This window comes from Apodemus sylvaticus (assembly GCF_947179515.1).
Source record: "Apodemus sylvaticus chromosome Y unlocalized genomic scaffold, mApoSyl1.1 SUPER_Y_unloc_2, whole genome shotgun sequence".
In the NCBI taxonomy this organism is placed as follows: Eukaryota; Metazoa; Chordata; class Mammalia; order Rodentia; family Muridae; genus Apodemus; species Apodemus sylvaticus.
In genome coordinates, this window is record NW_026262996.1 from 1,493,752 (window position 1) to 2,070,467 (window position 576,716).

The following is a 576,716-nucleotide window of genomic DNA, read 5'->3' on the forward strand; positions in this document are numbered from 1 at the left end:
ACAGAGGAGAAATTCTGGGAAAAGGAGGACCCCACAGACCACATCACTCGTGCATCCCTGGAGGGGCAGGTAAGTGGTCAAACATTGTCGTCTGATTGTCATTGGGGAAAAAAAGAGGCTAAAGAGGCTTGATTCACAGGAGAAATCAAGCAATCATTCAGGGAGAGAGGAGTAAGAGTTAAGAAAAAAGATTTAATTAAGTTCTTTTGTTTTGTCATGAAAAAATGTCCTTGGTTGGTTTTAAGTGGACCTGATATTCACCCGCTAACTTGAGATAAGATTGGTAAGGAAATTAATAAAATTCTGAAAACCAGTAAACCAGTGTCTGATGCATTTTTTAGTTACTGGGGCCTTATACAGGACATAATAATAGATGCTGAGAATGGAGGGGAGAGTGCCCGTCTGTGAGTCGTTGCTGGCAACTTTCTGCAAGCCTCTCTGACCCATCTGCAGGGAATTGGACAATCAAAAAATACTCTCCAGAGCTCACAGTTGCTGATTGGGAGGACAGTGAGGGAAATACTGGCTCTACTCAGCCCTTCGTGGTTCCCAGTCTGCCTGTTAATCTCTGGGGAAGAGACATTCTCTCTCAAATGAAAGTCCTTATGTGTGATCCCAAAGAGGTTATTGCTCAACAAATGGTCTCCCAGGGCTATCTCCCTGGACAGGGATTAGGCAAAAATTGACAGGGGAGACCCATGCAGGTAGAAGTCAGAGACTGCTGCTGAGGCAGCCAGGGAGAAACCTCTCACGGGCAGCATGTGAGACCTGGACTGCAGAGAAATTCCTGGGCTCTCCTTCCCTCTCCACAGGTGTGTGTGTTCAACTAGGCATCCTCCTTCCCCCTCGTTAAATCTTAAACAAGAGAAAAAGCAGGTTTCAGAAAAGCAGTTTTTCCATGTGTAGGACACAGTATAAAAAAAAGAACGGTTGGAAGCTATTTCAAAACTCTCCTGATGAGGACAGGAAAGCGGGAGATGTCGTGTTTTCTCTCTGAAACCTACTGGTGATTTCCTTAGTTCAGGTTAAGATATTTGGATCTTTTGGGGACATCAAGTTCCCTCATTGTCTGTTGTTTGTCTTTTGGTGCACCAAAACTTGCTCATATGTGTGTCAATTTGTGTTGTCTATTGTTTTGTTTGGCTGAATGATTGGCCGTTTATGTTTAATGTTAAAAAGAAAAAAAATGGTAAAAAAGCTTTATTTGCTGTCAGTCCTGTCAGTCCTACTTTACACAGAGGAGGCTAATTTGAGGTGCCTCACATTCATAAGTAGGAGTAAAACACAGCTTATATATATATATATATATATATGCAGCAGCGGACAATGGTGGCGCACACCTTTAATCCCAGCACTTGGAGGCAGAGCACAGGGCAGCGCATGGTGCGCGGGCACAGGCAATAACAGCGGCCGCCAGAGAGTGCCCGGAACTCTGCGGGCCACAGACAATTGGCCCTGGGCAGCAGCTAGAGACAGAGTGCTAGCGCCTCAAAGTTACTTGGCCTTGCTCCGGCTTGGAGGGACCCCGAAATTCTGCGGGCCACAAGCAGGTAGACCTGGCAGCGGCAACGTGCTCAACTTTTTCTCTTAAAGGACCAATAATCTCCAGTTTGGGAAAATTCTGGTTTAACTCATAAGATTCGTGTACTCGCTTTATTCTTGTTTTTAATTAGGTCTTAATGGTATAAGTTTTTACATATCTTGACTATAGAGTTATAAATTAATTGGCTATGATTTAAAAGGTATAGTGTTATTAAGAAAAGGCTTGTTTAAAACTGGTGATTCAGTGTCAGAGCCATCTTAACTAGCTACACGTGGTATGACACAACCCAGGAAAGACAGGCCGCTAAGATGCTTCTAAATTGGCATGGTGTTTCATGTGAAAATCTTGGCCTGGAGATTGGACTTATAAGAAATATGATTTAAAATAATGTCTCTTTAATAAGTTACACTGTCATACACTTAAACATAAGAACAGGCAGACAAACCTTGTGCTGTAAAGATAATATGTTTGCCATTGATTTTAAAGAAAATAGATTGTTTAAAATTGGGACTTGCTTCCAAAGTTGCAGTTGTGCTCTAATTGCAAGGAAAAATTGAGTTATAATAAAAATTGCCAGTGTGTCATTGGCTGCCATTTTCAGTTTAGAGCCTGGTTAAAGGCTCACGATTCTTAACATATTTTGTAATTAAGATAGTTTTAAGAATGATACTGCTGTGGCCATTATAGACCCATTGCCACTTTTCCACAAGTTTATAGGCTACAATGTTAGAAGCAAAATTTAACCCTCCAAAATTAAAAGGGAGATCTCAGTGGAAATTTATTTGATATCAAACAGGCTCCTTTGACTACTATGAAACTGGGATCTTTCCCGGAATCCTGGAATTGCAGGTTCCTTTGGTTATTCAATCCTCAAGGTGTCCTTACTGGACTGGACCGGCGGGTTTGGGTCTAGTCTTAGATAAAAAGTTCAGATTAGAAGAAGGTTAAGTTTGAGGAACCGCAGAGAATGTCCTTGCCAAGGACTCAAGGTGGGTCCTAGGGCAAAAAAAAAAAAAAGGAATTTACATTTGAATTAATGTAAGGCTTGGGGCTGCCTCAGTGGAAGCTAGTAAGGAAACTTTTGCTTTACAGGCCTCAACTAGGGAATGCTTGGCTAAAAGAAAATTCTTGAAATATCCAGGTATGGTTTAAAAATGCAGTTAAAATCTATAAAAGGTCAACAAGGCATTAACATTTGGTCTGTGTTCTTTCTACAGGATGCTGCCTGAGTATGCTGATGCTGAGACTTCTCCCTGGCTTTTCACCTTGCTCCCTAGCCTTTTGGGGCCCCTCCTGGGTCTTTTTTGTTTCTGTCATTTGGCCCCTAGACTTTTAACAGATTAACCAGTTTCAGCCGAAAACCTCTCTTCCGCCAACACAGAGGTAGCAACCATCGGCCTTCAGTTCTCCACCCTTGCTGCAGGCACAGAGCTTTCTTTGTTCCATAAGCGGTAGAAATGTCAATGCCAGGGAGTGTGTCCTCCGGCTCCTAATAGTGGCTGAGGGCCTTAAACTGTGGAGTAGCCAATGACGGGAAATATTGTGGTGCCACAAGCCAGATGCACACCACCTATTGGCTGCAGGGTGACTCCATGACGGGATTATTGTGAGTCTGCTACCTGGATGCCCGTCACACCCACCAAGGGCCTGATTAAGTCATTGGAGTGGGATGTGATGCCAGGAGTGGATGCAACTTACATAGCCTAAGGCAGAGGCCCTGCCCTACTAGGATCTAAAAAGGCCTAGTTACTGCGGTGCTGGACGTGGGGGCAAAACCACATAGCCTAAAACAGGCTCTCCACCGACCCTCTTTCCATAGCCACCCCCCAACTTAAGAAAGAAAAAAGGAGGAGATGTGGGAAGCCATCCTGAGCTATTCGGACTAATGCTTATTCATGGCCCTAAGGTGGTGGCTGCTAAAGTATAAGAACAATTAACTAGAGACTTCCCCGTGAGCTATCGGTGTGAGAAGATTCTCAGAATACCACAAGATGTTCCTGCCCTAACCACGGAACGTACCTGCCGGTGTTAACTCCGGGTGTCCTCTCCAGATGACCAGATGACCTCCTCACTTGCTTCCTGCTTCGACCCCTAGGGGTGTCTCTGCCCTTCCCTCCTTTGTCTGGTGTGAAGGTTATTTCCTTCTCTGTAAGCCTTAAAACCCACTTACCTCCCTGACATTAAATGAAGCCTTGACACAACCCAGACTGACTCTGATTTTGTTAGCGTGCTTGGCTTCCCTTTTCTCTCCCTCCACCCCATTTTTGACCCTCAGGTAGTGCCCCTTCGGGACCTGGGAATAACTGGACCTGCTGGACGGGTCACAAGGGCACGTGCATTCATAAAGGAAGCTGTACTAAAGCTTACAGCATACATCACACCCCACACAATAATTGTGGGGGACTTAAACATCCCAGTCTCTTCAATGGACAGATCACAGAAACACAAACTAAACAGTCTTAGTGAAACTAACAGACATTTTGGACCAAATGGACTTAACAGATATTTATAGAACATTTCATCCTCAATCCAAAGGATATACCTTCTTCTCAGCATCTCATGATACCTTCTCCAAAATTACCATATAATTGGTCACAAAACAGACCTCAAGAGATATAAGACAATTGAACTAATCCCATGCCTCCTATCATATCACTATGGAATAAGGGTCATATTCAATAGCAACAAAAGCAACCAAAAGCCCACATACACATGGAAGCTGAACGATTCCCTACTCAATGATACTTTGGTCAAGGAAGAAATAAGGAAAGAAATCAAAGGCATTTTAGAATTTAATAAAAAAGAAGGCACAACATACCCAAATTTATGGGACATAATGAAAGCAGGGCTAAGAGGAAAACTCATAGCTCTGAATGCTTACAAAAAGAAGCTGGAGAGAGCATACAATAGTAGTTCAACAGAACGCCTGAAAGCTTTAGAACAAAAAGAAGCTAATACACCCAAGAGAAGTAGAAGGAAACTCAGGACTGAAATCAAAGTTGAAACAAAAGAAACTATACAAAGAACCAACAAAATCAGGATCTGTTTTTTTGTGAAAATCAACAAGACAGATAAATCTTTAGCCACACTAACCAGAGGGCACAGAGACAGTACCCAAATTGACAAAATCAGAAATGAAAAGGGTGATGTAACAATAGAAACAGAAAATCCAAAAAATTAGTATATCTAACTAGGAAAGCCTACACACAACAAAACTGGAAAATCTGGAGGAAATGGACAATATCCCAGACAGATACCAATTACTAAAATTTAATCAGGACCATCTAAGTGGACCCATAACCCCTAAAGAAATATAAGTGGTTATTGACAGTCTCCCAACCAAAAAATGCACAGGACCAGATGGCTTTAGTACAGAATTCTATCAGACATTCAAAGGAGACTTAATGCTAATACTCTTCAAACTATTCTACAAAATAGAAACAGAAGGAACATTACACAACTCATTCCATGAAGCTACAATTTTGCTGATACCAAAACCACAGAAAGACCCAAAAAAGAAAGAGAAACTTAGACCCATTCCCTTATGACTACTGATGAAAAAATACTCAATAAAATTCTTGCCAATCATATCCAAGAACAGATAAAAAAATTCAACACAATCAAGTAGGCTTCATCCCAGGGATGCAGGGATGGTTCAATACATGGAAATCCATCAATGCAATCCACAACATAAACAAACTCAAGGAAAAACACCACATGGTCATTTCATGAGATGCTGAAAAATCATTTGACAAAATTCAGCATCCTTTCATGTTAAAGGTCTTGGAAAGAAGAGGAATTCATGGCCCATACCTAAACATACTAAAAGCAATATACAGCAAACCGGTAGCCAACGTCAAACTAAATGGAGAGAAACTTGAAGCAATCCAACTAAAATCAGGGACTAGACAGGGCTGCTCCCTTTCTCCTTATCTTTTCAATATAGTACTTGAAGTTGTAGCTAGAGCAATTAGACAACATAAGGAGGTCAAAGGGATACAAATTGGAAAGGAAGAAGTTAAACTTTCACCATTTGCAGATGACATGATAGTCTACCTAAGTGACCCAAAAAACTCCACCAGAGAACTCCTACAGCTGATAAACAACTTCAGCAAAGTGGCTGCTTATAAAATAAACTCAAGCAAATCAGTTGCCTTCCTATACTCAAAGAATAATCAGGGTGAGAAAGAAAATAGGGAAATGACACCCTTCACAATGGCCACAAACAATACAAAGTATCTTGGGGTGACTCTAATCAAACAAGTGAAAGATCTGTATGACAAGAACTTCAAGTCTTTGCAGAAAGAAATTCAAGACCTCAGAAAATGGGAAAATCTTCTATGCTCTTGTATTGGCAGGATTGATATAGTTAAAATGGCTGTCTTGCCAAAAGAAATCTACAGATTCAATCAAAATTCCAACTCAATTCTTCATTGACTTAGAAAGAGCAATTCTCATATTCATCTGGAATAATAAAAGACCCAGGATAGCTAAAACTATTCTCAACAGTAAAAGAACTTCTGGGGAAATCAGTATCCCAGACCACAAACAGTACTACAGAGCAATTGTGTTAAAAACTGCATGACAAAGATAATGACAGCCAAGTAAATCAATGGAATAGAATTGAAGATCTGGAAATGAACCCACAGAATTATGGTCACTTGATCTTTGATAGAAGAGCTACAACCATCCAGTGGGAAAATGATAGACTCTTCAACAAAAGGTGCTGGTTCAACTGGATGTCTGCATGCAGAAGAATTCAAATTGATTCATTCTTATCTCCTTGTACTGAGCTCAAGTCCAAGGGGATCAAGAACCTCCACATAAAACCAGACACACTGAAACTAACAGAAAAGAAATTGGGGACAACCCTTGAGGATATGGGCACAGGGGAAATTTTCCTGAACAGAACACCAAAAGCTTATGCTCTAAGACCAAGAATTGACAAATGGGACCTCATAAAACTGCAGTTTCTTAGGCAAAGGACATTGTCAAAAGGACAAAACTGCAACCAACAAATCAGGAAAAAATCTTCACCAACCCTAAATTCGACAGAGGGTTAATATCCAAGATATACAAAGAACTCAAGAAGGTAGATTCCAGAGAGCCAAATATCCCCTTAAAAAATGGGGTACAGAGCTAAACAAAGAATTTTCTCCTAAGGAACAGGGAATGGCTGAGAAGCAACTAAAGAAATGTTCATCATCATTAGTCATCAGGGGAATGCAAACCAAAAGAAACAATCCTGGGATTTCGCCTCACACCAGGCAGAATAGATAAGATCAAAAAGTCAGGAGAAAACAGATGCTGGCAAGGATGTGGAGAAAAAGGAACACTCCTCCACTGCTGGTGGGGTTGCAAATTGGTACAACCACTCTGGAAGTCAGTCTGGCAGTTCCTTAGAAACCTGGGCATGACTCTCCCGGAGGACCCTGCTGTACCACTCCTGGGCATATACCCAGAGAAATTCCCCAGCATGTAATAAGGACACATGCTCCACAATGTTCACAGCAGCCCTATTTATAATATCCAGAAGCTGGAAAGAACCCAGATTTCCCTCAACAGAGGAATGGATATAGAAAATGTGGTATGTATACACAATGGAGTACTATTCAGCCATTAGAAACAATGAATTTATGAAATTCTTAGACAAATGGATGGAACTGTAGAACATCATCCTCAGTGAGGTAACCCTGTCTCAAAACAACACTCATGGTACGCACTCACTGATAAATGGATATTCGCCTAGAAGCTCAAATACCCAAGACACATACACATATGAAATGATGCCCAAGAAGAAGGACGGAGTGGCCCCCGCTCCTGGAAATCTCAGTGCAGCAGTGGTGGGGAATACCAGGACTGGGAAGTGGGAAGGGGTGGATTGGGGAACAAGAGGAGGACAAAGGGCTTATGGGAGTTTCATGGAGGGGGGGATCCAGGAAGGGGAAAATCACTTGTAATGTAAATAAAGAATATATCAAATTAAAAAAAATACTAGCTGGGACAACTTCTAAGAGGCCATGTTAAAAAAATGCGGTACAGAGCAATAAAAAAAAAATCACAAAAAGAAAACCCAGGCTACAGTAGCTTACTGTTTGCATATGATGAAGAAATCATACGAATTCCACAGAACCCTTTAGAAACTTTGAAAAGAAGGAATGATTTCAATGCTGAAATTATTCTGTAAAGCAGGGATGGTGGTTTGCACAGTTAATATAAACAGTGATATGTCCATTGTTTATGGGTATATACCCATAAAATCAAAGCCAATGTATACTGCATAAGGAGTTATAGGTATGCAATGCTACAGATGGCACCTTGTCTCAAAGAGCAAAAGGCAAGAGCTACAGAACAGCAGTGCAGCAGCTGATCTTGGTTGTCAGACTATGCCTGTGACCAACTAAATCCAAACATCTGGGCAGACCTATGAGAGGTTTTCTATATTTGATTACTTGGTGGAGAACCTGCACTAAATTTAGGCCAAATCGTCTTGTGAGAGGTTGGTAAAAAAAAAAAAAAAAAAAAAAAAAAAAAAAAAAAAAAGACATGAAAGAAGGATGCTTTTACTTTCTGCCTGCTTTCCTTCACTGTCATGGGCAAGTTTATCTGTCCTGCTGAAGCTGCACTCCCTCGCTCACTGGTATTACAATCGACAACTTTAGGATTCCAATGGAAACTGAAGACCAGCAACTCTCAAACAATACAGTACTGTAGGACCAGAATGGGAAGACTAAGACATCCAGTTCCATGAGCTAAACAACTACTTGATTCTTGGCCTTCCCAACAGGAAACAACTATTGTTGGACTGTTCAAAGCACAGTAGGTAAGACATTCTAATACTCCCCCTTTAGTTTATTTAGTGTATCACTTCTTTTCCTTCAGAAAAAGAATATAATATGTATTACATATAATATATATAATTAGAAGATCTATAGAGTAGTATATGTCATGAATTCAGATGCAAAAATTTTTAATAAATTATTAGCAGCTCCAACCTAGCTCTATATGCAAATGATAATATATAACACTCTAGTGTGATTTATTCTAAAAGTGCAATGTTGATTTGGAATATTAGCAGCCTGTATATGTCTCTACATGAGAAGACAACCTAATTTTTGAAATGGGCAAATGTCTCACTAGGTATATCCTAGAGAAACACATTGACAGCAAATAAGAACCCATTGTTTTTTAAAGAAGCAAGAAGCAAGAAGCAATCACTTTTAAAAAGTGATATAGATTTGTTCCAATTCTCCCTTAATTATAATCACATCATGAGTACATTGTTTCATTATTCTATGCTCCACTTCATGAAAAGTAACATAAATTACTTGGCCTGTTGTCTAGGGATATTTAGAAGCATCATAATATGTAAAATAAATCCTAAAAGACATGGGGAAATAAACCAAATAAATGGTAACCATAAAAAAAAATAGTATAGTCTTATTTCTGAAACTTCAATTCTATTCCATTAATCAAAGTGTCTGTCTCTGTACCAATTCCATGCAGTTTTTTTCACTATTGCTCTGTAGTGATAAAAAGCTTGAGGTCAGGGATGGTGATTACTCCAGAAATTAATTTCTTGTTGAGAATAGTTTTTGCTAACCTGGGATTTTTACTATTCCAGATGAATTTGCAAATTGCTTCTTCTAACTCTATGAAGAATTGAATTCGAAATTTGATAAGGATTGCTTTGAGTCTGTAGAATGCTTTCAGCAAGATGGCCATTTTTACTATATTAATCCTGCCATTCAATGAGCTTGGGAGATCTTTCCATCTTCAAAGGTTTTTTTGATTTCTTTCTTCAGAGACTTGAAGTTCTTGTCATACAGATCTTTCAGGTGTTTAGTCAGAGTCACACCAAGGTATTCTACATGATTTGTGACTATTCTGAAAGGTGTTGTTTCCCTAATTTCATTCTCAGCCTGTTTATCTATTGAGTATAGGAAGGCTAATGATTTTTGAGTAAAATTTATATCCAGCCACTTTCCTGAAGTTGTTTATCAGGTTTAGTTCTCTGGTGGATTGTTTGAAGTCCTTATGTATACTATCATATCATCTGCAAATAGTGATTTTCCAATTTGAATCCCTTTGATCTATTTATGTTGTCTAAATGCTATGGCTAGGACTTCAAGTACTATATTGAAAAGGTAAGGAAAAGAGTGGACAGTTTTATCTAGTCCCTGGTTTTATCGGGATTGCTTCAAAGTTTTCTCCATTTAGTTTGATGTTAGCTATTGGTTTGCTGTGTATTACTTTTACTATGTTTAGGTATGGGCCTTGAATTCCTGATTTTTCCAAGACTTTTATCATGAAGAGGTATTGGATTTTGTCAAATACTTTCTCAGAATCTAATAAAATGATGATTTTTCTTTGAGTTTGTTTATACATGTTGATGAATTTCGGTATATTGAAGCATGCCTGCATCCCAAGAATGAACCCTACTTGACCATGGTGATTGATTGTTTTGATGTGTTCTTGGATTCAGTTTGTGAGAATTTTGTTGAGCATTTTTGCATTGATATTTATATAATAAATTGGTCTGAAGTTCTCTTTCCTTATTGGACCTTTATGTGGTTTAAGCATCAGATTAATTATGGCTTCAGAGAATGAGTTGGGTAGTGTTCCTTCTGTTTCTGTTTTGTGGAATAATTTGAAAAGTATTGGTATTAAGTCTTCTATGAAAGTCTGATAGAACCCTTCACTAAACTAAGCTGGTCCTGGACTTTTTTCATTGGAAGACTATTAATGACTTTCTCTGTTTCTTTGGGGGTTATGGGACTGGTTGGATCATTTATCAGTTCCAAGTTTTACTTTGGTACCTTGTATTTGTCTAGAAAGTTGTCCATTTTATCCAGATTTTCCAGTGTTGTGGAATATAGGTTTTTGAAGTAGGATCTCATGATTTTGTGGATTTCCTCATTATCTGTTGTTATGTCTCTCTTTCCCTTTCTGTTTTTTTTTTTTTTTAATTTGGATACTGTCAGTGTGCCCTCTGTTTAATTTGGCTAAGAGTTTATCTTGATGGATTTTTAAAAGAACCACTCCTGGATTGGTTGATCCTTTGTATGATTCTATTTACTTCTACTTGGTTGATTTCACCCCTGAGTTTGATAATTTCCTTCCTTCACTCCTCTTGGATGTATCTGCTTCTTTTTGTTTGAAAGCTTTCAAATGTATGGTCATGCTGCTAGTGTATGCTCTCTCCAGTTACTTTTTGGAGGCACTCAGAGATATGAGTAGACTTCACTAACATCCAAAACAACAGAAAGCCCACATACACAGGGAAGCTGAATATTACTCTACTAAATGATGGCTTGGTCAAGAAAGAAATAAAGAATGAAATTAAAGACTTTTTAGAATTTAATGAAATTGAAGCCACAACATACCCAAACCTATGGGGCATAATGAAATCATTTCTAAATGAAAAAACCATATCTCTAAGTAGTAGCTTGACAAGAGCATCTTAAAGCTCTAGGACAAAAAGAAGCTAAGACACCCAAGAGGAGTAGACAGCAAGAAATCATCAAACTCAGGGATGAAATCCACCGAGTAGAAACAAAAATATTTACAAAGAATCGACCAATCTAGGACCTGTTTTGGTTTTGGTTTGCTTGTTTGTTTGTTTGTTTGAGAAAAATCAACAAGATAGATAAACCCTTAGCCAAACTAACTATGAAGACCCTAACTGGCCTTACTTTTTGTTTAGAATCCATTTTAAATATAGTCTTAGGTATGACTTCCCCTCAGCTACAGTCCTTGGAGAAATCAGGTGGTCGATGGTCACTGTGCCTTGCCAGCAGAAGAACATATTACAGTTGCCAGAGATTCACCTGACTGAATGCCCATGCTTTGTAGAAAATCCCATTTGCCTTGTTTCTTCCCCTGCCTGTATAAATTCCCTGAAATAAAACAGTTTGCTGGACCTTGATCAGAAAATGTGTCTTGGTCTCATTTTTCAAGTCTCCTGCTTCTTCCATTCTCTCCCCTTCTCTCTTAGGGTCCCCTCGATGAAGGCCCCTGCAGGCCAGGGAAACTAACCAGGGAAAATACAGTCAGTTTCCAAATTAACAAAATGAGAAATGAAAACAGAAACATAAAAACAGAAACTGGAAATACAAAAATATTACCAAATCCTACTACAAAATCCTTTACTCAACAAAATTGAAAAATCAGGATAAAGATGGGCAATTTACTAGACAGATACCAGGTACCAAAGTTAAATCAGAATCAGATAAATGATCCAAACAGTCCCATAAGCACCAACGATGTAGAAGCAGCCATCAATTGTCTCCCAACCAAGAAAAGGTGATGACCAAACAGGTTTAGTGCCGAGTTGTATCCGACCCTCAAGAAGACATAATACCAATACTCTACAAACTATTCCCCAAATAGAGAAAGAAGGAACACTACCAAAATTGTTCTGTGAAATCTCAATTACTCTGATACCTAAACCACACAAAGACCCTACAAAGAAGGAGAACTTCAGGACACTGAGGGTCTATGTCACACAAGTCAGAATGGCTAAGATCAAAACCTTGGGTGGCAGCAGGTGCTGGCGATGATGTGGAGAAACAGGAATACTTTTTCACTGCTGGTGGGATTGCAAGCTGGTACAACCATTCTGGAAATCATTTTGTTGGTTCCTCATATAATTGGACATAGTATTACATGAAGGCCCAGCTATACCACTCCTGGGCATATATGCAGAAGATTCTCCAATATGTAATAAGGACACATGCTCCACTATGTTCATAGCTGTTACAGACCAAAGTCTGCAGCAGGAAAACCAGGATTCTTTGGTCTGGGAAGACACAGATCTGGCAGAAATTACAAACTGACATGACCACAGAGGTGGTTTGAAATCTGATTGTATTTCTTGGGTATTATATTTCTCCCAAAGTCCAGTCAAGTTAACATCTCAAATTAAGCATCACATACATATATCTAGGCTTTCTCTGACAATGCAGGGTGTTTACCTAAAGTCCAGGGCGCATTTGGCTAAACTGCTTCTTCATCTTGGTCTCAATGTCATGCTGGCCTGGGAGCTGAAGAAGGATGATTCTTGTGTCTAGCCTCCTGGCGAAAATGGCGACATTGTAGAGCTTGGGAAGCTGTCTTTCAAGAGTCCTTCTGCATAGTCTGCCATTTGCATTCTTCTCTGTGCCAGGCCAGGGCCATCATAGGTCCCAGGCGATCAGTTCCAGTGATTAGCTCTGGTAGCAGCCTCTACCCTGGTAAAACTAACTGGCTGCAGCTTTTTGGGCCAGCCTGGTAAATTAATCAGCTGTTAGCCCTTAGGCCCAGTCTGAATGAATTAGCTAGCTCATTCCTCCTCTGAGTGTCTCTCTGAGTAACAAAAATCTACTGCCTCTCTGAGTAAAAAGTTTTCTACTGTCATTCTGAGACTGAATTGAGTTTCATGAGTGTTAAGTATATATTGTATCCTGAATCACACCTGGATAAGCTAAGAAAAGGTTGATTTTTTCTCAGGGACTCCCTAGGTCTGGTTTGTAACACAAAAGACCAATTCCTCATAACCTTTGCTTGCTATTCAGGTGGACCTGGGATAGCCTGTCTGCAAGCAAAATCAAGAGTTAAAGGCAGGGCTGGATTAAATTGTGGGGGAAGGTAGCTATGGAACTAACTCAAATATAAATTTTCTACCTTGCCCAATATCCATTTGTATGCCAGAGACCTCATAAGATTATTCAGATGTAAATAACCTTAGTCTGGGCCCATAGTTCCAGGATCCACCTGCCCTGAAAGGCAATGACTAGAAAAATCAAAAAAGGACTTGTGACTGGAATTTCTGGAATTTCTGGAATGCCTTTTATACCATAATAACATAAATGATTGGAGCAAAGCAAAGCAGAAGTTTTTGGCTACAAGATAGATTCTTACATATCTATAGTTGCTTGGTTATAACATGTCCCGGCCATCAGAATTTCCAGTTGAGATTTTCAGCTTCTAAATTTAAGAGAGAGTTCCGTTCTTCCCAGGCTATGTTTTCTCATCTCTGCCTATGAAATATCATCCTACAGGTTTTATTGGGCCACCACAGCACAAATCAGTACTATTTATATTAGCAAACAGCTGGAAAGAACCCAGATGTCCCTCAATGGAGAAATAGAAATAGAAAATGTGGTTATGGAATACTACTCAGCAATTAAAAACAATGAATTCATGAAATTATTAAGCAAATGGATGGAACAAGAAAATATCATTCTGAGTGAGGTAACTCAATTGCAAAAGAACACACATGGTATGTACTCACTGATAAATAGATATTAGCCCAGAATCTCGAAATACCCAAGACAATTCACAGACCAAACAAAGCTCAAGAAGAAGAAAAACCAACGTATGGATACAGTGGTCCTTCTTAGAAGGGGGAACAAAATACACATAGGAGGAGGTACAGTGACAAACTGTGGACCAGAGACTGAAAGAAAGATCATCCAGATACTTCCCCACCTGGAGTTCCCATGTACCACCAAATCCAGACACTACTGTGGATGCCAAAAAGTGCTTGATGGCAAGAGCCTTATAGGTGCTGCCAGTGCCTGACAAATACAGTGGGATGCCAGGACCCATTCTCATAGAGATCTCAAAAACCCCCTCCTCTCAACCATTTTTAGTTTGCTTTCTCTAGGCTGCTTTTAGAAGGAAATGTACTAGTTTAAAGATTAGCCAAGTAAGCTAGATGGTCCTTATGTACAGAGCTCAGCCTAGAGCGTTCAAACAAATGAAGCTCACCTGTGGTTAGGTTACCATAGCAACTCCTTTCTATTTCACCTCCTCATGATTGAAATATGATGTCAAGTTCCTACTGCACCTGCCAAATCTTCCCTGAGATCCTGAGAGACAATTCTGAGAAACTGTTCCTGAGATATGATGCTAGCCCCCTGAGTTGGTCCACAAATACAATGACTTTCCCCCTTCAACCCTCCCCACACCTGCTTGCTTGCCTTTAAAGTTTGACAGCTTGATTGGAGTACAGACTTGCTGTCCAGTTCGTCTCTTGCCTACCCTTAGGTGGTTCCAGGGACTCTGTTGACTGTCCTGGGGGTCGGGACACTCTGGCGCCCAGCCATGAGGCCCTATGGAGGCATCTAATGAGAAAGGGCCGTAGGAAAAAGAAAGAAGGGCCCTTCCAAGTACAGCTTCAAGAGCAGATGAGGTCAAGGCATGGTTGACCTGCCAGCGCTTGACCAGGGAAAAGTTGCCACAGCGACAATGTCTTGAAAGGTGAGACCCCATGGGACAGGCTTTTACTCAACAATCCGTGTTTATTTCAGGGCTAAAGGAATCTCTCAAGACACAATGGGCTAGGGTGAAGAAAAAGAATTTGAAGCCATATTTAGAATTTGTGGGACAAATTTGTTCCTGGTTACCAGCGGAAGGAACTATAGATAAGAAAACATGGGCTAGAGTAGGTGATTGTTTTAGAAAATACTATGCAAGCTTTGGTCCAGAAAAAATTCCGGTTACTGCCTTTAACTACTGGTCTTTGATTAATGACATTATTCAGAATTCTTACGGCTTCTGGAGGAGAACGCACTCTGAGAAAGCATTCATCCAAGGCACCGTCTCTGCATTCTCTCACCCCTGCCACCTATGTAATGATAAAAATGGAGAAGGGAAATTTAAAACGGTCTGTGTCTGCTCTTTCTTCTGATCTCTCAAAAGAACCATGAGGCAAGTTACATTTTCCCCCTCTGCAAACTCTAAAATCAGGTCATGGTCCTGAGGATGACAGTCTACCCCTAGAGAAGGAAGTTAACCTGGAAGAAGAGGCCAGCCTGAAGGAGGTAATGGTGATATCTCATAAGCCAAACCCACCTAAGGTTGCTGCTCCCACAACTACCATTGCCTTTGCTTCAGCAACCCCTGTATTAGAATTGCTTCTACCTTTTATTCCTCAACCATACATACCCTTTAATAAGGTTTTCACTGCCCCCCTCAGCTTCTGCTGCTTGCAGGAGAGCCACTGAGGAGATTTCTTCTCTCCACCAAATGGTTGAGAACCACAAGGAGCAAGTGGCCCTCTTAAAGGCACTGTGAGATTTAGAAGGACAGATGGTCACTTTAACTTCAGGATTCATTTCAAAGACAGAAACTCAGAAAAAGCCAGAGCAGAAACCCTCACAAAAAAGTCCAGTCCTGGCTTTCCCACTTTCTTTGCACAGTGGAGCCACTGTTCCTTGTACAGCTCCAGTCACTGCTAAGTAGGAGAATCCAGATGAATTAGAGGGAGAGGAGGAGGGAGAAATAAGAGATCAGCCTCTAAGTACTCCACCCACCTCCCTCAGATACTCTGAACCCGGATGAAGGTAGAGACGGATGTATCAAACTCAAATTATTCTTACAAGCCTCTTGACTTCAAAATCTTAGAAAAATTAAAGTCTGCAGTAACAGCCTATGGGCCCACAGCTCCCTTCACACTGGCATTGTTAGAGTCTTCCACTGAGGGCTGGCTCATACCCAAGAAATTTATCCAGCTTGCCCAAGCCATACTCTCTGGGGGTGAATTTGTCCTTTGGATGTCAGAGGCAGCTAAAGTAGCTAAAGAAATCAAAAGTAAAAACCACTCACGGACAGAATGTAAGTCCTGGACTGCAAAGAAACTCCTGGGTGAGTTTCCTTTTAATACATTAGAGGCCCAAAAGAAGTACCCCCCAGGACTTTTAGCCCAAGTTAGACAAATATTTCTCATGACATGGAGGCATCTACCCCCCACAACAGGGTCATCTGCCACTGTAACTAAAGTTTTCAAGGTCCAGACGAGCCCTGTAACTCATTCATCAGCCACCTCACTGAAACTGTGGAGCATATCTTTGGGCCCCAAGACCCAGAAAGTCCATTTCTCAAATAGCTTGCCTTTGAAAATACAAACCTATCCTGCCAGGATGTGCTTAAAAATCATCATTCTTGTACATTTGTTTATGTGCAGGCATGGGATCCAGCCATGCCATGGGGTTGGCAATAGGAGTTGTGCTTCAGAAAGCCAGCAATCAGACACAGCCAAATTGCTTTAATTGCAAACAGCCTGGTCACTTACAACATGACTCTCCTCATCCCAGAGCTGCCAAAACTTCTGTGCCCCAAACTTCAGCTCCTCAATCCACAGGTCCACCTGCCCTAAGGCAAAGACCTCCAACTATCCTTTGTCCTCTTGCAGCAAAGGTTATCATTGGGTCCGAGAATGTCATTCCAAGAGAGATAATCTTGGCTGACTTCTCCCTTCCCAGCCTTCAGGAAATGCCCTGCGGGGCAGCCACCAGCCCCCTACTTAGGGACCAACCCCAGGGCAATTGGATTTGTTCCACAACAACAGCAATCAGCAGTCCTTCTCGTCAACAGCCCAGGTCCATCTCCCAGCTGCAATGAGCCACCCCAGGCAGCACAGGCTTGGACTTGTGCACCACTACCAGCTCAATATTAAAGCCTGAGGATGGCATGCAGGTATTTCCAAGTAAAGTTTATGGTCCCCTACCACCCAGGATATTTGGCTTAGTCATAGGAAGGGCTTCTTTGTCTAAGGGACAATTTCAAGTTATTCCCACTCCTGTAGACTCACCTCATGAAGGTGAAATTGTAGTCCTAGCCAGGGTTCTGAAAGGACTTATGTCCATCTCTCCAGGACAGCCTTTAGCTCAATTACTCCTCCTTCCACAAGGTGCCTTCTACAACCCTGTTAATAAGGAACACAGGGATCAGGGAGAAATGGAAATAGCAGATGTTTTCTGGATACACAAGATTTCTCCTTCTTACCCCATGCTTACTTTAAAATTAAATGGTAAGGCTTTTACAGGTCTCCTCGACTCAGGAGCAGATGCTACTGTTATTTCCTTAAAACATTGGCCTAATTACTAGCCATTGACAGTCTCTATAACACATTTGCATGATATAGGTCACTACAATAACCCACAAGTCAGTGCCAAGACACTTACTTGGACAGATCAGGAAGGTAATTTGGGGACTGTCACCTCTTTGGCATCAGGGACCTCCCTGTTAATCTTTGGGGCTGAGATATTCTTTCTCAAATGAATGTTATCATGTGCAGCCCCAATGAGGTCATTACCAAACAAATGTTGGCACAAGGGTTCCTCCCAGGAGATTGCCCGAGTAAGGAAGCTCAAGATATTCGATGCCCAATACAAGTCCAACAGAGACCTAATAGACATGGACTAGGCTTCCCAGATTCGGATTTTCCCTAATGGTCACTGTCATGTCCCCACCCCCAACTCATGCAGATATCTCCTGGAGGGACACCCCCCACCCCGTGTGGGTTGATCAGTGGCCCTTACTCAAAAAACAAAAAAATGAAAAGTGGCTCCAGAGCTAGCGCAGGAGCAACTCGTCACAGGTCATATAGAACCTTCTTCTTCCCCTTGGAATACGCACATCTTTGTAATTAGGAAAAATTTGGTAGATAGAGACTTCTGTAAGATCTTAGGGCTGTTAATAAAATTATGATTCCTATTTGGGCTCTTCAGCCTGGTCGGCCTACCCTGGCAGCTATCTCCACAGGCCTTTTTAAAATTGTTATTGATTTGAAAGATTGTTTCTTCACTATTCCCTTAGATCCTGATGACTTGCCCTCATTTTGCTTTCAGTCTCCCACAAATTAATTTTCCGGGACCTATGGATAGGTTCCAATGGTGAGTACTTCCCCAGGGCATAGCTAATAGTCCTACCCTGGCCCAGAAGTTTGTTGCTCAAGCCATCTACCCCATTTGTAAAGCATGGCCACAAATTTATTTTCTTCACTACATGGATGATATTTTTCTTGGAATTCCTACTGAAGCTCAAGCCTTACAATGCTTCCACCAACTCCAGATAGCCTTGTCTGGTTGATGTTTGAAAATTGTCCATGATAAGATTCAATTCAAGCTCCTAACTCTTATTTAGGCTTTCAGCTTTCACAAGATCGTGTCTTTACCCCAAAGATAGAACTCCATTTAGCTTCCCTAAAATCTCTACATGACTTTCAGCAACTTTTGGGTAATTTGCAATTCCTTCTACCTTACCTTAAAATTTTGCCAGATGTTTTGCTTCCCTTTCATGATCTATTAAAAGGAGACACCCATCCACTTTCACGTCATTCACTTAACCCTCAGGCTTTAACTGCTCTTACACAAATCGGACAGGCTTTATCTTCACAGACCCCTTTTCAGTTTAACTCCGATTTTCCCCTACATTTTATTGTGTGTTCTAATTCTCATTCTCCTTTGGGTGTTTTTTGGCAAAGAGGTTCAGTAACTTCCTCAGGGTGCCCCCTGATGTGGGTCCCCCTCCATTATAAGTCTAGTACGATTTTAGCTACTGTACTGGCTAGTTTTGTGTGTCAACTTGACACAGGCTGAAGTTATCATAGAGAAAAGAACTTCAGTTGGGGAAGTGCCTCCATGAGATCCAGCTGTGGGGCATTTTCTCAATTAGTCATCAAGGGGGGAGGGCCCCTTGTGGGTGGTACCATCTTTGGGCTGGTGCTCTTGGGTTCTATAAGAGAGCAAGCTGAGCAAGCCAGGGGAGCAAGCCAGTAAGAAACATCCCTCTATGACCTCTGCATCAGCTCCTGCTTCCTGACCTGCTTGAGTTCCAGTCCTGACTTCCTTTAGTGATGAACCGCAATGTGGAAGTGTAAGCTCAATAAACCCTTTCCTCCCCAACTTGCTTCTTGGTCATGATGTTTGTACAGGAATAGAAACCCTGACTAAGACAGCTGCCTATTACTCCTTATCTGCCAGTTTAATTTTAAAAGGGAAACAACTGGCCAGGCGATATTTTGGTAAGGATCCTGACATCCTTATAGTTCCTTATACCTCAGAACAGGTTGACTGGCTTTTTCAGAGAGACAATGATTGGGTCATTGCGTGTGCTGCCCTTGCTGGCACTATTGACAATCATTTTCCTAATGACCCCCTTATACAGTTTGCTAGAATTCACCCATTTGTTTTCCCCAGAGTCACCTCCAAGCAATCACTTAAAGAGAGAGTTACAGTTTTCACTAATGCTTCCTCAAATGGACGTGCTGCTTATGTCTTAGGTGATGAGAATTTTGTGTTCCATTCTCCATATTCCTCAACACAGTTGAGTTATTTGCTGTATAACAGGTCTTTGAAAAATTATGTTCTTTCCCCTTTAACCTACACATGGACAGTGATTATTTAGCTAACTCCATTCCACTCGGTGAGATGGTCCCATATATACAGACCACCTCTACTGGCTCCCATCTATTTGCTAAGATTCAACAGCATATCCTTACGAGAAACACTCCCTTCTTTGTTGGTCATCTAAGAACACATACAGGCCTAAAGGACCCCCTCTCTGAAGTTAATGCTAAGGCAGATGAAGCCACTCACCTCATTTCTGCTATTCTGTCTACTCCTTTAATAAAGGCTCAACAAGCACATGCTCTCCATCACCTCAATGCCTCTGAGAGAGATATTTAAAATTTCTAGGGAACAAGCTCGATCTATAGTCAAAACTGCCAAGATTGTGTGTCTTTTATCCCCACTCCTCATTTAGGAGTTAATGCAAGAGGTCTGCTTCCAAATGAACATTTGCAAATGGATGTGACTCTCTTCCCTTAGTTTGGAAGGTCCAAATATGTTCATGTCACAATTGATACTTTTAGTGGGTTTCTCTTTGCTTTTCCCCTTTTGGGTGAGGCCTCTTTGGATGTTATTTTTCATGTTATTCAATATATAAGAATGGTTATGAGAAAACCTCAAGTCATTAAAACTGACAATAGGCCAGAATAAACAGGTAACAAGTTCCAAAAACTCTGCTCACTCTTTGGTATCAAACACATCACTGGTATTCCTTATAACCCTCAAGGTCAAGGAATTGTTGAAAGAGCACAACAGACTTTAAAAAATATGCTTCAACATCTTTCCACCTCCATGGAGACCATCATGACCCACTCACCTTGAAATAAACTTGCTCATGTCTTGTTTGTGCTTAATTTCTTGAGATTGGATAATGATAGATGTTCAACTGCTAATCGTCATTGGCATTCTGGTTCCAAACATTCTCATACCACAGTGCTTTGGAGGGACCCCCTTACCACTCAGGGGAAGGGACCTGATCCTGTGCTTATTTGGGGTCGTGGCTCAGCATATATTTATGATCAAAAGAACTCTGAGTCCCGATGGGTTCCAGAACGCCTTGTAAAACAAGTTAATCCTATGTCCAGAGTGGAACACTCTCCTCCCCCTGAGAATCATTCTCCTTCTCTTGAAGATGATGCTATCTCACCTGATTCAGATGCTTCTGATAACCCTACCATGGCAAAATGCACCGTTGATGGCAATCAAACTGCCCCATAAGCTCTCTTCAGGAGTGTCCTCTTGACACTTGGTTTGGAATTTTACATCGATGGTCCTCTCAGATAGGAAGGGCCCAGTCTGGTCTATCTCCAAATTATCTAAGCATGTTTGGTGGCCAGATGCTCTGATCCCTGACCTTCGCAAGCTGGCACTTAGTAGAGGAACACCTTGGGGAATCACACATCCTTTAGATATCTCCATCACCGCAGAATTAGCTACATGTGGCCATAATTTTAAGCCTGGATGTGGCAACTCACTTCGATGTACTTTATTGAAAAGAACTGAGTTTTGTGTCTGCCCTGGGTACCATCATGGAAGTTCTATAGATAAAAAGTGAGGAGGCAAAACAGACATTTTCTATGCCTCCTGGGCTTATGTAACTGCTAGAGATGCATCTTAAAATCCCAACTCCTCATGGGATTACATCCAAGTAAACCATAATGTTACACCCTCAGCTAGTTTTCAAAGATATGATGAGTTTTGCCAGGCCTCTAACCCCTCTACAAAGGGATGCTGCAAAACTTTAGGAATTACATTCACCACCCATGCAAAATCTCCCAATCTACATTGGCAAATAGGTTATGAATGGGGTCTTTGCCTCTATGTACTTGGCTTTGATCCAGGCATTATTTTCTCTATTATGCTCCTTAAAGAGCCTATATATCATGCCCAACCAGAACCAATGGAACCTAATCCTGTGTTGGTACCTCATCCTGTTCCTCCTAAAGGAACTGACTGGGGCACCACCCGTGCTCCTTCTCTTAAAGGCACCTCCCTACCTTCTGTATTTACCCTCCAGCAACCAGCTAAGCCATCAGACACTATTCTGCTTGTACACTCAGCTCCCACTAAGAATTTTGTGCTTTCTTTAGCTACTCAGACTTTTCTTACCTTACAGCAATCTCAAAAAACCCCTCCTCTGAACCATTTCCAGCTTGCATTCCCTAGGCTGCTTTTAGAAGGAAATGTACTGAGGCCCAGGCGGGAGCCTTCACGTGTCTGCCTAGGGATCTGAACAGCCTGGGCCACAGCACTTGGTCTCCAGGAAGTTCAAGAGACCTGATGTACACATGGAGGCAGACTTGGAGCACACAGCTTGCTCCGGCAGCACAGAGCTTAGTTTCCAGTCCCGAGGCCTCTGGCGGGAGCCTACACATCTCTGCTTCAGGATCCACAACAGCCTGGGCTGCAACACCACATCTCCAGGTCCTGCAAGAGGCCAGAGGGGCACCCGGGAGGCCAGCTGGGAGGAATCAGTGTGCTCTGGTGAATCCAGCAGGCCCAGACTGGAGCCTTCGGGTGCTGGCTTTGGGATCTGAACAACCTGGGCCACAGAACCCTGTCTTCAGGAAGTGCAGGAGGTCAGCTGTGCACCAGAGACCAACTGGGAAGGGGCAGCTTGCACTGGTGAGTCCAGCATTGACAAGACCAACTAACACCAGTGAGAACTAGATGGCAAAAGGCAAATGCAGGAATGTCACTAACAAAAATCACGGCAATATGACAACATCTGAACACAATTCTCCTTTACCAGCATGTCCTGGATACCACATCACACCAGTAAAACAAGATTTGGATTTAAAATCACTGGTCATGATGCTGGTACAGGAACACATGAAGGACATACTTAAAGAAATTCAGGAGAAAATGGATCAAAGTTCGAAGCCCTTGCAAGGGAAACACAAAAATCATTGAAAGAAATCCAGGAGAATACAAAAGCCAATAAGGAGGAAATGCAAAAATCACTTAAAGAAATACAGGAGAACTTTGATCAACAGGCTGAGGTCATGAAAGAGGAAACACAAAAAGCTCTTAAAAATTACAGGAAAGCACAAACAAGCAAGTGAAGGAGCTAAGCAAAACCATCCAGGATCTAAAATCAGAAGTAGAGACAACTAAGAAAACTCAAAGGGAGACAACTTTGGAGATAGAAAGCCTTGGGAAGAAATCAGGGGACATAGATGCAAATATCAACAACAGAATACAAGAGATAGAAGAAAGAATTTCAGATGCTGAAGATACCATAGAAACCATGGACTCAACAGTTAAAGAAAATGCAAAATTCAAAAAGCTTGTAACCCATACCATCCAGGAAATCCAGGACACAATGAGAAGACCAAACCTAAGGATTATAGGCATAGATGAGAGTGAAGATTTACAACTTAAAGGGCCAGCAAATATCTTCAACAAAATTATGGAAGAAAGCTTCCCTAACCTAAAGAGAGAGATGCCCATGAATATACAAGAAGCCTACAGAACTCCAAACAGACTGCACCAGAACAGAAATACTTCCCGTCACATAATAATCAAAACACCAAATGTTCTAAACAAAGAAAGAATACTAAAGGCAGTAAGAGAAAAAGGCCAAGTAACATATAAAGGAAGACCTATCAGAATCACAGCAGACTTTTCACCTGAGACTATGAAGGCTAGAAGGTCCTGGGCAGATCTCATGCAGACTCTAAGAGAACACAAATGCCAACCAAAACTACTATATCCAGCAAAACTCTCAATCACCATAGATGGAGAAACTAAGATATTCCATGACAAAACCAAGTTTACCCAATATCTATCCACAAACCCAGCCCTACAAAGGATAATAGGAGGACAACACCAATACAAGGAGGGAAACTTCACCCTGGAAAAAGCAAGATAGTAACCTTCTTTCATCAAACCCAAAAGAAGGTAACCAATCAAATTTAAAAAATAACATCAAAAATGACAGTAAGTAATAATCACTATTTCTTAATATCTCTTAATGTCAATGGACTCAACGACCCACTAAAAAGACATAGACTAACTGACTGGATGCGTAAATAGGACCTTACATTTTTCTGTATACAGGAAACATACCTCAGGGTCAAAGACAAACACTACCTTAGAGTAAAAGGCTGGAAGACAATTTTACAAGCAAATGGTCTCAGGAAACAAGCTGGAGTAGCCATTCTAATATCAGATAAAATTGACTTTTAACCCAAAGTCATCAAAAGAGACTCTGAGGGACACTTCTTGCTGGTCAAAGGAAAAATACAATAAGAAGAACTCTCAATCCTGAACATCTATGCTCCAAATGCAAGGGCACCCTCATTCGTAAAAGAAACTTTATTAAAGCTCAAAGCACACATTTCACTTAACACAATAATTGTGGGTGACTTCAACACTGCACTTTCCTTAATAGACCAATCAGGAAAACAGAAACTGAACAGGGACACAATGAAACTAATTGAAACTTTGGACCAATTAGATTTAACAGATATATATATATATATATATATAACATTCTATCCTAAACCAAAAGAATAAACACCTTTTCTCAGCATCTCATGGTACCTTCTCCAAAAAAGATCATATAATTGGTCACAAGACAGACCTCAACAAATATAAGAAGATTGAACTAATCCCATGCCTCCTATCAGATCATTGTGGAGTAAATTAAGTGGTCTTCAATAGCAACAAAAACAACAGAAAAACCACATACACATGGAAACTGAACAATACTCTACTCAATGATACCTTGGTCAAGGAAGAAATAAAGAAAGAAATTAAAGACTTTTTGGAACTTAATGAAAATGAAGACACAACATACCCAAATCTATGGGACACAATGAAAGCAGTGCTAAGAGGAAAACTCATAGCCCTGAGTGCCTCCAAAAAGAAAATGGAGAGAGCATACATTACCAGCTTAATGACACACCTGAAAGCCCCAGAACAAAAAGAAGCTATTTCACCCAGGAGGAATAGAAGGCAGGAAATCCTCAAACTCAGGGCTGAAATCAATCAAGTAGAAACAAAGAGAACCATATAAAGAATCCACAAAACCAGGAGCTGGTTCATTGAGAAAATCAACAAGATAGATAAACGCTTAGCCAGACTAACCAAAGGGCACAAAGACAGTATCCAGATTAACAAACTTAGAAATGAAAAGAGAGATATAACAACAGATACTGAGGAAATTCAAAAAACCATTAGATCCTACTACAAAAGCCTATACTCAACACAACTGGAGAATCTGGAGGAAATGGACAATTTCCTAGACAGATATCCGACACCAAAACTAAATCAGGATCAAATAGATCATCTAAACAGTCCCATAACACCTGAAGAAATAAAAAGGGTCATAGAAAGTCTCCCAACCAAAAAAAGCACAGGACCAGATGGCTTCAGTGCAGAATTCTGTCAGACTGTCATTGAAGACCTAACACTGATACTCTTCAAAATATTCCACAAAATAGAAACAGAAGGAACACTACCCAACTCGGTCTATGAAGCCACAATTATGCTGATACCAAAACCACACAAAGATCCAACAAAGAAAGAGAACTTCAGGCCAATTTCTCTTATGAATATTGATGCAAAAATACTTAATAAAATTCTTGCCAACCGAATGCAAGAACACATCAAAACAATCATCCACCATGATCAAGTAGGCTTCATCCCAGGAATGCAGGGATGGTTCAATATAAGGAAATCCATAAATGCTATCCACTACATAAACAAACTCAAAGAAAAAACCATATGATCATCTCATTAGATGCAGAAAAAGCATTTGACAAAATCCAGCATCCTTTCATGCTAAAAGTATTGGAAAGAACAGGAATTCAAGGCCCATATCTAAACATCGTTAAAGCAATATACAGCAAACCGGTAGCCAACATCAAACTAAATGGAGAGAAAGTTGAAACAATCCCACTAAAATCAGGGACTAGACAAGGCTGTCTTCTCTCTCCATATCTTATCAATATAGTACTTGAATTTCTAGCTAGAGCGATTAGACAACATAAGGAGGTCAAGTGGATACATATTGGAAGGGAAGAAGTCAAATTATCACTATTTGCAGATGATATGATAGTCTACTTAAGTGATCCGAAAACCTCCACCAGAGAACTCCTACAGCTGATAAACAACTTCAGGAAAGTGGCTGGTTATAAAATCAACTCAAGCAAATCAGTTGCCTTCCTGTACTCAAAGGATAAGCAGGCTGAGAAAGAAGTTAGGGAAATGACACCCTTCACAATAGCCACAAACAATATAAAGAATCTTGGTGTGACTCTAACCAAACAAGTGACAGATCTTTACGACAAGAACTTCAGGTCTCTAAAGAAGGATGTCAAAGACCTCAGAAAATGGAAAAATCTGCCATGCTCGTAGATCAGGAGGATTAATATAATTAAAATGGCCATCTTGCCAAAAGTAATCTACAGATTCAATGCAATCCCCATCAAAATCCCAACACAGTTCTTCACAGAGTTAGAAAAAGCAATTCTCAAATTCATCTGGAATAAAAAAAAAAAAAAAAAAAAAACCAGGATAGCTAAAACTATTCTCAACAACAAAAGAAATTCTGGGGGAATCAGTATCCCTGACTTCAAGCAATACTACAGAGCAATAGTGTTAAAAACTGCATGGTATTGGTACACTGACAGGCAGGAGGACCAATGGAATAGAATTGAAGATCCAGAAATGAATCCACACACGTATGGTCACTTGATCTTGGACAAAGGTGCCAAAAACATCCAGTGGAAAAAAGATAGCCTTTTCAACAAATGGTCCTGGTTCAATTGGAGATCAGCATGCAGAAGAATGCGAATTGATCCATTCTTATCTCCATGTACTAAACTTCACTCCAAGTGGATCAAGGACCTCCATGTAAAACCAGACACACTGAAACTAACAGAAAAGAAACTGGGGAAGACCCTAGAGGACATGGGAACTGGAGAAAAGTTTATGAACAGAACACCAATTGCGTATGCTCTAAGATCAAGAATTGACAAATGGGACCTCATAAAATTACAATGTTTCTGTAAGTCAAAGGACACTTTTAAAAGGACAAAACAGCAACCATCAAATTGGGAAAGGATATTCACCAACCCTACATCTGATAAAGGGCTAATATCCAATATATACAAAGAACTCAAGAAGTTAGACCCCAGGGAACCAAATAACTGTATTAAAAAATGGGGTACGCCAAGGACTGGGCGGCTTGGTGGGCCATCTGTGAGTCAACCCGCCCAGGGGATTGTTAGCACAGCAGACTCTCCCGGCGCTTTCAGGGGGCGCGGGCGCGCACGCCCGCCATCCTAGTCACCTGGCAGACCCAATTAACAGTCATAGCCCTAGGGGAACTTTGCTCTGACCTTGGCCTCCCAGGCTTTTGCCTGGACTCAGGGACTGGGCGGCCAGGCTAACCTTGTGTGCGACAGCCCGGTTGGCGGATCGGCTGCCCAGCGGAGTGAGCGGAACACAGGGGAGATCACAGCAGCATACATCATCGGCACTCCCTGGGGGTGCACACAGGCTCCATCTGGTCCACAGACACAATCTGGGGCAAGGCCTCAGGCTGAAGCCCTCAGCTCTACTCCCTCCGCTTCTGGATCCAGATCAGCCTGGGCGGCAGCACCACATCTCCAAGTCCTGCAAGTGGCTAGCTGGGCTTCCGGGAGGCCAGCTGGGAGAAGTCAGTGTGCTCCAGTGAATCCAGCGGGCCCCAGCGGGAGCCTTCGGGTGCCTGCTTTGGGATCTGAACAGCCTGGGCAGCAGCACCCTGTCTACAAGCAGTGCAGGAGGTAAGCTGTGCACCAGAGACCAACTGGGAAGGGGCAGCTTGCACTGGTGAGTCCAGCACTGACAAGACAAACTAACACCAGTGAGAACTAGATGGCAAAAGGCAAACGCAGGAACGTCACTAACAGAAATCAAGGCAATATGGCAACATCTGAACCCAATACTCCTCTACCAACATGTCCTGGATACCCCATCACACCAGTAAAACAAGATTTGGATTTAAAATCACTGGTCATGATGCTGGTACAGGAACACATGAAGGACATACTTAAAGAAATTCAGGAGAAAATGGATCAAAATTTAGAAGCCCTTGCAAGGGAAACACAAAAATCGTTGAAAGAAATCCAGGAGAATACAAAAGCCAACAAGGAGGAAATGCAAAAAACACTTAAAGAAATATAGTAGAACTTTGGTCAACAGGCTGAGGTCATGAAAAAGGAAACACAAAAATCTCTTAAAGAATTCCAGGAAAACACAAACATGCAAGTGAAGGAGCTAAGCAAAACCATCCAGGATCTAAAATCAGAAGTAGAAACAACTAAGAAAACTCAAAGGGAGACAACTTTAGAGATAGAAAGCCTTGGGAAGAAATCGGGGGACAGAGATGCAAATTTCAACAACAGAATACAAGAGATAGAAAAAAGAATCTCAGATGCTGAAGATTCCATAGAAACCATGGACTCAACAGTTAAAGAAAATGCAAAATGCAAAAAGCTTGTAACCCAAAATATCCAGGAAATCCAGGACACAATGAGAAGACCAAACCTAAGGATTATAGGCATAGATGAGAGTGAAGATTTACAACTTAAAGGGCCAGCAAATATCTTCAATAAAATTATGGAAGAAAACTTCCCTAACCTAAAAAGAGAGATGCCCATGAATATACAAGAAGCCTACAGAACTCCAAACAGACTGGACCAGAACAGAAATACTTCCTGTCACATAATAATCAAAAAACCAAATGTTCTAAACAAAGAGAGAATACTAAAGGCAGTAAGAGAAAAAGGCCAAGTAACATATAAAGGAAGACCTATCAGAATCACAGCAGACTTTTCACCTGAGACTATGAAGGCTAGAAGGTCCTGGGCAGATCTCATGCAGACTCTAAGAGAACACAAATGCCAACCAAAACTACTATATCCAGCAAAACTCTCAATCACCATAGATGGAGAAACTAAGATATTTCATGACAAAACCAAGTTTACCCAATATCTATCCACAAACCCGGCCCTGAAAAGGATAATAGGAGGACAACACCAATACAAGGAGGGAAACTTCACCCTGGAAAAAGCAAGATAGTAACCTTTCATCAAACCCAAAAGAAGATAAGCATTCAAATTTAAAAAATAACGGCAAAAATGATAGGAAGTAACAATCACTATTCCTTAATATCTCTTAACATCAATGGACTTAATGCCCCAATAAAAAGACACATACTAACTGATTGGATACGTAAACAGGACCCTACATTTTGCTGCTTACACGAAACACACCTCAGGGTCAAAGACAAACACTACCTTAGAGTAAAAGGCTGGAAGACAATTTTACAAGCAAATGGTCTCAGGAAACAAGCTGGAGTAGCCATTTTAATATCAGATAAAATTGACTTTCAACCCAAAGTCATCAAAAGGGACCCTGAGGGACACTTCTTGCTGGTCAAAGGAAAAATACAAAAAGAAGAACTGTCAATCCTGAACATCTATGCCCCAAATGCAAGGGCACCCTCTTTCGTAAAAGAAACTTTATTAAAACTAAAAGCATAAATTGCACCTAACAAAATAATTGTGGGTGACTTCAACACTGCACTTTCCTCAATGGACCGATCAGGAAAACAGAAACTAAACAGGGACACAATGAAACTAATTGAAGCTTTGGACCAATTAGATTTAACAGATATATACATAGAACATTCTATCCTAAAACAAAAGAATATACCTTTTTCTCAGCACCTCATTGTACCTTCTCCAAAATCGACCATATAATTGGTCACAAGACAGACCTCAACAAATATAAGAAGATAGAACTAATCCCATACCTCCTATCTGATCACTATGGAGTAAAAGTGATCTTCAATAGCAACAGAAACAACAGAAAGCCCACATACACGTGGAAACTGAACAATACTCTACTAAATGATACCTTGGTCAAGGAAGAAATAAAGAAAGAAATTAAAGACTTTTTAGAACATAATGAAAATGAAAACACAACATACCCAAATCTATGGGACACAATGAAAGCAGTGCTAAGAGGAAAACTCATAGCCCTGAGTGCCTCCAAAAAGAAAATGGAGAGAGCATACATTACCAGCTTAATGACACACCTGAAAGCCCTAAAACAAAAAGAAGCTATTTCGCCCAGGAGGAGTAGAAGGCAGGAAATCATCAAACTCAGGGCCGAAATCAATCAAGTAGAAACAAAGAGAACCATACAAAAAATCAACAAAACCAGGGGCTGGTTCTTTGAGAAAATCAACAAGATAGATAAACCCTTAGCCAGACTGACCAAAGGGCACAGAGAAAGTATCCAAATTAACAAACTTAGAAATGAAAAGGGAGATATAACAACAGAAACTGAGGAAATCCAAAAAATCATCAGATCCTACTACAAGAGCCTATACTCAACACAACTGGAGAATCTGGAGGAAATGGACAATTTCCTTGACAGATACCAAATACCAAAATTAAATCAGGACCAACTAGACCATCTAAACAGTCCCATAATGCCTAAAGAAATAGAAGGAGTCATAGAAAGTCTTCCAACCAAAAAAAGCACAGGACCAGATGGCTTCAGTGCAGAATTCTACCAGACCTTCAAAGAAGAGTTAACACCAATACTCTTCAAACTATTCCACAAAATAGAAACAGAAGGAACACTACCCAATTCCTTCTACGAAGCCACAATTACGCTGATACCAAAGCCACACAAAGATCCAACAAAGAAAGAGAACTTCAGACCAATTTCCCTTATGAACATCGATGCAAAAATACTCAATAAAATTCTTGCCAACCGAATCCAAGAACACATCAAAACGATCATCCACCATGATCAAGTAGGCTTTATCCCGGGAATGCAGGGTTGGTTCAATATACGGAAATCCATCAATACAATCCACTACATAAACAAACTCAAAGAACAAAACCACATGGTCATTTCATTGGATGCTGAAAAAGCATTTGACAAAATTCAGCATCCCTTCATGCTTAAAGTCTTGGAGAGAACAGGAATTCAAGGCCCATACCTAAACATAGTAAAAGCAATATACAGCAAACCGGTAGCCAGCATCAAACTAAATGGAGAGAAACTTGAAGCAATCCCACTGAAATCAGGGACCAGACAAGGCTGCCCCCTTTCTCCTTATCTTTTCAATATTGTACTTGAGGTACTAGCTCGGGCAATTCGACAACATAAGGAGGTCAAAGGGATACAAATTGGAAAGGAAGAAGTAAAACTATCATTATTTGCAGACGACATGATCGTCTACCTAAGTGACCCAAAGAACTCCACTAGAGAGCTCCTACAGCTGATAAACAACTTCAGCAAAGTGGCAGGTTATAAAATCAACTCAAGCAAATCAGTGGCCTATCTATACTCAAAGGATAAGCAGGCTGAGAAAGAAATTAGGGAAATGACCCCCTTCACAATAGCCACAAACAGTATAAAGTATCTTGGGGTGACTCTTACCAAACATGTGAAAGATCTGTATGACAAGAACTTCAAGACTCTGAAGAAGGAAATGGAAGAAGACCTCAAAAAATGGGAAAACCTCCCATGCTCATGGGTCAGTAGAATCAATATAGTTAAAATGGCCATTTTGCCTAAAGCACTATACAGATTCAATGCAATACCCATCAAAATCCCAACTCAATTCTTCACAGAGTTAGAAAGAGCAATTATCAAATTCATCTGGAACAACAAAAAACTCAGGATAGCTAAAACTATTCTCAGCAACAAAAGAAAATCTGGGGGAATCAGTATCCCTGACCTCAAGCAATACTACAGAGCAATAGTGTTAAAAACTGCATGGTATTGGTACAGTGACAGGCAGGAGGATCAATGGAACAGGATTGAAGATCCAGAAATGAACCCACACACCTATGGCGACTTGATCCTCGAAAAAGAGGCTGAAAACATCCAATGGAAAAAAGATAGCCTTTTCAACAAATGGTGCTGGTTCAACTGGAGGTCAGCATGCAGAAGAATGTGAATCGATCCATCCTTGTCTCCTTGTACTAAGCTCAAATCCAAATGGACCAAGGACCTCCACATAAAGCCATACACTCTGAAGTTAATAGAAAAGAAACTGGGGAAGACCCTTGAGGACATGGGTACAGGGAGTACTTTTCTGAACAGAACACCAATAGCGTATGCTCTAAGAGCAAGAATTGACAAATGGGACCTCATAAAATTACAAAGTTTCTGTAAGGCAAAGGACACCATCAAGAGGACAAATCGGCAACCAACAAATTGGGAAAAGATCTTCACCAATCCTACATCAGATAGAGGGCTAATATCCAATATATATAAAGAACTCAAGAAGTTAGACTCCAGAAAAACAAACAACCCTATTAAAAAATGGGGTACAGAGTTAAACAAAGAACTCTCACCTGAAGAACTTCGGATGGCAGAGAAGCATCTTAAAAAATGCTCAACTTCATTAGTCATTAGGGAAATGAAAATCAAAACAACCCTAAGATTTCATCTTACACCAGTCAGAATGGCCAAGATTAAAAATTCAGGAGACAGCAGGTGTTGGAGAGGGTGTGGAGAAAGAGCAACACTCCTCCACTGCTGGTGGGGTTGCAAATTGGTACAACCACTCTGGAAAGCAGTCTGGCGGTTCCTCTGAAAACTGGGCACCTCACTTCCAGAAGATCCTGCTATACCACTCCTGGGCATATATCCAGAAGACTCCCCACCATGTAATAAGGATACATGTTCTACTATGTTCATAGCAGCCCTATTTATAATTGCCAGATGCTGCAAAGTACCCAGGTATCCCTCAACAGTAGAGTGGATGCAAAAAATGTTGTATATCTACACAATGGAGTACTATTCAGCTATTAGAAACAATGAATTCATGAAATTCTTAGGCAAATGGATGGAGCTAGAGAATATCATACTAAGTGAAGTAACCCAGACTCAAAAGGTGAATCATGGTATGCACTCACTAATAAGTGGATATTAACCTAGAAAACTGGAATACCCAAAACATAATCCACACATCAAATGAGGTACAAGAAGAAAGGAGGAGTGGCCCCTGGTTCTGGAAAGACTCAGTGAAACAGTATTCGGCAAAACCAGAACGGGGAAGTGGGAAGGGGTGGGTGGGAGGACAGGGGAAGAGAAGGGAGCTTACGGGACTTTCGGGGAGTGGGGGGGCTAGAAAAGGGAAATCATTTGAAATGTAAATAAATTATATCGAATAAAAAAAGATATAAATATTCTATTAATTTTAATTTAAAATTAGAAATTTAAGTTTATGGTTATAGTAAATTTAGTTAAAAATCAACTTTAAGTACTGTTTAGTTATTTGTCCTAAAGAATGTGTTGACAATTGAGATAAAAATAAAATTTCCCCTTTTTAAATATATATTAAGTTTCAAAAGATGATTAACCTTTTTAACAGACCAGAATAAGTTTTTCAGTATTGAAATAATTATAAAAGTGTTAATATTTTTATTTAAAAATTGAATACTAATTTACAGCTAATATTATTATTTTCTTTTTAAGTATACTATTTAAATAATGTTGGTATAAGACTGAATGAGTCTGAATACAAATAATATCATCCTGAGTTTTGGAAAAATTTTACAAGTACAAACTGCATGAAAAAGTTAATTGCTATAGACCACATAGCAACTAACTCCTGTAACAACAGAAGTGATGGGTTTGTGATACTTTCCTGTCTGGAGCAATTAGAACTATCATTCTATAAAGTAAAACAGTGAATCAATGAGCTATTTAGAGCATTCTTGTTCAATAAATGTAAGAATTAAAAAAATGTTTCTTTAACATTAGAGATATTTATATAATATACAAAGTAAACCATGATCTTTTTAATTAGTTAAATCACGAAATATAATGATTTCCAACAGTGCTAAAAGACAAGATTTTAAAGATCTGTGCTTTATACTTTTATCTAAAGGTATATACTATGTCATGCCCATCATGAGAGATTTCCCAATGTGTTTTATTTTCATTATGCATAACATTGTAACTTTATTCATATAACTGTAATTTTTAACCCATTGTATAAAAATGGATTCACTTTCTTATAAAGTTCATTATACACTCAACACAGTTATGCAGCTCAAGGCCACCCATATCTAAATTGATGCCACACTCAGTGAGTCCATTGTGGCTTTACCATATCAATTAACAATAAAAACAGTCCTGAAGATATCAGACCAAACTGTTATAATAATATCTCAGTTAAGGATCTCTTCCCACATCATTGTTGGTTATATCAAGTTAAAAAGTTAAAAAAACAAAACAAAACAAAAACAACCATCAAAAGCAGACAGGACAATTTCTTTTTTGAACAATGTAATCTCTCACAACTGTTCAACTTTATTTTAGTGAATAAGAGGCATAAAACAAATAAAATGAATGAGCATATTTGTGGTTTAATAAAATTCCAATTGTAAAGACAGACTCTGTTGATAGTCACTAAATGATGCAGGGGAAAATATTAGAAAATGTAAAAAAATTCTGTTACATGCTGATGGCGTCTTGCTTGTTTATGTGAAGCATTATAGCACAGAAATCATGCTGGCTTAGTGAAGTGGATGTTGTAGACTGTGTTTTTCCAAGATCAGTGGCCTCGCTTGTCCCAGGAAGTTGGCTAGTCCTTACAACAACCTCTTCATTAAACACCATTTGTTGCCACATTCTAAATATTGTGTTTAAACACACACATAAGTGTAGTTCTCTTCCCTCATTCCATAAATTTCCTTTTATAACTGAGAAACACAATTACAGAAAAAGCACAACCTATCAAATGCAGGGAACACATGATAACATTTTACTCAGCCCCACATCCTACATGTAAAACACCTCTGGTACCTAAAGTCTAGGGAATAACTTAGAATATGGAAAAGAAAGATTGTAAGAGCCAGAGGATAAGAAGTCTGCTAAGAGGTTATGATTTTAGACATTTTGGGGAGGCTAAACCTACAAACTCTCAACATCATGGCTGCATAAACAAAATCTGAAATACAACAACAACAATAAACACGCCTTTTTTAAAAAGGCAATTTTCATGGAGTGTTAACGTAGATAAAGACCTTGAGGCAACTAGGGAGACTAGATTGAGAAAGAAAATCAGAGTTCTCTCAGTGACCTATTTAGTACCAAATGCTCAGACACAAAATTATATACCAAGCAAGCTTTCATGTATTGAATAGGATATATTTATATATTTAGTAACACGCGCGCACGCGCACGCGCGCGCACACACACACACACACACACACACACACGCTACTTAAAGAAAGAGCAGCCATGAGTTCAAAAGAAAACAATGGGATGGTTAGGATGAAGATAGATGTAGAAATGGGAAGAAGTAAAGTAAAGCAACTATAATTTTTATATATGTGTATGCATATATAAGCTACCACACACATCTACAATAAACTGGAGTCTTAATCAGCAAAGAGGCAGCGCATTTACCTATTCTTTCTCATATGCTGTCTTTAAGGAGGCAAGCTTCAATTTCATCACTTAATAAAGTCTGGGGCTTTAGCTGCCACTGAGGTTATCCCATCTCCAATGATCTTTTCTGACCACTCACACTGACAAGCCTCAACTGTCCTCCATGATATGTTAATTCCATCAAAACCATTTATTACCTGGCAGTTTTTAAAACATTACCTGGATCTCAGCAGGATGTCTTTCTCTGGAATACAGCTTCTTTGTGCTCTCAGGTAACACTTACCAGAAGATTTCATCACAGAGACCACTGGTCTCCTCTACTTCACTGACAATTTCTTTTCAATAGCTAACCAGAATCAGTTGTCCTAGTAACCTGTTCCTTTCTTGATTCTAAATACATACTTTGGTTCCCAAAACTGTAAAAATTTATTGGTTGCTGGTGCTGAAACATGCCCCCACACCACCAAGTTCAATTATATTTACACAAATTTCCTGATTTCTATGACATTCTCCACTATTTCTAACTGTTAAAGTACTAGCTCAGTAAACTGACTTGAACTCAGAAATCTGGATGGTTTTCACACCAGGGTGCTGGGATTAATGTTGTATGCCAACATGTCTGGACCTAAGCTTTTTTTACCTGGAACATGCTGTGTACCAAACTAGTATAGAATTCAGAAATGAACTACTTTTTTTCTACGGGGATTAAAGATGGGTTGCACCATGCCTGAAACGAAGCTTTTCATGGGGAATGTGCACCTAGATCTGAAATAAATCTTATGTCTTTCCAGGTCAAGATTTGGATCAAAATGGTGTGTTCATAAGCCTCAACATCTGAATCACAGTTATGACCTCCATTTCTGGATAAAGTTCACTACATTTTGATCCAATTGAGTACCATTTAATTCATTCCACTGCTTTGCATCATCACAAAATCTGCATTCCTCAAATCAAAATCAAGTTCACACCTATGCCTGTAATATCAGTGTGTGGCACCCATTTCTGTTTTAGTAAAGGTTCCATTGCCATATAGTCTCTATCACTAAGACAAATCTTACATAGGAAGACATTTAATCAAGACTGGCTTACAGTCTTAGAGCTTCCTTCTGTTTTCATCATGGGAAAAAGTACAGTATTATGAAGGAATATATGTTGATAAAGGAGCCAAGGGTCCTGCATTTTGGCCCTAAGGCACACAGAAAACTCTCCCACTGCCAGTCAGGAATACACTCTATACCCCACTGCACAGACTTGTGAATTTCATAAATTATTCAAGACCCACCTCCATTGTGGCATGCAGTGACATACTGCCTGTAAGAAAGGTATATCTTCCACAATATGGACATGTCTGATTATTCCACAATTCTCATGGGGTAAGCATATTCAGTCAACCACATTCCATTTCCTGAAAGCCATATGCTTATTCAAACACATGAATGTATTGGGGCTATACTTAGGTATATCCTTACACAAAATGAATTAAATACAACTCCACATGGTCTAGCAAAGGCTCATCAGTGTTTTAAAATAAATGTCTCTTTTAAGATTCATGAATTATCATAACTGTAAAACCTTAAAAATTGAAAGTGAAACAGTAGATCATATATTCCCAAAACTTCAGAGTGAGGTAATCCTGGACCAAATCAAGACCAAAAGCTTTCTGTGCAAACACCAGACTCTATATCTACATGTCTGGTGTCCTGTATTATTTCAGTTTGCTAAACTAATATCTACTTCTTTTACTTGCGCTGTTCTCCTTTCCAAAGCAAGTAAATGGGGTTCAGGCATGATTCTCTGGGTTCTTAAAATGGGCTTGGGTCACTCTACCAACTCTTCTCTTTTTATCACACTAGGCTCTGGATAACTTCACTCCATGGTTGCTGCTGTTCTTGGTGGTCATCCCATGGAACTGACATCTCCAATAAAGTGGCATCTTCTGCTGAAACTAGGAAGCAATTCCACCAATAGTCTCTTCTAAGCCAACATCAAGGTCCCAAATATCAGCTTCATTTCAAAAACCCTTCAGACTTAAACTGCCTCTGAGGCTGAGCTTTCTCCACTGATCTTTCCTGGTCACCCAAACTGGCAAGGCTCAACTGCTATTCATTACCCATTCAGTCTTCCAAAACTATTAACACCTGACAGATTCTTACATATTACCTGGCTGCCAGCAGGAGGTCTTTCTCTGGAATACAGCTTCATTGTAATCTCTAGCAACACTAAATAGAAGATTTTACCTCAGTGATGCTAGTCTAAACTACTAACATTTTCTGAGCTCTTGCTAAGCAACATATGTTGTAGAGGCACCCTGTTCTATTTTTCATTGTAAACCATTAGGGGCATTCCAAAATCTAACAAATTCTTTTGGATGTTGGTTCTGGAACTTTTACCCCTTGTTCAATTACATTGATAAAAGCTTCCTGTTTCAAGAGTATCCTCACTAACAAATGTTGGCTGTCAGAAAACTAGCTCTGAATTTCTTTAACTTGATGCAACTTGAACTCAGATCTGTATGGGTCTCACATCTGTGTACTGGGATGATGAAAGTCATATATCACTGTGCCTGGACCTAAGCATTTATTTACCTGGAAATTATTCTGTAACAGGATGGCCTGGAAATCATAAATCTGCCCTCTCCTTTCTCCTGTGATTAAGAATATCTACTGCCATGCCTGTACATAAGCTTTTTATGGCTAATGTGCTTCAAGGTCTGGATCTAAACCTGTGTTCTTCCATTTCATGATTTTGAATCAAAATCCTTTATTTTCCATCCTCAAAACCTGAATCACAGGTGTGCCCTCCACTATTGGATTGCAGTTCATGAGAGATGTAATCACATTGAACACTGAGACCAAACATCCAAATCCATTGCTAGTCAATTTGACACACAAATTGACTCTTTATGTCTCTTTATGTCCACATGAAAAGTGTAATCCAGTCATAATAAGGCCTAGCATGATATATCTCATGGTCTACTGAAAAAATATAAATAGCAAGCTTATACAGGTGGAATAGTACCCCTTCTATTATCTATTTGATTTTCTTCTATTATCACCTTTCAGGAAGTGTAGAGCAACATGCAGAAAGATACAGTACTGGAAGAGCTAATTGTCCTTCATCTTGACAGGAGATTCTCTCCCACAGGCCATTGAAAGAATCATCTGTAATACCCTGGCGAGATTTGAAAATTTCATGAAATCTTGAAGCCTCAACCTTATTTTGATACACATAGATATATTTCATCTCCTAGCCATACTTTTTCAATATGCTGGTGAGCCCTGATAATTATGTATCTTCAAACCATAAACTATGGTTTCCACTTGAAAGTTGACTTCATATTTTATCTCATGAGTCTCCTGCTTTCCCAAATTCCTGTTTCCTTTTATAGATTTCTAATAATTTTATATTATTAAGTATTTTCTATACATGATTCCCACTTTAGGCATCTTTTGTATTCTACTGATAAAGTCCACCAGACTACATCAATATAGTATATCATTGTCTAAAAAAGTGCCCATTTTCTCTGATTTTTTTGTTTGTTTTTCAGGGTTTTTTTATTTTTTTATACGATATATTTTTTATTTACATTTCAAATGATTTCCCCTTTCCTGGCTCTGAACTCACTGAAAGTCCCATAAGCTCTCTTCCCTCTGCCTGTGCCCCCATCTACCTCTTCCCACTTCCCTGTTCTGGTACTGCACTATACTGCTGTACTGAGTCTTTCCAGAGCCAGGGGATACTCAATACATCATTTGATATGTGAATTATGTCTTGGATATTCAACGTTTCTAGGTTAATATCCACTTATTAGTATGTGCATACCATGATTGATCTTTTGAGACTGGGTTACCTCACTTAATATGATGTTCTCCAGCTCCATCGATTTGTCTAAGAATTTCATAAATTTATTATTTCTAATGGCTGAATAGTGCTCCATTGTGTATATATACCACATTTTTTGTATCCATTGCTCCACTGAGGGACATCAGGGTTCGTTCCAGCTTCAGGCGATTATAAATAAGGCTGCTATGAACATAGTGGAGCATGTATCCTTATTACATGCAGGGAAATCCTCTGATTATATGCCCAGGAGTGGTATAGCAGAGTCCTCCAGAAGTGATATGCCCAGTTTTCTGAGGAACCGACAGACTGATTTCCAGGGTGGCTGTACCAATTTGCAATGCCACCAGCACTGGAGAAGTGTTTCTCTTTCTCCACATCCTCACCAACACCTGATGTCTCCTGAGTTTTTAATCTTAGCCATTCTGACTGGTGTGAAGTGAAATCTCAGGGTTGTTTTGATTTGCATTTCCCTAATGACTAATGAAGTTGAACATTTTTTAAGATGCTTCTCAGCCATTCAAAGTTCTTCAGGTGAAATTTCTTTGTTTAGCTCTGTACCCCATTTTATAAAAGGGTTATTTGGTTCTCTGGTGTCTATCTTCTTGAGTTCTTTGTATATATTGGATATTAGCCCTCTGTCACATGTAAGGTTGGGAAGATCTTTTTCCAATTTTTTGGTTGCCAATTTGTGTTTTTGACAATGATATTTTCCTTATAGAAACTTTGTAATTTTATGAGGTTCTATTCTTGATCTTAGAGCATAAGCTAATGGTGTTCTGTTCAGGAACTTTACCCCTCTACCAATGTCCTCAAGGGTCTTCCCCAGTTTCTTTTCTATTAGCTTCAGAGTGTCTGGCTTTACATGGAGGTTCTTGAACCACTTGGAGTTGAGCTTAGTACAAGGAGATAAGTATGGATCAATTCACATTCTTCTGCATGCTGATCTCCAGTTGAACCAGCATCATTTGTTGAAAAGGATATCTTTTTTTTCCACTGGATGTTTTCAGATCCATTGTTGAAGAATAAGTGGCCATAGCTGGGTGAGTTCATTTCTGGATCTTCAGTCCTATTCCACTGATCTGCCTGCCAGTGACTGTACCAATACCATGCAGTTTTTAACACTATTTTTTTAATATTTTTATTTTCTATATTCTTTGTTTACATTCCAAATGATTTCCCCTTTCCCGGATCCTCCCTCCCCATATGTCCCATAAACCTTCTTCTCTCCATCCATTCTCCAATCACCTCCCCCCTTTTTCTCTGTCCTTATATTCCCTTCCCATGCTAGATCAATCCTTTCCAGGATCAGGACCCTCTCCATACTTCTTCATGGGAGTCATTTGTTATGCAGTTTGTGCCTTGGGTATTCAGAGCTTCTGGGCTAATTAATATCCACTTATCAGAGATTGCATTCCATGTGTATTCTTTTGTGATTGGGTTACCTCACTTAGGATGATATTTTCCTGATCAAACCATTCCTAAAAATTTTGTGAATTCATTGTTTCTAATTGCTGAGTAGTATTCCATTTTGTAAATATACCACATTTTCTGTATCCATTCCTCCTTTGAGGGGCATCTGGGTTCTTTCCAGCTTCTGGCTATTATAAATAAGACTGCTATGAACATAATGGAGCATGTGTCTTTATTGCATGCCGGGGAATCCTTTGGGTATATGCCCAGGAGAGGTATAGCAGGGTCCTCTGGAAGTGTCATGTCCAGTTTTCTGAGGAACCTCCAGACTGATTTCCACAGTGGTTGTACCATCTTACAGTGCCGCCAGCAGTGGAGGAGTGTTCGTCTTTCTCCACATCCTTGCCAACACCTGCTGTTTCCTGAGTTTTTGACCTTAGCCATTCTGACTGGTGAAAGGTGAAATCTCAGGGTTGTTTTGATCTGCATTTCCCTAATGACTAATGATGTTGAGCACTTCTTAAGGTGCCTCTCGGCCATCCGAATTTCTTCAGGTGAAAATTCTTTGTTAAGATCTGTACCCCATTTTTTAATAGGGTTATTTGGTTCCCTGGGGTCTAACTTTTGAGTTCTTTGTATATATTGGATATTAGCCCTCTATCAGATGTGGGGTTGGTGAATATCCTTTCCCAATTTGATGGTTGCCGTTTTGTACTTTTAACAGTGTCCTTTGCCTTGCAGAAATTTTGTAATTTTATGAGGTCCCATTTGTCAATTCTTGATCTTAAAGCATAAGCTATTGGTGATCTGTTCAGAAACTTTTCCCCTGTGTCCATGTCCTCAAGGGTCTTCCCCAGTTTCTTTTCTATTAGTTTCAGTGTGTCAGGTTTTAAATGGAGGTCCTTTATCCACTTGGAGTGAAGTTTAGTACATGGAGATAAGAATGGATCAATGCACATTCTTCTGCATGCTGACCTCCAATTGATCCAGCACCATTTGTTGAAAAGGCAATCTTTTTTCCACTGGATGTTTTTAGCTGCTTTGTCGAAGATCAAGTGACCATAGGTGGGTGGATTCATTTCTGGATCTTCAATTCTATTCCATTGGTCCACTTGTCTGTCACTGTGCCAATACCATGCAGTTTTTAACACTATTGCTTTGTAGTATTGCTTGAAGTCAGGGATACTGATTTCCCCAGAATTTGTTTTGTGGTTAAGAATAGTTTTAGCTATCCTGGTTTTCTTGTTATTCCAGATGAATTTGAGAATTGCTTTTTCTAACTCTGTGAAGAACTGAGTTGGGATTTTGATGGGAATTGCATTGAATCTGTAGATTGCTTTTGGCAAGGTGGCCATTTTAACTATATTAATCCTGCCAATCCACGAGCATGGCAGATTTTTCCATTTTCTGAGGTCTTCTTCGATTTCCTTCTTCAGAGACCTGAAGTTCTTGTCATATAGATCTTTCACTTGTTTGGTTAGAGTCACACCAAGATACCTTATATTGTTTGAGGCTATTTTGGAGGGTGTCATTTCCCTAACTTCTTTCTCAGCCTGCTTATCCTTTGAGTATAGGAAGGCAAGTGATTTGCTTGAGTTGATTTTATAACCACCCACTTTGCTGAAGTTGTTGTAGGAGTACTCTGGTGGACGTTTTTGGGTCACTTAAGTAGACTATCATGTCATCTGCAAATAGTGATAATTTGACTTCTTCCTTTCCAATTTGTATCCCCTTGACCTCCTTATTTTGTCTAATTGCTCTAGCTAGAACTTCAAGTACTATATTTAAGATATATGGAGAGAGAGGACAGACTTGTCTAGTCCCTGATTTTAGTGGGATTGCTTCAAGTTTCTCTCCATTTAGTTTGATGTTGGCTACTGGTTTGCTGTATATTGCTTTAACGATGTTTAGGTATGGGCCTTGAATTCCTGTTCTTTCCAATACTTTTAGCATGAAAGGATGCTGAATTTTGTCAAATGCTTTTTCTGCATCTAATGAGATGATCATATGGTTTATTTCTTTGAGTTTGTTTATGTAGTGGATAGCATTGATGGATTTCCTTATATTGAACCATCCCTGCATCCCTGGGATGAAGCCTACTTGATCATGGTGGATGATCATTTTGATGTGTTCTTGGATTCGGTTGGCAAGAATTTTATTAAATATTTTTGCATCAATATTCATAAGAGAAATTGGCCTGAAGTTCTCTTTCTTTGTTGGATCTTTGTGTGGTTTTGGTATCAGCATAATTGTGGCTTCATAGAACGAGTTGGGTAGACTTCCTTCTGTTTCTATTTTGTGGAATAGTTTGAAGAGTATTGGTGTTAAGTCTTCTATGAAGGTCTGATAGAACTCTGCACTGAAGCCATCGGGTCCCATGCTTTTTTTGGTTGGGAGACTTTCTATGACCCTTTTTATTTATTCAGGTGTTATGGGATTGTTTAGTTGATCTATTTGATCCTGATTTAGTTTTGGTGTTGGATATCTGTCTAGGAAACTGTCCATTTCCTCCAGATTCTCCAGTTGTGTTGAGTATAGGCTTTTGTAGTAGGATCTAATGATTTTTTGAATTTCCTCAGTTTCTGTTGTTATATCTCCCTTTTCATTTCTAAGTTTGTTAATCAGGATACTGTCTCTGTGGCCTTTGGTCAGTCTGGCTAAGGGCTTATCTATCTTGTTGATTTTCTCAAAGAACCAGCTCCTGGTTTTGTTGATTTTTTGTATGGTTCTCTTTGTTTCTACTTGATTGATTTCGGCCCTGAGTTTGATGATTTCCTGCCTTCTACTCCTCCTGGGTGAAATAGCTTCTTTTTGTTCTAGGGCTTTCAGGTGTGTCATTAAGCTGGTAATGTATGCTCTCTCCATTTTCTTTTTGGAGGCACTCAGGGCTATGGGTTTTCCTCTTAGCACTGCTTTCATTGTGTCCCATAGATTTGGGTATGTTGTGTCTTCATTTTCATTGTGTTCTAAAAAGTCTTTAATTTCTTTCTTTATTTCTTCCTTGACCAAGCTATCATTTAGTAGAATATTGTTCAGTTTCCATGTGTATGTGGGTTTTCTGTTGTTTTTGTTGCTATTGAAGAGCACTTTTACTCCATAGTGATCTAATAGGAGGCATGGGGTTATTTTGTTCTTCTTATATTTGTTGAGGTCTGTCTTGTGATCAATTATATGGTCGATTTTGGAGAAGGTACCATGAGGTGCTGAGAAAAAGGTATATTCTTTTGCTTTAGGATAGAATGTTCTATATATATCTGTTAAATCTAATTGGTCACACGCTTCAATTTGTTTAATTGCGTCCCTGTTTAGTTTTTATTTTCCTGATTGGTCCATTGAGGAAAGTGCAGTGTTGAAGTCACCCACACTTATTGTGTTAGGTGCAATGTGTGCTTTGAGCTTTAATAAAGTTTCTTTTACGAAAGAGGGTTCCCTTGCATTTGGAGCATAGATGTTCAGGATTGAGAGTTCTTCTTGTTGTATTTTTTTTCTTTGACCAGCAAGAAGTGTCCCTCAGAGTCTCTTTTGATGACTTTGGGTTGAAAGTCAATTTTATCTGATATTAAAATGGCTACTCCAGCTTGTTTCCTGAGACCATTTGCTTGTAAAATTGTCTTCCAGCCTTTTACTCTAAGGTAGTGTTTGTCTTTGACCGTGAGGTGTGTTTCCTGTAAGCATCAAAATGTAGAGTCCTGTGTACATATCCAGTAGGTTAGTCTATGTCTTTTTATTGGGGCATTGAGTTCATTAATGTTAAGAGATATTAAGGAATGGTAATTGTTACTTCCTGTCATTTTTGTTGTTATTTTTTAAATTTGATTGTTTAACTTCTTTTGGATTTGATGAAAGGTTACTATCTTGCTTTTTCCAGGGTGAAGTTTCCCTTCTTGTATTGGTGTTTTCCTCCTATTATCCTTTTTAGGGCTGGGTTTGTGGAAAGATATTGGGTAAACTTGGTTTTGTCATGGAAAGAAAGGGAAAAAATTAGAATATCCAAGAGGTGTATCAATTCAATTGAACACTGAAGAGATCACCATGAGCTGTAGGCCAACATGGCCACTACAAAAAAAAAAAAAAAAAGAAAAGAAAAGAAAAAAAGAAAAAAAAAAGAAAATATAATCCACCACCTACATAGGCATAGGTTCCTACCCAACCTCTAAGTATTCTATGAATGTTTTCTTCATCTATATATCCTCTTGACAGTAAATAGGGCCTCAATAAAGTCTAAATATATTAGAGTAACTACATACTCTAACGTTGTGTAGAAGTACAGAGCTTACGAGTTGTCGCAGTGAGAAAAGATGGATATAATAAAATTAAAACTTATCAGATACTTGAGAAACACAGCTATTCCTTTTAATTAGATGATAATAAAGATATCAAGACACTCAATTACCTCAGAGACTGATTAATGCTCAAGTACCTACAGGTTGAGAAAATCAGTGATAGGCTAACATCTTGACTAGGTATAGTGTCCTTGTGTGCCACTCACAATAGAAGACTTAAGCACACAGTATGAAGATGTCCTTCCCTATAGCAATCCAAAACAATGGACACCATGACCCTCACTTCAACTAAATCACATTATAGTATGTGATGTTATTAATAGAATAGTTTAGATTAACAATGAAACAAAAAACACCATCTGACTTAGCTTAATATCCGTGATAGACTTGTACTCCAACATCCTAGGTCCCTTCAGTTTTAAGCAAAGTCTATATATTTGAGTAAAGGGAAATATCATAAAAGCCATGGCTGTACTTGCTTTAAAGGCATACTTTTATAAAGGGTCATCGAAAGTAGAGATTACAGGGAGCCCAGAACTATAGAGTGGGATTTGGCAATGGAATAAAATCAAATATCCAGAAATAAACTCACACAAAAATATTTAAATGATCTTTGTCAAAGAAGACAAAACCAAACATAAGAAAAAGGAAATCTTCTTCAACAAATGATGCTGGTCTAACTAGTATAAAAGCGATCAAATTGATCCATAATTTTCACCCTGAACAAAACTCCAGTCCAAGAAATTGCTTTATCATAAAACTTGATACAAAAAATTTAATAGAAAGCAAAGTGGTAAATAATCTTAAACACTTACTGCTCGGGTAAGATCAAGAATAAATAAATGTGTCCACATTAACCTGAAACACTTTTGTAGGAAAAGGTAGTCCTTCAATAGGACAATGCAGCAACTTGCAGATTAGGAAAACATTTTCACTAACAATATAACTATCAGAGTCCAATTATCCAAAATATTTCAGAATTTGAAGATCTTAGATTAAAAAAACAATTAAAAATGAACTAGAGAACTTGGAGAATTCTCAGTAGAGGAATCTCGGAGAGTCAAGAGGCAGTTCAAGGAATGCAGAATATCCTTAGTCACTGTCTTAGTCAGGGTTTCTATTCCTGCACAAACATCATGAACAAGAAGCAAGTTGGGGAGGAAAGGGTTTATTGAGCTTACACTTCCATGTTGCAGTTCATCACTAAAGGAAGTCAGGACTGGAACTCAAGCAGGTCAGGAAGCAAGAGCTGATGCAGAGGCCATGGAGGGATGTTCCTTACTGGCTTGCTCCCCTGGCTTGCTCAGCCTGCTCTCTTATAGAACCCAAGAAAATCTGCCCAAAGGTAGTACGACCCACAAATAGCCCTCCACACTTAATCACTAATTGAGAAAATGCCTCACAGCTGGATCTCATGGAGGCACTTCCCCAACTAAAGCTTCTTTCTCTGTGATAACTCCAGCCTGTGTCAAGTTGACACAGAAAACCAGCCAGTACAATTGACCCCTTGTCAACTTGACACACAAACACATCACTATTAAGCCTCAACCCTTACTTTCTTATTCATCCCCAAGATCTAAATTACTTTAAAAGTCCCACAGTCTTTACATATTAAAAGTTTAATCACCTTAAAATGTCCAATATCTTTAAAATTCAAAGTCTTTTAAAATTTCAGTCTTTTAACTGTGGGGTCCACTAAAATACTTTCTTCCTTCAAGGGGGAAACATATCAGGACACAGTCACAACAAAAAGCAAAACTCAAACTCCAGTGGTTCAATGTCTGGGATCCAACTCACAATCTTCCGGGCTCCTCCAAGGGCATGGGTCACTTCTCCAGCTCTGTCCTTTGTAGCACACAGCTTGTCTTCTAGGCTCCATCTTCCTGTACTCCACTGCTGCTGCTATTCTTGGTGGTCATCTCATGACACTGGCATTTCCAAAACACTGCTGATTTCTACTGTAAATTAGGTTTCACCAATAGCCTCTCATAGGCTCTCATCAGGGTGACAAGCCTCTGCTCCTATGCATGACCCCTTCAAGTCCTTGGCCATCAATTGCAACTGAAGATGCACCTTCACCAATGCTCTTCCGTAGACTCTCACTATGCCAAGAGCCTCAGCTACTCTTCATGACCCCTTCATGCCTTCAAAACCAGTAACATCTGGGTGTCTCTTACACAGTACCAAGTCCAGTCACAGCACAAAATACAACTGTGACTATCTCTGTGGCACACTCTCTGTGCTCTCAGAAAACACTTCCCAGAAGATTTCATCTAAGTGATGCTGGTCTCTTCTTTTTTTTTTTTTTTTTTTAATTCGATATAATTTATTTACATTTCAAATGATTTCCCCTTTTCTAGCCCCCCCACTCCCCGAAAGTCCCGCAAACCCCCTTCTCTTCCCCTGTCCTCCCACCCACCCCTTCCCACTTCCCCGTTCTGGTTTTGCTGAATACTGTTTCACTGAGTCTTTCCAGAACCAGGGGCCACTCCTCCTTTCTTCTTGTACCTCATTTGATGTGTGGATTATGTTTTGGGTATTCCAGTTTTCTAGGTTAATATCCACTTATTAGTGAGTGCATACCATGATTCACCTTTTGAGTCTGGGTTACCTCACTTAGTATGATATTCTCAAGCTCCATCCACTTGCCTAAGAATTTCATGAATTCATTGTTTCTAATGGCTGAATAGTACTCCATTGTGTAGATATACCACATTTTTTGCATCCACTCTTCTGTTGAGGGATACCTGGGTTCTTTCCAGCATCTGGCAATTACAAATAGGGCTGCTATGAACATAGTAGAACATGTATCCTTATTACATGGTGGGGAGTCTTCTGGGTATATGCCCAGGAGTGGTATAGCAGGATCTTCTGGAAGTAAGGTACCCAGTTTTCGGAGGAACCGCCAGACTGATTTCCAGAGTGGTTGTACCAATTTGCAACCCCACCAGCAGTGGAGAAGTGTTCCTCTTTCTCCACACCCTCTCCAACACCTGCTGTCTCCTGAATTTTTAATCTTAGCCTTTCTGACTGGTGTAAGATGAAATCTTAGGGTTGTTTTGATTTGCATTTCCCTAATGACTAATGAAGTTGAGCATTTTTTAAGATGTTTCTCCGCCATCTGAAGTTCTTCAGGTGAGAATTCTTTGTTTAACTCTGTACCCCATTTTTTAATAGGGTTGTTTGGTTTTCTGGAGTCTAACTTCTTGAGTTCTTTATATATATTGGATATTAGCCCTCTATCTGATGTAGGATTGGTGAAGATCTTTTCCCAATTTGTTGGTTGCCGATTTGTCCTCTTGATGGTGTCCTTTGCCTTATAGAAACTTTGTAATTTTATGAGGTCCCATTTGTCAATTCTTGCTCTTAGAGCATACGCTATTGGTGTTCTGTTCAGAAACTTTCTCCCTGTACCGATGTCCTCAAGGGTCTTCCCCAATTTCTTTTCTATTAGCTTCAGAGTGTCTGGCTTTATGTGGAGGTCCTTGATCCATTTGGAGTTGAGCTTAGTACAAGGAGACAAGGATGGATCAATTCCCATTCTTCTGCATGCTGACCTCCAGTTGAACCAGCACCATTTGTTGAAAAGGCTATCTTTTTTCCATTGGATGTTTTCAGCCTCTTTGTCGAGGATCAAGTGGCCATAGGTGTGTGGGTTCATTTCTGGATCTTCAATCCTGTTCCATTGATCCTCCTGCCTGTCACTGTACCAATACCATGCAGTTTTTAACACTATTGCTCTGTAGTATTGCTTGAGGTCAGGGATACTGATTCCCCCAGATTTTCTTTTGTTGCTGAGAATAGTTTTAGCTATCCTGGGTTTTTTGTTGTTCCAGATGAATTTGATAATTGCTCTTTCTAACTCTGTGAAGAATTGAGTTGGGATTTTGATGGGTATTGCATTGAATCTGTATATTGCTTTAGGCAAAATGGCCATTTTAACTATATTGATTCTACCAATCCATGAGCATGGGAGATTTTCCCATTTTTTGAGGTCTTCTTCCATTTCCTTCTTCAGAGTCTTGAAGTTCTTGTCATACAGATCTTTCACATGTTTGGTAAGAGTCACCCCAAGATACTTTATACTGTTTGTGGCTATTGTGAAGGGGGTCATTTCCCTAATTTCTTTCTCAGCCTGTTTATCCTTTGAGTATAGGAAGGCCACTGATTTGCTTGAGTTGATTTTATAACCTGCCACTTTGCTGAAGTTGTTTATCAGCTGTAGGAGCTCTCTAGTGGAGTTCTTTGGGTCACTTAGGTAGACGATCATGTCGTCTGCAAATAATGATAGTTTTACTTCTTCCTTTCCAATTTGTATCCCTTTGACCTCCTTATGTTGTCGAATTGCCCGAGCTAGTACCTCAAGTACTATATTGAAAAGATAAGGAGAAAGGGGGCAGCCTTGTCTGGTCCCTGATTTCAGTGGGATTGCTTCAAGTTTCTCTCCATTTAGTTTGATGCTGGCTACCGGTTTGCTGTATATTGCTTTTACTATGTTTAGGTATGGGCCTTGAATTCCTGTTCTCTCCAAGACTTTAAGCATGAAGGGATGCTGAATTTTGTCAAATGCTTTTTCAGCATCCAATGAAATGACCATGTGGTTTTGTTCTTTGAGTTTGTTTATGTAGTGGATTGTATTGATGGATTTCCGTATATTGAACCAACCCTGCATTCCCGGGATAAAGCCTACTTGATCATGGTGAATGATCGTTTTGATGTGTTCTTGGATTCGGTTGGCAAGAATTTTATTGAGTATTTTTGCATCGATGTTCATAAGGGAAATTGGTCTGAAGTTCTCTTTCTTTGTTGGATCTTTGTGTGGCTTTGGTATCAGCGTAATTGTGGCTTCGTAGAAGGAATTGGGTAGTGTTCCTTCTGTTTCTATTTTGTGGAATAGTTTGAAGAGTATTGGTGTTAACTCTTCTTTGAAGGTCTGGTAGAATTCTGCACTGAAGCCATCTGGTCCTGTGCTTTTTTTGGTTGGAAGACTTTCTATGACTCCTTCTATTTCTTTAGGCATTATGGGACTGTTTAGATGGTCTAGTTGGTCCTGATTTAATTTTGGTATTTGGTATCTGTCAAGGAAATTGTCCATTTCCTCCAGATTCTCCAGTTGTGTTGAGTACAGGCTCTTGTAGTAGGATCTGATGATTTTTTGGATTTCCTCAGTTTCCGTTGTTATGTCTCCCTTTTCATTTCTAAGTTTGTTAATTTGGATACTTTCTCTGTGCCCTTTGGTCAGTCTGGCTAAGGGTTTATCTATCTTGTTGATTTTCTGAAAGAACCAGCTCCTGGTTTTGTTGATTTTTTGTATGGTTCTCTTTGTTTCTACTTGATTGATTTCGGCCCTGAGTTTGATGATTTCCTGCCTTCTACTCCTCCTGGGCGAAATAGCTTCTTTTTGTTCTAAGGCTTTCAGGTGTGTCATTAAGCTGGTAATGTATGCTCTCTTCATTTTCTTTTTGGAGGCACTCAGGGCTATGAGTTTTCCTCTTAGCACTGCTTTCATTGTGTCCCATAGATTTGGGTATGTTGTGTTTTCATTTTCATTGTGTTCTAAAAAGTCTTTAATTTCTTTCTTTATTTCTTCCTTGACCAAGGTATCATTGAGTAGAGTATTGTTCAGTTTCCACGTGTATGTGGGCTTTCTGTTGTTTCTGTTGCTATTGAAGACCACTTTTACTCCATAGTGATCAGATAGGAGGCATGGGATTAGTTCGATCTTCTTATATTTGTTGAGGTCTGTCTTGTGACCAATTATATGGTCGATTTTGGAGAAGGTACCATGAGGTGCTGAGAAAAAGGTATATTCTTTTGTTTTAGGATAGAATGTTCTATATATATCTGTTAAATCTAATTGGTCCAAAGCTTCAATTAGTTTCATTGTGTCCCTGTTTACTTTCTGTTTTCCTGATCGGTCCATTGAGGAAAGTGCAGTGTTGAAGTCACCCACAATTATTGTGTTAGGTGCAATGTGTGCTTTTAGTTTTAATAAAGTTTCTTTTACGAAAGAGGGTGCCCTTGCATTTGGTGCATAGATGTTCAGGATTGACAGTTCTTCTTTTTGTATTTTTCCTTTGACCAGCAAGAAGTGTCCCTCAGGGTCTCTTTTGATGACTTTGGGTTGAAAGTCAATTTTATCTGATATTAAAATGGCTACTCCAGCTTGTTTCCTGAGACCATTTGCTTGAAAATTGTCTTCCAGCCTTTTACTCTAAGGTAGTGTTTGTCTTTGACCCTGAGGTGTGTTTCCTGTAAGCAGCAAAATGTAGGGTCCTGTTTACGTATCCAGTCAGTTAGTCTGTGTCTTTTTATTGGGGCATTAAGTCCATTGATGTTAAGAGATATTAAGGAATAGTGATTGTTACTTCCTATCATTTTTGACGTTATTTTTTAATTTTGAATGCTTAACTTCTTTTGGGTTTGATGAAAGGTTACTATCTTGCTTTTTCCAGGGTGAAGTTTCCCTCCTTGTATTGGTGTTGTCCTCCTATTATCCTTTTTAGGGCCGGGTTTGTGGATAGATATTGGGTAAACTTGGTTTTGTCATGAAATATCTTAGTTTCTCCATCTATGGTGATTGAGAGTTTTGCTGGATATAGTAGTTTTGGTTGGCATTTGTGTTCTCTTAGAGTCTGCATGAGATCTGCCCAGGACCTTCTAGCCTTCATAGTCTCAGGTGAAAAGTCTGCTGTGATTCTGATAGGTCTTCCTTTATATGTTACTTGGCCTTTTTCTCTTACTGCCTTTAGTATTCTCTCTTTGTTTAGAACATTTGGTGTTTTGATTATTATGTGACAGGAAGTATTTCTGTTCTGGTGCAGTCTGTTTGGAGTTCTGTAGGCTTCTTGTATATTCATGGGCATCTCTCTCTTTAGGTTAGGGAAGTTTTCTTCCATAATTTTACTGAAGATGTTTGCTGGCCCTTTAAGTTGTAAATCTTCACTCTCATCTATGCCTATAATCCTTAGGTTTGGTCTTCTCATTGTGTCCTGGATTTCCTGGATATTTTGGGTTACAAGCTTTTTGCATTTTGCATTTTCTTTAACTGTTGAGTCCATGGTTTCTATGGAATCTTCAGCATCTGAGATTCTTTCTTCTATCTCTTGTATTCTGTTGTTGATATTTGCATCTCTGTCCCCTGATTTCTTCCCAAGGCTTTCTATCTCCAAAGTTGTCTCCCTTTGAGTTTTCTTAGTTGTTTCTACTTCTGATTTTAGATCCTGGATGGTTTTGCTTAGCTCCTTCACTTGCATGTTTGTGTTTTCCTGTAATTCTTTAAGAGATTTTTGTGTTTCCTCTTTCATGACCTCAGCCTGTTGACCAAAGTTCTCCTGTATTTCTTTAAGAGATTTTTGTTTCGTCTTTCATGACCTCAGCCTGTTGACCAAAGTTCTCCTGTATTTCTTTAAGTGTTTTTTGCATTTCCTCCTTGTTGGCTTTTGTATTCTCCTGGATTTCTTTCAATGATTTTTGTGTTTCCCTTGCAAGGGCTTCTAACTTTTGATCCATTTTCTCCTGAATTTCTTTATGTATGACCTTCATGTGTTCCTGTACCAGCATCATGACCAGTGATTTTAAATCCAAATCTTGTTTTACTGGTGTGCTGGGGTATCCAGGACATGTTGGTAGAGGAGAATTGGGTTCAGATGTTGCCATATTGCCTTGATTTCTGTTAGTGACGTTCCTGCGTTTGCCTTTTGCCATCTAGTTCTCACTGGTGTTAGTTTGTCTTGTCAGTGCTGGACTCACCAGTGTAAGCTGCCCCTTCCCAGTTGGCCTCTGGTGCACAGCTTACCTCCTGCACTGCCTGTAGACAGGGTGCTGCTGCCCAGGCTGTTCAGATCCCAAAGCAGGCACCCGAAGGCTCCCGCTGGGGCCCGCTGGATTCCCTGGAGCACACTGACTTCTCCCAGCTGGCCGCCCGGAAGCCCAGCTAGCCTCTTGCAGGACTTGGAGATGTGGTGCTGCCGCCCAGGCTGATCTGGATCCGGAAGCGGAGAGAGTAGAGCTAAGGGCTTCTGCCTGAGGCCTTGCCCCAGATTGTGTCTGTGGAGCAGATGGAGCCCGTGTGCACCCCCAGGGAGTGCTGACGGTGTATGCTACTGTGACCTCCCCTGTGTTCTGCTCACTCTGCTGGGCAGCCGATCCGCCAACCGGGCTGTCGCACACAAGGTTAGCCTGGCCGCCCAGTCCCTGAGTCCAGGCAAAAGCCTGGGAGGCCAAGGTCCAAGCAAAGTTCCCCTAGGGCTATGACTGTTAATTGGGTCTGCCAGGTGACTAGGATGGTGGGCGTGTGCGCCTGCGCTCCCTGGAAGCGCCGGGAGAGTCTGCTTTGCTAACAATCACCTGGGCGGGTTGACTCACAGATGGCCCACCAAGCCGACCAGTCCTTGGGGTCTGTCCTGTGCCTTTTGGGGCCTGGACCCTCCGCTTTGTTAGCCTTAGGCTATGCCTGTTACAGGTCTGCCCGCCTGAGCTCTCTGTCGTCCTGCAGGCAAAATGGCGGCGGCGCGCTTGCAGGCCTGGGCAAAAAAACCTCCTGCCTGGGTTGGCACCCCGATGGCCCCCCGACCCGCCCAGGGCCTGGGTGCAGGCCAACGCCCGTCGGGCTCAGACCACCGCGGTGTTGGCCTTGGATTATGTTTGTGTACCTCAGTCTGTCCGATCCCTGGAGTACGGAACCAAGATGGATGCACCTCTCCTGACTGGTGGGAGGCCGAGTTCTGAAGTGGCCTCCGTGCAGGAAAGGCGCCGCACAACTGCAGCTGCTTGCTGCCCGGCTGGTCAGCGAAGGTCAGTGGTCGTGGGCGCAGGGCCTAACTGGTCCCTGTGACGCCTTGGTTCCACTGCTGATGGCCCTTCAGCTGGAGCAGCCACTGCTGCCGCTGCCACTGCTGCTGCCGCCGCCCCCAAATGCTGGTCTCTTCTTAATCACCACTAATTTCTTAACTCCAGCTAACCAGCATCAATAGTCCCAGTAACACAAAGGTTTGTTTTAGTGGTTCTGGTATCTTGTTACTCACAGATGATTCTTCAGCCCCAGCTAACCAAAACCACAGAATCTTCACAATCAAAACATGGCCACTGTAAGAGTCTTTTATTTTCCCTCTGAAATTTCATAAGCCAAGCCTCCATCTTCTGCACTGTTCTTAACATTGTCTTCCAAGCTCCTACAGAACTTTCCACCAAGCTCTTAATATTCTAATGGCTTTTCTAGCTCAAAGTTCCAAAGTCCTTCCACAGTCATCACCAAAACATGGTCAGGTTGTCACAGGAATACCCCACTATGCTGGTACCAATTTATCTTAGTCAGGGCTTCTATTCCTGCACAAACATCATGACCAAGAAGCAAGTTAGGGAAGAAAGGGTTTATTGAGCTTACACTTCCACATTGCAGTTCATCACTAAAGGAAGTCAGGACTGGAACTCAAGCAGGTCAGGAAGCAGGAGCTGATGCAGAGGCCATGGAGACATGTTTCTTACTGGCTTGCTTTCCCCTGGCTTGCTCAGCCTGCTTTCTTATAGAACCCAAGAGCACCAGCCCAAAGGTGGTACCATCCACAAGGGGCCCTCCACACTTGATCACTAATTGAGAAAATGCCCCACAGCTGGATCTCCTGGAGGCATTTCCCCAACTAAAGCCCCTTTCTCTGTGATAACTCCAGCCTGTGTCAAGTTGACAGACAAAAGTAGCCAGCACAGTCACCATGAAAATTCTTATCAAAATGACACTGAGATTCCACCTTACACCATTGAAAATGTCTAATGAAATAACCTCAAGAATCAGTATATGCTGGTGATGATGTGGAGAAAAGGGAACACTCATCCTTTGTTGGTAGTATTACAAATTGGTACAAACACCCTGACGCTCAATCCAGTGTTTCCTCAAAAAACTGGTACTAGTTCCTCCTATAGGAACAGCTATATTACATACCAAAAAGAAAGTCTCCAACACTGCAGGAACTACAAGACATTCTTAGCAGTCATATCCATAATAGTCAGAGAGTGGAACCAGTCTAGGTATCTCTCAAATGAAGAATTGATAAATTGTGTTTCATTTACACAATTGAATACCATTTAGATTCTAAAAATGAGGACATGACTTTTGCAGCCAATGGATTAAACTAAAAAATATCATCTTGAGTGAGAAACCCCATACAAAATAGATTTTAGCCTAAAAGGACACATTAGCCAGGCCAATCCACAGATGGTAAGACTTTTAACAAGCAATAAGGTGCAAGAAATATGCTTAGATCTTTTTTATAAAGGGAAACAAAATAATCAGAGAAAGCCTTGGGAACAGAATTGGGTGGGTGAGTGCGATGTGTGGGAAAACGTGTTTAAAGATCAGAAAATGGAGGAGAGAAAAGAAGCCCAGGAGACCAACAAAATTAATGGAAATTTAGAGATGAATATTTCCAACCCACCTCTATAATACATGGGTGTGGACATTTAGAAAGTCCCAAAGGGTGTTAGAGATTCCTAGAATTTAAGAGGGTGCACTTTGACAAAATTACCAACAGTGCAAAAATAGAATCTGAAGAGTCTACCTCCACTGGACAGACATGCTCCCCAACAGGGCAGATATGGGATAAACAACCCACCTTTGAAATTTCTGATTGAGAATTACACCTACCTAAGCAAAATGCAAGGAAATACAAACTAGAGAATGAAGGAAAGGCAAACACTGTTTTAGTCAAATAGGGATGAAGGAAGTGTGGATAAATTAATCCCTATTGGAAAGAGAAACAAACACACATGGCACACAGCAAACCAGTAGAATGAGAATATGATCCCCAAAGTAGCTGCAAGAGTGAAGACCTAAAGAGCTGAAGAGGTTTGCAGCTCTGAAATAGGGACAATAATATGCACCAACTACTACTCTCAGAGCTCCCAGGGACTAAACCAACAATCAAAGAGTTCACATGGAGTTTCTCATGGATCCAGACACATCTGTAGCAGATGAATATTTCTGACATCAATGAGAGGAGAGGCCACTGGTCTTGTGAAAGCTTGATTACCCAGAATAGGGGCATTCAAGTCAGGAAATGGGGGTTGAGCAGGGGAACTTTTTGTGGGGTAATGTTGAAAATGGATAATATTTGAAATGTAAATAAAGCAAATACCTAGAAAGAAAGAAAGAAAGAAAGAAAGAAACAAAGAAAGAAAGAAAGAAAGAAAGAAGGAAGGAAGGAAGGAAGGAAGGAAGGAAGGAAGGAAGAAAGAAAGAAAGAAAGAAAGAAAGAAAGAAAGAAAGAAAGAAAGAAAGATGGACAGAAGGAAGGAAGGAAGGAAGGCTTAGTCTGTGCTATGTCAGAAACATGAAAATATGTAGGCATATAAAAATAAACTGTGTGCAGTTAGTCTCTATGGTAAAAACCAGAAGAAAATTCACAAAATAGGAAGTATTTCTTTTCATATACTTCTAGTATAAATTTCTCTATTATTTTACTTTGAAGGGTTTTTAGTTGTATCTTTATGTCAATACAGGATGGTAAACGAATCAATAAATCTTTGAACTGACCTTGTTCTAGATATATCTTAATGGGGCTAGTGAGCTCTTTGCTCTGGAAAATATATGAATAGCTAAACCAATGGCTAAAGAGAACCACATCTTACCAGTTGTCCTCTGACTTCCATATGGACCCTTTGTAAGTGTGATTTCAAATATGTATACCTATTCACACACACACACACACACACACACACACACACACACACACATAACCTAATATAGAAATAATATATTTAAAATAAATTAGAAAGCACAAAAATGTTCTACTGTAAAATGAGTGTTGATGTGTCTTGCTTTTACATGTTATCCTTAAGACAAAATCAACCTGTTTCTTCTTCCCAAGTTCTAGGCATAGAAATGGGGCCGCCAAGAATAATGAGGAAAATACTAGTAACTTAGCTTTGGGCTTTGTTTATGCTATGTATTCAGTCTGTCAATTGACCAATCTCAACTCTATTGTTTCTTCAGGCAAACCCTAATTTTTTTCTGACTTAAAACAGATACTCATTATATAACTTACAGAGGCCTATATCCAGGCACACATTGATATATTTAGTGCAAAGAAGCGAAGAACTAATTCAGCTCAAGGATTTTTTTTTCTGTTCCTCCAGTACTTCATTTTCCTCTGCCAAGAATTAATTCCACTATGGCCAGCATCATCATGTCTGCATTTTATATCAGTTAAGGTAATTTGGGCATCTTTTAATGACTGAAGGCATGGCTTCTATGACTATTAGTCTATACAACATCCTAAACTGAAAAGTGTCCTGCCTGCTTTGCAAGGTAAGAAAATTGTACATGCTGAGACAGATGGTCTTTCCTCATCATTCAACCTGGTATGGATTTGTAACACTATTTAACAGTTTTTGTTGATTAATAGCTGATTTTTTAGGGAGGGATGAAACCGTCCTGGTCAGGTTTGTAACTAAGACTCAGCTACCAAATGACAGGTCATTGCCGATGACATCAACAGGACATCCTCTGAATTTCTCTTGTATCCTGGAAAACCATTGTCATCCACAGTGTTGTTACCAGTGTTATTGCAACAACAACAGCTCTTACAATTTTCAAACAGTGGTTTTTGGATACATGCATATACATGTTGAAAAGACTGTTTCTACTTTGGAGAAAAAATTTGGGGTGGAAAAAGTTGAACACGAGGCAGAGGTAAGTTTGTGTTCTCAGTTAAGCCAACAAGTAGGAAGTGGTACTTGTGCAGCTGAATGATGGGAAAGCAGGAATATGGAGCTTCGTGAAGAAAGTGTCCTTGCTCTGAGCATTCTAATGAAACTCAATAATTATAGCCTATCTAAATTAAATAGTTTTCCTTGCTTATCATAATTTCTGAATATTAAGGATTCAAGAATATTAGTTTTTGCATTCCCAAAAACAGAAGTTGACAAGTCAAAAGCTATTGTTCTTCAACTTTTACATTTTCTTTACCAAACGCAGGGGATGTAACTCGGGTATAAAGACAAATATTCAAGGCTTTTTCTAGTACATTCCCCTAGGAAACCATCATCAGTGAACTTTTTTTAAAAAAGATCAACTGGAGCTGAATTACAATCATTCTTGTGTTCTTCATATGCCCTACTTCAAATAGAGCGTTTGTCAAGAAAATTTTCTAATTTATAGTCTTGAATTTTGTCTAATTAACTTTCTTTTGCCTTGCAAGAACCTTGTAATTTCATGAGGTTCAATATATCTATTATTCATTTTACTACCTCAGCCATTTAGCTTCTGTTCAGAAAATTGACTCTTGCATCAATGCAATTTATTGACATTCCCATATTCTCTTGTATGAGATTCAAATTTTCTGATTTTATTTAAAGCTCATTTATTCTTTTAGACTTGACTTTTGTGCAGGGTGATAAATATTATATATTTTTATTCTTCTACATATGAACATTTAGATAGAGTAGAACAATTTGATGAAGATTCTTCATGTGTCAAATGAATTGCTGAATATTTTATTAAAATTGACATGTTTGTAAATGTGTTTATTTTTGGAACTTTTTTTTTCAATTCCATTTATCAACCAGCATGTTTCTTACAAATGTCATGCAGTTATTATCATTATTTTACTGTAGAACAACTAGAGGGAAGTGATGACAATTTCTCACAAAGCTCTTTGATTATTTTGCATTCTTTAAGTGATCCCAAATTTTTCTCCATATGATGCTTAGAATTGTAATTTTAAGATTTATAAAAAGCAGGTTGAAATTTTTATGGAAATTTACTTAAATTTGTAGATTCCTTTTTGTAAAACATCGATTTTCACTATGTTAATCATAATATTTATTTACATCTATCATAAATTTTCTTCAGGAACTTGAATTTCTTGTACTACAGATTAAACACTTGCTTATTTCAACTCATGCCAAGATATTTTTATATTATTTGTGGCTATTGTCAAGTCTGTTGTTTCCCTGATGTACTTCTCAGAACATATTTAATTTTTATTTTGATTGACAACTAATTTCTTAATCAGTTACTTAGTCGAGTTTTAAGTCTCCATTGTGTCAAAATTGCACTTTGATAAATGTTTTATCAGCTTCAGATATTCTCTGCTAAAATAAATGCATCAGTCAACTATACACTGATATCATTTGCAAATAGAGATTCTTTTATTTCTTCTTTTCTAATGTGTATTCCATGGATCTCGTTTAGTTATTTTCATGCTCTGGTCAGAAATTCATGATTTTTACGAAAGGGATATAATAGGCAGTTTTGCCTCATGCCTGAATTTGGAGGAATTGTTTTATATTCTCTGGACTTTGCTCAATATTGGCTACTGACTTGATCTATACTGCCTTGATTATCTTTATTTCTGAAACTTCTATTCCTCATTTATAAAATATTTTGGACAGTAAGTGGTATTAAATTTTGTCACAGTGTTTTCAGTATCAAGAGTTGATCATCTGATTTCATATACTTTGTTGATATGTTGTTTTCAAAGGATATTTTTTGTTTATTTAAACATCCCTACATCACTGAGATGAGGATATATTATGTTGGATGATGATTTTGATGTGTTTCTAGATGTAGTTTTTGAGCATTTTATTTAGTAGTTTTGCATCACTTTTCATAAGAGAACTCGTTCTGAAGTACTTTTTTTAAATTATTATTTATAGTCAAGATATCATCTTCTTCCCAGTCAGCCCCGTGAACAATCCCCATCTCTTACAGATCCCCTCTCAGCAGTCTCCAATGGATGACCTTATACCTCACTCTCGCCCCTCCAGACCTACCAACAGCCTTTGTCCTCATGGGTCTCAATGGTTAGCCACATTTTCCCACACTGTGACATAAGCAGGCACTGCTCTGCTGTATATGATTCCTGGAACTCCTATCAACCTGTTTATGCTGCCTGGTTGGTGGCTTAGTGTCTGAAAGATCTTAGAGACTGAGGTCAATTGAGACTGCTGTTCTTCTTCCCATCGGACTGCCCCTCCTCCTCATCTCCTTCTACATTTTTCTTAATTTAATCATAAGGTTTCCCAGCTTGTGTCCATTGTTTGGGTGCTAGTATCTTCATCTGACTTTTTGCTGCTCGTTGGACCTCTCAGAAAGCACCCATTTTAGGTCTGCAAGCACACCACAGCATCAGAAAAATATGTCAGGCCCCAGCCTCCAATCAAACTGGATCTCTATTTGGGCCTGTCGCATGACTTCCTTTGTCTCATGATCTTTTTCATTTGTACACCTGCAGATCTTGCAAACAGGAACATTTCTGGGTCAGAGTTTGAAGATAGAATTGCAACCCCATTACTACACTTGTTCTCCTTTCTTTCTGCTGGAGGTTTACTTTACATGTTTGCTCTGCCCACTTACGAGCATTTTAAGCAATATCCCTTGATGTGAGTCTGAAGAATCTCTCACATATGAGATCTCTTGCACATTCTGGAGTGTCCCATCTTTACTTACCAATGTTGTCTGTATTCATTCTTTCTGCTCTTCCTCCTCAGGACATCAGTCCAGTTCCTTCCTAATATCTAATTATGTCTCCTCTTTCACTAAATACCTTCCCTCCCACATATCCCACTTCACACCCATGGGTCTTTCTTTTATTCCCATGTTGATTTAGGCATTGCCAGTTGGGTCTTTGGTTTTTAAACGTCTTGAATCCTGTGGGTTATGTTCTAGGTTTTCAGTACATTTTTGACTAATAACACATATTACTGAGCACATTCCATGAATGTCCTTTTGGGATGGAGTAACTTCATTGTTTTCTAGTTACGTCCATGTGCCTGAAAAACTCCTGATATCCTAAATCGTAATAGCTCACTGATATTCCATTTTGTAAATGAACATGTTCTGTATTCATTCTTCCATTGTGGAACATGTGGTTTGTTTCCAGGTTCTACAATCACAAATACGATCACTATGACAATAAATCAATTTATTTTCCTGGTTTATGGAGGTGCAACATTTGCATACATGCCCAAGAATGGTATAACTGTGCCTTCTGGTAGAACTATATTTCCAATTTAATGAGGAACATCTAGATTGATTTCCCAAGTTGTTATCTGAGGGTGCAATCCTATCAGCAATGTAGGAATGCTCCTCTTTCTCTATATCATTTCTTTCAAGTGCTAGTAGGTGAGTTTTTGATCTTAGCCATTCTGATTGTTTTGGGATTTTTTTAAATTATTTTATTTATTTCTGTACAGAGCCACAATGAAGTGTCATGCCACATGGTAGAAACTTGACATTGGCCAATCTGATGATAGGGCATAATAGGGAAGTAGGTTACAGCAGGAATTTCTCCTAGGGTGGAATACTCAGAGAGAACTTGACATTAGTATAGGTGAACTTCTCCCAGCCTTTGTTGAGCAGGGATTCCTTTGCTATTCTGGATCCTGTTCCACATATGATGGAGTGATGAGAGTGAAGGTGAAGCTTATTATTCCTCTAGGTCTATGAATTCATGAACTAAGCAGTTGACCAACGCAGCTGCCTGAGCAATGTAGCCAAGAACCAACATACAACTTCCCAGAACTCAGCCTATCATCTCGGGGGAGGGGTTTTCCCAAACTATATTGGCTAACATTCATTAAAGTTTCAGCCTTGACTGGCAACTCTCACCCTAGCCCTCATTTTTTTTTCCACTGCCTTTCCATCTGTCCCCCAGCTTCTCTTCCAGGAACCAGTTTGCTTTAGCTGCAGGCAGGAAAAAAATGTCACCTAACCTGGGGCTGGACACATGATCTCCTGACATGACCCTGTCTTTGCAAAGCTTCACAGAAAATGGTAAAAGATGGTATCCCACATAGTGAACAACTATAGGTACAAAAGAATACAGACTAAGTGAGGCAGAATCAACCAAACGCTGAACTCTCTTTGGGGCAGACAGTAGAAAATGGGGCAGGAACTTTATAGGCATTTGTCCACAGCTTTTAAGAGCTGATTCAGGAAATAAAAGAAAAGGATTTAAAAATAATCATATGTCCCCAGACCCCAAGAACTGCTTTAGAAAAGTTTGAAAAATGAGAGAGAGAGAGAGAAGGAAAATGCATGGAATTGCATAACAAGCGCACTTCCCTTTCTATGTATCTTTGTTTGTCCTCAGTGTTCACTGTGTGTATACAGGTACATTTGTGTCCTCTTCATGTCTTTGTTTGAATGAGCATTTGTTTTATGTTAAAAACAAACTGGTAAATATTTCATCTGCTGGTGGTATATCTCTTAATCTAGCCACAGTTTATACAGCAGAGGTTGATTTAAGGTGTCCTGCACTCAGCTAGGAGTCAAATATAGTTACGGACAAAGTTGCTTTTAAAAAGGGTCAGCAGACTCTAGTCTGGGAGAGACGGGCTAATGGTTGTTTCTCCTAAAGAAAAAAATATCTACAATTGTGGGTTTTGGTTCAAAGTGCTTTTTATTGTCTTGAAATTACAGCTAGAAAAAGGGAAAAAAATTGCTTGGTTTAAATTTATGAGATTCGTGTAATCATTTTAATCTTGTTTATAATTGGTCTTAAATGTATAAGTCTATTTTGCATGTCTTGAATATAGGGAGTATTGGCTTATAAGTCATTGGACATGATCTAAAAAGTATAATGATGGTAACAAAAAGTTAGTTTAAGACTGGAGGATCAGGGTTGCAGCCATTTTTAAATAACAACACATGATATGACACAACCCAGGAAACACAGGCCTCTAAGATGCTCGAAAATTGGCATGCTATTTTGTGTGAATGCTATCCTAGCAATTAGACTTATTTTTTTATTTATTCATTTATTTATTTATTTATTCACCATTTAATCTATGTACTTTTTAAAAACTCAATATATTCTTCTTTTTTACTTTTTTTTATTCAATATATTTTCATTTACATATCCAATGATTTCCCCTTTTCTAGCCCCCCACACCCCGAAAGTCCCATAAGCCCTCTTCTCTCCCCCTGTCCTCCCACCCACCCCTTCCCACTTCCCCGTTCTGGTTTTGCCGAATACTGCTTAACTGAGTCTTTCCAGAACAAGGGGCCACTCCTCCTTTCTTCTTGTACCTCATTTGATGTGTGGATTATGTTTTGGGTATTCCAGTTTTCTAGGTTAATATCCACTTATTAGTGAGTGCATACCATGATTCACCTTTTGAGTCTGGGCTACCTCACTTAGTATGATGTTCTCTAGCTCCATCAATTTGCTTAAGAATTTCATGAATTCATTGTTTCTAATGGCTGAATAGTAAGATATACCACATTTTTTGTATCCACTCTTCTGTTCAGGGATACGTGGGTTCTTTCCAGCATCTGGCAATTATAAATAGGGCTGCTATGAACATAGTAGAGCATGTATCCTTATTACATGGTGGGGAATCCTCTGGGTATATGCCCAGGAGTGGTATAGCAGGATCTTCTGGAAGTGAGGTGCCCAGTTTTCAGAGGAACCGCCAGACAGATTTCCAGAGTGGTTGTACCAATTTGCAACCCCACCAGCAGTGGAGGAGTGTTCCTCTTTCTCCACACCCTCTCCAACACCTGCTGTCTCCTGAAGTTTTAATCTTAGCCATTCTGACTTGTGTAAGGTGAAATCTCAGGGTTGTTTTGATTTGCATTTCCCTAATGACTAATGAAGTTGAGCATTTTTTAAGATGTTTCTCCGCCATCCGAAGTTCTTCAGGTGAGAGTTCTTTGTTTAACTCTGTACCACATTTTTAATAGGGTTGTTTGGTTTTCTGAAGTCTAGAAAGAGCAATTAACAAATTCATCTGGAATAACAAAAAACCCAGGATAGCTAAAACTATTCTCAGCAACAAAAGGAAATCTGGGGGAATCAGTATCCCTGACCTCAAGGAATACTACAGAGCAATAGTGTTAAAAAACTGCATGGTATTGGTACAGTGACAGGCAGGAGGATCAATGGAACAGGATTGAAGATCCAGAAATGAACCCACACACCTATGGCCACTTGATCCTCGACAAAGTGGCTGAAAACATCCAATGGAAAAAAGATAGCCTTTTCAACAAATGGTGCTGGTTCAACTGGAGAAGAATGCAGAAGAATGCGAATTGATCCATCCTTGTCTCCTTGTACTAAGCTCAAATCCAAATGGATCAAGGACCTCCACATAAAGCCAGACACTCTGAAGCTAATAGAAACGAAACTGGGGAAGACCCTTGAGGACATCGGTACAGGGAGAAAGTTTCTGAACAGAACACCAATAGCGTATGCTCTAAGAGCAAGAATTGACATATGGGACCTCATAAAATTACAGAGTTTTTGTAAGGCAAAGGACACCATCAAGAGGACAAATCGGCAACCAACAAATTGGGAAAAGATCTTCACCAATCCTACATCAGATAGAGGGCTAATATCCAATATATATAAAGAACTCAAGAAGCAATTAGACTTATAAGGAATAATATTTAAAATAGTGACTCTTTAATAAGTCACACTGTCATATATTTGAACATACAAACTGGCAGACAAACTAGGTGCTGTAAAAATAATGTTTTTGTCATCAATTTGAAAGAAAACAGATTGTTTAAAATTGGAATTTGATTCCAGAGTTATACTTATGCTATAATTTTGCAAGAGAAAATTAAGAGTTATGATAAAAATTGCCAGTGTGCCTTTGGCTGCAGTTTGCAGTTTGGTTAAAGGCTCATGATTCTTAACTTTTCTTTAATTAAGATAAATTTAAGAGTGATACAGCTGTGGCTGTTATAGCCCTATTGCCACTTTTTTCACAAGTTTATTGGCTACAGTGGTAGAAACACAATTTAACACCCCAGGATTGAAAAGGAGATCTCTGTGGGAAGTTATTTGATATCAAAGAGGCCTCTTTGAGTACTAAGAAAAAAAAACTAGTAGAATTTTTTTCTGGAAGCCTGAAATCATGTGTTCTTTAGTTATTTTATCCTCATAGTGTCTTGCAGGACAGGTGGGTTTGTGTTTTGTCTTACACAAAATGCTCAGATTAAATGATATCTGCATATGAGGAAGCTCATACAATGTTCTTGCCAAGGACTGGTGGGTGTTGGGCAGATTAGAAAAAAAAATTACATTTGAATTAGTGCAAACCTCAGAGATTCCTCAGTGGAAGATTGTGAGGAACTGCGTTTGTCTTGCAAGCCCCATCTAGGGAGTGTTGGGCCAAAAGAATGTTCTTAACAGACTTATCCAGGTGTGGTTCAATGCAGTTCAAACTTATGAAAAGTTAATAAGGCTATGTAGAACTTATGAAGGCATTGAAATTTGGCCTGCCTACTCCATACAAAATTATTATAGCTTTAGGGTTGTTTTTTGATTTACATTCTGATAATTATAAAAGCATTTGCTTCTATGAGCTAACTTTAAAGAAACAGGAGTGTTCCTTTTTCTCCACACCCTCTCCAACACCTGCTGTCTCCTGAATTTTTAATCTTAGCCATTCTGACTGGTGTAAGATGAAATCTTAGGGTTGTTTTGATTTGCATTTCCCTAATGACTAATGAAGTTGAGCATTTTTTAAGATGCTTCTCCGCCATCCGAAGTTCTTCAGGTGAGAATTCTTTGTTTAACTCTGTACCCCATTTTTTTTCATTCTTTTTTTTTATTCGATATAATTTATTTACATTTCAAATGATTTCCCCTTTTCTAGCCCCCCCTCCCCGAAAGTCCCGTAAGCCCCCTTCTCTTCCCCTGTCCTCCCTCCCACCCCTTCCCACTTCCCCGTTCTGGTTTTGCCAAATACTGTTTCACTGAGTCTTTCCAGAACCAGGGACCACTCCTGCTTTCTTCTTGTATCTCATTTGATGTGTGGATTATGTTTTGGGTATTCCAGTTTTCTAGGTTAATAACCACTTATTAGTGAGTGCATACCATGATTCACCTTTTGAGTCTGGGTTACCTCACTTAGTATGATGTTCTCTAGCTCCATCCATTTGCCTAAGAATTTCATGAATTCATTGTTTCTAATGGCTGAATAGTACTCCATTGTGTAGATATACCACATTTTTTGTATCCACTCTTCTGTTGAGGGATACCTGGGTTCTTTCCAGCATCTGGCAATTATAAATAGGGCTGCTATGAACATAGTAGAGCATGTATCCTTATTACATGGTGGGGAATCCTCTGGATATATGCCCAGGAGTGGTATAGCAGGATCTTCTGGAAGTGAGGTGCCCAGTTTTCGGAGGAACCGCCAGACTGCTTTCCAGAGTGGTTGTACCAATTTGCAACCCCACCAGCAGTGGAGGAGTGTTCCTCTTTCTCTGCACCCTCTCCAACAACTGCTGTCTCCTGAATTTTTAATCTTAGCCATTCTGACTGGTGTAAGATGAAATCTTAGGGTTGTTTTGATTTGCATTTCCCTAATGACTAATGAAGTGGAGCATTTTTTAAGATGCTTCTCCGCCATCCGAAGTTCTTCAGGTGAGAATTCTTTGTTTAACTCTGTACCCCATTTTTTAATAGGGTTGTTCGGTTTTCTGGAGTCTAACTTCTTGAGTTCTTTATATATATTGGATATTAGCCCTCTATCTGATGTAGGATTGGTGAAGTTCTTTTCCCAATTTGTTGGTTGCCGATTTGTCCTCTTGATGGTGTCCTTTGCCTTATAGAAACTTTGTAATTTTATGAGGTCCCATTTGTCAATTCTTGCTCTTAGAGCATACGCTATTGGTGTTCTGTTCAGAAACTTTCTCCCTGTACCGATGTCCTCAAGGGTCTTCCCCAGTTTCTTTTCTATTAGCTTCAGAGTGTCTGGCTTTATGTGGAGGTCCTTGATCCATTTGGATTTGAGCTTAGTACAAGGAGACAAGGATGGATCAATTTGCATTCTTCTGCATGCTGACCTCCAGTTGAACCAGCACCATTTGTTGAAAAGGCTATCTTTTTTCCATTGGATGTTTTCAGCCTCTTTGTCGAGGATCAAGTGGCCATAGGTGTGTGGGTTCATTTCTGGATCTTCAATCCTGTTCCATTGATCTGTCTGCCTGTCACTGTACCAATACCATGCAGTTTTTAACACTATTGCTCTGTAGTATTGCTTGAGGTCAGGGATACTGATTCCCCCAGATTTTCTTTTGTTGCTGAGAATAGTTTTAGCTATCCTGGGTTTTTTGTTGTTCCAGATGAATTTGATAATTGCTCTTTCTAACTCTGTGAAGAATTGAGTTGGGATTTTGATGGGTATTGCATTGAACCTGTATAGTGCTTTAGGCAAAATGGCCATTTTAACTATATTGATTCTACCGATCCATGAGCATGGGAGGTTTTCCCATTTTTTGAGGTCTTCTTCCATTTCCTTCTTCAGAGTCTTGAAGTTCTTGTCATAGAGATCTTTCGCATGTTTGGTAAGAGTCACCCCAAGATACTTTATACTGTTTGTGGCTATTGTGAAGGGGGTCATTTCCCTAATTTCTTTCTCAGCCTGCTTATCCTTTGAGTATAGGAAGGCCACTGATTTGCTTGAGTTGATTTTATAACCTGCCACTTTGCTGAAGTTGTTTATCAGCTGTAGGAGCTCTCTAGTGGAGTTCTTTGGGTCACTTAGGTAGACGATCATGTCGTCTGCAAATAATGATAGTTTGACTTCCTCCTTTCCAATTTGTATCCCTTTGACCTCCTTATGTTGTCGAATTGCCCGAGCTAGTACCTCAAGTACAATATTGAAAAGATAAGGAGAAAGGGGATAGCCTTGTCTGGTCCCTGATTTCAGTGGGATTGCTTCAAGTTTCTCTCCGTTTAGTTTGATGCTGGCTACCGGTTTGCTGTATATTGCTTTTACTATGTTTAGGTATGGGCCTTGAATTCTTGTTCTCTCCTAGACTTTAAGCATGAAAGGATGCTGAATTTTGTCAAATGCTTTTTCAGCATCCAATGAAATGACCATGTGGTTTTGTTCTTTGAGTTTGTTTATGTAGTGGATTGTATTGATGGATTTCCGTATATTGAACCAACCCTGCATTCCCGGGATAAAGCCTACTTGATCATGGTGAATGATCGTTTTGATGTGTTCTTGGATACGGTTGGCAAGAATTTTATTGAGTATTTTTGCATCGATGTTCATAAGGGAAATTGGTCTGAAGTTCTCTTTCTTTGTTGGATCTTTGTGTGGCTTTGGTATCAGCGTAATTGTGGCTTCGTAGAAGGAATTGGGTAGTGTTCCTTCTGTTTCTATTTTGTGGAATAGTTTGAAGAGTATTGGTGTTAACTCTTCTTTGAAGGTCTGGTAGAATTCTGCACTGAAACCATCTGGTCCTGTGCTTTTTTTGGTTGGAAGACTTTCTATGACTCCTTCTATTTCTTTAGGCTTTATGGGACTGTTCAGATGGTCTAGTTGGTCCTGATTTAATTTTGTGTACCCCATTTTTTAATAGGGTTGTTCGGTTTTCTGGAGTCTAACTTCTTGAGTTCTTTATATATATTGGATATTAGCCCTCTATCTGATGTAGGATTGGTGAAGATCTTTTCCCAATTTGTTGGTTGCTGATCTGTCCTCTTGATGGTGTCCTTTGCTTTACAGAAACTCTGCAACCTTATGAGGTCCCATTTGTCAATTCTTGCTCTTAGAGCATACGCTATTGGTGTTCTGTTCATAAACTTTCTCCCTGTACCGATGTCCTCAAGGGTCTTCCCCAGTTTCTTTTCTATTAGCTTCAGAGTATCTGGCTTTATGTGGAGGTCCTTGATCCATTTGGAGTTGAGCTTAGTACAAGGAGACAAGGATGGATCAATTCTCATTCTCCTGCATGCTGACCTCCAGTACAACCACTCTGGAAAGCAGTCTGGCGGTTCCTCCGAAAACTGGGCACCTCACTTCTAGAAGATCCTGCTATACCACTCCTGGGCATATATCCAGAGGATTCCCCACCATGTAATAAGGATACATGCTCTACTATGTTCATAGCAGCCCTATTTATAATTGCCAGATGCTGGAAAGAACCCAGGTATCCCTCAACAGAAGAGTGGATGCAAATAATGTGGTATATCTACACAATGGAGTACTATTCAGCCATTAGAAACAATGAATTCATGAAATTCTTAGGCAAATGGATGGAGCTAGAGAACATCATACTCAGTGAGGTAACCCAGGCTCAAAAGGTGAATCATGGTATGCACTCACTAATAAGTGGTTATTAACCTAGAAAACTGGAATACCCAAAACATAATCCACACATCAAATGAGATACAAGAAGAAAGGAGGAGTGGCCCCTGGTTCTGGAAAGACTCAGTGAAACAATATTCGACAAAACCAGAACGGGGAAGTGGGAAGGGATGGGAGGGAGGACAGGGGAAGAGAAGGGGGCTTACGGGACTTTCGGGGAGTGGAGGGGGGGGGCTAGAAAAGGGGAAATCATTTGAAATGTAAATAAATTATATCGAATAAAAAAATTAAAAAGAAAAGAAACAATAGGCAGTTTCATTAGAAGGTTTTTTACTCAAGGAATGGCTAACAGCCTTACGTTGTGTGAGAAAAAGTTTGTCTGTGCTTCAATACAAGAAGCTAGGATCTTAAATTTTTCAGTGTATATTGTTCATAAAGTTTTATTACAGGCCTGTGCTCTTAACTGTGCGCTTTAAAATTTTTTAAGTAAATGATTTTCAAAGGTTGTTAGAATATATTAATTGGCTTTATCTTATATTAACCTCATCTTAAGCTTGTGACAGGAGCACTTAGAACTCTGTTTTCAAAGTAGATACAAATTAACTGACAAACGACAAATTACTTTACAGATAATAGGGAATATTACTAAAATCAGCTGTTTATGATATGTGTTCAATGCCATTCCTTGGCAAAGGGAACATTTTTCATCTCCATTTAGAGTTTCAACACCTTCCAATAAATATAATGGTGTGTTAGTAAAATGTTGTAAAATAATATTATGAATATATGTTAAAAGGAATATTTTAAGAGTCTGATAAAATGTTTGTTCATTTTTTTAAACAGCAAGCAAATTGGTTATTGCAAAATATTGGTTGTTAACCTATTACATGGCAAGCCTTTTTTGGCAAAATCAATAATTGTTATCCAAAAGATAATTTGTTGCAATTTACTTTTATATTTTTATTCATACATCCTATAAAGACTACAACTACTGTGGGACTGAAGCTCAAACAATTGGATCACATGCTTATTCTGTTGAGTTTCCCTCTGCTTCAGCACAATTGAGTTGGGTGTTATAGTGGCTATTTTTAAGCTATTAAATATCGTTTTTAATAATAGTAAATATATATCATAGTTTACAATTGCTTAAAATTGTTCCCTTTTTAATACTGCTAATCTTAATTTTTACAATTGTTTAGGCAAATGTAATTCAAGTTAAAAAAGATATGTTCTTTAAATGACTGTCCTCACGATATTTGACAGATGATCCAAAGGCTCTAAAAACAGCCATGGGTGCTGGGAGCCAATCTCTTTTATTTTATGGTTTGAGCCTGGAGAGATGGCTCAGAGGTTAAAGGGTAGGCCCTTAATCATGGAGTATGGGAGCTTGGATTCCAGGAACCACATGGTGGCTCACAACTGCCTGTGATGAGATCTGACACCCTCTTTTGGTGTATTTGAGGATAGCTACAATATGCTTATATATACTTAATATTTAAAAAGGTGCCTTGACAAGACCCCTTAATGCAAGGCACAAAAAATTTGTATCCCAGACAAACTATATAGAATTAACTGACTGTATAATCAAACAATTGATATATCTTTGACAATTTAATTCTTTTTATCCTCAAAGACAGGATAATATATGTTTTAAAACAATATCTTCTTAAAGAAGGAAAGGAGAAGGGGAATTGTATCCCCGTGTATATATTGAAATTATGCTTGTATGTTTTTAAAAAATTAAAATAAAATAAAATTTGGATGCCAAGAAACTCCTTGCTGAGTGTGTATGGCATCCTGTAACTAGGCATACTGATGCCTGGGTGAAATGAAAGAATTCACTTATTGACATATGCCATGATCTTGACTTAATATTGGGGAAGAAGACATGTCTATGTTTTTTCCACAGAATGCTGCAGAAGCATGCTAGCTGCTAGAGTAATTGGTGTGGCATGCTGAAGATATGCTGACAGTGTGCTTGCTGAGTGCCCTGACAGTGGTAACATAAGAGCTATATCGGGTATAAGTTCTTTACATACTTTGTCAAATGTCTCAGATTAGATAAATTGCCTTATTTCAATCTTTTAGACTTTGTTGGACAGATCATGGAGGCTGTTAAACTAGGTTAGAAAATATTAATCTAAAGAGGAGTTATAATGACTCCTATCTCTTTTAATGTGATCAGATGACTCAATTATAGACTGTTCTAGAAATAAATCCAATATTGGAGATTCCAATTATGAAGATGGCTAACAATCATCTTCAGCCAGCTGAGTTAATTTAAAATATAGTCTCTATTTTTCCTGAGAAGTAACAGCTTATCTCATGATTCTCAAGTCTACATCTCCCACCCCAGAGGCCAGGTTTTGCATCTTTTAAGTTTCTGATTTGTAACTGAACTGGATACCCTGGGGACATTTGCAGACAAGTTAAATATGCTCCACCTTTAACTCTTGACCTTGTTTGCTAAGCAGACTGGCTGTCTCCACCCAACTCACTTGGATGGAAAGATCTAGTGTCTGTTAAAGACACAGACGCCCCTGGCTTCAAAACTTATACAAGTGGATCTCCAAAAAGGGAGCCACATAGAACTCAGATCTATGTGTGTTTGCTAATCAAGCAAACATGGGCACCAGTGAGATGTGTGAGGAAAGGCACCACATGGGGAGGACGATGATTTTTGCCTCTGAGTCCCCAGGAAGTAAACCTAATTGAATAGGGGTTAACATTAACAGATTGTTCTTAAGATAATAAGGGAGCATCTTACATCTCCTCTTCAAAAGACATCATACAATATTTAAGAGTAATTACAGTCAATGCTTTCCCTCCCTGGTTAAGGCCCACCATCTTATGATGGATGTTTATCCACTTGTTTGTATCTCCTCATTTTCAAATTAATTAAAAAGGAGGAAATGTACATAGCCATAGCAAGGTGTCATGCCACAAGGTAGGAACTTGACATTGGCCAAGGACAAAGGTTTCAGGCAGGAATCTGACATTAGAGCATACTAGGGAAGTAGGTTAGAGCAGGAATTTTTGACATTGGTCAAGGTGAACTTCTTCTTTCAGCCTTTGTTGAGCAGGGACTTCTGTGCTATTCAGGATCCTGCTCCACCTATGGTGAGGTGCTCAGAGTGAAGGTGAAGTTCACTGTTCCTCTAGGTCTATGAATTCCTGAATTAAGCAGGTGACCCACCCAGCTGCCTGAGCAGTGGAACCAAGAACCGCCAGACAAATTTCCTGGAACTCAACCTGGAGTCTGGGGGGAGGTGTTTTTCCGAGCTGTGTATTGACTGACTTTTATTAAAGTTTTGGCCTCAACCAGCAACTGTCGCCCTGGCCCTCATTCTTTTTGTCACATCCCCATCCATCCCTCAGCTTCTATTCCAGGAACCAGTTCACAGTAGCTGCAGGCAGCAACATATTTACATTCCATGTATTGTCCCCTCTCCCAATCCTGCCTCCCATAGTTTGTCATCCCATTCTTCCTCCCGTTTGCATTCAAGAAGCTGATCACCCTATTCTCCTCATACCAAGCACCCCCTTCCTCGGGGCCTGAATTTCCTTGAGGATTAGGCACATCTTCTCCCACTGAGACAAGACAAAACACAACTCTGGTATGTGAGTCAAGGGCTTTTGACCACGTATTTCCCTGGTTGGTAGTGAAAGGAGAAAATAATACAGCCTAACTCTAATGACCCCAAGAAGTCAGAAGTTTAAAATGCTATCTCACTTTGTTAAAAACTAGGTAAAAGGTCATATTCCAAAGCCTGCTATTTGTTTAGATCTAGCAGAAAGGCCTTGAATAAGTGATCTGGGCCCCATAAGGTGACTGGAAATGGGCTAAGCTTATCTTGCTTATGTAAACTTACACCATTATCCCTATACAGGAGCTCACGCAGGTGTAGACATTCAAGAAAATAGGAAACTAAGTGCTCCACTGAGCGCAGGCTCCAATAATTTAAACTGATTGGCCTAAAAACTATGGAGTGGTACAAATTGATTGACTCACCTTTCGTGGGCTCTCCATGCTAAGAAATGATTGGTTTGTGATTCACGGGTTCTCTATGCTAAGAAATGATTGGTTTGTGATTCCCGGGCCCTCCATGCTAAGAAATGATTGGTTTATGATTCGTGGGCTTTGTTGTAAAATTATAAAAACTGTTGCTATTCAGCACTCGTGGTCCATAGTCCTCTAACCCTGTGCAGTGTATGGCTGTGAAACCCAGAATTCTAGAATAAAGAAATCCTCATGTTATTGCATCAAGACCATTTCTCGTGAGTGATTTGGGTGTCTCTTCTGGGACATGGGGTGCTAAGGCACCCTTGGCTTTATTGGGGTCTTACATTTTCTTGGTGCATGTGAGACTTTCCTTCACATGTGAGAACCAACTCGGAAGTAAAGGGGATCCGCTCTGGAATGTGTGTGTGCCAGCTGATGTCTGCATCCTGAGTGTCTGTACTGTTCTGTTTTCTGTATCTGAGGAGATGCGTGTTTTCGGTGGACAGCTGTCCTCTTGGGTTCGTGAGAATCAGAGGACTGTGGTGAGCAGACCTGCTTTGTACGACAGGTTGTGACCCGACCTGGGGAGACATTTCCCGGTATTTTGGGGGAACTCCAGAAAACCTGGAAGATTCCTGTCTGAATTTCGGAGAGGACACGATAGTTCTACTGAATTGGAGAACGTATACACCCTCCTGGCCATCTGGTTTTCTGATCTGGGTCTGTCCATCTCAGTGGAGGTGAATACTTGTCAGTTTTGTGTGTCTTTGTCTACAGTTTGACCACTAGATGGGTGCTGCAATTTGTTTTCTGTCTGTCTCACTCTGTGTCAAAGTCTGAGTCTATAAACCTTCCTGAAAATTTGGGTTTTGCTTGCAAGCTTCTGGTGTGGTGCGTTCAACTGGCAGCTGCTAGAGTCGAGACTGTCAGGGTCTGGAGGAAGCTTTAAGACCTGGGAAAAAGCTGAATAAGTCTCTCCTCTATCTGTAAACAGCAAGTCAGTAATGGTGGAAGCCATGCTTTCCTGAAATCTGTTTTATCTGATCCCTGCTATGTGTGCAGGGATGCCTGGTGTCTGAAACTGGGCCCCTCTATGGGTAAATTGTGTGATTTTCCTTGCTGTGTTCTTGGATCTAGAGGCCTATTGGTGGCAGGGTCAGGCTGTCTATGTGGTGTTGTTTTGTATCATGTTTTGTGTTCTTGGACTTGGACGGATGATATTATTTTGACTTTGACTGAAAACCAATTCTGTGGTGCCAAAATCAGGTCACATGACTCAAGCGTGCCAACTTAGAACAAAAGGAGAGACAAAATAACTTGGGCTCTGATACCTCCTGAAAAGGAAAACAAGTCTTAACAAGACACTCAATGTGGCAGGTGCGAGAATTTTGGGTTTAAGTTGGTACAAATGGTTTATTTCTTTTATTTTAACTTGCTTAAATTGTTATGATCAATGTGATGTTAAACTTTCTGGTTATATTGTTCCTCTGGAAGAGAGGTCAAAATAAGGGAGACCTCCAGAAAAATAGATTCTAAAATATTAAGTGAAAAAAAATCTGTCTTTGTGATACTAAAATCTTTATAATTGGTATTAAGTTCAAGGCATACGTTCTTATTTGATATAGGATTTATTTTGATAGAAAATCAAGGTTTTCATTGGTATAAATACTAAATTGAAAAGTACAGGATTTACATCCAGTTTTTTGTATTATTACTGATCTGAGATGTTTAAGCCTATAAGTTTAGGGCTAAATAGAAATATAAGGCTCAGAGTTTATTATTAGGGTGTTTTCTAAGTTTTAATCAGAAATAGCTGAAGATAGTTTAATAGACAACAGTCCACATTACTTTACATAGATAGTTGATTTTCAAAAACGTCAAAAATCCATGGTATATGATGTTTATGTCTTAAAAGCTATATTAAGCTTTCTCTATATTTTCAGATAATATTGGCCACTCTTAGATTTCTGATGGGGTTGAAGACTGTTAGTCTCACAGACAGCCCAAGCTGTTTAAACCTGAGAAAGCTGATATAGATTTAAATAAATGATTTTCAGGTGACATAAAATTTAAAGACAGGACATGAGTCAATTCTTACAATGTTAATTCTTAAGTGTTAATTCTGACAGTCTTTTAAGATAATACAGATGAAAAGGGTTCTGGTTAATTGACAGGGATGATAAACTAGGTGTTATGTCCATCTTATAATTTATAACTTACAAAATGGTAATAATTATGCTCAACTGATATTTAGAGAGGACCACAGAATGGAGCAGGAGAGGACCTGAGACCACATATCCTGATACCATGGTAGCTCTTCCACTAAGGGTATATTTCCCAAGAGACTAATTAATCTCTTTGAGACTGTTTTATTTGTAATACAGGAAGCCGAAAAGATTACCCCTCAGACAAATGGTAAGAGGCATCTGACAGACCAACACCAGACTTCATTGGCAGGTCTCGAGGGCATGGCAGTCCACGAGTTTGACCAAGGTATGTAAGGTTAAGCAAGGAACAGATAAGTCACCTGCAGCTTTTCTAGAGCAGCTCATAGAGGCATTCTGCCAATATAAATGCCATGAATCCAGGGGCTTGGAATATAAAGCTATTATGACAATGGCTTTTATAGACAGGGCTAGTAGAGATATCAGGAAAGAGCTTCAGAGGCTAGAGGTATTTGGTGCAGTTTGCTGAGATGGTCTGTAGAAGGATTTAGTAGTGTAGGTTATTGAGAAAGTCTGTAGAGAGATTTAGTAGTTTGCTGAGACAGGGAGACAGAGGAGGAGAAGAAACAGTGAAAAAGAAAGAAAATGACAAAGAAGCAAGGAAGATACAGAGAATCCTGGATATAATAGTTTAAAAAAAGCAAAAAAGGGAGACAGATAAGGTCCAGTGTGCATACTATAAAGAAAGAGGCCACTGAGCCACAGTGTGCCCTAAGAAATAGAAGTCGGGAGCAGGAATTCCCAGGTCTTGGGAAAAATGCCTCCAAATGGCAAACCCAGGTGCTAGCCCTGGGTGAAGACAGCGACTAGGGGAGATGGGTTTTCTGACCACCTCCCCCAACCCAGGATAATTGTGGGAGTGAAATAGAAACCCACTCAGTTCTTGGTGGACACAGGGGCTCAACACTCAGTCTTCCAAGCCAATGGCGCTGTTTCCAAGAAAAGATCTTGGTGTCCACTAGGCCATCCCTAGAGGTGTCCCACAATATGAGATTTGCCTTTAAAGCTCCAGGCATGCCAGAGACTCCTCACTGCTTCCAGATAGGTGACTGGATCTGTATAAGAAGGCTTCAGGAACTGTTGCTGAAACCCTGATGAAAGAAGCCCTCATCAAATTGACCACAGAGACTGGTGTTAATGATTAAATAGTTCTCCTACTCTTTGTGCTCTTAAGGCCTTTTTTCTCTGGGCTCAAGACCCTTGAGTTGGTGAGGCAGTGTGGAAGGCCTACTCAGGAGAAAGAGACTTGCAAGTCATTTCCAAGTTGAAGGTTTGGTCTATGTTGGACTCTACTGCACAGAATACCTTGATGGAAAGGCCCTTATCTTGTACTCTTGACCAACCTGCTTTCTGCTTTGATGAGATTACTTGTAATTTTACTCCTTTTGCTTACAATTGGAACCTGTGTGATTAATCAGTTAATAGTTTTTATTAGAGAACGAATAAGTACTGTGCAGATTCTTATGCTATGCCAACAGTATCAGAGATTTAGGGCAGGACAATCCCGAATATATAGAGTCAAAGATTTAGCTCTATAGTTCTAAGATTAGAACTATTAACAAGAGAAGAACTGGGGAATGAAACGATAGAAAATAATAAAGCCTAACTCTAATGGTCCCAAGAAGTCAGAAGTTTAAAATGCTATCTCGCTTTGTTAGAGACTAGGTAAAAGGTCACATTCCAGAGCCCACCATTTGTTTAGAGCTAGCAGAAAGGCCTTGAATAGGTGATCCTGGCCCCATAAGTTAACTGAAAATGGGCTAAGCTTATCTTGCTTCTGTAAACTTATGCCATTAACCCTATGCACGAGTTCACACAGCTATAGGCACTCAAGAAAATAGGAATCCAAATGGTCCACTGAGCGCGGGCTCTGATAATTTAAACTAATTGGCCTAATAACTATGGAGTGGTACAAATCGATTGGCTCGCATTTCGAGGGCTCTTCATGCTAAGAAATGACACAGGAACACTGCTAGCAGAAATCTAGGCAATATGGCAGCATCTGAACCAAACTCTCCAACATCAACAAGTCCTGGTTATGCCAACACACCAGAGAAACAAGATTTGGATTTAAAATCACTGTTCATGATGCTGTTAGAAGAACACAAAAAGGAAATAAATGAATCTCTTAAAGAAATACAGGGGAACATGAATAATCTAGAAACCTATATAGTGGAAACACAAAAATCACTTAAAGAAATGCAGGAGAATAAGGCCCAAGAGATAGAAGCCAATAAAGAAGAAAGGAAAAAAAAAAACTTAAAGAAATGCAGGAGAACTTGAGTCAACAGGCAGAAGTCATGAAAGAGGAAACACAAAAAGCTCTTAAAGGATTACAGGAAAACACAAACAAAGAAATGATGGACGTGAGCAAAACCATCCTGGATCAGTGGAAACAACTAAGAAATCACAAAGGGAGAGAACTTTGGAGATAGAAAACCTTGAGAAGAAATCAGGGGCCATAGATGCAAATATAAACAACAGAATACAAGAGACGGAAGAAAGAATCTCAGATGCTGAAGATACCATAGAAACCATTGACTCAACTGTCAAAGAAAATGCAAAATGCAAAAAGATTGTATCCCAGAACATCCAGGAAATCCAGGATACAATGAGAAGATCAAACCTAAGAATTATAGGTATAGATGAGAGTGAAGATTTACAACTGAAGGGCCAGCAAATATCTTCAACAAAATTATGGAGGAAAACTTTCCCAACTTAAAGAGAGAGGTGCCTATGAATATACAAGAAGCCTACAGAACTCCAAAGAGACTGGACCTGAGCAGAAATACCTCCTGTCACATAATAATCAAAACCCCAATTACACTAAACAAAGAAAGAATATTGAAGGCAGTAAGAGGAAAAGCCAAGTAACATATAAAGGAAGACCTATCAGAATCACACCAGACTTCTCACCAGAGACCATGAAAGCTAGAAGATCCTGGGCAGATCTCATGCAGACTCTAAGAGAACACAAATGTCAGCCAAGACTACTATACCCAGCGAAAGTCTCAATCACAATAGATAGAGAAACCAAGATATTCCATGACAAAACCAAATTTACACAATATCTTTCCACAAACCCAGCTCTGCAAAGAATAATAGGAGGAAAACTCCAATACAAGGAGGGAAACTACACCGTGGAAAAAGCAAGGTAGTTATCTTCCTTCATCAAACCTAAAAGAAAATAATCACTCAAATATAAAAAGAACATCAAAATGACAGGAAGTAATAATCACTATGCCTTAATATGTCTTAACATCAAAGGTATCAATTCCCCAATAAAAAGACATAGACTAACAGACTGGATAAGGAAACAGGAGACACACCTCAGTGTCAAAGATAAAAACTACCTTAGAGTAAAAGGCTGGAAGACAATCTTACAAGCCAATGGTCACAGGAAACAAGCAGGGGTAGCCATTCTAATATCAGATAAAATTGACTTTAAACCTAAAGTCATCAAAAGAGACACAGAAGGACACTTCCTGCTGGTCAAAGGAAAAATCGACCAAGAAGAACTTTCAATTCTGAGCATCTATGCGCCAAATGAAAGAACACACTCATTCGTAAAAGAAACTTTACTAAAGCTCAAAGCACACATTGCACCTAACACAGTAATTGTGGGGGACTTCAAAACCCCACTCTCCTCAATGGACCGATCAGGAAAACAGAAACTAAACAGGGACACAGTAAAACTAATTGAAGCTTTTGACCAATTGGATTTGACTGAGATTTATAGAACATTTCACCCTAAAGCAAAAGAATATACCTTTTTCTCAGCACCTCATGGTACCTTCTCCAAAATCGACCATATAATTGGTCACAAGAGAGAACTCAACAAATACAAGAAGATCGAACTATACCCATGCTTCCTTTCAGATCACTATGGTGTAAGAGTGGTTTTCAATAGCAACAACAACAACAACAACAACAACAACAACAACCAACAGAAAGCCCACATACACATGTAGGCTGAATAATACTCTACTCAATGACACCTTGGCCAAAGAAGTAATAAAGAATGAAACCGGAGACTTTTCAGAATTTAATGAAAATGAAGGCACAACATACCCAAATCTTTGGGACACAATGAAAGCAGTGCTAAGAGGAAATCTCATAGCCCTGAGTGCCTCCAAGAAGGAAATGGAGAGAGCACACACTACCAGCTTAATGACACACCTGAAAGCCCTAGAACAAAAAGACGCTATTTCACCTAGGAGGAGTAGGAGGCAGGAAATCATCAAACTCAGGGCTGAAAACAATCAAGTAGAAACAAAGAGAACCATACAACGAATCAACAAAACCAGGAACTGGTTCTTCGAGAAAATCAAGATAGATAAACCCTTAGCCAGACTGACGAAAGGGCACAGAGAAAGTATCCAAATTAACAAACTTAGAAATGAAAAGGGGGATATAACAAGAGAAACCGAGGATCCAACAAATCATCAGATCCTACTACAAGAGCCTGTACTCAACACAACTGGAGAATCTGGAGGAAATGGACAATTTCCATGACAGATACCAAATACCAAAATTAAATCAGGACCAAATAGATCATCTAAACAGTCCCATAACCCCTAAAGAAATAGAAGAAGTCATAGAAAGTCTTCCAACCAAAAAAAGCACAGGACCAGATGATTTCAGTGCAGAATTCTATCAGACCTTCAAAGAAGACCTAACACCAATACTCTTCAAACTATTCCACAAAATAGAAACAGAAGGAACACTACCCAATTCCTTCTATGAAGCCACAATTATGCTGATACCAAAACCACACACAGAGATGCAACAAAGAAAGAGAACTTCAGAACAATTTCCCTTATGAACATCGATGCAAAAATACTCAATAAAATTCTTGCCAACCTAATCCAAGAACACATCAAAACGATCATCCACCATGATCAAGTAGGCTTTATCCCGGGAATGCAGGGTTGGTTCAATATACGGAAATCCATCAATGCAAACCACTACATAAACAAACTCAAAGAAAAAAACCACACGGTTATTTCATCGGATGCTGAGAAAGAATTTGACAAAATTCAGCATTCCTTTCATGCTTAGAGTCTTGGGAAGAACAGGAATTCAAGGCCCATACCTAAACATTGGTAAAGCAATATACAGCATACCGGTAGCCAACATCAAACTAACTGGAGAGAAACTTGAAGTAATCCCACTAAAATCAGGTTACTAGACAGGGCTGCCCACTTTCTCCTTATCTTTTCAATATTGTACTTGAGGTACTAGCTCGGGCAATTTGGCAACATAAGGAGGTCAAAGCGATACAAATTGGAAAGGAAGAAGTCAAACTACCATTATTTGCAGACGACATGATAGTCTAACTAAGTGACCCAAAAAAACTCCACTAGAGAACTCCTACAGCTGATAAACAACTTCAGCAAAGTGGCAGGTTATAAAATCACCTCAAGCAAATCAGTGGCCTTCCTATACTCAAAGGATAATGAGGCTGGGAAAGAAATTAGGGAAATGACACCCTTCACAATAGCCACAAATAGTATAAAGTATCTTGGGATGACTCTTACCATATATGTGCAAGATCTGTATGACAAGAACTTCAAGACTCTGAAGAATGAAATGGAAGAAGACCTCAAAAATGGGAAAACCTCCCATGTTCATGGATCAGCAGGATCAATATAGCTAAAATGGCCATTTTGCCAAAAGCAATCTACAGATTCAATGCAATACCCATCAAAATCCCAACTCAATTCTTCACAGAGTTAGAAAGAGCAATTATCAAATTCATCTGGAATAACAAAAAACCCAACATAGCTAAAACTATTCTCAGCAACAAAAGAAAATCCGGGGGAATCAGTATCCCTGACCTCAAGGAATACTACAGAGCAATAGTGTTAAAAACTGCATGGTATTGGTACAGTGACAGGCAGACAGATCAATGGAACAGGATTGAAGATCCAGAAATGAACCCACACACCTATGGCCACTTGATCCTCGACAAAGGGGCTGAAAAATCCAATGGAAAAAAGATAGCCTTTTCAACAAATGGTGCTGGTTCAACTGGAGGTCAGCATGCAGAAGAATGCGAATTGATCCATCCTTGTCTCCTTGTACTAAGCTCAAATCCAAATGGATCAAGGACCTCCACATAAAGCCAGACACTGAAGCTAATAGAAAAGAAACTGGGGAAGACCCTTGAGGACATCGGTACAGGGAGAAAGTTTCTGAACAGAACACCAATAGCGTATGCTCTAAGAGCAAGAATTGACAAATGGGACCTCATAAAATTACAAAGTTTTTGTAAGGCAAAGGACACCATCAAGAGGACAAATTGGCAACCAACAAATTGGGAAAAGATCTTCACCAATCCTATATCAGATAGAGGGCTAATATCCAATATATATAAAGAACTCAAGAAGTTAGACTCCAGAAAACCGAACAACCCTATTAAAAAATGGGGTACAGAGTTAAACAAAGAATTCTCACCTGAAGAACTTCGGATGGCGGAGAAGCATCTTAAAAAATGCTCAACTTCATTAGTCATTAGGGAAATGCAAATCAAAACATCCCTGCGATTTCACCTTACACCAGTCAGAATGACTAAGATTAAAAATTCAGGAGACAGCATGTGTTGGAGAGGGTGTGGAGAAAGAGGAACACTCCTCCACTGCTGGTGGGATTGCAAATTGGTACAACCACTCTGGAAATCAGTCTGGCGCTTCCTCAGAAAACTGGGCACCTCACTTCTAGAAGATCCTGCTATACCACTCCTGGGTATACCCATCAAAATCCCAACTCAATTCTTCACAGAGTTAGAAAGAGCAATTATCAAATTCATCTGGAACAACAAAAAACCCAGGATAGCTAAAACTGTTCTCAGCAACAAAAGAAAATCTGGGGGAATCAGTATCCCTGATCTCAAGCAATACTACAGAGCAATAAAACTGCATGGTATTGGTACAGTGACAGGCAGGAGGATCAATGGAACAGGATTGAAGATCCAGAAATGAACCCACACACCTATGGCCACTCGATCCTCGACAAAGAGGCTGAAAACATCCAATGGAAAAAAGATAGCCTTTTCAACAAATGGTGCTGGTTCAACTGGAGGTCAGCATGCAGAAGAATGCGAATTGATCCATCCTTGTCTCCTTGTATTAAGTTCAACTCCAAATGGATCAAGGACCTCCACATAAAGCCAGAAACTCTGAAGCTAATAGAAAAGAAACTGGGGAAGACCCTTGAGGATATTGGTACAGGGAGAAAGTTTCTGAACAGAACACCAATAGCATATGCTCTAAGAGCAAGAATTGACAAATGGGACCTCATAAAATTACAAAGTTTCTGTAAGGCAAAGGACACCATCAAGAGGACAAATCGGCAACCAACAAATTGGGAAAAGATCTTCACCAATCCTACATCAGATAGAGGGGTAATATCCAATACATAAAAAGAACTCAAGAAGTTAGACTCCAGAAAACCCAACAACCCTATTAAAAATGGGGTACAGAGTTAAACAAAGAATTCTCACCTGAAGAACTTCGGATGGCGGAGAAGCATCTTAAAAAATGCTCAACTTCATTAGTCATTAGGGAAATGCAAATCAAAACAACCCTGAGATTTCATCTTACACCAGTCAGAATGGCTAAGATTAAAAATTCAGGAGACAGCAGGTGTTGGAGAGGGTGTGGAGAAAGAGGAACACTCCTCCACTGCTGGTGGGGTTGCAAATTGGTACAACCACTCTGGAAATCACTCTGGCAGTTCCTCTGAAAACTGGGCACCTCACTTCCAGAAGATCCTGCTATACCACTCCTGGGCATATACCCAGAGGATTCCCCACCATGTAATAAGGATACATGCTCTACTATGTTCATAGCAGCCCTATTTATAATTGCCAGATGCTGGAAAGAACCCAGGTATCCCTCAACAGAAGAGTGGATGCAAAAAATGTGGTATATATACACAATGGAGTACTATTCAGCCATTAGAAACAACGAATTCATGAAATTCTTAGGCAAATGGAAGGAGCTGTAGAACATCATACTAAGTGAGGTATCCCTGACTCAAAAGATGAATCATGGTATGCACTCACTAATAAGTGGATATTAACCTAGAAAACTGGAATACCCAAAACATAATCCACACATCAAATGAGGTACAAGAAGAAAGGAGGAGTGGCCCCTGGTTCTGGAAAGACTCAGTGAAGCAATATTCAGCAAAACCAGAACGGGGAAGTGGGAAGGGGTGGGTGGGAGGACATGGGAAGAGAAGGGGACTTACAGGACTTTCGGGGAGTGGGGGGCTAGAAAAGGGGAAATCATTTGAAATGTAAATAAATTATATCGAATAAAGAATTAAAAAAAAAGGTGGGCAAGATTGTAGAGAGCATTAGGTTGAAAACTTTTCTGTGATATTTTGCCTTTTGTATTAATCATGGTTAATGCACACATGAACTTTTGACATCAGTTCAAAATTCCTATATGGATAGTGGAGTAACTACTGAATTCATAATAGACAATAAGAGCTGCTCTAAATATTTATGTATTTTGAAATGAGAATCAATTGTAGGAGTGTACCGAGTGGTAGGAATCCCATAGTTTTTTGGATATCAGCATTTTTATATTTATAGTGACAGCACGAATTTAAATCGGTGCTGTCCAGGGAATCTAAAACTACACTAAAACTTCTTAAGACATTTGACTATAAGTTTACATATGCACAGATATTTTAATCCATAACTATAAAATTAAATATATTTTAAATAAAAGAAAACTTAAGTAATTTTAAAGGATTAAATGATGTTAAAAAGAAGAGGTGATTAAATATCTACAGGAGTAATGGAGATTAATTAATTAGATTTGAATATATTGAATATATTTATGAGTGAATGATTTATATTTTACAATTTGTAATTTGTTAAAAAGTTTGACAAAATAAATTGACAAAAGTTTGCTTAACTATTATAGAAGGTTATGCTTAATTTCTTATAATCATTAGAAATAATAAAAATCATAAACCTAATTACATAGAGAATTTTCCCTACTGCTTTTTCTTCATTACTACTTTAATAAGTAAATCTTATTAAAATTACACAAATTTTGAAAATAATCATGCAATAAAAACTGTAGAGCAAATTTTGCATTGTCTTCTACAATAGTTACAGTCTTCAATATGTCTGATTTTCATCACATGAAGTAAAAAAAAATGCTTACCTTAGAAAACTCATTTCTACTCTATAAACATTAAAGTAATAGATCACATTTTCACACTGTTTAAAAATGTTAAATATATCATAATCATTTTAGGCTGAAGAATATTCAGCTTTGTAGCTTTAATTTTTTCAAACCTAAATTATTTATGATTTTTAATGTGTTGAACTTCTTTCAATGCTCCCAATAACAAGTGATAGTGAAAAAGAAAGTTGACCTGTTTAAAAATGGTTCTTATATATATTATGGTCCACTGATCTACTCACAAACACTTCATTCATATATCATCAGGGCAGATCAGTAGATTCAGGATAACAAACAAGAATCATCAATGGTAGCACAACCTAGAAGATACTGCCAGGACTCAGCCTCATTACATGTTAGCGTGAGGAATTAGCAAGAACACCAAGAGTTTTTCTCAGCTCAGCTTCTCTCTGCAAAGTGAAAATCATTGAAGACATGAGACCTGTAATCTTTGCACAGCTTTCTCTATAAGCAATGCTATCTAAGGTTTAGTGAGTAAATTTTGAAGCCTTTTTATTCTCCCTCTAAATATTAATAGTATTCCACAGGTTCTGCAACAATACAGGTCTTACCACAGCATGGGACCTTGATTGATATGACATTCCTGCCAATCACCCACCATATGCTGAAACAGAAAGTAATGGGACACATCAGTAGAAATATTTTTAATGTATTCCTGATTATGGTGACACTACAAATGCATGTCAACTCTTCAATGTAAGGTGGACCAATGAATACATGTTATGAACAAAGAATCCTCCATTACCTTCTTCCTTTAACATACCATCACTTTTCCTGTGTATCTTCATGTGTTTGTCCCATCAAAACACTGTCCATCCCAACTGATTTTCTGTCAACTGAATGTTTAAGAAATATACATATTCTATAGTATGAGTTTGTATGTTCACTTTCATCATCCTATTTTTATTCTTCACAGAGTTCTAACTGAATGATAAGACTAGCATCAAAATTCAGTAGGACTGGACACGTGATCAGTTCTTCAAAATTACTTACATATATTGAAAGCACCCAATAAGATTATTTGAAAAATTACTCAAACTGCTACACATAATACATTTTATGCAAATATTTACAGAATTAAGAAAAATTGAAGAGTACAATCCAATGCATTCATATTTTGTACAACTCAACAAAAGTTGCATGTGAAATCTCTCAAAACACTAAGTTGTTTTCAGGACATATGTGCATATTAAATTACTTAAATGAAATGAACAATGCTAGTGAGTAAAAATTAATTTCATAAAATTAAATTTTGATTCCCATATCACAAAGAAAATGTAATTTAATAAATATGACAAATATGTAAAAAACAAAACATTATGAAACTACTGAAAAAAGCGATTCAAGGATCTCAAACACTCACATTTACTTATAAAACAAACATGATCAATACCCATAGCACTACAACCTAAACCTGGGGTAGCAGATTGATGGTGCCTCAAAGTGCTTTTGAGAAGCAGAATCTAAATACGCAATAGCTGGTAATAGAGTTGCTTTGGTCCATTCCCATTCTTGTCTTGCATCACACTATGGATATACAGACTCTGCAATTAGAATACTTTTAAGAAACTCTCTCTTTGTTTGACCATTAATCATTGACAGTGATGATTTGCCATCCTGTAAGTTTGATTTTTTCCAGTTAATCTTTCATAAAGTCAATGAAGATATATGTTTAACAACCAGTACATTATGATAAAAGACACCTGTAGTATATGAGGATTAATATGATGAAACTGATGAAACAATGTACAAACATAAATATATTATAGCTCAGCATTTTTGAATCATTTTTATATCCATTTTACTTTTTTTATTTTCTATATTCTTTGTTTACATTCCAAATGATTTCCCCTTTCCTGGTCCCCACCTCCACATATGTCCCATAAGCCCCCTTCCCTCAACTCATTCCCCAATCACTCCACTCCCATTTCTCTTTCCTAGTAATCCCCTACAATGCTGCATCAAGCATTTTCAGGACCAGGGCCCTCTCCTTCCTTCTTCTTGGGAATCATTTGATATGTTAATTGTGTCTTTAGTATTTAGAGCTTCTGGGCTAATATCAACTTATCAGTGACTGCATTCCATGTGTGTTATTTTGTGATTGGGTTACCTCTCTTGGGATGATATTTTGCAGTTTCAACAATTTGCCTAAAAATTTCATAAATTCATTGTTTCTAATTGCTGAGTAGTATTCCATTGTGTAAATATATCACATTTTCTGTATCCTTTCCTCCACTGAGGGACATTTGGGTTCTTTCCAGCTTCTGACAATTTCTTATAGAACCAGGTAAATGCTAATCTGTTTGGTAATTGATACATAATAATTAAAAATTCAGAAATATATGGTTGAGAGAAATGAGAATGGAAAGCATGCATGCTAATATTTTTCTATTTCAAAAGGAGCATGAAATAATACAGCATATATAACCATGAAATTTTGTTTTTATTTTGTTTAATAATTTTTCCTAGATATACAAGTATCCTTTTTTTTATTTAGTAAGGAGATCAGTATAGGAAGTATTGGTGACATTATACAGAGGAAAACCATTTGAATTGTTTCAAAATGCATCTTTATAAATCACACAGTATATGCAGACTCTAAGAGAACACAAATGTCAGCCAAGACTACTATACACAGTGAAACTCTCAATCAATATAGATGGAGAAACCAAGATATTCCATGACAAAACCAAATTTACTCAATATCTTTCCACAAACCCAGCCCTACAAAGGATAATAGGGTGGAAACACCATTACAATGAGGGAAACTATACCCTGGAAAAAGCAGGATATTAAGCTTCTTTCATCAAACCCAAAAGAAGATAACCATGCTAGTATAAAATTAACATCAAAAATGATGGAAAGCGATAACCACTACTTCTTAATATCTCTTAACATCAATGGACTCAATTCCCCAATAAAAAGACATAGACTAACAGACTGGTTACATAAACAGGACCCTACATTTTGCTGCATACAGGAAAAACACCTCGGTGTCAAAGACAAAAACTACCTTAGAGTAAAATGCTGGAAGACAATTCTACAAGCAAATGGTCTCAGGAAACAAGCCATAGTTGCCATTCTAATATCAGATAAAATTGACTTTCAACCTAATGTCATCAAAAGAGACATGGAAGGTCACTATTTGCTGGTCAAAGGAAAAATCCGACAAGAACTCCTCTCAATCCTGAACATCTATTCTCCAAATACAAGGGCGCCCTCATTCATAAAAGAAACTTTACTAAAGCTCAAAGTGCACATGGCACCTAACACAATAATTGTGGGTGACTTCAATACTCCACTCTCACCAATGGACTGATCAGGAAAACAGAAACTAAACAGGGAGGCAGTGAAACTAATTGAAGCTTTGAACCAATTGGAGTTAACAGATATATATATATATATAGAACTTTTCATCCCAAAGCAAAAGATTATATCTTTTTCTCAGCACCTCAAGGTACCTTCTCCAAAATCGATCATATAGTTGGTCACAAGACAGACCTCAAAAAATATAAGAAGATTGAAATAATCCCATGCCACCTATCAGATCACTATGGAGTAGCTTTCAGTGCCTCCAAAAAGAAATTCAAGAGAGCATACACTAGAAGATTAATGGAACAATTGAAAGCCCTGGAACAAAAAGAAGCTAATTCACCCAGGAAGAGGAGAAGACAGGAAATCATCAACCACAAATCAATCAAGTAGAAACAAAGAGAACCATGCAAAGAATCAACAAAACCAGGAGCTGGTTCTTTGAAAAAAATCAACAAGATAGACAAACCCTTAGCCAGACTAACCATAGGGCACTGAGAAAGTATCAAAATTAACAAAATTAGAAATTAAACGGGAAATATTACAACAGAAACTGAGGAAATTCAAAAAATCATCAGATCCTACTAAAATAGCCTGTTCTCAACACAACTGGAGAATCTGGAGGAAATGGACAATTTCTTAGACAGATAAGAAATACCAAAATTAAACCAGGATCAAATAGACAATCTAAACAGGCCCATAACCACTAAAGAAAGAGAAGGGGTCATAGAAAGACTTTCAACCAAAAAAAGCACAGGACCAGATGGTTTCAGTGCAGAATTCTATCAGACCTTTAAAGAAGACTTAACACCAATATTCTTCAAACTATTCCATCAAATAGAAACAGAAGGAACACTACTCAACTCCTTCTACGAAGCCATAATTACGATGTTACCAAAACCACACAAAGTTCCAACTAAGACAGAGAATTTCAGGCCAATTTCCCTTATGAATATCAATGCAAAATTAATCAATAAAATTCTTGCCCACCGAATCCAAGAACACATCAAAACGATCATTCACGAGGATCAAGTAGGCTTCATCCCAGGGATGTAGGGTTGGTTTAATATAAGGAAATCCACAAATGCTATCCATTACATAAACAAACTCAAAGAAAAAACACATAATCATCTCATTAGATGCTGAAAAAGCATTTGACATAATTCAGCATCCTTTCATGCTAAAAGTCTTGCAAAGGACAGGAATTCAAGTCCCATACCTAAACATAGTAAAAGCAATATACAGCAAACCGGTAGCCAACATCAAACTAAATGGAGAGAAACTTGAAGCAATCCCACTAAAATCAGGGAATGGGGATGCCAGGTAGATTAGATTGGGAGCAGCCTCTCACAGGCCAATGAAGGAAGGGAGGTGGAGAGAAATAATGGGAATGGTGGGAAATATTTTTAATACAAATATATATATTTAATAAACATTCACTTCATCATTTAATATTTCTGTACGCTTCCCAGAAGCCTCACCAAATTTAATAATAAATGCCAATTCTCACTATTTTCAGTTATTTCACATCATAATAAATCCCAAAAAACATTCAGGATATGGGTATTCATGAATACTCTTTTCCTACAGCCTTGTCTACAACATGGACAAGGAAATTTAATTATATATCATTCTCAACTTTAATGGAGAATATGGAATGTGGACAAATCCAGTTTTGTGTAATCCAAGAAAAATTTAAGACATAGCAAATAATATATTATAAAAATCTGTTTAATTGAATTCAGAATTAATTATAATATCCATTATTATGTGTTATAAACAAATAAAAATAATGTTAACATAGTGAATGTTGTACAGAAGGAATATCAGAAAATACAGAATCAGGGAAGAGGTAAAATTATGAAGCTATTTAACTTTTAATATTATTAAAATTATAAAAATGTTAATTATTAATTTGAAAACCACCTTGAAGGGACCTTTAAACTGCTTAGCACATGGATCTTTGTATATTTTAAAGGCACCATGCAGAAGAACTAAGTGTAATTAAAGAAATCCAGCTGAATTTTCTGATTCAAAGAACATTCTTCAGGTTTTCTTGGTTACTTCCTGTTGGATAAAGAAATGTGTCCATTTAATTAGAAAAAGAATGATTGTTGTGTTGGTTAATGGGAAATAGTAAGGATCAAAGTTTATCTTCAAAGGTAGTTTCATCAAAAATAAAATGTATTTTTACAATAAAATCTATTCTTTGAGCTATTTGAATGTAAAGGTGAATGAATACACACATGAAACCCCTAAAACTTTACAGATCATCAATTTTTGCTTTTGCAATACTGATCTTTTTGTTTGTAATGTCTATTATTAGATATGTACACTGCCCAAATTTCAATCATATTTAAGCTACACTTTAGAATTTAATTAGCTTACCTTTTAACTGTGATAGTAAGAGACTTTCTTTATGAATTCTTTTTCTTTAAAGACCTTCAAGCAAGCATTTTATAAATTTAGGTACATGAAACAATATCTTGTGTTCCTTCTCACAATTTATTATCTCAAAATCACATATGAAAACTTTTATTTTGATCATTTTGCTTAGTGAGAGAGTTTGTGAGATAGGGATAAATGGAAGAAAGGTTAATGTTTGTATTGTAATTCAAACAATAACTAAAATAAAAACACAAAGGAGATTGAATTTATATCAGTCCTCAGCTGTATAAAGTAGATTATAATCCATTATAAAATTCTCTTATTTTTATATACTTCTGTTGCAATATTCTATTCAAATTTTCCCTTTTGAATACATTGATATCTAATATTTTACCACTTGTTGAGAAATCAGAGAAAAATTAGTTTAAAAGAAAAATGTGAGGAACATTTTATATACAATTTTTGCAAATTCAATCCATGCAACAAATAACATTTTTCTCTGCTTCTTGGTGGTACCATAAAACATTTTTCTAGAGAACAAGGTGAATGGATTCAACCTGATTTTGAGTCAAGATCTTAAGCAAATGCGAAAGGTGAAACAATATGGATCTTGTTATGCATATAATTTTTTGAGATTACTTCTAACCTTATATTTTTAATCAGATATTTTCTTCATTTATATTCACATATTATCCCATTTCCTTGTTATCCCTCTGATAACACCAGATCCCTTCACTGCCTCCCAAATGGTCATCAATGGAACAAATTCTACTTACCTATCCCAACATTTCCATATAGGTTGTCATTGAGCCTTCATGGGACCAAGGTTCCTTCTTTCTTTTGTTGTCTAAGAAAGCCTTCCTCTACAATATATGCAGCTGGAACCACGGAACCATCCTTGTGTACACAAAGGTAACTGACTTAGTCCCTGGGAGATCTGGTATTATCTGATAGTTTCACTTCTTGTTAAACCTATGGGGTACAAGCTACTTAATCTCCGTGGGTCCTTCTCTAGCTCCACCATTGTAGAACTTGTACTCAGTCCAATGGGTGGCAGAGAGCACCCACCTCTGTATTTGTGGTAGCAAGAGACAGCTATATCATGCTCATGTTAACAAGTGTTTGTTGGCATTCACAATAGTGGCTGGTTTGGGGGACTGTATATGTGATGGATCCCAGGGTGGAGAAGGTTCTTTATGTTCTTCATTAGTATACCTTTCATTGCAAAAAAAATAATGTGCTTGGAAAAGTACAGTGTAGACATTAATTTAGACAACTAGACAAAATTTCCTGTGAAAATCTTTCTTTAAGATGGGCTATCAACATTTTTGTATCTTTGACCTTATGAAATTTCTGTTCTAAATGGAATCTCAGGGTGAAACTATGAAGTTCAACAGGAAAAGAACACTGGAGCTCTCTTAACTTGTTGACCATTTTTACTTTTCTTTTTTTTTCCTCCGATATATTTTTTATTTACATTTCAAATGATTTCCCCTTTTCTAGCCCCCCACTCCCCGAAAGTCCCGTAAGCCCCCTTCTCTCCCCTGTCCTCCCACCCACCCCTTCCCACTTCCCCGTTCTGGTTTTGCCAAATACTGCTTCACTGAGTCTTTCCAGAACAAGGGGCCACTCCTCCTTTCCTCTTGTACCTCATTTGATGTGTGGATTATGTTTTGGGTATTCCAGTTTTCTAGGTTAATATCCACTTATTAGTGAGTGCATACCATGATTCACCTTTTGAGTCTGGGTTACCTCACTTAGTATGATGTTCTCTAGCTCCATCCATTTGCCTAAGAATTTCATGAATTCATTGTTTCTAATGGCTGAATAGTACTCCATTGTGTAGATATACCACATTTTTTGCATCCACTCTTCTGTTGAGGGATACCTGGGTTCGTTCCAGCTTCTGGCAATTATAAATAGCGCTGCTATGAACATAGTAGAGCATGTATCCTTATTACATGGTGGGGAATCCTCTGGGTATATGCCCAGGAGTGGTATAGCAGGATCTTCTGGAAGTGAGGTGCCCAGTTTTTGGAGGAACTGCCAGACTGATTTCCAGAGTGGTTGAACTAATTTGCAACCCCACCAGCAGTGGAGGAGTGTTCCTCTTTCTCCACACCCTCTCCAACACCTGCTGTCTCCTGAATTTTTAATCTTAGCCATTCTGACTGGTGTAAGGTGAAATCTCAGGGTTGTTTTGATTTGCATTTCCCTAATGACTATTGCAGTTGAGCACTTTTTAAGATACTTCTCCGCCATCCGAAGTTCTTCAGGTGAGAATTCTTTGTTTAACTCTGTACCCCATTTTTTAATAGGGTTGTTTGGTTTTCTGGAGTCTAACTTCTTGAGTTCTTTATATATATTGAATATTAGCCCTCTATCTGATGTAGGATTGGTGAAGATCTTTTCCCAATTTGTGGCAGCTTTTGATCAGTCTTTTTTTTCTGGATGTCCGCCTACTTCTGCCTTTTTGGGTACTGCATACTTTCCTCCAGTCTTTCTCAGTAATCTTTATTAGAAGATGGTGTTCGTAGTAGAGGGTTGTACATGGACTTGTGAAGAAGTTAGTACAAGGGTAAAAAAGTACAATGGATCTGAAGGGATTGATGGTCTTTCAGGCATTCCATAACCTTCTTTCCAAGCTTCTGAGGAAGTAGCAAACATGTTCTATGACAGTCACTTAAGACAAAATAAAATAGAGTCCATTCATCAATGCACATATGTGCCCCAAACCAACCACAGATTCCATGCTAGATTTAGACCAAGTAAACAATATCTTTCAGAAGTGGTTGAAAATTTTACTATATTCCCCTTAAAATGAAAAATATCAGTGCAGAATGCACTTTGTTAGGGCAAAACAGAACATACTCTGATTGGGTATAAGTCTCCAGTTATCCATCAGTAAAATGTGCTTCACATATCCAAGGTCATGTACTCAGTTCCAGGATATAACGTTTATCATAATGAGGGTTTCTATTCCTGCACAAATCATAGGAACTCAAGGAGGCCAAGAAGCAGGAGGTGATGCTGAGGCTGTGGAGGAATATTACTTACTGACTAGCTTCTCCTGTCTTGCATTGCATGCTCTCTTATAGAACCCAAGTCTACCAGCCCATGGATGGTTCTATGCACAACAGACTCTCCCCACTTGATCAGTCATTGAGAAAATGACTTTCAGGTGGGTCTCATGGAGGCATTTCCTTTCCTGTACCTACTTTCTCCATTATAACTCCAGTTTGTGTTAAGCTGACACACTAAACCATCCAAAAAAAAAAAAACCTCAAAAATAAGAGAACTATACAGAAACCGTTACAAAATACAGAGATCAGGAGGTGCATCTCACACTTCTGGCTCTGTAAACCAAGAAATGGGAACAGAGATGAAACAAATTTCTGTTTCAAAGTGTCAGTAAAAAATTATAACTTACTGAAATTTTTGAGATTTGCACACCATCTATCATAAAGATATGAAGATATGTGACGTTATTTACTAATCTCATTTAACTATACCTTTGCTTTTAGCAGCAATATTATTGTCAATAAATCAGTTTTGCAGAAGATGCTAACTTCCCAGAATCCTAGTGCATATAAAGAGAAATGAAGAATCATGTTACATGAGGTGAATACCTATATGTGTGAGTGGATAAGTTGATCATTGAGTGCAGAATAATGGTTGTCTAAATCAGGATTTCTATTCCTGTACAAACATCATGACAAAGAAGCAAGTTGGGGAGGAAAGAGTTGATTCATCTTACAGTTCCAAATTGCTGTTTATCACTAAAGGAAGTCAGGACTCGGACTCAAGCAGGTCAGGAATCAGGAGCTGATGCAGAGGCCATGGAGGTATGTTTCTTACTGGCTTGTTCCCCCTTGCTTGCTCAGCCTGCTCTCTCATAGAATCCAGGACCACCAGCCCAGGGATGGTACCACCCACAAGGGACCCTCCACTTTGATCACTAATTGAGAAAATGCCCCACAGTTGGATCTCATGGAGATATGTACTCTACTGAAGCTCCTTTCTCTGTGATAACTACAGCTTGTGTCAAGTTGATACACAAAACTAGCCAGTACAATTGACACCTTGTCAACTTGACACACAAACACATCATTATTAAGCCACATCCCTTACTTTCTTACTCATCCCCAAGATCTAAATTACTTTAAAAGTCCCACAGTCTTTACATATTAAAAGGTCCAATATTAAAAGGTCCATATCAAAATATCCAATATCTTTTAAAATGCAAAATCTCTTAAAAATTCAGTCTCAATTGTGGTCTTCACTAACGTATGTTCTTCCTTCAAGAGGGAAATATATCAGGGCACAGTCACAACAAAAAACAAAACTCAAATTCCAATGGTTCAATGTCTGGGATCTAACTCACGATCTTCCGGGCTACTGCAAGGGCTTGGGTCACTTCTCCAGCTCTGCCCTTTGTAGCACACACCTTGTCTTCTAGGCTCCAGCTGCCTGTACTCCACTTCTGGTGCTGCTCTTGGTGGTCATCACATAGTACTGTCATCTCCAAAACACTGCTGACTTCTACTGTAATTAGGCTTCACCAATAGCCTCTATTAGGCTCTCTTCATGGTGACAAGCCTCTGCTCCTATGCATGACCCCTTCAAGTCCTGGGTCACCAATTACAACTGAGGCTGCATCTTCACCAATGGCCTTCCATGGCCTCTCACTGTGACAAGAGCCTCAGCTGCTCTTCATGACCCCTTCATACCATTTGAGTGACTCTTACACAGTATCAAGTCCAGCCACAGCACAAAATACAACTGTGGCTATCTCTGGAACACACTCTCTGTGCTCTCAGAAAACACTTCCCAGAAGATATCATCTCAGTGATGCTGATCTCTTCTTAATCACCGCTAATTTCTTAGGTCCCGCTAAAAAGCATCAATAGACCCAGTAACACAAATGTTCAATTTAGTGGTTCTGTTATCTTGTTAATCACAGCTGATTCTTCAGTACCAGATAACCAAAACCACAGAATATTCACAATCCAATCAGCAACAACTCTGATAAGAATCTTAAAATTTCCCTTTGAAATTTAACAAGCCAGGCCTCCATCTTTGGGACTGTTCTCAACATTATCTTCCAAGCTCCTACACAACATCCCACAGAGGTCTCAACACTGAATGGACCATCTAGCCCAAAGTTCCAAAGTTCTTCCACAGTCCTCCCCAAAACATGATCAGGTTGTCACAGGAATACCCTACTATGCTGGTACCAATTTGTCTTAGTCACGGTTTCTATTACTGTACAAACATCATGACCAAGAAGCAAGTTGGGGAGGAAAGGATTCATTCAGCTTACAGTTCTGCATTCTATTCATCACCAAAGGAGATCAGGACTGGAACTCAAGCAGGTCAAGAAGCAAGAGCTGATGCAGAGGCCATGGAAGAATGTTTCTTACTGGCTTGCTCCCCGTGGCTTACTCAGCCTGTTCTCTTATAAAACCCAAGACTGCCAGCCCAAAGGTGGTATCATCCACAAGGGGCCCCTCCCCCTTCATCACTAATTGAGAAAATGCCTCACAGTTGGAGCTCATGGAGGCACTTCCCCAACTGAAGCTCCTTTCTCTGTGATAACTCTAGCCTCTGACAAGTTGACACACAAAACCAGCCAGTACAAAGGTGGAAAGCAGATTGAAGTCCAAAGCTCAAATGGTGTTAGAAATTAGACTGACTCAGCTGCCTGGATTATAAAATTTACTCAAAAATCATTAGTGTTCATATACTCAATAGATAAACAGGCTGAGAATGAAATTAGGGAAACAACACTTTTCAGAATAGTCACAAACAATATAAAATACCTTGGTGTGACTTTGACTAAACATCTAAGTCTCTGAAGAAAAATCAAAAAAGAGCTCAGAGGATGGAACGATCTCCCAAGCTCATTGATTGGCAGGATAGATATAGTAAAAATGGCCATCTTGCTAAAAGCATTCAACAGACTCAATTCAATCCTTATCAAATTTCCAACTCAATTCTTCATAGAGTTAGAAAAAGCAACTTGCAAATTCATCTGGAATAGTAAAAAACCTAGGTTATCAAAAACTATTCTCAACAAGAAATGAATATCTGGAGTAATCACAATCCCTGACCTCAAGCTTCTTATCAGTACAGAGCAACAGTGAAAAAAAACTGCATGGAATTGGTACAGAGACAGACACTTTGATTAATGGAATAGAATTGACCATACTAATTTTTTTATGGTTACCATGTATTTGGTTTATTTTCCCATGTCTTTTAGAATTTATTTTACATATTATGATGCTTCTAAATATTCCTAGACAACAGGCCAATTAATTTAAGTTACTTTTCATGAAGTGGAGCATAGAATAATGAAACAATGTACTCATGATGTGATTATAATTCAGGTAGAATTGGAACAAATCTATATCACTTTTTAAAACTGATTGCTTCCTGCTTCTTGATTATTTAAGAAACAATGGGTTCTTATTTGCTGTCAAGGTATGTTTTTCTAGGATATGTCTATTCAGAAATTTGCCCATTTCAAAAATTAGGTTGTCTTCTCATGTAGAGACATATACAGGTTGCTAATATTCCAAATCAACATTGCACTTTTAGAATAAATCACACTAGAGTGTTATATATTCTCATTTGCATATAGAGCTAGGTTGGAGCTGCTAATAATTTATTAAACATTTTTGCATCTGAATTCATGACAGATACTACTCTATAGATCTTCTAATTAAACATTTTTGCATCTGTATTCGTGGCAGATACTACTCTATAGATGTTCTAATTAGATAGATAGATAGATAGATAGATAGACATATAGATGATATAGATAGATATAGATATAGATATAGATATAGATAGATAGATATAGATATAGATGATATAGATATAGATAGATATAGATAGATAGAGATAGAGATAGAGATAGAGATAGAGATAGAGATAGAGATAGAGATAGAGATAGAGATAGAGATAGAGATAGAGATAGAGATAGATATAGAGATAGATAGATACAGATACAGATACAGATAGATACAGATACAGATACAGATAGAGATACAGATAGATACAGATACAGATACAGATACAGATACAGATACAGATACAGATATAGATATAATTTTGCAGGAATTAGGGTTATCTGAAGGAAAAGAAGTGATACACTAAATAAACTAAAGGGGGAGTATTAGAATGTCTTACCGACTGTGCTTTGAACAGTCCAACAAAAGCTGTCTCCTGTTGGAAAGGCCAAGAATCAGGTAGTTGTTTAGCTCATGGGACTGAATGTCTCAGTCTTCCCAATCTGGTCCTACAGTACTGTATTGTTTGAGAGTTGCTGGTCTTCAATTTCCATTGGAATCCTAAAGTTGTAAATTATAACACCAGTGAGCGAGGGAGTGCAGCTTCAGCAGGACAGATAAACTTGCCCATGACAGTGAAGGAAAGCAGACAGAAAGTAAAAGCATCCTTCTTTCATGTCTTTTTTTTTTTTTTTTTTTTTTTTTTTTTTTTTTACCAACCTCTCACAAGACGATTTGGCCTAAATTTAATGCAGGTTCTCCACCAAGTAATCAAATATAGAAAACCTCTCATAGGTCTGCCAAGATGTTTGGGTTTAGTTGGTCTGACAACCAAGATCAGCTGCTGCACTGGTGTTCTGTAGTTCTTGCCTTTCGTTCTTTGAGACAAGGCGCCATCTGTAGCATTGCATACCTATAACTCCTTATGCAGTACACGCTGGCTTTGATTTCATGGGTATATACCTAACTTGGACATATCACTGTTGATATTAATTGTGTAAACCACCACACCTGCTTTACAGAATAACTTCAGCATTGAAATCATTCCTTCTTTTCAAAGTTTCTAAAAGGTTCTGTGTGGAATTGGTACGATTTCTTCATCATATGCAACCAGTAAGCTACTATAGCCTGAGTTTTCTTTTTGTGCATCTTTTTTTTTTTTTTTTTTGCTCTGTACCCCGTTTGTTTTAACATGGCCTCTTAGAAGTTGTCCCAGCTAGCGTTTTTTTTTAATTCGATATATTCTTTATTCATATTTTAAGAGACTTTCCCTTTCCCTTTCACCTCCCACCCCACTCCACTCCCACCGAAAGTCCCATAAGCCCCTTTTCCTCCCGCTGTTCCCCAATCCACCCATTCCCACTTCCCTGTCCTGGTATTCCCCAACACTGCTGCACTGAGTTTTCCAGGACCAGGGGCCACTCCTTTCTTCTTCTTCTTCTTGGGTATCATTTCATATGTGCATTGTGCCTTGGGTATTTGAGCTTCTAGGATAATATCCATTTACCATTGAGTGCTTACCATGAGTGTTCTTTTGAGACAGGGTTACCTCACTTAGGATGATGTTCTCCAGTTCCATCCATTTGTCTAAGAATTTCCTGAATTCATTGTTTCTAATGGCTGAATAGTACTCCATTGTGTATACATACCACATTTTTTGTATCCATTCCTCCATTGAGGGACATCTGGGTTCTTTCCAGCTTGGTGTTGGAGAGGGTATGGAGAAAGAGGAACACTCCTCCACTGCTGGTGGGGTTGCAAATTGGTACAACCACTCTGGAAATCAGTCTGGCAGTTCCTCCGAAAACTGGGCACCTCACTTCCAGAAGATCCTGCTATACCACTCCTGGGCATATACCCAGAAGACTCCCCAGCATGTAATAAGGATACATGCTCTACTATGTTCATAGCAGCCCTATTTATAATTGCCAGATGCTGGAAAGAACCCAGGTATCCCTCAACAGAAGAGTGGATGCAAAAAATGTGGTATATCTACACAATGGAGTACTATTCAGCCATTAGGAACAATGAATTCATGAAATTCGTAGGCAAATGGATGGAGCTAGAGAACATCATACTAAGTGAGGTAACCCAGACTCAAAAGGTGAATCATGGTATGCACTCACTAATAAGTGGTTATTAACCTAGAAAACTGGAATACCCAAAACATAATCCACACATCAAATGAGGTACTAAAAGAAAGGAGGAGTGGCCCCTGGTTCTGGATAGACTCAGTGAAACAGTATTTGGCAAAACCAGAACGGGGAAGTGGGAAGGGGTGGGTGGGAGGACAGGGGAAGAGAAGGGGACTTACAGGACTTTCGGGGAGTGGGGGGCTAGAAAAGGGGAAATCATTTGAAATGTAAATAAATTATATCGAATAAAAAAATAAATAAAATAAATAAGGCTGCTATGAACCCAGTGGAGCATGTGTCCTTATTGCATGTGGGGGACATCCTCTGGGTATATGCCCAGGAAGGTTACAGCAGGGTCCTCCAGGAGCATCATGTGCAGGTTTCTGAGGAATTGCCAGACTGATTTCCAGAGTGGTTGTACTAGCTTAAAATCCGACCAGCAGTGGAGGAGTATTCCTCTTTCTCCACATCCTTGCCAGCACCGGTTTTCTCCTGACTTTTTGGTCTTAGCCATTCTGACTGGTGTCAGGTAAAATCTCAGGGTTGTTTTGATTTGCATTTCCCTGATGACTAAAGATGCTGAACATTTCTTTAGGTGTTTCTCAGTCATTTGATATTCCTTAGGAAAAAAAAAATTCTTTGTTTAGCTCTGTACCCAATTTTTAAGGGGTTATTTGGCTCTCTGGAGTCTACCTTCTTGAGTTCTTTTTATATCTTGGCTATAAGGCCTCTGTCGGATGTAGTACTAGTAAAGATCTTTTCCAAATTTGTTGGTTGCCGTTTTGTCCTTTTGATAATATCCTTTGCCTTACAGAAACTTGGTAAGGTTTACGAGGTCAATTTGTCAATTCTTGATCTTAGAGTATAAGCTATTGATATTCTGTTGAAATTTTTCCCTGTATCCATGTATTTAAGGGTCCACCCCAATTTTTTTCTATTAGTTTCAGTGTGTCTGGTTTTATGTGGAGGCTCTTGATCCACTTTGACTTGAGCTTAGTACAAGGAGATAAGAATGGATCGATTCGCAATCTTCTGCATGCTGACCCTCAGTTGAACCAGCAACTTTTGGTGCAGAGGCTATATTTTTTCCACTGGATGGTTGTAACTGCTTTATCAAAGATCAAGTGACCATAATTATGTGGGTTCATTTCCAGATCTTCAATTCTATTCTATTGATCTACTTGCCTGTCACTCCATCAGTACCTTACAGTGTTTATCACTATTGCTCTGTAGTGTTGTTTGAGGTCCAGGATACTGATTCCCCCAGATGTTCTTTTACTGTTGAGAATAGCATTAGCTATCCTCGGTTTTTTGTTATTCCAGATGAATTTGAGAATTGCTCTTTCTAAGTCAATAAAGAACTGAATTGGGATTTTGATGGGGTTTGCATTGAATCTCTTTATTGCCTTTGGCAAGATGTCTCTTTTTACAATATCAATCCTGCCAATACAAGAGCATGGAAGATTGTTCCATTTTCTGAGGTCTTCAATTTCCTTCTTCACAGACCTGCAGTTCTTGTCATACAGATCTTTCACTTGTTTTGTTAGACTCACAACAAGATACTTCATATTCTTTGTGGATATTGTGAAGGCTATCATTTCCCTAATTTCTTTCTCAGACTGCTTATCTTTTGAGTATAGGAAGGCTATTGATTTGCTTGAGTTTATTTTATAAGCAGCACCTTGATGAAGTTGTTTATCAGTTGTAAGAGTTCTCTGTTGGAGGTTTTTTGGGTCACGTAAATCCACTATCATATTATCTGCAAATAGTGATAGTTTGACTTCTTCCTTTCCAATTTGTATCCCTTTGACATCCTTATGTTGTCTAATTTCTGTAGTTAGAATTTCAAGTACTACATTGAAAAGATATGGAAAGAGGGGGCATCCTTGTCTAGTCCCTGATTTTAGTGGGATTGCTTCAAGTTTCTCTCCTTTTAGCTTGATGTTGGCTATTGGTTTGCTGTATATTGCTTTTATTATGTTTAAGTATGGGCCATGAATTCCTGTTCTTTCTGAGATCTTTAACATGAAAGGATGCTGAATTTTGTCAAATGCTTTTTCAGCATCTAATGAAATGACCATGTGGTTTCTTTCTTTGAGTTTGTTTATGTAGTGGATAGCATTGATGAATTTCCATGTATTGAACCATCCCTGCATCCCTGGGATGAAGCCTACTTGATCACGATGAAAGATTGTTTTGATGTGTTCTTGGATTCAGTGGGCAAGAATTTTATTTAGTTTTTTTTTTTTTTTTGCATCAATATTCATAAGGGAAATTGGCCTGAAATTCTCTTTCTTAGTTGGATCTTTGTGTGGTTTTGGTATCAGCGTAATAGTGGCTTCGAAGAAGGAGTTGGGTAGTGTTCCTTCTGTTTCTATTTGGTGGAAAATTTGAAGAGTATTGGCATTAGGTCTCCTATGAATGTCTGATAGAATTCTGCACTAAAGCCATCTGGTCCTGTGCTTGTTTTGGTTGGGAGACTGTCAATGACCACTTCTATTTCTTTAGGGGTTATGGGTCTGTTTAGATTTACTACCTGATCCTGATTAAATTTTGGTAATTGGTATCAGTCTAGGAAATTGTCCATTTCATCCAGATTTTCCAGTTTTCTTGAATATAGGCTTTTGTAGTAGGATATGATAATTTTTTGGATTTCTTCAGTTTCTGTTGTTATATCATCCTTTTCATTTCTGATTTCGTTAACTTAGGTGCTGTCTCTGTGTCCTTTGGTTAGTCTGGCTAAAGGTTTATCTATCTTGTTGATTTTCTCAAAGAACTAGTACTTTTGTTGATTCTTTGTATAGTTCTTTTTGTTTCTACTTGGTTGATTTCAGCCCTAAGTTTCATGATTTCCAGTCTTCTACTCCTCTTGCGTGTATTAGCTTCTTTTTGTTCTAAAGCTTTCATGTGTTCTGTTAAACTGCTAGTGTATGCTCTCTCCAGCTTCTTTTTGTAACCATTCAGAGCTATGAGTTTTCTTCTTAGCACTGCTTTCATTATGTCCCATGAATTTGGGTATGTTGTGCCTTCATTTTCATTAAATTCTAAAAAGACTTTGATTCCTTTCCTTATTTCTTCCTTGACCAAGGTATCATTGAGTAGAGAATTGTTCAGCTTCCATGTGTAAGTGGGCTTTCTGTTGTTTTTGTTGTTATTGAAGACGACCCTTATTTCATAGTGATCTGACAGGAGGCATGGAATTAGTCTGATTGTCTTATATCTCTTGAGGTCTGTTTTGTGACCAATTATATGGTCTATTTTGGAGAAGGTACCATGTGGTGCTGAGAAGAAGGTATATCCTTTTAATTAAGGATGAAATGTTCTATATCTATTAAGTCCATTTGGTCCAAAACTTCTGTTAGTTTCACTGTGACTCTGTTTAGCTTGCCTTTCCCTGATCTGTCCATTGAAAAGAATTGAGTGTTTAAGTCGCCCACAATTATTGTTTGGGGTATGATGAATGCTTTAAGCTTTAGTACGGTTTCCTTTATAAATGCAGGTGCCCTTTTACTTCGGGCATAGATGTTCAAAATTGAGAGTCCTTCCTGGTAGATTTTTCCCTTTCATGAGTGTAAAGTGGCCTTCTGTATCTTTTTTGATGACTTTAGATAGAAAGTCTATATTATCTGATATTAGAATGGCTATTCCGGGGACCATTTGCTTGGAGGACTGTTTTTCAGCCTCTTATTCTGAAGTAGTGTTGGTCTTTGTCACTGAGATGCATTTCCTGTATGCAGAAAAATGTTGGGTCTTGTTTACCAATCCAGTCTGTTAATCTATGTCTTGTTATTGGGGAATTGAGTCCATTGATGTTAAGAGATATTAAGGAATAGTGATTGTTGCTTCCTGCTGTTTTTGATGTAATTTTTATGTTATTGTGGTTATCTTCTTTTGGGTTTGTTGAAGGAAAATTACTTGCTTGCTTTTTCTTGTGTGTAGTTTCCCTCCCTTTTTTGGTGTTTTCCATTCATTATCCTTTGAAGAGATGGATATGTGCAAAGATATTGTGTAAATTTTTTTTTGTCATGAAAAACCTTGGTTTCTCCATTTAGGGTAATTGAGAGATTTGCTGGATATAGCAGTTTGGGTTGGCATTTGTGTTCCATTAGGGTGTGCATGACATCTGCCCAGGCTCTTCTGGGTTTCATAGTCTATGGTGAGAAATCCGGTGTAATTCTTCTAGGTCTACATTTATATGTTACTTGACCTTTTTCCCTTACTTTTTTTAATATCCTTTCTTTGTTTAGTACATTTGGTGGTTTAATTATTATATGATGTGATTAATTACTTTTCTGGCCAAATCTATTTGGAGTTCTGTAGGCTTCTTGTGTGTTCACGGGCATCTCTTTCTTTAGGTTAGGGAAGTTCTCTTCTATAATTGTGTTGAAAACATTTACTGGCCCTTTCAGTTGGAGATATTAACTATCTTCTATGCCTATAATCCTTACGTTTGGTCTTCTCATTTTGTCCTGGAATTCCTGGATATTTTGGATCAGGACCTTTTTGCATTTTTCATTTTCTTTGACTGATGTGTCAATGCTTTCTGTGGTATCTTCTGCATCTGAGATTGTCTCCTCCATCTCCTGTGTTCTGCTGTTGATGCATGAATCCATGACTCCTGACTTCTTTTCTAGGTTTTCTATGTCCCGAGTTGTCTCACTTTGTGATTTCATTATTGTCTCTACCTCCTTCTTTAGATTCTGGATGGTTTTGTTTAATTCCTTCACGTGTTTTCTTTTGTTTTCCCTTAGTTCTTCAAGGGCTCCTCGCTGTTTACTTATGGTCTCCTGTATTTCTTTAAGGGAGTTATTTATGTCCTTTTTGAAGCCCTCCATGATGCCTTCCATCAGCAACCTGTGATTTCAAATTCAAATCCTGCTTTCCTGGTGTGTTGGGATATCTAGGACTTGCTGTTGTGGGAGAATTGTTTGGATGGTGCCATCTTGCCTTGATTCCTGTTAGCAATGTTCCTATGTATGCCTTTTGCCATCTGGCTATCTCCTGTGTGAGTTGGGCCTGATGTCACTGGCTAGAGCTTGCCCTTTCTGCGTGTGTGCCTATAGGCCTATCTCAGCAACCTTGGGTGAGTGGCTTTCTCCTGGCACAAATTGCTGTGGTGCTGCAGAGTTCCTGGGTGCAGGAACTCCAGGGTGAAGTCCTGGAGCGGTGTGTCCCATGTGATCCTCTACTCTGGTGACACCTGCCTACCAATCTGTTGCACAGTCACAGAAGCAAAGGTGACAGTCAAGACCCACTCTTTTGTAGTTGTATTTGGGTGTGTACCTCTGTGGCCCCAATCAGGTCTGGATTCTGGCTGTGCTGGCTGTCTCCTCCTTACTGGATGCTGGGTGTATAGCTGGCTTCTTGCACTGCATGGAGATGGCACACTGTGACCCAAGCTATTCCTGATCCAGAGGCAGAGACCAGAAGGCTCTTGCCAGAGGACTCTGGACTGGATCCTCTGCTCTGCAAGGCCGGACTCAACCTGTGCTGCCTGCCTCTGCCTAGCTGGCTGCTGGGTATAGAGCTGGATTCCTGCACTGCTTGGAGATGGCATGCTATGGCCGAGGCTGTTCCCAATCCAGAGGTTGAAACTGGAAGATTAAGACAATATTCTGAAAGAATTTGTTTTATACAAAGAAGTAAAAAAAAATATACAATGGAAAAAAGAAAGCATCTTTAATAAATGGTGCTCATCTCACTGGATGTCTGTATGTGAAACAATGAAAATAGACACATATTTGCCACCTTGCAGAAATCTTAAGTTCGAGCGAATCACAGACTTTAACATGAAACCTGATACACTGAATCTAATAGAAGTAAAAGTGTGAAAGAACCTTGCACTCATTGGCACAGGGAGAAATTTCCTAAACAGAACTCTAATGCCTCATGCTCTAAGAACAAGACTTCATAAATGGAACCTCCTGAAACTGGAAAGCTTCTGTAAGGCAAAGGACACTGTCACTAGGACAAAATAGCAACCAAAAGATTGGGAAAAAATCTTCACTAACACCACTTCTGTTAGAGGGCTAATATCCAAAATATATAAAGAACTCAAGAATCTAATCAACAAAAAACCCAGGTTCCAATCTTGCTCCTAAATAAAAGACTACACTGGTTTTTTGAACCTTATCAGGGGCAACAAACAATTGCTTTCTTCTCAATAATCTTATTAGCTCTTCATAAGCCTGATCCAAAACCTTCTCATCTTTATTACTCAGAAGGATATCATCCATGTAATGGGTGCATCTTACTCTGGAATATTGCTTTCTTAGAGGAGCGATGACAGCACTCACAAATACCTGACACATAGTGGGGCTATTAGCCATGCCCTGGGGTAACACTTTCCATTCATATCTCTTATCAGGTTCCTTGTGATTACAGGAAGGGATGGTAAATGCAAACCACTCCCTGTCTTTAATGCAGAGGGGGATTGAAAAGAAACAGTCTTTTATATCGATTACTATGACTGGCCAATGGCTAGGTAAGGCAGACAACAAGGGAAGGCCTCGCTGCACTGGACCCATCACTTGCATTTGTTGATTAATAGCGCGGAGGTCATGAAACAGCCTCCATTTTCCTGTTTTCTTTTTTATAACGAAAACGGGTGTGTTCCACGGAGATACTGAGGTTTGAATGTGCCCAAGAGAGAGCTGTTCACTTACTAAGGAATGAGCTGCTGCAAGCTTTTCAGAGGAAAGGGGCCATTGAGGAACCCACACCGGTTCCTCTGTCTTCCATGTGATGGGAATACCCTCCTCAATGGCCCCTAGGAAAAACCCAGACCTTGCCAATCGGGTCTTTGTTGAGCAACAACTGGGCTAGTTCTTCCTTTTAAAAATTTCCCAATGCCCCTTCTGGGGTAATGCCCCATCTGCTTCATGAGTTGTTGAGAAACTTCCGAATATTTATTGGTTAATTTATAGCCCATATTCTTCAGCAAATCCCTCCCCCATAGGGTGATTGGCAAATCTAGGACTATGCTCATTCTGGCCTTATTTGTGATAGCCAGACACTGGAAACAACCCAGATGTCCCACAACACAGGAATGAATACAGAAAATGTGGTTCATTTACGCAATGTAGTACTACTCAGCTACTAACAATAAGGACATACTGAATTTTGCAGGCAAATGGACAGAACTAGAAAATATTAAGACATGCATTGTATTTACTCACTAAGAAGTGAATATTAGCACAAAATGTATCAAATATCTAAGATACAGTCCACAGATCTCGAAAACGTCAACAAGCTGAAGTGCCCAAGTGAAAATGCCTCAGTCCCACTTTCCAGTGAGAAGAAAGCAATCACCAGTGGAAAGGGATGGAGGGACCTGGAAGGGAGAGTGAACCAGGGTGTGTGTAGTAGGTGGTCCGTAGAACCTAATCTGGTATGGGTTGAGGGAAAAGGACTAAAGTCCTGACTGCCAGCAGAAATAATGGAAACAGGCAACCTCAGGAGATAGGAGAAACTCCAGAAGGTACCAGAGACCTTGGAAGTGAGAGATTCTCAAGGCTCAAAGGGAGGGACCTTAGATGAAATAATGCCTTACAGTAGGGAGAGGGAACTTACAGAGCCCACCTCCAGCAGTAGGACAGGGCATCAAATGAGCGAGAGGGGGGGCCATCCCACAGTCATAACTCTGACCCATAATTGTTCCTGTCTGAAAGAATTACAGGGATGCAAATGGAGAGGAGTCTGAAGAAAAGATGGTCCAGTGACAGGTACAAAGTGGGATCGAGCTCAAGCGGAGGTCCCAAGTCCTGACACTATTACTGAGGCTATGGAGTGCTCACAAAATTGGACCTATCATGACTGCACTACTGAAGACCCAACAAGCAGCTGAAAGAGCCAGATGCAGATATTTGCTCCAAACCAAGGGACAAAAGCTGCTGACCACTGCTGTGGAATAAGGAAAGGCTGAAATAAGCTGAGGAAAAGGGCAACCCTTTTGGAGGACCAGCATTCCTAATTAATCTGGATCCATGAGATTTCTCAAACATTGGATCACCAAACAGACAGCATACACCAGCAGCTATGAAGCCCCCAACCTACATACAGTAGAGAACTGCCAGGTCCTTGAGCATTCAGAGATGATGCACCTAACCCTCAAGAGACTAGAGGCACCAGGGAGTTTAGAGGTCAAGTGGGCTGGAAGGTGGGAACATCTGTGTGGAGACAGGGCTTGGGGAGGAGGTATGGGATGTGGAACATTCAGAGGGTAGAATTGGGAAAGAATGAAATATAGAGTATAAATAAATAAATGCATAAATTTAAAAAACAAAACAAAAACAAAACAAAAGAAATGTGAAATATCTCATTAGAACTATATTTCACTTGAAAAATAGAATAGCAAGCAGTTAAGAACTTAATGGGCAGACAGTCAAGAAGATTTACGTATCAGCACAACTACTCAGCAGTTGATTAAATCTAGATTATATAGGCAAATGTGTTTTGAGAATGGGAAAACATCTTCTGAAAAAAAAAGACTTTTTCAGATAAGAACAGTTGGCTTAGCATAAATATTTAAATAAAAAGTAATGATTCTGAGTATTATTTCTTGGTTTTAAAAGGTCAAAAGACTTTATCATTAATGTAAATTATTTGGGTAATTACAAAGTTTATAGTGATAAATTTAATGCCTGTGTTCAAGAGATGGATCAGTAGTCAAGAGCATTTTTGCTTATAAATATCTAATTTTAAATTTCCAGGTCCAAATAGTAGGTAAGACAATCTGAAATGCTAGTTTCAGGGGATCTGAAAAGAAAATTTTTCTTAAAAATAACTTTTCAAAGAGTCTGAAGCATCTGAAGGAAGGCCCCAGGCTCAGATAGTATGCAAAAACAGAGTGTTTATTTTGGATAAACATCCAGCACATGGGGCAACCATTTTCTCCCAACTGGCAACCACATCAAAGGCACACCAGCATTCTCACAGGGAACTGGGAATTCTCTAGAAAGATTAGGTAATCTAAATTTCATTGTTGGTTGCTCAGAGGTCACAGATGACCAGTATTCTCTATTTCTTTCTTTCTTTTTTTTTTTTCAGGAAATGTTTTCTTATTATATTTTCCTTTATTTACATTTCAAAATGGTAGCCCCTTTCCTTGTTATCCCTCCAAAAACCCCTATTCCATCCCTCCCCATACTTACCTCCCTCCCCATTTCCTGACTTGCAGTCACCTATTCTGGGGAATCAAGCCTTCACAGGACCAACGGCCTCTCCTCTCATGATGGTCTGAAATGCTCATCTTCTGCTAAATATGTAGCAGAAGCCATGGGTCCCTCCACATGTAGTCTTTGGTTGGTGGTTTAGTCCCTGGGAGCTCTGGGGGTACTGGGTTGGTCATATTATTGTTCCACCTGTAGGGCTGCTTCAATTCCTTGGGTCCTCACTCTAGCTGCTCCATTGGGCACCCTATGCTCATTCTTTTGGTTGGCTGTGAGTAACGGGTGCTTTGATCCAATTTTCAATAAGGATCAAAGTATCCACACTTTGGTCTTCCTTCATCTTAAGCTTCATGTAGCCTGTGATTTGTATCTTGGGTATCCTATCCTTTGGGAATAATATCCAGTGAGTGCATAAATTGTGTGTGATTGGGTTACCACACTCATATCCATTTGCCTATAAATTTCATGAAATCATTGTTTTTAATAACTGAGTAGTATTACAATGTGTAAATGTTCCACATTTTCTGTATCCATTCCTCTGTTGAGGAACATCTGGGTTTTTTCCAACTTCTGGCTATTATAAATAAGGCTGCTATGAACATAGTGGAGTATGTGTCTGTCCTTAATACATGCTGGAGAATCCTCTGGGTATATGCCCAGGAGTGGTACAGCAGTGCCCTCCAGAAGTGTCATGCCCAGACTGATATCCAGAGTGGTTGTACCAGCTTACAACCCCACCAGCAGTGAAGGAGTGTTCCTGTTTCTCAACATCCTTGCCAGCAACAGTTTTCTCCTGAGTTTTTTATCTCAGACATTCTGACTGTTGTGAGGTGAAAACTCAGGGTTGTTTTGATTTGCATTTCCCGAATGATTGAGGATGTTGTCTTAGTCAGGGTTTCTATTCCTGTACAAACATCATGACCAAGAAGCAAGTTGGGGAGGAAAGGGTTTATTGAGTTTACACTTCCACATTTCAGTTCATCACTAAAGGAAGTCAGGACTGGCACTCAAGCAGGGTTGGAAGCAGGAGCTGATGCAGAGGCCATAGAGGTACGTTCCTTACTGGCTTGCTTCCCCTGGCTTCCTCAGCCTGCTCTCTTATAGAACCCAAGACCACCAGCCCAAAGGTGGTACCACTCACAAGGGGCCCCCCCACTCTTGTTTACTAATTGAGAAAATGCACCACAGATAGATCTCATGGAGGCACTTCCCCAACTAAAACTCCTTTCTCTGAGATAAGTCCAGCCTGTGACAAGTTGACACACAAAACCAGCTAGTACTCCTCATCAACTTGACACACAAACACATCATTATTAAGCTTCAACCCTTACTTTCTTGTCCATCCCCAAGATCTAAATTACTTTAAAAGTCCCACAATCTTAACATATTAAAAGTTCAATCACTTTAAAATGTCCAATATCTTTAAAATACAAAGTCTTTTAAAAAATTCAAATTTTCTTAACTGTGGGCTCCATTAAAATACTTTCTTTCTTCAAGAGGTATTCATATCACAGCACAGTCACAACCAAAAGCAAAACTCAAACTCCAATGGTTCAATGTCTGGGATCTAACAATCTTCCGGGCTCCTTCAAGGGCATGGGACACTTCTCCAGTTCTGCCCTTTGCAGCACACAGCTTGTCTTCTAGGCTCCAGCTGCCTGTACTCCACTGCTGCTGTTCTTGGTGGTCATCTCACGGCACTGCCATCTCCAAAACACTGCTGATTTCTACTGTAATTAGGCTTCACCAATAGCCCCTCATAGGCTCTCATCAGGGTGACAAGCCTCTGCTCCTATGCCTGACCCCTTCAAGTCCTGGGCCATCAATTGCAACTGAGGCTGCACCTTCACCAATGGCCTTCCATGGCCTCTCACTGTACTAAGAGCCTCAGCTGCTCTTCATGACCCCTTCAGGCCTTCAAAACCAGTACCATCTGGGTGACTCTTACACAGTACCAAGTCCAGCCACAGCACAAAATACAACTGTGTCTATCTCTGGAACACAGCCTATGTGCTCTCAAAAAACACGTACCAGAAGATTTCACCTCAGTGATGCTGGTCTCTTCTTAATCACCGCTAATTTCTTAGCTCCAGCTAACCAGCATCATTAGTCCCAGTAACACAAATGTTTGCTTCAGTGGTTCTGGTATCCTGTTAATCACAGCTGATTCTTCAGCCCCAGCTAACTAAAACTACAGAATCTTCACAATCAAAGCATGGCCTCTTTAAGAGTCTGTAATCTTCCCTCTGAAATTTCACAAACCAGGCCTCCATCTTTTGCAATGTTCTCAACATTATCATCAAAGCTCCTACAGAACATTCCACAGAGCTCTTAACACTGAATGCATCATCTAGCCTGAAGTTCCACAGTCCTCCCCAAAACATGTTCAGGTTGTCCCAGGAATACCCCACTATGCTGGTACCAATTTGTCTTAGTCAGGGTTTCTGTTCTTGTACAAAGATCATGACCAAGAAGCAAACTGGGGAGGAAAGGGTTTGTTCAGCTTACACTTCTGCATTGCTGTTCATCACTAAAGGAAGTCAGGACTGGAACTCAAGAAGGTTAAGAAGCAGGAGCTGATGCAGAGGCCATGGAGAGATGTTCCTTACTGGCTTGCCTCCCCGGGCTTGATCAGCCTGCTCTCTTATAAAACCCAAGACTACCAGCCCAAAGGTGGTACCTCTCACAAGGGGCCCTCCCCCTTTGATCACTAATTGAGAAAATGACCCACAGCTGGATCTCACAGAGGCACTTCCCCAACTGAAGTTCCTTTTTCTGTGATAACTCCAGCTGTGTCAAGTTGACACATAAACAGCCAGTACAGATGTTGAGCATTTCTTTATGTGCTTCTCAGCCATTCAGTATTCCTCAGGTGAAAATTATTTAGCTCTGTACCCCATTTTTAAGGGGGATATTTGGCTCTCTGGAATCTACCTTCTTGAGTTCTTTGTATATATTGGATATAAGCCCTCTGTCGTATGTAGTGTTGGTAAAGATCTTTTCCCAATTTGTTGGTTGTAGTTTTGTCCACTTGACAATGTCCTTTGCCTTACAGAAACTTTGTAGTTTTATGAGGTCAAGTTGTCAGCTCTTGATATTAGAGCATAAGCTATTGATGTTCTGTTGAGGAAATTATTCTCTGTGCCCATGTCCTCAAGGGTCTTCCCCGGTTTCTTTTCTATTAGTTTCAGTGTGTCTGGTTTCATGTGGAGTTCCTTGATTCACTTGGAGTTGAGCTTAGTACAAGGAGATAAGCATGGATCAATTCTTCTGCATGCTGACCTCCAGTTGAACCAGCACCATTTGTTGAAAAGGCTTTATTTCCACTGGATGGTTGTAGCTCCTTTGTCAAAGATCAAGTGACCATAGGTGTGTGAGTTCATTTCTGGTTCTTCAATTCTATTCCATTGATCTTCTTGCCTGACCATGTACAAATATCATGCAGTTTTTAATACCATTGCTCTGTAGTACTGCTTGAGGTCTGGGCTACTAATTCTGCCAGAGGTCTATTATTGCTGAGGATAGTTTTAGCTATCCTGGGTTTTTGATTATTCCAGATGAATTGCTCTTACTAAGTATATGAAGAATTAAGTTGGGATTTTGATGGGAATTGCACAAAATCTGCATTTTTTGGCAAGATGTCCATTTTTGCTATATTAATCCTGCCAATTCAAGAGCATGGAAAAATTTTCCATCTTCTGAGGTCTTCTATTTCTTTCTTCAAAGACTTCAAAGTTCCTGTCATACAGATTTTTAACTTGTTTGGTTAGAGTCACACCAAGATACTTTATATTGCTTGTGGCTATTATGAAGGGTGTCATGTACCTAATTTCTTTCTCAGACTCTTTATCCTTTGAATATAGGAAGGCTACTGATTTGCTTGAGTTAATTTTCTATCCAAGCACATTGCTGGAGTTATGTAGGAGTTCTCTGGTGGTGTTTTTTGGGTTGCTTACGTATACTATCATATTGTCTGCAAATAGTGATAGTTTGACTTCTTCCTTTCCAATTTGCATCCACTTGACCTCTTTTTGTTGTCTAATTGCTCTAGCTAGAACTTCAAGTACTTTACTGATAAATATGGAGAGGGGGAAGCCTTCTCTAGTCCCTGATTTTAGGGGGCTTACTTCAAGTTTCTCTCCATTTAATTTCATGTTGGCTACCTGTTTGCTATATATTGTTTTTATTATGTTTAGGTATGGGCCTTGAATTCTTGTTCATTCCAAGACCTTTAACATGAAAAGATGCTGAGTTTTATCAAATGCCTTTTCATCATCTAATGCAATGATCATGTGTTTTTTTTCTTTGTGTTTGTTTACGTAGCAGATTACATAGATGGATTTCCATATATTGAACTATCCCTGCATCCCTGGAATGAAGCCTGCTTGATCATGGTGAGTGATCGTCTTGATGTGTTCTTTGATTCGGGTGTCAAGAATTTCATTGAGTATTTTTGCATCAATTATCATAAGGGAAATTGGTCTATGGTTCTCTTTTTTTGTTAGATCTTTGTTTTTCGTATCACCGAAATTGTTGCTTCATAAAACAAGTTGTGTAAATTTCTTCTGTTTCTATGTTGTGGAATAGTTTGAAGAATATTGTCATTAGGTCTACTTTGAATGTCTGACAGAATTCTGCACTAAAGCATTATGTATAATGGTGGAATAGTACTCCATTCCACATTTTTTAATCCATTCCTCCATTGAGGGACATCAATGGAACTTTGCACTTTTATGAGATCCCATTTGTTCATTCTTGTTCTTAGAGGATAAGCCATTGGTGTTATATTCTGAAACTTTTCCCCTGTGCCCATGTTCTCAAGGCTATTCCCCATTTTCTTGTCTATGGGTTCTTTCCAGCTTCTGGCTATTATAAATAGGGCTGCGATGAACATAGTAGAGCATGCGTCCTTATTACATGCTGGTGAATCCTCTAGGCATATGCCCAAGAGTGGTATAGCAGAGTCAAAACCTGAGTTATACATATATGCTCTCAGTCCCTTAATTGCTTGGAAAAGATTTTTAATCTCTCTAAAGGAATCCATCTGTTCCTTTACAGAGGAAAGTGAGGATGAGTGAGTCTTGGCCTAGTGAGTCTTTGGCTTACTTTTTGGAGGAGTATAGTTCTCCCTGCTTGTGTGCACCTTCTCTTGGTAATAGTTGGTACGGTGGCTAGCAATCTGAGTCCTTTTTTCTTCAGTATATTCTAAGTGAGGCCATTCCTTACTCCAGTCCCATTTCCCAGTGGGTATCTCTTGTAGGCTCATAACCAGTATAGGCTCCTGCATATCCACTCCTGGTTCCACTTGGTCTGCCTGGTTATTGTCCACTGAGTCTTTTCCCTTTTGACATGCTGTGTAGTGAGTAATACTCACAGTTGTTGGCTTCATTACAGCATTTAAGAGGTTAAAGATACTTTTGCTTTCCTCTGGTGTGAGCTATCTTCTTGGCATATATCCCTTTGGACATGGGCTGTGGCAAAGGCATTCCTGTTTTCCATGTGGATGTTAATTTTCTTGCTGGCTCCAAGTTCCAAGATTTTGGTGAGGACAACTAGCTCCACTTTCTGCGTTGATGTGCCAGGGAGTGGAGGCTCTATCTGGATGTCACTTGTGCTGTCCACCACAGCAGCACTTGCTCATCTCTGACCTTCATGGAGAAAACTGCTCCAGTCTGCAGCAACTTTCAGCAGGGATCAGTCTCTTTTCTTGGGCCCATTAGCTTTAGTCAATTGGGCAGGAAGTGTATCTGGTCCCCCATTTTGGACAGTATATGTTGCTCCAACACAGCATAGGGACAATCTGGGATGACCCTAAATGAATGGGCTAATCATCCCATCCCTAGTTCCACTGTTCTTTAGGTAGTCCATGAATATATTTGGGTGCCAGTGATTTCTTGGACCCAAGATATTTCTTGAAAACAGGTCCATTGGCTTGGAGGACCGAATGTTGAACACCTCTGTCAACCAAGAACTGAGTGGGTTTCAAGTTCACTCTCAGAGTTACCTTGGGTTGGGGGAGATGGTCAGAACCCCATCTCCCCTAGTCACTGTCTTCACCCAGGGCTAACACTTTTGCTATCTGGGGGCATTTAACACAAGGCCTTGGAATTCCTGCTCCCGGCTTCAATTTGCTAGTACACTTTGGCTCAGTGGCCACTCTCCTTGCAGTATGTACACTGGCCCTTTTCTGTCTCTCTTCTGTGCTTTTTCTAACTATTACAGGCAGGACTTTATGTAACTTCCTTCTCTGACATTTTTCCTGTTTCTTCTCCTCCTCTGTTTCTGTCTCAGCAAAGTGCACTAAATCTTTCTATAGACTTTCTCAACAACCTGCACTAAATCCCTCTACAGACCTTCTCAGCAACCTGCACTAAATCCCTCTAGCTTCTGAAGCTTTTTATCCCTGATATCTCTAAAAGCAATTGTCACTTTAGCTATATATTCCTTGCCCATGGGGTCATAGGGTTTATATTGGCAGAATGACTCTATGTGCCACTATAGAAAGGCTACAGGTGACACATCTAGTCCCTGCTTAACCTCACGGGTCAAATTTTGGGGGATGCCATGCCTTTGAAACCTGGCAATGGAGTCTGGTGGTGGACATTTAGGTGACTCTTACCTTTTTTCATATTAAAGTCTCAGTCCAGTCTAGCCAGGGAATGTCTACTGTTCCTGTTCACGACAGCCTGGTAAATCGATGGCACCTGCAAGACTGAAGGGTCTTCTTGGATTCCTGTATTAAAAATAATACAGCCGCTGGGCGGTGGTGGCGCACGCCTGTAATCCCAGCACTCTGGGAGGCAGAGGCAGGTGGATTTCTGAGTTCGAGGCCAGCCTGGTCTACAGAGTGAGCTCCAGGACAGCCAGGGCTATATAGAGAAACCCTGTCTCGAAAAAACCAAAAAAAAAAAAATAATAATAATACAGCCTCAAAGAGATTAATCAGTCTCTTGGGAAAATATGTCCTTAGTGAGAGAGCCACCATGGTATCAGGGTAGGTGATCTCAGGTCTCCTCTTGCTCCACTCTGTGGTCTTTTCTAAATATAACTGAGCATAACTATTACCATTTTGTAAATTATAAACTATAAGATAAACCTAATACCCAGTCTATCAGCTCTGTCAATCAAACAGAACTTTTGTCATCTTTACTATTTTAAAGACTAAGAATTAATACCTCACTTATGTCTTAGTTATAAATATTAACCATCCAAAAATAATCTATTTAAATCTATATCAGCTTTCTCAAAATTAAACAGCTTGGGCTGCCTATGAGACTAACAGTCTTCAACCCCATCAGAAATCCAAGAGTTACTAATATTAACTGAAAATATGTAGGGAGCTTAACACAGCTTCTAAGAATTAGGCAAATGATAGAGACTGCTAATCAGTTTATACTTCAAAACCTTGGAGCATCACTCTTCAGCCTTCTGGGGCAAGAACATCTGACAGACTTAAAGAATCAGAAATTATTAAGGATGAGCCATTCTGTTTTGGCAGAAATCAATCTGTCCCAACCTGTCAAAGTGTCCCTTTTACTGGACAGAATTTATCTGTAGATGAAGAGGGGCAATCTTTGCCTCATGGCTATCTCATGACAATAGAAGCAGCTCTATAGATGCTCAGTTTCTTCTTTAAATCTAAGAAAGGGAAGCCTTCAGGAGCAGACTAGTATCTATAACAAAAATAAATAGCATTAAAAGTCACATTTCATGGATTTTTGACATTTTTAAAAACCAACTATCTATGTAAAGTAATGTGGACTGTTGTCTATTAACTATCTTTAGCTAGTTCTGATTAAAATCTAGAAAACACCCTAACAATAAACTGAGAGCCCTATGATTTATTTGGCCCTAAACTCACAGGCATAAACATCTCAGATCTGTAAAAATAACGGCAAAGAAGGACTGAGTCTACATCCTGTACTCTTAATTTTTTAGTATTTATACCAATGAAAACCTTGATTTTGTATCAAAATAAATTCTGTATCAAATAAGAACTTATGCCTTGAACTTAATAACAAGTATAAAATTTTTTATCAAATAAAATTTGTCTATATAATTTATTTTGTTTTCCCCTGTTTTAAATCTGACCATTTTTATATTTTTTAGAAAGACAATTTTAAGAATAATAATAACCCTCTCCAGCCTCAAATCTCAGGGAATTGGGTCAATGACTCTTCGTAACTTCTTCAAGCTGAATATGTCTGTTGAGATATGAAGAGGAGTGGTATATTCTGTAATATAAATCTCAAAACAGGATTTTTGTACCACAAAGACAAATTTTTCGCTTAATATTTTAGAATCTAGTCCTCTGGAGGTCTGTCTTCATCATTTCTGGAAGATGTCTAGAGTCTAAACACCATTTTTGAGAACAAAAGGACAAACTTTTTTTTTTAAATCAGCACACATCCTTGAGCCAGAAAATCCCTTATTTTGTACTGTTTCCCAAAGGAATAATATAACTACAAAATTTAATATCACACTCATCATAATAATTTAAAACAATTGAAATAACCTATCTGTACCAGCTTAAACCCAGAATTCCCACACAGTGCCACCTTGAGTGCCTTCTTAAGACTTATTTCCCCCATAAGTGGTCCAATGTGTTTCAGTATTCTGTTTTTCCTTTGTTTTAACTTGACATGGTTGAGTCAGGTGACCTGATTTTGGCTCTCTGTTAGCCTTAGGTCCCTTCAGAGAAACAGAGTTGCGTTTCAGTCAATCTAATTTCCATCTTAGATATTCTCCATCTAAGTCCAAAAACACAGAACAAGATACAAACCAACACAGAGAAAAACAGTCACCACACAGACAGCCTGATCCTGCCACAGTCAGGTCTATATACCAAAAACACAAAGCATGGACAATCAACACACAATTCACCCCTAGATGTGCCCAGTTTCAGATACCAAATGTCCCTGCCTGTGGCAAGAACCAAATAGCAAAACATGCCCCCCTCCTGTTACTGTCTTGCCATTCAGACAGAGAAGAACCTTACCCAGGCCCCTCCAGGGCCTAAAGCATCCTCCAGACCCCTGTGGTTTTGACTTTTAGCACATCTCCCAGATGAATTTACTGCATCAAACACTGTAGGCTATCCAAGCCTCCAGTTAATCAAATGCTTGCAAGCAAATCAAAAGTTCATAAAAGCTTAAAGATTAAGAGAATTACCATAACAAACAGTGAGACAAACAGAGAACAAAACCATACCTCCAATTCCTCTTCTGCAACAGTTCTCACAGGAGAATTTCCTGGTCCATTCACCATAATATTAAAACCAAACCATCTTAACGTTCCAGGTGAACCAGGTGATTGCAGAATCGCTGCAAAATGCATGAGAAACTTTATTAAAAATACTGTCACGCTAGGGTCAGTCTGTGTATGATGAGCGAGTGACCTGGTCTTCAATTATATTCCATTGATCTTCCTGCCTGTTTACATACCAGTACCAAAGAGTTTTAGCACTGTTGCTCAGTCTGTAGTAGAGGTCAAGGTCAGGGATGGTGATTCCCCCAGAAGATCTTTTGTTGTGGACAATAGCTTTTGATATCCTGGGTTTTTTGCTATTCCAGATGAATTTGAGATTTGCTCTTTCTATGTCTATGAAGAATTGATTTGGGATTTTGATGGGGATTGCATTGAATCTGTAGATTGCTTTCATCAAGATGGACATTTTTACTATGTAGATCCTGCCAATCCATGAGCATGGGCGATCTTTCCATCTTCTGTGTTCTTCTTCAATTTCTTTCTTCAGAGTCTTGAAGTTCTTGTCATAAAGATTTTTCAATTGCTTCGTTAGGGTCACACCAAAATACTTCATATTGTTTGTGGCTATTGTGAAGGGTGTCATTTCCCTAACTTCTTTCTCAGCCTGCTTATCCTTTGAGTATAGGAAGGCAACTGATTTGCTTGAGTTGATTTTATAACCAACCACTTTGCTGAAACTGATTATCAGCTGTAGGAGTTCTCTGGTAGAATTTTTTGGGTCACTTAAGTAGACTACCATATCATCTACAAAGATTGATAGTTTGACTTCTTCCTTTCCAATTTGTATTCCTTTGACCTCCGTATGTTGTCTAATTCCTCTAGCTAGAACTTCAAGTACTATATTGAAAAGATATGGAGAGAGAGGGCAGCCTTGTCTAGTCCCTGATTTTAGTGGGATTGCTTCAAGTTTCTCTCCATTTAGTTTGATGCTGGCTACCGGTTTGATGTCACCCACAATTATTGTGTTAGGTGCAATGTGTACTTTGAGCTTTAATAAACTTTCTTTTATGAATGAGGATGCCCTTGTGTTTGGGGTATATATTTTCAGGATTGAGAGTTCTTCTTGTTAGGTTGGAAGTCAGCCTCCATGTGTATATGGGTTTTCTGTTGTTTTGTTGCTATTGAAGACCACTTTTACTCCAAAGTGATCTGATAGGAGGCATGGGATTAGTTCGATCTTCTTATATTCATTGAGGTCTGTCTTGTGACCAGTTATATGGTCAATTTTGGAGAAGGTTCAATGAGGTGCTAAGGAAAAGATGTATTCTTTTGATTTAGGATGAAATCTTCTATAGACATATGTTAAATCCATTTGGTCCAAAATTTCTGTTAGTTTCACTGTGTCTCTGTTTAGGTTGTACTTCCCAGATCTGTCAATTAAGGAGAGTGGAGTGTTGAAGTCACCCAAAATTATTGTGTGGGGTGCGATGTGTGCTTTGAGATTTAGTAGCATTTCTTTTATGAATGAGGGTCTCCTTGCATTTGAAGCATAGATGTTCAGAATTGAAAGTTCTTCTTGCTTCATTTTTCGTTTGATGAGTTTGAAGTGTCTTTGTCTTTTTTGATGATGTTTGGTTGCAAGTAATTTTAATCCAATGTTAGAATTGCTACTCCAGCTACTTTCCTGGAAATTTTTGCTTGGAAATTTGTTTTCCAGACTTGAAACCAATACTTACTCTGAGGTAGCATTTGTCTTTGACAGTGGGATGTGTTTCAGCATGTTGCTGTATACAACAAAATGCTGGTTCCTGTTTATGTACCTAGTCTATTAGTTTATGTCTTTTTATTGTGGAATTGAGTCCATTGATGATAAGAGATATTAAGGAACAGTGATTGTTGCTTCCTGATTTTTTTATTTGATACATTTTATTGACATTTCAAATGATTTCCCCTTTTCTAGCCCCCCCCCCACTCCCCGAAAGTCCCGTAAGCCCCCTTCTCTCCCTCTATCCTCCCACCCACCCCTTCCCACATCCCCATTCTGGTTTTACCGAATACTGCTTCACTGAGTATTTCTAGAACAAGGGGCCATTCTTCCTTTCTTCTTGTACCTCATTTGGATTATGTTTTGGGTATTCCAGTTTTCTAGATTAATATCCACTTATTAGTGAGTGCATACCATGATTCACCTTTTGAGTCAGGGTTACCTCACTTAGTATGATGTTCTCTGGCTGCATCCATTTGCCTAAGAATTTCATGAATTCATTGTTTCTAATGGCTGAATAACTCCATTGTGTAGATATACCACATTTTTTGCATCCACTCTTCGTTTGAGGGATACCTGGGTTCTTTCCAACTTCTGGCAAGTATAAATAGGGCTGCTATGAACATAGTAGAGCATGTATCCTTATTACATGGTGGGGAATCCTCTGGGTATATGCCCAGGAGTGGTATAGCAAGATCTTCTAGAAGTGAGGTGCCCAGGTTTCGGAGGAACCACCAGACTGATTTCCAGAGTGGTTGTACCAATTTGCAACCCCACCAGCAGTGGAGGAGTGTTCATCTTTCTGCACACCGTCTCCAACACCTGCGGTCTCCTGAATTTTTAATCTTAGCCATTCTGACTGGTGTAAAGTGAAATCTCAGGGTTGCTTTGATTTGCATTTCCCTAATGACTAATGAAGTTGAGCATTTTTTAAGTTGCTTCTCCGCCATCCGAAGTTCTTCAGGTGAGAATTCTTTGTTTAACTCTGTACCCCATATTTTAATAGGGTTGTATGGTTTTCTGGAGTCTACCTTCTTGAGTTCTTTATATATATATTGGATATTAGCCCTCTATCTGATGTAGGACTGATGAAGATCTTTTCCCAATTTGTTGGTTGCCTATTTGTCCTCTAGATGGTGTCCTTTGCCTTACAGAAACTTTGTAATTTTATGAGGTCACATTTGTCAATTCTTGATCTTAGAGCAAACGCTATTGGTGTTCTGTTCAGAAACATTCTCTCTGTACCTATGTCCTCAAGGGTCTTTACCAAGTTTCTTTTCTATTAGCTTCAGAGTGTATGGCTTTATGTGGAGGTCCTTGGTCCATTTGGATTTGAGCTCAGTACAAGGAGACAAAGATGGATCAATTCGCATTCTTTTGCATGCTGACCTCCAATTGAACCAGCACCATTTGTTGATTAGACTGTTTTTTTCCAGTGGTGTTTTCGACCTCTTTGTCGAGGATCAAATGGCCATAGGTGTGTGGGTTCATTTCTGGATCTTCAATCCGGTTCCATTGATCCTCCTGCCTGTCACAGTACCAATATCATGCAGTTTTTTAACACTATTGCTCTGTAGTATTGCTTGAGGTCAGGGATACTGATTCCCCCAGAATTTCTTTTGTTGCTGAGAATAGTTTTAGCTATCCTGGATTTTTTGTTATTCCAGATGAACTTGATAATTGCTCTTTCTAAATCTGTGAAGAATTGAGTTGGGATTTTGATGGATATTGCATTGAATCTGTATATTGCTTTTGGCAAAATGACCATTTTAACTCTATTGATCCATGCCGATCCATGAGCATGGGAGGTTTTCCCATTTTTTGAGGTCTTCTTGCATTTCCTTCTTCAGAGTCTTGAAGTTCTTGTCATACAGAGCTTTCACGTGTTTGGTAAGAGTCAACCCAAGATACTTTATACTATTTGTGGCTATTGTGAAGGGGGTCATTTCCCTGATTTCTTTCTCAGTCTGCTTATCCTTTGAGTATAGGAAGGCCACTGATTTGCTTGAGTTGATTTTATAACCTGCCACTTTGCTGAAGTTGTTTATCAGCTGTAGGAGTTCTCTAGTGGCGTTTTTTGGGGTCACTTAGGTAGACTATCATGTCGTCTGCAAATACTGATAGTTTGACTTCCTCCTTTCCAATTTGTATCCCTTTGACCTCCTTATGTTGTCGAATTGCCCGAGCTAGTACATCAAGTACAATATTGAAAAGATAAGGAGAAAGAGGGCAGCCCTGTCTCGCCCCTGATTTTAGTGGGATTGCTTCAAGTTTCTCTCCATTTAGTTTGATGCTGGCTACCGGTTTGCTGTATATTGCTTTTACTATGTTTAGCTATGGGCCTTGAATTCCTGTTCTTTCCAAGACTTTAAGCATGAAAGGATGCTGAATTTTGTCAAATGCTTTTTCAGCATCCAATGAAATGACCATGTGTTTTTTTTTTCTTTTAGTTTTTTATATATTGGATTGCATTGATGGATTTCCATATATTGAACCAACCCTGCATTCCCGGGATAAAGCCTACTTGATCATGGTGGATGATTGTTTTGATGTGTTCTTGGATTCGGTTGGCAATAATTTTATTGAGTAGTTTTGCATCGATGTTCATAAGGGAAATTGGTCTGAAGTTCTCTTTCTTTGTTGGATCTTTGTGTGGTTTTGGTATCAGCGTAATTGTGGCTTTGTAGAAGGAGTTGGGTAGTGATCCTTCTGTTTCTATTTTGTGGAATAGTTTGAAGAATATTGGTGTTAACTCTTCTTTGAAGGTCCGATAGAATTCTGCACTGAAACCATCTGGTCCTGTGCTTTTTTTGGTTGGAAGACTTTCTATGACTCCTTCTATTTCTTTAGGGGTTATGGGTCTGTTTAGATGATCAATTTGGTCCTGATTTAATTTTGGTATTTGGTATCTGGGCAGGAAATTGTCCATTTCCTCCAGATTCTCCAGTTGTGTTGAATACAGGCTCTTATAGTAGGATCTGATGATTTTTTTGGATTTCCTCAGTTTCTGATGTTATATCTCCCATTTCATTTCCAAGTTTGTTAATTTGGATACTGTCTCTGTACCCTTTGGTTAGTATAGCTAAGGGTTTATCTATCTTGTTGATTTTCTCAAAGAATCAGCTCCTGGTTTTGTTGATTCTTTGTATGGTTCTCTTTGTTTCTACTTGATTGATTTTGGCCCTGGGTTTGATGATTTCCTGCCTTCTACTACTCCCGGGTGAAATAGCTTCTTTTTGTTCCAGGGCTTTCATTAAGCTGATAATGTATGTCATTAAGCTGGTAATGTATGCTCTCTCCATTTTCTTTTTGGAGGCACTCAGGCCTATGAATTTCCCTCTTAGCACTACTTTCATTGTATCCCATAGATTTGGGTATGTTGTGTCTTCATTTTCATTGTGTTCTAAAAAGTCTTTAATTTCTTTATTTCTTTCTTGACCAAGGTATCATTGAGTAGAATATTGTTCAGTTTCCACGTGTATGTGGGTTTTCTGTTGTTTCTGTTGCTATTGAAGACCACTTTTACTCCATAGTGATCTGATAGGAGGCATGGGATTAGTTCGATCTTCTTATATTTGTTGAGGTCTGTCTTGTGACCAATTATATGGTCGATTTTGGAGAAGGTACCATGAGGTGCTGAGAAAAAGGTATATTCTTTTGTTTTAGGATAGAATGTTCTATATATATCTGTTAAATCTAATTGGTCCAAAGCTTCAATAAGTTTCATTGTGTCCCTGTTCAGTTTCTGTTTTCCTGATCGGTCCATTGAGGTAAGTGCAGTGTTGAAGTCACCCACAATTATTGTGTTAGGTGCAATATGTGCTTTGAGCTTTAATGCATTTGGAGCATAGATGTTCAGGATTGAGAGTTCTTCTTATTGTATTTTTCCTTTGACCAGCAAGAAGTGTCCCTCAGAGTCTCTTTTGATGACTTTGGGTTGAAAGTCAATTTTATCTGATATTAAAATGGCTACTCCAGCTTGTTTCCTGAGACCATTTGCTTGTAAAATTGTCTTCCACCCTTTTACTCTAAGGTAGTGTTTGTCTTTGACCCTGAGGTGTGTTTCCTGTAAGCAGCAAAATGGAGGGTCCTGTTTACGCATCCAGTCAGTTAGTCTATGTCTTTTTATTGGGGTATTAAGTCCATTGATGTTAGGCGATATTAAGGAATAGTGATTGTTACTTCCTGTCGTTTTTGACGTTATTTTTTAAATTTGATTTTTTAACTACTTTTGGGTTTGATGAAAGGTTACTCTCTTGCTTTTTCCAGGGTGAAGCTTCCCTCCTTGTATTGGTGTTTTCCTCCTATTCTCCTTTGTAGGACAGGGTTTGTGGATAGATATTGGGTAAACTTGGTTTTGTCATGAAATATCTTAGTTTCTCCATCTATGGTGATTGAGAGTTTTGCTGGATATAGTAGTTTTGGCTGACATTTGTGTTCTCTTATAGTCTGCATGAGATCTGCCCAGGGTCTTCTAGCCTTCATAGTCTCAGGTGAAAAGACTGCTGTGATTCTGATAGGTCTTCCTTTTTATGTCACTTGGCCATTTTCTCTTACTGCCTTTAATATTCTTTCTTGGTTTAGTACATTTGGTGTTTTGATTATTATGTGATGGGAAATATTTCTGTTCTGGTCCAGTCTGTTTGGAGTTCTGTAGGCTTCTTGTATATTCATGGGCATCTCTCTCTTTAGGTTAGGGAAGTTTTCTCCTATAATTTTATTGAAGATATTTGCTGGCCCTTTAAGTTGTAAATCTTCACTCTCATCTATGCCTATAATCCTTAGGTTTGGTCTTCTCATTGTCTCCTGGATTTTCTGGATATTTTAGGTTACAAGCTATTTGCATTTTGCATTTTCCTTAACTGTTGAGTCCATGGTTTCTATGGAATCTTCAGCATGTGAGATTCTTTCTTCTATCTCTTGTATTCTGTTGTTGATATTTTCATCTATGTCCCCTGATTTCTTTCCAAGGCGTTCTATCTCCAAAGTTGTCTCCCTTTTAGTTTTCTTAGTTGTTTCTACTTCTGATTTTAGATCCTGGATGGTTTTGCTTAGCTCCTTCATTTGCTTGTTTGTGCTTTCCTGTAATTCTTTAAGAGATTTTTGTGTTTCCTTTTTCATGACTTCAGCCTATTGACCAAAGTTCTCCTGTATTTCTTTAAGTGTTTTTTGTGTTTCCTCATCATTAGCTTTTGTGTTCTTCTGGATTTCTTTCAATGATTTTTGTGTTTCCCTTGCAAGGGCTTCTAACTTTTGATCCATTTTCTCCTGAATTTCTTTAAGTATGTCCTTCAAGTGTTCCTGTACCAGCATCATGGCCAGTGATTTTAAATCCAAATCTTGTTTTTCTGGTGCGATGGGGTATCCAGGACATGCTGGTAAAGGAGAATTGGGTTCAGATGTTGCCATATTGTCTTGATTTCTGTTAGTTACGTTCCTGCGTTTGGTTTTGCCATCTAGTTCTCACTGGTGTTAGCTGGTCTTGTCAATGCTGAACTCACCAGTGCAAGCTGCCCCTTCCCAAGTGGCCTCTGGTGCACAGCTGACCTCCTGCACTGCCTGGAGACAGGGTGCTTTTGCCCAGGCTGTTCAGATCCTGAAGCAGACACCTGAAGGCTCCCGGTGGGGCCTGCTGGATTCACCAGAGCACATCGACTTCTCCCCCCGGAAGCCCCTCTTGCCTTTTGCAGGACCTGGAAATGTGGTGTTGCTGCCCAGGCTGATCTAGATCCGGAAGCGGAGAGGTCTGAGGGCTACCGCCAGAGGCCTCCGGACTGGAGCCTAAGCTCTGTGCCACAGTAGCAAGCTGTGCTGTGAGCTCCCAGACTGCCTCTGGGTGCACACCAGGTCTCTCGCACTTCCTGGAGACCAAGTACTGTGACCAGGCTGTTCAGATCCCAAAGCAGGCACCTGAAGGCTCCTGCTGGGGCCTGCTGGATTCACCAGAGCACACCGACTTCTCCCCGTTGGCTGCCCGGAAGCCCCTCTTGCCTCTTGCAGGACCTGGAGATGTGATGTTGCTGCCCAGGCTGATCTGGATCCTGAAGCGGAGAGGTCTGAGGGCTACTGCCCGAGGCCTCAGGACTCGCTTCCTGATATTTTTGATGTAATTTTTATGTTTCAGCAGTTATCTTCTTTTGGGTTTGTTGAAAGAAGATATATTTCTTGTTTTTTTCTAATGTCAAGTTTCACTCCTTTTGTTGGTGTTTCCTTTCATTATCCTTTGCAGAGCTGGGTTTGTGGAAAGATATTGTGTGAACTTGGTTTTTTGTTTTGTTTTTTTTTCATGAAATATCTTGGTTTCTCCATCTGTAGTGATTGAGAGTTTTGCTGGTATAGTAGCCTGGGCTGGCATTTGTGTTCTCTTACAGTCTGTATGACATCTGAACAGGATCTTCTAGCTTTCATAGTCTCTGGTTAGAAGTCTAGTGCAATTCTGATTGGTCTATCTTTATATGTTATTTGACACTTTTTACTTTCTGCTTTTAATATTCTTTCTTTTATAGTGCATTTTGGTGTTTTAATTATTATGTGATGGGAATAATTTCTTTTCTGGTCAAATATATTGGGAGTTCTGTAGGCTTCCTGTATGTTCATGGGCGTCAATTTCTTTAGGTTAGGAAAGATTTCTTCTCTATTTTTTTTTCCTTTTTTTTTTCTTCGATATATTTTTATTTACATTTCAAATGATTTCCGCTTTTCTAGACCCCTACTCCCTGAAAGTCCCATCAGCCTCTCTTCCCTCCCACTGTTTTCCCACCCAACCCGTCCCACTTCCCTGTTCTGGTTTTGCCCTATACTGCTTCACTGAGTCTTTTATTGAAGATATTTACTGGCCCTTTAAGTTGGAAATCTTTGCTCTCTTCTATACCTATAATCCTCAGGTTTGGTCTTTTCATTGTGTTCTGGATTTCCTGGATGTTTTGGGTCAGGAACTTTTTACATTTTGCATTTTCTTTGTCTGTTGTTTAGGTGCTTTCTATGGTATCTTCTACATCTCAGATTCTCTGTTCCCTCTCTTGTATTCTGTTCTTGATCTTTGCATCCATAACTCCTGACTTCTTTCCTAGGTTTTGTATGTCCAGAGTTGTTTTCTTCGTGATTGATTGATTGATTGAGTGAGTGAGTGAGTGAGTGAGTGAGTGATTATTTCTACCTCTATTTTTAGATCCTGCTTGGTTTTGTTCAGTTCCTTTATCTTTTTGGTTGTGCTTTCCTGATATTTTTATAAGACTTTTCTTTCTGATTACTTGTATTCTTCTGTATTTCTCTAAGAGAACTTTTAAAGTGTTACTTGAAGCCCTCTATCACCATCATGAGCTGTGTTTTATTTTTCAATCCAAATCTTGATTTCTTGGTGTATTGGGGTATCCAGGACTTGCTGTTGTGGGAGAATTGGCTTCAGATGGTACAAAGTTGCTTTGATTTCTGTTAGTAATGTTCCTATGTTTGCCTTTTGCCATCTGATTATCTATGGTGTTAATTGATTCTGCTGTCTCTGGCTGGTGCTTGTTCCTACTGTGTGCCTGCAAACCTTTCTTTCCCATCTCCTGGGTGCAGGTCTAGTCCTGGAGGTACCTACCCCAGCTGTTCTGACACTACAGTGCTCTCTCTGCTCCTGGCTGTACCCACTCACTGTCACAGGAGCACCTCACCTCTAAAATCAAGACTCCTTCTAAATGTGGGACTCCATGCACAGCAGATCTCCCCTGAGAGGATAGGTGCACAGATGGTTGTGGTGCTGCCCAGATCCTGGGTTCAGGTGGGGCCCTGGTGAATCATGTACCTACTGTTCCGACACTCGGGTGTTCCTTGCATTTCTGGCTGTACCCATCTATCCAGTAACAAGAGCAAAGGTGGCAACCTCACTTCTAAATGCAGGGCTCCCTCTAAACGTGGGACTCCCTCCAGAGCAAATCTCCACTTGCAGGATAGGTGCACAGACAGCTGTGGTGCTGTCCAAATCCTGGGTGCAGATGAGGCCCTGGAGGAGTGTCTGAACTGTTCTGACACTCTGGTGTTCCATCCGTTTCTGGTTGTTCCCATCTGCTCAGTCACAGGAACAAAAACTTGTGCTTTCATTTTTAATGTCAGTCAAAATGTTTAGGAGATGTTCTTTGACCTACTTTTGATATCTAATTGCTCTAGCTAGAACTTCAAATACAATACTGAATAAATATGGAAAGAGAAGGCAGCCTTGTCTATTCCCGGATTTTAGCAGTATTAGCTTCAAGCTTCTCTCCACTTAGTTCGATGTTGGCTACTGCTTTGCTGTATATTGCTTTCACTATGATGAGATGTGGCCCTTATACTCCTGTTCCTTCTAAGACTTTTAGCATGAAAGGATGCTGAATTTTGTCAAAAGCTTTTCAGCATATACTGAAATGACCATGTGGCTTTTCTTGAGTTTGTTTATGTGAATTGCATTGATGGATTGCCATATATTGAAACATCCCTGCATTCCCAGGATGAAGCCTACTTGATCATGATGAATGATCATTTTGATGTGTTCTTGCATTTGTTTGGCAACAATTTTATTGAATATTTTTGCATTGATATACATAAGGGAAATTGTTCTGAAGTTCTGTTTCTTTGTTGGATCTTTGTGTGGTTTTGGTATCAGCATAACTGTGGCTTCATAGAACGAGTTAGATAATGTTCCTTCTATTTCTATTTTGTGGAACAGTTTGAAGAGTATTGGTATTAGGCCTCCTTTGAATGTCTGTTAGAATTCTAACCAAAGACCATTTGTTCCTGTGCGTTTTTTTGGTTGGGAGACTGTCAATGAACACTTCTATTTCTTTAAAGCTTATGGGACTGTTTAGATGGTCGATATGATCCTGTTTAAACTCTGGTAGTTGGTAACTGTCTAGGAAATTGTCCATTTCATTCAGATTTTCCAGATGAGTTGAGTATAGACTTTTATTGTAGGATCTGATAATTTTTTTTTTTAATTCTCTCAGTTTCTGTTGTTATTTCACCCATTTCCTTTCTTATTCTCTTTTTTTTGTTTGTTTGTTTTTTGTTGTTGTTGTTGTTGTTTTTGTTTTTTGGATTTTGGTTTTTTCGAGACAGGGATTCTCTGTATAGCCCTGGCTGTCCTGGAACTCATTCTGTACACCAGGCTGGCCTCGAACTCAGAAATCTGCCTGCCTCTGCCTCCCAGAGTACTGGGATTACAGGCATGCACCACCACCGCCTGGTTTTCTGGATTTCTTAATTTGTATACTGTCTCTGTGCCTTCTTGTTAGTCTGCCTAAGGGTTTATCTATCTTGAGGATTTTCTCAAAAAAACAGCTCCTGGTTTTGATGATTCTTTGTATGATTATGTTTGTTTCTACTTATTTGATTTCATCCCTGAGTTATACTCTAAGATCAAGAATTGACAAATGAGGGCCTCCCACCAGTCAGGAGAGGTGCATCCATCTTGGTTTCAGACTCCAGGGATCGGACAGACTGAGGTACACAAACATAATCCGAGGCCAACACCGCGGTGGTCTGAGCCCGTCGAGCGTTGGCCTGCACCCAGGCCCTGGGCTGGTCGGGGGGCCATCGGGGTGCCAACCCAGCCAGGAGGTTTTTTTGCCCAGGCTTGCGTGCACGCCGCCATTTTGCCTGCAGGACAACAGAGAGCTCTGGTGGGCAGACCTGTAACAGACATAGCCTGCGGCTAACAATGCAGGGGTCTAGGCCCCAAAAGGCACAGGACTGACCCCAAGAACTGGGCGGCTTGGTGGGCCATCTGTGAGTCAACCCGCCCAGGAGGTTGTTAGCACAGCAGACACTCCCTGCGCATTCAAGGAGCGCGGGCACGCACGCCCACCATCCTAGTCACCTGGCGGACCCAATTAACAATCATAGCCCTAGGGGAACTTTGCTCGGACCTTGGCCTCCCAGTCTTTTGCCTGGACTCAGGGCCTGGGCGGCCAGACTTACCTTGTGTGCGCCAGCCCGTTTGGGGGATCGGCTGCCCAGCGGAGTGAGCAGAACACAGGGGAGGTCACAGCAGCATACACCATCGGCACTCCCTGGGGGTGCACACGGGATCCATCTGGTCCACAGATACAATCTGGGGCAAGGCCTCAGGTGGAAGCCCTCAACTCAACTCTCTCCGCTTCCGGATCCAGATCAGCCTGAGCGGCCGCACCACATCTCCAGGTCCTGCAAGACGCTAGAGGGGCTTCTGGGTGGCCAGCTGGGAGAGGTCAGTGTGCTCCAGTGAATCCAGCGGGCCCCAGCGGGAGCCTTCGGGTGCCTGCTTTGGGATCTGAACAGCCTGGGCAACAGCACCCTGTCAACAAGCAGTGCAGGAGGTAAGTTGTGCACCAGAGGCCAACTGGGAAGTGGCAGCTTGAACTGGTAAGTCCAGCACTGACAAGAGAAACTAACACCAGTGAGAACTAGATGGCAAAAGGCAAACGCAGGAATGTCACTAACAGAAATCAAGGCAACATGGCAACATCTGAACCCAATTCTCCTCTACCAACATGTCCTGGATACCCCATAACACCAGTAAAAGTAAAACAAGATTTGGATTTAAAATCACTGGTCATGATGCTGGTACAGGAACACATGAAGGACATACTTAAAGAAATTCAGGAGAAAATGGATCAAAAGATAGAAACCCTTGCAAGGGAAACACAAAAATCATTGAAAGAAATCCAGGAGAATACAAAAGCCAACAAGGAGGAAATGCAAAAAACACATAAAGAAATACAGGAGAACTTTGGTCAACAGGCTGAGGTCATGAAAGAGAAAACACAAAAATCTCTTAAAGAAATACAGGAGAACTTTGGTCAACAGGCTGAGGTCATGAAAGAGGAAACACAAAATATCTTAAAGAATTACAGGAAAGCACAAACAAGCAAGTGAAGGAGCTAAGCAAAACCATCCAGGATCTAAAATCAGAAGTAGAAACAACTAAGAAAACTCAAAGGGAGACAACTTTGGAGATAGAAAGCCTTGGGAAGAAATCAGGGGACAGAGATGCAAATATCAACAACAGAATACAAGAGATAGAAGAAAGAATCTCAGATGCTGAAGATTCCATAGAAACCATGGACTCAACAGTTAAAGAAAATGCAAAATGCAAAAAGCTTGTAACCCAAAATATCCAGGAAATCCAGGACACAATGAGAAGACCAAACCTAAGGATTATAGGCATAGATGAGAGTGAAGATTTACAACTTAAAGGGACAGCAAATATCTTCAATAAAATTATGGAAGAAAACTTCCCTAACCTAAAGAGAGAGATGCCCATGAATATACAAGAAGCCTACAGAACTCCAAACAGACTACACCAGAACAGAAATACTTCCTGTCACATAATAATCAAAATACCAAATGTTCTAAACAAAGAAAGAATACTAAAGGCAGTAAGAGAAAAAGGCCAAGTAACATATAAAGGAAGACCTATCAGAATCACAGCAGACTTTTCACCTGAGACTATGAAGACTAGAAGGTCCTGGGCAGATGTCATGCAGACTCTAAGAGAACACAAATGCCAAACAAAACTACGATATCCAGCAAAACTCTCAATCACCATAGATGGAGAAACTAAGATATCTCATGACAAAACCAAGTTTACCCAATACCTATCCACAAACCCAACCCTACAAAGGAGAATAGGAGGACAACACCAATAGAAGGAGGGAAACTTCACCCTGGAAAAATCAAGATAGTAACCTTTCATCAAACCCAAAAGAAGTTAAGCATTCAAATTTAAAAAATAACGTCAAAATTGATAGGAAGTAACAATCACTATTCCTTAATATCTCTTAACATCAATGGACTTAATGCCCCAATAAAAAGACACAGACTAACTGAATGGACACCTAAACAGGACCCTACATTTTGCTGCTTACAGGAAACACACCTCAGGGTCAAAGAAAAACACTACCTTAGAGTAAAAGGCTGGAAGACAATTTTACAAGCAAATGGTCTCAGGAAACAAGCTGGAGTAGCCATTTTAATATCAGATAAAATTGACTTTCAACCCAAAGTCATCAAAAAAGACCCTGAGAGACACTTCTTGCAGGTCAAAGGAAAAATACAAAAAGAAGAACTGTCAATGTTGAACATCTATGCCCCAAATGCAAGGGCACCCTCTTTCATAAAAGAAGCTTTATTAAAACTAAAAGAACACATTGCACCTAACACAATAATTGTGGGTGACTTCAACACTGCACTTTCCTCAATGGACCGATCAGGAAAACAGAAACTAAACAGGAACACCATGAAACTAATTGAAGCTTTGGACCAATTAGATTTAACAGATATATATAGAACATTCTATCGTAAAACAAAAGAATATACCTTTTTCTCAGCACCTCATGGTACCTTCTCCAAAATCAACCATATAATTGGTCACAAGACAGACCTCAACAAATATAAGAAGATAGAACTAATCCCATGCCTCCTATCTGATCACTATGAAGTAAATGTGGTCTTCAATAGCAACAGAAACAACAGAAAACCCACATACACGTGGAAACTGAACAATACTCTACTCAATGATACCTTGGTCAAGGAAGAAATAAAGAAAGAAATTAAAGACTTTTTAGAACACAATGAAAATGAAAACACAACATACCCAAATCTATGGGACACAATGAAAGCAGTGCTAAGAGGAAAACTCATAGCCCTGAGTGCCTCCAAATAGAAAATGGAGAGAGCATACATTACCAGCTTAATGACACACCTGAAAGCCCTAGAACAAAAAGAAGCTATTTCACCCAGGAGGAGTAGAAGGCAGGAAATCATCAAACTCAGGGCTGAAATCAATCAATTAGAAACAAAGAGAACCATACAAAAAATCAACAAAACCAGGAGCTGGTTCTTTGAGAAAATCAACAAGATAGATAAACCCTTAGCCAGACTGACCAAAGGGCACAGAGAAAGTATCCAAATTAACAAACTTAGAAATGAAAAGGGAGATATAACAACGGAAACTGAGGAAATCCAAAAAATCATCAGATCCTACTACAGGAGCCTGTACTCAACACAACTGGAGAATCTGGAGGAAATGGACAATTTCCTTGACAGATACCAAATACCAAAATTAAATCAGGACCAACTAGACCATCTAAACAGTCCCATAATGCCTAAAGAAATAGAAGGAGTCATAGAAAGTCTTCCAACCAAAAAAAGCACAGGACCATTGTGTTTGTTGCTACATTTGTGCAGGAAGGAGACTGTCAAGTCCAAATCAAACTAATAGCAGGAAAAAATAAATGGTAACCCAGAAGAAGTGCAAATAATTTCCATTAAGAATGTTACTCATGGGTACTTGACTTGAGCGGCAGCAGCAGCAGCAGCAGCAGCGGCTGGTCCAGAGGAAGGGCCATCAGCAGTAGAACCAAGCGGACAGGGTCCAGGCAGACCCGGCGCCCACGACCACTGGCCATCCCTGGCCAGCCAGGCTGCAAGCAGCGGCGGATTTACAGTGCCTTTCACCACACAGAAGCCACATCAGAACTCTGCCTCCCGCCAGTCAGTTACGAGGGCTCCATATTGGTTCTCGGTCGCCAGAGAAATCAGACTGAGGTAAGCAAATATAACCCGAGACCAATATCGCGGGGGTCTAAGCCCGACGGGCGTTGGCCTGCACCCAGGCCCTGGGCTGATCGGGGGTCCACTGGGGTGCAAACCCGGCCAGGAGGTTTTTTTTCCTCCCGGGCCAGCGCACCACCACCATTTTGCCTAAGGGAAGCCAGGGAGACCTAGCAGGCAAAACCAAACCAGCTAACAGGCATAGCCCGAGGCGGACATAGCAGGGGTCTCAGACGGTCAGGCCCTGGACTGCCCCCAGGCCCTGGGCTGCTCGTTGGGCCATCTGTGTGCTGACCCAGCCAAGAGGTTGTTAGCCCAGCAGACTCTCCCAGCACTCTCAGGGAACTCGCGCACGCCACCATCCTAGCCACCTGACACACCCAATTAACACCCACAGCTGAGGGGAACTTTGCACCGACATTGGCCTGCCAGGCTTTTGCCTAGACTCAGGGCCTGAGCAGCTAGGCTAGCCTTGTGTGCACCAACCCGGTTGGGAGTTCTGCTGCCCAGATCAGCCTGGGCGGCAGCACCACATCTCCAAGTCCTGCAAGTGGCTAGCTGGGTTTCCGGGAGGCCAGCTGGGAGAAGTCAGTGTGCTCCAGTGAATCCAGCCGGCCCCAGCGGGAGCCTTTGGGTGCCTACTTTGGGATCTGAACAGCCTGGGCAGCAGCACCCTTTCTACAAGCAGTGCAGGAGGTAAGCTGTGCACCAGAGGCCAACTGGGAAGGGGCAGCTTGCACTGGTGAGTCCAGCACTGACAAGACAAACTAACACCAGTGAGAACTAGATGGCAAAAGGCAAACGCAGGAACGTCACTAACAGAAATCAAGGCAATATGGCAACATCTGAACCCAATTCTCCTCTACCAACATGTCCTGGATACCCCATAACACCAGTAAAACAAGATTTGGATTTAAAATCACTGGTCATAATGCTGGTACAGGAACACATGAAGGACATACTTAAAGAAATTCAGGAGAAAATGGATCAAAAGTTAGAAGCCCTTGCAAGGGAAACACAAAAATCATTGAAAGAAATCCAGGAGAATACAAAAGCCAACAAGGAGGAAATGCAAAAAACACATAAAGAAATACAGGAGAACTTTGGTCAACAGGCTGAGGTCATGAAAGTCGAAACACAAAAATCTCTTAAAGAAATACAGGAGAACATTGGTCAACAGGCTGAGGTCATGAAAGAGGAAACACAAAAATATCTTAAAGAATTACAGGAAAGCACAAACAAGCAAGTGAAGGAGCTAAGCAAAACCATCCAGGATCTAAAATCAGAAGTAGAAACAACTAAGAAAACTCAAAGGGAGACAACTTTGGAGATAGAAAGCCTTGGGAAGAAATCAGGGGACCGAGATGCAAATATCAACAACAGAATACAAGAGATAGAAGAAAGAATCTCAGATGCTGAAGATTCCATAGAAACCATGGACTCAACAGTTAAAGAAAATGCAAAATGCAAAAAGCTTGTAACCCAAAATATCCAGGAAATCCAGGACACAATGAGAAGACCAAACCTAAGGATTATAGGCATAGATGAGAGTGAAGATTTACAACTTAAAGGGCCAGCAAATATCTTCAATAAAATTATGGAAGAAAACTTCCCTAACCTAAAGAGAGAGATGCCCATGAATATACAAGAAGCCTACAGAACTCCAAACAGACTGTACCAGAACAGAAATACTTCCCGTCACATAATAATCAAAACACCAAATGTTCTAAACAAAGAAAGAATACTAAAGGCAGTAAGAGAAAAAGGCCAAGTAACATATAAAGGAAGACCTATCAGAATCACAGCAGACTTTTCACCTGAGACTATGAAGGCTAGAATGTCCTGGGCAGATGTCATGCAGACTCTAAGAGAACACAAATGCCAACCAAAACTACTATATCCAGCAAAACTCTCAATCACCATAGATGGAGAAACTAAGATATTTCATGACAAAACCAAGTTTACCCAATACCTATCCACAAACCCAACCCTACAAAGGATAATAGGAGGACAACACCAATACAAGGAGGGAAACTTCACCCTGGAAAAAGCAAGATAGTAACCTTTCATCAAACCCAAAAGAAGTTAAGCATTCAAATTTAAAAAATAACGTCAAAAATGATAGGAAGTAACAATCACTATTCCTTAATATCTCTTAACATCAATGGACTTAATGCCCCAATAAAAAGACACAGACTAACTGAATGGACACCTAAACAGGACCCTACATTTTGCTGCTTACAGGAAACACACCTCAGGGTCAAAGACAAACACTACCTTAGAGTAAAAGGCTGGAAGACAATTTTACAAGCAAATGGTCTCAGGAAACAAGCTGGAGTAGCCATTTTAATATCAGATAAAATTGACTTTCAACCGAAAGTCATCAAAAGAGACCCTGAGGGACACTTCTTGCTGGTCAAAGGAAAAATACAAAAAGAAGAACTGTCAATCCTGAACATCTATGCCCCAAATGCAAGGGCACCCTCTTTCGTAAAAGAAACTTGATTAAAACTAAAAGCACACATTGCACCTAACACAATAATCATGGGTGACTTCAACACTGCAGTTTCCTCAATGGACCAATCAGGAAAACAGAAACTAAACAGGGACACAATGAAACTAATTGAAGCTTTGGACCAATTAGATTTAACAGATATATATAGAACATTCTATCCTAAAACAAAAGAATATACCTTTTTCTCAGCACCTCATGGTACCTTCTCCAAAATCGACCATATAATTGGTCACAAGACAGACCTCAACAAATATAAGAAGATAGAACTAATCCCATGCCTCCTATCTGATCACTATGGAGTAAAAGTGGTCTTCAATAGCAACAGAAACAACAGAAAACCCACATACACGTGGAAACTGAACAATAGTCTATTCAATGATACCTTGGTCAAGGAAGAAATAAAGAAAGAAATTAAAGACTTTTTAGAACACAATGAAAATGAAAACACAACATACCCAAATCTATGGGACACAATGAAAGCAGTGCTAAGAGGAAAACTCATAGCCCTGAGTGCCTCCAAAAAGAAAATGGAGAGAGCATACATTACCAGCTTAACGACACACCTGAAAGCCCTAGAACAAAAAGAAGCTATTTCGCCCAGGAGGAGTAGAAGGCAGGAAATCATCAAACTCAGGGCCGAAATCAATCAAGTAGAAACAAAGAGAACCATACAAAAAATCAACAAAATCAGGAGCTGGTTCTTTGAGAAAATCAACAAGATAGATAAACCCTTAGCCAGACTGACCAAAGGGCACAGAGAAAGTATCCAAATTAACAAACTTAGAAATGAAAAGGGAGATATAACAACGGAAACTGAGGAAATCCAAAAAATCATCAGATCCTACTACAAGAGCCTGTACTCAACACAACTGGAGAATCTGGAGGAAATGGACAATTTCCTTGACAGATACCAAATACCAAAATTAAATCAGGACCAACTAGACCATCTAAACAGTCCCATAATGCCTAAAGAAATAGAAGGAGTCATAGAAAGTCTTCCAACCAAAAAAAGCACAGGACCAGATGGCTTCAGTGCAGAATTCTACCAGACCTTCAAAGAAGAGTTAACACCAATACTCTTCAAACTATTCCACAAAATAGAAACAGAAGGAACACTACCCAATTCCTTCTACGAAGCCACAATTACCCTGATACCAAAGCCACAAAAAGATCCAACAAAGAAAGAGAACTTCAGACCAATTTCCCTTATGAACATCGATGCAAAAATACTCAATAAAATTCTTGCCAACCGAATCCAAGAACACATCAAAACGATCATCCACCATGATCAAGTAGGCTTTATCCCAGGAATGCAGGGTTGGTTCAATATACGGAAATCCATCAATACAATCCACTACATAAACAAACTCAAAGAACAAAACCACATGGTCATTTCATTGGATGCTGAAAAAACATTTGACAAAATTCAGCATCCCTTCATGCTTAAAGTCTTGGAGAGAACAGGAATTCAAGGCCCATAGCTAAACATAGTAAAAGCAATATACAGCAAACCGGTAGCCAGCATCAAACTAAATGGAGAGAAACTTGAAGCAATCCTACTGAAATCAGGGACCAGACAAGGCTGCCCCCTTTCTCCTTATCTTTTCAATATTGTACTTGAGGTACTAGCTCGGGCAATTCGACAACATAAGGAGGTCAAAGGGATACAAATTGGAAAGGAAGAAGTCAAACTATCATTATTTGCAGACGACATGATCGTCTACCTAAGTGACCCAAAGAACTCCACTAGAGATCTCCTACAGCTGATAAACAATTTCAGGAAAGTGGCAGGTTATAAAATCAACTCAAGCAAATCAGTGGCCTTCCTATACTCAAAGGATAAGCAGGCTGAGAAAGAAATTAGGGAAATGACCCCCTTCACAATAGCCTCAAACAGGGGAAATCATTTGAAATGTAAATAAATTATATCGAATAAAAAAAAAAAAAACGAAAAAAAAATGGGGTACAGATCGAAACGAATTTTCACCTGAAGAAATTCGGATGGCTGAGAGGCACCTTAAGAAATGCTCCACTTCATTATTCATTAAAGAAATGCAAATCACAACAACCCTGAGATTGTACCTCACACCATTCAGAATGGCTAAGGTCAAACACTCAGGAGACAGCAGGTATTGGCAAGGATGTGGAGAAAGAGGAACACGCCTTCACTGCTGGTAGGATTGTAAGATGGTACAACCACTGTGGAAATCAATCTGGTGATTCCTCAGAAAACTGGACATGACACTTCCGGAGGACCTTGCTAGACCTCTCCTGGGCATATACCCAAATGATTTCCAGGCATGCAATAAGGACACATGTTCATAGCAGCCTTATTTTTTTTTAAATTTTTTTATTGGATATAATTTATTTACATTTCAAATGATTTCCCCTTTTCTAGCCCCCCTCTCCCCGAAAGTCCCTCAAGCCCCCTTCTCTCCCCCTGTCCTCCCACCCACCCCTTCCCACTTCCCCGTTCTGGTTTTGCCGAATACTGCTTCATGGAGTCTTTCTAGAACCAGGGGCTACTCCTCCTTTCTTCTTGTACCTCATTTGATGTGTGGATTATGTTTTGGGTATTCCAGGTTTCTAGGTTAATATCCACTTATTAGTGAGTGCATACCATGATTCACCTTTTGAGTCTGGGTTACCTCACTTAGTATGATGTTCTCTAGCTCCATCCATTTGCCTACGAATTTCATGAATTCATTGTTTCTAATGGCTGAATAGTACTCCATTGTGTAGATATACCACATTTTTTGCATCCACTCTTCTGTTGAGGAATACCTGGGTTCTTTCCAGCATCTGGCAATTATAAATAGGGCTGCTATGAACATAGTAGAGCATGTATCCTTATTACATGGTGGGGAATCCTCTGGGTATATGCCCAGAGTGGTATAGCAGGATCTTCTGGAAGTGAGGTGCCCAGTTTTCAGAGGAACAGCCAGACTGATTTCCAGAGTGGTTGTACCAATTTGCAACCCCACCAGCAGTGGAGGAGTGTTCCTCTTTCTCCACATTATCTCCAACATCTGCTGTCTCCTGAATTTTTAATCTTAGCCATTCTGACTGGTGTAAGATGAAATCTCAGGGTTGTTTTGATTTTCATTTCCCTAATGACTAATGAAGTGGAGCAATTTTTAAGATGCTTCTCCGCCATCTGAAAATCTTCAGGTGAGAATTCTTTGTTTAACTGTACCCCATTTTTTAATAGGGATGTTCGGTTTTCTGGAGTCTAACTTCTTGAGTTCTTTATATATATTCAATATTAGCCCTCTCTCTGATGTAGGATTGGTGAAGATCTTTTCCCAATATTTTGGTTGCAGATTTGTCCTCTTGATGGTGTCCTTTGCCTTACAGAAACTTTGTAATTTTATGAGGTCCCATTTGTCAATTCTTGTTCTTAGAGCATATGCTATTGGTGTTCTGTTCAGAAACTTTCTCCCTGTACCGATGTCCTCAAGGGTCTTCCCCAGTTTCTTTTCAGAGTGTTATTCAGAGTGTATTTCAGAGTATTAGCTTCAGAGTGTCTGGCTTTATGTGGAGGTCCTTGATCCATTTGGATTTGAGCTTAGTACAAGGAGACAAGGATGGAACAATTCACATTCTTCTGCATGGTGACCTCCAGTTGAACCAGCACCATTTGTTGAAAAGGCTATCTTTTTTCCATTGGATGTTTTAAGCCTCTTTGTTGAGGATCAAGTGGCCATAGGTGTGTGGGTTCATTTCTGGATCTTCAGTCCTGTTACATTGATCCTCCTGCCTGTCACTGTACCAATACCATGCAGTTTTTAACACTATTGCTCTGTAGTATTGCTTGAGGTCAGGTATACTGCTTCCCCCAGACTTTCTTTTGTTGCTGAGAATAGTTTTAGCTATCCTGGATTTTTTTGTTGTTCCAGATGAATTTGATAATTGCTCTTTCTAACTCTGTGAAGAATTGAGTTGGGATTTTGATGGGTATTGCACTGAATCTGTATATTGCTTTTGGCAAAATGGCCATTTTAACTATATTGATCCTACCAATCCATGAGCATGGGAGGTTTTCCCATTTTTTCAGGTCTTCTTCCATTTCCTTCTTCAGAGTCTTGAAGTTCTTGTCATACAGATCTTTCACATGTTTGGTAAGAGGCACCCCAAGATACTTTATACTGTTTGTGGCTATTGTTAAGGGGGTCATTTCCCTAATTTCTTTCTCAGCCTGCTTATCCTTTGAGTATAGGAAGGCTACTGATTTGCTTGAGTTGATTTTATAACCTGCCACTTTGCTGAAGTTGGCAAGAATTTTATTGAGTATTTTTGCATCGATGTTCATAAGGGAAATTGGTCTGAAGTTCTCTTTCTTTGTTGGATCTTTGTGTGGTTTTGGTATCAGCGTAATTGTGGCTTAGTAGAAGGAATTGGGTAGTGATCCTTCTGTTTCTATTTTGTGGAATAGTTTGAAGAATATTGGTGTTAACTCTTCTTTGAAGGTCTGATAGAATTCTGCACTGAAACCATCTGGTCCTGTGCTTTTTTTTGGTTGGAAGACTTTCTATGACTCCTTCTATTTCTTTAGGGGTTTAGACTGTTTAGATGGTCTAGTTGGTCATGATTTAATTTTGGTACTTTGTATCTGTCAAGGAAATTGTCCATTTCCTCCAGTTTCTCCAGTTGTGTTGAGTACAGTCTCTTGTAATAGGATCTGATGATTTTTTGGATTTCCTCAGCTTCCGTTGTTATATCTCCCTTTTCATTTCTAAGTTTGTTAATTTGGATACTTTCTCTGTGCCCTTTGGTCAGTCTGGCTAAGGGTTTATCTATCTTGTTGATTTTCTCAAAGAACCAGCTCCTGGTTTTGTTGATTTTTTTGTATGGTTCTCTTTGTTTCTACTTGATTGATTTCAGCCCTGAGTTTGATGATTTCCTGCCTTCTACTCCTCCTGGGTGAAATAGCTTCTTTTTGTTCCAGGGCTTTCAGGTGTGTCATTAAGCTGGTAATGTATGCTCTCTCCATTTTCTTTTTGTAGGCACTCAGGGCTATGAGTTTTCCTCTTAGCACTGCTTTCATTGTGTCCCATAGATTTGGGTATGTTGTGTTTTCATTTTCATTGTGTTCTAAAAAGTCTTTAATTTCTTTCTTTACTTCTTCCTTGACCAAGATATCATTGAGTAGAATATTGTTCAGTTTCCACGTGTATGTGGGCTTTCTGTTGTTTTTGTTGCTATTGAAGACCACTTTTACTCCATAGTGATCTGATAGGAGGCATGGGATTAGTTCTATCTTCTTATATTTGTTGAGGTCTGTCTTGTGACCGATATGGTCGATTTTGGAGAATGTGCCATCAGGTGCTGAGAAAAAGGTATATTCTTTTGTTTTAGGATAGATTGTTCTGTATATATCTGTTAAATCTAATTGGTCCAAAGCTTCAATTAGTTTTATTGTGTCCCTGTTTAGTTTCTGTTTTCCTGATTGGTCCATTGAGGAAAGTGCAGTGTTGAAGTCACCCACAATTATTGTGTTAGGTGCAATGTGTGCTTTGAGCTTTAATAAAGTTTCTTTTACGAATGAGGGTGCCCTTGCATTTGGAGTGTAGGTGTTCAGGATGGAGAGTTCTTCTTGTTGTATTTTTCCTTTGACCAGCAAGAAGTGTCCCTCAGAGTCTCTTTTGATGACTTTGGGTGAAAGTCAATTTTATCTGATATTAAAATGGCTACTCCAGCTTGTTTCCTGAGACCATTTGCTTGTAAAATTGTCTTCCAGCCTTTTACTCTAAGGTAGTGTTTGTCTTTGACCCTGAGGTGTGTTTCCTGTAAGCAGCAAAATGTAAGGTCCTGTTTAAGTATCCAATCATTTAGTCTGTGTTTTTATTGGAGCATTAAGTCCATTGATGTTAAGAGATATTAAGGAATAGTGATTGTTACTTCCTATCATTTTTGACGTTATTTTTAAATTTGATTGCTTAACTTCTTTTCGGTTTGATGAAAGGTTACTATCTTGCTTTTTCCAGGGTGAAGTTTCCCTCCTTGTATTGGTGTTGTCCTCCTATTCTCCTTTGTAGGGTTGGGTTTGTGGATAGGTATTGGGTAAACTTGGTTTTGTCATGAGATATCTTAGTTTCTCCATCTACGGTGATTGAGAGTTTTGCTGGATATAGTAGTTTTGTTTGGCATTTGTGTTCTCTTAGAGTCTGCATGACATCTGCCCAGGACCTTCTAGTCTTCATAGTCTCAGGTGAAAAGTCTGCTGTGATTCTGATAGGTCTTCCTTTATATGTTACTTGGCCTTTTTCTCTTACTGCCTTTAGTATTCTTTCTTTGTTTAGAACATTTGGTGTTTTGATTATTATGTGACGGGAAGTATTTCTGTTCTGGTACAGTCTGTTTGGAGTTCTGTAGGCTTCTTGTATATTCATGGGCATCTCTCTCTTTAGGTTAGGGAAGTTTTCTTCCATAATTTTATTGAAGATATTTGCTGGCCCTTTAAGTTGTAAATCTTCACTCTCATCTATGCCTATAATCCTTAGGTTTGGTCTTCTCATTGTGTCCTGGATTTCCTGGATATTTTGGGTTACAAGCTTTTTGCATTTTGCATTTTCTTTAACTGTTGAGTCCATGGTTTCTATGGAATCTTCAGCATCTGAGATTCTTTCTTCTATCTCTTGTATTCTGTTGTTGATATTTGTATCTCGGTCCCCTGATTTCTTCCCAAGGCTTTCTATCTCCAAAGTTGTCTCCCTTTGAGTTTTCTTAGTTGTTTCTACTTCTGATTTTAGATCCTGGATGGTTTTGCTTAGCTCCTTCACTTGCTTGTTTGTGCTTTCCTGTAATTCTTTAAGATATTTTTGTGTTTCCTCTTTCATGACCTCAGCCTGTTGACCAAAGTTCTCCTGTATTTCTTTAAGTGTTTTTTGCGTTTCCTCCTTGTTGGCTTTTGTATTCTCCTGGATTTCTTTCAATGATTTTTGTGTTTCCCTTGCAAGGGCTTCTAACTTTTGATCCATTTTCTCCTGAATTTCTTTAAGTATGTCCTCATGTGTTCCTGTACCAGCATCATGACCAGTGATTTTAAATCCAAATCTTGTTTTACTGGTCTGATGGGGGTATCCAGGACATGCTGGTAGAGGAGAATTGTGTTCAGATGTTGCCATATTGCCTTGATTTCTGTTAGTGACATTCCTGGGTTTGCCTTTTGTCATCTAATTCTCACTGGTGTTAGTTTGTCTTGTCAGTGCTGGACTCACTAGTGCAAGCTGCCCCTTCCCAGTTGGCCTCTGGTGCACAGCTTACCTCTTGCACTGCCTGTAGACAGGGTGCTGCTGCCCAGGCTGTTCAGATCCCGAAGCAGGCACCCGAAGGCTCCCGCTGGGGCCTGCTGGATTCACCAGAGCACACCGACTTCTCCCAGCTGGCCACCCGGAAGCCCCTCTAGCCTCTAGCAGGACCAGGAGATGTGGTGCCGCCGCCCAGGCTGATCTGGATCTGGACGCGGAGAGAGTTGAGCTGAGGGCTCCCTCCTGAGGCCTTGCCCCAGATTGTGTCTGTGGACCAGATGGAGCCTGTGTGCACCCCCAGGGAGTGCCGACTCTATATGCTGCCGGGACCTTCCCTGTGTTCTGATCACTCTGCTGGGCAGCTGATCCCCCAACCGGGCTGGCGCACACAAGGTTAGCCTGGCTGCTCAGGCCCTGAGTCCAGGCAAAAGCCTGGGAGGCCAAGGTCCCAGCAAAGTTCCCCTAGGGCTATGACTGTTAATTGGGTCTGCCAGGTGTCCAGGATGGTGAGCGTGCGTGCTTGCGCTCCCCGAAAGCGCCAGGAGAGTCTGCTGTGCTAGCAACCTCCTGGGCAGGTTGACACACAGATGGCCCACCAAGCCGCCCAGTTCTCGGGGTCAGTCCTGGGCCTTTTGGGGCCTAGACTCCCGCTTTGTTAGCCTCAGGCTATGCCTGTTACTGCTCTGCTCGCCAGAGCTCTCTCTCATCCCACGCAGGCTAGGGCAAAAAAACCTCCTGGCTGGGTTGGCACCCCGATGGCACCCCGAACAGCCCAGGGCCTGGGTGCAGGCCAACGCCTGTCGGGCTCAGACCCCCGTGGTGTTGGCCTTGGATTATGTTTGTGTACCTCAGTCTGTCCGATCTCTCTGGAGTCTGAAACCAAGATGGAGGTGAGCCTCTCCTGACTGGCGGGAGGCCGAGTTCTGAAGTGGCTTCTGTGCAGCAAAAGGTGCCGCAAAACCGCAGCTGTTTGTAGCCCGGCTGGTCAGCGAAGGTCAGTGGTCGTGTGCGCAGGGCCTAACTGGACCCTGTGTTGCCTTGGTTCCACTGCTGATGGCCCTTCAGCTGGACCAGCCACTGCTGCACTGCCACCGCCGCCGCTGCCAGCAGCCTTATTTATAATAGCCAGAAGCTGGAAAGAACTCAGATGTCCCTCAAAGGAGGAATGGATACAGAAAATGTAGTATATTTACACAATGGAATAATACTCAGCAATTAGAAACAATGAATTCACAAAATTTTTAGGCAAATTATTTGATCTGGAAAATATCATCCTAAGTGAGGTAACCCAATCACAAAAGAATACACATGGAATGCAATTTCTGATAAGTGGATATTAATCCAGAAGCCCTGAATACCCAAGGCACAAATTGTGTAACAAATGACTCCCATGAAGAAGTGTGGAGAGGGTCCTGATCCTGGAAAGGATTGATCTAGCATTGGATGGGAATATAAGTACAGACAAAAAGGAGGGAGGTGATTGGAGAATGGATAGAGAGAAGAGGTTTATGGGACATATGCGGAGGGGGTATCTGGGAATGGGGAAATCATTTGGAATGTAAACAAAGAATATAGAAAACAAAAACATTTTTTTTTAAAAGAAGGAAATGTACTAGTTTAAAGATTAACCAAGTAAGCCAAATGGTCAGTATGTACAGAGGTCACCTGAGTGGGCTTGAACAAATGAAGGTCACCTGTAGTTAGGTTACCACAGCAACTCCTTTCCACTTCACTTCCTCATGATCGAAATACGATGCCAAGTTCTTACTGCTCCTGCCAAAGGAGATCCTGAGAGACAATTCTTAGAAACTGTTTCTGATATTTGATGCTAGCCCCCTGAGATTGTTCCCTGAATATAATGACTTTTCCCCTTTACCCCTCCCCATACCTGCTTGCTTACCTTTATGACGCCTTGTGTGAAAACTAAAGTTTGACAGCTTGATCAGTGTACAGACTTGCTGTCCAGTTCTTTTGTGTCTGTCTTGTCTCTTGCCTACCCTTAGGTGGTTCCAGGACCCTGTTGACTGTCCTGTGGGTCAGGACAGTGGGGTAGGTTCTCAGCCAAACATTGAACTGAGTACAGGGTCCCCACTGGAGGAGCTAGAGAAAGTTCCCAAGGAGCTGAAGGGGTTTGCAGCCCTTCAGGAGGAACAACAATATGAACCAACCAGTACTCCCAGAGTGCCCAGGGACTAAACCACCAACCAAAGAGTACACATGGAGGGGCCCATGGGTCCAGCTGCATATGCAGCAGAGGATGGCCTTGTCGGGCATCAATGGGAGGGGTGGTCCTTGGTCCTGTGAAAGCTCGATGACCAAGTACAGGGGAATACCAGGACAGAAAAGCAGGAGTGGGTGGATCGGGGTACAGGAGGAGGGGAGAAGTGGTAGGGGGTTTTCAGAGGGAAACCAGGAAAGGGGATACCATTTGAAATGTAAATAAATAAAATATCTCATTAAAAAACAAGGGTTTGGAGTTGATTGGTTTGGAAGAGCTGAGACTCTTGGAGATGGGGAACAGAATCTATAAGGAAAATATATAAAAATCTGTTTCAATCCAACGACATATCCCCTTAAACATTTTTATGTAAAGATACATAAATACCTACTTCTACACAGATTGTGCAGAAACTTCTACACAATTTTAGGTTTATCAAATTTGTTGTAGCTTTTAATACTTTTGAACCTTTAATCTCTATATTGCATTAGGTATGCACACTAAAATTTCTTCACCTATGTTCCAGGCTATATATTAAACTCTTAACATTTATTTAGTCATTTTGTTTTATATTGAGATTTTTTATGACTTAATATTGAATTCAAAGAATTTTATGCAGAAGCTTTGATAATTTTATTGTCTGAAAGCATTGTCTCTAAGATTCTCCCTCAGAATTTTACATTCTCATGTTCACATATTAAAAAGGATTCTCATGTTTATTTTAACTAGTTATCAGGCATGGAATTTATTTTATCGCACATATATTAGATGGAATATTTTACTTTTATCTTTTCAGAATCACTATTAATATTGTTTAATTTTTAAAAATTGATATATTCATATGAATACAGTTTGAAATTATATTAAATTAGTATAAATCACTTGAATCACTTGGTATACACATGTCTTTGAACAGTCTACAGCACACTTACCACTTTGACAAGGAAAGGAAAATCCTCACATCTCTTAACACCTTGACTGATGTGGAAGAGGCTAAGTCATTCAAGATGTTATGAGTAAACCCAAAGTCCACAAGCAACGTTCAGCCATCATGCACTTAATTTCATGTGGTTTACCTACTCTAATAGTGTGTCTTCTTCTTCTTCTTCTTCTTCTTCTTCTTCTTCTTCTTCTTCTTCTTCTTCTTCTTCTTCTTCTTCTTCTTCTTCTTCTTCTTCTTCTTCTTCTTCTTCTTCTCCTTCTCCTTCTCCTTCTCCTTCTCCTTCTCCTTCTCCTTCTCCTTCTCCTTCTCCTTCTCCTCCTTCTCCTTCTCCTCCTTCTCTTCCTTCTTCCTCCTCTTCCTCTTCTCCTTCTCCTCCTTTTTTCTCTTCCTCTTTCTCTCTCCCTCTTTCCCCCCTCTCCCTTTCTCTCCCTGTCCCTCTCTTTTTTCTCTCTCCCTCAATCTCTCTCTGTGCTGTGTTTTTCCTTAAGCTGTTGAAATCTGATGATAATTCCGCTTCCTCAAGAGGGGTTACCCCATAAGCAGTAGTAAGTGATCTCATGAAAATCATCCCCACATTTTAGCAGATCAACAGAGGCTAGAGTCTCTGTTTGATCACTGGAGCAAAAATGCGAGAATGGGAGGTCTTTGAGACTGGAGACAAGAAGAAGGAGGAGAATGTGAAGGGAAGTCAGAGGGTGGAAGACGAGGAGGAAGCCACAATGGAGCAGAAGAACCATCTGTCCAGGAAAAACAGCAAGTAGCAAAAGGTCTCATAGCTGAGAAATAAGTATAGTTCTAGATCTGCCCAATCTAGGCATATAGCTTATAGATAAAATAATTGAATTGTGTGGGTTTTTTGAATATGGGCTTAATGGGGTTGGCAATTATTGCAACATTTGCTGCAGCTTAGGTAGGGCTTAAAACCCAACATGCCTGCAATAAGAACCTCTTGCCCCAAAACAACATAAACTAGTGGGACTGAATTCTAAAGCTGCAGCACGATATAAAGTAAATGTTGAGTGGGTCTACAGCATTTAGAAAAAGCTACAAGAAGCCCCCTCCCCAAGCAAACTGTAGCAACCAGACACAGCCCTACAACTCAAGCTGGGACTTAAGCAATATCTATCTAATCTAATCTAAAGTAACACACACACACACACACACACACACGCACACACACACACACACAATATATATATATATATATATATATATATATATACTTAAAGATGACAAACACATAAATGACTTTTTTACTGTGGGGTTTATGGGATGATATTTTAAATGATTTGTCAGGGATAGGTTTAAAGGAAATTGAAAGAATTCCAATGATCATTTTTATAATGTTCAGTATCTTGGTTTGCTATGTCTTCCCTAAATCCAGGACCATAGATACAAAAAATCTATGAGTTTTAGAATACTGGAAATACATGGACAAGATTTTGTAAATCATGATAAACAGAAGAGAGGGGAGAAGGAAATTGGCGACAGGAGGTGGAAAGGGTGTTAGAACAAAAAATGTAGGATTTCATAGATCAGACTGAACATCAAAGAGACAGTGATAAAATTTGGAAGTAGAGTATAGAGGGAATTTTATTAAAATTAATAAATTAAAATAAAATAGATGTTACAATGTCAGCATTACAACATAAGGAGACATTAATATCTCGGAACAGAATTATATTAATATCTCTAGAACAGAAGATACAGGAATTTACAGAGCAGCAAGAACAAGAAAAAGATAAATTTAAGTCTTGGCAACAGGGCCTAAAGGAAGCACTAGATCAAAAGGTCCAGGATTTTATAGGCTATGATAAGCAACAGAGCAAGTTAAATGAAAGTTAATGACAGGAGTTGAAGAAGTCTCAAGAACAAAGGATGGAATAGCTCACAGACCAAACAATGAGGAAGAGAAAATAATGAGGACTGGAAGAATATCTTGGAAACAAACCTTTTAAAATTAATCAATCAAAATAAAATAGACAGCAAGCAGAGTATCAGTATTGTTTTCTTTATTTTCTATATTATTTGTTTGCATTCCAAATGCTTTTCTCTTTCCCTGTTTCCCCCTCCACATATGTCCCATAAGCCCTCTTCCTTCAGCCCATTCCCCAAGCACCCCATTTCTCTGTCCTGGTAATCCCCTACAATATTGGATCAAGCCTTTCCAGGACCAGGACCCTCTCCTTCCTTCTAGGGAATCATTTGTTATGCTAATTGTGTCTGGAGTATTCATAGTTTCTGGTCTAATTAATATCCACTTATCAGTGATTGCATTCCATGTGTATTCTTTTGTGATTGGGTTACCTCACTTAAGATATTTTCCAGTCACAAACATTTGCCTAAAAAATTCATGAATTCATTGTTTTTAATTGCAGAGTAGTACTCCATTGTGTATAAAAACCACATTTTCTGTATCCATTCCTCCACTGAGGGACACCTGGGTTCTTTCCAGCTTCTGGCTATTATAAATAGGGCTGCTATGAACAGAGTGGAGCATGTGTCCTTATTACATGCTGGGGAATCCTCTGGATATATGCCCAGAAGTGGTATAGAAGGGTCCTCAGGAAGTGTCATACTCAGTTTTCTGAGGAACCGCCAGACTGATTTCCAAAGTAGTTTTACCAACTTGCCATCCCACCAGCAGTGGAGGAGTGTTCCTCTTTCTCCACATCCTGGCCAACACCTGCTGAGTTTTTCACCTTAGCCATTCTGGCTGGTATGAGGTGAAATCTCAGGGTTGTTTTGATTTGCATTTCCCTAATGACTAATGATATTGAACATTTGTTAAGATGCTTCTCAGCCATCCGAATTTCATCAGGTGAAAATTCCTTGTTTAGCTCTCCACTACATTTTTAATAGGGTTATTTGGTTCCCTGGGGTCTAACTTCTAGAGTTCTTTGTATATATTGGATATTAGCCCTCTGTAGGATGTATGGTGGGTGAAGATCTTTTCCCAATTTTTTGGTTGCTGTTTTGTCCTTTTGACGGTGTCCTTTGCCTAAACACATTGCAATTTTATGAGGTCCCATTTGTCAATCCTTTATCTTAAAGCATAAGCTATTGGTGTTCTGTTCAGGAACTTTTCCCCTGTGCACATGTCCTCAAGGGTCTTCCCCAGTTTCTTTTCTATTAGCTTCAGAGTGTCTGGTTTTACATGGAGGTCCTTGATCCACTTGGACTTAAGCTTAAAACAAGGAGATAAGAATGGATCAATTCACATTCTTCTGCAAGCTGACTTCCAGTTGAACCAGCACCATTTGTTGAAGAGGCTATCTTTTTTCCATTGGATGTTTTTGGCTCCTTTGTTGATGATCAAGTGACCATAGATGTGTGGGTTCATTTCTGGGTCTTCAATCCAATTCCATTAATCCACTTGTCTGTCACTGTGCCAATACCATGCAGTTTTTAACACTATTGCTCTGTAGTATTGCTAGAGGTCTGAGATACTGATTTCCCCAGAATTTCTTTTGTTGTTGAGAATAGTTTTAGCTTTCCTGGTTTTTTTGTTATTCTAGATGAATTTGAGAATTGCTCTTTCTAATTCTATGAAGAACTGAGTTGGGATTTTGATGGGGATTGCATTGTATCATAATATTGCTTTTGGCAAGAATGGTCATTTTTACTATATTAATGCAGCCATTCCACAAGCATGGAAGATTTTTCCATATTGGGAAGTCTTCAATTTCCTTCTTCAGAGACCTGAAGTTCTTATCGTGTAGATCTTTCACTTGTTTGGATAGAGTCACACCAAGATACTTTATATGGTTATTGGCTATTGTGAAAGGTGTCATTTCCCTAACTTTTTTCTCAGCCGGCTTATCCTTTGAGTATATGAAGGCTACTGATTTTCTTGAGTTGGTTTTATAACCAGCCACTTTGCTGAAGTTGTTTATCAGCTAGCTGTAGGAGTTCTCTGGTGGAGTTTTGTGGGTCACTTAATTGTACTATCATATCATCTGCAAACAGTGATAATTTGACTTCTTCCTTTCCAATTTGTATCCCTTTGACCTCCTTATGTTGTCTAATTGCTCTAGATAGAACTTCTAGAACTATATTGAAAAGTTATAGAGAAAGAGGGCAGCCTTGTCTAGTCCTTGATTTTAGTGGGATTGCTTCAAGTTTCTCTCCATTTAGTTTGATGTTGGCTACCAGTTTGCTGTATATTGCTTTATCTATGTTTAGGTAGGGGCCTTGAATTCCTGTTCTTTCCATGACTTTTAGCATGAAAGGATGATGAATTTTTCAAATGCTTTTTCAGCATCTATGAAAAATGCTGAAATGATCATATGTTTTTTCTTTGACTTTGTTTATGTAGTGGATTGCATTGATGGATTTCTTTATATTGAACCATCCCTGAATCCCTGGGATGAAGCCTACTTGATTATGATGGACGATAGTTTTGATGTGTTCTTGGATTTGGTTGGCATGGATTTTATTAAGTATTTTTTCATCAATATCCATAAGGGAAATTGGCCTGAAGTTCTCTTCTTTATTGGATCTTTGGATGGTTTTCATATCAGTGTAATTGTGACTTTGGAGAACAGGTTGGGTAGAGTTTCTTCTATTTCTTTTTTGTGGAATAGTTTGAAGAGTATTAGTGTTAGGTCTTCTTTGAAGTTCTGATAGAATTCTGCCCTAAAACCATCTGATCCCGTGCTATTTTTGGTTTTAAGACTTTCTATGACCTCTTCTATTTCTTTAGGGGTTATGGGACAGTTTGGATGATCTTTTAGATCTCGATTTAATTTTGTTATTTGTTATCTGTCTAGGAAATTGTCCATTTTCTCCAGATTCTCCAGTTGTGTTGAATATAGGCTTTTGTAGTAGGATCTGATAATTTTTTGAATTTCCTCGGTTTCTGTTGTGATATCTCCCTTTTCATTTCTAATTTTGTTAATCTGTATACTTTCTCTGTGCCCTTTGCTTAGTCTTGCTAAGGGTTTATCTCTCTTGTTGATTTTCTCAATGAACCAGCTTCAGGTTTTGCTGACTCTTTGTATTGTTCTCTTTGTTTCCACTTGATTGATTTCACCCCTGAGTTTGATGATATCCTGTATTCTACTACTCCTGGGTGAATTAGCTTCTTTTTGTTCTAAGGCTTTCGGTTGTGCTGTTATGCTTTTTGTGTATGCTTTCTCCAGTTTCTTTTTGAAGGCACTCAGGGCTTTGAGTTTTCCTCTTAGCACTGCTTTCATTGTGTCCCATAGATTTGGGTATGTTTGTGCCTTTATTTTCATTAAATTCTAAAAAGTCTTTTTCTTTATTTCTTCTATGACCAATCATTGAGTAGAGAATTGTTCAGCCTCCATGTGTATGTGGGCTTTCTGCTGTTTTTGTTGCTATTGAAGACCACTTTTACACCATAGTGATCTGATAGGAGGCATGGGATTAGTTTGATCTTCTTATATTTGTTGAGGTCTGTCTTGTGACCAATTATATGGTCGATTTTGGAGAAGGTACCATGAGGTGCTGAGAAAAAGGTATATTCTTTTGCTTTAGGGTGAAATATTATATATATATATATATATATATATATATATATATATATATATATATATATATATATATAAACTCTAATTTGTCCAACACTTCAATTAGTTTCACTGTATCCTTGCTTAGTTTCTGTTTCCTGATTGGTCCTTTGAGGAGAGTGGAGTGTTGAAGTCACTCACAATTATTTTGTTAGGTGCAAATTGTGCTTTGAACTTTAGTAAAGTGTAGAGAGCCATATTGGGGTGTTAGGCCACACGGCAGGAACTTGACATTGGCCAAGGACAAGGGCTTCCAGCAGGAATATGACATTAGGGCACAATAGGGAAGTAGATTACAGCAGGAATGTTTATCCTACAGTGGGTGCTCAGAGTGAACTTGACATTGGTCAAGGTGACCTTTTCCTAATCTTTGTTGAGCAGGGAATCCTGTGCTAGTCAGGATCCTGCTTCATCTAGGGTAGAATGCTGAGAGTGAAGGTTAAGCTCATTGTTCCTCCAGGTCTATGAATTCCTGAATTAAGCAGGTAACTCACCCAGCTACCTGAGCAGAGGAGCTAAGAACAACCAGACAACTTTCCTGGAACTCAGCCTGGAGACTGGGGGTGGGGGAGGGACTTGACCTGCCTTTTTATCTTAGGAGAGATGCATTAAAGGTTGAGACTTGAACCAGAAGCCATGTCTGTCTCCATGTGTTTACTCTTGCAACGATGTTCCTATTCCTGTTGCCTTCCAGAGAACCCACCGTTAGAATGTAGCTACAGAATCCTACAGAATGGTGCCCAACAGTTTGGACCTGGAGAGACCGAATGAGGTTCGGTGGCTTGGGTGGAGCTCCACAGAAAATGGAAAAAGTTTATGTATCCTGCACGGTAAGCAACAGGGTATTAATTTAGCACTAACAACATCATTTTTAAAGGCTGTTGCTGCAGGGGTGCATACAGCAGGCTAGACTGAATTAGTGCATGCCCAACGCTGAGATCAGCTAGGGTGTGACAGTGAAATGGAACAGGGAATTTAGTTAGGCATGCTTGTCAGCAGTCTAAGAACTGCCCCAGGCAAGAGAAGTAGGGCATAAAATAAAATAAAATAAAATAAAATTAAAAGAGTAAAAAACAAAACAAAAACATAGAAACATGAAAGAAAAACAGAGAAGAAAAATGGATTTAATTATATCCCAAGTGTTCTTCTCTTTCAATGTATCACTTTCTTTGTCTCTGGTGCACCATTTGTCTACGTGTACGTTTATGTCTTCTCAGTGTTTCTGGATGAATGAGTTTGTTTCATGATAAAAATAAAAATTGGTGAAAATTTCATCTGCGGATGATCTATCTTTTAATTTAGCCACAGTTTACATAGCAGAGGCTGATTTAAGGTGTCTAGCACTCAACTAGGAGTCATAGTTAGAGAGAAAGGTGTTTTTTTTTTTTTTTCAAAAAAGAGCTAGAAGACTCAAGTCTAGGACAAGTGGTTTAATGGTTGTTTCTCTAAAGAAAAATCTCTACAATTGCGATTATTGATTCGAGGTACTTTTTATTCTCTCGAAACTACAGGTAGAAAAAGGAAATTTTTGTTTCGTTTAAGTTTATGAGATTCGTGTGATCACTTTATACTTGTTTCTAATTGGTCTTAATGATATTAGATTTTACATCTCTTGACTATAGAGTTATAAACTAATTGGTTATGATTTAAAATGTATCGTGTTATTAACAAAAAGTTAGCTTAAAACTGGTGACTCAGTATTGCATCCATCTTAAACAACACAAGGCATGACGCAGTCCAAGAAATACAGGCCTCTAAGATGCTTCTAAATTGGCATGGTGTTTTATGTGAATCTTGAGATTGGACTTATAAGAACTAAGTTTTAAAATAAGGTCTCTTCAATTAGTTGTACTGTCATCCATTTGAACATAAAAACTGGCAGGCAAACTTTGTGCTGTAAAAATAATGTGTGTTTGACATTGATTTGAAAGAAAATATAATGTTTAAAATTTGGATTTGCTTCCAAAGTTGTAGTTGTGCATTAACATTGAGAGAAAAAATAAGAGTTGCAGTAAAAATTGCCAGTGTGTCATTGGCTGTAGTTATCAGTTTGCAGTCTAGTTAAAGGCTAACTATTCTTAACATATTTTGTAATTAAGAATGATACAGCTGTGGCAATTTTAGGTCTATTGCCACTTTTCCAAAGGTTTATTGGCTACAATGGTAGAAGAAAAATTTAACCCTCCAAGATTAAAAAGGAGAGCTCAGTGGAAATTTATTTGAGAGCAAACAGGCCCCTTTGACTACTAAAAAACAGCTAGTAGAATTTTTCTGGGAACCCTGAAATTACAGGTTCCTTTTATTATTCAACCATAATACAGGGCTTTGCAGGACAGGTGAATTTGGATATGGTGTTAAACAAAAGGCTCAGAATAGAAGATATTTATATTTGAGGATTCTCATACCTTGTCCTGGCCAGACAGGTGGGTGTTGGACAGATTAAAAAAAATTTACATTTGAGTTAGTGCAAAGCTCAGATCTTCCTCAGTGAAAGCTAGTGAGGAACTGCTTTTGCCTTAGAGACCCCATCTAGGGAGTGTTTGGCCTAAAGAACATTCTTGACAGATTCATCCAGGTGTGGTTCAAAATGCAGTTCAAGCTTTTGAAAGGTTAATATTAAGGCTATATAGAACTTATGAAGGCATTAAAATTTGACCTACCTATTCCATTAAAAATTATTATAGATTTAAAGGGTTGATTTTTGCTTTACATTCTTATAATTATAATAATATTTGATTCTATGAGCTAACTTTAAAGAAACAATAAAGCAATTTCATTACAAGGTTTTTCCCTCAAGGAATGGCTAATAGCCTTACCTTATGTGAGAGAAAATGTTTTGTCTCTGTTTCAATATAAGAAATGAGGATCTTAAATTTTTCAGTGTATAATGTTCATGGACTGTTTGTTACAGGCCTTAGCTTCTAACTATGGGCATTTAGAATTTTTAAGTAAATGATCTTCAAAGGTTGTTAGGATATATTAATTGGCTTTATCTTATATTAACCGCATCTTAAACTTGTCACAGGAGGTCTTAAACCTCTGTTTTCAAGGTAGATCCAAATTAACTGGCAAAGAAGAAAATCTTTACCGACTGTAGAGAAGGCTAATGTAATCAGCTGTTTGTGATAAGTGTTCACTGCCATTCTTTGGAATAGGTAGAATCAACCTTTTTTTCATCTCCAAGTAAAGTTTCAACACACTTTAATAAATATATTGGTATGTTAATAAAATATTTTAAGATAAAATTATAAAAATATGTGAAAAGGAATGTTTTAAGAGCCTGATAAAAACCATCTAATTATTATCGATGGTTGATCTATTACATGGCAAGCATTTTTAGGCAAAATTAATAGTTGTTATTCAAAGGATAATTTGTTACAACTTGATCCCATGTTTATTCCTTTGAGTTTCCCCCTGTCTTAGCACAAATAACTGACTTTGGTGTTGTAGGGGCTATTTTTAACATGTTAAAAATCAAGTTTTTAATAATAATTATATATTAATATATATAAACCATGATATATCATGGTTTACAGTTGCTTACAATTGTTTCCTTTTTAATACTGCTAATTCTTAATTTTTACAATTGTTTATGCAAATGTAATTCAAATTTAAAAAAGATATGTTCTCTAAATGACTGTCCTCTTGGATATCTAAGAGCTAATTCAAAGGCTAGAGAGACAGCCATGGGTGCTGGGAGCTGAACTCTTGTATTTTATGGTTATAAGCCTAGAGATATGGCTCAGCCATTAAAGGATAGGCCCTCATTCATGGAGCATGGGAGGGAACTCGGATCCCAGTGACCACATGGTGGTTCACAACCACCTATGATAAGGTCTGACACCCTCTTCTGGCATGTCTAAAGACAGCTACAATATACTTATATATAATTAATCTTTTAAAAGGTGCCTGGACAAGACCTCATAAGGCAAGGCACATAAATTTGTATCCCAGACAAGCTATATAGAAACAATCGGATATTCAAGCATATTATTTATATCATCAAAAGGATAATGACTTAAATAATTTTGTATTTTTGTGCACATCAAATTATAAAGATTTGTTCTTGGTGTCCTCAATTTCTACCTCTACCACATAATGGTGTTAATTCTGGAGGACTTTATTAACTATTACAGATAAATGATACTCATTTCTAATTTAGAAAATTAAAATATGTGCATGTGACTGATTCATTTTTAGGCTTTCTAGTTGCAACTGCTCTAGCAAAAAGCAACTGGGAATGCTATGTTTATTTTCTATAATTACATAATTATTGCCTATGTTATGCAATATGCTTGGTGTTCCAACTTGGTTTGGAACAAACAATGGTACTGGCAATTTAATGAATAAAGGTTATTCATTTGAGATGTCTTTGGCAATTTGATTGTTATCCTCAAGGAAGAGGTAATATAAAACAGTTTTTAAAAAACAAAACAATATCTTCTTAAAAAAGAAAAGAGAGAGGAAAATTTATCCCCATGCATATCATTTTAATTATGCTTATATAGTTTTAAGAAAATTTTAAAATTTGGATGTCAAGGAACTCCTTGCTGAGTGTATTTGACATCCTATAATTAGGCATACTGATGCCTAGATGAAATGAAGGAATTCACTTATTGACATATGCCATGATCCTCACTTAACATTGGGGAAGAAGGCATGCCCCCTATGTTTTTTCCACGGAATGCTGCAGAAGCATGCTAGCTGCCAGAGTAATTGGTGTGGCATGCTGAAGATATGCTGACTGTGTGCTTGCTGAGTGCCCAGACAGTGATAACATAAGAACTATATTGGGTATATATTCTTAACTTACTTTAATTGATAAACATCCCAGATTAGATAAATTGCCTTGCTCAAAGCTTTTAGACTTTGTGAGACAGAACATGGAGACTGTTAAGTTAGCTTAGAAAAAAATGAATCTAAAGAGGAGTTATAATGACTCTTCTCTCCTTTAATGTGACTCAATGACTTAATGTAGACTCAACCATAGGCTGGTCTAGAAATAAATCCAATATTGGAGATTCCGATTATAAAGTTGGCTAATAATTATCTTCAGCCATTTGAGTTAATTTAAAATATAGTCTCCACTTTTCCTGTGAAGTAACAGCTTATCTCTTGATACACAAGGCTACCTCTCCCACCCCAGAGGCCAAGCTTTGTGTCTTTAAGTTGCTAATTTGTGGCCCAAGGAGCTTGGAAGGAGAGAAGCCCCGAGGCTATATTTGGTGCCTGCCAGGGACCGAAAAGGATCACTAGGTACTGTACCACCCTGAGCTTTAGATTTCTGGTGGTGCAAACTGCCAGGGGTCTGCCTGCACTCAGGAACTGAGCATGTAGGCGGGTTTTGTCTGCCAGCCCACCTGGCTTGGGGCCCTTGTCCTGCCCAGGGAGCTTGGAAGGACAGAAGCCCCTCAGCCACATTTGCTGCCTGCCAGGGACGGAAAAGGATCACTAGGTACTGTACCACCCTGAGCTTTAGATTTCTGGTGGTGCAAACCGCCAGGGGTCTGCCTGCACTCAGGAACTGAGCATGTAGGTGGGTTTTGTCTGCCAGCCCACCGGGCCCGTGTCCTGCTCAGGAAGCTGTGGAAGAAGAGAAGCCCCGCAGCCATATTTGCTGTCTGCAGGGACACAAAAGGATCACTAGGTACTGTATCACCCTGAGCTTTAGATTTCTGGTGGTGCAAACCGCCAGGGGTCTGCCTGCACTCAGGAACTGAGCACATAGGCAGTTTATCTGCAGGCCAGTCCGTCGCAGGACCTGTGTCCTATGTGAGAATCAACAGAGGGAGTGACCCCCATCACAACTTCTTCCCTCCATAATAGAGCAGACAGAGAACACCTGGTTGACCTTGATAACCTAAGTATAAGTATAACATTGCTTGACGCAAGATTGAGAAGGGCTCCAAAGGCACAAAAGAGGAAGTCAGCATATCAGTAATCTGTGCCAGAAGAAACCCAGTCATCCAGTGTTGCAGAGATAACCTTAAAGAGCCACAGTAGGTTGAAGCACCAGTCAGTGACAATAAGATCATCTAACACCTGGGAGAACCAGATGGCTAAAGGCAAATGTAGGAACATTACTAACAGAAACCAAGGCATTATGGCAGCATCTGAACCCAATTCTCCAACATTAGCAAGTCCTGAATACCCCAACACACCAGAAAAACAAGATTTGGATTCAAAATCACTGGTCATGATGCTGGCACAGGAACACATGAAGGACATTCTTAAAGAAATTCAGGAGAAAATGGATAAAAAATTAGAAGCCCTTACAAGGGAAACACAAAAATCATTGAAAGAAATTCAGGAGAATACAAAAGCCAATTAGGAGGAAATGCAAAAATCACTTAAAGAAATACAGGAGAACTTTGATCAACAGGCAGAAGTCATGATAGAGGAAACACAAAAATCTCTTAAATAATTACAGGAAAACACAAACATGCAAATGACAGAGCTGAGAAACTTCCAGGATCTAAAAACAGAAGTAGAAACAACTAAGAAAGCACAAAGGGAGACAACTTTGGAGATAGAAAATCTTGGGAAGAAATCAGGGACCATAGACGGAAATATCAACAACAGAATACAAGAGATAGAAGAAAGAATCTCAGATGCTGAAGATACCATAGAAACCATGGACGCAACAGTTAAAGAAAATGCAAAATGCAAAAAGCTTGTAACCCAAAATATCCAGGAAATCCAGGACACAATGAGAAAGCCAAATGTAAGGATTATAGGCATTGATGAGAGTGAAGATTTACAAGTTACAGGGCCAGCAAATATCTTCAAGAAAATTATGGAAGAAAACTTCCCTAACCTAAAAAGAGAGATGCCCATGAATATACAAGAAGCCTACAGAACTCCAAACAGACTGGATCAGAACAGAAATACCTCCTGTCACATAATAATCAAAACCCCAAATGTACTAAACAAAGAAAGAATATTAAAGGCAGTAATAGAAGAAGGCCAAGTAACATATAAAGGAAGACCTATCAGAATTACACCAGATTTCTCACCAGAGACCATGAAAGCTAGAAGATCCTGGGCAGAGCTCATGCAGACTCTAAGAGAATGCAAATGCCAGCCAAGACTACTATACCCATCGAAACTCTCAATTACTATATATGGAGAAACCAAGATATTCCATGACAAAACCAAATTTACACAATATTTTTCTACAAACCCAGTCCTACAAAGGATAATAGGGGGGAAACACCATTACAACGAAGGAAACTATACCCTGGAAAGAGTAGGATATTAAGCTTCTTTCATCAAACACAAAGAAGATAGCCACACACGTATAAAATTAAAATAAAAAATGATAGGAAGCAATAACCACTACTCCTTGATATCTCTTAACATCAATGGACTCAATTCCCCAATACAAAAACATAGACTAGCAGACTGGTTATGTAAACAGGACACTACATTTTGCTGCATACAGGAAACACACCTCAGTTTCAAAGACAAAAACTACCTTAGAGTAAAAGTCTGGAAGATAATTCTACAAGAAAATGGTCCCAGGAAACAAGCCGGAGTTGCCATTCTAATTTCATATAAAATTGATTTCCAACCTAATGTCATCAAAAGAGACATGGAAGGTCACTACTTGCTGGTCAAAGGAAAAATCCAACAAGAAGAACTCTCAATCCTGAACATATATGCCCCAAACACAAGGGTGCCCTCATTCTTAAAAGAAACTTTACTAAAGCTCAAAGTACACATTGCACGTAACACAATAATTGTGGGTGACTTCAACACTCCACTCTCCTCAATGGACCGAGCAGGAAAACAGAAACTAAACAGGGAGACAATGGAACTAATTGAAGCTTTGAACCAATTGGAGTTAACAGATATATATATATAGAACTATTTATCCCAAAGCAAAAGAATATACCATTTTCTCAGCACCTCATGGTACCTTCTCCAAAAGAGATCATATAGTTGGTCACAAGACAGACCTCAACAAATATAAGAAGATCGAAATAATCCCATGCTTCCTATCAGATCACTATGGAGTAAAAGCGGTCTGTAGTAACGGTAAAAACAGCATAAAGTCCACATACACATGGAAACTGAACAATACTCTACTCTATGATACCTTGGTCAAGGAAGAAATAAAGAAAGAAATCAAAGATTTCTTAGAATTTAATGAGAATGAAGGCACAACATACACAAATCTATGGGACACAATGAAAGCAGGGCTAAGAGGAAAACTCATAGCTTTGAGTGCCTCCAAAAAGAAATTTGAGAGAGCATACACTAGAAGATTAGGGGAACAACTGAAATCCCTGGAACAAGAAGAAGCTAATTCACCCAGAAGGAGAAGAAGACAGGAAATCATCAAACTCAGGGCTGAAATCAATCAAGTAGAAACCAAGAGAACCATACAAAGAATCAACAAGACCAAAAGCTGGTTTTTGAGAAAATCAACAAGATAGATAAACCCTTAGCCAGACTAACCAAAGGGCACAGAGAAAGTATCCAAATTAACAAAATTAGAAATGAAAAAGGAGATATTACAACAGAAACCGAGGAAATTAAAAAAAATCATCAGATCCTACTATAAAAACCTGTACTCAACACAACTGGAGAATCTGGAGGAAATGGACAATTTCCTTGACAGATACAAATTACCAAAATTAAACCAGGATCAAATAGACCATCTAAACAGACCCATAACCCCTAAAGAAATAGAAGGGTTCATAGATAGCCTTCCGACCGAAAAAGCACAGGACCAGATGGCTTCAGTGCAGAATTCTACAGACCTTCAAAGAAGACTTAACACCAATACTCTTCAAACTTTTCACCAATTAGAAACAGAAGGAACACTACCCAACTCCTTTTTCGAAGCCACTATTAAGCTGATACCAAAACCACACAAAATTCCAACTAAGAAAGAGAATTTCAGGCCAATTCCCCTTATGAATATCGATGCAAAAATACTAAATAAAATTCTTGCCCAACGAATCCAAGAATACATCAAAACGATCATCCACCATGATCAAGTAGGCTTCATCCTAGGGATGCAGGGATGGTTCAATATTAGGAAATCCATAAACGCTATCCACTACATAAACAAACTCAAAGAAAAAAACACATGATCATTTCATTAGATGCTGAAAAAGCATTTGACAAAATTCAGCACCCTTTCATGCTAAAAGTCTTGGAAAGGACAGGAATTCAAGGCCCACATCTAAACATAGTGAAAGCAATATACAGCAAACCGGTAGCCAACATCAAACTAAATGGAGGGAAACTTGAAGCAATCCCAATAAAATCAGGGACTAGACAAGGTTGCCCCATCTCTCCATATCTTCAATATAGTTCTTGAAGTCCTAGCTAGAGCAATTAGACAACATAAGGAGGTCAAAGGGATACAAATTGGAAAGGAAGAAGTCAAACTATCACTATTTGCAGATGATATGATAGTATACTGAAGTGACCCTAAAAACTCTACTAGAGAACTCCTACAGCTGATAAACAACTTCAGCAAAGTGGCTGACTACAAAATCAACGCAAGCAAATCAGTAGCCTTTATATATTCAAAGGATAAGCAGACTGAGAAAGAAATTAGGGAAATGACCCCCTTCACAATAGCTACAAAAAGCATAAAGTATTTTGGGGTGACTCTAACCAAACAAGTGAAAGACCTATATGACAAGAACTTCAGAAATCTGCAGAAGGAAATCGAAGAAGATCTCAGAAAATGGAAAAATCTTCCATGCTCATGGATTGGCAGGATTAATATAGTTAAAATGGCCATCGTGCCAAAGGCAATCTACAGATTCAATGCTATCCCCATAAAAATCCCAACCCAGTTCGAAGAGCTAGAAAGAGCAATTCTCAGATTCATCTGGAATAACAAAAAACCCAGAATAGCTAAAACTATTCTAAAAGTAAAAGAACTTCCAAGGGATTCAGTATCCCAGACTTTAAACTCTACTGCAGAGTAATAGTGATAAAAACTGCATGGTATTGGTACAATATCAGGCAAGTGGATCAATGGAATAGGATTGAAGACCCAGAAATGAACGAACACCCCTATGGTTACTTGGTCTTCGACAAAGGAGCTGAAAGCATCCAGTGGAAAAAAGATAGTCTTTTCAACAAATGGTGCTGGTTCAACTGGACGTCAGCATGCAGAAGAATGTGAATCGATCCATTCTTATCTCCTTGTACCAAACTCAACTCCAAATGGATCAAGAACCTGCACATAAAACCTGATACACTGAAAATAATCGAAAAGAAACTGGGGAAGACCCTGGAGGACATGGGCACAGGGGAAAAGTTCCTGAATAGAACACCAATAGCTTATGCTCTAAGATCAAGAATTGACAAATGGGACCTCATAAAACTACAAAGTTTCTGTAAGGCAAAGGACACCGTCAAAAGGACAAAACGTCAACCAACAGACTGGAAAAGGATATTCACCAACCCTAAATCTGACAGAGGGCTAATATCTAATATATACAAAGAACTCAAGAGAGTAGAACCCAGAGAACCAAATAACCCCATTAAAAAGTGAGGTACGGAGCTAAACAAAGAATTTTCACATGAAGAACTTCGGAGAGCTGAGAAACACCTTAAGAAATGTTCAACATCATTAATCATTAGGGAAATGCAAATCAAAACAACCCTGGTATTTCACCTCACACCAGTCAGAATGGCTAAGGTCAAAAACTCAGGCGACATCAGGTATTGGCGAGGATGTGGAGAAAGAGGAATACTCCTCCACTGCTGGTGGGATTGCAAGATGGTGCAACCACTTTGGAAATCAGTCTGGCGGTTCCTCAGAAAACTGGGCATGTCACTTCCTGAGGACCCTGTTATACCACTCCTGGGCATATATCCAGAGGATTCTTTAGCATGCAATAATGACACATGCTCCACTATGTTCAAAGCAGCCCTATTTGTAGTAGGCAGAAGCTGGAAAGAACCTAAGTGTCCTTCAAAGGAGGTATGGATACAAAAAATGTGGTATATTTACACAATGGAGTACTATTCAGCCATTAGAAACAATGAATTCATGAAATTCTTAGACAAATGGATGGAGCTGGAGAACATCATACTAAGTGAGGTAACCCAGTCTCAAAAGATCAATCATGGTATGCACTCACTGATAAGTGGATATTAGCCTAGAAACTTTGAATACCCACGACATAATCCACAAATTAAATGATGTTCAAATAGAATGGGGGAGTGGCCCCTGGTTCTGGAAAGACTCAGTGCAAGAGTATAGGGGAATTCCAGAACAGGGAAATGGGAAGGCGTGGATGGAAGAACAGGTGGATGGAGGAGGGCTTATGGGACTTGCGGGGAGTGGGGACCCAGAAAAGGCGAAACCATTTGCCTTGTAAATGAAAATAAAATAAAATAAAATAAAATAAAATAAAATAAAATAAAATAAAATAAAATAAAATAAAATAAAATAAAATAAAATAATATCAAAAGAACAAAAAGTTATATCACTATTCCTTAATATCTCCTAACATCAGTGGACTCAATTCCCTAATAAAAAGACATAGACTAACAGAATGGATATATAAATAGGACCCTACATTTTGCCTAATATACGAAACATACCTCAGTATCAAAGACAAAATCTACCTTCGATTAAAAGGCTAGAAGACAATTTTACAAGCAAATGGTCTCAGGAAACAAGCTGTAGTAGCCATTCTAATATCAGATAAAATTGACTTTCAACCTAAAGTCATCAAAAGAGACACTGAGGGACACTTCTTACAGGTCAAAGGAAAAATCCACCAAGAACTCTCAATTCTGAACATCAGTGCACTAAATGCAAGGGCACACTCATTTGTAAAAGAGTCTTTACTATAGGGTTCTGTACCTACAGTCTAATGGTGGGTTCTCTGGAAGGAGAGATGGGAATAGGAACATGGTGGCAAGAGATACCACGTGGAGACAGACATGGCTTCTGGTTCAATTCTCAACCTTTAAGGCATCTCTACCAAGACAAAAAGGCAGACCAAGCCTCTCCCCCCAGACTGCAGGTTGAGTTCTGGGAAAGTCGTCTGGTGGTTCTTGGTTCCACTGCTCAGGCAGCTGGGTGGGTCACCTGCTTAATTCAGGAATTTGTAAACCTGGAGGAACACTGAACTTCACCTTCACTCTGAGCATTCTACCATAGGTAGAGCAGGATCCTGATTAGCATGGGATTCCCTGCTCAACAAAGGTTAGGAGAAGGTCACCTTGACCAATGTCAAGTTCATTTTGAGCACCCCAGTGTAGGATAAAAATTCCTGCTGTAACCTAGTTCCCTATGGTCGTTGGCCAATGTCAAGTTCCTACCATGTGGCATGACACCCCATTATGGTTCTGTACATTTCCTCCCTTTTTTTAATTTGAAAATGGGGAGGTAGAAAACAAGTGGATAAACATCCTTCATAAGAAGGCAGGCCTTAACCAGGGAGAAAACGCATGGACAGGGATTCCTCTTATATATTGTATGACATCTCTTGCAGAGGAGGGGTAATATGCCCCCTTATTATTTTAAGGACATCCTCTCGACATTAACCCCTATGCAATTAGGTGTACCTCCTGGGGACTCAGAGGCAGAAATCAAGTTCCTCCCCTTGTGAGGCCTTGCCTCGCACCCCTCACTGGTGCCCATGTTTTCTCTATTAGCAAACACACATAGATCTGAGTTCTATGTGGCTCCCTTGTTGGAGATCCACTTCTATAAGTTTTAAAGCCAGGGGTTCTGCAAGTGTCTTTAACAGATACTTGGCCCGTTTTTCTCTCTTTTTTCCCCTTTTTTTATTCAATATATTTTTTATTTACATTTCAAACAATTTCCCCTTTTCTAGACCCCCAGTCCCCAAAAGTCCCATCCGCACTCTTCCCTCCCCCTGTTTTTCCACCCAACCCTTCCCACTTCCCTGTTTTGGTTTGGCCCTATACTGCTTCACTGAGTCTTTTCAGAACAAGGAGCCACTCCTCCGTTCTTCTTGTACCTCATTTGATGTGTGGATTTTTTTTTTTTACTCCAGTTTTCCAGGCTAATATCCACTTATTAGTGAGTGCATACCATGATTCACCTTTTGAGATTGGGTTACCTCACTTAGTATGATGTTCTCCAGTTCCATCCATTTGCTTAAGAATTTCATGAATTTATTGTTTCTAATGGCTGAATAGTACTCCATTGTGTAGATATACCACATTTTTTGCATCCACTCTTCTGTTGAGGGATAGCTAGGTTCTTTCTAGCATCTGGCTATTATAAATAGGGCTACTATGAACATAGTGGAACATGTATCCCTATTACATGCTTGGGAATCCTCTGGGTATATGCCCAGGAGTGGTATAGCAGGATCTTCTGGAAGTGAGGTGCCCAGTTTTCGGAGGAACCGCCAGACTGATTTCCAGAGTGGTTGTACGAATTTGCAACTCCACCAGCAGTGGAGGAGTGTTCCTCTTTCTCCACATCCTTGCCAACATCTGCTGTTTCCTGAATTTTAACCTTAGCCATTCTGACTGGTGTAAGGTGAAATCTCAAGGTTGTTTTGATTTGCATTTCCCTAATGACTAATGAAGTTGAGCATTTTTTAAGATGCTTCTCCGCCATCCGAAGTTCTTCAGGTGAGAATTCTTTGTTTAACTCTGTACCCCATTTTTAATAGGGTTATTTGGTTTTCAGGAGTCTAACTTCTTGAGTTCTTTATGTATATTGGATATTAGCCCTCTATCTGATGTAGGATTGGTGAAGATCTTTTCCCAATTTGTTGGTTGCCGATTTGTCCTTTTGATGGTGTCCTTTGCCTTACAGAAACTTTGTAATTTTATGAGTTCCCATTTGTCAATTCTTCCTATTGGTGATCTGTTCAGAAACTTTCCCCAACTAACCACCTTAGTTGGTTATCTCCTTTCGGGTTTGATGAAAGAAGGGTACTATCTAATATCTTTGTTTCTCCATCTGTGGTGATTGAGAGTTTTGCTGGGTATAGTAGTCTTGGCTGACATTTGTGTTCTCTTAGAGTCTGCATGAGATCCACCCAGAATCTTCTAGATTTCATGGCCTCTTGTGAGAAGTCTGTTGTATTTCTGATATAAAAGTCTTCCTTTATATGTTACTTGGCCTTTTTCTCTCATTGCCTTTAATATTCTTTTTTTGTTTATTGCATTTGGAGTTTTGATTATTATATGATGGGAGGTATTTCTGGTCTGGTCCAGTCTTTTTGGAGGTCTATAGGCTTCTTGCATATTCATGGGCATCTCTCTCTTTAGGTTAGGGAAGTTTTCTTCCATAATTTTATTGAAGATATTTGCTGGCCCTTTCAGTTGTAAATCTTCACTCTCATCAATGCCTATAATCCTTAGGTTGGTCTTCTCATTGTGTCCTGGATTTCCTGGATGTTCTGGGATACAAGCTTTTTGCATTTTGCATTTTATTTAACTGTTGAGTCCATGGTTTCTATGGTATCTTCAGCATCTGAAATTCTTTCTTCTATCTCTTGTATTCTGTTGTTGATATTTGCATCTATGGCCCCTGATTTCTTCCCAAAGTTTTCTATCTCCAAAGTTGTCTCTCTTTGTGATTTCTTAGTTGTTTCTACTTCTGTTTTTAGATCCTGGATGGTTTTTCTCAGTTCCTTCATTTGCTTGTTTGTGTTTTCCTGTAATTCTTTGAGAGATTTTTTCTGTTTCCTCTTTCATGACTTTTGCCTGTTTACCCAATAGGCAGAAGTCTTCAGTATTTAAGTGATTTTTGCATTTCCTCTTTATTGGCTTCTATATTTTGACCCATAGTCTCATGAATTTCTTTAAATGAATTTTGTGTTTCCATTGTAAGGGCTTCTAACTTTTGATCCATTTTCTTCTGTATTTCTTTAAGAGATTTATTTATGTCCTTCTTGTGTTCCCCTAACAGCATCATGAGCAGTGATTTGAAATCCAAATCTTGTTTTTCTAGTGTGTTGGGGTATCCAGGACTTGCTATTGTTGGAGAATTTGGTTCAGATGCTGTCATAATGCCTTGATTTCTGTAAGTAACATTCCTATGTTTGCCTTTAGCCATCTGGTTATCTCTGGCGTTAGTTGGCCCTGTTGTCACTGGCTGGTGCTTGAACCTCCTGTGAGCCCTAAGGCTATTTCTGCACCACTGGATGACTGGGTTTCTCCTGGCACAGATTGCTGATGTGCTGCCCTTCTCTTGGTTGCCATTGGAGCCCTGGTGTATCTTGACCCAAGCAATGTTATACTCTGGTTGTCTCTTTGAACCTGGTGCTGCCTGTCTGCTCTATCAGGGAGCAAAGATGGCATTGGGGAGCCTTCCAAATGCCAACCACCCCATAGGGCAGAAGACCCTTTACAGGCTGGTACACAAACAAACAGCCAATCTGCCCAGGTCCTGGGTACAGGCAACAGCCGGGTGGTCCACATCCTCAGAAATCTTAAACTCGGGATGTCTCAGTACCTGAAGGTACCTGTCCTATCTGACCTGGAGTGAAGATGGTGGCGGGGAGCCCCTCCAAATGCTGACCACCCCCGAGAATCAGAATTGTAATAAAAAGATGAAACTAAAACGCAGAAGCAGAACCTTGAACAGAGAATACAGGAACTTATGGAACAGCCAGAACAAAAGAAGAGATTCAAGGCATGGGCACAAACCTTATGGAGTAATGTCAAATATCAATTAGGGAAAATATTCAGGTAAAGACAGAAGACAAAATTAGACACAGTCAACCAAAGGTTGTTAAAAAAACAAACTTTAGTTTATCCAGTTAAAATAAAACAAATATCACCAGATGATGGACACTCACAAAGTTATCCAGAATTCAAATGGCAACATGTGGACTTGTTATAAATCAGAAAATTATAGAAAAGTGTCCCTAATTTTGGGATGCAGTCACCATTGTAATACAAATCCTGAATTCTTTGACTGTTATAAATAGGAAAATTCCCCAAGACTGGAAGCACATGGCAAAAATAATATTAGCCAGGCGGTGGTGGTGCATGCCTGTAATCCCAGCACTCTGGGAGACAGAGGCAGAGGCAGGCAGATTTCTGAGTTCAAGGCCAGCCTGATCTACAGAGTGAGTTCCAGGACAGCCAGGGCTATACAGAGAAACCCTGTCTCAAAAAAACCAAATCCAAAATAATAATAATAATAATAATAATAATAATAATAATAATAATAATAATAGGACCTTGGTTACATTTAGAAATAGTTCCCATGGTGGTGAGAAGGGCAAAGGATGTAGCATCACAAAATAGAGTCAAGGGTTCAGTTATTTCTAATGTTCAGCTGTTTGGTGAAGATTGTTTTGCTGAGGTTGTGGTATAGACTGTACATGATGAAGGAACCTTGATATTCTGTGGCTTGGTAGCCTTAAAAGCCAGGGACAAAGTCACAAAAACAGAGAAAAGATTTGAACAGACCTTAACTTTAAGGAAAAAAGATTTTCTCAAGGCATTTATGGTTCAAAGGAAACATTTCCTGACAATTTGCAATGGTTGACTTCTACTGTAGAAATGAGTATATTGGATCCACCAGTAAGACAGGCATTAATCGAGTGTTTAGTCTTTGAAAATATGAAGGCTGAATGCAAGGAAGTAATAAGATCATTGAAGACAAGGTCAACATCAATAAATGAATGAATTAGTTGATGTTCGACTTCATTTAGCTAATATGAATGCCCTTAATAGGTAAACATGCCACTACAGGTTTTAGAATAGCACAAAATTTCAAATATCACTTTTTGCCTGATATTTGTAATTTTTTCTTAATAGTTTTTATTAGGTATATTCTTCATTTACATTTCAAATGCTGTCCTCTTTCCTGGTCTCACCTCCACCCCTTAAAAGTCTCATAACCCATCTCCTCTCATTTGTTTCCCAATCAACCCCTTGCCACTTCCCTGACTTAATATTCTCCTTCACTGCAGAATTGATGCTTTCCAGGACCGGGGGCCAACATTAAACTAAATGGAGAGAAACTTGAAGCAATCCCACTAAAATCAGGGACTAGACAAGGCTGGCCACTCTCTCCATATCTTTTTCAATATAGATCTTAAAGTCCTAGCTAGAGCAATTAGACAACATAAGGAGGTCAAAGGGATACAAATTGGAAAGGGAAAAGTGAAACTATCACTATTTGCTGATGATATGATAGTGTATTTAAGTGACCAAAAAACTCTACCAGAGAACTCCTACAGCTGATAAACAACTTCAGCAAAGTGGCAGGTTACAAAATCAACTCAAGCAAATCAGTAGCCTTTCTATACTCAAATGATAAGCAGGCTGAGAAAAAGTTAGGGAAATGACACCCTTCACAATAACCAAAAACAGCCTTAAGTATTTTGGAGTGACTCTAACAAAACAAGTGAAAGACCTATGTGACAAGATCTTCAGATCTCTGAAGAAGGAAATGGAAAAATCTTCCATGCCTGTGGATTGGCAGGATTAATATAGTTAAAATGGCCATCTTGCCAAAGAGATATACAGATTTAGCACAATCCCCATCAAAATACCAACTCAGTTCTTCATAGAGTTATAAAGAACAATTCTCAAATTCATTTGGAATAACAAAAAACCCAGGATAACTAAACCTACTCTCAACAGTAAAAGAACTTCTGGATGAATCAGTATCCCAGACCTCAAACATTACTACAGATCAAAAATGATTAAAAACTGCACGGCATTGGTACAATGACAGGCAAGTGGATCAATGCAAAAGGATTGAAGACCAAGAAATGAATCCACACAGCTATGGTCAATTGATTTTTGACAAAGGAGCTGAAAACATCCAAAGGAAAAAAGATAGCCTTTTCAACAAATGGTTCTGGCTCAATATTCTGGCTCAATGGAGGTCAGCATGCAGAAGAATGAAAATTGATCTATTCTAATCTCCTTGTACTAAGCTCAACTCCAAGTGGATCAAGGACCTCTGCATAAGACCACTGAAATTAATAGAAAAGAAACTGGGGAAGAAGCTTGAGGACATGAGCACAGGGGAAAAGTTCCTGAACAGATCACCAATAGCTTATGCTCTAAGATCAAGAATTGACAAATGGAACCAAATAAAATTACAAAGTTTCTGTAAGGCAAAGGACACCGTCAAAAGGGCAAAATGGCAACCAACAGATTGGGAAAGACTCTTCACCAACCCTACATCTGATAGAGGGCTAATATCCAATATATACAAAGAACTCAAGAAGTTAGACTCCAGAGAACAAAATAACCCTATTAAAAATGGGGTCCAGAGCTAAACAAAGAATTTTCACCTGAAGAACTTCTGTGACTGAGAAGCAACTTAAGAAATGTTCATTATTAAGTTCCTTAAAGAGCCTTTACATTATACCCAGCCAGACACAATGGGACTTATCCTGTGTTGGTGCCTCATCCTGATCTTCCGAGAGGAACCGACCAGGTATGACCCATGCTCCCTCTCGTAAATGCACCTCCCTACCTTCTGTATTTACCCTCCAGTCACCAGCCAGGTCCCTAGCCACTATTCTACCTATATCACCTCCACAATCTGCTTCCACTAAAAATTTTGTCCTTTCTTTAGTTAATCAGACTTTCCTTACTTTAAATGAAACTTCCCCTGAACTTGTTGAAGATTGCTGATTGTGCTACCATTCCCAAAAACCTTTTTATGAATTGCTGTTCTTATTGATCCCTTTGGTGTTGATGATCCACTGTGCTCCCATTGGCAAAGGGGCATTGGCCTTGGCCAGGTCTTTCATTAACCCAAATATCTGGCCTGGGACTTTGTGTGACTTCTAGTGGAACAAATATCCCCTCAGCTTATGTTCACTTGTGTAATGAAACCTTTTCCCCTCTCCTGGTAATTTTTTGTTATTTTTCCACCAAATGGAACCTGGTGGGTGTGCCTTGATGGTCTCATACCTTGCCTCTATGATTCGGTTTTAAAACTTGAAAGGATGGAGATATCCCTGAGTTTTGCATCCTTATTAAATGCTTCCTTGTTTAGTTTATTACCACTCTGAAGATTTTTTTTTCCACTTATGGAATCAATCCACATCCGCTAATGGCTCCAACTCTTTGAGCCACTCCCACAGAAAAAAACTATCTCTGCCATTATTATCTCTGTCCTACTTAGCCTCGGAGCTGTGAGAGTGGGGACAGGTATCTCTTCCCTTGTTCTTTCTAACTCCAGGTACACAGAGCTAAGTACCACCATCGATCAAGATGTCCAATGCCTTCAACAGGGCATTGATCTCAACTCCATTGACTTGCTAGCTGAGGTTGTACTCCAAAATAGGTGAGGACTTGATCTCCTGTTCTTTCAACAAGGTCAACTTTGTGCAGTTTTAAAAGAAGAATGCTGCTTCTAAACTAGTAAAAACAAGAGTTGTAAAACATAGCATAAGAAAAGTCAGAGAAGGACTAGAAAAACGAAAAAGAGAAAGAGAACAGGCAGAAAGTTTATATGAAAATTGGCTTTCCACCTTTCCAGGGCTCATTATACTTTTACCCAGTATCCTGGAACCCTTCCTAGGTCTATTATTGTTATGTTCTTTTGGACTATGGGATTTAATTGCCTCACTATCCTAATTAAACAAGAGTTAGATAACTTAGAAGTCAAGCACATTCAGATACATTACCATCATTTGGCTCTAGAGGATCAAGAGATGGCAACTCCACCCCCAGGGCAATTGCAAAACAGCCCAAACAGTACAATGGCAGAGAGAGCATTTCTATCACAACCATTCCACTCCGGACTCCAGAAAGAGCCCTCAAATTCAAGGTACCTGTAATAACAACAGTGCTGAGTATTTAGCCAATAATGCATACCTTCCCAGGACCATGCCCCCCTAAGACAGGAATCTCTGGAGACTGGCAGAGATAGCAGCGACGGGAAAGGCATTATGGATCACTGGGTCGAATTCCTAAGACAGACGCTACTCCATCTTTGTGGTGCCTCATCTGCTTTATTCATCAGTGGATATCCAATCCCTGCTCTCTACAATATAGAAAAGGGGGAAATGCCAAGAGCCATTCTCACATAGATCTCAAAACCTCCTCCTTTCAGCCTCGTTACATGATCGAGCCTGCTTTTAGAAGGAAAAATACTCTCAGGATAACCAAGTAGCAAGGTGGTCAGTACATACTGAGTGGGCTAGAACAAAGAGAGCTCACCTGTGGTTAGGTTACCATAGCAATTCCATTCCACCTCACCTCCTTGTAGTGGATTTATTATGCCAGTTTTTTTGCAACAATAGCAGCTTTTCCATGAGATTCTGAGGCAAAATTCTAAGAGATTGTTCCAGAGACAATGCTTGCCCCCTGAGATTGTTCCTTAAAGACAATGTCTTGCCTCCTTTACCATTCTTGTTTGTGAGTGTTTGATTTCCTTTTTATTGCAGTGTGTGAAAATAAAATTTGACAGCTTGATCAGAAGCCTGTCTTGCTGTCATTTATTTGTGTCTCTTGAGCCCCTTTCCCTCCTAAGTGGTGCAGGGAACCCCGTTGACTGTCCTGTGGGTCGGGACACCTCCTGTTTAAATTTTATGGAATAGTCTGAAGAGTATTGGTGTTGGGTTTTCTTTGAAGGTCTGATAGAATTCTGCACTAAAACCATCTGGGCCTGGAAAATTATTATTATTATTTTTTTCTGTTTGGGAGACTCTCAATGACCACTTCTATTTCTTTAGGGGTTATGGTTCCATTTAGATGTTCTATTTGGCCCTGACTAAACTTTGGTATTTGGTATCTGTCTAGGAAATTGTCCATTTCCTTCAGATACTCCAGTTGTGTTGAGTACAGGCTTTTGAAGTAGGATCTGATGATTTTTTTGAATTTCCTCTGCTTCTGTTGTTATTTCTCCCTTGTCATTTCTGATTTTGTAAATTTGAATACTATCTCTGTGCCCTTTGTTTAGTCTCACTAAAGGTTTATTCATGTTGTTGATTTTTCTCAAAGAACCAGCTCTTGGTTTTGTTGATTCTTTGTATGGTTCTTTTTATTTTTAAATGTTTTTATTTTCTATAATCTTTGTTTACATTCCAAATGATTTCCCCTTTCCCGGATCCCCCCTCCCCATATGTCCCATAAACTTTCTTCTCTCCATTCCTTCTCCAGTCACCTCCCTCCTTTTTCTCTGTCCTTATATTCCCTTCCCATGCTAGATCAATCCTTTCCAGGATCTGGACCCTCTCCATACTTCTTCATGGGCGTCATTTGTTATGCAATTTGTGCCTTGGGTATTCAGGGCTTCTGTGCTAATCAATATCCACTTATCAGAGATTGCATTCCATGTGTATTCTTTTGTGATTGGGTTACCTCACTTAGGATGATATTTTCCAGATCAAATCATTTGCCTAAAAATTTTGGTGAATTCATTGTTTCTAATTGCTGACTAGTATTCCATTGTGTAAATATACCACATTTTCTGTATCCATTCCTCTTTTGAGGGGCATCTGGGATCTTTCCAGCTTCTGGCTATTATAAATAAGGCTGCTATGAACATAATGGAGCATGTGTCTTTATTGCATGCTGGGTAATTCTCTGGGTATATGCCCAGGAGTGGTATAGCAGGATCTTCTGGAAGTGTCATGTCCAGTTTTCTGAGGAACCTCTAGACTGATTTCCAAAGTGGTTGTATCATCTTTCAGCCCCACCAGCAGTGGAGGAGTGTTCCTCTTTCTCCACATGCTCACCAACACCTGCTGTCTCCTGAGTTTTTGACCTTAGCCATTCTGACTGGTGTGAGGTGAAATCTCAGGGTTGTTTTGATCTGCATTTCCCTAATGACTAATGATGTTGAGCACTTCTTAAGGTGCCTCTCGGCCATCCGAATTTCTTCAGGTGAAAATTCTCTGTTTAGCTCCGTACCCCACTTTTTAATGGGGTTATTTGGTTCTCTGGGTTCTACTCTCTTGAGTTCTTTGTATATATTGGATATTAGCCCTCTATCAGATGTGGGGTTGGTGAGTATCATTTCCCAACTTGATGGTTGCCATTTTGTCCTTTTAACAGTGTCTTTTCCTTACAGAAACTTTGTAATTTTATGAGGTCCCATTTGTCAATTCTTGATCTTAGAGCATAAGTTATTGGTGATCTGTTCAGGAAATTTTCCCCTGTGCCCATGTCCTCAAGTGTATTCCCCAGTTTCCTTTCTATTAGTTTCAGTGTGTCTGGTTTTACATGGAGGCCCTTGATCCACTTGGACTGAAGTGTAGTACAAGGAGATAAGAATGGATCAATTCGCATTCTTTTGCATGCTGACCTCCAATTGAACCAGCACTATTTGTTGAAAAGACTATCTTTTTTCCACTGGATGTTTTTGGCTCCTTTGTCGAAGATCAAGTGACCATAGGTGTGTGGATTCATTTCTGGATCTTCAATTCTATTCCATTGATCCCCCTGCCTGTCACTGTACCAATACCATGCAGTTTTTAACACTATTGCTCTGTAGTATTGCTTGAAGTCAGGGATACTGATTCCCCCAGAATTTCTTTTGTTGTTGAGAATAGTTTTAGGTATCCTGGGCATTTTGTTATTCGAGATGAATTAAAAATTGCTTTTTCTAACTCTGTGAAGAACTTAGTTGGGAATTTGATGGGGATTGCATTGAATCTGTTGATTGCTTTTGGCAAGATGGCCATTTTAATTATATCAATCCTGCCAATCCACGAGCATGGCAGATTTTTCCATTTTCTGAGGTCTTCTTCGATTTCCTTCTTCAGAGACCTGAAGTTCTTGTCGTATAGATCTTTCACTTGTTTGGTTAGAGTTACCCCAAGATTCTTTATACTGTTTGTGGCTATTGTGAATGGTGTCATTTTCCTACCTTCTTTCTCAGCCTGCTTATCCTTTGAGTATAGGAAGGCAACTGATTTGCTTGAGTTGATTTTATAACGAGACACTTTGCTGAAGTTGTTTATCAGCTGTAGGAGTTCTCTGGTGGAGGTTTTCGAGTCACTTAAGTAGACTATCTTGTCATCTGCAAATAGTGATAATTTGACTTCTTCCTTTCCAATTTTTATCCTCTTGACCTCCTTATGTTCTCTAATCGCTCTAGCTAGAACTTCAAGTACTCTATTGAAAAGATATGGAGAGAGAGGACAGCCTTGTATAGTCCCTGATTTTAGTGGTATTGCTTCAAGTTTCTCTCCATTTGGTTTGATGTTAGCTACTGGTTTGCTGTATATTGCTTTAGCGATGTTTAGGTATGGGCCTTGAATTCCTGTTCTTTCCAATACTTTTAGCATGAAAGGATGTTGGATTTTGTCAAATGCTTTTTCTGCATCTAAGGAGATGATCATATGGTTTTTTTTCTTTGAGTTTGTTTATGTAGTGGATAGCATTGATCAATTTCCGTATATTGAACATCCCTGCATCCCTGGGATGAAGCCTACTTGACCATGGTGGATGATCGTTTTGTTGTGTTCTTGGATTCGGTTGGCAAGAATTTTTAAAGTATTTTTGCATCAATATTCATAAGAGAAATTGGCCTGAAGTTCTCTTTCTTTGTTGGATCTTTGTGTGGTTTTTGTATCAGCGTAATTGTGGCTTCATAGAACGAGTTGGGTAGAGTTTCTTCTGTTTCTATTTTGTGGAATAGTTTGAAGAGTATTGGTGTTAGGTCTTCTATGAAGGTCTGATAGAATTCTGCACTGAAGCCATCTGCTCCCGTGGTTTTTTTGGTTGGGAGACTTTCTATGACCCTTTTTATTTCTTCAGGTGTTATGGGACTGTTTAGTTGATCTATTTGATCCTGATTTAGTTTGGTTCTTTTTGTTTCTACTTGGTTGATTTCAGCCCAGAGTTTGATGATTTCCTGTCTTCTACTCCTTTTGGGTGAATTGGCTTCTTTTTGTTCAAGCGCTTTCAGGTGTGCCATTAAGTTTCTAGTGTATGCTCTCCCCAGTTTCTTTTTGGAGGCACTCAGGGCTATGAGTTTACCCCTTAGTACTGCTTTCATTGTGTCCCATAAATTTAGATATGTTGTGCTTTTCATTAAATTCTAAAAACGTTTTGATTTTGTTATTTTTTTCTTGCATGACCAAGGTATCATTGAGTATTGTTCAGCCATGTGTATGTGGGATTTCTGTTGTTTTTGTTGCTATTGAAGACCACTCTCACTCCATAGTGATCTGATAGGAGGCATGGGATCATTTTTATCTTCTTATATTTCTTGAGGCCTGTTTGGTGACCAATTATATGGTTAATTTGGTTGAAGATTCCATGAGGTGTTGAGAATATATAATCTTTTGCTTTAGAATGAAATGTTCTGTAGGTATCTGTTAAATCCATTTGTTTCAAAATTTCTGGGAGTTTTAATATGTCTCTTCTTAGTTTCTGTTTCCCTGATCTGTCCATTGATGAGAGTAGTGTGTTGAAGTCACCCAAAATCATTGTATGAGGTACAATGTGTGCTTAAAGATTTAGTAAAGTTTCTTTTACAAATGAGGGTGCCCTTGCATTTTGAGCATAGTTGTTCAGAAATGAGAGCTCTTCTTGGTATATTTTTCCTTTGATGATATGGAATGTCCTTCTTTGTCTTTTTTGATGACTTTTGGTTGAAAGTTTATTTTATTGGATATGAGAAAGGCTACTCCAGCTTGTTTCCTGGAAACATTTGCTTCGAAAATGGATTTCCCGCCATTTACTCTGAGGTAGTGTTTTTCTCTCACTGAGGGGGCATTTCCTGTATGCAGCAAAAGGTTGGGTCCTGTTTACATATACAGTCTGTTAGTCTATGTCTTTTACACTTAATCTTAGCCAAAAGGTCGAGAAGCAATGTCTATGTCTTTGTATTGGGGAATTGAGTCTATTGCTGTTAAGAGATATTAAGGAATAGTGATAGTTGCTTCCTGCTATGCTTGATGTAAGTTTTATGTTTGGAGGTTATCTACTTTTGGGATTGTTGAAAGAAGATTGCTATCTTGATTTTCCTAGGGTGTAGTTTCCTACCTTACATTGGCGTTTTCCAAATATCCTTTGTAGGGACGGACTTGCATAAAGACATTTTGTAAATTTGGTTTTATTAGAGAATATCTTGGTTTCTCCATCTATGGTGATAGAGAGTTTTTCTGGGTAAAGTAGTCTCGGCTGGTATTTGTGTTCTCTTAGGATCTGTATGACATCTAGCCAGGATTTTCTAGCTTTCATCATCTTTGGTGAGAAATATGGTGTAATTCTGATAGGCAAGACTTTATATGTTACTTGACAGGTTTCCCTTACTGCTTTTAATATTCTTCTTTATTTAGTACATTTGAGGTTTTAATTATTATGTGATGGGAGGAATTTCTGTTCTTGTCCAATATGTTTGGAGTTCTGTACACTTCTTATATATTCATGGGCATCTCTTTCTTTAGGTTAGGGAAATTTCCTTCAATAATTTTGTTGAAGATATTTACTGGCCCTTTTAGATTTAGATCTTTGCTCTCTATATACTTAGGTTTGTCTTCTCATTGTGTCCTGGATTTCCTGGATTTTTTGGGTTATATGCTTTTTGTGTTTTGCATTTTCTTTAACTGTTGAGGCAACGCTTTCTGTTATCTTCAGCACCTGAGATTCTTTCTTCTATCTTTTCTGTTGTTGATGTTTGCATTTATGACTCCTGAATTCTTTCCAAGATTTTCTATCTCCAAAGTTGTCTCCTTTTGTGATTTCTTAGTTGTTTCTACTTCTGTTTTTAGATCCTGGATGGTTTTGTTCAGTTTCTTCACTTGTTTGTTTGTGTTTTCCTGTAATTCTTTAAGGGATTTTTGTGTCTCCTCTTTAAGATCTTCTACCTGTTGATGCACATTCTCCTGTATTTCTTTAAGAGATTTTTTGTGCTTCCATTTTAAGGGTATCTTCCTGTTGACTCATGTTCTCCTATATTTCTTTAAGGGGGTGATTTAAGTAGTTCTTGAAATCCTCTATCAGCATCATGAAATATGATTTTAAATCCATGTCTTTCTTTTCTGCTATGTTGGTGTATCCACTTGCTATTGTGGTAGAACTTGGTTCAGATGGTGTCATGTTACCTTGGTTCCTGTTAGTAAAGTTCTTGCATTTGCCTTTAACCATCTGGTTATCTCTGGTGTTAGCTTGTCTGTTGTGCAAGCCTCTGTATCTGTGCTCCATGGAGACCAGTTCTCTCCATGTACACAGGTATGTAGGTACTCCTGTGAGACACACTTTCTTGTGGTTGTTTTTTGGGTATGTAGCTCTGTGGCCCTGGTGTTCTAGGTGTAGGCAGAAAAACAGAAGACTCCTGTACCAGGCTGCTTTCAGGTACGTGTGTCCTCAGGGATTCTGGCTGCTTACTCTGAGCAGCAGGACTGGTCTCACCTGTGCTGACTGTCCTCTCTGCTCTGAGGGTTGGTTAGTTACCTTTCTGTGCTACTTGGATGTGGCAGAGGATGTTCCCAAGCCAGAGACAGAAACTAGAGGGCTTCTGCCAGCAAGTTCCAGATGTGATCCTCTGAGCTGAGGGGATGGTTCAATCTGTGATGTCAGGCCTCTCCCCACTCCTGGGTGTATAGCTACCTCCATGCTCCATTTGGGTGTGATGTGCTGTGGCAAAGGATGGTCCCAAGCTGGAGACAGAACTTGAAACTAATTGAAGCTTTGAACCAATTGGAGTTAACATATATATATATATCTTTTTCTCAGCACCTCATGGTACCTTCTCCAAAAGAGATCATATAGTTGGTCACAAGACAGACCTCAACAAATATAAGAAGATTGAAATTATCCCATGCCTCCTATCAGAACACTATGGAGTAAAAGTGGTCTTTAGTAGCAGTAAAAACAACAGAAAGCCCACATACACATGGAAACTGAACAATATTCTACTCAATGATACCTTGGTCAAGGAAGAAATAAAGAAAGAAATCAAAGATTTCTTAGAATGTAATGAAAATGAAGGCACAACGTACACAAATCTATGGGACACAATGAAAGCAGTGCTAAGAGGAAAACTCATAGCTTTGAGTGTCTCCAAAAAGAAATTCAAGAGAGCTTACACTAGAAGATTAATGGAACAACTGAAAACCCTGGAACAAGAAGAAGCTAATTCACCCAGGAGGAGGAGAAGACAGGAAATCATCAAACTCAGGGCTGAAATCAATCAAGTAGAAACCAAGAGAACCATACAAAGAATCAACAAACCAAAAGCTGCTTCTTTGAAAAAAATCAAGAAGATAGATAAATCCTTAGCCAGACTAATCAAAGGGCACAGAGAAAGTATCCAAATTAACAAAATTAGAAATGAAAATGGAGATATTACAACAGAAACAGAGGAAATTAAAAAAAATCATCAGATCCTACTACAAAAACCTGTACTCAACACAACTGGAGACTCTGGAGGAAATGGACATTTTCTTAGACAGATACCAATTACCAAAATTAAACCAGGATCAAGTAGACCATCTAAACAGACCCATAACCCCTAACTAAATAGAAGGGGTCATAGATAGGCTTCCAAGCAAAAAAAAAAGCACAGGACCAGATGGTTTCAGTGCAGAATTCTATCAGACCTTCAAAGAAGACTTAATACCAATACTTTTCAAACTGTTCCACCAAATAGAAATACAAGGAACACTACCCCACTCCTTCTTTGAAGCCACTATTATGCTGATACCAAAACCACACAAAGGTCCAACTAAGAAAGAGAATTTCAGACCAATTTCCCTTATGAACATCGATGCAAAAATACTCAATAAAATTCTTGCCAACCGAATCCAAGAATATATCAAAATGATCATCCACCATGATCAAGTAGGCTTCATCCCAGGGATGCATGGATGGTTCAATATAAGGAAATCCATAAGTGCTACCCACTACATAAACAAACTCAAAGAAAAAACCACATGATCATTTCATCAAATGCTGAAAAAGCATTTGACAAAATTCAATATCCTTTCATGCTAAAAGTCTTGGAAAGGACAGGAATTCAAGGCCCATATCTAAACATAGTAAAAGCAATATACAGCAAACCAGTAGCCAACATCAAACTAAATGGGGAGAAACTTGAGGCAATCCCACTAAAATTAGGGACTAGACAAGGCTGTCCCCTCTCTCCATATCTTTTCAATATAGTTCTTGAAGTCCTAGCTAGAGCGATAGACAACAGAAGGAATTCAAATGGATACAAATCGGAAAGGAAGAAGTCAAATTATCACTATTTGCAGATGATATGATCGTATATTTAAGTGACCCTAAAAACTCTACTAGAGAATTCCTACACCTGATAAACAACATCAGCAAAGAGGCTGGCTACAAAATCAATGCAAGAAAATCAGTAGCCTTCATATACTCAAAGGACAAGCAGACTGAGAAAGAAATTAGGGAAATGACCCCCTTCAAAATAGCTACAAACAGCATAAAGTATCTTTGGGTGACTAATCAAACAAGTTAAAGACCTATATGACAAGAACTTCAGATCTCTGAAGAAGGATATCGAAGAAGATCTCAGAAAATGGAAAAACCTTCCATGCTTGTGGATTGGCAGGATTAATATAGTTAAAATGGCCATCTTGCCAAAGGCAATCTACAGATTCAGAGCTATTCCCATAAAAATCCCAACCCAGTTCTTCATAGAGCTAGAAAGAGCAATTCTCAAATTCATCTGGAATAACAAAAAACCCCGGATAGCTAAAACAATTCTCAACAGTAAAAAAAAAAAAACGTCAGGGGAATTCAATATCCCAGACTTTAAACTCTATTACAGAGCAATAGTGATTAAAAACTGCATGGTATGGGTACAATATCAGGCAAGTGGATCAATGGAATAGAATTGAAGACCCAGAAATGAATCAACACACCTATGGTAACTTGGTCTTCGACAAAGGAGCTGAAAGCATCCAGTGGAAAAAAGATAGTCTTTTCAACAAATGGTGCTGGTTCAACTGGACGTCAGCATGCAGAAGAATGCGAATTGATCCATTCTTATCTCCTTGTACCAAGATCAAATCCAAATGGATCAAGGACCTCCACATAGAACCTGACACACTAAAAATAATCGAAACTGGGGAAGACCCTAGAGGACATGGGCACAGGGGAAAAGTTCCTGAACAGAACACCAATAGCTTATGCTCTAAGATCAAGAATTGACAAATGGGACCTCATAAAACTACAAAGTCTCTGTAAGGCAAAGGACACCGTCAAAAGGACAAAACGTCAACCAACAGACTGGGAAAGGATCTTCACCAACCCTAAATCTGACAGAGGACTAATATCTAATATATACAAACAACTCAAGAAAGTAGAACCTAGAGAACCAAATAACCCCATTAAAAAGTGGGGTACGAAGCTAAACAAAGAATTTTCACATGAAGAACTTCGGAGAGCTAAGAAACACCTTAAGAAATGTTCAACATCATTAATCATTAGGGAAATGCAAATCAAAACAACCCTGATATTTCACCTCACACCAGTCAGAATGGCTAAGGTCAAAAACTCAGGAGACAGCAGGTGTTGGCAAGGATGTGGAGAAAGAGGAACACTCCTCCACTGCTGGTGGGATTGCAAGATGGTGCAACCAATCTGGAAATCAGTCTGGAGGTTCCTCAGAAAACTGGGCATGTCACTTCCTGAGGACCCTGTTATACCACTACTGGGCATATATCCAGAGGATTCTTCAGCATGCAATAAGGACACATGCTCCACTATGTTCATAGCAGCCCGATAATAAAATACTTTTTTTAAATAAAAACTAAATACATAGTGATAAATCTCTGAAACACCAAAAATAAATCTTTGTAAATCCATGATTTGTTGCTGAATAACTTACAAATTAATAACATTCAATAATTCTCAGGTTACTGGTCTTTAATGGCAAGAAATGAATAACAGAAAATCCTCAGCTTCTCTAAACTTAAACATATACAGAACAAACAATAAAAATACACTAACATAAGAACTACAACAAAGGAGTGCCCATATTTTTCACAGATTCTTCAGGAGTCAGGTAGCAGTGCCAACAACATTCTTGATGGCTGTATTTTCCATGGTGAAGCCAGCTCTTTAATGCTCTGTTCAAACACTCATGCCTAAGTGGAAAAGCCTGGTCTCTACTATATCTGAGAGCTTGACTTAAAGCTGTTGTTCCAGGTTGCATACAGTGTTATTATATTCTGATGTAACAAGTTAAAGGAGGCGAATGTAATCTCAATTTGAAATGGAGAGTCTCAGTATCCATTGACCATAGTTAAGAGTGGAATTTGTAGTGTCTCCTTGATGAGAAAGATAAAACACATATCATCTTTGATAGACATTTTGAGATGGAGACCCATCTAAATAAATAGGTCTTGGGCAGAGAGTATAATATGGCAACTCATTAGGCAGAACATATTTGTTTGGGACACATTTGGTTAGAAAGTCTTTCTTTTCAATAGGAAACCTGTAAATAGTGGTTAAACAGGCCCTATCCTCAGAGAGGTAGATCATGGGTCAAGGGATCAATGAAGAAAGAACTTATTCTGTGAGAATTCCTACTTAGAGTTGTTACATGCTTCCATGGATCATGGGAAAGCCTGTAGTGTCAATATCAGGATTGGTGCCTGATGGAGTCGTTGGTAGTCACCATCTTAGTTCCCAGTTGAATATGAAGGCAACCTCAGGTACTGAGATATTCTGAGTCTGAGATTTCTGGGGACACACACAACTAAGATGCTGTCTGCCACTTGCACCCAGGACCTCAGCAGATTGGCAGGTCATCTGTGTGCCAGCCAGGCACGGGTCCTGTGCCCTGTGGGTTGCCTGTGGGATCCCCACCACCATCTTCGCTCCCTGGCAGAGCAGACGGGCAGCACCAGGTTTGGTTCACAGAGACAACCCAGGTATAACATTGTGCAGGTGTGCACAGAATACACCAGGGCTCCAAAAGCACCCAAGAAGAGGGCAGCACATCAGCAATCTGTGCCAGGGGAAACCCAGCCATCCAGTGGTGCGGAAATAGCCTTATGACCTCATAGGAGGTTCAAGCACCAGACAGTGACAACAGGACCAACTAACACCAGAGAAAACCAGATGGCAAAAGACAAATGTAGGAACATTGCCAACAGAAATCAAGGCAATATGGCAGCATCTGAACCCAATTCTCCAACAACAGCAAGTCCAGAAAAACCACAGCACACCAGAAAAACAAGATTTAGATTTAAAAATCACTGGTCATGATGCTGTTAGAGGAACACAAGAAGGACATCAGTAAATCTCTTAAAGAAATACAGGAGAAAATCAATCAAAAGTTAGAAGAACTTACAAGGGAAACACAAAACTCATTTACAGAAATTTGGAATATGAGTCAAAAGATAGAAGTCAATATGGAGGAAATGCAAAAATCACTTAACGAAATAGAGAACTTGGGTCAACAGGCAGAAGTCATGAAAGAGGAAACAGAAAAAAAAATCTCTTAAAGAATTACAGAAAACCATAAACAAGCAAGTGAGGGAACTAAGCAAAACCATCCAGGATGTAAAAGCAGAAGTAGACAGCTGGGAGAAGTGAGTGTGCTCTGGTGAATCCAGCGGGCCCCAGCAGGAGCCTTCAGGTGTCTGCTTTGGGATCTGAACAGCCTGGACCACAGCACTCGGTCTCCAGGAAGTGAGGGAGACCTGGTGTGCACCCAGAGGCAGTCCAGGAGCACACAGCTTGCTCCAGTGGCACAGAGCTTAGGTTTCAGTCCTGAGGCCTTTGGTGGGAGCCCTCAGATCTCTCCGCTTCTGGATCCAGATCAGCTTGGGCAGCAATGCCACATCTCCAGGTCCTGCAAGAGGCAAGAGGGGCTTCCGGGAGGCTGGCTGGGAGAAGTCAGTGTGCTCTGGTGAATCCAGCTGGCCCTCGCAGAAGCCTTCAGGTGTCTGCTTTGGGATCTGAACAGCCTGGGCCACAGCACTTGGTCTCCAGGAAGTGCGGGAGACCTGGTGTGCACCCGGAGGTAGTCTGGGAGAACAATAGCTTGCTCCAGTGGCACAGAGCTTAGGTTCTAGTCCCAAGACCTCTGGTGGGAGCCCTCAGATCTCTCCGCTTATGGATCCAGATCAACCTGGGCGGCAACGCCACATTTCCAGGTCCTGCAAGAGGCAAGAGGGGCTTCCGGGAGGCCAGCTTGGAGGAGGCAGTGTGCTCTAGTGAATCCAGCAGGCCCTAGTGGGAGCCTTCAGGTGTCTGCTTCAGGATCTGAACAGCCTGGGCAACAGCACCCAGTCTCCAGGCAGTGCAGCAGGTAAGCTGTGCACCAGAGGCCACCTGGGAAGAGGCAGCTTGCACTGGTGAGTCCAGCATTGACAAAACCAACTAACACCAGTGAGGACTAGATGACAAAAGGCAAACACAGACACGTCACTAACAGAAATCAAGGCAATATGGCAACATCTGAACCCTTTCTCCTTTAACAGCATGTCCTGGATACCCCATCACACCAGTAAAACAAGACTTGGATTTAAAATTACTGGTCATGATGCTGGTACAGGAACACATGTAGGACATACTTAAAGAAATTCAGGAGAAAATGGATCAAAAGTTAGAAGCCCTTGCAAGGGAAACACAAAAATCATTGAAAGAAATTCAGGAGAATACAAAAGCCACTAATGAGGAAACACAAAAAAACACTTAAAGAAATACAGGAGAACTTTGGTCAACAGGCAGAAGTCATGAAAGAGGAAACACAAAAATATCTTAAGGAATTACAGGAAAGCACAAACAAGCAAGTGAAGGAGCTAAGCAAATCCACCCAGGACCTAAAATCAGAAGTAGAAACAACTAAGAAAGCTCAAAGGGAAACAACTTAGGAGATAGAAAGCCTTGGAAGAAATCAAGGGACATAGATGGAAATATCAACAACAGAACACAAGAGATAGAAGAAAGAATCTCAGATGCTGAAGATTCCATAGAAACCATGGACTCAACAGTTAAAGAAAATGCAAAATGCAAAAAGCTTGTAACCCAAAATATCCAGGAAATCCAGGACAAAGTGAGAAAACCAAACCTAAGGATTCTAGGCATAGATGAGAGTGAAGATTTACAACTTAAAGGGCCAGCAAATATCTTCAATAAGATTATGGAGGAAAACTTCCCTAACCTAAAGAGAGAGATGCCCATGAATATACAAGAAGCCTACAGAAATCCAAACAGACTGCACCAGAACAGAAATACTTCCTGTCACATAATAATCAAAACCCCAAATGTACTAAACAAAGAAAGAACATTAAAGGCAGTAAGAGAAAAAGGCCAAGTAACATATAAGGGAAGACCTATCAGAATCACAGAAGACTTTTCACCTGAGACTATGAAGGCTAGAAGATCCTGGGCAGATCTCATGCAGACTCTAAGAGAACACAAATGCCAACCAAAACTACTATATCCAGCAAAACTCTCAATCACCATAGATGGAGAAACTAAGATATTTCATGACAAAACCAAGTTTACCCAATATCTATCCACAAACCCAGCCCTACAAAGGATAATAGGAGGAAAACACCAATACAAGGAGAAAAACTACACCTTGGAAAAAGCAAGATAGTAACCTTTCATCAAACCCAAAAGAAGTTAAGCAATCAAATTTAAAAAATAACGTCAAAAATGACAGGAAGTAACAATCACTATTCCTTAATATCTCTTAACATCAATGGACTTAACGCCCCAATAAAAAGACATAGACCAACTGACTGGATACGTAAACAGGACCCTACATTTTGCTGCTTACAGGAAACACACCTCAGGATCAAAGACAAATACTACCTTAGAGTAAAAGGCTGGAAGATAATTTTACAAGCAAATGGTCTCAGGAAACAAGCTGGAGTAGTCATTTTAATATCAGATAAAATTGACTTTCAACACAAAGTCATCAAAAGAGACTCTGAGGGACACTTCTTGCTGGTCAAAGGAAAAATACAACAAGAAGAACTCTCAATCCTGAACATTTTTGCTCCAAATGCAAGGGCACCCTCTTTCGTAAAAGAAACTTTATTAAAGCTCAAAGCACACATTGCACCTAACACAATAATTGTGGGTGACTTCAACACTGCACTTTCCTCAATGGGCCGACCAGGAAAATAGAAACTAAAGAGGGACACAATGAAACTAACTGAAGCTTTGAACCAATTAGATATAACAGATATATATATATATATATATATATATATATATATATATATATATATATATATATATATATATCTTTATATATATAAAACATTCTATCCTAAAGCAAAAGAATATATCTTTTTCTCAGCACCTCATGGTACCTTCTGAAAATCGACCATATAATTGGTCACAAGACAGACCTCAACAAATGTAAGAAGATCGAACTAATCCCATGCCTCCTATCAGATCACTATGGAGTAAAAGTGGTCTTCAATAGCAACAGAAACAACAGAAAACCCACATACACATGGAAACTGAACAATATTCTACTCAATGATACCTTGGTCAAGAAAGAAATAAAGAAATTAAAGACTTTTTAGAACACAATGAAAATGAAGACACAACATACCCAAATCTATGGGACACAATGAAAGCAGTGCTAAGAGGAAAACTCATAGCCCTGAGTGCCTCCAAAAAGAAAATGGAGAGAGCATACACTACCAGCTTAATGACACACCTGAAATCCCTGGAACAAAAAAGGAGCTATTTCACCCAGGAGGAGTAGAAGGCAGGAAATCATCAAACTCAGGGCTGAAATCAATCAAGTAGAAACAAAGAGAACCATACAAAGAATCAACAAAACCAGGAGCTGGTTCTTTGAGAAAATCAACAAGATAGATAAACCCTTAGCCAGACTGACCAAAGGAAACAGAGACAGTATCAAGATTAACAAACTTAGAAATGAAAATGAAGATATAACAACAGAAACTGAGGAAATCCAAAAAATCATCAGATCCTACTACTAGAGCCTGTACTCAACACAACTGGAGAATCTGGAGGAAATGGATAATTTCCTTGACAGATACCAAATACCAAAATTAAATCAGGACCAACTAGACCATCTAAACAGTCCCACAATGCCTAAAGAACTAGAAGGAGTCATAGAAAGTCTTCCAACCAAAAAAAGCACAGGACCAGATGGTTTCAGTGCAGAATTCTATCAGATCTTTAAAGAAGACCTAACACCAATACTCTTCAAACAATTCCACAAAATAGAAACAGAAGGAACCAATTCCTTTAAGGAAGCCACAATTACGCTGATACCAAAGCCACACAAAGATCCAACAAAGAAAGAAAACTTCAGACCAATCTCCCTTATGAACATCGATGCAAAAATACTCAATAAAATTCTTGCCAACCGAATCCAAGAACACATAAAAACGACCATCTACCATGATCAAATAGGCTTTATGCCAGGGATGCAGGGTTGGTTCAATATACGGAAATCCATCAATGCAATCCACTACATAAACAAACTCAAAGAAAAAAACCACATGGTCATTTCATTGGATGCTGAAAAAGCATTTGACAAAATTCAGCATCCTTTCATGCTTAAAGTCTTGGAGAGAACAGGAATTCAAGGCCCATACCTAAACATAGTAAAAGCAATATACAGCAAACCGGTAGCCAACATCAAACTAAATGGAGAGAAACTTGAAGCAATCCCACTGAAATCAGGGACCAGACAAGGCTGCCCCCTTTCTCCTTATCTTTTCAATATTGTACTTGAGGTACTAGCTCGGGCAATTCGACAACATAAGGAGGTCAAAAGGATACAAATTGGAAAGGAAGAAGTCAAACTATCATTATTTGCAGACGACATGATAGTCTACCTAAGTGACCCAAAAAAACTCCACTAGAGAACTCCTACAGCTGATAAACAACTTCAGCAAAGTGGCAAGGTATAAAATCAGCTCAAGCAAATCAGTGGCCTTCCTATACTCAAAGGATAAGCAGGCTGAGAAAGAAATTAGGGAAATGACACCCTTCACATTAGCCACAAACAGTATAAAGTATCTTGGGGTGACTCTTACCAAACATGTGAAAGATCTATATTAACAGAACTTCAAGACTCTGAAAAAGGAGGAGACCTCAAAAAATGGGAAAACCTCCCATGCTCATGGATTGGTAGAATCAATATAGTTAAAATGGCCATTTTACCAAAAGGAATATACAGATTCAATGCAATACCCATCAAAATCCCAACTCAATTCTTCACAGAGTTAGAAAGAGCAATTATCAAATTCATCTGGAATAACGAAAAAAAAAAAAAAAAAACCCCATGATAGCTAAAACTATTCTCAGCAACAAAAGAAAGTCTGGGGGAATCAGTATCCCTGACCTCAAGCAATACTACAGAGCAATAGTGTTAAAAACTGCATGGTATTGGTACAGTGACAGGCAGGCAGATCAATGGAACAGGATTGAAGATCCAGAAATGAACTCAAACACCTATGGCCACTTGATCCTCGACAAAGAGGCTGAAAACATCCAATGGAAAAAAGACAGTCTTTTCAACAAATGGTGCTGGTTCAACTGGAGGTCAGCATGCAGAAGAATGCAAATTGATCCATCCTTGTCTCCTTGTACTAAGCTCAAATCCAAGTGGATCAAGGACCTCCACATAAAGCCAGACACTCTGAAGCTAATAGAAAAGAAACTGGGGAAGACCCTTGAGGACATCGGTACAGGGAGAAAGTTTCTGAACAGAACACCAATTGCGTTTGCTCTAAGATCAAGCATTGACAAATGGGACCTCATAAAATTACAAAGTTTCTGTAAGGCAAAGGACACCCAAAAGGACAAATCTGCAACCAACAAATGGGGAAAAGATCTTCACCAATCCTTCATCAGATAGAGGGCTAATATCAAATATACATAAAGAACTCAAGAAGTTAGACTCCAGAAAACCAAACAAGCCTATTAAAAAATGGGGTACAGAATTAAACAAAGAATTCTTACCTGAAGAACTTCGGATGGCTGAGAAGCATCTTAAAAAATGCTCAACTTCATTAGTCATTACGGAAACACAAATCAAAACAACCCTGAGATTTCACCTTACACCAGTCAGAATGGCTAAGATTAAAAGTTCAGGAGACAGCAGGTGTTGCAGAGGGTGTGGAGAAAGAGAATCACTCCTCCACTGTTGGTGGGGTTGCAAATTTCTACAACCATTCTGGAAATCAGTATGGCGGTTCCTCCGAAAACTGGGTACCTCACTTCCAGAAGATCCTGCTATACCACTCCTGGGCATTTACCCAGAGGATTCCCCACCATATAATAAGGATATATGCTCTACTATGTTCATAGCAGCCCTATTTATAATTGCCAGATACTGGAAACAACCCAGGTATCCCTCAATAGAAGAGTGGATGCAAAAAATGTGGTATATTTACACAATGGAGTACTATTCAGCCATTAGAAACAATGAATTCATGAAATTCTTAGGCAAATGGATGGAGCTAGAGAACTTCATACTATGTGAGGTAACCCAGACTCAAAAGGTGAGTCATGGTATGCCCTCACTAATAAGTGGATATTAACCTAGAAAACTGGAATACCCAAAACATAATTCACACATCAAATGAGGTACAAGAAGAAAGGAGAAGTGGCCCCTTGTTCTGGAAAGACTCAGTGAAGCAGTATTTGGCAAAACCAGAACGGAGAAGGGGTGTGTGGGAGGACAGGGGGAAAGAAGGGGGCTTACGGGTCTTTCGGGAAGTGGGGGGCTAGAAAAGGGGAAATCATTTGAAATGCAAATAAAAAATATATCGAATAAAAAAAAACCAAAACCCAAACCAAAAACAAAAACAAAACAAAACAAAGAAAACAATGAATTCATGAAATTTTTAGGAAAATGGTTGGAACTGAAAAATATCATCCCAATTGCGGTAACCCAATCACAAAAGAACACACATGAAATGCAATTACTGATAAGTGGATATTAATTAGCCTAGAAGCTCTTAATACCCAAGACACAATTGACATAGCAAATGACTCCCATGAAGAAGTAAGCCGAAGGCCCTGGCCCTGGAAAATCTTGCTTGATCCAGCATTGTAAGGGAGTGTCAAGACAGAGAAAAAGGAGGGAGGTGTTTGGAGAATAGGTGTAAAGAACGCTTGTGGGGCATATGGTGAGCTTGGAACTGGGAAAGAGGAAATCTTTTGGAATGTAAATAAAGAATATAGAAAAAATTTAAAAAGAAAATAAAAAAGAAACATAAAAACAATAAATAAAACTGAGCATATCAAAATTTCTATTCTATGTCCTGAAAAAAAAAAAAAGAAGTTAGTTTCCAGAGAATCAAATACATGATCCTATTAAAAATGGGGTGCAAAGCTAAACAGGGAATTCCCAACTGGGGAAACTTGAATGTTTCTAAAGAAATGTTCAGCATCCTTAGTTATCAGGGAAATGCAAGTTAAAACAACACTGAGATTCCATCTCACACCAGTCAGAATGGCTAAGATGAAAAATTCTGGAGATGTTGGAGAGGATGTTGGGGGAAAGGAACACTCCTCCACTGCTGGTGGGATTGCAAGCTGGTACAACCACTCTGTAAATCAGTTTGGCGATTCCTGGGAAAATTGGACATAGTATTATCTGCGGACCCAGCTATACCACTCCTGGGCACATATCCAGAGGATTCTCCAGCATGCAATAAGGACACATGTCTCAGTATGTTCATAGCAGCCCTATTTATAATAGCCAGAAGCTGGCAAGAACTCAGATGTCCCTCAGTGGAAGAATGGATACAGAAAGTGTGGTATATTTACACAATGGAATACTACTCAGCAATTAAAAACAAGGAATTCATGAAATTCTTACCCAAATGGATGGAACTAGAAAGTTTCATCATGAGTGAGAGGTAACCCAATCACAAAAGAACACACATGGTATGCACTCACTGATAAGTGAATGTTAGCCCCCAAACTCAAAATAAACAAGATACAATTCACTCAGCACAGGAAACTCAAGAAGGAGGACTTAAGTGTGGGTTCTTTGTTTCCTCTGATAAAGGGAACAAAATACTCACAGGAGCAGTAAGGGAGACAATGTGTGTAGCAAAGACTGAAGTAAAGGCCACCCAGAGACTGCCCTACCTTGGGATTCATCCTATAAGCAGTCAACAAACCCTGACATTATAGATGCCAAGAATTGCATACCAAAAGGAGCATCCCATGGTTGTCTCTGGAGGAGCCCTACCAGGGTCTTATAAATACAGAGGCAAAAGCTAGCAACCAACCATTGAAATGGGCACGGGGTTCTCACTGGAGAAGATGGAGGGTGGTCCGGAGGAGCTGAAGGAGTTTACAACCCCATGGGAAAAGAAATGATTTCGGCCACCCAGACACCCCAAGATTCCCAGGGACTGAACCATCAACCAAGGGGCACACATGGTTCCAGCCAAAAATGTGGCAGAGGAAGGCCTTGTTGGGCATCAGTGGGAGGAGGGTTATGTGTGGCGCTTGAAGAAGAATGTTGTTTCTATGTTGACCATTCAGGGGCTATCAGGGACTCCATGAGTAAACTTAAAGAAAGACTAAACAAGCACAGGCTTGAGAGAGAGAGAGCACCCAAAACTGGTATGAAGTTTACTAAGTCTCCATGGATGGCCACTTTGTTCTCGGCCCTTACGGGTCCTTTGATGTTTCTACTATTCGTGCTCACCATAGGGCCTTGCATAGTCAATAGATTAATTGCTTTTGTTCGCCAGAGAGTTAGTGCTGTTCAGATCCTGATGCTTTGCCAACAGTATCAACAACTAAGGCAAACCAATTCAGAATGCATAGAACCAGAATCAGACCTTTAGTTCTAAGATTAGAACTATTTATTGGAGGGAGTGGGGACTGAGAGACCCCAACCCAAAAATGTAAAGGTTTTTAGACCCCCTAGCAAACAAGCCTCAACATATTCATACAACAGCTGCCTGACTTTGAGAAAGAGCCCCTGAGTTCAAGTACGCCCTGACCTCGGAAATAGCTGACATCTGCTTAACTGATCCTGAGACGCCCTGTTTTAGGAAGTATCTGACCAAAAAGAAGGTCTGAATGACTTGTCTTGTGACTATTTTTACAATGTTTAACTATACCATGCCCCAAGGATGTTTGCTTCAGATAATCTCTAGCCTTCCTTAAGGCATAAACTATTGCCAGACTTTCTCATTCTGTATTTCCCCATTCCATGCATAATTTGTCCTCCATCCCTTACCTTGTGAATTATTTTCTTTTTCCTCTACCCCCTGCCTTGTGGTTTTTCCCTTTTAATACCCCTGACTCCAGTTACTGGGTGTCAATCTCCTCTAGCCCTGTGTGGTTATGAGATGACCCCAGTGCACTGGTTTCTCCCGAATAAACCTCGTGCATTTGCATCAAGAACAGTCTCCTGTAAATTCCTTGGGTGTCATTTCACCCTGAGATTTGAGTGAGTGTCTCCCCTCATCGGGGGTCTTTCAGAAACAACCTAGATGTCTACCAACTGAACAAGAGATAAAGAAAATATTATAGGTATTTCTTTTTAGGCAAAGAATAGATGCTTTCTCGACAGGCAGCTCAGTGGCATGTGAAACTCTCTCCTCAGTTCTGACTGAAGCTATCTCTAGCCTACCAAAAGCTTTCCTGATCCTCCAAAACCCTCTCTTTTGAAGAAGCAGGAAGTAGACTCAGATTCTAGGGACAGTGTTCCAGTTAGGTAAGATAGCACACACATGCAATCCCAGTGTGAAAGAGACTTAGACAGGAGGATGGCCTTAGGTTTGAAGCCAGGTAAAAATATATAGCAAAAGCCAGTCTCAAACAACATCTACAACTCCATAAGGCTGAGTGTAACTGCCCACAGTTACATCAAATGGGTTACCTAGAAGGAAAACTGGGAATGAAACAAATAGAGACTATGGAGTTGAGACAACAGGTTTAATTTTTCTAAGTTAGTTTTAACAGTGTTCATGTTCTGTGTCCCACAAGGTCTATGCTGTATTCCTTAGCTGCCTGTAGCTATTACGAACTGGGTTGCTGGAAAAGAAGTTGAGGTATGGATGGAGAAGGGGGCGAAAAGAAGGAGGGTCAAGACAATATTTCACTGATCAAGGCCAGGAACTTTAATGGTGGTCGGACTTTTAACAGGTTGGGCAAACCCTTCCCTCCAGACTCTGGGCTGAGTTCTGGTGGAAGTTGTCTAGCTTCTCTTGGAGATCCTTGTCTTGACTGCTCTGGCAGCTGGGTGGGTCACCTGCTTAATTCAGGAATTCCTAGACCTGGAGAAACAACGAACTTAACCTTCACTAAGCTTCTCCACCCTAGGATAAAAATTCCTGCTTTAACCTACTTCCCTATTATGTCCATAGGGCAGATTCCTGCCTGAAGCCAGGGATTGTCCTTGGCCAATGTCAAACTCAAACTCATGACTGCCCCAATATGGCTCTGTACACTTCCTCCCTTTTTTATTAATTTGAAAATGAGGAGGTAGAAAACAAGTGGATAAATATCCTTCATAAGAAGGCAGCCTTAATCAGGAGGGAAAGCATTGACCATAATTCCTCTTATATATTGTATAACGTCTTTTTCAGAGGAGGGGTAACAGGCTCCCTTATTATTTTAAGGTTAACAGCCTCTCGATGTTAACCCCTATGCAATTAGGTGTACTTCCTGGCGACTCAGAAGCAGAAATTCACCTCCCCATGCAGTGCCTTGCCTCGCACGTCTCACCGGTACCCATGTTTGTTCATAAACAAACACATAGATCTGAGTTCTATGTGGCTCCCTTTTTGGAGATCCACTTGTGTAAGTTTTGAAGCCAGGGGGTCTGCAAGTGTCTTTGACATGCAATCCCTCCATCCAGGTGAGCCTGGGTGGAGACAGCCAGTCTGCTTAACAAGCAAGGTCAAGAGTTAAAGATGGAGCAGGATTAACTTGTCCCTGAAGTATCCAACTCAGTTGCAAATTAACAACTCAAAAGACACAAAGCTTGGCCTCTGCGGTGGGAGAGGTAGCCTTGTGTATCTAGAGATAAGCTGTTACTTCTCAGGAAAAGTGGAGACTATGTTTTAAATTAATACAGTTGGCTGAAGATTGTTAGCCATCTTTATAATTGGAATCTCCAATATTGGATTTATTTCTAGACCAGCCTATGGTGGAGTCAGCTGATCACATTAAAGGAGAGAAGTGTCATTATAACTCCTCTTCAGATTAATTTTTCCTAAGCTAGCTTAACAGTCTCCATGTTCTGTCCCATAAAGTCTAAAGGCTTGAAGCAAGGCAATTTATCTAATCTGGGACATTTGACAAAATATGTCAAGAATATATACCCAATATAGTTCTTATGTTACCACTGTCTGGGCATTCAGCAAGCACACAGTGAGCATATCTTCAGCATGCCACACCAATCACTCTGGCAGCTAGCATGCTTCTGCAGCATTCTGTGGAAAAAAAAACATATGGGACATGCCTTCTTCCCCAATATTAAATTAGGATCATGGCATATGTCAATAAGTGAATTCCTTTATTTCATCTAGGCTTCAGTATGCCTAATTGCAGGATGTCATATACACTCAGCAAGGAGTTCCTTGGCATCCAAATTTTAAAATTTTCTTAAAAATATGCAAGCATAATTTAAATGATAGGCACAGGGACACAATTTCCCCTCTCTTCTCTCTTCCAAGAAGATATTGTTTTATTAATTTAAGTTGGAGCACAAAGTATATACCATAACATAGGCAATAACTATGTAATTATAGAAAATAAATGTAGCATATTTAGTTGCTTTTTCTGTTAGAGCAGTTGCAACTAGAAAGCCTAAAAATGAATCATTAGTCACATGCACATATTTTTTAATCTTCTAAATTAGAAATATGAGTATCATTTATCTGTAATAATTAAGTCCTCTAGGATTAACACCATTATGTGGTAGAGGTAGAAATTGAGGACATCAAGAACAAATCTTTATAATTTGATATGCACAAAATACAAATTATTTTTTAAGCCATTACCCTTTTGATGATATAAATAATATGCTTGTACATCTGATTGTTTCTATATAGCCTGTCTGGGATACAAATTTTATGTGCCTTGCCTTAAGGAGTCTTGTCCAGGCTCCCCTTTTAAAGATTAATTACATAAGTATATTGTAGCTGTCTCTCTAGCCTTTGGGTTAGCTTGCAAATATCTAAAGGACAGTCATTTAGAGAACATATCCTTTGAAATCTGAATTACATTTGCATAAACTGTAAAAATTAAGAATTAGCAGTATTAAAAATGGAACAATTTTAAGCAGTTGTAAACCATGAGCTATATATATATATATATATTTACTATTATTAAAAGCTTTATTTTTAACATCTCAAAAATAGCTCTATAGCACCCAAATCAGGTATCTGTGGTGAAGCAGGGAGAAACTTAAAGGAATAAACATGTGATCTGATAGTACAATTATCTTTTGGATAACAATTATTAATTTTGCCTAAAAATGCTTGCCATGTAATAGATTAACCATTAATAATAATTAATTTGACTGCTGCTTGAAGCAAGGAACAAACATTTTCTACCTTGAAAACAGAGGTTTAAGACCTCCTGTGGCAATCTTAAGATGAGGTAAATATAAGATAAAGCCAATTAATATATCCTAAAAATCTTTAAAAATCATTTACTTGAAAAAATTATAGCCCATAGTTAGGAGCAAAGGCCTGTAACAAACATTTCATGAACATTATACACTGAAAAATCTAAAATCCTAACTTCTAGTATTGGAAGAGAGACAAACATTTTTTTCTCACATGCGGTAAGGCTATCAGCCATTCCTTGAGGCAAAAACCTTCTAATGAAATTGCTTTATTGTTTCTTTAAAGTTAGAAGCAAATGCTTTTATAATTATCAGACTGTAAAGCAAAAACCAACCCTTTAAATCCACAATAATTTTGTATGGAGTAGACAGGCCAAATGTTAATGCCTTTATAGCCTCTTTGACCTTCCATAGATTTGAACTGCATTTTAACCCACCTCTGGATAAGAATTTTTTAAGCCAAACATTCCCTAGGTGGGGCCTGTAAGGCAGAAACAATTTCTCAAAGCTTCCACACTAGCTTCCCCTGAGGCAGCTCTAAGCTTTGCATTAACTCAAATGTAAAAAATTTTTTTATCTTCCCTAGGATCCACCTTGAGTTCTTGGCGAGGACACTGTATGAGATTCCTCAAATGTAAATATCTTCTAATCTGAGCCTTTTATCTAAGACCAGACACAAACCTACCAGTCCTGCAAGGACATTTTGAGGATTAAACAAAAGAAACCTCTAATTCCATGGTCAAAGGAACCTGCTTGATATCAAATAAATTTCCACTGAGATCTCCTTTTTAATCTTGGAGAGTTAAATTTTGCTTCTACCATTGTGGCCAATAAACTTGTGAAAAAGTGGCAATATGTCTATAATGGCCACAGCTGTATCACTCTCAAAATTATCTTAATTACAAAATATATTAAGAATTGTGAGCCTGCAAACTGAAAACTGCAGCCAATGACACAATGACGATTTTTATTGTAACTCAATTTTTTTTTTTGCAATATTAGAGAACAGCTACAACTTTGAAAGTAAATCCCAATTTTAAACAATCTATTTTCTTTAAAATCAATGGCAAACACATTTTTACAGTACAAGGTTTGTCTGCCAGTTCTTATGTTCAAGTGTATGACAGTGTAACTTATTAAAGAGACATTATTTTAAATCTTTATAAGTCTAATTTCTAGGTTAAGATTCACATAAAACACCATGCCAATTTAGGAGCATCTTAAAGGCCTGTATTTCCTGGGTTGCGTCATGACACGTGTTGTTTAAACTGGTGACTACCCTAAACTACAAGCTTTAACCTAACTATTTGTTAATGACATATACCTTTTAAATCGTGTCCAATGACTTAAAAGCCAATAATAGTCAAGACATGCAAAATATACCTTTAAGACCAATTATAAACAAGTATAAAGCAATTACACAAATTTCATAAGTTAAATCAAAGTTTTCCCAAAACTTGAGGCTTCTGGGCTTTTATAAGTAGCTTTTTTCCCCAGCCATGTTTACCTCTCACTGTGGCACAGCTTTAAATCAGTCCCCACACAAACTGCAGCTGGCTCAAGAAGTTGCCAGCAGATGAAATCCTTACCAATTTTTCTTTTTAACATGAAACAGTCATTCACACAAAAACAGAGAGGACACAAACATATACATAGACAAATAGTCAGTGTACTGGGACAAACACAGAAAGATACACAGAAAGAAAAGCACACTTGTTGTTAAGCAATTACATCCATTTTCCTCTTAAAGCAGCTCTTGGAGGCTGCGGACATATGCCTATTTTTAAAACCCCTTTCTTTTTTGCCTGAATCAGCTCTTAAGAGCTTTGGACAAATGCCCACCAAATTCCTACCCCATTTTCCACTGTCTGCCCCCTAAGGAGTTCAGCACTGGGTCCATACTGCCTCACTTAGTCCGTATCCTCTAGCTCACCAGGCAGGATACCATCTTTCCTTTTTCTGTTTTTTGCGAAGCTTTGTCAAGACATGGTCACCTCAGGAATCCTTCTTGAATCCAGCCCCGCGTCCAGGTGCCACTCTGTTGTATTCCATAGCTGCCTGCAGCTATTATGAACTGGGTTGCTAGAACAGAAGCTGATGGATGGATGGGGAAGGGGTGAAAAGAATGAGGGCCAAGACAATATTTCACTGATCAAGGCCAGGAAATTTAATGGCGGTCGGACTTTTAAACATTTTGGGCAAACCCTTCCCCCAAGACTCCAGGCTGAGTTCTGGTGGAAGTTGTCTAGCTTCTCTTGGAGGTCCTTGTCTTGACTGCTCCACAGCTGGGTGGGTCACCTGATTAATTCAGGAATTCCTAGACCTGGAGGAACAAAGAACTTAACCTTCACTGAGCTTTTCCACCCTAGGATAAACTTTCCTGCTTTAACCTACTTCCCTATTATGTCCTAATGGCAGATTCCTGCCTGAAGCCAGGGATTGATCTTGACCAATGTCAAACTCTGACCAAGTGCATGACTGCCCCAATATGGCTCTGTACAGGTCTAAAAGACTGAAGCAAGCTAGTTTATCTAATCTGGGACATAGGCAAGTAAAGATGGGTCGAGAACACATAGCCAATGCAGCCTTCCTGTCACCATTGTCAGGGCACTCAGCAAAGCCCACCAGTTAGCATTGTCTTCTGCATGCCACACAAATCACTCTAGTAGCCAGCATGCTCCTGCAGCATTCTGTGGAAAAAACACAAATATGCCTTCTTCCCCATATTAAATAACTGATTATGATCATGCCATATGCCAATAAGTGGATCCTTCCATTTCACCTAGGTATGAGTGTGCCTAGTTGTAGGATGCTATAGACACTCAGCAAGGAGTCACTTGGCTTCTAAATTTTAAACTTTTCTTAAAAATATAAATCATAATTTAAATAATATGCACAGGGATATAATTTCCCCCTTTTGTTTTTTTAAGGAAGATATTGTTTTAAAGTTCCACAATACCTGTCCTTGAGAATTATAAAGAATTAAATTGTTGTTAAGTTAATGTGAAAACATCTAAAATATTTGATGACTGTAATTAATAGCCAGTTCGATTATCTGTTCTAATCTAAGTTGGAACACCAAGCATAGACAATAATGTAGGCAATGACTATGTATGCATAGAAAATAATTGTAGCATTTCTAGTTGCTTTTCCTGTTAGAACAGTTGCAGCTAGAAAGCCTGAAAATGTTTCATTAGTCACATGCACATATTTTAATTTTTGAAAATCAGGAATATAAGTACCACTCATTAGAAATAATTGATTAATTCCTCTAGAATTAACACCATTATGTGGTACAGAGAGAAACTGAGGACACCAAGAACAAGTCTTTAAAATTTTGATGTGCATTTTCTAAAAATATAAAATTATTCTCAAGCCATTGCTATTTTGATGATGTAAAGAATACTATTGTATAGCCAATGGTTCCTCTCATTATAGATGGTTCAGAGCCACCATGTGGTTGCTGGGATTTGAACTTAGAACCTCTGGAAGAGTAGTCAGTGTTCTTAACCCCTGATCCTTCTCTCCAGCCCCTGGATGAACTCTCAAATGTCCAGAGGACAGTCATTGAAAGGAACAGTACCTTTTCTTAACTTGAGTTGTATTTGCATAAATAATTGCAAAATTTAAGAAATATCAGTATCTAAAATAGGAACAATTTCAAGCAATTGTAAGCTATGATATATATGCATATATATGCTTGATAGCCATTACATATTAAAAGGTTGAGTTTTAACATTTTAAAAATAGCAGCTTCAGCACCCAATTCAATTATTTTTGTTGGAGCAGGGGGAACCTCAAAAGAATAAACATGTCATCCAATTATATGAACATCTCTCCCATAGAAGAGCTGTTTATAAATAGAGTAGATGTGTTGTTTATGGAAGAAACTTCCCTAACCTAAAGAGAGAGATGCCCATGAATATACAAAAAGCCTACAGAACTCCAAACAGACTGGACCAGAACAGAAATACTTCCTGTCACATAATAATCAAAACACCAAATGTACTAAACAAAGAAAGAATATTAAAGGCAGTAAGAGAAAAAGGGCAAGTAACATATAAAGGAAGACCTATCAGAATCACAGCAGACTTCTCACCAGAGACCATGAAAGCTAGAAGGTCCTGGGCAGATCTCATGCAGACTCTAAGAGAACACAAATGTCAGCCAAGGCTACTATACCCAGCAAAACTCTCAATCACAATCGATGGAGAAACCAAGATATTCCATGACAAAACCAAGTTTATCCAATATCTATCAACAAACCCAGCCCTACAAAGGATAATAGGAGGAAAACACCAATACAAGGAGGGAAACTTCACCCTGGAAAAAAAAAAGATAGTAACCTTTTATCAAACTCAAAAGAAGTTAACCAATCAAATTTAAAAAACAACGTCAAAAATGACAGGAACTAACAATCACTATTTCTTAATATCTCTTAACATCAATGGACTCAATGCCCCAATAAAAAGACATAGACTAACCGACTGGATACATAAACAGGACCCTACATTTTGCTGCATACAGGAAACACACCTCAGGGTCAAAGACAAACACTACCTTAGAGTAAAAGACTGGAAGACAATTTTACAAGCAAGTGGTCTCAGGAAACAAGCTGGAGTAGCCATTTTAATATCAGATAAAATTGACTTTCAACACAAAGTCATCAAAAGGGACTCTGAGGGACACTTCTTGCTGATCAAAGAAAAAATACAACAATTTTCTTTTTTTTTATCCGATATATTTTTTATATATCGAATGTTCTGGAACAAAAAGAAGCTATTTCACCCAGGAGGAGTAGAAGGCAGGAAATCATCAAACTCATGGCTGAAATCAATCAAGTAGAAACAAAGAGAACCATATAAGGAATCAACAAAACCAGGAGCTGGTTCTTTGAGAAAATCAACAAGATAGATAAACCCTTAGCCAGACTAACCAAAGGACACAGAGACAGTATCCAAATTAACAAACTTAGAAATGAAAAGGGAGATATAACAGCAGAAACGGAGGAAATTCAAAAAATTATAAGATCCTACTACAAAAGCCTATACTCAACACAACTGGAGAATCTGGAAGAAATGGACAGTTTCCTAGACAGTTATCTGACACCAAAACTAAATCAGGATCAACTATATCAACTAAACAGTCCCATAACACCTGAAGAAACAAAAAGGGTCATAGAAAGTCTCCCAACCAAAAAAAGCACAGGGCCAGTTGGCTTCAGTACAGAGTTCTATCAGACCTTCATAGAAGACCTAACACCAATACTCTTCAAACTATTCCACAAAATAGAAACAGAAGGAACTCTACGCAACTCGTTCTATGAAGCCACAATTACACTGATACCAAAATCGTACAAAGATCCAACAAAGAAAGAGAAATTCAGGCCAATTTCTCTTATGAATATTGATGCAAAAATACTTAATAAAATTCTTGCCAACCAAATCCAAGAACATATCAAAACGATCATCCACCATGATCAAGTAGGCTTCATCCCAGGGATGCAGGGATGGTTCAATATAAGGAAATCCATCAATGCTATCCACTACATAAACAAACTCAAAGAAAAAAAAACCCATATGATCATCTCATTAGATGCAGAAAAAGCATTTGACAAAATTCAGCATCCTTTCATGCTAAAAGTCTTGGAAAGTACAGGAATTCAATGCCCAAACCTAAACATCGTAAAAGCAATATACGGCAAACCGGTAGCCAACATCAAACTAAATGGAGAGAAACTTGAAGCAATCCCACTAAAATCAGGGACTAGACAAGTCTGCCCTCTCTCTCCATATCTTTTCAGTATAGTACTTGAAGTTCTAGTTAGAGCAATTAGACAACATAAGGAGGTCAAGGGGATACAAATTGGAAAGGAAGACATCAAAGTATCACTATTTGCAGATGACATGATAGTCTACTTAAGTGACCAGAAAACCTCCACCAGAGAACTCCTACAGCTGATAAACAACTTCAGCAAAGTGGCAGTTTATAAAATCAACTCAAGCAAATCAGTTGCCTTCCTTTACTCAAAGGATAAGCAGGCTGAGAAAGAAGTTAGGGAAACAACACCCTTCAAAATAGCCACAAACAATATAAAGTATCTTGGTGTGACTCTAACCAAACAAGTGAAAGAGCTATATGACAAGAACTTCAGGTATCTGAAGAAGGAAATTGAAGAAGACCTCAGAAAATGGAAAAATCTGCCATGCTCGTGGATCGGCAGGATTACTATAGTTAAAATGGCCATCTTGCCAAAAGCAATCTACAGATTCAATGCAATCCCCATCAAAATCCCAACTCAATTCTTCACAAAGTTAGAAAAAGCAATTCTCAAATTTATCTGGAATAACAAGAAACCCAGGATAGCTAAAACTATTCTCAACAACAAATAAATTCTGGGGGAAATCAGTATCCCTGACTTCAAGCAATACTACAGAGCAATAGTGTTAAAAACTGCATGGTATTGGCACAGTGACAGACAAGTGGACCAATGGAATAGAACTGAAGATCTAGAAATGAACCCACACACCTATGGTCACTTGATCTTCGACAAAGCAGACAAAAACATCCAGTGGAAAAAAGATAGCCATTTCAACAAATTGTGCTGGATCAATTGGAGGTCAGCATGCAGAAGAATGCGAATTGATCCATTCTTATATCCATGTACTAACCTTCACTCCAAGTGGATCAAGGGCCTCCATGTAAAACCAGACACACTGAAACTAACAGAAAAGAAACTGAATAAGATCCTTGAGGACATGGGCACAGGGGAAAAGTTCCTGAACAGATCACCAATAGCTTATGCTTTAAGATCAAGAATTTTACAAAAGATCAGAAATTTACAAAGTTTCTGTAAGGCAAAGGACACTGTTAAAAGGACAAAATGGCAACCATCAAATTCAGAAAGGATATTCACCAACCCCACATCTAATATAGGGCTAATATCCAATATATACAAAGAACTCAAGAAGTTAGACACCAGGGTATCAAATAACCCTATTAAAAATAGGGTACAGATCTAAACAAAGAATTTTAACCTGAAGAAATTCGGATGGCCGAGAGGCACCTTAAGAAGTGCTCAACATCATTAGTCATTAGGGAAATGCAAATCAAAACAATCATGAGATTTCACCTTACACCAGTCAGAATGGCTAAGGTCAAAAACTCAGGAGACATCAGGTGTTGGCGAGGATGTGGAGAAAGAGGAACACTCCTCCACTGCTGGTGGGGCTGTAAGATGGTACAACCACTGTGGAAATCAGTCTGGAGGTTCCTCAGAAAACTGGACATGACACTTCCAGAGGGCCCTGCTATACCTCTCCTGGGCATATACCCAAAGGATTCCCCAGCATGCAATAAAGACACATGCTCCATTATGTTCATAGCACCCTTATTTATAAGAGCAAGAAGCTGGAAAGAACCCAGATGCCCCTCAAAGGAGGAATGGATTCAGAAAATGTGGTATATTTACACAATGGAATACTACTTAGCAATTAGAAACAATGAATTCACAAAATTTTTAGGCAAATGGTTTGGTCTGTAAAATATCATCCTAAGTGAGATAACCCAATCACAAAAGAATACACATGGAATGCAATCTCTGATAAGTGGATATTAATTAGCCCAGAAGCCCTGAATACCCAAGGCACAAATTGCATAACAAATGACTCCCATGTAGAAATATGGAGAGGGTCCTGATCCTGGAAAGGATTGATCTAGCATTGGAAGGGAATATAAGGACAGAGAAAAAGGAGGGAGGTGATTGGAGAAGGGATGGAGAGAAGAAGGTTTATTGGACATATGGGGAGTGGGGAATCCGGGAAAGGGGAAATTATTTGGAATGTAAACAAAGAATATAGAAAATAAAAATAGTAAAAAATGTATAAATATAAAAAAAATTGAGAATTTTTTATCATCAGATTCTCAAGGGTTTGACCCACCTGAGGAAGCTGTACCCTCAGCCTCCCCTTGGAATAATTAATTTCTTTTCCACATGAAGACATTAATCCCTGAGACTGATAGACCAGCTGTGACATTTGCTAATGATAATGCCACACAGGACAATATTCATGTTTCTAAATGCTTAACAATACTTGCTTGTAGACCTGTAAACCAAGACTTGTAGACCAAGGCAAAACAAGCCCAACAGGGGAGACAGAAAGTGTGGCCCATGATGGAATTTGCTACAGTACTAAGAAGCTTAATGAGTTTGCTCATTCATTGAAGCAGAACTCTCCCAATTTTAAACTACAAGTTTCATTATTTCAGCTGTTACTGATTTTTCCAATATAAATTATTTAATTCATTATTTTTTAAGGTTATTTACATTTTTTCATTTGAAACTATTAATAATGAACATTGCAATTAATTCTGGTTTAAATAACTCACTTTTAATAAAATATTACTTTGCTAAGATTAGTTGCATCATCTAAGGGCAGAAAAAGCATCCCTGCTACTCTTGTAACTGAGGGCTCAAATGTCTGAATGGTTTTCAGTTTGTGACTTAGTCTCTGTGAGATCACAGGATTTCAGCTTAATTAACACATCTGCTCCTTCTATATATTTTAAAAGACACCATATGTTCTTCAATAGAGTGATGAGTACAGAAAATATAATACATTTTCACAATGAAGTATTACTCAGCTATTAAAAACATTGACTTCATGAAATTATTACGCAAATGGAAGGAGCTAGAATATATCATCCTGAGGGAGGTAACCCAGTCACAAAAGAACACACATGGAATTCACTCACATATAAGTTGATATTAGTCAAAATTTTGGAATATCCAAGAAACAATTCAAAGAACGCATGTAGCTTAAGAAGATTGTAAATCAAAGTGTGTATGCTTCAGTCCTTTTTAGAATGGGGAACAAATTTCTCATGGCAGAAAATAAGGACACAGAGTTAGGAGATGAGACAAACAACTCTCCCATGGGGTCGATCGCTATGTGAACAAAACACTGCTTAACTTTCTTTAATTCTCCAGTTTTTATTCCCTTTCATTTTGCTTAGGCAGGTATGATTCTGAGACAGAAATTTCAAAGGTGTGTTGGTTTTTCCATTCCTCCCCTGTTGTTGAACATGTCTATTCACTGGAGGAAGATTCATCTTCCCACTGTTGGGCATTTTGGCTAAGTGCACCCCTATTAAATACTGGGAATGTCTAACACCTTTTGGAACATTCTAAATATCCACTCCCATGCAATTTACATGCTGGTTGGAAATATTCAACTCCAAATCTCCATTAAGTCTCCTGGTCTCCTGGGCTTTTTTTCTCTCTTCACCATTTCCTGAATTTGAATCACTTTTTCCCACACACCAGCCTCTCCCACACACTTCTCTCCCTCCCAAAGCATTCTCTGATTATTTTGTTTCCTGTTACAAATGGGACCTAACCATCTTTATTAGGCCTTACTGCTTGTTAAACTTGTTACAGTCTGTGAGTTGTAACATTGGCTAATGTGTCCTTTTAGGCTAATATCCATTTTTTTTCATGGGCTTCCTCACTCAGTATGAGAGTTTCTAGTTTCATCCATTGGCTGCAAAAGTCATGATGTTCTCATTTTTTCGAATCTGAATAATAGTCTATTGTATAAAGGAACCACAATTTCTTTAACAACTCTTCATTTGAGAGAGACCAGGTTGCTTCCACTCTCTGACTCTTAAGGATATAGCTACTAAGAATATCTTGTTTTACTTGCAGTATTGGAGACCTTCTCTTTGGTTTGTACCCAAAAATAGGATAGCTGTTTCTATAGGAAGAACTAGTTCTAATTTTCTGGGGAACCACTGGATTGAGTGCCAGAGTGTTTTTACCAATTTGTAATACCACTAACAAAGGATGAGTGTTCCCTGTTCTCCACATCATCAACAGATACTAATAGTTGAGGTTTTTTATTAGATATTCGGAATGGTGTAAGTTGGAGTCTCAATGTCATTTTGATAAGCATTTCCATGGTGACTAAGGATGTTCTGAATTTCTTTAACTGCTTCATGACTATCTGAGATTCCTCTTCTGAAAATTCTCTGGTAAGTTCTCTACAGCATTTTTGTTTTGTTTTGTTTGTTTTAATCTAAAATCTTCAGATTCTTATGTATTTTTGATATTAGGAGTCTAACAGTTATATTGCTAGTAAAGATGTTTTCCTAATCTGCAGGTTGCTCCTTTGTCCTATTGTAGGCCTATTTTTTTCTACAAAAGTGTTTCAGATTAATGTGGATCCATTGATCTATTGTTTTTCTTACCTGAGCAGTAAGTGTTCAAGATTATTTATCACATTGTTTTCTATGAAATCTTGTGTATCAAGTTTTATGTTAAAGTAATTTCACAGTGGAAAAAGCCTTTTCAACAAATGGTAATGGCTTAACTGGAGGTCAGCTTGCAGAAAATGCAAATTGATCCATTCTTATCTCCTCTACCAAGCTCAAATCCAAGTGGATCAAGGACCTCCACATAAAACCAGACACACTGAAATTAATCCGGGGAAGACCCTTGAGCACAAGTGCACAGGGGAAAATTTTCTTAACAGAACATCAATAGCTTATGCTCTAAGACCAAGAATTGATAAGTGGGACCTCATAAAATTATAAAGTTTTTGTAAGGCAAAGACCACTGTCAAGCGGACAAAATGGCAACCAAGAAATTGGGAAAGGATATTCATCCTTTCCCAATCTGACAGAGGGCTAATATCCAATATATACAAAGAACTCAAGAAGTTAGACTCCAGAGATCCAAATAATCCTATTAAAAATGGGGTACTAAGCTAAACAAAGAATTTTCACCCATAAGAACTTCAGATGGCTGAGAAGCACCTTAAGAAATGTTCAACATCATTAGTCATTAGAGAAATGGAAATCAAAACAATCCTGAGATTTCACCAGTCAGAATGGTTAAGATTAAAAACTCAGGAGACAGCAGGTGTTGCTGAGGATGTGAAGAAAGAGAAACACTCCTCCACTGCTGGTGGGATTGTAAAATGGTACAACCACTATGGAAATCAGTCTGGCGGTTCCTCAGAAAACTGGGCATAACACTTTCAGAAGACCCTGCTATACCTCTCCTGGCATATACCTAAAGGATTTCCCAGAATGCAATAGGACACATGCTCCACTCTGTTCATATCAGCCTTACTTATAATAGCCAGAAGCTAGAAAGAACCCAGATGTCCCTCAATGGAGGAATGGATACAGAAACCACGAAAGCCAGAAGATCCTGGGCTGAAATCAATCAAGTAGAAACAAAGAGAACCATACAAGGACAACAAAACCAGGAGCTGGTTCTTTGAGAAAATCAACAAGATAGATAAACCCTTAGCTAGACTAACCAAAGGGCACAGAAATAGTATCCAGATTAACAAACTTAAAATGAAAAGGGAGATATAACAACAGAAACTGAGGAAATTCAAAAAATCATTAGACCCTTGAGGACACGGGCACAGGGGAAAAGTTCCTGAATCAAGGAACTGGAAGCTGGAAAGAAGTGCTCAACATATTTAGTCATTAGGGAAATGCACATCAAAACAACCTGAGATTTCACCTTACACCAGTCAGAATGGCTAAGGTCAAAAACTCAGGAGACAGCAGGTGTTGGCGAGGATGTGGAGAAAGGAACACTCCTCCACTGCTGGTGGGGCTGTAAGATGGTACAACTGTCATGTCCAACCTCGCCAGCAAGGAAAGACGCAACACCGGGGAGTTTTCTTCCTTCTGCAATTTTATTTCGGGAAACTTGAACAAAGCTTAATTTCCTTATTCTTCTTGGTGGCAGCCCCGAGCCCTCTCCCAGCCGCCCTTATATAGCCTTACAGCCCCATCTGCAGTAGAATAGATAGTGCGCCACTTCCTAATAGGTGAACTAAGTGAATTCTTCATTAGCATGTAAGTGTGATAACAAATACAGCACACTGCGCATGTACTAAAGTTGATTTACCACCAGAGAGCTGCATCCGGCCAGTGCCATCTTGTAATGAAGATGAGAAAGAGGAATACTCCTCCACTGCTGGTGGGGCTGTAAGATGGTACAACCACTTTGGAAATCAGTCTGGTGGTTCCTCAGAAAACTGGACATGACACTTCCAGAGGAGCCTGCTATACCTCTCCTGGGCATATACCCAAAGGATTCCCTGGCATGTAATAAGGACACATGCTCCATTATGTTCATAGCAACCTTATTTATAATAGCCAGAAGCTGGAAAGAATCCAGATGCCCCTCAAAGGAGGAATGGATACAGAAAATGTGGTATATTTACACAATGGAATGCTACTCAGCAATTAGAAACAATGAATTCACAAAATTTTTAGGCAAATGGTTTGACCTGGAAAATATCATTCTAAGTGAGGTAACCCAGTCACAAAAGAATACACATGGAATGCAATCTCTGATAAGTGGATATTAATTAGCCCAGAAGCCCTGAATACCCAAGGCACAAATTGCATAACAAATGACTCCCATGAAGAAGTCTGGAGAGGGTCCTGATCCTGGAAAGGATTGATCTAGCATTAGAGGGGAATATAAGGACAGAGATAAAAAGGAGGGGGGTGATTGGAGAATGGATGGAGAGAAGAAAGTTTATGGGACATATGGGGAGGGGAGGATCCAGGAAAGGGGAAATCATTTGGAATGTAAACAAAGAATATAGAAAATAAAAATATTTAAAAAAAATAAAAATAAAATAAAATTAAAAAACTGAAGGAACCTAGGATGTTACGGTACTAGTCTATCATGGTTAATAAACTAAGTCAGACGGTGTTTTTGTTTCATTTTTAATCTAAACTGTTCGATTCACAGAAACACATACCATAATGTGATCTGTATGATGTGAGGGTCATAGGTGTTACAGACCAAAGTCTGCTGCGGGATAACCAGGATTCTTTGGTTCAGGAAGCCACAGGTCCAGTGGGATGACAAACTAACATGCCCATATACATGGTTTGAAATCTTAATTATTATTTTGGACATCTCCTTGTTCAGTCAAGTTAACATCTCAAATTAAGCATTACATTCATCTGTAAAAGGCTAGGCTTTCTTGGGCAATACAGAGCGTTTACCCAAAGTCCAGGGTGCATGCACTTAAATGGTTTCTTCATCATGGTTCCATTGTCGTGCTAGTCCAGGAGTTGAGGAAGGACGGTTCTCATGCCTAGCTTCCTGTCAAAAATGGCAGCATTGTAGAACTTGGGAAGCTGCGTGGCTTGCATTGTCCTCCCAGGAGCACTTTCACCTAGTCAGCCTGTGCATTCTTCTCTGTGCCATGCTTTGGACTGCTGTAGACCCCCCGAAGCAATCAGCTCTGGTAGCAGCCCCTAGCCCCAAGCCCGGGGCCACTGTAGGCTCTGGCTTCAGTAGCAACTCTAGTCTCCAGCCTGGTGAAATAACCAGCTCTTGCCCTTAGGTCCAGCTCAGTGAGCTAACTAACTAACTACTACTCCGAGTGTCTCTCTAAGTACCAAGTATCTACTACCTCTTGAATCACACTGGGATAAACTAAAAAGTTTGTTTTGCCCAAGACTCCCTAGGTGAGGTCTGCAAAACAAGGTAGTTTTTTAAATTTGATATATTTTTATTTACATTTCAAATGATTTCTCCTTTTCAGGACCCCCACTCCCCAAAAGTCCCATAAGCCCCCTTCCCTCCCTCTGTTCTCCCATCCACCCCTTCCCACGTCCCTGTTCTGGTTTTGCCCTATATTGCTGCACTGAGTCTTTCCAGAACGAGGGGCCACTCCTCCGTTATTCTTGTACCTCATTTGTTGTGTGGATTATTTTTTGGGTATTCCAGTTTTCCAGGCCACTATCCACTTATTAATTAGTGCATACTATGACTGATCTTTTGAGACTGGGTTACCTCACTTAGTATGATGTTCTCCAGCTCCATCCATTTGCCTAAGAATTTCATGAATTCATTGTTTCTAATGGCTGAATAGTACTCTATTGTGTATATATACCACATTTTTTGTATCCATTCCTCCACTGAGGGACATCTGGGTTCTTTCCAGCTTCTGGCTATTATAAATAGGGCTGCTATGAACATAGTGGAGCACGTATCCTTATTACACACCAAGGTAGTTCCTCACAGGCCTCCATTGCTATCCAGGTGAGCCTGGGTGGAGACAGCCTGTCTGCATAACAAGCAAAAGTCATGAGTTAAAGGCAGAACAGGATTAACTTGTCTGCTGCAGTTGTCTCTGATTTATTCAAATCAGCTGCAAATTAGCAACTCAAAAAACAGAAAGCTGGATCTCTGGGATGGGGGAAAGTAGCTATGAGCTATGCATCAACTCAAATGTAAATTCTTACTACCTGACCTGACAGCCATTTGTGTTGTAAGGTTCTTCAGATGTAAATATCCTTAATCTGGGATTATTGTTTCAGAACCCAACTGCCCTGAACTGCCTGCTAAAAATTCTTTTTCTACCATATTTGGAACCATATTATAATATATCCTATTGAGACGTAAATGTAGTTACACAAACGATTAGAGCAAAGTGTAGAGGATTTTTTCTTTTTTCTTTTGCTACAAGATGGATTCTTTCATATCTATATTTGCTTGGTTATCCTATGTTCTTGTTTTGCCCAAGACTCCCTAGGTGAGGTCTGCAAAACTGCCTGCTAAAAATTCTTTTTCTACCATATTTGGAACCATATTATAATATATCCTATTGAGACGTAAATGTAGTTACACAAACGATTAGAGCAAAGTGTAGAGGATTTTTTCTTTTTTCTTTTGCTACAAGATGGATTCTTTCATATCTATATTTGCTTGGTTATCCTATGTTCTTGTTTTGCCACTAGGAAGGAGGAGAGTTTTCAGACGTATAGTAAAGTGCCAAGTGAGATTTTCAGCTTCTGAATATACACCTTTCCCAGAAGATATTTCCTCACTTCTGTCTGTAAAATTTTACAGGCTTCACCGGGCCACCATGGCACATGGGCATGTGCACATTGTCAAGGATTCCTTTAGGGCAGAACATCTTCCTACTGTATGCCTAAGATTACCATGGCTGGTGACACAAGGACACTGATCCTAGTTAGGACCTGAGCCTATCCCTGATCTCCTAAACCTATGGGTATTTGAGCATAGGGTTTGATATCTTTGGTTATCTTCTAATTAAAAAACAGCTCTGTGTTTCACAAGTCTCTGATATGTTTTTACTTTATCCATCTTTTGTCACTGTTACGACTCCTAAGCTTTTTACTTCTACATAACATTAGAATACGAAGCTACTCTAATGTATTTAGACTTTATTAAGTCTCTATTTACTGTGTCAAGAGCATATATGGAAGAAGAAAAGATTCATAGAATACTTACAGATGCGGTAGGAACCTTTGGTGAGAAAAGGACACCTAAGCCTATGTAGGTGGTGGTTCATATTTTCTTTGATTTTAAGACGGCCATGTTGGCCTACAGTTCATGGTGATCTCCTCAGTGCTAAAATTTCATGTATGTACCACTTGGATTTTCTCATTTTTGCCCTTTCTGTAACCACACTCTCTGATACATATCAATTCCTCCCATGAGAACTTATACACACATTACTTAGGTTTACCAATCATCCTATCATCTAAAAGTTCTGGCATATCAACATGCCACAATATTGGAACTAAGCTATCATATCATATCAATTTTCAGGAGCATGTAGTTCTGCAGTGCACTTCTCTTCTGGGGGGAGGTTAAACACAGAGGTCCTGCATTATGTTCCTTATTCACTATATTTGTGATACAATACTTGTGAGATGCTGCAGATAGGTCCCTCAGGGAAAATTAAACAGAGCTTAATTTAGAGGTTCAAACCCATGTTTCTCCAGGTGAAAATCATGGTGTGCTGGGATGGAGGATGTGCCTAAAAAACATCTATGTAAATATGTGTTGCTGTTAGCCACAAAACTAACAGGGCCTTGGAGTCCTCTGATGAGCCCACAGGGGCTCAGTAGTCTAGGTTAACTCAGGACATGAGCCAAGAGTGCAGAGTGACATTCTGCTGCAGACAAAGGCATTGCATGTTATGATGAAGACTCCTTCTCAGCCTGTGGAATTGTCTGTAGTAAGAGATATAGTACTTGCTTGTCCAGACAAGTCCATCTTGAAAAGGATGCACTGGCTTACTCAGGGTAAACAAGACATTAAACACCTTTTGCAGAAAAAAAAAATCTCAGCAAAGTAAGTTTATTGATTAAACTTCAGGGTCTATCTAAAGATATCATTACCATAGAGAACTCTAGTTTCTATTCTCCCTGGCCTGTAATCAAGGTGGTCTTAGTTGGTTTTCAAGATCTCTACCTTCAGGATTAGGATCTGGTCAACAGCAAGAGAGCTCCTGCCATTCTCAGAGTTAAGAATTTGGGCACTGAATTTAGGTACTATCTTATCATTTCTTCTGTATGTTGGCATTCTTCACTTCCCCACAGGGGCAAATTTCACCTGAGCCATTATAGTTCTCAAAATGTGAGTTTCATTGTAAAAAAAATACTAGATATGATATTTCTTGACTTATTTGAGATGCTTTTTGTGAATGACAATTAACTTCAAGAGAAATCTTGTGCTATAACTGCAGCTAATCTCTACTAGCTGAGCAGTTGTCAGAGACAGCTTACTGTAAAGTTCATAGAAAAATATATAAGTAAATACCTGAGACCTAAAAATTCAGGAGCTACCTTCCTGGTAACTGTTGTAGTGATTTATAATAGATGATGATAGAAGAATTTCCCAGGTCTCCAGTTCTCAGTGTAGGATCCCTTCACTTATGCTTTTCCTTAATAGTAACCAGAGGAGGTACAGTAATAACCTGAGGCCTTTCACTCAAGTAGTGAGATGAAAAAAATTGAAACCAGGCCCCTGGAAATGCTTCCATGTGGGAAACCATCTCGAGCTATTCCGACTTATGCTTACTCACAGCCCTAAGGTGGTGGCTGCTGAGAAAGAAAAACAATTAACTAGAGCCTTCCCCTTGAGCTATTGGTGTGAGAAGATCCCCGAGAATACCACAAGATGTTCTTGCCCTAACTGGGGAATGTTCCTGGAGTTAACTCTCAGTGTCCCCACTTGGATGACTTCCTTGCTTCCTGCTTCCATCGCTAGGGGTATCTCTGCCCTTCCCTCCTTTGCTCATGTGTGAAGGTCAATTCCTTCTCTCTAAGCCTTAAAAACCTGTTCTTCTCCCTGACATTAAATGTAGCCTTGACACAACCCAGACTGACTCTGATTTTGTTAGCGTGCTTGGCCCCCCTTTTCTCTTCCCCCCATTTTTGACCCTCAGGTAGTGCCTCTTAGAGACCCTGGAATAACTGGACCTGCTGGATGGGTCATAGTGAGGCCCGAACCAGGAACCTGAAGTATGGTCAACTACCGGATGATGGAGGAGAAATCCCGGGAAAAGGAGGACCCCACAGACCGCATTGCTCATGAGTCGCTGGAGGGCCAGGTAAGTGGCCAAACATTGTCGTCTGATTGTCATTGGGGGAAAAAAGTGGCTAAAGAGATTGACTTGTCCCGCGCTTTTGTCTCGCCAGCAAAAAGGACGAGGCACACTCAGGATCCTTCTGCAGCCAAGCTTTATTGATGCTTTTCGTGGAGGGAGACGCCGCACCCAACATGGACGCTGTTTATATACCCCTTGGCGTGGCATGTACACACCTGATTGGCTGTTTACTCATGACCTCATTCGAGTGCCCCGGGACGGGCAGAGATTTGGCGCGAAAATACTCTTGCACATGCGCAGATAGCTTGTTTACTAAGAAAGCGAAGCTGGCACAGTGGAAGCCGGCACCATCTTGTAATGGCGAATACACGCGGCTTTCCACATTGACTCATAGGAGAAATCAAGCAATCATTCAGGGACAGAGGAATAAGAGTTAAGAAAAAAGATTTAATTAAGTTCTTTTCTTTTGTCATGAAAAAATGTCTTTGGTTGGTTTTAAGTGGACCTGATTTCACCCGCTAACATGGAATAGGGTTGGTAAAGAAATTAATAAGATTTTGAAAACAGGTAGAGGTGAACCAATGTCTGATACATTCTTAGTTACTGGGGGCTCATTCAGAGTGCGAACGAGGACCCTGCTGAATACTGCCTCTGCCCTTTGTCTCCGGCAGCTTCTGTGACCCTGCTTTCCCCTAAAAAGAACTCTCCAAAACCTTACTCAGTCGTTAGAGACAGGTCTGAGTCCCCGCCATCCGCTCCTGTAACTTCTCTTTATCCTCCGCTCCTGAGGGACCCATCCCTTGCTGATATGCCTTTAAGTTAAGAGACATCCCCCTTCCCCGGGGAGAAAGTCAACTTGGAGGAGAAAAGCTGCAGAGAGCAAGTAGCCCTCTTAAAGGAGCTAAGAGGGACAAATGGTCACCCTAACTTCAAGATTTATTTCAAAGTCAAAAGCCTAGAAAAAGCCAGAGCCAAAACAAGCCCCTCCACGTGGCCCGCCACCCTATACCTCAGACCTTTACTGGGTCCAGGCAATCACCAGAGATTGTCCTATATCATCAGCCTTAAAATAAATGGTAAAAGCTTTGAGGGCATCTTAGACTCAGGTGCCAATTCTACTGTGATCTCGCAAAGTGCTTGCCCCCCAATCCCCCGCTTGGCCTTTGCAAGCCCCTCTGACCCCTGCCCTCATAGCACTGCTTTCATTGCGTACCCTAGGTTTGTGGCTTCATTTTCTTTTTTTTTTCTATATTCTTTTTTTACATTCGAAATGATTTCCCCTTTCCCAGTTTCCCCCTCTCTATATATCCCATCAGCCCTCTTCTCTTCACCCATTCCCCAATCACCTCCATCCTATTTCTCTGTCCTGGTACTCCCCTACAATGCTAGATCAAGCCTTTCCAGGGCCACGGCCCTCTTCTTACTTCTTTATGGGAGTCATTTTATATGCTAATTGAGTCTTGAGTATTCAGAGCTTCTGGGCTAATTAATATCCACTTATCAGCGACTGCATTCCATGTATATTCTTTTGTCATTGGGTTACCTCACTTAGGATGATATTTTCCAGTTCCAACCATTTGCCTAAGAATTTCATGAATTCGTTGTTTTTAATTGCTGAGTAGTATTCCATTGTGCAAATGTACCACATTTTCTATATCCATTCCTCCATTGAGGGACAACTGGGTTCTGTCCAGCTTCTGGCTATTATAAATAAGGCTGCTATGAACATAGTAGAGCATGTGTCCATATTGCATGTTGGGGAATCCTCTGGGTATATGCCCAGAAGTGGTATAACAGGGTCCTCCAGAAGTGTCATGTCCAGTTTTCTGGCTTCATTTTCATTAAATTCTAAAACATCTTAAAATTTCTTCCTTGACCAAGTTATCATTAAGTAGAATGTGGTTCAGCTTCCATGTATCTGTGGGCTTTCTGTTGTTTTTGTTGTTATTGAACACCAATTAGGTGATGGGAGTAATTTCTTTTCTGGGTCAATATATTTAGTGTTCTGTAGGCTTCTTGTATGCTCATAGGCATCACTTCTCTAGGTTATGGACGTTTTCTTCTATAATTTTGTTGAATACATTTACTGGCCCTTTATACTGTAAATCTTTGTTCTATGCCTGTAATATTTAGGTTTGGTTTTCTCACTGTATCGTGGATTTCCTGGAAGCTTTGGGTTAGGGACATTTTGCATTTTGCTTTTTCTTTCACTGTGTCCATGTTTTCTTTTCTTCTTCTTCTTATTAGATATATTCTTTATTTACATTTCAAATGATTTCCCCTTTCTGGAGAGCTGGAAAGTCCCATAAGCTCTCATCCTGCCCCTGTTCCCCCAATCACCCCCTTCCGGATTCCCTGTCATTGTATTTCCCTACACTGCTGCACTGAGACTGTCCAAGACCAGGGCCCTATCCTTCCTTCTTATTCAGCACCATATGATATGTGAATTGTGTCTTGGGTATTCCAAGTTTCTGAATTAGTATCTGCTTATCAGTGAGTGCATACCATGTGTGTTCTTTTGTGATTTGGTTATCTCACTTAGGATGATATTTTTCAGATCCAACCATTTGCCTAAAAATTTCATGAATTCATTGTTTTTAATTGGTGAGTAATATTCCATAGCTGAGTAGTATTCCATATATGAAATTTTCTGTACCCATTCCTCTGTTCAGGGACATCTGGGTTCTTTCTAGGTTCTTCTGGCAATTATAAATAAGGCTGCTATGAACATAGTGGAGCATGTGTCTTTATTACATGCTGGGGAATCCTCTGGGTATATGCCCAGGAGTGGTATAGCAGAGTCCTCCAGTAGTATCATGCCCAGTTTTCTGAGGAACCAACAGAATGATTTCCAAAGTGGTTGCACCATCTTACAATCCCACCAGCAGTGGAGGAGTGTTCCTCTTTCTCCACATCCTCAACAACACCTTCTGTCTCCTGAGGTTTTTTATCTAACCCATTACTGGTGTGAGGTAAAATCTCAGGGTTGTTTTGATTTGCATTTCCCTAATGACTAAGGATGTTGATCATTTCTTTAGGTACATCTTAACCATTCAATATTCCTCAGGCAAATTCTTACTTTACCTTAGTACTCAACATTTTATTTTGGGTTATTTGGCTCTCTGGAGTGTAACTTCTTGAGTTCTTTGTATATATTGGGTATTAGCCCTCTGCCAGATGTAGGGTTGGTAAAAATCTTTTCCCAATTTGTTGGTTGCCTTTTTGTTCTGTTGAAAACATTCTTTGCCTTAAAGAAACTTTGTAATTTTATGAGGTCCCATTTGTTAATTCTTGGTCTTAGAGCACTATTTGTGTTCTGTTCAGGAACTTTCCCCTGTGCCCATGTCCTCAAGGGTCTTCCCCAGTTTCTTTTCTATTAGTTTCAGTGTGTCAGGTTTTATGTGGAGGTCCTTGATCCACATGGACTTGAGCTTAGTACATGGACATAAGAATGGAAAAACTTGCATTCTTCTGCATGCTGACCTCCAGTTGAACCAGCACCATTTGTTGAAAAGGCTATCCTTTTTCCACAGGGTCGTTGTAGCTCCTTTGTCAAACACCAAATGACCTTAATTGTGTGGGCTCGTTTCTAGGTTCTCAATTTTATTCCATTAATCTACCTGCCTGTCATTGTGCAAATACCATGCAGTTTTTAACACTATTGCTCTGTAGTACTGCTTGAGGTCTGGGATACTGATTGCCCCAGAAGCTCTTTTAGTGTTGAGAATAGTTTTAGATATCCTGGATTTTTATTCCAGATGAATTTGAGAATTGTTTTTTCTAACTTTATGAAGAACTGAGTTGGGATTTTTATGGGGATTGTGTTGAATCTGTAGACTGCTTTTGGCAGGGTGGCTATTTTTACTATATTAAACCTACCAATCCAGAAGCATGGAAAATTTTTTCCATCTTTTGAGGTCTTCTTGGATTTCTTTCTTCAAAGACTTGAAGTTCCTGTCATACAGATCTTTCACTTCTTTGTTTAGAATTACACCAAGATATTTTATATTATTTGGGACTGTTGTGATGGGTGTCATTTCCCTAATTTCTTTCTCAGCCTGATTATCCTTTGAGTATAGAAAGGCTACTGATCTGCTTGAGTTAATTTTATATCCTGCCACTTTGCTGAAGTTGTTTATCAGCTGTAGGAGTTCTTTGATGGAATTTTTTGGGGTCGCTTAAATATACTATCGTATCATCTGCAAATAGTGATAGTTTGACTTCTTCCTTTTCAATTCGTATCCCTTTGACCTCCTTATGTTGTGTAATTGCTCTAGCTAGAACTTCAAGTACCATATTGAATAAGTATGGAGAGAGAAGGAAGCCTTGTCTGGTCCCTGATTTTAGTGGGATTGCTTCAAGGTTCTCTCCATTTAGTTTGATGCTGGCTACCGGTTTGCTGTATATTGCTTTTACTATGTTTAGATATGGGCCTTGAATTCCTGTTCTTTCCAAGACTTTTAGCATGAAAGGATGCTGAATTTTTCCAAATGCTGTTTCAGCATCTAGTAAAATGACCATGTAGGTTTTTTTCTACTAGTTTGGATGGATTTCCCTATATTGAGCCATTCCTGCATCTCTGGGATGAAGCCTACTTGATCATGGTGAATGATCATTTGATGTATTCTTGGATTCGTTTGGCAATAATTTTATTGAGCATTTTTGCATCAACATTCATAATGAAAATTAGTCTAAAGTTCTCTTTCTTTGTTCATCCCTATGTGGTTTTGGTGTCACCAAAATTGTGGCTTCATAGAACAAGATGGGTAGTGTTCCTTCCGTTTCTATTTTGTGGAATAGTTTGAAGAATATTGCTGTTAGGTCTTCTTTGAAGGTCTGATAGAATTCTGCATTAAAACTTTCTGGTCCTGGGCTTGTTTTTAGTTTGGAGACTGTCAATGACCACTTCTATTTCTTTAGGGGTTATGGGGCTATTTAGATGTTATCTGATCCTGACTAAACTTTTGTTCTTGGTATCTGTCTAGGAAATTGTCCATTTCATCCAGATGTTCCAGTTGTGTTGAGTGTAGGCATTTGTAGTAGGATCTGATAATTTTTTGAATTTCTTCAATTTCTATTGATATTTCTCCCTTTTCATTTCTGATTTTGTTAATTTGGATACTGTCTCTGTGCCCTTTGGTCAATCTGGCTAAGGGTTTATTTATCTTGTTGATTGTCTCAAAGAACAAACTCATGGTTTTGTTGATTCTTTGTACAGTTCTCATTGTTTCTACTTGATTGATTTCAGTCCTGAGTTTGATGATTTCCTGTCTTCTACTCTTCTTATGTGAATTAGCTTCTTTCTGTTCTAAAGCTTTCACGTGTGTTGTTAAGCTGCTAGAGTGTGCCCTCTCCGGCTTCTTTTTGGAGGCACTCACATCTATGTGTTTTCCTCTTAGCACTTCTTTCATTGTGTTCCATAAATTTGGGTATGTTGTGCCTTCATTTTCATTAAATTCTAAAAAGGTTTTGATTTCGTTCCTTATTTCTTCCTTGATCCAAGTATCATTGAGTAGAGCGTTGTTCAGTTCATTATCTTCTTTTCGGGTTTGCTGAAAGATTACTATCTTATTTTTTTGTGTGTATGTGTGCTTTCTATTGTTGTCATTCCTATTGAAGACCACCCTTACTCCATAGTGATCTGAAAGGAGCGATGGTATTAGTTCCATTTTCTTGACCTTAGCCATTCTGACTGGTGTGAGGTGAAATCTCAAGGTTGTTTTGATATGCATTTCCCTAATGATTAATGATGTTGAACATTTTTTAAGGTGTTTCTCAGCCCTCCAAAGTTCTTCATGTGAAAATTCTTTGTTTAGCTCCGTACCCCACTTTTTAATGTGATTATTTGGTTATCTTGGTTCTACCTTTTTGAGTTCTTTGTATATATTAGATATTAGCCCTCTGTCGGATTTAGGGTTGGTGAAGATCCTTTCCCAATCTGTTGGTTGACGTTTTGTCCTTTTGACAGTGTCCTTTGCCTTACAGAGACTGTAGTTTTATGAGGTCCTATTTGTCAATTTTTGATCTTAGAGCATAAGCTATTGGTGTTCTATTCAAGAACTTTTCCCCCATGCCCATGTCCTCCAGGGTCTTCCCCAGTTTCTTTTCTATTAGTCCAGTGTGTCAGGTTTTATGTGGAGGTCCTTGATCCATTTGGAGTTGAGCTTGGTACAAGGAGATAAGAATGTACCGTTTTCTTATATCTGTTGAGGTCTCTTTTGTGACCAATTATATGGTCAGTTTTGGAGAAGGTACCATGAGGTGCTGAGAAGAAGGTACATTCTTTTGTTTTGTGATAAATTGTTCTATACTTAACTGTTAAATCCATTTGGTTCATAACTTCTCTTAGTTTCCCTGTTTTGCTGTTTATTTTGTGCTTCCCTGATCTGTCCATTGATGAGAGTGGGTTGTAGAAGTCCCCCACAATTATTGTGCGGGGTGCGGATGTGTGCTTTAAGCTTTAATAAAGTTTCTTTTACAAATGAGGGTGCCCTTGTATTTAGAGCATAGATGTTCAGAATTGAGAGTTCTTCATGGTAGATTTTTCCTTTGATGAGTATAGAGTGTCCTTCTATGTCTTTTTTGATGACTTTTGAAAATCAATTTTATCCGATAACAGAATGGATACTCCATCTTGTTTCTTGGGACCATTTGCTTGGAAAATTGTTTTCCAGCCTTTTACTCTGGGGTGGTGTTTGTCTTTGACACTGAGGTACAAAATATTCTTTCCTGTTTATGTATTGAGTCTATTAGTCTGTGTCTTTTTATCGGGGATATGAGTCCATTAATGTTAAGAGATATTAAGAAATAATGACTGTTGCTTCCTGTTACTTTTCATGCTATTTTTGATGGCTTTCTTCTTTTGGGTTTGTTGAAAGAAGATTACTACCTTGCTTTTTCTATGGTGATATTGCTGTTCTTATATTGACGTTTTCCACCTATTATCCTTTGTAGTGCTGGGTTTGTGGAAAGATATTGTGCAAATTTGGTTTTATCATGGAATATCTTGGTTTCTCCATCTATAGTGATTGAGAGTTTTGCTGTGTATACTAGCCTGGACTGGCATTTTGGCTCTCTTCGCGTCTGTATGAGATCTGCCCAGGATCTTCCAGCTTTTATAGTGTAATTCTGATAGGTCTTCCTTTATAAGTTACTTGGCCTTTTTTCCCTTACTGCCTTTAATATTCTTTCTTGGCTTAGTGCATTTGGTATTTTGATTATTATGTGACAGGAGGTATTTCTGTTCTGGTTCAATCTCTTTGGAGTTCTGTGGGCTTCTTGTATGTTCAAGGATATCTCTCTCTTAAGGGAGGCTGATTCTATAATTTTATTGAAGGTATTTGCTGGCCCTTTCAGTTGTAAATCTTCACTCTCTTCTATACCTATAATCCTTAGGTTTGGTCTTCTAATTGTATCCTGGATTTCCTGGATGTTTTAGGTTACAAGTTTTTGCATTTTTTATTTTCTTTAACTGTTGAGTCAGTGCTTTCTATGGTATCTTTCTCAGATTCTTTCTTCTATCTCTTGTATTCTGTTGTTGATATTTGCATCTATGACTCCTGAATTCTTTCCAAGGTTTTCTATCTCCAAAGTTGTCTACTTCTGTTTTAAGATCCTGGATGGTTTTGTTCAGTTTCTTTAATGATTTTTTTACTAGATGGTTTGGGTTTTCCTATAATTCTTGAAGGGATTTTTGTGTTTTCTCTTTAAGGGCTTTTACCTGCTGTCCCATGTTCTCTTGTATTTCTTTAAGGGAGTTATTTATGTCCTTCTTTAAATCCTCTATAGGTCATGAAATGTGATTTTAAATCCAGCTCTTGCTTTTCTGGTGTGTTGGGGTATCCAGGACTTGCTGTTGTGGGAGTCCTGTTCTAGGAGTTTGTTCTCATGGTACCATGTTGCCTGGGTTTCTGTTGGTGAACTTCTTGCATTTGCCTTTTTCCTTCTGGTTATTTCTGGTGTTAGCTGGTGTTGCTGTCTCTGATGGTGGCTTGTATGCCATGCAAGCCTCTGTATCTGTGCTCCTGGGAGACCTGTTCTCTCTGTATACACAGGTATGTAGATACTCCGATGAGATCTTCTCTCTTGTGGTTGTTTTTGAGTATGTAGCTTTGTGGCCCTGATCAGTTCTGGGTGCGGGCAAAAATCAGAAGACTCCTGTTCCAGGATGCTCTTAGGCTCTTGTGTACTCAGGGTTTCCTCAAGGTTTCCTCTGAGCAGCAGCGGTGGACCCTCATATGCTGACTGTCCTGTCTGCACTACTGACTGGTTAGCTACGTCCGTGCATACTGTGGCAGAGAATGGTCCCAATATGGAGAAAGAAACCAGAGGGATTCTGCCAGAGGTTTCTGGATGTGATCCTCTGAGCTGTAGGGGTTGTTCTATCTGTGTTATCAGGCCTCTTCCCACTCCTGGGTGGTTAGCTACCACCCTGTACCATTTAGGTATGACTCCCTGTAGCAAAGGAAAGTCCCAAGTCAGAGACAGAAACACGCGCTTTCACCAGAGATTTCTGGACCTGATCCTCTAAGCCACAGGCCAGGTCTCACTTATGCTGACTGTCCTCTCTGTGCAGATGGGTGATTAGCTATCTTCCTGCACCACTTGGATATTGCAGGCTGTAGCAGAGGATGGTCCCAAGCTGGAGACAGAAACCTGAAAGTTTCCACCAGAGGATTATGGATGTAATCCTCTGACTTTTGCTGAGTGTCCTCTTTGTGTTGCTGGGTGGTTAGCTACCTTCCTGCACCACATGGATATGTTGACATGTGGCAGAGGATAGTCCCAAGTCTTCCCATTTTTTCCTTGGGTTGTTTGTATTTTTTGAAAGTAAGCTTTGTGGCCTTTTCTATATTTTGGATATTATTTCTCAACAGGATGTGGGGCTAGTGAAGATTTTTGTTTCCCAATCCATAGGATTTGTCCTATTGATTGTGTCTTTTCCCTAACAAAAGTTTTTCCATTTCATGAGCCCCATTTATCAATTCTTAATCTTAGAATATGAGCTACTGGAGTTCTGTTTAGGAAATGTTCCCCACTGCCAATGAGTTGGAGGCTCTTTCCTACTTTCTCTTCTATTAGATTCAGTGTACCTCATTTTATGTTGAGTCCCTGGACTTGAGATTTGTCCAGAGTAACACATATGGATCTACTTTCATTTTTCTACATACAGACATACAGTTAGACTATTACCATTAATTGAAAATGTTTTCTTTTTCCATTGTATATTTTTGACTTCTTTGTCAAAGATTAAGTGTCCATAAGAGTGTGGTTTTACATCTGGGTCTTTAATTCTATTCCACTGATCAACCCCTCTGTTTCTACACAGTTTCTATCACTATTTCCATATATTATAAATTGAGGCTAGGGAAGGTGATTCCCACAATGCTTTCATTGTAAAGAATTATTTTCTCTGCCCTGAGATTTTTACTTTTCCAGATGAATTTGAGCATTGTTCTTTTCATGTCTTTGAAAAATTGTGTTGAGTTGGCAATTATGGTAAATATGTAGATTGATTTTGATAGGATGGCCATGTTTATAATGCTAATCATACTATTCTATGTGTATGGAAGGTCTCATCATTTTCGGAGGACTTCTTCAATTTCTTTCTTAAGAAACTTTAAGTTCTCCTCATACAGATTTTTCACTTATTTGGTTAGAGTTACTTCAAGATATTTTATATTATTTTTTACTATTGTGATGGATCCTGTTTTGCTATTTTCTTATTCAGCCCATTTATCATTATCATAAAAGAAGGTTACTGAGTTGTTTAATTTTATATGAAGCCAAATTGCTGAAGTTGTTTATCAGCTGTTGAAGTTCTCTGGTAGAATTTTTGGTGTCATTCTGCATATTATCATCTGCAAATGGTGATAAATAGACTACTATTTTACCAATTTTATAGCCTCAATCTCCTTTTGTTGTCTTATTGATCTAGCTAGAAATTACAGTACTATATTGAATAGGTACAGGAATAGTGAACAGCTCTGACTTATCCCTGATTTTGGGGGGGGGGGGTTTCTTCAAGTGTATCTCCAGTCAATTTGATATTGGCTGTGGTTTGTTGTATATTATTTTTATTACATTTAGGAATTTTTTTTTATATGTTTAGATTGAATTCCTGATTTCTCCAATACATTAAACTTGAAGTGATACTGTATTTTGCCAAATGCATTTGAAGTATCTAATGAGATGATCAGGTAAATTTTTTTCCTTTTAGCTTGTTTGTGGATTGCATCAATGGATTTTCATTTACTAAATCAATCTTGCATCCCTAGAAGGAAGCCTACTTGATAATGGTGAATGATGGTTTCGATGTGTTCTTGGATTTGGTTTGCTAGAATTTTATTGATAACTTTCGTATCACTATTCATAAATGAAATTATCCTTTGCTTTTATTTCTTTGTATATCAGAGTATCTGTGGTTTCATAGAATAAATTAGGTAGTCTTGCTTCTGTTTCCATTTATGAAATTGTTTGAGATGTGTTGGTATGAGGATTTCTTTGACAATGTAGTAGAATCCATGCTAAAGCTATCTGTCCCTGGGCATTTCTCATTGGGAGGGTTTTAATGACTTCTATTTAGGGAATATAAGACTGTTTACCTGATATTGATTTAACTTTGGTACATGCAATCTAGAAAAATCATCCATTTCTTCTAGATTTTCTAGTTTGGTTGATTATAGGCTTTTGTAGTATAATCTGATGATGTTTTATTTTCTTCAGTTTCCAGAGTTGTGTCTCCCTTTTCTTTTATGAATTTGTTAATTTGGATACTTGTTCTTTGCCTTTTAGTTAATTTGGCTAAGGGTTTAACTATGTTGGTTTTCTCAAAGAACCAGTTTTAGGTTTTGTTTATTATTCCTATTATTTTCTTTTGTTCTAATTGTTTGATTTTGGCCTGAGTTTGACTATTTCCTTCTGTCTTTTCTTCTTGGTTGTGTTTGTTTATTTTTGTTCTACAGTTTTCAGGAGTGATGTTCAAGTCATTAATACAGAATCTCTTCAATTTCTTTACTAGGGCCATTAGTGCTTTTTTTTGTAGCACTTGTTTCATTGTGTTCCATAATCTGAATATGCTGTATCATCATCTTCATTAAATTATAGCAAATATTTTATTCCTTTATTTTTTCCGGACCAAATTATCATTGCGTAGAGAGCTGTGCAGTTTCCACAGTTATGTGGGCTTTTGGTAGCTTTTGCTGTTATTGAACTTTAGCTTTAGTCTGTGCTGATTGAATTGGATGCATGGGATTCTTTTAATCATCTTGTATCTTTGAATCTTGCTTTGTGATAGATTATATGGTCAGTTTTGGAGAAGGTACCAGGAGGTGCTGAGAAAATGGTATATGAATGCCAAGAATAGTTCAGTGGTGCCTCTCTCAGCAATGTGAAGATCAGTGAAGATATGAGAGCAACAAGTATTGTACAACCAGCTCTATATCTCAGCCAAGGTCAGCCTCCATCACTGTTAATTGGACCTTTTTATATTTTTTCAAAATATCATGTGTTCTTCATGGGTCATTTCTCACCATACTTCTTGTCTAATCATGTGTGTCTGTCTCAGTCAACATCAATCTTTTAATCAACATAAGTCCCAGGAACAGTGGCAAGAAACCTTAGCACAACATCAAGTTTCTTAGACTCAATGAGGCTGAACATAATGTAAGGTGGACCAAAATATGTCTGTCACTAGTAAAAAATCTTTTTTCAGATGTGTTTGTTTATTAATAGAACATCTTTTCCCTTGTGTCTATATTACAGAATATTGTTTCAAGAGTCATTCTTAGACTTTCATCTATATCCCCTTCAGAAAAACACTCCTTCATATGTTTGTTCTAACAAAACACTATCCAACACTAGTGACTTCCAAAGAACCCTCAAGTTTCCACTTCAACTTTCAGTTCTGTTTTACTTTATAGAATCCTACCTATCCCAAGGTGTCTACAATATGGTTTGCATGGTAAACGTGACCTTACATCATCATTCTTCCACTTCACTAGAGCTAGGAGCACACATAGAGAAACCAAGGTGATGGAGTACAGCACCAGTCACTAAGCCATGAGTTCCGTACATTCTAGATACTCTGTCAACTGAGCTACATGTACAGTATTATCCTAGACATACAAACCCATTAATTTATCACTATTGTTGTTGTTGTTTTCATTATTGTTATCATTACAGAATCTTAACAGTGTTGGTCATAGAGACCTTTAACCTATCCCTACTTGGTATCTTTAGTGTTCAGAAGAGAGCACCGCAGTCAGCTCTAGGACTTTGTCTCTTGGTGTCTTTACTATTTATTTTTCCACTGCCAGGAATTTATCACATTACTACAGTTTTCAAAGATATAGCAAATGACTTCTCTGACTATACCTTCTAACCCACATTCCAACTTACAACCAACCCTGAAGGTTCTTCCTGGGCATGCTTTGTAATACCTGTACATGATGAAGAAGGCAATATTTCCTCCTCCAAATTCACCTGGGTGTCATTTCTCAGTGCAATTTAAGTGCTAATGTTGATAAATAGGGAGGTTTTAGGAAGGAATGAAGCATTCCATGTCAAGCTTTGGGAAGTGCAGATTCAGTTCCTTCCTGTTGAATGAGCTTTGTTGTTTCCACTCAAGCCTCAAAAGCTATCTGGTTTTGGAAGGAGGAAGTGGTAAATGTCTATGTCCCAGGAGAGTCTTCTGCAAAGAACACCTATAGCTTGTGTTCAGTAGTGGTAGAATATTGGAAAGGAGGAAACCTGTTCCCCATGACATCATCAGAATGATGACCTTCTATGAACATTCAACTGTATCCTGGACAGCTCTTGGCATCCCCTGAGAGCAACATCAACTGCTCTTAGAGCATTCAATCTGTACCTACAGAGTTCATCCATACAAAACTATGCAATTCACTTGGGAGAGATTGTGGGGAGCATAGAGAGATCAAAGGGAGTCAGAAGGAAGCTGTCTTACAATTAAGTATAAAACAGCAAGGGAGAGGCAAGCTACTTCTTGGCAAAGGATAAGGAACTTCCTGGAGAAGATAGATTTGAGTTCAGCTTTTAAGTAATGTGGCACAAGAAATAATGCCACTGGGAGGCTAATGAACTCTTCTGATTATCATAATTCCTAAAGGTCAAGGATTCCAGGACATTATTTTGTCCATCTCATGAGCTAAGACCTATCATGTCAAAAACTGTTATATTGCAAGTTCCTAGCTTTTACTGGACATTAGAGTATAAGATGGAAGAAAGAAAAAAAAGCATCAGTTTTTAGGCATGAAATAATATTTCCTAGTACAAATTATGACATCACAGCACTATATTCCCTGTGTGATCTTGTAGGTGGTGTGTCAATCTGACAATATTATTAGGGAGAGAAATGTGTATCTGCCTATGTAACCTAATGTTATCAAATCTTTTCTGTCAACTTCTCCCTGTGAGCGGCTCTCTTATTTTGGGGACTCATCTCCTGTGGAAGGCAGGTATATCTCTAGTATAGCCGAACAACTGTAAGATGCATTAGCTCAAGAAAGGGAGTGTTATAGTTTTACCAGCTCAAGTGGTCTCTGGATCAATCAGTATGGTGAATTGTTGTCTTTTGGCCATGCTCTGCACTTTCATGACTTTATAATTCAAAATTGTTGGTTACATGGCAGTAAATCTGGGCATATCTAAAGCACCTGGGAGCTTATGAGCTGTGTGATTTTTCTCATTTTTTTGAAACTACAAGCTTGAGGACTCTGAAGGTAAGTTGCACCCTGTGCACTTGATAATAAGCCTGGAGAAGCCATATTTTGTAGACCTGGTAAGGATGTGTATAGAAGCAAAGTAAATACATTGCTGATTAAATAGCCACATCTGAACATAGTGACATACATACATACATACATACATACATACATACATACATACATGCATACATACATCTGAACATAGTGAACACAGCTGACATACAGAGAGGAAGCATCTAACACTTGGCCAAAATCATTGAGCTGTCACTGCATTCAAGAATTCCTGTTTGTGTCTTAAGGTGGTCTGCCCATTAAAGTATTTCTTATAATTATACACATTCACTTCTACTCTTCTCCCTACAGAGAATAGAAAACCCCATTCAATCCTCCTCACTCTGAAGCAGGAGAAGAAATAAATGTATAGGCTGACCACACAAGTGCAGCTGATAATAGTGGGATAAAGGAGCTTCAAGATTACCTCATTGCCATTACTGAAGGATTCTTGGACAATCGGCTTTTATTGTTTCAACTGCCATGTTATCAATCTTGAGTCTGCATTGATCCCCTCATATTATCATTTTAATAGCTTAGATTCTAGGGGCCTATATATCTAGGATGTCATTGTGCCTAGGCTCATGTCTTTTAATGCTACTCAGCAGACAGGCAGAACCTGAAGCTAGGCAAGTTGTGAGATAAGAAATAGACTCTTCTGCTTCCTCCAAATGAAAATGTGAGCCTGTACTCTGAGTGACAGAATTTAGTGATTGAGGCAGAGGATAATGAGTTTCCAAGACATTTGGAAATGTCTTGACAGGTGTTGGCCTTGTAAGATTGTAACTACTTTGAATTTGTGATGAAGACATTTTTTTACATCCCTGGTAGCAGCCCAAAGAGCCTATTATCCACTTTTTCCATCTCAGTGCTTGACTAAGAGTCCTTGGGTTATTACCCTTCATCAAGTTCTTTATGATTTACACTCTGAGACAGTACTACTCAATTCATTTCTTCTGCATCCTATCCACTCTCCTTGTCTCTCTGTCTTTCTCCATATCTTTCTATCTCACATTGTTTCCTTCCTCTCCCCTGTGGATTATTGCATAAACATTTCCAGATTTATGTGTTCCTCAAAATTACTGAAGTCAGGGGACTACATTTGGACCTGCGCATTTTAGTGCTTCACATTTTCAAGGTGCTCCTGGTGGTGAGGTCTAGGAGTCCTACTTTAAACAACACTGCTCTTGGTCTATGTGATCTCCTTGGAGACACTTGGGATTGTTTGAACAGTTTGTAAATCTTTTCTGCTGTTGGGTCTTATACTCAGAATTATATGTGATATCTGATCTTGCAGTAGTACTTACACAGGAAATTGAAAGCCTGTTGTGAAAACTGGAGAAATGAAATCATAGTTTTCATATAGCCATAACCTGTAGCATAAGCTCCTGAGAGCCTAGTTAGATAGATTGGGCTTCCAGGCTTTCTGAGTGAGCTCATGCATCTAGGGCACCCTCCACCTGGAAACCTAGATTTTGCTAACCTTGGACCAGGATAACAAGTTTTATAATCACCATAATTTTGCAGTACATGGGATCCAGAATATAGCATTCCCTGGGTTGGAGTCATGAAGAAGACAGCCTTAGTTCATATGACTTTTCAGGCATACGTTTAGAGAGTTATACCTTCTTCAAGCCGTGGCCTACCAAAGGATTAATCTTTCTATAAGAAGAAAATACATGGTAAGAAGGTCATGTTGACCTGCAGAGCTTAAATAATGATGTTACAAACTCAGAAAACTTCAAGATGCTCAAGGCAACTGGCTTCTATCAGTAAGTGCCTGTCTGAGAGCCCATCAGTTGTGGAAAGAACATTTCTGTCCGTCTTTTTTCTAGACTACAGAATCTATAGTCCTGATTTTATTCCTTCTACCCTTATCCATCTCTGATTCTGTTTCTAGAGCATCCTTCACCCTTTCTGGCTTCAAGAAGGAGACTACACTCTCACATATGTATACATGAAAATGATAATCTGCAGACAAAAGAGGTAATCTGGTTTCTGATAACTTGACAACACAAGTAGTGTATAATACCACTTGCCTTTTTGTGATTTACATTTTTTAGGTGTTGAAATTCAATTATAATCCTAAGTGTGAGTTATCATAAATGTAAGTCTGTGAAAGACATCAATTTTGGCAAAAGTTAATTTAAAGGATATGTAATATTTCATTAAGCTGGCTGAGTTATCTCATTTTGAATAAAATTAATCATAACAACGAGATAATAAAATATAAATATTCCTCTGCCATGTTGCAATTCTTTGGAATGTCAGGATACTGAGCTGTTTCTGAAAAGATGGAATTTAACTGATTAAGGTTATAGAAGTAAATGATGCTCATCAATGCTAATTTGCTGTTTCAGGAACATAGATACTTTCATTGGTATCATAATGAACAAGCCAGTCATTAAAAAGAACATAATATATGTCTTCTAAATTGACCTAACTAAATCCTTTTTAGCTCTCTACACATGTTTTGGTCAACATTAGATAAAATTTGGTTGAGCACACTCTATTTTAGTTTCCATTGGCATAATGTTTTATCAGCTTCTTTGTTATTGCTTCATTTGCTTTTAAGAATGAATCATTAGATTTCAATCTCTTTTAGACCGGAGGAACAAAAAATTTCCATAGCAAACTGAATAATTCACACTGTATTTAGCAGTGTGCCAAAGAATGGCCAAACAAATGCTGACCCTCAATCAGGGTTTCAGAGATCAGCCCCTTACTTACTTTTAAGGTCTTTTACTTGGGGACAAGTGAGGATTGACTAAAAACTACTATTCAAATAATTGACTGTTACTAACTGGATAGAAGTATGGGGAGCACTCAGAGTTCAAAGCTGACCATGGGGCTGATAAATGCAAGAATATCTAATATGGAAATACATTAATATTTGGGAAGACACTATTACACAAGGAATATTATATATCATGGTTTCAGGGATATAATAAGGCAAATGTGATGAATATATATCATAGGGATACAAGTTCAGCATAGTTTGAAAAACATGCTTTATAGAATACATTAGCCTTAGGAAATAAACTTATTCTTGACAGATATGGAGGCTTAATTACAGTGTATGACTCTGTGGCTCCTTTAAAACAATGTGGCTTTTGTTTTGGACTCACAAGTGGCCTCAAAATAGAGGCTCATAGACTTTAAGTATAGTCTTATGCAAGACATGCCCTGTGAGACTACAGGAAAACTTTGACCAATTTTCTTCTACAAGTATTAAGCTTTACCTGAATATAGGTATGTGTAATTGTGCATGCTGGTTGTATCCCTTGGAATTGGGGTATAACAGGATCTTCAGGCACTATATTTATACTGAATGTTAACTTTGTGAAATCCAGAACAGTAGCAAGTACTCTTATTCTCCGACCCATCTATCTAACACAGAATTTAAATATTTTTAACATTTCAAATGTATAATTCCATTGATAACTTTGGACTACACACTGTTGATGATGTCTGTTGATCTAAAAGAACTAAGAAGTTGTACTCAGAATAATTCCTACTGGTTTTTATTTATTTTTTATTTTCTATATTCTTTGTTTACATTCCAAATGATTTTCTCATTCACAGTTCCCCCATCCCCATGAGTCCCATAAGCTCTCTTCTTTCCACCCATTCGCCAAACAATCCCCTCCAACTTCTCTATCGTAATTTCCTAAAATGCTGCATCAAGCTTTCCAGGGCCAGAGTCCTCTCCTTCTATTTTCATGGGAATCATTTGATATGTAAGTAGTGTCTTATGTATTCAGAGATCTGGGCTAATATCCACATATCAGTGAGTGCATGCCATGTGTGTTCTTTTGTGACTGTATTACCTCACTAAGGATGATATTTTCCAGTTTCAACCATTTGCCTAAGAATTTCATGAATTCATTGTTTCTATTGGCTAAGTAGTATTCCATTGTGTAAATATACCACATTTTCTGTATCCATTCCTCAACGGAGGGACATCTGGGTTCTTTCAGCATCTGGCTATTATAAATATGGCGGCTATGAACATAGTGGAGCATATATCCTTATTACATGCTGGGGAATCCTCTGGGTATATATCCAGCAGTGGTATAGCAGGGTCCTTTGAAAGTGTCATGCCCAGGATTTTGAGGAACTGCCAGACTGATTTCCAGAGTGGTTGTAGCATCTTGCAACCCCACCAGCAGTGAAGGAGTGTTCCTCTTTCTCCATATCCTCACCAACACCTGCTGTCTCCTGAGTTTTTAATCTTAGCCTTTCTGACTGCTGTGAAGTGGAATCTCAGGGTTGTTTTGATTTGCATTTCCCTAAGGACTAATGATGTTGAGCATTTCTTAAGTTCTTCTCAGCCATCTGAAGTTCTTCAAGTGAAAACTCTTTGTTTAGCTCTGTACCCCATTTTTAATAGCGTTATATGACTCTACAGAGTCTGACTTCTTGAGTTCTTTGTGTATATTGGATATTAGCCCTCTGTCAAATGTAGGGTTGGTAAAGATCTTTTTCCAATTATTTGGTTGCCATTTTGTCATTTTGACAGAGTCCTTTGCCTTACAGAAATTTTGCAATTTTATAAGGTCCTACTTGTCAATTCTTGATCTTAGATTATAAGCTATTTGTTTTCTGTTTAGGAACTTTCCCCCTGTGCCCCTGTTCAAGGGTCTTGCCCAGTTTCTTTTCTATTAGTTTCAGTGTGTCTGACTTTATGTGGAGTCCTGGATCCACTTGGAGTTGAGCTTAGTACAAGGAGATAAGAATGGATTCATTTGCATTATTCTGCATGCTGACCTCGAGTTAAATTAGCACCATTTGTTGAAAAGCCTATCTTTTTTCCACTGGATATTTTAAACTCCTTTGTTGAAGATCAAGCGGTCATAGGTGCATGGGTTCATTTCTGGGCCTTCAATCCTATTCCATTGATCTACCTGCCTGTCACGTACCAATACCATGCAGTTTTTAACACTATTGCTTGGTAGTATTGCTTGAGGTCAAGGATACTGATTTCCCCAGAAGTTCTTTTACTGTTCAGAAGAGTTTTAGCTATCCTGGTTTTTGTTTTTTTTTTTTTGTTGTTGTTCTTATTCCAGATGAATTTGAGAATTGTGCTTTCTAATTCTCTGAAGAACTGAGTTGGATTTTTATGGGGATTGCATTGAATCTGTATATTGCTTTTGGCAAAATGGCCATTTTAACTATATTGATCCTGCCGATCCACAAGCATGGAAGATTTTTCCATTTCCTGAGGACTTCTTTGATTTCCTTCTTCAAGAACCCTGGAGTTATTGTCATACAGGTTTTTTTTCTTGTTTGGTTAGAGTCACGCCAACATACTTTATATTGTTTGTGGATATTGTGAAGTGTGTCATTTCCCTAACGTCTTTCTCAGTCTGCTTATCCTTTGAGTATAGGAAGGCTCCTGATTTGCTTGAGTTCATTTTATAACCAGTCACTTTACTGAAGTTGTTTATCAACCATAGGAGTTCTTTGGTGCAGTTTTTTGGGTCGCTTAAGTATACTATCATATCTTCTGCAAATAGTGATAGTTTGACTTCTTCCTTTCAAATTTGTATCATTAGACCTCCTTATGATGTGTAATTGCTCTAGCTATAAATTCAAGTACTGTACTGAAATGATATTGAGAGAGGGGGCAGCCTTGTCTAGTCCCCGATTTTAGTGGCATTGCTTCAAGTTTCTCTTCATTTAGTTTGATGTTAGCTCCCAGTTTGCTGTATATTGCTTTTACTATGTTAGGTATGGCGTTGAATTCCTGTTCATTCCAAGATTTTAGCATGAAAGGATGCTGAATTTTGTCAAATGCTTTTTCATCATCTAATGAAATGACTATGTTGTTTTTTTTTCCTTTGAGTTTGTTTATGTAGTAGATCACATTGATGGATTTCCATATTTTGAAGAATCCCTGCATCCCTTTAATGAAGCCTACTTGTTCATGGTGAATGATTACTTTGATGTGTTCTTGGATTTGATTGGAAAGAATTTTATTGAGTAATTTTACATTGATAATCATAAGGGAAATGGCCTGAAGTAATCTTTCTTTGTTGGATCTTTGAGTGGTTTTGGTATCAGCATAATTTTGGCTTCATAGAATGCGTTGGGTAGTGTTCTTTCAATTTAAATTTTATGGAATAGTTTGAAGAGTATTGGTGTTAGGTCTTCTTTGAAGAACTGATAGAATTCTGCACTAAAACCATCTGTTCCTGTACTTTTTTTTTTCAGAAGATTTTCTTTTTTTTTTATTCGTTGTATTCTTAATTTACATTTCAAATGACTTCCCATTTTCTGGGTCCCCACTCACTGCAGGTCCCATAAGCCCTCTTTCCTCCCCCTGTTCCTCCATCTATCCCTTCCCACTTCCCTGTTCTGCTATTCCCCTATACTGCTACACTGAGTCTTTCCAGAACCAGGGGCCACTCCTCCGTTCTTTTTGGACATCATTTAATATGTGAATTATTTCTTGGGTATTCCAAGTTTCTAGGTTATTATCCACTTATCAGTGTGGTCATACCATGACTGATCTTTTGAGACTGGGTTACCTCACGTAGTATGATGTTCTCCAACTCCATCCATTTGTCTACGAATTTCATGAATCCGTTGTTTCTAATGGCTGAATAGTACTCATTGTGTAAATATACCACATTTGTTTGTATCCATTCCTCTGCTGAGGGACAACTGGGTTGTTTCCAGCTTCTGGCTATTATAATTAGGGCTGCTATGAACATAATGGAACATGTATACTTATTACATGCTGGGGAATCCTCTGGGTATATGCCCAGGAGTGGTATAGCAGGGTCCTCCGGAAGTACCATGCCCAGTTTTCTGAGAAACCGCCAGACTGATTCCCAAAGTGGTTGTACCATCTTACAGCCCCACCAGCAGTGGAGGAGTGTTCCTCTTTCTCCACATCCTCACCAACACCTGCTGTCTCCTGAGTTTTGACCTTAGCCATTCTTACTGGTGTGAGGTGAAATCTCAGGGTTGTTTTGATTTGCATTTCCCTAATGATTAATGATGTTGAGCATTTCTTAAGGTGTTTCTCAGCCCTCCAACGTTCTTCATGTGAAAATTCTTTGTTTAGCTTCGTACCCCACTTTTTAATAGGGTTATTTGGTTCTCTAGGTTCTACTTTCTTGATTTCTCTGTATATATTAGATATCAGATTTAGGGTTGGTGAAGATCCTTTCCCAATCTGTTGGTTGACGTTTTGTTCTTTTGATAGTGTCCTTTGCCTAGTTTTATGAGGTTCCATTTGTCAATTCTTGATTTTAGAGCCTAAGCTATTGGTGTTCTATTCAGGAACTTTCCCCCTGTTCCCATTTCCTCAAGGGTCTTCCCCAGTTTCTTTTCTATTAGTTTCAGTATGTCAGGTTTTATGTGGAGGTCCTTGATCCATTTGGAGTTGTGCTTAGTACAAGGAGATAAGAATGGATCTATTCTCATTCTTCTGCATGCTGACCTCCAGTTGAACCAGCACCATTTGTGGAAAAGGCTATCTTTTTTCCACTGGATGATTTCAGCTCCTTTGTCAAAGATCAAGTGACCATAGGTGTTTGGGTTCATTTCTGGGGCTTCAATCCTATTCCATTGATCCATTGTACAAATATCATGCAGTTTTTATCACTATTGCTCTGTAGTAAAGTTTGAGGTCTGGCATACTGAATCCCCCTGAAGTTCTTTTACTGTTGAGAATAGTTTTAGCTATCCTGGTTTTTTTGTTATTCCAGATGAATTTGAGAATTGCTCTTTCTAGCTCTATGTAGAACTGGGTTGGGATTTTGATGGGGATTGCACTGAATCTGTAGATTGCCTTTGGCAAGATGGCCATTTTAACTATATTAACCCTGTCAATCCACGAGCATGGAAGGTTTTTCCATTTTCTGAGGTCTTCATTGATTTCCTTCTTCAGAGATCTGAATTTCTTGTCATATAGATCTTTCACTTGTTTGGTTAGAGTCACCCCAAGATACTTTATGCTGTTTGTGGCTATTGTGAAGGGGGTCATTTCCCTAATTTCTTTCTCAGCCTGCTTATCCTTTGAGTATATAAAGGCTACTGATTTGCTTAATTTGATTTTGTAGCCAGCCACTTTGCTGAAGCTGTTTATCAGCTGTAGGAGATCTCTAGTAGAGTTTTTTTGGGTCACTTAAGTATACGATCATATCATCTGCAAATAGTTATAGTTTGACTTCTTCCTTTCCAATTTGTATCCCCTTGACCTTCTTATGTTGTCTAATTGCTCTAGCTAGGACTTCAAGAACTATATTGAAAAGATATGGAGATAGGGGGAAGCCTTGTCTATTTCCTTATTTTAGTGGGATTGGTTCAAGTTTCTCTCCATTTAGTTTGATGTTGGCTACCCGTTTGCTGTATATTGCTTTTACTATGTTCAGATATAGGAATTCCTGTCCTTTCAAAGACTTTTAGCATGAAAGGATGCTGAATTTTGTCAAATGCCTTTTCAGCATCTAAAGAATTGATCATGTTATTTTTCTTTGAGTTTGTTTATGTATTGCATTGCATTGATGGATTTCCTTATATTGAACCATCCCTGCATCCCTGGGATGAAGCCTACTTGATCATGGTGGATGATCGTTTTGATGTGTTCTTGGATTCAGTGGACAAGTATTTTATTGAGTAATTTTACATCGATATTCATAAGGGAAATTGGCATGAAATTCTCTTTCTTAGTTGCATCTTGGTGTGGCTTTGGTATCTGCATAATTGTGGATTCATAGAACGAGTTGGGTAGAGTTCCTTTTGTTTCTATTTGGTGGAATAGTTTGAAGAGTATTGGTGTTAAGTCTTCTTTGAAGGTCTGATAGAATTCTGCACTGAAACCATCTGGTCCTGTGCTTTTTTTGGTTGGAAGACTTTCTATGTCCCCTTCTATTTCTTTAGGGGTTATGGGTCTGTTTAGATGATCTATTTGATCCTGGTTTAATATTGGTATTTGGTATCTGTCTAAGAAATTGTCCATTTCCTCCAGATTCTCCAGTTGTGTTGAGTACAGGTTTTTGTAGTAGGATCTGATACTGTTTTGAATTTCCTCACTTTCTGTTGTAATTTTACCCTTTTCATTTCTAATTTTGTTAATTTGGATACTTTCTCTGTGCCCTTTGGTTAGTCTGTCTAAGGGTTTATCTATCTTGTTGATTTTTTCAAAGAACCATCTTTTGGTTTTGTTGATTCTATGGTTCTCTTGGTTTCTACTTGATTGATTCTAGCTCTGAGTTTGATGATTTCCTGTCTTCTCCTCCTCCTGGGTGAATTAGCTTCTTTTTGGTCCCGGGCTTTCCATTGTTCCATTAATCTTCTAGTGTATGCTCTCTTGAATTTCCTTTTGGAGGCACTCAAAGCTATAAATTTTCTTCTTAGCCATGCTTTCATTGTGTCCCATAGATTTGTGTATGTTGTGCCTTCAATTTCGTTAAATTCTAAAAAATCTTTGATTTCTTTATTTCTTCCTTTACCAAGGTATCATTGAGTAGAGTATTGTTCAGTTTCCATGTATATGTGGGCTCTCTGTTGTTTTTATTGATATTAAATACCACTTTTACTCCATAGTGATCTGATAGGAGGCATGGGATTATTTCAATCTTCTTATATTTGTTGAGGTCTGTCTTGTGACCAACTATATGATTGATTTTGGATTAGGTACCATGAGGTGCTGAGAAAAAGGTATAATCTTTTGCTTTGGGGTGAAAAGTTGTATATATATATATATATATATATATATATATATATATATATATATATATATATATATCTGTTAAATCCAATTGGACCAAAGCTTCAATTAGTTTCACTGTCTCCTTGTTTAGTTTCTGTTTTCCTGATGGGTCCATTGATGAGAGTGGAGTGTTGAAGTCACCCACAATTATTGTGTTAGGGGCAATGTGTGCTTTGAGCTTTAGTAAAGTTTCTTTTATGAATGAGGGCACCCTTGTATTTGACGTATAGATGTTCAGGATTGAGAGTTCTTCTTGTTGGATTTTTCCTTTGACTAGCAAGAAGTGACCTTTCATGTCTCTTTTGATGTCATTAGGTTGAAAGTCAATTTTATCTGATATTAGAATGGCAACTCCGGCTTGTTTCCTGAGACTATTTGCTTGTAGAATTTTCGCATTTTGCATTTTCTTTGACTGTTGAGTTCATAGTTTCCATGGTATCCTCCACATCTGAGATTCTTTCCTCTATATCGTGTATTCTGTTATTGATATTTGCATCTATGGCCCCTGATTTCTTCCCAAGGTTTTCTATCTCCATAGTTGTCTCCCTTTGTGATTTCTTAGTTATTTCTACTTCTGTTTTTAGATCCTGGATGGTTTTGCTCAGCTCCTTCACTTGCTTATTTGTGTTTTCCTATAATTCTTTAAGAGATTTTTGTGTTTCCTCTTTCATGATCTCAGCCTGCTGATCAAACTTCTGTATTTCTTTAAATGGCTTTTGTGTTTCTTCCTTATTGGCTTCTATCTTTTGCCCCATCTTCTCCTGAATTTCTTTTAATGATTTTTGTGTTTCCATTGTAAGAGCTTCTACCTTTTGATCCATTTTCTCCTCCATTTCTCATGAGATTTATTTATGCCCTTCTTGTGTTCCACTAATAGCATCATGAGCAGTGATTCTATATCAAAATCCTGTTTTTCTGGTGTGTTGCAGTATCCAGGACTTGCTGTTGGAGAATTGGGTTGGGATGCTGCCATATTGCCTTGATTTATGTTAGTAACATTCCTATTATGGTCTTCTGCCATCTGGTTATCTCTGGTATTAGTTATTCCTGTTGTCACTGACTGCTGCTTGAACCTTCTGTGAGCCTGTAAAGCTTTTTCTGCACCACTGGATGACTGGGTTTCCCCTAATACAGATTGGTGATGTGCTGCCCTACTCTTGGGTGCCTTTGGGCAAGGAAGTGGTGGTGCATGCCTGTAATCCCAGCACCCTGGGAGGCAAAGGCAGGAGTATTTCTGAGGCCAGACTGGTCTATAGAGTGAGTTCCAGGACACTCTACAGGACACTCTCTTGATACAGAGAAACCCTGTCTCAAGAAAAAACCTTTGTGTGCCATTGGAGCCCAGGTGTGCCTTGTCCTCAGCAATGTTATATTCAGGTTGTCTCTGTGACCCTGGTGCTGTCCATCAGCTCCACCAGGGAGGGAAAATGATGGACTCCCTCCAAGCATTGATCACTTTGCAAAAAGAAACATCGTTTGACAGGGCTGGCACACAGATGGCCTGCAGAGCTGCCGTGGCTCTGGGTGTAGGCAGAAGCATGGTAGGCTGAGACCCAAGTGATGTTAGACTTGGGATATCTCTGTGTACCTGGTGCTGCCTGTCCAGTCAGTCCGGGAGTCAAGATGGTCTTGTACCAGGTAGTACCGAGGTATTATGGAAAGAACATGGTGTCCAGGGATGTTTTCGTTTGTTTACTAGGATCCTGGACCATTTGTCTCAGGTTTGAAGCCTTAGTGTAATGTAATCTATAATCCACTGTTCCTTAAACTCATGATACAAACAATTTATTCTTCTTTATTTAATTCATGATTAATAAGCACATGTAGTTAAGAAAAGTGAGATGTTAGAGTGGTTCATTTTGGCACACAGTGAAGCCACATGAAACATTGAGTGGTGGCTCAAAAATCTGTTATATTGCTCCTCTGAGTTTCGTCCCCAGTCATAGAGTCACCATAACTCTTCCTACAAAATAATACTTAAGTCATTGAACATTAGATTTCAATAGCTTTCATATTTTGCCGAAAAAAATGTTCATATCAGATGTGAGGAGAAACAGGAAAGAGAGTCAGAATTATAGGACAGTGAATGGAAATCTGAAGCTTGGAGGATGGTTGATATCTCTAAGCTGTGCCAGAGATCCATCATGGGGGACGCTCCTCAGAATCCATATGAGTAAGCTTAACTGAGATTTCAGTTATAGGATATGGAACTTAAAGAGAACACCTCATATAGCCAGGCAGAAACAACAGTAAAGTGATAAAAACACCAACCCACACAAATTTTGTTCTGTATAAAAGTAATGCACAAAGAATATAGAAAATAAAAATATTAAAAAAACTATATTTTGTTTCATTCTCCTTTATTATAAAAATGTAATGTATGTATTCTTACAAAAGTGAATTGTATGCCAGTGTACACTCTCAGATGAAAGTTTCACATAAATATAGATAAAGATAGACATATATATATATATATATAAAAGATGGAGCTCAGTGTGAGGAAATGGGCAACCAATAAACAGCCCAACAGGAGACGAATGCCATGGGCAAATGCTGATCTCTGACTCTATTAAGCATTCCCTGTTATGTGTGCAGACAGGTGAATAATATAACTTGCCCATCCAGCATCTGACTGAAACAGATAAAGAGACCTACATCCAAATATTGGAGAGTCTCAATAAAAAATTTGAGGAAGGGTTGAGGACCATTGAATATGAGGACTCCATACCATAGAAGGCAAAATGAATTAACTAACATGAACCCTTGGGGCTTCTCTGAGATTGAGCCAACAAGCAAAACATGCATGTAGAGGCGTAATCTATCCTGATTCCCAACACCACTGTGTGTGTGTATCATATGCCCAGGTGATTCTTCATATCGGACCACCCAACAACTGGAAAATGGGCTGTTCCTAAAACTGTTGCTTGTCTGTGGATCCTGTTCCCCTAATTGGACGCAGTGGGAGAGGACATTCCTCGCCCTGCAAAGACTTTATGGACCTGGTAAGGTAGGGAGATACCCATGGGGGCTCCCACCCTCTAGAGTAAAACAGGAAGGGAGTTTGGAGGAGGGACGGTGTGAGGAGGTGACTCAACTGAGGATGAACAGTGATCATCATATAAAGTGAATAAATAAATATATTAGTGGAAAAAAGAATAAAAGTCATTACTAAATGTGCTATTCTTGTAAACGTTAATTTTGAGTAAACAAATTTCCATTACACATCATTTGTTTATTGAATATAAAAACATTATGATTTCATGTTTTCCTTACTTAAGCACTGTTAACAAGACTCACATTTCTCACATGTGACTCAAATTTGCTCTGGCAATTTTGGCCTTTTGTACTTCCATCAGTACTTTTGAAATTTTTTTATTTTATTTAATTGATGAACATAGAGCAACAATATTTTTAATTTTGGTTACATCAAAATCATTGCATTAAAAAATATGGGTATTACTCTTACAGTTGCCAATTCCTTCCATATGATTTTATAAGTTTGTCCTGTTAACTTCAAATAGATAAATACTTATGGTATTTATTTAAAATTAATAATTTTTATATGCTTAATAAGTGAGGAATCTAAATTTCATTCCTCAACCTGTGATAACTCACATAAATATTTTGTCTCCATTTCACTTGATTACAAAAAATAAAAACAATTAAATAACTAGACTTGATTTTTTAGTGTCCTGTCCCTTGTTTAGTAACATATTCAACCAATATTTTGAGGTAATACAATTGATAAATAAGGAAACAGACACACATATAAACACATAAATGCATACATACATATGTACGTACGTACATACATACATACATATATACATACATACATACATACATACATACATACACACATACACATTAGCATTGTTGAAAGGATTTGTAGGGGGTTGCATCATAAAAAATGACATGTATAAATATGTCTAAAAATACATACAGAAATATAAAGGAAGAAATAACAGAAATAGGAAAGCAATAATAGAATGGCACAAACAAGACAAGGACTATGAATGGTAATTACTAAAGATAATGTTTTATATATGATGCTTATGACATGCAGTCACACCTGTCCTCTAGGTCTTTCTGGCTTGTGTGAAATTTTATAGATATTATGTTGCCTGAAGTTTCCACTTATGTACACATTATGTACATTTCCACAATATATTTTATGCATCTACATAGACAGAAGCTCCATTTTAGCTTAATCCATTTTTACACTTTCATGTCTTATAACCTGAACATGTCATTCACCAAGCAATACACTGACAATTTCAAAATTGATTTCATCATTTTCTGAAAAGCATCCTTTATATTTACCTTTAAAAAAACCTACAAAATGGGAATTCCTTGCTTAGTCTCTGTCTCTGCCTCTGCCTCTCTCTCTCTCTCCTTCTTTGTTTGTGTGTGCATAAGTGTGTCTATGTGTATGTATTGGTGTGTATTTCTAAGTATAACCTGTTCAGTCAGTATGATGCTACATATATGTATACTTTTCAGTACTGATCATTGGGTACTGAAAACACAAGTGATGTCCTCTACACTGTGTCAGACTAATGATATTTATTAGTCTGGTGTCTTACATTCTTGAATTATAATGATAATGTAAAAACACATACCCAGTATGATATATGGTAATGTCTGAGCATTTGCTGCCTTTGAAATTTCCTAAAGTTTGTACTATATTTATACATTAATAAAATTGTTTGTTTTCTGTGACATAGAAGGTAGTGAAACAAATGAAACTACATTGCGGTAGGAGTTAGGAGAAGTTGTCTGAAAAAATACATATCACTCATTGTACTACATATGAGATACCTTTATTATAAGACATATGAATTTATATAAAATTTATTAATTTAATCAAAAAAGGAAACCAGTATCAATAAACATTACATGAGAAGGGCATGGAAGTGATTACCTACAGCAAACAACATGGATTTCCAAGAAAAATTCAAGTTTGAAGATACATATTATTTAAATTTATGTCAATTATTCTTACTCTGTAGAGCAAATAGTGTCTTGTTCTTCATGTAACCTAGAAAATTATAAGTAAAATTTAAATTATATGTGATAAAGTATTAAGTATGTGATGATTGTGAGAAAATAAATTCAAATATTTGAATGATTGATCATGCAAGTATTAAATTCTCAGACATAAAATTATCATGAAATTACACATGTTTTTAAATTTACATATGTTCTGATATTTATGTAGAAGATTATGCTGTCCAGGTTTGAGTTGAGAGTTGACATGTGGAAGATATATGGATGTATATCATCCATGACAATGAAGAATATCACTGAAATTTGTGAAATGTTTATCAATGTGAAGTACTTCATTCACAACAGATCCAGCTAATCAATTATGATAAGTATTCTTCATCAATTACATTTTCCTTGGCAAATACGAAAGGCCTTTATTACATTTAAAGAATTTATTTTTTGTGCATCACAAATCTTTTCCTAAGTGAAATTGTCTATCCATTTGTAGTGGTTTATAATAAAATTCAAATAGTTTTCATCAAATTATATATTTGAATACTATTTCCCATTTGAAAGAAACGTTTATTAGGAAATGTTATTTCCTATTGTTATTATAATAGGATTATTAGGAGTGGCTTCTCCTGTTAATGGAGAAGGTAGTTTGTGAGGACAGGCTCTAACATTTCAAAAGACCGTAACATTACCAGTTATCTTTCTACTTGCTATGTATTGATCAATATGTAAATTCACAACTACTTCTTCTGCAAAATGGTTATAGGCCTAGTGTCATATTCCATGTCATAGTGGTTATTGAAACCAGGAGACACCAATTTAAATGTTTTTATAGGTTTCCATAGGTATGGTATTCTGCCACAATAGAAAAGTAACTAAGATACCAATGATTCAATTGCCTGAGAATATTCTTTATACTAATGAACTGACTATAATGATTTTAGAGTTATAATTATTATATAAAACTCACCCAATCAGTATATTCACTCAGGATGGACATGTGTCTGTTAATAGATCAAAGAAGCAATTATTTTTAAGGATTGTTAATTCTATCCTTTCTAAAGTATAAATAGGAATAAAGAATCATAATGTTTATTGCCTAATTTGAAACTGAGTTGATGATTTAGGGGAGAAGTACCATTACCTGTTTGAGTCATGTCTTTGATATTTTCAGATGGAATATTGTACAGATTCGTTACTTTAAAATACTCTTCCTTTGAGTCACTATCCACAGTGGACGAAGTTGCTGTATTTCAAGGAAAAACAATTGGAAGATTCATCTATTAAATTGTTTTTTAATATGTTATCATCAAACTTGGTTGTATGGTAGTATATTCTTACATGTTCTACCAGTCTTACCTTCAAAATTATGATGGTTCACAGCAAGGTCATTTTCAACTTATGTTTAAATATTGTATGAGGTTTAAAATATTGCCCTTAGTTTTCTCCAGTTCTTCCAATCTTAAAATCTTAATGACAATGTTTCTGACATATTTATATTCTCAGAATATATGATTTATCTAAAACACAGGCAATACCATGTTTAAGTTGTACCTGGATTCCAACCATATTACTATACCACACCACATATTGCCTATATTTTTAGAGGCAGAATTACAAATCAAGGTGTTCTTCACCTTAACTTGTTAATAGGGGGAAATATTTCTTACTTAGAAATTCAGTTATGCCAACTCTACTCCTGTGATCCAAAACTAAAAGCCCATATGTGTACTGTTAAAAATGTTAGAAGATGCCAGGCAGTGGTGGCACACGCCTGTAATCCCAGCACTCTGAGAGGCAGAGGCAGGCAAATTTCTGAGTCCAAGGCAAGCCTGGTCTACAGAGTCAGTTCCAGGACAGCCAGGGCTATCCAGAGAAACCCTGTCTCAAAAATATTCAAATTCAAAAAACAACAACAACAAAAAAATAAGTTACACGCAAGAAACATAAACAAAATGGCTGCATATAAAAGACCTTAAAAAGGATGATGTGAATAGACATGCTAAAATTAAAGGAAAAAATTTCAAAAGATCTCAACCTGAGAAAAAGTGCTATGGGGAATAGTAGAATTCTGATTTGGGGGAAAAATCCCCAGGGAAGAACATATCAATTAGTCATTTATTATCAAATAGTCACTCAGGAAAACATAAACATACAATTGAAGTTATGCAAAGTAACAGGATGCATTTATGTAATTAATAATTAAATAATTAATTGAGGAAAGAATTTGAAAAGGGCCAGGAAAACTACATTGCTAGGACAGCTTGGAGGAAGGAAAGGAAAGGGGAAAATAATGCAACTCTGTTACAATTTTAAGTTACAATTATGTGCACAAGACTGAATCCAACATATCATTATGAATGAGTAAGAAGTTGGCACAAGTAGAAAAAGTGGTATTTAAAATTGTACTTCTTCCCTAAAGACAATATATTAATCCTCTTCAAAATTGTGGATTCAATGAAAATGAATAAAATTATAGTTGTAACATTCTACAGATAATCGTGGGTCAGATTTATTAACAGGCTTTAGAACCTCATGGATGATGTGTTAAATCTTAACAACAGCTCAATTTTTGTGGAACAAAGTTAAATTTTGCCATAGAATTAATAAAGATAAAAATATAAACATTTTTTTTGCTGAGAATGATGACATCACAAACACTCAAACCATTAAGAAAATTCAACTCACACTGAATGCTTCTGTGCATCATGTGATTAAAGCCCATGGGCCAGCAGCTGTCCCTGCCCACACACTTCTTTTGTAGATATCTTCTGCTCAATGGCTGGCCATCAGAGCCAAAATAGGTAAAAATTACAACACTCAGTTAACAGAACATCCTACTGGAACAAACTCCAAGCTAGCTATCAGAACTTTAGACCACAACTCTGATACACACTCAATACTGGACAAGAGGCGATGCTTGCCACAATAAATAGCACAAAATAATCTGAAGACAAAAGATAAAACACAAACCAAAGGATTAAATCATAGTCAAATGAAGACAAATTGAGAAATCCACTTCTAGACCTGTATTCCCAACTCCAAATGCCTAAACACCAGTATAAGAACAAAGGGCAATATGGTGCCACAATATCCTAATTGTCCTACTATATCAACCTGTGTATATTTCAACACAGCCTATCCACAAAAAATGAACTTAAAAACAACTCAATCACAATAATAGAGGCCCCTAAAGAGGGAATGAATAAATACTGTAATGAAATCTGAGAAAATATTAATAATGGGAAGAAATTAATAAATGCATTATGGAAAGCCATGAAAAACCAAGAAAAAATCAAAGATGTGAAGAAAAATAATAGAGTTGTTCTGGTCTTGAAAGTGTAAATAGAAACAATAAAGAAAACAACAGCTGAAAAATCATGGAAGTGGAAAATACAGGTATGTGAACAATACGTACACATATAGGCATTACCAACAGAATACAAGAGATAAAAAAAAGAATCTTAGGCAAAGAAAATACTATAGAAGAAATTGTTAGACTTGTCAAACATTTGTTAAAAAATGTTACCTCTAAAAAACTCCTCTTACAAAATATCCAGGAAATTTGGGACACTATGAAAAGAACAGGTCTATGAATAACAATAGATTATATATATATATATATATATATATATATATATATATATATATATATATATATATATATATATATATATATATATATATAAAATAGAAGAACCCCAGCTCAAATAACCAGAAATGTAGACTTAAATGTACAAGAAGCTTACAGACCATAAAATTGATTGGAACAAGAAAGAGTGTTCATTTTCACAAAATTCTCACACCATTAAACATAGAGAACAAAGAAATAATATTAAAAGATGCAAGAAAAAAGTGACAAAATCAGAACAGGGAAGTGGGAAGGGTTGGGTGGGAAAACAGGGGGAGGGAAGGGGACTGATGGGACTTTCGGGGAGTGGGGGTCCAGAAAAGGGGAAATCATTTGAAATGTAAATAAATATATCAATAAATTAAAAAAAAGAATATATCTATTAAACTTTTAAAAAATTTTTATAAAAAAAAGTGACAAATGTAGGCAGACCTATGAAAATCATACCTGACTTCTCAGCTGAAACTTTAAGTCACAGAACCTGAACAGATGTCATGCAGAGTTGAAGTAACAACAGATACAAGGCAAGACTACTATATCTAGCAAAAATTTTAATCACCACAGATAGAGAAAACATCACATTCTATTCAAAGTAAAAAGTCAAATTTCAGGAATAACAGTCCTCAAATCTGGCATGACAAGAGGCACCACAAGAAAATCTTCAATTTAAGAAGGTTCATTGTAACAAGGGAACCACAAGAAATACATCATATCACACCAGCAAAACCAAATGAATTGAAGCATAACACTCTCAGGCACACACCTCCACACTTGTACACACATACACACACATGTACATACATAAACACACACACATGTGTGCAAACACACACACTACTGCCAAACCAACTCTGGTGGAGTCTATGTAACATGGTAACAGTTGTGCTTTCAGACTTGAGGTGTGTGTTCCTCTGAACTTAGCCTCCCGGAGGTCCCTGGCATCCTGCTTCTGCAAGCTCTTCCAGTGCATTGATCAAACTCTGTGGATTTGGGTTCTGTGCCTTGTATTTCTTAATTTCTATGATAATAGTTAACATAATGCAGCCTGGCCAGATCTTGGTAGATAAAGGGATATTCCAGGAAACATTCCTGAGAGCGTGATCACTCCAGTGCCTACAAAGACTGATGGCAGTGAATCTGATGACCGCCACCAGGTAATACCAGACTTGGGTCAAAGAAGATACATGAATTATTTAATATAAGATCTCCTATTTTGGGCGGTGGTGGCACACGCCTGTAATCCCAGCACTCTGAGAGGCAGAGGCAGGCGGATTTCTGAGTTCGAGGCCAGCCTGGTCTACACAGTGAGTTCCAGGACAGCCAGGGCTATACAGAGAAACCATGTCTCAAAAAAACCAAATCCAGAAAAACAAAAAACAAACAAGATCTCCTATTTTTCCAAGCTTTACTTGTTGAATTAAGTTGTTAAGTGGAAGAAAAATGAGATATTTGGAGATGTAATGAATCAGTTATAACAGGAAGAGTTGTTTGTGAGAAATCCAGATAGTGGATAGTGATATAGTGATATATAGTGGATATAGTGGATAGTGAAAGGCTAAAAGTTCAACAGCTGGTGGGGAAAGACCAGGAAGGTGTGTCAAAAATTAAGAAAAATAGTCTAAAAATTCAGATAACTATAATATCTGGTAGGAAGCATGATTTACTCAGAGGTTGTTGTTGGGATCCTCCAGTAAATAGGGAAACTCCACAAAGGCTCAGGACAACAGTTGCAAATTGGCCTCACTGGTCATAAAATATTAATAAAATTTACTGGCTACAGCAGACTTGCTCAGATTGCAGCTTGACAGAATTCTAAGTATAGAGTGACCTCAAGTCTGGATTGATTAACCACTGTCTGGGTACCAAAAGGTTCCCCCAAAACACTTCCTGCTCTCTGCTTTTTAGTTTCAAGATAAGCTGTAAACATATAACCCCCCATCTGATTATCACCTGATGTAATCTGGCATGAAGCCACAAAGTAGTTCCTAAATCATGTGTATATATCCAAGGTGTTTACAGAAGTAAAATTGCAGCAGATTCAAACCACTTTTTAGTGTGTTGTGTCTGTCTGTCACTTGCCGACTCCTTACCTACCTGAGTACCGGGACCCTGCTTCTCTCATGAGAGGAGATCCAACTGGGTCTGTCCATGGCACACTACTAGCATTACCATCACAAACAACAAAATAGCAAAAATTACAATTGCTCATAATTACTCTCTCAATATGAATGGAATCATTGACCCTCCAAATGTCAATAAAAGATACATGCTAAATAATAGATGCAAAACCAGCACCTATTCTCCTGTTGCATTCAAGAATCATACTTCAACAACATAAATAGACATTTCTTCAGAACAAAGTGTAAAACTTTCCCAAGTAATTTCCTAAGATACAATCTGGTATTAGCTACTCTAATATTTAACAAAATATGCTGACAAATATAAAGATATGATACATGACACTTTATATTCATCAAGAGATAAATCCATGAAGATGATGTCTCAATTCTTAACATCTATACTCCCAAAAACCAAGGGAACACACATTAAAAAAAAACACCATTGATAAAGATTGAATCACTTGGTAAACCTCACACATTATTAGTTGACAATTCCAATACAGCACTCTTAACAACATATAGTTCATCCACACAAAAAATAAATACTGAAACTTAACCATGTGATTCAAATGGACAAAACTGCAATATATAAAGGACATTTTACTTACAAATAAAAGACATATCTTCACAAAACCTGACAGAAATTCCTCCAAAATTGACCATATATTTAAAAAGAAATACAGTGTCAAAACATACAAGAAAAAAATAAAATAACCCCGGTATCCTCTTAAACCAACATGGATTAAAACTGGATTTCAACAAATCAAAAGCAACAACCTCATGGAAACAGACCAGCTCTCTACTTGATGACTACTGGGTTAGGGAATAAATAATATATACATAATACGAAATATATTGTTTACAAAAAAACGAAAGTATTCCTAGTCCTAATTAAATTTTAAGTGGGTGAGAACCACTGGCTGCTTATGACATATGCTAAATATGGATGAAGTAAAGTTGATATCTAAATATATATCTTTACACCCAAAGATTACTGGAAATTTCAGTATTTATAAGGAAAACAATTTTAAATATTTTATAATTAATCCAGAGGCTCAGAATTAATCAGCCTGCAACAAATAGTCAACGATGGGATTTTCATTTCCAAATAGGCTTTTATATTATGAAAACTCCTACAAAGCAACTTCAAACACTGTGAGTCCTAGAGATTTTAAAATGTTGCTTAGAGATAGATTCTGTGTAGTGATAGGGTCTCTACAGTTAAGAAATAATAGCAGAAATATCTACACCTACAAGATATTGCCAAGCAAATTTCCAGCAAAAATAACATAGGATCATTTGTTATTTTCCCAAAATTGAGATGGTATTGGGAGCTGATGAATAATGGAAGAGACAAAACCACATTTCTTCAGTGATTTACCCAAGTAGCAAGTCCATATTCCTGTGGATGGTTCCATACCCCAGATACTACTGATAGTAGTAAATAAGCTGAGAAATTATGAAAAGATGTGTGCTAAATTAAGAGAAAGAAGTGATGAGTAAGTCCAGGAACAGTTATGAAAAATAGTTAAAATGCAAATTTGCAACTTCCAAGTTTTCCACTCTTCCATAAATATTACCAGATATTATGCTATTTAGTGGCTACCACAAAACTTGGAACAGTATCTATAGATATAGAATGGAACACTCAAATGCACACAGCAGATAAAATATCTGAGCATGTTTAATACATTTAGTAACCACTAAATTGTATATATTATCCATATCAGTTCTCAGTGACTTAGCCACAGAAACAGCAAAGACTCATTGCAATTATAAATTTAAAAATTCCAGACTCATCTGTAATTCAATGTTTCAATTAATCTAAGAAATTCAAAGCACAAGAAAACTTAGAAGATAAATATTTGTGATTAAAAATCTATTAAAATACAGTGTTTTAAAATATTATCTATCCCAATCTCCCTTTAAGTTCAATGTTTGATATCTGAAGAAATATTAGACATTAGTTCAAATTTTATGATTAAAATTTTGAAATGTTTAGTCCATGATTTTATGTGATATAAAACTTATGTAAAAGGAGAGTAAGAATAGTCTAATTATTGCTTCTATCTCATAAACTTGATGAATAAAGAATTATATCAATTTATATTTATCTCTAATAAAACACTTCTTATATTTTGATAATTCAGTAGCTCAGAAAACCTTATGTATTGATAATGTAATATCAAGGTATTAAGTATGAAATACTTATATATGAGTATTATATATATGTGTGTGTGTGTAACAATAATTATTGCAAAAAAGGCCATAATTTTGAAACAAAACAAGGAGCAATATATGTATGTATTTGGATAGAGAAAAGCTAAGGGAGATATTATATAATTATAAGCTAAGAATAATGCAAATATGTGTTGCTTTATATCCCCAAGAAATAGGATGGTTTTTAATTTTATTTGACTGTGTAATATCTTTCATGTTCTCCTACATTTGTAGTGATGTAATGAACCTCTAATATTTTGAAAAGAATAGCTTAGATAATAGACATATACCTCTGTCAGTTTTGGAGAATTTACACACCTCTCTTTCCAAGATCCAGAGAATATATCCAAGAGGTACAGAATTTTGTAGTTACGACCGAGAAACCATTGGGCCCAGTACAGTCTCCATTTCCTTTTTTCTTGTGTTCCACTGCTGTTTCCTGAAAAAATGAGATAAATAAATTTCTCTTCTATACATCACTTCTTTCAAGAAGTTAAGTACTTGAAGAATTTGAAAAGAAGCTGCATTCACTAAAGCATTTGCTATCCACATTCAATTTGAAAGTCTTGATATCCTTCTTGCTTATAAACTACAAGATTTTCAATGCATTCTGTTAGAACAATGAAGTTTTTAGTATCACCATACTCCCTCAGTGAAAGCAAGAATCACTTCTTATTCACCACTCATTATTTTGAAGAAATTTTTTAGTCTTAAACAAACAGAATAATTCCATTTGCATTTCTGTAGGATTAGATTTTTCAAAACCTACTTTGATTAAGGGTTCTTAAATGCTTTAATGACCCTTTAGCCTACTATTCACTAGATAGAGTAAAGAAAACATTAACACTGCAAAAGAGGATTTGGAGCTGTTTAGACATATTTCTTTGGAGCAAATCCAATCTTATGTGAGGACATCAGCAGTTCAGCTAACAAACTCATTAGCAATATCTAGATAAACGTGAAAATACCATTCACAAATATGCAAAGCAGGTTCATCCAGAAGAAAGTTCAAGGCTCTGCCATTTAGCCCAAGTCTGCAGAAGCCACTGGAGCAGCTCCAAAAGGCTTTTGGTGTGTTTCTTTTTATGAAGTTATGGCAAATATTGAGCAGCAGAGAATGTCATCTACTCTCTGTTGATCCTTTTCAATCCTTTTCAATCATCACAAGTTCTCTCAAGCATCTGCTCTAAAAAATAATCATATGTCCTTTTTCCAGGCTGTTTCCAGAAAACCACCAAGTCTTTTATTAGCAAAACATCCTCCCCTATGGTGTTTTCCATGATTGAATGTTATATATCAAAATATCTGTGTCTGGCATGATTCATTATAGTACATAAAGACTATACTATGAAATTCTGACTGATCTGCTCAGTAGTGCTGCATGCCTTTAAATCCAGTACTCAAGAATCAGAGGCAAGGGGACCTAAAAAACAAGCTAAGGACAACACTATCACACAGGAAATCTTGGACTTGAAAAATAAAACAAAACCAAAAAATAAAATGAAATCTGACTGAGTCATTTGGACTTAAACTGATTGTTGCCAACAGGTCCAATCTGAGAAACAAAACAGGACAATTTTTTTTCCATATATTGATGAAGAAATACATTCAGGTCTAGAGGAAACTTAATATATACCATGGTTAAAAAAAGTCACCACCTGCCAACAGCAACAAAAAAACAAAAAAATCAGAAATTTGTATCTCAAACACAATGCATATTCTCATTTATTTTATGTCATAAATTTTTTGATTCACTTATACATAGTTTACTTCAGGAAATTATTATACATAATAGTGTCCTAAAGTATCAAACTTCTTCATGGTACACTTCATTTTTTATCAATCTTTAACTGGGGATGACAGTCTCAATTTGCAGTTGATTTTGCATAGACTGACAAATATAGATGATCATATTCTCATACTTTCTACTTAAAACTACTTATTACAGCCATGTTCTGATCTGCCCAAAACATTGTATCGATTAAAATAATATTTGGGGGACAACTTTTTAAATATTTTTATATCTGAGCTGTATTATCAGTTTTTAAGGGAAAGACATGTTCAATATAAACATTTTTGACCACTACTCCTGAATCTGAAACACAAATTTAATTTAATGCAGTAGTTCCTCATATTGAGATATTCAAATATTTCATTGACAAAACAAAGAGTGTCATTTTTTTTATTTTCAGAATCATATCTAGAACACATGTAACCATTCCTCCTCTGTAGGAATACCTCTGTAGAAACACATTCCTATGCTCATTTTTCAGATGTGCATAATACTCTGGTTATTCCATAAAAATTTTCCTATCATTCCTCCTGTAGTGTCAAGTTCTTCAGTGAAAATCTTTCAATACATTAAATGTGACCACACTAAGAAAATGTAGACAAATCCAAATGATATCTAAAACTTCCGAAATAATATTTTACTTTCTTACTTGTCTTTTGCACTTCATTTTATTTTTCATTCAAGACCAAGGTTCAAAAATGTCAGCTTAGTCTGGTCTTGGTCTGCACAAAAAAAAAATGAAGTAGGGTTTCTTTGTTTAACAGAACCCTACCTATCCTTAACTTATTTTGCAGACAAGGCTGACCTCAAACTCACAGAGATCCACCTTCTTAGTGTGTGGATTAAAACATGTACCACCATTCCTGCACTTAATGTTTTGAGAAAGATTCTCCATTTGTTTTGGAATTCACAAATTCATTATGTATGTGGAGAGTCAAATAAAAGCATGTTCTTGTCTCTGTCAGCTCTGCACTGGGACTACAGGTACATGTCAGAGTGCCAAGCATTTTACAAGACTTCTGTGTTTCCAAGATTGAGGACACTTCCATATACTAAGAATCTTTCCTCCTATCCTATTTATTTTTCTTTTTCCACAATAGCTGTATACTTACTATATTGGTTTTTCACATAGAAAATAGTTGATATATAATCAATTTTTATTTAGCTAAAGCTCACAGCTATCTAAGATAGTGTAATAGTTGAGATATTTTATAAATAGTGATATTTTTCAATGGAAAACTAGATCAATGATACTCAAGATATTGGAGAAACACTGTAGTATCATTCACATTTCCATAAGCTAAAAATCCTGTGATTTGAAAAAAACAGAGAACTCAGGCTACGTAAGTCATGGGATATATCTGAACACATTTGCTAGTCAAGTAACATGCATATATAAGAATGAATAATGTTTGTGAAAACACAAACATGAACATACAACAACACCTTTTTTCCTTTTTTAAAAAAATTTCTACATTCTTTGTTTACATTCCAAATGCTTTCCCCTTTCCTGATTCCCCCTCCCCATATGTCCCATAAACCCTCTTCCCTCCATCCATTCTCTAATCACCCACTCCCTTTTCTCTGTCCTGGTAATCCCCTACAATACATCAACACCTTCTTATGAGGATTTTTCCATTCCCTGGTTATTTTTCACACAGTACCTCGGAGTGGCCTTTATCACTCCAGAGTTTCATTTCAGATGGATGTTGGCAGGCAGTACAAACCAAGTATTCCAGAACTAAGAGCAGAAGAATCACCATTTTGCTGTTTCTTCTACAGGAAACTCAGATTATTTCACTGTCTAAAAGAATCAGAAAGAAGAAACACTTATATTATTCCTCTGTTCTCAAAACATGGAATAAAACAAGAATTGTTCATCTTCCGTATTTGTATATCTTCCATGTTTCCTGATTGGCAGACAGTGCTGCAATATCTTTAACATTATTTTACTTAAAGAGCATGATTAGTTTTATGGAAAGATTAATATGACATTTATTGTGGACATAAGTACACAATAGAGAAAATCTAGGAATTATTTTAGGACATCAAAGTTCAATGTTTTATGTAACTGATAAAGAGGGAAAATAAACATCCCTACAGGACATGTATCTCTTAAGTTACTTCCTGTATTAATGATATTTTCTCCTTCAATGAATGTTTAATTTAAATAGCTCTACAATGAATCCAAGATATTGATGTGGTATATGTTACACAAAGCATGCTGGAAATAACAATAACTTCCTTTATCTTACTTAGATGTCACTCTATATTCCAGGAATGATGGATGTTGTAAGATTAAAGGGATAAACAAAACATCATGATAAGTAATTTTGTTGGATCTACAATATATCACTCTTCCTTGTTCATGTTAATCATGTTAATATTTACTTTCATAGTTTTACCTTTAAGTTTCAAATTTCCAACTGGGAAAGGGGAAAGCATTTGGAATGTAAACAAAGAATACAGAAAATAAAAACATAAATACCAAAAAAAAGTTTCAAATTTTCATCTGCAGCCAATGCTTTTTGCTATACCTTCTAAATGATTCTCATGTCCAAAAATACAAACAATGAATATAATGTTATTTTCTATTAGAACTGTCTTCAGTTTCTTTAATTGGATGTGGGGTTTTTTTCATCTCTATTCATTTCTAGTAAATGTTTATTTCTTCAATATATTGTTTAATGTGTGCGAACTTATTCATTTTCTATTGGTTAAAGTAATGCTGATATCCTATTTTTTTCTATTTTAGATAAAATAAAGGGCTCTATTTTATTTTTTGAGATATTGTGAGACATACTTTGTGGCTTCTTTTCTTATTCAATATATTCTTTATTTACATATCAAATGATTTCCCCTTTCCTGGTTCCCCAATCCCCGAAAGTCCCATAAGCCCTCTTCTCTCCCCGTTTTCCTATCCCGCATTCCCACTTCCCTGTTCCAGTATTGCCCTGCACTGCTGTACTGAGCTTTTCCAGAACAAGGGGCCACTCCTTCCTTCCTCTTGGATGTCATTTGATGTGTGGATTATATCTTGGGTATTCCAAGTTTCTAGGCTAATATACGCTTATCAATGAGTGCATACCATGAGTGATCTTTTGTGATGTGGGTTAGCTCACTTAGGATGATGTTCTCCAGATCCATCCATTTGTCTAAAAATTTTATGAATTTATTGTTTCTAATGGCTGAATAGTACTCCATTGTGTAAATATACCAAATTTTTTGTACCCATTCCTCCCTTGAGGGACATATGGGTTCATTCCAGCTTCTGGTTATTATAAATAAGGCTGCTATGAACATAGTTTAGCATGTGTCCTTGTTGCATTATGGGGAATCCTCTGGGTATATGCTCAAGAATTGTATAGCAGCGTCCTCCAGAAGTGTTGTGCCCAGTTTTCTGAGGAACTGCCAGACTGATTTCCATCTTGCAATCCCACCAGCATTGGAGGAGTGTTCTTCTTTCTCCATATCCTCGCCAACACCCGCTGTCTCCTGAGTTTTTTTTTTCTAAATTTTTTGTTTACATTCCAAATGATTTCCCCTTTCCTGGTTCCTCCCTCCCCATATGTCCCATAAGCCCTCTTATTTCCACCCATTCTCCAATCACCTCCCTCCTTTTTCTCTGTCCTTATATTCCCCTACAATGCTGGATCAAGCCTTTCCAGGACCAGGGTCCTCTCCTTACTTCTTCATGGGAGTCATTTGCTATGCTAATTGTGTCTTGGGTATTCAGAACTTCTGGACAAATTAATATCCACTTATCATAGATTGCATTCCATGTGTATTCTTTTGTGACTGGGTTACCTCACTTAGGATGATATTTTCCAGATCAAACCATTTGCCTAAAAATTTTGTGAATTCATTGTTTCTAATTGCTGAGTAGTATCCCATTGTGTAAATATACCACATTTTCTGAATCCATTCCTCCTTTGAGGGGCATCTGGGTTCTTTCCAGCTTCTGGCTATTATAAATAAGGCTGCTATGTACATAATGGAGCATGTGTCCTTATTACATGCTGGGGAATCCTCTGGGTATATGCCCAGGAGAGGTATAGCAGGGTCCTCGGGAAGTCTCAAGTCCAGTTTTCTGAGGAACTGCCAGATTGATTTCCAAAGTGGTTGCACCATCTTGCAACCCCACCAGCAGTGGAGGAGTATTCCTCTTTCTCCACATCCTTGCCAACATCTGCTGTCTCCTGAGTTTTTAATCTTAGCCATTCTGATTGGTGTGAGGTGAAATCTCAGGGTTGTTTTGATTTGCATTTCCCTAATGACTAATGATGCTGAGCATTTTTTAAGATGCTTCACAGCCATCCAAAGTTCTTTAGGTGGAAATTCTTTGTTTAGCTCTATACCCCATTTTTAATAGGATTATTTGGTTTTCTGGGGTCTACCTTCTTGATTTCTTTACATATATTGGATATTAGCCTTCTGTCCGATGTAGGGTTGGTGAAGATCTTTTCCCAATTTGTTGGTTTTCAATTTGTCCTTTTGATAGTTTTCTTTGCCTTACAGAAACTTTGTAGTTTTATGAGGTCCCATTTGTCAATTCTTGGTCAAGAGCATAGGTTATTGGTGATCTGTTGAGGAAATTTTCCCCTGTGCCCATGTCCTCAAGTGATTTCCCCAGTTTCTTTTCTATTAGTTTCAGAGTGTCAGGTTTTATATGGAGGTCCTTGATCCACTTGGACTTGAGCTTAGGACAAGGACATAAGAATGGAATGATTTGCATTCTTCTGCATGCTGACCTCCAGTTGAACCAGCACCATTTGTTGAAAAGGCTATCTTTTTTCCATAGGGTGGTTGTAGCTCCTTTGTCAAAGACAAAATGACCATAATTGTGTGGGTTCATTTATAGGTCCTCAATTTTATTCCATTAATCTACCTGCCTGTCACTGTACAATACAGTGCAGTTTTTAGCACTATTGCTCTGTGGTACTGCTTGAGGTTGGGGATACTGATTGCCCCAGAAGTTCTTTTACTCTTGAGAATAGTTTTAGCTATCCTGGATTTTTATTCCTGATGATTTTGAGAATTACTCTTTTGAACTCTATGAAGAACTGAGTTGGAATTTTGATGGGGATTGCATTGAATCTGTATATTGCTTCTAATACATATTTGTCAAGTTTTGCAATCCTGTGGAAATAATTTGTATCGCTTAATGATTTGATAGAGTACTCTGAAATATGTAAGTAATTTTTTATTACTGTAATTATTAGACTTTTTTGTTTTGTTTGCTTTGTTTTCTCAAACTTGTAATTTGTGCTTTTTGCTGGGAAACAGCCATTGTGAAGAGTTAAAACTGAAAGAAATTTATTATTTCCTGTTTTGTGGTTTCTGCATAGTTTTATTATATCCTTTTAATTTACTATTTCACAGAGCTCGCTAAATTTATGGATTCTTCAATCTGCTTTTACATGGGAAAATTTAATTTTATTCTTTCTTTTGCTGTTACAAGACTTATTAAATAAACTTGATCAAAAGTTAAGATGCCTTGGAAATTCGAATACATCGTTCTAGAAATTTCTGGCTTGAAAACATTTCATAATAATAAAGTGCTATTCAGATGAGGCTCATAAATAACCTGATCTTGGAGAGTTTTACATTGCTTGGTTTATTCTATATTTCTACATTTTTTATTGATTATTTTTTATTCGATATATTTTTTATTTATATTGCAAATGATTTCCCATTTTCTAGCCCCCCAATCCCCAATAGTCCCATTAGACCACTTCTCTCCCCCTGTTCTTCCACACACCCCTTCCCACTTCCCTGTTCTGGTTTTGCCCTATACTGCTTAACCGAGTCTTTCCAGAACTGGGGGCCACTCCTCCGTTCTTCTTGTACCTCATTTGATATGTGGATTATGTTTTGGGTATTCCAGATTTCTAGGTTAATATCCACTTATCAGTGAGTGCATACCATGATTGATCTTTTGAGACTGGGTTACCTCACTTAGTGTGATGTTCTCCAGCTCCATCCATTTGCCTAAGAATTTCATGAATTCATTGTTTCTAATGGCTGAATAGTACTCCATTGTGTAGATATACCACATTGTTTGCATCCATTCTTCTGTTGAGGGATACCTGGGTTCTTTCCAGCTTCTGGCTATTATGAATAGGGCTGCTATGAACATAGTGGAGCATGTATCCTTATTACATGGTGGGGAATCCTCTGGGTATATGCCCAGAAGTGGTATAGCAGGATCTTCCGGAAGTGAGGTGCCCAGTTTTCTAAGGAAACGCCAGACTGATTTCCAGAGTGGTTGTACCAATTTGCAACCCCATCAGCAGTGGAGGAGTGTTCCTCTTTCTCCACATCCTCACCAACACCTGCTGTCTCCTGAGTTTTTAATCTTAGCTATTTGACCTCCTTATGTTGTCTCATTGCTCTAGCTAGGACTTCAGGAACTATCTTGAAAAGATATGGAGAGAGGGGACAGCCTTGTCTAGTCCCTGATTTTAGTGGGATTGCTTCAAGTTTCTCTCCATTTAATTTGATGTTGGCTACTGGCTTACTGTATATTGCTTTTACTATATTTAGATATGGGCCTTGAATTCCTGATCTTTCCAAGACTTTTAGCATGAAAGGATGCTGAATTTTGTCAAATGCTTTTTCAGCATCTAATGAAATGACCATATGGGTTTTTTTCCTTCAAGTTTGTTTACGTACTGGATAGCATTGATGGATTTCCTTATATTGCACCATCCCCGCATCCCTCAGATAAAGCCTATTTGGTCATGGTGGATGATCATTTGACGTGTTTTTGCATTTGGTTGGCATGAATTTTATTGAGTATTTTTGCATCGATATTCATAAAGGATATTGGCCTAAAAATCTCTTTCTTTGTTGGATCGTTGTATGGTTTTGGTATCTGCGTAATAGTGGCTTCATAGAACGAGTTGGGTAGTGTTCCTTCTGTTTCTATTTGGTGGAATAGTTTGAAGAGTATTGGTGTTAAGTCTCTTTGAAGGACTCATAAAATTCTGCACTGAAACCATCTGGTCCTGTGCTTTTTTTGGTTGAAAGAGTTTCTATGACCCCCTTCTATTTCTTTAGGTGTTATGGGACTGTTTAGATGATCTATTTGATCCTGATTTAATTTTGGTATTGGGTATCTGTCTAGGAAACTGAACATTTCGTTCAGATTCTCCAGTTGTGTTGAGTATAGGCTTTTGTAGTAGGATCTGATGATTTTTTTAATTTCCTCAGTTTCTGTTGTTATATCCCCCTTTTCATTTCTAATTTTGCTAATTTGGATACTGTCTCTTTGTTCTTTGGTCAGTCTGGCTAAGGGTTTATCTATCTTGCTGATTTTCTTAAAGAACCAGCTCCTGACTTTGTTGATTCTTTGTATGGTTCTCTTTGTTTTCACTTGGTTGATTTCAGCCTTGAGTTTGATTATTTTCTGTCTTCTACATCTTGGGTGGAATTAGCTTCTTTCTGTTCAACAGCTTTAGGTGTGTCATTAAGCTCTTAGTGTATGTTCTCTCCAGCTTCTTTTTGGAGGCACTCAGAGCTACGAGTTTTCCTCTCAGCACTGATTTCATTGTGTCACATAAATTTGTGTATGTTGTGCCTTCATTTTCATTAAATTCTAGAAAGTCTTTGATTTCTTTCTTTATTTCTTCCTTGGCCAAGGTATCATTGAGTAGAGTATTGTTCAGCTTCCATGTGTATATGTATGTGGGCTTTCTGTTGTTTTTGTTGAAGTCCACTCTTACTCCATAGTGATCCCATAGGAGGCATGGGATTAGTTTGATCTTCTTATGTTTGTTGAGGTCTCTTTTGTGAACAATTATATAGTCAGTTTTGGAGAAGGTACCATACCACACTAACCCTAGTTGTTTTTATGTGATAAATTCCATAGACTGAGGCATTAGTCTCCAAATGAAGTAGTTCTCCTGGAACAGGTTGTGGAACTCTCTAGCTAGAAAAAAATATTGAGCCTTAGTTCTCATGGCAGTTTTTCTGCTTTATCTTCTTCTATTTCCTTTCTATATTTACACTTGTTCCTGGTCTGAGGTTTTAAGCGATAAAATTGCATAAGAAGCCACGCCTTGAAATGGGGGTCACTGGCTATGACCTCTTCTCTGAGAGATTCAATCCTTTGCTCCATAATCATTTACATAATTACAAAATGATACTTGGATAAAATATCCTCCTAACAATATATGAACTTGAATGGATGTGGTTGAACCCCACATGGTTGTTATTTCTGTAGAAAAAATGCTCCTTGTTTTTGCATGTCATCTGAGTATGGGGTCTTGCTTTATCAATTTTTAGACTCTAACAAATATGAATTTCTTTAAAGTCAGAGTTTTACATCTACCTAGTATTACTGGGCACATTGTGGGTGTTTTGTTTCATTTCATTTTGTTTTGTTTTTTTGTTTTGTTTGTTTTCATTTGAGAAGTATTATAAACTACTTAGGTACCAGTTCTACACCAATTCAGAAGAAGCAGAGGCATGCCCTGTATTCATGAGTATTTACAAGTCATCCTTGGAGAAATACTGAATCTTTTTCTCAAATAAATAAAGAAATAAAAATTGAACACATATTCTACATCCATTTGCATGCATACTAATTAAAATACATTCAGTTTTTGGATGGTCAAAATTTCACACACATGCAAATGCTAAATAATTTCTAAAGAATTGCTTCTTAGGCCTATTTTGCCAAGGTAGGCATTGTTTTGATTCAGAGGCATCACATAAGACTCTCTGTTATTGCTGTCCCTGGAAGTATTGAAAAACTGTGTATAACCTTACATAATCTGCACTTTAAATAGAAGGCCTTTAAGTAAGATCTGGTTTAAAGCTTCTGACTCCTTTGTCTGAAGTCTTCAGTACATTCTGTAATAAAGACTTAATTTCTAACCTCTGAAAAGCAGACAAGGGAAATAGCAATAACCTCTCTACTTTGGGAAATATCCTGCCCTGGAATTAAAATGAATGTTTTTTGTATTGATTGAAGGATTTTTTTCATAGAGTCTAGGAATCTGTTCAGAAACATTGTCAGCCCAAGTGGCATAAACTAGCATAATCTATATTAAAATAAAAATTAAAAATGTATTGTGATCATGCCTATTTAAATATAAATAAATGGGTCTTTGTAGTACATATTGATTGCAAAGTAGTATCCACTTCATACTGCTTTTTAATGCTAAAACGTATCATGTATAATGAATGTATTAGGAAGTATTTTAATAATATATGTTATTTTTGGTAAATTATATACATAAACACACATACATACATACATACATACATACATACATATATACCTACATACAAACAATGTATTTTGTTTTGATTTTCTCTCTAGAACTGTTTCAGGACTTCATTCCATATATATGTATGTGTGTGTGTGTTTGTGTGTGTGTACACATAGATACATATATGCATGCATATATATATATATATATATATATATATATATATATCCTCCTGATTACATTATTGTTAATCATATGAGTTTGAGAGTATCATTGCTCAATGGGACAAGGGTAACATCACAGCAGTCATATAACACCTCTTCATACCAAATAAGGCTCAGTATAGCCGAGCAGCTGTCAACTATTAATAGCTTCTTTGGTGTCGGTGACCCAGGAAGCATCTTCTAGATCCATGCTTACATTTACATTTCCTGACATTTTACATGATGTTTCACAAACTTTGAAAAAATGTATGCATCAGCAATACCATATCAATAAGGTAGAAAATTACAGCTCAATTAGCTATTTCCAGGTTCTTAAATCTTGTCTCCTTTTTTGGCATCATCATAAAGCTGTAAATAGGAACAAATTAATAGAGTTGCTCCATGGATTGTTAATTAGTGAAAGTTCTTGCCTTCTATTGTCTGACCAATTATAAATCTCTGCACGATAGGCAGTTCATCTGCCAGCCAACCTGTCATGGGGCTTGTGTCCTACCTGGAGATCAGCAGAGGGGGTGACTCCCTGCTGCCATATTTCCTGCTTGCCAGGGCAGAAAAGCAGTACCAGGTACTGAGATATCCAGAGGTTAAGATCGATGGGGCCACAAACCGCCAGGGGTCTGCCTGCACCCAGGACCTGAGCACATAGGCAGTTCATCTTCCAGTCAGTCTGTTGTGGGGCCTGTGTCCTACGATCATGGGGATCAGCAGAGGGATTTACTCCCCACCGCTATCTTCACTCCATGACAGAGCAGTCGGGGAGCACTGATTCACTGAGACAACCCAAATATAACATTGCTTGGGGCAAGACTCAGCAGGGTTCCAACAGCAGAAAAGAGGAAAGGCAGCACATTAGTAATCTGCGCCATAAGAAACCTAGCCATCCAGTGTTGTGGAAATAGCCTTAGAGACTCACAGGAGGTTGAAGCACCAGCCATTGACAACAAGACCAACTAACACCAGTGAGAACTAGATAGCTAAAGGCAAACTTAGGAACTACATGGCATTATGGAATTATGGCATTATGGCAGCATCTGAACCCAGTTCTGCAATAACAGCAAGTCCTGGATACCCCAATACACCAGAAAACACGATTTGGATTTAAAATCATTGGTAAGGATGCTGTTAGAGGAGCAAAAAAAAAAAAAAAGACATAAATAAATTTCTAAAAGAAATTCAGGAGAAAAATGATCAAAAGTTAGAAGCCCTTACAAGGGAAATAAAAAATCATTTAAGAAATTCAGGAGAATATGGGTCAAAAGATAGAAGTCAGTAAACAAGAAAGACAAAAATCACTTAAAGAAATACAGGAGAACTTGGGTCAACAGGCAGAAGTCATGAAAGAGGAAACACAAAAATCTCTTAAAGAATTAGAGGAAAACACAAGCAAGCAAATGATGGATCTGAGAAAAAACTTCCAGCATATAAAAATGGAAGTAGAAACAACTAAGAAATCACAAAGGGAGACAACTTTGGAGATAGAAAACCTTGGGAAGAAATCAGGGGCCATAGATGCAAATATCAACAACAGAATACAAGAGATAGAAGAAAGAATCTCAGATGCTGAAGATACCATAGAAACCATGGACTCAACAGTCAAAGACAATGCAAAATGCAGAAAGGTTGTAACCCAAAATATCCAGGAAATCCAGGACACAATGAGAAGGCCAAACCTAAGGATTATAGGCATTGATGAGAGTGAAGATTTACAACAGAAGGGGCCAGCAAGTATCTTCAATAAAAATATGGAATAAAACTTCCCTAACCTAAAGAGAGAGATGCCTGTGAATATACAAGAAGCCTACAGAACTACAAACAGATTGGACCAGAACAGAAATAACTCCCGTCACATAATAATCAAAATCCCAAATGTACTAAACAAAGAAAGAATATTAAAGGCAATAAGAGAAAAAGGCCAAGTAACATATAAAGAAAGATCTATCAGAATCACACCAGACTTCTTACCAGAGACCATGAAAGCTAGAAGATTCTGGGCAGATCTCATGCAGACTCTAAGAGAACACAAATGTCAGCCAAAACTACTATACCCAGCAAAGCTCTCAATCACCATAGCTGGAGAAACTAAGACATTCTATGACAAAACCAACTTTACACAATATCTCTCCAAAAAAACAGCCCTACAAAGAATAATAGGAGGAAAACTCCAATACAAGGAGTGAAACTATACACTAGGAAAAGCAGGATAATAACCTTCTTTCATCAAACCCAAAAGAAGATAACCACACAAGTATAAAATTAACATCAATAATTGTAGGAAGCAATAATTGAGTCTCTCAGGAGGCTCAAACACCAGCCAGAGAAAAGACCCACTAATGCCAGAGAACAAGATGGCAAAAGGCAAACGCAGGAAAATAAGGCTCAAGAGATAGAAGCCAATAAAGAAGAAACACACACACACACACACACACACACACACACACACACACACACACACACACACACACAAAACTTAAAGAAATGCAGGAGAACTTGAGTCAAGAGGCAGAAGTCATGAAAGAGGAAGCACAAAAATCTCTTAAAGAAGTACGGGAAAACACAAACAAACAAATGATAGAACTGAGCAAAACCATCCTGGATCTAAAAACAGAAGTAGAAACAACTAAGAAATCACAAAGGGAGACAACTTTGAAGATTTACAACTTAAAGGGCCAGCAAATATCTTCAACAAAATTATGGAAGAAAACTTTCCTAACTTAAAGAGAGAGAGATGCCTTTGAATATACAAGAAGCCTACAGAACTCCAAACAGACTGGACCTGAGCAGAAATACCTCTCGCCACATAATAATTAAAACCCCAAATGCACTAAACAAAGAAAGAATATTAAAGGCAGTAAGAGAAAAAGGCCAAGTAACATATAAAGGAAGACCTATCAGAATCACACCAGACTTCTCACCAGAAACCATTAAAGCTAGAAGATCCTGGGCAGATCTCATGCAGACTCTAAGAGAACACAAATGTGCCAAGACTACTATACCAAGCAAAACTCTCAATCACAATAGTTGGAGAAATCAAGACATTCCATAACAAAACCAAATTTATATAATATCTTTCCACAAACCCAGCTCTGCAAAGAATAATAGGAGGAAAACTCCAATACAAGGAGGGAAACTACACCCTAGAAAAAGCAAGATAATAACCATCCCTCATCAAACCCAAAAGAAGATAACCACTCAAATATAAAAATAACATAAAAAATGACAGGAAGTAATAATCACTGTTCCTTAATATCTCTTAACATCAATGGACTCAATTCCCGAATAAAAAGACATAGACTAACAGACTGGATAAGGAAACAGGACCCTACAATTTGCTGGATACAAGAAACACACCTAAATGACAAAGACAAAAGCAACATTAGAGTAAAAGGCTGGAAGACAATTTTACAAGCAAATGGTCTCGGGATACAGCCGGAGAAGCCATTCTAATATCAGGTAACATTGACTTTCAACCTAAAGTCATCAAAAAAGACACTGAGGGACACTTCTTGATGGTCAAAGGAAAAATCCACCAAGAAGAACTTTCAATTCTGAACATCTATGCATCAAATGCAAGGGCACCCTCATTCGTAAAAGAAACTTTACTAAAGCTCAAAGCACACATTGCACCTAACACAATAATTGTGGGGGACTTCAACACTCCACTCTCCTTAATGGACCGATCAGGAAAACAGAAAGTGAACAGGGACACAGTAAAACTAATTGAAGCTTTGGACCAATTGGATTTGATTGATATTTATAGAACATTTCACCCTAAAGCAAAAGAATATACCTTTTTCTGAGCACCTCATGGTACCTTCTCCAAAATCGACCATATAATTGGACAAAGGCAGACCTCAACAAATATAAGACAATCAAACTAATCCCATGCCTCCTATCAGATCACTATGGTATAAGAGTGGTTTCAAATAGCAACAAAAACAACAGAAAGCCCACATACACATGAAGGCTGATGACACCTTGGCCAAAGAAGAAATAAAGAAAGCAATCAGAGACATTTTAGAATTTAATGAAAATGAAGGCACAACATAACCAAATCTTTGGGACACAATGAAAGCAGTTCTGAGAGGAAAACTCATAGCCCTGAGTGCCTCCAAAAAGAAAATGGAGAAAGCATACATTAGCAGCTTAACAACACACCTGAAAGTCTTGGAACAAAAAGAAGCCAATTCCTCCTCCCAAGAGAAGTAGAAGACAGGAAATCATCAAACTCAGGGCTGAAATCAATCAATTGGAAACAAAGAGAACCGTACAAAGAATCAAAGAATCCAGGAGCTGGTTCTTTGAGAAAATCAACAAGATAGATAAACCCTTAGCCAGACTGACCAAAGGGCACCGAGAAAGTATCCACATTAACAATATTTGAAATGAAAAGGGGGATATAACAACAGAAACTGAGGAAATCCAAAAAGTCTTCAGATCCTACTACAAGAGCCTATACTCAACACAACTGGAGATCTGGAGGAAATGGACAATTTCCTTGACAGATACCAAATACCAAAATTAAATCAGGACCAAATAGATCATCTAAACAGTCCCATAAAGCCTAAAGAAATAGAAGGAGTCATAGAAAGTCTTCCAACCAAAGAAAGCACAGGACCAGATGCTTTTAGTGCAGAATTCTATCAGATCTTCAAAGAAGACCTAACACCAATACTTTCAAACTATTCTACAAAATAGAAACAGAAGGAACACTACCCAATTCCTTTTACGAAGCCACAATTACGCTAATACCAAAACCACAAAGAGATGCAACAAAGAAAGAGAACTTCAGACCAATTTCCCTTATGAACATCGATGCAAAAATACTCAATAAAATTCTTGCCAACCGAATCCAAGAATACATCAAAACAGTCATCCACCATGATCTAGTAGGCTTTTCCCCAGGGATGCAGGGTTGATTCAATATACAGAAATCCATCAATGCAATTCACTTCATAAACAAACTCAAAGAAAAAAAACTACATGGTCATTTCATTGGATGCTGAGAAAGCATTTGACAAAATTCAGCATCCTTTCATGCTTAAAGTCTTGGAAAGAACAGGAATTAAAGGCCCATACCTAAACATTGTAAAAGCAATATACAGCAAACTGGTAGCCAGCATCAAACTAAATGGAGAGAAACTTGAAGCAATCCCAATAAAATCAGGGACTATACAGGGGTGCCCCCTTTCTTTTTATCTTTTCAATATTTTACTTGAGGTACTAGCTCAGGCAATTCGACAACATAAGGAGGTCAAAGGGATACAAATCGAAAAGGAAGAAGTCAAACTATCATTATTTGCAGATGACATGTTAGTCTACCTAAGTGACACAAAAAACTCCACTAGTGAACTCCTACAGTTGATAAACAATTTCAGCAAAGTGGCAGGTTATAAAATCAACTCAAGCAAATCAGTGCCCTTCCTATACTCAAAGGATAAGCAGGCTGAGAAAGAAATTAGGGAAATGACCCCCTTCACAATAGCCACAAACTGTATAAAGTACCTTGGGGTGACACCAAACAGGTGAAAGATCTGTATGACAAGAACTTTAAGACTATGAAGAAGGAAATGGAAGAAGACCTCAAAAAATGGGAAAAACTCCCATGCTCATGGATTGGCAGTATTAATACAGTTAAAATGGCCATTTTTCCAAAAGTAATATACAGATTCAACGCAATACCCATCAAAATCCCAACTCAATTCTTTACAGACTTAGAAAAAGCAATCCTCAAATTTATCTGGAATAACAAAAAACCCAGGATAGCTAATACTATTCTCAACAATAAAAGAAATTCTGGGGGTATCAGTTTCCCTGACCTCAAGCAATACTACAGAGCAATAGTGTTAAAAACTGCATGGTATTGGTACAGTGACAGGCAGGAGGATCAATGGAACAGGATTGAAGATCCAGAAATGAACCCACACACCTATGGTCACTTGATCCTGGACAAAGGGGCTGAAAAAATCCAATGGAAAAACGATAGTCTTTTCAACAAATGGTTCCGGTTCAACTGGAGGTCAGCATGCAGAAGAATGCGGCGAATTGATCCCTTCTTGTCTCCTTGTACTAATCTCAACTCCAAATGGATCAAGGACCTCCACATAAAGCCAGACACTCTGAAGCTTATAGAAAAGAAACTGGGGAAGATCCTTGAGGCCATCGGTACAGGGAGAAAGTTTCTGAACAGAACACCAATAGCGTATGCTCTAAGATCAAAAATTGACAAATGGGACCTCATAAAATTACAAAGTTTCTGTAAGGAAAAGGACACCATCAAGAGGACAAATTGGCAACCAACAAATTGGGAAAAGATCTTCACCAACCCTACATCAGATAGAGGGCTAATATCCAATATATATATAAAGAACTCAAGAAGTTAGACTCCAGATAACCAAATAACCCTATTAAAAATGGAGTACATAGTTAAACAAAGAATTTTCAGCTGAGGAACTTCGGATGGCAGAGAAGCATCTTAAAAAATGCACAACTTCATTAGTCATTAGGGAAATGCAAATCAAAACAACCCCGAGATTTCACCTTACACCAGTCAGAATGGCTAAGATTAAAAATTCAGGAAGACAGCAGATGTTGGCGAGGATGTGGAGAAAGAGGAACACTCCTCCACTGCTGGTGGGGTTACAAATTGGCATAACCACTCTGGAAATCAGTCTGGAGGTTCCTCCGAAAACTGGGCACCTCACTTCCAGAAGATCCTGCTATACCACTCCTGGGCATATACCCAGAGGATTCCCCACCATGTAATAAGGATACATGTTCTACTATGTTCATAGCAGCCCTATTTATAATTGCCAGAAGTTGGAAAGAACCTAGGTATCCCTCAACAGAAGAGTGGATGCAAAAAATGTGATATATATACACATTGGAGTACTATCCAGCCATTAGAAACAATGAATTCATAAAATTCTTAGGTAAATGGATGGAGCTGGAGAACATCATACTAAGTGAGGCAATCCAGACTCAAAAGATGAATCATGGTATGCACTCACTAATAAGTGGATATTAACCTAGAAAACTGGAATACTTAAAACATAATCCACACATCAAATGAGGTACAAGAAGAATGGAGGAGTTCTTCTGGAACCCTTGTTCTGGAAAGTCTCAGTGAAGCAGTATAGGGCAAAACCAGTACAGGGAAGTGGCAAGGGTTGGGTGGGAAAACGGGGGGAGGGAAGGGTGCTGATGGGACTTTCAGGGAGTGGTGGTCTAGTAAAGGGGAAATTATTTGAAATGTAAATAAAAATTTATTGAATAAAAAAAAAAAAAGAAAAACACCTCAGTGTCAAAGACAAACCTTAAGTAAAAGACTGGAACGGAATTCTACAAGCAAATGGTCTCAGGAAAAAAGCCAGAGTTTCCATTCTAATATCAGATAAATTGACTTTCAACCTAAAGTCATCAAAAGAGACTCTGAGGGACACTTCTTGTGGGTCAAAGGAAAAATACACCAGGAAGAAGTCTCAAATCTGAACATCTATACTCCAAATGCAAGTACACCCTCATTTATAAAAGCTCAAAGCACACATTTCACCTAATACAATAACTGTGGATTATTTCAGCACCCTACTCTCCTCAATGGATCAATCATGAAAACAGAAACTATACAGGGAGACAGTGAAACTAATTGACACTTTGGACCAATTGGATTTAACTCATATTTATAGAACATTTACTTAAGCTCATAGCAAACATTTCACCTAACACAATAACTGTGGGTGACTTCAACACCCTACTCTCCTCAATGGACCGATCATGAAAACAGAAACTAAACAGGGAGACAGTGAAACTAATTGACACTTTGGACCATTTAACTGATATTTATAGAACATTTCACCCTAAAGCAAAAGAATACACCTTTTTCTCAGCACCTCATGGTACCTTCTCCAAAATCAATCATATAATTGGCCACTAGAAAGACCTCAACAAATATAAGAAGATCGAAATAATCCCATGCCTCCTATCAGATCACTATGGGGTAAAAGTGGTCTTCAATAGCAACAAAAACAACAGAAAGCCCACATACACCTGGAGACTGAACAATACTCAATGATACCTTGGTGAAGGAAGAAATAAAGAAAAAAATCAAAGACGTTTTAGAATTTAACGAAAATGAAGGCACAACATACCCAAATTTACGGGACGCAATGAAAGCAGTGCTAAGAGGAAAACTCATAGCCCATAGTGCCTCGAAAAAGAAAAGGGAGAGAGCATACACTAGCAGCTTAAGGGCACATGTGAAAGCCCTGGAGCAAAAAGAAGCTCATTCACCCAGGAGGAGAAGAAGACAGGAAATCATCAAACTCAGGGCTGAAATCAATCAAGTAGAAACTAATAGAACCATACAAAGAATCAACAAAACCAGGAGCTGGTTCTTTGAGAAAATCAACAAGACGGGTAAACCCTTAGCCAGACTAACCAAAGGGCACAGAGACAGTATCCAAATTAGCAAAATTAGAAATGAAAAGGGGAAATATTACAACAGGAACTGAGGAAATTCAAAAAATCATCAGATCCTACTACAAAAGCCTATAGTCAACACAACTGGAGAATCTGGAAGAAATGGACAGTTTCCTAGACAGATATCAAATACCAAAATTAAATCAGGATCAAATAGATCATCTAAACAGTCCCATAACCCCTAAAGAAATAGCAGGAGTCATAGAAAGTCTTCCAACCAAAAAAAGCACAGGACCAAATGGTTTCAGTGCAGAATTCTATCAGACCTCCAAAGAAGACTTAACACCAATACTCTTCAAACTATTCCACCAAATAGAAACAGAAGGAATACTACCCAACTTGTTCTACGAAGCCACAATTACACTGATACCAAAACCACACAAAGGTCCAACAAAGAAAGAGACTTTCAGGTCAGTTTCCCTTATGAATATTGATGCAAAAATATTCAATAAAATTCTTGCCAACCGAATCCAAAAACACATCAAAACAATCATCCACCATGATCAACTAGGCTTCATCCCAAGGATGCAGGGATGATTCAATATAAGAAAAATCCATCAATGTTGTCCACTACATAAGCAAACTCGAAGAATAAAAACCACATGGTCATTTCATTAGATGCTGAAAAAGCATTTGACAAAATTCAGCATCCTTTCATGGTAAAAGTCTTGGAAAGGACAGGAATCCAAGGTCCATATCTAAGCATAGTAAAAGCAATATACAGCAAATCAGTAGCCAACATGAAACTAAATGGAGAGAAACTTGAAGCAATCTCACTAAAATCAGGGACTAGACAGGGCTGCCCCCTTTCTCCTTATCTTTTCAATATTGTACTTGAGGTACTAGCTAGAGCAATTAGACAACATAAGGAGGTCAAAGGGATACAAATTGGAAAGGAAGAAGTCAAAGTAACACTATTTGAGGATGACATGATAGTCTACCTAAGTGACCCACAAAACTCTACCAGAGAACCCCTACAGCTGATAAACAACTTCCACAATGTGTCTGGTTATAAAATCATCCCAGGCAAATCAGTAGCCTTCCTATATGCAAAGAATAGGTAGGCTGAGAAAGAAATTAGCCCAGCATGTAATAAGGACACATGCTCCACTACTATGTTCATAGCAGCCCTATTTGTAATAGCTAGAAGCTCGAAAGAACTTAGGTGTCCTTCAATGGAGGAATGGATACAAAAAAATGTGCTATATATACACAATGGAGTACCACTCAGCCATTAGGAACAATGAATTCATGAAATTCTTAGACAAATGGATGGAGCTGGAGAATATCATACTAAGTAAGGCAACCCAGTCTCAAAAGATCAATCATGGTATGCACTCACTAATAAGTGGATATTAGCCTAGAAAGTTTGAATACCCAAGAGATAATCCACATATTAAATGATGTCCAAGAAGAACAGAGGAGTGGTCCCTGGTTATGGAAAGACTCAGTGTTGCAGTATAGGGCTATACCAGAACAGGGAAGTGGGAAGGGGTGGATGGGGGAACAGGGAGAGGGAAGAGCACTTATGGGACTTTTGGGGAGGGGGGAGCCAAAATAGGGGAAATCATTTGAAATGTAAATAAAAAATATATCAACTAAAAAAATGAACTTATGAAATTCTTAAGCAAATGGATAAAACTAGAAAATATCCTCCTGAGTGAGGTAACCAAATCACAAAAGAATATACATAGTATACACTCATTGATAAGTAGTTGTTAGCCCAGAAGTTTGTAATCCCAGATGCAATTCACAAACCAAATAAAGCTCAAGAAGTAGAAAGAACAAAGCATGGTTACCTTGGTCATTCTTAGAAGGGGGAACAAAATATCCACAGGAGGAGGTACAGAGACAAAATGTGGAGCAGAGACTGAGGGAAAGACCACTCAGAGACTGCCCCACCTAGGGATCTATCCCATATACATTTACAAAACACACACTATTTTAGATGCCCACAAATACTTGCTAACAGTACTGAGCCTGATATAGCTGTCACCTGGGAGGCTTTGCTACTGCATGAGAAATACAGAGGGGAACACTCACAGTCAACCATAATTAAGCACAGGGTCCCCAGTGGGTGAGCTGGAGAAAGGCTCCAAGGATCTGAAGGGTTTAGCAGTGCCATAAGAGGAACAACAATATGAACCAACCAGTACTCCCAGGGACTAAACCACCAACCAAAGAGTTCACATAGAGGTACCCATGGCTCCAGCTTCATATGCAGCAGAGGACGGCCTTGTTGGGCACCAGTGGGAGGATGCCCCAGTACAGGGGAATACCAGGACAGGGAAGCAGGAGTGGGTGAGTTGGTGAGTGGGGGAGAGGGATGGATTAGAAGATTTCCTGGGGGCGGGGGGGGGGGGAGACGGCGGCAGACCAGGAAATGAGATAACATTTGAAATGTAAATAAAGAAAATATCTAATTAAAAAAAAACAGAGTTCAAAAAAACAAACAAACAAACAAAAAAAAACAAAAAACAAAAAACAAAAAAACAAAAACCCAAAAAACCCCAAAGTTCTAGCTTGACAAATTAGACAACAAAAGGAGAACAGGAGGATAAATAGTAAAAAGGAAGAAATTAAGGGAATCACTATTTGTACATGAAATATTAGAGTATGTAAACAATCCCAAATAACTATCACAGAACTCCTAGGCCTAATAAACAGCTTCAGCAATGTGGATGGATTAATTAAAAAGTCAAACCTGTAGCCTTCCTTTATACAAATGATATATGAGCTAAGAAAGAATTTAGGGAACCATGCCCTTCAGTAGAGCCACAATAAAATATCTTGCTAGAACTCTAACCAAGCAAGTGACAAACTGGTATGATAACAATTTCAAGTTTCTCAAAAAAGAAATCAAAGATGTTCTCAGAAATTGGAAAGATCTCCCATGCTTATAAACCAATAAGAATAATCTAGTAATAATGTCCATCTTACAAAACAATATATAGATTCAATCAATTTTCATCAAAATTCTAACAAAATTGTTCACAGACATGAAAAGAACAATTCTCAACTTCATTTGGAAAACAAAAAATGCAGGGTAGCTAAAACAATTCTCAACAATAAAAGAACTTCTAGAGAAATGACCATTCCCGAATTCCAACTATACTACAGAACAATAGTGATTAAAAAAAAAAACAAAAAAACCTCACAGTGTTGGGACAGAGGCAGATAGAGAGATCAATGGAACAGTTGAAGACCTAGAACCAACATACTTGCAATTGAATCCTGGCAAGGGAAAAGAACCATATAGTGGAAAAAGGGAATCATCTTTAATAAAGGGGTACTGATTTAACATGGTCTGCATGTATAAGAATGCAAATTGATCCATATTTTTATACTCTTTTACAAAGCTCAAATCCAAGTGGATCACTGACCTCAACATAAAACCAGATACACTGAATCTCATGGAGAAGAAAGTGGAAAAGAGTCTCAAACACTTTGGCAGAGGGCAAATTTTTATTAAGAGAACACCAATGGCTCAGGCTCTAAGATCAACAATTGACAAATGGGACATCATGAAATAGAAAAGCTCCCACAATGCAAATGACACTTTCCCTAAGACAAAACAGTGATTGAAAGGTCTAATATCCAAAATATATAAAGAACTCAAGATAGTTAGCTTTCAAAAACTAACAAATAACCCAGTAAAAATGGTATACAGTCCTAAACAGAGAATTTTCAACAGAGAAATACTGAATGGCTTAGAAGCACTTTTAAAGATGTTCAACACCCTTAACCATCAGGGAAATGCAAATCAGAACAACCTTGAGAGTCTACCTTTCACCAATCAGAATAACTAAGATCAAAAGCACAAGTAACAGCACATGCTGCCAAGGTTGTGGAAAAAGGGGAATACTTTTCCATTTATGGTTGGTTTGCTAACTTGAACAAGTCAATCTGACTGTTTCTTAGAGAATTGGAATTAGTCTTATCAAACTATATTACTCCTGGGCATATAACCACAATACGTTCCACAATAACCCAAGAACATGTGCTCCGCTAAGTTCACAGCAGCTCTATTTGTAATAGCCAGAAGCTGGAAAGAACCCAGATGTTCTTCAACAGATGAATGAATACCGAAAATGTATTTACACATTTACACATTTACACCCTTTAGCTATTAAAAAGATGATTACAATGAGTTTTGCAAGTAATTGGATCAATTACAAATCTCATTCTGAGCAAGGAAACCCAAACCCAAACGAACAGGTATGATATATACTCACTGAGAAGTGGATAGTATCCAAAAACTACCAAATAGTCATAATACAATGCACAGATGATAAAACCTTTAAGAAGGAAGGCCCAGTGAGGATGCTTCAATCCAGTTTAGAAAATGGAACAAAACGATCACAAAAGAGGGGTCTGATGTGAGAAAGGGGAATGGGAGAGGAAAGGGAAGCAGGATTAGGTATGTGGGTGAGACAATACAGAAGTCCAGAGGGTCAGGAGCTTGAATGGAAATATGCAGCTGCAGATTTTGGGCAGCAGAGAGAGCCTCTAGAATGTCCCAGAAACCTGGGATGTGAGAGCCTCTCAGGCCTCAATGGGGCAGAACTTAACAAAAATGCCCAACAGTGGGTTATTGGAAACTTAAAAGACCACTGCCAATAGACAGGCCTCAAAAATGTGTAGATGAGGTCACTAAACCACCTTCAAAAATTTTGATCCAGAATTGTTCCTATCAAAAAGAAATTCAGGTGGGGAAATGAGCACAGATTGAAGAAAGGTCATCCACTGACATGCCCAACTTGTGTTCCATCCCATGGGCAGGCAACAAACTTTGACACCATTTCTGATGCCACGTTGTGCTTGTATATAGGAGCCTAGCATAACTGTCCTCTGAGTTGCTTTATCATCAGCTGACTGAGACAGATGTAGATACATTCAGGCCACCATTGGACTGAGGTCAGAAACACCCCATAGAAAAGTCAGGAGAAGGATTGAATGAACTAAAAGGGATTTCAGCCCCAAAAGAAGACCAACAGTATCAACTAATACAGAATCCTGGGAGTTCCCTAAGTATAAGGTTCCAAGTGAAGGGCATAAATGGATTGGTCCATAGTCCCATATGTAGCAGAGGATTGTCGTGTCTGGCCTCAGTGGGAGAACTATGCAACATGTGCCTAATTATGTAGAGTATTGATGCCTCAGGAAAGTGGAGGGAGATTAAGTTCAAGTGAGTGGGTGGGACAAGGATGTGGTGTAGTAAGTGGGTAAGCGTCCTATCAGAAGCAAAGGAATATGTGGTTAGTGTGAAGAACTCTAGGATGGTATCTGGAAAAGGGACAATATTTGGAATGTAAATATAAATAAAACAAACAAAAATTATACAATCTGATAAGGCAAAATATAATAAAAATAAATTTTAAAAATCATAAAAAATAAATGAGTCATTATTAAAGCAATATAAAGTATTAATAGCCTAAGTTTTGGTACTTAGAGAAAATAAAGCCAAAATTGACAAGTTTTAAAAATGTACAATATTAGATATTTAATAAAAGATACTGGGATTCATGGAGATTTTGGACTTGTTTCAAGGAAAAATGTCCAGTTTGAAACAAGGGAAGAAAGAACAAAGCCCTGAAAGATAACACATGTACCAAAGGGACTAGACTGATAGCTCAAGCTGTGCTGTTCTTCCAATTGATCCAATTTTGGTTCAAGGAACACAATTATGGAGGCTTATAAATACTTGTAACGGCAGTGTCAAAGATCTCATATCCTCAAATGGGTGCTGTGATACCCATACATGTGGCATACACACACACATACACAAATACACACACACACACATAGGCCAACACAAAAATGTAAACACAGCAAAGATCACACTATGACTTAATAAACAAAGCCAACTTGATTTTATGTCTTAATCTTTTGAATCCTTAGTCAGAATTTCCTTAGCTATCCCTGCAAGTTGAAGTATCCTTTTCAGCTTTCCCCATAGCAGTTTTAGGGTAGTACATCTTGTTTTTATGTCTTAACCCACTATCCATTTTGTAAGAGATGGGAGAAGAGGTCATTGCCTCCAGGTAAGATCTCACTATTATACTAGGAACTTTAAACAGAAGAAAAGGTTCAAGATATAGTCATAAAAATATTTGGGTTAAAAACTGAATTGTTCATCAAAGCAAAGCAACATAGGCAAAGGACATAACCATACAAACTAGTCTGACAGGATGTGATTTGGAAAAACAAACAAAATTGCTGCCGGCAGTTGTAGAAAAAGTCTGATGTAGACATCTTAAAAAGAACATTAAATATTGACTGAGCAATGATCAAAGTTTCACACAAAGTTGCCCAACAACTTTAATGTTATTCTCAAAGGAAGTAATAAAAATAACCAACAAAGATATAAAAAGATGTTCAATGATTCTTTGTACTTAAACACTGAAATAAAAGTAAAAGTATTTTAGATTAAATCTATTAAAACAATATGTGTATCATAAACTCACAGAAGTCTCATAAATGGATATAATTGTTTGCAAATAATTGTTTCTCCCTCCAAAACCAAAACAACTTCACAGCTCTTTGAAAATACAGTATAAGTTAATTTCTAGCTTACTCATAATGAAGTAATAAAATTGAAAGAGAAAATAGAAGGCTATATTGAAAGAGGCAGGGGGAAAAGAGGAATGCGGAAATGTTATGATCTCTAAATAAAACAAATATTTAAAAAGTTTTTCAAGGAAGTGTCCAGTTTACCAGAGATTACAGAATAATCAGGTCATTAATAAGAACCATCTGTATTAACCATTTTTTCCTTCACTCTGGCCAAACATTTTACATAAACCTCCCACCGAACCAAACTTAAATGTTTTAGTATTTTACTTGGTATTTCATAGCATCATGTTGGAAAAACAAGGCAGAAGATCCATCTCCATTTTAAGTATGTATACATGATGTGAATGATCACAACTGAGATTGTTAAAAGCATGCAGTGAGACCAATAGCAAGTCCACCCTTTCATTCAGACAAACTAACACCAAAGACCCACACTCATTGGTGATATTCATCATTCTAAAAGTTCCAAATCATCTCCAAATATTACTATATTTCTATGATCTGTGAGTGCAATTTTCAAACACATGATCATATCAGAGACATTAAACACAAAAATGTGCTTCTGGTCTACATTAGCTTGTGACCATCTCATGAAGCCAAATTAATTCAGTTCCATTTTAGGTGCTCATGCAAACTTTACATAATTCAAATAGTTCTCAAAATTCTCAAAGTACCTCAGAGATGCAAGACAAACACAATATTCAGGTCCTGTAAAATAAAAAACCAATTATGTACCCTACAAAGTACGTATATCTTTAGTAGGATAATCTTGTCATATAACTATTAGGATGGGCAAATGAGAGTAGTAATGGTATTTTCTTTTGTTTTGAATGTTTATTTTTTGTTGTTTTGTTTCTTGATGATGTTGTATTTGCTTTTTTGAAAAGCATATTCTTTTATGGAAAGAAGTAAAAGCATTTTATGATAAAATTGAAGATTTACATGGAAAATATTTCTGATAAAATAGAAGAGACACAGAAAAATACATTAAAGTTGACACTTTTCATGGAAATTTAAAGAATAAAAGTGGTAGAAATAAAAAACATTGAAAAATTAATTGAAAAGGAAGTAGAAACATTTTATGATATAATTGAAGATTGGAAAAATTTCTGATTAAATTGTTGAAAAATGTATAGAAACATGTTAAAATTGAAGATTATCATGGAAAATTTTATATAGATACAATAATGGTAGGCATAGGCATTCATAATTTATTAAAGTGGAATTATAAGCTGATAAATTTGAAGGTCTGATAAATTTGAAGATTTACATGGAAATATTTCTGATAAAATTGAAGAAATATATAGAAAAAGATGAGTCTCCGCCTCTGGATCTGGAACAGCCTGAGCGACAACAGCCTGGGCAAGAGCACGCAGTCTCCCGGCAGTGCAGGAGGTCAGTTGTGCACCCAGAGACCAGCTGGGAAGAGGCAGCTTGCACTGGTGAGGCCAGCATTGACAACAAGACCAACTAACACCAGTGAGAACTAGATGGCAAAAGGCAAACGCAGGAACCTTACTAACAGAAATCAATGCAATATAGCAGCAGCTGAACCCAATTCTCCATTAACAGCATGTCCTGGATACCCCATCACACCAGAAAAGCAAGATTTGGATTTAAAATCATTAGTCATGATGTTGTTGTACAGGAACACATGAAGGACATAAATAAACATCTTAAAGAAATTCAGGAGAAAATGGAACAAAAGTTAGATGTTCTTACAAGGGAAACACAAAATTCATTGAAAGAAATTCAGGAGAATTCAGAAGCCAATAAGGAGGAAACACAAAAATCACTTAAAGAAATACAGGAGAACTTTGGTCACCAGGCTGAGGTCATGAAAGAGGAAACACAAATTTCTCTTAAAGAATTACAGGAAAACACAAACAAGCAAGTGAAGGAGCTAAGCAAAACCATCCAGGATCTAATCATCCTGAAGTAGAAACAACTAAGAAATCTCAAAGGGAGACATCTTTGGAGATAGAAAACCTTGGGAACAAATCAGGGGACATAGATGCAAATATCAACAACAGAATACAAGAGATAGAAGAAAGAATCTCAGATGCCAACGATACCATAGAAACCATTGATTCAACAGAAAGAAAATGCAAAATGCAAAAAGCTTGTATCCCAGAACATCCACGAAATCCAGGACACAAGGAGAAGACCAAACCTAAGGATTATAGGCATTGATGAGAGTGAATATTTACAACTGAAAGGGCCAGTGAATATCTTCAACAAAATTATGGAAGAAAAATTTTCTATCCTAAAGAGTGAGATGTCTATGAATATACAAGAAGCCTACAGAGCTCCAAACAAACTGGACCAGAACAGAAATACCTCCTGTCACATCATAAAACCCAGAATGTACTAAACAAAGAAAGGATATTAAAGGCAGTAAGAGAAAAAGGCCAAGTAACTTATAAAGACAGACCTATCAGAATCACACCAGACTTCTCACCAGAAACTATGAAATCTAGAAGATCCTGGGCAGATCTCATGCAGACTCTAAGAGAACACAAATGCCAGCCAAGACTACTATACCCAGAGAAACTCTCAATCACCATAGATGGACAAACCAAGACATTCAATGACAAAACCAAATTTACCCAATATCTTTCCACAAACCCAGGCCTACAAAGGATAATAGATGGAAAATGCCAACACAAGGAGGGAAACTATACTCTGGAAAAAACAAGATAGTAACCTTCTTTCATCAAACCCAAAAAGAAGATAACCAATCAAATTTTAAAAATAACATCAAAAATGACAGGGAGGAATAATCACTATTTCTTAACATCTCTTATCATTAATGGACTCAATTCCCCAATAAAAAGACATAGACTTACAGACCGGATAAGGATACAGGACCCTACATTTTGCTGCATACAGGAAACACACCTCTGTGTCAAAGACAAACACTACCTTAGAGTAAAAGGCTGGAAAACAATTCTACAAGCAAATGGTCTCAGGAAATGAGCCGGAGTAGCCTTTCTAGTATCAGATAAAATTGACTTTCAACCTAAAGTCATCAAAAGAGACACTGAGGGACACTTCTTGCTGGTCAAAGGAAAAGTCCACAAGAAGAACTCTAAATCCTGAACATCTATGCTCCAAATGCAAGGGCACCCTTATTCATAAAAGAAACTTCACTAAAGCTCAAAGAACATATTGCACCTAACACAATAATTGTGGGTGACTTCATTCAACACTGCACTTTCCTCAATGGACCAATCAGGAAAACAAACTGAACAGGGTCACAGTGAAACTAATTGAAGCTTTAGATCAATTAGATTTAATTTATATATATATATATATATATATATATATATATATATATATATAATTTTATCCTAAAGCAACAGAATATACCTTTTTCTCAGCACCTCATGGTACCTTCTCCAAAATCAATCATATAATTGGTCACAAGACAGACCTCAACAAATATAAAAAGATCGAAATAATCCCATGCATCCTATTAGATCACTATGGAAAAAGAGTGGTCTTCAATAGCAACAAAAACAGCATAAAGCCCACATACACATAGAGGCTGAACAATATTCAAATCAATGATACCTTGGTCAAGGAAGAAATAAAGAAAGAAATCAAAGACTTTTTAGAATTTAATGAAAATGAAGGCACAACATACCCAACTCTATGGGAAACAATGAAAGCAGTGATAAGAAGAAAACTCACAGCCCTGAGTGCCTCCAAAAAGAAAATGGAGAGAGCATACACTAGCAGCTTAACGAATGACGCACCTGAAAGCCCTGGAACAAAAAGAAGCTATTTCACCTAGGAGGAATAGAAGGCAGGAAATCATCAAACTCAGGGCTGAAATCAATCAAATAGAAAAAAAAAAAGAACCACACAAAGAATCAACAAAACCAGGAGCTGGTTCTTTGAGAAAATCAACAAGATAGATAAACTCTTAGCCAGACTAACCAAAGAGCACAGAGACAGTATCCAAATTAACAAAATTAGAAATGAAAAGGGCAATATTACAACAGAAACCGAGGAAATTAAAAAATCACTAGATCCTACTACAAAAGCCTATTCTCAACACAACTGGAGAATCTGAAGGAAATGGACAGTTTCCTAGACAGATATCAGACACCAAAATTAAATCAGGACCAAATAGATCAGCTAAGCAGTCCCATAACCCCTAAAGGAATAGAAGGGGTCATAGAAAGCTTTCCAACCAAAGGAATCACAGGACCAGATGGCTTCAGTGCAGAATTCTATCAGACCTTCATAGAAGACCTAACACCAATACTCTTCTTACTATTCCACAAAATAGAAACAGAAGGAACACTACCCAACTCATTCTATGAAGCCACAATTATACTGATACCAAAACCACACAAAGATCCAACAAAGAAAGAGAACTTCAGGCCAATTTCCCTTATGAATATTGATGCAAAAATACTTAATAAAATTCTTGCCAACCGAATCCAAGAATACATAAAAATGATCATCCACCATATCAAGTAGGCTTTATCCCAGTGATGCAGGGTTGGTTCAATATATGGAAATCCATCATTGTAATCCACTACATAAACAAACTCAAAGAAAAAAACCACATGGTCATTTTATTGGATGCTGAAAAAGCATTTGACAAAATTCAGCATCCTTTCATGCTTAAAGTCTTGGAAAGAACCGGAATTCAAGGCCCATACCTAAACATAGCTAAAACAATATAAAGCAAGCCAGTAGCCAATGTTAAACTAAATGGAGAGAAACTTGAAGCAATCCCACTAAAATCAGGGACTAGACAAGGCTGTCCTCTCTCTCCACATATTTTCAGTATAGTACTTGAAGTTCTAGCTAGAGCAATTAGACAACATAAGCAGGTCAAAGAGATACAAATTGGAAAGGAAGAAGTAAAATTATCACTATTTGCAGATGCCATAATAGTCTACTTAAGTGATCTGAAAACCTCCACCAGAGAACTCCTACAGCTGATAAAGAATTTCAGCAAAGTAGCTGGTTGTAATATCAACTCAAGCAAATCAGTTGCCTTCCTATACACAAAGGATAAGCAGGCTGAGAAAGAAGTTAGGGAAATAACATCCTTCACAATAGCCACAGACAGCATAAAGTATCTTGGTGTGACTCTAACAAAACAAGTAAAAGATCTATACGACAAGAACTTCAGGTCTCTGAAGAAGGAAATTGAAGAAGACCTCAGAAAATGGAAAAATCTTCCATGATCATGCATTGGTGGGATTAATATAGTTAAAATGGCCATCTTGCCAAAAGCAATCTACAGACTCAACACAAGTCCCATCAAAATCCCAACCCAGTTCTTCCCAGAGTTAGAAAAAGCAATTCTCAAATTCACCTGGAATAACAATGACCCAGGATAGCTAAAACTATTCTCAACAGTAAAAGAACTTCTGGGGGAATCAGTATCCTTGACCTCAAGCAATGCTACAGAGCAATAGTGTTAAAAACTGCATGGTATTGGCACAGTGACAGGCAAGTAGATCAAGGGAACAGGATTGAAGACCCAGAAATGACCCCACACACCTATGGTGTCTTGATCTTTGACAAAGGAGCTGAAAACCTCCAGTGGAAAAAAGATAGCCTTTTCAACAAATGGTGCTGGTTCAACTGGAAGTCAGCATGCAGAAGAATGCGAATTGACCCATCCTTGTCTCCTTGTACTAAGTTCAACTCCAAGTGGATCAAGGACCTCCATGTAAAACCAGACACTCTGAAGCTAATAGAAAAGAAACTGGGGAAGACCCTTGAGGACATGGGCACAGAGGAAAAGTCCCTGAACAGAATACCAATAGCTTATGCTCTAAGATCAAGAATTGACAAATGGGAACTCATAAAACTACAAAGTAGTTAAGGCAAAGGGCACCATCAAAAGGACAAAACGGCAACCAACAAAGTGGGAAAAGATCTTCACCAACCCTAAATCTGATAGAGGGCTAATATCTAATATATACAAAGAACTCAAGAAGTTAGACCCCAGAGTAGCAAATAACCCTATTAAAAATGGGGTACAGATCGAAACAAAGAAATTTCACCTGAAAAAATTCGGAGGGCTGAGAAGCACCTAAAGAAATATTCAACATCATTAGCCATTAGGGAAATGCAAGTCAAAACAACCCTGATATTTCACCTCACACCAGTCAGAATGGCTAAGGTTAAAAACTCAGGAGACAGCAGGTGTTGTTGAGGATGTGGAGGAAGAGGAACACTCCTCCACTGCTGGTGGGATTGCAAGATGCTGCAACCACTTTGGAAATCAGTCTGATGGTTCCTCAGAAAACTGGACATGACACTTCAGTAGGAGCCTGCTATACCACTCCTGGGCATATACCCAGAGGATTCCCCAGCATGCAATAAGGACACATGCTCCACTATGTTCATAGCAGCCCTATTTATAATAGCCAGAAGCTGGAAAGAACCTAGATGTCCCTCAATGGATTTATGGATACAGAAAGTGTGGTATATTTACACAATGGAGTACTATTCAGCAATTAAAAACAATGAATTCATGAAATTCTTAGGCAAGTGGGTGGGACTGGAAAATATCATCCTAAGTGAGGTAACTCATTCACAAAAGAACACACATGGTATTTACTCACTGATATTTGGATATTATCCCAGAAGCTTGGAATACCTAAGACACAATTTGCCACACCCACCCCAGTCATTCCTCTGTGAAAAAAAGTTCCACAGGCTTAGGCCTTTGACTCCAAGGTGAAGAAGTCTCCTGGGGATGCTATGGAACTCTCCAGATTGCAGGATAAATCTGAGCCCTAGTTCTCAAAAGCGGTTTCTAAATTTCCTCTTTTTCTCTCTTCACAAGGAGAATGTGACTGGCCCAGCAGATAATCGGTTCTTTGAAGTGGACTCACTGACTGCAAACTCCTTTTTAAGAATGCAAAGCTTTGCCTCATACTCATTTCCATAATTACAACCTTCCAACAACATGCAGGTTTATATGGCTGTGTGCATGTGTATGAGGGTGGCTCTGACACTGGGGTATGGAAAGCACTGATTAAGTCAAGAGGCTTTTACAAGGTGAAAGCTAAATGCTAGATAAGAATTTCTCACAAAAACTTATTAAGACCCAGGGGGTATAAGAAACTTCAAACTCTTTGAAGGTTTACTGTAAACTACAAGTGACTCTGTATTCTACTCAGGAAGATTGATGACATCTGTAAATTGATCCTCTGAATCTGTTACATGAGAAACATTGTACCTGATTGATTTTGCATTTCCTTGTGCCAAATGGTTATGATAATTGTGCCTGCTTCACTGGCAACATTTTTGACATGGTAATACCAACTCTTCCAGTATAAAAATCCTTGCTTTACAGCTCCTAAATACATTCAGATTCAAACCACCTCTGTGTGTGGTTGTTTCTGTCTGTCACTGCTGAACCTGCTCCTCTCCTGAAATCCAAAGTTCCCTCTCAGATCTGCATCTTCCTGGCTGGGACTGTCCCTGGAAAAAGAGGCTGTTGGTTGACAGTACTGAAGTCCATCTGACCTCAGAGAAGTGTATTCAGTTGGATTCCCTAAAGCTTTTAGGATATTTTTAAGTTCTATACAAAGAGATAAACTTTAGGTATACTAGTATTACCACTGTTTGTAATCCACACTGAAATGCACATGTAGAAAGAGCAAGGGATGGGGATAGAGGGATGGCTCAGAGGTTAAGAGCACCAAAGATCCTGAGTTCAAATCCCAGCAACCACATGGTATCTCACAACCATCTGTAATGGGATCTGACCTCCTTTTCTGGTGTATCTGAACACAGCTGTAGTGTACGTACATATGATAAATAAAAAATAAAAAACGAAAGAAAGAAAGAAGAAAGAAAGAAGAAAGAAAGAAAGAAAGAAAGAAAGAAAGAAAGGAAGAAAGAAAGAGCACCAGACTCATGCTTTTGTGTCATAGTAGAGACTTGGAAAATAATTCAAAATCTAATGTTAAAGCTCTGAACTTTGAAGTCTTAAAATAGCAATACCATAGTGAGGGGAAGAAATCTGAGCCATTTTCATTCCTTCCATACACATTAAATCACTTTTTCACCATTTATGTTTTTTAAGAACTTTAACCTTCAAAATTTCATTTACAAATGTTAAAACATTTTCTTAGACTCTCAAACATGTTCTCAGAAGCTTTTGTATCCTCAGACCGTACATAAACTTTAACAATTCCACTTTTTCCTATCTAATTTTTTTACCATGAGACACACATAGTTGATTACAGGAGCAATCACTGTAAAGTGAGTTTCGTTAGAGAAAGCAATGGCAGAAATTTACTTCTTTCACTAGTCTAGTCTTCAAACACCTCAAAGACATAAGAAATGTAAATTATAATCTAAATGGTATATATACATATCAGTTATATATATATACAATTTAGATTGTAATTTATATTTCTTATGTTTATCATATATATATATATATATATATATGACTATGGTATATATATATATATATATACCATAGTCTATTACCTAGACCATTGTCCCAGTCTCCTGTAGTTTCTCATTGAGCACTATGGGCAGAGGAAGTCTTTCACCCTCAGTCTCAGGAGATGAAGAGACTTTTTCTGTGAAGGGGAATATGAGTAGGATCAACTTCTCCTTCTCATAGGTAACCTTAATTCTCCAGGTGTTTTGTCTGGCTACAGTTGAGGTCAGGCCATAGTAGTAGGTAAGGCAGTCTTGTCCAAATTGTTAGCATACCATAAATCAGACAGTCTTCTTAGAAACCTGGAGAGATCACTGTTACAATTGGGGAATCTCTGTATATCATGATATGTTAAAGCATCTTAAATACCATACTTAGCAGGTCTGTGAAGTGCTTGAGGACCATGTCTAAAATATAATTGAGGGCTAGAGAGATGGTTCAGCAGTTAAGAACCCTGGCTGCTCTTCCAGAGGTCCTGAGGTTCAAATCCCAGCAACCACATGGTGGCTCACAACCATCTGTAATGGGATCTGATGCCCTCTTTGGGGTGTCTGAAGACAGCTCCAGGGTACTCATATACATGAAATAAATAAATCTTAAATAAAAAATGAAATAAGATATAATTGAATAAATAAAATTTGTTTCTAGTTATCTTTCCTAGGCTTAAACTTGAAAACATATACATCTGGGTAAATAAGACTTATTCCTGTTAAGTTTGAGCTTAAAAATGAATCACAATTTTGAATTGAAACTAAAAGTGTATGTGTATGTATATGAGTGTGTGCATGTTTCTGACTGCCTCTGACCCCTGAGACCTGGAATTAAAGGTGTGTGCCACCCCTGTCCAACTCACTCAGCTTTTCCAGTTCTTATATTAAGGTGGCACATTTATGTTATTGTCATATTAATATTTCAAAGGTTCAGAAAACCTTTATACGTCTGGGGTGTGGAGACTGCTTACTATCAGGTTGCGCAATAGAAATACTTGTCCCTATAACACCTAAATTAGTTTCTAAAACACCTGTGCCCTCTGCATGCTATCTCTATTACCATATTAAAAATCACTTATGTTGGCTAAAAAGTTACAGAGGATGCTCATACTGATCTTGTAGATCACTTAAAGTATATTCAGAAGAAAACTTAACTTTTGTGTGAAATGGGGACTTTTTTTTAAAACTCTAAATTAAGAATGTATGATGCCCAAGATGGGAGAGAAGAATCACTGACATGCTATACTGGAGTATTTACCACCATCAGGAATGATCAAAATACAGAAGGCTATATACTCAACCCCTAAACACTCAGATGTAGAAAAGTCAGAAGTGGTCTAAAAGGTCCTCAGACATCCTTAACATCATCACCCTTCAAAGACAATATTGATCCCATTTCTCTGTCTTTCTAGTCACTCTGAAAGATGTTAACCTTGTTTCTAACCTTAATCCCCAAATATCAGTTAATAGCACTTTGATGGGCATTTTGGAGAACGCTGACTATATATTTCTCCTGGGTGAAATTTAAGACCACCATTTGAAGCACGCCCATTGACTTATTAGACTATGCTATGAGCCAAATATTACTACTACTCCCTTTATGTTATTCAGAATGCATTAATTCCTCTGGAACACACTTTGTAGCACATTGGATTTTTTAGAATGCAACAAAACTTTCTTAGTACTGCCACCCAATGCCTTGTCCCCTAAGAGCTGTAATATTTAAATTGGTAATTCCAGTGGACAGGAACGCTCAGGCAAAACAAGCATAAATTGTGAGCCCTGTTTCAGCGACAAAGCACTACCTATTTCAACACACACACACACACACACACACACACACACACACACACACACACACACATACACACACACAACCAAATAAAACCAAACACAACCAAAACCCTCACCAAAACCTCCCACACAACCAAATAAAATACCTTACACAGGAGTTAGAGAGATGGCTCAACAGATAACAGTGCTAGCTGCTCTTCCAGAATAACTAAATTCAGTTTTTAGCACTATGTCAGGTGTCTCCCATCCCCCTTTCTGGTGTGTAATCGCGCTGCACTATTATGTAGAGACCCATATTTGAGAATATATATAGCCTGCTCTCTGACATACTTGCTTCTGACAAGTATGGCTTAGAGAAAGACACCCAGAGGCCCACCCACAGCCACACCACATAGTATAAGCATGAGAAGGCAAGGCCCAACTGATACATAATGTGGGTGAGTAGAAGATACCAACAAGCGAACCCCACTCTTTATAGCAGCTGTAGACAACCAAAGCGCTGCCAGCTACTATACCATGTATTACAGGCAGGTGGAAGACATCTAAAGGTCCACCAACTATGAGGCCTGTGTTCAGCAGTAGCCATTACGATGTACAAGTATATGGTGGAGAATAGAAAAAAAAGCAGAAAGGTTTAGGCATCATGGAGAGGTAGAACTGGAGATGTGAGGGTAGAGAGTATCAGGCTATTCCCTAATGTGCATAGCCTGCCATACCACCTGATGCTATAGGGAAGTACCAGCCTGTACTACCACTGAGGGACATATCTGGGTCTGTGTCAATGTCCAAGGCTCATATTACCACAAAAGACCATGAAGATATCTCTGGTCTGGTCTGATGCCTGGAACCATACTGATATCCAAAAGCCTCCGTTCCTCCCCACCCCTGCCCCACAACACCTATCGGCTCCAGCACACAGGAGAGTGGGACATATTTTTTGCTTAGGCAGCACAGTAGACCTAGCCCAGACAACATGAATGTGGGAGAACTGGCTCTTCCACCGTATGACACTTGCTGGCTTGGGGGAAGATGTGACTCCACCCTCCAACCCACCCCTTCTCAACACCTGCAGTAGGTCAGAGGTCTACTTGCAGCACTCAGAAGAGAAGGCTGCACCTTGGCTGCGCTGCACAATAGAGCAGGCTCTGGTGGCATGGGTGCAGGTGAGCAGGTCTGAAGGGTGTAGGCACAGGGTTGGCCTTGCTTCTTGATAACTGTGTCATTGAACGAGCTAGCCAAGATGGTGCTGGAATAGTGTGGTATGGATATGGGAGAACTGGCAGGTGGGCCAATTCAGCTACCACCCAGGCCGAAATTAAGGGCTTTGAACAGCTCACCCCAATATCTACTTTATCTATGAATTGCTGGAGCATGTGAAAGGGTAGGTCTTGCAGATCTAAAGTTGCAGAATTTCCATGACAACCCAGGGCAACAATATTGGATCAGTATTGGATATGCAGCAAAAACTAGAGGCTTTGAATCAGACCAATAATCCATTACAATGGACATTTGCAAGTAAAACCTTGTGGAAAAAAATGGTATACACTGTGACACACAGTAATGCATGATAGCATCCATGGCAAGTTGTTTTTATAATCTGTTTTATTTTATTTTTGCTTTTGGGTGGATACAAAAGTACAGGGATATAGGTTGGATTTTGGTGCATGATGTAAAACTTACAAAGATCTCTTATGAATTTAAGGCCAGTCTGGTCTACACTGGAGTTCCCAAACCAGTTACATACTAGATTTTGTCTAAAACAAAATATCATACATACATAAATATGCATATATGTGTATATGTTTGTGTGTGTGTGTGTATTGAAACATTATTGAAATGTTATTAAAAGAAATCCAGAGTCCTTCCAAAATGGAATAAGGTGTCTCTTACCTTTTTGCAGCATTTTAAAATGTGCTAAGACTAGACTCTAATAGTACGGTTCACTTCTGTATTCCCTTAACAAAGAAAGATCAAGTATTTTCAGCTTGGAACTAGCTAAATGGACCCAGTTCCAAAGCAAAAGGCTGGAAATTTATCAGTGCCATTGTCCAGGTATTTCTTTTTCTCTTCAGGGGTAAAGCAGTATTTTACTACCTTTATAGCTATCCAAGTTATCTACCTGTGTTTAGTTGACTTATGCTTACAGTCTTTGTTTTCACTTCTTTAGGAGGGTGAGGATTAGAGACAGTGTCTTTCTCTATAGACACAGCTGTCCTAGATCACTTTGTAGACTAGGTTGTCCCCAAACTCAGAGAGCCATCTGCTTCTGCCCTCCTGAGTGAAGAGATTAAAGGTGTGCGTCACTACTGCCTGGCCATTTTTTCCAATTTCCGTATGACTGTACAGATATTTGTAACTTGTGTGTGATCCTGTAGGAACCTTGAAAGAGGTCACATATCTCATGGAAAAACATCCCAGAATAATAACATGCTATCTCTAAAATGAATGAAGAGTCTATGCTACAGCTCTACTTTCTGATTAAAGAAAAATGTTTATATTTAAGTACAGTCTTTGAAACTAAAGATATTTAATTTAAAAAATCTCATTAGACATCTTTTAACTTCAATCACACGCACACACACACACACACACACACATAAAAACAACAACAAATACCCTGTTACTCTAAGAAATTGTCCAGTTATGTGCAATATAGAGAATATGAGAATACTACATTTACATTCAAGAATGATCCAGGGTAGGAAACTCTTTTTTTTTTTATCTTAATTTGGTTATTTTACTGGTCCCATTCTTAAATTTTAAGAATTAAATATATAGGGCGGCGGCTGCAGCAGCAGCAGCAACAGGAGCAGTGGCTGGTCCAGAGGAAGGGCCATCAGCAGTGGAACCAAGCCGACAGGGTCCAGGTAGATCCTGTGCCCACGAACACTGGCCATCGCTGGCCAGCCAGGCTGCAAGCAGCTGAGGATTTACAGCGCCTTTTACCATGCAGAAGCCACTTCAGAACTCTGCCTCCCGCCAGTCAGTTATGAGAGTCTGGACTCCATTTTGGTTCTCGGATGCCAGAGAGATCAGACACACTCAGGTATGCAAATACAACCCGAGACCAACATCGAGGGGGTCTAAGCCTGACGGGCGTTGGCCTGCACCCAGGCCCTGGGCTGGTCGGGGGGCCACCAGTGTGCAAACTCGGCTAGGAGGTTGTTTTCCCGGGCTGACACAGGCGCGTGTGCGGGCACCGCTGCCATTTTGCCTAGAGGAAGCCAGAGAGTCCTAGCAGGCAAAACCGGCTAACAGGCTAGCCCCAGGCTGACATAGCTGGGGTCTAAGACAGTCAGGCCCTGGACTGCCCCCAGGCCCTGGGCTGCTCGGTGGGCCATCTTTGTGCCGACACAGCCAGGAGGTCGTTAGCCCAGCAGACTCTCCCAGTACTCTCAGGGAGCATGCTCACGCCACCATCCTGGCCAGCTGACAGAACCAATTAACACTCATGGCTGAGGGGAACTTTGCTCAGACATTGGCCTGCCAGGCTTTTGCCTAGACTCAGGGTCCGAGCAGCTAGGCTAGCCGTGTGTGCACCAACCCGGTTGGGAGTTCAGCTGGCCAGCAGAGTGATCAGCACTCAGAAAAAGTCCCTGCAGCATACACCCTCAGTACTCCCTGAAGGAGCAAACAGGCACCGTCTGGTTCACAGACACAATCTGGGGCAAAGCACTCTAGGGCTGCAAGGGAACCCAAGAGGAGAACAGCACATTAACAATCTGCAACAGGGAAAACCCTGCCATCCAGTGTTGCAGTAATAGCCCTAGAGCCTCTCAGGAGGCTGAAACACCAGCCAGAGACAAGACCAACTAGCTCCAGAGAACAAGATGGCAAAGGGCAAAAGCAGGAACGCTACTAACAGAAATCTAGGCAATATCACAGCATCTGAACCAAACTCTCCAACATCAGCAAGTCCTGGTTATGCCAACACACCAGAGAAACAAGATTTGGATTTAAAATCACTGTTCATGATGCTGCTAGAAGAACACAAAAAGGACATAAATGAATCTCTTAAAGAAATACAGGGAACATGAATAAGTTAGAAACCCGTATAATGGAAACACAAAAATCTCTTAAAGAAATTCAGGAGAATAAGGCCCAAGAGATAGAAGTCAATAAAGAAGTAAGGGAAAAAACATTAAAAAAATGCAGGAGAACTTGAGTCAAGAGGCAGAAGTCACGAAAGAGGAAACACAAAAATCTCTTAAAGAATTACAGGAAAACACAAACAAACAAATGATGGAACTGAGCAAAACCATACTGGATCTAAAAGCAGAAGTAGAAACAACTAAGAAATCACAAAGGGAGACAACTTTGGAGATAGAAAACCTTGAGAAGAAATCAGGGGCCATAGATGCAAATATAAACAACAGAATACAAGAGATGGAAAAAAGAATCTCAGATGCTGAAGATACCATAGAAACCATGGACTCAACTGTCAAAGAAATGCAAAATGCAAAAATCTTGTATCCCGGAACATCCACAAAATCCAGGATACAATGAGAAGACCAAACCTAAGGATTATAGGTATAGATGAGAGTGAAGATTTACAACTTAAAGGGCCAGCAAATATCTTTAAGAAAATTATGGAAGAAAACTTTCCCAACTTAAAGAGAGAGATGCCTATGAATATACAAGAAGCCTACAGAACTCCAAACAGACTGGACCTGAGCAGAAATACCTCCTATCACATAATAATCAAAACCTCAAATGCACTAAACAAAGAAAGAATATTAAAGGCAGCAAGAGAAAAAGGCCAAGTAACATATAAAGGAACACCTATCAGAATCACACCAGATTTCTCACCAGAGACCATGAAAGCTAGAAGATCCTGGGCAGATCTCATGCAGACTCTAAGAGAACACAAATGTCAGCCAAGACTACTATACCCAGCAAAACTCTCGATCACAATAGATGGAGAAACCAAGATAGTCCATGACAAAACCAAACTTACACACTATCTTTCCACAAACCCAACTCTGCAAAGAATAATAAGAGGAAAACTCCAATACAAGGAGGGAAGCTACACCCTGGAAAAAGCAAGATAGTAACCTTCCTTCATCAAACCCAAAAGAAGATAACCACTCAAATATAAAAAGAACATAAAAAATGACAGGAAGTAATAACCACCACTCCTTAATATCTCTTAACATCAATGGACTCAATTCCCCAATAAAAAAGACATAGACTAACAGACTGGATAAGGAAACAGGACCCTACAATTTGCTGCATACAGGAAACACACCTCAGTGTCAAAGATAAAAACTACCTTAGAGTAAAAGGCTGGAAGACAATCTTACAAGCCAATGATCACAGGAAATGAGCAGGAGTAGCCATTCTAATATCAGATAAATTGACTTTCAACCTAAAGTCATCAAAAGAGACACAGAAGGACACTTCTTGCTGGTCAATGGAAAAAATCCACCAAGAAGAACTTTCAATTCTGAACATCTATGCGCCAACTGCAAGGGCACTGTCATTCCTAGAAGAAACTTTACTAAAGTTCAAAGCACACATTGCACCTAACACAATAATTGTGGTGGATTTCAACACTCCACTCTCCTCAATGGACCGATTGGGAAAACAGAAACTAAACAGGGACACAATAAAGCTCATTGAAGCTTTGGGCCAATTGGATTTGACTGATATTTATAGAACATTTCACCTAAAGCAAAAGAATATACCTTTTTCTAAGCACCTCATGGTACCTTCTCCAAAATCGACCACATAATTGGACACAAGACAGACCTCAACAAATATAAGATGATCAAACTAATCCCATGCCTCCTATCAGATCACTATGGTATAAGCGTGGTTTTCAATAGCAACAAAAAACAACAGAAAGCCCACATACACATGGAGGCTGAATAATACTCTACTCAATGACACCTTGGCCAAAGAAGAAATAAAGAAAGCAATCAGAGACATTTTAGAATTTAATGAAAATGAAGGCACAACATAACCAAATCTTTGGGACACAATGAAAGCAGTTCTGAGAGGAAAACTCATAGCCCTGAGTGCCTCCAAAAAGAAAATGGAGAGAGCATACACTAGCAGCTTAACGACACACCTGAAAGTCTTGGAACAAAAAGAAGCCAATTCACCCAAGAGGAGTAGAAGACAGGAAATCATCAAACTCAGGGCTGAAATCAATCAATTGGAAACAAAGAGAACCGTACAAAGTATCAAAGAATCCAGGAGCTGGTTCTTTGAGAAAATCAACAATATAGATAAACCCTTAGCCATACTCACCAAAGGGCACAGAGAAAGTATCCACATTAACACTATTTGAAATGAAAAGGGGGATATAACAACAAATTCAGGCCTGAAATTAACCAGATAGAAACAAAAACAACTATACAAAGAATCAAACAAACCAGAAGGTGATTCCTTGAGAAAATTAACATGATAGATAAACCCTTAGCTAGACTCACCAGAGAGCACAGATCCAGTATCCCAGTTAATTAAATCAGAAATGAAAAGTAATATAAAAGAATCAATACTGAGGAATTAAAGGACACATCAAAATTATCATTCACCAAGTAGGATTCATCTATGGGATGGAGGGATGGTTCAATATAAGGAAATCCATCAACATAATTCACTATATAAACTAACTCACAGGAAAAAATGCATGATCATTTCATTACATGCTGAGAAAGCATTAGACAAAATCCAATACTCTTTCATGATGAAAATCTTTGAAAGATCAGGCCCATATCTAAAACACAGTAAAGCAATATACCTCAAGCTAGTAGCCAATATCAATTAAACTAAATGGAGAAAAACATGCAGCAATCCCATTACAATCAGGGATGAGAGAAGGCTGCCCACTCTCTTTCTATTCGATATAGTACTCACCGTCCTAGCCAGAGCAATTAGACAACCAAAGGAAGTTAAATGGGTGCACATTGGAAAGGAAGAATTCAAAAGTTCGTTATTTGTAGATGATATGATAGTATAATTAAGAAATCCCCAAAACTCCATCAGATAACATCAGAAGCTGATAATTTCAGAAAAGTGGCTGAATATAAAATAAACTCAACCAAATCAGTAGTCTTCCTATACTCAAAGGATAAGCAGGCTGAGAAAGAAATTAGGGAAATTACACCCTTCACAACAGTTCCAAATAATATTTCATACCTTGGTGTGACTGTAAGGAAGCAAGTGAAAGATCTGTATGACAAGAACTTCAAAACTCAGAAGATGAAAAGAACTTCTATGTCAATGGATTGGCAGGATTAATATATTAAACCTTGACATCTCGCCAAAATCAATCTTCAGATTCAATGCAATCCCCATAAAAATTCCAACTCAATTCTTCATAGAGTTATAAAGAGCAATTTTCAAATTCATTTGGAATAACAAGGAAGCAAGCAAGCAAACAAACAAACAAAAAAAAAACCCAAGATAACAAAAACAATTCCCAACAATAAAAGAACATCTTGGGAATCATTATCCCTGTCATCATGCTATTCTATAGAACAATATTTATCAAAACTGAATGGTATTCATACAGAGACAGGCAGGCAGAACAATGAAATAGAATTGAAGACCCAGAAATGAACCCACACATCTAGGGTCATTTTAACATTAAAAAAGGAGTTAAAATTATCCAGTGTGAAAAAGACAGCATTTTCAACATATGGTAATGGTCAACAGGTAGAAGAATGTAAATTAATCCATATTATCTCCCTGTACAAAGCTCAAGTCCAAGGGGATCTAGCATTTCCACATAAAACCAGACACACTGATTCTAATAGAAGAGTAAGTTGGTAAAGCCTTTTACACATGGGCACAGGAGGAAATTTCCTGAACAGAGCACCAATGACTTATGTTCTAAGATTAAGAATAGACAAGTGGAAACTCAAAAAACTGTAAAACTTTTGTAACATAAAGGACACTATTAATAGGTTAATACCACAACCAACAGATCTTTACCAATCCTACATCTGATACAGGGCTGATATAAAATATATACAAAGTACTCAAGAATTTAGGACCAAAAAACCATATTTAAAAATGGAGAATAATGTTAACCAGAATTCTCAACTGAGGAAACTCAAGTGAATGAGAAGCACCTAAAGAAATGTTCAACATCCTTAGTCATCAGGGAAATGCAAATCAAAACAATCCTGAGTTTTCCAGCAGGTTTCTCCAGCAGGTGCTATAGTGGATGTGGAGAAATAGGAACACTCCTCCACAGCTGGTGGAATTGCAAGCTGGTACAAGCACTCTGGAAATCAGTCTGGCAGTTTCTCAGAAAATTGAACATTGTAATACCTGTGGACTCAGATATACCACTCCTGGGCATATACTCCAAAAACTCTCCAACATGTAATAAGGATATATGCTCCACTATGTTCATACCAACCATATTTATAATACCCAGAAGCTGGAAACAACCCACATGTCCCTCAACAGAAGAATGGATACAGATAATGTTATACATTTAGAAAATGGGATACTACTCAGCTATTAAAACAACTTTATGAAATTCTCAGGCAAATGGGTGGATCCAGAAAATATCATTCTGTGTGATATAACTCAGTCCCCAGGGTCTACACATGATATGTGTTCACTGATAAGTGGGTATTAGGTAAAGAACATGGAATAGCCATGATACAATTCATGGGTCACATGAAGGTCAAGTGGAAGGATGACCAAAGCGTAGATTCTTCAGTCATACTTAGAAGCAGAGGGTGCCACAAAATAAGGGATGTAGAGAGTGAGAGAGACTTAGGAAGAGAATAGGAGAAGTGGAAAAGGGGAACAGTCAGGTATGGGAGGAGATAGTGGAGATGTACACATGGTCAGGAAATTGAACAGAGGTGTGCAGCAATGGGGAATAGCAACTGGGGAGAGCAACAAGTAAGTCCCAGATGCCCAGAACCCAGATTAATGACACTAGCTGACATACCCCACAAAGGGGAGGGAGAACCTGTTGACACCATTTTCAGAATTTAGGCATGCCTCTCATCCCCAGTGGAAGGATGGGGCTACCCACCTATCTCCAAAATTTTAACCCAGATTTGCTCTTGTCTAAAGGAAATACCAGGACAGAGACTGGAGTGAAGACTGAAGGAAAGGACATCCAGAGACTGCTTCACCTGTGAATCCATCCCACATGCAGACACCACACCCAGACACTATTGGAGATGCCATGAAGTGCTTGGTGATACAGCTGTCTCCTGACCTGTCTCCTGTCAGCCATATTCTGAATAATACAGATGTAGAGGCTTGCAGCCAACCATTGGACTAAACACAGGAACCACAATGGAGGAGTTAGGAGCTGAAGAGGCCTTATATGGCATTAATGGGAAGAAAGGCCTTTGGTACAGTGAAGAACCAATGCCCCAGTGAATAGGAATGCTAGGGCTACCATGTGGTGGTGGGTATGTGGTTAGGGAGCACCCTCACTGAAGCAGGGTAAGAAGGGACGGGATAAGGAGTTTGCAGAGGGGAAATTGGGAAAGGACACAACATTTGAAATGTCATAAAACATACCCCAAATCATTAGACTCAAGGTTCTTCTTGGCCAACTGGGTCAGCAATAGTATGAAGAACCTTGCTTACAAGTTCATAATAAAGTCTCCTTTGTGTTTTATATTGGAATTTGCTCACCAGTAGCCATAAGAAAATATTTCAGCAACTGTCTTATTAAAGGAAGCTCTATTTAGAAGTGTGCAAGGGATTGGCCATACAACTGCTACCGCCTCCCAACACAGTCAGGGTTTCAGAAGGAGACTCTCACTTGAGTTTTAGGTTTTTCATAGCATTATAAAAAACAGCTATTGAGATAACTACCTACTGGTACCTGGACAGAAGTGTGGGAATCAGGATTCAACACTGTTTGTCCTGTATATAAGTTCAGGAATGCATCATGTGACAGTGGAGTAATAAAGTCCATTATTTTATAATTTGGAAGACATTATTTTATAAGGCAATGGGCATTTATATAGTACAAGTTCAGGAATTTAACACAATAACTATTTAACACGTTTTTTAATTTGGGACATCTACAAACAAAAGTGCTCTTAATCATTGAACCATTTCTCTAAGCCAGCAAACAAGCCGGAGTAGCCATTCTAATATCAGATAAAATTGACTTTAAACTTTTCAAAGGATTTAAATTACTTTATTATTTCAAACTTTGTAATTCCCTAAATAACTTAGGCAACAACATTAATAATAATAATGTCTTCTGATTTTTAAGAACCAGAAATACTATGCAGAATCATTACTATTTTTTTAATTTAATATTTGCGCTAGCCCCATTGTTCTTAATTCTATTAAAACCCTTTTACCTCCAAAACTTGCATTTACTTTTTATAAACACATTTCCTGTATAATCTAGACATAATTAGCTGCTAACTACTGTCAGCTGATGCATGACTTTTCTTGATTGTCTGCTTATCCCATTAAGTTCATAAGTGCTTGCTACTCTATTTTTATAGTGAAATGTAGTTCTAGTGAGATACTTTACATTTGTTTTGTAATTTTTAAAGTCTTTGATCGCTTTTGTGTATTGAATGTTGGTTTGTTGTTGGGCTTTGTTTTTGTATTGTTGTTATTTTTGTTTTAGCAGTCTTTTTAAAAGACTATGTATATAGGTGACTAGCCAACATAAGAGTCTACCATGTGTGTTTAGTGCCTGTGGAGGCCAAAAGAGGACTTTGCATTAGTACTGCAATTATATATGTTTCTGAGTTGCCACATGGGTGCTGTGAGTTCATCCTGATTCCTCTGGAATTGGAACAAACAGAAAACTGTTGATCCACCTTCTCATGTATGTTGTTTCATTTCTTTTTTTTTGAGATGAGGTTTCATTATATAGCCTAGACTAGCCTGAAATTTATCAATCTAATAATCCTGTATCCTGTATCATTTCATGTCTGCCTAGAATATTGTTAGGGTTTAGTTTTATAATGTATGTATATACTATATATACATACATTAAAATATATATTTTATATATTATATATATGTGATAATATATAATATATATTATTCTTTGTTATGTAATAGAATTTTAACTTTTTATTTGGTAACTGAATGGAGAAAAGAAATAAAAAGGAAAGGAACATGATTGGCACTATGTTTGGTGGAGGAGAAAATTATTGTACATATGTGGAAGAGCATATTCCAAACAGTCACATCTGGGAAAGTATAAGTTGTGCCACTGAGCAAACCTATAGTAGGCACAAAGTATGGTGCAAAGGGTGAAACCAGTTTCAGCAACTAGGAGGCCCAAAGAGAATAGGATAAAAAAATTCAGGTAACCAAAATATTTGGATTATATAAAAAAGGGCAGATGAATTAAGAACAGTTCAGGGTGTTGGCTGGAGAATTTAGCTTAGAGGCAGGTTATGCAGCCAGGATAGCCATCTAATAGGAAGGATCAAGGAGAACATAGTGACAATGTTTGCTTTGATATTATAATTGGGAACCTAAACAATTTGTCCTAAGTTTGAATCTTTAGTGTAATGTACAAAATACCCCACTCCTTTTTAAACCAATGACATTAACTGTTTCCTTCACCAACTATATCTATTATATGATTTATATGCACTCACAACAATAAAAAATGAAATGTTTCTATGGTTTAATGTAGCATACAGTGAAGCCACATGAAATAGTACTATTGACACCTAATGCCAGAAAAAACCAGATGGCAAAAGGCAAGCGTAGGTATGTTACTAACAGAAGTCAAGACAATATGGTGGCATATGAACCTATTTCTACAACAACAGAAAGTCCTGTATACCAGAACACACCAGAAAAACAAGATTTGGATTTAAAATCACTGGTCATGATGCTGTTAGAGGAACACAAGAAGGATATAAATAAATCTCTTAAAGAAATACAGGAGAAAATAGATCAAAGGTTAGAAGCCCTTGGAAGGGAAACACAAAAATCATTTAATGAAATTCAGGAGAATATGGGTCAACAGATAAAAGCCAATAAAGAGGAAATGCAAAAATCACTTACAGAAATACAGGAGTACTTGTGTCAACAGGCAGAAGTCATAAAAGAAGAAACACAAAAATCTCTTCAAAAATAACACAAAAACACAAACAAACAAGTGAAGAAACTGAGAAAAGCTATCCAGGATCTACAAACAGAAGAAACAGCTAAGAAATCGCAAAAGGAGACAACTTTGGAGATAGAAAACCTTGAGAAGAAATCAGGGACCATAGATGCAAATATCAACAACAGAATACAAGAGATAGAAGAAAAAAATCTCAGATGACAAAGATACCATAGAAACCATGGACTCAACAGTTAAAGAAAATGCAAAATGCAAAAAGTTTGTATCCCAGAATATCCAGGAAATCCAGGACACAATGAGAAGACCAAACCTAAGGATTATAGGCATAGATGAGAGTGAAAATTTACAAAGGGCCAGCAAATATCTTCAATAAAATTATGGAAGAAAACTTTCTCAACTTAAAGAGAGAGATGCCCATGAATATACAAGAAGCCTACAGAACTCCAAACAGACTGGACCAGAACAGAAATACTTCCTGTCACATAATAGTCAAAACACCAAATGCAATATACAAAGAAAGAATATTAAAGGCAGTTAGAGAAAAAGGCCAAGTAACATATAAAGGAAGACCTATTAGAATCACACCAGACTTCTCACCTGAGACCATGAAAGCTAGAAGATCCTGGGCAGATCTCATGCAGACTCTAAGAGAACACAAATGCCAACCAAAACTACTATACTTAGCAAAACTCTCAATCACCATAGATGGAAAAAACAAGACCTTCCCAGATAAAACCAAATTTACCCAATAACTGCCCACAAATCCAGCCTTACAAAGGATAATAGGTGGAAAACACCAATACAAGGAGAAAATCTAGACTCTGGAAAAAGCAAGATAGTAACCTTCTTTCATCAAACCCAAAAGAAGATGTAACCACTCAAATATAAAAGTAACATAAAAATAACAGGAAGTTATTTTGCTTTGTATGTTGATATATGGCATTCTATAATACTTGCCTTTCAGGAATTATGATAAGCAGGGAAATCAATTTGCTTCCCAAAGGTTCCATTTTATTCACTCCATTTCTGGAAAGCCCAGCTCAATTGGAACTTTTTCAGGAAGTTCTGCCCCATAATCCCTTTGCCTCACCATGACCACTTATTTTTTATTTTCTACATTGAGATGTAATTCAAGTTCCTTCTGGCACTCTCTCTGGATGTCCTATTTTATCTTTCAAATAGCCTCTTTAACGTTGCCAACATGATTGTGATGGAAATTGAATACACAAAAAGCATTTATTATTCTATAATAATATTCACAACATGGGCAATGCCAAGAGTTGTCTATGATACACTAGAATGTTGAGAGAATGGACTGCTTATATTATTGCTTTCCTGTTCTTTCTACGTGTTTACTGATCAGAATCTAAATTAGCCTTTGTAGGAATCACTCCTTGAAACATTATTGCCTTTCCAACTTGAAAAAATAAATTTTACTTTTTAAAATTTACCAGAAACATTTCACTTCTTTCTTAAAATTCTCCTATCCATAAATAGCGACCTTTAGATTCTACAAAAAATTCACAATATGGTGAATATGAAGGTTAAAGCACAGTTGCCCCTTAAATTACAATGAACCAGTCAATAAGGATGATTATACAGTGACGTGTAGAAGACCTGTTGGAAGTGTATGGGCCTCATGTATTCTCAGCTCAGTCACAAATTCCTGAAGACCACATTCAATTAATGTTTTTTTTCAGGAAATTATATGAAGCTGTGTTTCTAGATTTCCATTCTTTCTGTGGATCAAACTGTAAATACAAATCTCAAGTTTCTAAAATGGCACAAATATTAAGATATTTCCTTTAGAACACCAGGTACACAAATTAAGGATGCATGCCTGAGTCTGCTCCAGTCTTCAGCTCTTATTACTAATGTATAGCTGATAAGCATTCCCTCATGTCTCCCACCCAACTATGGCTCAGACTTTTACAGTGATGAGCTGCTGCCTTTCTGAGGCGTACTACCTAGGGAAATCAGGTACATTTGCACAGGTATAGGTATTAAAACTCCTGTCAGGAGCATAAAAATTTTTAATGAGCTTCAGAAAAAAAGCAGTCAAAGTCAGGGATGTTTCATGGAACAGTTTGGACAGAAAAAAAACCCATCAGAATGTGAGTGGGTATCAGTGTCTGTCTGACCTGGAGATGCAATGCTCTTGGGTAGCATGTAGCATCAAGTATACACTTAACCTAAGAGTGCCTGTATATTGTCTTGGTTTTGAAGAATGGCTGGTCAAAGAAGGGTAACTGTTTCCAATGAAGTTTATGAGAAAAAAAATCTACTGAGCTGAGCCTGCCAATATGAGTACAAACAAAATTCTGGTAAATGCATATGGCAGTATAGTCTGGAAGAAGAGCAATCCTTGCTCTCAATATCCTCATCCAGACAACCTGATTCCTGTCTCTCCATGAGACATATTCAAAAGCCTCCATGAGAAGAGGCTTTGACTCAACTTGCAGACTGTAGGATGTAATGCATGAAGGTCTTGCATTTTACATAAGGATTACATATACCACAGACTACCTGAGAGTATCATATTGACATCTTTCAGGATGTAAATGTAGCAGCCAACAATTTTGGTGTTACCAGAAAGGAGTCATGAGACATTAATAAAAGAAGTCTTCAGGATTCCCCAACAGTTGTTTTCACCATGGACTTCTAGATATTTTGTTATAAAATGTATGGTAGGTTTATGGATGTACACACATACCACACACACACACACACACACACACACACACACACACACACACACACACACATGTTTATGGGGCTTTTCTTCTCTCTGCTATGTGGATCCCACAAAGTAACTCAGATTTATAGAATTGGCAGCAAATATCATTACTTACTGAAAAATTGCATTATTTTAATTCTTCAGCCAAGGGATTTCATAAGTTCTTTATCTGTTTTTATAAGCTTTGGAAAAATATCTATGTCTAAATTTGAATCATTCTCTCTCCATTTCTCCCTTTCTCCATTTCTCTCTTTCTCCCTTTTAGCCTATTTCTCTCTCTGTCTCTCTGTCTCTCTCTGTCTCTCTGTCTCTCCCCCTTGACATATGTGTGTATATGTATATTTATAGATATAGGTGTATTGATAATAAAAATAAATTATAGATATAAATATATGTATGCTTTACTGATACTTTAATATTATCAGTAGACTCTGCTACCAGTCTTGGCTCACCCCAAACTACATTTCTTTTCTCATTTTCAAACAGTGATTATAAAATCCTCAATAACTATTCCTGTAGATTTAGGTATTGAGCATTATCTAGTAATGAGCCCCAGTTGCAGTACAGCTTTAAATACTGCCAAGGTATTGCATAGTGCCTCCGAGTTGACCTCATAATCCAAGTGTGGTGCTGTTTAAAAGGAGGCTCTAACTCCTCAGACCTATAAGTACCTTGAAACTCTGCAACAGAAAAAATTATAGGACATAATACCAAATCCTGTCTTTCAGATTATGGAAGGATTTACAAGTATGAAAATTTATATCAAGAGAGAGGACGAGCAGCTCCAGGTACTGAGATATCCCGAGATTAAGATCTCTAGGGATGCAGACCACTGGGCTGCTGCCTGCCCAGGACCTGGGCAGATTGACAGTTTGTCTGTGTACCAGCCTATTATGGGTCCTGTGCTCTGCATGGCGTTCTGCACTTGGAGGGGTTCCACACCACCATTTTCGCACCCAGTCAGACAGGACACGTGGCTCCAAGTACTGACATATTCCAACTTTAAGATCTCTGGGGACAGACTGCTGGACTGCTGTCTGTGCCCAGGACCTGGGCAGATTGGCAGTTAGTCTATGTACCAGCCTGTCGTGGGTCCTCTGCCCTGTGGGGTGGTCAGCACTTGGAGAGACTCCCTGCCACCATATTCACTCCAGGTCAGACAAGATTGGTGACTCCAGGTACTGAGACAAGCCAAGCATAAGATCTCTGGGAACATAGACTGCTAGGCTGCTGCCTGCAACCAGGAAATGGGCTGATCAGTGGTTCGTCTGTTTGCCAGCCTGTCATGGGTCCTGTACACTGTGGGGTGGTCCACACTTGGAATGACTCCCCACAGCCATCTTCACTCCTGGTCAGACAGTGACTTCAGGTACTTAGATATCCCGAGTTAAAGATTTCTGGGGACACAAACTTCTGGGCTTCTTCCTGTGCCCACGACTGGGCAGATTGGCAGTTCATCTGCTCAACAGTCTGTTGTGGGTTTTCTGCCCAGTGGCGGGTTTGCACTTGGAGTGGCTCCCATCCAACATCTTTGCTCCATGATGGAGCAGACAGGCAGCACCAGGTTCACAGTGATAACCTGACTAAAACCTTGCTTGTGGCAAGACACACCAGGGCTCCAATGGCACCCAAGAAGAGGGCAGCATATCGGCAATCTGTGCCAGGGAAAGCCAGTCATTCAGTGGTGAATAAATTGCCTTATCGGCTCAGAGGAGGTTCAAGCACCAGCCAGTGGCAAAAAGATCAACTAACACCAGAGATAACCAGATGGCAAAAGGCAAACATAGGAACATTACCAGCAGAAATCAAGGCAATATGGCAGCATCTGAACCCAATTCTTCAACAGCAGCAAGTCCTGGATACCACAACACAGCAGAAAAACAAGATTTGGATTTAAAATCACTGGTCATGATGCTGCTAGAGGAACACAAGAAGGACATAAATAAATCTCTTAAAGAAATACATGAGAAAATGGGTCAAAAGTTAGAAGCCCTTAAAATAAAAATACAAACATCATTTAAAGAAATTCAGGAGATTTGGGTCAACAGATAGAAGGCAATAAGGAGTAAAGGCAAAAATCACTTACAGAAATACAGGAGAACTTGGGTCAACAGGCAGAAGTCATGAAAGAGGAAACAGAAAAAATCTCTTAAAGAATTACAGGAAAACACAAACAAACAAGTGAAGGAACTGAGAAAAACCATCCTGGATCTAAAAACAGAAGTAGAAACAACTAAAAAAAACTCAAGTGGAGACAACGTTGGGGATACAAAACCTTGAGAAGAAATCAGGGGACATAGATGCAAATATCAACAACAGAATACAATAGATAGAAGAAAGAATTCCAGATGCTGAGGATACCATAGAAACCATTGACTCAACTATCAAAGAAAATGCAAAATGCAAAAAGCTTGTATCCCAGAACATCCAGGAAATCCAGGACACAATGAGAAAACCAAATCTAAGGATTATAGGTATAGATGAGAGTGAAGATTTACAACTTAAAGGGCCAGCAAATATCTTCACCAAAATTATGGAAGAAAACTTCCCTAACCTAAAGAGAGAGTTGTCCATGAATATACAAGAAGCCCATTGAGTTATGTCCATTTACAGATAGTCATTGTTTCATAGCAACTATGAAATGGCCACTGTGTGGTAGTCAAGTATGTTATAACCACTGTGTAATTGCTGATTGTGTGATGTTCTTTACATAATGGTCACTATGTTTAGGACACTTTTGATGGGTTCTGTGTGATGGTCATTCACTGATGGTCACTCTAGTTTGCCCTTTTTGTAATGATAATATTGTTATACTCAGTGATAGATAGGTAATATGTAATTATGATAATGTAATAGACATGATGGTCCTTCTGTGATCTCCATAGTGTGGAGGCAACTGATTGATGGCCATTCTGTGGTGGCAACATTTTGGTATTTTTTGTTTTCTTGTTTGTTTTTATATTTATTTTTAATTTCTATATTCTTTGTTTACATTCCAAATAATTTTCCCTTTACTGGTTCTCCCCTCCACAACAAGTCCCATAGCCCTGTTCCCTCCACCTGTTCGCCAATCAACCACCTCCCACTTCTCTGTCCAAGTATTCCCCTAAGATGCTGCATCAAGCCTTTCCAGGATCAGGGCCCTCTCTTTCCTTCCTTCTTGGGAATGATTTGATATGTGAATTGTGTCTTGGGTATTCAGAGCTTCTGGGCTAATTGATATGCACTTATCAGTGACTGCATTCCATGTGTGTTCTTTTGTGATTGGGTTACCTCACTTAGGATGATATTTTCCAGTTCCAACCATTTGCCTAAGAATTTCATGAATTTAATGTTTTTTTAATTATTGTGTAGTATTCCATTGTGTAACTATGCCAAATTTTCTGTATCCATTCCTCCATTGAGGAACATCTGGGTTCTTTCCAGCTTCTGGCTATTATATGGCTGCTATGAACATAGTGGAGCATGTGTCCTTAATACATGCTGGGGAATCCTCTGGGATTATACCTCCTGGATTTATACCCAGGAGTCATATAGCAGGGTACCCTTGAAATGTCAAGCCCAGTTTTCTGTACCATCTTTCAACCCCACCAGCAGTGGAGGAGCGTTCCTCTTTTTCCACATTCTTGCCAGCACCTGCTGTCTCATTCTGACTGGTGTAAGGTGAAGTCTCAGGGTTGTTTTGATTTGCATTTCTCTAATGACAAATCATAATGTTGAACAATTCTTAAGGAGCTTCTCAGTCATCTGAAGTTCTTCAGGTGAAAATTCTTTGTTTAGCTCTGTACCCCATTTTAATAGGGTTATTTGGTTTTCTGGGGTCTAACTTCTTGAATTCTTTGTATACATTGGATATTAGCCTTCTGTCAGATGTAGGGTTGAAGATCTTTTCCCAATTTGTTGCTTGCCATTTTGTCCTTTTGACAGTGCCCTTTGCCTTACAGAAATTTCCTAGTTTTATGAGGTCCCATATGTTAATTCTTGATCTTAGAGCATAAGCTATTGATATTCTGTTCAGGAACTTTCCCCCTGTGCCCATGTGCTCAAGGGTATTTCCCAGTTTCTTTTCTATTTGTTTTAGGGTGACTGGTTTTATGTAGAGGTCCTTGATCCATTTGGAGTTGAGCTTAGTACAAGGAGACAAAGATGGATCAATTCACATTCTTCTGCATGCTGACCTCCAGTTGAACCAGCACCATTTGTTGAAAGGCTATCTTTTTTCCACTGGATGTTTTCAGCCCCTTTGTTGAGGATCAAGTGACCATAGGTGTGTGCATTCATTTCTGGGTCTTCAATCATATTCCATTGATCTACTTGCCTGTCAGTGTACCAATACCATGCAGTTTTTAACACTATTGCTCTGTAGTATTGCTTGAGGTCCAGGATACTGATTCCCCCAGAAGTTCTTTTACTGTTGATGAACAGTATTTTGTTTTTTTGTTATTATTGATGAATTTGAGAATTGCTTTTTCTAACTCTATGAAGAACTGAGTTGTGATTTTGATAGGGATCGCATTCAATCTATGTATTGTCATTTGCAAGATGGCTATTTTAAATATATTAATCCTGCCAATCCATGAGCATGGAAGACTTTTCAATCTTCTGAGGTCTTCTTTTGACTTCCTTCTTCAGAGAGATGAAGTTCTTCTCATACAGATCTTTCACTTGTTTGTTTAGAGTCACACCAAGATACTTTATATTGTTTGTGGCTATTGTGAATGGTGTTACTTCCCTAATTTCTTTCTCAGCCTGTTTATCCTTTGAGTATAGGAAGGCTACTGACTTGCTTGATTTGATTTTCTAACCAGTCACTTTGCCGAAGTAGTTGAACAGCTGTAGGAGTTCTCTAGTAGAGTTTTTTTGGGTCACTTAAGTATACTATCATATCATCTGCAAAGATTGATAGTTTGACTTCTTCCTTTCCATTTTGTACTGCTTTCACCTCATTTTGTTGCCTAATAGCTCTGGCTATGACTTCAAGTAGTATATTGAAAAGATATGGAGAGAGGGGGCAGCCTTGTCTAGTCCCTGATTTTAGTGGGATTGCCTCAAGTTTTTCTCCATTTAGTTTGATACAGGTTTGCTGTATATTGCTTTTATGATGTTTAGGTATGGGTCTGAAAGTACTTTCCAAGACTTTAAGCATGAAAGGATGCTGAATTTTTCAAATGCTTTTTCAGCATCCAATGAAATGACTTTGTGGTTTTTATTTTTTGACTCTGTTTATGTGTTGGATTGCATTGATGGATTTTCTTATATTGAACCATCCCTGAATCCCTGGGATGAAGCCTACTTGATCATAGTGGATGATCGTTTTGATGTGTTCTTGGATTCGGTTGGCAAGAATTTTATTAAGTATTTTTGCATCAATATTCATAAGAGAAATTGGCCTGAAGTTCTCTTTCTTTGTTGGATCTTTGTGTGGTTTTGGTATCAGCATAATTGTGGCTTCATAGAACGAGTTGCGTAGTGTTCCTTCTGTTTCTATTTTGTGGAATAGTTTGAAGAGTATTAGTGTTAAGTCTTCTTTGAAGGTCTGATAGAATTCTGCACTAAAACCTTCTGGTCCCATCCTTTTTTTTGGGGGGGTGAAAGACTTTGCATGACCCCTTCTATTTCTTTAAGGGTTGTGGGTCTGTTTAGATGGTCTATTTGATCCTGACTTAATTTTGGTATTTGGTACCTGCATAGGAAATTGTCCATTTCCTCCAGATTCTCCAGTTGTGTCCCGTGAGTTTTTTGGTTGGGAGACGTTCTATGACCCTTTTTATTTCTTCAGGTGTTATGGGACTGTTTAGTTGATCTATTTGATCCTGATTTACTTTTGGTGTCGAATATCTGTCTAGGAAACTGTCCATTTCCTCCAGTTGTGTTGAGTATATACTTTTGTAGTAGGATCTCATGATTTTTTTTTAATTTCCTCAGTTTCTGTTATATCTCCCTTTTCATTTCTAAGTTTCTTAATCTGTATACTGTCTCTGTGCCTTTGGGTTAGTTTGGCTAAGGGTTTATCTATCTTGTTGATTTTCTCAAAGAATCAGTTCCTGGTTTTGTTGATTCTTTGTATGGTTCTCTTTGTTTCTACTTGATTGATTTCGGCCCCGAGTTTGATGATTTCCTGCCTTCTACTCCTCCTGGGTGAAATAGCTTCTTTTTGTTCCAGGGCTTTCAGGTGTGTCATTAAGCTGTTAGTGTATGCTCTCTCTATTTTCTTTTTGGAGGCACTCAGGGCTATGAGTTTTCTTCTTAGCACTGCTTTCCTTGTGTCCCATAGATTTGGGTATGGTGTGCCTTCATTTTCATTAAGTTCTAAAAAGTCTTTAATTTCTTTCTTTATTTCTTCTTTGGCTAAGGTATCATTGAGTAGAGTATTGTTCAGCCTCCATGTGTACGTGGGATTTCTGTTGTTCTTGTTGCTATTGAAGTCCACTTTTACTCCATAGTGATCTGATAGGTGGCATGGGATTATTTTGATCTTCTTATATTTGTTGAGGTCTGTCTTGTGATCAATTATATTATCAATTTTGGAGAACGGACCATTGGGTCCTTGGAAAAAGTTATATTCTTTTGCTTTGGGATGAATTGTTCTTTCTATATATATCTGTTAAATCTAAAAGATCCAAAGTTTCACTGTGTCCCTGTTTAGTTTCTGTTTTTGTGATCGGTCCATTGAGGAGAGTGCAGTGTTGAAGTCACCCACAATTGTTGTATTAGGTGCAATGTGTGCTTTGAGCTTTAGTAAAGTTTCTTTTATGAATGAGAGTGCCCTTGCATTTGGAGCATAGATGTTTAGGATTGAAAGTTCTCCTTGTTATATTTTTCCTTTGAAGTGTACCTCAGTGTCCCTTTTGACGACTTTAGGTTGAAAGTCAATTTTATCTGATATTATGGTGGCTAGTCCTGCTTGTTTCCTGAGACCATTTGCTTGTAAAATTGTCTTCTAGCCTTTTACTCTAAGGTGGTGTTTGTCTTTGACACTGAATTTGTTTCCTGTATGCAGCAAAATGTAGGGTCCTGTTTGTACAGTCTGTTAGTCTATGTCTTTTTATTGGGGAATTGAGTCCATTAATGTTAAGAGATATTAAGGAATAGTCATTATCACTTTCTGTCATTTTTGACGTTGTTTTTTATATTTGATTGGTTATCTTCTTTTGGTTTTGACAAAAGAACCTTACTATCATGCTATTTCCTAGGTGCAGTTTCTCTCCTTATATTGTTGTTTTTCCCTTGTTATCCTTTGTAGGGCTGGGTTTGTGGAAAGATATTGGGTAAACTTTGTTTTGTCATGAAATATCTTGGCATCTCTATCTGGGTATTTTTCTGGGTATAGTAGTCTTGGCTGACATTGTGTTCTTTTAGAGTCTGCCTGCGATCTGCCCAGGATCTTCTAGCTTTCATGGTCACTGGTGAGAAGTCTGGTGTAATTCTGATAGGTCTTCCTTTAAATGTTACTTGGCCTTTTTCTTTTACTGCCTTTAATATTCTTTCTTTGTTTAGTACATTTGGGGTTTTGATTATTATGTGATAGGAGTTATTTCTGTTCTGGTCCTGTCTGTTTGGAGTTCTGTGGGCTTCTTGTATATTAATGGGCACCTCTTTCTTTAGGTTAGGAGAGTTTTATTCCATAATTTTAGTGAAGATATTTGCTGGCCCTCTAAGCTGTAAATCTTCACTCTCATCTGTACCTATAATACTTAGGTTTGGTCTTCTCATTGTGTCCTGGATTGTCTGGATGTTTTGGGTTACAATAATTTTACATTTTGCATTTTCTGTTGAGTCCATGGTTTCTATGGTATCTTCAGCATCTGAGATTCTTTCTTCTATCTTTTGTATTCTGTTGTTGATATTTGCATCTGTGGCCCCTGATTTCTTCCCAAGGTTTTTGATCTCCAACGTTGTCTCCCTTTGCAATTTCTTAGTTGTTTCTACTTCTGATTTTAGATCCTGTATAGTTTTGTTCGGTTACTTCACCTGATTGTTTGTGCTTTCCTGTAATTCTTAAGAGATTTTGCATTTCCTATTTCATGACTTCTGCCTGTTTACCCAAGTTCCCCTGTATTTCTTTAAATGATTTTTGTATTTCCTCCTTATTGGCTTCTATCTTTTGACCCATATTCTCTTGCATTTCTTTCAATGATTTTTGCATTTCCCTTGTAAGGGCTTCTAACTTTTGATCCATTTTCTTCTCAATTTCTTTAAGAGATTTATTTATGCTCTGCATGGGTTCCTCTAACAGCATAATGACCAGTGATTTTACAACCAAATCTTGTTTTTCCGGTGTGTTGGGATATGCCAGACTTGCTGATGTTGGAGAGTTGGGCTCAGATTGTGCCATATTGCCTTGATTTCTGTTGATAACGTTCCTATATTTGCCTTTTGCCATTTGGTTATCTCTGGTGTTAGTTTGCCTTGTCACTGGCTGGTACTTAAACCTCCTGTTAAGGCTATTTTCACAGGCTGGATGACTGGGTTTCCCCTGGCACAGATTACTATTTTGCTGCCCTCCTCTTGGGTGCTGTGTCTCACAACACTTAGAGTCGTGATCTGAGCCAACTGGTGTATTCTGCCCCAAGCAATGTTATACCTCGGTTGCCTCTGTGGATTGAACCTGGTGCTGCCTCTCTGCTCTGCCAGGGAGCGAAGATTGTGACAGGGAACCCGCAGGGCACAGGACCTACACCTGTCTGGCTTACAGACATCCGCTGCTCTGACCAGGACCTGGGTACAGGCAGCAGTCCACAGCTCAGTGGTCTTAGTCCCCAGAGGTTTTTACCTCGGGATATCTCAGTACCTGGAGTAAACTGTCCTGCCAGCCTGAGCACAAAGATGGCGGCTGCCGACTTCCTGCAGGGCACAGAAGTCATACCTGATTGGCTCACAGATGAACTGGATGCAAGTGGCAGCCCACCCCTCAGAGGTCTGCGTCTCCAGAGGTCTTAGACTCGGGATATCTCAGTACCTGAGGTTACCTGTCCTGTCCACCTGTGTGCAGAAATGGCAGCTGCTGACTTCTCATAGGGCTAAGACCCATGCCTGGCTAGCTCACAGCCAACCCACTGTTCTGCCTAGGACCTGGGTGCAGGCTTCAGTCCACAGCCAACTTCATTGTTTTAAAATAGCTGTGTAGTATTCCATCATTTATGTGTACCACATTTTCTGTATTTATTATTTTGTTGAGGGACATCTGGGTTCTTTCCAGCTTCTGGCTATTATAAATAAGGCTGCTATGAACATAGAGGAGCATATATGCTTATTAAATGCTGGAGAATACTCTGGGCATATGTCCAGGAGTGGTATAGCAGGGTCCTCCAGTAGTATGTTTTCTGAGAAACCACTCATCAAACTGTTTAGCAGAGTGGTTCTATGAGCTTGCAATCCCACCAGCATCAAAGTAGTATTCTCTCTCCACATCTTCACAAACACCTGCCATCTCCTGAGACTTAAATCTTAGCCACTTTAAGTGTTGTGAGATGAAAACTCAGGGTTGTTTTCATTTTCATTTCCATGATGACTAAGGATGTGAACATTTCTTTAGGTGCTTGTTGACCATTCAATATTCCTTATTTGTAAATACTTTATTTGGATCTGTGCCTCATGTTTAATAAGTTTGTTTCTCTGGAATATAATTTCTTGACTTCTTTGTATACATTGGATATTAGCCCCCTGTCGAATATAGGATTGGTAAAGAACTTTTCCCAATTTGTTAAGTACAGTTTTGTCCTTTTGACAATGTTCTTTGCCTTACAGAAACTTTGTCCTTTCATGTGGTTTCATTTGTCAATTCTTTTTTTTATATAATTTATTTACATTTCAAATGATTTCCCTTTTCTAGCCCCCACCTTCTCCCTGAAAGTCCCGTAAGCCCCCTTCTCTTTCCCTGTCCTCCCACCCACCCCTTCCCACTTCCCCGTTCTGGTTTTGCCGAATACTGTTTCACTGAGTCTTTCCAGAACCAGGGGCCACTCCTCCTTTCTTCTTGTACCTCATTTGATGTGTGGATTATGTTTTGGGTATTCCAGTTTTCTAGGTTAATATCCACTTATTAGTGAGTGCATACCATGATTCACCTTTTGAGTCTGGGTTACCTCACTTAGTATGATATTCTCTAGCTCCATCCATTTGCCTAAGAATTTCATGAATTCATTGTTTCTAATGGCTGAATAGTACTCCATTGTGTAGATATACCACATTTTTTGCATCCACTCTTCTGTTGAGGGATACCTGGGTTCTTTCCAGCATCTGGCAATTATAAATAGGGCTGCTATGAACATAGTAGAACATGTATCCTTATTACATGGTGGGGAGTCTTCTGGGTATATGCCCAGGAGTGGTATAGCAGGATCTTCTGGAAGTGAGGTGCCCAGTTTTCGGAGGAACCGCCAGACTGCTTTCCAGAGTGGTTGTACCAATTTGCAACCCCACCAGCAGTGGAGGAGTGTTCCTCTTTCTCCATACCCTCTCCAACACCTGCTGTCTCCTGAATTTTTAATCTTAGCCATTCTGACTGGTGTAAGATGAAATCCTAGGGTTGTTTTGATTTGCATTTCCCTAATGACTAATGAAGTTGAGCATTTTTTAAGATGCTTCTCCGCCATCCGAAGTTCTTCAGGTGAGAATTCTTTGTTTAACTCTGTACCCCCATTTTTTAATAGGGTTGTTTGGTTTTCTGGAGTCTAACTTCTTGAGTTCTTTATATATATTGGATATTAGCCCTCTATCTGATGTAGGATTGGTGAAGATCTTTTCCCAATTTGTTGGTTGCCGATTTGTCCTCTTGATGGTGTCCTTTGCCTTACAGAAACTTTGTAATTTTATGAGGTCCCATTTGTCAATTCTTGTTCTTAGAGCATACGCTATTGGTGTTCTGTTCAGAAAATTTCTCCCTATACCGATGTCCTCAATGGTCTTCCCCAGTTTCTTTTCTATTAGCTTCAGAGTGTCTGGCTTTATGTGGAGGTCCTTGATCCAATTGAATTTGAGCTTAGTACAAGGAGACGAGGATGGATCAATTCGCATTCTTCTGCATTGTGACCTCCAGTTGAAACAGCACCATTTGTTGAAAAGGCTATCTTTTTTCCAATGGATGTTTTCAGCCTCTTTGTCGAGGATCAAGTGGCCATAGGTGTGTGGGTTCATTTCTGGATCTTCAATCCTGTTCCATTGATCCTCCTGCCTGTCACTGTACCAATACCATGCAGTTTTTAACACTATTGCTCTGTAGTATTGCTTGAGGTCAGGGATACTGATTCCCCCAGACTTTCTTTTGTTGCTGAGAATAGTTTTAGCTATCCTGGGTTTTTTGTTGTTCCAGATGAATTTGATAATTGCTCTTTCTAACTCTGTGAAGAATTGAGTTGGGATTTTGATGGGCATTGCATTGAATCTGTATAGTGCTTTAGGCAAAATGGCCATTTTAACTATATTGATTCTACCGATCCATGAGCATGGGAGGTTTTCCCATTTTTGAGGTCTTCTTCCATTTCCTTCTTCAGAATCTTGAAGTTCTTGTCATACAGATCTTTCACATGTTTGGTAAGAGTCACCCCAAGATACTTTATACTGTTTGAGGCTATTGTGAAAGGGGTCATTTCCCTAATTTCTTTCTCAGCCTGCTTATCCTTTGAGTATAGGAAGGCCACTGATTTGCTTGAGTTGATTTTATAACCTGCCACTTTGCTGAAGTTGTTTATCAGCTGTAGGAGCTCTCTAGTGGAGTTCTTTGGGTCACTTAGGTAGACGATCATGTCGTCTGCAAATAATGATAGTTTGACTTCTTCCTTTCCAATTTGTATCCCTTTGACCTCCTTATGTTGTCGAATTGCCCGAGCTAGTACCTCAAGTACAATATTGAAAAGATAAGGGGAAAGGGGGCAGCCTTGTCTGGTCCCTGATTTCAGTGGGATTGCTTCAAGTTTCTCTCCATTTAGTTTGATGCTGGCTACCGGTTTGCTGTATATTGCTTTTACTATGTTTAGGTATGGGCCTTGAATTCCTGTTCTCTCCAAGACTTTAAGCATGAAGGGATGCTGAATTTTGTCAAATGCTTTTTCAGCATCCAATGAAATGACCATGTGGTTTTGTTCTTTGAGTTTGTTTATGTAGTGGATTGTATTGATGGATTTCCGTATATTGAACCAACCCTGCATTCCTGGGATAAAGCCTACTTGATCATGGTGGATGATCGTTTTGATGTGTTCTTGGATTCGGTTGGCAAGAATTTTATTGAGTATTTTTGCATCGATGTTCATAAGGGAAATTGGTCTGAAGTTCTCTTTCTTTGTTGGATCTTTTTGTGGCTTTGGTATCAGGGTAATTGTGGCTTCGTAGAAGGAATTGGGTAGTGTTCCTTCTGTTTCTATTTTGTGGAATAGTTTGAACAGTATTGGTGTTAACTCTTCTTTGAAGGTCTGGTAGAATTCTGCACTGAAGTCATCTGGTCCTGTGCTTATTTTGGTTGGAAGACTTTCTATGACTCCTTCTATTTCTTTAGGCATTATGGGACTGTTTAGATGGTCTAGTTGGTCCTGATTTAATTTTGGTATTTGGTATCTGTCAAGGAAATTGTCCATTTCCTCCAGATTCTCCAGTTGTGTTGAGTACAGGCTCTTGTAGTAGGATCTGATGATTTTTTGGATTTCCTCAGTTTCCGTTGTTATATCTCCCTTTTCATTTCTAAGTTTGTTAATTTGGATACTTTCTCTGTGCCATTTGGTCAGTCTGGCTAAGGGTTTATCTATCTTGTTGATTTTCTCAAAGAACCAGCTCCTGGTTTTGTTGATTTTTTTGTATGGTTCTCTTTGTTTCTAATTGATTGATTTCAGCCCTGAGTTTGATGATTTCCTGCCTTCTACTCCTCCTGGGTGAAATAGCTTCTTTTTGTTCTAGGGCTTTCAGGTGTGTCATTAAGCTGGTAATGTATGCTCTCTCCATTTTCTATTTGGAGGCACTCAGGGCTATGAGTTTTCCTCTTAGCACTGCTTTCATTGTGTCCCATAGATTTGGGTATGTTGTGTTTTCATTTTCATTGTGTTCTAAAAAGTCTTTAATTTCTTTCTTTATTTCTTCCTTGACCAAGGTATCATTGAGTAGAGTATTGTTCAGTTTCCACGTGTATGTGGGTTTTCTGTTGTTTCTGTTGCTATTGAAGACCACTTTTACTTCATAGTGATCAGATAGGAGGCATGGGATTAGTTCTATCTTCTTATATTTGTTGAGGTCTGTCTTGTGACCAATTATATGGTTGATTTTGGAGAAGGTACCATGAGGTGCTGAGAAAAAGGTATATTCTTTTGTTTTAGGATAGAATGTTCTCTATATATCTGTTAAATCTAATTGGTCCAAAGCTTCAATTAGTTTCATGGTGTCCCTGTTTAGTTTCTGTTTTCCTGATCGGTCCATTGAGGAAAGTGCAGTGTTGAAGTCACCCACAATTATTGTGTTAGGTGCAATGTGTTCTTTTAGTTTTAATAAAGTTTCTTTTATGGAAGAGGGTGCCCTTGCATTTGGGGCATAGATGTTCAGGATTGACAGTTCTTCTTTTTGTATTTTTCCTTTGACCTGCAAGAAGTGTCCCTCAGGGTCTTTTTTGATGACTTTGGGTTGAAAGTCAATTTTATCTGTTATTAAAATGGCTACTCCAGCTTGTTTCCTGAGACCATTTGCTTGTAAAATTGTCTTCCAGCCTTTTACTCTAAGGTAGTGTTTGTCTTTGACCCTGAGGTGTGTTTCCTGTATGCAGAAAAATGTAGGGTCCTGTTTAGGTATCCATTCAGTTAGTCTGTGTTTTTTTATTGGGGCATTAAGTCCATTGATGTTAAGAGATATTAAGGAATAGTGATTGTTACTTCCTATCAATTTTGACGTTATTTTTTAAATTTGAATGCTTAACTTCTTTTGGGTTTGATGAAAGGTTACTATCTTGCGTTTTCCAGGGTGAAGTTTCCCTCCTTGTATTGGTGTTTTCCTCCTATTCTCCTTTGTAGGACAGGGTTTGTGGATAGATATTGGGTAAACTTGGTTTTGTCATGAAATATCTTAGTTTCTCCATCTATGGTGATTGAGAGTTTTGCTGGATATAGTAGTTTTGGTTGGCATTTGTGTTCTCTTAGAGTCTGCATGAGATCTGCCCAGGACCTTCTAGCCTTCATAGTCTCAGGTGAAAAGTCTGCTGTGATTCTGATAGGCCTTCCTTTATATGTTACTTGGCCTTTTTCTCTTACTGCCTTTAGTATTCTTTCTTTGTTTAGAACATTTGGTATTTTGATTATTATGTGACGGGAAGTATTTCTGTTCTGGTGCAGTCTGTTTGGAGTTCTGTAGGCTTCTTGTATATTCATGGGCATCTCTCTCTTTAGGTTAGGGAAGTTTTCTTCCATAATTTTATTGAAGATATTTGCTGTCCCTTTAAGTTGTACATCTTCACTCTCATCTATGCCTATAATCCTTAGGTTTGGTCTTCTCATTGTGTCCTGGATTTCCTGGATATTTTGGGTTACAAGCTGTTTGCATTTTGCATTTTCTTCAACTGTTGAGTCCATGGTTTCTATGGAATCTTCAGCATCTGAGATTCTTTCTTCTATCTCTTGTATTCTGTTGTTGATATTTGCATCTCTGTCCCCTGATTTCTTCCCAAGGCTTTCTATCTCCAAAGTTGTCTCCCTTTGAGTTTTCTTAGTTGTTTCTACTTCTGATTTTAGATCCTGGATGGTTTTGCTTAGCTCCTTCACTTGCTTGTTTGTGCTTTCCTGTAATTCTTTAAGATATTTTTGTGTTTCCTCTTTCATGAGCTCAGCCTGTTGACCAAAGTTCTCCTGTATTTCTTTAAGAGATTTTTGTGTTTTCTCTTTCATGACCTCAGCCTGTTGACCAAAGTTCTCCTGTATTTCTTTAAGTGTTTTTTGCATTTCCTCCTTGTTGGCTTTTGTATTCTCCTGGATTTCTTTCAATGATTTTTGTGTTTCCCTTGCAAGGGTTTCTATCTTTTGATCCATTTTCTCCTGAATTTCTTTAAGTATGTCCTTCATGTGTTCCTGTACCAGCATCATGACCAGTGATTTTAAATCCAAATCGTGTTTTACTGGTGTGATGGGGTATCCAGGACATGTTGGTAGAGGAGAATTGGGTTCAGATGTTGCCATGTTGCCTTGATTTCTGTTAGTGACATTCCTGCGTTTGCCTTTTGCCATCTAGTTCTCACTGGTGTTAGTTTGTCTTGTCAGTGCTCGACTTACCAGTTCAAGCTGCCCCTTCCCAGTTGGCCTCTGGTGCACAGCTTACCTCCTGCACTGCTTGTTGACAGGGTGCTGCTGCCCAGTCTGTTCAGATCCCAAAGCAGGCACCCGAAGGCTCCCGCTGGGGCCCGCTGGATTCACTGGGGCACACTGACTTCTCCCAGCTGGCCACCCAGAAGCCCCTCTAGCCTCTTGCAGGACCTGGAGATGTGGTGCGGCCGCTCCGGCTGATCTGGATCCGGAAGTGGAGAGAGTTGAGTTGAGGGCTTCCACCTGAGGCCTTGCCCCAGATTGTATCTGTGGACCAGATGGATCCCGTGTGCACCCCCAGGGAGTGCCGATGGTGTATGCTGCTGTGACCTCCCCTGTGTTCTGCTCACTCCGCTGGGCAGCCGATCCCCCAACCGGGCTGGCGCACACAAGGTTAGCCTGGCCGCCCAGGCCCTGAGTCCAGGCAAAAGACTGGGAGGCCAAGGTCCAAGCAAAGTTCCCCTAGGGCTATGATTGTTAATTGGGTCCGCCAGGTGACTAGGATGGTGGGCGTGCGTGCCCGCGCTCCTTGAATGCGCAGGGAGTGTCTGCTGTGCTAACAACCTCCTGGGCGGGTTGACTCACAGATGGCCCACCAAGCCGCCCAGTTCTTGGGGTCAGTCCTGTGCCTTTTGGGGCCTAGACCCCTGCATTGTTAGCCGCAGGCTATGTCTGTTACAGGTCTGCCCACCAGAGCTCTCTGTTGTCCTGCAGGCAAAATGGCGGCGTGCACGCAAGCCTGGGCAAAAAACCTCCTGGCTGGGTTGGCACCCCGATGGCCCCCCGACCAGCCCAGGGCCTGGGTGCAGGCCAACGCTCGTCGGGCTCAGACCACCGCGGTGTTGGCCTCGGATTATGTTTGTGTACCTCAGTCTGTCCGATCCCTGGAGTCTGAAACCAAGATGGATGCACCTCTCCTGACTGGTGGGAGGCCCTCATTTGTCAATTCTTGATCTTAGAGTATAACTCAGGGATGAAATCAAATAAGTAGAAACAAACATAATCATACAAAGAATCAGCAAAACCAGGAGCTGTTTTTTTGAGAAAATCCTCAAGATAGATAAACCCTTAGGCAGACTAACAAGAAGGCACAGAGACAGTATCCAAATTAAGAAATCCAGAAAACCAGGCGGTGGTGGTGCATGCCTGTAATCCCAGTACTCTGGGAGGCAGAGGCAGGCAGATTTCTGAGTTCGAGGCCAGCCTGGTGTACAGAATGAGTTCCAGGACAGCCAGGGCTATACAGAGAATCCCTGTCTCGAAAAAACCAAAATCCAAAAAACAAAAACAACAACAACAACAACAAAAAACAAACAAACAAAAAAAAGAGAATAAGAAAGGAAATGGGTGAAATAACAACAGAAACTGAGAGAATTAAAAAAAAAATTATCAGATCCTACAATAAAAGTCTATACTCAACTCATCTGGAAAATCTGAATGAAATGGACAATTTCCTAGACAGTTACCAACTACCAGAGTTTAAACAGGATCATATCGACCATCTAAACAGTCCCATAAGCTTTAAAGAAATAGAAGTGTTCATTGACAGTCTCCCAACCAAAAAAACGCACAGGAACAAATGGCCTTTGGTTAGAATTCTAACAGACATTCAAAGGAGGCCTAATACCAATACTCTTCAAACTGTTCCACAAAATAGAAATAGAAGGAACATTATCTAACTCGTTCTATGAAGCCACAGTTATGCTGATACCAAAACCACACAAAGATCCAACAAAGAAACAGAACTTCAGAACAATTTCCCTTATGTATATCAATGCAAAAATATTCAATAAAATTGTTGCCAAACAAATGCAAGAACACATCAAAATGATCATTCATCATGATCAAGTAGGCTTCATCCTGGGAATGCAGGGATGTTTCAATATATGGCAATCCATCAATGCAATTCACATAAACAAACTCAAGAAAAGCCACATGGTCATTTCAGTATATGCTGAAAAGCTTTTGACAAAATTCAGCATCCTTTCATGCTAAAAGTCTTAGAAGGAACAGGAGTATAAGGGCCACATCTCATCATAGTGAAAGCAATATACAGCAAAGCAGTAGCCAACATCGAACTAAGTGGAGAGAAGCTTGAAGCTAATACTGCTAAAATCCGGGAATAGACAAGGCTGCCTTCTCTTTCCATATTTATTCAGTATTGTATTTGAAGTTCTAGCTAGAGCAATTAGATATCAAAAGTAGGTCAAAGAACATCTCCTAAACATTTTGACTGACATTAAAAATGAAAGCACAAGTTTTTGTTCCTGTGACTGAGCAGATGGGAACAACCAGAAACGGATGGAACACCAGAGTGTCAGAACAGTTCAGACACTCCTCCAGGGCCTCATCTGCACCCAGGATTTGGACAGCACCACAGCTGTCTGTGCACCTATCCTGCAAGTGGAGATTTGCTCTGGAGGGAGTCCCACGTTTAGAGGGAGCCCTGCATTTAGAAGTGAGGTTGCCACCTTTGCTCTTGTTACTGGATAGATGGGTACAGCCAGAAATGCAAGGAACACCCGAGTGTCGGAACAGTAGGTACATGATTCACCAGGGCCCCACCTGAACCCAGGATCTGGGCAGCACCACAACCATCTGTGCACCTATCCTCTCAGGGGAGATCTGCTGTGCATGGAGTCCCACATTTAGAAGGAGTCTTGATTTTAGAGGTGAGGTGCTCCTGTGACAGTGAGTGGGTACAGCCAGGAGCAGAGAGAGCACTGTAGTGTCAGAACAGCTGGGGTAGGTACCTGCAGGACTAGACCTGCACCCAGGAGATGGGAAAGAAAGGTTTGCAGGCACACAGTAGGAACAAGCACCAGCCAGAGACAGCAGAATCAATTAACACCATAGATAATCAGATGGCAAAAGGCAAACATAGGAACATTACTAACAGAAATCAAAGCAACTTTGTACCATCTGAAGCCAATTCTCCCACAACAGCAAGTCCTGGATACCCCAATACACCAAGAAATCAAGATTTGGATTGAAAAATAAAACACAGCTCATGATGGTGATAGAGGGCTTCAAGTAACACTTTAAAAGTTCTCTTAGAGAAATACAGAAGAATACAAGTAATCAGAAAGAAAAGTCTTATAAAAATATCAGGAAAGCACAACCAAAAAGATAAAGGAACTGAACAAAACCAAGCAGGATCTAAAAATAGAGGTAGAAATAATCACTCACTCACTCACTCACTCACTCACTCAATCAATCAATCAATCACGAAGAAAACAACTCTGGACATACAAAACCTAGGAAAGAAGTCAGGAGTTATGGATGCAAAGATCAAGAACAGAATACAAGAGAGGGAACAGAGAATCTGAGATGTAGAAGATACCATAGAAAGCACCTAAACAACAGACAAAGAAAATGCAAAATGTAAAAAGTTCCTGACCCAAAACATCCAGGAAATCCAGAACACAATGAAAAGACCAAACCTGAGGATTATAGGTATAGAAGAGAGCAAAGATTTCCAACTTAAAGGGCCAGTAAATATCTTCAATAAAAGACTCAGTGAAGCAGTATAGGGCAAAACCAGAACAGGGAAGTGGGACGGGTTGGGTGGGAAAACAGTGGGAGGGAAGAGAGGCTGATGGGACTTTCAGGGAGTAGGGGGTCTAGAAAAGCGGAAATCATTTGAAATGTAAATAAAAATATATCGAAGAAAAAAAAAGGAAAAAAAAATAGAGAAGAAATCTTTCCTAACCTAAAGAAATTGACGCCCATGAACATACAGGAAGCCTACAGAACTCCCAATATATTTGACCAGAAAAGAAATTATTCCCATCACATAATAATTAAAACACCAAAATGCACTATAAAAGAAAGAATATTAAAAGCAGAAAGTAAAAAGTGTCAAATAACATATAAAGATAGACCAATCAGAATTACACTAGACTTCTAACCAGAGACTATGAAAGCTAGAAGATCCTGTTCAGATGTCATACAGACTGTAAGAGAACACAAATGCCAGCCTAGGCTACTATACCAGCAAAACTCTCAATCACTACAGATGGAGAAACCAAGATATTTCATGAAAAAAAAACAAAACAAAAAACCAAGTTCACACAATATCTTTCCACAAACCCAGCTCTGCAAAGGATAATGAAAGGAAAACACCAACAAAAGGAGTGAAACTTGACATTAGAAAAAAACAAGAAATATATCTTCTTTCAACAAACCCAAAAGAAGATAACTGCTGAAACATAAAAATTACATCAAAAATATCAGGAAGCGAGTCCTGAGGCCTCGGGCAGTAGCCCTCAGACCTCTCCGCTTCAGGATCCAGATCAGCCTGGGCAGCAACATCACATCTCCAGGTCCTGCAAGAGGCAAGAGGGGCTTCCGGGCAGCCAACGGGGAGAAGTCGGTGTGCTCTGGTGAATCCAGCAGGCCCCAGCAGGAGCCTTCAGGTGCCTGCTTTGGGATCTGAACAGCCTGGTCACAGTACTTGGTCTCCAGGAAGTGCGAGAGACCTGGTGTGCACCCAGAGGCAGTCTGGGAGCTCACAGCACAGCTTGCTACTGTGGCACAGAGCTTAGGCTCCAGTCCGGAGGCCTCTGGCGGTAGCCCTCAGACCTCTCCGCTTCCGGATCTAGATCAGCCTGGGCAGCAACACCACATTTCCAGGTCCTGCAAAAGGCAAGAGGGGCTTCCGGGGGGAGAAGTCGATGTGCTCTGGTGAATCCAGCAGGCCCCACCGGGAGCCTTCAGGTGTCTGCTTCAGGATCTGAACAGCCTGGGCAAAAGCACCCTGTCTCCAGGCAGTGCAGGAGGTCAGCTGTGCACCAGAGGCCACTTGGGAAGGGGCAGCTTGCACTGGTGAGTTCAGCATTGACAAGACCAGCTAACACCAGTGAGAACTAGATGGCAAAACCAAACGCAGGAACGTAACTAACAGAAATCAAGACAATATGGCAACATCTGAACCCAATTCTCCTTTACCAGCATGTCCTGGATACCCCATCGCACCAGAAAAACAAGATTTGGATTTAAAATCACTGGCCATGATGCTGGTACAGGAACACTTGAAGGACATACTTAAAGAAATTCAGGAGAAAATGGATCAAAAGTTAGAAGCCCTTGCAAGGGAAACACAAAAATCATTGAAAGAAATCCAGAAGAACACAAAAGCTAATGATGAGGAAACACAAAAAACACTTAAAGAAATACAGGAGAACTTTGGTCAATAGACTGAAGTCATGAAAAAGGAAACACAAAAATCTCTTAAAGAATTACAGGAAAGCACAAACAAGCAAATGAAGGAGCTAAGCAAAACCATCCAGGATCTAAAATCAGAAGTAGAAACAACTAAGAAAACTAAAAGGGAGACAACTTTGGAGATAGAACGCCTTGGAAAGAAATCAGGGGACATAGATGAAAATATCAACAACAGAATACAAGAGATAGAAGAAAGAATCTCACATGCTGAAGATTCCATAGAAACCATGGACTCAACAGTTAAGGAAAATGCAAAATGCAAATAGCTTGTAACCTAAAATATCCAGAAAATCCAGGAGACAATGAGAAGACCAAACCTAAGGATTATAGGCATAGATGAGAGTGAAGATTTACAACTTAAAGGGCCAGCAAATATCTTCAATAAAATTATAGGAGAAAACTTCCCTAACCTAAAGAGAGAGATGCCCATGAATATACAAGAAGCCTACAGAACTCCAAACAGACTGGACCAGAACAGAAATATTTCCCATCACATAATAATCAAAACACCAAATGTACTAAACCAAGAAAGAATATTAAAGGCAGTAAGAGAAAATGGCCAAGTGACATAAAAAGGAAGACCTATCAGAATCACAGCAGTCTTTTCACCTGAGACTATGAAGGCTAGAAGACCCTGGGCAGATCTCATGCAGACTATAAGAGAACACAAATGTCAGCCAAAACTACTATATCCAGCAAAACTCTCAATCACCATAGATGGAGAAACTAAGATATTTCATGACAAAACCAAGTTTACCCAATATCTATCCACAAACCCTGTCCTACAAAGGAGAATAGGAGGAAAACACCAATACAAGGAGGGAAGCTTCACCCTGGAAAAAGCAAGAGAGTAACCTTTCATCAAACCCAAAAGTAGTTAAAAAATCAAATTTAAAAAATAACGTCAAAAACGACAGGAAGTAACAATCACTATTCCTTAATATCGCCTAACATCAATGGACTTAATACCCCAATAAAAAGACATAGACTAACTGACTGGATGCGTAAACAGGACCCTCCATTTTGCTGCTTACAGGAAACACACCTCAGGGTCAAAGACAAACACTACCTTAGAGTAAAAGGGTGGAAGACAATTTTACAAGCAAATGGTCTCAGGAAACAAGCTGGAGTAGCCATTTTAATATCAGATAAAATTGACTTTCAACCCAAAGTCATCAAAAGAGACTCTGAGGGACACTTCTTGCTGGTCAAAGGAAAAATACAACAAGAAGAACTCTCAATCCTGAACATCTATGCTCCAAATGCATTAAAGCTCAAAGCACATATTGCACCTAACACAATAATTGTGGGTGACTTCAACACTGCACTTACCTCAATGGACCGATCAGGAAAACAGAAACTGAACAGGGACACAATGAAACTTATTGAAGCTTTGGACCAATTAGATTTAACAGATATATATAGAACATTCTATCCTAAAACAAAAGAATATACCTTTTTCTCAGCACCTCATGGTACCTTCTCCAAAATCGACCATATAATTGGTCACAAGACAGACCTCAACAAATATAAGAAGATCGAACTAATCCCATGCCTCCTATCAGATCACTATGGAGTAAAAGTGGTCTTCAATAGCAACAGAAACAACAGAAAACCCACATACACGTGGAAACTGAACAATATTCTACTCAATGATACCTTGGTCAAGAAAGAAATAAAGAAATTAAAGACTTTTTAGAACACAATGAAAATGAAGACACAACATACCCAAATCTATGGGATACAATGAAAGTAGTGCTAAGAGGGAAATTCATAGGCCTGAGTGCCTCCAAAAAGAAAATGGAGAGAGCATACATTACCAGCTTAATGACATACATTATCAGCTTAATGAAAGCCCTGGAACAAAAAGAAGCTATTTCACCCGGGAGTAGTAGAAGGCAGGAAATCATCAAACCCAGGGCCAAAATCAATCAAGTAGAAACAAAGAGAACCATACAAAGAATCAACAAAACCAGGAGCTGATTCTTTGAGAAAATCAACAAGATAGATAAACCCTTAGCTATACTAACCAAAGGGTACAGAGACAGTATCCAAATTAACAAACTTGGAAATGAAATGGGAGATATAACATCAGAAACTGAGGAAATCCAAAAAAATCATCAGATCCTACCATAAGAGCCTGTATTCAACACAACTGGAGAATCTGGAGGAAATGGACAATTTCCTGCCCAGATACCAAATACCAAAATTAAATCAGGACCAAATTGATCATCTAAACAGACCCATAACCCCTAAAGAAATAGAAGGAGTCATAGAAAGTCTTCCAACCAAAAAAAGCACAGGACCAGATGGTTTCAGTGCAGAATTCTATCGGACCTTCAAAGAAGAGTTAACACCAATATTCTTCAAACTATTCCACAAAATAGAAACAGAAGGATCACTACCCAACTCCTTCTACAAAGCCACAATTACGCTGATACCAAAACCACACAAAGATCCAACAAAGAAAGAGAACTTCAGACCAATTTCCCTTATGAACATCGATGCAAAACTACTCAATAAAATTATTGCCAACCGAATCCAAGAACACATCAAAACAATCATCCACCATGATCAAGTAGGCTTTATCCCGGAAATGCAGGGTTGGTTCAATATATGGAAATCCATCAATGCAATCCAATATATAAAAAACTAAAAGAAAAAAAAAAACACATGGTCATTTCATTGGATGCTGAAAAAGCATTTGACAAAATTCAGCATCCTTTCATGCTTAAAGTCTTGGAAAGAACAGGAATTCAAGGCCCATAGCTAAACATAGTAAAAGCAATATACAGCAAACCGGTAGCCAGCATCAAACTAAATGGAGAGAAACTTGAAGCAATCCCACTAAAATCAGGGGCTAGACAGGGCTGCCCTCTTTCTCCTTATCTTTTCAATATTGTACTTGATGTACTAGCTCGGGCAATTTGACAACATAAGGAGGTCAAAGGGATACAAATTGGAAAGGAGGAAGTCAAACTATCAGTATTTGCAGACGACATGATAGTCTACCTAAGTGACCCCAAAAAACGCCACTAGAGAACTCCTACAGCTGATAAACAACTTCAGCAAAGTGGCAGGTTATAAAATCAACTCAAGCAAATCAGTGGCCTTCCTATACTCAAAGGATAAGCAGACTGAGAAAGAAATCAGGGAAATGACCCCCTTCACAATAGCCACAAATAGTATAAAGTATCTTGGGTTGACTCTTACCAAACACGTGAAAGCTCTGTATGACAAGAACTTCAAGACTCTGAAGAAGGAAATGCAAGAAGACCTCAAAAAATGGGAAAACCTCCCATGCTCATGGATCGGCATGGATCAATAGAGTTAAAATGGTCATTTTGCCAAAAGCAATATACAGATTCAATGCAATATCCATCAAAATCCCAACTCAATTCTTCACAGATTTAGAAAGAGCAATTATCAAGTTCATCTGGAATAACAAAAAATCCAGGATAGCTAAAACTATTCTCAGCAACAAAAGAAATTCTGGGGGAATCAGTATCCCTGACCTCAAGCAATACTACAGAGCAATAGTGTTAAAAAACTGCATGATATTGGTACTGTGACAGGCAGGAGGATCAATGGAACCGGATTGAAGATCCAGAAATGAACCCACACACCTATGGCCATTTGATCCTCGACAAAGAGGTCGAAAACACCACTGGAAAAAAACAGTCTAATCAACAAATGGTGCTGGTTCAATTGGAGGTCAGCATGCAAAAGAATGCGAATTGATCCATCTTTGTCTCCTTGTACTGAGCTCAAATCCAAATGGACCAAGGACCTCCACATAAAGCCATACACTCTGAAGCTAATAGAAAAGAAACTTGGTAAAGACCCTTGAGGACATAGGTACAGAGAGAATGTTTCTGAACAGAACACCAATAGCGTTTGCTCTAAGATCAAGAATTGACAAATGTGACCTCATAAAATTACAAAGTTTCTGTAAGGCAAAGGACACCATCTAGAGGACAAATAGGCAACCAACAAATTGGGAAAAGATCTTCATCAGTCCTACATCAGATAGAGGGCTAATATCCAATATATATATAAAGAACTCAAGAAGGTAGACTCCAGAAAACCATACAACCCTATTAAAATATGGGGTACAGAGTTAAACAAAGAATTCTCACCTGAAGAACTTCGGATGGCGGAGAAGCAACTTAAAAAATGCTCAACTTCATTAGTCATTAGGGAAATGCAAATCAAAGCAACCCTGAGATTTCACTTTACACCAGTCAGAATGGCTAAGATTAAAAATTCAGGAGACCGCAGGTGTTGGAGACGGTGTGCAGAAAGATGAACACTCCTCCACTGCTGGTGGGGTTGCAAATTGGTACAACCACTCTGGAAATCAGTCTGGTGGTTCCTCCGAAACCTGGGCACCTCACTTCTAGAAGATCTTGCTATACCACTCCTGGGCATATACCCAGAGGATTCCCCACCATGTAATAAGGATACATGCTCTACTATGTTCATAGCAGCCCTATTTATACTTGCCAGAAGTTGGAAAGAACCCAGGTATCCCTCAAACGAAGAGTGGATGCAAAAAATGTGGTATATCTACACAATGGAGTTATTCAGCCATTAGAAACAATGAATTCATGAAATTCTTAGGCAAATGGATGCAGCCAGAGAACATCATACTAAGTGAGGTAACCCTGACTCAAAAGGTGAATCATGGTATGCACTCACTAATAAGTGGATATTAATCTAGAAAACTGGAATACCCAAAACATAATCCAAATGAGGTACAAGAAGAAAGGAAGAATGGCCCCTTGTTCTAGAAATACTCAGTGAAGCAGTATTCGGTAAAACCAGAATGGGGATGTGGGAAGGGGTGGGTGGGAGGATAGAGGGAGAGAAGGGGGCTTACGGGACTTTCGGGGAGTGGGGGGGGCTAGAAAAGGGGAAATCATTTGAAATGTCAATAAAATGTATCAAATAAAAAAATCAGGAAGCAACAATCACTGTTCCTTAATATCTCTTATCATCAATGGACTCAATTCCACAATAAAAAGACATAAACTAATAGACTAGGTACATAAACAGGAACCAGCATTTTGTTGTATACAGCAACATGCTGAAACACATCCCACTGTCAAAGACAAATGCTACCTCAGAGTAAGTATTGGTTTCAAGTCTGGAAAACAAATTTCCAAGCAAAAATTTCCAGGAAAGTAGCTGGAGTAGCAATTCTAACATTGGATTAAAATTACTTGCAACCAAACATCATCAAAAAAGACAAAGACACTTCAAACTCATCAAACGAAAAATGAAGCAAGAAGAACTTTCAATTCTGAACATCTATGCTTCAAATGCAAGGAGACCCTCATTCATAAAAGAAATGCTACTAAATCTCAAAGCACACATCGCACCCCACACAATAATTTTGGGTGACTTCAACACTCCACTCTCCTTAATTGACAGATCTGGGAAGTACAACCTAAACAGAGACACAGTGAAACTAACAGAAATTTTGGACCAAATGGATTTAACATATGTCTATAGAAGATTTCATCCTAAATCAAAAGAATACATCTTTTCCTTAGCACCTCATTGAACCTTCTCCAAAATTGACCATATAACTGGTCACAAGACAGACCTCAATGAATATAAGAAGATCGAACTAATCCCATGCCTCCTATCAGATCACTTTGGAGTAAAAGTGGTCTTCAATAGCAACAAAACAACAGAAAACCCATATACACATGGAGGCTGACTTCCAACCTAACAAGAAGAACTCTCAATCCTGAAAATATATACCCCAAACACAAGGGCATCCTCATTCATAAAAGAAAGTTTATTAAAGCTCAAAGTACACATTGCACCTAACACAATAATTGTGGGTGACATCAAACCGGTAGCCAGCATCAAACTAAATGGAGAGAAACTTGAAGCAATCCCACTAAAATCAGGGACTAGACAAGGCTGCCCTCTCTCTCCATATCTTTTCAATATAGTACTTGAAGTTCTAGCTAGAGGAATTAGACAACATACGGAGGTCAAAGGAATACAAATTGGAAAGGAAGAAGTCAAACTATCAATCTTTGTAGATGATATGGTAGTCTACTTAAGTGACCCAAAAAATTCTACCAGAGAACTCCTACAGCTGATAATCAGTTTCAGCAAAGTGGTTGGTTATAAAATCAACTCAAGCAAATCAGTTGCCTTCCTATACTCAAAGGATAAGCAGGCTGAGAAAGAAGTTAGGGAAATGACACCCTTCACAATAGCCACAAACAATATGAAGTATTTTGGTGTGACCCTAACGAAGCAATTGAAAAATCTTTATGACAAGAACTTCAAGACTCTGAAGAAAGAAATTGAAGAAGAACACAGAAGATGGAAAGATCGCCCATGCTCATGGATTGGCAGGATCTACATAGTAAAAATGTCCATCTTGATGAAAGCAATCTACAGATTCAATGCAATCCCCATCAAAATCCCAAATCAATTCTTCATAGACATAGAAAGAGCAAATCTCAAATTCATCTGGAATAGCAAAAAACCCAGGATATCAAAAGCTATTGTCCACAACAAAAGATCTTCTGGGGGAATCACCATCCCTGACCTTGACCTCTACTACAGACTGAGCAACAGTGCTAAAACTCTTTGGTACTGGTATGTAAACAGGCAGGAAGATCAATGGAATATAATTGAAGACCAGGTCACTCGCTCATCATACACAGACTGACCCTAGCGTGACAGTATTTTTAATAAAGTTTCTCATGCATTTTGCAGCGATTCTGCAATCACCTGGTTCACCTGGAACGTTAAGATGGTTTGGTTTTAATATTATGGTGAATGGACCAGGAAATTCTCCTGTGAGAACTGTTGCAGAAGAGGAATTGGAGGTATGGTTTTGTTCTCTGTTTGTCTCACTGTTTGTTATGGTAATTCTCTTAATCTTTAAGCTTTTATGAACTTTTGATTTGCTTGCAAGCATTTGATTAACTGGAGGCTTGGATAGCCTACAGTGTTTGATGCAGTAAATTCATCTGGGAGATGTGCTAAAAGTCAAAACCACAGGGGTCTGGAGGATGCTTTAGGCCCTGGAGGGGCCTGGGTAAGGTTCTTCTCTGTCTGAATGGCAAGACAGTAACAGGAGGGGGGCATGTTTTGCTATTTGGTTCTTGCCACAGGCAGGGACATTTGGTATCTGAAACTGGGCACATCTAGGGGTGAATTGTGTGTTGATTGTCCATGCTTTGTGTTTTTGGTATATAGACCTGACTGTGGCAGGATCAGGCTGTCTGTGTGGTGACTGTTTTTCTCTGTGTTGGTTTGTATCTTGTTCTGTGTTTTTGGACTTAGATGGAGAATATCTAAGATGGAAATTAGATTGACTGAAACGCAACTCTGTTTCTCTGAAGGGACCTAAGGCTAACAGAGAGCCAAAATCAGGTCACCTGACTCAACCATGTCAAGTTAAAACAAAGGAAAAACAGAATACTGAAACACATTGGACCACTTATGGGGGAAATAAGTCTTAAGAAGGCACTCAAGGTGGCACTGTGTGGGAATTCTGGGTTTAAGCTGGTACAGATAGGTTATTTCAATTGTTTTAAATTATTATGATGAGTGTGATATTAAATTTTGTAGTTATATTATTCCTTTGGGAAACAGTACAAAATAAGGGATTTTCTGGCTCAAGGATGTGTGCTGATTTAAAAAAAAAAGTTTGTCCTTTTGTTCTCAAAAATGGTGTTTAGACTCTAGACATCTTCCAGAAATGATGAAGACAGACCTCCAGAGGACTAGATTCTAAAATATTAAGCGAAAAATTTGTCTTTGTGGTACAAAAATCCTGTTTTGAGATTTATATTACAGAATATACCACTCCTCTTCATATCTCAACAGACATATTCAGCTTGAAGAAGTTACGAAGAGTCATTGACCCAATTCCCTGAGATTTGAGGCTGGAGAGGGTTATTATTATTCTTAAAATTGTCTTTCTAAAAAATATAAAAATGGTCAGATTTAAAACAGGGGAAAACAAAATAAATTATATAGACAAATTTTATTTGATAAAAAATTTTATACTTGTTATTAAGTTCAAGGCATAAGTTCTTATTTGATACAGAATTTATTTTGATACAAAATCAAGGTTTTCATTGGTATAAATACTAAAAAATTAAGAGTACAGGATGTAGACTCAGTCCTTCTTTGCCGTTATTTTTACAGATCTGAGATGTTTATGCCTGTGAGTTTAGGGCCAAATAAATCATAGGGCTCTCAGTTTATTGTTAGGGTGTTTTCTAGATTTTAATCAGAACTAGCTAAAGATAGTTAATAGACAACAGTCCACATTACTTTACATAGATAGTTGGTTTTTAAAAATGTCAAAAATCCATGAAATGTGACTTTTAATGCTATTTATTTTTATTATAGATACTAGTCTGCTCCTGAAGGCTTCCCTTTCTTAGATTTAAAGAAGAAACTGAGCATCTATAGAGCTGCTTCTATTGTCATGAGACAGCCATGAGGCAAAGATTGCCCCTCTTCATCTACAGATAAATTCTGTCCAGTAAAAGGGACACTTTGACAGGTTGGGACAGATTGATTTCTGCCAAAACAGAATGGCTCATCCTTAATAATTTCTGATTCTTTAAGTCTGTCAGATGTTCTTGCCCCAGAAGGCTGAAGAGTGATGCTCCAAGGTTTTGAAGTATAAACTGATTAGCAGTCTCTATCATTTGCCTAATTCTTAGAAGCTGTGTTAAGCTCCCTACATATTTTCAGTTAATATTAGTAACTCTTGGATTTCTGATGGGGTTGAAGACTGTTAGTCTCATAGGCAGCCCAAGCTGTTTAATTTTGAGAAAGCTGATATAGATTTAAATAGATTATTTTTGGATGGTTAATATTTATAACTAAGACATAAGTGAGGTATTAATTCTTAGTCTTTAAAATAGTAAAGATGACAAAAGTTCTGTTTGATTGACAGAGCTGATAGACTGGGTATTAGGTTTATCTTATAGTTTATAATTTACAAAATGGTAATAGTTATGCTCAGTTATATTTAGAAAAGACCACAGAGTGGAGCAAGAGGAGACCTGAGATCACCTACCCTGATACCATGGTGGCTCTCTCACTAAGGACATATTTTCCCAAGAGACTGATTAATCTCTTTGAGGCTGTATTATTATTATTATTTTTTTTTTTGGTTTTTTCGAGACAGGGTTTCTCTATATAGCCCTGGCTGTCCTGGAGCTCACTCTGTAGACCAGGCTGGCCTCGAACTCAGAAATCCACCTGCCTCTGCCTCCCAGAGTGCTGGGATTACAGGCGTGCGCCACCACCGCCCAGCGGCTGTATTATTTTTAATACAGGAATCCAAGAAGACCCTTCAGTCTTGCAGGTGCCATCGATTTACCAGGCTGTCGTGAACAGGAACAGTAGACATTCCCTGGCTAGACTGGACTGAGACTTTAATATGAAAAAAGGTAAGAGTCACTAAATGTCCACCACCAGACTCCATTGCCAGGTTTCAAAGGCATGGCATCCCCCAAAATTTGACCCGTGAGGTTAAGCAGGGACTAGATGTGTCACCTGTAGCCTTTCTATAGTGGCACATAGAGTCATTCTGCCAATATAAACCCTATGACCCCATGGGCAAGGAATATATAGCTAAAGTGACAATTGCTTTTAGAGATATCAGGGATAAAAAGCTTCAGAAGCTAGAGGGATTTAGTGCAGGTTGCTGAGAAGGTCTGTAGAGGGATTTAGTGCAGGTTGTTGAGAAAGTCTATAGAAAGATTTAGTGCACTTTGCTGAGACAGAAACAGAGGAGGAGAAGAAACAGGAAAAATGTCAGAGAAGGAAGTTACATAAAGTCCTGCCTGTAATAGTTAGAAAAAGCACAGAAGAGAGACAGAAAAGGGCCAGTGTACATACTGCAAGGAGAGTGGCCACTGAGCCAAAGTGTACTAGCAAATTGAAGCCGGGAGCAGGAATTCCAAGGCCTTGTGTTAAATGCCCCCAGATAGCAAAAGTGTTAGCCCTGGGTGAAGACAGTGACTAGGGGAGATGGGGTTCTGACCATCTCCCCCAACCCAAGGTAACTCTGAGAGTGAACTTGAAACCCACTCAGTTCTTGGTTGACAGAGGTGTTCAACATTCGGTCCTCCAAGCCAATGGACCTGTTTTCAAGAAATATCTTGGGTCCAAGAAATCACTGGCACCCAAATATATTCATGGACTACCTAAAGAACAGTGGAACTAGGGATGGGATGATTAGCCCATTCATTTAGGGTCATCCCAGATTGTCCCTATGCTGTGTTGGAGCAACATATACTGTCCAAAATGGGGGACCAGATACACTTCCTGCCCAATTGACTAAAGCTAATGGGCCCAAGAAAAGAGACTGATCCCTGCTGAAAGTTGCTGCAGACTGGAGCAGTTTTCTCCATGAAGGTCAGAGATGAGCAAGTGCTGCTGTGGTGGACAGCACAAGTGACATCCAGATAGAGCCTCCACTCCCTGGCACATCAACGCAGAAAGTGGAGCTAGTTGTCCTCACCAAAATCTTGGAACTTGGAGCCAGCAAGAAAATTAACATCCACATGGAAAACAGGAATGCCTTTGCCACAGCCCATGTCCAAAGGGATATATGCCAAGAAGATAGCTCACACCAGAGGAAAGCAAAAAGTATCTTTAACCTCTTAAATGCTGTAATGAAGCCAACAACTGTGAGTATTACTCACTACACAGCATGTCAAAAGGGAAAAGACTCAGTGGACAATAACCAGGCAGACCAAGTGGAACCAGGAGTGGATATGCAGGAGCCTATACTGGTTATGAGCCTACAGGAGATACCCACTGGGAAATGGGACTGGAGTAAGGAATGGCCTCACTTAGAATATACTGAAGAAAAAAGGACTCAGATTGCTAGCCACCGTACCAACTATTACCAAGAGAAGGTGCACACAAGCAGGGAGAACTATACTCCTCCAAAAAGTAAGCCAAAGACTCACTAGGCCAAAGGAACAGATGGATTCCTTTAGAGAGATTAAAAATCTTTTCCAAGCAATTAAGGGACTGAGAGCATATATGTATAACTCAGGTTTTGACTCTGCTATACCACTCTTGGGCATATGCCTAGAGGATTCACCAGCATGTAATAAGGACGCATGCTCTACTATGTTCATCGCAGCCCTATTTATAATAGCCAGAAGCTGGAAAGAACCCATAGACAAGAAAATGGGGAATAGCCTTGAGAACATGGGCACAGGGGAAAAGTTTCAGAATATAACACCAATGGCTTATCCTCTAAGAACAAGAATGAACAAATGGGGTCTCATAAAAGTGCAAAGTTCCATTGATGTCCCTCAATGGAGGAATGGATTAAAAAATGTGGAATGGAGTACTATTCCACCATTATACATAATGCTTTAGTGCAGAATTCTGTCAGACATTCAAAGTAGACCTAATGACAATATTCTTCAAACTATTCCACAACATAGAAACAGAAGAAATTTACACAACTTGTTTTATGAAGCAACAATTTCGGTGATACGAAAAACAAAGATCTAACAAAAAAAGAGAACCATAGACCAATTTCCCTTATGATAATTGATGCAAAAATACTCAATGAAATTCTTGACACCCAAATCAAAGAACACATCAAGACGATCACTCACCATGATCACGCAGGCTTCATTCCAGGGATGCAGGGATAGTTCAATATATGGAAATCCATCTATGTAATCTGCTACGTAAACAAACACAAAGAAAAAAAACACATGATCATTGCATTAGATGATGAAAAGGCATTTGATAAAACTCAGCATCTTTTCATGTTAAAGGTCTTGGAATGAACAAGAATTCAAGGCCCATACCTAAACATAATAAAAACAATCTATAGCAAACAGGTAGCCAACATGAAATTAAATGGAGAGAAACTTGAAGTAAGCCCCCTAAAATCAGGGACTAGAGAAGGCTTCCCCCTCTCCATATTTATCAGTAAAGTACTTGAAGTTCTAGCTAGAGCAATTAGACAACAAAAAGAGGTCAAGTGGATGCAAATTGGAAAGGAAGAAGTCAAACTATCACTATTTGCAGACAATATGATAGTATACGTAAGCAACCCAAAAAACACCACCAGAGAACTCCTACATAACTCCAGCAATGTGCTTGGATAGAAAATTAACTCAAGCAAATCAGTAGCCTTCCTATATTCAAAGGATAAAGAGTCTGAGAAAGAAATTAGGTACATGACACCCTTCATAATAGCCACAAGCAATATAAAGTATCTTGGTGTGACTCTAACCAAACAAGTTAAAAATCTGTATGACAGGAACTTTGAAGTCTTTGAAGAAAGAAATAGAAGACCTCAGAAGATGGAAAATTTTTCCATGCTCTTGAATTGGCAGGATTAATATAGCAAAAATGGACATCTTGCCAAAAAATGCAGATTTTGTGCAATTCCCATCAAAATCCCAATTTAATTCTTCATATACTTAGTAAGAGCAATTCATCTGGAATAATCAAAAACCCAGGATAGCTAAAACTATCCTCAGCAATAATAGACCTCTGGCAGAATTAGTAGCCCAGACCTCAAGCAGTACTACAGAGCAATGGTATTAAAAACTGCATGATATTTGTACATGGTCAGGCAAGAAGATCAATGGAATAGAATTGAAGAACCAGAAATGAACTCACACACCTATGGTCACTTGATCTTTGACAAAGGAGCTACAACCATCCAGTGGAAATAAAGCCTTTTCAACAAATGGTGCTGGTTCAACTGGAGGTCAGCATGCAGAAGAATTGATCCATGCTTATCTCCTTGTACTAAGCTCAACTCCAAGTGAATCAAGGAACTCTACATGAAACCAGACACACTGAAACTAATAGAAAAGAAACCGGGGAAGACCCTTGAGGACATGGGCACAGAGAATAATTTCCTCAACAGAACATCAATAGCTTATGCTCTAATATCAAGAGCTGACAACTTGACCTCATAAAACTACAAAGTTTCTGTAAGGCAAAGGACATTGTCAAGTGGACAAAACTACAACCAACAAATTGGGAAAAGATCTTTACCAACACTACATACGACAGAGGGCTTATATCCAATATATACAAAGAACTCAAGAAGGTAGATTCCAGAGAGCCAAATATCCCCCTTAAAAATGGGGTACAGAGCTAAATAATTTTCACCTGAGGAATACTGAATGGCTGAGAAGCACATAAAGAAATGCTCAACATCTGTACTGGCTGTTTATGTGTCAACTTGACACAGCTGGAGTTATCACAGAAAAAGGAACTTCAGTTGGGGAAGTGCCTCTGTGAGATCCAGCTGTGGGTCATTTTCTCAATTAGTGATCAAAGGGGGAGGGCCCCTTGTGAGAGGTACCACCTTTGGGCTGGTAGTCTTGGGTTTTATAAGAGAGCAGGCTGATCAAGCCCGGGGAGGCAAGCCAGTAAGGAACATCTCTCCATGGCCTCTGCATCAGCTCCTGCTTCTTAACCTTCTTGAGTTCCAGTCCTGACTTCCTTTAGTGATGAACAGCAATGCAGAAGTGTAAGCTGAACAAACCCTTTCCTCCCCAGTTTGCTTCTTGGTCATGATCTTTGTACAAGAACAGAAACCCTGACTAAGACAAATTGGTACCAGCATAGTGGGGTATTCCTGGGACAACCTGAACATGTTTTGGGGAGGACTGTGGAACTTCAGGCTAGATGATGCATTCAGTGTTAAGAGCTCTGTGGAATGTTCTGTAGGAGCTTTGATGATAATGTTGAGAACATTGCAAAAGATGGAGGCCTGGTTTGTGAAATTTCAGAGGGAAGATTACAGACTCTTAAAGAGGCCATGCTTTGATTGTGAAGATTCTGTAGTTTTAGTTAGCTGGGGCTGAAGAATCAGCTGTGATTAACAGGATACCAGAACCACTGAAGCAAACATTTGTGTTACTGGGACTAATGATGCTGGTTAGCTGGAGCTAAGAAATTAGCGGTGATTAAGAAGAGACCAGCATCACTGAGGTGAAATCTTCTGGTACGTGTTTTTTGAGAGCACATAGGCTGTGTTCCAGAGATAGACACAGTTGTATTTTGTGCTGTGACTGGACTTGGTACTGTGTAAGAGTCACCCAGATGGTACTGGTTTTGAAGGCCTGAAGGGGTCATGAAGAGCAGCTGAGGCTCTTAGTACAGTGAGAGGCCATGGAAGGCCATTGGTGAAGGTGCAGCCTCAGTTGCAATTGATGGCCCAGGACTTGAAGGGGTCAGGCATAGGAGCAGAGGCTTGTCACCCTGATGAGAGCCTATGAGGGGCTATTGGTGAAGCCTAATTACAGTAGAAATCAGCAGTGTTTTGGAGATGGCAGTGCCGTGAGATGACCACCAAGAACAGCAGCAGTGGAGTACAGGCAGCTGGAGCCTAGAAGACAAGCTGTGTGCTGCAAAGGGCAGAGCTGGAGAAGTGTCCCATGCCCTTGAAGGAGCCCGGAAGATTGTTAGATCCCAGACATTGAACCATTGGAGTTTGAGTTTTGCTTTTGGTTGTGACTGTGCTGTGATATGAATACCTCTTGAAGAAAGAAAGTATTTTAATGGAGCCCACAGTTAAGAAAATTTGAATTTTTTAAAAGACTTTGTATTTTAAAGATATTGGACATTTTAAAGTGATTGAACTTTTAATATGTTAAGATTGTGGGACTTTTAAAGTAATTTAGATCTTGGGGATGGACAAGAAAGTAAGGGTTGAAGCTTAATAATGATGTGTTTGTGTGTCAAGTTGATGAGGAGTACTAGCTGGTTTTGCGTGTCAACTTGTCACAGGCTGGACTTATCTCAGAGAAAGGAGTTTTAGTTGGGGAAGTGCCTCCATGAGATCTATCTGTGGTGCATTTTCTCAATTAGTAAACAAGAGTGGGGGGGCCCCTTGTGAGTGGTACCACCTTTGGGCTGGTGGTCTTGGGTTCTATAAGAGAGCAGGCTGAGGAAGCCAGGGGAAGCAAGCCAGTAAGGAACGTACCTCTATGGCCTCTGCATCAGCTCCTGCTTCCAACCCTGCTTGAGTGCCAGTCCTGACTTCCTTTAGTGATGAACTGAAATGTGGAAGTGTAAACTCAATAAACCCTTTCCTCCCCAACTTGCTTCTTGGTCATGATGTTTGTACAGGAATAGAAACCCTGACTAAGACAACATCCTCAATCATTCGGGAAATGCAAATCAAAACAACCCTGAGTTTTCACCTCACAACAGTCAGAATGTCTGAGATAAAAAACTCAGGAGAAAACTGTTGCTGGCAAGGATGTTGAGAAACAGGAACACTCCTTCACTGCTGGTGGGGTTGTAAGCTGGTACAACCACTCTGGATATCAGTCTGGGCATGACACTTCTGGAGGGCACTGCTGTACCACTCCTGGGCATATACCCAGAGGATTCTCCAGCATGTATTAAGGACAGACACATACTCCACTATGTTCATAGCAGCCTTATTTATAATAGCCAGAAGTTGGAAAAAACCCAGATGTTCCTCAACAGAGGAATGGATACAGAAAATGTGGAACATTTACACATTGTAATACTACTCAGTTATTAAAAACAATGATTTCATGAAATTTATAGGCAAATGGATATGAGTGTGGTAACCCAATCACACACAATTTATGCACTCACTGGATATTATTCCCAAAGGATAGGATACCCAAGATACAAATCACAGGCTACATGAAGCTTAAGATGAAGGAAGACCAAAGTGTGGATACTTTGATCCTTATTGAAAATTGGATCAAAGCACCCGTTACTCACAGCCAACCAAAAGAATGAGCATAGGGTGCCCAATGGAGCAGCTAGAGTGAGGACCCAAGGAATTGAAGCAGCCCTACAGGTGGAACAATAATATGACCAACCCAGTACCCCCAGAGCTCCCAGGGACTAAACCACCAACCAAAGACTACATGTGGAGGGACCCATGGCTTCTGCTACATATGTAGCAGAAGATGAGCATTTCAGACCATCATGAGAGGAGAGGCCGTTGGTCCTGTGAAGGCTTGATTCCCCAGAATAGGTGACTGCAAGTCAGGAAATGGGGAGGGAGGTAAGTATGGGGAGGGATGGAATAGGGGTTTTTGGAGGGATAACAAGGAAAGGGGCTACCATTTTGAAATGTAAATAAAGGAAAATATAATAAGAAAACATTTCCTGAAAAAAAAAAAAAGAAAGAAAGAAATAGAGAATACTGGTCATCTGTGACCTCTTAGCAACCAACAATGAAATTTAGATTACCTAATCTTTCTAGAGAATTCCCAGTTCCCTGTGAGAATGCTGGTGTGCCTTTGATGTGGTTGCCAGTTGGGAGAAAATGGTTGCCCCATGTGCTGGATGTTTATCCAAAATAAACACTCTGTTTTTGCATACTATCTGAGCCTGGGGCCTTCCTTCAGATGCTTCAGAAACTAGCATTTCAGATTGTCTTACCTACTATTTGGACCTGGAAATTTAAAATTAGATATTTATAAGCAAAAATGCTCTTGACTACTGATCCATCTCTTGAACACAGGCATTAAATTTATCACTATAAACTTTGTAATTACCCAAATAATTTACATTAATGATAAAGTCTTTTGACCTTTTAAAACCAAGAAATAATACTCAGGATCATTACTTTTTATTTACATATTTATGCTAAGCCAACTGTTCTTAATTCTGAAAAAGTCTTTTTTTTCAGAAGATGTTTTCCCATTCTCAAAACACATTTGCCTATATAATCTAGATTTAATCAACTGCTGAGTAGTTGTGCTGATACGTAAATCTTCTTGACTGTCTGCCCATTAAGTTCTTAACTGCTTGCTATTCTATTTTTCAAGTGAAATATAGTTCTAATGAGATATTTCACATTTCTTTTGTTTTGTTTTTGTTTTGTTTTTTAAATTTATGCATTTATTTATTTATACTCTATATTTCATTCTTTCCCAATTCTACCCTCTGAATGTTCCACATCCCATACCTCCTCCCCAAGCCCTGTCTCCACACAGATGTTCCCACCTTCCAGCCCACCTGACCTCTAAACTCCCTGGTGCCTCTAGTCTCTTGAGGGTTAGGTGCATCATCTCTGAATGCTCAAGGACCTGGCAGTTCTCTACTGTATGTAGGTTGGGGGCTTCATAGCTGCTGGTGTATGCTGTCTGTTTGGTGATCCAATGTTTGAGAAATCTCATGGATCCAGATTAATTAGGAATGCTGGTCCTCCAAAAGGGTTGCCCTTTTCCTCAGCTTATTTCAGCCTTTCCTTATTCCACAGCAGTGGTCAGCAGCTTTTGTCCCTTGGTTTGGAGCAAATATCTGCATCTGGCTCTGTCAGCTGCTTGTTGGGTCTTCAGTAGTGCAGTCATGATAGGTCCAATTTTGTGAGCACTCCATAGCCTCAGTAATAGTGTCAGGACTTGGGACCTCCGCTTGAGCTCGATCCCACTTTGTACCTGTCACTGGACCATCTTTTCTTCAGACTCCTCTCCATTTGCATCCCTGTAATTCTTTCAGACAGGAACAATTATGGGTCAGAGTTATGACTGTGGGATGGCCCCCCCTCTCGCTCATTTGATGCCCTGTCCTACTGCTGGAGGTGGGCTCTGTAAGTTCCCTCTCCCTACTGTAAGGCATTATTTCATCTAAGGTCCCTCCCTTTGAGCCTTGAGAATCTCTCACTTCCAAGGTCTCTGGTACCTTCTGGAGTTTCTCCTATCTCCTGAGGTTGCCTGTTTCCATTATTTCTGCTGGCAGTCAGGACTTTAGTCCTTTTCCCTCAACCCATACCAGATTAGGTTCTACGGACCACCTACTACACACACCCTGGTTCACTCTCCCTTCCAGGTCCCTCCATCCCTTTCCACTGGTGATTGCTTTCTTCTCACTGGAAAGTGGGACTGAGGCATTTTCACTTGGGCACTTCAGCTTGTTGACGTTTTCGAGATCTGTGGACTGTATCTTAGATATTTGATACATTTTGTGCTAATATTCACTTCTTAGTGAGTAAATACAATGCATGTCTTAATATTTTCTAGTTCTGTCCATTTGCCTGCAAAATTCAGTATGTCCTTATTGTTAGTAGCTGAGTAGTACTACATTGCGTAAATGAACCACATTTTCTGTATTCATTCCTGTGTTGTGGGACATCTGGGTTGTTTCCAGTGTCTGGCTATCACAAATAAGGCCAGAATGAGCATAGTCCTAGATTTGCCAATCACCCTATGGGGGAGGGATTTGCTGAAGAATATGGGCTATAAATTAACCAATAAATATTCGGAAGTTTCTCAACAACTCATGAAGCAGATGGGGCATTACCCCAGAAGGGGCATTGGGAAATTTTTAAAAGGAAGAACTAGCCCAGTTGTTGCTCAACAAAGACCCGATTGGCAAGGTCTGGGTTTTTCCTAGGGGCCATTGAGGAGGGTATTCCCATCACATGGAAGACAGAGGAACCGGTGTGGGTTCCTCAATGGCCCCTTTCCTCTGAAAAGCTTGCAGCAGCTCATTCCTTAGTAAGTGAACAGCTCTCTCTTGGGCACATTCAAACCTCAGTATCTCCGTGGAACACACCCGTTTTCGTTATAAAAAAGAAAACAGGAAAATGGAGGCTGTTTCATGACCTCCGCGCTATTAATCAACAAATGCAAGTGATGGGTCCAGTGCAGCGAGGCCTTCCCTTGTTGTCTGCCTTACCTAGCCATTGGCCAGTCATAGTAATCGATATAAAAGACTGTTTCTTTTCAATCCCCCTCTGCATTAAAGACAGGGAGTGGTTTGCATTTACCATCCCTTCCTGTAATCACAAGGAACCTGATAAGAGATATGAATGGAAAGTGTTACCCCAGGGCATGGCTAATAGCCCCACTATGTGTCAGGTATTTGTGAGTGCTGTCATCGCTCCTCTAAGAAAGCAATATTCCAGAGTAAGATGCACCCATTACATGGATGATATCCTTCTGAGTAATAAAGATGAGAAGGTTTTGGATCAGGCTTATGAAGAGCTAATAAGATTATTGAGAAGAAAGCAATTGTTTGTTGCCCCTGATAAGGTTCAAAAAACCAGTGTAGTCTTTTATTTAGGAGCAAGATTGGAACCTGGGTTTTTTGTTGATTAGATTCTTGAGTTCTTTATATATTTTGGATATTAGCCCTCTAACAGAAGTGGTGTTAGTGAAGATTTTTTCCCAATCTTTTGGTTGCTATTTTGTCCTAGTGACAGTGTCCTTTGCCTTACAGAAGCTTTCCAGTTTCAGGAGGTTCCATTTATGAAGTCTTGTTCTTAGAGCATGAGGCATTAGAGTTCTGTTTAGGAAATTTCTCCCTGTGCCAATGAGTGCAAGGTTCTTTCACACTTTTACTTCTATTAGATTCAGTGTATCAGGTTTCATGTTAAAGTCTGTGATTCGCTCGAACTTAAGATTTCTGCAAGGTGGCAAATATGTGTCTATTTTCATTGTTTCACATACAGACATCCAGTGAGATGAGCACCATTTATTAAAGATGCTTTCTTTTTTCCATTGTATACATTTTTTTACTTCTTTGTATAAAACAAATTCTTTCAGAATATTGTCTTAATCTTCCAGTTTCAACTTCTGGATTGGGAACAGCCTCGGCCATAGCATGCCATCTCCAAGCAGTGCAGGAATCCAGCTCTATACCCAGCAGCCAGCTAGGCAGAGGCAGGCAGCACAGGTTGAGTCCGGCCTTGCAGAGCAGAGGATCCAGTCCAGAGTCCTCTGGCAAGAGCCTTCTGGTCTCTGCCTCTGGATCAGGAATAGCTTGGGTCACAGTGTGCCATCTCCATGCAGTGCAAGAAGCCAGCTATACACCCAGCATCCAGTAAGGAGGAGACAGCCAGCACAGCCAGAATCCAGACCTGATTGGGGCCACAGAGGTACACACCCAAATACAACTACAAAAGAGTGGGTCTTGACTGTCACCTTTGCTTCTGTGACTGTGCAACAGATTGGTAGGCAGGTGTCACCAGAGTAGAGGATCACATGGGACACACCGCTCCAGGACTTCACCCTGGAGTTCCTGCACCCAGGAACTCTGCAGCACCACAGCAATTTGTGCCAGGAGAAAGCCACTCACCCAAGGTTGCTGAGATAGGCCTATAGGCACACACGCAGAAAGGGCAAGCTCTAGCCAGTGACATCAGGCCCAACTCACACAGGAGATAGCCAGATGGCAAAAGGCATACATAGGAACATTGCTAACAGGAATCAAGGCAATATGGCACCATCCAAACAATTCTCCCACAACAGCAAGTCCTAGATATCCCAACACACCAGGAAAGCAGGATTTGAATTTGAAATCACAGGTTGCTGATGGAAGGCATCATGGAGGGCTTCAAAAAGGACATAAATAACTCCCTTAAAGAAATACAGGAGACCATAAGTAAACAGCGAGGAGCCCTTGAAGAACTAAGGGAAAACAAAAGAAAACACGTGAAGGAATTAAACAAAACCATCCAGAATCTAAAGAAGGAGGTAGAGACAATAATGAAATCACAAAGTGAGACAACTCGGGACATAGAAAACCTAGAAAAGAAGTCAGGAGTCATGGATTCATGCATCAACAGCAGAACACAGGAGATGGAGGAGACAATCTCAGATGCAGAAGATACCACAGAAAGCATTGACACATCAGTCAAAGAAAATGAAAAATGCAAAAAGGTCCTGATCCAAAATATCCAGGAATTCCAGGACAAAATGAGAAGACCAAACGTAAGGATTATAGGCATAGAAGATAGTTAATATCTCCAACTGAAAGGGCCAGTAAATGTTTTCAACACAATTATAGAAGAGAACTTCCCTAACCTAAAGAAAGAGATGCCCGTGAACACACAAGAAGCCTACAGAACTCCAAATAGATTTGGCCAGAAAAGTAATTAATCACATCATATAATAATTAAACCACCAAATGTACTAAACAAAGAAAGGATATTAAAAAAAGTAAGGGAAAAAGGTCAAGTAACATATAAATGTAGACCTAGAAGAATTACACCGGATTTCTCACCATAGACTATGAAACCCAGAAGAGCCTGGGCAGATGTCATGCACACCCTAATGGAACACAAATGCCAACCCAAACTGCTATATCCAGCAAATCTCTCAATTACCCTAAATGGAGAAACCAAGGTTTTTCATGACAAAAAAAAATTTACACAATATCTTTGCACATATCCATCTCTTCAAAGGATAATGAATGGAAAACACCAAAAAAGGGAGGGAAACTACACACAAGAAAAAGCAAGCAAGTAATTTTCCTTCAACAAACCCAAAAGAAGATAACCACAATAACATAAAAATTACATCAAAAACAGCAGGAAGCAACAATCACTATTCCTTAATATCTCTTAACATCAATGGACTCAATTCCCCAATAACAAGACATAGATTAACAGACTGGATTGGTAAACAAGACCCAACATTTTTCTGCATACAGGAAATGCATCTCAGTGACAAGGACCAACACTACTTCAGAATAAGAGGCTGAAAAACAGTCCTCCAAGCAAATGGTCCCCGGAATAGCCATTCTAATATCAGATAATATAGACTTTCTATCTAAAGTCATCAAAAAAGATACAGAAGGCCACTTTACACTCATGAAAGGGAAAAATCTACCAGGAAGGACTCTCAATTTTGAACATCTATGCCCGAAGTAAAAGGGCACCTGCATTTATAAAGGAAACCGTACTAAAGCTTAAAGCATTCATCATACCCCAAACAATAATTGTGGGCGACTTAAACACTCAATTCTTTTCAATGGACAGATCAGGGAAAGGCAAGCTAAACAGAGTCACAGTGAAACTAACAGAAGTTTTGGACCAAATGGACTTAATAGATATAGAACATTTCATCCTTAATTAAAAGGATATACCTTCTTCTCAGCACCACATGGTACCTTCTCCAAAATAGACCATATAATTGGTCACAAAACAGACCTCAAGAGATATAAGACAATCAGACTAATTCCATGCCTCCTGTCAGATCACTATGAAATAAGGGTCGTCTTCAATAACAACAAAAACAACAGAAAGCCCACTTACACATGGAAGCTGAACAATTCTCTACTCAATGATACCTTGGTCAAGGAAGAAATAAGGAAAGGAATCAAAGTCTTTTTAGAATTTAATGAAAATGAAGGCACAACATACCCAAATTCATGGGACATAATGAAAGCAGTGCTAAGAAGAAAACTCATAGCTCTGAATGGTTACAAAAAGAAGCTGGAGAGAGCATACACTAGCAGTTTAACAGAACACATGAAAGCTTTAGAACAAAAAGAAGCTAATACACGCAAGAGGAGTAGAAGACTGGAAATCATGAAACTTAGGGCTGAAATCAACCAAGTAGAAACAAAAAGAACTATACAAAGAATCAACAAAAGTACTAGTTCTTTGAGAAAATCAACAAGATAGATAAACCTTTAGCCAGACTAACCAAAGGACACAGAGACAGCACCTAAGTTAATGAAATCAGAAATGAAAAGGATGATATAACAACAGAAACTGAAGAAATCCAAAAAATTATCATATCCTACTACAAAAGCCTATATTCAAGAAAACTGGAAAATCTGGATGAAATGGACAATTTCCTAGACTGATACCAATTACCAAAATTTAATCAGGATCAGGTAGTAAATCTAAACAGACCCATAACCCCTAAAGAAATAGAAGTGGTCATTGACAGTCTCCCAACCAAAACAAGCACAGGACCAGATGGCTTTAGTGCAGAATTCTATCAGACATTCATAAGAGACCTAATGCCAATACTCTTCAAATTTTCCACCAAATAGAAACAGAAGGAACACTACCCAACTCCTTCTTCGAAGCCACTATTACGCTGATACCAAAACCACACAAAGATCCAACTAAGAAAGAGAATTTCAGGCCAATTTCCCTTATGAATATTGATGCAAAAAAAAAAAACTAAATAAAATTCTTGCCCACTGAATCCAAGAACACATCAAAACAATCTTTCACCGTGATCAAGTAGGCTTCATCCCAGGGATGCAGGGATGGTTCAATACATGGAAATTCATCAATGCTATCCACTACATAAACAAACTCAAAGAAAGAAACCACATGGTCATTTCATTAGATGCTGAAAAAGCATTTGACAAAATTCAGCATCCTTTCATGTTAAAGATCTCAGAAAGAACAGGAATTCATGGCCCATACTTAAACATAATAAAAGCAATATACAGCAAACCAATAGCCAACATCAAGCTAAAAGGAGAGAAACTTGAAGCAATCCCACTAAAATCAGGGACTAGACAAGGATGCCCCCTCTTTCCATATCTTTTCAATGTAGTACTTGAAATTCTAACTACAGAAATTAGACAACATAAGGATGTCAAAGGGATACAAATTGGAAAGGAAGAAGTCAAACTATCACTATTTGCAGATAATATGATAGTGGATTTACGTGACCCAAAAAACCTCCAACAGAGAACTCTTACAACTGATAAACAACTTCATCAAGGTGCTGCTTATAAAATAAACTCAAGCAAATCAATAGCCTTCCTATACTCAAAAGATAAGCAGTCTGAGAAAGAAATTAGGGAAATGATAGCCTTCACAATATCCACAAAGAATATGAAGTATCTTGTTGTGAGTCTAACAAAACAAGTGAAAGATCTGTATGACAAGAACTGCAGGTCTGTGAAGAAGGAAATTGAAGACCTCAGAAAATGGAACAATCTTCCATGCTCTTGTATTGGCAGGATTGATATTGTAAAAAGAGACATCTTGCCAAAGGCAATAAAGAGATTCAATGCAAACCCCATCAAAATCCCAATTCAGTTCTTTATTGACTTAGAAAGAGCAATTCTCAAATTCATCTGGAATAACAAAAAACCGAGGATAGCTAATGCTATTCTCAACAGTAAAAGAACATCTGGGGGAATCAGTATCCTGGACCTCAAACAACACTACAGAGCAATAGTGATAAACACTGTAAGGTACTGATGGAGTGACAGGCAAGTAGATCAATAGAATAGAATTGAAGATCTGGAAATGAACCCACATAATTATGGTCACTTGATCTTTGATAAAGCAGTTACAACCATCCAGTGGAAAAAATATAGCCTCTGCACCAAAAGTTGCTGGTTCAACTGAGGGTCAGCATGCAGAAGATTGCGAATCGATCCATTCTTATCTCCTTGTACTAAGCTCAAGTCAAAGTGGATCAAGAGCCTCCACATAAAACCAGACACACTGAAACTAATAGAAAAAAATTGGGGTGGACCCTTAAATACATGGATACAGGGAAAAATTTCAACAGAATATCAATAGCTTATACTCTAAGATCAAGAATTGACAAATTGACCTCGTAAACCTTACCAAGTTTCTGTAAGGCAAAGGATATTATCAAAAGGACAAAACGGCAACCAACAAATTTGGAAAAGATCTTTACTAGTACTACATCCGACAGAGGCCTTATAGCCAAGATATAAAAAGAACTCAAGAAGGTAGACTCCAGAGAGCCAAATAACCCCTTAAAAATTGGGTACAGAGCTAAACAAAGAATTTTTTTTTCCTAAGGAATATCAAATGACTGAGAAACACCTAAAGAAATGTTCAGCATCTTTAGTCATCAGGGAAATGCAAATCAAAACAACCCTGAGATTTCACCTGACACCAGTCAGAATGGCTAAGACCAAAAAGTCAGGAGAAAACCGGTGCTGGCAAGGATGTGGAGAAAGAGGAATACTCCTCCACTGCTGGTCGGATTTTAAGCTAGTACAACCACTCTGGAAATCAGTCTGGCAATTCCTCAGAAACCTGCACATGATGCTCCTGGAGGACCCTGCTGTAACCTTCCTGGGCATATACCCAGAGGATGTCCCCCACATGCAATAAGGACACATGCTCCACTGGGTTCATAGCAGCCTTATTTATTTTATTTATTTTTTTATTCGATATAATTTATTTACATTTCAAATGATTTCCCCTTTTCTAGCCCCCCACTCCCCGAAAGTCCTGTAAGTCCCCTTCTCTTCCCCTGTCCTCCCACCCACCCCTTCCCACTTCCCCGTTCTGGTTTTGCCAAATACTGTTTCACTGAGTCTATCCAGAACCAGGGGCCACTCCTCCTTTCTTTTAGTACCTCATTTGATGTGTGGATTATGTTTTGGGTATTCCAGTTTTCTAGGTTAATAACCACTTATTAGTGAGTGCATACCATGATTCACCTTTTGAGTCTGGGTTACCTCACTTAGTATGATGTTCTCTAGCTCCATCCATTTGCCTACGAATTTCATGAATTCATTGTTCCTAATGGCTGAATAGTACTCCATTGTGTAGATATACCACATTTTTTGCATCCACTCTTCTGTTGAGGGATACCTGGGTTCTTTCCAGCATCTGGCAATTATAAATAGGGCTGCTATGAACATAGTAGAGCATGTATCCTTATTACATGCTGGGGAGTCTTCTGGGTATATGCCCAGGAGTGGTATAGCAGGATCTTCTGGAAGTGAGGTGCCCAGTTTTCGGAGGAACTGCCAGACTGATTTCCAGAGTGGTTGTACCAATTTGCAACCCCACCAGCAGTGGAGGAGTGTTCCTCTTTCTCCATACCCTCTCCAACACCAAGCTGGAAAGAACCCAGATGTCCCTCAATGGAGGAATGGATACAAAAAATGTGGTATGTATACACAATGGAGTACTATTCAGCCATTAGAAACAATGAATTCAGGAAATTCTTAGACAAATGGATGGAACTGGAGAACATCATCCTAAGTGAGGTAACCCTGTCTCAAAAGAACACTCATGGTAAGCACTCAATGGTAAATGGATATTATCCTAGAAGCTCAAATACCCAAGGCACAATGCACATATGAAATGATACCCAAGAAGAAGAAGAAGAAAGGAGTGGCCCCTGGTCCTGGAAAACTCAGTGCAGCAGTGTTGGGGAATACCAGGACAGGGAAGTGGGAATGGGTGGATTGGGGAACAGCGGGAGGAAAAGGGGCTTATGGGACTTTCGGTGGGAGTGGAGTGGGGTGGGGGGTGAAAGGGAAAGGGAAAGTCTCTTAAAATATGAATAAAGAATATATCGAATTAAAAAAAAAACGCTAGCTGGGACAACTTCTAAGAGGCCATGTTAAAACAAACGGGGTACAGAGCAAAAAAAAAAAAAAAAGATGCACAAAAAGAAAACTCAGGCTATAGTAGCTTACTGGTTGCATATGATGAAGAAATCGTACCAATTCCACACAGAACCTTTTAGAAACTTTGAAAAGAAGGAATGATTTCAATGCTGAAGTTATTCTGTAAAGCAGGTGTGGTGGTTTACACAATTAATATCAACAGTGATATGTCTAAGTTAGGTATATACCCATGAAATCAAAGCCAGCGTGTACTGCATAAGGAGTTATAGGTATGCAATGCTACAGATGGCGCCTTGTCTCAAAGAACGAAAGGCAAGAACTACAGAACACCAGTGCAGCAGCTGATCTTGGTTGTCAGACCAACTAAACCCAAACATCTTGGCAGACCTATGAGAGGTTTTCTATATTTGATTACTTGGTGGAGAACCTGCACTAAATTTAGGCCAAATCGTCTTGTGAGAGGTTGGTAAAAAAAAAAAAAAAAAAAAAAAAAGACATGAAAGAAGGATGCTTTTACTTTCTGCCTGCTTTCCTTCACTGTCATGGGCAAGTTTATCTGTCCTGCTGAAGCTGCACTCCCTCGCTCACTGGTGTTATAATTTACAACTTTAGGATTCCAATGGAAATTGAAGACCAGCAACTCTCAAACAATACAGTACTGTAGGACCAGATTGGGAAGACTGAGACATTCAGTCCCATGAGCTAAACAACTACCTGATTCTTGGCCTTTCCAACAGGAGACAGCTTTTGTTGGACTGTTCAAAGCACAGTCGGTAAGACATTCTAATATTCCCCCTTTAGTTTATTTAGTGTATCACTTCTTTTCCTTCAGATAACCCTAATTCCTGCAAAATTATATCTATATCTGTATCTGTATCTGTATCTATCTGTATCTCTATCTGTATCTGTATCTGTATCTATCTGTATCTGTATCTGTATCTGTATCTGTATCTATCTATCTCTATCTCTATCTCTATCTCTATCTCTATCTCTATCTCTATCTCTATCTCTATCTCTATCTCTATCTCTATCTCTATCTATATCTCTATCTCTATCTATCTATATCTATCTATATCTATATCATCTATATCTATATCTATCTATCTATCTATATCTATATCTATCTATATCATCTATATCTCTATCTATCTATCTATCTATCTATCTATCTATCTATCTATCTATCTATCTATCTAATTAGAACATCTATAGAGTAGTATCTGCCATGAATACAGATGCAAAAATGTTTAATTAGAAGATCTATAGAGTAGTATCTGTCATGAATTCAGATGCAAAAATGTTTAATAAATTATTAGCAGCTCCAACCTAGCTCTATATGCAAATGAGAATATATAACACTCTAGTGTGATTTATTCTAAAAGTGCAATGTTGATTTGGAATATTAGCAACCTGTATATGTCTCTACATGAGAAGACAACCTAATTTTTGAAATGGGCAAATTTCTGAATAGACATATCCTAGAAAAACATACCTTGACAGCAAATAAGAACCCATTGTTTCTTAAATAATCAAGAAGCAGGAAGCAATCAGTTTTAAAAAGTGATATAGATTTGTTCCAATTCTACCTGAATTATAATCACATCATGAGTACATTGTTTCATTATTCTATGCTCCACTTCATGAAAAGTAACTTAAATTACTTGGCCTGTTGTCTAGGAATATTTAGAAGCATCATAATATGTAAAATAAATTCTAAAAGACATGGGAAAATAAACCAAATACATGGTAACCATAAAAAAATTAGTATGGTCAATTCTATTCCATTAATCAAAGTGTCTGTCTCTGTACCAATTCCATGCAGTTTTTTTTTTTCACTGTTGCTCTGTACTGATAAGAAGCTTGAGGTCAGGGATTGTGATTACTCCAGATATTCATTTCTTGTTGAGAATAGTTTTTGATAACCTAGGTTTTTTACTATTCCAGATGAATTTGCAAGTTGCTTTTTCTAGCTCTATGAAGAATTGAGTTGGAAATTTGATAAGGATTGAATTGAGTCTGTTGAATGCTTTTAGCAAGATGGCCATTTTTACTATATCTATCCTGCCAATCAATGAGCTTGGGAGATCGTTCCATCCTCTGAGCTCTTTTTTGATTTTTCTTCAGAGACTTGAAGTTCTTGTCATACAGATCTTTCAGATGTTTAGTCAAAGTCACACCAAGGTATTTTATATTGTTTGTGACTATTCTGAAAAGTGTTGTTTCCTTAATTTCATTCTCAGCCTGTTTATCTATTGAGTATATGAACACTAATGATTTTTGAGTAAATTTTATAATCCAGGCAGCTGAGTCAGTCTAATTTCTAACACCATTTGAGCTTTGGACTTCAATCTGCTTTCCACCTTTGTACTGGCTGGTGTTGTGTGTCAACTTGTCAGAGGCTAGAGTTATCACAGAGAAAGGAGCTTCAGTTGGGGAAGTGCCTCCATGAGATCCAACTGTGAGGCATTTTCTCAATTAGTGATGAAGGGGGAGGGGCCCCTTGTGGATGATACCACCTTTGGGCTGGCAGTCTTGGGTTTTATAAGAGAACAGGCTGAGTAAGCCACGGGGAGCAAGCCAGTAAGAAACATTCTTCCATGGCCTCTGCATCAGCTCTTGCTTCTTGACCTGCTTGAGTTCCAGTCCTGATCTCCTTTGGTGATGAATAGAATGCAGAACTGTAAGCTGAATGAATCCTTTCCTCCCCAACTTGCTTCTTGGTCATGATGTTTGTACAGTAATAGAAACCGTGACTAAGACAAATTGGTACCAGCATAGTAGGGTATTCCTGTGACAACCTGATCATGCTTTGGGGAGGACTGTGGAAGAACTTTGGAACTTTGGGCTAGATGGTCCATTCAGTGTTGAGACCTCTGTGGGATGTTGTGTAGGAGCTTGGAAGATAATGTTGAGAACAGTCCCAAAGATGGAGGCCTGGCTTGTTAAATTTCAAAGGGAAATTTTAAGATTCTTATCAGAGTTGTTGCTGATTGGATTGTGAATATTCTGTGGTTTTGGTTATCTGGTACTGAAGAATCAGCTGTGATTAACAAGATAACAGAACCACTAAATTGAACATTTGTGTTACTGGGTCTATTGATGCTTTTTAGCGGGACCTAAGAAATTAGCGGTGATTAAGAAGAGATCAGCATCACTGAGATGATATCTTCTGGGAAGTGTTTTCTGAGAGCACAGAGAGTGTGTTCCAGAGATAGCCACAGTTGTATTTTGTGCTGTGGCTGGACTTGATACTGTGTAAGAGTCACTCAGATGGTACTGGTTGGAAGGTATGAAGGGGTCATGAAGAGCAGCTGAGGCTCTTGTCACAGTGAGAGGCCATGGAAGGCCATTGGTGAAGATGCAGCCTCAGTTGTAATTGGTGACCCAGGACTTGAAGGGGTCATGCATAGGAGCAGAGGCTTGTCACCATGAAGAGAGCCTAATAGAGGCTATTGGTGAAGCCTAATTACAGTAGAAGTCAGCAGTGTTTTGGAGATGACAGTACTATGTGATGACCACCAAGAGCAGCACCAGAAGTGGAGTACAGGCAGCTGGAGCCTAGAAGACAAGGTGTGTGCTACAAAGGGCAGAGCTGGAGAAGTGACCCAAGCCCTTGCAGTAGCCCGGAAGATCGTGAGTTAGATCCCAGACATTGAACCATTGGAATTTGAGTTTTGTTTTTTGTTGTGACTGTGCCCTGATATATTTCCCTCTTGAAGGAAGAACATACGTTAGTGAAGACCACAATTGAGACTGAATTTTTAAGAGATTTTGCATTTTAAAAGATATTGGATATTTTGATATGGACCTTTTAATATTGGACCTTTTAATATGTAAAGACTGTGGGACTTTTAAAGTAATTTAGATCTTGGGGATGAGTAAGAAAGTAAGGGATGAGGCTTAATAATGATGTGTTTGTGTGTCAAGTTGACAAGGTGTCAATTGTACTGGCTAGTTTTGTGTATCAACTTGACACAAGCTGTAGTTATCACAGAGAAAGGAGCTTCAGTAGAGTACATATCTCCATGAGATCCAACTGTGGGGCATTTTCTCAATTAGTGATCAAAGTGGAGGGTCCCTTGTGGGTGGTACCATCCCTGGGCTGGTGGTCCTGGATTCTATGAGAGAGCAGGCTGAGCAAGCAAGGGGGAACAAGCCAGTAAGAAACATCCCTCCATGGCCTCTGCATCAGCTCCTGATTCCTGACCTGCTTGAGTTCGAGTCCTGACTTCCTTTAGTGATAAACAGCACTTTGGAACTGTAAGATGAATCAACTCTTTCCTCCCCAACTTGCTTCTTTGTCATGATGTTTGTACAGGAATAGAAATCCTGATTTAGACAACCATTATTCTGCACTCAATGATCAACTTATCCACTCACACATATAGGTATTCACCTCATGTAACATGATTCTTCATTTCTCTTTATATGCACTAGGATTCTGGGAAGTTAGCATATTCTGCAAAACTGATTTATTGACAATAATATTGCTGCTAAATGCAAAGGTATAGTTAAATGAGATTAGTAAATAACGTCACATATCTTCATATCTTTATGATAGATGGTGTGCAAATCTCAAAAATTTCAGTAAGTTATGATTTTTTACTGACACTTTGAAACAGAAATTTGTTTCATCTCTGTTCCCATTTCTTGGTTTACAGAGCCAGAAGTGTGAGATGCACCTCCTGATCTCTGTATTTTGTAACGGTTTCTGTATAGTTCTCTTATTTTTGAGGTTTTTTTTTGGATGGTTTATTGTGTCAGCTTAACACAAAATGGAGAAAGTAGGTACAGGAAAGGAAATGCCTCCATGAGACCCACCTGAAAGTCATTTTCTCAATGACTGATCAAGTGGGGAGAGTCTGTTGTGCATGGAACCATCCATGGGCTGGTAGACTTGGGTTCTATAAGAGAGCATGCAATGCAAGGCAGGAGAAGCTAGTCAGTAAGTAATATTCCTCCACAGCCTCAGCATCACCTCCTGCTTCTTGGCCTCCTTGAGTTCCTATGATTTGTGCAGGAATAGAAACCCTCATTATGATAAACGTTATATCCTGGAACTAAGTACATGACCTTGGATATGTGAAGCACATTTTACTGATGGATAACTGGAGACTTATACCCAATCAGAGTATGTTCTGTTTTGCCCTAACAAAGTGCATTCTGCACTGATATTTTTCATTTTAAGGGGAATATAGTAAAATTTTCAACCACTTCTGAAAGATATTGTTTACTTGGTCTAAATCTAGCATGGAATCTGTGGTTGGTTTGGGGCACATATGTGCATTGATGAATGGACTCTATTTTATTTTGTCTTAAGTGACTGTCATAGAACATGTTTGCTACTTCCTCAGAAGCTTGGAAAGAAGGTTATGGAATGCCTGAAAGACCATCAATCCCTTCAGATCCATTGTACTTTTTTACCCTTGTACTAACTTCTTCACAAGTCCATGTACAACCCTCTACTACGAACACCATCTTCTAATAAAGATTACTGAGAAAGACTGGAGGAAAGTATGCAGTACCCAAAAAGGCAGAAGTAGGCGGACATCCAGAAAAAAAAGACTGATCAAAAGCTGCCACAAATTGGGAAAAGATCTTCACCAATCCTACATCAGATAGAGGGCTAATATTCAATATATATAAAGAACTCAAGAAGTTAGACTCCAGAAAACCAAACAACCCTATTAAAAAATGGGGTACAGAGTTAAACAAAGAATTCTCACCTGAAGAACTTCGGATGGCGGATAAGTATCTTAAAAAGTGCTCAACTGCAATAGTCATTAGGGAAATGCAAATCAAAACAACCCTGAGATTTCACCTTACACCAGTCAGAATGGCTAAGATTAAAAATTCAGGAGACAGCAGGTGTTGGAGAGGGTGTGGAGAAAGAGGAACACTCCTCCACTGCTGGTGGGGTTGCAAATTAGTTCAACCACTCTGGAAATCAGTCTGGCAGTTCCTCCAAAAACTGGGCACCTCACTTCCAGAAGATCCTGCTATACCACTCCTGGGCATTTACCCAGAGGATTCCCCACCATGTAATAATAAGGATACATGTAATAAGGATACATGCTCTACTATGTTCATAGCAGCGCTATTTATAATTGCCAGAAGCTGGAACGAACCCAGGTATCCCTCAACAGAAGAGTGGATGCAAAAAATGTGGTATATCTACACAATGGAGTACTATTCAGCCATTAGAAACAATGAATTCATGAAATTCTTAGGCAAATGGATGGAGCTAGAGAACATCATACTAAGTGAGGTAACCCAGACTCAAAAGGTGAATCATGGTATGCACTCACTAATAAGTGGATATTAACCTAGAAAACTGGAATACCCAAAACATAATCCACACATCAAATGAGGTACAAGAGGAAAGGAGGAGTGGCCCCTTGTTCTGGAAAGACTCAGTGAAGCAGTATTTGGCAAAACCAGAACGGGGAAGTGGGAAGGGGTGGGTGGGAGGACAGGGGAGAGAAGGGGGCTTACGGGACTTTCGGGGAGTGGGGGGCTAGAAAAGGGGAAATCATTTGAAATGTAAATAAAAAATATATCGGAGGAAAAAAAAAGAAAAGTAAAAATGGTCAACAAGTTAAGAGAGCTCCAGTGTTCTTTTCCTGTTGAACTTCATAGTTTCACCCTGAGATTCCATTTAGAACAGAAATTTCATAAGGTCAAAGATACAAAAATGTTGATAGCCCATCTTAAAGAAAGATTTTCACAGGAAATTTTGTCTAGTTGTCTAAATTAATGTCTATACTGTACTTTTCCAAGCACATTATTTTTTTTGCAATGAAAGGTATACTAATGAAGAACATAAAGAACCTTCTCCACCCTGGGATCCATCACATATACAGTCCCCCAAACCAGCCACTATTGTGAATGCCAACAAACACTTGTTAACATGAGCATGATATAGCTGTCTCTTGCTACCACAAATACAGAGGTGGGTGCTCTCTGCCACCCATTGGACTGAGTACAAGTTCTACAATGGTGGAGCTAGAGAAGGACCCACGGAGATTAAGTAGCTTGTACCCCATAGGTTTAACAAGAAGTGAAACTATCAGGTAATACCAGATCTCCCAGGGACTAAGTCAGTTACCTTTGTGTACACAAGGATGGTTCCGTGGTTCCAGCTGCATATATTGTAGAGGAAGGCTTTCTTAGACAACAAAAGAAAGAAGGAACCTTGGTCCCATGAAGGCTCAATGACAACCTATATGGAAATGTTGGGATAGGTAAGTAGAATTTGTTCCATTGATGACCATTTGGGAGGCAGTGAAGGGATCTGGTGTTATCAGAGGGATAACAAGGAAATGGGATAATATGTGAATGTAAATGAAGAAAATATCTGATTAAAAATATAAGGTTAGAAGTAATCTCAAAAAATTATATGCATAACAAGATCCATATTGTTTCACCTTTCGCATTTGCTTAAGATCTTGACTCAAAATCAGGTTGAATCCATTCACCTTGTTCTCTAGAAAAATGTTTTATGGTACCACCAAGAAGCAGAGAAAAATGTTATTTGTTGCATGGATTGAATTTGCAAAAATTGTATATAAAATGTTCCTCACATTTTTCTTTTAAACTAATTTTTCTCTGATTTCTCAACAAGTGGTAAAATATTAGATATCAATGTATTCAAAAGGGAAAATTTGAATAGAATATTGCAACAGAAGTATATAAAAATAAGAGAATTTTATAATGGATTATAATCTACTTTATACAGCTGAGGACTGATATAAATTCAATCTCCTTTGTGTTTTTATTTTAGTTATTGTTTGAATTACAATACAAACATTACCCTTTCTTCCATTTATCCCTATCTCACACACTCTCTCACTAAGCAAAATGATCAAAATAAAAGTTTTCATATGTGATTTTGAGATAATAAATTGTGAGAAGGAACACAAGATATTGTTTCATGTACCTAAATTTATAAAATGCTTGCTTGAAGGTCTTTAAAGAAAAAGAATTCATAAAGAAAGTCTCTTACTATCACAGTTAAAAGGTAAGCTAATTAAATTCTAAAGTGTAGCTTAAATATGATTGAAATTTGGGCAGTGTACATATCTAATAATAGACATTACAAACAAAAAGATCAGTATTGCAAAAGCAAAAATTGATGATCTGTAAAGTTTTAGGGGTTTCATGTGTGTATTCATTCACCTTTACATTCAAATAGCTCAAAGAATAGATTTTATTGTAAAAATACATTTTATTTTTGATGAAACTACCTTTGAAGATAAACTTTGATCCTTACTATTTCCCATTAACCAACACAACAATCATTCTTTTTCTAATTAAATGGACACATTTCTTTATCCAACAGGAAGTAACCAAGAAAACCTGAAGAATGTTCTTTGAATCAGAAAATTCAGCTGGATTTCTTTAATTACACTTAGTTCTTCTGCATGGTGCCTTTAAAATATACAAAGATCCATGTGCTAAGCAGTTTAAAGGTCCCTTCAAGGTGGTTTTCAAATTAATAATTAACATTTTTATAATTTTAATAATATTAAAAGTTAAATAGCTTCATAATTTTACCTCTTCCCTGATTCTGTATTTTCTGATATTCTTTCTGTACAACATTCACTATGTTAACATTATTTTTATTTGTTTATAACACATAATAATGGATATTATAATTAATTCTGAATTCAATTAAACAGATTTTTATAATATATTATTTGCTATGTCTTAAATTTTTCTTGGATTACACAAAACTGGATTTGTCCACATTCCATATTCTCCATTAAAGTTGAGAATGATATATAATTAAATTTCCTTGTCCATGTTGTAGACAAGGCTGTAGGAAAAGAGTATTCATGAATACCCATATCCTGAATGTTTTTTGGGATTTATTATGATGTGAAATAACTGAAAATAGTGAGAATTGGCATTTATTATTAAATTTGGTGAGGCTTCTGGGAAGTGTACAGAAATATTAAATGATGAAGTGAACGTTTATTAAATATATATATTTGTATTAAAAATGTTTCCCTCCATTCCCATTATTTATCTCCACCTCCCTTCCTTCATTGGCCTGTGAGAGGCTGCTCCCAATCTAATCTACCTGGCATCCCCATTCCCTGGTTTTAGTGGGATTGCTTCAAGTTTCTCTCCATTTAGTTTGATGTTGGCTACCGGTTTGCTGTATATTGCTTTTACTATGTTTAGGTATGGGACTTGAATTCCTGTCCTTTGCAAGACTTTTAGCATGAAAGGATGCTGAATTATGTCAAATGCTTTTTCAGCATCTAATGAGATGATTATGTGTTTTTTCTTTGAGTTTGTTTATGTAATGGATAGCATTTGTGGATTTCCTTATATTAAACCAACCCTACATCCCTGGGATGAAGTCTACTTGATCCTCGTGAATCATCGTTTTGATGTGTTCTTGGATTCGGTGGGCAAGAATTTTATTGATTAATTTTGCATTGATATTCATAAGGGAAATTGGCCTGAAATTCTCTGTCTTAGTTGGAACTTTGTGTGGTTTTGGTAACATCGTAATTATGGCTTCATAGAAGGAGTTGAGTAGTGTTCCTTCTGTTTCTATTTGATGGAATAGTTTGAAGAATATTGGTGTTAAGTCTTCTTTAAAGGTCTGATAGAATTCTGCACTGAAACCATCTGGTCCTGTGCTTTTTTTGGTTGAAAGTCTTTCTATGACCCCTTCTCTTTCTTTAGTTATGGGCCTGTTTAGATTGTCTATTTGATCCTGGTTTAATTTTGGTATTTCTTATCTGTCTAAGAAATTGTCCATTTCCTCCAGATTCTCCAGTTGTGTTGAGAACAGGCTATTTTAGTAGGATCTGATGATTTTTGAATTTCCTCAGTTTCTGTTGTAATATTTCCTGTTTAATTTCTAATTTTGTTAATTTTGATACTTTCTCTGTGCCCTATGGTTAGTCTGGCTAAGGGTTTGTCTATGTTGTTGATTTTTTTCAAAGAACCAGCTCCTGGTTTTGTTGATTCTTTGCATGGTTCTCTTGGTTTCTACTTGATTGATTTGTGGTTGATGATTTCCTGTCTTCTCCTCTTCCTGGGTGAATTAGCTTCTTTTTGTTCCAGGGCTTTCAATTGTTCCATTAATCTTCTAGTGTATGCTCTCTTGAATTTCTTTTTGGAGGCACTGAAAGCTACTCCATAGTGATCTGATAGGTGGCATGGGATTATTTCAATCTTCTTATATTTTTTGAGGTCTGTCTTGTGACCAACTATATGATCGATTTTGGAGAAGGTACCTTGAGGTGCTGAGAAAAATATATAATCTTTTGCTTTGGGATGAAAAGTTCTATATATATATCTGTTAACTCCAATTGGTTCAAAGCTTCAATTAGTTTCACTGTCTCCCTGTTTAGTTTCTGTTTTCCTGATCAGTCCATTGGTGAGAGTGGAGTATTGAAGTCACCCACAATTATTGTGTTAGGTGTCATGTGCACTTTGAGCTTTAGTAAAGTTTCTTTTATGAATGAGGGCGCCCTTGTATTTGGAGAATAGATGTTCAGGATTGAGAGGAGTTCTTGTCGGATTTTTCCTTTGACCAGCAAATAGTGACCTTCCATGTCTCTTTTGATGACATTAGGTTGAAAGTCAATTTTATCTGATATTAGAATGGCAACTATGGCTTGTTTCCTGAGACCATTTGCTTGTAGAATTGTCTTCCAGCATTTTACTCTAAGGTAGTTTTTGTCTTTGACACCGAGGTGTTTTTCCTGTATGCAGCAAAATGAAGGGTCTTGTTTATGTAACCAGTCTGTTAGTCTATGTCTTTTTATTGGGGAATTGAGTCCATTGATGTTAAGAGATATTAAGAAGTAGTGGTTATCGCTTTCCATCATTTTTGATGTTAATTTTATACTAGCATGGTTATCTTCTTTTGGGTTTGATGAAAGAAGCTTAATATCCTGCTTTTTCCAGGGTATAGTTTCCCTCATTGTAAAGGTGTTTCCACCCTATTATCCTTTGTAGGGCTGGGTTTGTGGAAAGATATTGAGTAAATTTGGTTTTGTCATGGAATATCTTGGTTTCTCCATCTATATTGATTGAGAGTTTCACTGTGTATAGTAGTCTTGGCTGACATTTGTGTTCTCTTAGAGTCTGCATATACTGTGTGATTTATAAAGATGCATTTTGAAACAATTCAAATGGTTTTCCTCTGTATAATGTCACCAATACTTCCTATACTGATCTCCTTACTAAATAAAAAAAAGGATACTTGTATATCTAGGAAAAATTATTAAACAAAATAAAAACAAAATTTCATGGTTATATATGCTGTATTATTTCATGCTCCTTTTGAAATAGAAAAATATTAGCATGCATGCTTTCCATTCTCATTTCTCTCAACCATATATTTCTGAATTTTTAATTATTATGTATCAATTACCAAACAGATTAGCATTTACCTGGTTCTATAAGAAATTGTCAGAAGCTGGAAAGAACCCAAATGTCCCTCAGTGGAGGAAAGGATACAGAAAATGTGATATATTTACACAATGGAATACTACTCAGCAATTAGAAACAATGAATTTATGAAATTTTTAGGCAAATTGTTGAAACTGCAAAATATCATCCCAAGAGAGGTAACCCAATCACAAAATAACACACATGGAATGCAGTCACTGATAAGTTGATATTAGCCCAGAAGCTCTAAATACTAAAGACACAATTAACATATCAAATGATTCCCAAGAAGAAGGAAGGAGAGGGCCCTGGTCCTGAAAATGCTTGATGCAGCATTGTAGGGGATTACTAGGAAAGAGAAATGGGAGTGGAGTGATTGGGGAATGAGTTGAGGGAAGGGGGCTTATGGGACATATGTGGAGGTGGGGACCAGGAAAGGGGAAATCATTTGGAATGTAAACAAAGAATATAGAAAATAAAAAAAGTAAAATGGATATAAAAATGATTCAAAAATGCTGAGCTATAATATATTTATGTTTGTACATTGTTTCATCAGTTTCATCATATTAATCCTCATATACTACAGGTGTCTTTTATCATAATGTACTGGTTGTTAAACATATATCTTCATTGACTTTATGAAAGATTAACTGGAAAAAATCAAACTTACAGGATGGCAAATCATCACTGTCAATGATTAATGGTCAAACAAAGAGAGAGTTTCTTAAAAGTATTCTAATTGCAGAGTCTGTATATCCATAGTGTGATGCAAGACAAGAATGGGAATGGACCAAAGCAACTCTATTACCAGCTATTGCGTATTTAGATTCTGCTTCTCAAAAGCACTTTGAGGCACCATCAATCTGCTACCCCAGGTTTAGGTTGTAGTGCTATGGGTATTGATCATGTTTGCTTTATAAGTAAATGTGAGTGTTTGAGATCCTTGAATCGCTTTTTTCAGTAGTTTCATAATGTTTTGTTTTTTACATATTTGTCATATTTATTAAATTACATTTTCTTTGTGATATGGGAATCAAAATTTAATTTTATGAAATTAATTTTTACTCACTAGCATTGTTCATTTCATTTAAGTAATTTAATATGCACATATGTCCTGAAAACAACTTAGTGTTTTGAGAGATTTCACATGCAACTTTTGTTGAGTTGTACAAAATATGAATGCATTGGATTGTACTCTTCAATTTTTCTTAATTCTGTAAATATTTGCATAAAATGTATTATGTGTAGCAGTTTGAGTAATTTTTCAAATAATCTTATTGGGTGCTTTCAATATATGTAAGTAATTTTGAAGAACTGATCACGTGTCCAGTCCTACTGAATTTTGATGCTAGTCTTATCATTCAGTTAGAACTCTGTGAAGAATAAAAATAGGATGATGAAAGTGAACATACAAACTCATACTATAGAATATGTATATTTCTTAAACATTCAGTTGACAGAAAATCAGTTGGGATGGACAGTGTTTTGATGGGACAAACACATGAAGATACACAGGAAAAGTGATGGTATGTTAAAGGAAGAAGGTAATGGAGGATTCTTTGTTCATAACATGTATTCATTGGTCCACCTTACATTGAAGAGTTGACATGCATTTGTAGTGTCACCATAATCAGGAATACATTAAAAATATTTCTACTGATGTGTCCCATTACTTTCTGTTTCAGCATATGGTGGGTGATTGGCAGGAATGTCATATCAATCAAGGTCCCATGCTGTGGTAAGACCTGTATTGTTGCAGAACCTGTGGAATACTATTAATATTTAGAGGGAGAATAAAAAGGCTTCAAAATTTACTCACTAAACCTTAGATAGCATTGCTTATAGAGAAAGCTGTGCAAAGATTACAGGTCTCATGTCTTCAATGATTTTCACTTTGCAGAGAGAAGCTGAGCTGAGAAAAACTCTTGGTGTTCTTGCTAATTCCTCACGCTAACATGTAATGAGGCTGAGTCCTGGCAGTATCTTCTAGGTTGTGCTACCATTGATGATTCTTGTTTGTTATCCTGAATCTACTGATCTGCCCTGATGATATATGAATGAAGTGTTTGTGAGTAGATCAGTGGACCATAATATATATAAGAACCATTTTTAAACAGGTCAACTTTCTTTTTCACTATCACTTGTTATTGGGAGCATTGAAAGAAGTTCAACACATTAAAAATCATAAATAATTTAGGTTTGAAAAAATTAAAGCTACAAAGCTGAATATTCTTCAGCCTAAAATGATTATGATATATTTAACATTTTTAAACAGTGTGAAAATGTGATCTATTACTTTAATGTTTATAGAGTAGAAATGAGTTTTCTAAGGTAAGCATTTTTTTTTACTTCATGTGATGAAAATCAGACATATTGAAGACTGTAACTATTGTAGAAGACAATACAAAATTTGCTCTACAGTTTTTATTGCATGATTATTTTCAAAATTTGTGTAATTTTAATAAGATTTACTTATTAAAGTAGTAATGAAGAAAAAGCAGTAGGGAAAATTCTCTATGTAATTAGGTTTATGATTTTTATTATTTCTAATGATTATAAGAAATTAAGCATAACCTTCTATAATAGTTAAGCAAACTTTTGTCAATTTATTTTGTCAAACTTTTTAACAAATTACAAATTGTAAAATATAAATCATTCACTCATAAATATATTCAATATATTCAAATCTAATTAATTAATCTCCATTACTCCTGTAGATATTTAATCACCTCTTCTTTTTAACATCATTTAATCCTTTAAAATTACTTAAGTTTTCTTTTATTTAAAATATATTTAATTTTATAGTTAGGGATTAAAATATCTGTGCATATGTAAACTTATAGTCAAATGTCTTAAGAAGTTTTAGTGTAGTTTTAGATTCCCTGGACAGCACCGATTTAAATTCGTGCTGTCACTATAAATATAAAAATGCTGATATCCAAAAAACTATGGGATTCCTACCACTCGGTACACTCCTACAATTGATTCTCATTTCAAAATACATAAATATTTAGAGCAGCTCTTATTGTCTATTATGAATTCAGTAGTTACTCCACTATCCATATAGGAATTTTGAACTGATGTCAAAAGTTCATGTGTGCATTAACCATGATTAATACAAAAGGCAAAATATCACAGAAAAGTTTTCAACCTAATGCTCTCTACAATCTTGCCCACCTTTTTTTTTAATTCTTTATTCGATATAATTTATTTACATTTCAAATGATTTCCCCTTTTCTAGCCCCCCACTCCCCGAAAGTCCCGTAAGTCCCCTTCTCTTCCCATGTCCTCCCACCCACCCCTTCCCACTTCCCCGTTCTGGTTTTGCTGAATATTGCTTCACTGAGTCTTTCCAGAACCAGGGGCCACTCCTCCTTTCTTCTTGTACCTCATTTGATGTGTGGATTATGTTTTGGGTATTCCAGTTTTCTAGGTTAATATCCACTTATTAGTGAGTGCATACCATGATTCATCTTTTGAGTCAGGGATACCTCACTTAGTATGATGTTCTCCAGCTCCTTCCATTTGCCTAAGAATTTCATGAATTCGTTGTTTCTAATGGCTGAATAGTACTCCATTGTGTAGATATACCACATTTTTTGCATCCACTCTTCTGTTGAGGGATACCTGGGTTCTTTCCAGCATCTGGCAATTATAAATAGGGCTGCTATGAACATAGTAGAGCATGTATCCTTATTACATGGTGGGGAATCCTCTGGGTATATGCCCAGGAGTGGTATAGCAGGATCTTCTGGAAGTGAGGTGCCCAGTTTTCAGAGGAACTGCCAGAGTGATTTCCAGAGTGGTTGTACCAATTTGCAACCCCACCAGCAGTGGAGGAGTGTTCCTCTTTCTCCACACCCTCTCCAACACCTGCTGTCTCCTGAATTTTTAATCTTAGCCATTCTGACTGGTGTAAGATGAAATCTCAGGGTTGTTTTGATTTGCATTTCCCTAATGACTAATGAAGTTGAGCATTTTTTAAGATGCTTCTCCGCCATCCGAAGTTCTTCAGGTGAGAATTCTTTGTTTAACTCTGTACCCCATTTTTAATAGGGTTGTTGGGTTTTCTGGAGTCTAACTTCTTGAGTTCTTTTTATGTATTGGATATTACCCCTCTATCTGATGTAGGATTGGTGAAGATCTTTTCCCAATTTGTTGGTTGCCGATTTGTCCTCTTGATGGTGTCCTTTGCCTTACAGAAACTTTGTAATTTTATGAGGTCCCATTTGTCAATTCTTGCTCTTAGAGCATATGCTATTGGTGTTCTGTTCAGAAACTTTCTCCCTGTACCAATATCCTCAAGGGTCTTCCCCAGTTTCTTTTCTATTAGCTTCAGAGTTTCTGGCTTTATGTGGAGGTCCTTGATCCATTTGGAGTTGAACTTAATACAAGGAGACAAGGATGGATCAATTCGCATTCTTCTGCATGCTGACCTCCAGTTGAACCAGCACCATTTGTTGAAAAGGCTATCTTTTTTCCATTGGATGTTTTCAGCCTCTTTGTCGAGGATCGAGTGGCCATAGGTGTGTGGGTTCATTTCTGGATCTTCAATCCTGTTCCATTGATCCTCCTGCCTGTCACTGTACCAATACCATGCAGTTTTTAACACTATTGCTCTGTAGTATTGCTTGAGGTCAGGGATACTGATTCCCCCAGATTTTCTTTTGTTGCTGAGAACAGTTTTAGCTATCCTGGGTTTTTTGTTGTTCCAGATGAATTTCATAATTGCTCTTTCTAACTCTGTGAAGAATTGAGTTGGGATTTTGATGGGTATTACATTGAATCTGTATATTGCTTTTGGCAAAATGGCCATTTTCATCTTGCTCATCTTAATGAGTTGTGGTTTCCCAGGCTGTTAGAATATAATTTACCTTCATGATAACTCAAGATAAATTGGGTAGAAGATCTTAATACAGGTCATGTTATTGGAAGATCATTGGAAGACTTGTGAATATATTTCAAGTAAATTAACAATTGAAAGTGTTCAAGAAAGTCATAAACATATCTATATCTGTGAGCGTGTATGAGAGAGAGATACATATTAGAAACCCTGAGAAGAAGCTATATACTTCAAAATCTCAAAGAGAAATTCCTGAGAGTATCTTCTTTTACTTGATAACTAGTGTTTTAAAAATTATTTTCACAGATTCAAGTACATACATATACATATATATACATACATATACCTATGTATGTGTGTGTGTGTGTGTGTGTGTTTTGGAGTGGATTTTGTACATCTACAAAGGATCATATCTAACCTTTAATACAACAGCTCATCTCTGTTTACTAATGTCACTGAGTGATGGCTTGAGAGATGACCACTGAGTGAATGACAATATTGTTATTGCAACAGTGAAATGAACACTGGGTGATTCACTGGTGTGATGGCCTATATGTGATAATGACTATATCATAGTAAATGTGTGATGACCAATATGATTTAGTTCCATATTGTGAACTACACATTGAACACCATTTCATGACCAATTTACAAAGGACACAATTGATGTCCACTGTGTAGTGACAAACTCTGTGATTGACACATTATAATAGCAAATTATGCATTACTCATTGTGTAATCATCACTGTACCATACACAGTCTGTGATGGAGATAGTGTGGTGGTTTATGTAGAACAGTAAATTGGTGATTTGAAAATGTGTTGATCACATTATTGTGATGCTAGTGTAATGGGAACTGTGTGGTGTCAATAACCATAATGTTATGGAAACAATGTGATATCCTTTGTTGGATAAACACTACATCATTGACAATGTGTCATGATCTCTTTGTAGAATACCCAGTGAATGTTTACCCGATATTATGAAAACTGTTGATGGTTTCTCTTTCCTAGCCACTGTGTGATAGCAATCATATATGAAGACTATATGATAACCACCAATTGATATCCACTGAATGATGGACATTTTGTGATAAGTCACTGTGTGCTGGTCACAGTGTGGTGGTCCCTGTGTGGTGGTCATTTTATGTGGTATAATATAGTCTGACAACTGAGTTTTGTGGTCACTGTAGCATGTTCACTGAAATATGGTCACTTTCTGGTGTCCAGAATGTGATTATGGCTCTGAGCTCATCTTTTGGATGATTGTCACTGTATAGAAATTGTAATATACCAATGAGTATAATGGCAACAATGTATGTCACTGTCAGATGGTCAATGGCAATGGATCACTGAGTGTTGACTACCATTTAATAGACAGTACAAAATAGGCAATTATTTGATAGACACACTGTGATGACTGAGGCGTGACAGACTGTGTGATTTCTGTGGAATGATTCACACACGGGGTTGTATATGTATATAGAGTTCACATTGGGATAACTAATGACTGCTAGTTCTTGGCTACTGTTGTGATGTCCAAAATATGATGGTAAACGTGTAATGATCTAGAGGAGGGGTTATGCAAATTAAGAGATCTTCTATGTTTGGTTGCGACAAATAGATGACTGTGTTGTTGACTCTTTAAAATAATTAATTTGTGATGATCCAAATTTAAAGACAAATGTGTGATGGAATCAGTGTGATAGTAAATTGTTAATGGCCACTATATAGAGGCACATTGTGTAATGGTTTCATATACTGGTTCTATTTCCTGTGATAGCCATTGTAAGATAGTCACTGTATGATGCTCCCACAGTAATGCACAGCTGGAGGCAATAACTCTCTGATGCCTGCCATAAGATGGATCCTCTGTGAGGGAACATTGTGTCTTGACCACTTATGTACATCCTTCATTATATGCTCACCATGTGATAGCCACTGTGAGATGGCCTCTCTCTCTCTCTCTCTCTCTCTCTCTCTCTCTCTCTCTCTGTCTTTCTCTCTCTTTTATGTTGGATATTTTCTTTTTATTTATTTATTTATTTATTTATTTTTTATTCGATATATTTTTTAATTACATTTCAAATGATTTCCCCTTTTCTAGCCCCCCACTCCCCGAAAGTCCCGTAAGCCTACTTCTCTCTGCCTGTCCTCCCACCCACTCCTTCCCACTTCCCTGTTCTGGTTTTGCCCTATACTGCTTCACTGATTCTTTCCAGAACAAGGGGCCACTCCTCAGTTCTTCTTATACCTGATTTGATGTGTGGATTATGTTTTGGGTGTTCCAGTTTTCTAGGTTAGTATCCACTTATTAGTGAGTGCATACCATGATTCACCTTTTGAGTCTGGGTTACCTCACTTAGTATGATGTTCTCTAGCTCCATTCATTTGCCTAAGAATTTCATGAATTCATTGTTTCTAATGGCTGAATAGTACTCCATTGTGTAGATATACCACATTTTTTGCATCCACTCTTCTGTTGAGGGATACCTGGGTTCGTTCCAGCTTCTGGCAATTATAAATAGGGCTGCTATGAACATAGTAGAGCATGTATCCTTATTACATGGTTGGGAATCCTCTGGGTAAATGCCCAGGAGTGGTATAGCAGGATCTTCTAGAAGTGAGGTGCCCAGTTTTCTGAGGAAGCACCAGACTGATTTCCAGAGTGGTTGTACCAATTTGCAATCCCACCAGCAGTGGAGGAGTGTTCCTCTTTCTCCACACCCTCTCCAACACATGCTGTCTCCTGAATTTTTAATCTTAGTCATTCTGACTGGTGTAAGGTGAAATCGCAGGGTTGTTTTGATTTGCATTTCCCTAATGACTAATGAAGTTGAGCATTTTTTAAGATGCTTCTCCGCCATCCGAAGTTCTTCAGGTGAGAATTCTTTGTTTAACTCTGTACCCCATTTTTTAATAGGGTTGTTCGGTTTTCTGGAGTCTAACTTCTTGAGTTCTTTATATATATTGGATATTAGCCCTCTATCTGATATAGGATTGGTGAAGATCTTTTCCCAATTTGTTGGTTGCCAATTTTTCCTCTTGATGGTGTCCTTTGCCTTACAAAAACTTTGTAATTTTATGAGGTCCCATTTGTCAATTCTTGCTCTTAGAGCATACGCTATTGGTTTTCTGTTCAGAAACTTTCTCCCTGTACCGATGTCCTCAAGGGTCTTCCCCAGTTTCTTTTCTATTAGCTTCAGAGTGTCTGGCTTTATGTGGAGGTCCTTGATCCATTTGGATTTGAGCTTAGTACAAGGAGACAAGGATGGATCAATTCGCATTCTTCTGCATGCTGACCTCCAGTTGAACCAGCACCATTTGTTGAAAAGGCTATCTTTTTTCCATTGGATGTTTTCAGCCCCTTTGTCGAGGATCAAGTGGCCATAGGTGTGTGGGTTCATTTCTGGATCTTCAATCCTGTTCCATTGATCTGTCTGCCTGTCACTGTACCAATACCATGCAGTTTTTAACACTATTGCTCTGTAGTATTCCTTGAGGTCAGGTATACTGATTCCCCCGGATTTTCTTTTGTTGCTGAGAATAGTTTTAGCTATGTTGGGTTTTTTGTTATTCCAGATGAATTTGATAATTGCTCTTTCTAACTCTGTGAAGAATTGAGTTGGGATTTTGATGGGTATTGCATTGAATCTGTAGATTGCTTTTGGCAAAATGGCCATTTTAGCTATATTGATCCTGCTGATCCATGAACATGGGAGGTTTTCCCATTTTTGAGGTCTTCTTCCATTTCATTCTTCAGAGTCTTGAAGTTCTTGTCATACAGATCTTTCACATATATGGTAAGAGTCATCCCAAGATACTTTATACTATTTGTGGCTATTGTGAAGGGTGTCATTTCCCTAATTTCTTTCCCAGCCTCATTATCCTTTGAGTATAGGAAGGCCACTGATTTGCTTGAGGTGATTTTATAACCTGCCACTTTGCTGAAGTTGTTTATCAGCTGTAGGAGTTCTCTAGTGGAGTTTTTTGGGTCACTTAGTTAGACTATCATGTCGTCTGCAAATAATGGTAGTTTGACTTCTTCCTTTCCAATTTGTATCGCTTTGACCTCCTTATGTTGTCAAATTGCCCGATCTAGTACCTCAAGTACAATATTGAAAAGATAAGGAGAAAGTGGGCAGCCCTGTCTAGTAACCTGATTTTAGTGGGATTACTTCAAGTTTCTCTCCAGTTAGTTTGATGTTGGCTACCGGTATGCTGTATATTGCTTTACCAATGTTTAGGTATGGGCCTTGAATTCCTGTTCTTCCCAAGACTCTAAGCATGAAAGGAATGCTGAATTTTGTCAAATTCTTTCTCAGCATCCGATGAAATAACCGTGTGGTTTTTTTCTTTGAGTTTGTTTATGTAGTGGTTTGCATTGATGGATTTCTGTGTATTGAACCAACCCTGCATCCCTGGGATAAAGCTTGCTTGATCATGGTGGATGATCCTTTTGATGTGTTCTTGGATTAGGTTGGCAAGAATTTTATTGAGTATTTTTGCATCGATGTTCATAAGGGAAATTGGTCTGAAGTTCTCTTTCTTTGTTGCATCTCTGTGTGTGGTTTTGGTATCAGCATAATTGTGGCTTCATAGAAGGAATTGGGTAGTGTTCCTTCTGTTTCTATTTTGTGGAATAGTTTGAAGAGTATTGGTGTTAGGTCTTCTTTGAAGGTCTGATAGAATTCTGCACTGAAATCATCTGGTCCTGTGCTTTTTTTGGTTGGAAGACTTTCTATGACTTCTTCTATTTCTTTAGAGGTTATGGGACTGTTTAGATGATCTATTTGGTCCTGATTTAATTTTGGTATTTGGTATCTGTCATGGAAATTGTCCATTTCCTCCAGATTCTCCAGTTGTGTTGAGTACAGGCTCTTGTAGTAGGATCTGATGATTTGTTGGATCCTCAGTTTCTCTTGTTATATCCCCCTTTTCATTTCTAAGTTTGTTAATTTGGATACTTTCTCTGTGCCCTTTCGTCAGTCTGGCTAAGGGTTTATCTATCTTGATTTTCTCAAAGAACCAGTTCCTGGTTATGTTGATTCTTTGTATGGTTCTCTTTGTTTCTACTTGATTGTTTTCAGCCCTGAGTTTGATGATTTCCTGCCTCCTACTCCTCCTAGGTGAAATAGCGTCTTTTTGTTCTAGGGCTTTCAGGTGTGTCATTAAGCTGGTAGTGTGTGCTCTCTCCATTTCCTTTTTGGAGGCACTCAGGGCTATGAGATTTCCTCTTAGCACTGCTTTCATTGTGTCCCAAAGATTTGGGTATGTTGTGCCTTTATTTTCATTAAATTCTGAAAAGTCTCCGGTTTCATTCTTTATTACTTCTTTGGCCAAGGTGTCATTGAGTAGAGTATTATTCAACCTACATGTGTATGTGGGCTTTCTGTTGTTTGTTGTTGTTGTTGTTGTTGTTGCTATTGAAAACCACTCTTACACCATAGTGATCTGAAAGGAAGCATGGGAGTAGTTCGATCTTCTTGTATTTGTTGAGTTCTCTCTTGTGACCAATTATATGGTCGATTTTGGAGAAGGTACCATGAGGTGCTGAGAAAAAGGTATATTCTTTTGCTTTAGGGTGAAATGTTCTATAAATCTCAGTCAAATCCAATTGGTCAAAAGCTTCAATTAGTTTTACTGTGTCCCTGTTTAGTTTCTGTTTTCCTGATCGGTCCATTGAGGAGAGTGGGATTTGAAGTCCCCCACAATTACTGTGTTAGGTGCAATGTGTGCTTTGAGCTTTAGTAAAGTTTCTTTTACGAATGAGTGTGTTCTTTCATTTGGCGCATAGATGCTCAGAATTGAAAGTTCTTCTTAGTCGATTTTTCCTTTGACCAGCAGGAAGTGTCCTTCTGTGTCTCTTTTGATGACTTTAGGTTTAAAGTCAATTTTATCTGATATTAGAATGGCTACCCCTGCTTGTTTCCTGTGACCATTGGCTTGTAAGATTGTCTTCCAGCCTTTTACTCTAAGGTAGTTTTTATCTTTGACACTGAGGTGTGTCTCCTGTTTCCTTATCCAGTCTGTTAGTCTATGTCTTTTTATTGGGGAATTGATACCTTTGATGTTAAGAGATATTAAGGCATAGTGATTATTACTTCCTGTCATTTTGATGTTCTTTTTATATTTGAGTGATTATTTTCTTTTGGGTTTGATGAAGGAAGATAACTATCTTGCTTTTTCCACGGTGTAGTTTCCCTCCTTGTATTGGAGTTTTCCTCCTATTATTCTTTGCAGAGCTGGGTTTGTGGAAAGATATTGTGTAAATTTGGTTTTGTCATGGAATATCTTGGTTTCTCCATTTATTGTGATTGAGACTTTAGCTGGGTATAGTAGTCTTGGCTGACCTTTGTGTTCTCTTAGAGTCTGCATGAGATCTGCCCAGGATCTTCTAGCTTTCATGGTCTCTGGTGAGAAGTCTGGTGTGATTCTGATAGGTCTTCCTTTATATGTTACTTGGCTTTTCCTCTTACTGCCTTCAATATTCTTTCTTTGTTTAGTGTATTTGGGGTTTTGATTATTATGTGACAGGAGGTATTTCTGCTCAGGTCCAGTCTCTTTGGAGTTCTGTAGGCTTCTTGTATATTCATAGGCACCTCTCTCTTTAAGTTGGGAAAGTTTTCCTCCATAATTTTGTTGAAGATATTTGCTGGCCCTTCAGTTGTAAATCTTCACTCTCATCTATACCTATAATTCTTAGGTTTGATCTTCTCATTGTATCCTGGATTTCCTGGATGTTCTGGGATACAATCTTTTTGCATTTTGCATTTTCTTTGACAGTTGAGTCAATGGTTTCTATGGTATCTTCAGCATCTGAGATTCTTTCTTCCATCTCTTGTATTCTGTTGTTTATATTTGCATCTATGGCCCCTGATTTCTTCTCAAGGTTTTCTATCTCCAAAGTTCTCTCCCTTTGTGATTTCTTAGTTGTTTCCACTGATCCAGGATGGTTTTGCTCAGGTCCATCATTTCTTTGTTTGTGTTTTCCTGTAATCCTTTAAGAGCTTTTTGTGTTTCCTCTTTCATGACTTCTGCCTGTTGACTCAAGTTCTCCTGCATTTCTTTAAGTTTTTTTTTCCTTTCTTCTTTATTGGCTTCTATCTCTTGGGCTTTATTCTCCTGCATTTCTTTAAGTGATTTTTGTGTTTCCACTATATAGGTTTCTAGATTATTCATGTTCCCCTGTATTTCTTTAAGAGATTCATTTATTTCCTTTTTGTGTTCTTCTAACAGCATCATGAACAGTGATTTTAAATCCAAATCTTGTTTCTCTGGTGTGTTGGCATAATCAGGACTTGTTGATGTTGGAGAGTTTGGTTCAGATGCTGCCATATTGCCTAGATTTCTGCTAGCAGTATTCCTGTGTCATTTCTTAGCATGAAGAGCCCTTGAAATGTGAGCCAATCGATTTGTACCACTCCATAGTTATTAGGCCAATTAGTTTAAATTATCAGAGCCCACACTCAGTGGACCATTTAGATTCCTATTTTCTTGAGTGCCTATAGGTGTGTGAACTCGTGCATAGGGTTAATGGCATAAGTTTACAGAAGCAAGATAAGCTTAGCCCATTTTCAGTTAACTTATGGGGCCAGGATCACCTATTCAAGGCCTTTCTGCTAGCTCTAAACAAATGGTGGGCTCTGGAATGTGACCTTTTACCTAGTCTCTAACAAAGCGAGATAGCATTTTAAACTTCTGACTTCTTGGGACCATTAGAGTTAGGCTTTATTATTTTCTATCGTTTCATTCCCCAGTTCTTCTCTTGTTAATAGTTCTAATCTTAGAACTATAGAGCTAAATCTTTGACTCTATATATTCGGGATTGTCCTGCCCTAAATCTCTGATACTGTTGGCATAGCATAAGAATCTGCACAGTACTTATTCGTTCTCTAATAAAAACTATTAACTGATTAATCACACAGGTTCCAATTGTAAGCAAAAGGAGTAAAATTACAAGTAATCTCATCAAAGAAGAAAGCAGGTTGGTCAAGAGTACAAGATAAGGGCCTTTCCATCAAGGTATTCTGTGCAGTAGAGTCCAACATAGACCAAACCTTCAACTTGGAAATGACTTGCAAGTCTCTTTCTCCTGAGTAGGCCTTCCACACTGCCTCACCAACTCAAGGGTCTTGAGCCCAGAGAAAAAAGGCCTTAAGAGCACAAAGAGTAGGAGAACTATTTAATCATTAACACCAGTCTCTGTGGTTAATTTGATGAGGGCTTCTTTCATCAGGGTTTCAGCAACAGTTCCTGAAGCCTTCTTATACAGATCCAGTCACCTATCTGGAAGCAGTGAGGAGTCTCTGGCATGCCTGGAGCTTTAAAGGCAAATCTCATATTGTGGGACACCTCTAGGGATGGCCTAGTGGACACCAAGATCTTTTCTTGGAAACAGCGCCATTGGCTTGGAAGACTGAGTGTTGAGCCCCTGTGTCCACCAAGAACTGAGTGGGTTTCTATTTCACTCCCACAATTATCCTGGGTTGGGGGAGGTGGTCAGAAAACCCATCTCCCCTAGTCGCTGTCTTCACCCAGGGCTAGCACCTGGGTTTGCCATTTGGAGGCATTTTTCCCAAGACCTGGGAATTCCTGCTCCCGACTTCTATTTCTTAGGGCACACTGTGGCTCAGTGGCCTCTTTCTTTATAGTATGCACACTGGACCTTATCTGTCTCCCTTTTTTGCTTTTTTTAAACTATTATATCCAGGATTCTCTGTATCTTCCTTGCTTCTTTGTCATTTTCTTTCTTTTTCACTGTTTCTTCTCCTCCTCTGTCTCCCTGTCTCAGCAAACTACTAAATCTCTCTACAGACTTTCTCAATAACCTACACTACTAAATCCTTCTACAGACCATCTCAGCAAACTGCACCAAATACCTCTAGCCTCTGAAGCTCTTTCCTGATATCTCTACTAGCCCTGTCTATAAAAGCCATTGTCATAATAGCTTTATATTCCAAGCCCCTGGATTCATGGCATTTATATTGGCAGAATGCCTCTATGAGCTGCTCTAGAAAAGCTGCAGGTGACTTATCTGTTCCTTGCTTAACCTTACATACCTTGGTCAAACTCGTGGACTGCCATGCCCTGGAGACCTGCCAATGAAGTCTGGTGTTGGTCTGTCAGACGCCTCTTACCATTTGTCTGAGGGGTAATCTTTTCGGCTTCCTGTATTACAAATAAAACAGTCTCAAAGAGATTAATTAGTCTCTTGGGAAATATACCCTTAGTGGAAGAGCTACCATGGTATCAGGATATGTGGTCTCAGGTCCTCTCCTGCTCCATTCTGTGGTCCTCTCTAAATATCAGTTGAGCATAATTATTACCATTTTGTAAGTTATAAATTATAAGATGGACATAACACCTAGTTTATCATCCCTGTCAATTAACCAGAACCCTTTTCATCTGTATTATCTTAAAAGACTGTCAGAATTAACACTTAAGAATTAACATTGTAAGAATTGACTCATGTCCTGGCTTTAAATTTTATATCACCTGAAAATCATTTATTTAAATCTATATCAGCTTTCTCAGGTTTAAACAGCTTGGGCTGTCTGTGAGACTAACAGTCTTCAACCCCATCAGAAATCTAAGAGTGACCAATATTATCTGAAAATATAGAGAAAGCTTAACTTAGCTTTTAAGACATAAACATCATATACCATGGATTTTTGACGTTTTTGAAAATCAACTATCTATGCAAAGTAATGTGGACTGTTGTCTATTAAACTATCTTCAGCTATTTCTGATTAAAACTTAGAAAACACCCTAATAATAAACTCTGAGCCTTATATTTCTATTTAGCCCTAAACTTATAGGCTTAAACATCTCAGATCAGTAATAATACAAAAAACTGGATGTAAATCCTGTACTTTTCAATTTAGTATTTATACCAATGAAAACCTTGATTTTCTATCAAAATAAATCCTGTATCAAATAAGAACGTATGCCTTGAACTTAATACCAATTATAAAGATTTTAGTATCACAAAGACAGATTTTTTTCACTTAATATTTTAGAATCTATTCTTCTGGAGGTCTCCCTTATTTTGACCTCTCTTCCAGAGGAACAATATAACCAGAAAGTTTAACATCACATTGATCATAACAATTTAAGCAAGTTAAAATAAAAGAAATAAACCATTTGTACCAACTTAAACCCAAAATTCTCGCACCTGCCACATTGAGTGTCTTGTTAAGACTTGCTTTCCTTTTCAGGAGGTATCAGAGCCCAAGTTATTTTGTCTCTCCTTTTGTTCTATGTTGGCACGCTTGAGTCATGTGACCTGATTTTGGCACCACAGAATTGGTTTTCAGTCAAAGTCAAAATAATATCATCCGTCTAAGTCCAAGAACACAAAACATGATACAAAACAACACCACATAGACAGCCTGACCCTGCCACCAATAGGCCTCTAGATCCAAGAACACAGCAAGGAAAATCACACAATTTACCCATAGAGGGGCCCAGTTTCAGACACCAGGCATCCCTGCACACATAGCAGGGATCAGATAAAACAGATTTCAGGAAAGCATGGCTTCCACCATTACTGACTTGCTGTTTACAGATAGAGGAGAGACTTATTCAGCTTTTTCCCAGGTCTTAAAGCTTCCTCCAGACCCTGACGGTCTCGACTCTAGCAGCTGCCAGTTGAACGCACCACACCAGAAGCTTGCAAGCAAAACCCAAATTTTCAGGAAGGTTTATAGACTCAGACTTTGACACAGAGTGAGACAGACAGAAAACAAATTGCAGCACCCATCTAGTGGTCAAACTGTAGACAAAGACACACAAAACTGACAAGTATTCACCTCCACTGAGATGGACAGACCCAGATCAGAAAACCAGATGGCCAGGAGGGTGTATACGTTCTCCAATTCAGTAGAACTATCGTGTCCTCTCTGAAATTCAGACAGGAATCTTCCAGGTTTTCTGGAGTTCCCCCAAAATACCGGGAAATGTCTCCCCAGGTCGGGTCACAACCTGTCGTACAGAGCAGGTCTGCTCACCACAGTCCTCTGATTCTCACGAACCCAAGAGGACAGCTGTCCACCGAAAACACGCATCTCCTCAGATACAGAAAACAGAACAGTTCAGACACTCAGGATACAGACATCAGCTGGCACACACACATTCCAGAGCGGATCCCCTTTACTTCCGAGTTGGTTCTCACATGTGAAGGAAAGTCTCACATGCACCAAGAAAATGTAAGACCCCAATAAAGCCAAGGGTGCCTTAGCACCCCATGTCCCAGAAGAGACACCCAAATCACTCACGAGAAATGGTCTTGATGCAATAACATGAGGATTTCTTTATTCTAGAATTCTGGGTTTCACAGCCATACACTGCACAGGGTTAGAGGACTATGGACCACGAGTGCTGAATAGCAACAGTTTTTATAATTTTACAACAAAGCCCACGAATCATAAACCAATCATTTCTTAGCATGGAGGGCCCGGGAATCATAAACCAATCATTTCTTAGCATAGAGAACCCGTGAATCACAAACCAATCATTTCTTAGCATGGAGAGCCCACGAAAGGTGAGTCAATCAATTTGTACCACTCCATAGTTTTTAGGCCAATCAGTTTAAATTATTGGAGCCTGCGCTCAGTGGAGCACTTAGTTTCCTATTTTCTTGAATGTCTACACCTGCGTGAGCTCCTGTAAAGGGATAATGGTGTAAGTTTACATAAGCAAGATAAGCTTAGCCCATTTCCAGTCACCTTATGGGGCCCAGATCACTTATTCAAGGCCTTTCTGCTAGATCTAAACAAATAGCAGGCTTTGGAATATGACCTTTTACCTAGTTTTTAACAAAGTGAGATAGCATTTTAAACTTCTGACTTCTTGGGGTCATTAGAGTTAGGCTGTATTATTTTCTCCTTTCACTACCAACCAGGGAAATACGTGGTCAAAAGCCCTTGACTCACATACCAGAGTTGTGTTTTGTCTTGTCTCAGTGGGAGAAGATGTGCCTAATCCTCAAGGAAATTCAGGCCCCGAGGAAGGGGGTGCTTGGTATGAGGAGAATAGGGTGATCAGCTTCTTGAATGCAAACGGGAGGAAGAATGGGATGACAAACTATGGGAGGCAGGATTGGGAGAGGGGACAATACATGGAATGTAAATATGTTGCTGCCTGCAGCTACTGTGAACTGGTTCCTGGAATAGAAGCTGAGGGATGGATGGGGATGTGGCAAAAAGAATGAGGGCCAGGGCGACAGTTGCTGGTTGAGGCCAAAACTTTAATAAAAGTCAGTCAATACACAGCTCGGAAAAACACCTCCCCCCAGACTCCAGGTTGAGTTCCAGGAAATTTGTCTGGCGGTTCTTGGTTCCACTGCTCAGGCAGCTGGGTGGGTCACCTGCTTAATTCAGGAATTCATAGACCTAGAGGAACAGTGAACTTCACCTTCACTCTGAGCACCTCACCATAGGTGGAGCAGGATCCTGAATAGCACAGAAGTCCCTGCTCAACAAAGGCTGAAAGAAGAAGTTCACCTTGACCAATGTCAAAAATTCCTGCTCTAACCTACTTCCCTAGTATGCTCTAATGTCAGATTCCTGCCTGAAACCTTTGTCCTTGGCCAATGTCAAGTTCCTACCTTGTGGCATGACACCTTGCTATGGCTATGTACATTTCCTCCTTTTTAATTAATTTGAAAATGAGGAGATACAAACAAGTGGATAAACATCCATCATAAGATGGTGGGCCTTAACCAGGGAGGGAAAGCATTGACTGTAATTACTCTTAAATATTGTATGATGTCTTTTGAAGAGGAGATGTAAGATGCTCCCTTATTATCTTAAGAACAATCTGTTAATGTTAACCCCTATTCAATTAGGTTTACTTCCTGGGGACTCAGAGGCAAAAATCATCGTCCTCCCCATGTGGTGCCTTTCCTCACACATCTCACTGGTGCCCATGTTTGCTTGATTAGCAAACACACATAGATCTGAGTTCTATGTGGCTCCCTTTTTGGAGATCCACTTGTATAAGTTTTGAAGCCAGGGGCGTCTGTGTCTTTAACAGACACTAGATCTTTCCATCCAAGTGAGTTGGGTGGAGACAGCCAGTCTGCTTAGCAAACAAGGTCAAGAGTTAAAGGTGGAGCATATTTAACTTGTCTGCAAATGTCCCCAGGGTATCCAGTTCAGTTACAAATCAGAAACTTAAAAGATGCAAAACCTGGCCTCTGGGGTGGGAGATGTAGACTTGAGAATCATGAGATAAGCTGTTACTTCTCAGGAAAAATAGAGACTATATTTTAAATTAACTCAGCTGGCTGAAGATGATTGTTAGCCATCTTCATAATTGGAATCTCCAATATTGGATTTATTTCTAGAACAGTCTATAATTGAGTCATCTGATCACATTAAAAGAGATAGGAGTCATTATAACTCCTCTTTAGATTAATATTTTCTAACCTAGTTTAACAGCCTCCATGATCTGTCCAACAAAGTCTAAAAGATTGAAATAAGGCTATTTATTTAATCTGAGACATTTGATAAAGTATGTAAAGAACTTATACCCGATATAGCTCTTATGTTACCACTGTCAGGGCACTCAGCAAGCACACTGTCAGCATATCTTCAGCATGCCACACCAATTACTCTAGCAGCTAGCATGCTTCTGCAGCATTCTGTGGAAAAAACATAGACATGTCTTCTTCCCCAATATTAAGTCAAGATCATGGCATATGTCAATAAGTGAATTCTTTCATTTCACCCAGGCATCAGTATGCCTAGTTACAGGATGCCATACACACTCAGCAAGGAGTTTCTTGGCATCCAAATTTTATTTTATTTTAATTTTTTAAAAACATACAAGCATAATTTCAATATATACACGGGGATACAATTCCCCTTCTCCTTTCCTTCTTTAAGAAGATATTGTTTTAAAACATATATTATCCTGTCTTTGAGGATAAAAAGAATTAAATTGTCAAAGATATATCAATTGTTTGATTATACAGTCAGTTAATTCTATATAGTTTGTCTGGGATACAAATTTTTTGTGCCTTGCATTAAGGGGTCTTGTCAAGGCACCTTTTTAAATATTAAGTATATATAAGCATATTGTAGCTATCCTCAAATACACCAAAAGAGGGTGTCAGATCTCATCACAGGCAGTTGTGAGCCACCATGTGGTTCCTGGAATCCAAGCTCCCATACTCCATGATTAAGGGCCTACCCTTTAACCTCTGAGCCATCTCTCCAGGCTCAAACCATAAAATAAAAGAGATTGGCTCCCAGCACCCATGGCTGTTTTTAGAGCCTTTGGATCATCAGTCAAATATCGTGAGGACAGTCATTTAAAGAACATATCTTTTTTAACTTGAATTACATTTGCCTAAACAATTGTAAAAATTAAGATTAGCAGTATTAAAAAGGGAACAATTTTAAGCAATTGTAAACTATGATATATATTTACTATTATTAAAAACGATATTTAATAGCTTAAAAATAGCCACTATAACACCCAACTCAATTGTCTGTGCTGAAGCAGAGGGAAACTCAACAGAATAAGCATGTGATCCAATTGTTTGAGCTTCAGTCCCACAGTAGTTGTAGTCTTTATAGGATGTATGAATAAAAATATAAAAGTAAATTGCAACAAATTATCTTTTGGATAACAATTATTGATTTTGCCAAAAAAGGCTTGCCATGTAATAGGTTAACAACCAATATTTTGCAATAACCAATTTGCTTGCTGTTTAAAAAAATGAACAAACATTTTATCAGACTCTTAAAATATTCCTTTTAACATATATTCATAATATTACTTTACAACATTTTACTAACACACCATTATATTTATTGGAAGGTGTTGAAACTCTAAATGGAGATGAAAAATGTTCCCTTTGCCAAGGAATGGCATTGAACACATATCATAAACAGCTGATTTTAGTAATATTCCCTATTATCTGTAAAGTAATTTGTCGTTTGTCAGTTAATTTGTATCTACTTTGAAAACAGAGTTCTAAGTGCTCCTGTCACAAGCTTAAGATGAGGTTAATATAAGATAAAGCCAATTAATATATTCTAACAACCTTTGAAAATCATTTACTTAAAAAATTTTAAAGCGCACAGTTAAGAGCACAGGCCTGTAATAAAACTTTATGAACAATATACACTGAAAAATTTAAGATCCTAGCTTCTTGTATTGAAGCACAGACAAACTTTTTCTCACACAACGTAAGGCTATTAGCCATTCCTTGAGTAAAAAACCTTCTAATGAAACTGCCTATTGTTTCTTTTCTTTTTAATTTTTTTTATTCGATATAATTTATTTACATTTCAAATGATTTCCCCTTTTCTAGCCCCCCCCTCCACTCCCCGAAAGTCCCGTAAGCCCCCTTCTCTTCCCCTGTCCTCCCTCCCATCCCTTCCCACTACCCCGTTCTGGTTTTGTCGAATATTGTTTCACTGAGTCTTTCCAGAACCAGGGGCCACTCCTCCTTTCTTCTTGTATCTCATTTGATGTGTGGATTATGTTTTGAGTATTCCAGTTTTCTAGGTTAATAACCACTTATTAGTGAGTGCATACCATGATTCACCTTTTGAGCCTGGGTTACCTCACTGAGTATGATGTTCTCTAGCTCCATCCATTTGCCTAAGAATTTCATGAATTCATTGTTTCTAATGGCTGAATAGTACTCCATTGTGTAGATATACCACATTATTTGCATCCACTCTTCTGTTGAGGGATACCTGGGTTCTTTCCAGCATCTGGCAATTATAAATAGGGCTGCTATGAACATAGTAGAGCATGTATCCTTATTACATGGTGGGGAATCCTCTGGATATATGCCCAGGAGTGGTATAGCAGGATCTTCTGGAAGTGAGGTGCCCAGTTTTCGGAGGAACCGCCAGACTGCTTTCCAGAGTGGTTGTACTGAAGGTCAGCATGCAGGAGAATGAGAATTGATCCATCCTTGTCTCCTTGTACTAAGCTCAACTCCAAATGGATCAAGGACCTCCACATAAAGCCAGATACTCTGAAGCTTATAGAAAAGAAACTGGGGAAGACCCTTGAGGACATCGGTACAGGGAGAAAGTTTCTGAACAGAACACCAATAGCGTATGCTCTAAGAGCAAGAATTGACAAATGGGACCTCATAAGGTTGCAGAGTTTCTGTAAAGCAAAGGACACCATCAAGAGGACAGATCGGCAACCAACAAATTGGGAAAAGATCTTCACCATTCCTACATCAGATAGAGGGCTAATATCCAATATATATAAATAACTCAAGAAGTTAGACTCCAGAAAACCGAACAACCCTATTAAAAAATGGGGTACAGAGTTAAACAAAGAATTCTCACCTGAAGAACTTCGGATGGCGGAGAAGCATCTTAAAAAATGCTCAACTTCATTAGTCATTAGGGAAATGCAAATCAAAACAACCCTAAGATTTCATCTTACACCAGTCAGAATGGCTAAGATTAAAAATTCAGGAGACAGCAGGTGTTGGAGAGGGTGTGGAGAAAGAGGAACACTCCTGTTTCTTTAAAGTTAGCTCATAGAAGCAAATGCTTTTATAATTATCAGAATGTAAATCAAAAAACAACCCTAAAGCTATAATAATTTTGTATGGAGTAGGCAGGCCAAATTTCAATGCCTTCATAAGTTCTACATAGCCTTATTAACTTTTCATAAGTTTGAACTGCATTGAACCACACTTGGATAAGTCTGTTAAGAACATTCTTTTGGCCCAACACTCCCTAGATGGGGCTTGCAAGACAAACGCAGTTCCTCACAATCTTCCACTGAGGAATCTCTGAGGTTTGCACTAATTCAAATGTAATTTTTTTTTCTAACCTGCCCAACACCCACCAGTCCTTGGCAAGAACATTGTATGAGCTTCCTCATATGTAGATATCATTTAATCTGAGCATTTTGTGTAAGACAAAACACAAACCCGCCTGTCCTGCAAGACACTATGAGGATAAAATAACTAAAGAACACATGATTTCAGGCTTCCAGAAAAAATTCTACTAGTTTTTTTTCTTAGTACTCAAAGAGGCCTCTTTGATATCAAATAACTTCCCACTGAGATCTCCTTTTCAATCCTGGGGTGTTAAATTGTGTTTCTACCACTGTAGCCAATAAACTTGAGAAAAAAGTGGCAATAGGGCTATAACAGCCACAGCTGTATCACTCTTAAATTTATCTTAATTAAAGAAAAGTTAAGAATCATGAGCCTTTAACCAAACTGCAAACTGCAGCCAAAGGCACACTGGCAATTTTTATCATAACTCTTAATTTTCTCTTGCAAAATTATAGCATAAGTATAACTCTGGAATCAAATTCCAATTTTAAACAATCTATTTTCTTTCAAATTGATGACAAAAACATTATTTTTACAGCACCTAGTTTGTCTGCCAGTTTGTATGTTCAAATATATGACAGTGTGACTTATTAAAGAGTCACTATTTTAAATATTATTCCTTATAAGTCTAATTGCTTCTTGAGTTCTTTATATATATTGGATATTAGCCCTCTATCTGATGTAGGATTGGTGAAGATCTTTTCCCAATTTGTTGGTTGCCGATTTGTCCTCTTGATGGTGTCCTTTGCCTTACAGAAACTCTGTAATTTTATGAGGTTCCATTTGTCAATTCTTGCTCTTAGAGCATACGCTATTGGTGTTCTGTTCAGAAACTTTCTCCCTGTACCGATGTCCTCAAGGGTCTTCCCCAGTTTCTTTTCTATTAGCTTCAGAGTGTCTGGCTTTATGTGGAGGTCCTTGATCCATTTGGATTTGAGCTTAGTACAAGGAGACAAGGATGGATCAATTCGCATTCTTCTGCATTCTTCTCCAGTTGAACCAGCACCATTTGTTGAAAAGGCTATCTTTTTTCCATTGGATGTTTTCAGCCACTTTGTCTAGGATCAAGTGGCCATAGGTGTGTGGGTTCATTTCTGGATCTTCAATCCTGTTCCATTGATCCTCCTGCCTGTCACTGTACCAATACCATACAGTTTTTTAACACTATTGCTCTGTAGTATTCCTTGAGGTCAGGGATACTGATTCCCCCAGATTTCCTTTTGTTGCTGAGAATAGTTTTAGCTATCCTGGGTTTTTTGTTATTCCAGATGAATTTGTTAATTGCTCTTTCTAGACTTCAGAAAACCAAACAACCCTATTAAAAATGTGGTACAGAGTTAAACAAAGAACTGTCACCTGAAGAACTTCGGATGGCAGAGAAACATCTTAAAAAATGCTCAACTTCATTAGTCATTAGGGAAATGCAAATCAAAACAACCCTGAGATTTCATCTTACACCAGTCAGAATGGCTAAGATTAAAACTTCAGGAGACAGCAGGTGTTGGAGAGGGTGTGGAGAAAGAGGAACACTCCTCCACTGCTGGTGGGGTTGCAAATTGGTACAACCACTCTGGAAATCTGTCTGGCGGTTCCTCTGAAAACTGGGCACCTCACTTCCAGAAGATCCTGCTATACCACTCTTGGGCATATACCCAGAGGATTCCCCACCATGTAATAAGGATACATGCTCTACTATGTTCATAGCAGCCCTATTTATAATTGCCAGATGCTGGAAAGAACCCAGGTATCCCTCAACAGAAGAGTGGATGCAAAAAATGTGGTATATCTACACAATGGAGTACTATTCAGCCATTAGAAACAATGAATTCATGAAATTCTTAAGCAAATTGATGGAGCTAGAGAACATCATACTAAGTGAGGTAGCCCAGACTCAAAAGGTGAATCATGGTATGCACTCACTAATAAGTGGATATTAACCTAGAAAACTGGAATACCCAAAACATAATCCACACATCAAATGAGGTACAAGAAGAAAGGAGGAGTGGCCCCTTGTTCTGGAAAGACTCAGTTAAGCAGTATTCGGCAAAACCAGAACGGGGAATTGGGAAGGGGTGGGTGGGAGGACAGGAGGAGAGAAGAGGGCTTATGGGACTTTCGGGGAGTGGGGGGCTAGAAAAGGGGAAATCATTGGACATGTAAATGAAAATATATCGAATAAAAAAAAGTAAAAAAGAAGAATATATTGAGTTTTTAAAAAGTACATAGATTAAATGGTGAATAAATAAATAAATAAATGAATAAATAAAAAAATAAGTCTAATTGCTAGGATAGCATTCACACAAAATAGCATGCCAATTTTCGAGCATCTTAGAGGCCTGTGTTTCCTGGGTTGTGTCATATCATGTGTTGTTATTTAAAAATGGCTGCAACCCTGATCCTCCAGTCTTAAACTAACTTTTTGTTACCATCATTATACTTTTTAGATCATGTCCAATGACTTATAAGCCAATACTCCCTATATTCAAGACATGCAAAATAGACTTATACATTTAAGACCAATTATAAAGAAGATTAAAATGATTACACGAATCTCTTAAATTTAAACCAAGCAATTTTTTTCCCTTTTTCTAGCTGTAATTTCAAGACAATAAAAAGCACTTTGAACCAAAACCCACAATTGTAGATATTTTTTTTTCTTTAGGAGAAACAACCATTAGCCCGTCTCTCCCAGACTAGAGTCTGCTGACCCTTTTTAAAAGCAACTTTGTCCGTAACTATATTTGACTCCTAGCTGAGTGCAGGACACCTTAAATCAACCTCTGCTGTATAAACTGTGGCTAGATTAAGAGATATACCACCAGCAGATGAAATATTTACCAGTTTGTTTTTAACATGAAACAAATGCTCATTCAAACAAAGACATGAAGAGGACACAAATGTACCTGTATACACACAGTGAACACTGAGGACAAACAAAGATACATAGAAAGGGAAGTGCGCTTGTTATGCAATTCCATGCATTTTCCTTCTCTCTCTCTCTCTCATTTTTCAAACTTTTCTAAAGCAGTTCTTGGGGTCTGGGGACATATGATTATTTTTAAATCCTTTTCTTTTATTTCCTGAATCAGCTCTTAAAAGCTGTGGACAAATGCCTATAAAGTTCCTGCCCCATTTTCTACTGTCTGCCCCAAAGAGAGTTCAGCGTTTGGTTGATTCTGCCTCACTTAGTCTGTATTCTTTTGTACCTATAGTTGTTCACTATGTGGGATACCATCTTTTACCATTTTCTGTGAAGCTTTGCAAAGACAGGGTCATGTCAGGAGATCATGTGTCCAGCCCCAGGTTAGGTGACATTTTTTTCCTGCCTGCAGCTAAAGCAAACTGGTTCCTGGAAGAGAAGCTGGGGGACAGATGGAAAGGCAGTGGAAAAAAAAATGAGGGCTAGGGCGAGAGTTGCCAGTCAAGGCTGAAACTTTAATGAATGTTAGCCTATATAGTTTGGGAAAACCCCTCCCCCGAGATGATAGGCTGAGTTCTGGGAAGTTGTATGTTGGTTCTTGGCTACATTGCTCAGGCAGCTGCGTTGGTCAACTGCTTAGTTCATGAATTCATAGACCTAGAGGAATAAAAAGCTTCACCTTCATTCTCATCACTCCATCATATGTGGAACAGGATCCTGAATAGCAAAGGAATCCCTGCTCAACAAAGGCTGGGAGAAGTTCACCTATACTAATGTCAAGTTCTCTCTGAGTATTCCACCCTAGGAGAAATTCCTGCTGTAACCTACTTCCCTATTATGCCCTAACATCAGATTGGCCAATGTCAAGTTTCTACCATGTGGCATGACACTTCATTGTGGCTCTGTACAGAAATAAATAAAATAATTAAAAAAAATCCCAAAACAATCAGAATGGCTAAGATCAAAAACTCACCTACTAGCACTTGAAAGAAATGATATAGAGAAAGAGGAGCATTCCTACATTGCTGATAGGATTGCACCCTCAGATAACAACTTGGGAAATCAATCTAGATGTTCCTCATTAAATTGGAAATATAGTTCTACCAGAAGGCACAGTTATACCATTCTTGGGCATGTATGCAAATGTTGCACCTCCATAAACCAGGAAAATAAATTGATTTATTGTCATAGTGATCGTATTTGTGATTGTAGAACCTGGAAACAAACCACATGTTCCACAATGGAAGAATGAATACAGAACATGTTCATTTACAAAATGGAATATCAGTGAGCTATTACGATTTAGGATATCAGGAGTTTTTCAGGCACATGGACGTAACTAGAAAACAATGAAGTTACTCCATCCCAAAAGGACATTCATGGAATGTGCTCAGTAATATGTGTTATTAGTCAAAAATGTACTGAAAACCTAGAATATAACCCACAGGATTCAAGACGTTTAAAAACCAAAGACCCAACTGGCAATGCCTAAATCAACATGGGAATAAAAGAAACACCCATGGGTGTGAAGTGGGATATGTGGGAGGGAAGGTATTTAGTGAAAGAGGAGACATAATTAGATATTAGGAAGGAACTGGACTGATGTCCTGAGGAGGAAGAGCAGAAAGAATGAATACAGACAACATTGGTAAGTAAAGATGGGACACTCCAGAATGTGCAAGAGATCTCATATGTGAGAGATTCTTCAGACTCACATCAAGGGATATTGCTTAAAATGCTCGTAAGTGGGCAGAGCAAACATGTAAAGTAAACCTCCAGCAGAAAGAAAGGAGAACAAGTGTAGTAATGGGGTTGCAATTCTATCTTCAAACTCTGACCCAGAAATGTTCCTGTTTGCAAGATCTGCAGGTGTACAAATAAAAAAGATCATGAGACAAAGGAAGTCATGCGACAGGCCCAAATAGAGATCCAGTTTGATTGGAGGCTGGGGCCTGACATATTTTTCTGATGCTGTGGTGTGCTTGCAGACCTAAAATGGGTGCTTTCTGAGAGGTCCAACGAGCAGCAAAAAGTCAGATGAAGATACTTGCACCCAAACAATGGACACAAGCTGGGAAACCTTATGATTAAATTAAGAAAAATGTAGAAGGAGATGAGGAGGAGGGGCAGTCCGATGGGAAGAAGAACAGCAGTCTCAATTGACCTCAGTCTCTAAGATCTTTCAAACACTAAGCCACCAACCAGGCAGCATAAACAGGTTGATAGGAGTTCCAGGAATCATATACAGCAGAGCAGTGCCTGCTTATGTCACAGTGTGGGAAAATGTGGCTAACCATTGAGACCCATGAGGACAAAGGCTGTTGGTAGGTCTGGAGGGGCGAGAGTGAGGTATAAGGTCATCCATTGGAGACTGCTGAGAGGGGATCTGTAAGAGATGGGGATTATTCACGGGGCTGACTGGGAAGAAGATGATATCTTGACTATAAATAATAATTTAAAAAAAGTACTTCAGAACGAGTTCTCTTATGAAAAGTGATGCAAAACTACTAAATAAAATGCTCAAAAACTACATCTAGAAACACATCAAAATCATCATCCAACATAATATATCGTCATCTCAGTGATGTAGGGATGTTTAAATAAACAAAAAAATATCCTTTGAAAACAACATATCAACAAAGTATATGAAATCAGATGATCAACTCTTGATACTGAAAACACTGTGACAAAATTTAATACCACTTACTGTCCAAAATATTTTATAAATGAGGAATAGAAGTTTCAGAAATAAAGATAATCAAGGCAGTATAGATCAAGTCAGTAGCCAATATTGAGCAAAGTCCAGAGAATATAAAACAATTCCTCCAAATTCAGGCATGAGGCAAAACTGCCTATTATATCCCTTTCGTAAAAATCATGAATTTCTGACCAGAGCATGAAAATAACTAAACGAGATCCATGGAATACACATTAGAAAAGAAGAAATAAAAGAATCTCTATTTGCAAATGATATCAGTGTATAGTTGACTGATGCATTTATTTTAGCAGAGAATATCTGAAGCTGATAAAACATTTATCAAAGTGCAATTTTGACACAATAGAGACTTAAAACTCGACTAAGTAACTGATTAAGAAATTAGTTGTCAATCAAAATAAAAATTAAATATGTTCTGAGAAGTACATCAGGGAAACAACAGACTTGACAATAGCCACAAATAATATAAAAATATCTTGGCATGAGTTGAAATAAGCAAGTGTTTAATCTGTAGTACAAGAAATTCAAGTTCCTGAAGAAAATTTATGATAGATGTAAATAAATGTAATGATTAACATAGTGAAAATCGATGTTTTACAAAAAAGAATCTACAGATTTAAGTAAATTTCCATAAAAATTTCAACCTGCTTTTTATAAATCTTAAAATTACAATTCTAAGCATCATATGGAGAAAATTTTGGGATCACTTAAAGAATGCAAAATAATCAAAGAGCTTTATGAGAAATTGTCATCACTTCCCTCTAGTTGTTCTACAGTAAAATAATGATAATAACTGCATGACATTTGTAAGAAACATGCTGGTTGATAAATGGAATTGAAAAAAAAAGGTCCAAAAATAAACACATTTACAAACATGTCAATTTTAATAAAATATTCAGCAATTCATTTGACACATGAAGAATCTTCATCAAATTGTTCTACTCTATCTAAATGTTCATATGTAGAAGAATAAAAATATATAATATTTATCACCCTGCACAAAAGTCAAGTCTAAAAGAATAAATGAGCTTTAAATAAAATCAGAAAATTTGAATCTCATACAAGAGAATATGGGAATGTCAATAAATTGCATTGATGCAAGAGTCAATTTTCTGAACAGAAGCTAAATGGCTGAGGTAGTAAAATGAATAATAGATATATTGAACCTCATGAAATTACAAGATTCTTGCAAGGCAAAAGAAAGTTAATTAGACAAAATTCAAGACTATAAATTAGAAAATTTTCTTGACAAACGCTCTGTTTGAAGTAGGGCATATGAAGAACACAAGAATGATTGTAATTCAGCTCCAGTTGATCTTTTTTAAAAAAAGTTCACTGATGATGGTTTCCTAGGGGAATGTACTAGAAAAAGCCTTGAATATTTGTCTTTATACCCGAGTTACATCCCCTGCGTTTGGTAAAGAAAATGTAAAAGTTGAAGAACAATAGCTTTTGACTTGTCAACTTCTGTTTTTGTGAATGCAAAAACTAATATTCTTGAATCCTTAATATTCAGAAATTATGATAAGCAAGGAAAACTATTTAATTTAGATAGGCTATAATTATTGAGTTTCATTAGAATGCTCAGAGCAAGGGCACTTCCTTCAGGAAGCTCCATATTCCTGCTTTCCCATCATTCAGCTGCACAAGTACCACTTCCTACTTGTTGGCTTAACTGAGATAGAACACAAACTTACCTCTGCCTCGTGTTCAACTTTTTCCACCCCAAATTTTTTCTCCAAAGTAGAAACAGTCTTTTCAACATGTATATGCATGTATCCAAAAACCACTGTTTGAAAATTGTAAGAGCTGTTGTTGTTGCAATAACACTGGTAACAACACTGTGGATGACAATGGTTTTCCAGGATACAAGAGAAATTCAGAGGATGTCCTGTTGATGTCATCGGCAATGACCTGTCATTTGGTAGCTGAGTCTTAGTTACAAACCTGACCAGGACGGTTTCATCCCTCCCTAAAAAATCAGCTATTAATCAACAAAAACTGTTAAATAGTGTTACAAATCCATACCAGGTTGAATGATGAGAAAGACCATCTGTCTCAGCATGTACAATTTTCTTACCTTGCAAAGCAGGCAGGACACTTTTCAGTTTAGGATGTTGTATAGACTAATAGTCATAGAAGCCATGCCTTCAGTCATTAAAAGATGCCCAAATTACCTTAACTGATATAAAATGCAGACATGATGATGCTGGCCATAGTGGAATTAATTCTTGGCAGAGGAAAATGAAGTACTGGAGGAACAGAAAAAAAATCCTTGAGCTGAATTAGTTCTTCGCTTCTTTGCACTAAATATATCAATGTGTGCCTGGATATAGGCCTCTGTAAGTTATATAATGAGTATCTGTTTTAAGTCAGAAAAAAATTAGGGTTTGCCTGAAGAAACAATAGAGTTGAGATTGGTCAATTGACAGACTGAATACATAGCATAAACAAAGCCCAAAGCTAAGTTACTAGTATTTTCCTCATTATTCTTGGCGGCCCCATTTCTATGCCTAGAACTTGGGAAGAAGAAACAGGTTGATTTTGTCTTAAGGATAACATGTAAAAGCAAGACACATCAACACTCATTTTACAGTAGAACATTTTTGTGCTTTCTAATTTATTTTAAATATATTATTTCTATATTAGGTTATGTGTGTGTGTGTGTGTGTGAATATGTATACATATTTGAAATCACACTTACAAAGGGTCCATATGGAAGTCAGAGGACAACTGGTAAGATGTGGTTCTCTTTAGCCATTGGTTTAGCTATTCATATATTTTCCAGAGCAAAGAGCTCACTAGCCCCATTAAGATATATCTAGAACAAGGTCAGTTCAAAGATTTATTGATTCGTTTACCATCCTGTATTGACATAAAGATACAACTAAAAACCCTTCAAAGTAAAATAATAGAGAAATTTATACTAGAAGTATATGAAAAGAAATACTTCCTATTTTGTGAATTTTCTTCTAGTTTTTACCATAAAGACTAACTGCACACAGTTTATTTTTATATGCCTACATATTTTCATGTTTCTGACATAGCACAGACTAAGCCTTCCTTCCTTCCTTCCTTCTGTCCATCTTTCTTTCTTTCTTTCTTTCTTTCTTTCTTTCTTTCTTTCTTTCTTTCTTTCTTTCTTTCTTTCTTTCTTTCTTTCTTCCTTCCTTCCTTCCTTCCTTCCTTCCTTCCTTCCTTCCTTCCTTCCTTCCTTCCTTCTTTCTTTCTTTCTTTCTTTCTTTCTTTCTTTCTTTCTTTCTTTCTTTCTTTCTTTCTTTCTTTCTTTCTAGATATTTGCTTTATTTACATTTCAAATATTATCCATTTTCAACATTACCCCACAAAAAGTTCCCCTGCTCAACCCCCATTTCCTGACTTGAATGCCCCTATTCTGGGTAATCAAGCTTTCACAAGACCAGTGGCCTCTCCTCTCATTGATGTCAGAAATATTCATCTGCTACAGATGTGTCTGGATCCATGAGAAACTCCATGTGAACTCTTTGATTGTTGGTTTAGTCCCTGGGAGCTCTGAGAGTAGTAGTTGGTGCATATTATTGTCCCTATTTCAGAGCTGCAAACCTCTTCAGCTCTTTAGGTCTTCACTCTTGCAGCTACTTTGGGGATCATATTCTCATTCTACTGGTTTGCTGTGTGCCATGTGTGTTTGTTTCTCTTTCCAATAGGGATTAATTTATCCACACTTCCTTCATCCCTATTTGACTAAAACAGTGTTTGCCTTTCCTTCATTCTCTAGTTTGTATTTCCTTGCATTTTGCTTAGGTAGGTGTAATTCTCAATCAGAAATTTCAAAGGTGGGTTGTTTATCCCATATCTGCCCTGTTGGGGAGCATGTCTGTCCAGTGGAGGTAGACTCTTCAGATTCTATTTTTGCACTGTTGGTAATTTTGTCAAAGTGCACCCTCTTAAATTCTAGGAATCTCTAACACCCTTTGGGACTTTCTAAATGTCCACACCCATGTATTATAGAGGTGGGTTGGAAATATTCATCTCTAAATTTCCATTAATTTTGTTGGTCTCCTGGGCTTCTTTTCTCTCCTCCATTTTCTGATCTTTAAACACGTTTTCCCACACATCGCACTCACCCACCCAATTCTGTTCCCAAGGCTTTCTCTGATTATTTTGTTTCCCTTTATAAAAAAGATCTAAGCATATTTCTTGCACCTTATTGCTTGTTAAAAGTCTTACCATCTGTGGATTGGCCTGGCTAATGTGTCCTTTTAGGCTAAAATCTATTTTGTATGGGGTTTCTCACTCAAGATGATAATTTTTAGTTTAATCCATTGGCTGCAAAAGTCATGTCCTCATTTTTAGAATCTAAATGGTATTCAATTGTGTAAATGAAACACAATTTATCAATTCTTCATTTGAGAGATACCTAGACTGGTTCCACTCTCTGACTATTATGGATATGACTGCTAAGAATGTCTTGTAGTTCCTGCAGTGTTGGAGACTTTCTTTTTGGTATGTAATATAGCTGTTCCTATAGGAGGAACTAGTACCAGTTTTTTAGGAAACACTGGATTGAGCGTCAGGGTGTTTGTACCAATTTGTAATACTACCAACAAAGGATGAGTGTTCCCTTTTCTCCACATCATCACCAGCATATACTGATTCTTGAGGTTATTTCATTAGACATTTTCAATGGTGTAAGGTGGAATCTCAGTGTCATTTTGATAAGAATTTTCATGGTGACTGTGCTGGCTACTTTTGTCTGTCAACTTGACACAGGCTAGAGTTATCACAGAGAAAGGGGCTTTAGTTGGGGAAATGCCTCCATGAGATCAGCTGTGGGGCATTTTCTCAATTAGTGATTAAGTGTGGAGGGCCCCTTGTAGGTGGTACCACCTTTGGGCTGGTGCTCTTGGGTTCTATAAGAAAGCAGGCTGAGCAAGCCAGGGGAAAGCAAGCCAGTAAGAAACATGTCTCCATGGCCTCTGCATCAGCTCCTGCTTCCTGACCTGCTTGAGTTCCAGTCCTGACTTCCTTTAGTGATGAACTGCAATGTGGAAGTGTAAGCTCAATAAACCCTTTCTTCCCTAACTTGCTTCTTGGTCATGATGTTTGTGCAGGAATAGAAGCCCTGACTAAGATAAATTGGTACCAGCATAGTGGGGTATTCCTGTGACAACCTGACCATGTTTTGGTGATGACTGTGGAAGGACTTTGGAACTTTGAGCTAGAAAAGCCATTAGAATATTAAGAGCTTGGTGGAAAGTTCTGTAGGAGCTTGGAAGACAATGTTAAGAACAGTGCAGAAGATGGAGGCTTGGCTTATGAAATTTCAGAGGGAAGATAAAAGACTCTTACAGTGGCCATGTTTTGATTGTGAAGATTCTGTGGTTTTGGTTAGCTGGGGCTGAAGAATCATCTGTGAGTAACAAGATACCAGAACCACTAAAACAAACCTTTGTGTTACTGGGACTATTGATGCTGGTTAGCTGGAGCTAAGAAATTAGTGGTGATTAAGAAGAGACCAGCATTTGGGGGCGGCAGCGGCAGCAGTGGCTGCTCCAGCTGAAGGGCCATCAGCAGTGGAACCAAGGCGTCACAGGGACCAGTTAGGCCCTGTGCCCACGACCACTGACCTTCGCTGACCAGCCGGGCAGCAAGCAGCTGCAGTTGTGCGGCGCCTTTCCTGCATGGAGGCCACTTCAGAACTCGGCCTCCCACCAGTCAGGAGAGGTGCATCCATCTTGGTTCCGAACTCCAGGGATCGGACAGACTGAGGTACACAAACATAATCCTAGGCCAACACCGCGGTGGTCTGAGCCCGACGGGCGTTGGCCTGCACGCAGGCCCTGGGCGGGTCGGGGGGCCATCAGGGTGCCAACCCAGGCAGGAGGTTTTTTTGCCCAGGCCTTCGAGCGCGCCGCCGCCATTTTGCCTGCAGGACGACAGAGAGCTCAGGTGGGCAGACCTGTAACAGGCATAGCCTAAGGCTAACAAAGCGGGGGTCCAGGCCCCAAAACGCACAGGACTGACCCCAAGAACTGGGCGGCTTGGTGGGCCATCTGTGAGTCAACCCGCCCAGGTGATTGTTAGCAAAGCAGACTCTCCCGGCGCTTTCAGGGAACGCGGGCACGCAAGCCCGCCATCCTAGTCACCTGGCAGACCCAATTAACAGTCATAGCCCTAGGGGAACTTTGCTTGGACCTTGGCCTCCCAGGCTTTTGCCTGGACTCAGGGACTGGGCGGCCAGGCTAACCTTGTGTGCGACAGCCCGGTTGGCGGATCGGCTGCCCAGCGGAGTGAGCGGAACACAGGGGAGGTCACAGTAGCATACACCGTCGGCACTCCCTGGGAGTGCACACGGGCTCCATCTGCTCCACAGACACAATCAAGGGCAAGACCTCAGGCAGAAGCCCTTAGCTCTACTCTCTCCACTTCCGGATCCAGATCAGTCTGGGCGGCAGCATCACATCTCCAAGTCCTGCAAGTGGCTAGCTGGGCTTCCGGGCGGCCAGCTGGGAGAAGTCAGTGTGCTCCAGTGAATCCAGCGGGCCCCAGCGGGAGCCTTTGGGTGCCTGCTTTGGGATCTGAACAGCCTGGGCAGCAGCACACTGTCTACAAGCAGTTCAGGAGGTAAGCTGTGCACCAGAGGCCAACTGGGAAGGGGCAGCTTGCACTGGTGAGTCCAGCACTGACAAGACAAACTAACACCAGTGAGAACTAGATGGCAAAAGGCAAACGCAGGAATGTCACTAACAGAAATCAAGGCAATATGGCAACATCTGAACCCAATTCTCCTCTACCAACATGTCCTGGATACCCCAGCACACCAGTAAAACAAGATTTGGATTTAAAATCACTGGTCATGATGCTGGTACAGGAACACATGAAGGTCATACATAAAGAAATTCAGGAGAAAATGGATCAAAAGTTAGAAGCCCCTTGAAAGAAATCCAGGAGAATACAAAAGCCAACAAGGAGGAAATGCAAAAAACACTTAAAGAAATACAGGAGAACTTTGGTCAACAGGCTGAGGTCATGAAAGATGAAACACAAAAATCTCTTAAAGAAATACAGGAGAACTTTGGTCAACAGGCTGAGGTCATGAAAGACGAAACACAAAAATCTCTTAAAGAATTACAGGAAAACACAAACATGCAAGTGAAGGAGCTAAGCAAAACCATCCAGGATCTAAAATCAGAAGTAGAAACAACTAAGAAAACTCAAAGGGAGACAACTTTGGAGATAGAAAGCCTTGGGAAGAAATCAGGGGACAGAGATGCAAATATCAACAACAGAATACAAGAGATAGAAGAAAGAATCTCAGATGCTGAAGATTCCATAGAAACCATGGACTCAACAGTTAAAGAAAATGCAAAATGCAAAAAGCTTGTAACCCAAAATATCCAGGAAATCCAGGACACAATGAGAAGACCAAACCTAAGGATTATAGGCATAGATGAGAGTGAAGATTTACAACTTAAAGGGCCAGCAAACATCTTCAGTAAAATTATGGAAGAAAACTTCCCTAACCTAAAGAGAGAGATGCCCATGAATATACAAGAAGCCTACAGAACTCCAAACAGACTGGACCAGAACAGAAATACTTCCCGTCACATAATTATCAAAACACCAAATGTTCTAAACAAAGAAAGAATACTAAAGGCAGTAAGAGAAAAAGGCCAAGTAACATATAAAGGAAGAACTATCAGAATCACAGAAGACTTTTCACCTGAGACTATGAAGGCTAGAAGGTCCTGGGCAGATCTCATGCAGACTCTAAGAGAACACAAATGCCAACCAAAACTACTATATCCAGCAAAACTCTCAATCACCATAGATGGAGAAACTAAGATATTTCATGACAAAACCAAGTTTACCCAATATCTATCCACAAAACCGGCCCTAAAACGGATAATAGGAGGACAACACCAATACAAGGAGGGAAACTTCACCCTGGAAAAAGCAAGAGAGTAACCTTTCATCAAACCCAAAAGAAGTTAAGCATTTAAAATTAAAAAACAACGTCAAAAATGATAGGAAGTAACAATCACTATTCCTTAATATCTCTTAACATCAATGGACTTAATTCCCCAATAAAAAGACACAGACTAACTGAATGGATACATAAACAGGACCCTACATTTTGCTGCTTACAGGAAACACACCTCAGGGTCAAAGACAAACACTACCTTAGAATAAAAGGCTGGAAGACAATTTTACAAGCAAATGGTCTCAGGAAACAAGCTGGAGTAGCCATTTTAATATCAGATAAAATTGACTTTCAACCCAAAGTCATCAAAAGAGACCCTGAGGGACACTTCTTGCTGGTCAAAGGAAAAATACAAAAAGAAGAACTGTCAATCCTGAACATCTATGCACCAAATGCAAGGGCACTCTCTTTCGTAAAAGAAACTTTATTAAAACTAAAAGCACACATTGCACCTAACACAATAATTGTGGGTGACTTCAACACTGCACTTTCCTCAATGGACCGATCAGGAAAACAGAAACTAAACAGGGACACAATGAAACTAATTGAAGCTTTGGACCAATTAGATTTAACAGATATATATAGAACATTCTATCCTAAAAAAAAAGAATATACCTTTTTCTCAGCACCTCATGGTACCTTCTCCAAAATCGACCATATAATTGGTCACAAGACAGACCTCAACAAATATAAGAAGATCGAACTAATCCCATGCCTCCTATCTGATCACTATGGAGTAAAAGTGGTCTTCAATAGCAACAGAAACAACAGAAAGCCCACATACACGTGAAAACTGCACAATACTCTACTCAATGATACCTTGGTCAAGGAAGAAATAAAGAAAGAAATTAAAGACTTTTTAGAACACAATGAAAATGAAAACACAACATACCCAAATCTATGGGACACAATGAAAGCAGTGCTAAGAGGAAAACTCATAGCCCTGAGTACCTCCAAAAAGAAAATGGAGAGAGCATACATTACCAGCTTAATGACACACCTGAAAGCCTTAGAACAAAAGGAAGCTATTTCGCCCAGGAGGAGTAGAAGGCAGGAAATCATCAAACTCAGGGCCGAAATCAATCAAGTAGAAACAAAGAGAACCATACAAAAAATCAACAATACCAGGAGCTGGTTCTTTGAGAAAATCAACAAGATAGATAAACCCTTAGCCAGACTGACCAAAGGGCACAGAGAAAGTATCCAAATTAACAAACTTAGAAATGAAAAGGGAGATATAACAACGGAAACTGAGGAAATCCAAAAAATCATCAGATCCTACTACAAGAGCCTATACTCAACACAACTGGAGAATCTGGAGGAAATGGACAATTTTCTTGACAGATACCAAATACCAAAATTAAATCAGGATCAACTAGACCATCTAAACAGTCCCATAATGCCTAAAGAAATAGAAGGAGTCATAGAAAGTCTTCCAACCAAAAAAAACACAGGACCAGATGGCTTCAGTGCAGAATTCTACCAGACCTTCAAAGAAGAGTTAACACCAATACTCTTCAAACTATTCCACAAAATAGAAACAGAAGGAACACTACCCAATTCCTTCTACGAAGCCACAATTACGCTGATACCAAAGCCACACAAAGATCCAACAAAGAAAGAGAACTTCAGACCAATTTCTCTTATGAACATCGATGCAAAAATACTCAATAAAATTCTTGCCAACCGAATCCAAGAACACATCAAAACGATCATTCACCATGATCAAGTAGGCTTTATCCCGGGAATGCAGGGTTGGTTCAATATACGGAAATCCATCAATGCAATGCACTACATAAACAAACTCAAAGAACAAAACCACATGGTCATTTCATTGGATGCTGAAAAAGCATTTGACAAAATTCAGCATCCCTTCATGCTTAAAGTCTTGGAGAGAACAGGAATTCAAGGCCCATACCTAAACATAGTAAAAGCAATATACAGCAAACCGGTAGCCAGCATCAATCTAAATGGAGAGAAACTTGAAGCAATCCCACTGAAATCAGGGACCAGACAAGGCTGCCCCCTTTCTCCTTATCTTTTCAATATTGTACTTGAGGTACTAGCTCGGGCAATTCGACAACATAAGGAGGTCAAAGGGATACAAATTGGAAAGGAAGAAGTCAAACTATCATTATTTGCAGACAACATGATCGTCTACCTAAGTGACCCAAAGAACTCCACTAGAGAGCTCCTACAGCTGATAAACAACTTCAGCAAAGTGGCAGGTTATAAAATCAACTCAAGCAAATCAGTGGCCTTCCTATACTCAAAGGATAAGCAGGCTGAGAAAGAAATTAGGGAAATGACCCCCTTCACAATAGCCACAAACAGTATAAAGTATCTTGGGGTGACTCTTACCAAACATGTGAAAGATCTGTATGACAAGAACTTCAAGACTCTGAAGAAGGAAATAGAAGAAGACCTCAAAAAATGGGAAAACCTCCCATGCTCATGGATCGGTAGAATCAATATAGTTAAAATGGCCATTTTGCCTAAAGCACTATACAGATTCAATGCAATACCCATCAAAATCCCAACTCAATTCTTCACAGAGTTAGAAAGAGCAATTATCAAATTCATCTGGAACAACAAAAAACCCAGGATAGCTAAAACTATTCTCAGCAACAAAAGAAAATCTGGGGGAATCAGTATCCCTGACCTCAAGCAATACTACAGAGCAATAGTGTTAAAAACTGCATGGTATTGGTACAGTGACAGGCAGGAGGATCAATGGAACAGGATTGAAGATAAAGAAATGAACCCACACACCTATGGCCACTTGATCCTCGACAAAGAGGCTGAAAACATCCAATGGAAAAAAGATAGCCTTATCAACAAATGGTGCTGGTTCAACTGGAGGTCAGCATGCAGAAGAATGCGAATTGATCCATCCTTGTCTCCTTGTACTAAGCTCAAATCCAAATGGATCAAGGACCTCCACATAAAGCCAGACAGTCTGAAGCTAATAGAAAAGAAACTGGGGAAGACCCTTGAGGACATCGGTACAGGGAGAAAGTTTCTGAACAGAACACCAATAGCATATGCTCTAAGAGCAAGAATTGACAAATGGGACCTCATAAAATTACAAAGTTTCTGTAAGGCAAAGGACACCATCAAGAGGACAAATCGGCAACCAACAAATTGGGAAAAGATCTTCACCAATCCTACATCAGATAGAGGGCTAATATCCAATATATATAAGGAACTCAAGAAGTTAGACTCCAGAAAAACAAACAACCCTATTAAAAAATGGGGTACAGAGTTAAACAAAGAATTCTCACCTGAAGAACTTCGGATGGTGGAGAAACATCTTAAAAAATGCTCAACTTCATTAGTCATTAGGGAAATGCAAATCAAAACAACCCTAAGATTTCACCTTACACCAGTCAGAATGGCCAAGATTAAAAATTCAGGAGACAACAGGTGTTGGAGAGAGTGTGGAGAAAGAGGAACACTTCTCCACTGCTGGTGGGGTTGCAAATTGGTACAACCACTGTGGAAATCAGTCTGGCGGTTCCTCCAAAAACTGGGTACCTTACTTCCAGAAGATCCTGCTATACCACTCCTGGGCATATACCCAGAAGACTCCCCACCATGTAATAAGGATACATGTTCTACTATGTTCATAGCAGCCCTATTTGTAATTGCCAGATGCTGGAAAGAACCCAGGTATCCCTCAACAGAAGAGTGGATGCAAAAAATGTGGTATATCTACACAATGGAGTACTATTCAGCCATTAGAAACAATGAAGTCATGAAATTCTTAGGCAAGTGGATGGAGCTAGAGAATATCATACTAAGTGAAGTAACCCAGACTCAAAAGTTGAATCATGGTATGCACTCACTAATAAGTGGATATTAACCTAGAAAACTGGAATACCCAAAACATAATCCACACATCAAATGAGGTACAAGAAGAAAGGAGGAGTGGCCCCTGGTTCTGGAAAGACTCAGTGAAACAGTATTCAGCAAAACCAGAACGGGGAAGTGGGAAGGGGTGGGTGGGAGGACAGGGGAAGAGAAGGGGGTTTGCGGGACTTTCGGGGAGTGGGGGGGGCTAGAAAAGGGGAAATCATTTGAAATGTAAATAAATTATATCGAAAAAAAAAAAAAAAAAGATGAGACCAGCATCACTTAGAGGAAATCTTCTGGGAAGTGTTTTCTGAGAGCACAGAGAGTGTGCCACAGAGATAGTCACAGTTGTATTTTGTGCTGTGACTGGACTTGGTACTGTGTAAGAGACACCCAGATGTTACTGGTTTTGAAGGCATGAAGGGGTCATGAAGAGTAGCTGAGGCTCTTGGCACAGTGAGAGTCTACGGAAGACCACTGGTGAAGGTGCATCTTCAGTTGCAATTGATGGCCAAGGACTTGAAGGGGGTCATGCATAGGAGCAGAGGCTTGTCACCCTGATGAGAGCCTATGAGAGACTATTGGTGAAACCTAATTTACAGTAGAAATCAGCAGTGTTTTGGAAATGCCAGTGTCATGAGATGACCACCAAGAATAGCAGCAGCAGTGGAGTACAGGAAGATGGAGCCTAGAAGACAAGCTGTGTGCTACAAAGGACAGAGCTGGAGAAGTGACCCATGCCCTTGGAGGAGCCCGGAAGATTGTGAGTTGGATCCCAGACATTGAACCACTGGAGTTTGAGTTTTGCTTTTTGTTGTGACTGTGTCCTGATATGTTTCCCCCTTGAAGGAAGAAAGTATTTTAGTGGACCCCACAGTTAAAAGACTGAAATTTTAAAAGACTTTGAATTTTAAAGATATTGGACATTTTAAGGTGATTAAACGTTTAATATGTAAAGACTGTGGGACTTTTAAAGTAATTTAGATCTTGGGGATGAATAAGAAAGTAAGGGTTGAGGCTTAATAGTGATGTGTTTGTGTGTCAAGTTGACAAGGGGTCAATTGTACTGGCTGGTTTTGTGTGTCAACTTGACACAGGCTGGAGTTATCACAGAGAAAGAAGCTTTAGTTGGGGAAGTGCCTCCATGAGATCCAGCTGTGAGGCATTTTCTCAATTAGTGATTAAGTGTGGAGGGCTATTTGTGGGTCGTACTACCTTTGGGCAGATTTTCTTGGGTTCTATAAGAGAGCAGACTGAGCAAGCCAGGGGAGCAAGTCAGTAAGAAAAATCCCTCCATGGCCTCTGCATCAGCTCTTGCTTCCTGACCTGCTTGAGTTCCAGTCCTGACTTCCTTTAGTGATGAACTGCAACATGGAAGTGTAAGCTCAATAAACCCTTTCCTCCCCAACTTGCTTCTTGTTCATGATGTTTGTGCAGGAATAGAAACCCTGACTAAGACAGTGACTAAGGATATTCTGCATTCCTTGAACTGCCTCTTGACTCTCCGAGATTCCTCTACTGAGAATTCTCCAAGTTCTCTAGTTCATTTTTAATTGTTTTTTTTAATCTAAGATCTTCAAATTCTGAAATATTTTGGATAATTGGACTCTGATAGTTATATTGTTAGTGAAAATGTTTTCCTAATCTGCAAGTTGCTGCATTGTCCTATTGAAGGACTACCTTTTCCTACAAAAGTGTTTCAGGTTAATGTGGACACATTTATTTATTCTTGATCTTACCCGAGCAGTAAGTGTTTAAGATTATTTACCACTTTGCTTTCTATTAAATTTTTTGTATCAAGTTTTATGATAAAGCAATTTCTTGGACTGGAGTTTTGTTCAGGGTGAAAATTATGGATCAGTTTGATCGCTTTTATACTAGTTAGACCAGCATCATTTGTTGAAGAAGATTTCCTTTTTCTTATGTTTGGTTTTGTCTTCTTTGACAAAGATCATTTAAATATTTTTGTGTGAGTTTATTTCTGGATATTTGATTTTATTCCATTGCCAAATCCCACTCTATAGTTCTGGGCTCCCTGTAATCTCTACTTTCGATGACCCTTTATAAAAGTATGCCTTTAAAGCAAGTACAGCCATGGTTTTTATGATATTTCCCTTTACTCAAATATATAGACTTTGCTTAAAACTGAAGGGACCTAGGATGTTAGAGTACAAGTCTATCACGGATATTAAGCTAAGTCAGATGGTGTTTTTTGTTTCATTGTTAATCTAAACTATTCTATTAATAACATCACATACTATAATGTGATTTAGTTGAAGTGAGGGTCATGGTGTCCATTGTTTTGGATTGCTATAGGGAAGGACATCTTCCTACTGTGTGCTTAAGTCTTCTATGGTGAGTGGCACACAAGGACACTATACCAAGTCAAGATGTTAGCCTATCACTGATTTTCTCAACCTGTAGGTACTTGAGCATTAATCAGTCTCTGAGGTAATTGAGTGTCTTGATATCTTTATTATCATCTAATTAAAAGGAATAGCTGTGTTTCTCAAGTATCTGATAAGTTTTAATTTTATTATATCCATCTTTTCTCACTGCGACAACTCGTAAGCTCTGTACTTCTACACAACGTTAGAGTATGTAGTTATATTTACAAATATATTTATGTAAAATATATTTAGACTTTATTGAGGCCCTATTTACTGTCAAGAGGATATATAGATGAAGAAAACATTCATAGAATACTTAGAGGTTGGGTAGGAACCTATGCCTATGTAGGTGGTGGTTTATATTTTCTTTTTTTTTTCTTTTTTTCTTTTCTTTTCTTTTTTTTTTTGTAGTGGCCATGTTGGCCTACAGCTCATGGTGATCTCTTCAGTGTTCAATTGAATTGATACACCTCTTGGATATTCTAATTTTTTCCCTTTCTTTCCATGACAAAACCAAGTTTACCCAATATCTTTCCACAAAACCAGCCCTAAAAAGGATAATAGGAGGAAAACACCAATACAAGAAGGGAAACTTCACCCTGGAAAAAGCAAGATAGTAACCTTTCATCAAATCCAAAAGAAGTTAAACAATCAAATTTAAAAAATAACAACAAAAATGACAGGAAGTAACAATCACCATTCCTTAATATCTCTTAAAATTAATGAACTCAATGCCCCAATAAAAAGACATAGACTAACCGACTGGATACGTACACAGGACTCTACATTTTGATGCTTACAGGAAACACACCTCACGGTCAAAGACAAACACTACCTTAGAGTAAAAGGCTGGAAGACAATGTTACAAGCAAATGGTCTCAGGAAACAAGCTGGAGTAGCCATTTTAATATCAGATAAAATTGACTTTCAACCCAAAGTCATCAAAAGAGACTCTGAGGGACACTTCTTGCTGGTCAAAGAAAAAAAATACAACAAGAAGAACTCTCAATTCTGAACATCTATGCTCCAAATGCAAGGGAACCCTCTTTCGTAAAAGAAACTTTATTAAAGCTCAAAGCACACATTGCACCTAACACAATAAGTGTGGGTGACTTCAACACTGCACTTTCCTCAATGGACCAATCAGGAAAATAAAAACTAAACAGGGACGCAATGAAACAAATTGAAGCGTGTGACCAATTAGATTTAACAGATATATATAGAACATTCTATCCTAAAGCAAAAGAATATACCTTTTTCTCAGCACCTCATGGTACCTTCTCCAAAATCGACCATATAATTGGTCACAAGACAGACCTCAACAAATATAAGAAGAACAAAATAACCCTATGCCTCCTATTAGATCACTATGGAGTAAAAGTGCTCTTCAATAGCAACAAAAACAATAGAAAACCCACATACACATGGAAACTGAACAATATTCTACTAAATGATAGCTTGGTCAAGGAAGAAATAAAGAAAGAAATTAAAGACTTTTTAGAACACAATGAAAATGAAGACACAACATACCCAAATCTATGGGACACAATGAAAGCAGTGCTAAGAGGAAAACCCATAGCCCTGAGTGCCTCCAAAAAGAAAATGGAGAGAGCATACATTACCAGCTTAATGACACACCTGAAAGCCCTAGAACAAAAAGAAGCTATTTCACCCAGGAGGAGTAGAAGGCAGGAAATCATCAAACTCAGGGCTGAAATCAATCAAGTAGAAACAAAGAGAACCATACAAAAAATCAACAAAACCAGGAGCTGGTTCTTTGAGAAAATCAACAAGATAGATAAGCCCTTAGCCAGACTGACCAAAGGCCACAGAGACAGTATCCTGATTAATAAACTTAGAAATGAAAAGGGAGATATAACAACAGAAACTGAGGAAATTCAAAAAATCATTAGATCCTACTACAAAAGCCTATACTCAACACAACTGGAGAATCTGGAGGAAATGGACAGTTTCCTAGACAGATATCCGACACCAAAACTAAATCAGGATCAAATAGATCAACTAAACAATCCCATAACACCTGAATAAATAAAAAGGGTCATAGAAAGTCTCCCAACCAAAAAAAGCAGGGGACCCAATGGCTTCAGTGCAGAGTTCTATCAGACCTTCATAGAAGACTTAACACCAATACTCTTCAAACTATTCCACAAAATAGAAACAGAAGGAAGTCTACCCAACTCGTTCTATGAAGCCACAATTACGCTGATACCAAAACCACACAAAGATCCAACAAAGAAAGAGAACTTCAGGCCAATTTCTCTTATGAATATTGATGCAAAAATATTTAATAAAATTCTTGCCAACCGAATCCAAGAACACATCAAAACGATCATCCACCATGATCAAGTAGGCTTCATCCCAGGGATGCAGGGATGGTTCAATATAAGGAAATCCATCAATGCTATCCACTACATAAACAAACTCAAAGAAATAAACCATATGATCATCTCATTAGATGCAGAAAAAGCATTTGACAAAATTCAGCATCCTTTCATGCTAAAAGTATTGGAAAGAACAGGAATTCAAGGCCCATACCTAAACATCGTTAAAGCAATATACAGCAAACCAGTAGCCAACATCAAACTAAATGGAGAGAAACTTGAAGCAATCCCACTAAAATCAGGGACTAGACAAGTCTGTCCTCTCTCTCCATATATCTTCAATATAGTACTTGAAGTTCTAGCTAGAGCAATTAGACAACATAAGGAGGTCAAGGGGATACAAATTGGAAAGGAAGAAGTCAAATTATCACTATTTGCAGATGACATGATAGTCTACTTAAGTGACCCAAAACGTCCACCAGAGAACTCCTACAACAACTTCAGCAAAGTGGGTGGTTATAAAATCAACTCAAGCAAATCACTTGCCTTCCTATACTCAAAGGATAAGCAGGCTGAGAAAGAAGTTAGGGAAATGACACCCTCCAAAATAGCCTCAAACAATATAAGGTATCTTGGTGTGACTCTAACCAAACAAGTGAAAGATCTATATGACAAGAACTTCAGGTCTCTGAAGAAGGAAATCGAAGAAGACCTCAGAAAATGGAAAAATCTGCCATGCTCGTGGATTGGCAGGATTAATATAGTTAAAATGGCCATCTTGCCAAAAGCGATCTACAGATTCAATGCAATTCCCATCAAAATCCCAACTCAGTTCTTCACAGAGTTAGAAAAAGCAATTCTCAAATTCATCTGGAATAACAAGAAAACCAGGATAGCTAAAACTATTCTTAACCACAAAACAAATTCTGGGGGAATCAGTATCCCTGACTTCAAGCAATACTACAAAGCAATAGTGTTAAAAACTGCATGGTATTGGCACAGTGACAGACAAGTGGACCAATGGAATAGAATTGAAGATCCAGAAATGAATCCACCCACCTATGGCCACTTGATCTTCGACAAAGCAGCTAAAAACATCCAGTGGAAAAAAGATTGCCTTTTCAACAAATGGTGCTGGATCAATTGGAGGTCAGCATGCAGAAGAATGTGCATTGATCCATTCTTATCTCCATGTACTAAACTTCACTCCAAGTGGATAAAGGACCTCCATTTAAAACCTGACACACTGAAACTAATAGAAAAGAAACTGGGGAAGACCCTTGAGGACATGGACACAGGGGAAAAGTTTCTGAACAGATCACCAATAGCTTATGCTTTAAGATCAAGAATTGACAAATGGGACCTCATAAAATTACAAAATTTCTGCAAGGCAAAGGACACTGTTAAAAGTACAAAACGGCAACCATCAAATTGGGAAAGGATATTCACCAACCCCACATCTGATAGAGGGCTAATATCCAATATATACAAAGAACTCAAAAGTTAGACCCCAGGGAACCAAATAACCCTATTTAAAATGGGGTACAGATCTTAACAAAGAATTTTCACCTTAAGAAATTCGGATGGCCGAGAGGCACCTTAAGAAGTGCTCAACATCATTAGTCATTAGGGAAATGCAGATCAAAACAACCCTGAGATTTCACCTCTCACCAGTCAGAATGGCTAAGGTCAAAAACTCAGGAAACAGCAGGTGTTGGCAAGGATGTGGAGAAAGAGGAACACTCCTCCACTGCTGGCGCCACTGTAAGATGGTACAACCACTGTGGAAATCAGTCTGGAGGTTCCTCAGAAAACTGGACATGACACTTCCAGAGGACCCTGCTATACCTCTCCTGGGCATATACCCAAAGGATTCCCCGGCATGCAGTAAAGACACATGCTCCATTATGTTCATAGCAGTCTTATTTATAATAGCCAGAAGCTGGAAAGAACCCAGATGCCCCTCAAAGGAGGAATGGATACAGAAAATGTGGTATATTTACAAAATGGAATACTACTCAGCAATTAGAAACAATGAATTCACAAAATTTTTAGGAATGGTTTGATCAGGAAAATATCATCCTAAGTGAGGTAACCCAATCACAAAAGAATACACATGGAATGCAATCTCTGATAAGTGGATATTAATTAGCCCAGAAGCTCTGAATACCCAAGGCACAAACTGCATAACAAATGACTCCCATAAAGAAGTATGGAGAGGGTCCTGATCCTGGAAAGGATTGATCTAGCATGGGAAGGGAATATAAGGACAGAGAAAAAGGGGGGAGGTGATTGGAGAATGGATGGAGAGAAGAAGGTTTATGGGACATATGGGGAGGGAGGATCCGGGAAAGGGGAAATCATTTGGAATGTAAACAAAGAATATAGAAAATAAAAATATTAAAAAAATAGTGTTAAAAACTGCATGGTATTGGTACAGTCACTGGCAGGCAGATCAGTGGAATAGGACTGAAGATCCAGAAATGAACTCACCCAGCTATGGCCACTTATTCTTCAACAATGGATCTGAAAACATCCAGTGGAAAAAAAGATATCCTTTTCAACAAATGATGCTGGTTCAACTGGAAGAAGAATGTGAATTGATCCATACTTATCTCCTTGTACTAAGCTCAACTCCAAGTGGTTCAAGAACCTCCACGTAAAGCCAGACACTCTGAAGCTAATAGAAAAGAAACTGGGGAAGACCCTTGAGGACATTGGTAGAGGGGTAAAGTTCCTGAACAGAACACCATTAGCTTATGCTCTAAGATCAAGAATAGAACCTCATAAAATTACAAAGTTTCTATAAGGAAAATATCATTGTCAAAAACACAAATTGGCAACCAAAAAATTGGAAAAAGATCTTCCCAACCTTACATGTGACAGAGGGCTAATATCCAATATATACAAAGAACTCAAGAAGATAGACACCAGAGAACCAAATAACCCTTTTATAAAATGGGGTACAGAGCTAAACAAAGAAATTTCACCTGAAGAACTTTGAATGGCTGAGAAGCATCTTAAAAAATGTTCAACTTCATTAGTCATTAGGGAAATGCAAATCAAAACAACCCTGAGATTTCACTTCACACCAGTCAGAATGGCTAAGATTAAAAACTCAGGAGACATCAGGTGTTGGTGAGGATGTGGAGAAAGAGAAACACTTCTCCGGTGCTGGTGGCATTGCAAATTGGTACGGCCACCCTGGAAATCAGTCTGTCGGTTCCTCAGAAAACTGGGCATATCACTTCTGGAGGACTCTGCTATACCACTCCTGGGCATATAATCAGAGGATTCCCCTGCATGTAATAAGGATACATGCTCCACTATGTTCATAGCAGCCTTATTTATTATAGCCTGAAGCTGGAACGAACCCTGATGTCCCTCAGTGGAGCAATGGATACAAAAAATGTGGTATATATACACAATGGAGCACTATTCAGCCATTAGAAATAATAAATTTATGAAATTCTTAGACAAATCGATCGAGCTGGAGAACATCATACTAAGTGAGGTAACCCAGTTTCAAAAGATCAATCATGGTATGCACATACTAATAAGTGGATATTAACCTAGAAACGTTGAATATCCAAGACATAATCCACATATCAAATGATGTATTGAGTATCCCCTGGCTCTGGAAAGACTCAGTACAGCAGTATAGTGCAGTACCAGAACAGGGAAGTGGGAAGAGGTGGATGGGGGCACAGGCAGAGGGAAGAGAGCTTATGGGACTTTCAGTGAGTTCAGAGCCAGGAAAGGGGAAATCATTTGAAATGTAAATAAAAAATATATCGTATAAAAAAATAAAAAAACCCTGAAAAACAAACAAAAAAATCAGAGAAAATGGGCACTTTTTTAGACAATGATATACTATATTGATGTAGTCTGGTGGACTTTATCAGTAGAATACAAAAGATGCCTAAAGTGGGAATCATGTATAGAAAATACTTAATAATATAAAATTATTAGAAATCTATAAAAGGAAACAGGAATTTGGGAAAGCAGGAGACTCATGAGATAAAATATGAAGTCAACTTTCAAGTGGAAACCATAGTTTATGGTTTGAAGATACATAATTATCAGGGCTCACCAGCATATTGAAAAAGTATGGCTAGGAGATGAAATATATCTATGTGTATCAAAATAAGGTTGAGGCTTCAAGATTTCATGAAATTTTCAAATCTCGCCAGGGTATTACAGATGATTCTTTCAATGGCCTGTGGGAGAGAATCTCCTGTCAAGATGAAGGACAATTAGCTCTTCCAGTACTGTATCTTTCTGCATGTTGCTCTACACTTCCTGAAAGGTGATAATAGAAGAAAATCAAATAGATAATAGAAGGGGTACTATTCCACCTGTATAAGCTTGCTATTTATATTTTTTCAGTAGACCATGAGATATATCATGCTAGGCCTTATTATGACTGGATTACACTTTTCATGTGGACATAAAGAGACATAAAGAGTCAATTTGTGTGTCAAATTGACTAGCAATGGATTTGGATGTTTGGTCTCAGTGTTCAATGTGATTACATCTCTCATGAACTGCAATCCAATAGTGGAGGGCACACCTGTGATTCAGGTTTTGAGGATGGAAAATAAAGGATTTTGATTCAAAATCATGATATGGAAGAACACAGGTTTAGATCCAGACCTTGAAGCACATTAGCCATAAAAAGCTTATGTACAGGCATGGCAGTAGATATTCTTAATCACAGGAGAAAGGAGAGGGCAGATTTATGATTTCCAGGCCATCCTGTTACAGAATAATTTCCAGGTAAATAAATGCTTAGGTCCAGGCACAGTGATATATGACTTTCATCATCCCAGTACACAGATGTGAGACCCATACAGATCTGAGTTCAAGTTGCATCAAGTTAAAGAAATTCAGAGCTAGTTTTCTGACAGCCAACATTTGTTAGTGAGGATACTCTTGAAACAGGAAGCTTTTATCAATGTAATTGAACAAGGGGTAAAAGTTCCAGAACCAACATCCAAAAGAATTTGTTAGATTTTGGAATGCCCCTAATGGTTTACAATGAAGAATAGAACAGGGTGCCTCTACAACATATGTTGCTTAGCTAGAGCTCAGAAAATGTTAGTAGTTTAGACTAGCATCACTGAGGTAAAATCTTCTATTTAGTGTTGCTAGAGATTACAATGAAGCTGTATTCCAGAGAAAGACCTCCTGCTGGCAGCCAGGTAATATGTAAGAATCTGTCAGGTGTTAATAGTTTTGGAAGACTGAATGGGTAATGAATAGCAGTTGAGCCTTGCCAGTTTGGGTGACCAGGAAAGATCAGTGGAGAAAGCTCAGCCTCAGAGGCAGTTTAAGTCTGAAGGGTTTTTGAAATGAAGCTGATATTTGGGACCTTGATGTTGGCTTAGAAGAGACTATTGGTGGAATTGCTTCCTAGTTTCAGCAGAAGATGCCACTTTATTGGAGATGTCAGTTCCATGGGATGACCACCAAGAACAGCAGCAACCATGGAGTGAAGTTATCCAGAGCCTAGTGTGATAAAAAGAGAAGAGTTGGTAGAGTGACCCAAGCCCATTTTAAGAACCCAGAGAATCATGCCTGAACCCCATTTACTTGCTTTGGAAAGGAGAACAGCGCAAGTAAAAGAAGTAGATATTAGTTTAGCAAACTGAAATAATACAGGACACCAGACATGTAGATATAGAGTCTGGTGTTTGCACAGAAAGCTTTTGGTCTTGATTTGGTCCAGGATTACCTCACTCTGAAGTTTTGGGAATATATGATCTACTGTTTCACTTTCAATTTTTAAGGTTTTACAGTTATGATAATTCATAAATCTTAAAAAAGACATTTATTTTAAAACACTGATGAGCCTTTGCTAGACCATGTGGAGTTGTATTTAATTCATTTTGTGTAAGGATATACCTAAGTATAGCCCCAATACACTCATGTGTTTGAATAAGCATATGGCTTTCAGGAAATGGAATGTGGTTGACTGAATATGCTTACCCCATGAGAATTGTGGAATAATCAGACATGTCCATATTGTGGAAGATATACCTTTCTTACAGGCAGTATGTCACTGCATGCCACAATGGAGGTGGGTCTTGAATAATTTATGAAATTCACAAGTCTGTGCAGTGGGGTATAGAGTGTATTCCTGACTGGCAGTGGGAGAGTTTTCTGTGTGCCTTAGGGCCAAAATACAGGACCCTTGGCTCCTTTATCAACATATATTCCTTCATAATACTGTACTTTTTCCCATGATGAAAACAGAAGGAAGCTCTAAGACTGTAAGCCAGTCTTGATTAAATGTCTTCCTATGTAAGATTTGTCTTAGTGATAGAGACTATATGGCAATGGAACCTTTACTAAAACAGAAATGGGTGCCACACACTGATATTACAGGCATAGGTGTGAACTTGATTTTGATTTGAGGAATGCAGATTTTGTGATGATGCAAAGCAGTGGAATGAATTAAATGGTACTCAATTGGCCAAAGTATTACAGCATGTAAGACAGTGGTGCTGAGAGTGATTTCAACTGTAGAGTCTTGATTCAAAGAACTTCAGAAGAGAATTTTATTATGTGACTTAGAAACCATTTTCATGGTATTTTGTTGAATGGCTTGTTTCCCTTGTCTGAAGAGTCTGCCTGACAATAAGGTAAACTGATTTATAATAATTACTTTAAGACAGAAGTTCTCAAAGCCAACTCATTTCAACTTAATCCAGTGGTTCAATCTTACAGGGCTGGTTTTAATCAAGTGCATGAAACTGAGATATAAAAAAAAATAAGTATGGTTCAGAGATAAAGGGAGAACCAGTAAATGGAATGGAACTTTATCCTGTGTTGATGAATATTCAATAGGATTAAAGAAATGGTAATATTAGAGTTATATCCCACCTAGCTTGCTGTCTATGCTTTTGTAGTGAACCAAGGAAAGTTACATAATTTTAGGCATTATTAGGACCTGACTACTCCCATTTGGACATAAAGGAATATGATCATGTTTCAAATTGACAGGGGGTGGATTGTGATTGCTATTCTCAGTGGTTACATCTGTATGTAGTGAACTTTATCCAGAAATGGAGGTCATAACTGTGATTCAGATGTTGAGGCTTATGAACACACCATTTTGATCCGAATCTTGACCTGGAAAGACATAAGATTTATTTCAGATCTAGGTGCACATTCCCCATGAAAAGCTTCGTTTCAGGCATGGTGCAACCCATCTTTAATCCCCGTAGAAAAAAAGTAGTTCATTTCTGAATTCTATACTAGTTTGGTACACAGCATGTTCCAGGTAAAAAAAGCTTAGGTCCAGACATGTTGGCATGCAACATTAATCCCAGCACCCTGGTGTGAAAACCATCCAGATTTCTGAGTTCAAGTCAGTTTACTGAGCTAGTACTTTAACAGTTAGAAATAGTGGAGAATGTCATAGAAATCAGGAAATTTGTGTAAATATAATTGAACTTGGTGGTGTGGGGGCATGTTTCAGCACCAGCAACCAATAAATTTTTACAGTTTTGGGAACCAAAGTATGTATTTAGAATCAAGAAAGGAACAGGTTACTAGGACAACTGATTCTGGTTAGCTATTGAAAAGAAATTGTCAGTGAAGTAGAGGAGACCAGTGGTCTCTGTGATGAAATCTTCTGGTAAGTGTTACCTGAGAGCACAAAGAAGCTGAATTCCAGAGAAAGACATCCTGCTGAGATCCAGGTAATGTTTTAAAAACTGCCAGGTAATAAATGGTTTTGATGGAATTAACATATCATGGAGGACAGTTGAGGCTTGTCAGTGTGAGTGGTCAGAAAAGATCATTGGAGATGGGATAACCTCAGTGGCAGCTAAAGCCCCAGACTTTATTAAGTGATGAAATTGAAGCTTGCCTCCTTAAAGACAGCATATGAGAAAGAATAGGTAAATGCGCTGCCTCTTTGCTGATTAAGACTCCAGTTTATTGTAGATGTGTGTGGTAGCTTATATATGCATACACATATATAAAAATTATAGTTGCTTTACTTTACTTTACTTCTTCCCATTTCTACATCTATCTTCATCCTAACCATCCCATTGTTTTCTTTTGAACTCATGGCTGCTCTTTCTTTAAGTAGTGTGTGTGTGTGTGTGTGTGTGTGTGTGTGCGTGCGCGCGTGTTACTAAATATATAAATATATCCTATTCAATACATGAAAGCTTGCTTGGTATATAATTTTGTGTCTGAGCATTTGGTACTAAATAGGTCACTGAGAGAACTCTGATTTTCTTTCTCAATCTAGTCTCCCTAGTTGCCTCAAGGTCTTTATCTACGTTAACACTCCATGAAAATTGCCTTTTTAAAAAAGGCGTGTTTATTGTTGTTGTTGTATTTCAGATTTTGTTTATGCAGCCATGATGTTGAGAGTTAGCCTCCCCAAAATGTCTAAAATCATAACCTCTTAGCAGACTTGTTATCCTCTGGCTCTTACAATCTTTCTTTTCCATATTCTAAGTTATTCCCTAGACTTTAGGTACCAGAGGTGTTTTACATGTAGGATGTGGGGCTGAGTAAAATGTTATCATGTGTTCCCTGCATTTGATAGGTTGTGCTTTTTCTGTAATTGTGTTTCTCAGTTATAAAAGGAAATTAATGGAATGAGCGAAGAGAACTACACTTATGTGTGTGTTTAAACACAATATTTAGAATGTGGCAACAAATGGTGTTTAATGAAGAGGTTGTTGTAAGGACTAGCCAACTTCCTGGGACAAGCGAGGCCACTGATCTTGGAAAAACACAGTCTACAACATCCACTTCACTAAGCCAGCATGATTTCTGTGCTATAATGCTTCACATAAACAAGCAAGACGCCATCAGCATGTAACAGAATTTTTTTACATTTTCTAATATTTTCCCCTGCATCATTTAGTGACTATCAACAGAGTCTGTCTTTACAATTGGAATTTTATTAAACCACAAATATGCTCATTCATTTTATTTGTTTTATGCCTCTTATTCACTAAAATAAAGTTGAACAGTTGTGAGAGATTACATTGTTCAAAAAAGAAATTGTCCTGTCTGCTTTTGATGGTTGTTTTTGTTTTGTTTTGTTTTTTTAACTTTTTAACTTGATATAACCAACAATGATGTGGGAAGAGATCCTTAACTGAGATATTATTATAACAGTTTGGTCTGATATCTTCAGGACTGTTTTTATTGTTAATTGATATGGTAAAGCCACAATGGACTCACTGAGTGTGGCATCAATTTAGATATGGGTGGCCTTGAGCTGCATAACTGTGTTGAGTGTATAATGAACTTTATAAGAAAGTGAATCCATTTTTATACAATGGGTTAAAAATTACAGTTATATGAATAAAGTTACAATGTTATGCATAATGAAAATAAAACACATTGGGAAATCTCTCATGATGGGCATGACATAGTATATACCTTTAGATAAAAGTATAAAGCACAGATCTTTAAAATCTTGTCTTTTAGCACTGTTGGAAATCATTATATTTCGTGATTTAACTAATTAAAAAGATCATGGTTTACTTTGTATATTATATAAATATCTCTAATGTTAAAGAAACATTTTTTTAATTCTTACATTTATTGAACAAGAATGCTCTAAATAGCTCATTGATTCACTGTTTTACTTTATAGAATGATAGTTCTAATTGCTCCAGACAGGAAAGTATCACAAACCCATCACTTCTGTTGTTACAGGAGTTAGTTGCTATGTGGTCTATAGCAATTAACTTTTTCATGCAGTTTGTACTTGTAAAATTTTTCCAAAACTCAGGATGATATTTTTTGTATTCAGACTCATTCAGTCTTATACCAACATTATTTAAATAGTATACTTAAAAAGAAAATAATAATATTAGCTGTAAATTAGTATTCAATTTTTAAATAAAAATATTAACACTTTTATAATTATTTCAATACTGAAAAACTTATTCTGGTCTGTTAAAAAGGTTAATCATCTTTTGAAACTTAATATATATTTAAAAAGGGGAAATTTTATTTTTATCTCAATTGTCAACACATTCTTTAGGACAAATAACTAAACAGTACTTAAAGTTGATTTTTAACTAAATTTACTATAACCATAAACTTAAATTTCTAATTTTAAATTAAAATTAATAGAATATTTATATCTTTTTTTATTCGATATAATTTATTTACATTTCAAATGATTTCCCTTTTCTAGCCCCCCCACTCCCCGAAAGTCCCGTAAGCTCCCTTCTCTTCCCCTGTCCTCCCACCCACCCCTTCCCACTTCCCCGTTCTGGTTTTGCCGAATACTGTTTCACTGAGTCTTTCCAGAACCAGGGGCCACTCCTCCTTTCTTCTTGTACCTCATTTGATGTGTGGATTATGTTTTGGGTATTCCAGTTTTCTAGGTTAATATCCACTTATTAGTGAGTGCATACCATGATTCACCTTTTGAGTCTGGGTTACTTCACTTAGTATGATATTCTCTAGCTCCATCCATTTGCCTAAGAATTTCATGAATTCATTGTTTCTAATAGCTGAATAGTACTCCATTGTGTAGATATACAACATTTTTTGCATCCACTCTACTGTTGAGGGATACCTGGGTACTTTGCAGCATCTGGCAATTATAAATAGGGCTGCTATGAACATAGTAGAACATGTATCCTTATTACATGGTGGGGAGTCTTCTGGATATATGCCCAGGAGTGGTATAGCAGGATCTTCTGGAAGTGAGGTGCCCAGTTTTCAGAGGAACCGCCAGACTGCTTTCCAGAGTGGTTGTACCAATTTGCAACCCCACCAGCAGTGGAGGAGTGTTCCTCTTTCTCCACACCCTCTCCAACACCTGCTGTCTCCTGAATTTTTAATCTTGGCCATTCTGACTGGTGTAAGATGAAATCTTAGGGTTGTTTTGATTTTCATTTCCCTAATGACTAATGAAGTTGAGCATTTTTTAAGATGCTTCTCTGCCATCCGAAGTTCTTCAGGTGAGAGTTCTTTGTTTAACTCTGTACCCCATTTTTTAATAGGGTTGTTTGTTTTTCTGGAGTCTAACTTCTTGAGTTCTTTATATATATTGGATATTAGCCCTCTATCTGATGTAGGATTGGTGAAGATCTTTTCCCAATTTGTTGGTTGCCGATTTGTCCTCTTGATGGTGTCCTTTGCCTTACAGAAACTTTGTAATTTTATGAGGTCCCATTTGTCAATTCTTGCTCTTAGAGCATACGCTATTGGTGTTCTGTTCAGAAAAGTACTCCCTGTACCGATGTCCTCAAGGGTCTTCCCCAGTTTCTTTTCTATTAACTTCAGAGTGTATGGCTTTATGTGGAGGTCCTTGGTCCATTTGGATTTGAGCTTAGTACAAGGAGACAAGGATGGATCGATTCACATTCTTCTGCATGCTGACCTCCAGTTGAACCAGCACCATTTGTTGAAAAGGCTATCTTTTTTCCATTGGATGTTTTCAGCCTCTTTTTCGAGGATCAAGTCGCCATAGGTGTGTGGGTTCATTTCTGGATCTTCAATCCTGTTCCATTGATCCTCCTGCCTGTCACTGTACCAATACCATGCAGTTTTTAACACTATTGCTCTGTAGTATTGCTTGAGGTCAGGGATACTGATTCCCCCAGATTTTCTTTTGTTGCTGAGAATAGTTTTAGCTATCCTGAGTTTTTTGTTGTTCCAGATGAATTTGATAATTGCTCTTTCTAACTCTGTGAAGAATTGAGTTGGGATTTTGATGGGTATTGCATTGAATCTGTATAGTGCTTTAGGCAAAATGGCCATTTTAACTATATTGATTCTACTGACCCATGAGCATGGGAGGTTTTCCCATTTTTTGAGGTCTTCTTCCATTTCCTTCTTCAGAGTCTTGAAGTTCTTGTCATACAGATCTTTCACATGTTTGGTAAGAGTCACCCCAAGATACTTTATACTGTTTGTGGCTATTGTGAAGGGGGTCATTTCCCTAATTTCTTTCTCAGCCTGCTTATCCTTTGAGTATAGATAGGCCACTGATTTGCTTGAGTTGATTTTATAACCTGCCACTTTGCTGAAGTTGTTTATCAGCTGTAGGAGCTCTCTAGTGGAGTTCTTTGGGTCACTTAGGTAGACGATCATGTCGTCTGCAAATAATGATAGTTTTACTTCTTCCTTTCCAATTTGTATCCCTTTGACCTCCTTATGTTGTCGAATTGCCCGAGCTAGTACCTCAAGTACAATATTGAAAAGATAAGGAGAAAGGGGGCAGCCTTGTCTGGTCCCTGATTTCAGTGGGATTGCTTCAAGTTTCTCTCCATTTAGTTTGATGCTGGCTACCGGTTTGCTGTATATTGCTTTTACTATGTTTAGGTATGGGCCTTGAATTCCTGTTCTCTCCAAGACTTTAAGCATGAAGGGATGCTGAATTTTGTCAAATGCTTTTTCAGCATCCAATGAAATGACCATGTGGTTTTGTTCTTTGAGTTTGTTTATGTAGTGGATTGTATTGATGGATTTCCGTATATTGAACCAACCCTGCATTCCCGGGATAAAGCCTACTTGATCATGGTGGATGATCGTTTTGATGTGTTCTTGAATTCGGTTGGCAAGAATTTTATTGAGTATTTTTGCATCGATGTTCATAAGGGAAATTGGTCTGAAGTTCTCTTTCTTTGTTGGATCTTTGTGTGGCTTTGGTATCAGCGTAATTGTGGCTTCGTAGAAGGAATTGGGTAGTGTTCCTTCTGTTTCTATTTTGTGGAATAGTTTGAAGAGTATTGGTGTTAACTCTTCTTTGAAGGTCTGGTAGAATTCTGCACTGAAGCCATCTGGTCCTGTGCTTTTTTTGGTTGGAAGACTTTCTATGACTCCTTCTATTTCTTTAGGCATTATGGGACTGTTTAGATGGTCTAGTTGGTCCTGATTTAATTTTGGTATTTGGTATCTGTCAAGGAAATTGTCCATTTCCTCCAGATTCTCCAGTTGTGTTGAGTATAGGCTCTTGTAGTAGGATCTGATGATTTTTTGGATTTCCTCAGTTTCTGTTGTTATATCTCCCTTTTCATTTCTAAGTTTGTTAATTTGGATACTTTCTCTGTGCCCTTTGGTCAGTCTGGCTAAGGGTTTATCTATCTTGTTGATTTTCTCAAAGAACCAGCCCCTGGTTTTGTTGATTTTTTGTATGGTTCTCTTTGTTTCTACTTGATTGATTTCGGCCCTGAGTTTGATGATTTCCTGCCTTCTACTCCTCCTGGGCGAAATAGCTTCTTTTTGTTTTAGGGCTTTCAGGTGTGTCATTAAGCTGGTAATGTATGCTCTCTCCATTTTCTTTTTGGAGGCACTCAGGGCTATGAGTTTTCCTCTTAGCACTGCTTTCATTGTGTCCCATAGATTTGGGTATGTTGTGTTTTCATTTTCATTATGTTCTAAAAAGTCTTTAATTTCTTTCTTTATTTCTTCCTTGACCAAGGTATCATTTAGTAGAGTATTGTTCATTTTCCACGTGTATGTGGGCTTTCTGTTGTTTCTGTTGCTATTGAAGATCACTTTTACTCCATAGTGATCAGATAGGAGGTATGGGATTAGTTCTATCTTCTTATATTTGTTGAGGTCTGTCTTGTGACCAATTATATGGTCGATTTTGGAGAAGGTACAATGAGGTGCTGAGAAAAAGGTATATTCTTTTGTTTTAGGATAGAATGTTCTATGTATATATCTGTTAAATCTAATTGGTCCAAAGCTTCAATTAGTTTCATTGTGTCCCTGTTTAGTTTCTGTTTTCCTGATCGGTCCATTGAGGAAAGTGCAGTGTTGAAGTCACCCACAATTATTTTGTTAGGTGCAATTTATGCTTTTAGTTTTAATAAAGTTTCTTTTACGAAAGAGGGTGCCCTTGCATTTGGGGCATAGATGTTCAGGATTGACAGTTCTTCTTTTTGTATTTTTCCTTTGACCAGCAAGAAGTGTCCCTCAGGGTCCCTTTTGATGACTTTGGGTTGAAAGTCAATTTTATCTGATATTAAAATGGCTACTCCAGCTTGTTTCCTGAGACCATTTGCTTGTAAAATTGTCTTCCAGCCTTTTACTCTAAGGTAGTGTTTGTCTTTGACCCTGAGGTGTGTTTCGTGTAAGCAGCAAAATGTAGGGTCCTGTTTACGTATCCAATCAGTTAGTATGTGTCTTTTTATTGGGGCATTAAGTCCATTGATGTTAAGAGATATTAAGGAATAGTGATTGTTACTTCCTATCATTTTTGCCGTTATTTTTTAAATTTGAATGCTTATCTTCTTTTGGGTTTGATGAAAGGTTACTATCTTGCTTTTTCCAGGGTGAAGTTTCCCTCCTTGTATTGGTGTTGTCCTCCTATTATCCTTTTCAGGGCCGGGTTTGTGGATAGATATTGGGTAAACTTGGTTTTGTCATGAAATATCTTAGTTTCTCCATCTATGGTGATTGAGAGTTTTGCTGGATATAGTAGTTTTGGTTGGCATTTGTGTTCTCTTAGAGTCTGCATGAGATCTGCCCAGGACCTTCTAGCCTTCATAGTCTCAGGTGAAAAGTCTGCTGTGATTCTGATAGGTCTTCCTTTATATGTTACTTGGCCTTTTTCTCTTACTGCCTTTAGTATTCTTTCTTTGTTTAGAACATTTGGTTTTTTGATTATTATGTGACAGGAAGTATTTCTGTTCTGGTCCAGTCTGTTTGGAGTTCTGTAGGCTTCTTGTATATTCATGGGCATCTCTCTTTTTAGGTTAGGGAAGTTTTCTTCCATAATTTTATTGAAGATATTTGCTGGCCCTTTAAGTTGTAAATCTTCACTCTCATCTATGCCTATAATCCTTAGGTTTGGTCTTCTCATTGTGTCCTGGATTTCCTGGATATTTTGGGTTACAAGCTTTTTGCATTTTGCATTTTCTTTAACTGTTGAGTCCATGGTTTCTATGGAATCTTCAGCATCTGAGATTCTTTTTTCTATCTCTTGTATTCTGTTGTTGAAATTTGCATCTCTGTCCCCCGATTTCTTCCCAAGGCTTTCTATCTCTAAAGTTGTCTCCCTTTGAGTTTTCTTAGTTGTTTCTACTTCTGATTTTAGATCCTGGATGGTTTTGCTTAGCTCCTTCACTTGCATGTTTGTGTTTTCCTGGAATTCTTTAAGAGATTTTTGTGTTTCCTTTTTCATGACCTCAGCCTGTTGACCAAAGTTCTACTGTATTTCTTTAAGTGTTTTTTGCATTTCCTCCTTGTTGGCTTTTGTATTCTCCTGGATTTCTTTCAACGATTTTTGTGTTTCCCTTGCAAGGGCTTCTAAATTTTGATCCATTTTCTCCTGAATTTCTTTAAGTATGTCCTTCATGTGTTCCTGTACCAGCATCATGACCAGTGATTTTAAATCCAAATCTTGTTTTACTGGTGTGATGGGGTATCCAGGACATGTTGGTAGAGGAGTATTGGGTTCAGATGTTGCCATATTGCCTTGATTTCTGTTAGTGACGTTCCTGCGTTTGCCTTTTGCCATCTAGTTCACACTGATGTTAGTTTGTCTTGTCAGTGCTGGACTCACCAGTGTAAGCTGCCCCTTCCCAGTGGCCTCTCGTGCACAGCTTACCTCCTGCACTGCTTGTAGACAGGGTGCTGCTGCCCAGGCTGTTCAGATCCCAAAGCAGGCACCCGAAGGCTCCCGCTGGGGCCCGCTGGATTCACTGGAGCACACTGACTTCTCCCAGCTGGCCTCCCGGAAGCCCAGCTAGCCACTTGCAGGACTTGGAGATGTGGTGCTGCCGCCCAGGCTGATCTGGATCCGGAAGCGGAGGGAGTAGAGCTGAGGGCTTCAGCCTGAGGCCTTGCCCCAGATTGTGTCTGTGGACCAGATGGAGCCTGTGTGCACCCCCAGGGAGTTCCGATGATGTATGCTGCTGTGATCTCCCCTGTGTTCCGCTCACTCCGCTGGGCAGCCGATCCGCCAACCGGGCTGTCGCACACAAGGTTAGCCTGGCCGCCCAGTCCCTGAGTCCAGGCAAAAGCCTCGGAGGCCAAGGCCCGAGCAAAGTTCCCCTAGGGCTATGACTGTTAATTGGGTCTGCCATGTGACTAGGATGGCGGGCGTGCGCGCCCGCGCTCCCTGAAAGCGCCAGGAGAGTCTGCTGTGCTACCAATCCCCTGGGCGGACTGACTCACAGATGGCCCACCAAGCCGCCCAGTCCTTGGCGTACCCCATTTTTTAATACAGTTATTTGGTTCCCTGAGGTCTAACTTCTTGAGTTCTTTGTATATATTGGATATTAGCCCTTTATCAGATGTAGGGTTGGTGAATATCCTTTCCCAATTTGATGGTTGCTGTTTTGTCCTTTTAAAAGTGTCCTTTGACTTACAGAAACATTGTAATTTTATGAGGTCCCATTTGTCAATTCTTGATCTTAGAGCATACCCTATTGGTGTTCTGTTCATAAACTTTTCTCCAGTTCCCATGTCTTCTAGGGTCTTCCCCAGTTTCTTTTCTGTTAGTTTCAGTGTGTCTGGTTTTACATGGAGGTCCTTGATCCACTTGGAGTGAAGTTTAGTACATGGAGATAAGAATGGATCAATTCGCATTCTTCTGCATGCTGATCTCCAATTGAACCAGGACCATTTGTTGAAAAGGCTATCTTTTCCACTGGATGTTTTTGGCACCTTTGTCCAAGATCAAGTGACCATACGTGTGTGGATTCATTTCTGGATCTTCAATTCTATTCCATTGGTCCTCCTGCCTGTCAGTGTACCAATACCATGCAGTTTTTAACACTATTGCTCTGTAGTATTGCTTGAAGTCAGGGATACTGATTCCCCCAGAATTTCTTTTGTTGTTGAGAATAGTTTTAGCTATCCTGTTTTTTTTTTTTTTTATTCCAGATGAATTTGAGAATTGCTTTTTCTAACTCTGTGAAGAACTGTGTTGGGATTTTGATGGGGATTGCATTGAATCTGCAGATTACTTTTGGCAAGATGGCCATTTTAATTATATTAATCCTCCTGATCTACGAGCATGGCAGATTTTTCCATTTTCTGAGGTCTTTGACATCCTTCTTTAGAGACCTGAAGTTCTTGTTGTAAAGATCTGTCACTTGTTTGGTTAGAGTCACACCAAGATTCTTTATATTGTTTGTGGCTATTGTGAAGGGTGTCATTTCCCTAACTTCTTTCTCAGCCTGCTTATCCTTTGAGTACAGGAAGGCAACTGATTTGCTTGAGTTGATTTTATAACCAGCCACTTTCCTGAAGTTGTTTATCAGCTGTAGGAGTTCTCTGGTGGAGGTTTTCGGATCACTTAAGTAGACTATCATATCATCTGCAAATAGTGATAATTTGACTTCTTCCCTTCCAATATGTATCCACTTGACCTCCTTATGTTGTCTAATCGCTCTAGCTAGAAATTCAAGTACTATATTGATAAGATATGGAGAGAGAAGACAGCCTTGTCTAGTCCCTTATTTTAGTGGGATTGTTTCAACTTTCTCTCCATTTAGTTTGATGTTGGCTACCGGTTTGCTGTATATTGCTTTAACGATGTTTAGATATGGGCCTTGAATTCCTGTTCTTTCCAATACTTTTAGCATGAAAGGATGCTGGATTTTGTCAAATGCTTTTTCTGCATCTAATGAGATGATCATATGGTTTTTTCTTTGAGTTTGTTTATGTAGTGGATAGCATTGATGGATTTCCTTATATTGAATCATCCCTGCATTCCTGGGATGAAGCCTACTTGATCATGGTGGATGATTGTTTTGATGTGTTCTTGCATTCGGTTGGCAAGAATTTTATTAAGCATTTTTGCATCAATATTCATAAGAGAAATTGGCCTGAAGTTCTCTTTCTTTGTTGGATCTTTGTGTGGTTTTGGTATCAGCATAATTGTGGCTTCATAGACCGAGTTGGGTAGTGTTCCTTCTGTTTCTATTTTGTGGAATATTTTGAAGAGTATCAGTGTTAGGTCTTCAATGACAGTCTGACAGAATTCTGCACTGAAGCCATCTGGTCCTGTGCTTTTTTTGGTTGGGAGACTTTCTATGGCCCTTTTTATTTCTTCAGGTGTTATGGGACTGTTTAGATGATCTATTTGATCCTGATTTAGTTTTGGTGTCGGATATCTGTCTAGGAAACTGTCCATTTCCTCCAGATTCTCCAGTTGTGTTGAGTATAGGCTTTTGTAGTAGGATCTAATGGTTTTTTGAATTTCCTCAGTATCTGCTGTTATATCTCTCTTTTCATTTCTAAGTTTGTTAATCTGAATAATGTCTTTGTGCCCTTTGGTTACTCTGGCTAAGGGTTTATCTATCTTGTTGATTTTCTCAATGAACCAGCTCCTGGTTTTGTTGATTCTTTATATGGTTCTCTTTGTTTCTACTTGATTGATTTCAGCCCTGAGTTTGAGGATTTCCTGCCTTCTATTCCTCCTGGGTGAAATAGCTTCTTTTTGATCTGGGGCTTTCAGGTGTGTCATTAAGCTGGTAATGTATGCTCTCTCCATTTTCTTTTTGGAGGCACTCAGGGCTATGAGTTTTCCTCTTAGCACTGCTTTCATTGTGTCCCATAGATTTGGGTATGTTGTGTCTTCATTTTCATTAAGTTCCAAAAAGTCTTTAATTTCTTTCTTTATTTCTTCCTTGACCAAGGTATCATTGAGTAGAGTATTGTTCAGTTTCCATGTGTATGTGGTTTTTCTGTTGTTTTTGTTGCTATTGAAGACCACTTTTACTCCACAATGATCTGATAGGAGGCATGGGATTAGTTCAATCTTCTTATATTTGTTGAGGTCTCTCTTGTGACCAATTATATGATCTTTTTTGGAGAAGGTACCATGAGATGCTGAGAAAAGGGGTATATTCTTTTGGTTTAGGATAGAATGTTATATATATATATATCTGTTAAATCTAATTGGTCCAAAGCTTCAATTAGTTTCATTGTGTCCCTGTTCAGTTTCTGTTTTCCTGATTGGTCTATTAAGGAAAGTGCAGTGTTGAAGTCACCCACAATTATTGTGTTAAGTGAAATGTGTGCTTTGAGCTTTAATAAAGTTTCTTTTACGAATGAGGGTGCCCTTGCATTTGGAGCATAGATGTTCAGGATTGAGAGTTCTTCTTATTGTATTTTTCCTTTGACCAGCAAGAAGTGTCCCTCAGAGTCTCTTTTGATGACTTTGGGTTAAAAGTCAATTTTATCTGATATTAGAATGGCTACTCCAGCTTGTTTCCTGAGACCATTTGCTTGTAAAATTGTCTTCCAGCCTTTTACTCTTAGGTAGTGTTTGTCTTTGACCCTGAGGTATGTTTCCTGTATACAGAAAAATGTAAGGTCCTATTTACGCATCCAGTCAGTTAGTCTATGTCTTTTTAGTGGGTCGTTGAGTCCATTGACATTAAGAGATATTAAGAAATAGTGATTATTACTTACTGTCATTTTTGATGTTATTTTTTAAATTTGATTGGTTATCTTCTTTTGGGTTTGATGAAAGAAGGTTACTATCTTGCTTCTTCCAGGGTAAAGTTTCCCTCCTTGAATTGCTGTTTTCCTCCTATTATCCATTGTAGGTCTGGGTTTGTGGATAGATATTGGGTAAACTTGGTTTTGTCATGGAATATCTTAGTTTCTCCATCTATGGTGATTGAGAGTTTTGCTGGATATAGTAGTTTTGGTTGGCATTTGTGTTCTCTTAGAGTCTGCATGAGATCTGCCCAGGACCTTCTAGCCTTCATAGTCTCAGGTGAAAAGTCTGCTGTGATTCTGATAGGTCTTCCTTTATATGTTACTTGGCCTTTTTCTCTTACTGCCTTTAGTATTCTTTCTTTGTTTAGAACATTTGGTGTTTTGATTATTATGTGACGGGAAGTATTTCTGTTCTGGTCCAGTCTGTCTGGAGTTCTGTAGGCTTCTTGTATATTCATGGGCATGTCTCTTTTTAGGTTAGGGAAGCTTTCTTCCATAATTTTGTTGAAGATATTTGCTGGCCCTTTAAGTTGTAAATCTTCACTCTCATCTATGCCTATAATCCTTAGGTTTGGTCTTCTCATTGTGTCCTGGATTTCCTGGATGGTATGGGTTACAAGCTTTTTGCATTTTGCATTTTCTTTAACTGTTGAATCCATGGTTTCTATGGTATCTTCAGCATCTGAAATTCTTTCTTCTATCTCTTGTATTCTGTTGTTGATATTTGCTTCTATGTCCCCTGATTTCTTCCCAAGGCTTTCTAACTGGACCCTGTGTCTCCTTGGTTCCACTGCTGATGGCCCTTCAGCTGGACCAGCCACTGCTGCAGCCGCCGCCACCGCCGCCACCGCCACAGGAAGTCCCCAGAATATTTATATCTTCTCACTGAAGTTTACTGTATTTTTTTATTTTTTTCTGGAAATTTACATGTATAACTTATTTAGCAATGACATTCTTTTGTTACTGTAAATATGGATTTTAATAATATATGTCTTTGTTTAGTTTTCTTTAAGATAATTATTTATTAATTATTAAGAAAAGTGTTACTTTAAGATTCATGTCTTTATTACAAATTAAATTAGGTAAACATTATTTCAACTCTTTTTTCATCTGTGGTTATTTATACAGCAGAAGATGGCCTAGTCGGTTATCAGTGAGAGGAGAGGCCCTTGGTCCTATGAAGGTTCGATGTCCCAGTGTAGGGAAAAGTAAGGACAGAGAGGCAGAAGTGGGAGGGTTTGTGATCAGGATGAATGGGATGGTATAGGGGTTTTTGGAGGGTGAATCAATGAAAGGGCATAACATTTGAAATGTAACTAAAGATAATATCTAATAAAAAGTTTAAAAGAGTTGTATTAAGCATCCTGTGCTCTTTTGTTTTCTTTCAACTATGCATTGTATTTTAATTAATTATATATTTATGTATATAACAATTGTTGCCTCCTTCCTGGCCACCCCTACTAGAGTCTGCACCCCATTTCCCACCCCCTTCATCTCTGAGAGGGTCCATACCAACCTTCCTTCACCCTCTCTGGTGCATCTACTCATCCTCTTCCATCCTCTCATACCAATCTTCCTTCATCCTCTACTGGATTAGACATCCTCTCACGCTGGTGACAGACAGTCCTTTTGGGTTTTCTTAATACTTTAAGAACATTTTATTTTCCATTACTGTTAGATAACTTTCAATGATGTTTATATTTCTTTTACTTTTAAAAATCCAATTGTATATTTATACAACCAGGTTAAAAAATCATGAACAAATGTACTATGAGCCTTTATGTTTCTTTCTATTTTCTGGGAGACAATATAAACTATCTTATAAAATATATTAACTACATCTTAGAATTTTAATGCTGCATATTATTTGTGGGTGAATTTTCGTTATGATTTTTTTTAAATTTAATTAAATGAATTAACGTTTCCTGCTAGCGGTATAGCAGTCTTACCGACTGTGTGCTTATTTGGAAAAACGACTAAAGGAAGTGTTCATAAAGGTGAATATGAAAGGTATACATTTTGATTATGAAGAGAATCCCTAACTTAGCAAGACAATTGTTTATGTTCATTCAGTTGTGTCTCTTCACTATTGTATAGTCATAAACACTTTCCTATTGTCCGATATCAATAACTGAATTTACCAAAGCAGCAATCTGGTATACCATTATATTATTTTATTGGCTTACATAGACTGTAATTTTATCACCATAGTTGTATGAGTTCAAATTATGGGAGATATTACTTTGAAAAGTAAACTGTACCTTTAAAGATGAACCCCACAATTAAGCTTAATATTAACCTCAAAAATACAATACTAAAAAAGTAAATTCAACAAAGCAAAGCTGTGAAGTTAAGCATTTATCCCAGAACAAAGTAGAAAAAAAAGAAGTCATCGAAAATCATACTAAATTGTAACTTTATTCCAAGTATACAATTTTAAATTTAGTTCAAATATACAACTATACAATTGCATATTTAGTACATACTTATAGAATATCTTACACTTATTGCAATTCATGCAGTTTTAAACCTCTAATATTTTCTGTATAAAGGTAGTAAAATAAAAGTAATGCATACCACTTTGTTGTTGAATTTTTTTAAATAGTCTGTTCTCTTGGCTGTTTATTTTGTCTTTTATAATGAAAATAGGTTCTTCTCTTATATAGTACCTTGTAACCACTGTCTTCTTTCCACTCCTGGCTCTTCTCCACTTTCCCTCGCCCCCTACATACATTCCTCTATTTCATCTTCAGAAAAGCAAAGGCCTCCTAGTGATGAGAACCAGACAGAACAAAAGAAGACACAATAAGATGAGTAAAGTGAAAGCCCTCATCATTTCATGGCTGGATGAGAAAACCCAATAGAAGGACAAGTCTCAAGAGCAGAAGAAAATAATTGGGGATACACTTTCTCCAATCCTTAGAAATTGGAATCTCAACAAAACACAAGCAAAGTGCAACAGCATATTAATAGCCATAGGACCTTTTGCAAACTTATGAATGCCCTGTTCTTGATGTTTCAGTCTCTGAGAGCCCATGTTATTCCTTATTAGTTGATTAGTCAGGTCAGATTCTGCAGATATCCACCGTTCCCTTTTCCATCTCCATCTTATGAGGGTTTCACTGATCTCTAAGGGTAGGACGCTCATAGATCCCTCCCTCCTACATAGACTCTCTACATATTTGATGATGGAGTAAGACTCTGATGACTTCTGGACAATGCACCTATCCATCAACAAAGCTCAATATAATTAATATTTTTTTGACAATTATTTGATAATTAAGTTTCTCTATGTAGTTTTGACTGTTCCGAAAACTCCTCTGTAGACCAGATTGATCTTGAACTCAGAGGTCTGCAGGCCTCTGCCTGATTTCTTTGGCTTCTCTACTCCTTTCCCTTCCATTCCATTCCATTTGGTTCTGTTCTGTTCTGTTCCCTACTCTTCCTTTCCCTTCCCTTCCCTTCCAATTCCTTCCCTTCCAATCCATTCCCTTCCCATCCCTTTACTTCCTTTCCCTTCCCTTCTTTTTCTGTCCAGTCTCTTTTATTCTATTGCATTTGTCATTTTCATTTCGCTTTCTCCTTCTTTCTCTTTCCGTCTCTCTTTCTATCTCCCTTCCTTCCTTCCTTCCTTCCTTCCTTTCTTTCTTCCTTCTCTTTCTTTCTTCCTTCTCTTTCTTCCTTCTCTTTCTTTCTTCCTTTCTTTCTTTCTTCCTTCCTTCCTTCCTCCCTCCCTCCCTCCCTCCCTCCCTCCGTCCCTCTCTCTCTCTCTCTCTCTCTCTCTCTCTCTCTCTCCCTCTCTCTCTCTCTTTCTTTCTTTCTTTCTTTCTTTCTTTCTTTCTTTCTTTCTTTCTTTCTTTCTTTCTTTCTTTCTTTCTTTCTTTCTTTCTTTCTTTCTTTCTTTCTTTCTTTCTTTCTTTCTTTCTTTCCTTTCTCCTTCACTCTCTCTACTACCCACTTTATTTCTTCCCTTATTCTCTTCATTATTCATTTTTATTTTTTATTAATTCCATTCTGTTAGTTTTGTGTTACCATTGGCTCAGCCCATCTTTCACAAAGAAAAGTTTGTAATGGGAGGGTTTGGCAGCTGAATTTGTTTTCATTTTTTCTCTTTTTGTAGCCTGCAGGTTACCTTCTCATTAAAGATATTAGAATGTAGGGTGAATGCTCCAAGACCATTCTGAGAGCTTGACCTCTCTATTTTTAATGATCTACTGGAAGTTTCCTTTGATAATGGAGAATACAGTAAATTTTCAGAGAATAAATTGTTGTGATACTATCAGAATGAGATGTTTTGGGATCTCCACTGGATCACCTTGATCAACTAAATCAAATGTAAGCTAGCGCTGTCACTGGATGGTCAGTATAAACACCTTATATTCCATCACTAGGACAACTCTTCAGGGCAATACTCATTGATTCCAGAATATTTTCAGGGTCCTGACATTCCATTTGTTGCCTTCCCAAATTTTAGCTGTCTCATCCCACACTGATCTACACATTTCATCAACCCCAACCTGATCTCTTCTTCTCCAGTCTTCACTTGCTTTCATCATACACATAGACTCTAAATGACATCTCTTTACCAGAGTGATCCATGCTTCCCTACTACATCCTTCATTGTTATCTAACTAATCTCTTTGGGTCTCTGGATTTTAGCTTGAATATCACTTACTTAAAACCTAACATCTACTTAAAAGTAAATATATAGTATATATACCTTTCTAGATCTGGTGTACCTAATTCAGAATAAACTTTTCTAATTCTAATCATTTGCCTGTAATTTACTTGTTATCTTTTTTACCCACTGAGTAATACTCCAGTGTGTAAATGTACCATATTTTCTTTGTCCAGTATTAAGTTGACTGATACATGGAGCATTTGCAATTCCCAGCTATTACAAATAAATTCCCAATGAACATAGTTAAGCTGTGTCCTTTTGGTACAAGCAAGTGTCCTTTGGTTATATGCTCAAGAGCAGTATATCTTGATCTTGAATTAGATAAACTTCCAATTTTCTGAGGAACCTGCATTTTGATTTCTATAGTGGGTGATTTCACTCCCTCCATCTCCACATTTTCAACAGCATGACCTATCACTTGTGTTATTGATCTTGTCCATTCTTCCACATGTAAGAGGGGATTTTAGATTTGTTTGCATATCTCTGATGGCTAACGATTGACAATTTCTCTAAGTGTCTTTCACACACATTGCGTTCCTATACTGAGTATAATGTGTTTACAATTGTAATGCAATTTATAATGTTTTATTTATTTTTTTAATATCTAGTTTATTGAAGTCCTTTTGTATGTTGGATATTATATTTCAATGGGATGTGGAGTTGATAACAATCTTTTCCCATTTATTTATTTATTTATTTATTTTTAATTTTTTTTATTATTCGATATAATTTATTTACATTTCAAATGATTTCCCCTTTTCTAGCCCCCCCCCACTCCCCGAAAGTCCCACAGGCCCCCTTCTCTTCCCCTGTCCTCCCACCCACCCCTTCCCACCTCCCCGTTCTGGTTTTGCTGAATACTGTTTCACTGAGTCTTTCCAGAACCAGGGGCCACTCCTCCTTTCTTCGTGTACCTCATTTGATGTGTGGATTATGTTTTGGGTATTCCAGTTTTCTAGGTTAATATCCACTTATTAGTGAGTGCATACCATGATTCACCTTTTGAGTCTGGGTTACCTCACTTAGTATGATATTCTCTAGCTCCATCCATTTGCCTAAGAATTTCATGAATTCATTGTTTCTAATGGCTGAATAGTACTCCATTGTGTAGATATACCACATTTTTTGCATCCACTCTTCTGTCGAGGGATACCTGGGTTCTTTCCAGCATCTGGCAATTACAAATAGGGCTGCTATGAACATAGTAGAACATGTATCCTTATTACATGGTGGGGAGTCTTCTGGGTATATGCCCAAGAGTGGTATAGCAGGATCTTCTGGAAGTAAGGTGCCCAGTTTTCAGAGGAACCGCCAGACTGATTTCCAGAGTGGTTGTACCAATTTGCAACCCCACCAGCAGTGGAGGAGTGTTCCTCTTTCTCCACACCCTCTCCAACACTTGCTGTCTCCTGAATTTTTAATCTTAGCCATTCTGACTGGTGTAAGATGAAATCTTAGGGTTGTTTTGATTTGCATTTCCATAATGACTAATGAAGTTGAGCATTTTTTAAGATGCTTCTCGGCCATCCGAAGTTCTTCAGGTGAGAATTCTTTGTTTAACTCTGTACCCCATTTTTTAATAGGGTTGTTTGGTTTTCTGGAGTCTAACTTCTTGAGTTCTTTATATATATTGGATATTAGCCCTCTATCTGATGTAGGATTGGTGAAGATCTTTTCCCAATTTCTTGGTTGCCGATCTGTCCTCTTGATGGTGTCCTTTGCCTTACAAAAATTCTGTAACCTTATGAGGTCCCATTTGTCAATTCTTGCTCTTAGAGCATACGCTATTGGTGTTCTGTTCAGAAACTTTCTCCCTGTACCGATGTCCTCAAGGGTCTTCCCCAGTTTCTTTTCTATTAGCTTCAGAGTGTCTGGCTTTATGTGGAGGTCCTTGATCCATTTGGATTTGAGCTTAGTACAAGGAGACAAGGATGGATCAATTCGCATTCTTCTGCATGCTGACCTCCAGTTGAACCAGCACCATTTGTTGAAAAGGCTATCTTTTTTCCATTGGATGTTTTCAGCCTCTTTGTCGAGGATCAAGTGGCCATAGGTGTGTGGGTTCATTTCTGGATCTTCAATCCTGTTCCATTGATCCTCCTGCCTGTCACTGTACCAATACCATGCAGTTTTTAACACTATTGCTCTGTAGTATTGCTTGAGGTCAGGGATACTGATTCCCCCAGATTTCCTTTTGTTGCTGAGAATAGTTTTAGCTATCCTGGGTTTTTTGTTGTTCCAGATGAATTTGATAATTGCTCTTTCTAACTCTGTGAAGAATTGAGTTGGGATTTTGATGGGTGTTGCATTGAATCTGTATAGTGCTTTAGGCAAAATGGCCATTTTAACTATATTGATTCTACCGATCCATGAGCATGGGAGGTTTTCCCATTTTTTGAGGTCTTCTTCCATTTCCTTCTTCAGAGTCTTGAAGTTCTTGTCATACAGATCTTTCACATGTTTGGTAAGAGTCACCCCAAGATACTTTATACTGTTTGTGGCTATTGTGAAGGGGGTCATTTCCCTAATTTCTTTCTCAGCCTGCTTATCCTTTGAGTATAGGAAGGCCACTGATTTGCTTGAGCTGATTTTATAACCTGCCACTTTGCTGAAGTTGTTTATCAGCTGTAGGAGCTCTCTAGTGGAGTTCTTTGGGTCACTTAGGTAGACGATCATGTCGTCTGCAAATAATGATAGTTTGACTTCTTCCTTTCCAATTTGTATCCCTTTGACCTCCTTATGTTGTCGAATTGCCCGAGCTAGTACCTCAAGTACAATATTGAAAAGATATGGAGAAAGGGGACAGCCTTGTCTGGTCCCTGATTTCAGTGGGATTGCTTCAAGTTTCTCTCCATTTAGTTTGATGCTGGCTACCGGTTTGCTGTATATTGCTTTTACTATGTTTAGGTATGGGCCTTGAATTCCTGTTCTCTCCAAGACTTTAAGCATGAAGGGATGCTGAATTTTGTCAAATGCTTTTTCAGCATCCAATGAAATGACCATGTGGTTTTGTTCTTTGAGTTTGTTTATGTAGTGGATTGTATTGATGGATTTCCGTATATTGAACCAACCCTGCATTCCCGGGATAAAGCCTACTTGATCATGGTGGATGATCGTTTTGATGTGTTCTTGGATTCGGTTGGCAATAATTTTATTGAGTATTTTTGCATCGATGTTCATAAGGGAAATTGGTCTGAAGTTCTCTTTCTTTGTTGGATCTTTGTGTGGCTTTGGTATCAGCGTAATTGTGGCTTCGTAGAAGGAATTGGGTAGTGTTCCTTCTGTTTCTATTTTGTGGAATAGTTTGAAGAGTATTGGTGTTAACTCTTCTTTGAAGGTCTGGTAGAATTCTGCACTGAAGCCATCTGGTCCTGTGCTTTTTTTGGTTGGAAGACTTTCTATGACTCCTTCTATTTCTTTAGGCATTATGGGACTGTTTAGATGGTCTAGTTGGTCCTGATTTAATTTTGGTATTTGGTATCTGTCAAGGAAATTGTCCATTTCCTCCAGATTCTCCAGTTGTGTTGAGTATAGGCTCTTGTAGTAGGATCTGATGATTTTTTGGATTTCCTCAGTTTCCGTTGTTATATCTCCCTTTTCATTTCTAAGTTTGTTAATTTGGATACTTTCTCTGTTCCCTTTGGTCAGTCTGGCTAAGGGTTTATCTATCTTGTTGATTTTCTCAAAAAACCAGCTCCTGGTATTGTTGATTTTTTGTATGGTTCTCTTTGTTTCTACTTGATTGATTTCGGCCCTGAGTTTGATGATTTCCTGCCTTCTACTCCTCCTGGGCGAAATAGCTTCTTTTTGTTCTAGGGCTTTCAGGTGTGTCATTAAGCTGGTAATGTATGCTCTCTCCATTTTCTTTTTGGAGGCACTCAGGGCTATGAGTTTTCCTCTTAGCACTGCTTTCATTGTGTCCCATAGATTTGGGTATGTTGTGTTTTCATTTTCATTGTGTTCTAAAAAGTCTTTAATTTCTTTCTTTATTTCTTCCTTGACCAAGGTATCATTGAGTAGAGTATTGTTCAGTTTCCACGTGTGTGTGGGCTTTCTGTTGTTTCTGTTGCTATTGAAGACCACTTTTACTCCATAGTGATCAGATAGGAGGCATGGGATTAGTTCGATCTTCTTATATTTGTTGAGGTCTGTCTTGTGATCAATTATATGGTCGATTTTGGAGAAGGTACCATGAGGTGCTGAGAAAAAGGTATATTCTTTTGTTTTAGGATAGAATGTTCTATATATATCTGTTAAATCTAATTGGTCCAAAGCCTCAATTAGTTTCATTGTGTCCCTGTTTAGTTTCTGTTTTCCTGATCGGTCCATTGAGGAAAGTGCAGTGTTGAAGTCACCCACAATTATTGTGTTAGGTGCAATGTGTGCTTTTAGTTTTAATAAAGTTTATTTTACGAAAGAGGGTGCCCTTGCATTTGGTGCATAGATGTTCAGGATTGACAGTTCTTCTTTTTGTATTTTTCCTTTGACCAGCAAGAAGTGTCCCTCAGGGTCTCTTTTGATGACTTTGGGTTGAAAGTCAATTTTATCTGATATTAAAATGGCTACTCCAGCTTGTTTCCTGCGAACATTTGCTTGTAAAATTGTCTTCCAGCCTTTTACTCTAAGGTAGTGTTTGTCTTTGACCCTGAGGTGTGTTTCCTGTAAGCAGCAAAATGTAGGGTCCTGTTTACGTATCCATTCAGTTAGTCTGTGTCTTTTTATTGGGGCATTAAGTCCATTGATGTTAAGAGATATTAAGGAATAGTGATTGTTACTTCCTATCATTTTTGACGTTATTTTTTAAATTTGAATGCTTCACTTCTTTTGGGTTTGATGAAAGGTTACTATTTTGCTTTTTCCAGGGTGAAGTTTCCCTCCTTGTATTGGTGTTGTCCTCCTATTATCCTTTTTAGGGCCGGGTTTGTGGATAAATATTGGGTAAACTTGGTTTTGTCATGAAATATCTTAGTTTCTCCATCTATGGTGATTGAGAGTTTTGCTGGATATAGTAGTTTTGGTTGGCATTTGTGTTCTCTTAGAGTCTGCATGAGATCTGCCCAGGACCATCTAGCCTTCATAGTCTCAGGTGAAAAGTCTGCTGTGATTCTGATAGGCCTTCCTTTATATGTTACTTGGCCTTTTTCTCTTACTGCCTTTAGTATTCTTTCTTTGTTTAGAACATTTGGTGTTTTGATTATTATGTGACGGCAAGTATTTCTGTTCTGGTCCAGTCTGTTTGGAGTTCTGTAGGCTTCTTGTATATTCATGGGCATCTCTCTCTTTAGGTTAGGGAAGTTTTCTTCCATAATTTTATTGAAGATGCTTGCTGGCCCTTTAAGTTGTAAATCTTCACTCTCATCTATGCCTATAATCCTTAGGTTTGGTCTTCTCATTGTGTCCTGGATTTCCTGGATATTTTGGGTTACAAGCGCATTTTGCATTTTCTTTAACTGTTGAGTCCATGGTTTCTATGGAATCTTCAGCATCTGAGATTCTTTCTTCTATCTCTTGTATTCTGTTGTTGATATTTGCATCTCTGTCCCCTGATTTCTTCCCAAGGCTTTCTATCTCCAAAGTTGTCTCCCTTTGAGTTTTCTTAGTTGTTTCTACTTCTGATTTTAGATCCTGGATGGTTTTGCTTAGCTCCTTCACTTGCATGTTTGTGTTTTCCTGTAATTCTTTAAGAGATTTTTGTGTTTCGTCTTTCATGACCTCAGTCTGTTGACCAAAGTTCTCCTGTATTTCTTTAAGAGATTTTTGTGTTTCATCTTTCATGACCTCAGCCTGTTGACCAAAGTTCTCCTGTATTTCTTTAAGTGTTTTTTGCATTTCCTCCTTGTTGGCTTTTGTATTCTCCTGGATTTCTTTCAGTGATTTTTGTGTTTCCCTTGCAAGGGCTTCTAACTTTTGATCCATTTTCTCCTGAATTTCTTTATGTATGTCCTTCAAGTGTTCCTGTACCAGCATCATGACCAGTGATTTTAAATCCAAATCTTGTTTTACTGGTGTGATGGGGTATCCAGGACAAGTTGGTAGAGGAGAATTGGGTTCAGATGTTGCCATATTGCCTTGATTTCTGTTAGTGACGTTCCTGCGTTTGCCTTTTGCCATCTAGTTCTCACTGGTGTTAGTTTATCTTGTCAGTGCTGGACTCACCAGTGCAAGCTGCCCCTTCCCAGTTGGCCTCTGGTGCACAGCTTACCTCCTGCACTGCTTGTAGACAGTGTGCTGCTGCCCAGGCTGTTCCGATCCCAAAGCAGGCACCCGAAGGCTCCCGCTGGGGCCTGCTGGATTCACTGGAGCACACTGACTTCTCCCAGCTGGCCTCCCGGAAGCCCAGCTAGCCACTTGCAGGACTTGGATATGTGATGCTGCCGCCCAGACTGATCTGGATCCGGAAGCGGAGAGGGTAGAGCTGAGGGCTTCTGCCTGAGGCCTTGCCCTAGATTGTGTCTGTGGACCAGATGGAGCCTGTGTGCACCCCCAGGGAGTGCCGACGGTGTATGCTACTGTGGCCTCCCCTGTGTTCCACTCACTCCGCTGGGCAGCCGATCCGCCAACCGGGCTATCGCACACAAGTTTAGCCTGGCCGCCCAGTCCCTGAGTCCAGGCAAAAGCCTGGGAGGCCAAGGTCTGAGCAAAGTTCCCCTAGGGCTATGACTGTTAATTGGGTCCGCCAGGTGAGTAGGATGGCGGGCGTGCGCGCCCGCGCTCCCTGAAAGCGCCGGGAGAGTCTGCTTTGCTAACAATCACCTGGGCGGTTTGACTCACAGATGGCCCACCATGCCGCCCAGATCTTGGGGTCAGTCCTGTTCCTTTTGGGGCCTGGACCCCCGCTTTGTTAGCCTTAGGCTATGCCTGTTACAGGTCTGCCCGCCAGAGCTCTTTGTCGTCCTGCAGGCAAAATGGAGGCGGTGCGCACGCAGGCCTGGGCAACAATCCTCCTGGCTGGGTTGGCACCCCGATGGCCCCCGACCTGCCCAGGACCTGGGTGCAGGCCAACACCCGTCGGGCTCAGACCACCGCGGTGTTGGCCTCAGATTATGTTTGTGTACCTCAGTCTGTCAGATCCCCGGAGTCTGGAACCAAGATGGATGCACCTCTCCTGACTGTTGGGAGGCCGAGTTCTGAAGTGGCCTCCGTGCAGGAAAGGCGCCGCACAACTGCAGCTGCTTGCTGCCCGGCTGGTCAGCGAAGGTCAGTGGTCGTGGGCGCAGGGCCTAACTGGTCCCTGTGACGCCTTGGTTCCACTGCTGATGGCCCTTCAGCTGGAGCAGCCACTTCTGCTGCCGCCGCCGCCGCCTCCGCCGCCCCTGATCCTTTTCCCATTTATTATGTTCCATCTAGGTCCTATTGATGATGTCCTTTGGTGTTCTAAATTAGCAGCAGAATGATTTGAATGTCAATTAATTTTTGAGCTTTAAAAAAAAGTTACAAAATATATTAAGGTTACTTCAAAAATAAGTAGATTTATCTGAAGATAAATATTATATAAATGAATATCTTAATTATGTCATTTCCACAATTTTTCTTTTTATTTATACTTAATAACATTGATTTATTCTTTAAATTAGTAAGAGATTGTGATCTATTCTAAAATATAAATCCACTACATAAACAAACTCAAAGAACAAAACCACATGGTCATTTCATTGGATGCTGAAAAAGCATTTGACAAAATTCAGCATCCCTTCATGCTTAAAGTCTTGGAGAGAACAGGAATTCAAGGCCCATACCTAAACATAGTAAAAGCAATATACAGCAAACCGGTAGCCAGCATCAAACTAAATGGAGAGAAACTTGAAGCAATCCCATTGAAATCAGGGACCAGACAAGGCTGCCCCCTTTCTCCTTATCTTTTCAATATTGTACTTGAGGTACTAGCTCGGGCAATTCGACAACATAAGGAGGTCAAAGGGATACAAATTGGAAAGGAAGAAGTCAAACTATCATTATTTGCAGACGACATGATCGTCTACCTAAGTGACCCAAAGAACTCCACTAGAGAGCTCCTACAGCTGATAAACAACTTCAGCAAAGTGGCAGGTTATAAAATCAACTCAAGCAAATCAGTGGCCTTCCTATACTCAAAGGATAAGCAGGCTGAGAAAGAAATTAGGGAAATGACCCCCTTCACAATAGCCACAAACAGTATAAAGTATCTTGGGGTGACTCTTACCAAACATGTGAAAGATCTGTATGACAAGAACTTCAAGACTCTGAAGAAGGAAATGGAAGAAGACCTCAAAAAATGGGAAAACCTCCCATGCTCATGGATCGGCAGAATCAATATAGTTAAAATGGCCATTTTGCCTAAAGCACTATACAGATTCAATGCAATACCCATCAAAATCCCAACTCAATTCTTCACAGAGCTAGAAAGAGCAATTATCAAATTCATCTGGAACAAAAAAAAAACCCAGGATAGCTAAAACTATTCTCAGCAACAAAAGGAAATCTGGGGGAATCAGTATCCCTGACCTCAAGCAATACTACAGAGTAATAGTGTTAAAAACTGCATGGTATTGGTACAGTGACAGACAGGAGGATCAATGGAACAGGATTGAAGATCCAGAAATGAACCCACACACCTATGGCCACTTGATCCTCGACAAAGAGGCTGAAAACATCCAATGGAAAAAAGATAGCCTTTTCAACAAATGGTGCTGGTTCAACTGGAGGTCAGCATGCAGAAGAATGCGAATTGATCCATCCTTGTCTCCTTGTACTAAGCTCAAATCCAAATGGATCAAGGACCTCCACATAAAGCCAGACACTCTGAAGCTAATAGAAAAAAAACTGGGGAAGACCCTTGAGGACATCGGTACAGGGAGAAAGTTTCTGAACAGAACACCAATAGCGTATGCTCTAAGAGCAAGAATTGACAAATGGGACCTCATAAAATTACAAAGTTTCTGTAAGGCAAAGGACACCATCAAGAGGACAGATCGGCAACCAACAAATTGGGAAAAGATCTTCACCAATCCTACATCAGATAGAGGGCTAATATCCAATATATATAAAGAACTCAAGAAGTTAGACTCCAGAAAAACAAACAACCCTATTAAAAAATGGGGTACAGAGTTAAACAAAGAATTCTCACCTGAAGAACTTCGGATGGCGGAGAAGCATCTTAAAAAATGCTCAACTTCATTAGTCATTAGGGAAATGCAAATCAAAACAACCCTAAGATTTCATCTTACACCAGTCAGAATGGCTAAGATTAAAAATTCAGGAGACAGCAGGTGTTGGAGAGGGTGTGGAGAAAGAGGAACACTCCTCCACTGCTGGTGGGGTTGCAAATTGGTACAACCACTCTGGAAATCAGTCTGGCGGTTCCTCCGAAAACTGGGTACCTTACTTCCAGAAGATCCTGCTATACCACTCCTGGGCATATACCCAGAAGACTCCCCACCATGTAATAAGGATACATGTTCTACTATGTTCATAGCAGCCCTATTTGTAATTGCCAGATGCTGGAAAGAACCCAGGTATCCCTCAACAGAAGAGTGGATGCAAAAAATGTGGTATATCTACACAATGGAGTACTATTCAGCCATTAGAAACAATGAATTCATGAAATTCTTAGGCAAATGGATGGATCTAGAGAATATCATACTAAGTGAGGTAACCCAGACTCAAAAGGTGAATCATGGTATGCACTCACTAATAAGTGGATATTAACCTAGAAAACTGGAATACCCAAAACATAATCCACACATCAAATGAGGTACAAGAAGAAAGGAGGAGTGGCCCCTGGTTCTGGAAAGACTCAGTGAAACAGTATTCAGCAAAACCAGAACGGGGAAGTGTGAAGGGGTGGGTGGGAGGACAGGGGAAGAGAAGGGGGCTTGCGGGACTTTCGGGGAGTGGGGGGGCTAGAAAAGGGGAAATCATTTGAAATGTAAATAAATTATATCGAATAATAAAAAAAAATAAAAATAAAAAAAAATAAAAAAAATAAATAAAATATAAATCAATAATAAATTTAATCTCTTATTTATTTTATAAATATTTTAATTAATTATCATTATACGCTTCATAATTTATTCAACTTCGCACCACCCTCTTGACTGTTCTACATTCATATCTCCTCCCCTCCCACTGTCCCCGCATGAATGCTTCTACCCCACAACCTCCGGACCTGTAAACACTATGGTATCTCCATTTTATTGAGGGTTAGCTGCTTTATCTGCTAATGAATACAGACCTGGCAATCCTCTATTGTACGAGTGCTAGGGACCTCATATTTGTTAGTGTATATTGCCTTTTTCGTGGTCCAATGTTTGAGAGATATTTGGGCTTCAGATTCATTGGCACTGCCAATTCTCCAACAGCTTAATTTAGTCTTCCCTAATTTAACAGTAGTGTTCAGATACTTCTGTACATTGGTTGGGTTCATATATCTGCATCTGACTCCATCAGTTGCTTGTTGGATTGTCTGGAATGCTGTCATGCTAGTTCCTTTTTGTGAGCATTCAGTAACAGTGTCAATACTTGCGACCTCCTCTTGCACTGGATTCCACTTTGCACCAGTCTTTGGACCTTCTATTCCTCTAGCCCCTGTACATTTCCATCCCTGCATTTCTTCTGACAGAAATAATTTTGGATCAGAGGTATGACCTTGGGATGGCCCCCCTCTTCCTCCTTTGAAATCCTGTTTTTGTGCTGGAGGTAAGCTGTATAAATTCCCTCTCCCTACTGTCAAGCATTTCATCTAAGGTTCCTCCCTTTTATTTCTGTGAGTCTCTCACCTCCCAGGTCTCTGGTGCATTTTGGAAGATTCCCCCAATCTCCAATCTCCTGAGGTTTCCTGTTTCCATTACTTCTTCTGGCCCTCAGGACTTCAGTATTTTTCCCTCCCCCATGTCAGACCAGGTCTACCTCCTGCCTCCTCACCCCCTCTCCTCATCCCAGTGTACTTTCCTTCCCAAGTTCCTCTTTCCCTCCTCTCTTGTGATTGTTTTCTTCCCCCTCCCAAGTGGAACTGAGTTGTCCTCACAGCATTTCAATGACTCTTCTTGCTAGCCACATTTGATTCTATATTAAGTTTCTGAGCTAATCTGTCTCTGGATCCTGGCCATCTAAACAGTGTCAGACATGATTTTCCATTTGTGTCATGGTCCTTATGTTGATCCAGATCCAAATATCTGGGCATCCATTACCTGAACACATTTTGTAGGCAGGACAAATTGTACAACAAAGATTTGTGACTGGGATTACTTCCCATAAATAACCTCCTAGGGGCCTTGCCTGATTACAGAAAATGGCCTGCTCAGGATCCGTATCTTCAACTACAAAAATATATTGCCACTGTTATTTTCATAGTTCGATATTAAACATTTTAAGTGTTTAACATTTGAAATCCTCTGTTGAGAATTCTGTCTTTTTTTCTTGACTTAGCAATCACACAGTATGGAGTTTATTTATGTTGTTGTGAGTTCATAGGCTTTCTGATATTTCTATTGCTATAATTAACTTTTAGTTTGTGGTAGCCTGGTAGGACACAGGGTATTGTTCAAATTTTCTTGCATCTGTTAAGATTAAATTTGTTAGCAAATGGTAAATTTTGAAGAATGTTTTATAAAGTGCTGAGAAGAAATTGTATTCTTTTGTATTTGTTTGAAATGCTCAGTAGATGTATGTTACAAGTATTTGGTTCATTAAAGTCTTTTAGGTGTAGTATTTCTCTGTTTAGATTTTGTATACATGACATATCCATTTTTGGAAATAGGGTATTGAAGTCTCCCAGTATCAATTTGTGTGGGTGCATGATTAATTAAAAGTTTTTTACAATTTGTTTTCTTTATAAATATTGTTGCTATTTGGGATATTAAATCTAAGAAATGAAATATCACCTTGTATCTTCACTTTGATCTTTATGAAGTGTCCTTTCTTGTCTCTTGTACTAAGTTTTAGTTCAAAAACTTTTATTTTTGATATTAGTCTGGCTAAACCAGCTTGCTTCTAAGGTCCATTTTTTGTTTTTACAGGATAGATCAGGATATTGAGTGCTCACATCTTGAACTGAAAGCAGGAAGCAGGGAGAATTAACTGGAGTTAGTGAGATGACACTAGCTGTGACTTTCTGTCTATGATAATACACTTTCCTCATACCAACCCCATCCCTGCATCAGCACTAGCCTTTGGGAGGATGTGTTCAATTTCTCAATATTTAGGGTTGAATTTCTTACGTAAACCACAACAGTGCCCATTTTTATCAAGACTCAGAGGTCACCCTGGAGGAAGTAGTTGAAAGCTTGTAATAATCAAAGATAGTGAAGGACTACAGAGACAGTATGCTTTTGAGACATGAAAAGGCACTTTCACAAATGTATTGACAGTGGCTATAACTATATACTCAAGACCAATTCAAGACCATGCCAGACAAATCTCAGGATGCAGTTAAGAGATCTCTAGAAAATCCCAGTGTGAGCTAAGAACTCTAAACTGTTCCTTCTGGTCACTATTGAGAGATGGAAATTTATATTTTTAGCGATATGAACCATGCCCATAATAACAACAGTAACTGCATATGGAAGTTTAAGTGAGAAATCTCTCCTTTAGGATTAAGGATTAGAATACATGACTGGAGATTGGGAAGGTATAGTAGGTTATGGAGATTATGGAAAAGTATGGTATAGGTGGCAGGCTTTGAGATTTTGTACATTGCTTGACTTCCAGTTTATTTCCATTTTTTTTGTGCTTGTAAAGATGGGAATTCTCAGGTTTCTAGTACTTTTACTATTACTGACACTTGCTGCATACAACCCTTTATGAAAGAGGCTTTTCTATTTGAAAACATATGACAAAACTTCTGTGAGCAGATGTGGTCATGGCATTTAATCATAGCAACTGTATGTTAATACAATGGACTTTGTGGGTTTATCAAAAAGAACACAGAAAATATAAATATGGTAGTTACTGGTAGAGAGTCAAAGGGAATCCTGAATTAGATTAGATCAAATGCATAGTTGATTTTTCATTTTTAACCTAAATACATATCGCCTTAGAATGAGGAAACTAGGTAACTTTAGTCTGTAGAAGTTATGGTTCTTATTGGATTCAAGGCCCACTACATAGATAAGAACGTACATTTTATAATGCATTTTTGAACAATTCGCATTGCTCAGGAGGGCATTTGCCATAGGTGAGTACCTACTATGATTATGTTTAGCTGGATGTTTATAGTATCATTCAACCCACATGTGAAAATATATCACATAAATACGGGTAATATTTAGTTGTAATAATAATAAATTTTATCATTCAAAGCAAAACAGACAGAAAATGTAATATAATTTGAAAGAAATATAAATAATTGCATACATGGTTTTTAATAGGTAGATTAAAATAAAACAAATTTAAGTACACTATGTAGGTCAATTTACTTATAGTTTACATGGAGTATAGGCATTTATGTAGCTACTTAATAGTGTGAGATCTTTAGATATTTTCTGGCATCCTGAGTTCATCTTACCCTCTTCCTTTCTTCTGTATTTATATCTCTTCCTAAATAGAACATGCCTGAGTATTCTATGTCCTCCATCAGTTCACTTGTAACTTACTTGTGAAGTTACAAGTGAACTGCTTTCTACTTCTGCTACTGCTGCTGTAGCATCTACTGCTCTCTGACTTCAAAGTCTGCAATGGTTCCAATTTAGTTCACTGGTTTCTGAAGTTTCTTCATGTTATGCACTTATATCAGAAGAGTTCGATCTAGTACCCACTGGTGAGAAAGAACATGGATATTTCTTATTTACTGTCTAGATTATCTAACTCAGTATTATTTTTTAAAATTTTATTTATATACTTGAAAAAGACCTTACTGCATCTTTTGACAGATGAATACTCTCCCATACTGTATAGGGGCCAAACATCCACGAATCAATTAGGACATTTATGTTACTTCTACTTCCTTGTTATTGTGAATATAGCAACAACGAATATGACCGAAAATATTTATAAAAGCATTTCGAGTGTTTTGGCAATTAACAGTGGGCAATAGGATTTAGCATTTCTAAAAACAAAATCTCCTTATAATGTGCTTGAGCAGGATCTAGATGTCTTAGTTTTTTTTCCCTACTGAAGGAGTCTAATGTGACAAAAACAACCTTTATGTTCAAGAAAGTGATTATGTTTATTTGGCTCAAAACTTGAGGTTGGTGGTTTCATGATAGGGAAGTCACAACATTTAGACCTTGAGAAAATTAATTACATCAAACACAGAAGCAAAAGTAGATAACAATGTATTAATAAATTTTTAACTTGCTACCTCCATTATGCATAGTCCAGAATGTCTGGACTAGGCAAAAGCCTTTAACATTATTCAGATGGGCTTCTCTGTATCAAGTATCATAATCAAGTTATTCATACATGGACAATATCTCAGATTAGTCTTAATTTAGACGGGGATTATTGTTAATTTTATCTTTATGCATTGTATGTGTACACAGTAACCATGATTCCTAAATGAAAATTAAATAATTAATACAAACTATCATATTAGCTATTATAAATCATCTTATAAATAAAGCTTTACATTTTAGTGAATATTCAGAACAACACTAATTGCTATGTAAAATGCTTCCATTTTATATAAAATATAACAAATTTTGATAGTTTATAAAATGTGGGCATGATTCCACCTGCCTCTTGCAATTTTGTTGATATCATTTATCTCTTTTTCAGTTACCTTGCCGTCATACAATATTTCAAGTTTTCTACAGAAATATTGTTGATAGTCATGGTCCATGTAGTACCATGACATCTTGATTTTTCCACAAGAGAGGGATGTTGAAAACCTTGGTCCATCTTCTTGCTCAAGACAATGTTGAAGTAAGTGTTATGTACTATAGAGTACTATAGTTGGAAGTCTAATACATGAAATGCATCCTAAAACTATGCTGAATTAACTGTTGGTTATTCACATCCACCAATCAACCATGTTGATATTCAAATAGAGACCTTGTAATCCCCATTGTAATACCCATGATCCCTGTTGCCAACTGAGACCTTGCTGAATTCCATGGTTAGTATTGCCTCTTGAAACTATATTTTGGGAGGTGATCTACTTTGCAACCTAGAACCAATATAATGTGTAAAATTCAAACTGATAGTATGTTGATGTCACAGCACCCTGCTGATACTCTGGACAAATAACCTTGCAGTCTTTAATGGTGTCAGTTATCCATGATTCAGCAAAGTTTATGAGAAGTGTTCTACCAGATATTAAACATTTTGATGTCACACTGAATCCTGACACATGAGGTTTCTGCATATAATTTTACCTGATCTCTGAAAATATCTTGGAGTCCCTGATATTCCCAGTAATATACATCATGACATAACTCAGATCACTGCCAATACTGAACTGTTCCACTTTGGAACAGTTGATGGTATAAGAGATCCCAACTGACAAAGGAAATATATTTACATAAATTCTATGCTGACATATTGAAAACTAATTGAAGCTTTGGATCAATTGAATTTAACAGATACTTATAGAACATTCCATCCTAAAGCAAAAGAATGTATTCTTTTCTCAGCACCTGGTGGTTCCTTCTCAAAAATCAACCATATAATTGGTCACAAGACAGACCACAACAGATATAAGAAGATCAAACTAATCCCATGCCTCCTATCAGATCACTATAAGGTAAATGTGGTCTTCAATAGCAACATAAACAACAAAAAGTCCCAATACACATATAAACTGGACAATACACTTCTCAGTGATACCTTGGTCAAGGAAGCAATAAGGAAAGAAATCAAAAGACTTTTTAGAAGTTAATGAAAATCAATGCACAACATACCTAAAGTTATGGGACACAATAAAAGCAGTGCTAAGAGAAAAACTCTCAGCCCTGAGTGGCTACAAAAATAAAATGGAGAGTGCATACACTAGCAGTTTAGTGGCATACCTGAAAGCCCTGGAACAAAAAATAAGCTAATTCACCCAGGAGGATTAGAAGACAGGAAATCATCAAAATCAGGGCTGAAATCACTCAAGTAGAAACACAGAGCAAAATACAAAGAATCAACAAAACCAGGAGCTGATTCTTTGAGAAAGTCAACAAGATAGATAAACTCTTAGCCAGACTAACCAAAGGGCACAGAGAAAGTATCCAAATTAACAAAATTAGAAATAAAATGGGAGATATAACAAGAGACACTGAGGAAATAAAAATAAAATCCTCATATCCTACTAGAAAAGCTTATACTCAACATTCTGGATAGTCTTTATAAAATGGACAATTTTCTAGACAGATACAAAATAACTAAATTAAATCAGTAACAAATAGACTGTCTAAACAGTCCCACAAACTATAAAGAAATTGAAGTGGTCATTGAATGTCTTCCAACAAAAATAAAAGGATATGACTAGATAGTTGTAGTACAGAATTCTATTAGGCCATCAAAGAACATGTAACACCACTATTCTTCAAAGTATTCCACAAAATAGAAATAAAAGGAACTGAACCAAACTCATTCTATGAAGCCATAATTACACTGATAACAAACCCAAAGAAAGATCCAACAAAGAGAATATTGATGCAATAATAACAAAAAAAAAAAAATAAACCATTGACAACCAAATCCAAAAACACATCAAAATGATCATTCACCATGATCAAGTAGGCTTCATCCCAGGGATGCAGGAATGTCTCACTATATAGACATCCATCAATGCAATCCACATAAGCAAACTTAAAAAAAAAAGCACCAAACCTCATGTTCGTTTCATTAGATGCTGAAAAAATATTTGACAAAATTCAGCATCCTTTCATGCTAAAGGTTTTGATATAAACAGGAATTCAAGGTCCATACCTAAACATTGTTAAAACAATATACAGAAAACCAATAGCCAACATCAAACCAAATGGAGAGCAACCTGAAGCAATACCACTAAAACCAGGGACTAGACAAGGCTGCCCTCTCTTTCCATATTTATTCAATACAGTACTTGAAGTTCTAGCCAGAGCAATTAGACAACAAATGAGGGTCAACGGAATACAAATTGGAAAAGAAGAAGTCAATTTATCACTATTTGCAGATTATATGGTAGTATACTTAAGCCACCCAAAATACTCCATCAGAGAACTTCTATAGCTGATAAACAACTTCAGCAAAGCGAATGAATATAAAATTAACTCAAGCAAATTACTTTCCTTTTTTCATCATTCCTTTTATATGCAGTTTTTCCTTTGAGAAATTCACACACACACACACACACACACACACACACACTTTTCTATTTTCTATTGGACATATTCTTTATTTGTATTTCAAATAATTTCTCCTTTCCTGGATCCCACTCCTCAAAAGTCCCATAAGCCTACTTCCCTCCCCCTATTCCTCAATCAAATCACTCTCAATCCCTGTATTCCCCTTCACTGCTGCAATGGCCTTTCCAGCACCAAGTGTCTTTCCTTCCTTCTTCTAGGGCATCATTTGATATGTGAATTGTGTCTTCGGTATTCCAAACTTCTGGGCCAATATCTACTTATCGGTGAGTGCATACCACATGTGTTCTTCAGAGATTGTGTTACCTCACTTAGGATGATATTTTCGAGTTAAACCTATTTACCTAAAATTTCATGAATTCATTGTTTTTAATAGCTGAGTAGTATTCCACAGTGCAAATATACCAATATTTCTATATCCATTCCTCCATTCTATTTTTTCACAGAATCCTACCAAGATTTGTGACACTTCTAATATTTTATGACAGGTTGAGTATTATCTATGTGTGTATGTATGTGTGTGTGTGTGTCTGTCTGTGTATGCATGGGAGTGTGAGTTTGTGCGTGTGTACCTTTGAGTGTGTGAAACTGGGTATTTAAGTCTATATGGGGCACACTGTTATGCTAATATGTTGGTCCAAAACTAAAGATACTTATTCTGCCTCTTTCAGATTCAGGAGAAAATACAAAATATAAACAGATTAAAAAATTATATATATCAATTGAGTGATGTCTTTGAAATATACTACATCCAAAATTTTCAACACTCTGCAATGTAACATGTAATGGTCAAAATATAAGCAAATTATGTAACATCTTCTAAACAATACACATGCACAATCACACACAAACATACAAACACGTGTCTACATCAAATGAAATATCCATACTTATATTTTCTTTCCACCACATCTAATTATATATATATAATTATATATTAATATATACATATATGTGTGTATGTAAATATATATATATATATATATATATACCAAAATTCAAAACAAATACATAAAATTAAAAGCTCTAATTTTAATATCTGTAAGTGATAATATTCCATGAAAGTTGAAATATTGACAATCATCATCTATGAGTCTAATAATGCTCTTAACATAATATGAATGACAATCTCAAAATAATATTAATTTTTATTAATAGACAGCAAGACCTGAACAAATATATGTTTTTTAAAAAAACATTCATTTTAGTTTATTTTACTCTCAAATATTTAAGTGAATTACACTAACTTACAACAACTAAACTTAAAAGGCACACTGTCAGTATATATACATTTTTTTCATTTTTCATTCAAATGACTTAATTATATTTTAAAAAATTAAGTATTTGCAAGTGTGTACTAAAGGTAAGTTGTTTAGAAATGACAAGGAGAATGACAGATTGATAGACAGTCTGGACATTCATATATTTTGAGCCTCCATCAGTGAGACATTATCTACCATTTTCTATGCTGGGATTGTAAAGTGGCTGATCAGGGATGAAATCAAAATTTATTCAATCATTCTCTTTTGAGAATTGTGTGAAAAAAATTCACACAATTTTTGAAGTGGATCTTCAGAATTATTATATAAGGATAGCCAGACGTTTATTTCCAAAGTTGAATAATATATATTATTGATGTCTGTTCTCTAAGTCATATACAAATTTATGATAGCACACCTAAAATTATTTGCTTGATAATGACAATATTAACATCATACCTTCTAGAGTAACATGAAGGCTATGATCATGGGCATTGAAGATTATATGTGATGTGGTCTCAGAGAACACCTCCGTGTTCATAAGTTACAGTGCAACATTGTATATGGCTCCATTTAATCACAGCACTTTTTTCTAGTATGAGCAGAATCATCAACCAGAAAATATTAGGTGCCAGAAGTTTCCTGTGATTACTAGCTGCTATTAGTAGGGATATTAACTGCTTCTTAATTCTTCATACTAATTTGGAGCATAAGAAGTCAAGAGGCTTATATGCACTGCCACTTGTGTACAAGAATCATTCTCAGGGTTTTCCACTCTTGATTCTACAGTCTATCTGCAAACAACAAGCAAGAGGACACCTGCTTCTCATATCTTAAGTATTTTCTCTTGAGAGGCCACTTACCCCACAAAGTTTCCATACTCAGTAGTCAGCTTTAACAATGCTAGTATCACTGGTATGTGCTTACACATCTGTCTCCTTTTCAGGTTTGTTGTTATTCTTTCCCCACATTCACAGAGAAGGATTGCACATTTAATTATTTTTTCAAAATGTGTGTAAAACTTGTGACAAAACAAATTTAGAAATGTGTAGCAGAGTTTCCACCAAACTTCAAATATGGTAGATTAAAAAGAAGTTGTGATCATGAAGTAACTAAATAAATATAATTTTTTAACAGAAAATGTGGTATATTTACACAATGGAATACTACTCAACAATTAGAAACAATGAATTCACAAAATTTTTAGGCAAATGGTTTGATCTGGAAAATATCATCCTAAGTGAGGTAACCCAACCACAAAAGAATACACATGGAATGCAATCTCTGATAAGTGGATATTAATTAGCCCAGAAGCCCTGAATACCCAAATCGCATAACAAATGACTCCCATGAAGAAGTATGGAGAGGGTCCTGATCCTAGAAAGGATTGATCTAGCATTGCAAGGGAATATAAGGACAGAGAAAAATGAGGGAGATGATTGGAGAAGGGATGGAGAGAAGAAGGTTTATGGGACATATGAGTAGGGAGGATTCGGGAAAGGGGAAATCATTTGGAATGTAAACAAAGAATATAGAAAATAAAAATATTAAAAAAAGGAAGTAAAGAACATTTTATATTTGTATAAAAGGCCTAATTAAATTGTAGCCAGTAATAGTAAGGACTATAAATTGCATATATTCACAGGTTACTAGACACAACCAAAACATCATGAAGTAAGGATAGATGTCTTTTATTCCTTTTCCTTCAACATGTGAGTTCCATGGGCATTGGGACAGCACGGTTTGATGTACTCATTCCTTGTCTTCCTTCACTAGGGTTTTCATAATGAAAAAATAATATACTCCTCAGAGAGGTCTCAGATGTAGCAGAATAAGTATTCAGAAGATAAGCTATAAGATCAATGATCATACTAAATGTTAAAGGGTTCATGATATGAAAACACAGTAAATAAAGTGTAAAGGGAAGATCTGAGGAATATTATAGCAATATTTATAATTATCAAAGTTAATGCATACATATATGAAATTCACAAATAACTATGTGATATTAAAAGAAAGTTATAACTCTCAATATAAATGATATGGAAAAGAATAATAAATTAAAAAATGAATCATAGTTAAAAATTTTTAGCCTGTTTTTATACATGTGAACACCCTGACTTTTCCTATATTGGCCTATATGTCTGCTTCCTTCAGAAATTTCTTTGTAATGTGATTGATTGTCACTTCAGCAAATTGCTTTGAATGGTGAAAACTTAGAAATGAGGGGTTGGAGTATATTATCTTCTGAATGTGTAATTGTTTTGATTTAAAATTCAAGCTAAAGACTACTGCTTTCTTGATTCTGCTGTTAAGCTGAGCTGTCAAAAATTTGGAATAAACTAGATCATTGTCAAATTGGAAAACTAAACAGACAAATGTACAAACAAACAAACTATCCTGCATTGAAACGTATTTGTGAAGTTGGTCTAGTCTAGAAAAAGGAGTCATTTCCCTTGCTGCTTGGATGTGGCTCCAATATGGATATCAACATTGATTCTTGGAAGTAAAAATACATGTACATTTTTAAGTCTCCCATAGATTCCTATGCCTCTCCAACACTCTCCATCTCCCATGCTAAGCTAACGATAGAACCCCTTCTTGATCATTATGAATATAAAGTTTCTCCTACTCAAATAATCCACATTCGTCTTTTCTGGATATTGTTCCTTCCATATCTCCCAGGTTTGGCGATACCAAATCTGTTTTTTTTTTTCACTCTCTCTCTCTACTCTAAACTCTTCCAGCTGCCTCTGAGCATGTTTCCTCTGTGAATAATGAAATTCTTACCTGTAATAATGAAGTGGCAAATCTCCTGCTGCTTTATTTACTGTGATGTGCTCATACAAATGGAATATTTATGATACATATTTTCCTTAATGAAATATTATTTTGCCCAAACATTTTACTTTTTAAAAATAATATGGGTAGTGGTATCATATCTTTTAAATATAAAACTTTTCAGAATCCTGTGAATCAAAGTGTCAAAAATACAACTGTAAATAGTTGTCATCACCCACATCAAACAATAATATAAATATATATTAAATATACTACCAATTCCAATTTGTTATGAAATGAAAGAGAACACTTCCTTATATTATTAGTCTATCATGAGATTCAAATTAGTTATAAAAATACTTTTACGTGGTGCCTGGAACAGAGAACCTTTGAACGGAATTGAAGTTTTATTTTGCCTTCCTCCTCTTGAACACCAAACTGGTGACTACAAATTGTATACAAACTACTGAGTTCTGTGTCCTCATTAATATTCAGACTGATGGACTATTGTGATGTCAATAATCTAAGGCTCATGTCATCTGACACAATGACTCATTGCATTGCCTTTCCTTATACTTAATGGCTTCAAAAATTAGTTTTTTAATAATTGTTTGAAAATTATAAGGAACAACATATTTTCACAACCATAAAAAGGTGATAGATAGATAGCTATATACATACATAGATACATAGATAGATAGATAGATAGATAGATACAAATACACATACATACATATATGTAATACAACTTCAGCAAAGTGGCTGACTACAAAATTAACGCAAGCAAATCAGTAGCCTTTATATATTCAAAGGATAAGCAGACTGAGAAAGAAATTAGGGAAATGACCCCCTTCACAATAGCTACAAACAACATAAAGTATCTTGGGGTGACTCTAACCAAACAAGTGAAAGACCTATATGACAAGAACTTCAGATCTCTGAAGAAGGAAATCGAAGAAGATCTCAGGAAATGGAAAAAACTTCCATGCTCGTGGATTGGCAGGATTAATATAGTTAAAATGGCCATCTTGCCAAAGGCAATCTACAGATTCAATGCTATTCCCATAAAAATCCCAACCCAGTTCTTCATAGAGCTAGAAAGAGCAATTCTCAAATTCATCTGGAATAACAAAAAACCCAGGATAGCTAAAACTATTCTCAACAGTAAAAGAACTTCAGGGGGATTCAATATCCCAGACTTTAAACTCTACTACAGAGCAATAGTGATAAAAACTGTATGGTATTGGTACAATATCAGGCAAGCGGATCAATGGAATAGGATTGAAGACCCAGAAATGAACCAACACACCTATGGTCACTTGGTCTTCAACAAAGGGGCTGAAAGCATCCAGTGGAAAAAAGATAGTCTTTTCAACAAATGGTGCTGGTTCAACTGGAGGTCAGCATGCAGAAGAATGCGCATCGATCCATTCTTATCTTCTTGTACCAAGCTTAACTCCAAATGGATCAAGGACCTCCACATAAAACCTTACACAATGAAACTAATTGAAAAGAAACTGGGGAAGACCCTGGAAGACATGGGAACAGGGGAAAAGTTCCTGAACAGAACACCAATAGCTTATGCTCTAAGATCAAGAATTGACAAATGGGACCTCATAAAACTACAAAGTTTCTGTAAGGCAAATGACACCGTCAAAAGGACAAAACGTCAACCAACAGACTGGGAAAGAATCTTCTCCAACCCTAAATCCGACAGAGGGCTAATATCTAATATATACAAAGAACTCAAGAAAGTAGAACCCAGAGATTCAAATAACCCCATTAAAAAGTGGGGTACGGAGCTAAACAAAGAATTTTCACATGAAGAACTTCGGAGAGCTGAGAAACACCTTAAGAAATGTTCAACATCATTAATTATTAGGGAAATGCAAATCAAAACAACCCTGAGATTTCACCTCACACCAGTCAGAATGGCTAAGGTCAAAAATTCAGGAGACAGCAGGTGTTGGCAAGGATGTGGAGAAAGAGGAACACTCCTCCACTGCTGGTGGGATTGCAAGATGGTACAACCACTTTGGAAATCAGTCTGGCGGTTCCTCAGAAAACTGGGCATGTCACTTCCTGAGGACCCTGTTATACCACTCCTGGGCATATATCCAGAGGATTCTTCAGCATGCAATAAGGACACATGCTCCACTATGTTCATAGCAGCCCTATTTGTAGTAGCCAGAAGCTGGAAAGAACCTAGATGTCCTTCAAAGGAGGAATGGATACAAAAATGTGGTATATTTATATAATGGAGTACTATTCAGCCATTAGAAACAATGAATCCATGAAATTCTTAGACAAATGGATGGAGCTGGAGAACATCATACTAAGTGAGGTAACCCAGTCTCAAAAGATCAATCATGGTATGCACTCACTGATAAGTGGATATTAGCCTAGAAACTTTGAATACCCAGGACATAATCCACAAATTAAATGATGTCCAAAAAGAATGGAGGAGTGGGCCCTGGTTCTGGAAAGACTCAGTGCAAGAGTATAGGGGAATTCCAGAACAGGGAAGTGGGAAGGGGTAGATGGAAGAATAGGGGGACGGAAGAGGGTTTATGGGACTTGCGGGGAGTGGGGACCTAGAAAAGGGGAAATCATTTGCAATGTAAATAAAAATAAAAAAACCAAAAAACCAAAAAAACAAAAACAAACAAACAAAAAAGATAGTTATATACATACATGGGTACATAGATAGATACAAATATACATACATACATATATGTATATATGTAATACATGTGAGAGAGATATCGTTTGACATCTTCACTAATAATGTGTGCTAGAAAAGGAGACATACTTGTGCAAAATTTTGTGAAATGTATTTTCATTTCCATAGATTCTCAATACCTATTTCTGTTTACCTATAAAAAGTTAAGGTAAAAAAGGCAGTATTCAGATATCATTAACACTGAGAATAAGGGTCTCACATAATCCAAAGTAACAGAGGACCTTAAAGATAACTGAGCTTATAGGGTAGAATCAAACAGCTTCATGCACAGGAAAGTCGGGCAATTTTGAGGACTATACAAGACATTATTTCCTTATTAGAATATAATGAGACTTTTATACTAAATCCTAGAGATACAAATAACTGGGAATGAAGCAACATGGGAGATAATCTGTGAATCTTAAAACTAAATAGATAGTATATCTTGGATATATGACAATCATAAAGAAAGGCCATATAAAATTAGAATGCCCGAGTCTTTGATATTTCTGAATATTCAGAATAGTTATAAGCTAGGCCTTCTGTAAACAGTGCAGTTTTACTGATATGTCTAAGTATATGGAAATAATTAAGACCGCAAAATTCAGCCAAAGTGTAAAATATTTCATAATGGTTTTTATTGTAAAAAATGATGATGCTCTTGTCTACCTGTGGAAAGTTTTTTGCATGCATTCATAGCAAAATATAGGACACTTGGTTCCTATATCAACATATCTTCCTGCATAATACTGTACATTGTACCATGTTGACTACAGAAGGAAGCTTTAAAACTGTAAGCCATCCTTGATTAAATGTCTTCCCATATAAGAGTTGTTTTAGTAATAGAGACTATATGGCAATGAAACATTTACTAAAAGAGAAATGGGTGCCAAGGACTTAGGTATTATTGGCATATGTGTGATCATGATTTTGATTTGAGGAATGCAGATTTTGTGACTATAAAAGCAGTGGCATGGATTAAGCCTAATTCAACTGGCCAGAATAGTAGATCATGGAAGACAGTTGTGCTCAGAGCGATTTCATCTGTGGAGGCTGGTTTCAAGGGACTTCAGAGGTATAGAATTTCAGCATGGGACTTAGAAACCATTTTCATGGTGTTTTGTTGAAGGGCTTGTTGAACTTGTCTGAAGAGTCTGCCTGAGTATAAGTTTAAGTGATTTAAAATAATTTCTTTAAGAAAGAAGTTCTCATAGCCAACTCCTTTCAACTTTCTCCAGTGGTTCAAAATCACAGGGAAGGTTTTAATCAAGTGCACCAAACTGAGAAAAAAAATTGTAATTTAGAGATAAATGGAAAACCAAGAAGTGGAATGGAGCTTAAACCTGTGTTGATGAATTTTCAATAGGATTAAGAGAGTGGTAACATTGGGATAAGGTCCTCCCATCTAGCTTACTATTTATGCTTTTGCAGTGAACCAAGAGAAAGTTACATCATTTTAGACATCATTATTGCCTAGCTATTATTCCCATTTGGACATAAAGAAATATGATCATGTTTCAAATTGACAGGCAGTGGATTGTAATAGCTATTCTTAGTGGTCAACTCTGTCTGCAGTCAACTATGTACAGAAATGGAGGCCATAACTGTGATTCAGATGTTTAGGCATGAAGACACAGGATTTAGATCCAAATCCTGACCTGGAAATATATACGATTTATTTCTGATCTAGAAGCATATTCCCCCTGAAAAGCTTAGGTCTAGGCATGGTGGAAGATATGTTAAATCCCAGGAGACAAAAGAAATTCATTTCTGTATTCTGTATCAGCTTGGTAGAGAGCATGTTCCACGTAAACAAAAGCTTAGGTTTAGGCCTGTTGGAATAGAACTTAATCCCAGCATCCTGGGGTAAAAACCATCCAGATTTCTGAGTTCAATTCAGCTTATTGAGCTAGTTCTTCGACAGCCAAACATAGAGAGTGAGGATTCTCATTAAAAACAGGAAAGTTGTGTAAATGTAATTGAACTGGGGATGGCAGGAAATTTCCAGCACCAGAATCCAATAGAATTTGAAAGCTGCAGGCATGAAACCATTTCTTTATAATCAATAAAAGAACAGGTTACTAGGACAACTGATTCTGGTTAGCTAGAGACAAGAAGTTGGCAATGATGTAGAAGACACTAGTGACTCTGAGGTTAAATTTTCTGGTATTACCCGAGAGCACAAAGAAGCTGTAAACCAGAGAAAGATCTGCTGGCATACAGGTAATGTTGCTTTTCAGAAGAAGACCCAAGTTTATTGGAGATGACAGTACCATAGGATGACCTAGAATTGAGGCAGTAGTGCAGTGGAGTAAGTTAGGTTCTAGAATGATACAGAGGGAAGAACTTCAGAGATGTGACCTATGCCCTTAGCGAGAACCCAGAAAATCACATGTGAACCACCATAGGAACCCTGCAGAATAAAGCTGCTAACAGAGAGTAGAAACAGCCCAAGGAAAAGAAGAGTGATATAGTTTTCAAAGCTGAAATGAGGTGAATACTAAAAATATAGATGCAGAGTTTGGAGTTTGTCCATCTTATTGTTTTTGATTTCATCCAGTTTTTCTTGTCTATTGTATTTTTTAATGTTACTGTCTATCTTGTGATTTTGGAAGTATGTGATTACTATTTAACTTTGATTTTATAATGGATTAGAGTTAAGATAATGCCTGAATTATAAAAGAGACATGGAACCTTTTAACATTGTTCAGTGTGTGTTCTACTATGGAGAATTTTAGGGTTGTATACAATGAATCATGTATTATACTATGTCTAGCATGGTTATAGCAAATATACACTCATGGCTTTGTATAAGCCTATGGGTAGAAGGGTGCACAACATGATTTTTTAAATATGTTTGGACCATGTGAAGTTGGCATTAATCAGAAATATTATCTTATTGATTAATGGAAGCTTGTTATTCTGTATTGCAATGCAGAGAAGGCTTTGTGGTTTCATAAAATTTCCATACTTGGTCAACAGAATTTAAGGCATACTTTTGTCTCCCAGGAGTACACATTCTACTTGCTGCATTTAGATAGAAGTGTAGATCTCCTATTATCCTTTAGCACCTTGTCTTATTTCATGCTGGCATTTTTTCAGTCATGCTGAAAACAGAACCCTAAAACTTTATGCCAGCCCCAATTTAATATCTTCCCTTATAAGAACTGTCTTTGTCATGATGTTTCTTCATAGCAATGAACTTCTAAGTAAGGCATATATTCTTCTCAGAATTCTATTAGAAAGCACTTGATTCGTGATGTTTTGAAATGTACTAACAGACCCACCCAAGGGCATCGTTTCAGATATTACCTAAGTTTCATAAATATTCCCCAGTAAATGGGAGTGGTAGGTAAGTGTTTGTAAATAGGGGAACTGGGTATGGAATAGGGGTTTCTCAGAGGGGTAATGAGGAAAAGGGATAAAATGTAAAATGTAAATTAAGTAAATAATTAAAAAGATTCTTCATATTAAACCTTTGAAATATGCATTGCTCTCCTTTCCACTTTAGGTGGCATTATATGGTGTCCCAGGACATGTTTCATTATTGCCTGGAAAGTATGCTGTGTTTTATATTTTCTAGTCTTACAGGTAGCATCCCAAATCTCCAACAAACAACAACAGATTTAAGATTCTCATAATCCACACTTTATACCTTGACCTATCCTAGTTAAGGGAAATGAAGTATCTAAAGAGTATATGTGTCACTGGAAATGGAAGTGTGTGGGGTATCTTTAACTTTCACGATGTCAAAAGTGTCTATTGATTAAGAAATGCATAATTTATAGTGACCATTGTATCAAGATTGGTACTCTTTTGAGAGTATTATTACAATAAACTCACCAAGCATTGGCTTGCATCTGGATTCTTATTTGTACACTTTTTTATATTAGCAAGAACACATAGACTTTGTTTATTAATACGAACTGACATAATGGACATTTGGTGTGACCCTTACCAAACATGTGAAAGATCTATATGACGAGAACTTCAAGACTCTGAAGAAGGAAATAAGACCTCAAAAATGTGTATATTTGTTTGTGTCTCTTTGTGTTTGTGTGTGTGTGTGTATGTGTGTATGTGTGTGTGTATATACACACATACATATATACATATATATGGTAGATATTTTACTTTACTTCTTCCCATTTCTGCATCTATCACCTCCCCTAAACACTCCCATTTTTTATTCGATATATTTTAAAATTACATTTCAAATGATTTCCCCTTTTCTGACCCCCCACTCCCCGAAAGTCACATAAGCCCCCTTCCCTCCCCCTGTTCTCCCACTCACCCATTCCCTCTTCCCTGTTATGGTTTTGCCTTATACTGCTACACTGAGTCTTTCCAGAACCAGGGGGCACTCCTTCGTTCTCCTTGTACCTCATTTGATGTGTGGATTATGTTTTGGGTATTCTAGCTTTCTAGGTTAATATCCACTTATTAGTGAGTGCATACTATGATTGATATTTTGAGACTGGGTTACCTCACTGAGTACGATGTTCTCCAGCTCCATCCATTTGCCTAAGAATTTCATGAATTCATTGTTTCTAATGGCCGAATAGTACTCCATTGTGTAGATATACCACATTTTTTGCATCCATTCTTCTATTGAGGAATACCTGGGTTCTTTCCAGCTTCTGGCAATTATAAATAGGGCTGCTATGAAAATAGTGGAACATGTATCCTTATTGCATGCTGGGGAATCTTTTGGGTATATACCCAGGAGTGGTATAGAAGGATCTTCTGGAAGTTAGGTGCCCAGTTTTCAGAGGAACCGCCAGACTGATTTCCAGAGTGGTTGTACCAATTTGCAACCCCACCAGCAGTGGAGGAGCGTTCCTCTTTCTCCATATCCTTGCCAACACCTGTTGTCTCTTGAATTTTTAATCTTAGCCATTCTGACTGGTGTAAGATGAAATCTCAGGGTTGTTTTGATGTGCATTTCCCTAATGACTAATGAAGTTGAGCATTTTTTAAGATGCTCCTCCGCCATCCGAAGTTCTTCAGGTGAGAATTCTTTGCTTAACTCTGTACCCCATTTTTTAATAGGGTTATTTGGTTTTATGGAGTCTAACTTCTTGAGTTCTTTATATATATTGGATATTAGCCCTCTATCTGATGTAGGATTGGTGAAGATCTTTTCCCAATTTGTTGGTTGCTGATTTGTCCTTTGATGGTGTCCTTTGCTTTACAGAAACTTTGTAATTTTATGAGGTCCCATTTGTCAATTCTTGATCTTAGAGCATATGCTATTGGTGTTATATTCAGAAACTTTCTCCCTGTAGCGATGTCCTCAAGGGTCTTCCCCAGTTTCTTTTCTATTAGCTTCAGAGTGTCTGGCTTTATGTGGAGGTCCTTGATCCGTTTGGAGTTGAGCATAGTACAAGGAGACAAGGATGGATCAATTCGCATTCTTCTGCATGCTGACCTCCAGTTGAACCAGCACCATTTGTTGAAAAGGCTATCTTTTTTCCATTGGATGTTTTCAGCCTTTTTGTCGAGGATCAAGTGGCCATAGGTGCGTGGGTTCATTTCTGTATCTTCAATCCTGTTCCACTGAGCTGCCTACCTGTCACTCCACCAATATCATGCAGTTTTTAGCACTATTGCTTGGTAGTATTGCTTGACGTCAGGGATACTGATTCCCTGAAAATTTATTTTGTTGTTGAGAATAGTTTTAGCTATCCTGGATTTTTCGTTATTCCAGATGAATTTGAGAATTGCTCTTTCTAACTCTATGAAGAATTGAGTTGAGATTTTGATGGGTATTCCGTTGAATCTGTATATTGCTTTGGGAAAATGGCCATTTAAATTATATTAATCATGCCGATCCATGAGCATGGGAGGTTTTTCCATTTTTTGAGGTCTTTTTCAATTTCCTTCTTCAGAGTCTTGAAGTTCTTGTCATACAGATCTTTCACATGTTTGGTAAGAGTCACCCCAAGATACTTTATACTGTTTGTGGCTATTATGAAGGGGGTCATTTCCCTAATTTCTTTCTTAGACTGCTTATCATTTGAGTATAGGAAGGCCACTGATTTGCTTGAGTTGATTTTATAACCTGCCAATTTGCTGAAGTTGTTTATCAGCTGTAGGAGTTCTCTAATGGAGTTTTTTGGGTCACTTAGGTAGACTATCATGTCATCTGCAAATAATGATAGTTTGACTTCTTTCTTTCCAATTTGTATCCCTTTGACCTCCTTATGTTGTCGAATTGCCCGAGCTAGTACCTCAAGTACAATATTGAAAAAATAAGGAGAAACGGGAGAGCCCTATCTAGTTCCTGATTTTACTGGGATTGCTTCAAGTTTCTCTTCATTTAGTTTGAGGCTGGCTACCGGTTTGCTGTATATTGCTTTTACTATGTTTAGGTATGGGCTTTTAATTCCTGTCCTTTCCAAGACTTTAAGCATGAAAGGATGCTGAATTGTGTCAAATGCTTTTTCAGCATCCAATGAAATGACCATGTGGTTTTTTTCTTTGAGTTTTTTAATATAGTGGATTGCATTGATGGATTTCTTTATGTTGAACCAACCCTGCATCCCTGGGATAAAGCCTACTTGATCATGGGGGATGACTGTTTTTATGTGTTCTTGGATTCAGTTGGCAAGAATTTTATTGAGTATTTTTGCATCGATGTTCATAAGGGAAAGTGGTCTGAAGTACTTTTTCTTTGTTGGATCTTTGTATGGTTTTGGTATCAGCATAATTGTGGCTTTGTAGACGGAATTGGGTAGTGTTCCTTCTGTTTCTATTTTGTGGAATAGTGGTGTATTGGTGTTAAGTCTTCTTTGAAGGTCTGATAGATTTCTGCACTGAAACCATCTGGTCCTGTGCTTTTTTTGGTTGGAAGACTTTCTATGACCCCTTCTATTTCTTTAGGGGTTATGGGACTGTTTAAATGATCTATTTGGTCCTGATTTAATTTTGGTATTTGGTATCTGTCTAGGAAATTGTCCATTTCCTCCAGATTCTCCAGTTGTGTTGAGTATAGGCTTTTGTAGTAGGATCTGATGATTTTTTGAATGTCCCCAGTTTCTGTTGTTATATCCCCCATTTCATTTCTAATTTTGTTAATTTGGAAACTTTCTCTGTGCACTTTGGTCAGTCTGGCTAAGAGTTTATTTATCTTGTTGATTTTCTCAAAGAACCAGGTCCTGGATTCCTTGATCCTTTGTATGGTTCTCTTTGTTTCCACTTGATTGATTGGTTTCAGCCCTGAGTTTGATGATTTTCTGCCTTCTACTACTCCTGGGTGAATTAACTTCATTTTGTTCCAGGGCTTACAGGTGTGTCATTAAGCTGCTAGTGTATGTTCTCTCCATTTTCTTTTGGAGGCACTCAGGGCTATGAGTTTTCTTCTTAGCACTGCTTTCATCGTGTCCCAAAGATTTGGGTATGTTGTGCCTTCATTTTCATTAAATTCTAAAAAGTCTCTGATTTCTTTCTTTATTTCTTCTTTGGCCAAGGTGTCATTGAGTAGAGTATTGTTCAGCCTCCATGTGTATGTGGGCCTTCTGTTGTTTTTGTTGCTATTGAAGACCACCTTTTCTTCATAGTGATCTGATAGGAGGCATGGGATTAGTTCGATCTTTTTATATTTGTTGAGGTCTGCCTTGTGACCAATTATATGGTCGATTTTGGAGAAGGTACCATGAGGTGCTGAGAAAAAGGTATATTCTTTTGTTTTAGAGTGAAATGTTCTATAAATATCAGTCAAGTCCAATTGGTTCAGAGCTTAAATTAGATTTATTGTGTCCCTGTTTAATTTCTGCTTTCCTGATCAGTCCTTTGAAGAGAGTGGAGTGTTGAAGTGACCCACAAATATTGTGTTAGGTGCAATACGTGCTTTGAGCTTTAGTAAAGTTTCTTTTATGAATGAGAGTGCCCTTGCATTTGGCGCATAAATGTTCAGAATTGAAAGTTCTTCTTGGTGCATTTTTCCTTTGATCAGCAAGAAGTGTCCTTCTGTGTCTCTTTTGATGACTTTAGGTTGAAAGTCAATTTTATCTGATATTAGAATGGCTACTCCAGCTGGTTTCCTGAGTCTGTTGAGTTGTAAAATTGTCTTCCAGCCTTTTACTCTAAGGTAGTTTTTGTCTTTCACATTGAGGTGTGTTTCCTGTATGCAGCAAAATGTACGGTCCTGTTTCCTTATGCAGTCTGGTAATCTATGTCTTTTTATTGGGGAGTTGAGTTCATTGACATTAAGAGATATTAAGGAATAGTGATTATTGCTTCCTGTAATTATTGATGTTATTTTTATATTTGAGTGGTTATCTTCTTTTGGATTTGATGAAAGAAGGTAACTATCTTGCTTTTTCCAGGGTGTCGTTTCCCTCCTTGTATTGGAGTTTTCCTCCTATTATTCTTTGTAGAGCTGGGTTTGTAGAAAGATATTGTGTAAATTTGGTTTTGTCATGGAATATCTTGGTTTCTCCATCTATTGTGACTGAGAGTTTCTCTGGGTATAGTAGTCTCAGCTGGCATTTGTGTTCTCTTAGAGTCTGCATGCGCTCCACCCAGGTCTTCTAGCTTTCATGGTCTCTGGTGAGAAGTCTGGTGTGATTCTGATAGGTCTTCCTTTATATGTTACTTGACCTTTTTTTCTTGCTGCCTTTAATATTCTTTCTTTTTTTAGTACATTTGGGGTTTTGATTATTATGTGACGAGAGGTATTTCTGCTCAGGTCCAGTCTGTTTGGAGTTCTGCAGGCTTCTTGTATATTCATGAGCATCTCTCCCTTTAAGTTGGGAAAGTTTTTTTTTCCATAATTTTTTTGAAGATATTTACTGGCCCTTTAAGTTGTAAATCTTCACTCTCATCTATACCTATAATCCTTAAGTTTGCTTTTCTAATTGTGTCCTGGATTTCCTGGATGTTCTGGGATACAAGCTTTTTGCATTATGCATTTTCTTTGACTGTTGAGCCAATGGTTTCCATGGTATCCTTAGTATCTGAGATTCTTTCTTCCATCTCTTGTATTCTGTTGTTGATATTTGCATCTATGTCCCCTGATGTCTTCCCAAGGTTTTCTATCTCCAAAGTTGTCTCCCTTTGTGATTTCTTAGTTTTTTCTACTTCTGATTTTAGATCCTGGATGGTTTTTCTTAGCTCCTTCCCTTGCTTGTTTGTGTTTTCCTGTAATTCTTTAAGAAATTTTTGTGTTTCCTCTTTCATGACTTCTGTTGTTTGACTCACTTTCTCCTTCATTTATTTAAGGTTTTTTTTTTTTTTTTTTTTTTTTTTTTTTTTTTTTTTTTTTTTTGTGCTTCTTCTTTATTGGCTTCTGTCTCTTGAGTCTTATTCTCCTGAATATATTTAAGTGATTTTTGTGTTTCCTTTATTCAAGTTTCTAGCTTATTCATGTTCCCCTGTATTTCTTTAAGAGGTTCATTTATGTCCTTTTTGTGTTCATCTAGCAGCATCATGAACGGTGATTTTTAAATCCAATTCTTGTTTTTCTGGTGTGTTGGCATAACCAGGACTTGCTGGTGTTGGAGAGCTTTGTTCAGATGCTTCCATATTGCCTAGAGTTCTGTTAGTAGCTTTCCTGCATTTGCCCTTTGTTATCTTGTTTTTTGGCATTAGTTGGTCTTGTCTCTGGCTGGTGTTTGAGCCTCCTGTGAGACTGTAGGGTTATTTCTGCAACACTGGATGGCTGAGTTTCCCCTGTTACTGATTGCTGATGTGCTGTCCTCCTCTTGGATGCTCTTGGAGCCCTAGTGTGCCTTGCCCCAGATTGTCTCTGTGGACCAGGTGGTGCTTGTTTGCTCCTTCAGGGAGTGTTGTTCGTGCATGTTGTGGGACCTTTTCTGAGTGCTGGTCACTCTGCTTGTTAGCTGATCTCCCAACCAGGTTGGTGCACACAAGGCTAGCCTAGCTGCTGAGGCCCTGAGTCTAGACAAAAGCTTAGCAGGCTAAGGCCCGTGCAAAATTCCCCTCTGGCTATGAGTGTTAACTGGTTCTGTCAGGTGGTCAGGATGGCGGAGTGTGCTTGTGCCCCCTGTAAGTGATGGGAGAGTCTGCTGGGCTAACAACCTCCAGGGTTGGGTTGGCACACAGATGGCCCACCAAGCATCTCAGGGCCTGGGTGCAGTCCAAGGCCTGTCTTGTCTGGCGTAGACAACTCCCTCACCGCTCCCATCTCCCTATCCCATTCCCCCCTCCCCCCCCCCATGTTAGCCTCGGGCTATGACTCTTAGCTGACTTTGCCTACTAGAACTCTCTGGAATCCTGTAGTCAATGGGGGCATGCGTGCTGGGCTGGGAAAACAACATCCTGGCCAGGTTAGCACACCGATGGCCCCCTGAACAGCCCAGGGCCTGGGTGCAGGCCAACATACATCGGGCTTAGACCCCCCCCCCACGATGTTGGCCTTGGGTTATATTTGTGTCCCTCAGTCTGTCTGATTTCTCTGGTGCCCGGGATCCAAGATGGCGGAGAGTCTCTCATAACTGACTGATGGGAGGCAGAGTTCTGATGTGGCTTCTGTTCCTTGAAAGGCGCTGTAAATCTGCCACCGGTTGCAGCCCGGCTGCCCAGTGAAAGTCAATGTTATCAGGTGCAAGGCCTGCCTGGACCCTGTCACCTTGGTTCCACCACTTATGGCCCTTCCACTGGACCAGCTGCTGCTGCTGCTGCTGCTGCTGCTGCTGCAGCTGCCGCCACCCTCCTTAAAATTCTATAGCTTCCATTTTCTTTTAGTCCACTCACATTTTCTTATTCAGACTCATTCATTCTCATAGTCAGCATTATTTAAATAATATAATTCTTAATAAAACAATAATATAAGTTGTACTTAGTATTCTATTTTGTAAACAAATATATTAACACTTTCAGAATTTATTGTTTTAATTCTGGAAAATTTATTCTAGACTGATGAAAAGGTCAATCATCTTTGGAGACATGGAATATATTTTAAAAAGAGTTATTGTATTTTCATCTCAGTTGCCAACTCATTTTTTTTGGACAAATAACTAAACTGTACTTAACATGTACTATTGGTATTATTAAAGATTTACCAACAGGGAATAATTTCAACTCATCAGGAAGGATCATTTTAAGAATACCAACTAATATTAAATACAAATAATAATCAAATGTAGTTTATAAACTGGTGAAAAAAGTTTGTTCGGTAAATAAATTTACTATATTCATAAACTTAAATACCTCCTTTTAAAATTAAAATTAGTAGAATATTTATATCTTCTCACTGAAAATTACTGTATCTTCTGAGATTTTTCTAGAAATTTATATGTATATTGTCTTTAAGAATTAAGTTCTTTTGTTGCTGTACATGTGGAGTTTAATATATGTCATTGTTTAGCTTTCATTAAGATAATATTTTATTATTTATTTGGGAAGTCTGTAACTTTAAGATTCATGTCTTTATTAAAAATTAAATTAGGTAAACATTATTTCAAATGTTTTCCCATATGTTCTTATTTATGCAGCAGAGTATCCCGTAATTAGTCATCAATGAGAGGAGAGGCCCTTGGTCCTATGAAGGCTCAATGCCCCACTGTAGGAAAATGCCAGGATAAGAAAGCAGGTGTGTGAAGATGATGATCAGGATGACAGGGGATGGGACAGGGGCTTTTGGGAGGAGAAACAAGAAAAGGCATAACATTTGAAATTTAACTAAAGAAAATACCTAATAAAAAAGGAAACAGCAATAGTATTAAGTATTCATTGTGCTTTTTTGTTGTTGTTTATTTTCTTCACAGTCCTTTTGTGTTTTCCTATTACTTTAAAGATAATTTGTTTTCCATTACTGTCAGATGACCTTCATTGATGTTTTTATATATATTTTTTACTTTTAAAAATCCAATTGTATATTTATACAACCAGATTAAATAAATCATAAACAAATGTACTTTCAGTCTTTCTGTTTCTTTCTATTTTGGGGAGACAATATAAATTTTCTTATAAAACATATCAACTAAATCTTAGAAATATTAATTCTGCATATTATTTGTGGGTGAATTTTTATAATTTTTTAAAATTTCAATTAAATGAATTTATGTTTACTGTTAGCATTTTAGCAGCCTTAAAGACTGTGTGCTTATGTTTCAAAGGAGACAAAAGGAAGTGTTTATAAAGGTGGATATGAAAGGTATACATTTTGCTTGTTTACAGAATCCATAGCTTAGCAAGAAAATTGTTTCTGTCCATTCTGTTGTGTCTCTTCACTTTTGTATAGTATTAAACACTTTCCACTGTTCTGACATCAATAAGTGAATTTACCAAAGCAATAATCAGGAATACCATTATAATTTTTTTTGTTGACACAGACTTTATTTGTTATCATCATACTTTTATGAGCCTCTAATTATAGAAGATATTACTATGGAAATTAAATTGTACCATTAAAGATGAACCTCATAATTAAACTTGATATTATCCTAAAACATACAATACTAAAAACTAAATCCAACAAAGGAAAGCAGTGAAGTTAAGATTTATCCCAGAACAAAGTAGTAAAAATAGAAAACATCCAAAATCATAGTAAATTGTAGCTTTGTTTCAAATATATAATTTTATATTTAATTCAAATAAATAACTATACAATTATATATATATTGTACAAAATTGTAGACTATCTTACACTTATTGCAATCCATGCAATTTTAAACCTCGTATATTTTCTGTATACAGGTAGTAATATAAAAGTGATTTATAGCACTTAATTTTTGAATCTTTGTTTAAAAAATTGACTTTCATCATTGGCTGTTTATTTTTGTCTTTTATATTGAAAATAGATTATTATCTTATATAGTACATTGTAACCACTGTTTCCTTTTCTGTCTTTTCTCTACCTTTGCTCACCCCCAGATTTGTTCCCCTATTTCCTCTTCAGAAAAGCAAAGGAACCATATAGAACAAAAGAAGACACAATAAGACAAGGAAGGTGAAAGCCCTCATTATATCACGGCTGCATGAGCCAACCCAATAGGAGGATACCTCTCAAGAGTAGAAAAAAGAATTGGGGATACACCTTCTCCCATCCTTAGGAGTTTCACAAAACACCAAGCAAAGCGCCATAACATATTAATAGCCAGAAGACCTGGTGCAAACCTACGCAGGCCCTGTTCTTGCTGTTTCAGTCTCTGAGAGCCCATGTGAGCCTTTATTAGTTGGTTTGGTGGGTCATATTCTGCAGGTATTCACCATTGCCTTTTCTATCTCCATCTTCTGAGGATTTCCCTGATCTCCAAGGCTAGGAAGCTGATAGAGCCCTCCAACATAGATGCTGCGTATTGGCTGCTGGAGTATAAGCCTCTCTGATGATATCTGGACAGCACCTATCCATCAACGTAGCTCAATATGATTAGTAATAATTTTTTGACAAATGATTTCCTCTATGTAACTTAGCTGTCCTGGACACTCCTCTGTAGACCAGATTGATCTTGAACTCAGAGGTCTGTAGGCCTCTGCCGGATTTCTTTGACTTCTCTTTCCTCTTTTTCCCTTCCCTTCCCTTTGCTTTCTTTCCCTTCCCTTCCTTTCCCTTCCCTTCTCTTCACTTCCAGTCCATTCTCTTCTGCTATATAACATTTATCATGATCATTTCCCTTTCTCCTTCTTTCTTTCTTTCTTTCTCTTTCTTTCTCTTTCTTCCTCTCTCTATTTTTCTGTTTTCTTTCCTTTCTTGCTCTTTCTTTTCTTCCTTCCTTCCTTTCCTTTTTCTTTCTTTCTTTCTTTCTTTCTTTCTTTCTTTCTTTCTTTCTTTCTTTCTTTCTTTCTTTCTTTCTTTCCTTCCTTCCTTCCTTCCTTCCTTCCTTCCTTCCTTCCTTCCTTCCTTCCTTCCTTCCTTCCTTCCTTCCTTCCTTTCTTTCTTTCTTTCTTTCTTTCTTTCTTTCTTTCTTTCTTTCTTTCTTTCTTTCTTTCTTTCTCTCTCTCTCCTTCATTCTCTCCATTAACCTCTTCATGTTTTACATCTGTTGAGGTCTGCTTTGTGACCAATTATATGGTCAGTTTTTGTGGCAGATACAATGAGGTGTTCAGAAGTAGGAATATTCTTTTGATTTAGTATGAAATTTTCTATAGATATTTGTTAAATCTATTTTAGATTTAACCATAACTTCTGTTAGTTTCACTGTGTATCTCTTATTTTTGTGTTTCACTGATCTGTACATTGATGAGAGTGGAGTGATGAAGTCATCCAAAATTATTGTGTGAGGTGTAATATGTACTTTGAACTTTAGTAAAATTTCTTTTATGAATGTGGGTTCCCTTGAGTTTGCTGCACTTGAAGTCTCAATTCTGAGATTCAGAAATTTCAGAATTGAGACTTTTCTTCATAGGTTTTTCCTTTGATGAATATGAATTGTCCTTCCTTAACTTTTTTGATGAGCTTTGGGGGAAAGTCCATTTTATTTGATATTAGAATGGTTACTCCAACATATTTCTTGAGATCTTTTGCTAGGAAATTGTTTTCCAGGGCTTAACTCTGGGATCGTGTTTGTCTTTGATAATGAGGTGAAGTTCCTTTATGAAGCAAAATGCTGTGTCCTGTTTACATATCTAGTGTGTGATACATATCTAGTCTGTGAGTCTATGTCTTACCATTGGAGAATTAAGTACACTGATATTAAGAGATATTAAGGAATAGTGATTGTCGCTTCTTGTTATTATTTTTCATTTTTGTTTGTGTGGTAAACTTCTTTGGCATTTGTTGAAAGAAAATTACTTTCTTGCTTTTTCTATGGTTTAGTTTCTGTCCATGTCTTGGCATTTTCTGTTTATTATCCTTTATAGGGCTTGATTTGTGAAAAGTTACTGTGTAAATTTGGTTTTGTCATGGAATTTCTTGGTTTCTCCATCTACGGTAATTGAGAGATTTGCTCGGTATAACAGTCTGGGTTATCATTTATGCTCCGTTGGGTCTGTATGCATCAGCCCAGGATCTTCCAGCTTTCATAGTCTCTGTAAAGAATTCTAGTGTAATTCTGATAGGGCTGCCTTTAAATGTTAATTGACCTTTTTATAATACTACTTTTAATATTCTCTCTTTGTTTAGTACATTTGTTGTTTTGATTATGATGTGACTGGAGGAATTTCTTTTCTGGTTGCATCTATTTGAAGTTATGTAGTCTTATTATACATTCAAGAGCATTTCTTTAGGTTAGGAAGATTTTCTTCTATAGTTTTGTTGAAGATTATTTACTGGTCCTTTATGTTGGGAATCTTCACTTTCTTCTAACCTCTTATTCTGTGTTTTTGTCTTCTCATTGTGTCCTGGAGTATCTGGATGTTTTGGGTTAAGACCTTTATGAAACCTTTATCAAAGAAGAATAAGGAAAGAAATCAAAGACTTTTTAGAATTTAATGAAAATGAAGGCACAATATGCACCTGAGATTCTTGCTTTATTTCTTGTATTCTATTGGTGATGCTTATGTCTATGACTTTAAATCGCTTCCCAAGGTTTTCTATGTCCAGTGTTTTAACCTTTTTTGTGTCTTTATTGTGTATTTCCATTTTTAGGTCATAGTTTGTACAGTTCCTTTACCTGTTTGTGTTTACCTGTAATTCTTTAAGAGAATTTTGTATTTCTTCTTTAAAGTTTTCTACTTGTTTATATGTGTTCCCATTTAAGGGACTTATTTGTTTCCTTCTTAAAGTCCTCTATCATCATCATTAGATATGTTTTTAAATCAGAGTCTTGCGTTTCTGGTATGTTGTGGTAATTAGAACTCACTGTGGTAGGATAACTGTGTTCATATGATGCCAAGTAACTTTCATTTCTATTGCTTGTGTTCTTATGGTTGACTTTCGCAAATCTAATATAGAATAAATATCCTGTTTTGTTACCTGGAGATAACTCTAGAAGACTGTCTATCTAACATATGTATCACAAAATCAGCTATGAGTTTACTTGGCATTCAAACATAACTGTAACAAGTTGTGTTTGATAAAGGAAGACTGAATCACCATCCATGCAGAAGCTCAGCATCCTGATTTTTCTTTCATTATGGCAACAGACTGGCAAGGAGGGTCGTTGAAATAGAGTACAGCATGTTCACAGTATTAGATAAATTAAGGTTAATAGCAGCAGCTATTAAAAAATACATCAAAAGACAAATACAAAAGAAATTAAAAAATAACAAAAGATAAGTGAGTACTCTAAATACAATACTCCATATAATAAAAGAATTACAAGTGTCTAGGAAACAATCCCTTACATAGGAAACAAGGCACAAGTTCTCCCTCACTATCCAGAAGCAACCAGGATCCAAGACCTAAGACAACTTCATAATCCATATCATTTGCAGGGCTTTTATTTATTGTCTTCTATCCAGTAGGCATATCTATTACCTAGAAAATAGTTGTGTATGGGTGTGTATGTGTGTATGTGCATGTGTTTGTGTGTGTTTTGCTGAAGATCTATCTAAGTCCATATCATAATAGGGCAGCTTACTTGAATTTCATAAATAAAAAAAGTTGCACTAACTGGTTTTACATCTTGCTATCTTTAGAATAATGCAAAACATTTTAGAATAGGTAAGAACATCTCTGTGCTTGTGGTTTTAATGCAAATAGGAAGGATCCAATGTGTGCATTTAGTCTGTATAAAAATATGGTTCATGGCTCAGAAATCACATATTTAAGGACACATTTGAAAACCACATTCACACACACATACACACTTACAGTTAACAAATAAATTTAAAGGAATGTAAAACTTCTGATATTTTGTTAAATATCTGGAATCTTCTGTACAATTAATGAAAAAGGGAAAAACACAGAGAAATAAAGCACATAGAATTTTATTTTACATTATTATAAAATCGTCTGTTCTCAGAACATTTCAAACATATTAAGATCTAACTAATGATTGCGAAGATATGTGCATTTCTTCCTGATGCTGATATTGTTTATATAACATTTCAAGAGAGTTACTTTTTAAAAAAATATAGTTCTAAAATTAATGTCTATAATGCATGAAAATGATAAGAAAACCAGGATTTTATTTTGTGCAAGTTAAAATATTTGTTGACTCATGGGAAACTTGGGATATGAAGTTTTAAATGTATTGTTCTGAAGTACTGCCTGAGGTCGGGGATATTGATTACCCCAGAAGTTCTTTTACTGTTGAGAATAGTTTTAGCTATCCTGTGTTTTTGTTATCCCAGATGAATTTGAGAATTGCTCTTTCTAACTCTATGAAGAATTGAATTGCAATTTTGATGAGGATTGCATTGAATCTGTAGATTACTTTCGGCAAGATATCCATTTTTACTTTATTAATCCTGCCAATCCAAGAGCATGCAAGATTTTTCCATTTTCTGAGGTCTTGAGTTTCTTTCTGCAAAGACTTGAAGTTCTTGACATACAGATATTTCACTCTTTGGTTATAATGACTTCAAGATATTTTATATTGTTTGTGGCTATTGTGAAGGTTGTCATTTCCCTAATTTCTTTCTTAGCATGTATATCCGTTGACCATAGGAAGATTACACATTTGCCTGCATTAATTTTATATCCCGTCTCTTTGCTGAAGTTGTTTATCAGCTGTAGGAGTTCTCTGTTAGAGTATTTTGGGTTGCTTAAGTATATTATCATATCATCTGAAATAGTGATAATTTGACTTCTTTCTTTCCTTATTTCTTTTTGTTGTCTAATTGCACTAGCTAGAACTTCAAGTACAATATTGAATAAGTATGGAGAGTCACAAGCTTTTTGCATTTTTTTGACTGTTGAGTCAACGATTTTTATTGTATCTTCCACATCTGAGATTCTTTCTTCTAAGATCAAGAATTGCCAAATAGGACCTCATAAAATTACAGAGATTCTGTAAGGCAAAGGACACCTTCAAAATGACAAAAGAGCAACCTACAAATTGGGAAAAGATCTTCACCAACCCTACATCTAACAGAGGAATAAGATCCCATATATACAAAAAACTCAAGTAGCTAGCCCCCAGAAAACCAAATAACCCTATTAAAAATGAGGTACAGCCACAGATATAAGACTTAGGATATGTTTCTTTTTTTTTTTTTTCTTTTTTCTTTGTGGATTTGGTTTTTTTTTTCTTTTTGAGACAGGGTTTCTCTGTATAGCCCTGGCTGTCCTGGAACTCACTCTGTAGACCAGGCTGGCCTTGAACTCAGAAATCTGCCTGCCTCTGCCTCCCAGAGTGCTGGGATTACAGGCGTGTGCCACTACTGCCCGGCGTTATTTTTTTCTTTAAAAAATTGTGCAGTTTAATAAATTCAAGGCTATTACCATGCATATCAAGAACTTGCGTATTTCCTCTCCCTCAGCCCCAATGCTACCATATAAGAGGACTCAAAGTATCATATCTTTGTAGGGTAGTAGTCCACACAGCATGAGAAGCTCATCAGCCAGGCATACATTTGGTCAATATTGACTCTTTTGTAAAAGATCCTAAGGACATTGCCAGGACATGTGAAGATTGAGGCACTAGTTATTAGGGCAGTTGATGACTTCATCCATGGGATAGGGAAATGGGATAGGCCCACATATGAGCCCTATGCGTGCTGAATGTAAAATTAAGTCAAGCAAACAGACAAATAAACAAACAAAAAAAAACAAACAAACAAGAAAATGAGGTACAGAGCTAAAAAGAGAATTATCACCTGAAGAACTTCAGATGGCTGAGAAGCATCTTAAGAAATGTTCAACATCCTTAGTCATTTGGGAAATGCAAATCAAAACAACCCTGAGATTTCACCTCACACCAGTGAGAATGGCTAAGATTAAAAACTCAGGAGAAAGCAGGTGTTTGTGAGGATGTAGAGAAAGAGGAACACTCTTCCACTGCTGGTCGGATTGGAAATTGGTAATGCTCTGGAAATCAGACTGGCAGTTCTTCAGAAAATTGGGAATGACACCTCTGGAGGATGCTGCTATATCACTCCTGGGCATATGCCCAGAGTATTCCCAGCATGTAACCAGGATACATGTTCCACTATGTTCATAGCAGCCCTATTTATAATATCCAGTAGCTGGAAAGAAACCAGATGTCCCTCAATGTAGGAATGGATACAGAAAATGTTGTATATTTACACAATGGAATACTAGTCAGTAAATAAAAAATGTATTCATAAAATTATTAGGCAAACGTTTTTAACAGAATAATATCATCCTAAGTGAGGTAATACATTTACAAAACAACCCAAATGGAATGAAGTCAAGGATAAGTGGATATTTGCCTAGAAGCTCTGAATACCCAATACACAATTCACATATGAAATCATTCCCAAGAAGAAGGACGGAAAGGAAAGGACCCTTGTCCTGGAACGGCTTTATGCAGCAATGTAGGGGATTACCAGTACAGAGAAGTGGGAGGCTGTTGATTGGGCATTGGCAGGTGAAAGAAGGCTTCTGGGAATTATGGGGAGGGGAGAACCGCAAAGTGGAAATCATTTGGCATGTAATCAATGAATATAGAGAATAAAAGAAGAAAAAAGTAAATATCTAATTTAAAAAGTAAGATTTTCCATAATTGACCTTTGAAATATGCCTTTCTGTCCTTCCCACCTTTATTGGCATAGTCTTACATTGTTGTGTCCCACGAATATTTTATTCTTGTCAGTAAAGTATGCCATGATCTGTACTTGCTATTCTTGCAGCTAGTACCCCAAATCTCTAGCAAGCAACAACAGATATAAGTTTCAAATGATTGACAATTTCTACCTTGACATATCCTAGTTATGGCTAATGTTGAATCTAAAGTGTATAGAGTTCACTGGAAATATTATTGTGTGGGGTATCTTTAAATTTTACAACATCAATAGAGTCAACTATGACTTTTCATTAAGAACTACATAATCTTATAGTGACCATTGTATGAAGATCTGTATTCATTTGAGAAGACTATTACTCTAAACTCACCTAGTATTGTTTGGCCTCTGGTAGCTTATTTGTATACTTTATAGCAGTCTTCTTCAATCTTTCTAATGCTGAAATCCTTTAATACAGTTCCTTATGATGTGGTCGTCCCTAACCAAAACCATGTATTTTTGTTACTTCTTCATAATTGTAATGTTAACATTTTAAATCAATATTTCTTGGTAAATGTTTGATTCAGATTGAGTAGAACTATATAAAATACTTGATGGTCTATTGTATGTATAATCTTTTTATTTATTTATTTAATTTTCTATATTCTTTGTTTACAATTCAAATGCTTTCCTTTTTCCCAGTTCCCACCTCGCTATATGACTCATATGTACTCTTCTCTCCCCCTAGTCTCCAATCACCCCCTCCCTTTTCTCCATCCTGGTACTCCCCTACAATGCTGGATCAAATCTTACCAGGATCATGGCTCTCTCCTTCCTTCTTGATGAGAATCATTTGTATGTTTAATCTTAAAAGAAAGCACATTGCTAATATCTCAGTTTTGTTCATTATCATTCTTGTTTTTATACTCTTTGTGAAAGAAGTTGGTGGAATTATGTAAGAATGTATTTGTGTGACATATACAAGTGCTAAGTGGTTGCTTAAAGGCGATATTTTATATATTTCAAATAAGGTAAAGAAATCATTTACATATATCAATATGCAATGCCACAGATAAGACAACAGCAGTTAATATAATTTGAAGGCAATAGTATAGAAGGGTATTGTGATTTTATGTTTGATTGCAAAAATATTCAAAGATTTATATTGAAATATTTCTGATAAAATAAAGGAAACACATAGATGTATTAAAATTGAAAATTATCATGAAAAATAATACAGATAAAATGGTAGACAGAAAAAGTTACTAAATTAATTAAAAGGAGAATTACACACATTTTCTAATAAAATTGAAGGTATTGAGACACACAGACAATGTTGTCCTTTAATAGTTCACTGATGTCTGAGATCCTTCAACCACAAGGGTCTCTTGTGAAGGTCATTATCAGTAAAGATACCTAATTTTATAATGAGTTAAGTGATATGTGTTGCTTGTGAAGATGCTTTGAAGAATTGTGATCCTACATACATCCTTAGGGGGTATAGTGATATCAGCGTTCCATGCTGTGACCAGCATGTGATGCCATGATGGAATTTATATAGTTGTTATTTCTGATGGAGACATTGGTAATGGCTATGATTGGTGTTGCTGTTTGAGAATCTGATTTATTCCATGAAAATTCCCATGGTCATATTGAGGAAAGTAATTTTAGTTAGCACTAGAGAACAGATTGATGTCTGAGATCATATTCATCACAGGAACTTCTGCTGATGTTCCTCATGCATGCATGTAGCTCCTGATATACAACAAGCAATTGACATTGATGACTGTGATCTCACATGTAAGAAGAAGCTATGTTGGTATCAGTGCTGTTTGTTATGTCCAGTAACCATGATGGAGTCCATTATTCCTGTTGCTGATGGAGACCGCTGTTGAGGCTATGATTCCTGTTGCTCCTTGAGGATCTGCTGAAATCCAAAGCCCATGCTTATGCCAGTGCCCGTAGTAAGGTAAGAATTACAAGCTGATCCTGGAGATCAGATTGACATCTGAAATACTACCTACCACAAGGAATTCATTTGACATCCTTAAAGGATGTATGTAGAGCCTGCTGTCATCCATTTACTGTACAAGATTTCTACAGCTGCCAAAAGAGATAGTGATATCAAGGCTCTCTCCTGACACAGGAGCTGAGATTATGACCTTCATTTCTTTTTCCCTGTGAATCCATGCTGATATCAGTGATATATACTTGGCAATAGATATCATGGATTCCCCAAGATTCATGCTGTCAATGGTAACCTTGTCAGTCATCCATGGCATCATTGGGAACCATGGAAATACCACTAATCTAAACTTCAAGCAGAAACTATGATGATACAAATCATCCAAGCTGTTGACTTTAGCCAAGTTGAAGTCCTCACTCAGTGTTACATCTGAAGACATTATTAATATCAAGCATCCCTGAGACCAGAGGAGTCTACAGTGATGTTCAAACTCAATGTACTGCCTTGGATCATATTGAGCTGCATTTTAAGCTATTTTTGTTGATGTTATATAGTGGAACAAGACAATATTGTATGTCCATGAGAATTTTAGCCTGCACAGCTGTGATTTCAGTGACCCTAATACTATTAGCACAAGTGTGTGAATGTTTCCAAATGCCAATAAAATTATTCCTGATTCAAGTATTTCATACTTCTGAACCATTTAAGAAAAATCTCCTGCAATTCATAAGCAAGATATTTCTGTACATGATCACACTAAAACTCTGAAACTACCTTGATGTTACTGACACAACCTGTCAACATCCACCATGATATATCCCAGATCCCTGTTGCAGGGAATCTGGCAACAAGGTAGTGACTGATTCAGACTGCCACTTTTGAGGTAAATTGAAGTCTTCTGTGATACCAACTGCAATGACAAATATATTGATATTACTCTCCCATTCTGCCACTTGTAACATTTTGAAACCCATAGTCTGTGGGGTCATTGAAAAGTTCCAGTTTGTCTGTGATTCTTCAGCCAGAAGTGTCTAATGTAAAGTTCCTGGTCAGTACTGCTGCTTAAATGCATAATGAGCTAAGTACTGTGTCCAGAAGAAACAGCCGGATACCCTGAGGACACAACAGCTTAGGAATAGCCTAGAACCAGAGTCTTTCAATTACTGCCTGCACCCAGAGTTGATGTGGGCCAAAGAGCTACATACCCAAATACAACTATTACAAGAGAGTGATTCTTACAGAAGTATGTACACACAAGTGTACACAGAGAGAATGGGTCTCCCAGGAGCACAGAGAAGCCACATTCAGAACAGCAAAACCAGCTAACAACAGAGATAAGCAGATATCAAAAGGCAAACTCAAGAACATCATTAAAGAAACTATAACAACATGGCTTCATCTGAAGGAAGTTCTCCAACAAATGCAAGTTCTGGAAACCCCAACACACCAGAAAAGCAGGACATGGATTTAAAATCATCTCACATGATGCTGATAGAGGATTTCAAGGAAGATATTACTAACTCTCTGAAAGAAATTCAGGAGAACATAAGTCAAAAGGTAGAAGACTTTTAAAAGGAAACACAAATTCACTTAAAGAAATACAAGAGAATATGTGTCAACAGATAGAAGCCCATTAAGAGAAAACACAAAAATCCTTAAAGAAATGTAGAAGAATATGGGTCAACAGTCAGAAGTCCTGAAATATGAAACACTAAAATCCCTTAAAGAATTACAGGAAAACACAAACAAGTGAACAAACTAGGCAAAACTATCCAGGATCAAAAAACAGAAGTAGAAACAACTGAGAATTACAAGGGGAGACAAATTTGGAGAAAGAAAACTGGAAAGAAGTCAGGAGTCATAGATGCAAACATCAATGTCAATATACAAGTGACAGAAGAAAGAATCTCATGTGCTAAAGATTCCATAGAAAGCATTGACTCAACAGTCAAAGAAAATGCAAAATGCCAAAAACTTGTAACCCAAAACATCCAGGAATTCCAGGAAACAATGATTAGAATTATAGGTGTTGGTGTTTTGTCTAAGCTCCACTCCGCATCTACCTGGCAATAGCCAGGTATACCCTGTCCCATGGATCTGGCCCACTATAGGAGGGGCTACTCGATCCTCCTCTCTATCTTTGCTCTCTGCTCTCCCATATACTCTTACCTCACTGCCCCTTGAGCTCTCCCTCACCTCCACATGGTCATGGCCGTCCTCCACTCCACTCCACTCCACTCCACTTCTCTACTCTCTCTCTCTCTCTCTCTCTCTCTCTCTCTCTCTCTCTCTCTCTCTCTCTCTCTCTTTCTACCACTAACTCCCATACACTACTCTGAATAGACTCTATTCTATACCATGCCTGTGTGTGTGTGGTCCCTCAGGGGGCAGAGGTGCCCAGGCAAGGGCCTGCCTGGGCATACCCTTCCCTACGCTCTCATGCCACCTCCCTTAACCCCCAATGGGGGTTAAGAGAATTTAATAGAATTCTCTTAAATGGTTCAGTAGTATGAAATACTTGAATCAGTAATAATTCTATTGGCCTTTGGAAACTTGTGCTAACAAACAATATTAGTGTCACTGAAGTCACAACTGTGCAGGCTAAAATTCATCATAGTGGGCCAGATCCACGGGGTGGAGCATACCTGGCTATTGCCAGGTAGATGTGGGGTGGAGCTTAGACAAAACACCAACAATAGGTATAGAAAATAGTGAGGATTTATGATTGTAAAGTCCAGTAGCTACCTTCAACAAAATCGTAGAAGAAAACTTCCATAATCTAGATAGCGGGATACCCATGAACATACAAGAAGTCAACAGAACTTCAAACAGACTGTACCAGAACAGAAACATCTCCAGACACATAATATTCAAAGAATCAAATGTAAGAACCAAAAGAAAGGATATTAAAAACAACGAGTTAAAAAGGTCAAGTAACATACACAGGGAAACCTATCATAATTACACGAGACTTCTCAGCAGAGATGATGAAAGATAGAAGTTTCTGGGCAGATCTCATACAGATACTAAGAGAACACAAATGGCAACCCAGACTACTATGCCCAGAAAAACTGTCAATCACCATTAATAGAGAAACAAAGAAAATTTCCTGAACAGAAATTCAATTGCCTATACCCTAAGAACTAGAATTGACAAATGGAACCACATAAAATTACAAAGTTTCTGTAAGGGAAAGGATACTGCCAACAGGACAAAGTGGCAACTAACAAATTGGGAAAAGATCTTTACCAACACTACATCTGAAAGAGGGTTAATATCTAAAATATGCAAAGAACTCAAGAAGATGGACTCCAGAAAACCAAATAACCCTTTTACAAATGGAATACAGAGATAAAAAATGAATCTTCACCTGAGGAATATTCAATGGCTGAGAATCTCCTAAAGAAATGTTCAAGATCCTTAGTCATCAGGAAATGCAAATCAAAAGAACCCTGAGATTTCACTTCATACCTGTCATAATAGCAAAGATAAAAATCTCAGGAGACAGGAGCTGTTAGAGAGGAAGTGGAGAAAGAGGAACCTCCCTCCTTTGCTGGTTGGATTGTAAGCTAGCAAACCACTCTGGAAATCAGTATGATGGTTCCTGAGAAAACAGCATAATACTACAGAAGGACCCGGCTATACAACTCTTGGGACTTTATCTAGAGAATTCCCAAGCATGTAATAAGGATACATGATTCACTATGTTCATAGCCTGATAATTAATAATAGCCAGAAGCTGGAAAGAATCCAGATGTACTTCAACAGAAATGGATAGAGAAAACAGGGAGCATTTACACTGTGGAGTACTATTCAGTCATTATAAACAATGAATTCTTGAAATTCTTAGGCAAATGGATGGAACTTGAAAATATCATCCTGAATGAGGTAACCCAAAAACAAAAGAACACTTATGGTGTGCCCTCACTGATAAGTGAATATTAGCCGAGAAGCTTGGAATACCCAAGACACAATTCACACTTCAAATGATGTTCAAGAAAGAGGAAGAACAATGTTTCAATCCTTCAGTTTTTTGTAGAAAGGGAAATATAATATCCACAGAAGTGAATACAAAGGCAAAAGATTGGGAAGGGTCTGAGGGAAAGACCATCTAGAGGCAACCCTACCCAGGGATGTACCCTATATACAGTTACAAACCCAGACAGTTTTGTGGATTCACACAGGTGCTGGCTGACCAGACCAGATAGAGCCGTCACATGGAAGGCTCTGTTAGAGCATGACAAATACAAAGAGGAACACTCTCAGCTAGCCATTGAACTTAGCACAGGGTCCCCAATGGGGGAGCTAGAGAAACTATGTTCATAATAGTACTGCTTTTCATCATAAGAAACAAAATGGTGGTCATAGAACTTATTGAGTTACTAGCTGCCACAGGAAGTAATGGCGATTTCCCCAATGCATTCATGGGGCCCTCAATGCAGAGCATATTTTGGAAAGGATCCATATTGGCACCAGATTCATTATTGATGTTGAAGATCCATCCTGCCAGAGATATGCGCTCTCATCTGTATCCACTTTGATGTCAATGTTACTTCCTGACAATGGAAAAAAAATATTTGTGTGAAGGTTTTTCCTGCCTTGTGAGTCTACACTGATATCACTGATATAACTGACCATAAACACCATAGAATTTATACAATATTAGACCTTTACCTCTGCTACATATTTGGGAATAGGTGCAGATTCAGCCATTATATGACATTTGGTTGGTGACCCAGTACCTGAGAGACCCATAGGTTCATGAAAGTTGAGGATTTTTATTCTTTGTATGGAGTTCCTGTCCTGTTCAGGGCCCTCATTTTTTCTACCAAATATTCCATAATGGTCCCCAATCTCCATTCTGTGTTTGGATGTGTGACAGCATCCATTTGAGTCTGCTGCTGGGTGGAAGAAAAATTTGGGGTAAAATGATTTGTGGATGGATAAGTATGCTGTAGCTCTACCAAGGTTCCTGCTGTGTTACAGGTGGTAGCCTGTTCAGGTTCTACCCAATGTTGTAAGTCACAGCTAAGGTTATCTTCATTGATTTTTTTGAGGTGTCTCTACTAACAGAGGTCTCTGCACAACCTTAAGGTGCCTATACCCCACTTCTCAACACATCCAAGTTGCAGATTTCCATATCGATTTATAAGTCCATAGCATTCATGCTCTTTAGGGACTGGATTATCTCATTCTCAATGATATTATCAAGTTCCAAAAGTTTATCAAGTTTGATATGTCTGAAAAATTCATGTCTATGTTCTTATAGCTTAATAGTATTCCATTTTGTAGATGCACTCCATATGTTTTTTTTATCCATTCTGAAGTTTAGAGTTATCCTAGGTTGTTTCCAGTTTATGGCAATTATAAATAAAGCTTCTGTGAACAATTGTTCACAGAAGTTTAGAAAATGTCCCTGTGGGATGTTGCAAAATCTTTTTGGGAATATGACCTGGTGGGGTATAACTGGACCTTGAAGTAGAACAATTTGCAATTTTCTGAGAAACCATCAAATATATTTCCAAAGTGATTGTACATGTTGTACTCCCATCAGGAACGAATAAATGTTCCTCTTGCTCCATGTCTTTGCTAGTATGTGCTGTCACCTAAGTTATTGATCTTAGCTATTCTGACTGGTGTAACGTTAACTTTGGAGTTGTTTTGATTTGTATTTATATTATGACAAAGGACTTTTAAAATTTCTTTAAGTGTTTCCTGTCCCTTAGAGATTCCTCTATAGAGAAATTTTGTTTAGTTTTGTACCCCAGTTTTAAATTTGTCCCCAGTATTAGTTTGAGTTGGGGCAGTCTAAATTCTTGACTTCTTTATAAATTTTTGTTCTTTACCATCTATCAGATATAGGGTTGGTAAAGATCTTTAATCTATCTGAAGGCTAGTTTTTTTTCTATTGATATTGTCCTCTGCCTTTCAGAAGTTTTGAGTTTCATGAAGTCCAGTTCATCAATTGTTCATCTTAGATCATGGGCCATTATTTTTCTGTTTAGAATGTAGTCCACTGTACAATGAGTTCAAGGGTATTCCCCAATTTCTGTTCTATGAGATATAGTATACTCAGTTTTATGCTTTGATTCATTTGAATGAGTTTTGTGGAGGATAATAGAGATGGATCTGTTTGCAACATTCTATATGTAGACATCCACTTAGACCAGCACCATATATGGTAGGTGCTTTGGACTGTTTATTTCCAGTTCATGATCTTGTCTATTTTATCAAAATGGAGTATCTATAGATTTGTGTGGTTATGTCAGTGACTTCCATTACTGATACCATACAGTTTATAATAGTATTGCTCTGGAGTACAGGTTGAGGTCAGGTATGATGACACTCCCAAACTTATTTTAGTATTAAATATTATCTTAGATATCCTCATTTTTTATTTATCTCTATGTGGGTTAGAATTGGTTTTAAATACCTTTATATAATTGTATTAGTATTATGACAAAATTGAGCTGAATATTTAAATTGCTTTTGGTCAAATGGCCATTTTCACTATGTTAATCCTTTAAATCCTCAAGCATAGAAAATCTTTCAATTTTCTAATATGTTCCTACGTTTCCTTCTTCAGGTATTGAAAATTTTCTCACATGCTATTTTCACTTACTTCATTGGAGAGATGGCTCAGCGGTTAAGATCACTGACTGCTCTTCTGAAGGTCTTGAGTTCAAATCCCAGCAACCACATGGTGGCTCACAACCATCTGTAATTGGATCCGATGCCCTCTTCTGGTGTGTTTGAAGACAGCTATGGTGTACTTAGATATAAGAATAAATAAATCGTTTTTTTTTTTTTAAAGAGAATTACACAAAGATATTTTAAATTATTCATGGATACTCTAAAGGGTCTTGCTTTCCTATATTATTATCAGTCCATCTATCATTTATAAGAAGGTTGGCTACTCACTCCTTTAAGTTTATATCCAGCCACATTAGTGAATGTGTTTACATGATCACTTATTTATAGTATAATATCCATAATATCAATACTTTGACTTCTTCTTTTCCAATTTGTATCCCTTTGAACTCCTTTAGTTGTCTTATTACTGTGACTGAAACTTTAATTACTATAGTAAATAAATAGGGAGAGAGTGGGCAGCCTTGTCTTCTCCCTGATTTAATAATTTTTTTTAAGTTTCTTTACACTTAATTTCATGTTGACAATAAACTTCCAATATATTGGTTTGATAATGTTATGTATATGCCTGGTATTCCTGAATTCACCAACTCTTTTAACATGAAGTGTTTGAATTATGGCAAAGGCTTTTAACCACCTTATGAGATGATTATGAGATTTTTTTCTATCAGTTTGTAAATATGTTGGATTTTTTTGATGGATTTTCATATACTGAACCATCCACTGCATCCCTGGGATGAAACCTACTTGATTATTGTGGATGATATTTCTAATATATTCCTAGATACAGTTTGCAAACATTTTAATGGGTAGTTTTCCATCACTATTCATAAGAGGAAGTTTTCTTTTTTTGTTGAGTATTTGTGTGATTTGGGTTTCAAGATGACTATGGATTTATACAAAGAGTTTGGCATTTTTCCTTCTGTTGTATTTTGCTTTGTAATGACTATATGGTCAATATTGGAGAAGGAACCAAGGCATGCTAAATAGAAGGTATATTCTTTCGTGATTTGGTAAAATATTCTATAGATTTCTATTATGTTCATTTTATTCACAATGCCTGTTAGTTTCATTATTTCTCTGTTTAGTTTTGTCCGAATCACCTGGTAATTGGCAAGAGTGAGATATTGAAATCGCCTACTGTTGTTTTTGGTTTGATGTGTGATTTAAACTTTATTAATATTTCTTTTACAAATGTGAGTTCCCTTGTGTTTGGACCATGATTGTTCAGAATTAAAATATCTCTTGGTGAATTTTTCCACTGATGAGTACTGACTGTACTTCTCTGCCTCTTTTGATTAATTTCGATTGAAAGTCTATTTTATTAGATGTTGAAATGACTATTCATTTTTGGTCCATTGTCTAGAAAATTTTTTTCTTGCCCTTTACTATGAGGCATTATTTGTTCATATTAATGAGGTGTGTTTCTCAGATGCAGAAGAATGATGTTTTACACACATTTTTTAACCTTTGTTTTTTAAATGGGGACTTGAGTACATTAATGTTGAAATTAATGACCAGTGTTTAATAGTTAATTCCCTGTTATTTTGTGGTGGTGGTGTGTGATGTGTGTGGTGTGTGTGTGCACTTTTGTGCTTCCTTTTTTGTTTGATTTTTGGTTTTTGGTTTTTTGATGGTATGGAATTGCTGGTTTTAATACCTTAAATTGGTGTGTTCCTACTAGTATTTTCTGCTGCGCTCAAATTGTGGATAGATAATATTTAAATTTGGATTTGTCTTGATATATTTTGTTTTCTTTGTCCATGATAATTGATAGTTTTGCTCGGTAGTAGGGATTCTTTATTTGAGAGTTTCCGTTGAGTAGTTCGTTGTAATTCTAAATGGTCTGCCTTTCTAAGTTCCCTGCACTCAGGGAGCTGGGAATGCCCCAGATGACTCAACAAGCAGGTAAGATGGTTGGGGAAGGGAAACTAACTTTTTTGTATCAGGGTCTGGTGGTCTGGTGAAGGTAGGTGGAGAGGTTGTGAGAGATGCACAAAGAAATTATTTTTCATTAGGACTTTCCACAAAAGGAGGAAATATATTACTATGTCACAGCACTAGGAAATTTGAGAAAGAGTGTTGTAAAGGGTACCATGATCTGCTATCTGAAATAAAGAATAACTTCAAACTTTTCTTAAAATTTGAATATAACTTTCACTTACAGAACTACCACTGACAGGTTATCTGGTTGAGTTTCAATCTTCCAAGTAAATTGTGATGCAAGAAGTATCTTTATCTCAACAATGTTGTCAATTTTCAAACTTGGTAGCCACTGAATTTACAACCTCACATGCAAATGTATTTTACTCTCTCCTTTTCATTTGTTTGTAGCTCCTTCATCCATCTCTGAATTTTTGCAATCACTCTATAAAACTCCAAATTCAAAGTAATGGAATATTTGCTTTGCATGCAGCTATATATAATTAATGAAAATAAGATGATAATGCTTCAATCGTATTATCAGTGTCAGGGACTACATTTACTGTTCTATTTCACAGTCATAAAATCTCCAATGTACATTTGATATTTCTCGCCATCTTATTACTGTAAATGTGTAGAGGTACAGACAGGTACTCAGGAATCACCAAATAGAAATATGCTACAGATTCAATGCTATTCCCATAAAAATCCCAACCCAGTTCTTCATAGAACTAGAAAGAGCAATTCTCAAATTCATCTGGAATAACAAAAAACCCAGGATAGCTAAAACTATTCTCAAGAGTAAAAGAACTTCAGGGGGATTCAATATCCCAGACTTTAAATTCTACTACAGAGCAGTAGTGATAAAAACTGCATGGTATTGGTACAATATCAGGCAATCAGATCAATGGAATAGGATTGAAGACCCAGAAATGAACTAACACACCTATGTTAACTTGGTCTTCGACAAAGGAGCTGAAAGCATCCAGTGGAAAAAAGATAATCTTTTCAACAAATGGTGCTGGTTCAATTGGAGGTAAGCATGCAGAAGAATGCAAATCGATCCATTCTTATCTCCTTGTACCAAGCTCAACTCCAATGGATCAAGGACCTCCACATAAAACCTGACACACTGAAACTAATCGAAAAGAAACTGGGGAAGACCCTGGAGGACATGGGCACAGGGGAAAAGTTCCTGAATAGAACACCAATAGCTTATGCTCTAAGATCAAGAATTGACAAATGGGACCTCATAAAACTACAAAGTTTCTTTAAGGGGAAGGGCACTGTCAAAAGGACAAAATGTTAACCAACAGACTGGGAAAGGATCTTCACCAACCCTAAATCTGACAAAGGGTTAATATCTAATATATACAAAGAACTCAAGAAAGTAGAACACTGAGAACCAAATAACCCCATTAAAATGTGGGGTACGGAGCTAAACAAAGAATTTTCAAATGAAGAACTTTGGAGAGCTGAGAAACACTTTAAGATATGTTCAACATCATTAATCATTAGGGATATGCAAATCAAAACAACCCTGAGATTTCACCTCACACCAGTCAGAATGGCTAAGGTCAAAAACTCAGGAGACAGCAGGTGTTGGCAAGGATGTGGAGAAAGAGGAACAGTCCTTTACTGCTGGTGGGATTGCAAGATGGTGCAACCACTATGGAAATCAGTCTGGTGGTTCCTCAGAAAACTGGGCATGTCACTTCCTGAGGACCCTGTTATACTACTCCTGGGCATATATCCAGAGGATTCTTCAGCATGCAATAAGGACACATGCTCCACTATGTTCATAGCAGCCCTATTTGTAGTAGCCATAAGCTGGAAAGAACCTAGGTGTCCTTCAACGGAGGAATGGATAAAAAAAATGTGGTATATTTACATAATGGAGTACTATTCAGCCATTAGAAACAATGAATTCATGAAATTCTTAGACAAATGGATGGAGCTGGAGAACATCTTACTAAATGAGGTAACCCAGTCTCAAAAGATCAATCATGGTATGTACTCACTGATAAGTGGATATTAGCCTAGAAACTTTGAATACCCAGGACATAATCCACAAATTCAATGATGTCCAAAAAGAATGGAGGAGTGGCCCCTGGTTCTGGAAAGACTCGGTGCAAGAGTAAAGGGGAATTCCAGCACAGGGAATTGGGAAGGGATGGATGGAAGAATAGGGGGATGGAAGAGGGCTTATGGGACTTGCGGGGAGTGGGGACCAAGAAAAGGGGAAATCATTTGCAATGTAAATAAAAAAAACTTAAAAAGAAAAAAAAAGAAGTTTGATGCACATAGAGTAAGGCTATGTCATATCTGAGAAAATTCCACATATTTTCTTTTCCCTTTAGCTTTGTGGCTTTTTTCATTTTTATTTTTGAATAATTGATGATCCTCGAGTATTTATATGGAATAACAGATTTTTCTAAACTGGATATATATCTATCCAGTTCTTTTAAAATATTTTTATTTATGTAGGTTAAAACAATTCAGAAGCACATAAAATAATCATCACTCATTACCTGGAATTCTTTTAAAATTTACACAAAGTGTTCCCCTGGATGCATAAAGCATACCTCACCTCAATAATAATTTTGTTTCTATAGGTGATTGGTATTGAATATTCCTCCAATAATGCCCTTTTCAAGAAACCATAACTGAGTTGAATTAGTTTATATGATCTGGAGGAATAAAGAGAGAACACTTCTTGATAGAATCAGGAAATCATGAGAAACACATTAATTATAAAAATAACTTTTCTGAGAAGCCTGACAGAGAGAACCTTTCAATAAACTTGAGTTTTTCCTTTCTCCTCCTGAACAACAAACTGGTTACTACAGTTGCTAGACACACCACTGAAGTCTGAGGTTCTGAAGATTCTGTAGTAGTCAGGCAGAAGAATCTTTGTGATGTCAAGATCCTAAGGCTCATTCCAACTGAAACAGAAGCACATGCATTTCTTTACCTTATACTGAGGGTTTTTTAAAAGATTTTTTAACAGTTGTTGAACCATAACCCTTGTAAGGAAGTACATTTCCACAACCATACCTATGTATATGAAAGTTATATAGGTGATAGATAGAATATTGAGACGAATAGATGATAGAACAATAGACAGATAGATGTATAGCTACTCTCGTTGTGGTTCATTACTTTAACTTGCTTATATAATTTGAATATTAAGACATATACTACGTAAATAATACCTTAAAACAACATTTGATAAATCTTTCAAAGAATATGTAGAGAAACACTAGCTTTTATGAAGAAAGCATTTAGGAGCCATGAAATTAGAGGGGTCAGGAGGAATAGCAGACATTGCTTATCATCACATTGATCAAACAATAATATAAAGATATTTTCAAAAGCAATATGAACCCTGTTTCAAGGTATGCAACATTGAAAGTAAATTTACATGTTTGGAAAGGGATTCTTTTCTATCTGAATGAACATAAAAATATTGAAACCTTTTAAAAAGCTCATATCCAGTGAAAGTCCTGAAAATCAGACATCTCATAGGTTTTAGGTTAAATCTATCCAGTTTATAGGAAAAGTATGTGTTTGTAGTGGTATAAACAATTAGACACTGCAGAATATGTTCCTCTCTCATATCCAGGATATATATTTTTAAGGATTATAGAAAACATTCTTTTGGAAGTTTAAATCATGCCTCCATTATGAAACTTTGTTTCTTTAGGGAATTAACAATGAATATTGCTAATAAGTAAGATTGCATGAAGCCACTGCGAAGTTATAAGTTAGTTCTGAACAGCTGGAAGATTCTAGATACATCATGTCCTAAAAATCATAACTATCAAATTAGTTTTATACGTACCTTTACAGTGGAGCCTGGAATCAAGAACCAATCAATGGATGGAAAATTATCGATTTCTGTTTCGTCACTAAATATCAAACTGAAGACTGCAGTTGGTAAACCAACCATTGAGATCTTAGGATTCTTTGTTAGTCAGTGTGACAGACGATTGTGATTCATAGGCTCATGCCCTAACTGACAAAGTGAAAAGTACTTCAATGTCCTTCAATATTTTAGATTTAAAAATGTATTTTTCTTTTACAATTTTTGAAGCATTAGTATTTTTCTTAATTCAAAATTTTCACAAATATATGTCTGTTATGATAGATGATATATAACTAAAAAGATAGGTAGAAAGAAGGAATATACATTCCTTCTCTCTATATATACATATATATGTATATATTGATATACATATGATATATATACATATATATGTATATATATTGAAAATGGACTTCTATGTTTCTTCAATTTTCCTTGAATTTATTTTCAGAGATTTAAAACACTAGATAATATCCATCTCAAACTAAACTGTCACACTTGATTTATTATTTCTTTTGATTTCAAGCAGGTACAGAACTCTCAACCCTTACTGTTTCAATCAAATTAATGCTGAAAATACAGACATGGGCCAAAATCTTCCAGTCATTTGGCTTTCTATAGATTTTAGCTTTTCAGTCAGTGAAAAGACAAATGTTGAGTGGCACATCCTAAATAAATTTATTGAGTGAAATGTGCCAACTTGGTAACAGCTTAATTCTAAAATTAGGAAAAGATTTGTACATCATACTTTTTTTCAGAATTACCAGGAACTTTATGCTCTTACTTGTTTTTCAGCATTATTTTGAATATGTGTTTCAACCTACAAGCCATACACCTAAAACAGGTAGGTCTCAATACTGTCAAAGAAGAACAGAAAAAAAAAAAGGTGTTCAGATGGATTGAAATAAAGTGATAAATAGGAAATTTTCTCCCTGAATTTAGACTTCTCAGCTTACACTTCCTTACTTTTTTCATAATGTTCATGAAAGTCTCCTAATGCTTAGGGTGTACAGTCTTCATTGTCCAGATGAAAACTTAGATCTGAAATAGAGCAGTACTTTCTAAATCCCATTGGAAGGGATGCTCTCAATCACTGTGATTAATTTCAATTTATATTCTTATTTTCTTCTTATAGGCTACAAGTATCCTCATGAGGTTTTAATGACACACCCTCAACATAGCTCCAGTAGATTAAATTCAGAATTTCCACAGCACTTCCTATCTTGCCTATATTGTTTGTGAAAGAACTAAACTTGAATCTTGCATGCAGAAGAGCAATTCATCTTAAAACCTAAATTCTCAGCAAGAAACCAGCACAAAAATGAGTCTTGCAGCTCAGACTTACTCTTTAAGCACTCATACACTTAGAAGGCTCTGGTCATGTGAGTTGAATATTGGATATCTACCTAATAAAATGGAGGAGGGTTATGAATGTTTTTTACTAGATTATTTGTGTCTTGGATAGAGTTTTACTTTAATGCTTATAAATATAAAAGTTGCAGATAATAGACAGAAAATTACACCATTTTCCCAGGTTTCAGTAAGAAGCAAGTAATCTCCAGAATGAGATGTCACATTCCCATCACCTAGAGATAGTCAGAATGTGTATCAGCCTCTACATTATGTAGAGATATTTTTGCCTTTACTTGATAAGACTGCACCTTTTAAACTAAAACATGTATCTAAAATTCTATTTTTCTTCTTTTATTCTCCTTAGTTATTTCTAAGGAAAACAGCTAGTTAATTAGGCTATATTATTCTTGTTACTATTATTTCTTTGAGGAGATTTACTTGTGCCTACTTGGGACGCAACCTAACAGTGAACTCTTATCTCCAGATTACTTTCTACCTTTGATTTTGAGATGGTGTCACTGGATAAATTTCTATTTTTCTTCTTTTATTCTCCTTAGTTATTTGTAAGAAAAATACCTAGTTAATTAGGCTATATTATTCTTGTTACTATTATTTCTTTGAGGAGATTTACTTGTGCCTACTTGGGAAGCAATCTAACAGTGAACTCTCTACCTCCAGATTACTGTCTAGCTTTGATTTTGAGCTGGTGTCACTGCAGTATACAGGCTGGACTCATTGTATAGACAAGGCAGACTTTAAATTGTGATTTCTGTAACTCAACTTCCTGAGTACCTAAAATTATAGATAAGTACCACCAGGCCTTGACTATATTCATTCTAAATAAAAACTGAAGTTAAAAGAATGAGACCTACACTGGATTCCAATAGAATAACTGAGGATGAGGGCATGAGAGGCTTAAGAGAGCTGTTGTATTAGGCAGCATATTATGAACACAGGAGGCTGGAGATGGGTCTCAAAGTTAAGTGTGACTTCCTAAGTACAAAATACAGACAAATATTTATACACTGAAACCATGGATCAAATCATATGTAGTACCAGGTTATCAATAATTGAACCGAAATACATCTAGATCCTATTACTGTACATATATATGTATATAAAACAATATAAATAGTCAAAAACAACTACTATATGGCTTTTAAGCTTAAATATTTTCTCTGTTGTTTTGATCAACAATTATATTTTCCCATGTCCTTCAAACTTAGGCTTTCAAGGTTTAAAGCATAACCAGTACTGTTTTAAACACATACAATTATTTATTCATATTAATTTTCCTTGTTTACACAAATATATTTTAATGTTTACACTGTGTGTTTTCATTATTTTTTCTTTCTATGTCTATGTGTTGACAGATATAAGTTATACAGATAATTGACTTTGCCATAGTTTAGTTTTTATATGAGTAAATTTCTTCATATTCAATGCTACCCCCAAAATGTTTGCATAAAAAAGGGTCTTTTTTTTCAGTTTTTTTTTATTATTATTCGATATAATTTATTTACATTTCAAATGATTTCCCCTTTTCTAGCCCCCGCCCACTCCCCGAAAGTCCCGCAAGCCCCCTTCTCTTCCCCTGTCCTCCCACCCACCCCTTCCCACTTCCCCGTTCTGGTTTTGCTGAATACTGTTTCACTGAGTCTTTCCAGAACCAGGGGCCACTCCTCCTTTCTTCTTGTACCTCATTTGATGTGTGGATTATGTTTTGGGTATTCCAGTTTTCTAGGTTAATATCCACTTATTAGTGAGTGCATACCATGATTCACCTTTTGAGTCTGGGTTACCTCACTTAGTATGATATTCTCTAGCTCCATCCATTTGCCTAAGAATTTCATGAATTCATTGTTTCTAATGGCTGAATAGTACTCCATTGTGTAGATATACCACATTTTTTGCATCCACTCTTCTGTTGAGGGATACCTGGGTTCTTTCAGGTATCTGGCAATTATAAATAGGGCTGCTATGAACATAGTAGAACATGTATCCTTATTACATGGTGGGGAATCCTCTGGGTATATGCCCAGGAGTGGTATAGCAGGATCTTCTGGAAGTGAGGTGCCCAGTTTTCGGAGGAACCGCCAGACTGCTTTCCAGAGTGGTTGTACCAATTTGCAACCCCACCAGCAGTGGAGGAGTGTTCCTCTTTCTCTGCACCCTCTCCAACACCTGCTGTCTCCTGAATTTTTAATCTTGGCCATTCTGACTGGTGTAAGATGAAATCTCAGGGTTGTTTTGATTTGCATTTCCCTAATGACTAATGAAGTTGAGCATTTTTCAAGATGCTTCTCCGCCATCCGAAGTTCTTCAGGTGAGAATTCTTTGTTTAACTCTGTACCCCATTTTTTAATAGGGTTGTTTGGTTTTCTGGAGTCTAACTTCTTGAGTTCTTTATATATATTGGATATTAGCCCTCTATCTGATGTAGGATTGGTGAAGATCTTTTCCCAATTTGTTGGTTGCCGATTTGTCCTCTTGATGGTGTCCTTTGCCTTACAGAAACTTTGTAATTTTATGAGGTCCCATTTGTCAATTCTTGCTCTTAGAGCATACGCTATTGGTGTTCTGTTCAGAAACTTTCTCCCTGTAGCGATGTCCTCAAGGGTCTTCCCCAGTTTCTTTTCTATTAGCTTCAGAGTGTCTGGCTTTATGTGGAGGTCCTTGATCCATTTGGATTTGAGCTTAGTACAAGGAGACAAGGATGGATCAATTCGCATTCTTCTGCATGCTGCCCTCCAATTGAACCAGCACCATTTGTTGAAAAGGCTATCTTTTTTCCATTGGATGGTTTCAGCCTCTTTGTCGAGGATCAAGTGGCCATAGGTGTGTGGGTTCATTTCTGGATCTTCAATCCTATTCCATTGATCCTCCTGCCTGTCACTGTATCAATACCATGCAGTTTTTAACACTATTGCTCTGTAGTATTGCTTGAGGTCAGGGATACTGATTCCCCCAGATTTTCTTTTGTTGCTGAGAATAGTTTTAGCTATCCTGGGTTTTTTGTTGTTCCAGATGAATTTGATAATTGCTCTTTCTAACTCTGTGAAGAATTGAGTTGGGATTTTGGTGGGTATTGCATTGAATCTGTATAGTGCTTTAGGCAAAATGGCCATTTTAACTATATTGATTCTACCGATCCATGAGCATGGGAGGTTTTCCCATTTTTTGAGGTCTTCTTCCATTTCCTTCTTCAGAGTCTTGAAGTTCTTGTCATACAGATCTTTCACATGTTTGGTAAGAGTCACCCCAAGATACTTTATACTGTTTGTGGCTATTGTGAAGGGGGTCATTTCCCTAATTTCTTTCTCAGCCTGCTTATCCTTTGAGTATAGGAAGGCCACTGATTTGCTTGAGTTGATTTTATAACCTGCCACTTTGCTGAAGTTGTTTATCAGCTGTAGGAGCTCTCTAGTGGAGTTCTTTGGGTCACTTAGGTAGACGATCATGTCGTCTGCAAATAATGATAGTTTGACTTCTTCCTTTCCAATTTGTATCCCTTTGACCTCCTTATGTTGTCGAATTGCCCGAGCTAGTACCTCAAGTACAATATTGAAAAGATATGGAGAAAGGGGGCAGCCTTGTCTGGTCCCTGATATCAGTGGGATTGCTTCAAGTTTCTCTCCGTTTAGTTTGATGCTGGCTACCGGTTTGCTGTATATTGCTTTTACTATGTTTAGGTATGGGCCTTGAATTCCTGTTCTGTCCAAGACTTTAAGCATGAAGGGATGCTGAATTTTGTCAAATGCTTTTTCCGCATCCAATGAAATGTCCATGTGGTTTTGTTCTTTGAGTTTTTTTATGTAGTGGATTGTATTGATGGATTTCCGTATATTGAACCAACCCTGCATTCCTGGGATAAAGCCTACTTGATCATGGTGGATGATCGTTTTGATGTGTTCTTGGATTCTGTTGGCAAGAATTTTATTGAGTATTTTTGCATCGATGTTCATAAGGGAAATTGGTCTGAAGTTCTCTTTCTTTGTTGGATCTTTGTGTGGCTTTGGTATCAGCGTAATTGTGGCTTCGTAGAAGGAATTGGGTAGTGTTCCTTCTGTTTCTATTTTGTGGAATAGTTTGAAGAGTATTGGTGTTAACTCTTCTTTGAAGGTCTGGTAGAATTCTGCACTGAAGCTATCTGGTCCTGTGCTTTTTTTGGTTGGAAGACTTTCTATAACTCCTTCTATTTCTTTAGGGGTGATGGGACTGTTTAGATGGTCTAGTTGGTCCTGATTTAATTTTGGTATTTGGTATCTGTCAAGGAAATTGTCCATTTCCTCCAGATTCTCCAGTTGTGTTGAGTACAGGCTCTTGTAATAGGATCTGATGATTTTTTGGATTTCCTTAGTTTCCGTTGTTATATCTCCCTTTTCATTTCTAAGTTTGTTAATTTGGATACTTTCTCTGTGCCCTTTGGTCAGTCTGGCTAAGGGTTTATCTATCTTGTTGATTTTCTCAAAGAATCAGCTCCTGGTATTGTTGATTTTTTGTATGGTTCTCTTTGTTTCTACTTGATTGATTTTGGCCCTGAGTTTGATGATTTCCTGCCTTCTACTCCTCCTGGGTGAAATAGCTTCTTTTTGTTCTAGGGCTTTCAGGTGTGTCATTAAGCTGGTAATGTATGCTCTCTCCATTTTCTTTTTGGAGGCACTCAGGGCTATGAGTTTTCCTCTTAGCACTGCTTTCATTGTGTCCCATAGATTTGGGTATGTTGTGTTTTCATTTTCATTGTGTTCTAAAAAGTCTTTAATTTCTTTCTTTATTTCTTCCTTGACCAAGGTATCATTGAGTAGCGTATTGTTCAGTTTCAGTTGTATGTGGGTTTTCTGTTGTTTCTGTTGCTATTGAAGACCACTTTTACTCCATAGTGATCAGATAGGAGGTATGGGATTAGTTCGATCTTCTTATATATGTTGAGGTCTGTCTTGTGACCAATTATATGGTCGATTTTGGAGAAGGTACCATGAGGTGCTGAGAAAAAGGCATATTCTTTTGTTTTAGGATAGAATGTTCTATATATATATCTGTTCAATCCAATTGGTCCAAAGCTTCAATTAGTTTCATTGTGTCCCTGTTTAGTTTCTGTTTTCCTGATCGGTCCATTGAGGAAAGTGCAGTGTTGAAGTCACCCACAATTATTGTGTTAGGTGCAATGTGTGCTTTTAGTTTTAATAAAGTTTCTTTTATGAAAGAGGGTGCCCTTGCATTTGGGGCATAGATGTTCAGGATTGAGAGTTCTTCTTGTTGTATTTTTCCTTTGACCAGCAAGAAGTGTCCCTCAGGGTCTCTTTTGATGACTTTGGGTTGAAAGTCAATTTTATCTGATATTAAAATGGCTACTCCAGCTTGTTTCCTGAGACCATTTGCTTGTAAAATTGTCTTCCAGCCTTTTACTCTAAGGTAGTTTTTGTCTTTGACCCTGAGGTGTGTTTCCTGTAAGCAGCAAAATGTAGGGTCCTGTTTTCCTATCCATTCAGTTAGTCTGTGTCTTTTTATTGGGGCATTAAGTCCATTGATGTTAAGAGATATTAAGGAATAGTGATTGTTACTTCCTATCATTTTTGCCGTTATTTTTTAAATTTGAATGCTTAACTTCTTTTGGGTTTGATGAAAGGTTACTATCTTGCTTTTTCCAGGGTGAAGTTTCCCTCCTTGTATTGGTGTTGTCCTCCTATTATCCTTTTTAGGGCCGGGTTTGTGGATAGATATTGGGTAAACTTGGTTTTGTCATGAAATATCTTAGTTTCTCCATCTATGGTGATTGAGAGTTTTGCTGGATATAGTAGTTTTGGTTGGCATTTGTGTTCTCTTAGAGTCTGCATGAGATCTTCCCAGGACCTTCTAGCCTTCATAGTCTCAGGTGAAAAGTCTGCTGTGATTCTGATAGGTCTTCCTTTATATGTTACTTGGCCTTTTTCTCTTACTGCCTTTAGTATTCTTTCTTTGTTTAGAACATTTGGTGTTTTGATTATTATGTGACGGCAAGTATTTCTGTTCTGGTCCAGTCTGTTTGGAGTTCTGTAGGCTTCTTGTATATTCATGGGCATCTCTCTCTTTAGGTTAGGGAAGTTTTCTTCCATAATTTTATTGAAGATGCTTGCTGGCCCTTTAAGTTGTAAATCTTCACTCTCATCTATGCCTATAATCCTTAGGTTTGGGCTTCTCATTGTGTCCTGGATTTCCTGGATATTTTGGGTTACAAGGTTTTTGCATTTTGCATTTTCTTTAACTGTTGAGTCCATGGTTTCTATGGAATCTTCAGCATCTGAGATTCTTTCTTCTATCTCTTGTATTCTGTTGTTGATATTTGCATCTCTGTCCCCTGATTTCTTCCCAAGGCTTTCTATCTCCAAAGTTGTCTCCCTTTGTGTTTTCTTAGTTGTTTCTACTTCTGATTTTAGATCCTGGATGGTTTTGCTTAGCTCCTTCACTTGCATGTTTGTGTTTTTCTGTAATTCTTTAAGAGATTTTTGTGTTTCCTCTTTCATGACCTCAGCCTGTTGACCAAAGTTCTCCTGTATTTCTTTAAGAGATTTTTGTGTTTCGTCTTTCATGACCTCAGCCTGTTGACCAAAGTTCTCCTGTATTTCTTTAAGTGTTTTTTGCATTTCCTCCTTGTTGGCTTTTGTATTCTCCTGGATTTCTTTCAATGATTTTTGTGTTTCCCTTGCAAGGGCTTCTAACTTTTGATCCATTTTCTCCTGAATTTCTTTAAGAATGTCCTTCATGTGTTCCTGTCCCAGCATCATGACCAGTGATTTTAAACCCAAATCTTGTTTTACTGGTGTGATGGGGTATCCAGGACATGTTGGTAGAGGAGAATTGGGTTCAGATGTTGCCATATTGCCTTGATTTCTGTTAGTGATGTTCCTGTGTTTGCCTTTTGCCATCTAGTTCTCACTGGTGTTAGTTTGTCTTGTCAGTGCTGGACTCACCAGTGCAAGCTGCCCCTTCCCAGTTGGCCTCTGGTGCACAGCTTACCTCCTGCACTGCTTGTAGACAGTGTGCTGCTGCCCAGGCTGTTCAGATCCAAAGCAGGCACCCGAAGGCTCCCACTGGGGCCCGCTGGATTCACTGGATCACACTGACTTCTCCCAGCTGGCCGCCCGGAAGCCCAGCTAGCCACTTGCAGGACTTGGACATGTGGTGCTGCCGCCCAGGCTGACCTGGATCAGGAAGCGGAGAGAGTAGAGCTGAGGGCTTCTGCCTGAGGCCTTGCCCCAGATAGTGTCTGTGGACCTGATGGAGCCTGTGTGCACCCCCAGGGAGTGCCGACGGTGTATGCTGCTGTGACCTCCCCTGTGTTTCGCTCACTCCGCTGGGCAGCCGATCCTCCATCCGGGCTGTCACACACAAGGTTAGCCTGGCCGCCCAGTCCCTGAGTCCAGGCAAAAGCCTGGGAGGCCAAGGTCCAAGCAAAGTTCCCCTAGGGCTATGACTGTTAATTGGGTCCACCAGGTGACTAGGATGGCGGGCGTGTGCACTCACGCTCCCTGAAAGCGCAGGGAGAGTCTGCTCTGCTAACAATCCCCTGGGCGGGTTGACTCACAGATGGCCCACCAAGCCGCCCTGTTCTTGTTGTCAGTCCTGTGCCTTTTGGGGCCTAGACCCCCGATTTGTTAGCCTCAGGCTATGCCTGTTACAGGTCTGCCCGCCAGAGCTCTCTGTCGTCCTGCAGGCAAAATGGCGGCGGCGCGCACGCAGGCCTGGGCCAAAAACCTCCTGGCTGGGTTGGCACCCCGATGGACCCCCGACCCGCCCAGGGCCTGGGTGCAGGCCAACGCCCGTCGGGCTCAGACCACCGCGGTGTTGGCCTCGGATTATGTTTGTGTACCTCAGTCTGTCCGATCCTTGGAGTACGGAACCAAGATGGATGCACCTCTCCTGACTGGTGGGAGGCCGAGTTCTGAAGTGGCTTCCGTGCAGGAAAGGCGCCGCACAACTGCAGCTGCTTGCCACCCGGCTGGTCAGCGAAGGTCAGTGGTCATGGGCGCAGGGCCTAACTGGTCCCTGTGACGCCTTGGTTCCACTGCTGATGGCCCTTCACCTGGAGCAGCCACTGCTGCCGCCACCGCTGCCGCCGCCGCCGCTGCCGCCGCCGCCGCTGCCGCCGCCGCCGCTGCCGCTGCTGATATAAAAAAGGGTCTTGACTATCATCATGGCTTGAGATGAATTGATTACTGCACATCTGTTCTTCTACAAGACTTTAGAATCTTCTACTATTGAACTTGTATTACATTAATAATTAATTGCCGAGAAAAAAGAACAGAGACTGAAGCATGTTTTCTTCTGCGCCATAATAAGTCTAAATCAAGAACAAAAGCATTGCAACATATTTAGAAGAATAGACTAGAAAAACTAGAGAGGAATGTCAGCAAAGTCTCTTTTTAAAAATCTGTGGTTGTCTTGAGATTTAAAGAAGGCTGTAAAGGAAGTGAGGGGTGGCTGTTTGAGCTGTGTATGGTGGACATCCATTGTGAGCACAGCTCCTGGGACCTAAACTGCAAAGTCTGCCTTATCTCCTGGGATAGCCCTGGATTTATAGATGAAACTGATCACCAGCTGCCTTACTTCCTGATACTGCCCGGGGTCTAAGGGTGACCCTCGTCATCAGCTGCACAATTGTTCCTCTAATCAGAGAAATGAGAAGTGATGGGAAGCTGGGGATAAATGTCCTGGGGCACATCCATGGTGGTGCCCCAAAATAGGATTCCAAGCCTGAGATGCTGACAGAGCCACCTGTTTTAATGTAAGCAATTCTTTGTGATGTTGGGACATTGTAATTCCCTGATATTTATTACTTGTGAGAGTCAATTAGCTTACCTTGAATAGTACTTGACAATACCTTTTCAAGTACTTGTGGGTGTCTATGAAAATTAACCTACATCCTCAACTGGATTTAGAGTTATCATGGTAATGCATCTCTGGATTTTGAGAAATCTTTTTTGGGAGGAGAAAAGGGTTTATTCAGCTTACACTTCTGCATTGCTGTTCTTCACAAAAGGAAGTCAGGACTGGAACTCAAGCAGGTCAAGAAGCAGGAGCTGATGCAGAGGCCATAGAGAGATGTTACTTACTGACTTGCTTCCCCTGGCTCGCTCAGTTTATTTTCTTATAGAACCCTAGAGTACCATCCCAGGGCTGGCACCACCAAAGTGGGCTCTTCCTCCCTTGATCACTAATTGAGAAAACACCCCACAGCTGGATCTCATGGAGACATTTCCTGAACTGAAGCTCTTTTCAGATCTCTGAAGAAGGAAATTGAAGAAGACCTCAGAAAATGGAAAAAATCTTCCATGCTCGTGGATCGGCAGGATTAATATAGATAAATTGGGCATCTTGCCAAAAGCAATCTACAGATTCAATGCAATCCCCATCAAAATCCCAACTCAGTTCTTCATAGAGTTAGAAAAAGCAATTCTCAAATTCATCTGGAATAACAAAAAGCCTAGGATAGCTGAAACTATTCTCAACAGGAAAAGACCTTCTGGAGGAATCAGTATCAAAGATCTCAAATATTACTACAGAGCAATAGTGATAAAAACTGCATGATATTGGCACAGTGACAGGCAAGTGGATCAATGGAATAGGATTGAAGACCCAGAAATGAACTCACACACCTATGGCCACTTGATCTTCGACAAAGAGGCTGAAAACATCCAGTGGAAGAAAGACAGCCTTTTCAACAAATGGTGCTGGTTCAACTGGAGGTCAGCATGCAGAAGAATGTGAATTGATCCATCCTTGCCTCCTTGTACTAAGCTCAACTCCAAGTGTATCAAGGACCTCCACATAAAACCTGACACACTGAAACTAACAGAAAGAAACTGGGGAAGACCCTTGAAAAATCTTTAATTGAAGATGGAATGCTAACCCCAAATGTGAGTGTCATCCTGCCATGTGCTGGAGTTTTCCACTGAATAAAAGGGAAGAGTAAATGGAGCACCATCATCCATCTCTCTGTAGTCCTAACAGTGAAGACAGTGGGACTGTCCCTCCCATTCGTGCACTCATGCTTCTGCCACCATATTGGATTAATGTGCTGCTATTTAAGGTTGAAGTCTATCATGACCTGATAGCTCCACTGAGTGTAGTGCAAAATGGACGACTCCATTTAACAGGACTTCCTAGTCTCCAACCATCTCTGGAGAGCCTCATACCCCCTACCCTCTACTCAAGAAGATCCAGTAGTCCTTGACAGAACTACAAGATCAACTTCCTCTTTTCCTGACAACAACCTACCCAATGGAGGTGCTTGAGAAAAGACTCAAGGAGCTGAAGGGCTTTGCAGCCCCACAATATGCACCAGCTAGTACCCACAGAGCTTCCATGTGCAAAAACATCAACCAACATGTACTCAAGAAGGCAACAATGACTCCATCTACTTATGCAGCAGAGGATGGCCTGGTTGTGTGTCATAGGAAGGAGAGGTGCTTGGTCCTGAGAAGGTTAAATGACCTAGTATAGGGAAATGTGTAGAGTCCAGCACACACATTCTAACAGCAGGTTCTCTGGAAGGAAAGATGGGTATTGGAAAGGGGGCAAGAGAAATCACATGGAGAGACACAAAAACACATGGCTTCTGGTTCAAGTCTCCATTTTATATCCTGCCTCCCTCCCAAGAAACAAAGGCAGACCAAACCCCTCCCCTGAAAGCTGGAAACCAGTTCTTCTTGTTCTTCAGGAGGTGGGTGGTCAGGTTGCTGGCTGCTATTCTTGAGAGCAGTGGGCAGGGGGAAGTCACAATTCCTCCCTGCTATTCTTGAGAGCAGTGGGCAGGGTGAGGTCACAGAAATGCAAGGACTAGAAAGCAGGAATCGGTAGATTGGTAAGGAGGGGGAGCAAGGATGGTTAGCGGGATTTGGGGGTGGAAGAAATCAGGAAAGGAAACATTTGAAATGCAAATAAATATGGGGTCTCATAATAAAAAATAAAAAAAAATAATAAAGAAGAACCTACACACCATGCGTAGTGCATGCTTTTAATGCTAGCACTTGGGAGGTAGAGGCAGAGGCAGGACGATTTTTTGAGTTCGAGGCCAGACTGGACTACACAGTGAGTTCCAGTACAGCCAGGGCTACACAGAGAAATCCTGTCTTGAAACAAAGCAAAACAAAACAAACAAACAAACAAAAAAACAATAAAATAGAACCTACCCTGCAAGTTCCTGGGGTTCAGGAATATCTCTCCATACAGATGTGACATTCAAAATGATTTTAAACTCCAGCAGATGATTTCATTTTAACTCCTTTCCATATTCCAAAGTCCATTTACAACCCTGGTTCGCCATGAATAAAGTGTAGCAGTTCAAGCACACCCAGATTAATATGCACAAGCTAACATTGTCCCAGAGTGGTATTTCACTGAAGGTCTTCAGAGATGTCCTTCTTCTGAGAAGCAGTAATACTAAGAAACTCAGAGAAGCCGGTCTTAGCTTGGGTTTCACTGCTGTGAAGAGCACCATGACCTTGGCAACTCCTATAAAGTGCATTATTTAGTTGGGCTCAATTGCTGGTTCCTAGGTTCAGTCAATTATCATCATGGTGAGAAGTCTGGCATTGTCTAGGTTGGCGTGCTGCTGGAGAAGTAGCTGAGAGCCCTAAAACTTGTTCTGAAGGTAATCCAGGGCTCTTCTGCCATGAGTTAACCTTGAGAATAGAATCCCTAAGTCCACCCTGCAGAGACACAGTTCCTCCAACCAGGTCACACCTATTCTAACAAGGACTTATCTCATGTAAGTGTCACTCATGTAAGTGTCACTATGGGTTAAACTCTCAAACACCAGAGTCTCTGAGATCCCAAACTATTTCAACCACTACACAGGTATTCTCTCTCCCTTCTGTCCCTCACTCCCAGCCATACTGGGGTTACCCAGACCACACCAATCTTGGATCATACTTCTTAGTTCCACCCAGATGGACAGTGGTATCTGGACATCCTGAGAGATAGGAAACAGGATAAAGAACCACAGTTGTATCACAGCACATATACTACCTATTGTGTTTTCAGGCAGTGATGTAAAGTAATCCTATCCTTAAATTGCTGTTATCAGATACCTCATTAAAAAACAGTAAAAAATAATGAAGTTTTCATATTTTCCTTATATGATTTGATTTTTCTTTATATTTCTTTATATGAAACATATTCAGTGATCTAATGAAATATAATTTTTGAAAATACGCTTTAATCCGAAACCACCTCTTTACAATAATTGAAAATTTGTATCTACTGTCAAGAGCAATGCTAAATAATTGTGTGAGCACCTTACAGGTGATCTCAGTCCTCTTTCAAGCTCTGTATTTCTGAAAATTCAGCAGTAGGTCAGAGTGAATTGTTCAGATATTTTAAGTAGACTCTACTGTTATCATATACTTTTCTAAGGTAATCATGATCCAATTACTTTTTCATTTTCTGACCCAGATGTACCTATTTTTATTTTTCATTAAAATATTTGATACCATTTATTGAGGTATGTCTCCTATTTGACAAGATTTTTTAGGTTAATAATCACTGAATAGTAATGGATGGGCTGGAAAGCACATTGAGTTCCTATTTATATATCCTTTCAGAGCACTCTTAAAAAAGTATGCTTATCTGTCCTCAGCTTCTCCATTCTCTCACATATTTACTGGAAAAAGCCTTGGGTTTTTTATTTATTTATGTTTATTATGTGTGGGTACATGCATGTGAGTGTAGATGCCTATGGATTCTAGAGTCCATAGCAGATTTCACCTGAGGTAGCTTGTTATGAACTGCCAGATATGTGCTGGGGACTAAGTACACAGATCCACTGCAAGAGCTGTATGTGCTTTTACCTACTGAGAAAATTTTCTGGTCTCTGACCCTTTTCCTTATAATTCATTTCTTAATCTTGATCTTGTCTTGATAGATGCACAAATACAAATAATTATATGGAAGGAACAGAAAGTAAAAATATCAAAAGAAAAGATGTGCTTGTGTTCATTTTTTGTATCAATAATAGATGAGAAAATACAAAGAGATGGTTAAAAAGAAAAGACAATTGGGCCAGAGTTACAAAGCCAAAACTTGATGAAGCTGACTTGGAAGACCCAACCTGAAGACTATGAAGATATCTCAGTGAGTTAGAGAACTAGAACCCAAATACAAAAATCAGGACTGATGCTACTCTCATGTGATTCCCCAGTTCAGGAAAAGTGCATGGAGGAAGATGCCAATGGCCCTGGCTGGCTATCATAGCTCTCCATGTGTCATCTGATCTCAAGACAAAAACCATATAAAGGGCACCCTGGAATGACACCTGGAGTTGGCCTCTAATCTTCAGAAGTCAGAGTGCACATACATTTATACACTCAAACACATATATACAAGCACAAGCATACATACAGATACCCAAAACCTGGTATACAGCAAATCTATTTAACAAAATGACTGCTTCCTGAAGATCAAGTTTATTCATCATTAAGTTGTCTAATCATATGGTTTTTGTCTTCCTATCACTGATTATAAAGAGAAATACTATATATATATAAGCTAATAACAACCTCCTCAAACCTGCTCTAAACTTGATGTCTACATTTCTCACTCAAATCTTTCTGGCTGAAGCTCCTTTATTGACCTATTTCTATTGTGCTTTTCTCACACTTTCTCTTCAAGAAAACTTGAGTGTGTAAGTTCAAGATGTTGTACAATGGGGACAGGAAGGGAAATTTAGAAATGCAAATTGATAATTGCAGTCTTAGAATTGAAGAAATGAAAGAAAATCTTAAACATAATAGGAAGTCAAGATGACTCATAAGCCAAATGAGATAATATGTTTTAATGATTCACTTTCTTCTACTCCTCCTTGGTGAATTTTGTTCCAGGGCTTTCAGGTGTGTTGTTAAGCAGCTAGTGTATGCTCTCTCCATTTTCTTTTTGGAGGCACTCAGGGTTATGAGTTTTCCTCTTAGCACTGCTTTCATTGTGTCCCATAGATTTGGGTATGCTGTGTCTTCATTTTCATTAAATTCAAAAATGTCTTTGATTTCTTTCTTTCTTTCTTCCTTGACAAAGGTATCATTGAGTAGAGTATTGTTCAGTTTCCATGGTAATGTGGGCTTTCTGTTTTTTTGTTACTATTGAAGATCACTTTTACTCCATAGTGATCTGAGAGGAGGCATGGGATTAGTTCAGGAATATCTCTCCATACAGATATGACATTCAAAATGATTTTAAACTCCTGCAGATGATTTCATTTTAACTCCTTTCCATATTCCAAAGTCCATTTACAACCCTGGTTCGCCATGAATAAAGTGTAGCAGTTCAAGCCCACCCAGATTAATATGCACAAGCTAACATTGTCCCAGAGTGGTATTTCACTGAAGGTCTTCAGAGATGTCCTTCTTCTGAGAAGCAAAAAATGGTTTTAGGTATTGAGAGTATGTGGGAATGAACGTGCATTTTACTCAATTTAAAAATATTTGTCATTTTCTAGAGCAGATATTATTCCTTATATCTATCAAAAAACTATCTATCTATCTATCCATCTCTCTCCATGTATATATATATATATATATGTGTGTGTGTGTGTGTGTGTATCTGTGTGTGTTTATGTTTCTACCAATCCTTTTAACTATGTATCTATTATCTATCATATCAGACATATATTTGTGAAAATTTTTATTTAATAAAAATACTTATGCTTCAAAAATTATAAAAAGAATACATTTTAAAATCCAAAAGATTGAAGGACATTGAGGCACTTGTCACTGTCAGTTATGGCATGAGCCTTTGAATCTTGATATCACAATGGCCTGCCACCCTGACTACTAAAGAATCATAAGACCTCAGTGGTTGGTTTACCAACTGCAATCTTCAGTTTGGTATTTAGTGACTAGAAGGAAAGCGATAATTTCCCATCCATTGATTGATTCTTGATTTCAGGCTCCACTGTAAAGGTATGTATATAATAACTAATTTGATTCTTATGATAGTTTATCGAATCAGGACTTGATCTATCTAGATTTCTCCAGATCTTCAGAGCTAACTAGTAACTTGGCAGTGGCTTCATTCAAACATTCTTATTAGATATATATTCATTATTAATTCCCTAAAGAAATATAGTTATCATGTAATGAGAGGTATGATTTGATCTTCCAAGAGAATGCTTTCTATAATCTTTAAAAAATACATACCCTGGACATGAGAAAGAAACAATTTCTAGACTATCTAATTGTGTTTGCCCACTACAAACACAAACATTTCTTGTAAACTTGTCAGGTTCAACCTAAAACCTATGAGCAGTCTGATTTTCAGGAAATTATCTTTATATTATTGTTGACCATGTGTGAACTTATCCATTGGCTGCTGTTCCTCCTGACTCCTCTGTCATGGCTCCTAAATGCTTTCCTGATAAAAATTGATGTCTCACTACATATTCTTTGAAATATGCATCAAATGTTTTGAGCAAAGTAATTTTCACTTAATATATGTTTTAATATTCAAATTGTATGAGCACGTTAGAGGAAAGAACCACAAATATCTGCTGTTCCTCCTGACTCCTCTAATGTCATGGCTCCTAAATGCTTTTCTGATTAAAAACTGATGTCTCTCTACATATTCTTTGAAATATACATCAAATATTTTGAACAAAGTGATTTTCACTTAATATATGTTTTAATATTCAAATTGTATGAGCACGTTAGAGGAAAGAACCACAAATATCTGTCTACTGATCTATCATACATTTTTCTCTATATTCTATTACATATATAACTTTAATATACATATGTATGGTTGTGAAAATATTATACCTTACAAAGTACTATGTCTCCACAACTATTAGAAACCATTTTTAAATCTCCTAAGAATAAGAAAAGAAATGCATGTGATTCTGTATAAGTTGGAATGAGCCATAGGATATTGGCATCACAAAGGTTCCTCAGTGTAACTACTACAAAACCCTCAGACTTCAGTAGTGTGCCTAGAAACTGTAGTAAGCATTTTGGTGTTCAGGAGCAGAAAGGGAAAATTCAAGTTCATGAAAGATTCTCTCTGTCTGGCTCCATAGAAAAGGTATTTTTATAAGTAATGTGTTTCTCATGATTGCCTAATTCTATAAGGAAATGTTCTCTCTTTATTACTCCAGATCATATGAACTAACTCTCAGCTCAGTAGTGGTTTCTTAAAAGAGAGTTATAAGAGAAATATTCAATAGCAATCTTCTATAGAAACAACAACATTATGTGAGGAGTGCTATGCTTTGATCATACAGGAGTACAATTTCTGTAAATTCTAAAAAAGTGTCCAGGTAATGAGTGACGATTATTTCATGTGTAACCCAATTGTTTTAATCACCATAACTACAAAGATTTTTTTAAAAGAATTTAATATATATATATGTATGTATGTATGTATGTATGTATGTATGTATGTATGTATGTATGTATGCGTGTGTGTATGTGTATGCATATGTATATCTATTATTTCTCTCTCTCTATATATATATATGTCTGTGTGCGTATCTTTCTACCAATCTTAAATGTATTCATCAACTATGTATATAAATATATATAGTTGAGAAATATCTGTTATTCTCTATATATATTTGAGGATCATCAATTATTCAAAAATCAAAAAACCACAAAGTTGAAGGGTAAAGACAGTATGTGGAATTTCTCAAATATGACATAACCTTACACTAGGATCATGATCCTTCTACCTTACCATTGTTTTTCTATTATTATTTGATTTCCCTGAGATGCTATATAATTAATTGTAAGACTTAAAATGAGTCTCCCAGGTTGTTTTAGGCATAGTTCTTTATGGTTCTTGGCTTTACTAATTAAACTTTATAGTACCTAAAATGTATATGTTATCTTCCACAGTCTTTAAGGCTTTCTGTGATTTTTGCATATATTGGAATCTCAGATTCACAGTATTGGTGAAGTATACATGCTATCTTTTCACTTTCACTCTAGACAGTTTGAAACATTTAGGCATTGAGAAATCTTTGGGGATATCTCTCTCTTTCTTTCTCTATCTCTATCTCTCTATATATATTTCTCCTATTGCAGAAATATTATTTTGGTTATCTATCTATCTATCTATCTATCTATCTATCTATCTATCTATCTATCTATCTATCATCTGTTTTTGTTGTGAAAATGTTATTCCTAATAATTTTTCATACAATTATTTAAAAAAAAGATTGAAGCCACAGAGTATGAGGAAAGGCAATGCTGTGTCACTGTGTAAGATGACACGAGCCCTAGACTATTAACATCACAATGGTCTATTAGTACTGAGTACTAATGAGGCCACAAAACTCAGTAGTTTTTCAACCATTTGTAGACACCAGTTTGGTGTGTTGAGAAGTATACCAAAATAAAATTAAAATTCCAATGAAAATTTCTAAATTCTAAGCTCCACGGAAAAGGTATTTTTGTAACTAATTTGAATCTCAGGATAAACTAATCATACAAGGAAGTATTGTCTTTATTTCTCCACAAATCTGAGTTGGTACTATCTTTAATATATCGTGTTTGGTGTGGGTGATGACCACTATTTGCCCCTGTATTTCTTTGACACTTTGATTCACCATATTCTTAAATGTTTTATAAGTAAAACGTGCCATTATTCATATCCTTTGAAAAAAGTAACATGTTTTGGACAATGTTATATTTCCTTAAGGAAATATGTATCATAAATATTCCATATTTATAAGCACATCACAGTAAAGAAACCACTAGAAGATTTGCCACTCCATTATTCGAGGGAAGCATTTCATTAAGATATGAGAGGCATCATGCTCAGAGGCTGCTGGAAGAGTTTAGAAGGGAGAGAGAGAGAGAGAGAGAGAGAGAGAGAGAGAGAGAGAGAGAGAGAGAGAGAGAGAGAGAGTTGAGACTTGGCATAATCAAGCAAGACTGGGAAATACAGAAGGAAGAATATCCAGGAAAGACAAATGGGGATTGTGTGAGTTAGAGAAACTTTGCATTCATAAAGATGCAGAAAGGGTCCTATCATTAGCTTAGCACAGGAAATGGAGTGTTTTGGAGAAGTATAGGAATCTAGATGGATACTTTAAAATGTTCATGTAATCTAGAAGTTATGAAGTTGATACTGACATTATCAAGTAAATAATTTGATCTGAGTTCTTCTGAGTTTGTGTATGGCTTGGAGAAAAGACATCAAAAATATTCTTAAATTAGCTTAGGAAATAAACTTCTGGCCATCCTTACACGATATTTCTGCACCGCCTTCCAATTCTCAATGTTATCTTTTCATCTTCTGTGACCTTTCTATGCTTCCCCATCCTCTCAACATATTCTATCTCAAAAATGATGCCCATGACCTTCCCACATATGGTCAAAGTAGGCTTATTCCTAACTTATCAGGCATACTTCCAAAAGTGACTCCTTCTGTAAACAAGGGATTCTAATCAACTCTGGTTTGACGCCCATGACCTTCCCACATATGGTCAAAGTAGGCTTATTCCTAACTTATCAGGCATACTTCCAAAAGTGACTCCTTCTGTAAACAAGGGATTCTAGTCAACTCTGGTTTGACGTCCCCTAGTACAAGTTTAGAATCAGAACATAGAACCCATGCCATGGGCCTTCTAGAAAGTCAATATAAAAGTACATCAACATTACTGCCTAGATCTGAACAGCTGAACAAACTAGAAGAAGTAACCTAGCCAGCAACAGCCATACAAACATTGGGGAAAATAAATAAGTTGTGGCCTCCAATCTCTAAGAATGACCACCAATTATAAATTTGCAAAACTCTGAATAAGATTTGAAAATTTTCTTCACTCTATAAGATACTAGGGTCCAGGTGATTCTAGCCTCTTTTTCAATATGGCCTCAGATATTTCCTATTACATGGGGCTCACGTTTCTCAGTGTTAACTTACTCTTCATGCTATATTGAACACAATGTCAGAACTCTCCTAGGACTAACATGGCCCTAGTCCTGCTTTGCCAAATGGGACCTAAAACTTGTATTATGCCTTACATGTTACTAATATATTCCTATTCCTACCAAGTGACCTTGAGTCTGTTTTTCCCTAAAGGGCTAGCAGATTAAGAAAGACTTATACAAAGACTTAAATAAAGAATATATTGACTAAAAAATATTTTAAAAATTGAAAAACAAATCAATAAAGACTTATACCACATATTCTACACACAAAAAAATCATCTAACATTTCCTGTCTTCCCAATAGGATGGTGGACCTATTTTCTATTTTTATTCACTAAGTTGATTTTAGACTTTAAGTTTTTGCCCAAGGTGCTCTGGGAATTTAATTTGTATTGAAAGGAATTTCAAAACTAACTCCTGTGCAAAAGAGGGTATTTCATATATCCACCATCTACACTAGGGGACTTCAGGTTTACCTTTAAAACTAATGACCCACCAGAGCTTCTGTTCATGCTGTGCCTCACAAATACCCCTATTAACTAAGTTTTATTTAAAGACACCCCTCTGTCCAAGACATCCATAAAACATATTTGCAACCAATGGCACCTCATATTTCTCTCCTTTAAATTCGTAGGACAGAATATAGAAAGCTGAAATTGGCTCTCACTCCCTGAACTTCAATGTTGGTCATCAAAATGCACCCTTACTATTTTTTATACACATAAATGTGAAGCTGAACACATCCTTGAGGAAACATCAATGCTTGCATAACTATTTCACAAGAGGGTTCAATAGTTCCTCTCTTTCCAAGTTACCTCACTTCTTTTTCTTCATTGAAGAGAATGTCAGAACTCTATCCTAAAGCTAAGCCTACTACAGCCCATCCCCATTTAACCAAAGCGGACTACAACACTCTTTTAGTGGAAAGACTCTCAAACTTTTGGGATTTTTTTTGGAAGTGGGACTAAGTCATTCCTCTTCTGACTATAGAGGAATATAGTCAGAAAATCAATAGTTTACCGTTATAAGAAAAATAAACTGGCTGAGAGAGATATTACAGAAACAATAACCTTTACAATAACCACAAATAATATAAAATATGTTGGTATAACTCTAAACAAGCAAGCAAAAGAAAAGTATGATGAGATCTTCAAGAAATTGAAGAACATAACAGAAGATAGAATTATCTCTCATGATGATGGATACATGGAATTAACATAGTCAAGAATTGCCATTTTGCCATAACCAATGTACAGAATCATTGAAATCCCATCATAATTCGAAAACCATTTTTAGGGTACTTGAAATAGCAAGTCTCACTTTCTAATGGAAAATAAAAAAAGCAAAATGGACAAAGAAATAAAAAACAGGATATCTAAAACAATCATGAACAACAAAAAAAAAAAAGAACTATGGTAGCAATCAACATTCCTTTTATTATTATTTTTTTATTTTCTACTTTCTTTGTTTATATTCCTAATGATTTCCCTTTTCCTGAATCCTCCCCCTCACCATAAGTCCCATAAGCCCTCTTCCCTTCACCCATTCCCCAATCAACCCTCTCCCACTTCTCTGTTCTGGTAATCCCCTACATTGCTGCATCAAACTTTTCTAGGACCAGAGTCTCTCTTTCCTTCCTTCTTGGGAATGATTTGATATGTGATTTGTGTCTTGGGTATCAGAACTTCTGGGATAATATCAACTTATCAGTGACTACATTCCATGTGTATTTTTTTTGTGATTGGGTTACCTCACATAGGATGCTATTTTCCAATTTCAAACATTTGCCTAAGAATTTCATGAATTCATTGTTTCTAATTGCTGAGTAGTATTCCATTGTGTAAATACACCACATTTTCTGTATCCATTCCTCCATTGAGGGACATCTGGGTTCTTTCCAGTTTCTGGCTATTATAAATAAGGCTGCTCTGAACAATGAGATGTAACTGAGACTAAGGTGCCTATCTAGTGAAAACTGACCTATGCAGCAGAGAAATTAAAACAGATGCACCACATACACAGATGTTCAATTCGAATTAAGCCTTTTGTATGGTGGGAAAATGAGGCCAAGTGGAGGATGAAGTAGAGACCTGTGCATTCTTACAGTTGACACCATAATCATAGAGATTATATATTAGATCTATACCCAAGAGCCTTTCCTGGGAACATTAAGATTTAGAGCCGGTGAAGAAAACTGATTTACAAACAAGAAAACAACAAAAAACAACAACAACAAAATGGTAAAAATCATATGGTGTCCATATAACAATTTGATATTCAGAAGAGGGAAATAATAAAAGAAAATCACCTTGTGGAATCTTAATAATCATTCATCTATCTTAATTAGGGACTATTCAGTATTTGATCTTCTTACATTTGAGAGACGTTTAAATGATCACTGAAATGGGTCACATTTTATATTAGGGTTAGACAATCATCACCCAAGAGTATACTGTTTACATTTTTCCACTGCAGGAATATACACTGTTATTTGCATATGTTATTTGCATAGCTGGGAATACTTTAAACAACATGATATGACTAATGAAAAATAAGTACCTTAGTGCAGTTTATGAAATATAACACAACCAGGGACCTTACTTCCTCTGGGAAAAATGACAACTAATAATCTGGCTAGTACCCTGGGATCTGAACCAAGCCAAATGTTGAAAATCAACCATAGAAATATACACAGGGTTGATCTGGCACACAGTGGATAATTAGCAAGAGAACTTTAGATCTGATGACTTTTTCTTTGCACTTCGCTGATGGATCTTTATGTTCTAGAAGCATTTCTGGGTTCTAATGTGGTAACTTTGTGCTTTACCATGGAGTAGCAAAATTTACTCTGTTTTCTCTGATTCTGATGATGAAGCTCTTTCAGCAGCTATTGATTTGAGTTTCTCAGCCTATGTACTGAATGTAGTTTACACTTACCCTTAGCAGGAGCAAGAGCCATTAAGGTGAAGTGTAAACATGGGGAATAAATAAGGAGGAGGTAGTGGTTTACAACAGTTGCAATTGTGTTCTGCTTTTGGGAGTAAGGTTCAGGGAATCCCCTTTTAATCTTGCTCATACCTTGCAGTTATATCTGCAGTTAATTAGGGAAGGAAATACACAGCAATACCTGCCTGTAATTATTCAGAGAAGTGATTGTATTATTAATTTATTCTCTCAAATATTGTACCATACAGAAACCAGAGTTTCTTCTCCCTCTGTCCATCCCACCTCCTCCACCGACCACCTATTCCCTCCTATCCACTCCTACTCCCCTTCCCTTCAGAAAAGGGAAAGCTTCCCAGGTATATCACGTTGCCTTAAAATTAGTTACCTTCCCAACTTCTAAGGCTGGGAAAGGCAATCCAGTAGGATGACAAGGGTCCCCAAAGTAGGCAAAAGCATCAGAACAGTCGCTGCTCCCTCTATTTCACACACACACACAAACACACACACACACACACACACACACATACACACACACAAAACAAAAAACAACCAGCCTCATGATTATGGAACTAAACTGTGGTCCATATGATAGCAATAGTAAATGGTAGAGAAAGCCATTCTTCTTATACCATCCAAGATTGGATCCTAGTATTCCATTTGAAGAAATGTCTCTAATAAGTCAAAAATTAACTGGGTCCTTGCCTCACAAGTTCTCAATACATTTCAAAGAAACACAAGGCTCAAGCCTTTACCACACTTCTTCAGAAGAGAGACCAGATTCATGATATAGCAAAATCCATTTCAATTTTGATTAAATTGCAGAGAATATAATATTGATTAAATTTCCATACACATATTCCTAAGTTGCATCATTATAAATTTGCAAAATATCCTGAGATTTTATTGAAAAAATCTAAATGAAATGGTAATCAGCCAATACTCCTATGAATAACAGCAATTTAATATAGTAAAACTAAAAGAAAAACATTTATAAAATAACTAATTTTTTTAATTCCATTGATGTTAAGACATATTAAGGAATAGTGATTGTTACTTCCTGTAATTTTTGAATTTATTTTTTAAATTTGATTGGTTAACTTCTTTTGGGTTTGATAAAAGGTTACTGTCTTGCGTTTTCAAGGGTGAGGTTTCCCTCCTTGTATTGGTGTGTTCCTTCTATTATCCTTTGTAGTGCTGGGTTTGTGGATAGATATTGGGTAAACTTGGTTTTGTCATGGAATATCTTAGTTTCTCCATCTATGGTGATTGAGAGTTTTTCTGGATATAGTAGTACTGGCTGGCATTTGTGTTCTCTTAGAGTCTGCATGAGATCTGCCCAGGATCTTCTAGCCTTCTTAGTCTCACATGAAAAGTCTGCTGTGATTCTGATAGGTCTTTCTTTATATGTTACTTGGCGTTTTTCTCTTACTGCCTTTAATTTTCTTTCTTTGTTTAGTACATTTGGTGTTTTGATTATTATGTGAGGGGAGGTATTGCTGTTCTCGTCCAGTCTGTTTGGAGTTCTATAGGCTTCTTGTATATTCATGGACATCTCTATCTTTAGGTTAGGGAAGTTTTCTTCCATAATTTTATTGAAGATATTTGCTGGCCCTTTAAGTTGTAAATCTTCACTCTCATCTATGCCTATAATCCTTAGGTTTAGTCTTCTCATTGTGTCCTGGATTTCCTGGATATGTTGAGTTATAAGCTTTTTGCATTTTGCATTTTCTTTAACTGTTGAGTCCATGGTTTCTATGCTATCTTCAGCATCCGAGATTCTTTCCTCTATCTCTTGTATTCTCTTGTTGATGTTTGCATCTATGTCGCCTGATTTCTTCCCAAGGCTTTCTATCTCCAAAGTTGTTTCCCTTTGAGTTTTCTTAGTTGTTTCTACATCTGATTTTAGATCCTGGATGGTTTTGCTTAGCTTCTTGACTTGCTTGTTTGTGCTTTCTGTAATTCTTTAAGAGATTTTTGTGTTTCCTCTTTCATGACCTAAGCCTGTTGACCAAAGTTCTCCTGTATTTCTTTAAGTGTTTTTTGCGTTCCCTCATTTTTGGCTTTTGTATTTTCCTGGATTTCTTTCAATGATTTTTGTTTCCCTTGCAAGGGCTTCTAACTTTTGATCCATTTTCTCCTGAATTTCTTTAAGTATGTCCTTCATGTGTTCCTGTACCAGCATCAAGACCAGTGATTTTAAATCCAAATCTTGTTTTACTGGTGTGATGGGGTATCCAGGACATGCTGTTAAAGGAGAATTGGGTTCAGAAGTTGCCATATTGCCTTGATTTCTGTTACTGATGTTCCTGCGTTTGCCTTTTTCCCTCTAGTTCTCACTGGTGTTAGTTGGTCTTGTCAATGCTGGAATCACCAGTGCAAGCTGCCTCTTCCCAGGTGGCCTCTGGTGCACAGGTTACCTCCTGCATTGCCTGGAGACAGGGTGCTGTTGCCCAGGCTGTTCAGATCCTGAAGCAGACACCTGAAGGCTCCCGCTGGGGCCCACTGGATTCACCATAGCACACTGATTCCTCCAAGCCGGCGTCCCTGAAGCTTCTCTTGCCTCTTGTAGGGCCTGGAGATGTGGCATTGATGCCCAGTCTTATCTGGATCCGGAAGCAGAGAGATCTAAGGGCTCCAGCCAGAGGTCTCAGGGCTGGAACCTAAGCTCCGTGCCACCGGAGCAAGCTGTGGGCTCCCAGTCTGCCCCTGGGTGCACAGCAGGTCTCCTGAACTTCCTGGAGACCGAGTGTACGTGGCCCAGGCTGTTCAGATCCCGAAGCAGACACCTGAAGGCTCCTGCTGGGGCCCACTGGATTCACCAGAGCACACTGAATCCTCCCAGCCGGCCTCCCGGAAGCAATCATCATTCCTGATCTAAATCTCTACTACTAAGCAATAGTAATAAAAACTGCATTGTATTGATATAGAAAACAGATTTGTTGCTTAATGGAATGAAATCGGAAAAAGAAAAAATGAACACACACACACAAGTATTCTTGATACTTCTTTAAATAAAGAATCCAAAACAATATAATGGAATAAAGATATCATCTTCAACACTTGCTGCTGGTCCAACTCCAATATGCATGTACAAGAATACATTGTGATCTCCATTTATCACAATGCATAAAACTCAACTCATAGTATTCCAATGATCTCAAGGTAAAACAAGACTCACTAAATCTTATAGAAGAGAATGTAGGAAGTAACTTGAACACATTGGTACAGGTAATAACTTCCTAAACCAAACACCAATCGTTCAGGATCTAAGATCAACAATTAATAAATGGGATCTCTTGAAGCTGCAAAATTTCTGTAAAGTGAAGGACACTGTCAATATGACAAAAATGGTGACCTACAGAATGAGAAAGAATCTTCACCAAATCTAAATCTGACAAAATGCTAATATCCAAAATTTACAAAGAACTCAAGCAGTTGAACACCAACATTTGGTATATATATATATTGTATATATATATGTATATATATATACAATGGAGTACTATTTGACTATTACATTCAGGAGGACTATTTTTTTCTGGCCGAATTTATTTTGTGTTCTGCAAGCTTCTTGTATATATGACAATCTCTTTAGGTTAGGAAAGTTTTCTACTATGATTTGGTTGAAACTATTTTCGGGTCCTTTTTATTGGTAATCTTCTCTCTCTTCTATTCCAATTATTCTTAGATTTGGAATTTTCATTGTGTCCTGAATCTCCAGGATGTTTTAAGTAGTAACATTTTGCATTTTGTATTTTATTCGTTGTGTCAATATTTCCTATGGTATCTTCTTCAACGGAGGAAATGTGTCTTTACCTGGGCAGGAGTTAAATGGTCTACATCCACAGCGTATCTTGGGGTTCCAGATAGGTCAGGTATTGGGGCAGAGGGTATCTCATCTGTAAGACTGGTTATGACAGACCTCCTAGGAGTCAAGATGTGTCTGGATGTGGGAGGAGTTCTGGAGCACTAGGTGTGACCAGGGGCCAAGATGTGGCATTGTGACGAAATCTTATAGTTCTGTAATTATAATAAAAAATAATCTGTCCTTTCATTTGCTTTGGTAATGGTGGTTTATCACAGAATAAATATAGCAATTAGTATGCACTCCTTTATGGTTTTATGTGATGTGTATTTTGTTAATGGTTTTCTATTTTTCTTCTAGAGAATAAAATAAATCTGTAGTGTAATGAAATACCACCAACATGGCAAGCACATTAATGAAAATATATAGCAATTATCTCAAATGCACATGAGAGACAATCTATGTGAATTCCTTCTTTTCAAATCTTTGTTACTTCACCAGCATAACAATCTCTCCTTCCATCCATTTTACTTCATTTGCCATGATTTTACCTTTTCAAATGACTATAGTTTCATCAAGTATATATATACACACACAATCCATTTCATCTATTAAGTTCATAAAGGAAAGAAATGGCTCCATTGTGTATATATACCAAATGTTGGTGTTCAGCTCCTTGAATTCTTTGTAAATTTTGGATATTAGCATTTAGTCAGATTTAGGTTTGGTGAAAAATCTTTCCCAATGTGTAGGCTGCCATTTTGTCATATTGACAGTGTTCTTCACTTTACAGAAGTTTTGCAGCTTCAAGAAGTCACTTTTATTAATTGTTGATCTTAGATCCTGAACTATTGGAGTTTGGAACAGGAAGTTATTACCTGTACCAATGTGTTCAACTTATTTCCTACTATCTCTTCTATAAGATTTAGTGAGTCTTGTTTTACCTTGAGATCATTGGCACACTATGAGTTGAGTTTTATGCATTGTGATAAATGGAGATCACAATGCATTCTTGTACATGCATATTGCAGTTGGACCAGCACCAAGTGTTGAAGATGATATCTTAATTCCATTGTATTGTTTTGGATTTTCATCACTTCCCATTTCTCTGCTTATAGGAACAATTTTGCAGCTGATGGTCAGGTTCACCCTTTAGAATCAGGGAATTACCAGGAATAATGCAGCTGATGATCAGGTTCACCTATTATACTAGGAGGTAAAGCACACCTTGAAGCTTAGGTTAGCTGTGCTCACAAAGGATGTCCACCCCACATAGCTCACACAGCATCCCCTCACTTCCTTTTCTTCTTCTTTTCTCTTTTTTATTTATAATATTTTTTATTTTTTTAAAATTTATTTGATATATTTTAATTTAAATTTCAAATGATTTTCCCTTTTCTGGCTCCCCACTCCCGGAAAGTCCAATAAACCCCCTTTCCTCCCCCTGTTCCCCATCTATCCCTTCCCACTTCACTGTTCTGGTGTTTCCTTATACTGCTGCACTGAGTCTTTCCAGAACCAGGGGCCACACCTCCATTCTTCTTGGACATCATTTAATATGTTGATTATGTCTTGGGTATTCCAAGTTTCTAGGCTAATATCCACTTATCAGCGAGTGCATACCATGCTTGATCTTTTGAGACTGGGTTGCCTCACTTAGTGTGATGTTCTCCAGCTCCATCCATTTCATAAGTCTAAGAATTTCATGAATTCGTTATTTCTAATGGATGTGTAGTACTCCATTGTGTATATATACCACATATTTTGTATCCATTCCTCAATTGAGGGACACCTGGGTTCTTTCCAGCTTCTGACTATTACGAATAAGCCGCTATAAAAATAGTGAAGCATGTGTCTTTATCACATGCTGGGGAATCCTCTGAGTATGTGCCCAGGAGTGGTAGAGCAGGGTCCTTCACAATAGTCATGCCCAGATATTTGAGGAACCTGCAGACTAATTTCCAGAGTGGTTGTACGAATTTGCAACCCCACCAGCAGTGGAGGAGTGTTCCTCTTTCTCCACATCCTTGCCAACACCTGCTGTCTCCTGAGTTTTTAATCTTAGCCATTATGATTGGTGTGAGGTGAAATCTCAGGGCTGTTTTGAGTTTCATTTCTCTAATGAATAATGATGTTGAGCATTTTTTAAGATGTTTCTCAGCCAATTGAAGTTCTTCGGGTGTAAATTCTTTATTTAGCTCTGTATCCATTTTTTAAGAGGGTTATTTATCTTTCTGGTATCTAACTTCTTGAGTTCTTTGTACATATTGGATATTAGCTCTCTGTCAGATATAGGGTTGGTAAAGATCTTTTCCCAGTTCTTTAGTTGCCAATGTGTGCTTTTGATGGTGTCCTTTGCCTTACAGAAACTTTGTAATTTTCTGAGGTTCCATTTGTCAATTCTTGGTCTTAGAGCATAAGCTATTGGTGTTCTGTTCAGGAACTTTTCCTCCATGCCCATGCCCTCAAGGGTCATTCCAAGTTACTTTTCTATTAGTTTCAGAATTTCTGGCTTTATGTGGAGGTCCTTAATCCACTTGGATTTGAGCTTAGTACAAGGAGATAAGGATGGATCAATTCACATTCTTCTGCATTTTTACTTTCAATTGAACCAACACCATTTGTTGAAAAGGCTATCTTTTCCCACTGGATGTTTTCAGCTCACTTCTCGAATATCAAGTGACCATAGATGTGTGGGTTCATTTCTGGATTTTCAATCCTATTCCATTGATCTGCCTGCCTGTCACTGTACCAATACCATGTTTTTTTTTTTTAACACAATTGCTCTGTATTGTTACTTGAGGTCTGGGATACTGATTCCCCCAGAATTTCTTTTTCTGTTGAGAATGGTTTTAGCTATCCTAGTTTTTCTTATTTCAGAAGACTTTGAGAATTTCTCTTAACTCAATGAAGAACTAAATTGGAATTTTGATGGGGATTGCATTGAATCTGTATATTGCTTTTGGTAAGATGGCAGTTTTAACTATATTAATCCTGTCAGTCCATGAGCATGGAAAATTTTTCCATTTTCTGTGGTCTTCTTCCATTTCCTTCTTCAGAGATCTGAAGTTCTTGTAATATATATCTTTCACTCTTTTGGTCAGAGTCATACCAAGGTATTTTATATTGTTTGTGGCTATTGTGAAGGGTGGCATTTCCCTAATTTCTTTCTCATCCTGCTTATCCTTTGAGTATATGAAGGCTACTTATTGGCTTGAGTTGATTTTATAACCTGCCATTTTGCTGAAGTTGTTTATCAGCTGTAGGACTTCTCTGGTGGAGATTTTTTGGTCACTTAAGTGTACCATCATATCGTCTGCAAATAGTGATAGTTTGACTTCTTCCTTTCCAATTTGTATCCCTTTGACCTCCTTATGTTGTCTAATTGCCCTTGCTAGTACCTCAAGAACTATATTGAAAAGATATGAAGAAAGGGGGCAGCCCTGTCTAGACCCTGATTTTAGTGGGATTGCTTCAAGTTTCTCTCCATTTAGTTTGATGTTGGCTACCAGTTTGATATATATTGCTTATACTACTTTTAGGTATGGGCCTTGAATTCCTGTTCTTTCCAAGACTTTAAGCATGAAAGGATGCTGAATTTTGTCAAAAGCTTCAGCATCCAATGAAATAACCATGTTTTTTTTTCTTCTTTGAGTTTGTATATGTAGTAGATTGCATTGATATATTTCTGTATATTGAACAATCCTTGCATCCCTGGGATAAAGCCTATTTGATCATGGCGAATGATTGCTTTGATATGTTCTTGGATTTGGTTGGTAATTATTGTGTACATTTTCATCAATGGTGCAATTTTTTATTCTGTGGTGGATAAATAGACTGAGTTTCCCTCAGAGAGAAAAAGCAAGTATCTCATGGTTTTGCTTCTGAAATCAGTCCCAATGACACAAACCTGTGTCCGTATTCGCTCTCAGAACAGAGAAAAAAACTAACTGTGGTTCTGTCCTGGCCAGGAGGAAGCTTCAAGATCACTTCAAATTATGTAATAGAGAAATGGAAGTAAGGAATAGCTGAGTTCTGTGGTCTAACCCTGAAATTTCAGTGTTTTCATTATTTAGTCTTAAATATAAAAACACTAAAACCAAGTAGTTTAATAGTATTTCATTCACTAAATTCATCATAACTTTATTACTGCCTTTATGCACATGATAACCTCATTAACATAGAGTCTGTAATGTGGAAAAAAAGCAGATATTTCTGTATTTTCCTATAAATTATGGCTAAATAAATAATAGTAATAAAATCAGTAACATTTAAAAATTATTTAAAATTCTTAGAACATGCTGTATGCTTTTAAGTGTGATTTTTAAAAGTTAATGAAAACGTGAATTTCTAATGCATAAAGTGACCTACAGACAAGTGAATGTATCACTGTTTTGGGAGATCAGAGAAGATTGTTATTAAATTTTTTCTAATGTATTATGAAAGAAAACTGTGGTAAAATTTCATCATTTGAAGGAATCTGAAACTGAATTACTGCTATATTTCTTCAATATTTATTTCCTGGATTTTAATAGACTGGATAATATCCAGCTCAAATTAAACTGACACATTTGACTTTATTATTTCTACTGAGTCCAAGCAGGTACAAAACACAAAGTCCTTACTGTTCCAAACAAATTAGTCCTGGAAATACAGACATGTGCCAAAATCTTAAAAGTGCCATATTATCCTTGACTTCTCATTCATTCTGCAAGTTGTGAACCCAAGGTTCCTTCCACTGCTCATAATATTTCCTTATGCTTGCTGTTAACGTCCCTTAGTCCATTTCAAATGGGAAGCGTTTGATTCAAGAGCTTGTAGAAAATTGATCCTTGAAGACACCATGCTACAATTCAGCCTTTGATGAAGTCTCTTCAGATACCCTCTCAGTAACCCCTTCTGTGTAACAAAAACATATTATTGTAGGTTGTTTCTCTGCATTGAAATAATTCAGCAAGATAAAGCCCACTCATTAATTCTAGGAGTAATTGGGAATTATAAAACTCAGAATGTCTTGAAGTTCCCAAGAATCACAGGCACCTTTTGAACATTTACATAAAGCTGTAAAAATTGTTGTTGGAGGAGATTGTGTTTCTATCTCACCTGAGCTTCATGGACACAGTTTTATAACTCATTGTTGGATGAGCTTGTTAGTGATGTAAGCTGACTTTGAAGATTCCGTTCTCCTCCTCAGCATTCAGTCATGCTTGTATGAATAGCTTCAGTTATTTTATTGCCTCACCACGATACATTTATATGAAATTGCTTGTATGATCTTCCATCAATAATGTATCTGTAGTACCTGTTTGAAGTAACATTTATTCATATTTCCATGTAAAATTTATGAAACTCATAAGTACATTTGAACACAACACCAAACACACACACACAAATAGAGTTTTATCATAGCCCTGACAAATTTCTCCCAGGAATTTTTCATCCATTGATTGTTTCTTGTTTCCTGACTCCACTGTAAAGGTATGTATATTATAACTTATTTGATTCTTATGATAGTCTAATGGAATCAGGACATGATCTATCTAGATCCCTCCACATTTTCCGAACTAGCTTATAACTTGGCAGTGGTTTCATACAAGCTTACTTATTAGCAATATTCATTACTAATTCCCTAAGGAAACAAAATTATCATGTAATGGAAGGTATAACTTGATCTTCCAAGAGAATGATTTTTATAATCCTTATGAATACATATCCTTGACATAAGAGAGGAACTTTTTCTAGACTATCTAATAGTTTTTGTCCACTATGAACACATACTTTTCTTGTAAACTGGACAGGTTCAACCTAAAACCTGTGAGATGTCTGATTTTCAGGAAATTTTTATTTTTATTAGATATTATATGAGATTTTTAAAAGTTTTTAATATTTTAATGTTCATTCAGTTAAAAAAGAATCCCTTTCTAAACATGTCCATTTACTTTCACTATTGCATACCATGAAACAGAGTTCGCATTATTTTTAAAAATATGTTTACATTATTTTTTGACCATGTGCGTTGTTAACCAGTGTTCCTCCTGACTCTTCTAATGTCATGACTCATAAAGGCTTTCATGATAAAACCTGGTGTCTCTCTACATAATTTTTGAAAGATATAATAAATGTTTTAGGCAGAGTAATCTTCATTTAATATATGTTTTAATATTCAAATAGTATGAGCAGTTTAGAGAAAAGAACCCCAAATAGAGTAGCTATCAATCTGTCTATTGATCTATCATCCACTTGTCTCTATATTCTATCACCTATATAACTTTCATATACATATGTATGGTTGTGAAAATGTTATTTCTTACAAAGTATTATGGTTCAATCAATGTTAGAAAACATTTCTAAGGCTCCTAAGAATAAGGAAAGAAGTGCATGTGCTTCTGTGTCAGTTGGAATGAGACTTGGGATATTTACATCACAAAGGTTCTTCAGCCTGACTACTACAGAACCCTCAGACTTCAGTAGTGTATCTAGCATCTGCAACTGTAGTAAGCAGTTTGGTGTTCAGGAGAAGGAAGGCAAAATTCAAGTTTATTGAAAGGTTCTCTCTGTCAGGCTCCATGGAAAAAGTATTTTTATAAGACATTTGTTTCTCATGATTCCCTAATTCTATCAGGAAATGTTCTCTCTTTATTCCTCCAGGTCATGTAAACAAACACTCAACTGAGCAGTGGTTTTTGAAAAGGGAGTTATTGGCAGAATAATCAATACAAATCTTCTATAGAAACAACATTATTATGTGAGGAGAGGTATGCTTTAAGCATACAGGAGAACAATTTCTATAAATTTTAAAAAAATATCCAGGTAATGAGTGATGAAAATTTTATGTGCAACCCAATTGCTTTAACCACGATAAAGAGAAAGATTTTAAAAAGCAATTGGTCATGTGTGTGTGTGTGTGTGTGTGTGTGTGTGTTTGTGTGTGTGTGTGTGTTGTGAGTGTATGTGTGTGAGTGGTTGAGAAATATCTGTTATTCCACATAAATTCTCGAGGATCATCAATTATTTAAAAATAAAAAAGCCACAAAGCTGAAGGGAAAAAAGACAGGACGTGGCATTTTCTCAAATATGACATATCCTTACACTCTGGGCATCACACTTTAATTTTCCATGTTTTTTTTTTCTGTGATTATTTGATTTCCATGAGATGCTAAATAATTAATTGTAAGATTTAAAATGAATCCCCCAGGTTATTTTAGGCAGAGTTTTTAATGCTTCTTGGCTTTACTAAATAAACTATTGTACCTAAAAAGTATGTCTTCTTCTACTGACTTTAATGTTTCCTGTTATTTTTTCATATATTAGAATCTAAGATTCAGAGTATTGGTGAAGTCTACACTTTGGACAGGTTGAAAATTAACAATTGAGAACCTTTAGAGAAGAATATATATATATATATAGATATATATATATAGATAGATAGATAGATATCTATATATATATATATAATGTTTCATTCAAGTGTTCCTCCTATTGCTAAAATATTATTGTGGCTATCTATCTGTCTGTTTGTCTATCTATCTATCTATCTATCTATCTATCTATCTATCTATCTATCTACCTACCTATCTACTATCTATCGATCATATATTTATGCTTGTAAAAAGATGTTATTTCATACAATTTTTCAAACAATTATTGAAAAAATAAATTTTGAATGTACTAAGTATGAGATGAGGAAAGGCAATGCATGTGTCACTGTGTCAGATGACATGAGTCTTAGCCTATTACATCAAAATGGACTATCAGCCTGACGACTAATGATGACTCAAAACTCAGTAGTTTGTCTACAATTTGTAGTCACCAGTTTGGTGTTCAAGCAGACTATGGCAAAATAAAATTTCAATTCCATTGAAAGGTTTTCCATTCCAAACTCCATGGAGAAGATATTTTTATAACCAATTTGAATCTCACGATAGACCAATCATATGAGGACGTGTTGTCTATATTTCTCCACACATTTGAGTTGGTACTATCCTTAATATATCCTGATATATTATACTGTGATATGTGATATGGGTGATGACCACTATTTGCAGCTCTATTTCTTTGACACTTTGATTCATTTCTGAAATGTTTTATAAGTAAAAGATATTGTGCCTCTGCTCATAAATATTGAAAAAATAACACGATTTGGAAAAAGTCATATTTCCTTAAAGAAATATACTTCAGAAGTATTTCATTTGTATGAGCACATCACAGTAAAGAAACCAACAGAAACATTGCCACTCAATAATTACAGGGAAGAATTACATTGAGATAACAGAAAAAACATGCTCAGAGACAGCTGGAAAAGTTCGGAGTAGAGAGAGAGAGAGAAAAAACAAAAACAAAAACAAAAAACAAAAAAACAAAACCAGATTTTGCATTGCCAAGCCTGGGAAATGTAGAAGTATGAATATCCAGGAAAGACAAATGGGGATTATTTGACTTGGAGAAACTCTGCATTGATAAAGATGCACAAGGGGTTCTGTCATTAGCTTAGTACAGGAGATGGAGAGTTTTGGAAAGGTATAGGAATCTAGGTGGAGACTTTAAAATATACATGTATTTTTCCTTCCAAGAATCAATGCTGATATCCATATAGGAGCCACAGGCAGGCATCTAGGGAAATGCCTCCTTTTTCTAGACTAGACCAACTTCACAAACACTTTTTGAATGCTGGAGGGTTTGTTTATTTGTATGGTTGTCTGTTTTATTTTCCAATTTTAAAATGATCTAATTTATTATAAAATTTTGTAAGCTCAGCTGAAATCAGAATCAAGAAAAAAGTGTTCTGACACTTGAATTTTTAGATTAATACAATTACAGCTTTAGAAGACAATATACCCCATCTGCATCTTTCAAAGTTTTCACAAATCAAGACAATTAGACAAAAGGACAATCACATTACAAAAAAATTTCTGAAGGAAACAGACATATAGACCAATATAAGAAAAGCCAGAATGTTTACATGTATACAATACAGTCTTATATTTTAACTATTGTTGATATTTTAATTACTATGTTTTCCATTAGCATATCATTTATATTAAGAGTTACAACTATCTTTTATATCACTTGTTTATTTGTGAATTTCTGTCCCAACCCTCGGGACCTAGTAATTCGGGGAGCCGAGTGGAAGCCAAGACTGAAAGAGAGAAATGGGTGGGAAAGAAGAGGGAGGTCAAGCAAATGGGGTGTTCTGTATCAAGTCCTCTTTAATGAAATGCAAAATATCTGGTTATGAACCCTCAGTAAGAAGAAGTAGAGAGGGGCTGTGAGGGATACTAGAAGCACAGAAAGAGAAAAGGTCATCCGGGGCAGAAGTTGACTCCTGCTTGAGGTATCAGCAGATTTCCTGGAATGCTGGTGTAGGTACTGAGGCCTGCAAGGCTTGTGGTGCCATTCAAGCAACAATTAAGTCAATGTATAGGTCTGTTGCCAAGGCAACAGTTGCCGTTTACCCAGAATTCCATAGTCTACCCTTACCTGTAATTACATCACCACTGGTTTATAACCAGCAGCACTTCTGCCCCTTCTCTTTTTTCTTCTCTCTTTCTCTCCTTCCTTCCCGCCCGCTACCCCTTCCTCATCTTAAATAAAGTCCTACATGGAACTATTTGGCTTGGTGTATCTCCTTGGTGCCCACGTCTCCAGTGCAGAAACATTTTGGTGAGTTCACCCAGGAGATCCTACCTACTGCTGCTATGCTGCTGCACTCCTGCCCGCCATCGCTTCTGCTATGCTGCTGCCCACGCTACTGCCCTCACGTGCCGCCGCCCACACGTGCCGCTGCCTGCGCTGCTGCCCACGCCATGCCATCTGCTGCCGCCCACACCTCCACCTGCTGCAGCTGCCACTGCGCAACCCGAGACTCACAGGCTCCATCACCTGGGACAGCGCTATGGCATGCCACATGGATTGCCTCCGGGCCACTAGACCAAACAGTTCCATGCTCCCAGATATAGGATTGCACTCCTTTAGTGAACACCATCAGCTTATTCAGTAAGGTGCTTCAGTTGCCTGGGCGGAATCTTAACTGCAGAAGGGATCTGGCCAAACTTTTCTGGAGCTAGGTACCTCCCCATCTAACACTCATGTTAGGACACTCAACATCAGGTATATCGTAATCCAGAAGCAATCCTGAATTTCCCCCTCCTCATTGACTTTTATAGTTGCCGACCAAATCCTGGATCAGGTGGGATGATTCCTTCGGCTTTTAAAGCCTCAGCTCCTAAAGGCCCTCACGACGGTGTGGGCTCTTTGGCTTAGCTGCATTTCAGTTGTTATTGCCCGCTTCGGGATGCTGAGTTTGTAGTCAACAACATACCCACCCACCTGATGGGTAATAGAGTGTCTTCGTCAGTACCTCCAGGCACCCCACTGGGATGTTTCCTGGAAAATCTCAAGTCTCTAAAACTAACGCACAATTTGAGGCAGTTAAAACTAATAAACCTTTGTAATAAGGTCTGGACTCAATATAAGCTAGACAGTAATTCCAATGGCCACCTAATGGCACCCTAGATCCAATTGTTTTAAGGGATCTTATTAATACATACTGTCAGCAATCCAGTAAATGGGACCAAATTCTATACGTTTAGGCCTTTATCTATCTCCGGTCTAAGCCTTCACTTTGCGCTGCCTGCTCCCCATCTCAGCTTCTCCTAGCCATGAAACCTACTCACCCTCCACTAGATGGTGTTAACTTTGACCCCGCTGACGAACTGCCACTGTCCACTCGCCACAGACATATTGAGACTACAAAATCTCAAACCGCAGCCTCAGTCTCTCCTTTTCACCAGGTCTCAGAGTCTACCAACCCAACCTCCCCAGATGCCTCGTCTTCCTCTGTGCCAGCTAAAGGTCACCACAGATGCCTTGAACTGGCACCAACCTTTACCCCTCCGATTACATGTTCTAAGGCTACAGCCAAACCCCCAAGTTCTCCTCTGAGGACACCTGACCCATCGCCAGTTCTTCCTCTAAGAGAAGTGGCTGGAATTGATGGTCTGGCTAGAGTACATGTTCCTTTCTCATCGAGTGAACTTTCTCAAGTAGAAAATAGACTGGGTTCTTATACTTCTAACTTCTCTAACTTTATTAAAGAGTTTTAGTACATTACTCAATCTTACAACTTGACTTTCCATGATATTCATATGATTCTTACTAACAATTTATTTCCTGATGAATGCAGGCGAGTTTGGGAAGAGGCAAAAATGCATGTAGATAAAATTCAGCAAACAGACAGAAGCTATCCAATTGGATCTGAAACAGTGCCTGACCAGGACCCTCAGTGGAATTACCACAGCTGGTAATTTAGCCAGAGACAGGTTTGTTACATGCCTTCTGGCTGGTCTCAGAAAGGCAGCTTAAAGCCAGTAGATTTTGAAAAATTCCAAGAGGTTGTCCAGGACAAACAGGAAAATCTATCTCAGTTTTTTAGAACGCCTCACGAAGGTTTTGTTACAATACACTAATCTAGATCCTGAGAATCTGGAAGGTAAGCAACTTTTAATGGCTTATTTCTTTTCCCAAAGCTACCCTGACATAAGAGCTAAATTTATGCGCTTGGAGAGAAGGCCCCTGACTCCACAGGTGGAAGTCTTGGCACTGATCTTCAAGGTATACCATGAGAGAGCTGAAAAAGCCCCAAAACAAAAGGACCACATGCTGGCAAAAGCTGTCCCACCAGCACTAGCTACCACCCCAGGCCCTTGGCCTTCCAAGGCTCAGGTACCACCAGCTCCCTGCTATAGATGTGATCAACCAGGTCATTGGGTGTACAGAGCCATATTGGGGCAGTCATACACTTGGTTGGAGTTTGACATTGGTCAAGGACAATCCCTGGCTTTGGGCAGGAATCTGCCATTAGGACATAATAGGAAAGTAGGTTAAAGCAGGAATTTTTATCCTAGGGTGGAGAAGCTCAGTGAAGGTTAAGTTCAGTGTTACTCCAGGTCTAGGAATTCCTGAATTAAGCAGGTGACCCACCCAGCTGCAGGAGCAGTCAAGACAAGGACCTCCAAGAGAAACTAGACAACTTCCACTGGAACTCAGCCTGGAGTCTAGAGGGAAGTGTTTGCCTAAACTGTAAAAAATCTGACCGCCATTAAAGTTCCCAGCCTTGATCAGTGAAATATTGTCTTGGCCCTTCTTTCTTTTCACCCCTTCCCCATCTATCCCTCGGCTTCTGTTCCAGCAACCCAGTTTGTAATAACTGCAGGCAGCTATGGAATACAACAACTGGGCAAAGACTTGCCCCAACCCCCGCAAGCCAAGAGGACCATGTCCTAGGTGTCATCGTGAGGGACATTGGGCTGTTGATTGTCCTCCTGTCACATAGAACAGAGGGCCATTCCATCCAGAAACCCCTCCAACTGACCTCCTAGGCTTGGTTATGGATGAATGAAGGGGCCAGAGCTCCCTCAACCCGAACTCGCCCATCACAAGCAGGGAGCCCCGGGTAACTATTGTGGTATGTGGGAGGCCCATCTCTTTTCTTTTGGATACCAGGGCCACTTACTCGGTCCTTTTGGAGTTCTGGGGTTCCACTTCACCCTCGAGTCTTCCCATAGTCGGTATTGGAGGACAGACTTACCTTCCTCATCAGACCCCACCACTTAGCTGCATTTTTAGACATATACACTTCACCCATTCCTTTTTGGTAGTGCCTACTTTTCCAGTTCCCTTATTAGAAAGAGATCTTTTAGTTAAGTTGGGGGCTTTTTGTTTGACTCTGGGCCCCATTTTTTAATAGGGTTATTTGTTTTTCTGGGGTCTAACTTCTTGAGTTCTTTGTATATATTCGATATTAGCCCTCTGATGGATGTAGTGGTGAGGATCTTTTTCCAACAGGAATTCAAGGCCAATACCTAAACATAGTTAAAGCAATATACAGCAAATCGTTAGCCAGCATCAAACTAAATGGAGAGAAACTTGAAGCAATCCCACTAAAATCAAGGACTAGCCAAGGTTGCCTGTTCTCTACTTATCTTTTCAATAATGTACTTGAGGTACTTACTAAGGCAATTAGATAACATAAGGAGGTCAAAGGGATACAAATTGGAAAGGAAGAAGTCAAACTATCACTATTTGCAGATGATATAATTATCTGCATTTGCAGATGATATGATAGTATACCTAAGTGACCCAAAAAACTCCACTAGAGAACTCCAACAGCTAATAAACAACTTCAGCAAAGTGGCTGTTATAAAATCAACTCACGCAAATCAGTAGTTTTCCTAATCTCAAAGGTTAATCTGGCTGAGAAAGAAATTAGGGAACTGACACCCTTCACAATAGCCACAAACAATATTAAGTACCTTGGTGTGACACTGATCAAACAAGTGAAAGATCTGTATGCCAAGAACTTTAAGTCTCTGAAGAAGGAAATGGAAGAAGACCTCAGAAATGGAAAAATCTCCCATACTCATAGATTGACAGGATTAAAATAATTAAAATGGCCATTTTGCGAAAAGCAATATACAGATTCAACCCAATTCCCATCAAAATCCCAACTCAGTTCTTCATAGAGTTAGAAAGAACAATTCTCAAATTCATCTGGAACAACAAAAATAACAAAAAACCCAGGATAGCTAAAAATATTCTCAATAGCAAAAGAAATTCTGGGGTATCAGTATTCCAGACCTCAAGAAATACTACATAGCAATCATGTTAAAAACTGCATGGTATTGGTACAGTGACAGGCAGGCGGATCAATAAAATAGGATTGAAGATCCAGAAATTAACCCACACACCTTTATGGCCACTTGATCCTCGACAAAGGGTCTAAAGACATCCAGTGGAAAAAAGATAGCCTTTTCAACAAATGGTGCTGGTTCAACTGCAGGTCAGCATGCAGAAGAATGCCAATTGATCCAACCTTATCTCCTTGTACTAATCTCAACTCAAAATGGATCAAGACCCTCCATATAAAGCCATTCACTCTGAAGTTAATAGAAAAGAAAGTGGGGAAGAACTTTGAGTGGGGAAGTTTCTGAACAGAACACCAATAGCTTATGCTCTAAGATCAATAATTGGTAAATGGACCTCATATAATTACAGTTTCTCTAAGGCAAAGGATACCATTAAAAGGACAAATTAGCAACCTCAGATTTTTTTTATTGCTCAAATAGCTCTCAGAGTTACCTCTTCAGAACAAAGCTGTCACGTAGGTCCTCAATGTCTGAAGAGGCCCTGAGACATATGACATAATAAGTAAGAGACTTCAGACCTCGGCAGCATCTTAAGAAAGCCACAAATGTTGCCCTTTTACTATCAGCATGCAAGAGCATTGATGAAATCACAATGGAGACACAGATGCATCCTTGTAGAACCAGGACAATTTAGGCCTCCAGCTAATAATGATATCAAGTCCAAAGTAAACAAGTCCAAAACTTGACAGAGGCTGACACACAGTTGGATTATCTTTTGAAGAGGGCCTTAGGCTGAAACTGTAATTATTCCATACATTAAGGGTATGACAATGAGTTTGCCTGACCTTAAATAAAAAGACTTGATTCTTCCTCTGTCTGCACTGTAGTGGTATGAGACATGCCCCTGTGATGAAGCATGTTGCAGAACTGACCTTGTGACTGTGCAGTGTGTCTCAAACATTCAGTCTCAGCTCTAGTGTTCTTCAGACTGAATCCTTGTGAACAAGAATGCACAGGAGCTTCTCTCTTTGCTCATGGCTGTCTCAGGACTACATTTCAACTAAGAGAGAAGAAAGCCTCTCCCTCAGCCCTTGTTGGTCAGGAAATACACCTTCAAACCCCCAAAACCAAACCAAACCAAACCAAAAACAAAACAATACAAAATCCTCAGAGATTTGGAATGCAAATGCCATGGAAAGTGAATAAAAATCTCAGCCTGGATCCAAGGCCATCTCTCTTTAAGCTGCTCACCTGAAAGCTAACTGTCCTCCACACTCACACATATGTGGCTTATTGTAAATTTGAACAAGGAGTTACATATCCAGGTTATTTAACCCCACTTGTTAGAAGAAACCAGATTGCTTTCCAGTATGCTATGGATTCTTCAGAGATAAGTACTTTCTAGAGTTCGCTGAAGTGCCTGGATCAACCTGCTCTACAGAGGTAAATAGGCCTACTCCCCTAATGTCCAACAGGGTTGAGGGCTTATCTCCTTTCCCAAATTTTGGTATTTTTCTTCCTCTGATGTTTGAGATTTTAAAAGGTATCCCTTTGCGTCAATGGGCTCTCCAAAAATTCTAGACTTCTCAGGAGCCCATGTGATATTTGTCTCTGACCAAGGAGCATTGCTCCCACTGGACAAAGTTCACAGAAACAAAGAGTAGGAAGCCAGTCCTAGAACCTTATGCAACTTACTTGAGTACAGTCACTTGAAATGTTATGAATTCATCAGTCTGTTTCAGTACTTGTTGGTTGAGCATAGATCTTAGGAGACAAACCATGCCGAGGAGATACACCCAAGCTTGTTTTTATGAATCATGGTATCTGCATTTGGCCTTCTGCTGATTCAGTTAAATATATGAATATATCCTAGGCTGTGATGAACAGTTAGAGAGTGAGAAAATGCTAGGAATTCAGTAGCTAAGGTCAGCAATTTGAGTTTTATTCAAAATATTATGGGAACATTTATACTCTGATCATCTCTCCTATCACAAGGATCTCAGCACCTCCTTAGTTCCCAGGGGTACTAAGTCCTTCTAACTTTGTTTAAAGAGGCATCATATCTTCCCACTCAACCAAAGGTAGCCTCTGATCATACAGCTTCCTGAAATAATGGATTGAGCCTCAGATATTTTTCCTAATGTTTCCCAGATTTACACTCAGATAAGTCATCATACACACTCACTTGAAGTGATATAGAGGGACATACACACATACACAGAAACAAACACAGAAGCAGAGGTAGAGATAGAGATAGGGAATTACACAGAGATGCACAATTAAAAAGAGAAAAATAAATATACAGGTATATATGGAGAGAAAAAAAATAAAAATCGAAACCCATTTATTAATGATTTAACAACCAACACAAATGCACCAGAACGTGCACACTTTTCCAACCCCATACAGAAAAAGAAAACAAGAAGGAATTGGAGAGGAGAGGAATAATATATTATAAAAGAAGTGCAATAAAATTATAATTAAGATAGTGGAAAGTAAAAGGCTTAGTGGTGGTGGCACCCGACTTTAATCTCAGCACTTGGGAGGCAGAAGCAGGTGGATTTCTGAGTTCGAGGCCACCCTGGTCTACAAAGTGATTTCCATGACAGCTAGGGCTACATAGAGAAATCTTGTCTGGAAAAAAAAGACAGTTGAAGAAAGAAAGATAGAAAGAAAGATAGAAACATGAAAATAAGAAAGAGAGAGAAAGAAAGAAACAAACAAAGAAAGAAAAAAGAAAGAAAGCAAGGAAGGCAGGAAGGAAGGAAGGAAGAAAGAAAGAAAGAGAGAGAGAGAAAGAAGGAAGGAAGGAAGGAAAGAAAGAAAGAAAGAAAGAAAGAAAGAAAGAAAGAAAGAAAGAAAGAAAGAGAGAAAGAGAGAGAGAAAAGAGAGATGTTGTTGCTTATAAGATTGGCATGCATTCAATCTGGTGTGCACATACCACCAATTAATATCAATTTATTACAATGCACCTCTATTGCCTAGTGATAGGAAATGTATATCTTAATAAATTTGTGTTATGTGTTTCATTTCAATGGAAATGTAGGCTGGAATTTCAAGATTATTCCCTCTCAAGTCTATTATTATTTCCTAGATGTCTTTATTCCCACAAGAAGATTAAGAAATATGAGCTGCAAATTTATCATGATTAGTTTTTCTCTGTATTGTTTATATGTATACACATTTGCACATATGTGCATCTCAAAAACAAAATTCAATTTTAATCCCAAGAAACTTGAAAATAACTTACAGGCATACTTTTTTATTTTCTTTTTTCTTTTTTTATTTTTATTTTTATTAATATTTTTTGGTTTTTATAATTTTTTTGTGACAGTTTCTTTGTATAGCCCTGGTTATCTTGGAACTCACTTTGTAGACCAGGCTGGCCTCAAACTTTGAAATCTGCCAGTCTTTGCCTCCCAGTGTACTGGCATTACAAGCGTGCTCTACCACCGCCTGGCTACTTATAGGCACTCTTATCATTGGTAGTAACTTCTTAATTATATCATTCACCTTATCGAGTTTTTTTTTTTTATTCGATATAATTTATTTACATTTCAAATGATTTCCCCTTTTCTAGCCCCCCCACTCCCCGAAAGTCCCGCAAGCCCCCTTCTCTTCCCCTGTCCTCCCACCCACCCCTTCCCACTTCCCCGTTCTGGTTTTGCTGAATACTGTTTCACTGAGTCTTTCCAGAACCAGGGGCCACTCCTCCTTTCTTCTTGTACCTCATTTGATGTGTGGATTATGTTTTGGGTATTCCAGTTTTCTAGGTTAATATCCACTTATTAGTGAGTGCATACCATGATTCACCTTTTGAGTCTGGGTTACCTCACTTAGTATGATATTCTCTAGCTCCATCCATTTGCCTAAGAATTTCATGAATTCATTGTTTCTAATGGCTGAATAGTACTCCATTGTGTAGATATACCACATTTTTTGCATCCACTCTTCTGTTGAGGGATACCTGGGTTCTTTCCAGCATCTGGCAATTACAAATAGGGCTGCTATGAACATAGTAGAACATGTATCCTTATTACATGGTGGGGAGTCTTCTGGGTATATGCCCAGGAGTGGTATAGCAGGATCTTCTGGAAGTAAGGTGCCCAGTTTTCGGAGGAACCGCCAGACTGATTTCCAGAGTGGTTGTACCAATTTGCAACCCCACCAGCAGTGGAGGAGTGTTCCTCTTTCTCCACACCCTCTCCAACACCTGCTGTCTCCTGAATTTTTAATCTTAGCCATTCTGACTGGTGTAAGATGAAATCTTAGGGTTGTTTTGATTTGCATTTCCCTAATGACTAATGAAGTTGAGCATTTTTTAAGATGCTTCTCCGCCATCCGAAGTTCTTCAGGTGAGAATTCTTTGTTTAACTCTGTACCCCATTTTTTAATAGGGTTGTTTGGTTTTCTGGAGTCTAACTTCTTGAGTTCTTTATATATATTGGATATTAGCCCTCTATCTGATGTAGGATTGGTGAAGATCTTTTCCCAATTTGTTGGTTGCCGATATGTCCTCTTGATGGTGTCCTTTGCCTTACAGAAACTTTGTAATTTTATGAGGTCCCATTTGTCAATTCTTGCTCTTAGAGCATACGCTATTGGTGTTCTGTTCAGAAACTTTCTCCCTGTACCGATGTCCTCAAGGGTCTTCCCCAGTTTTTTTTCTATTAGCTTCAGAGTGTCTGGCTTTATGTGGAGGTCCTTGATCCATTTGGATTTGAGCTTAGTACAAGGAGACAAGGATGGATCAATTCGCATTCTTCTGCATGCTGACCTCCAGTTGAACCAGCACCATTTGTTGAAAAGGCTATCTTTTTTCCATTGGATGTTTTCAGCCTCTTTATCGAGGATCAAGTGGCCATAGGTGTGTGGGTTCATTTCTGGATCTTCAATCCTGTTCCATTGATCCTCCTGTCTGTCACTGTACCAATACCATGCAGTTTTTAACACTATTGCTCTGTAGTATTGCTTGAGGTCAGGGATACTGATTCCCCCAGATTTCCTTTTGTTGCTGAGAATAGTTTTAGCTATCCTGGGTTTTTTGTTGTTCCAGATGAATTTGATAATTGCTCTTTCTAGCTCTGTGAAGAATTGAGTTGGGATTTTGAGGGGTATTGCATTGAATCTGTATAGTGCTTTAGGCAAAATGGCCATTTTAACTATATTGATTCTGCCGATCCATGAGCATGGGAGGTTTTCCCATTTTTTGAGGTCTTCTTCCATTTCCTTCTTCAGAGTCTTGAAGTTCTTGTCATACAGATCTTTCACATGTTTGGTAAGAGTCACCCCAAGATACTTTATACTGTTTGTGGCTATTGTGAAGGGGGTCATTTCCCTAATTTCTTTCTCAGCCTGCTTATCCTTTGAGTATAGGAAGGCCACTGATTTGCTTGAGTTGACTTTATAACCTGCCACTTTGCTGAAGTTGTTTATCAGCTGTAGGAGTTCTCTAGTGGAGTTCTTTGGGTCACTTAGGTAGACGATCATGTTGTCTGCAAATAATGATAGTTTGACTTCTTCCTTTCCAATTTGTATCCCTTTGACCTCCTTATGTTGTCGAATTGCCCGAGCTAGTACCTCAAGTACAATATTGAAAAGATAAGGAGAAAGGGGGCAGCCTTGTCTGGTCCCTGATTTCAGTGGGATTGCTTCAAGTTTCTCTCCATTTAGTTTGATGCTGGCTACCGGTTTGCTGTATATTGCTTTTACTATGTTTAGGTATGGGCCTTGAATTCCTGTTCTCTCCAAGACTTTAAGCATGAAGGGATGCTGAATTTTGTCAAATGCTTTTTCAGCATCCAATGAAATGACCATGTGGTTTTGTTCTTTGAGTTTGTTTATGTAGTGGATTGTATTGATGGATTTCCGTATATTGAACCAACCCTGCATTCCTGGGATAAAGCCTACTTGATCATGGTGGATGATCGTTTTGATGTGTTCTTGGATTCGGTTGGCAAGAATTTTATTGAGTATTTTTGCATCGATGTTCATAAGGGAAATTGGTCTGAAGTTCTCTTTCTTTGTTGGATCTTTGTGTGGCTTTGGTATCAGCGTAATTGTGGCTTCGTAGAAGGAATTGGGTAGTGTTCCTTCTGTTTCTATTTTGTGGAATAGTTTGAAGAGTATTGGTGTTAACTCTTCTTTGAAGGTCTGGTAGAATTCTGCACTGAAGCCATCTGGTCCTGTGCTTTTTTTGGTTGGAAGACTTTCTATGACTCCTTCTATTTCTTTAGGCATTATGGGACTGTTTAGATGGTCTAGTTGGTCCTGATTTAATTTTGGTATTTGGTATCTGTCAAGGAAATTGTCCATTTCCTCCAGATTCTCCAGTTGTGTTGAGTATAGGCTCTTGTAGTAGGATCTGATGATTTTTTGGATTTCCTCAGTTTCCGTTGTTATATCTCCCTTTTCATTTCTAAGTTTGTTAATTTGGATACTTTCTCTGTGCCCTTTGGTCATTCTGGCTAAGGGTTTATCTATCTTGTTGATTTTCTCAAAGAACCAGCTCCTTGTATTGTTGATTTTTTGTATGGTTCTCTTTGTTTCTACTTGATTGATTTCGGCCCTGAGTTTGATGATTTCCTGCCTTCTACTCCTCCTGGGCGAAATAGCTTCTTTTTGTTCCAGGGATTTCAGGTGTGTCATTAAGCTGGTAATGTATGCTCTCTCCATTTTCTTTTTGGAGGCACTCAGGGCTATGAGTTTTCCTCTTAGCACTGCTTTCATTGTGTCCCATAGATTTGGGTATGTTGTGTTTTCATTTTCATTGTGTTCTAAAAAGTCTTTAATTTCTTTCTTTATTTCTTCCTTGACCAAGGTATCATTGAGTAGAGTATTGTTCAGTTTCCACGTGTATGTGGGCTTTCTGTTGTTTCTGTTGCTATTGAAGACCACTTTTACTCCATAGTGATCAGATAGGAGGCATGGGATTAGTTCGATCTTCTTATATTTGTTGAGGTCTGTCTTGTGACCAATTATATGGTCGATTTTGGAGAAGGTACCATGAGGTGCTGAGAAAAAGGTATATTCTTTTGTTTTAGGATAGAATGTTCTATATATATCTGTTAAATCTAATTGGTCCAAAGCTTCAATTAGTCTCATTGTGTCCCTGTTTAGTTTCTGTTTTCCTGATCGGTCCATTGAGGAAAGTGCAGTGTTGAAGTCACCCACAATTATTGTGTTAGGTGCAATGTGTGCTTTTAGTTTTAATAAAGTTTCTTTTACAAAAGAGGGTGCCCTTACATTTGGGGCATAGATGTTCAGGATTGTCAGTTCTTCTTTTTGTATTTTTCCTTTGACCAGCAAGAAGTGTCCCTCAGGGTCTCTTTTGATGACTTTGGGTTGAAAGTCAATTTTATCTGATATTAAAATGGCTACTCCAGCTTGTTTCCTGAGACCATTTGCTTGTAAAATTGTCTTCCAGCCTTTTACTCTAAGGTAGTGTTTGTCTTTGACCCTGAGGTGTGTTTCCTGTAAGCAGCAAAATGTAGGGTCCTGTTTACGTATCCATTCAGTTAGTCTGTGTCTTTTTATTGGGGCATTAAGTCCATTGATGTTAAGAGATATTAAGGAATAGTGATTGTTACTTCCTATCATTTTTGACGTTATTTTTTAAATTTGAATGCTTAACTTCTTTTGGGTTTGATGAAAGGTTACTATCTTGCTTTTTCCAGGGTGAAGTTCCCCTCCTTGTATTGGTGTTGTCCTCCTATTATCCTTTTTAGGGCCGGGTTTGTGGATAGATATTGGGTAAACTTGGTTTTGTCATGAAATATCTTAGTTTCTCCATCTATGGTGATTGAGAGTTTTGCTGGATATAGTAGTTTTGGTTGGCATTTGTGTTCTCTTAGAGTCTGCATGAGATCTGCCCAGGACCTTCTAGCCTTCATAGTCTCAGGTGAAAAGTCTGCTGTGATTCTGATAGGTCTTCCTTTATATGTTACTTGGCCTTTTTCTCTTACTGCCTTTAGTATTCTTTCTTTGTTTAGAACATTTGGTGTTTTGATTATTATGTGACGGGAAGTATTTCTGTTCTGGTCCAGTCTGTTTGGAGTTCTGTAGGCTTCTTGTATATTCATGGGCATCTCTCTCTTTAGGTTAGGGAAGTTTTCTTCCATAATTTTATTGAAGATATTTGCTGGCCCTTTAAGTTGTAAATCTTCACTCTCCTCTATGCCTATAATCCTTAGGTTTGGTCTTCTCATTGTGTCCTGGATTTCCTGGATATTTTGGGTTACAAGCTTTTTGCATTTTGCATTTTCTTTAACTGTTGAGTCCATGGTTTCTATGGAATCTTCAGCATCTGAGATTCTTTCTTCTATCTCTTGTATTCTGTTGTTGATATTTGTATCTCTGTCCCCTGATTTCTTCCCAAGGCTTTCTATCTCCAAAGTTGTCTCCCTTTGAGTTTTCTTAGTTGTTTCTACTTCTGATTTTAGATCCTGGATGGTTTTGCTTAGCTCCTTCACTTGCATGTTTGTGTTTTCCTGTAATTCTTTAAGAGATTTTTGTGTTTTCTCATACATGAGCTCAGCCTGTTGACCAAAGTTCTCCTGTATTTCTTTAAGAGATTTTTGTGTTTCGTCTTTCATGACCTCAGCCTGTTGAGCAAAGTTCTCCTGTATTTCTTTAAGTGTTTTTTGCATTTCCTCCTTGTTGGCTTTTGTATTCTCCTGGATTTCTTTCAATGATTTTTGTGTTTCCCTTGCAAGGGCTTCTACCTTTTGATCCATTGTCTCCTGAATTTCTTTACGTATGACCTTCATGTGTTCCTGTACCAGCATCATGACCAGTGATTTTAAATCCAAATCTTGTTTTACTGGTGTGCTGGGGTATCCAGGACATGTTGGTAGAGGAGAATTGGGTTCAGATGTTGCCATATTGCCTTGATTTCTGTTAGTGACGTTCCTGCGTTTGCCTTTTGCCATCTAGATCTCACTGGTGTTAGTTTATCTTGTCAGTGCTGGACTCACCAGTGCAAGCTGCCCCTTCCCAGTTGGCCTCTGGTGCACAGCTTACCTCCTGCACTGCTTGTAGACAGTGTGCTGCTGCCCAGGCTGTTCAGATCCCAAAGCAGGCACCCGAAGGCTCCCGCTGGGGCCCGCTGGATTCACTGGAGCACACTGACTTCTCCCAGCTGGCCGCCCGGAAGCCCAGCTAGCCACTTGCAGGACTTGGAGATGTAATGCTGCAGCCCAGACTGATCTGGATCCGGAAGCGGAGAGAGTAGAGCTAAGGCCTTCTGCCTGAGGCCTTGCCCCAGATTGTGTCTGTGGAGCAGATGGAGCCCGTGTGCACTCCCAGGGAGTGCTGACGGTGTATGCTACTGTGACCTCCCCTGAGTTCCGCTCACTCCGCTCACTCCGCTGGGCAGCCGATCTGCCAACCGGGCTATCGCACACAAGGTTAGCCTGGCCGCCCAGTCCCTGAGTCCAGGCAAAAGCCTGGGAGGCCAAGGTCCGAGCAAAGTTCCCCTACGGCTTTGACTGTTAATTGGGTTTGCCAGGTGACTAGGATGGCGGGCGTGTGCGCCCGCGCTCCCTGAAAGCGCCGGGAGAGTCTGCTTTGCTAACAATCACCTGGGCGGGTTGACTCACAGATGGCCCACCAAGCCGCCCAGTTCTTGGGGTCAGTCCTGTGCCTTTTGGGGCCTGGACCCCCGCTTTGTTAGCCTTAGGCTATGCCTGTTACAGGTCTGCCCGCCTGAGCTCTCTGTCGTCCTGCAGGCAAAATGGCGGCGGCGCGCTTGCAGGCCTGGGCAAAAAACCTCCTGGTTGGGTTGGCACCCCGATGGCCCCCCGACCCGCCCAGGGCCTGGGTGCAGGCCAACGCCCGTCGGGCTCAGACCACCGCGGTGTTGGCCTCGGATTATGTTTGTGTACCTCAGTCTGTCCGATTCCTGGAGTACGGAACCAAGATGGATCCTCCTCTCCTGACTGGTGGGAGGCCGAGTTCTGAAGTGCGAGTTTTTTTTTTTTTTTTTTTTTTTTTTTTTTTGCTGTTACACATAAAGGCTGTGAAAAGTACAGAGAAGAATGGATAAAATAATATTGAAGCTCATGGCTACAAAATTACTTATTATCTAATCCTTGCTTATAGTCTACAGCCTGAAATGGCAACACTAATATGGAATAAAGATCCATTTCTTCCATGGAGAAAACTCTGGAAGACTGTCCATCTACCATATTAATCACAAAATTAACTATGTGGGTACTTGGTATTCAAATATAACTGTAGCAAGTTGAGTATGATAAAGGAAGACTAAATAGGCATCCATGCAGGAGCTCAGCATCCTGTTTTTTTTTTTTTTTCATTATGGCAGCAGACAGGCAGGAAGGGTGGTTGAAATGGATTACAAGCACTTGTTTTCTCCCCATGTAGACTTTTATCTTTTCACACCCTTAGTTTTATGCACAGCATGTGCATAGTATTAGGTAAATAAAAATTAATAGCAGCAGCTATTAAAAAGAAAACAAAGACAAAAAACAAAAGAAAATAAAAAACAAAACAAAAGATAAATAAGTAGCCTCTCTCTCTAATGCTCCATATAATAAATGCAGTGTGAGTGTCTAGGAAACAATCCCTTAAATAAGAAACATAGCACAAATTCTCCCTCTATCCAAAAGGAACCTGGAATCAAAACCAAAGGAAATTACTTCAGAAGCCATTTGTTTTCTTTTTTTTTCTCTTTTTTTTTCTATTTCTGGGATCATTTTAGCTCAAATGTGTACATTGTGCATGTATGCATACATAGGAAGAAGAATGCATACTAATTAGGTTCTACTAATGAACCTTTTTTTTATTTTCTTTATTTTCAATATTTTTGTTTACATTCAAAATGATTTTCCCTTTCCCAGTTCTGGTTCCACCCTCCCCATAAGTTCCCTAAACCCTCTTCCCTCTGCCCATTCTCCTATCACCCCTCCTCCTACGTCTCTGCCCTGGTATTCTCCTACAATGCTGGAACAAGCATTTTCAGGACTAGAACCTCTCTTTTCTCATTCTTGGGAGTCATTTGATATGTGAGTTGTGTCTTGGATATTCAAAGTTTCTGAGCTAATATCCACTTATCAGTGACTGTATTCCAAGTGTGTTCTTTTGTGAAAGGGTTACCTCACTTAGGATGATATTTTCCAGATCCAACCATTTACCTAAGAATTTCATGAATGTATTGTTTGTAATTGCTGTGTAGTACTCCATTGTGTAAATATACCACATTTTCTGTGTCCATTCATCCACCAACGGACATCTGGGTTCCTTCAAGCTTCTGAATTTTATAAATAGAACTCCTATGAACATAGTGGACCCTGTGTCCTTATAGCATGCTCAGGAATCACTTTTTAAACCATTTCTTTTACAGGGTTTATTTATTGTCTTCTATCTACTAGGCATTACTTATTACCCTGAAAATAGTTGTGTGTGTGTGTGTGTGTGTGTGTGTGTGTGTGTGTGTGTGTGTGTCTGGGTTTTGCTGAAGATCCATCTAAGACCATATCACAACATGACAGGTTACTTGAATTTTATAAACAAAAACAAGTTACACAAACTGGTTTTACATTTTGCTATCCATAGACTAATACAAAAGCATATTAGAATATGTAAGAACATCTCTGTTCTTGTGATTTTAATGCAAATAGGAAGAAACCAATGTGTGCATTTGCTCTGGCTGAAAATATAGCTCATGGCTCAGAAACATATATTCAAGGACACATTCAAGGACCACATTCACAAACAAACATACTTGGACACAAATTCACACCCACATACACACTTATACTTAACAAGTAAATTTAAAGAGAAGTAAAGCTTCTGATACTGTGTTGAATATCTGAAATCATCTGTACAATTTAAATCAAAGGAGCATATAAAACCACACTAGATTGAGAAATAAATCACATAGAATTTTAATTGACATAATTATAAAATATTGTGTTTCCAGAGCATTTCAAACATATTAAGATGTAGCTAATGATTGCAAAGGTGTGTGCATTTCTTCATAATGCTGATATTGCTTTAAAACATTTCAAGTAAGACTGACTTTTTAAGGAAAATAATTCTAAATTTAATTTAGAATTAAAATTAAAGAAAACCGGGAATGTTTTTGTACAAGTTAAAATGTTTGTTGACTAATAGCAAACTCATAGATTACATTTTCCTAATATGAGGAAAAATAGTCTTTTAATTATTGTTCAAAGATACATAAAAATATTTTTATTGTTGAAAAAAGGAAATACGTCTTTTTATTCTATATGGATAGAAATGAAAACCCTGTAAATATTGAAAGTACATATTACTAAACTAAATGTGCTACTGTGGGATGTTTCTATCACTAAGAAGGTATTAATTTCAGAACAGATTATTTAAAGCCATCTAAGCATGTAGAAAAATGTTGTCCTCCAGCCAAGACATAAGGTGTGACTCATGAGGACAGCTCAGTTCATTGTTATCTCTATAATATTCAGTCAAAAAGGCAGTGTTTTTTACATTTGAATTTGCAGTCAGGAGTAGGAGGAGACATGAGCAACTTAGGGAGAAGTTTGGGGATATCTTAGATTTCATGCAGGTGATTTGGCAATGAATTTCTATACTTAAAATAAATTATAAAATTAATAGGATTTTAAAATCGTATGAATCTACATATTTTAAAATATGGACAAAGTCTAAGACATATAAATTCAATACTAAGAATAAGAAAAAACCAGAAACCTTGGAGGAAAAGAAATTCTTAAGTTAGAATTGCAAAAATATATTCCCAATTCATTCATAGCAAACAAAGTACAGGATTATTTTTACTGTGATGAAAAACAGAAATGATTCAAAGAACTCTCAAACCTAAGAGATCAAACTATAAACCTAAAATAAAAAAAAAAAAACATCAAAGAATTGATAAAAATATAAAGGATCATTACTAAATACTCACTAGAGAGCAAGAAGAAAGAAAAGTGATAAAGATTTTTTATAAGAAAAAATTACATTCTGAAAATATTTCTTCAAGGAAAAATGGAAAATAAACATACCACATGAACAAAAATGGGAAATAAACATATCACATGAATAAAAATTAAAAGTTACTTATTAGAAATCTTCTGAACTACACAAAAGTTTGTAAGTAATTATGGAAGGGTAATATATGAAAGCACTAGAGTCATAGTGGAAAATGAATAAAAATGTTTACTTTAAAGCAATTGAATGTAAGTCACTATGGTGTTGAAAGACGTCACGGAGATTGTTCATGTACAGTACTGATCATGTGCTATAGGTGAAATCAAGATCCAGAGCCAAGAGCACATTTCCCTACAGGACTATCTGTTCTTCTGCACTTCTCTCTCCATAGGACACATCTGGTTCAGCCAAGCTAGTGAGTATTCTCATATTTAATGTTACTTGTTTGAAATTTCTTTTATTCTACACTTTCTCTTTAATCACTGTTATATATAAACCAGAAAATATTAAAATCATGTTTCATGGTGATCAGTAAACACATTTGGTTTGTTTAGTTATATGTCAATGCTGACATGTTAGAATATCGACTCTAGATACATTTTGCACCCATTAGCATTTATAAAAGTCACAGAGAATGTGATTCCCTGACCTACATTCTATTCTGCTCTACAGGAGAAATGGTCTCCCATGTTCTGCAGGCTACATAAATGTTAAATTTATGATCTGCACTAAATCCCAGTGAGAAAATAGAACAATAACTATTAGAAAAGTAGACATGTTTTAAAAGATTTATTCATTTTATTTACATGAGTACACTGTGCCTGTCTTCAGCCACTCCAGAAGAGGGTATCAGATTCCATCAAAGATTGTTGGGATCCACCATGTGTTTGATGAGAATTTAACTCAGGAAATCAGAAAGAGCATGCAGTGGTCATAAGCACTGAGCCATCTCTCCAGCTCCAAATAGACATTTATGTAATGACTATATGTGTAACTCAACAAAACTATGAACTATGTAGTATGTATGAAGTTAAGAGTTTTGTACTATGTACTGTTTGTATACACATGACCACACACCCCAATGGTAAGTTAAGAAAAATTGTTTCTAAAGAGAAGTGACATGAAAAGATATCCCTATGACAAGAACATTTAAATAAATATGAAGATAAAGACCCATGATTATGTAGCTGTACTTCAAAGCAGGTGTGAGCGTACACAGACATAATGAAAGAGGAGAGGTCACATGTAAAGAGATAAAATAATACGGAACATGTGGATATGGAGAACAGATGGTTTCTTGATATATTTTGCTCTATTTTACAGTAGTTTGTAGATATCTTATATAATATCAATTATTTTTATTAGACAAAAATATTTTAGAATAAGTAATAGCTGAGCAACACCTATGTTGATATATAAGAAATTAGAATTCAGGGGCAAATGCTGTTTTATTATAAAAGTCATAAGGGAAAACAATCAAGAAATAGGAAGGCAGACCTACCAGAATTATACCTCATTACTCATCTGAGATTATAAAATCTAGAAAATCCTGGACAGATGGACAGACCCCAAGAGAACACAAATACCAGCCCAGACTACTATAACCAGCAAAACTCTCAATTACCATAGGTCTAGAAAACATGATATTCCATGACAAAAACAAATTTACACAATATCTTCCCACAAATCAAGCCCTACAAATGATAATTAGTAGAAAACTCCAAAACAAGAGGGAAGAAAATATTCTTTTAACAAACCAAAAAGAAGATACCCACCTCTAAACACAAAAATAGGATAGCAGGGTGTGGTGGCACACACCTATAATCCCAGCACTTGTAAGGCAGAGGTAGGCGGATTTCTGAGTTCAACTCCAGCCTATTCTACAGAGTGAGTTCCAGAATAGCCAGGACTACACAGAGAATCCCTGTCTTTAAGAACAAAAAAACAAAACAAAACAAAACAAAACAACAACAACAACAAAAAACAGGAAGAAACACTCCCTTTTAAATACTATCTCTTAACATCAATGAACTCAGTTCTTAAAAAAAAAAAAGACAGAATATCTCAGTTGATACTTAAAAAAGACCCAGTAGTTTCTGGCATACAAGAAACCCACCTCAGTGAGAAAGACATATACTGCCTCAGAGTAAATGGCTGGAAAACAATTTTCCAAGTAAATGGTACCAAAACAAAGTAAGAGTAGACATTCTAATATCGAATAAAACATGACATTCAAATAAAATTATCCAAAATAATAAGGGTAATTCATACACATCACACGAAATATGTAACATGAAGAACTCTCAATTCTGAACATCTATGCACCCAATGCAAAGGCACCACATTCATAAAAGAAACTTTACTGAAACTCAAGGCACATATTGCATCTCACACAATAATAGTGGGAGACTTCAACACCCTATTCTCATCAATGGACACATCATGGAAAAAGAAGCTAAATGGAGAAACAGTGAAACTAACAGAAGTTATGAAACAAATGTATTTAACAGATACTGATGTAATATTTTATCTTTAAACAAAAGAACACCTTCTCAGCACCTCATGGAACCTTCTCCAAAACTGAAAATATAATCAGTCATAAAACAGTTCTCAACAGATATAAAAAAGATTGAAATAATCCCATAAATCCTATCAGGTCAACATAAGCCAGGCTAGTCTTGTAAGACATTGAAAACAATAGAAAGATTGTGTGCATTTGGAAGCTGAACAACACTCTACTCAATGATAACTTGTCAAGGAAGAAGACACTGCTCAATTTGTTCTATGAAACAACAATTACGCTGATACCTAAACCACACAAGACACAATAAAGAAAGAATTTCAGATAAATTTCCCTTATGAATATCAATGTAAATATACTCAGTAAAATTGTTGTAAACCAAATCAAATCACATCAAAATGATCGTCCAACATGATTATCCTAGGAATGCAGGTATGACTATAGATACTGAAACCTATCAATGTAATCGACTACATAATCAAACTCAAAGAAAAAAAAATGCATGTTCATCTCATTAGATACTTAGAAAGCATTTAATAAAATGCAAAACCCCTTCATGATAAAAGTCTTGGAATGGTCTGGATTTCAAAGCCTGTAACTAAACAGTAAAAGCAATAACAACAAACCAGTAGCATACTTGAGGCTAAATGGGGAAAAACTTGAAACAATCCCAGTAGAATCAGAGAAAAACAATGCTGCAAACTCTCTCCCAACTTTATAGTGCTAGAAGTCCTAGCCACAGCAATTAGAATACAAAAGGAAGTCTAAGGGAAACAAATTGGAAAGAAAGAAGTAAAACTATCACTGTTTGCTAAGTATTTGATTTTATACTTGAGTGACCCCAAAAATTACATTAGAAAACTCCAAAATGTGATAATCAACTTCAGCAAAGTAGCTGGATATAAAATTAACTAAAACAAATTAGTGGCCTTCCTCTACTCTAAGGATAAATAGGTTGATAAATAAATTATGAAAACAAAACCGTTCACAAAAGGCACAAATAATATAAAATATTTCTTTTTTTGATATATTTTTTATTTACATTTCAAATGATTTCCCCTTTTCTGGCCCCCCAGTCCATAAAAGTCCCATAAGCCCCCCTTCCCTCTCCCTGTTCTCCCATCCACCCTTCAAACTTCCCTGTTCTGGATTTGCCCTAAACTGCTACACTGAGTCTTCCCAGAACAAGGGACCAATCCTCCATTCTTCTTGTACTTCATTTGATGTGTGCATTATGTTTTGGGTATTCCAGTTTTCTAGGTTAATATCCACTTATTAGTGAGTGCATACCATGATTCACCTTTTGAGTCTGGGTTACCTCACTTAGTATGATGTTCTCTAGCTCCATCCATTTGCCTAAGAATTTCATGAATTCATTGTTTCTAATGGCTGAATAGTACTCCATTGTGTAGATATACTCCATTTTTTGCATCCACTCTTCTGTTGAGGGATACCTGGGTTCTTTCCAGTATCTGGCAAATATAAATAGGGCTACTATGAACATAGTAGAGCATGTATACTTATTACATGGTGGGGAATCCTCTGGGTATATGCCCAGGAGTGGTATAGCAGGATCTTCTGGAAGTGAGGTGCCCAGTTTTCAGAGGAACCGCCAGAATGATTTCCAGAGTGGTTGTACCAATTTGCAGCTCCACCAGCAGTGGGGGAGTGTTATTCTTTCTCCACATCCTTGCCAACACCTGCTGTCTCCTTAGTTTTTAATCTTAGCCATTCTGACTGGTGTAAGGTGAAATCTCAGGGTTGTTTTGATTTTCATTTCCCTAATGCCTAATGAAGTTGAACATATTTTAAGATGCTTTTCTGCCATCCGAAGTTCTTCAGGTGAAAATTCTTTGTTTAACTCTGTACCCCATTTTTAGTAGGGTTATTTGGTTTTCTGGAGTCTAACTTCTTGAGTTCTTTATATATATTGGATATTAGCCCTCTATCTGATGTAGGGTTGGTGTAGATCTTTTCCCAATTTGTTGGTTGCCGATTTGTCCTTTTGATGGTGTCCTTTGCCTTACAGAAACTTTGTAATTTTATGAGGTCCCATTTGTCAATTCTTGATCCTAGAGCATATGCTATTGGTGTTCTGTTCATAAACTTTCTCCCTGTACCAATGTCCTCAAGGGTCTTCCCCAGTTTCTTTTCTATTAGCTTCAGAGTGTCTGGCTTTATGTGGAGGTCCTTGATCCATTTGGATTTGAGCTTAGTACAAGGGCACAAGGATGTATCAATTCAGATTCTTCTGCATGGTGACCTCCAGTTGAACCAGCACCATTTATTGAAAAGTCTATCTTTTTTCCATTGGATGTTTTCAGATCTTTGTCAAGGATCAAGTGTCCATAGGTGTGTGGGTTCATTTCTCAATCTTCAATCCTGTTCCATTGATTCACCTGCCTGTTACTGTACCAATACCCTGCAGTTTTTAACACTATTGCTCTGTAGTAGTGCTTGAGGTCATGTGTAGTGAGCCACCCTTTGTTCTTCTCTGTTACAAGATGGCGCTGGCCACATGCTGCTCCCTGGTATTAAATCACTGGAACACATGCGCAGTGTGCTGCATTCCTTATCTCACTTACATGCTAATGAAGAACTCACTGAGTTCACCTATGAGAATACGGCTGGTTATCTCCCGGGGCAAATGAGGCTAGCAAGGGTACTTAAGGTGAGGCTGGGAGAGAGCCCGGGGCCGCCAATACAAGAATAAACTTAAGTCAAGGTTTCCCGAATAAACCATTACAGGAAGAAACTCCTTGTGTCGCGTAATCTTTGCTGGTGAAGGTGGACGTGACATAATTGGTGGCCCGTAAACGGAGTCTTCAGAACCTGTTAGTGGTCGGGGTTAAAGTTCAGCGAGCTGGTAAGTACCCAGGAGATGGGGGTTTAAAGTTCCTGGTGTTTGGGACGAGTGAGGTTTAAAGTTCCCGGTTTTTGGGACGAGTTTAAAGTTCCCGGTGTTTGGGACGAGTCTTATATTATAAAATAAAATTTAATCTATAATACAGGCCACGGGTCTCCAGTCCGTAGGATAAAGGACTGAGGTGGCTAGTTAGCTCTGCCCTGCAAAGTAAACAGAGCAGGAAGAGTTCAAGGTGGAACAAAAGAAAAGAGGATTTACATAGTAATCAGCTAAGAGCGAACTCAGCGGTTGAGAACTGTGGGAATTTTAAGTAAGAAGTTCTCACGCCTGTTTTTAAAGCGACAGGCATCTTATTAATCTGCCTGGTTAATTAAGCCCGTTTTGAAAAGAAAGACAGGAGAGGGTCCCTATATCCTAGCCTCAGGGGCTTGAGACAAACAGAATCTAAAGATTTCCCACAGCGAAAAAGAAATTCAGGCTATCATAGGCAAGTTAGAGACTGCGGTATGTAAGAGAACAAAGAGATTCAGAAACAAAGGGCGAATTCCCGCCAAGCGGCAGAGGCATTCCCTCAGAGCACCCTTTCCCCTTTCCCCTCCCGCACTTTGGGGGCGTTACTTTTGCCCAGAAGTTTGGGGGCTGGGGCGGGCCTGCCTGGGCTTGCTATTTCTTAAAGGAGCTACGAAATTTAAAAGAAAAATTTAAAAAGTACTTTGAATCTTCCACGGAAGGCTGGATCACACCTGAGGAATTTATGCAGCCTACCCGAGCTAAATTCTCTGGAGAAAAATTTATTCTTTACAAGTCAGAGGCAGTAAAATGACTGGACAAAGAAATTCCTGGGCTCTCCTCCCCCTCCTACCTCTCTACTTGGGCATGGCCAAGATACCGTGTCTCACATTTTTTAAACCTTTCTCTCTTTTTATAAACTTAATATGGGTTAAAAAAGCAAGACACTATACAATAACTATCAAGGGTTGCCTCTATTTCTTTCCTTCCTTCTCCGGCAGAACTCCCAGAAGAAAAAAGAAGATAAGAAGCTAACTCTTAAACAAGAGAAAAAGCAGGTTTCTGGAAAGCAGTTTTTCCATGTACAGGATATAGAATCAAATAGTGTAATAATAATGATACTACTACTAATAATAATATAGTGATAATAATAATTATAATAATAATTATAATGGTTAAAAGCTAATTTCAAAACTCTCCAGGAAACAGAAGAAAATGGGAGACGTCCTATTTTCTCTCTGAATCCTTATGGAGATATTCTTAGTTCTGGTTAAGGTATTTGAGATCTTTTTGGGACATCAAGTTCCATTTCTGTCTGTTGTGTATCTTTGGTGCACCAAACTTGTCTATATGTGTGTCAATTCATGTTGTCTATTGTTTGAATGGCTGAATGATTGTTGTGTTTATGTTATGTGTTAAAAAGAAAAAAATAAAATGGTAAAAAAGGGCGTGATCTGCTGGCAATCCTGCCAGTATGCAATTTACACAGAAGAAGATGATTAAAGATGCTTCACATTCTTAACTATTAGTTAAACATAGCTGGAGAAAAAAGCTACTTTTAAGAGGCCAACAGCCTCAAACTTAATGGTTAATTCTCCTGAAAAAATTTCTACCATGGTGATGGTTGGGTTCAAGGTGCTTTATTCCCCTGAAATTACAGCTGGAAAAATATATATATTTGGTTTAAATTAATGAGATTTGTGTAATCGCTTCATCCTTATTTCTAATTGGTCTTAAAGGTATAAATGTTTTACATGCCTTGACTATAGAGTAATGACTCATAAGTTATTGGACATGATTTAAAAAATATAAAGAGGGTAATAAAAGGTAAGTTTAAAACTAACAATTTAAGGTTAAAGCTATCTTAAGCAACACGTGGCATGACAGAAGCCAAGAAAATTAGGTCTTTAAGGTATTCCTAAATTGACATAATGTTTTATGTGATTCTTATCCTAGAACTCAGACTTATAAAAAATAAGACTTAAAGTAATGTCTCTTCAATAAATTACATTGTCATACAATCAAACAAACATACGAGCTGATAGACAAACTTTGCAATATGAAAATAATGTGTTTGCTATTAATTTAAAGAGAAAAGATTGTTTAAAACTGGGTTTTGCTTTCAAAAAATTACAGTTATGCTTTGATATTACAGGTTCCCTTTGTTATTTGACCTTCATACAATGGGGTCTGGTTACAGGCTACTCCTTGCAAGATTGATGGGTGTAGGTCAGGCCTTATCTTACAGGCTTCACCTAGAGAGTTATGGCCAAAAGAACATTTTTAACAGATTCATACAGATGTGGTTCAAAACAAATTTTTAAACTTAGATCCATAAAACATTAATAAGGCTATATAGAAGTTATAAAGGCATTAAAATTTGGCCTTAGATTCACCCCAAATATTAACACAGGAGGCTAAAGTAGCCCTCAAAAGAATAGAACAAGGGTTACAAGACACAATATTGTTTCATTACAAGGAAAGAGAGAAAATTGTTTTATATATTTTGTCTACATTTTTGCAGCCTACAGGCCTGCTTTGGCAGGAAAGTCCCCTGTTGTGGGTACATCCTAGAACTTCACCAACAAAATCTATTGATCGTTATCCTACTGCAATTGCTAAATTGGCCCTTGTAGGGATACAACAATGTCTACAATTTTTTGGGAAAAATCCTGCATCACTGATCGTTCCCTACACTGCCTCTCAGGTGTAGGTTTTGTGTGGGACGATTGATGACCAGGGCCATACTGCCACTGACCGACACTGTTCAGAACCTGATAGGCCAAAAGAAATGGTCAAATGGAAAGATGTGTTGTCTGGTCAATGGAAAGGCCCGGATCCTATTTTAATAAGATTCAGGGGAGCTGTTTGTGTTTTCCCACAGGGGGAAGATAACCCATTCTGGCTGCTGGAGTGACTGACGCGGAGAATTCTGACACCTGAAGATGACACCTGGACGGATCCCACAGAAACTACTCCTGGCCCTTGTGCTGTCTCTTTGGATTTGGGTTCCTAGTATATTGGGAGAATACAGATGGGCTATCTTGTCGGCTTTCCCAAAGCCAATACCTGTCCGTCATGATGCAGTTGTTTTCCCAAAGTTTTTTACAACTAACAAAACCTTAGAATTGCCATACTTGCCCTATGATCCCACCCGAGCACCTTTAGTGGAGAGTCGCTCTCTACTAGAGCGAGGTTCTCTCTGTTTTGAATTTGATGGGGCAGGAGAATGCATCAAGCTCACGGGCCGGGCCTTGGGAATGTTTGACAAGCAGAAGGGAGGCTGGCTGAAGCAGACCCAGGATACCTCTAACCCAGTTAAAACAGTTACAAAACGGGTCTTCTGGCAAGAGGCAATCTGGATTAATGGCACATTTCTATCGCCCAATTTTCTAAACAAGGAGCGTCCTCGTCAACCCAGGATAGCTCCTCATTGTAGTTGGGAGGACGAAGGGATAATTCCACCCTGGTCTGATTGTCAATCCTCTATTACTCGTTGGACAGACCAAACTAAAACCTTTTCCTTTTCCCCCAATATGATGGTAGACCAAGAGGAAGAATTCGCTATGAAACAGGGACTCTTTATACAGGACATTAGAATGCACCCGTTCCGTAAGTGGGTACTTTGTGGAGTTAATGGCAGCTGTTCAGATCTCAATTCCTTGGCTTTTATCCGAGGAGGAGCTGCTGGAAAGGCCTCTTTTACTGGTGCTTCAAAATTTTTTCAGTTCCGGGGATTAAGTGCTGCTATTCCGGGAAAGGATAGAATTACACAAAAATATACTAATTCTACCATAGAAATCACTAGATTCAATAAAACCCTGGTGAATCAAATTGACTACCCACCTATCCCGGTATTCGTCTATCCCCCTTTCTTGTTTATTCTCTCAAATAAGTCATTTGAGAAGTGTTCCAATGACACTTGTTGGATGTCACAGTGTTGGGATTCAGAGTGGGCTACCCGTGCCATGGTAGCCAGGGTTCCGCGGTGGATTCCTGTCCCCATGGAAGTCCCTTCTACCTTATCCCTGCTCAGACAGAAAAGAGATTTCGGTATCACTGCAGCTATTGTTGTGGCCATCTCTGTTAGTGCAGTTGATGCTACAACTGCTGGGATTGCTATGGTAACCAAAGTTCATACAGACAGAGCCCTGAACCAATTGTCGGCCAAAGTGGCGGATGCTGTCAATGTCCATACTTCTGCTAGTGTTCAGCTAAAGGGCGGGATAACGATTAGTAACCAACGCCTCGATCTGGTGGAAGAAAGACTACATATTCTTTTTCAACTTGCTCAATTGGGATGTGAAAGAAAACTGAGTGCGCTCTGCATTACCAGTGTACAGTATGAAAATTTTAGCCGCGCGGCGAATTTGTCTAGGCAATTGTCATTATATCTTGCAGGAAATTGGTCTCAAGGCTTCGATGAAACACTCGAATCCTTGCAGGCAGCAGTGTTGGCTATCAATTCGACTCGAGTGGACCTGTCGCTGACAGAGGGACTCCCTTCCTGGACCACTTCAGCTTTTTCTTACTTTAAGGAGTGGGTGGGGGTGAGTCTATTTGGCGCAGTCTTAAGCTGTGGATGCGTGTTCACGCTTTGGCTGGTCTGCAAAATCAGATCTCAACAAAAACGTGACAAGGTTATGATTGCTCAAGCACTTGCAGCTATTAATCAAGGCGCCTCCCCAGAGATCTGGGTATCCATATTATAATAATCTTACAAGCATTGGACTGCTCGGCTCTTGTACCCCTAAGGACGGCATAGAATTTGCCCTCTTCTGGTGTGTCTGAAGACAGCTACAATATACTTATCTATAATTTAATCTTTAAAAAGGTGCCTGGACAGGACCCTTTGGGACAAGACACATAAAGTGTGTATCCCAAAGAGGATATATAGAAACATCCAGACATACAAGCACGTTTATTATTCATATCATCAAAAAGGTAATGGCTTAAAAAACAATTTTACATTTTTGTATACATCAAATCATAAAGATTTGTTCTTGATGTACCACATTATGATGTTGATTCTAAAGGACTTAATTAGCTTTTACAGATGGTTGATACTCATATTTCTAATTTAAAAAATCAATATATGTGCATATAGCCATGATTCATCTTGGGACATCATTTTCATAAATGGCTTTTCTGAAGGAAGAGCTAGATATCTTGTTTATAATCAACAGGTGGCTATAAAAACACATGGGCTCAGCTCAGTTAGCAGAGCTGACAATGATCAACTTATGGATTATGCTTTTAATCCTTTTACAATTTGCCAAAGGGCTCATGCCCTGAGTAATCTGTCATCTAGTGTTGCTCATGCAATTGATGAGCAAGTGTGCCTTTATGGACAACTGAAAGGAGGCTTAATGGTTATAAACCAAAGAATTGATTTAGTACAAGAAAAATTAAGACCTTGTGGCAGCTAGCCCAAGTGGGATGTCAGTGGAAGTATTCTAGTTTATGCACTACCAACATTCATTATGAAAATTTTACAAGAGCTACTAATTTGTCTAAACAAATGTTTAAGTATCTTTTAGGAAATTGGACTGGTGAATTTGACGCCCTGATGGACCAACTCCATATGGCTATTATGGCTGTGAATTCCACTCCAGTGGATGTGTCTTTGGCTGAAGGACTGTCATCATGGATCAGTCCAGCAGTGTATCATCTGAAGGAGTGGGCGGGACTTAGAGTCCTTGCTGTTCTCATGATTTTAATAGTATTTGCTTGCCTGTGGTGTATCTGTAGGATAGGTTTGTCCAACAGAGACAGGCCGCAATGATAGTACAGGCACTCACAGCTATTAAAGCTGGACAGTTCCCCCAGGCCTGGCTGACAGCCTTAAATACTCTCACCTGATAGCATGTTTAATAATAAAAGAGGGGGAACAAACAGGAGCACAGAATACATGGCCATGGTATGATTAGATCTTGTAAATTTACAAAAATGCTTTTACCTCAAGAATTTTTTCTTTTATAATATATCTGCGGTTAGAAACGTTAACAGAAGGGCAGTCAGACTTCTTCAAACCACCCTTTTTCTTCTTTATTAGTACCGATGTGTCTAGTGATCACCTAGATTGTAACAGTACCCACACACAATGCTATCTATCAGAATGTTGGGATGGCGACAACGATACTGCCTTAGTAGTTCATCTACCCATGTTTGTGCCCATTCCAGTTATAGAAGACCCAGACACTTTTCTTGTAGGACAATTGTTCCATGTCAAGAGAGATTTCGGTATTACTGCTGCCATTATTACAGCCATTACTATATCTGCAGCAGCCGCTGCTACTGCTGCAGTTGCCATGGCGTCTCAAGTGCAGACTGCAGAGATGGTGAATAGTATTGTTGAGCAGTCTGCACGAGCCTTACACACGCAAAATCAATATAATTCCCATTTAGAAGCTGGAATACGACCTTTGAATCAGAGAGTAGATATTCTACAAGAAGAAATTGATGCACTTGTAACAATGGTGCAGGTATCTTGCGTTAAACATACCCCAGGATTGTGTATTACTCCCCTTCAGGTAAATATGACAGCTCTAAAAGAAAGTCAGTACAATATCAGTGAATTCCTTAGAGGAAATTAGTCTCTTGAGGGAGAATCATTAACCAAACAGCTTGTATTTCAGATAGCTTCGCTTAATTCCACAAGACTGAAGCCAATCACCGTGGAGGACCTGACCTCGTGGATCTCCAGTGCCTTTTCTTGGATCAAAGAGTGGGCTGGGTTGTTAGCTATAGCCGCCCTTATGTGCCTAGCAGCCTTCATCTGCCTTTGGTGCTTCTGCCGCATTAGACAAGATCATGTAGCTCATAGAGCTGTAGTTTATCAGGCTCTTGTAGCTTTGGACGCTCAGGAAGATGTCTCTGTGTGGCTGGCCTCTCTAAAATCTTAGAAGCCTTCGCTCCAGGGTACACTGAGCATATAGGACTGTACATACTATACTGTCTGGAATCCAATGACATCCAAGGACGGGCAACTTCTCGGCACTTAGATCAACCTAAGACATGGGGCCCGGTGGGCGATAGGGTAACCCTTTGACGGGTCAGACTAAGTGTGGCAGAGATGACCCAAGTCAGGGGTCATTGGTCAGCAGGATGCCAGTGACCCGATTAGCCCTGACATGGGACGGCTTCTATTAAAACAAAAAAGGGTGATATGTAGTGAGCCACCCTTTGTTCTTCTCTGTTACAAGATGGCGCTGGCCACATGCTGCTCCCTGGTATTAAATCACTGGAACACATGCGCAGTGTGCTGCATTCCTTATCTCACTTACATGCTAATGAAGAACTCACTGAGTTCACCTATGAGAATACGGCTGGTTATCTCCTGGGGCAAAAGAGGCTAGCAAGGGTACTTAAGGTGAGGCTGGGAGAGAGCCCGGGGCTGCCAATACAAGAATGAACTTAAGTCAAGGTTTCCCGAATAAACCATTACAGGAAGAAACTCCTTGTGTCGCGTAATCTTTGCTGGCGAAGGTGGACGTGACAGTCATGGACACTGATTCTCCCAGAATTTCTCTCTGGAATCCCTCCTGGTCAGGTTGGCACAGAGATGTTCCCCCAAAACAGCCCAGGGCCTGGGTACAGTCCAACCCCCGTTATGCTTATACCCCTGCGATGTTGGCCTTAGGCTGTCTGCTTTCTCTGGTGTCTGAGAACCATGATGGAGGTGAGTCTCTTGTAACTGACTGGTGGGAGGCAGATTTCTGATGTGGCTTCTGTGCGGTGAAAGGCACTGTAAATCCACCACTGCTTTCAGCCTGGCTGGCCAGCGATCGTCAGTGGTCGTGGCTTAGGACCTGCCTGCACCCTGTCACCTTGGTTCCACTGCTGATGGCCCTTCCTCTGGAACAGCTGCTGTTGCCGCTGCCACCGCCAAACCTCTATATAAAATATTTCTAATATAATCCTTTTGTAATGAAAAAACATAGGGGAATTTATGGCCAATGTACAATGTAGAAAGTAATTTGAGAAAACTTTTTTTTTAAAAAAAAGATACAAATTTAGACCACTGATTCTCAACTTGGTTGCCACAATCCTTTTGAGGGTCACATATCCTGCATATCAAATATTCCACACAGTACACATTATAATTCATAACAGTAGCCAAATTTCAATTATGAATGAACAGTGAAAAGATGTCATGTTTAGGGAAAATTTCAGCATGATGAAATATACTAGTGTCACAGGACTAGGAAGGCTGAGAACCACTGGTTGAGACCCTACTTCCTTAAGAGATTCCAAGCCTATTGCTAAACAGATTCTTGTCTCAACTGCAGGCAACATCCTGTGTTCTTACCTAAGAATATAATGAAAAACGAGGAGTTCTGGCAGCAGTATCCATGAAATAACACTACTGTCAATTCTATTTGCCTTTCATGGCATTCAGTCCACCTTCCCACTTGAAATCAGAGAGCTGTACTCCACATCACTATCTGAAGCTCTGTCTGTCTCAAAGGAGCCCTGCTTCTGTGCTTGTCAAACAGACAGGAGCTTATTATAACTGCTCTCTGAAAGTCTTCACCCACCGGCTGACCAAAACAGATATGACCCACAGCAAACATTGGATGGAACTGAGGGTCTCTAATGGAAGACTGTGGGAAAGGGTTCAGGGCCTTTGTGAAGATAGAGAATTCACAGGAAGACCAGCAACTCAACTTACCTGGACCACTGGGATATATCAAGGACTTATTCACCAAAAACACAAAAGCATAGAGTAGCTGCATCACGACATATGACACAGGTGGGACTTTTGGAGAGTGAGGTTCTAGAAACGGGGAAATCATTTGAAATGTAAATAAAAAATATATCGAATAAAAAATATTTTACATTAGTGATTAGAGGAAATAGCATGGTGTGTAGAAACCAAACACACACACACAAAAACTAAAGCTTGCAAATGATCTGGCAATTCTGCTTTTGGATACATAACCAGGAGAAATAGCACCTGGAATTTAACTGAATATGTAACAGTTGTGCAGTGTGGGACAAAATGTGACAGGGCTAAAGAGGAAGAGCCGAGGGAACTCCATCCCTTGATACCTCAAACATGAGGATCACAGAAGTTGGCACCTCCATAGTCATAACCTGGTGTAATAAAGCCAGCTCCCCCACCATCAGCTCTAGAAAGAATGCATTACCCTGTCAGCTATTAGGCATCAGCTTATTTGACCTTAGAAGGATCATCTCAACCACACACCCCAAAATCCTACAGCTGCTGAGTATATAGAAGATGCATCTTCCAACACATCTACCCTGGTATTCTGGTTCAAAAACCTTGTTCCAGAGACTCTGTGAATATCCCTTTCTTCTCCACAATAAATGAACCAGTTCCCCAAAGCTTTTCCGAGGTGTGTTTAGTGCCTGTCCCCTCATGCCTGCTGAGATCCTGCACAGCACACACCAGTGCCTAACAAATCTTACATACCTCAACTCCAGCTCAGTACACAACGGACCTGGCTACCCCCAGGAAAATGCAGATATGGGACATCAGTGAAGCTTGGTGTTCGTGTGGGACTCCTAACCATGGGAACAGGGGCTGTCTCTGATTCTGTTGCCTGCCTTTGGGACCCTTTACGCTAACTAGGTTGCCACTTCTAACCTCAATAGAAATAGATGCATCAAGTCTTACTGCAAGTTAATATGTCAAGGCCAATTGCTATCCATGGGAAGTTCTCTGTTTTCTGAAGAGAAACGGAAAAGTGGATGGTTTCAGTCAGTCAGCAGAAGGGTGGGGAAACGAGGAATGCATAGAAACTTTGGTATGGATGTAAATTAATTAATTAATCATTTACATTTTAAAAATTAAAATAATAAATGACTTTACAGTTTCAAATAAATACTAAATAATTGGTTAACACCAAAGAAATTCAATATAGTTTCTTATCCTCTTAATGTGGTGGTTTGAATTAGAATGATATACATTAGCTCATTTGTTTGGAAAATTGGTCTCCAGATGTTGGAGTTGTCTGTGAAATATTAGTAAGAGTGTTAGATTTGGTGTGCTACTAGCGAACTCCTTGAGACTTCAATAAACTAATGCCAGTTTGCTCTCTGCCTCTTGCTTGGATTTGAGATGTGAATTCTTGTAGGGAGCTGCTTACCCGTTAACTGTCGTTAACAGTTAACAAGTCCTTATTTGGGTGGAGCCTGTTGAGTCTTGTACCTTCCATGTGGATACAGTCTATCAGCAATGCCCACGTGGCTAAGCCTGATTGGCTGACTATTAGTATTTAAGGGCTGGGATGATTCTCTCTAGGGGGAGAAGAAGAAGTACAGGGATCCTGAGTAAACTGCTTGAAGAAGATCTTCCTGTGTTGCATCATTCCTTGCTGACGAGGGTGGTCGCGACAACTGGTGCCGAAACCTGGGAACTCTCCTCGTTCCGGGGGTTTGAAGATCAGAAATTCTCACAGTCAGGGTAGCGCGCTGGTAAGTTCCCGGTTAAATGGGATAAGGTAAAGTTCTTGGTATTGAGAGACTATAAAGTTCCCCAGTAAGTGGGACAAAGTAAAGTTCTCGGTGAGAGACAATAAAGTTCCTAGGTAAGGAGGGACAAAGGGAAAGGTCCTTGGTACAAGAGGCTATAAAGACTCCGGTGTGGAGCGATAAAGTTCCCAAGGTAAGGTGGGACAAAAGGGACCGTTAAAAATGGGCAGCCTGCTCCTCTCTGTAGACAAAGAGGGAGCGAAAAGTTTACGGAAGGCAAACTGAAAGTGAAAGTAAAGTCTGCGGAGGTTTAAGTTCGCAGATTAGCAACCTAATGAAAAGTAAAGAGTTACAATTTATAGAAACCTAGTGAAAATTAAAGAGTTACAATTTATGGACCCTGCGTGACCTACTGAACATTAAAGAGTTACAATTTATGGACCCTGCTCTGATAGCAGTATCCTACATTTTTGCCTGCGTTCTTTTTTGGGGAGTCGTGTTCTGGTTTTGCTGACCGATGTTCACCCCTGGTGATCGCAAGTAAAAGGACTTAGAGCCTTAATTTTTAAAATGGGGACCTCACAGTCTCATCCAATTTTTCTGGCCCTTCAGGAGCTGCTTTTATCAAAGAATTTAAAGATCAAGAAATCGACCTTAGAGAGATTTCTTAATGAATGTAATACCGTGGCACCCTGGTTCGCTGTTTATGGCAGCCTAATGGTCACCTGCTGGGATAGGTTAGGGAAGGATCTGGACTTAGCCTGGGATCAGGGCACACTCAAAGGAGGAGTAAGACCTATTTGGAAGCTTGTTAGGGGCTGTTTAGAAGATAAAAAATGCTGTAAAGCCGTAGAGGATGGACAAACTGCTTTAGAAATCTTACAAGAGGAAAGATCAGAAAAGACAGAGAGTGTTAAAGAAAAAGGGGCAAAGTCTCTCTACCATGCCTCAGAAGGGTTAGGAGATTTCAGTTCGGAAGATTCTGATCTTGAGGAGGAGGAGATACATGCTCTGGTTGAACAGTTGGAGGGAGCAAGCCTAAAACAGAGGAAGAAACTTGGAGATAAGTCAGGGATGGCAGCACCATCAATGGGTGTGGCCATCCCCACCCTGCCAGCACCTTCTACTCCTACACCTAATCTAGAGACTACCCAGTATACAGGGAATTCCTTTTGCCCACAAGTTTGGTCACAGGTTCGCACCGAGCTCTCTTTAGCTTATCCAGTGTTTCAGGATACACAAGGGCAAAGGAGTCATGAGCCTTTAGACTTTAAAGTTATTAAATCTCTGGCTGAATCAGTTCAAAATTATGGAACATCCGCTGCCTTCACGGTGGCTCAAGTTGAGGCTCTCACTAGGCACTGTATGACTCCTGGGGATTGGAGTTCATTGGTTCGTGCCTGCCTAAGCCCAGGACAATACCTTGATTGGAAAGCATTTCTTATAGAATTTGCAACTGAGCAGGAGGCAGTTAACATAGCGGCGGGCAACCCACAATGTGATAGGGATATGCTCCTGCGTCAAGGAAGGTATGCCAACCAACAGACTGGTTATTCGGTGCAAGTATACAATCAAGTCAAGGATATGTCTATAAAAGCTTGGAAGTCCCTCCCCAATAAAGGGGAGGTAACAGGAAATATTACCAAGGTTATTTAAGGGCCAATGGAGCCTTTCTCTGATTTTGTTGCTCGACTCCTCTAGACTGCCACCAGAATTTTTGGCAATGTGGATTTGGCAGGGCCCCTAATAAAGCAGCTTGCTTTTGAACAATACACAAAGGAGTGCCGTGCGGCTATAACCCCGTTCAAAAACAAGGGGATAGAGGAATGGATGAAAGCGTGCAGAGAGTTAGGAGGGCCGCTGACTAATGCAGGTCTTGCTGCGGCTGTGGTGCAATTAACACAGAACAGGAAGTCACAGACAGGAGCTTGCTTCAGGTGTGGAAAGCTGGGCCATCTTAAAAAACAATGTCCGGAAAGAGGAAGTACAGGCATGGTTGGAATTCCACGCCCTAGACAACCTGGGTTGTGTCCCAAGTGCAAAAAGGGAAATCATTGGGCTAATGAGTGTCGGTCCATTAAGGACATAAATGGACAGCCCCTTCCATCTGACTATTGAACGTGCTCATCATACCCTTAAGGAATGTTTAACAAAACGAAAAGAGGGAAATTGGGTATTTTAGAACATCCAAAGAACGACTTTCATTGGCATTATTTACTTTAAATTTTTTGAATCTGGATAATGATGGTTTGGCTACAGCTGATCGGCACCAATGCCCTAATAATACCTTGAAGGGTGATGCTAAATGGAAGGATGTGCTTACTGGATTATAGCATGGCCCTGATCCAGTGTTGGCGTGGGCGAGAGGTTCTGTTTGTGTGTTTCCTCAGACTGAACAAGATCCACTGTGGGTGCCTGAGCGGCTCACCAGACACTGCAATAAAAATGAAGATCCTCCTACTGATTCTCGGCAAGACGTTGATGCTGGTGTAGATGGAGCCAAGATGGGTGATCTTGTCGGTGTTCCCGAGACCCATGCTGATACACCATGATACTAAGCTGTTTCCTTGTCTTTCTAGTTCTAACAAGTCTCTTGATATACCTTATTCACCTTTAAAGAGGAGGGAGTGTAAATGAAAACTATGCCCTTGCCATCCTTTTGATAGTACTTTCAATTGTTTACCTGTGGTGCATCTGCAGGATGAGGTGTATCCAACAAAGACAGGTTGCAATGATGGTACAAGCATTCACAGCCATTGAAGCTGGACAGTCCTCCCAAGCCTGGCTGGCAGCCATGAAGGCCTAATAAGATGCTTTCAATGCTCAGGATGCGAGTCTAAGCACTGTACTCGGGGGCCCATGATTGGAGAGCCCTTGAGGGGAGCATGTTTGACTGCACACGGGTTGGTACGACAGAACCCGTCTCTGAGCAAAAGGTACCAGACGGGTTTGACGAAATCCACTGGGCTGATGGCTCAGAAGGGCATCGAAACAAGGTCCATGAGTCCACCCGATGGGCAAATGATATATCAGAGGTCAAACCTCTACTCTCGCCTGAATGCGTGTTTAAAAAGAAAAAGTAGCAACTGTAGGGAGCTGCTTGCCCGTTAACTGTCGTTAACAGTTAACAAGTACTTATTTGGGCAGAGCCTGTTGAGTCTTGCGCCTTCCGCGTGGATACAGCCTATCAGCAATGCCCACGTGGCTAAGCCTGATTGGCTGGGTATTAGTATTTAAGGGCTGGGCTGATTCTGTCGGCCGTGGGGGGAAGAAGAAGTAGTACAGGGGTCCTGAGTAAACTGCTTGAAGAAGATCTTCCTGTGTTGCGTCATTCCTTGCTGGTGAGGGTGGTCTCGACAACTTCTCAACTGTATTGCCATCCTGTCATCACTCTCTGCCATCTGGAAGCAGAAACCCAGAAAAGTCCTGTGTTTTCAAAGTGACCATCCTTGTGGAATTATCCCAGCAACAGACACACATTCTTCCTTTGGATAGTCCTTAAACATGTCAGGGACATGTTTTAGAGTCACTTTTTGTAGTAATTGTTATACCCAATAGCTTAAAGTCAACTGGACGTAAGTTAAATTTGTATGAGAAAAGCGAACCTCAATTGTAACACCTCCATTGGATTGGCCAGTGGTATATCTTCTTTGTGGAATGATATGAGAGGACCCAGCTCACTGTGGGAAGTGCAACCCTTAGTCTGGTGGTCCTGGGTACCATAAGAAATCAGGCTAAGCAAATGATGAGGAGCACACCAGTGAGTTACAGTCTCCCATGATCTCTGCTCCAGCACCTACCTCTATGTCACTGTCTTGAGTTTCTTTACGATGTTGGCTCATAAAAGCTGAAATAAATACTTTCTTCTCAAGTTGCTTTTGGTTATGGAGTTTCATCACAGTAATAGACATTGCTAACAGTCCACACAATAATGTTGTGGTAGACCTGACCAGTTTATTTGAGGAGGATTGTGATAACGTTTGGACTTTGGGAAAACAAAGCCATCACATGGGTACTCATCGTATATACAGTCACTAAACACAGACACTATCATGGATGCTAAGAACGGCTTGTGACCATAGCCTGATATAGCGCTCTCCTGAGAGGCTCTGCGAGAGCCTAACAAATACAGATAGATGCTGTCAGCCTACCATTACACTGAGTGCAGGTTCCCAATGGAGGAGTTGGGGTAGAGACTGAAGGCGCTGAAGGGGTTTGCAGCCCCATAGGAAAAACAACAAAGTCAACCAGCCAGACCATCCACTAAGGGGTTCACATGGCTCTGGCTGCATATATAGCAGAGGAATTCCTCATCAAGCATCAATGGGAGGGGATGTCCTTGGCCTCATGAAGGTTTAATACAGGCCCAAGTGTAGGGGAATTGAAGATGGAGAAGCAGGATTGGGTCGGTACATAGAGAAACATGCTTATAGAAGAAGAGGGAGAGAAATGCAATAGGGGGTTTCTGGGAGCCAGAGAAACTAGGTAAAGAGATCACACTTGAAAAGTAAATACATCAAAAATTAATTAGTTATTTAATAATAAGTTTAAAAGGAGTTTGGGGGAAGCCATCACATGCTAAGAGATCACTGGACTGTTCTTTATGAACCCAAGAGATAAGAAGGCTGATAGTGGAGATAAGGAGGCTTGGCTTGCAAAGTTTCAAAGGTATTTGAAGTCTTTCTCAGAACTATTTATAAGACTCTGGCTCTAGTCAGCTAGCTATAAATAATTTGACCAGGCTGAAGTGACTAACACTGAAACCTTTGCCTTACTTGGTTCATTGAAATTATCTGGGAAGTGTTTGCTCAGGGTCGGCCCACAGACCCTGTGGTACAGAAACACTTGAAGTTGCATGTCATCTGACAGACAGACTTATTAGTGTTAAGAATCTCTCACATGTTCCTGGTTTTGAAGGTAGAAGGGTGTCGTGGAGAGTAATTGAGTCTCATCACCATAGGAAACCAGGACAGACCTATGGTGAAGGTTTCAACTCAGTAGCAATAAAAATCACAGTCATGGACAGGAGTTGAGGTTAGCACCATGTGACAGGGTCTGAGTTCCAGAGGAGGGCCCATGAGAGGCTATTGGTGCAGTGCTCCATAGACTCCAATATTTTACTGATGTCAGATACCATAGGAGCATCTCCAAGGGCTGCAGCTGGTGTGTTGCTGGGTGGAACCTAAAAGATTAGCTGTGTGAGCTGCAGAAAGCAGGGCCAGAGGGGCCAAGAGATCTTGAGTGACTCCCAGATTATACACTAAATTTCTAAGAATGTTGATGTTTATTTTGCTTTGATTTTGACAATACCCTGCTTCTTCCCACTTGTTCTAAAAATATATTTATTTTGATTTTTCAGGAGACTGCAGCTGAGCTACCCTGAACTTTTAAAGACATCAAAATGTCTTAGAGAGACTGAAATATAGAACTTTGAAAGGGACTTTGAATATTTTTATGAGTTATCTTTTAAAATGTTTGGAATTATAAGGTCTATGAGACCTTTTAAGTTACTTATCTGTTATTATTTAATATTAACATGACATCTTAGGGACCAATGGGAAAGGAAATATTCCAGTTGAATGGATTTTTGTCATTTTGACAAGGGAGTCATTGTACTTGTAAATTAATACGAGTTTGACTCAAGCTATAGCCATTTTTGAAAGAGACTCTCAATTGAGAAAAGGCCCCATTAGATTGGCCCATTGGCTGACCAAGAAATATGCAATGGTGCAAATTTCTTGATTAATGATTAATGATTAATTTGAAAGTGCCCTGATGAGTGTAGGTGGTGCCACTCCTGGGACGGTGGTCCTGAGTACCCCTTGGAAACAGATTGCACAAGCCATGAAGAATAAGCCAGTAATCAGCATTACTCTATTGCCTCTGCTTCAGTTCCTGCTTCCAGGTTCCTGCCCTGAAAAAATTCTGCCCTGACTTTCCTGTGGGATGGACTGGAAACTTTAAGCTGAAATAAACCTTTTCCTCTCCAGTTACTTTTTATCATAGTTTTTCACTACGCCATTAAAGTACTAAGGCAACTGTGTCCACTTACTCCAAAATGGTTCAATTTATGTTATAGCTCTAAGCTTCATGCCATTACACACTCACCAAAATTCACCAACGAATCTATCTCCATATCAGAGATCCCGATGCCCACAAGAATTTTCCATCACTTTTTCTAAAGTGAACTCTGCATATTTTGAAACCTTCTTCTGAATTTTCCACGTCAATAGATGGATTATACATGCCACAAAACATTGTCGTAGAGCTGGAGAGATGGCTCAGTGTGGAAGAGCACTGACTGCTCTTCTGGAGGTCCTGAGTTCAAATCCCAGCAACCACATGGTGACTCACACCTACCCAGAATGAGATCTGATGCCCTAATCTGGCCTGTTGAAAGACAGCTGCAGTGTACTCACATATAATAATAATAAAACAAACTTATTTTTTAAGAGGTGAAAGAATCCATTACAGTGTTGGGTGGTGCTCCTGTGTAGTGGTGACATAGCTCATCGAGATTAGCTAAATTTCCTGTTGTTCTTAGCTCTGTTAGGTACATCTTTCTGGAATCGATATTTTCCCTGGCAAAAATATGAAGATATTTGTCTCTCTACTCACAACATGGATGTTCCAAATGTTAAGAGAAATGATTATCAAATAAGTAATGATCTCCTTCAGAGGGTTTCAGAAGGGTTTAAACACCCCCTTTAATAGTAGTTTGTCAAGACTTGAGAGTAGTTTTATAGAGTGTATTCCTTACCAGTTGCTAGACTCTACTTATCTTCTAGATTAGAGAAATAGTGTTTTCTTTTGTTCTGTTGTTAATATTCTGTGCCTTTTATTATTGGGAAATAGGGGATCATATATCTCTGGATTAACTTGAATTCACTATTCAAGGATGATATTCAGTTTCTAACCCTCCTGCCTCTTCCTGTGAGTGCTGAGATTATAGCTTACATCTTCATGTCTGGCTATCCTGTGCTGAAGGTCAAACCCAGGGCTGTGTACATACTTTAGGCAAGCAATCTACTGTTATGCTTTATCTCAATCCTCTATTCCTGCATCTTAAAAATTCTGTATTGGACCAGTGAGATGGCTTGATTAGGCAGTGTCTGAGAAGCCAAGAGCTCTAGAAGCTCTAGAGCTCAATTCCTGCATGAGAGAGGTGTTTTCTACATGTGAGCTGGGAAAACTTGCATACCTGAATACATAAAATCATTAGATAATAAATGTAAGTGACACAGGAGAATCAGAATGATTAAAGAAGGTTGGTATCAACTGCATTTACTCAATAACTTCCTCATATTCTATCCATCTTTTAGTTCCTTAAAAAGTTGAGAAGAAATGGGTTCCCATTCTTGATCTCCATCAGCCATGCGTACTATTGGGAAAAGCATCTCATTTTCCCCTATTCCTCTAGCCTTCTGTACTGTTTGTAGGATATGGAACTGGTGGGTTCTCCTTTTCTTTTTTTATTTTTATTCTTTTTTTTAATTTATTGATATATTTATTTACATTTCAAATGATTTCCCCTTTTCTGGACCCCCACTCCCCGAAAGTCCCATCAGTCCCCTTCCCTCCCCCTGTTTTCCCATCCAACCCTTCCCACTTCCCTGTTCTGATTTTGCTCTATACTGCGTCACTGAGTCTTTTCAGAACAAGGGGCCACTCCTCCGTTCTTCTTGTACCTCATTTGATGTGTGGATTATGTTTTGGGTATTCCAGTTTTCTAGGTTAATATCCACTTCTTAGTGAGTGCATACCATGATTCACCTTTTGAGTCTGGGTTACCTCACTTAGTATGATGTTCTCTAGCTCCATCCATTTGCCTAAGAATTTCATGAATTCATTGTTTCTAATGGCTGAATAGTACTCCATTGTGTAGATATACCACATTTTTTTGCATCCACTCTTCTGTTGAGGGATACCTGGGTTCTTTCCAGCATCTGGCAATTATAAATAGGGCTGCTATGAACATAGTAGAGCATGTATCCTTATTACATGGTGGGGAATCCTCTGGGTATATGCCTAGGAGTGGTATAGCAGGATCTTCTGGAAGTCTGGTGCCCAGTTTTCAGAGGAAACGCCAGACTGATTTCCAGAGTGGTTGTACCAATTTGCAACCCCACCAGCAGTGGAGGAGTGTTCCTCATTCTCCACATCCTCGCCAACACTTGCTCTCTCCTGAATTTTTAATCTTAGCCGTTCTGACTGGTGTAAGGTGAAATCTCAGGGTTGTTTTGATTTGCATTTCCCCTAATGACTAATGAAGTTGAGAATTTTTTTTCTTCTCCTTTTTTTTTTTATTCGATATATATATATTTTTACATTTCAAATGATTTCCCCTTTTCTAGCCCCCCACTCCCCGAAAGTCCCATAAGCCCGTTTCTCTTCCCCTGCCCTCCCACCCACCCCTTCCCACTTCCCTATTCTGGTTTTGCCGAATACTGCTTCACTGAGTCTTTCCAGAACAAGGGGCCACTCCTCCATTTTTAATCTTAGCCATTCTGACTGGTGTAAGGCAAAATCTCAGGGTTGTTTTGATTTGCATTTCCCTAATGACTAATGAAGTTGAACATTTTTTAAGGTGTTTCTCTGCCATCCGAAGTTCTTCAGGTGAGAATTCTTTGTTTAACTCTGTACCCCATTTTTAATAGGGTTGTTTGGTTTTCTGGAGTCTATCTTCTTGAGTTCTTTATATATATTGGATATTAGCCCTCTATCTGATGTAGAATTGGTGAAGATCTTTTCCCAATTTGTTGGTTGCCGATTTGTCCTTTTGATGGTGTCCTTTGCTGTACAGAAACTTTGCAATTTTATGAGGTCCCATTTGTCAATTCTTGATCTTAGAGCATACGCTATTGGTGTTCTGTTCAGAAACTTTCTCCCTGTACCGATGTCCTCAAGGGTCTTCCCCAGTTTCTTTTCTATTAGCTTCAGAGTGTCTGGCTTTATGTGGAGGTCCTTGATCCATTTGGATTTGAGCTTAGTACAAGGAGACAAGGATGGATCAATTCGCATTCTTCTGCATGCTGACCTCCAGTTGAACCAGCACCATTTGTTGAAAAGGCTATCTTTTTTCCATTGGATGTTTTCAGCCCCTTTGTCGAGGAGCAAGTGGCCGTAGGTGTGTGGGTTCATTTCTGGATGTTCAATCCTTTTCCATTGATCTGTCTGCCTGTCACTGTACCAATACCATGCAGTTTTTAACACTATTGCTCTGTAGTATTGCTTCAGGTAAGGGATACTGATTCCCCCAGACTTTCTTTTGTTGCTGAGAATAGTTTTAGCTATCCTGGGTTTCTTGTTATTACAGATGAATTTGATAATTGCTCTTTCTAACTCTGTGAAGAATTGAGTTGGGATTTTGATGGGTATTGCATTGAATCTGTAGATTGCTTTTGGCAAAATGGCCATTTTAACTATATTGATTCTACCGATCCATGAGCATGGGAGGTTTTCCCATTTTTTGAGGTCTTCTTCCATTTCCTTCTTCAGAGTCTTGAAGTTCTTGTCATACAGATCTTTCACATGTTTGGTAAGAGTCACCCCAAGATACTTTATACTGTTTGTGGCTATTGTGAAGGGGGTCATTTCCCTAATTTCTTTCTCAGCCTGCTTATCCTTTGAGTATGGGAAGGCCACTGATTTACTTGAGTTGATTTTATAACCTGCCACTTTGCTGAAGTTGTTTATCAGCTGTAGGAGTTCTCTAGTGGAGTTTTTTGGGTCACTTCGGCAGACTATCATGTCATCTGCAAATAATGATAGTTAGACTTCTTTCTTTCCAATTTGTATCCCTTTGAACTCCTTATGTTGTCGAATTGCCCGAGCTAGTATCTCAAGCACAATATTGAAAAGATAAGGAGAAAGGGGGCAGCCCTGTCTAGTCCTTGATTTTAGAGGGATTGCTTCAAGTTTCTCTCCATTTAGTTTGATGCTGGCTACTGGTTTGCTGTATATTACTTTAACGATGTTTAGGTATGGGCCTTGAATTCCTGTTCTTTCCAAGACTTTAAGCATGAAAGGATGCTGAATTTTGTCAAATCCTTTTTCAGCATCCAATGAAATGACCATTTGTTTTTCTTCTTTGAGTTTGTTTATGTAGTGGATTGCATTGATGGATTTCCGTATATTGAGCCAACCCTGCATCCCTGGGATAAAGCCTAATTGATCACGGTGGATGATCATTTTGATGTGTTCTTGGATTCTGTTGGCAAGAATTTTATTGAGTATTTTTGCATCGATGTTCATAAGGGAGCTTGGCCTGAAGTTTTCTTTCTTTGTTGGATCTTTGTGTGGTTTTTGTATCAGCGTAATTTTGTCTTCGTAGAGGAATGGATTTCCGTATATTGAACCAACCCTGCATTCCCGGGATAAAGCCTACTTGATCATGGTGGATGATCGTTTTGATCGTTTGATGTGTTCTTGGGTTCAGTTTTTATCTTTGACACTGAGGTGTGTCTCCTGTATACAGCCAATTGTAGGGTCCTGTTGCCTTATCCAGTCTGTTAGTGTATGCCTTTTTATTGGGGAATTGAGACCATTGATGTTAAGAGATATTAGGGAATATTGATTATTACTTCCTGTCATTTTGATGTTCTTTTTATATTTGAGTGGTTATCTTCTTTTGGGTTTGATGAAGGAAGGTTACTATCTTACTTTTCCCAGGGTGTAGTTTCCCTCCTTGTATTGGAGTTTTCCTCCTATTATTCTTTGTAGAGCTGGGTTTGTGGAAAGATATTGTGCAAATTTGGTTTTGTCATGGAATGTTTTGGTTTCTCCATCTATTGTGATTGAGAGTTTTGCTTGGTATAGTAGTCTTGGCTGACATTTGTGTTCTCTTAGAGTCTGCATGAGATCTGCCCATGATCTTCTAGCTTTCATGGTCTCTGGGGAGAAGTCTGGTGTGATTCTGATAGGTCTTCCTTTATATGTTACTTGGCCTTTTTCTCTTATTGCCTTTAATATTCTTTCTTTGTTTAGCGCATTTGGGGTTTTAATTATTATGTGGTGAGAGGTATTTCTGCTCAGATCCAGTCTGTTTGGAGTTCTGTAGGCTTCTTGTATATTCATAGGCATCTCTCTCTTTAAGTTGGGAAAGTTTTCTTCCATAATTTTGTTAACGATATTTGCTGGCCCTTTCAGTTGTAAATCTTCACTCTCATCTATACCTATAATCCTTAGGTTTGGTCTTCTCATTGTGTCCTGGATTTCCTGGATGTTCTGGGATACAAGCTTTTTGCATTTTGCATTTTCTTTGACTGTTGAGTCAATGGTTTCTATGGTATCTTCAGCATCTGAAATTCTCTCTTCCATCTTTTGTATTCTGTTGTTTATATTTGCATCTATGGCCCCTGATTTCTTTTCAAGGTTTTCTATCTCCAAAGTTGTCTCCCTTTGTGATTTCTTAGTTGTTTCTACTTCTGTTTTTAGATCCAGGATGGATTTGCTCAGTTCCATCATTTGTTTGTTTGTGTTTTCCTGTAATTCTTTAAGAGATTTTAGTGTTTTCTCTTTCATGACTTCTGCCTCTTGACTCAAGTTCTCCTGCATTTCTTTAATTTTTTTTTTTTTTTTTTGCCTTTCTTCTTTATTGGCTTCTATCTCTTGAGCCTTATTCTCCTGCATTTCTTTAAGTGATTTTTCTTTTCCATTAAACGGGTTTCTAGCTTATTCATGTTCCCCTGTATTTCTTTAAGAGATTCATTTATGTCCTTTTTGTGTTCTTCTAGCAGCATCATGATCAGTGATTTTAAATCCAAATCTTGTTTCTCTGGTGTGTTGGTATAACCAGGACTTGCTGATGTTGGAAAGTTTGGTTCAGATGCTGCCATATTGCCTAGATTTCTGTTAGTAGCGTTCCTGCGTTTGCCCTTTACCATCTTGTTCTCTGGATTTAGTTGGTCTTGTCCCTGGCTGGTGTTTGGGCCTCCTGAGGGGCTCTGGGGCTATTACTGCAACACTATATGGCTGGGTTTCCCCTGTAGCAGATTGCTGCTGTGCTGTCCTCTTCTTGGGTGCCCTTGCAGGTCTAGTGTGCTTTGCCCCAGATTGTCTCTGTGGATCAGATGGAGCCCGTGTGCACCCCCAGGGAGCGCCAATGTTGTATGCTGCCGGGACCTCCCTTGCGTGCTTATCGCTCCGCTGGGCAGCCGATCCCCCAACCAGGCTGGCACACACAAGGTTAGCCTAGCTGCCCAGGCCCTGGATCCAGGCCAAAGCCTGGGAGGCTAAGGTCCGATCAAAGTTCCCCTCGGGCTATGACTGTCAACTGGGTCAGCCAGGTGACCAGGATGGCGGACGTGCGTGCTCGCGCTCCCCGAAAGCGCCGGGAGAGTCTGCTGTGCTAACAACCTCCTGGGCGGGTTGACACACAGATGGCCCACCAAGCCGCCCAGTTCTTGGGGCCAGTCCAGGGCCTGTTGGGGCCTAGACCCTCGCTTTGTTGGCCTCAGGCTATGCCTGTTAGCCGGCTCTGCCCACCAGAGCTCTCTGGCGTCCTGTAGGCATGCACACCGGCCCCGGGCAAAAAAACCTCCTGGCTGGGTTGGCACCCTGATGGCCCCCCGAACCGCCTAGGGCCTGGGTGCAGGCCAAGGCCCATCGGGCTCAGACCCCCGTGGTGTTGGCCTCAGGTTATGTTTGTGTACCTCAGTCTGTCCGATCTCTCTGGAGTCTGAAACCAAGATGGAGGTGAGCCTCTCCTGACTGGCAGGAGGCCAGTTCTGAAGTGGCTTCCGTGCAGCTTAAGGCAGCGCAAATCTGCAGCTGCTTGCAGCCCGGATGGTCAGCCAAGGTCAGTGGTCATGGGCGCAGGGCCAAACTGGACCCTGTGTTGCCTTGGCTCCACTGTTGATGGCCCTTCAGCTGGACCAGCCACTGCTGCACTGCTGCCACCGCCGCTGCCGCTGCCGCTCTCGCTCTCCTCTGGTTCTCCTTTTCTTGCCCCTCCTTTTAGGCCTAGGAGTTAGAACAAGGGGCAATTCAGGATATTCAGCTATTTCTATTTTGTGGAAGTGCTACAGACCATCTCATCTGGGTATGGGGTTCCTGGGATGAGTCCTTGATGTCCAGGTGGGTAAAGATTTGGAAGTGAAAAACAGAAACAAACTCAGAGGCAGTTTGAATCTGAATGTATTTTGCAGTTCCCAAGCAGGGGAATTTATGCATTAAAAACCAAACATAACAACTCTTAGAAACAGTATCCAATGAAACAAACACTAACACCAACAAAAATTATTTGGTACAGCAAAATAGAACAAACATCTGAGCATTACTATTCTGAAGGTACATGCTCAGTTAGTTATTCACAAACAGAATGAGTAACATCATTAATATTAATACTACTCATCAAAATATAACAATTCAAAACCATGTATTCAATAGGGCAGTCCTCCAAGGCTAGTGGCATATTTCCAAGAAAAGGTTATTAAATATTCATGGTCAGTGCTCTTAACTGATGAGCTAAATTCCCTGCTCAGCTTGTTACTTATTATTTAACATCTAATTCCTGATTTTTTATAAACCTTCAACCCATAAATTTAAACTATTTTAATTCTTTTTTCTTTCTTTCCTTTTTTTTTTTTTTTTTTTTTTTTTTACATTTTTTCGGTATATTCTTTATATTTCAATTGATTTCCCCCTTTTTGGGTCCCCACTCCCTGCAAGTCCCATAAGCCCTCTTCCCTCCTGCTGTTCCTCCATCTACCCCTTCATGCTTCCCTGTTCTGGAATTCTCCTATACTCTTGCACTGAGTCTTTCCAGAACCAGGGGACACTCCTCCATTCTTTTTGGACATCATTTAATTTGTGGATTATGTCTTGGGTATTCAAAGTTTCTAGGCTAATATCCACTTATCAATGAGTGCATACCATGATTGATCTTTTGAGACTGGGTTACCTCACTTAGTATGGTGTTCTCCTTCTCCATCCATTTGTCTAAGAATTTCATGAATTCATTGTTTCTAATGGCTGAATAGTACTCCATTGTGTAAATATACCACATTTTTTTGTATCCATTCCTCCGTGAAGGACACCTAGGTTCTTTCAGCTTCTGGCTACTACAAATAGGGCTGCTATGAACATAGTGGAGCATGTATCCTTATTGCATGCTGAAGAACCCTCTGGATACATGCCCAGGAGTGGTATAACAGGGTCCTCAGGAAGTGTCATGCCCAGTTTTCTGTGGAACTGCCAGACTGATTTCCAAAGTGGTTGCACCATCTTGCAATCCCACCAGCACTGAAGGAGTGTTCCTCTTTCTCCACATCCTTGCCAACACCTGCTGTCTCCTGAGTTTTTGACCTTAGCCATTCTGACTGGTGTGAGGTGAAATCCCAGGGTTGTTTTGATTTGCATTTCCCTAATGATTAATGATGGCGAACATTTCTTAAGGTGTTTCTCAGCTCCCCGAAGTTCTTCATGTGAAAATTCTTTGTTTAGCTCCGTACTCCACTTTTTAATGGGGTTCTTTGGGTCTCTGTGTTCTACCTTCTTGAGTTTTTTGTATATATTAGATATTAGCCCTCTGTCGGATTTAGGGTTGGTTGGTGAAGATCCTTTCCCAATCTGTTGGTTGCCGTTTTGTCATTTTGACAGTGTCCTTTGCCTTACAGAAACTTTGTAGTTTTATGAGGTCCCATTTGTCAATTCTTGATCTTAGCGCATACGCTATTGGTGTTCTATTCAGGAACTTTTCCCTTGTGCCCATGTCCTCCAGGGTCTTCCCCAGTTTCTTTTCGATTAGTTTCAGTGTGTTAGGTTTTATATGGAGGTCCTTGATCCATTTGGAGTTGAGCTTAGTACAAGGAGATAAGAATGGATCAATTCGCATTCTTCTGCATGCTGACCTCCAGTTGAACCAGCACCATTTGGTGAAAAGACTATCTTTTTTTCACTGTATGTTTTCTGCTCCTTTGTTGAAGAGCAAGTGACCATAGGTTTGTTGGTTCATTTCTGAATCTTCAATCCTATTCCATTGATCCGCATGCCTGATATTGTACCAATACCATGCAGTTTTTATCACTATTTCTCTGTAGTAAAGTTTGAGGGCTGGGATACTGAATCCCCCTGAAGTTCTTTTACTGTTGAGAATAATTTTAGCTCTCCTGTTTTTTTTGTTATTCTAGATGAATTTAAGAATTGCTCTTTCCAGCTCTATGAAGAACTGGGTTGGGATAGCATTGAATCTGTAGATTGCCTTTGGCATGATGGCCATTTTAACTATATTAGTCCTGCCAATCCTCGAGCATGGAAGATTTTTCCATTTTCTGAAATCTTCTTCAATTTCTTTCTTCAGAGATCTGAAGTTCTTCTCATATAGGTCTTTCATTTGTTTGGTTAGAATCACCCCAAGATACTTTATGCTCTTTGTAGTTATTGTGAAGGGAGTCATTTCCCTAATTTTTTTCTCAGTCTGCTTATCCTTTGAATATATAAAGGCTACTGATTTGCTTGAGTTGATTTTGTAGCCAGCCACTTTGCCAAAGTTGTTTATCAGCTGTAGGAGTTCTCTAGTAGAGTTTTTAGGGTCATTTAAGTATAATATCATATCATCTGCAAATAGTGATAGTTTGACTTCTCTTTTCCTATTTGTATCCCTTTGACTTCCTTCTGTTGTCTAATTATTCTAGCTAGGACTTCAAGAACTATATTGAAAAGAGATGAAGAGAGGGGGAAGCCTTGACTAGTCCCTGATTTTAGTGGGATTGCTTCAAATTTCTTTCCATTTAGTTTGATGTTGGCTACTGGTTTGCTGTATATTGCTTTTACTATGTTTAGATATGGGCCTTGAATTCCTGTTCTTTCCAAGACTTTTAGCATGAAAGCCTGCTGAATTTTGCCAAATGCATTTTCTGCATCTAATGAAATGATCATGTGGTTTTTTTCTTTGTGTTTGTTTATGTAGTGGATAGCATTTATGGATTTCCGTATATTGAACCAACCCTGCATCCCTGGGATGAAGCCTACTTGATCATGGTGGATGATCATTTTGATGTGTTCTTGGATTCCGTGGGCAAGCGTTTTATTAAGTATTTTTGCATCGATATTCATAAGGGAAATTGGCCTGAAATTCTCTTAGTTCGATCTTTGTGTGGTTTTGGTATCAGTGTAACAGTGGCTTCGAAGAAGGAGTTAGGTTGTGTTCCTTCTGTTTCTATTTGGTGGACACGTTTGAAGAGTATTGGTGCTAAGTCTTCTTTGAAGATCTGATAGAATCCTGCACGGAAACCATCTGGTCCTGTGCTTTTTTTGGTCAGAAGCCTATCTATGACCCCTTGTATTTCTTTAGGGGTTATGGGTCTGTTTAGATGGTCTATTTGAGCATGGTTTAATTTTGGTAATTGGTATTTGTCTAAGGAAATGTCCATTTCGTCCAGATTCTCCAGTTGTGTTGAGTACAGGTTTTTGTAGTAGGAGGCTGATTATTTTTTGAATTTCCTCAATTTCTGTTGTAATATCTCCATTTTCATTTCTAATTTTGTTAATTTGGATACTTTTTGCCCTTTGTTTAGTATGGCTAAGGGTTTATCTATCTTGTTGATTTTTTCAAAGAACCAGCTTTTGGTTTTGTTGATTCTTTGTATGGTTCTCTTGGTTTCTATTTGATTGGTTTTAGCCCTGAGTTTGATGATTTCCTGTCTTTTTCTCCTCCTGGGTGAATTAGCTTTTTCCTGTTCCAGGGCTTTCAGTTGTTCCCTTAATCTTCTAGTGTATGCTCTCTCAAATTTCTTTTTGGAGGCACTCAAAGCTATGAGGTTTCTTCTAAGCTTTCATTGTGTCCCATAGATTTGTGTATGTTGTGCCTTCATTTTCATTAAATTCTAAGAAATCTTTGATTTCTTTCTTTATTTCTTCCTTGATCAAGGTATTATTGAGTAGAGTATTGTTCAGTTTCCATGTTTCTTTGGGCTTTCTGTTGTTTTTACTATTATTAAAGACCACTTTTACTCCATAGAGATCTGATAGGAGGCATCAGATTATTTCAATCTTCTTATATTTGTTGAGGTCAGTCTTGTGACCAACTATATGATCTATTTTGGAGAAGGTACCATGAAGTGCTGAGAAAAAGGTATATTCTTTTGCTTTGGGATGAAAAGTTCTATATATATCTGTTAACTCCAATTGGTTCAAAGCTTCAATTAGTTTCACTGTCTCCCTGTTTAGTTTCTGTTTTCCTGATTGGTCCATTGGTGAGGGTGGAGTGTTGCAGTCACCCACAATTATTGTGTTAGGTGCAATGTGTACTTTGAGATTTAGTAAAGTTTCTTTTATAAATGAGGGCGCCCTTGTATTTGTGGCATAGATGTTCAGGATTGAGAGTTCTTTTTGTTGGATTTTTCCTTTGACCAGCAAGTAGTGACCTTCCATGTCTCTTTTGATGACATTAGGGTGAAAGTCAATTTTATCTGACATTAGAATGGCAACTCCGGCTTGTTTCCTGGGATCATTTGCTTGTAGAATTGTCTTCCAGCCTTTTATTCTAATGTAGGTTTTGTCTTTGACACGCAGGTGTGTTTCCTGTATGCAGCAAAATCTAGGGTCCTGTTTATGTAAACAGTCTGTTAATCTATGTCTTTTTATTGGGGGAATTGAGTCCATTGATGTTAAGAGATATTAGGGAGTTTTGGTTATTGATTCCTATCATTTTTGATTTTAATTTTATACATGTGTGGTTATCTTCTTTGGGTTTGATGAAAGAAGCTTAATATCCTGCTTTTTCCAGGGTATAGTTTCCCTCGTTGTAATGGTGTTTTCTCCCTTTGTAGGGCTGGGTTTGTAGAAAGATATTTTGTAAATTTGGTTTTGTCATGGAATATCTTGGTTTCTCCATCTATAGTAATTGAGAGTTTTGCTGGGTTTAGTAATCTCGGCTGGCATTTGTGTTCTCTTAGGGTCTGCATGAGCTCCGCCCAGGATCTTCTAGCTTTCATGGTCTCTGGTGAGAATTCTGGTGTAATTCTGATAGGTCTTCCTTTATATGTTACTTGCCCTTTTTCTCTTACTGCCTTTAATATTCTTTCTTTGTTTAGTACATTTGGGGTTTTGATTATTATGTGACGGGAGGTATTTCTGTTCTGGTCCAGTCTGTTTGGAGTTCTGCAGGATTCTTTTATATTCATGGGCATCTCTCTCTTTAGGTTAGGGAAGTTTTCTTCCATAATTTTGTTGAAGATATTTGCTGGCCCTTTCCGTTGTAAATATTCACTCTCATCAATGCCTATAATCCTTAGATTTGGCTATCTCATTGTGTCCTGGATTTCCTGGATATTTGGGGTTACAAGCTCTTTGCATTTTGCATTTTCTTTAACTGTTGAGTCCATGGTTTCTATGGTATCTTCGGCATCTGAGATTCTTTCTTCTATCTCTTGTATTCTCTTGTTGATATTTGTGTCTATGGTCCCTGATTTCTTCCCAAGGTTTTCTATCTCCAAAGTTGTCTCCCTTTCTGCTTTCTTAGTTGTTTCTACTTCTGTTTTTAGATCCTGGAAATTTTTGCTCAGTTCTGTCATTTTCTTGTTTGTGTTTTCCTCTAATTCCTTAAGAGATTTTAGTGTTTCCTCTTTCATGACTACTGCCTGTTGATCAAAGTTCTCATGTATTTCTTTAAGTAATTTTTGCATTTCTTCCTTATTGGCTTTTGCATTCTCCTGAATTTCTTTCAATGATTTTTGTGTTTCCCTTGTAAGGGCTTCTAATTTTTGATCCATTTTCTCCTGAATTTCTTTAAGTATGTACTTCATGTGTTCCTGTACCAGCATCATGACCAGTGATTTTAAATCCACATCATGTTTTTCTGGTGTGTTGGGGTATCCAGGACTTGCTAATGTTGGAGAATTGGGTTCAGATGCTACCATAATGCCTTGGTTTCTGTTAGTAACGTTCCTATGTTTGCCTTTAGCTATCTAGTTCTCCCAGGAGTTAGATGGTCTTATTGTCACTGGCTGGAGCTTCAACCTACTGTGGATCTTTAAGGTTATTTCTGCAACACTGGATGACTGGGTTTCCTCTGGCACAGATTACTGATATGCTGGCTTCCTCTTTTGTGCCTTTGGAGCCCTCCTCAGTCTTGCCTCAAGCAATGTTATACTTAGGTTGTCAAGGTCAACCAGGTGTTCTCTGTCTGCTCTATTATGGAGGGAAGAAGTTGTGGTGGGGGTCACTCCATCTGTTGATTCTCACATAGGACACAGGTCCTGCGATGGACTGGCTTGCAGATGAACCGCTTATGTGCTCAGTTCCTGAGTGCAGGCAGACCCCTGGCGGTTTGCACCACCAGAAATCTAAAGCTCAGGGTGATACAGTACCTAGTGACCCTTTTCTGTCCTAGCAGGCAGTGAGTATGGTCGGGCGCTTCTCTCCTTCTGCAGCTCACTGGGCAGGACACAGGCCCTGTGCCCGGTGGGCTGGCAGACAAACCACCTATATGCTCAGTTCATAAGTGCAGGCAGACCCCGGCCGTTTTGCACTCCCAGAGATCTAAAGCTCAGGGTGATACAGTACCTAGTGATCCTTTTCTGTCCCGGCAGGCAGAAAATATCCACAGGCACCTTTTTAATATTTACATAAATCTGTAATTTTTTTTTGTTGTTGTTGGAGGAGATTGACTTGCTGTCTCAGCTGAGCTTCTTGGACACAGTTTTATAACTCCTGCTTGGATGAGCTTGTCAGTGATGTAAGATGACTTTGAGTATTCCTGTCTCCTCCTCAGCATTCAACTATGATTGTATAAATAGCTTCAATCTTTTTACAGCCTCACCAAGATACATTTAAATGAAATTGCTTTTATGATCTTCCATCACTAATGTATGTGGAGTACCTGTTTGAAGTAAAATTTATTCCTATTTCTATGTAAAAGTTATGCAACTCATAGGTACAATTGAACACAACACCACAGACACACATACACACACACACACACACACACACACACACACACACACACACACACACACACACACACACAGTTTTTTCCTAGCCCTGGAAAATTTCTCCCAGGCATTTCCCATCCATTGAGTGGTTCCTGGCTCCACTGTAAAGGTATGTATATAATAACTTATTTGATTTTTATGATAGGCTAATAGAATCAGGATGTGATCTATCTAGATCCATCTACATTTTCAGACCTAACTTATAACTTGGCAGTGGCTTAATGCAAACATAATTAGTAGCAATATTCATTACTAATCTCCCAAGGAAACAAAGTTATCATGTAATGGGAGGTATGATTTGATCTTCCAAGAGAATGCTTTCTATAATCCTTAAAAAATACATATCCTGGACATGAGAGAGGAACATTTTGTAGACTATCTTATTGTGTTTGCCCACTATGAACGCATACTTTTCTTGTAAACTTCAAAGGTTCAACCTAAAACCTATGAGCTGTATGATTTTCAGGAAATTTTCATTTTTTTACTAGATACCATATGAGATTTTTAAAAGTATTTAATATTTTAATGTTCACTCAGATAAAAAGAATCCCTTTCCAAACATGTCCTTTTGCTTTCAATATTGGTTACCATGAAATAGAGTTCATATTATTTTTGAAAATGTGTTTACATTAAATGTAAATTTAAATGTAATGTAAATTTACAATATTATTTGACCATGTGTGATGTTAACCAATGGTGGCTGTTCCTCCTCATTCCTCAAATGTCATGACTCATAAATGTTTTCTTGATAAAAGCTGGTGACTCTCTTCATATTCTTTGAAAGTTATATTAAATGTTTTGGGCAGAGTAATATTCAATTAATATGTTTTAGTATTCAAATTGTATGAGCAGGTTAGAGGAAAAAACCATAAATAGAGTAGCTATCAATCTGTCTATTGATCTATCATCTGAAACTATCTAATCATATATATATACTTTTTATGCATATATAAGAAACAAAATTAAGATGAATTGCATAAAACGTATCCTCTACACCAATATGTTTGATATTAGATGCTCTTCCTTGAAAAGCATCTTCCTATTCCTGGAAATAATGACAATCACCTCTTATGAGAATAATAATTCTGTCCATAATATGAATAAAATAAAAAAATGTTTTAATTGTTATCATTACACATCTGAATTGGAAGAAATATATGGACTTTCAAAAAAAAAAACCCAATCATTTTAGTATTGTTTACTATCAAAAATCAAAGTCAATTTCACTTCCTTACAGCAATGACACATATAAGGCACACTATCAGCATATGAATGTATATATATATTCATATATATATATATATATATATATACACACAGATAAATACTATATATATGTATGTATGTGTATATGTGTATATATGTATATGTATATATGTATATATGTCCATTAGGAGTAGGAATAATATTCTCCATCATGATTTGCTCGTCACAGCATGCAGCACTGACATCAACACAGCTTCAAATTCAGGTAGGATCATAAGCACCTAAGTACATTACATGGTCAATATGTGGTGCTACCTGAATGCATCAGGAACATCAACAGAATTTTTTTTGCAGGTCCGGTTTCAGATATCAATCTAAACTGTATTCCCAGCTAAGAGCACTTACCTCAATATGTCTATGAGCATCAGTATGGACTTTCCAATTCTTCAGGTTCGCAAACAGTAACATAGAACACAACCATAATTTGGGTCTCCATCAGCAACAGGAATAATAGATTCCATCATGATTGCTGCCTACAGCATGCAGCAGTAACATCAGATTAGCTTCTTCTTATACGTTGGGTTAGAGGCATCAAAGTTCATTACAAAGTTGAAATCTGGGACTACATGAATGCATAAGGAACATCAACTGAATATCCTCTTTCAGGTATATCTCAGGTGTCAATCTGATCTCCATTGCCAGCTCAGAACATGTACCTCAATATGACTGTGGGCATAATTATGGACACTGGAGTTTATCAGAGTCTCAAGCAGCAACACCAATTATAGCCATAACCGGGATCTCCATCAGCAATAGGGATAATGGATGTGCTCATGATTGCTGATCACAACATTCAGCACTAAAATCAATACAGCTTCTTCCTCTTCTTACAGAAGGGGTAACAGTTATCAATGCATTGTAACATGTTCAACATTGAGGTTGCATTCAAGCATAAGCTACATGAACAAAATTTCCTGTGACAGGTAGGATCTTAAACATTAATCTAATCTCTAGTGGCAGCAAAAAATATTTACCTCCATTTGACTATGTGCATGAGTACAAACCATGAAATTTATTAGATTCTCAAGCCGCAACACCAAATGTAGACATAACCAGGGTCTCTATTATCAATAGAAATAATGTATTTCAAGTTCTGGTGGTCAGAGCATGAGGCATTGGAATCAACATATCTTCTTCTTACAGGTAGGTACACAGTCATCGACATTCATTGCAGATTCAACATCAGGGGCTACATCTATGCAGCAGGAACATCCACTGAATTTCCTGTGATAGGTAGAATCTCAGACATCAGTCAGTTCTCCAGTGCTGGCTAAGAATACTTACCTCAGTAAGAGTGTGGGTGTGATTATGGCCTATAAAATAAATTAAGTTCTCAAGCAACAACACCAATAATAGTCATCACCAGGATCTCCATTATAATAGTAATAATGGACTCCATCATGATTTCTGGTCACAATATGCAGCAGTGACACTATCATATCTTCTTCTTACAGGTAGTATCACAGCTATCAAAGTACATTGCATGTTGGACATCAGGGGCTCCAGGCATGTACCAGGAACTTCATCCAAATTTCCTGTGATATGTAGGATCTCAGACATCAATCTGATATCTAGTGCCAGCAAAGAATACCTGCTTCAATATGATTGGTGCATGGGTATGGACAATAATATTCTTTAGATTCTCAATAAGCAACAGCAATCATAGTCATCACCAAGATCTCCGTCAGGACAGTCATTGTGGACTCCATCATGACTTACTTCATTATAACTTACACAGTCTTACTGACAATGTTCTTTATAATAGAATATTCTCCTGAGGGTCTCATATACCAAGAACCTCTTCAAAAACACACTAACTTAGGATCTCAATATGCCTGCAAAGAAGTTTTGTAAATATATTTCATTTGTCAGATGAGAGGGTAAGATGAACTCAGGCTTTCAGAATATGTACCCAAAAGACACTTGATTGCACCACAAGGATACAGCTTAAATATGTTCATTGTGAATTAATTCATAATATACAGGAACTGCAAATACCATATATATCACTCAACTGATTACTGGAAAAAATGTGGTACATTTACACAATGGAGTATTACTCAGTTGTTAAAAATTATAACAAGTAATTCAAGGGCAAATGATTAGAATTTGAAAAGCTTATTCTGAGTCATTTACCCAGACCTAGAAAGGTGTACATTTTATCCTTACCTAACTAACCTCTCTTGATAAATGGATTTTAGTTTGATTACCATTTGCTTAAAACCTAACATCTACTTAAATGTGAATGTATGTGGGAAGCCATGAGAGATCCTTTCTTCGGCCTGGAGAGCTGACAGGGCAAAGTTCCTGAGTAAAACAAAGGAGAACCTCTCAGGTAATTGTGGTGGAAGGAAGTCCTGAGATATCTGCGGTAGACTCCAGCCTGTGCAAACACCAGATATCTTCACGAGAGGACCCTTATATCTTTCCGCTGAAACTGCTAGATTGCCCTTCTTTCCATCGTCCTTGCCTTGAGGCATGTCCCTCCTGAAAGCCTTAAAACATGTGTACCCCAGAACATTAAGCGAGACCTCGACAATTGAATCCCCTCTGCCTGGTCTCCGTTCTTCTCCCCCCCCCTCCCTTTTGACCCTCAGGTAGTGCCCCTTCGGAACCCTGGAATAACTGGATCTGCTGGATGGGTTACGGTGGTGCCTGAACAGGAACCTGAAGTAAGGTCAAC